At 43.5% G+C, this 449,321-nt stretch overlaps 7 protein-coding genes and 1 long non-coding RNA gene across 13 annotated transcripts; 7 read left to right on the forward strand and 1 right to left on the reverse strand.

Annotated features, from left to right (window-relative positions):
- Nucleotides 1-1,318: 1,318 nt before the first annotated feature.
- VPS39 (VPS39 subunit of HOPS complex) lies at nucleotides 1,319-34,573 on the forward strand. 2 transcript variants are annotated; one of them, XM_077322755.1, is made up of 26 exons: nucleotides 1,319-1,549; nucleotides 4,344-4,409; nucleotides 6,736-6,762; nucleotides 7,145-7,209; nucleotides 7,837-7,879; nucleotides 10,519-10,613; nucleotides 11,242-11,340; nucleotides 13,471-13,563; nucleotides 14,031-14,214; nucleotides 14,661-14,781; nucleotides 16,143-16,263; nucleotides 17,490-17,619; nucleotides 18,318-18,460; nucleotides 20,306-20,449; nucleotides 21,952-22,093; nucleotides 23,288-23,374; nucleotides 24,110-24,183; nucleotides 27,124-27,222; nucleotides 27,506-27,623; nucleotides 27,964-28,092; nucleotides 28,539-28,641; nucleotides 29,189-29,234; nucleotides 31,523-31,672; nucleotides 31,961-32,095; nucleotides 32,270-32,361; nucleotides 33,032-34,573. In XM_077322755.1, the coding sequence occupies exons 1-26, from the start codon at nucleotides 1,477-1,479 to the stop codon at nucleotides 33,105-33,107; spliced, it is 2,655 nt and encodes an 884-aa protein (XP_077178870.1). In that variant the 5' UTR covers nucleotides 1,319-1,476; the 3' UTR covers nucleotides 33,108-34,573. The 2 variants fall into 2 exon arrangements, with proteins under 2 accessions (XP_077178870.1, XP_077178871.1); XM_077322756.1 differs by lacking the exon at nucleotides 6,736-6,762 and having other exon boundaries at nucleotides 1,320-1,549.
- A 4,185-nt stretch (nucleotides 34,574-38,758) lies between these two features.
- On the forward strand, nucleotides 38,759-74,678 carry PLA2G4F (phospholipase A2 group IVF). The gene is made up of 20 exons (XM_077322765.1): nucleotides 38,759-39,173; nucleotides 44,285-44,357; nucleotides 46,334-46,470; nucleotides 47,746-47,871; nucleotides 48,887-48,927; nucleotides 51,040-51,082; nucleotides 53,179-53,245; nucleotides 53,802-53,971; nucleotides 54,443-54,556; nucleotides 56,049-56,086; nucleotides 57,189-57,324; nucleotides 57,643-57,779; nucleotides 61,581-61,803; nucleotides 64,013-64,127; nucleotides 65,670-65,807; nucleotides 68,043-68,150; nucleotides 69,939-70,133; nucleotides 70,373-70,539; nucleotides 72,210-72,396; nucleotides 72,913-74,678. The coding sequence occupies exons 1-20, from the start codon at nucleotides 39,063-39,065 to the stop codon at nucleotides 73,137-73,139; spliced, it is 2,553 nt and encodes an 850-aa protein (XP_077178880.1). The 5' UTR covers nucleotides 38,759-39,062; the 3' UTR covers nucleotides 73,140-74,678.
- A 62,299-nt stretch (nucleotides 74,679-136,977) lies between these two features.
- Nucleotides 136,978-201,882, forward strand: LOC143830354 (cytosolic phospholipase A2 epsilon-like). 3 transcript variants are annotated; one of them, XM_077322770.1, is made up of 20 exons: nucleotides 136,978-137,201; nucleotides 147,670-147,742; nucleotides 154,362-154,498; nucleotides 159,917-160,039; nucleotides 164,162-164,202; nucleotides 165,255-165,297; nucleotides 166,470-166,533; nucleotides 166,816-166,970; nucleotides 169,988-170,071; nucleotides 171,461-171,498; nucleotides 172,967-173,102; nucleotides 177,041-177,177; nucleotides 180,023-180,245; nucleotides 181,885-181,999; nucleotides 183,502-183,639; nucleotides 186,045-186,152; nucleotides 187,212-187,409; nucleotides 190,185-190,351; nucleotides 196,651-196,837; nucleotides 199,566-201,882. In XM_077322770.1, the coding sequence occupies exons 1-20, from the start codon at nucleotides 137,124-137,126 to the stop codon at nucleotides 199,796-199,798; spliced, it is 2,478 nt and encodes an 825-aa protein (XP_077178885.1). In that variant the 5' UTR covers nucleotides 136,978-137,123; the 3' UTR covers nucleotides 199,799-201,882. The 3 variants fall into 3 exon arrangements, with proteins under 3 accessions (XP_077178885.1, XP_077178886.1, XP_077178887.1); XM_077322771.1 differs by lacking the exon at nucleotides 136,978-137,201 and adding an exon at nucleotides 146,138-146,861; XM_077322772.1 differs by lacking the exons at nucleotides 136,978-137,201; nucleotides 147,670-147,742; nucleotides 154,362-154,498 and adding an exon at nucleotides 164,779-164,825 and having other exon boundaries at nucleotides 159,966-160,039.
- A 3,642-nt stretch (nucleotides 201,883-205,524) lies between these two features.
- LOC143830353 (cytosolic phospholipase A2 epsilon-like) lies at nucleotides 205,525-279,038 on the forward strand. Of its 3 annotated transcripts, none has more exons than XM_077322768.1 (21): nucleotides 205,525-205,779; nucleotides 215,277-215,312; nucleotides 227,944-228,013; nucleotides 239,622-239,758; nucleotides 241,835-241,966; nucleotides 243,446-243,486; nucleotides 253,208-253,250; nucleotides 255,874-255,937; nucleotides 257,032-257,189; nucleotides 259,550-259,642; nucleotides 262,429-262,466; nucleotides 264,073-264,208; nucleotides 265,950-266,086; nucleotides 266,315-266,537; nucleotides 267,565-267,679; nucleotides 268,684-268,821; nucleotides 270,404-270,511; nucleotides 271,134-271,322; nucleotides 272,440-272,609; nucleotides 277,511-277,697; nucleotides 278,055-279,038. In XM_077322768.1, the coding sequence occupies exons 1-21, from the start codon at nucleotides 205,777-205,779 to the stop codon at nucleotides 278,297-278,299; spliced, it is 2,463 nt and encodes an 820-aa protein (XP_077178883.1). In that variant the 5' UTR covers nucleotides 205,525-205,776; the 3' UTR covers nucleotides 278,300-279,038. The 3 variants fall into 3 exon arrangements, with proteins under 3 accessions (XP_077178883.1, XP_077178884.1, XP_077178882.1); XM_077322767.1 differs by lacking the exon at nucleotides 205,525-205,779 and adding an exon at nucleotides 214,763-214,918 and having other exon boundaries at nucleotides 278,055-279,037; XM_077322769.1 differs by lacking the exon at nucleotides 215,277-215,312.
- A 2,483-nt stretch (nucleotides 279,039-281,521) lies between these two features.
- Nucleotides 281,522-285,165, forward strand: LOC143830356 (uncharacterized). Its single transcript, XM_077322774.1, has 4 exons — nucleotides 281,522-283,463; nucleotides 284,022-284,105; nucleotides 284,286-284,369; nucleotides 284,649-285,165. Exons 1-4 carry the CDS (start codon nucleotides 282,842-282,844, stop codon nucleotides 285,146-285,148), a joined length of 1,290 nt encoding a protein of 429 aa, XP_077178889.1. The 5' UTR covers nucleotides 281,522-282,841; the 3' UTR covers nucleotides 285,149-285,165.
- Nucleotides 285,166-297,080: 11,915 nt separating this feature from the next.
- Nucleotides 297,081-352,615, forward strand: LOC143830355 (cytosolic phospholipase A2 epsilon-like). Its single transcript, XM_077322773.1, has 20 exons — nucleotides 297,081-297,171; nucleotides 301,543-301,615; nucleotides 314,615-314,751; nucleotides 317,991-318,122; nucleotides 319,498-319,538; nucleotides 321,547-321,589; nucleotides 326,283-326,346; nucleotides 327,056-327,210; nucleotides 328,414-328,488; nucleotides 328,793-328,830; nucleotides 331,552-331,711; nucleotides 333,453-333,589; nucleotides 334,817-335,039; nucleotides 337,029-337,143; nucleotides 339,111-339,248; nucleotides 341,521-341,628; nucleotides 343,049-343,240; nucleotides 345,719-345,885; nucleotides 347,461-347,647; nucleotides 349,784-352,615. The coding sequence occupies exons 1-20, from the start codon at nucleotides 297,145-297,147 to the stop codon at nucleotides 349,999-350,001; spliced, it is 2,430 nt and encodes an 809-aa protein (XP_077178888.1). The 5' UTR covers nucleotides 297,081-297,144; the 3' UTR covers nucleotides 350,002-352,615.
- A 6,279-nt stretch (nucleotides 352,616-358,894) lies between these two features.
- Nucleotides 358,895-365,689, reverse strand: LOC143828796 (uncharacterized). Its single transcript, XR_013227880.1, has 3 exons — nucleotides 365,566-365,689; nucleotides 363,239-363,360; nucleotides 358,895-359,010 (listed from the first exon to the last, which is right to left on the reverse strand). It is a non-coding gene; the product is annotated as an uncharacterized LOC143828796 (long non-coding RNA).
- A 5,057-nt stretch (nucleotides 365,690-370,746) lies between these two features.
- On the forward strand, nucleotides 370,747-430,311 carry LOC143830357 (cytosolic phospholipase A2 epsilon-like). Its single transcript, XM_077322776.1, has 20 exons — nucleotides 370,747-370,817; nucleotides 375,460-375,529; nucleotides 379,033-379,169; nucleotides 379,284-379,400; nucleotides 381,928-381,968; nucleotides 388,392-388,434; nucleotides 390,044-390,104; nucleotides 391,987-392,150; nucleotides 393,551-393,646; nucleotides 395,359-395,396; nucleotides 396,603-396,738; nucleotides 398,713-398,849; nucleotides 400,544-400,766; nucleotides 403,073-403,184; nucleotides 405,536-405,673; nucleotides 411,182-411,295; nucleotides 416,347-416,538; nucleotides 420,977-421,143; nucleotides 427,490-427,676; nucleotides 429,749-430,311. Exons 1-20 carry the CDS (start codon nucleotides 370,791-370,793, stop codon nucleotides 429,997-429,999), a joined length of 2,451 nt encoding a protein of 816 aa, XP_077178891.1. The 5' UTR covers nucleotides 370,747-370,790; the 3' UTR covers nucleotides 430,000-430,311.
- Nucleotides 430,312-449,321: the final 19,010 nt, after the last annotated feature.

Raw genomic sequence — 449,321 nt, forward strand, 5'->3', positions numbered from 1 at the left:
ACTGAAAATAAGAAGAAAAATTAGTTATTTTTGTCATTTGAATAAACCATGTCTAACAAAAAACTTACCTAAATGCAGTTATGTTGATGGATTCTGATGCTTAGTATTACATAGAAGACTAGGTGATAGGAGAAATTTGGTAAGTATTGTAGTTTTGATAGAGTTGCCAGGTTATCCTTGGCCATGGGGGGGGGGGAAGTTAGGGTTGCCAAATCCAGATTGGAAAACCCAGGAGATTTGGGGACAGAATCTGGGGGAGACAGGGACCTCAGTGGAGTACAACGTTACAGAGTTCACCTTCCAAAAATCCATATTCTCCAAGGAAACTGTTCTCTGTAGTGTGGAGGTGATCATCATCTCATCAGATCCCTTGTCTCCACGTAGACGTTGGCATTCTAAATTTTGATGACCCAGTTATTCCCACTTTTTGTTCATGATTTTTGTTCTGTGGCAGGTGTGTGTGTGTGTGTGTATACACACACACACACACACAGGGCTGGTTTATCCATGTAGAATGAGCTTCAGGCCCTGCTCTTCCGGGGGCCCTGTATGTTGCCTTCCCCTCCATGGATCAGAGCCGTAGCCTCTCTCTCCTCCTCCTCCCATTATCCCTCTTTAAGGACACTCGGAGTGACACCCCTCTTCACTCTGCTGGACCCCTCTGCCCTCTGCTTCCACTGCAATTGTTGTCCACTGGTGCTACGGCCCACGAACCCTTAAACCACTCCTGGGTATATATCATTCTGTATCTGATCCATCCTTTTGCCTATGGATTAAATATGAGTAAAAGAATTTGATAAAGACAATTCTTCCAGTCTGCTCATTTTGAACATGTTTTAATAATCTCTTCATTCGAAGAGATAACCATCTTGCATGTTTTTGAACCTGGGCACCAGCTATCAATCGATCAAAAACGGTGCTTAGGATTGCATTTCCCGACAGATGTGATCAGAATCTGAAAAAGCGCTTTAAAAAACAACCCCGAAAAACAGTCGTCCTTAAAACGGACTCTCGCTTGACTGCGAAAGGATACGAGACCTAGAACCCCTTTCTCAGCTGACACATTTTTGAGAGAGAAAAACAGAGAAGTCAAAAGTATTCATCTGTTGTCGTTTTCGAAAGCCTTCCTGTACCACAGGAGAGTGCGCTTACTCCGCGAATGCAACGTGGGCAAGTTTGCCATCCACCGAACAGCCACGAAAAACAAAATAAACCCCGCGAACTCCGGCGCCGTTGACGAAGGCGGCCTCCCCCCCCCGCCCCCCGGGGGCCCTCTTGTAGGTGGAGCCTGGCCGCGGAAGTGAAGCGCCAGCCGGAAGCCTCGCAGGAGGCGGGCCTGGGTTGGGCGGAGGCCGCGGCGGTGGCTGCTGCTGCTGCTGCTGCTGGGACTCGGGAGCCAGCGGAGTCGTCCTGGGTGGGCCGCGGCGGCTGCCCCCGCTTCGGGAGGGGGCTCTCTGGGCCTGACCTGCCGCCGTCATGCACGACGCCTTCGAGCCCGTGCAGATTCTGGAAAAGCTGCCGCTGCAGATCGACTGTCTGGCTGCGTGGGGTGAGTACAGAGCCTCAGCGGCTTTAGGGCTGGGGGCTGGGGCCAGGCGTTTGCAAAGACGTCGCTCTGTGACTCTCGCTTCTCTGAACTGCCCCTGCCTGCCTGCCTGCCTCCCTCCCTCCCTACGATCCATCCAAACATGAAATAGTTGCCCCCGACTAGTTCTTGCAGTCGCTGAAGTGGGCTTAGCACCCCTGGTTTCCTTCATCGGCATTCATCAATACGGCGGAATCAGATTTTCCGCTTTTTCTCTTCCTAATGTCAAGCGCACATCTGATCAGATTAATATCGAGTGCTCTTGAACACTTTCAAGGTATGCTCACATTTTGTGTGAGTGGTATGAAAAGGGGCTTGTGTCCTTTGTACATTATCTGTAAACATGTGGAAATGTAAGATGGATACATGCCTAGTGACCATGATCACTAGTAGATTACAGTCCTCTGAGTTAGATGTGTGACTTCCCATCAGATGTAACCCATCAAGTAGGTTACAAAAGTGTCATATGTGGCATTGTTTCATGGGGCCGGGGTTTCAGGTGAGACCGGGGTACAATAGTAAATGAGCATTCATGGCCTGTAACAGTTTGACTGTCACTCTCTGAGGGTTAAACTAAATGAAGAGGGTTAAACCCTCACCTTAGTTACACCTGGTCACTTCCTTTGCATTGTAACCAGCATGGTTGCTTTGTTAGGACTCCGTAAATTGCTTCAGAAAATGTTTGAATGGTGATCGTATGTCCCAAAAAAATGTCGTAACTAATATACATTTGGGAGCCACAATTGAGTTTAGCCCCTGGAATACAGGTTGTATTTACAGCATGTGAATGTCCTTTGAATGCTACAGAAAATATGGGATTGACTTCCAGTTGAAATAAGAAGACTCACCTTCTGCTTCATTGGGAAAAAGTCTGTGGACGTCTTGTGGTACATTGGGTACGAAATGCTGTACTTGCTGCGTAATTTGTGGTCAGAACAGCAAGTACATGAATCACATGGAGGTTCTTAGGCAGCACATTTCCTATTCCTGCCTTAAGAATAATTAAATCATACATTTTAGACTTCCCTCAGCAGACTAACTTTCTGTATTATGCATTCTAAACCATTTTGAGCCTTGTCTTTCTTCCTTTATTATTCATACCTTCAGAAACGCCCCTCAATTATTTCGTTGTGCCAAGAAGCAACAGTGTGTTATGTCTTTAAAAATACCTGGCCATCCAAATGATACCCAAGTGAGTTATTTATGACTTCACTGAGTCAGTCATTCTGCCCCAGATTACTGTACTTTCAGATGAGAAGCCTTGGGTAGAAAACAGAAGTTTGGGAGCAGTTTATTTCTGTTGTTTATTTATGTTGTTGTATTAGAAAAAGAGCATTGCTCATTAAAAATTATTTTAGATAAATTTTCATGGGGAGTGGAGGCAATTTATGTAAAGTGTGTATGCCACTGGACTGAAACTTTATTTTGTTACATAAATAAAATTCAGCATGGTGACTATAGTGGATCTGTTTATTTTGCCCTACTTAGCTGTTTAGGTAGGAATTATATAAAAGCCGAGACATATGAAATTAAAAATGCTTGGTGTGGGAACCCAAGTGCTGTCTGGCCAATGTAGTATACAGCAGGTCTATGACATCTTGTAGTTTTGATGTCTACATACTCGTTTTGCTGTATCCATACACACACAACAGCTGTGGGTGGACTACAGCTTCCTAATGGTGCTATATGTTTTAATATATATATATTATTGTGGATTTCCGTTAATAATGTTTTTTGTGTATTTTGTTACTAGCTGAAAAGCCCATTTTGAAAATGGGCATAGAAGGGGGTGGAGGGAAGGGCTCCTTTTCCCACTGGCGTGGCTGCGCCAGGCTCCCTTAGGGCCAGCAAGCCCTCTCGTCACAGCGAGAGGGTGTAGCATCCCATAGCTAAGGGAAATCATCCCCTCTCCACTGGCAGCGGGGCCGTGCCAGCAAGGGGAAGGGGGAAAGCTCGCTTTCCTTTGGGCAGCAAGAGGGCTTAGCGGGCCAAAAGGAAGAGAAATTCTCTCCTTCCCGGTGGTAGCGCGGCTGCACCTGCAATGGGAAGGGGGAAATCTCGCTTCCCTTTGGGCAGGCAAGCCCTCCGGCCGCTTTGCAGCCGCAGGGTGGCTCCCCCCTCCCCGCTCCCTGAAAGCAGGAGCGTAGGCGGTGGCAGGGATTTGCGGCCTGCAGGGAGGCTCCAACCCCCTCCCTCAAAGTGGGAGCGTCCCTGCAGACCACAAAGCCCTGTCGCCAAAGAGCTTTGCGGCCACAGGGAGGCTCCAAACTCCCCCCACTCCCAGCAGGAGTGTATCTGCGGGCTGCAAAGCCCTGTCGTTGCCTCTCTCCTTGTGGGCAACAATGGAGGCCGCAGCCACAAGGCTTCTAGCAGGCGAGGAGGAAGGGTGGGAGCTGGAAGGGGAGGGCCAATCAGGGTGGACCTGGACGGACTGGGCCCCAGACAGTCTCCTCCCAGAAGCCTGTTTCCCAAATATATAAGGGAGCAAAATAGTGTTAAGGAGGGCAGAAACAGTTCCTGGTACTATTTCATAGCCATAAATAATTTCCTGTGCAATTACTGCACTGAGTTACTTCTGTATAAGCTTGCTGAAATAATATCTTTAGGACATGATTGGGGGTGGGATATGTTTTGGTGATGAAACTGCTGTAACTTATGAAAGAATGTCCTGGGAAACTACAGTCTGAATGCATACATTCATGTAGGGATTGAATGAAAGAAGTAGGATCTTATTAGGATTTATGTTTTTTTTAAACAGAGGAATGGCTCCTGGTTGGGACAAAACAAGGACACCTTCTCCTTTACACCATTCGAAAAGAAATCGGTAAGTCTGTCAAAATTTAGTCAAGCATCACTGTATTGTAGCTTTTCAGTGTCTTGACAGCATTAGCACAATGAAGCAATTTTACTGAATTACTTATTAAGACTGGCTTATTTTGTATCCTTTTCTGAACATGGTGGTGGATATGTACAAGCCTCAGACTCAGAGCCAACTTGGTGTAGTGGTTAGGAGTGTGGACTTCTAATCTGGTAAGCCGGGTTTGATTCCATGCTCTCCCCGCATGCTGGGTGACCTTGGGCTCACCACAGCACTGATCAAGCTGACTGAGCAGTGATATGAGGGCTCTTTTAGCCTCACCTACCTTACAGGGTGTCTGTTGTGGGGAGGAGAAAGGGAAGGTGACTGTAAGCCGCTTTGAGACTCCTTTGGGTAGAGAAAAGCGGCATATAAGAAACAACTCTTCTTCTTCACTTGAGTGCCATAACTGCTGAAGCATAATATTAATGTAGGACTAGGATTTGGTTAACATTTCTCATTTTACAGACATATAAACCATGGCTTTTCTCATGAAACCTTTAACAAAAAAAATCCACAAACCTAAAATTAAAATTCTGGCAATTTGGCTCTTGTGATTCAGCTAGTTCAACTGTTGTTTGAAGTGATATGCTGTGAACATATGCACAGAGACTATATAATTGAATCATAAATGGCTCATGGGAGTAATGTAGGTCTTCTGTCACTAAAGAGCTTATTTATTCTGCCCTTTAGACTCAAGGTGGATTGCATCATAATAAAACTTACACAAATAATATATATAAAATAAACAATAATAGTACACACCATACAGTGATCTGTGATCAGTTTTCTGTTAGTGCCAGTTTTATTCAAAAACAGCTGTGAGATGGGACGGGTTGGCCTTATACCATGAGGCCTTATTGGCCTTATACCATAATTAGGTGAGTTAGTCCATCCCCCTCTCCATGACATGTCCTTGTTAAAAATCATAACTCTTATCCTGCTCCTGTATGCAGTAGTAAGAAGATCTACAAGACTCATTTTTGATTCTTGTCTACTTGGCTCCTGAGGTTGCCAGTTACAGAGCAGTTCAGCTTTCTCTTTATTTCAATTTGCTCTTGGGAATAAATAAAAATGACTTGTATTTTACACATACTAGGTCAAGTGTATGAGCCTCTTTTTATCCTGTTTGGTTTATGGGGCTGCGCAATGTATTAGAATTGGGTATATAATGTCCAGGGATACACATCTCCAATATATTTTATCCTATATTGAGAAGCCAGCCACAAAACACACTTTGATATGATTTTTAAAAGGTACAGGCATCCCCTGTGCAAGCACTGGGTCATGTCTGACCTTGGGGTGATGCCCTCTAGCATTTTCATGGGAGACTCAATATGGGGTGGTTTGCCAGTGCCTTCCCCGGTCATTACCGTTTACCCCCCAGCAAGCTGGGTACTCATTTTACTGACCTCGGAAGGATGGAAGGCTGAGTCAACCTTGAGCCGGCTGCTGGGATTGAACTCCCAGCCTTACAAACAGAGCTTTCAGACTGCATGTCTGCTGCCTTACCACTCTGCGCCACAAGAGGCTCTGTTTGATATGATTTAGGATGGGGCAATCAACACCCAGTTGCATTTCTGCTTACAGCTGCACTAGCAGTGATTTTTCTCCCTAAGTCAAGATCCAGTGTGAGTTTTTCTAAGCCTACTTGAAGTCAATCTCCACTTAACCATTTCTGAGGTGTAAAAGAATTGCTCCAAAGTGACCATAAAGTAATAGGCATCTCCACATAAGACTGTAAATTACTTTGTATTGAAAAAATTATTCAAAAATCAACTCTTTTCCATGTATGGTAATGTACAGTTTTACATTGTGAATTGCTTCCCTTCACCGAACTGTATACATCTGTAGCTTACATTTTGAAACGGAGGATGGGGAGATAAGGGAATGGCAAAGACACGAAAGAAAATGGAATACTGGGAAATACAGGGGTGAATGTATGCAAATACAGTTGCACGTGATTAAGTTTCATGTTGGTTGAAGGTGGTACTAGTGTAGCTGATGGAAGACGATAGTGATATCGGGTAGTGATATTCTGAGTTCTTCCTTAATTACAAAAATGGGGAGTTAGGTTGAGGTTGTGTTCATTCCTCTTGGACAACACCATTGCCTCCTTAGAGAGATTCAAGAAACTCTTCTAGTTTTGTAGGGAGGCTCGATGCTTTGAGAAACCCAAGATGAAATTAATTTTTTTATCACCTTTGCCTGTTGGTACCGGACAAATCATGCTGGTTTTGAGTTGTTCTTGTCTCACTTGGTAAATTTCTCCCCCTTTTTGCATCAACGTCAGGAGAGGTTACGACATCAGAAAGTGGCTGTAAGTTTGTATCCATCAACCTCCTTTAAACCTTTTTGGTGAAGTGTTTTTATTTGCGCTTTGTAGAGATTGGATTTATTAGTATTTGACCTAGATAAAGGGTGCTGGGGGCTTTTTATTCCCTAGAGTTGATGTAAAAAACCCTTTTTGTTAAATCAGCTTGTGAGATCACAAGGCTGTGGTCTGGTTTACTGGTGCTGTAATGTGCAGTTGCGCAATTTCTTTCAGTCCTCAGATGGACATACGAGACTTACAGCTCCTCTAAACTGGTAAAAGAACTTTGCAGGGAATTTTGCTTTGGCTGATTAAAAAAAGAGAAAACCCACATTGGGTGTAAATTGAAAAGTATTATTTGCTCTAAATTTCCTTTGCTATTTGGTAGGTTGCAACAGGTTTGAAGTGAAACTAGAGAAGTCACACAAGAACTTCTCCAAGAAGATTCAGCAGGTTGGTGTTGTAGTTTTATTACAAGTAAGATTCTAGCATAGAAAGCATTTACATGAAGGCCAGAAGCCGTTTGACCAGGATCAGTTCACAGTTGCAATAGTTGTGTAGTTGACCTTGGCTTCAAAGAGTACTGCTAGAAAAACCGACATTAAAGTAACATGGAGGTTTTCTAGGTAAGGAACAAACACACTATATGCAGTTCAGGGACCCCTCCCTCCCTAGGTTTATCAGATAACACATCAGATAAAGAAGGGGACTAGTGGGGTGGGTGAAATGAAATGAAAATTTTTAAATCACTCCTTCCAAGCCAGTTGTATCTCCAAGTGGTACAATATGTAGGTCTATTTACAGTTTGGGAAAAAAGAAGACCCTCTGCCAAGGGCACAGAAGGAACCCCCTGATGGAAAAACAATGGAATTTTGTCTTTTGCAAATTTTCTGCCCCGGTTCTTGGATCACTTTGTCACGTAGTTCATGGCTATCAGCATAAAGTCACTTAGATGGAGGTAGATAGCCTGCATAGTGATTAGACGCACCCTGTTTTGAGTCCTTGTTTTGGTAAGTACATTCATTTTCAAGTAGTTTTAATTGTAACTCTCATTTACTGTATTCCCTCTCTCTTTTTTAGATCCATGTCGTGTCTCAGTTCAAAATTTTGGTTAGTTTGTTAGGTAAGTGCAATAACTTTTGGAGTTTTGAGCTACTATTCTGAGGCAAGTAGTCATTTTTTCAGCTGAACATGATTTTCCTTGGTCTGTTTCATTTATAATGTCCTTTCTTCCAACATTCATGGGACATTTTTGTGTACCCTGATATAGCTGTATTATTCAGTAACATTTCAAAAAGATCTTAAAACAGATTTTATCTCCTTACTGATAACTTGCAAACAAGTATCCTCTCTGGCAACAGAACAGTTTAGCAACAACTGTTAGAAATAGTGTGGTATAGTGGTTTGATTGCAAGATCAGGCTCTGGGATGCAGATCTGAAAACTTGCTGGGTAATCTTGGACCAGTCCCACAGCCTTACCTGCCTCACAGAGTAATTACTGTGTGAGGGTGAAATGGAGGAGGAGTAAATAATATTATAAGCTGCTTTGTCTGCCCATTGGGGAGAAAGTGTGATATAAAGTTACTAGGGGCGGGTATGAACCAGGAAAATATGGTTTGGTTTGTGGCATGCCCCATTTGCAAACCATGGACCATCATGAATTTTTTGATGCTAGACAAACTGGTTTGGTTCATGAAGAGTGACATGGTAGCAGGTCCTGTTCCCGGTGTGCTAGGGACACCAACTTTCAGGGACTCTGGCTGATTCTCTTCTACTTGCCCTCCAAGTTCAGTGAGGATTGGAGTTATGGCTGCCCCAATGAAGGTGCCCCCAAGGAAAGTGCTTTCTGGGAAAATGACAGGCACAGGTTTAGGAGTGTATAGAATGTATCTTGTTCACGCTAGAGACACCAATCTCACAGTGAATCTCCAGCAGACTCTCCTCTATCTGGTCACCAAGTTTGCTGTTGATGATTTGATTTACAAGGTCCAATTTATGGCCCTCTAAAGAAGGTATCCCTTTCCAATGGAGGAAAAATAAACAGCAAATAAAAAAACAAGGGCAATAGAAGCCCAATAGAACAGAATCAAAGTCCCAGAGAATCTCCACAGAAGAAACTGCAGGTGGGGAGCATTTTTGCAAGTCTAGCAGAACCCGTGCAATGTGCTCAGCAGAACCATTACCCCTCTGACACTGCAAACCCAACGTGACTAAGGTCAAGCTGGAGATGTGCTTTTGGGGAAAAGATCAGGCATTGGTTCAAAAGTTTATAGAATGGACTCTCTGCAAGCTATAGACACCAAATGCACAGTGAACATCACTCTGCTGCCCACTCCTGTACAAACTCTCCAAGGTGAACAGGTTACATTTCTGGGATCTGAATTACAAACCCCCCCAGGAAAGAGCTCCCTAGTTCTCTCTCTGGAAAAAAACAGCAGCAGTTTCAGGAGTCTATGGAATGGTTCAGGAATAAGCCTGTGACACCAATCTCACAGAGAAACTTCACCTAGGCAACCTCTCCAGTGACCTCTGTGTGGCAGAGTGCCAGATGTGCCACGCCCATGTCTGGAAGGGTGCAAACTTCCAACACTTGTCCTCCTCCATCCTTTGCAGGCACCTGCAAAGGATGCTTCCCATTATGTTGCTGCTGGAGGAAAGAGTGGCAGCCAGCATGAGGAAGAAGAGGCCCATTCCCTCTCAGTAGGGAGAAATGGAGCGGGATAGAAGGCCCCTCCAAGAAAGGCTCCCCACATTAGGACTGCTGAGGGTAGGATATCAAGGCAAACTACCCTCCAAGAGGTCAAAAGGGGCATGTGGAGAGCTCAGGAAGTAGTCACTCGCCTTGTTGGTAAGATTATTGTTGTGGATGGCCAGTTCTTCCTCCTTATCCCTGACCTTGGCTGCAGAATGCGGCAGCCAGGTTTCCTTTGGGAATATCTTGGAGGGCCCATATTTGGCTCACGTTCCAACGTCTGCACTGGCTAACAGTTGATTACTTGATCAAGCTTGAGTTTCTGGTAATTACCTTCAATTACATACATGGTCTGGGCCCTGAGTATCTGAGAAACTGCCTCTCCATCTATGCCCCCCAAAGAGCTTTACGCTCCTTCAACACCAATAAACTGGTGATCCCTGACCCCAGGGGATCTCGTCTATCAATGACTAGAGCCTGGGCTTTCTCAGTCTTGGCCCTCACCTGGTGGAATGAGCTCCCAGAGGACATCGGGGCCCTGCTGGAGCTAAAGCAATTCTACAGGGCCTGCAAAAAGGAGCTCTTCCACCAGGCATTTGGCCAAGATGAGTGAACAAGGTGCTACCACCAACCAGAAGAACCATAATCTGCAATAATAGAAAACCGGACCACTATCGTTAGTTATTGAGTACTGTTGTTATATCACAATGGTGGTGGTTTTTAAATACTGTCGTTATATTACATTTTGATACAAGTTTTACTGTTAAATAAGTTTTATATTGAACATTCATTGTACTATACTGCATATGAGAGTTATAATATAAACCGCTGAAAGGGCAGCATAGAAATATAAAAAATAAAATAACATCTTACCCATTGGCTTTAAGATACAATATTTATATTTATTATATTGTAATATATATTATAATAATATAAATATTGTAAAGATACAATATTTATACACATTAAAAACTTGCCTTTAAACTTTGAAAGTGGTTTGAGAAAGAGAGGAATTTCAGCTTTATTATTTTATGGTGCAACAATAATTCACCTGTCTTTTCCCAAACAGAAAACAGCATTTATGTTCATGACCTGTTGACGTTTCAGCAGATCACAACAGTTTCCAAAGCTAAGGGAGCAACTCTCTTCACCTGTGACTTGCAGGCAAGTACAAGAAGAAAACCTGAGTATATTTTTTCCAGTCCAAAAAGGCGGCCTGAGTTTGTCAGTTGTGTGACCACTTAGTCACGTGAAATGAAAATGAAACAGATGGCTAATTGGATGAGAAGATATAGATTGTTAATTACATCTGACAGTAACACTTTGGGAATATGATTTACAGTGAATAAGACTTGTAATACTTGCCCCTCATGGCAGGTTCTAAACTACGATGGGGGGTGGTTGAATCTACCCTGGGCTTGAAAAAGATCACGCCACAATTATAATTTCAGGAATTCAGGCCAATTAGGTATCAAAATATCTGGCACACTCAACTGATCTTTGAATATGCCTCTGCATCCTAGAAAGCAAATCTAGAAATCTCTGGGAATAGGTGCTTCCCCACTGTGCTTTGTGGCACACCAGTTTTTCTCATAGTTATATCTAAGCCTACAAGGGGTGCTAGTTGATTGCCAGTTGAGGCCAGGAAGACACTTCCTTGGGGTGTCGTTTTGTTTATTTGTTGGGCTCTATGGGTTTGGGTTTTTTAGGATGCACTATGTTCATAGTGTATTGGTTGTGAGTACAGCCAGCGTTCCACCATTGATACCTAGAATCCATTTCATTTTTACAGCATTCTGATGCAGGTGAAGAAGTCCTGAGAATGTGTGTAGCAGTGAAAAAGAAGCTACAGCTCTATTACTGGAAAGACAGAGACTTCCATGAACTGCAGGTCAGTTTAGTCCCTTGACATAAGATGAAACTTGCCAATGCTAGCTGGTCTTAGCATCAGATTTAGAATAGTGCAGCATGCAGATGTAATGTAATTCAAGTTCAGCTACAGATTAGGTGTTAGGCTAATGTCACGGAGCAACCTGCAGGAACCAGTTGTTCCTTATTTATGTATTGAATTTATTACAGTATTTCTATCCCACCCTTTAATTTCATAAAATTGCCAAGGCAGTGGCCAACCATCAATTAAAACAAACAATATTGGTTAAAATATGATAAAAAAACACAAAACACAGTAATACAGAAGCCAGGCAAGTCACGGGAAGAGGCAGAAACCAAGAACATGGAAAACAGAAGGGCCAAGGGAGTCTTATGTAGTCCTCAGGGGTTGTTCTAGAAAGCAGCAGTTTTGTCTGGCTCCTAAATGCCAAGGAAAACAGTTCAGTTGTCTTGACACATGTTGCGAAAGCCCAGTGCCATATAGCCACAAACTGTATTTTCTGTGTAGTGGAGAAGAAGAAGAAGAGTCGGTTCTTATATGCCGCTTTTCCCTACCCGAAGGAGGCTCAAAGCGGCTTACAGTCGCCTTCCCATTCCTCTCCCCACAACAGACACCCTGTGAGGTGGGTGAGGCTGAGAGAGCGCTGATATCACTGCTCGGTCAGAACAGCTTTATCAGTGCCATGGCGAGCCCAAGGTCACCCAGCTGGTTGCATGTGGGGGAGCGCAGAATCGAACCTGGCATGCCAGATTAGAAGTCCGCACTCCTAAACACTACACCAAACATGGGCCTCCAAGGAATATCTTAATATACCAGGTAGGTTTGAGTTTTTGAAGACTGAACAAGGCTGTGAACGATAGGACATTTCAGTGGTAATTAATTCGTAGGGTCACCATAAGCCAAAAACAAACTGATGGCACTTAACACACACACTCATCTACAAGGCTGCCCTTGAGATAACCTGGATTCAGGACTAGCACTTAAATAGGTACAGCATACAAACCAGTCTTAGCTAGTGATACATACTCCTTGCTACCTTCATTTGTACATCTAAATACATTGGTTGATTAAAGAGCATGTCCAGGCTGCAAGTCTGAAGCTTGATTGGGAATTTGATCCCATCTAACTCAGGTGGTATACCTATAACAAATAGTTCTGTCTTGTCTGGATTAAAATTTGGTTTGTTCTTGAGCTACATGTAGCTATATGAGCTATATGCCTTATAGCAGGGTTTTGTGAAACCCTGGGGTTTCTTGACGACCCTGGAAGGGATTTCCGAATGGGTGGGAGTTAATTAAATTTTAATATATTAGGTGCTATGACCATATATGGTCATGTTGACTGCCCCCCTTCCAAAATGGTTGATGATGAGCCTGGAGGGGGTGGGAAGGGGAGGGGCCCCAGGTGGGTGTGTACACAGCTGTGCTTTCCAACTGTATTTTGCATGATTGCGCTACTTCTGGGGTGTCTTGAAATCTGAAGAATGTTTCAGGAGTTTCTCAGAGGTAAAAAAAATTGAGAAAGGCTGCCTTATAGAGTTAGTCATCATCTGGACAACCAGGAATATATTTAGCAGCGTTACTATAAATACTCCATTTACATATCCAGAAAAGACACCTGGGAGTGTACTTTAATTCTGCTTAATTCTGCTTCTCCAGACAGCCTAACCATATTGTGGTACTTTGTCTTGAGGCCACAAGTTTTCTTTCTTCTAATTAAGGTCTTCTTGTGTACCTTTCGACAGGTAAAGAATGAAAACATCTAGTTGTTGCTCATTAATTTTTCCTGCAGGACTATTATGGATCTTGCCTTCCATTTTAATATTTCTTACCTGTTGCTTCAAGTTTATTTCCTATAAAGAGGAAATGTTAAAATTGGACCCACATACAAAACAACTAGAAAACAGCTAAAGAAGTGTTTTTTGTTTAAAGAATAGAACTCAAATGGCATTATATTTAATTTCTGATACCAAGTTTGCTTTGCTTAGCGAGAGAGGATTGAGATGACAGTGTGGGTGAGGGATGCTGCCACATGTGTGTTTTGAGTCTGTAGGACAAGCTACCATATTGAAGTACAATTTCGAAAATCCTGGTGACAGTCAACTAGGCTTTCCCTCTCTTTGTTGAACAGGGAGACTTAAGTGTGCCAGATGTACCCAAGTCAATGGCATGGTGTAAAAACTCCATCTGTGTGGGTTTCAAGAGGGACTACTATATAATAAGGGTAAGAACAAAGTTTTGAACTAATAAAGAAAAATAAGTTTTATTTCTTTGGAAAACTTGGTGGAGAGGGCGAGCTATAGCATGAGTTACTGATACACAATTCAGTATAATGACCTTGAGGGCCAGGGTGGCCCATTCTCATTAGATCTAGTAAGCTAAGTAGGGTCAGCTGTGATTAGTACTTGGATGGGAGACTGCCAAAGAAGTCCAGGGTTGCTATGTAGAGGGAGGCAAACCCTCTCTGTTCTTCTGTTCCCTTGAAAAGCCTACAGAGTTGCCAGAAGTTGGCTGTGTCTTAATGCCATGTTCCACATGATGGCCTTATTATAGTCCTTGTAATTTATTAATGATAGGGTGACACAGGTGTCAGAATGATCTTGATGCATAGGGGTGAGGACACAAATTTTGCAGTATCTAGGTGGTAGTTTGTTTAGCTTGTATGATGGATTGTGATTTTTATTCTCACAGGTGGATGGAAAGGGCTCCATCAAAGAACTCTTCCCCACAGGAAAGCAGCTTGAGCCACTGGTAGCCCCTTTGGCAGGTGGCAAAGTTGCTGTAGGCCAAGATGACCTAACGGTTGTGCTAAATGAAGAAGGGACGTGTACACAGAAATGTGCCTTGAACTGGACTGATATCCCAATAGCCATGGGTAACTATCTAGTTCTTTGTCCTCATTTAATCCAATGGCTACTGCTGTCTCCCATTGGAATGCCGTGTGAGTTAAACAAATTAAATTGGCTTGACAAAAGTTGGCGTTGACATTGTTCTGTGTGACAGGATATATGAAAATGTGACTGGCATTCACTGCCATTATGAATGGTGTAATTTAATGCTGCCTTCTGTGCTTTGGTTTTCCAGTAATTGATATGATGATATCTATTGGCATCAAAGCTTTTCCATTAATTAAAGTGGATATAAAACTACTTTAGTAAAGTTCTTTTAGTAAACAATCAAAAGGCTCAAAATTATAAAGCAAAGAAGCACAGCAACAGCGAAGATAGTTTTATGGAGGTAATTTACCAATTCTGAAGACATATATAGGGGGCATTTATCTAGTACCACATATTATTGATGAGTGTTGCATTTCTTAAACAGAGCATCAACCTCCATATATTGTGGCAGTACTGCCAAGGTATGTAGAGATCCGCACTTACGAGCCCCGTCTCCTGGTACAAAGTATTGAGTTGCAGAGGCCACGATTCATTACTTCAGGAGGGTAAGGATATTTTAGTTGTCTTTTTCTGAATTGGGTGCGCATTTCTATACTAAATCAACAATGTTTCCTTCTTTTTTAAATATTAGGAATAAATAGAAAGGCATCATTTTAAAAATGGGCTGGGGGCTAGGGCAGCTAGGAAGCCAGCAGGTTTGTTTGTGTGGCGGCCATGGAGTGCGGGCGGAGGGGATTCTCTATCCTACGGATGCTATGGAGGTTGCGCAGGCAGGCTTGCCTGGCCTGGCCTGGCAGCCAAAAATCAGGAAGACCTGCGCAGGCTCTGGGCAGCATTAACATCTGGGCTTCCCCGGTGTCTGCTGGCAGCCAGGAGGTGAGGAGTAGGGCTGACATCATGGAGTGTGCGAGGCAAGCCTTCTCTTGGCAGCTAGGAAACTGGGGAGAAAGGGGGGTGGGCATGGGGCATAGGTGGAAGGGATTCCCTGCTCTGAGCAGCTGGAAGAGCAATGCAGCAGTGGCAGAGTGCACAACTGGCCATTCTGGAGCTTCCCCAGTGAACAGGAGGGCAGGCAAGCCCAGGAGCACATGCAATCGGGCTTCCCTGGTGTCCTCTGGCAACTATGAGGTGAGGAAGAGCAGGGAAGCCACTGCAGTGTGCACAGTATGGGTTTTCTCCGCCTTCCCTTGGCATCCATGAGGCCAGGGAGAAGGGGAGTGACCACCGAGAACAGGTAGAGGGCGTTCCTAGCCCTTTCCTGAGCCCAGGAATTGCAGTGCAGTGGTGGAGCATTGCATGCCTGGGTTTCCCCAGCAGTCAAGTGTGCAGCACGGCTGGTGCAGAGGAAGTGGACAGCTGGCGAGAGCTGGGCACTGACCTCCTGCTGACTTCTCAGGAGGAGGGTGGTGGGGAAGAGTCATTGATTGGCCCTCATTGGAGAAGGGCTCTCCCACCGAGAGCCAATCAGAGGCCTCACACCTGTGCTTCCAATGACATCCCAGGCCTCTGATTGGCCATCACTGGGAGGGCCCTCCTGAGGGCCAATCAGAAGGCCAGCATGTAATCAGAAGCATAGACATGATTTTATATGTTATCAACCAACCAACATCTGCAGGGCTCCTGCCCTCCCTCCCCCCAGAAACCCACTAAGACTCCTGGACCTGTTCGAGTTACCACTGTTTATGTTATAATGTTATACTGTTATGGTATACTGTCACCCGGTTTGTCAATTAATAATATGAATGTTATTATATGTATGGTTTCATGTATAGTTTCAGTTATATGTAAACCGTTCTGAGCCTTCGGGGAGGGCAGTATATAAAAATGAATAATGAATGAATGAATAAATAAAATATAAAAAAATATAAAAAATGATATTGCTAACAGTTTTTTTAAATTTTTTCAGTACAAATATTGTGTATGTGGCCAGCAATCATTTTGTTTGGCGACTTATTCCAGTTTCCATTGCAACCCAGATTCAGCAGCTTCTCCAAGATAAGCAATTTGAATTGGCTCTGCAGTTGGCAGTAAGTGGTGGGTTGGAGACCATCTGTCTGTATTGAATGTTTACCCCTGTAAACTGCTACTCTGTAGAAGCTGCCTCTGAACGCTAAGTCCATCAGTTGGCAGCCTGTATCATTTGGTGCTTAATATATTACATAATCTAGATTTTATTTCCATCCTCATGACTTGGAAAATTTTGTTCTGGATTCTGTTACTGAACTTGGAAAATTTTGTTCTGGATTCTGTTACTGAACTTACAGTATGCAATTTTCTTGATGATTTTAATCTCAGGACCATGGCACAATCTTGTTTATACAAAGTTTATTTTTCAGAAAGAGAAAAGAGTACAGCTACTCTTCTAGGCTACTCGGTGGCAGTTCGGCCAGTGTGGAGAAGCCTCTGGCTCTTTAGTATAGCTCCTTTAAATGGCCTACAGCCAAAGCCAATGAAACCAATAGGCAAAAGGTTGTGTCTTCTTGAGATTTATTCAGTCCTAAATAATTGTGCAACCAGAACGGGGTGCCAGGTATTCAGTCCCGCTTTCTATTGCTTCTTCAGTGGTTGCAATTGTAGTCTTTATATAACATCATATAACATCACCAGTATTACAGGTACAGGATATCACATAGGCAATAGCTCTTCAGTAAAGGGATCACTTCTTCAATTGTGCCTGAAGGACCCTGGTGCTGTGATGGTGTGGAGTGCTCTCCCTGCTGTCCGAGCTTAAAGGAGAGATCCAAAGACTGATGAACTCTGCATTAAATTTTTGATGTGGAACATCTACTGGTTCAATCCCTCCAACGGAAGTCTACGGATGTGACGTCTGTAGTCCCGCCCCAGGGACCGTGCCAGTAGATGGACAGCGGCATCAGAGCATTGAGGTGTGTTCAGTGCTCTGGCGTTGACTTGTGGGGGCAGGACCTGCCCAGCAAGACACAGTGCTGTGTTGCGCTGGGCTGGCCCCATCCCCGCTATGCCTCCCAGGCTGTTCCCACCCTCCAGAGAGCAGGGCTAGCCTTGGGAGACAGGCGAGGGTAGGGCCAGCACAGCACAACCTGTCACCAAGTAAGGAGAGGGGGTGGTGGTGGGGGGGGGGGAAGAAGGTGCCAGGGAGCAAGGATTCTCACCTCTTAGGTGGATGTTCCACATAAGGGGTGAGAATCCTTGTCAGTTGATTTTTTTATTTTAAAATGCCCTATTTCTTCAATTGCATTTGAGCTAATATTTTCTCTCTCTTTATGCTTGCTAGGATATGAAAGATGACTCTGATAATGAAAAGCAACAACAGATCCATCATATTAAGAATCTCTATGCCTTCAATCTCTTTTGCCAGAAACGCTTTGATGAATCCATGCAGGTCTTTGCTAAGCTTGGGACAGGTAACTTACTTAGACTTGGAAGGAGGGAGGGTATGGGAAGCAGTGGTAACCTCTGGAGTCTGAGCCTATACATAAATTCAACTCTCACAATTCCAGGACTCTTTAAATGTTCATATTAAAGTTTTAAAAGTGAAATTGGTGGTCTGGTAAAGTATGAAGTGCAGATATTCTGTTTAGTTTAATTTATTGGATTTTTAGACTGCCCTCCCAGCAAACTGGCTCAGGAACTGCTGGCTTGTCTGAAACCATCAAATACTGTAGCTTTGCTGAAGCTCAGTGGACATGACCCGGTTACTATTGTGGATGGGATAGCACTGGGAGTTCCTTGTAAGAACAGGATGTGCATATCACTGTTAGGATACAGAGAAATGTAGGATTCGCCCCCGAGCCCAGATTGCAGAGACGACATCCTTTCTGTGGAAAGAGAACTATTAACTTCTCAAATTACAGGCTTGGAGGAGTTTACTTTATATAAATAATAAATAAATATAAGTTTAATCAGTAGAGCACTGCATGATACTTACGGTTTGAAATTGGAATTGTGCTTGTATTGAACTTCTGCAGATGCATCCGTAGACTTAGAGGGGGCTCATATTTGTGGTATATGTTAAAAATCCTTGCAGATTGAACAGTGCCAAAACTGGTTATGTTTTGGCAATTCTACAAATATTGTGTTAACAGCTGTATGTTTTATTTAGATCCCACCCATGTGATGGGTCTCTATCCTGAACTACTGCCTAGTGATTACAAGAAACAGCTCCAATATCCAAATCCAGTTCCCGTTCTTTCTCCAGCAGAACTGGAGAAAGCGCATTTGGCCCTTATAGATTACTTGACTCAGGTAAGAATTCAGCACTTATGGTGGACATCGTGCTCTTGGCCATGGCTGTGGTTGTGAACAACATTTTTGAAGTTTAAAATTCAAATATCTGTTCCCATGAAAATCATCGGGTTGCGTGTGGATTACCCTTCCCAAAACCTTACCCTTTTGGTCCTCAGTGGGGGTATGCCTCCAATAGGGAGGGGCCAATGGTGGGTCCTCCCCATCCCTGTACTCCTCCTTACTGTTTTGGTCCTCATTGGGGGTATGCCCCCAATAGGGAGTGGCCACTCCTCACTGAGGGCCAATGGCGTGTCTTCCCTACCGCTGTTCTTCTCCTCTTTATTACTGCTTCTAGGCACTTGGGAGGAGGACGAACTGGCAGCATGTAAGCTGGGGAGGGGGGAAGGAGGCCTCAAAGCCTTGCTCTGTCCAAGTCCCCCCGCTTGAGCCCAGGGGGTTGGGAGGGGCACAGCTAGGTGCCGTTTCGTTCCCCAGCCTCCTGAAAGTGGATGGGTGCATGGGTGGACTGGAGGGAGCAAGCGAAAGGCTCGGTATGCCATGGCAAGGACTGCTGCACTTACGATCCGTGCTCTGCCTACCTGCCGTTTTCTCCAGAAGAATTGGTGCCTGGAGATCAGTTATTCCTGAAGATTCCCAGGACCCTACTTGGAAGTTGGCAACCCAGTTGGCTGCACATGGAGGTGGAGTGGGGAATCAAACATGGCTCTTGAGATTAGAGTCTGCTACTCTAACCACTTCACCATGTTGGATCTCAAGATCAAGTGGGGAGCAGGGGGAGATGGGTCAGCACCCAGGAAGGCCACAGTACGGGCCTATGTGATAGAGCCTGTTGTATTCCTGAGGCTTTGACTCTAGTTTATTATAATTTAATGCGCATAATAAAAGTTAGAAATATTGATATAATCTCAGGTGACTATTCTGTGTAGTTCAGCATGTTGCCCGGCTCTCATTCAAAGTGCACTCTCATGTGTTAAACAGAAGCAGAGCACTCTTACTCTTAACACATGAGAATGCACTTTGAATGAGAGTTGAGCAACACGAATGGTGGCTTTTGAACGAGTTTTCACTGTGTGGGCTCCATATTAGACATTCTTATATACAACACATATTAGTTGGTACTTCACTTTCTAGATTTTTTTACCACCTAGCAAGCCCTAATATTATATACTTCACCAGTGCATTTAAACTTATTTGACCCTTATGGGTCAAAACGTGTCTGTTTTATTTCTTTTATGTTCCATGTGTTAATGTTGATTCTGTACTATACAGTATATTCAGTGGATATCTTGTCAGTGTTTTAAACTATTATTATGTGCATGTAATTATACTACATATTTGAATTTTAAATTTAAATTTTTTGCAGCTCAATCTTTTGGTTCCAAATTTGTCTTATCAGGTTGGGTTTCTGTTTTCCCTTTTGGTGGCTTACTGTGTGAATGACATGTCATAGGCCAATAATAAACTCTATTTTACTGTCTCCTGGACTTTCTTTATACATATTAGATGAGCCAAAATATGACACTATCTTGGTTGCTTCCTCATTTGTTTGCTAGCTTGCTGCTGCTGTTTGTACAACACAAAGGACAAATCACTTCCCCTAGGGAGCTTATAATCTGAATTTGACAGTGGGAAGTGATAATAAGAGAAGAGGAGAGGGGGCAAGGCTGACAAACTAATATAAAATAACGGGGAAAAAAAACAGGAGAATGAGGAATGAATAAGCAAATACATACATTTGAGTGACAAGGCTGTCATAGCACCTCCTTTTTTGTCATAGTGCTCTCCCTTTCTAGGAGAGGTTTAGCATTTGTTCTTCTTGATTTTGACTTTTAAATTCTTCAGAAAAGAAGTCAGTTGGTGAAGAAACTGAATGACTCAGATCATCAGTCCAGCACTTCTCCCCTCATGGATGGCATCCCAACCATCAAATCCAAGAAGAAACTACTGCAGATCATTGATACAACCTTGTTGAAATGCTATCTTCATGTGAGTGTTCTCCTTCTGGTTTTTGCTGTATGTCAGGCATTAGGAAGAGTATAAAAATTTCAGTTGAGTTTAAGGCCCTCTGTGACTTCAGAGATTTAGGTTGCAGACTGAACAGTGAGGTTGCTCTAGAAGGGTTGCCTTTGTGGCTGATCCAATTTCTTCATCATGGTGACAGGGGGAACAAAGTAATTCTGTCAATTTTGAGGATGAAACTTGCCATACATGTCACTGATTAACTGATCCTTCCATAGTGTCAACATGAAATGGATAACTTATCTCCCCACATCTCCAGAACATCTGCACTTAAACATTTCCGTTTTAATTAATAAGGCAGCTAATGAATAAATACTTTCATGCAGCACTTTTAAATAATAGTAATAATTTAAAAGCAGACAGGCAGCCTGAAATATGTGGGGGAGGAGTGAGAGGAGAAAATGGCCCCTCTTTCAGCTAGTTTGTTTATTTATTTAGATTTCTATATCGCTTATTTCTAAGTCTTGTCCTACAAAAGTCTAAGATACACACCTGACTATGAACTTCCTTGTCCCCCCCCCCCCCCCCAATCTCAAAAGGAATTCTAGGAGAATATGGTCACTCCCCCGCAAAGTCCTCACCTCCTTCACTTCATTCACCAGTTCTTGCCTGTTGGTCAGTATTAGGTCAAGTATGGTCGAGCCTCTCATAGTTTCTTCCACCATTTGATAAATGAAATTGTTGGCCAGGGAGGATGCTTAGCTGAGTTTGTTTCTGAGCACACATTAGGAAAACGGAAGTCACTCATAATTACAAGGTAACAGACACCAACCACTATGCTCTATTTTTCCCTACCTTATCTTCACCCAGATACTTTCTACTGGAATGTCAGTCTCCTCTAGTATTTCTTGATAAGTAAGCCCTCTCTTCACATATAGCACCACTCCATCTCCTCTTCAACCTTTTCTGTTTTTTTTTTAACAACTATCAATCGTCTATTGTAGGTTTCATGATATGCAGCCTAAACTTTTTGGACACTTATAGGATCCTTCTTTCTTTTTATCAGCATAAGAGCTGGTTGAATCCACCAAAGTGTAGAATTAAAATCATATTTGTTTATATTGAATCATGGTGATTGGCTACTTTGACTCTGCCACTTTATTTTTCAGCTCTTTTTTTGTTTAATCATTAATTGTGCTAATGTTTTTGGTTAAAAATTGAGACTGGATCAGAGTCAGTAGATTTGTTGATTGGGGCTTCCATATCAAAAGCAAAGAAGGAAGAGATGCTGCATTTAAATAATAAATAAATCATGAAGAGATTCCAAAGTAATGGAATGAAATGAATGGCAAGCTTTGATCATTACCTTACTTGAATTTATAACCCTTTGTGTGAACTGCTCATTAAAATGTTTTATATTAAATGTCCTAATTAATTAGTACTTCCTTTCCTTGATTTGCAGTTTGGTACCTTTTTGGTACATGATAAACTGTTTTTGATTTCCTTAAATTACTCCTCTCTACTGGCAGACCAATGTAGCCCTAGTGGCACCACTCTTGCGCCTGGAGAACAATCACTGCCACATTGAAGAAAGTGAGCTTGTGCTCAAGAAAGCCCATAAATACAGTGAGCTGATCATACTTTATGAAAAGAAAGGTCTGCATGACAAAGGTAAGTGGTGGGTGACAGTAGTTTGTGTCTGAGACTTCTACCGGTGGAGCAGGTTCACAGATATGATCTTTGCTACTTTTCCCTTGCAGTCTCCTGTGCTCTCTCTCCCTATTCCTGAAGTTCAGGGTGTCCTTGACTTGCATGGGATATGGTGGTGGGAGTATGGATTAGCATGAACTTTGTGTTGAGCCAAAATTTGTGCTGAATTCTGGCTGAATCGGGGCTCAGGAGGCTATGTTCAACATGCACATCATCTCCAAAGAAACATCTGAGCTTTAGACAGTTGTTTTGGCCAGATAGGGTATATTTGTGAAAGAGCCTTGCTGCTGCATGTGGTGGGAGGATTGCTTAGCAAGCTTAGTCAGAGGACTTTGCCTTGGGTTTCTCTGTGTTGTGATTTGGTGTGTGTTTGTTTCCATGCTGCAAAAGGTGGAAAAATTGGGATGGAATTCTCCTTTAACATAGCATTTTTGTTTAGCAGGATTTTTCTGCTGTCTGCTTCCTTGGTAGTTTCCCATCTTTTGTCTTTTGATTTTTATTTCAATCCCCCTTCGGATTGCAGTAAGATGACGAATTGCTTTTTGGGGTATTTTTTTCCTGACAATTTATCCCTCCCCCCCCCCCCCCTACAGGGATGCTTTTTTTTTTGGGTGTGATCTGTGTGTTTTTACTGCCTGCTGACTTTACTGACTACTTCTGTCCATTTGAACCCTTCCTACTGGCCTGCTTTTCCTTGGGGAGTGTGATCTGTGTTTGTCAGACTGCCTCCCTGCACCCATCCTGCTTTGGGGGACTTGTTCCAGAGTTATTGGGGTGACTTTCCTTTACTCCCAGTTCTCTATTTGACCCTCCCCTCCAACTTGCTTCTCATTGGGTATGTGTGTGTGATCTGAGTGCCTCCCTGTTCCCATGCTGCCTTGGTGGACTTGTTCCAATATCAAGGAATGACTTGGGGGGGGGGATTCTAGTGCCCAGCTCTCGATTTCAAGTGTGAAACCTCCCCACAACTGACCTGCTTCTGCTTTGTGGGGCCATCAGTCTGTGCCTGCTGCCCTGCCTGTCGGTTTCACTTTCTGGCAGTTGACACATCTGGCTGCAGTTGGATTAAGTGTTTACTTGGTCAGGTGTTCGGCACCATGAAAGGAGGTGGAAGAGGTTGCACTCATGGCTGAACTTCCTTCTGTTTTGCTAAAGCTTTGCAGGTACTAGTGGATCAGTCAAAGAAGGCTAACTCACCTTTGAAGGGCCATGAGAGGACAGTGCAGTACCTGCAACATTTGGGTGAGTGCAGTTAAGGAGTTGTAACTTCTAAATCTTATTTCCACTTTTCAGCCAAACAAAGTCCCTCAAGGCAGAGCTCATAAAAACAGTTAAAACTTGCTTGCAAGTTACAGTTGGTAATTATATCTAGGTTAATAGTTCTCATAAAATTTTAATCTAGATCTGTTTTTCACTTTGTTGAATAACACAGCAGATACAGTCATCAGCCTGAGCATAAGTAAAACAAACAACTTTTAATTGAGTTAGGAAAATTCCAGATGGCTTAGCAGGCATCTTAGGGAATGCATGCAGATATTCCTCATGATTCTGCAGAAAATCTCTCCTAATTGGAATGAATTCCAAACCAGGAGTGAATTCCTGTCCTACCCTCCTGCTGTGACATGAAGGGAGCATCAGTGAGAGGAAAGAATTGGTAAAAATCACCACCTTCTCCATCCATAGACATCCTCTGGTGGATCTAAGCCATTGTATTGAAAACCCTGCTTTCTGAAGCCACTAACTGCCCTTCCTTTGTGTCCTTCTTTAGACTACATGTATCATGAAATGACCTCAATAAGGAGATGCTGCTGGTATGTCAGAAGGCATTTCCTAAGGTGCTGTGGACATTTAGGGCTTTGTATTAAAACTGGCTCTTTGGCAACATGTATCCAGGCACATGCCTCTTTCTACATTCATAAGATCATGTTCTTGAAAAGTGGTTCTTTAAGTTGCTGTCTGCTTTGTTTCTTGTTCCAGGCTCAGAGAACTTGAACTTAATATTTGCTTATTCTGTTTGGGTACTCAGAGACTTCCCTGAGGATGGATTGAAAGTAAGTATATTTACTAATATTTGAAAATAAAAGATGGAAGAGAGGTAGCTTCCTCTGAAAGTAAAGTAAATGCAAGTAAGTAGGCAGCAGTAGCATTTCACCTAGGACAGCTCACAATGTAGTATAATGGTAACATCTAGGATCTGGGAGACCTGGGTTCCAATTCTCACATTGTCTTGAAGGATTGCTTAGTGACTTTGGGCACGTCACAGACACTCTGCTTAACCTGCCTCAGAGAGTTGTTATTGAGGAGGGAAGAACAATGTAAGCTGCTTTGGGTCCTTCTTGATGAGAAGAGTGTGGTATAAATGAAGCAATGTTAGTCTATTGCAGTCAAATCATGATTGTGGGACCTTTTAACAGCTCTGGCTCTCAACAGTTTCTGTTAGCTTTTGAGTGCCACAGGACATTTTATTGTGAGGACTAAATCTGACAGCTTACTATTGTGGGTTAGGAGGAGTAGAAAGGAGAAAAGGATCACCACTAGAAATCTGTGATCTTATATTGTGCTTTCCTCATGAAGAGATTGTAGAAAGGAACATGAAGTCATATTTTAAGTGCTGGGTATGATCAGTGAGTACCTTAAGAAGTATCTTACATTTATAATATGCCACCTTAAGATGTCATCACTAGCAACAAGTGAGCATAGGTAAAACAATAACAAATTTTGCCTCTTGACCATATAATTCTGAACAGAGTTTACTTTTCTGAATCCAGTGAAGTCAGTGGCCTCAGGAACTCTGTAACTCTGCCTATGATTTCACTGTGGGCTAGATGAATATTTCTGAAACCCTGCTCACTTTGTGTAGTGTAGCAACATTTCTGCCTAGATAAGACTGTTGCTCTACAACATGTAGAAAGAGCTGAAGTACCAGCAGAGTTTGTTGAAAGCAGTAATGTGGGCATATTTACAGGGGAGACTTGCTGATGAGCATAAAACTATACTTAAGGGTTTGGTGTGTAAGGCCCAAACACTTGAAAATAAAAATCACCTAGAGATTCCCGTGTAAAACATCAATATACATAAAATCATGTATACCCTGTGAAGGAAGCCTCTAATAGCTGCAACTGAGGTGAGGGATGTGTTTCTGAGAGCAACGCAGGAGGGCCTGTGGGCATGCATGGGCATTCCTTTTGAGGGGACACACTTTCCCCTTCTGCCTAATAGTTCCCCCAGGGAGGCCACAGAAAAGCCCCTTCTCACTTAAAATACTGCTGGCCTTGCTGCTGGAGGACAGCCGCGGTCAAGCCATGCTTGTCTCTTCTCCACCACTCTGAACATTTGTGGGGGTTCTCTTGCCTCCTGTTTCATCTGCACAATAACCCTGTGCAGTAGGCCTCAAGTCTTTCATCTTGACAACAATCTGTGTGGGAGGTCTCAGATGTTTCTTCTGCACAACAACCCTCCAAAGCAGCCATTTCTGCCCGGAGAGCTGATCTTTATAGCCTGGAGATGAGCTGTAATTCCAGGAGCTCTACATGACCCAGCAGGAGGTTGGCCACGCCTGGATTGGAAATATTCCTGGAGGTTTGGAGGTGGGGCCTCCGAAAGGTGCAATGCCTCACAGTCCGCCCTGAAAAGCAGCCATTTTTGCCTGCAGAGCTGATCTTTATAGTCTAGAGATGAGCAGCGATTGTAGAGACAATAGTAGTGGCTTGCGGGCTGAGGTTGGGGTGGAGTGGTGTGGATGTGTCCCACCTGGGCTGTGGGCTCTGGCCAGCCCTTACGAGCCAGTTTTTATTTTTTGGTGCAAGCAGACAGACTAGCAACAACAACAAGCCCTTAATAGCATATAAAAATACAATATAAGAAGGGAAAGTGCAAAAGGATCCACTGCTAGTGAGAACAAATGCAAAGATCATGCTTTTAGACATAATACATTCACGATTTCTCATTTGCTAATCGTGAGACTAGCAAGGGACCTAAAAGTCTGGAAAGTAGGAAGATCTAAATAAGGAATATTTAGACCCTGTAACTCTAAATGGCGAACAAGCAACTAGCTGGAGAGACATAGGGGCTAAAGTGACTTTGCTCAAGTTTGGCCTGATAAAAATCAGTATTTGCCCTGGAGGTCTTATAAAATAAAAGGTATAAGTGCTCCAGAATTTCAAGTGGAATTAGCTTGGGAGTTTGCATACAAACGGTTTACAGGAAAAGTGGACAGTGAGACTTTGGGGGGAACTAGGCTTTCCAGTTTTATTAGGCAGTGATTTGGTTTTGCAAACAACATCAGGAACTGCAGTTGCCAGAAGTAGGCCTCAGACTTCAGAAGGGCAGATATCACCAGCCAAGCAGCAGACTGTGCTAGTTGAGCTCAGTGAAAGCAACATTTGGAAGTGAGGAGGATACAATGCCTCAGAGTCCAACCTCCAAAGCAGCCATTTCTGCCTGGGGAGCTGATCTTTATAGCCTAGAGATAAGCAGTAATTCCAGGAGATCTCCAGACCCCACCTGGAGGCTGGCTACCCCTGGGTTGGAAATATTCCTTGAGGTTTGAAAGTGGGGCCTCAAAAGAGTATAGTACCTCCACAGCCACCCAACCAACCACATAGTGCCCCCGGCCTATTACAGGTCAAGAAAACATTCCAGAGAGGAGATAAGGTTGCCAGATAGGTTCATGCTCTGGAATTCTACAATTCCTAGGTGTGCATGAACCTGACTTGGGTCAGGACTGTTGTACATAAAGAGATCTCCTCTTAGGGTTGCCAGCTTCCAAGTCAAGCAACAAAACGCAACACCAAACTACATTGTATTACAGCACACAATGGGATTTTCTACTAGTTTTGAAATACATTTTGCATAGGATTGCAACTGTGTTCTGCTGTATGGTGTTCTGTCTGCTGATTGTTCAGGGGTTATTTTGTATGGATTTGTGAATGAAAATCTTTTATTGTGGCTGTACCATGTCCCAACCTATGATGTCAATTTTTGTCTGGCAGATATTTACAGAAGATCTTCCTGAGGTGGAAGCCCTTCCACGTGAAAGGGTTCTTAACTTCTTGCGGGAAAATTTTAAAAGCTTGGCTATTCCTTACTTGGTAAGAACACAGATTGCAGCAAAGTGCTTTGTTATGATTAGTAGCTTTTGAATATCGAACTTTATCTTATAGATATCTAAATGAATTGGATTTATAAATTTTAAAATAATAAATTTGTAATATATTGGTGGGAAGTGTTTTGTAATCATTGGGAGGAATATACAGGCTAAATGAATGGATGGAAGTTAAATGGTTTGTTTTGATCATATTTTTGAACTTTTGGTGGAAGAAGGAGAGGCTTCTACAATCAATTTTCATACATCAGATATTCATGTATTCACAGGAACATATAATCCATATCTGGAAAGAGGCTGGTTCAGAATTTCACAACTGCTTAATTCAGCTTTATTGTGAGAAAGTGCAAGACTTAATGAAAGAGTATCTCACCTCTTTTCCTCCAGGTAATTCATGGTCTTTTTTAACTTACAAAAATACAATGAACCTCAAGCTAAACTATGTTAAAAGGAGGTTATAGACAAGGGATATTTCAGGAAGGGCAGTTCTGTAGATTCCAGATCACTAGTTCTATTTGACATATTTTATTTTTCTGTCTCTGTTGATATTTTAAGGGCTTCATTAATAGAAGATATTCAGAAATGCATTACTGTCATTTTACGCCAGACAGAGAAATGATCCTGTATCATAACATCTAATGGGAATAGGACTTTATAGAGAATTTAATTTTACTGTGTTGCTTGCATTTTGCTGTTACTAACAGATGCAGTTCTTCTTGCCTTGCAGATAAAACACCAGTGCCAGCTGGAGAGGAAGAAGGAGAACTAGGAGAGTATCGGCAAAAACTTCTTTTATTTCTTGAGACTTCTGGTTGTTATGATGCTGAGCAGCTTATCAGTGACTTCCCCTTTGACGGTGAGAAGTGGGCAAGTAATATTTTCATTCTGGGTGTCAGTCAGCTGTGTTTATTTCAGTGAATGCAAAGAAATCCTTGTATAATTTATGAAAGGATTCTTATTTGTGTCTTTGCTGGCCTGTGACAGAAGAGCTGCTGCTGTGGGTAACAGCTCTTTGTAAATGTCTCCTGTAATTTCCAGAAGATGATAGCTTTGTTTTATGTTATAAACACCCAAAATGCCTCTATGTTGAGATGAAGGGTATGTGTAACTGCAAAATGATATACAGTAGAATAAAAAGATTTGGCTGCCATTGACCTGTAGAAAAGTCAGTTTGCTATTGAGTCTTGTGCCTATAATGAAACACTCTTCACTTTCTGCTGTTTCGTTTGGTTCTAATTTGGTTTCATAGACCGTTTTTACCAGTTGAGTTCAGTAACTGCTATTTTGTACTCCTTCCCTCAGGCCTTCTAGAAGAACGTGCATTGCTGCTGGGACGGATGGGAAATCATGAACAGGCACTCTTTATATATGTGCACATCCTGAAGGATACTAAAATGGCTGAAAAGTATGTTGTTTCAATCTACTTTGATCAGTATTTCTCACCTGTTTGTGTGGGAGGTCATATCTATATATCAGCCTCCAACTTGAGTTTGCACCTTACCTTACCTTCTTGTTTGTCTGATATAGTTTAAGTGTTGCATTAGCTTATAGTGAGATATGGGAATTCAAGCAGGTGCCTGCAGTACTGGTTAGTTTCTCAGATTTATGATGGAGAACTGTTTAGGAGTTGACAGCAAAATATTCTTTCTTGATTTTTTTCATTAGCTCACTAATTAGAGAGGAAACCCTAATAGAAAGGGGACAGAACTAAAACAGTTTTTTCAACAGCAAACAAAGTAAGTAGTTATTAGCAAGTGCATTGATGATTTTGTGAAATAGGTAAAGATACCTTTAAAAATAAATTTATCTTGGAAGTGTTCTGCATTTTTTGATGTATGGTTATCAGTTACCATGTTTAAGCTGATTTAGTATTCTCTGGTAATTGTTAGTTAATGTGTCTGAACAAGTAACCTTGTCAAGTAACTGTGATCTTTTTGTTGATACTGGTTTAGTTATTGTCACAAACACTACGATAGAAGCAAAGATGGCAGCAAAGATGTGAGTATTTCATTTTAAATCATCTCCAGATTGATGCTGCACATTGTACAAAATACATTTTTAGTTGCCCAGTTTTATAATGTTAACAAATTGTATTAGTGGTGTTCAAACCAAATATGACCTTTTATTATGAACCAATGAGTTTGTGAGGTTTGGATTTTGTAAGCACCTTAGAAACATGCCAATATTATTATGTAGTTCCTGTTATATATACTACTTTGTATACACAGCAAAATACTTTTCTCCTACCTCCATGTACTAGCATGTTTTACATCTTTTGCCACTCTGTCCAATACCCTTTACCCATGATTCTCGTATGATCCTTCCTGGAGAATATGCTTGGGGGAATTCAACTTTCAACAGTGCTTAACAAGCAAGGCTGAATGTGTTCTTGTTCAGTTTTAATTTATGAATTGTACAGAGTGACTTAAAGCCATGTTCTCGAATACCAAGGAAACAAAATTCCAATGGTGAAAAATATAAGGGCTAGCATAGCTACTGGAAAGCTCGCCTGCCCCCCCCCCCCAATAAATTGCCATACTGGAGGATACATTTTGTACCAAATTAAAAAGTTGTTTTAAAATCAGGAAAAGATTGTGGGAGAAAAAAGTTTTCATGTATAAGCACATTCTTATAAAACCTGGGTTTAGGATACAGTAGACAGGAGATCTTGGTAAGATAGCTAGGTTGGTTTTTGTTTTCATTATTGATGATGTTACAAAGACAAATTGCTACTAAAGCTTTTAATTCTTGGGAGTGTTGTAATTTAAAATTTGAAGTTCCATTAATTACACTGATCTTGCCAAGCAGCGAGGTCCTATGATGCATACACTGCTTGAAATGGCTTCATTTCTTCTACAGGTTGTAGCTAGTTGTCGGTTAGTTCTTTTTACTCACTTGGACCGTCTCTAGTTATTAAAGTCAGTAGCAATCATTAGGAGTTCACAGGCCTTTCAGAAGTCCTAGACTGGATACTAATGAATTAAAGTAGCACTTCTATGATATACAAATACCCCTGAATTTTAGCAAGACCTAAAGTTGTGAATTGTTCAAGAGACAATTACTACTATGAGGCTAAATTAGTTTCCCTCAGTTGTGGACTGGCATTTTATTAATTATATTTAATCTGTAGCCTCCCTTTTCCACTGAGACTCATGGCAGATTACAAAATATTAAAATGCAATCAGCATAAGACATTCAGTGAACAAGGCAATAGGATTAGGATTTCAGAATTAGAAAACAATGCAAACAAACAGTATAAGATGCAGCGTACCATAAACAATGCAGAGAAAGGATTATGAAGGCAGAAGACAGATGATGATAATGATGATTGATTTGTTCCCCGCCACTGTTGGCATGTCGGCTTGTGGCAGGTTATAAAACCCCATAAAACTCCCATTAAAACAAATTAAAAACTAATATTAACAAATACATGCACTCATGTTGATAAAACAAACCCTTCCCCTGCCAGGGTGGGAGGAGAGCATCTGCTGACCACCATTGATGGAACAGAGCGTGGTGGAGTGTCCTCCTTAGGGGGCCCATCAGATCAGATATGTAGATGCGTAGTAAATATTGGAATAGACTTCTATTTTATTCCCTTTATAAAAGCGCGCTCTAGAGCCATTCCATTATACTACAAATATTCTATTAAAAATTATTAATAAAGAAATGACATTATGTACACAAAACAGTAAAAGATACACAATCCATTGATCCACTATAAAAACTAGCAAACTAGCAAAAAAGCTTAAGATTATAACCTAAAATATTATAGCTGACATTTTTTGTATTGCTTTCGATCAGATATAAACCAACTTCTCTATATCTTTGTTATTTTGGTAAGCAGTTAATTTAACCAAGATATACATTTCCTTTATTTTAGATAACCAATCTTGGATCTTTGGAGTGATATTTTTTTCCTACTGTCTAGCATACATTAGCCTGGCAGCTGTAACCACATGCAAAACTATATTCACCTGAAATTGTAGAGAGAGAAACTAGTAACAGTATGTCGGGATTACATGGAATTTTTATCTCTAAACCAGCTGACATTATTTGAGTTATTGGTTGTTAACATTTATGAGCAGTCACATTTCCACCGCATGTGAAAGAAGTTTCCCTTCTTCTTACTGCAGTGCCAGCATTTGGTGTAATTATTTTTATATTTTTTGTTAATTTTAAGGGTGTTAGATGCCACCTATGTACCATCTTTAACCGGTTCTCTCTTAGTCAAAGGCTAACTACTACAAAGATTTTTTTTCAGTGGTTTGTTTTGTGTCATACAGGTGTACTTGTCTCTGCTCCGAATGTACCTCTCACCACCTAGTGTCCATTGCTTAGGACCAATCAAGATGGAACTTTTGGAACCTCAAGCTAATCTCCAGGCTGCATTGCAGGTTTTGGAACTTCATCACAGCAAGTTGGACACTACCAAAGTAAGGACATTTTTAAAATAGTCAAGTGAGTGCTACACAGGTTGTGATACTTTTGCAGGAGAAAACAGATTTCTGTATATGAAATAGTTCTTGTCCTTCACAAGCATTTCACAGCAGATAATCTGTTTTGAGCATGTGACATTAGTCTAAGTGGAAAACTTTGCAGTAGGCTTTTTCGCTACTTAAGGCATGCTCAGAAGTGCAAAGATCAAGTCCAAAGGAACAGTAGGGCTGTTGGAAACAATTTGGTGCCAGCTATATGTTAGTTTTCTATTTGTGTATCTCTAGGCAATAAACCTCCTGCCAGCCAACACTCAAATTAGTGAGATCCGAATCTTCCTAGAAAAGGTTCTGGAAGAAAATGCCCAGAAGAAGCGATTCAGTCAAGTACTTAAGAATCTTCTCCATGCTGAATTCTTGAGAGTATGTATTCGTCTTTTTAATTCATGCTTATCAAGGGGGAGATTTAAAACAAATACTTGGTATATGTGAGGAATTACCTCCACAGATAAGAGATCATGGATAATCAATTTGTGGCATTTTTGCTTTCTGTGCTTGTCCTATGCTGGACTCATTGTTTTTATTTTTTTTCTATAGATACAGGAAGAACGGATTGTACACCAGCAAGTAAAATGTATAATCACAGAGGAAAAGGTTTGCAGTGTATGTAAAAAAAAGATTGGAAATAGGTATGTGAAATCGGGTCATAAAAATGTTAGTTTTTTATGTTGTCTTTGTTAAACTTTCGATTGCCGTTCCTTTCTCTTGCCCCTGATGGGATTTGTATCCTTTCTGCCACTGTGTACCATTTGTTTTGCAGTGTTTATACACAACTGATGAAAGTTGTGTAAATGTGACTAAAAATATGTTTCAAGAAAACAGAAAATGGGGTAAGAATTGAGTCATAGTCATGCAAGACAAGCAAAACAGCATTTTATTTGTAAACAGTGCTGGGTTAGGCAGCATTCCTAAAGTTGTGGAGATGCAGTTGACTTGAACGTGAGCCACTTGGGATATAAGTGAATAGTCCTAAGTTTTGTCCTGATCATAATGTGACTTCCAGGTTTTTTGTGCTAATATTGGCTGTTGGAGCTGTTTTAAAAATCCAAATACAAGAGAAGATATATACAGCTGTAGAGAATAGCACTATACAAGAACAAGATAGCAAAGAAACCTTAAGAACAGTAGTAGATATGTTTTGTTGCAAACATAAAATCAGTACTTCCCTGGGGTTTAAATATACTAGATTTATGCTCTTCTAAAGATAACCAAATATAGCTTTGTTCTTTGTAGTGAAATGTGTGAAAATCATAACATAACTGTATTTGAACTGATACACTGACTTTCTTCTTTCCATAGTGCCTTTGCCCACTATCCCAGTGGAGTAGTTGTGCATTATTTCTGTTCCAAAGAAGTGGGTACAGCAGACACATGAGAGGATTTGCCTACATAACATGACCTGCACTAGCTATGATGCTTATGGGGAAGAAGCGAGAAAGCGATCAAACAAGCAAAGGCATCTCTAATCTTCTGAGCCCGTTGCTTTCAAACAACTTAAGCCCAAAGTGGCTCCATCAGATGACTCGTACTTTGCCAATATTGACTTAGTACCTGTTCTTCAGTATACTCACTGTAGGTTAATCTCCGCACTTCTGCACGAGGAAGAATGACAACAGCAATGGGTAGCCAATAAACTACAGATCTTGCAGCAGTAACCTTTAGACAAGTCTCAAATATTGGCCAAGGACAGTGAAATGATGATGATGGATGGGAGATGGTTTATGTTGGATTCCATATTCCAAAATTATGGGAAAAACAATCTTTTGTCACATTTTAATTAGCATTGTATTGAGATTTGGAGGCTGGTGCTTCTACAACAATCTGGATTTCCTTTGTGTTTGGAATAAGAAGGTATCAGCCAGAGAACTGTTACCCTTTGTACTATGAATGGTTATCAGTGATATAAAAAGTTCCAAGTTCTCATATATTGTTATTGAAACTGGCAAACAAGTATTTTCCCTTTTCAGTTTGCTTTCGAGAAGTATGTAAATACAAACTATTTGCACTGTGTATAGTCATTCCTGTTACTAATGTAATGAAAAGTCACAATGAGACAGGGAACAGGCATCTGCACTTGTACCAAAAATTAAAAACAATCCCTTAACATCCTCATTTGGAAAAATAAGGGTGTGTGTCTTACTGCTTGAGTTTAAGACTTAGGAGTTATCATTGCTTGTAAATGCTTTAGTCTCTAGCACATTTAAACTTGTGCTTTCTGTTGTTTTCTGTACCTGGATCACATTAATATTGGAGAACCCTGGTTTGCACATGCCCTTACAGGTGATATTGGTTTTAACATTCCCCCCCCCCCATAAAAATTAATATGTGAAGAGAATGTCCAAGTATATTCATATTCACATGAATGCAGAAGTGGTAAGAGTAATTGGTTCAGAATAGTTGTTTGGGAAAATTTCTTCAACATCCCTGTCCAGTGATGGGTTTTTAAAAAATTAGTACTTGTAGTAATTCAGCAAGTTGAGCATAATGAATCAATTTCTGAGTTTTGCCAAAAGATCCACATTTGCCTCCTGACATGTACATAGAGGAAATTAAGGTACAGTAAAACCTTCTATACTGACTGGATTTCTCCCACGTATTCAGCCATCTTGTTGAAGCACAAGGATAAATGTAATAGTGAATCTTGTCCAAAACAGCTTGACCTTCTGGAGCAGTTGCTTCTCTGGTTTTCTCCGTGACTTTTCTATTTAAGTATATTCCTAAGGCAGCATCTACTGCATTTTGGATAGTAAGGCTTCAGGTTTGGAATTTGTTCTTGTGTTGTTTTTTTTGTTATTCCTCTTATTTTTTTCCTGTTCGAATAGAATGCATAATACCACTGAATTTTGTTTGTGCATTTATTAACATACCTTTGTTAGGTACTATACATTGAAGCTTGGAGTCTTGGGGAGACATATGTTACAGACAACAAAAGGAAGCTACTGTATAAAATCAGTAACTTGTACAGATCATTCTGACCCTACCATGCACGGTTGAGGCTGTCTGCTGGCAATAGAATTCTGTGCTGCATTTGAAGCTTTTCAGATGTACTTTTCTCTTCCACAATGAAGTTTCTATGTGCCTCAATTCACTCCAGATACATACTTTTTGCAGAGATGTGGCTTATGCTGTAGATAGTCCTGCACAATATCTGGTATATTAACTGTATACCAGGTTTATTTAAAGCAATAAATTATCATGAAGATTTGAGAAGTCATGTTTGTGTTGCTCACATCTTTTTAAAGTTGTATATTAATTTTATTTTCAAAATTATGTGTGTATATTGGTATATTTCATACTAAAACCTTAATGACAATTTGAGATTGTGTAGATCAGATTAAGTTCACTGACAAGGCAGTTCAAAAAGGTGAGGCCCAGGTTTTCAACTACTACTGTTTCTACTTAACCTTTAAGAACAAATTATGTCTCATGCAACCCACCTGAAGTCTTTATGCTCAATTGAGAATCTGGCTTTCTCCCTTAGGATCTGTATGTGATCATAGCATCCTTTAATCATTATTTTGGATGGATATGGTTCAGTAGACTTGCATATTGACTGAGGGAAATCAGCATGTTGAGATGATGAAATAGAGGACAAAATTAAGACATAGCAGAACTCCTTGAAAGTTGTGAGAGCCAGTTTGGAGTAGTGGTTAGGAGTGTGGACTTCTAATCTGGCATGCTGGGTTCGATTCTGCACTCCCCCACATGCAGCCAACTGGGTGACATTGGGCTCACCACAGCACTGGTAAAGCTGTTCTGACTGAGCAGTGATATTAGGGCTCTCTCAGCATCATCCACCTCACAGGATGTCTGTTGTGGGGAGAGGAAGCTCAACTGCTTTGAGCTTCCTTTGGGTAGAGAAAAGCGGCATATAAGAACCAAGTTGTCGTTGTCTTCTTCAGCAGAACTGAAGATGTGGCATCAGATTGTCTAAATAAATTACTAGATTAAGGAAGAAGTAAATCAGCCACTCCTAGCAAGGATTTCTTGTTGTCAGAATTTGAGTGACACAGAATTATCAAATGTCCACATTAATACAAGGAATATACATATTAATTTTTAGATCATTTGTAAATCTACCTAAGACCAGTTCCCTCAGGAGCATACTTTAACTTCAGCAACTTAATGTCACACAAGGCATTTGGAAATTCAAAATTAACCAATTATGTAATTAATACAAATGGGAAATACTGGATCAGACTATACTATAGAGCACAGACTGGAAGTTTGACATCTTACCTTCTAGAAGACCAATAACTTTCCTCTTGGTATAGTAAAATCCTTGCCTTTTTGAAGCAAGCTGGACTGACCCCTGCCGAGTTTCAAAACTTAAACAAGGGTGCAGTCATCCATTGTACCAGACAGTGCAAACTGGATACTGATCTCCAAGTCTTATCTGCAGATGGCCAATGACCCAGCTCACCATCTTTCTATGACATTTCTTGTATCTACAGATCATTACCATTATATTTTTCATATGTCAGAGTCTCTATTGTATGTTAGCTTGTCTAAACATATTACCAACAGCTTAGTCAAGAGGTAGACTGAGTCACAGGCCCTACAATGAACAACCCTGCTCCTGTCTACCCAGCTCCGTTGAGATGACTTCTTATGTACTTCTGGATTGCTCTTATTCTGCTTGCAAGCTCTATCTTTCTTCATTATTGGTATTAAAACCCTAGGTCTCTGATGAGTGACTAACTTGTCACATAAAAAGCCCCTCATTTCTGCAGTGGTAGCTCGCTTTTTATGTAAAGCTATTTTAAATTCCCGATCAACCATACACCTTGTTCTACGATGAACTTTATTCTGTTTTATCTGTAATTCCAATAAAGGTATGATTGATTGAAATAAAAGGGAAATGTTAGGTATAATCAGGAGTTGAAATTTCCAAGGTAAAACCAGCTCAAGCACAGACTTTGGTTAACCTTTTCACAGTGACAAATTGTTATGTTGAAAGGCTTCTAGTGTTTTCCACAAAGATTTCAATACACTTCCTTGGAATAATCTCTAACTCCTGGTTTTCAGAAGGCTATCACACTCCTTCCAGTACTCCAACTCTTGAAACACCAATACTTATCTGGAGTTTTTAACCAGCAAGGTCTCTTGCAGTATCTAGCTACAAGCAGTATCTAGCTACAACAAATCAAGATTTTCTGTACTTTTCAGAGCTCCCTCACTGGGTAGAGAATTTAGAAGATTTATTCCTTTTCCTTCTTCCCAAACTTCCTTGATAACTTTCCCCCCAGTTTGGTATCTCCCAGCTAAAGCTAAAATCAGTCTGTTTTCATGGTTTTCACTTCTGAAGCCATTATTTCATAATTAAAATTTTCTGGGTATTTGAAAGTACATTGTGTCTAACTTGGCAATTTCAAAAATTGTGAAGTCTCTTAGTATTACTTATATATATGAAATGTAACCCTGCATGCTGACCAAATTATTTGAAACTTGTTCCTCACCATAGTCACAGAAGTGAGAGAGCCTCTTGGGGTTACTCACTGGTGAGAAAATGTATTCTGCAACTACTCAATGTGTTCATTATGATGATCCTGCAGCATTTTAGTGAACACTGGGGTGGTATTAGCAATTCCTAGTGAGACACTTCCTTTCTTGTCATCATCATACAGCATATTTCCAGTGAACTTGTCATCAGCAATCAAATGTTCCTGCACTTCCAGTGCTGCAGCATTCCATACATCATTCATGTAGGAAGATAATGTCATAATGATGCCCATTTATTATACCTATTGTGTTTTTTTTAAAGCTTAAAAAATCTCTCACTAACCAAGCTGCAATTTAACACTGGTTGTACAACTCATTCTACAGAAATAATCACATCTTCCTCATGTGACTTAGTAAGTTGAAAGTACTGTGCTCTAATTGCTCTAGAGAGACTAAACATCCTCTTCTACCCTCTGTCCCAAATTTCCAGGTGGTTTTGCATTTATACAGGCTGGTATTTAAACTACTTATTCCTGAACTGTCCCAGTGGCTTCAGTGAGACTGCTCTGTGAGAAAGTATCTAACTCTGAAAGTATCTAACTCTGTTTTTATTATCAAAGGTCAGCTGTGACATAATAAGCTATTTGACTCTGTATAGTCTCATATTTCCCCCGTCACAATAAGCCCTCACACAATGTGGAAAGGGTCCCAGGTCAGGTATGGTTTCAAGGAAAGCCTAAGTTACCATGCTTTTTATTTTAGAAATAAAGTACAGGTTAAAAATGTAACACCACGTAGGGCTTATAGAGTTCACACAGATACTACATTGTGTTTATTGTATCACAACCAGCCTTAGAGTGGTGTTTAGCATTCCAGTGCTAGATAGGTATGGAGTTGCATTTTCCTTTCTTGAACTGGCAGCTGAATTTAAACAGGGCCACAGTAAAATGAATGCTTTGTCAAGTGAACACAGTACAAACTGATTTTAATATGATCTAAAACTATGTAGGCTGAAGGAGGATATGTTGAAATGTAGTTCGTGAGCTATTGGTGTTTCATCATAGAACTTGCTTAGCTGAGAATCTTGGAGTTCAGTTTTTTAGACCATGTACAAATATTAACATACCAGATACTCAAGAGTCTGAAGTCCTCACAGATAGCTGTTAGATTTTAAAAAATAATCAAAACCAAAATAAAACCGGACCAGGTTTATTCCAAGATAAATCAGAGCCCAGAAATTTAAAAATAGTTTCTCTGTTGTGATATAATCTTTAATTCAAATGATTCCAGTGACCAGTAGGCATTTTTTAAATTAACACTTTGAATTTTTCTGGAAGATGGCAAGATTTGTGTTGAAAGGAAGGAGGATTTGAAGAAATTCACAAACTAGGGCTTGGGAGAGAAGCATATGATGGCTTAAAACTTAACCCTATTAGCTCAGAAGTATGTGCTACTATATAATTTTTTTTAAATGACGTATGGTCACTTGCCACGCTCTGTCAGAGTGAAAAAATGTCACAGGAACTGCCAAACGGAAGCTACTTTGCTAGGCTGCTGTCTTCCAGGAAAAAACAACTACACAGGGACAGTTGTGGCTTGTTCCCGGGGCCGGCAGAACCAGCTGGCCAACAGAAACCCAACGCCACCTTTGCAGTCCTGTCTCCTTTGGACTCGGTCGTCGTCTGCTTCCTTCCCGACCTGGCCAGGTAGGCAGCGACGACCGCCCAGGTGCTCCAAGACACGCCCCGCCAGCGCGCCTCCGCTCCCGTCAGCGCTACAGCAATCGTCGGGACTCGACGCCGCTGCCGGCTCCGGCGTTTGAGGGCCAGAAGACTTGGCGCCTTTTCTTTCCTTCCCCGCAGCTCGCTCGCAAGGCTGCCTCTGCCACATGTTCCGCCAGGCTATGCGGGGCCACCTGCCGTCCCGAATGCTGCCTCTCGTGGCTGCTGTGGTGCTCCAGAAGAAGGAGAGGAAAGAGACTGGCCTCTATCACTGGCGGGTAATGTGGACCTGGAAGCAAGCCTTTGCCCGTGGGCAGGCAACAGGGCGGCGGGAGTAGCTTCACCGAGGCCCTTCCTTTCCTTGGAGGGGCCTTTAAAGCGGCTTCCTGCCCTGGAGCCAGGGCAACGTGGGCTGTTTGGGGGAGGCGAAAGGAGAAAGGGAAGGATGGCTCTTTAGAAGGCAGGTGGAAGGGAAAATTACAGCCGGAGTCTCTCCCCCTTCAACCCTTTAAGACAAACAGGGCCTTCCCAAGATCTCTGCTCCTGCTTTAGTCTTAAAGGTACAAACAAAACTTCTGTCATGCTGCCAAGCTACATTGGCAATTGAAGCCCCCACATGATGTGAATGTATGTATACTTATATGGCAGAGAGATGTCATTAGTTAGGATGTTTTGGCACAAAAAGCTGGATGGAGGTGGGCTCTGAGCTTACAGTTTATAATAGCTATTGTATGTTGTTTGGAGAGTGAGTTTAGGGTTAAATAAAGTGATGTGTGAGAGTTTTGTAAATAGTGAAGGTACGAGTCCAGCACCTCAGTGTTTCCTCTGCTTCAGTCTGTGTGGGTGACCTCACAAAGAGCAATACTTTCAACAGCAAGTACTATGCTTCATTGCTTAAGGTTAATTTCAAAAGTAGTCAGTCAGTCAATCAGTACTTCAGTTGTACAGTTTCAGCTGTCTTGCTTGGCTTGCCAGTATGGATGCTTATCCCTTATGACCTGACATGATCTAACAATAAATACATCAAATGACCTTGACTCACCTATAGCCTCCAGTAGCTCATTCTTTGTGGCCAGTGCATTTCTTTTACTTCTTAATTTCAATTTGCAATTTGGTTTATTTAACATTTTCTGCACCTGCTAACACCTTCCCATTCTTATTTGGAAAACTAGTCAATGTTACTGTTAAAGTAAACCCATAGAAATTGCAGTTTCAGTTGCTTATGGTGGGTCTGAGTGCTTGGATTTTGCATGTGTTATTATGCTAGGTTCTAAACTAATCATATTAAGTTCAGTACATTCAGATGGGTAGCCCTGCTGATCTGAAGCAGAAGAACAAAGTTTGAGTCCAGTGACACACTTAAGGTATAATCTTGAAAATAGATTACTGAATGGATCAGTATACTAGAAAAACTAAAAGGGCAGATTTTCCTAACAATGTACTAGGGAAGTTCTTAAAAGTTAAAAAAAACTATAATGCTGAAGCATAAATCCATACTGCTTTGGGTTTCACAAAAACACAAGTTCACCTATTACAGCTATCTCAAAGGTGGCCCACCAGTTACTCTGGAGAGCCAATAATAGGGCATAGAGGCCAAGACCTTCCCCTAATATTGCCTCCTGACAGATAAGTTTAGTTTCTCTGAGTATGTAGGTTCCCCTCAGTCACCATGGCTAGTAGCCACTGATAGGCTTATCTTCCATGAATCTGTCTAATCCCCCTTTAAAGCTCTTCATTCCTGTGGCTATCACTACATCCACTGGCAAAAAACTCCACATTTTAATCATTTTCTGTGTAAAGAAGTATTTCCTTTTGGCCATCCTGAATCTACTACTCATCAGCTTCATTGGATTTTGGGGAATAGAAACAAAAATTCTCCTTGTCAACTCTTCTATTCCATGCTGGGCTGTAGTTTGAGTCTGTGCAGGTTGCCCTGCTTCTTCCTGCTCCCACACTGGGGAGCATTTGTGCTCCCACATAGGAGCCAGGGTAGCAAAGTCCCCAGTGCAGAAACAGTCTGGAACTGGCATGTCACTGGAAGAGACATGACCACTTGCATTAACAGGAAGGCTTGAGGAGGACTGAAGTGGGGAGAAACAGGACATGCCTCTTCTGATGATTGTGCTATTGGTGGAGGTAAGTTGTTTTGGCATTGAGGATGTTTTTTGAAGACTGAGTATTTCAGCAGATTTGTTCACTCCTCCTCTCCCTTGGAATACACCAGGAAAGTCCAAAATCCTTCAGATTTACATGAGTGTAGCTCCATTGGCTTTAGTACATTTACTCTTGTGTCAATCATGAAAGTCTTTCGAACACCAACAGTACAAGAAAACTTACTCTGGCATACTCAGATACTTTTTCAGTCATGCATACTTAAAGCTGGGGCAAATTCAGTAGATCTGTCTGCTGCCCTTTCTTGTGTTTTCTGCTGGGTTAGTAGTATAAGTGCCCCAGACAAGTTTAATAAACTAAGCAATAGGAGCACTACAGGGTACCTTAGGACAGTGGTCCGCAACCTTTTTGGGGTTGCGGACCGGTGGGGGAGAGGGCAATCCAGGCGCTGCACATGCGCGGCAGCCCCTGCGCAAACATGCATGTGTGGCAGGCCCCACCAGGTGCAAATGTGCATGCACAGACCTGCCGCACATGCACGGCGGCGACCGCGCTTCCCTCCCCCCCTCTCCCACAGAAAGAAGCTTGCTAGGCTGCAAGCTAATCGGCTGCTTTGGCGGCCGATTTGATTGCGGCCCGGTGAGCTTCTTGCTGGGGGGGGGGGAGAGGGAGCCGTGGCGCGGTGCCAAGGCCTTCACAGCCCGGCACCGGGCCGCAGCCCGGTGGTTGGGGACCACTGCCTTAGGACATTTGGTTATTTTCCCCTGCAGCATCTTTCAGAGTATCTTCTTTTCTCATAGGAACTCTGAAGAAAAGATAATTTATTTGCTCAAATCATTTGGCCAAACTGAAAAGGTTGAAAGAATGTAACAAAATGTAGAAAGGTACAAAGGGTCAAGACAACCTGATTTATGCTGAACTAGAGATAAAGCCCCTTGCACCTGGGAATACAACAAGCACTAGCACATACATCTGCACTGTGACCTTCCTAGGTTCTGACCCCCCCCCCCACGCTCGAGATCCAGTGTGATGAAGAGTTTAAAGACTAACAGACTAATCTCAAGAGCTGGATTTGATTCCTGACTCTTCCTCCATATGCAACCAGCTGGGTTGCCAACTTCTAGGTGGGGGCCTGGAAACCATCAGGAACTTGGAAGAGAGAGAGAAAGGGTCAGAGAAAGAAAGTAAGATAAAAATGGGGGGGGGGGGGAAGGGACAGAGGGAAGAAGGAAGGCATCAGTTTTCCTGGAGGAAACAGCTGCTTTGATGGGGCATTGGACCTCCTACCCCCACCCCCATGCAACAGTGTTTACACAGGTCCCCACTGTCCCACCTTCTGCTCCAACCACACCTCTTCCAAAGGCCAGCCCAGGCAGGCTGTGGATGGATGGGCTGCCACCTTCCCACCCCCCACATCTTCCAAAGGCCAGGCTGTTCGGGAAAGGCCATAGGGGATTGGCTGCCTCCTTCCCACTCACCCCCATCTCCCAAAGCACAAGCTAGGCTGGGAAGACTGTGGGAGGGGGGCTGCCTTCTTCACACTCCCCACATATTCCAAAGCCTAGGCCAGGCATGGAAGGCAGTGGGGGGTTGCCTCCTTCCCACCGTCTACATTTCCCAAAGGACAGGCTGGATGGAGGAAGCTGCTAGATCCCCCAGCAAAGAGTGCACCAATGACCAACTGCAGGGCCATGGGGAGGTGCTGTGAGCCTAAGTCCTGTTACTGAAGATTTCTCAGAGGAAAAGCATTGTCAGGAGCTCCCAACTTCACCCGAGCCTAAGCTAGATGAGACTTTAGCTCAGCTAGATGTTCAACAGTCGAGGAGCTCTGACCAGCAGGAGGGAATAGAGCTTCAGACAAACCAGGGCTTACATTCCAAAGTTGTTGCAGGAGCTCCTTATTCCTCTGTTCTGTTCAGCCTCCAGCTGCAGTTCGCTGCCTTATCAGCCCACCTGAGCCAATTAAGCAATGCCAGTTATGGGGTGAAAGAGAGCTGAGGTCTAAAATGCACTACACCGGGTTAGCAAAACAGTTGCTGACTGAAGAAGAATGTGAGTCATCACAGAGTGAGGACTGAGAATCTACTGACATGTTAACTGGAGACTGAGATACCTTGCTCCATCTGCTGATGCCCTTGTTTTGCCTGAATGAACCCTTGACTGAGTTATGACATTCATTGCATTCTGTCTGTCCCTTGGCATTCTGTTTTTGAAATACTGATTCTCTTTGCCTTCCTGTGTTAGCTCATCTGTGCTTCTTTCCAGCAGAGAGCTGAAACCTGAGACCAACACAGGAGGCAAAGGAAGCAGCTGGCTTCCCTCTCTTGCCTAGGGAAGAGGCTGAGGCAACTTATCAGTAGCAGGGCTTTTCAGAGTGGCCAGCACCTCTTCCATCCGGCAAGCTCCAGGAAGACGAAGAGGAGGACAGATAAGGCCCATGATTAGCCCTAATTGAGAAAGTCTGTCTCCCTAATGGTGGCACTCACACGGGGAGGGCCAATCAGGTAGGGAGTGAATTGTCTGCATGCAGTTTGAACTGATTGGCCCTCATTGGGACAGTGTTCTCCCTATCTGCATGCAATTTGAACTGATTGGCCCCATTGGGTCAGTTCTCTCCCTATCTGCATGCAGTTTGAACTGATTAGCCTTCATTGGGACAGCTGTCTCCCTATTGGCAGCACTCATTGGGACAGTTCTCTCTCCCTGTCTGCACACAATTTGAACTGATTGACCCTTATTGGGACAATACTCTCCCCCTATCTGCATACAATTTGAATTGAGTAGCCCTTATTGGGACAGTGCTCTCTTTCTATTGGCAGCATGCCCCAGGGAGGACCAATCAGGTAGGGAGTGTGTTGTCAACTTGAGCTTTATTATGTTTAGAGTGATGATCGTTACTTTGAATTATAGTAAAATAATGATTTTGTTTCAATTTTAATGTAGAGGTGTATAGACTATAATATTGGAGCAAATATTAATCATGAAAGTAGTGGCATGATGATAATACAGCAATAAACTTAGTTATATATTGAATAGTGTTAAGATTTGGAAGAGAAGGAGATTAGTTGAAGGTGATAATCCATATATCTATTAATCTATATTTTATTGCATTGAATAATGGTTCCAAAATTGTATAATATAATAATAATAAAAGTTAATAAAAGTGGACAGTGAATCGTTAGAACTTCTGATATTTCTAATTGTGCTACCCTTCTTGCTTTCCCCAAAAATTTACCACTTTACCAAAATTTAATGTTTGGCCTGATTATTTTTTCAGCGTGAAAAACACCCTTATTACAACCTTACAGTCAAGATCCTTCGAGCCAGAAACATTAAAGGAACAGATCTATGTAAGTGCCCTTTGACTATTAGTTTCTTCTGTATGTCAATGCTGTATACTTCATGTGTTCTTGCTACTATTATTAAGACAGTGTCAGTCGCTTTGCTGGGTGTTTGCGTGAAAACAAATTTATAGGTACAATTGAAAAACCAGCATCTTTCTAGAAATGAACATAAAGAGGACCAGAATTCATCTGACTTATATCCTGAAACCAGCATCAGCCAACCAAGTGTCTCTAAGAAGTCCACAACTGTGATAGGAAGGCAATAGCCTTCCCTTGTTATCTGCTTGTTTATTTAGGGAATTTATATACTGCCTTTCCAAGTAAAACAATGCCACAAAGTCATAAAACATAATCAATATAGAAACAAAACAATCCATTAATAACAAGCCAGAGACACAGAAGCAGCCATTTGGCACTATAAAAACATCAATAAAGCAGATTATTATATCTAATGTCTGTCTTTTGTACTTACAGACCAATGTTTCTCTAAAGATTGCATCTTATCAAAAGAGGCTAACTATAAAAGTAAATCCTTTACAAAAAAAGCAAAAGAAGCAGGAGAGGAACATTTCATATGAAATTTATCAGAGTTGCTTTTTAATTTTTCAGCTTTGATATAACTGATTTAGGAGAAGCCCTGGAATGGTCTGCTGCTTTCACGGGACATATGTTAAATGACCTAAATCAACACCCTGATGCAACATGAAATGTATATCAATTTTTGCATTCAAATTTGTTTGGGTTTATCTGCCTGTAGTGAGGAAGAGTGAGGGATTTCCCACACACTGGGCATTATCATGTGATGCCTGCTATATGGCAAAGCACAAGAAATAATCATGACTCACCAGCACTCAACACCTCTTGAGCTGTCTCGAATGTTTTTGGGCCCTTTTCGCACGTCTTGCACTCCTCACTCACTGCCGGAAACACAAGAAGAGAGAGCAAGGTGCTTTAGTCTTGATTCACTTTGGCCTGCCTACCACTGTCACCAACCAATCTCCTCCCAGCATGGCTGGCTGACGTATGAACTTCTGGTGACCGCCAATGTTTTTAATAGACTTATTTGTTTAAACGCCTATCCGAATATTCATAGAGGCACAGATAATCACAGCCGAGGCACGTGTCCACCTATTCGTTGCTCCAGGCAGATCTCAATTTTTAAAAAGAACTTCCCATCCCGGAAAGGAGTGGGAGGTGGGCGTGAGGGCAGGACATTGGAGGCAGATGTAGCACTTCTTCACTTTCATACGTTTCTTGTGCTGGTTGTCTGTCAGGTGATAGCACTTTATAGGTTGGTGAATCCACTTTTTGGTATTTACCAACTCGCACTTTAAAATGTCAGATGTAGCAAGCAGTTTGCTGGCCAGACACGGGAGATTAGCAACGTCATGTGCAGCAGCTGGAATATAGTGTCTTCAGATGGTAAGCATGATGCTAAATTTATGGCATACAGAAAAGCCCCTAAAATTCTTTTGCATCTTTAGTGGCTCATCCAGTGCATAATTTCCAAGATGCCAATATTTAGACCTGGAAATTAAGCACTGCTGACATGGAGGCCTTTCTCCCCAAAGCCAGTTGGCTACTTTTTCTACTTGTCTGTCCCACATGAATCCATAATGCTATTAGGCTCAGAATTAAGCATACAAATTGAGAGAATGAATACAGAATAAGAAAAGTTGTATGAATACTGTATGATCGTGTTTGTGTGTGTAGAATATTAAATGTGCTGAATTTTATACTAGTAAAATAATTAGTAAGGATTTTCTTGAGACAATGGCTTAAAAATCCTAATTCATTTTCTTTAGAACAAACTTGAAGCGTGGTCTTGTTTTCTAAAATAATAGTTACTAATGGTTGCTGTTAAAGGAGGTCTATTTCAAGGGCCACCTTGTCTTCATCCTAGAAGATAGTGAATGTGGAGAAAGTAATGAGGTGATATAAAAAGTATTCTGATGGCTACATTGCTCTCTTTCCCCCTTTAGTTTCCAAGGCGGATTGTTATGTGGAGTTGCGTCTGCCGACTGCATCACCAATTACATACCGAACTCAAGTTATTGACAATTCCAGTAACCCAGAGTGGAATGAAACTTTCCAGTATAGAATTAACAGCGCTGTCAAGGTGAGAGGAGATTCTTCCTGACATTACTATTCATTACTATTTACTAACATTCCTAGACTAGAGAGGATGGGCAAAGAAGTAGCTCAAAAGATGTTCTTGGGACAAAAATTAGAATACAACCTTGTTTACAAATAAGTATTCAGTGGGCTCTCACATCCCTAAGAACTCGCTTCTCTTCTTACATCACTATCCTCATGTGCAATGTTAACTCTTAGAACTGGGGGAGGCATCCTTTATAATCCTGTGATAATCTCATGAATAGTATAAGAACTTCCCAGGCTTGATTCTGTGGTAAGATATTGGTTTTGCATTACGTACAGGAACTATAATCCTTAAAGCCCTGACTTTTATTCTTCTCTGTAGAACCATCCTAAGAGCCAACTTGGTGTAGTGGTTAGGAGTGTGGACTTCTAATCTGGTGAGCCGGATTTGAATCTATGCTCCCCCACATGCAACCAGCTGGGTAACCTTGGGCTTGCCTCAGCACTGAGAAAACTGCTCTAACCGAGCAGTAATATCAGGGCTCTCTCAGCTTCACCCATCTCACAGGGTGTCTGTTGTGGAGAGAGGAATGGGAAGGAGATTATAAGCTGCTTTGAGACTCCTTTGGGTAGAGAAAAGTGGCATATAAGAACCAACTCTTCTTCTTCTTCTTCTTCTTTATTGGGTGACAGCCAGTTATAAATTTGGTTCTTTTGGGGAAATGGTGTCAAGCCACAAAGTTCAATAGTGATTTTATTTACTGTATTTCTATGCTGTCATTCTATGGAGCTATGCAATAGTCAATAATCCTTGTCAAAAATTCTTTATCCAATTTTGATAGTTGCTTTGTGATTGTAGATTACTGTCAGGAAGACAAATCATGAAAAGAAAAAGCCTGGAAAGTTATGATTTAAACAGGTCACAACTTGTAAAAGAAGTGGTGATATCTAACCATTGGAACAAACTGAGAAACCTAAATGACTTATTCAAAACTTTCATTAGTGATGAGAAGCAAAGCAGGAACTTGGAACTCAGAGTCTGCTATGATTTTAAATTTAGGACTTCCGATAGAAACTTTTGAATCTATATAGGATATTTTTCTAAATGGGAATATTATACAATTTTTCTAAATGGAAATATAAAATGTGAGTGCAGTGCATCAGCAATTTCAAAATAATAGAATTTCTAGCTGTATTTAAAACATTTTCTTGGCATTTAATAGATCTGTTATTTTCCTGCCATCTTCTTCATTAGGAATTTATTTCAGCTACCCTCTCTGTCCTTTAATTTCAGAACACTCTTGAGCTGACACTCTTTGATGAAGATGTTCTTGTTAGTGATGAACTTACTTCTGTTGTCTTTGATGTGACGGGAATTAAGCCAGGTCGTCCTGTGAAAAATACTTTCAAACTAAAAGAGGTGAGATCAGCTGTACTTTTCATTAGAAAATGTGACTAATATACACCAGTCCAGATTTATGGACTAGCAGTCTAGCCCTCAACTGATAGGAAAGTGAAGGTGTAATGGCTCCTGATGTATTTAACTTTGAGAGGTGGTTTGTTATATATATTTTATTTTTTGGTTCAAATTAATACAGGACCAGTTTGAATGGTCTATCCTTCCCCTCACTAACTGTCCATTGGTAAATATTAGGTGATTTGATTCATTTGCTTCTTTGCAGGAATTTGCTTCTCATTGCAGGAAGAATAACTAATGGAGATCCTGTACTTAAGAGAACCAAAGTGGTATTGTGGTTAAATTGTTGGACTAGGATCTTGGAAACACAGGTTATAACCCCCAGTCTGCCATGGAAGTTTGCTTGGGTCAGTCACACTCTCAGCATAACCCAAAGTGGCTATGAGGATAAAATGGAAGAGTAGAAAGCCACTTTGGATATCCATTGGGTCTTATCTGTTATTTTAAACGTCTTGATGTTGTGATTTTGTATCCATCTTTCAGTATGTATTGTCTGTACATATTTTCATGCCATTAAAAGTTTTGATTGATTGAGATACCCATTGGAGAATAAGGCAGGATACTCAGAGACCCTGTGCTCAAGTAACCACTTTACACTCTTTCCATAGTGAAAGGGGTGGGGTTGTGAATTGAAAGTCTATTCCTAATCAAGCATGATGACTAACTACCAGGCAGATTTCACAAAACCTTTGAATTTCATCACTAAATCTTGTGTTTATGTAGTCTTTTTACTAAATTTATTGATTTTCCATTTGAGAAAGACTAGGAAAATCTTGTATGAAAAACTGGTTATCATGGCTTCCCTCAGCTTCATTCATCAATGGCTTCCTATAAAAATAATTACATGGGGATTAAAGTTGTACTCTAAACAAAATAGTATTATTTACATTCTGGCTTGTTTCATAGTCTTCTTCCTATATTTGTAAACTACCTTTAAATATTATTTATTTATTTGTAGGACAAGGAGGAGCTCGATGTAGTGTTTTTACTAGAGAAAAGGTAAGAGTTGGGGGCTTTACGCACCGGGATCTTTGTTGCAAATTGGTCACTGAATGAAAAATCGCCATTTAAAATAGTGGAATTCGTCGTTATGCATACCTGCCTTTGTAGTGGAATCCAGTTGCGTTTTGTAGCGTTTCCCACAGCTTCCGGTCTCGGCAGAAATCGCTAGAAAGGAAGCGCTATTGCCAAGCTCGTCCTGCCCCTGGCCGTCAAGCAGCCAATGGGCAGCCGTTAGCATGCTCCCAAACAGCCCCTTTCCCTTTAAGAAAGGTTTTTTTAAAAAAAAAACAGACCCATTGTAACGAATCTGTGTAGATTCGTTGCAACGGAGAGACCCATCCAGCTGCCTAATATGAGCTGTCGTTTGATCGTATGATCGTTGCCACGCTGCCTCGAGTGAAAAAAAAAAATCCCCCCCCCTCTCACGGGCCCGATTTTTGGCTGAATTAATGTGTAAAAAATAAAGGGACTTTATTTCAGCAAACGGGCTTTTCTGTGGTTTGTGCTTAGTGACTAAAGGTGAAGGACTGAAGCCAGGGAAGCCTCTAAACAGAAAGAGGCTTGCTGGTGCGTTTATCCCCGCTCGCTCGGGAAAAAAAAAATGGCGATCGCTTCGCCGGAAGTTTGGAGGACAGGCTCAGGAGGAGGGACTTTGAAGAAACCGCAACAACGTTAACGCACAGGTCTTTTTCGCTAGTGTTGCAGATTGGTTGCAAGAGTGTAGCGCTTTCCGGAGGGTGAATCCACTTTTTGGGATTCCCCTGAAAGCGCTACAAGGAAGCGCTTTTTGCAGATTGGTTTCAGGTGTGTGGCAGATTGTCTACGACGTCGTGCGTTATGGCAAATCTATAGCGTTTCCAATTGGCAACCATTGTGCGATTTTGAAGGCGTGCAAAAAGCCCCTTGTAATTTCCCCCCATGTCACAAAGGCTGAAATGCTGTATCGGGGACCTCCAAATTAAACAGATGGATTGTGTTTTTATTAAATGTATTTATTAAAACATTTATATCCTGCCATTCCTTTTGGTTCAAGGTAGGTTAAAAATCTTGACCAGTTTAGGGGATCTTGACGTTTCATTTGAAATTCTAGGCATGCCAGCCTCCAGGTGAGACCTGGGGATCCATGGAATAACACTTGTCTCCATACGACAAAGATAGTTCCCCTGGAGAAAATGGATGCTTTGCATTTTTGACTTTCCCCTCAAGAAGTGATCCAATAAGAATTGTTTGCTGATATTGTCGAGATAGTCTGGCATTACTGGCATAGATCCCACAGATTCATTTCTGGGAAATGTAGCATTTTGCCTGTATTAGAGATTACAGGCATATTCCAGCATGGACATGACTAGTTGTGATACCTTCTGTCGCCCTGGCTGATAGCCCTTCCATGTTGGGAGGGCTAGTATTTACCGCCATCTTCTTGTGCTGTGTGTTTCTTAATCTTTATAATGGGGATTTTAATGGGGTTTTAATTGGGAATTGTTGTGGCATTGCACTGTTGTAACCTGTTGTACTAAATTAAATAATAATAATAATAGTAGTAGTACTTTAGCCCTAACTCATTGAGCTACTTACAGCACATTTGTATTATCTTCCTCTGCTCTTCCTGCTAGCACAGTACTAAAAAAAGAATATTACATGTTGGCAACTGTTGGAGTATTCCAAGTTGCTTTAGGAATATTGAGACAGGATATCCCTCCTTACTGAGTCACTGGGTATTATGGGTATCATGCATGCTTTTAAAGAGACTTCATTTTGTTTGAATTCTCATTGTTGTGCTCTTTTAGTGAATTTCTGCAAAATGTAACTGAGAGGTGACAATACAACTTCAAGAAACATTAAAAAACTAGATTGGGTGACGATAAGGGATAATGGTGTGACTGGCTTCTTTCATAGGAAAGATTTTGATTTATCAGATGTTTTTCAAACTTGCAAGAAAACATTTTAATATAATTGTTGTAGTGATCCCTGCTCTATACAAACTGGGCAGATTTTACTTGTTGTAAATGCTGTGTGTGAGGTTGAAAGCTGGAAATGACAGTAGAGAATGACAGAAGGTCAGATAAATGAAGTGTCAAAATTATTAACCTCAATATTTTGTGTTTATAGTTCTGATACTCCTACTGAAGTTCTCACAAATGGCGTCCTTGTGGTGAGTGTACAGAAAATCGAATGGCTGCAAATTCCAGAATTATTTATTGTCAATTTCAGTAGTTAAAAAGGTATATGAATGTGTCTGGGGTGACCCTGGACTCCCTCACCCTTCATGGCCATGGCAAGGACACAGCTGGAGAGGATGACTGGCCAGTATCTTGCAGTTACAGATGAAAAAGTCAGCACATGGGCTCCCCCACCGTCCCTAGCAATGTCATGGAGAACATGCCTGGCTGGAGAGGAGGGTGTGTGTGTCACGCTGGTGACTAAGGAGACAGACAGTACAGAACATTCAGAATGGCTGTAACGCTGGCCTGCCGCATGGCGATGTGAAGGGAGTGTGCAGCTTCAGGCTTACTACCATCACTGGATGGGAATGGGCCAGTGAAGTGGGGCCTGGAACAGCAAATACTCATGGGCCTGGTGTGTGTGGTTGGGGCTGGGAGCAAGGACAAAGGGTTATGGTTAGGTTATTTGGATTATGGTTACATTTAGGTTATAGTTAGGATTATTTTAAAAAAGGTTAGGGAGGGGCTAGGGTTAGCATAAGAATTGGGGTTTGGGAAGGGTTAGAGTTAATTTTAGGGAAGGTTAGGTAGAAACATTTATTTCCTTTTTAAAAATATTTTTTATTTTAATGGTATCAGTCCCACAGACTTCACATTTAAATTACATTTTCTCAGAAAATGAACTACTGGTTAGAGATATGTTGTGTAGATAGTAGACAACAAACATTAGGGGAAGATTAGGTTAGGGTTAGGGTTGTGTAACTTTAACTAACCTCCATGGCACAAGTGTGTATTGGAGTCTGGGTCTCACAGATCTAGTCTCACACTCTAACCACCACACCAAACTGGCTCTGGCACACTTCCCCTTTTTACTGCAGTCTGTGAGGGAAGGGGGGGGACGATCTGGTGATATGATAACCTTGGAGGTGCTGCTGGGCCCTTGCTATATTTGGCTGATGACTATGACCAGTTGTACCTGCACGATCATCCACAGCGTCCCATGCATCCAAGATCCTTTCCTCTTGAATGTGTCATTAGGCAGTTACAGATGTAATGAGGAGGGAGTAGCGCAGGGAGGGGCATGGAGTTCCTGGTATGCAGTCAGAACCAAACAGATAGTTGGGGCACCATGCTAATTTTAATGAATTGCAAATCATGGCCATTTCTGAAGACTCCATTTGCTATCTCCCTGAAGACATGGAGAGGAGGAATGAGGATCTCCTGGGCTGGCTGGATGCAACAAGAGGAGGGGTAGCACAGCAAACTGGGCAGAGTGTGGGAAGCAGGCAAGACTAGCCAGACTCACAAGTCCCCCTGTTGAATCTTCACCTGCAGGAAAGGAAAACGGAGATACATGTAGCCATGGCAACTGGGCGCAAGTGCCATGGTGTGCATGGATGGATGTAGCACTCCAAGAAGAGGGCTGGGACAGCCCTGGAGAAGACAGAATATGTAGTCAAGCCCTTTAGTTACATTTTTGTTTTGTTTTTACTGGTTGTTGTGGTTTTTTTGTAGTTTGGTAGTTTTAATCCCTGACATTTCGCTAGTAACCGTGTCTGGTATTTTCAGAGTTAGGACATGGCATTTTCCCACCTTCACCAAGCCAAACTATTTGCATTCTATCTGACCCCAGAACACCTAGCCATGGTGATCCATGCAATGGTCACCTCTAGACTGGACTTCTGCAACTTGCTCTATGCAGGTCTACCTGCATCCTTGACCTGGAAATTGCATCTGGTCCAGAATGCAGCTGCCTGGATCCTCACAGGAACATCTTATATTTTTCCTATATTTTGGCAGCTGCACTGGCTTCCAGTTGAATTCCAAATCAAGTTTAAAGTATTGATACTCACCGTGGTCTGGGCCAGCCTACCTGTGGGACTGCCTCTCTGCCTATGTCCCCTGTAGAGTTCTCTGATCTGCAAACAGCAACTGGTTGGTAGTAGCTTGCCCCAAGGAAATACATCTGGCCTCAGTCAGGGCCAGGATGTTTTCAGTCCTGGCCCTATTGTGTATTTACTGTGCTAGAGTTAACTGGTGCAATGGCTTTTCAAAACCAGTATTTTCTATCCCAACTGCCACATAGGCTCATCCAAGTCTTAGGCTGCAAGGTGTCCTTAACAAGAATGACAAGTTCAAGCTGACAGAACATGGTAGGTCTGTATTTTTGCTTTTTATCTCCCATGATTTCCAGAATGGAAAAATATGATTATGTTTGAATGGGAATTTCCTGTGAATGTGCTCTGGGTTTTAAATGAAAGGTAACAAAAATCTGAAAAAGCAGGCTAGTTCTTAAGAGAATGACTATATGGTGAACAATCTAGCTCTGATAGACAGTTTTATTTCTGCTATGTTTTTATGAACTACAACTGAATTTGAGGGGACTGACTGGCTGTTTTAGCAAAGAATTATCATATCGCTGTATTTGGATGTTGTGACATAGTTTACTAATTTAACAGGATTAACTTTTGCTTTATATTCCCACTGTCATGATGGTAGTTCATAGTCTGAGGGAAAGTGCTTGCACTTGAAAACTCATACCTTGAATAAATCTGTGTTGGTCTTAATCTAATTACTGTTGTAGGGTGACCAGCAAGCACAGTCCATCTACCCCATTTTTTCCACCCAAGCTGACTCAGTGTCCAGACAACCCTTTGAAAATATTTGCTGCTCTACTCTTAACAATATACCTCTCATTGTCATCTTCAGGCAACAACCAATTCAAGCTTTCACTTCCAGGATCATACGAGAAGCAGCTGAACTTCCCTTGCAAACTAGACTCTGATCAGAATTGTGGGATTCCATTTGTCTTTCACATGGGTAAAGATGTGTGTTCAGAACTGGGTGTGGAGGTAGAGCAAACCATTACAGTCCTTCAGGTGAGAAACATCCAGACAGCCTATTTTAGAATACTTGTAGACTTACTACTTCCTCTTGTACTGACCAGCCCATGAATTAAGATCCTCTTCCCAAACTCTACTCTCTGTGCCTCTGCCTGCAATCAGAGATGGGATTGTTTTCAGTCATGGTACCTTGTTTTGGGATGTCTTCCTGCTTGATGCTTGCCTGGTGCTTATCTTACTGTCCCTTATGCACCAGGCCCAGACTTCTTTCACACAGGCTTTTAACTGTGGAATTTCATTTTTTAGCCAGTTTTGCGGTTTGTTTCTAGCTTGAGGATATTTTATGAATGTCATTTTAGGATGCTGAATATTGTTTTTATGGCTTGTTATATTTTATTATTGATTATTCTTACATTGTAAGTTGCCTTAAGTGGGTTTCTGAAGAGTTACTATATGAAATTCTCTAAATAAATATCATCTTTATTAATGCAGTCTGTTTCTTCCCAGGATGGAGTGAGTCCTGACTTTGAAAAGCACAGCACAGTTCTTGGATCAGGGACTGTTCCATTTCATTCACTTCCTTTGGGAAAGCACGTTGAAATGACTGTTCCATTAGGAAAAGTATATAATTCCAGGTTTTTCCCCCCTACATTATAATGTTTTGGAGGTTATAATATGTATTGTGATGGGAACTCATAATTTATTTATTAAAATGTGGTGTCCCTCCCTCATTTTTCAGTGATTTGTTTCTAGGGATGCCAGCCTCTAGTTGGGACCTGGGGATTCCCTGGAATTACAGCTCATCTCCAGGCAACAGAGATCAGTTCCCCTTGAGAAAAATGACTGTTTAGAAGGTGGATTGTATGGCATTATAACCCAATGAAGTTTCTCAGTTCCCTAAATCCCACCATCTGCACACTCATCCCCAAAGTCTGGAGGTTTTTCCTAACCTGGAGCAGGCAACCCTATTTCCTTCCAAGGAGGCTTATACAAAATGCACATAATTTTTAGACAGTTTTTCTTTTTACTAATAATATGGCATTGTTTATTGGATGTATTATACTTTTTGATTTCCATTGTCCCAGGAGTTGGGATCTCTTTACGTGTCACTAGATGATGACAGCAACAATGGGAGAATGGGAAGGGGAATAATCCTCTCTAGGCCTCTGCTGTTTGTTGCTGTCTCTGCTCCTCAGTAGGAGGGATCCCATCTCCCTCTAGTTCTGCAGTCTAACTTAACACTGATGCTGCTCCTAAAAGACATGACCAAGAAAGATGTGTTCAAATGACAATGAATTCTAAGGCTGCCAGCTTTCAATATCGTACGTTCTAGTACAGAGTCTGGAGGCTAAAGACTGTCATCTTCAAGTGGCAGTGAAGCCCAAAAGCTTCTGACAGGTTGGAGGTGGAGCCCAGAGAAGGAGATTTCAGTCTACTCAGTGTAGATATGTACAACTTGTCATCCCACTCAGCAGAGCACAGAATGTGATCCCATGTATGGCAGCCATGGACTACAAAAACAAAAGGGCCGTGGATTGACTTTGTTTGGCTTGGTGAATCACAAGCTGTGCCTGGCTCATCTAAGGTGTACAGCTATTGCATATTCTTTCAGCTTTCCTGTCCCTAATTTATACTATACAGTACAAGAAAACTCACTCTGGCATACTCACAGATACTTTTCCAATCATGCATACTTAAAGCTGGGGCAAATTCACTAGATCTGTCTGCTGCCCTTTCTTGTATTTTTTGCTGTTATACCCTTTACATTAATGTGAGTAGCCATATTGGACTGAAGCAGCAGAACAAGGTTTGAGCCCAATGGCACCCTTTTTGGTCTTAAAGAAGCCATTGGACTCAAACGTCATACATTTCAAATGGTTGGGTAGCATCTAGAGGCTGGCCGGTGTTCTTATTTTGTCTTTCATTTGCTTTATGGGTAAGATTCTGTGAATTCTGGACAAAAGCAAGGTCCGTGATTCATATGGGTTTGTAGTATAAGTGCCCAAAGGAAGACAAGTTTAATAAACTAAGTAATAGGAGTATTACAGGGTACCTTAGGACATTTGGTTATTTTCCCCTACAGCATCTTTCAGAGTATCTTCTTTTCTCATAGGAACAAAGTATGAATCTACACGTGAAAGCTGAACAAATGTGAGTGAATCTTGGCACCCTTGACAGACTGCTAACAAATTCTTGCAAAGTTTAGCCTGTGCTCTTATGATGGTGTTGGCTGATTGTTGATTGTACTAAAAGGATAATAATGAAGACCTTACAAGCTGCTATTGTTCCAGAGGCATAATGTTTCATTTGATCTACTGGAATTATAGCCATGTGCCATCTAAAAGGCATATTTATTTAGTTGAGAATCTTATGTGGCTAAAGCAGCCCCAGTGCAGAAGAAGCAAGTATGGTGCAGTATAAAAAAGCAATTTAAGAGTTGCAGGATAACATAACAAAGTTTGAGTCCAGTGACATCTGTAAGACCAACAAAAACATATTCAATGTATAAGCTTAGTTCTTGAGATACTATGAAATTAGGTAGAGGGTGAGCATTAAATTAACATACAACATAATAGATAGCACGCTTAGTTTATATGGTTACCATTTGATGGGGTTAATTCCAGGGGGAAACATAGTGAAGGGAATAAATATGTTAAAATTGGAGATTGATGGGTAGATGTAGTCTGTTTCCTCCCATGGAATGGGAATGCTGAGAGTATATAATTGGGACCCTACCATTATACACTATGCTTCTTCTCTCAAGCATGGACACAACCTTACAATATCTTCATCTTTGAAGCAATTGACCATTTAGAGCTATCTTCCATGTCTCCAGATCACAGGAATAAGAAGCCATAAGAAACTAAAATCCTTGTAAAGTCCAGGGGAGTCATGCTGGAGAATGTTCCAGCTGTATATACTATTCCTCAGATTGCATATATGGTTTAAATTCACAGGAATATGTTACTTCTTTAATTCAGTTTTGATAAAGATTCTTGCAATAATGCAAATCAGTTTTGATTTTTAATATTTTATATTACATTTTAAAAAATTTAATACAGAAATATAATAAATAAGCCAGTGTTAATTATGGCTTTGAAATAAAATGAAGACGATACTGACACTTTGATCAAGGCATTTGTTTCCTCGTCAGTACTCAAACTTCTAAGATATGTCCTTTATATATTTCTAAATGAATCTTTTTGAGTGTATATTCATTATTTTTACCCTATAATGTCATTCTATAACCTAGGAAAAGAAATCTTGATGTTCGTCTTGGTTTTGATCTTTGTCAAGAAGAGTGGCAGTTTCTGGATAAGAGGAAGAAAATAGTTTCTCAGGCACTGAGTAAGGTGCTCAAACTGAGAGAGGACACCAGCAAAGATGAGGTATATGATTTTTAGGTTCTGTGACTTCTGTAGAGCTATTTGCAGTTGTGTATACCTCAGTGGAAAGAAAATGATGTGACAGTCTAATATTTAAGAGTAAAATGCACACTGTTAACTTATGAATAATACAATCAAACAGCTGTAGAAGAATTTTAAGAAAACGCAATCATGCCTATAGCACGGGCATGCACAAAACACATGCATGCCTTTCTAAGAGGACTGTGTATATTGCTTTAACATAATTCCATGAGTTTTTGTTTTATCACAGTCAGGCTTGATTTATTTCCCTACGTCGTGCCTGTTCTCTTTTCCTCTTAGGTTCCTGTGGTAGCAGTCTTAGGATCTGGTGGAGGGATTAGAGCACTGACATCATTCTATGGCAGTTTGCTCGGGCTTCAGCAGCTAAATCTTCTGGATGCTGTCATATATCTCTGTGGAATTTCTGGCTCTACTTGGTATGTAATATTGGGATTTCTAGCTGACTGTAAACTCAGTGGCTTGTCAAGAACCTGTGAGTTAATTATTCTACCTGTATGCCCTGTGGCAGAATCCTCCTTGTTTTAACTCTATAGAATTTTAGACTTTAGATGGAGTCACTCAGCACCTGAGGTCCAAGACTCAAGTGATCTCTGCATGTTACTAGGATTGTCCAGGCATTATTTTATTGACAAAAGGTAGGGAACATTTTAAGACCTATCTGCCCAAAACATGGTTTTCTCCGGTCAGCTGATAAATTGATGGAAATTTAGAAGCCCTAAATTCCCAGGTCTCCTGTAACATGATTTCTTCTATACATTTATAAGAAAAAGAAGAGTTGGTTTTTATATCCCATTTTTCACTACCTGATGGGGGTTGCGAAGCGGCTTACAATCACCTACCCTTCCTCTCCCCACAATAGACAGTCTGTGAGGTAGGTGGAACTGAGCGAGCTCTGAGAGAAACTACTTTGTGAGAACTGTTCTAGCAGAAGTCTGACTAGTCCAAGGTCATGCAGCTGGCTGCATGTGGAGGAGCGGGGATCAAACCCGGCTCTCTAGTTAGAGGCCCCCATTCTTAACCATGTATCAAGCTGACTTTAAAAGAGAGAGTGGGGTGTTTCTTGAGAATTAAAATAGCATTCTGTTCTAATATCTGATGAAATAGGTAATTGCCTATGAAATTTCATGCTCTTTCTATACGTCTTAAATGTGCAACTGGATTTTTAAAAGTTTTAAAGCAGGATATTCAGTTTCTTTTATTTAAAAAAACATTTGTAGCAGCCCTTTCTGATCAGTTTAGGACCCTCAGGCCATCAAATTGTTAAAAAGACAGTTTCAAGTAGTATGTATGGTAACAAGCAATTAAAACAAACAAGAAGGAGGGCAAATAATGGAACCCTAGATGAAACAGAAGCATCTTCACTCATGGGCAGTAGACAGAGTTAGAGGAAAATAACCAAATCTCCCCGAGGAAAGAATTCCATTTTTTGCGCCACAGCCAGTAAGTACCTTTCTCAGGTTCTTAACCATCTTGCCTCAGATGACAGGTGCACCTGAAGGAAGGCCCTTGGGGATGTTTGTAATGTTTGGATAGATTTATATGGGAGTAGGCTGTCCTTAAGGTATGCAGGTCCTAAGCTGTATAGAACTGTAATGGTCAATATCTGTGCCTCTCACTTATTGCACAATAAAATAAATAGAATAATATTGATAATTTTGCACTTAGGTACTTATCCGTCTTGGATTCAGTGTAATACTCTTTCTTCTTGATGGGAACAAGGAACATGCCATTCAATTATTATTATTATTATTATTATTATTATTATTATTATTATTATTATTATTATTATTATTATTATTATTATTATTATTATTATTATTATTAAATTTATTTCCCACCACTCCCTACAGGCTCGTGACGGGTAACAATAGTGTTAAAATCCCCCATTAAAACCCCCGTTAAAAGACTATAAAAATACCCAATACGGTGGAAAATACCACTCTCCCCTACCCGAACAAGGGCATTGGGGGATGGAGGGTGATGATGACTACTTCAAACCCCCCAGGGGGGCAATGTTCTTCCTTGCCAATCCCAGTCTCAACCATAGACCTGGCGGAAGAGCTCCGTTTTACAAGCCCTGCGGAATGCTGACAGCTCCTGCAGGGCCCGCAGCTCACCCAGGAGCTCATTCCACCAGGTGGGGGCCAGGACAGAGAAAGCCCTGGCCCTGGTTGAGGCTAGGCGCGCTTCTCTGGGGCCGGGAACAATCAGTAGGTTTTCTCCCACAGAGCGTAGAGCCCGGCGGGGCACATGAAATACTTTGAACAATATCCTATTACTCCTCTCAGCTAGCTACAACACTTTGAAGAACTGGGGTAGAACAGAGAATTTTTGGATAAATCAAAGTATAATGTTTATATGGAATACGCGATAGTCTGTTTATCCCCACAGAATGTTGCAGCTATGTCATTTGAGCCGAAGACAAGCTTTCATTTAAATATTATTCAGCTACAGTTAGCAGCAAATTCCATAACTGTCATTCCTGCCTAGATAATCCACATGATATATGTTCTGACTAGCTTGCATGCCAGGTATTTTGTCATAGTGCCAGGCAGTAAAATGCTGTTAGACATTCCATGCCATCAGCTGATAAGCAGGCCTTGTGGAAGTGGCTGGAGCCTGCTTAGTAGGCTTCTGGTCTGCAACTCGTTATGTTCAGGACCAAATCTGGTAAAGTCCTGCCCATATTATCACTTCCAGAATTTTTTTGTCGTCTGTATGTCTAGGATAGAGCTGGTGATGAGTCCTTTTTTCAAGGAAGATGTATCCATAGTGTGTGCGTGTGTCTGTACGCACATAGAAACATACACAACTTGGGACTTAGGGATGTTCAGCCTGGAGAAAAGGAGGTTGAGAGGGGACATGATAGCCCTCTTTAAGTATTTGAAAGGTTGTCACTTGGAGGAGGGCAGGATGCTGTTTCCGTTGGCTGCAGAGGAGAGGACACGCAGTAATGGGTTTAAACTACAAGTACAACGATATAGGCTAGATATCAGGAAAAAAAATTCACAGTCTGAGTAGTTCAGCAGTGGAATAGGCTGCCTAAGGAGGTGGTGAACTCCACCTCACTGGAAGTCTTCAAGCAAAGGCTGGATACACACTTTTCTTGGATGCTTTAGGATGCTTAGGGCTGATCCTGCGTAGAGCAGGGGGTTGGACTAGATGGCCTGAATGGCCCCTTCCAACTCTATGATTCTATGATTCTACAAACATGCAAATGTCTCTCTCACTTTCATGAATCTGGGCTTAGAGTTTACGAATGGCAGAACTTGTCCTATCACCCCTGAGAAAACTGATGCTGGAAAACCTCATGGGTAAAATACTACATGGTATAGGGGTCTACAGTGAAAAGTGGAAATCCAGAGACAATTTCTTCTCTTCCTCTTTTGGTAGGGAAGCACTGCAGTGTAACCATTTTCTCAGCCAGAGTAACTTACTGGGGTGAATAGCATTATGTCCTCAGGTTTCCCATGATATGCCCTAACTCCTCTGCTGTGTCAGTTTTTTGGAAGAAAAGATCCACGAGCACCTTCTGCTTTTGGTTTGTAGGATCTAAGCCAGGATAATTAATTTAATGCTGAAATGGTGTTATGTTGCTTATATGGCCCATTATGCACGGGCCATAATGCCCACGCTGGCGGTGGCAGCGCTTCGGGGAAAATCCCCGATAATGCTTGCCGCCGCCTACGCGGGCGCATCCCCGCTATGGAAGGCCCGCGTTAAGCAAACATGGGAACTTCCGCAGCTTCCAGGGTACGCCGGGGGCTGGCAGGGCCTGAGGCGGGCTGTCGCTGTGCATAATTGCCAGCGCTGGGTCGGCCCACCCAGCCCCGACCTGCAGTGTCCCTGTAGGGACTCTGCATGCCCCTGTGGGCTGCGTGGAGCCACAGAGCTGGCAGGGGCAACCCCCCCACCCCCACCAGTATGTGTGGAGGTGGACTGGCCCCCCACTCCCCCCAGACCCTCCCCACCTCCCCCCTGCCACTTCAGCTTACCTCGGCCGGCAGTGATATGGCCCTCCTGGCCCCGGCGTAAAAGGTGCGCTCGCTACGCCGGTGCAGCCTAGCATGCCCCGCCCCCGTGCATACACGGGGAACGGCGGGGCTTCATGCCCCACCGCAATGGCACGGTGGCAGCACTGGGTAGCTGCCGCCGTGCATAAAAGGTTGATGCAATAAAAATTAAGTCTCTTAAATTTCTGGTGGAAATTTTTGCAGGTGTTTGTCAACATTGTACCAGGATCCTGAATGGTCATGCAAAGATCTCAGAAAGCCAATCAGTAACGCCAGGGATAAAATATCCAGCAGTAAAGTGGGAGCCTTTTCTTCAGAGCGTCTGAGATATTATTTCCAGGAACTGAATACAATGGAGAATGAGGGACGCAAAGCTTCTTTCACAGATCTGTGGGGGCTCATTATAGAGTATTTCCTACTGCAGAAGGTAAGAAGTTCTAAATGGAATAATATGTTGCTGCTCAGCAAATTTAGTTTCTTTCATAACTGTAACATTCTAGTTACATGCATGTACCTTTTCTACTTACTCTCAGAAAGCAGAGATGTGCTGTGAATCCTCATCATTTTGTAAAAAATTAAGTTGTTTTCTGGGAGAAACAATTAAAATATGTACTCTTATCCTACTTTTCTTTCCAGTGGTTACCTGAAACAGCTTACAAAAATCCAATTTAAATAAACTTAAATAAAACACATTATAAAAAACAAGCAAAAGGTAACATAACTATCAGAGCTGATTTTCACTGGGTAAGTACTCTATGGACAACGCCAGGGGCTGTTAGCCAAAGGCTAAGTAAGGGCCAGTAACCCCTAGAGATAGCCTCTTGCCTTTGGTCCAGCAATAGAGGAGAAAAAACATTCAAAGTGGATCTTACAAGTTAGCAACCATCTTCCTACAACTTTCCCTCATGCTAAGATATTATGCAAATATTTAAGGTATGATTCGGTCACCATTAAGCACAATGAAAAATCTCTTTGGTTTCACTAAGAGGAAGTTAAGCACATGTTCAGGTCTTCCATTGAAATTGATGTTATTTTGTTTAAATTTGTCATGATAATGTCTGTTATATTTATACATTAAGTGTATAGGTCTGTAATTTCTATAAAGATACATCAGGGAAGAAGTGGTAGGAGGGACACTAGTTTTTTAATCTTCATTGATGAACATTTATTTACCATCAGTGGTTCTAGATTTTTTGTTTATCATGCACAAGAAGAAATGGGTGGGAATTTCTCCTTTTACTTTTGCAAACCAATGGACGGTGTACCTATTTCAAGCTAAATGGAGTTTAAGTCATTTGGTGGAAAAAAATTAGGCTAATTTTACTGTCACAACTTTAACTGGCTTGCTACACCATCCTGAGCAGAGTTACACCCTTCTAAGTCCATAGAAGTCTGTGGGCTTAGAATGGTGTAATTCTGCTCAGGATGTCACTGTGAATCACTCTGAATGGTCAGGGCCTTGACAAAAGAGTATTTATTGACTAGATAGTTGTCTGAATGAGCATTTACCTATAGGACAGGGTGAAACAAATGATTTTCTGGTGGCGTGTGTGTATGAATTTCCCAGAAATATCTATTTTAAAGACTGAATGTAAATGAGTTTTTGGAGCTGTAAATTAGCCGAAGTTGAAACTCCTTGAATGCAAGGATACTTAGTGGGGATTTTTTGCCTAATGTAAGAAGTAATTAGCTTCCAAAGTGCTCTGGTGGTGTATTTGTAAGTAAAATCAAATATTAAAGATTAAGGAAGTCTCCTGTGCTCTCTCTTTTACAAGAAACTAAACTCAGAAGAAATCCCGCTGAAGTTCCTCTTCAGCTGGGGAAGTATGGTGCATGCAACAATATTATGTGTGTGATAGTAGTTGTAGTAGAGTTACTTATGAAGTAGAGTACATGATGGTGGCTTGCATGTGCAGAGGAGAGGAGGATATGATTTGACCTGATTCCTCTTCACACCAAAGTGCCTTCTACTTAGGTGTGTTCAGTTTATGATATTCTTCTTTATTCTTCGGCAAACACTTTTGGGGCCAACAGTAGGCTGCTTTGGGAAGATGAAGGTGGGGAAAATTCTGCACCATCAGCTTGTCCTGCAAATTTCTGTCCTGGCTCCTACCCAATCGGTAGTCTGATTGCTAGTTAAGGTTGTTGGATATTCTTCAAGTATTTAAAAGGGTGCCAAATGAAGGATGGAACAGAATTGTTCTCTCTTGCCCCAGAGGGACATATCAGAATGAATGGGATGAAATTAATTCAAAAGAAATTCCATCTAAACATCCAGAAGAAGTTCCTGACAGTTTCTCAGTGGAACAGGCTTCCTCAGGAGGTGGTGGGTTCTCCATTTTTGGAAATTTTAAAACTGAGGCTAGATAGCCATTTGACGGAGAGGCTGATTCTGTGAAGGCAAAGGGGTGGCAGGTTACAGTAGATGAGCAATTGGGATGTGAGTGTCCTGCATAGTGCAGGGTTGTTGGACTAGATGACCCATGAGGTCCCTTCCAACTCTATTATTCTATGATTCTATATTAATATTAGGAAGTGCATGTGTTTGTAATATGGATGAATATTGAATGAGTGTGAGAGAGGCTCTAATTTCACTTCCAAAATGATTCATTTACTAATGCTATTCCCCCCCCCAGGAAGATCCATCAAAGCTGTCTGATCAGCAGGAAGCTGTGAAAGAGGCCCAGAATCCTTATCCCATCTATGCAGCTGTTAATGTGAGGCCCAATGTTAGTGGAGATGACTTTGCAGGTATAATAAGGCAGGTTTTCTTGTCTTGCATATAAAAATCTGTAAGTGGAATGATTATTAAATGTTCTTGAGTGGTGATAATATTCTAGTCCTTTCACACAGAACAGCTGATTTTCTTTGCCCTTGAAAACAACAATTTAAATCAAAGTAAATTAATCAGAACTATTGATTAAGAAACTATGAGTGTGTGTGTGTGTGTGGGGGGGGGTGCTCACTGGTAGTACAGGATAGATCTAGCTGACCCAGGAAACATTTTACATAATTCCCCCCAATTTAACTTGTATTGCTCCCTTTTATGCCATTATGACGGATACCTCTCTATACCCTTCCCCACTGTGAGGAAAATTTTCCCTGCAAAACGAAGCTTCCTATCCCACCCTGTCACTTTTAGAGCTTTTTGGCTTTGCTCAGCCCTGGGTGCATCTGGGAATGAGTAGAGCTGTCTTTCCACTAAAATCAATTTCTGCACTGGAGGCTTTGTGCCAGACTGCAGGCTGGGGTTTTAGTCAGTTCTGAATAAATATCCTAACAGAAAAAGAGAGAACCTGTTCCAGGCTATCAAAATCAGTTAACAATATCTTTTATACAATCTGTATTTTAATGATAAATGAAACAACCAGAATGGATTTCGTTCCGTTTTCAAAGTAGACATTTCATTGGTGGTTCTTTCCTCCTATTATTTTCAAACTTATCCTAGAAGCTTTCAATATTTCAACCAACTCAAAATTTTAATCAAAATTCTCTGCATATAATGCCAGCCTTCAGCTCACAGGTATGGGAGAGCTTTGTCCAGATACCACTCCAACCTCTTCCTGACCCTGCAGGGGAGCCGGAGCCAGATTTCTGCTCCCGTATGGGAGCCAGAGCAGTTCCCAGTGCGGAAACAGTTGAATTGTGGCATTTTTATAAGCCAACAAATAAAAGATTGTATTTACAAAGACGGAAAGGTAGTTGGAATCAAGCTTTTAAAGATACAGTTCAGTTTTTATTCAGTTAGATGCTATGTTCCTTATTTTAACAGAGAGGTTTGTTATTTGTGTTTTCCCTAACTCACCATTAGTTTTCTTAGATCTTTATCTTTGGAGTTCACCTGAAATCCCCTGGTTCTTAGAAAGTGGACATTCTCAGCTTGTGCCACAACTTTCTACCTTCTATTCTGAGGTGGCTGAAACCCTACCTCACACAAACATACCTTAGGAAATTCTCCCAATTTCCCCTTTCTTAGAAGAAGTCCCCTTCCGGTTTGGCTTAATTTGGGAGTAAACACTTGTCTACGCAAATTCTCTTTGTGTCACAACCTAGTTGACTAGACACCGCGTTTTCTGGGTGCTGTCCATCATAGCCATCTTCTTTCTTAATTCAGCAGTGTAGTGTTTCTTCCATTGTGCATTTTTCCTAGTTAATAGTGAATGTTTGGGTGACAACTAAACCAGCCTTTTCACACTGAAGAGAGGTGCATTGAGTAAACATATGACTATATGTTGATGAGTATGTTTACTAGAGTATCTTATTTGGTGATAGTGTGTTTTTTCCCCCTCTCAGAATGGTGTGAGTTCACTCCATATGAAGTTGGATTTCGTAAGTACGGTGCTTTTATCCGAACAGAAGATTTTGACAGTGAGTTCTTCATGGGGCGGCTGATTAAGAAACATCCTGAGCCCAGGATCTGCTACCTGCTAGGTATGAACTGTAACACCCTCACTATGTATTAGGCATAGTTATATACATTCATGAAGTTCATTGTGTGGATTTTCCCTTTTGATGCATCAGTCGTAGCTCTCTGAAATTAGGAAGGGAACCATGTAAACTTGAAGGTTTCCTCTTGCGATTCCGGTGCCTAGGGGAGGGAAAGTACAGCAGAGACAAAGGATCCCTCCTTTAATAACACCTCATAAACACAATTGACCCTGAATGGGGGAGATTCCATCAATAGGAGTCTTTGTAACCTTCAGCATTTTGTCAGGGTGTATGGTCACAATTTTATGTATATAGATTTTTGTCTCATTAAGTCTCAGTGGGAGTAGAAAGAACACCAGCAGTAGCTGCCACTACCTGGTTCACATGAGGCTTGATAAGATGGTTTCAGTAATAATTTCTCCATATTCTGTGACTTCTTGCTGCTGTCAGGAAGTAGAAAGACTGGGGGAAAGTTACAAACTTGGCCTAATGAGGAAGACCCTCCTCCACTCTTCCTGCCAGAATCTTGGGGCAGTAGAAAAAACACCTGCAGGAGCACTGAACACTTTGAATTTGAAAAGAGGGCAAAGGTATTTTTTTAATCACCTTGTTCCTCCTTTCTACATGAATCGCTGAGGTACACTCATGTCTGTTGCCATTATTTGAATTGTGTTTTGTTATGGATTTGCTAAACCAGCCACTTGGGGAATCAGTCTGGTTTAAAAGTAGATTATTACCCTAAAACTAACAAACCATACATTGATTGTTATATTCATAGCTGAGAAGGTATTTTCCTGATGGGCAATGACCATCGGTAGGCTTTTTTATTTTCCATGTGACTTGTTATGGAAGCCATAGCAAGCTATTTGGCCTGTTCAGCACTATCATTTTGAGATATGCTGTTCTTAGTGCACATTCCTAGGAATACCAACCACCAGTGTCTTAACACATCTTTGGCCTAGTAGCTTTCTGTATGCTAACCTCCTACTTCACAGAGCCTTCAAGATTTTCCAAGGAATGGCAAGACTGAGCAAGGCATTTTAACAATCTCTTCCCCAGTCACTGAAAATTATGTGTGATCCTCTGAATAGTTTGTTGGCCATGGATTTGGACAACTTTCAGATTTCACATCAGGTGTACTTCCTTTAGTTGACATTGGGCAAGTCTTGGTTCTTTGTAAGCTCCCTGTAAAATGGGAATAACAATAATGACTGTTCCTTAGATGTTAGATTTACTCAAATAATACAAGAATACCCCTTTCACATTAAAATTCACATTAAATCTTAATAATAATCATAATATATATCTTTCTGCTTGTTATAGGAATGAATTTTGACAGCCTGTGATGAATATTAGAAATGAATCTGTTTATGAGTTGAAGTCTCACTTCAAGACACCAGTGAAGCTCCCATGTGGAGTATTTCTCAAAAGCTTCAGTGCTATGTATAGTAGGCTAGCTCATATATGAATAGCCCAGGCTAGCCTTATCCTGGCAGAATTCAGAAACTAAGCAGGATTGGCTTTGAGCAGTAGCTGGATAGGAGACCACCAAGGAATACATGGAGACAGGCAATGGCAAACCATCCTTGAATAATGTCTCTTGCCTTTAAAATTCTCTGCAGTTGTCATAAATCAGCTGTGACTTGACAGTGAAAACCAACCAACAAAACCCACAAAATAGTATTCTAAGGGGTTATCTTGAAATGGGATATATTTTTTTGGTTTTGAACTTTACTTTTAGAAGGAAGGATTATGTTAAGAATTTTAACAAACCTTTTCCCATGCTTGAGTAGCAGGGTGGTGATATTCCTCGTATTCCTTTGCAAACTTTGAAATTGCATTTATTTCCTCCTGAGTTGTCTGTAATAGGGTCATGTTGCCTCTAATCCCTTTTGCAGCCAATTACACCTGAGGCAGATTGGTAGAATTTGGCAATAGCTTCACAGCCCACAGTTTTAAGGAGGGAAGACCAACTTGTTTCTGAAGCATGCCCTGAAGCATGCCCATTATTTCAAATGAACAGTTTTGGAATAATATTTTGCTTTGAAATTCTACAGAAGGAAGCACATAATTAAAAGTCTGCAGCAAATAGCCACTCATACCTCCTGCATGCGGCTCAGCTGTGATTTGTCAAGAACCAAAAGAATATAAGAATATAACTCATATCTAGATAGTGTGCTTCTGAGTTTGGCTTGAGTAGCCCATGAGATTACATTCAAACCTTCCCTCTTTCTGTAGGAATGTGGGGCAGTGCCTTTGCAGCAAGCCTGGATGATGTCTTTTTGAAGGTGGTTGGTTCAGGATTGAGCTTTCTAGAATCTTTGGGTGATGTTGTCAAAGTTATAGGTACGTATGGAAGGTGTACAACAATATTTTGCATTGTGATGCCTTGGTGGTAGAATCTAGATTTTTAGATATGTGAACTTCATCATCAGATATGTGAACTTTTATTGTGAATAAAATATAAATGTTTGAAATTTATGGAACATTTATGGAAGAAATGTGCATGGGATAGTTGAATTTGTGTACAAAATGAACACTCCTCCACAGCCCTTAGTTAAACCTTAAGCAATTTTAGGATTATAATTTCCATTCCAGGAGGTATTAGCCTTGTTTTCAAAAAGTTCACTTTATCAGAAGTAAATGCAATGTAAAAAATAATTTTCTCCCAAATGAAGAGAGAGATTTGTCATTTTGCCAAGGCCAACCTGGAATCCTGTGTGCAAATTAAATGGTCAAGCCCAGGTGACTTGTATCCTAGTAGCTTATTTTGAATTAACTTATTTTCCCTCTGTATGCATTAAATAAAGCCAGTATGCTGCATTCTATACATTTCTTTCTTAAAAAGGAGACCCTTCTCATCAAGTCCCTGGCCAGTTATGGAGCTCACTGAATGCCTTAAGACTAGTCACTGTTTCCTAATTAACATACTCCACTGGGCTATTATACAGATAAAATAGGGGGATGTAGATATTCTCCACTATCACTGTAATGCCTTCACAGGGGAATGTCTGTCAGGTCCAGCTTTTCCTCCTCCTCCTCTGGAACACATGGAGAGTACTTACTATATTAGGCCATTACAGAGAATGCCCTGTTGCTTTGACTTGAATGTGAGTTTAACTAAGTTGGTGTAGCATGGAGGTCAGCTGATGGGGCTTGATGGCTATGTGTGCCCAACTTTCTCATTGCCCCATAAAGGCCAGTCAGATTGCTAGTACTATGAAAGGAGTGTAGAAAACATTGTTCCCTTCTGCCCTGAAAGATTTCTGTACATGTGAGTGCTGCATTTCTTGTAGACTGGCTTGAATCCCTAATGCACATATTTTACTTTGTCACAGTATATGTATGCTTTCCCCTATTTCAGTGGTTCTCAACCTTCCTAATGTCACGACCCTTTAACACAGTTCCTCATGTTGTGGTGACCCCCAACCATAAAATTATGCTAGTGTTCTTTCACAGAAATTAAACCAAAACTGACCACAGATACATTCTTCATGATTAGACATAAATTGTTTTTTTTTCCTGGGGTTTCTCAGTTTAGTTCTGCCTCTTGTCCCACTGAGCTGCGCTGCCACCTGGAGTGCCTGGCGGGAGACTGTGCTGCGCTGGAGTCACTGCTGGAGCCCTTGGTGGCTGAGCGCTGACACCTGCAGGAGGAGTGGCAACAGTGGCAGTGCCCCCCCCTGGCCAAGCTGCTTGCCCTGCCACGACCCCTGTGAAAGGGTTGTTCGACCCCCAAAGAGATCCCAACCCCCAGGTTGAGAACAACTGCTCTATTTATTACCATACTACAAAGACTTCTTGTTGGCTATTGCAGGTATAGAGTTATAAGTATCAGATCATGTGGTAGCATTACATTTACAGAAGTGCAATTTCTAAATGGTTGTATTTGCTATTAGTCATAGTGTCCTTTTGGGAAAGATGTATAAACTGTGAGTATTCAGATTTGAGCTTCATTCTGAATTCTTATTTTTCATTCAGGGGAGAAATTTCGTCATGAAGTAAAATATCAAATACTGTTATTCCTATGATAACAAGAGAACACAAAATGTAAACAGTGATCTTGCTAGCTTAAAATGACTGATTTTACATATGTTGTGGAAGAACTCAGAGCCAAATGATTTGTGATTATAGATGACAGTAAACGATTCCATTTCCGAGATCCTATGAGGCTGAAGACTCGTCTGGTTATACCAGGTGGACCATTGCTGCAAATCTTCCAGGATTTTTTCAAGTCACGAGTTACAGCTGGGGAAACCTTCAATTTCATGCAGGGCTTGTTCCTCCACAGAGATTACATCAACCTTAATAAATTTGTGGCCTGGAAAGGTAATTAAAGAATTCCGATTAACACTAGAGTTTTCAATCTCTGTATGAAATTCATATGTTAGCAGGAAAATCTCTGTGATTAGATATTAGCAAGGTACAGTACATACACACAAGTCCCCCTCCTTATTACAAGACATTCAATTTCAGTTTATTTTAGATTCCAGCAAAAGCTTGAATTATTACTGTTGTTTCACCTTTGCTAAAATAGTTTTAACCATTTGTTATTTTTCTTCCACCAGGCACCCATTTAGATGCTTTTCCTAATCAGCTAACTCCAATGGAAGAGAACCTTTACCTAGTGGATGGTGGTTTCTCCATCAATTCGGCCTTTCCCTTGGTTCTTCAACCAGAACGAGATGTTGATGTCATTCTGTCATTCAATTACTCTTGGGAAGCACCTTTTGAGGTGAGTGTCAGAGTAGTACACGGTTTACAAGTGACAACACTATGATAGTATATGTTATAATCTTGTATATGCTGAGTTTGTGTGAATGGGCACAACACAGAGGCCCCACATATGCTTATGCACTTTAGAGAATCAGATGGAGGAAGCTGTGATTGTCCCACATCAGCCCCTGGATGTCAGAGGGGCATGGCACTGCCTACTTGTTGCAGAAGCTTAAGCTTGCTACGAGTGTAGTTACCATAAATACTGATGAAAGAGTAGTTTTGTCCACTTGTACCCTAGAGGTGCATTCTCTAGTATTTAGGGTTTGTTGAATGTTTTCTGTTGCAGTGCAGCCTACCTCTTGCTTCTTTCTCACCTTTCTACTAACGCTTGTATTGCGAAGGCTTCTTTGTTTTATTAATGGACTCCAGTTAGTTATTGTAATTTTGTAAAATCCTTTTGTAGTACATTCATTGGAAGCAAACTCAAAAGCATGGATTGGATTATTTCCTGAACTTTGCTACTACTACTACCATACAGTGGCTGTGGGACTAGTCTAGCATTAGTTATTAGTGGTTTGATGTCAAGTGCTTAGGTTCAAAGTCAAACAAGAACCTCAATCAGGTTCAGGAGCACCAGCCCAAGATAATGGTGGGAGAACTTAGTTCACTGCCTCATCCATGAATTGGACAAAGTGAGGGTAGATAGAAAATCTAGGACCTTTGTATCCACCACTTGCACCAGTTATGGTTTAACTATTTCACTCTAGTGTTGTCTGAGTTCAGGCCATTAAGATTCTGAGTTGTGGATACAAATGTTCCAGCTAGTGTTCTCTTCTTGTTCTCCTTCTGATCAGCCAGTGGGAGGCAGGAGTGCTGTGCTGCCATGCTGATAAACTCTGATGTTCCCCCAGCTCCTGCCTGAAGCAGGAGGAGCTTTATTTATTTAATAAAATATTTATATGGATCAATTTCAGTTTCAAAAATATAAAATAAAAACAATAAAAAGGGTAAAAATTGAATTTACCGCTTTGCATAATTTGTATTTTACAGTGTAAATCACCAGGTTATGGTGTGTGTGTGTGGAGAGGACACTGCCAAGTGAGGGAAGTGTATAGGCTGGGAAGATCTTCTTGACTGGTGGGTCTTGGGGGTAGGTGTGTGTGGCACCCGAGCTGTAAATCCTAGCTAGGGGTCCAAGATTACAGCTCCAGGAAGTTAAGTAGATCACTATCTCTGATTTAAATGGATTTAAAGACATTCTTCCCTCAGGTAACCAGTCTGTAGTTCAATCTAATTAGTAAATGGAACTGAATAATGAATGAACAGGTCTAATGGGTAGAACAACTCTGATATCAGTTTGTGCTCGGAGGAATAAGGAACCAAGAGAAGCCTGAAATTGACCGTTTGCGCACTGGGAACTTCACTGCCTCAGCTCCCATACAGGAGCACAATTAGGGGGCAGATGAGGGCCAAATGCTCCCCCATGTGGGTGCAGGAAGAGGTGGGGCAACCTGCCACAACTAAAACTCCAGGCTACAGCCTGGCATGAAACCTCCAGTGCATAAATGGTCATTAATAGGTTGAATGCAAACATTTCCTTGTTCTTTACATCCAAAATTCTCTTGTACTCTCTGTATTCAGGATTTAATTGAAGCTCTTTATTTCTCCCTCGTACTCTGACTACAGGTCCTACAACTGACACAGAAGTACTGCAAAGAACGGGAGATACCATTTCCAGAAATTGTTGTGAACAAAGAAGATGAGGAGAGTCCTAAAGAGAGTTATATGTTTATCAGTGCTGAGAATGCCAGGGCCCCCATAGTTCTGCATTTTCCTCTAGTGAATGACACTTTCTACAAATACAAAGCACCAGGTAATGATGAGTGTTTAAATGTTTTGTTTACTTCTGACAGAATGTTGGATTTGATGAAAGTTTGGGTGGTGTCATTAAGCTGTAGTGTAAAAAGCAGAGGTTAGAAGATGAATTGGGTGTCCTCAAAAACACCTGTTTGAAGGAACAGACTTGGCAAGTCTAAATAGAAAATTACTAGCTTCTTTATGAGCCAGGCTGTACCTACCAACCAGTTCTGTCATATATGCTACAGATTTAATATTTCACTAATTTATATTTAGCTAAAGGGATGTCTTAAAGACACTAGTGTTGTATACTGTGAAACATGCAGTTTTTTTCTTTTCTTTTTTTTACACAAGGCAGGACAGAGCATTCTGTCTCTTGTTCTCTTTTTCTTCTAAACAATATCATTTTTGTGGAACAGTACAGACTTTTTTGGAATTGGGGGGAGTAATTTTGGATTAACTTGTTACCAATTTTAAAGCCAATGTACTCACTAATTATTATTTTTTCTCTCCCCCAACCCAATGGCTGCAGGAAAAGAACGTGAATCGGAAGAGGAGATAGAATTTGGTGATTTTGGAGTTGAAGGAAAAGATTCTCCATACCGAACACTGAATTTTACCTTTGAACCCCATGAGTTTGATAGACTGGTAGAACTGAATTGCTACAATGTACTGAATAATAAGGATGCTATTTTGGAAGCATTAAATTTGGCCTTAAACAGGCGAAAGTTGAAAAATGAGAATAATAGGAGGAGATAGTGCTATCTTGGGTTGCTTCATGAACAAGTCAAGTAGAACTAATTCATCTACAAAATACCTTTTTTAAAATGGAAGTTGAGCCACTATACCCTTTACATTGCACTGAAACCTGAATTTGCATACCAAAGAAACACTTTAACCTGTCTGTAACTGTTTCTGCCTCCAGTACTCAGCAGCAGGCATAGGCTCAAAGGACAAAAATGCCAATAGTCATGCAGTGTTACAAAACTTGTGTTTCAGAAGACAAACAGTGCAATTCTGAGCAAGTCTACTCAGCATTCTATTTAAGATTACTCAGTGGAGATTCCTCCCAGCAAATGTTCTTAGAAATGCACTGAAAGGCTGCATGTCCCTTCAGGGACGATTTCCTCTCTGTATAGGGAATCATTTAAAATACTAGTTCTTGCAGTCAGTAGCTGTGGTGATGTATGTGGAAGTCCCTTGGAAGCTAAATGGGTCTGTCTTCACTTGTTGTCCTTTCTTCAGGGCTGTGTTCAAGAGTGTCCTTATGATATTGTTGTCTGATTCATCCCTTTTCTGCATTATAGCCTCAGATTTCCTGTGAGCACATACAGTTGTCCTTCCCCATCACAGCTGAACCTCGTGTATTTGGAGTGAGGAGAAGGGCTTCCATCTCTGCCTTTCTGCTCTCTCATCAGTATGCAGTTAAAATGAGTGCATCATTATGATATTGTCACAACTGGTGGGAGTGTCTGGGTGATGTCACTTCTGATATGTGACTTCTGGGAGCATGGCAAGGAGGTGTGGCCTGCTGACTTCACTGCTGGGTTTTCTTGAAGCCTAAAGAAAGTTTCAGGGGTTACTCAACAATAAAAAGGTTCAGAAAGTCTGCTCTAGACTCTTTGGCTATCCAGTTCTGTCACCTTAACTACTGTGCTGATGAGATTGTTATCATGTTATGATGCTATAGCACTGTCTCAATTAGTGATTTTTTAAAAAAAGCTTGAAAAAGTTCTCCAGGGGTAGAGGGGGGGAATATGGAGGTCTAAGGGGAAATGTATGTTTGGGTGCTGTGTTGCAATGATACATAAAGAATAATTTCTGTGAGGAAGCAGATACTATCTTGGGAGCCATGCAATTTTGATTCTAGATTAACAGCAATAAATTGCTCTTCCCACTCTCTGCATATAACCTAGCTCAGGAACACCCAAGTGAGACTATTGGCAACCTTATTTTGTATTTGTTTTTACTTATGATATTTATAAATTGTCTTGATGAATGTGAAATCAATATAATGAATGAAAGATACAAATTCTATTGGATCATGGGATGCAGTGAGATATCTTGAAGGAGTCAATGTTTGAAGAAGAAACACTAATGCCATCAAATGAAACGCTGGGTTGAAGACTGATAAATGAGTACTGGTGTTAGTTGGTTTCCTGAAAAGCAATCACCGTGTGTTGGAATTTCTAGGACAGATCTTGATAGCCACAGGAAATTTAAATGTATGTACCTTTTCACTAAACATTTCAAGAAGAAAGTTTTTCAAATAAAATTATTTTTCTAGTCTTCTTGTAATATTGAGCACCAAATACACATTTGTGAGCTAACAGTGTTTGATCTGCACAAGTTGGTTAGAAAACATAGGGTGAAACCTGGTATCCAGTTTTAGCTCTTCCTATGTAAGAACCCCCCCTTCAAGGATCGCTGCCTTGTTGTGGCAAGGGGGCTTGGGTAGTTCAGTGAAGCTATGAGCTATACCGTGCAGGGCCACCCAAGACGGACAGGTCATAGCTGAGAGCTCTGACAAAAGGTGATCCACTGGAGAAGGAAATGGCAAACCACTCCAGTATCTTTGCCATGAAAACTCTATGGACAGTTCCAATAGGCATAACGATATGACGCCGGAAGATGAGCCCCTCAGGTCGGAAGGTGTCCAATGTGCTACTGGGGATGAGCAGACGGCTAGTACGAGTAGCGCCAGAATGAATGAAGCGACTGGGCCAAAGCCGAAAGGACGCTCAGTTGTGGAAGTAACTGGTGGCGAAAAGACAGTCCAATGCTGTAAAGATTTTTATTCCATAGGAACCTGGAACGTCAGATCCATGAATCAAGGTAAGCTGGATGTCGTCAAACAAGAAATGACAAGACTGAACATCGACATTTTAGGAATCAGTGAACTAAAATGGACAGGAATGGGTGAATTTAATTCAGATGACCATCAGGTATACTACTGTGGACAAGAATCTCGCAGAAGAAATGGAGTAGCCTTCATAATCAATAAGAGAGTAGGAAAAGCAGTCTTGGGATACAATCCCCAAAATGACAGAATGATCTCAGTTCGAATCCAAGGCAAACCATTCAACATCACAGTGATCCAGGTCTATGCCCCAACCACTGCTGCTGAAGAGGATGAAGTTGATCAGTTCTATGAAGCCCTACAACACCTTCTAGAAGCAACGCCAAAAAATGATGTGCTTATCATCATGGGGGATTGGAATGCTAAAGTAGGAAGCCAAAAGATAACCGGGATAACAGGCAGGTTTGGCCTTGGAGTACAAAATGAAGCAGGGCACAGGCTGGTAGAATTTTGTCAAGAGAATACAATGGTCATAGCAAACACTCTTTTCCAACAACCCAAGAGACGACTCTACACATGGACATCACCAGACGGTCAACACAGAAATCAGATTGACTATGTGCTCTGCAGCCAAAGATGGAAAAGTTCTATCCAGTCAATAAAAACAAGACCAGGAGCTGATTGTGGTTCAGATCATGAGCTTCTTGTTGCAAAATTTAGGCTTAAATTGAAGAAAGTAGGGAAAAGCACTAGGCCACTCAGGTATGAACTAAATCATATCCCTGACGAATACACAGTAGAGGTGACAAATAGATTTAAGGAATTAGATCTGATAGACATAGTGCCTGAAGAACTATGGATGGAGGTTCGCAACATTGTACAAGAGGTAGCAACTAAAACCATCCCAAAGAAAAAGAAATGCAAGAAATCAAAATGGCTGTCTGAGGAAGCTTTACAAATAGCTAAGGAGAGAAGGGAAGTGAAAGGCAAGGGAGAAAGAGAAAGATACACCCAACTGAATGCAGAATTCCAGAGAAAAGCTAGAAGAGATAAGAATGCCTTCTTAAATGAACAGTGCAAACAAATAGAAGAAAACAATAGAATGGGGAGGACCAGAGATCTTTTCAAGAAAATTGGAGATATGAAGAGAACGTTTCATGCAAAGTTGGGTATGATAAGGGACCAAAATGGTAGGGACCTCACAGAAGCAGAAGAGATTAAACAAAGGTGGCAAAATTATACAGAACAACTATACAAAAGTGAGCTTAACATCCCTGATGACCACAGTGGGGTAGTTACTGACCTGGAGCCAGACATCCTGGAATGTGAAGTCAAATGGGCCTTAGGAAGTCTGAGCAACAATAAAGCTAGTGGTGGTGACAGCATTCCAGTTGAACTATTCAAAATCTTAAAGGACGATGCAGTAAAAGTGCTACACTCAATATGCCAGCAAATTTGGAAAACTCAACAATGGCCACAGGATTGGAAAAGGTCAGTTTACATTCCAATCCCAAAGAAGGGCAATGCCAAAGAATGTTCAAACTACCGCACCATTGCACTAATTTCTCATGCTAGCAAAGTTATGCTCAAAATCCTACAAGCTAGGCTCCAGCAATATGTGGACCGAGAACTTCCAGAAGTACAGGCAGGATTTCGAAGAGGCAGAGGAACTAGAGATCAAATTGCCAACATACGCTGGATCATGGAGAAAGCTAGGGAGTACCAGAAGAACGTCTACTTCTGCTTCATTGACTATGCTAAAGCCTTTGATTGTGTGGAGCACAACAAATTGTGGCAAGTTCTTAAAGAGATGGGAATACCAGAGCATCTTATTTGTCTCTTGAGAAATTTATATGTAGGTCAAGAAGCAACAGTGAGAACTGAACATGGAATCACTGACTGGTTCAAAATTGAGAAAGGAGTTCGGCAAGGCTGTATACTGTCGCCTTGCCTATTTAACTTGTATGCAGAGCACATCATGAGAAATGCGGGATTAGAGGAGTCACAAATTGGGATCAAGATTGCAGGGAGAAATATCAACAACCTCAGATACGCAGATGATACCACTCTAATGGCAGAAAGTGAAGAGGAACTAAAGAGCCTGTTGATGCGGGTGAAGGAGGAGAGTGCAAAAGTTGGCTTGAAACTCAACATCAAGAAAACAAAGATCATGGCATCCGGCCCTCTCAATTCCTGGCAAATAGATGGGGAAGAAATGGAGATAGTGACAGATTTTATTTTCCTGGGCTCCAAGATCACTGCAGATGGGGACTGCAGCAAAGAAATTAAAAGACGCTTGCTCCTGGGGAGGAAAGCTATGGCAAATCTAGACAGCATCCTAAAAAGCAGAAACATCACCCTGCCAACAAAAGTGCGTTTAGTCAAGGCTATGGTCTTCCCAGTTGCAATGTATGGCTGCGAGAGTTGGACCATAAGGAAGGCCGAGCGTCAAAGAATTGAGGCTTTTGAACTCTGGTGCTGGAGAAGACTCTTGCGAGTCCCTTGGACTGCAAGGCGAACAAACCGGTCAGTCCTAGAGGAGATCAACCCTGACTGCTCTTTAGAAGGCCAGATCCTGAAGATGAAACTCAAATACTTTGGCCACCTCATGAGAAGGAAGGACTCCCTGGAGAAGAGCCTAATGCTGGGAGCGATTGAGGGCAAAAGAAGAAGGGGACGACAGAGAATGAGGTGGCTGGATGGAGTCACTGAAGCAGTAGGTGCAAACTTAAATGGACTCCGGGGAATGGTAGAGGGCAGGAAGGCCTGGAGGATCATTGTCCATGGGGTCGCGATGGGTCGGACACGACTTCGCACATAACAACAACAATGTAAGAACCAACCAAGAACAGACGGTTTCCAAAAGCAGTGTGGGACTCCAACAAAGTCAAGCTAAACCCAAATCTAGGTGGAGTTTGCCTCTACCTGAAGTCACTGGCTTGTGCTCAAGAAGCTGAAGTTTATTGCAGAAAGCGATATACTGCTATGTTAATTAGCAGGATGAGGAAGGCTAGGCTCCTAACATTAACACGAGACCTGACCAATCCAAATGTATCATAGTACTTTCCAATAATAGGTCCAGTGTTGCACATTTTCTTCAACATTCTACACCTGAATTAAAGGGCTGAGGCCTGACTGCTCGAGCACATATAAGCCTCATTGGCTCATTTATGTGTGACCATATATTTCACAATCCAAGCCCCACAGACCCAGACAACAAGAATCTGGAATGAGAGTCAGTTATAAGCAGTAGATCAACATCTGGGAGAGTGCCTGGAAAGCCTTTATTCAATGAGGTCTAGAAGCTTACCCAAAAGTTTGCATCTTCTGTTTGCCACAAGGACGGAGGGCTGTTGGCCCACCCCAGGTTCCAGGGGGGCTTTGGATTCAAGTGGCCTGACCCTGGGCTTCATGCCTGGGCTGACGTTCCAGGCCTGCTGGGTGAAAGGGACCCAAGGTGGGCAGGTGGCAGTGAGGAATCCCTGGGCTCGAGTCGGGGCAAGTTGGGCACTCCAGAAGTGGAGCTGGAGGAACTCCACCAGTTCATAGACAAAAATTTGCAAAGGAGCTTTATTCGCCCTGCTACTTCCTCAATGGCCGCCACGCCATGGTGCTGTTTGCCAAAAAGGAGAATGGGTCGCTCAGGCTGTTTCCAAAGTAAATGCCAGTTTCCATCAACGCTGTTTCCAAAGTAAATGCCTACCCCCTCCCCCTTATCACAGACTTTGTGGGCCACTTAAAGGGAGGGAAGAAATTTACCAAATTTGATTTGAGGGAGGCTTACTACCAGGTGCAAATAGCTGAGGGGGGGTGAGTGGAAAATAGCGTTCAACACGCCCCTAGGCCAATTCGAATATCTTGTCATGCCATTCTGGTTGAGCCGCTCACCCAGTATATTCACGAATGTCATAAATATTACATGATCTGCTGTATTGAGAGGTGGTGGTTTAGCTTGATGAAGCTTTGATATACAGCCAGAATGAGGAGGAGCATGTGGCGCTGGTCCGTGAAGTGCTAAAGTGCCTCCAAGATCACAAACTTTTTGCCAAAATGTCCAAGTGTGAGTTCCATGAGCGCCAAATCGACTATTTGGGTTACAGGGTCTTGGAGTGGGGGGTTCAAATCCCACCAAGATCCAGGACTTATTGGTATAGAAGGCCAGTACACCCGCCGACATCTGCAGTCCTTCCTCGGATTTGACAATTTCTATAGTGATTTTTTTACCACTCTACTTACAAGTAGCCCTCCCCTTCACTGAATTGTTAAAAATGAAGGGGAAGGGAGAACAGGACAAGCACCCAGGGGCATAGTTGGCTTGGGATGCGTCCTGCACCAAGGCATTTGAGGAATTGAAGCATCTGTTCACCATGGAACTGGTACTGGCACACCCAGACCCAAACAAACCCTTTGTGGTCCAAGTTGATGCCTTGAACTAGGTGGTAGGTGGAGTTTTGCTGCAGAAGAGGGAGGATGGGCAGCCCTGACCGTCCACTTACCTGTAATGCAAATTCTCCCTGGCAGAAAAGAATTGGGCCATCTGGGAGAAGGAAGCGGCGGCAGTCAAAACCACCCTCACTATCTGGAAGCAACTGTTGGAGGGCACCAAGGAACCTTTCCAGGTTTGGACTGATCACAAAAACCTGGAGGTCCTCCACAAGACGTGCCAACTGAATGCCAAACAAATCCAGTGGGCAGAGTTCTTTACCCGGTTCAACTTCAAACTGACACACATCCCAGGATGCTCAGATTTCCTTGTGGACACTCTCTCCCAGATGCACTGGGGGGGGGGGGTGATAAAGAGGTGCAGTTCAACACAGTCTTCAGCTCCAACCACTAGGGCTCATGGTCCAAACCTGGAGTAAGATTCAGGGGGATCCCCCCAGACCACAGACAGTAAAGCTTCGACAAGCCCCTGCATCCGACAAAGAATTGGACTCTCTGAAACACTGTTTGACTGAACATGGGGGGTGTGGTACAAGGGTGACTTACTATATGTTCTCTCCCCCGTGAGGAGTAAGGTTCTTGAAATCTGCCATGTCAGTAAGGTGGTGGGGCACTTTGGGTTTCTAAAAATTTGGGGGTTGATTAGGAGACAGTTCTGGTGGCCCAGGGTGCAATGGGATGTGGAAGACTACATGCAGGGGTGCCCCATCTGCATGCCCCATAAATGTAGATGCAAACCTTGCTGGAAGAAAGGAAACCTCTCTTCTCTATTCCCATGATTAAAGTTGCAGTTCCTTAAACTGTTTTGTTACCCGAAATGCTCTCCCACACGTCCTGTGACATGCGGGTTCAAGTTGTGGGGAAAAACTGGCTTAGCTTTGTGAGAGGTTGGGTAACTTAGTGTTACAGATCGTTACCTATGTCTACAAGGTAAATTAAACCCGCGAACGGACTCAAGATGGACAAGTCAATATGTTGCAAAAATAGCAGTCTTTATTAAAGTAAGAAAAACAATAAAAAGCATAAAATAACACACTAACATACAGTCGGATAGGGAAAGTAATAGAGTGGGGAAAAGAGGTTCAGTATAGTTACCTTCCATTGAGTAGAGAGGCAAAAGAGCAGCGACACGTCCTGTGTGAAGGGAGATTTCCAAGGGTCCCAAGGTGGAAAAACTCAAAGTGACGGTCTCGGGCCACTATTTTTATGGGGTCCCAAAGGGGAGGGGACCTAGGACTGGGGCGTGGGCGGTGTAGGTGATTGGACAGGAGGGGTGCATGTGGGTGGACATGCGGTGTGCATGTGAGTGGACATGCGGTGTGTATGTGATGGGGTCTTCCCAGGGTCACTGCATTGGGAAATGTCCTTGCCAGGACAGGAGATGGGTGTTAATGGCTCTAGACAAAGCGTTAATGGGCTTAAGCCGGATGGCTGCAGGGTGTCAATGGGGCTAGCTGTACGTGTTCGAGGAAGAGATTCCCCTGGCAGACAGGCTTAAGTCAAGAGACAAAGAGATATGTCCAGGGTCCCTGGGGCATACTGGCTAGAACCAAATCACTCTATCAGTAGTACAATGGGGTGGGGGTGGGGTCGAGAGTAGGGCATGGAGGCACCTGGATTTCCAAACCTGTAGCTGAGAACAAGCCTCAGCTTGTCCTGGTTCTCAAAATGGAGTCTGCTCTGACATTGCCCTGCCAGAGTGACTTGGTCTGTCCTGTGTCTAGCTGGCTCCCAAGTCTAGACTGTCACGCTGCGCTATTGGTTAAGGAGTACAGTGTGCCAAGGCATAAGGCAGGGATCCTGCCATGTGTAACAGTTTTCTTTAAATGTCATGTGAAAAATAAACATGTCTCTTTTGTTTAGTTTCTGACCTTAACCCAAAGATTTTTTATATGTAAATAATTCTCAGGACTGTGTGCACACTCTCAACTTGCAAAGACACATCCGATCTTTTCAAGCACTTAAAACTTGAATTTCTTCCTGTTTCTTGATAGCATTTCAATTATTTCATATTTAGGTATCACAACTTCCAGTTTTAGTGGGCAGGGGAAAATCCTGTAGAAAAAGTACTCACATCTGTCTGCTTTCATTATATTTCTAGCTTGCAAGATTTTCACAAATAGCAGCCAAATGGGAAAGGCCTGAACCTGTAAAGTAAAGGCACAACATGACATTATGCATAAGGAGTGGCAACCTATAAAGCAGACATGACCCCAGCACAAGGGAACAGAACAAAAGTAATATAATTTTAACATGTATACAGACATTCAACCCTTGAAATTCCTAACTGTCACCAGTTGGGTTTTATGGTTCCAGTTCCAGGTTTTTCTTCTCTTTTGGTTTTTGTTAAAGTGAAAGTGCTCCTGATATAGACCTTTACATCAGTGGTCCCCAACCTTTTTGTCACTGGGGACCGGTCAACGCTTGACAATTTTACTGAGGCCCGGGGGGGGGGGGGTAGTCTTTTGCTGAGGGACGTTGTTGCCACCTGAGCCCCTTCTGCACTTGCTTTCCTGCTTCCAGTCGCCTGGGGGAAGTGCCCTGGGGGGCACTGCCAGCAGCAGCTGCACAGTGCCAGACCATGGGGGAGCCCCAGCCATGGTGTCCGCTGGAGAGCACCAAAGGTGAGCCATCGGCAGAGTGGCAGGGCAGTCCCTGATGCAGCAGCCGGGGAGGAGGACAAGGAGGAGCAGCGGCCTGGTGCCGGTCCCCGGACCGGGAGTTGGGGACCACTGCTTTACATCACATGTGAAACCCTTCCCAGTGGCTTATCTTTGGACCTGCTGAGATCACCCTAAAAACAACATTGGATAACCAGTGCAATGGCAGAATTAAAACCAAAAATTTAAAAGAAAACTGATCCCATCAGTCATACTCATTTTCCTACATTAAGTAACAAAAGAGGGATAATGCTAACAATAGCCTTGGTGGTATAACTGTCTCCTCTCAGTACCACATAAGCCCCCCCCCATTGGGTATGTAGAAGAAGAAGAAGAGTTGGTTCTTATATGCCGCTTTTCCCTACCCGAAGGAGGCTAAAAGCGGCTTACATTTTCCTTCCCTTTCCTCTCCCCACAACCGACACCCTGTGGGGTGAGTGAGGCTGAGAGAGCCCTGATATCACTGCTCGGTCAGAACAGTTTTATCAGTACCATGGCGAGCCCAAGGTCACCCAGCTGGCTGCATGTGGGGGAGCGCAGAATCGAACCTGGCATGCCAGATCAGAAGTCCGCATTCCTAACCACTACACCAAAATGGCTCTCCATGTCTCCATTGTTTATGTCATAAACAAAGTGTATATATAAAATACTTTTTGCTTCAAGACTGAATTGCTCTGTTGTTTTTCTTAGCCCTTTGTTAGAAGATCAAATAGAACTTTCAGTTATGTAGCTAAAAAGAATAAGTACCCAGATACACAAACATATTCTTTTTTTAACTGCAATATTTATTTACTTATTTAAAGCTATGGTTTTTAAAACTATAGCATAATCATTTTCTGTTAGAAAAACCTTAACCCTTTGCATCCAATTTCCAGATGAGATTACCAAGTTGCAACTCAGAGAAAGTCACAGGAATAAAAGAAGAGCCCTGCTGGATCAGTCCATCTAGACTTGCATTCTGCGCCACACAGTGACCAGCCATTTCTTTTGGATGGCCAACCACAGGAAATAGAAGCCAAAGCCTTCCCTAAGTGTTACCTCCTGGAACTGGTATTCAGCAGTTTACTGCCTATGAACATGGTGGTTCCCTTTAGCCACCATGGCTAGTAACTAGGGTTGCAAGATCTCTTTTCTAAACTGAAAAGTCCCAGATTCTTCAGCCTTTCCTCATAGGGAAAGTGTTCCAATAATCTTGGTTGCTCTCTTCTATACTTTTTCCAGCTCTGTGATGTGTTCTTCAAGATATGGTGACAAGAACAGCACATGGTATTCCAAATGAAGCCACACTAATAGATCAATACAGGGGCATTATATTTACCTTTTTATTTTTAGTCTGTTTCCTAATAATCCCCTACACAGAGTTGGTTCCCTCAGTCATTTTACCAAGAAAGGGCAGGCTAGATATTGGTTGATAACTGGCCACATCATTTTTCCATAGGGATGGTTTTGTAATAGCAGATAGATTATAACTTGAGTGGCAAAGAGAAACTGCCCTGAGTTAATGACTGATTTATAATAGACTAGATTCAAAGCCCGTTTGTGAGAACAGGCTCTGAAAGGCCTGCCCCCACACTGTGGCCGCCCAGCAGACACATAGAGGCACCATTGCCCCCGGGTGCGGTGTTTCTGGTCCTGGTGGGAAGGCCTGCTTCCCCCCTCCCCCTTGGCGGTGGCGTGGCCTTCCCCTCTGGCCTAAAAGCCCCAGGTATGCTTCTAGGCCCAAGGGGAAGGTCTCGTTCTGTACTCACGGTGTCCTGCTGCTTCCCCGTCGCTTTCTGGCCTGTCCTGGTGAGGGCCTAGATTGTGCCCTCACCCGGTTGGCTAGAACTGCTGTCGGTCCTGGTGAGGGGCCAAGAAGAAGAAGAAGAAGAGTTGGCTCTTATATGCCACACCACACCAAGCTGGCTCTTTGTTTATCGCATATTGTAAGTAAACTGGCAGGAGTCAGTAAAAACTCTGAGGTAAAACTGCTTACGTCTGCTCTCTGCTGATACGTTGAGTATTTTGGAAATAGGAGGTTCTTTGGTAAATTCTGCTTGAGACTGTTTGACTAGGATCACTTTACTCGTGCAAGTTTTCCTTTGCAGAGACGAGACTCTCTTCTATTATTCTACAAGCATTAAACACTGACTTGAATAGCCCAGACTAGGCTGATTTCATCAGATGTTTTAAGATAAACTGTATCAGCCTGTAGTAGGTAATCTAGTGTTATTATATAGAATCAGGCAATGGCCAACCAACATCTCTTGGGTTGAAAGGTGTGTGTGTGTGTGTGTGTGTGTGTGTGGGGGGGTCACCATAAGATGGTTGTGATTTTATGGCAAAACAATCAAACAAACATCCACAAAGGAACAAAACTTGCCTTCCAAGTTTGAGAAATATTTTCTTTTATATGGTATTATTGCTGTTTATTTAAGAGAAAGTGAAAATACCAAGTACATTATAGCAGAAAACAAGAAAGAGACCAGGAAAGATGACATTTATTCTTAAAAAATCATTGGTATTTAAGTAGGGATGTTCATAAATTCCGTTTTTTTAAATGCACAAACTCTGGAAGAAACAAGAATTTCCAAAATTCTAATATTTTATGATTATTAAAAAACTGCTGTTCATTGTTAATCACAGTGACTATTTACTATGATAACCAAAGTAGACGTCTGAAGATACTGTTGATGTTCCAACCACTTTAAAAACACTGTGAAACAAATTGTTTCTAATAGATCAGCAAGCGGAACTTTAATTCAGACAAGAAGCAAGCCTGACTACAACCAGCAAGTGGCAGAGTTGCACCACAAGTAACACAACATACTGTCTAGAAGCCTTAAACTGGTGGGAGAATAAGCATATTTTTATCATCTCAATTAAAATGAAAGTAATTTTAAAAGGAATGTGCTTGTCTGAATTCTGTCCATCATTTTCAGTTTGAAAGTGGTTCACTGTGGAATTCCCTCCTGTTCCAACTTGTTTTCATGCCCCTCTGCTCCTCCCTCCACTGAACTTGATCACTATATTCCTATGTTAAATATGGGCCAAACCAGGCAAGACAATAAAGATTCTATGTATGGAGTTCTCCCACGTTTTTTGTTTTAAGTTGCTAGCACACAGGGCCCCAGTTAGCACTGGGACCATGTGGATGGGGTAAGCCTTCTGCCCACATAGTTTTCTCATCCCCAAATGACTGTGGGTTGTTTGTCCCAGAGCAAACATATTGATTGTATCAGGATCTATGTATTTGCCGAAAGGGTCTACTTGCAAGTAGGAATAAACATTTATTTATCTATTTCTGTTATTTATAGTCTTCTTTTCTCACAGATTCAAGACCAGTAGCACTAGATAACTAACAAGACTTCCGGGGTATAACCTTTCTAGCACGGCTCCCTTCTTTAGACTCTCAAAAGCTTGTACCCTACAAATCTTGTCAGTATGGTTTTACTGGACTCAAAATCTGTTCTGCTGCAAACCAACACACCCTTCAAAACTTTCACACTAAATCTCAATGTGTATTATATGTAGAGCCAGCTTGGTGTAGTGGTTAGGAGTGTGGACTTCTAATCTAGCATTCCGTGTTCGATTCTGCGCTCCCCCACATGTAACCAGCTGGGTGACCTTGGGCTCGCCACAGCACTGATAAAACTGTTCTGACCGAGCAGTAATTAGATGGCTCTCTCAGACTCACCTAGAACAATAGAATCATAGAATAATAGAGTTGGAAGGGACCTCCTGGGATATCTTGTCCAATCCCCTGCACTATGCAGGACACTCACAACCCTATTGCTCATCCACTGTAACTTGCCACCCCCTTGAACTGTCACAGAATCAGCCTCTCCGTCAGATGGCTATCCTGCCTCTGTTTAAAAATTTCCAAAGATAGAGAACCTAATTTAGTACAATTAGTAGGATGTGTTATTTAGTACAATTAGTAGGATGTGGAGAGGTCTAATAAGCAATGTAATAGGATTGGCCTTGCAAAAACTGAAACAAGGCAACAGTATTACATACATACATACATACATACATGCCTCTCGACAACCGCTCTGTCCATGTCAACCTGCCACCCAGATGCTATCCCCTGGCTACTGCCAACTCTAGATGTGCCTAAACCCTTTGACCTGTGGGGGAAAAGAGATGTAAAATAGGCGCTGAGCCTTTCTGCTTTCTCTGCATCCTCTGTTAGAGTTTACTTTATGTTTGCTCCTCACATAACTGAAAAATCTTTTCTTGTTACAATGGGCTTCCCTGGCCAATCTTAGCTCACTCTCAGGTTTGGCCTTTTTAATATTTGATCTACAGTGCCTAGTAACTATTTCCCCCTCCTTTCCTCTTCACCTCTTTGATAATTGGGGGAGGGATGGGATTTTTAGCCGTCATGTTAGTAGTTTGATGTTCTAATGGGAATTTTAATGGGGTTAGTTGTTGTGACCCGCCTCGAGCCTGTTGGGAGAGGCGGGAAATACATATAATAATAATAATAACAACAACAACAACAACAACTTGTAGGTACTCTTCTTTAGAGCTCTGTCCTTCCCTCCATTTCCCTTTTCTTTCTTAGTTCCTCTTGAACTCCTCTTAGTTCCTCACCCCCGGGGGTGAGAGGAGGCCGGCTCCGGCCCCCCACCCTCCCCGAAGACGAAAGAAGGCGGCGCGGCTCCCTCCCCACCGGCGGCTCTCTGGAGCCTTCTCCTGGCCGCTGGAGCGGCCTCGCCGCGTCCAGTCTATGCGGTGATTCCCTGGCCAGGTGAAGCAGCCAATGGGGAGCTGCGCGAATTGGCTGCTTGGGCCGGGATGGACGCTCGGAGGGGCCAATCAGGAGCCGCTTCACGGCTCCTGATTGGCCCCTCTGAGTTTTTATCCCGGACAGGGCCCGCCCTAACTCCTCCCAGACAGCCCATACTCTTTTATTCAGTCTGCGCCGCACCACACCGCGGGGCTGTTTAAAGATGTTGGAGAAAAAATTTCAGTGACTGCAAAGAACAGCAAATAACTAATTGCAGAGTTTATTTCTTTATTCTTAGATTTAACTACCGGTGATCTCAAATGTCTCACGGCGGATTACAAGATTCGCAAGTACAATAAAATCCCATGAAAACCCATTAAAACTTAATTAAAACACAATATCATGATGGCAGATAATAAATATATAACCCACACCCCTCCCCCTGTTCATCCAAGAAAAGTGAGTATCCAACCTTTGTTTGAAGACTTCCAGTGAGGGGGAGCTCACCACCTCCTTAGGCAGCCTATTCCACTGCTGAACTACTCTGACTGTGAAAATTTTTTTCCTGATATCTAGCCTATATCATTGTACTTGTAATGGTCTGTCCCTCTGGGGCAAGAGAGAACAATTCTGCTCCATCCTCTGTATGGCACCCTTTTAAATACTTGAAGATGGTTATCAGATCCCCTCTCAGTCATCTCCTCTCTAGGCTAAACGGACCAAGCTCCCCCAATCTTTCTTCATACGTGTTGGTCTCCAAACCCCTCACCATCTTTGTTGCCCTCCTCTGGACACGTTCTAGTTTGTCAACATCCCTCCTAGATCCTTTTCGCACATGCTACTGCCAAGACAAGTCTCCCCCATCTTATATTGGTGTATTTGGTTTTTCATACCTAAATGCAGAATTTTACATTTGTCCCTATTGAATTTCATTTTATTCAGTTTAGCCCACTTCTCGAGCTTATCAAGATTATCCTGTATTCTGTCGCTGTCTTCAGTTGTGTTTGCTACCCCTCCCAGTTTAGTATCATCTGCAAATTTAATAAGTATCCCCTCTAATCCCTCATCCAAATCATTTCTAAATATGTTGAATAACACAGGCCTCTGGACACATCCTTGGGGTACTCCACATCACTCTTTTCCAAGAAGATGCTGAACCATTAACAAGTACCCTCTGGGTACGATTTGTCAACCAGTTATTGATCCACCTGACAGAATTAGGATCCATACCACGTTTTACCAACTTGTGAACAAGAATATCATGTTGAACTTTATCAAAAGCTTTACTGAAATCCAGATAAACTATGTCCACGGCATTCCCCTGATCCAGCAAGGTCGCTCCTGAGATAAGGTTGGTCTGACATGACTTGTAAAATAGGCGCTGAGCCTTTCTGCTTTCTCTGCATCTTCCGTTAGAGATTGTCCATCAGCACCCAACAGTGGGCCTATTGCCTCCTTTACTTTACGTTTGCTCCCCACATAACTGAAAAATATTTTCCTGTTACAATGGGCTTCCCTGGCCAATCTTAGCTCACTCTCAGCTTTGGCCTTTCTGATGATTGATCTACAGTGCCTAGTAACCTGTAGGTACTCTTCTTTAGAGCTCTGTCCTTCCCTCCATTTCCCTCCATTTCCCTTTTCTTTCTTAGTTCCTCTTGAAGTTCTCTGTTCATCCAAATAGGCTTCTTAGAGCTCCTGCAGTGTTTTCGTCTTTCTGGGATAGTAATGGATTGAGCATGCAATAGCTCTTGTTTGAGTAGCGCCCACCCTTCACATGTTCCCTTTCCTTCCAGCATTCTCGTCCATGGTATGACACTCATTAGACTCAAAAAGGTTGGACACCCCTGCTTTTGAAGCATAATTTACAGAGAATTTATAATTTTATGCAGATGAGAGGAATGAAAAGGCATCTGGGAAATGAATGACAAAATAATAGCTTTCAAAAACAGCTTGTATTGCATATTTGACTCTTTTGGTAACTTGAGTATTCACAGTTTGGCTTATTTTTCAACAATCTCATTCAGTTTCCTGTTTAAATGTTTCTGTAGTCAAAGAGCAGAGCATGAAGGTTTTAAAAGGTACATTCATATTTAAATCATTCTCTCAACAGAACAGCACTTATTTTTCTGAGAATCAAGAAACTGGATGTGGATAAAATCCTTCCCTTCTTTTTTTTTTTGGGGGGGGTGGATGGGAGGTGACTGCACTCTCTGCCATGACCTCCCTCCAACTTTGGACACAGAAAGTGAACTGGAGGCTCCTTGGTGGTCTTTGGAGAGAACAATGAGTAACTTCAGACGACTCTCATTAGATGAAGTGGACAGGATGCTAGCAACAACAAGGCCAACCACTTGCCCTCTAGACCCATGTCCATCATGGCTCCTAAAAACAACAGACCTAAGAATAGGAGCTCCCTTCCGGGAAATAATCAACCTCTCCCTTTCAACAGGAGAATTCCCGGAGGGATTAAAAGAGGCAGTGGTATGCCTGCAAAAAGGAGCTCTTCCACCAGGCATTTGGTGGGGCCAACTGAGCCATAACACCTACAGGTGCCCCCCAGACTGAGGGACCGAACCTATTGAGGGATTGTCAAGTTATTGTTGAAGTGCCGTTCTAATTGTTCCAGTTGATATGCTGTTGTTATTGTTATACTGTTATATTGATTCTGATAGTGTTCTATGTGAATGTTCAAAAATGTTTTATGTAAACTGCCCAGAGCCGTACGGAAGGGCGGTATAAAAATAAAAATAAATAAATAAATAAAAATAAAAAATATCACAGAAGAAAGACCTTCATCTTAGTGTCTGCATTCCAAAGCCATCACAGTCACAGCAGAATTTCTGATAAATGATTAGTTATGCAGTCAGTGTGGGATGAAAGGGCTTGGGTGCCTCACAGGGGAGCAGCATTTCTCCTTTCATATCTACATGGCTCTCTTTAATCTGATCACACCCAGACAAATAAGCGAATGCAAGCAAAAACAACCAACAGAAGGAACAGAAGATACTTGCTCTTCCCACACAGGAACACTGAAATTGTCAACAACAAGACTGTTGGATCCCTCTTCTAAAGCATAGTAACAAATACATTATTGAATATTAAACTGCAGTTTGGAACAGCAGCTAGAAATTCTCTTGTTCTTAATTTACAAAGCTCCCCAATGATTATGATGTGTTGGATTTTCTGGTTTGGTTTTGACATTCATTCAGAGGGCCAATATAAAGGCTGGTTTCTAGACAAGAGTGGAGGGCTTTTGATAAGGTGTTCAGATCATGATGTTCTGATGGATAAATTGAAGGACTGCAATCTGGATTTTCAGATAGTTAGATGGATAGGGAATTGGTTAGTGAACCGCACTCAAAGAGTTGTTGTCAATGGTGTTTCATCAGACTCGAGGGAGGTGAGTAGCGGGGTACCTCAGGGCTCGGGGTTCGGTCCATTACTTTTTAACATATTTATTAATGATCTAGATGAGGGGGTAGAGGGACTGCTCATTAAATTTGCAGATGACACCAAATTGGAAGGACAGGCAAATACTCAAGAAGATAGAGATAGAGCAACGAGATCTGAACACAATGGAAAAATGGGCAAATGAGAACAAGATGCAATTTAATAAAGATAAGTGTAAAGTTCTACATCTGGGTCAGAAAAATGAAAAGCATGCCTACTGGATGGGGGATACGCTTCTAGGTAACACTGTGTGTGAATGAGACATTGGGGTACTTGTGGATTGTAAGCTAAACATGAGCAGTGTGATGCAGCGGTAAAAAAGGCAAATGCCATTTTGGGCTGTATCAACAGGGGCATCACATCAAAATCCCAAGATGTCATAGTCCCATTGTATACGGCACTGGTCAGACCACACCTGGAATACTGTGTGCAGTTCTGGAGGCCTCACTTCAAGAAGGATGTGGATAAAATTGAAAGGGTACAGAGGAGAGCAACGAAGATGATCTGGGGCCAAGGGTCCAAGCTGTCGTGGTTCAGTCCTTGGTGGCTTGGGAACCGGACCGAACCCCGCCATCAGAGGCGCCCGCGATCACGGAGGTAGGGCATGGTGATCATAGGCAAGCCGGCAGCTGGGCGCCCCACCCGATCGTTGAGGTGGCAATGGCCGCTAAAGAACCTCAATGTCCCCCTCCACCTTTTGACAAGGGCCCGGAGATGGCCCTTTGTTCCAGGAAAATGGGCCATCAGGAACCCCGGAAAACCTCGCATATGTGCATGAGTCATGATTGTATCAGCATGTTCCCTCCGCAAGTACTGGGTGGGGCAATACAGCCTAAGGAGGTGGGTTTTGTATAAAAGGGAGCTTCCACCTGGAGTTCGGTGGAAGCTCTTACTCCATACCAGCGGACTCCACGTTGCTGAAATAAAGCTTGTTCCTGTTGTATCGTTCACCAGGCCTGGCGTGACGTTTTCTTCAAAAGGGGCACCCTGTTTTTTCAGTTAGCAAGCGGGTCCCCGACATCGTAAGAGCTTCCCACCGAACTCCAGGGTCGGCATCGCATCCGAGCGCTTATCGGGACGGATCCAGAGATGGCGTTTTCAAGCAACGGGGCGGTCTCGACCCCCACGAACCCAGGGAACATGAGTTTAATGTCCCCGGGAGATTTCCTCCGAAAATCGGGGGGCCAGGAGCAGCTGTCCGGGACCCCGAGACCCTCGGCAGCGGCGGCCAAGGGAAGGCGCCGGGCCATGGGGTTCCCAAGCACGGCGGGGAGCGCGCCGAGGTCTGGGGGGTTGGCCCCAACCTGGGACACCCAGCTGAGGCAGGCGCTTCGCCCGGTAGGACCTGAGGAATCCCTAGAGGACCTGCGGCGGGCCATGGCGGACTTGGCCAGGCGCTTGCAGGCAGCTGAAGCCCGTGAGCAAGCTCGGGCCGGGCCCGGAGGGACTGGTAATACAACGGCGGAGGGGATCGCGTCGAGTGAGGACGTCTCCAGCGACGAGGACGAGCCCGGCACTGGTGAGCGGGCCCCGGACCCCGACCCGGAGCAGTTTTCAGTCCCGAGTAGGCGAGACGGCCAGCGGAGAGGCGAGACAGCAGAGGATCTCGGGGGAGCGGGTGAGCCGACGGGGCGGCGAGAGCCGGACCAACGCAGGAGCGACGTGCAAGGCAGGGAGCGGCACGGCGTCGTTGGGCAAGTTGGTAGCCGGTGGAGCGGAGCAGGACGAGACGGCGGACGCCGAGAATCCCGGATCCGGAGGGGGTCGGACTACTCTCCAAAACGTTCCCCCCCAGAGCTTAAGGCGCGTTTCGACGGGACGCCGGACGACCTCCCGCAGTTCCTCCTCCACGCGCTGACGCATGCCCGGAGGTATGGAGACCGGTATGAGGACTCCGAGGACTTGGTCTGGGGGGTGGCCTCGTGTCTCCTGGGCAAGGCGGGTCAGTGGTACCTAGGGTTGGCCGAGCGCGGCGACCCGGCAACTCGGGACCTGCAGGACTTCGTGGTCGCGCTCCGCCGACGATTCCAGGACCCCCAGGCTGAGGACAAGGCAAAGAGTCGGATCAAGGGACTTCGACAGGGTACTAGGGGGGTTATGGACTATATAGACATTTTCCGGAGGGAAGCAGGCAAGGTGTTCTCCTGGAACGAGGAGACCCAAATCGAGTACTTCCGGGAGGGCCTTAACCCGAAGCTCAGGGAATGGGCCGTGATCAAGGGGACGGAAGAAGATCTGTCTACACTGGAGGGGTGGTGTTTTGTGGTCGCCAAGCTGGAAGCCAGCCTGGGTTGGGCCGCCGCACCCCCCCGGGAGGCCAAAGGCGGGTCAGCCGAGGCGCTGAGACCGGGCCCCGACAACTCTCGCCCCAAACGACCCCCGAACCCCGAGCGGGAAAGGAGACGCCGGGAAGGTCTGTGCCTGAAATGCGGGGGGTCAGGACATTTCGCAGCAGCGTGCCAACGGCAAGGGGGGGAGGACCGCGGGCTCTCCCAGGGGGGAGGTGCGACACGCCCCCAGCAGGCACGCCGGGCGGAGGACCTCCGCAACGAACCGGGAAGCGCCCAGGCGACGGGAAACGGCCAGGACCTGCTGTAGACGGCGCCGGGCAGCAGGTCCCGCGGTGCGAGGGAAAACCCCTACAGCATGAGGCGCGACCTCCGAACGTGGTAATTTTAGAGCTCCGGAACCCGGAGAACGGACTAAGTTGGGTGGGGGAGGCTCTTTTGGACTCTGGATGCGACCACAGCATGGTCCACCCCCAGATAGCCCGGGCTTTGGGGCTACCGAAGCGCATTCGGAAGGTTCCCCTGGTTTTCGTCCAGATGGACGGCAGCCCGATTCAGGGGGGACCTTTCGGGGAGGAGGTGGGTCCTATCGCCATCCACATAGGGGACCACCAAGAGCTGCGGTGGCTGATCCAGGTCCCCGTAGCGGGATATCGGGCGGTGTTGGGCCTGGATTGGCTGAAGGAACACAACCCCGTGGTGGACTGGCGGGCGGGGACCCTGAAGTTCGACTTGACGGTGGGTGCACGGCATCGGGTCCCCCACGAGAATTCCAGCCACAAGAGGACGGCGGCGCGTCCCAGGGGAGCGGCGGCGGCGCAGCAGGAGATACCAGAGCCCGAGGTCCCGCCAGAGTACCGAGACCTCGCAGCCGTTTTCAGCGAGCGGGAAGCGGACGAGCTACCCCCACACCGCCGCACGGACTGCGCTATCAACATCCCAGAGGGGGCGGTACTACCCAAAGGGCGCATCTACAAGATGAGTGAGGGTGAGCTCAAGGACCTCCGGGAGTTTTTGGGTAAAAATCTGGCCCGAGGTTTCATCCGGCCCGCTTCCAGTCCCATGGGAGCTCCAGTCTTGTTCGTCCGGAAAAAGGATGGGTCCCGACGGCTGTGCCAGGACTACCGGGGCCTCAACGCCATCGCAGCGGGGAACGCTTACCCCCTCCCGCTGATCCCGGATTTGCTGGCCCGGCTGGGCAAAGGGACTCTGTTCACTAAGCTGGACCTAAGGGAGGCGTACTACCGGGTACGCATCCGGGAGGGGGATGAGTGGAAAACAGCGTTTAACTGTCAATTGGGACAATTCGAATTTAAAGTGATGCCGTTCGGTTTAAGCGGGGCACCTGGGGTTTTCATGAGTCTAATTAATGAGGTGTTGCAGGACCTTCTGTTTCAGGGGGTGGTTGTTTATTTGGATGACGTCCTGATCTACAGCCAAGATCCCCAAGAGCACGTGACCCTGGTGAGGGAGGTGTTAAAGCGCCTGCTGGCAAACCACCTATACGTGAAGCTGGCTAAGTGCGAATTCCACCGTCCCTCCCTGGACTATTTGGGCTACCGCATCTCAGCCCAGGGCATAGCTATGGACCCCGAGAAGGTGCAGGCGGTGCTGGCCTGGGAAAGGCCCCGCACCCGGAAACAGCTACAAAGCTTCCTGGGGTTTGCTAACTTTTTTAGAGGCTTCATCCCCAGATACTCCTCCGTAGTGGCTCCCCTCACGGACTTGCTAGGTACCAAGGGGAGAGGTCCTCGCGCCACGCGGCCCAGCGCAGCGCTCGGCTGGAATGAGAAATCGGAGGCAGCGTTCCTGGCCCTCAAGCAAGCTTTCGCGTCTGAGCCCACGCTACTGCACGTCGACCCAACCCAGCCGATGGTGGTACAAGTCGACGCCAGCGACGCAGCAGCCGGGGCGGTTCTCCTGCAGCGAGACAAGGCGGGACAGCTGAGGCCGGCGGCCTACCTCTCACGAAAATTCGCCGAAACGGAGCGGAACTGGTCTACCTGGGAGAAGGAGGCGTTTGCGATTAAGTTCGCCCTCACCGAATGGCGGCATTGGCTGGAGGAAACAGAGGAGCCGTTCGAGGTCTGGACAGATCACAAGAATCTGGAGGCGCTCCGGCAACCGCGATCCCTGAACGCCAAGCAGATGAGGTGGGCGGAGTTCTTTTCGCGGTACAATTTCAAGCTTGGTCACATCCCCGGCAAAGAGAATTTCCTCGCGGACGCCCTCTCCCGTCTGCCGCATTATGGGGAGGGGTACGCTCCCTGCACCAGGTCCGTGTTTGGTGAGGAGCAGCTGGGACGGGGGGTCGTCACTAGGCGTCGGGCCAGGGAGGAATGGGAGCCCGACCCGGCGACCGCCCCGCTCCGAGACCGCCTAGTGGCAGCCTACGGGACAGACGAGGAGCTGGCTGAGCTCCGGGACTCTTTGATTTTGGACTCCGGTCTCTGGCGGAGGGGGGAGGCTGTCTACGTCCCGGAAGGGCTACGACGGGAAGCCCTCAGCCTCTGCCACGATGCTAAGACCGCCGGGCACTTCGGTTTCGTAAAATCCTGGAAGTTGGCCCGGCGGCGGTTTTGGTGGCCCAGTCTGCGGCGGGACACAAAAGCTTACGTCAGTGGTTGTCCTGTCTGCCTGACCTGCAAGCCGGGGGTTGGCAAGCCGAAAGGTCTGCTGCACCCGCTCGAGGTCCCGACCCGGCCGTGGTCAGTGATCTCCATGGACTTTATAACAGACTTGCCTCCCAGCAAGGGGAAAACGGTGATCTGGGTGGTGGTAGATCTATTTTCCAAACAGGCCCATTTCATTCCTTGCGCCAGTGTCCCCAGTGCTTCACAATTGGCTCGGATGTTCCTGGATCACGTGTTCCGACTGCACGGGCTGCCGGACAAGGTGATTTCCGATCGGGGCTCACAATTCGTGTCCCGGTTTTGGCAAGCTTTCCTGCGCCTGTTAGACATCGAGCAAGGGCTGAGCTCCGCTTACCACCCCCAGACGGACGGGCAGACCGAGCGGGTTAATCAAGTACGGGAGCAGTACTTGCGGTGTTTCGGTTCCTATCATCAAGACACCTGGGTGCCCCTGCTCCCCCTGGCCGAGTTCGCGTACAACAACGCAGACCACAGCAGCACGGAGATGTCGCCTTTTGCCGTCGTCTACGGGACAGACCTGAGACACTTCCCGGAGCTTGGAGAGGTCCCCGCCCGGGAATCGGCCGACCTTCGCGAGTGGGGGAAGCGTGCCGGGAGCTGCTGGAAGTCGCTGCAGGAGCAGCTCCACAAAGTCAAGGCAGCGCAGAAAGAGGACGCCGACCGGAAGAGACGACCAGCTGAAGAGATCCGACCGGGGGATCGAGTTTACCTTTCCACCCGGAACCTACGGTTGAATTTGCCCAGCAAGAAGCTAGGCCCTCGGTTTTTGGGGCCTTTCGAGGTCTTGGCCCCGATCAACGAAGTTTCGGTCAAGCTCAAGCTCCCCAAGAACCTCCGGCACATCCATCCCGTCTTTCACGTGAGCCTTCTAAAAAAAACTCCGGACGGTGACGTTTGGCACCCCGTGTTTTCCCCGCCAGCGCCCGAGGTCCTGCCGGGGGGGGAGCACCACGAGGTGGCGGATATCCTGGACTCTAGACTCCACAGGGGGAAGTTGCAGTACCTCGTGGAATGGAAGGACTTCGCTTTGGGGGACCGGGAATGGGTCTGGGCAGCGGACGTCCTTGCGCCCCGACTCACTGAACGTTTCCACAAGCGGTATCCTGGCCGTCCCGGGGGGTTGGAGAATGGACCTTTGGGGGGGCAGAATGTCGTGGTTCAGTCCTTGGTGGCTTGGGAACCGGACCGAACCCCGCCATCAGAGGCGCCCGCGATCACGGAGGTAGGGCATGGTGATCATAGGCAAGCCGGCAGCTGGGCGCCCCACCCGATCGTTGAGGTGGCAATGGCCGCTAAAGAACCTCAATGTCCCCCTCCACCTTTTGACAAGGGCCCGGAGATGGCCCTTTGTTCCAGGAAAATGGGCCATCAGGAACCCCGGAAAACCTCGCATATGTGCATGAGTCATGATTGTATCAGCATGTTCCCTCCGCAAGTACTGGGTGGGGCAATACAGCCTAAGGAGGTGGGTTTTGTATAAAAGGGAGCTTCCACCTGGAGTTCGGTGGAAGCTCTTACTCCATACCAGCGGACTCCACGTTGCTGAAATAAAGCTTGTTCCTGTTGTATCGTTCACCAGGCCTGGCGTGACGTTTTCTTCAAAAGGGGCACCCTGTTTTTTCAGTTAGCAAGCGGGTCCCCGACACAAGCCCTATGAAGATAGGTTGAGGGACTTGGGAATATTCAGCCTGGAGAAAAGTCATTTGAGAGGGGACATGATAGCCCTCTTTAAGTATTTGAAAGGTTGTCACTTAGAGGAGGGCAGAATGCTGTTTCCGTTGGCTGCAGAGGAAAGGATGCACAGTAATGGGTTTAAACTACAAGTACAATGATATAGGCTAGATATCATGAAAAAAAAATTCACAGTCAGAGTAGTTCAGCAGTGGAATAGGCTGCCTAAGGAGGTGGTGAGCTCCCCCTCACTGGCAGTCTTCAAGCAAAGGTTGGATACACACTTTTCTTGGATGCTTTAGGATGCTTAGGGCTGATCCTGCGTTGAGCCGGGGGTTGGACTAGATGGTCTGTATGGCCCCTTCCAACTCTATGATTCTATGATTCTATGAGTCTGCCAAGAAAACGCTAGATGGCGTCACCCCAAGGGTCAGACATGACTCGGTGTTTGCACAGGGGATACCTTTGCCTTTACCTTTTATGCAACACACCAGGAAGCAGAATTAAATGCTCATCTGCAAGTAACATCAGTGCTACTGGGAAATTTTATGCCATGCAAAAACTATGAAAACTTTCGCTATATTTGTAGAGGTACAAACCACAGTTGCAGCTGTTTATGATTCCTCTCTTTCCGTGTTCTAACCATAAGCTAAAAATAAAAAACCCTTAGAGATCCAGAAGGCAAGCATTGATCAGTAAGGTCAGTGCAATAATTGGACTGAAAGGAATGAAAATAGTTTATTAAGTTCAGGGGAAGGCTAAAGCATTTGAGACTTTCTGTTCATAGAAAATATAAACTGGGAGATATGATAGTTTACAAAATTCTGCATATGATGGAGAAAATGAACAGGGAGAACTTTTTTGTTCTCCCCAAATATTATTATTATCATGATGCAGTTTAAAGTTAATTTGTAGAACTCACTGCTACAGTGATGTAGTGATGTTCACTAGCCTAAGTAGCAGAATTCATGGAAGACAGGTCAATCAATGAAGAAGAAAATCTCTGAGCCATTCCGCACAAGGAAAATCCAGTGAGGATTCTGAGTTACTGCTCACTTGGCTTTAACTGGTCCTTCATGGCAACACCCTTCTCACCTACTACCTATATGTGGTTGGTGACTTCTGTTTCAATGTATCTGAAGAAGTGTGTGTATGTATGCAAAAGCTTATACTCAGAATAAATCTCTGCTGGTTAAAAAAGAATGAAAAGAAAATCCAGTGAGATCCTTACTTTACGCTGATGGTTTTATTTTGGCGTTTTATGTTTTATGACTATATAATCTTCCCATAATCAGATCCTTTCCCCCAAGCCCTTCTTACCATGTTCTTGCTTGAGGGGAAAGGCGGTAATCAAAAACAAGCCTAATGGTGACTCCTCACCTTTGGAATGCCTGTTCCCTTGAAGCTGACCTGGTACCAACCTTGCCATTCTTTAGGCACTAGGACACAATATTTATTTTTATCTACTCTTTAACTTAGGGGTTCCATTTTTAAAAGATGTTTTATGGTTCACTTCTACCCTGGTGACTGTTTTATGAATCTAATCTATGTTGCTGAGTAGTATTTTTATGGACTTCAAAAATATTCTTTTATTGTACTGTTTTACTTGGTGAACTGCCTTGAGTATATGTTCTTCTAAATGCATGAAATCTAATCACTTTTCAGCATTGCTCAAGTAATGAGGAGCAAGACAAACTAAATTCTTCTGCATCCTTGACTATGCCTCTGAAATTAGTTGCTCCAGGACAGGAAGTGAAAGTAGTTCTTCCTGTGTCAGCGGCAAGCACTTCAGTCACAGACTCCTTAGTGACAATTAACTCTCCCATATATACTAGGATGTATCTCAAAAGGATAATTTTAGTGATGTAAACAAGTAATCTTAGAAAGTTTTTGTTTCAGCATCACTGTCTGATTGTTGAAATTTAATGTGTTATGAAGAGTCTCCAGGTAGTCATAATTTCAACTGAACAAACCTGCTGATGACAGCCTAGAAAGTCTTCACCAAATGATACACTTGCTATCATTCTGAGGGTACCAGATATTCTGAACCAAGTCCTATAGAGTTTGAATAATTATGCAGGTACTTAAGAACTCTACCTGCAGTCATAAATATTGATTTATGAGAGAGAAGAGACCAGACAGAAAAGATCAGACATTCTAATTTTTATTATTGCACTAGAAATAAAGCCCATTTTATTATTGAATAAAATGGGCGCTAGGAGCCGGTCTTCTCGCGGCCCCGGGAGCAGCCCCACCGCAGCGAGGCCGCTACTGGGGCCGAGAGAAGGCCGGCTCCTGCCCACCACCCTCCCCGAACCCAAAAATGGCGTTCTCTTGGCCCTGGGAAAGGCCTCGCCGCGGCGAGGCCGCTCCCGGGGGTGAGAGGAGGCCGGCTCCGGCCCCCCACCCTCCCCGAAGACGAAAGAAGGCGGCGCGGCTCCCTCCCCACCGGCGGCTCTCTGGAGCCTTCTCCTGGCCGCTGGAGCGGCCTCGCCGCGTCCAGTCTATGCGGTGATTCCCTGGCCAGGTGAAGCAGCCAATGGGGAGCTGCGCGAATTGGCTGCTTGGGCCGGGATGGACGCTCGGAGGGGCCAATCAGGAGCCGCTTCACGGCTCCTGATTGGCCCCTCTGAGTTTTTATCCCGGACAGGGCCCGCCCTAACTCCTCCCAGACAGCCCATACTCTTTTATTCAGTCTGCGCCGCACCGCACCGCGGGGCTGTTTAAAGATGTTGGAGAAAAAATTTCAGTGACTGCAAAGAACAGCAAATAACTAATTGCAGAGTTTATTTCTTTATTCTTAGATTTAAATACCGGTGATCTCAAATGTCTCACGGCGGATTACAAGATTCGCAAGTACAATAAAATCCCATGAAAACCCATTAAAACTTAATTAAAACACAATATCATGATGGCAGATAATAAATATATAACCCACACCCCTCCCCCTGTTCATCCAAGAAAAGTGAGTATCCAACCTTTGTTTGAAGACTTCCAGTGAGGGGGAGCTCACCACCTCCTTAGGCAGCCTATTCCACTGCTGAACTACTCTGACTGTGAAAATTTTTTTCCTGATATCTAGCCTATATCGTTGTACTTGTAATGGTCTGTCCCTCTGGGGCAAGAGAGAACAATTCTGCTCCATCCTCTGTATGGCACCCTTTTAAATACTTGAAGATGGTTATCAGATCCCCTCTCAGTCATCTCCTCTCTAGGCTAAACGGACCAAGCTCCCCCAATCTTTCTTCATACGTGTTGGTCTCCAAACCCCTCACCATCTTTGTTGCCCTCCTCTGGACACGTTCTAGTTTGTCAACATCCCTCCTAGATCCTTTTCGCACATGCTACTGCCAAGACAAGTCTCCCCCATCTTATATTGGTGTATTTGGTTTTTCATACCTAAATGCAGAATTTTACATTTGTCCCTATTGAATTTCATTTTATTCAGTTTAGCCCACTTCTCGAGCTTATCAAGATTATCCTGTATTCTGTCGCTGTCTTCAGTTGTGTTTGCTACCCCTCCCAGTTTAGTATCATCTGCAAATTTAATAAGTATCCCCTCTAATCCCTCATCCAAATCATTTCTAAATATGTTGAATAACACAGGCCTCTGGACACATCCTTGGGGTACTCCACATCACTCTTTTCCAAGAAGATGCTGAACCATTAACAAGTACCCTCTGGGTATGATTTGTCAACCAGTTATTGATCCACCTGACAGAATTAGGATCCATACCACGTTTTACCAACTTGTGAACAAGAATATCATGTTGAACTTTATCAAAAGCTTTACTGAAATCCAGATAAACTATGTCCACGGCATTCCCCTGATCCAGCAAGGTCGCTCCTGAGATAAGGTTGGTCTGACATGACTTGTAAAATAGGCGCTGAGCCTTTCTGCTTTCTCTGCATCTTCCGTTAGAGATTGTCCATCAGCACCCAACAGTGGGCCTATTGCCTCCTTTACTTTACGTTTGCTCCCCACATAACTGAAAAATATTTTCCTGTTACAATGGGCTTCCCTGGCCAATCTTAGCTCACTCTCAGCTTTGGCCTTTCTGATGATTGATCTACAGTGCCTAGTAACCTGTAGGTACTCTTCTTTAGAGCTCTGTCCTTCCCTCCATTTCCTGAACACTTCCCTTTTCTTTCTTAGTTCCTCTTGAAGATCTCTGTTCATCCCAATAGGCTTCTTAGAGCTCCTGCAGTGTTTTCGTCTTTCTGGGATAGTCATGGATTGAGCATGCAATAGCTCTTGTTTGAGTAGCGCCCACCCTTCACATGCTCCCTTCCCTTCCAGCATTCTCGTCCATGGTATGACACTCATCATGTCTCTGAGTTTATTAAAGTTTGCCCTATGAAAATCCAACATCCAACATTAAAGAAATAGAAGAAATTAAAAAAAATTAAGATAGATCCATCAGCTTCATTAGTGCTCCTCAATTTATTTTGGAATCATAACATGTGTTGTAAACAAAAAACTTTGGTTAATTTTATGACTGTAGCTTGCAGAATGGTTACTGCTAACAATTGGAAAAATGCTGAAAATTTGGTGATAAATAGTAGAACAAACTAAAGTAACTGATTTTGTAAGTTCCTTTTTCTAGTATCATAAGAATAATTCAAGGAGTCTGTCAAAGGAATGAATTTGATTTGATTTGGAAAAATGTAGTAGAATACAAAAAGAAATCTTTAAATAGCAACGTTTGGGAGTTAATCATGTAAATATGTTACTTTGTGTATTTAGTTAATCATATTTAGCACTCTGTGCACTGGAATTATATCACTAGAAGTCCAGTGAAAGGTTACCCATTCACTGAAACAGGTTTTCCTGCTTTGTGCAGGGGGTTAGACTAGATGACTCTGGAGGTATCTTCCAACTTTTATGATTCTGATTCTATGATCTCATCACAAATGAAGAAGAAGAAGAAGAAGAGTTGGTTCTTATATGCCGCTTTTCCCTACCTGAAGGAGGCTCAAAGCAGATTACAATTGCCTTCCCATTCCTCTCCCCACAACAGACACCCTGTGGGGTGGGTGAGGCTGAGAGAGCGCTGGTATCACTGCTCGGTCAGAACAGTTTTATCAGTGCTGTGGCGAGCCCAAGGTCACCCAACTGGTTGCATGTGGGGGAGTGCAGAATCGAACCTGCCATGCCAGATTAGAAGTCCGCACTCCTAACCACTACACCAAACTGGCTCTGAAAGAACCTGTCACATGAGCCAGGAGCCTGGCTTGTAGTTGAGGAGAGAACACTCATCCAGATGTACTAATGGAATTTTCCTGACTTTCCCTTTCCTGCAGTGCTGGGATTAGTCATGCACACCCTTCATTTTTTTGGGGGGGGGGATGAAATCTACATCTTCCATTGAGTTGATGGAGCTATGAATTCAGGATTGGTTCAAGGCACTTTGTCACACCAAGCAAAATACTAGGGTAGTGAATAGGCAGGGGTGAGAGCATCAGGGGCAACCAAAGACAATACTGCCAGTGTCACATGTGCTTGGGTTGTTCTCAGTGGCTTTCCTCTTGTTATCCTACCCCCAAACAGTCACTTGTGCAGAGAACCAGCTTCGTATAGTTGGGGGTGTCTGCATATGGGAGCATCTTAATGTCTTCTCTTGGATACTGCATTAGTAGCAACCAGGGAAAGTAAACAAAATTACAGGCATAAGACACTGGGAAAACTTGTTAGGCAAATCTCTCTGAAATCCACAGAAACTACAGAGAGCTTTTACATGGCAGCTGTTCCTCTCAGTAGGGTATAATAAGCATTTATTTCCAGAGGACTATGCCTTAGGTAATAGTTGTCTATGTTTTTTTTTTTAAGAAACCTTTTCTCACTGTGAGAATGAAGTTGGAAATCAGATCACTATGAACTGAAATTTAGCTGTAGGTATTCCTTCTGAGGTCTTGCTGGGGGTTAAAACGGTGAGGACTGAGGAAGGGAATGGCAAACCACCCTGTATTGAGTCTGCCAAGAAAATGCTCGAGGGCGTCACCCCAAGGGTCAGACATGACGCAGTGCTTGCACAGGGGATACCTTTACCTTTACCTTATTCCTGGAGTATGTAAGTTCTTTATCTGCATTCTAGACAAACACTTCAATTTTTTTTGCATATATTTATAATTTGAAGTAAGAGAATGGAAGTTTGCATTAACCTTAATTGCCATTAGTGGTGACTGGGAAGGGCATGGTGGAAGGGCATGCCTGGCTTCCCTGGGCAATGTTAGAACTCAATGGTTGACCTGTGTGAGGGTTGCCTGTTAAATAGAATGCCACACCTTCCCGGCTTCTCAGCAAGATGGTGATGCTCAAGGAGCCACATGGAAGTACAAACTATAGACATTTCACTTGGAGAGTGCTTTGGTGGGAATTTAACCCTCTCCTGTACTTTAAATTTTTAATTGAAGATTCTCCTGCAAATCTGGGATGCCCGCTAGGATTTGGGGAAGCACAGTTAAACATCAAAAGAGGCTGGTAGAACTGAAGCAACATGCAATCACAACAAGCCACACATTGAAACACTTAATAAAGAATGAATGAAGCAAATAAGACCAAGTGGGATTAAATAAAAAATAGGGTTCCAGTAGGGTTGACAACTTTCAGGTGGGGCCCAGAGATCGTAGAATCATAGAATCATAGAATAATAGAGTTGGAAGGTACCTCATGGGTCATCTAGTCCAACCCCCTGCACTATGCAGGACACTCACATCCCAATCGCTCATCTACTATAACCTGCCACCCCTTTGAACCTTCACAGAGTCAGCCTCTCCATCAGATGGCCATCTAGCCTCTGTTTAAAAAATTCCAAAGGTGGAGAACCTACCATTTCCCGAGGAAGCCTGTTCCACTGAGAAACCGCTCTAACTCTGTCAGGAACTTCTTCCAGATGTTTAGATGGAATTTCTTTTGAATTAATTCCATCCCATTTGTTCTGGTCTGTCCCTCTGGGGCAAGAGAGAACAATTCTACTCCATCCGCCATATGGCACCCTTTTAAATACTTGAAGATGGTTATCAGATCCCCTCTCAGTCATCTCCTCTCTAGGATAAACAGACCAAGCTCCCCCAACTTTCCCTCATACGTCTTGGTCTCCAAACCCCTTACCATCTTTGTTGCCCTCCTCTGGACACGTTCCAGTTTGTCAACATTCCTCTTCAACTGGGGTGCTCTAAACTTAGCACAGTACTCCAAGTGAGGCCGAACCAGAGCAGAGTAAAGCGGTGAAAGATTCCCCCTGGAGCAAATTTCCACTTTGGAAGGTGGACTCTATAGCATTAGACCCCATTGAAGTTCCTGGCTCTCCCTCTAATGCCAAATCTCAAAGTATTTCCCAACCTGGAGCTGGCAACTGTAAGTTCCAAAGTAAGTTCCAGTGATCTTATTTGGGTTTTCTTTATTTCATTAGAATATATACAACAACAAATACCAGCATAGTGAAGAGCCTGGTAATGAATGATGACTCAGTAACTACATTGTCACTGAGTTCCGTTTTTCAAGTTGTAAAATATAAAAAAGATATTGTGCAAACATAAATCTGCAATTCATAGTATAAATAATACAAAAATTAATATTTCTACCATCTCCCTAATTTCCAAGGGCAAAACAAACCAAGCTGACATGATTATACCTCACTTACCAGAGTGATGTTTCAGGCAGAGAGCTGTCATCTAGGCATGTGCAAGGAGAAGGTGAGTTGGGACATTTTCAAGTCTGTCCAAATCGATTTGTCTGAATTGTTTCAATGGCGTCATTCAAGTCAATGGAGATTTCCCCCTTTCTGTCTTTTCCAGACTGAGGGTGGGGGTTTGAGATTGAGGCACCAAACTTGCAGCATATCTGCAGGAGCCTCTTCTCAAAAGAGCTCCAAAGTTTCAAAAAGATTGTACCAGGGGGTCCAATCCTAGGTGCACCCAAGGAGGGTGCCCACATCCGACTTTCATTATTTCCTATGGTGAACAGACCAGATTCTCTGATCTGTTTGTAAATCCAATAATGGGAATTTACAAACAGATCAAATAATCTGCTTTTATCACACAATTGGATATAATGGAGGTCAGATTGGACCACCTGGTCCAATCTTTTTGAAACTTGGGGGTTGTTTTGAGGAGAGGCTCCTACAGGCACACTGCAATTTTCATGCCTCTACCTCAAAGCTCCACCCAAAAGAAGCTGGAAAAGATGGTAAGGGGGAACTTTTATGAAAATCTCTGCAGTGAACTGGTGCCTACAGGATCAAGTTCACACAGCAGAAAGTTTCAGGAGTATGTATGTGTGGAATAAATTACTTAAACGATGTGCGCCAAAGTCCAGGAACAAAACTACTGCCCACCCTGCAGGACAACTAAGCTAACTATTGCTTGTCCATCTAGCATGGCCAAACAGCTCTGTCACACATGTCAGCAGTGACCTGACATGAGCCAGCTTGCTGAGAGTGGCAGGATGTAAATTGAATAAATAAAATGAATAAACACAATTCAGGAAGGGGGGGGAAGTGCTTCACAGAAGCCACATTCCAGCAAACCAGAAAAACAAACTTCTAGGACTCGATGACAACCAACTGGTACAGTCACTAAAGTACCCATCAGGAAAACCCTGTGGCCAAGCATCGACCAAACAGCTCACACATGGCAGCAGTACAGAAGCACAATCCCAAGGAAAGGTATGGCCATTAGCAAGGATAGCAGATAAGAACCATCAACACTGTACCCTGCCACCAATACCTAGAGAGGTATTGTTGCCTACCAAGGCCAGCAGCAACAGCAGAACAAACACAAGTACTCAAAAGCAAGAAACCTAACCAATAATCTATACCAGCGGTCCACAAGCTTCCGCTTGCTGCGGAACGCTGCGGCGTAGTGGGCGGAGAGGGTGGCTCGGGGGCCCGCGCACGCGCGGCAGCCCCAGTGCAAACGCGCATGCATGGACTGCCGCGCACGCGTGTTTGCGCTGCCGCCATGCCAGCGGCTGCGGCTTCCCCTCCCAGCCCCTCCGGGCCGCGAGCAAATCGGCCGCTAAAGCTAAAGCGGCCGATTAGCCGATTAGCTTGCGGCTCGGCAAGCTTCTCTTCCCTCCCCTCCCGAAGCGAGAAGTTTGCTGGGCCGCTTTGGCGGCCGATTTGCTCGCGGCCTGGTGAGCTTCTTGCTTCGGGAGGGAGGGAAGAAGGAGCCGCGGCCCGGCGCTGAGGCCTTCGCGGCCCGGCGCCAAGGCCTTCGCGGCCCGGCGCCAAGGCCTTCGTGGCCCGGCGTCGAGGCCTTCGCGGCCCGACGCCGGGCTGCGGCCCGTGGGTTGGGGACCACTGATCTATACCACTATAACAATTTGGCCTAAACCAGTCAGGGAAAAAGGTAGGGCATTTCCGCACATCAGTTTTGCCAGCTGAATGGCACTGTGCTAAACGTTATTTCGCTTCCCAGCCATTCCTTACCTTTTCTGCTGTCTTGCCTTTTCTGTCATTGTTTAATGCCTCTTACACTAAACTTGTGCTGCTGGAAATGGCGGAAAAGAGCCATGCACCTTATATGTGACTCTCTTCCACCTGTCAATCAATCAATCCAGCCAATCCCCTTCCTCCATATTCTATAGTGGTAATTTTGGCATTCCTGCCTTTCCCAGACCTGTGGGGGGGGGGGTTGCAGTTAGAGATAGAGCCTCCAAACTTTCAGGGTAGCTCTGGGAGGCTCTTTCCTGACTCCTCTGCAAATTTCAGAATGATTGGTCCAAGGGGTCCACATCTAGGGGCTCCTGAAGAGGATGCCGTCATCTCTCCATTATATCCTATGGGATGGACTCTTGGAGCTATCTTAAAAGTTTGGAGGCTCTATCTCAAACCCCCACACCCCAGGTTGCTGGTTGCTCTCCTGCAGCTCATGCTTTTTAGGTTGGGGAATCCACTTTACATGATTCCCTAAATAGTGCTTTCAAATGGAGGATGTAGCTAGTGGTTTGCTGCTTGGGTGCTGGATGTTGGCAACATCATGCGAAACGCCAAAAATGTAGCGTCTTCATCAGGTAAACATTTCACTATATTTATGGCATGCAGAAAAGGCTGGACTAAGTATACTTCTCTTATCAAGCAGACAAGAAAAAAACAAAACAAAACAATGCTTGACCAAAGATGTTGCAAATGCGAGCAACCTCAAATCAGACAAGACACAGCAGGTCTGAAGTCTTCTGCCCTTATCTTAAGGCCACCCAGCACGAAACTGGAAAGTTGGAAACCAAAATTAAATACAACAAATCACATAAAAGACACCAGTCCACAAACCCAGCACTAAACCCAAAAACAACATGAAGGAGGAGACCACCAGAGCCAACAAACCCAAAGTTTAAAAGTTAAGGATGGTCTCCTAATTTCATACCCCCACACCCACTGAAAGCTGAAACAAACAAGAAATCAAACCACTCAAATAAATTAAATCAGTAACAAGTTCACCAAAGAAAACCAAATTGCAAAACAACACAGAATTGCAAACTTTTAAACACAAATAATTTATGGGGAAGAAAAGACACCAGAATATGGAAGGGAAACCCACAGCACACTCAGCCTCCCCACGCAGACAGCAGAACCCAGAGAGGAAATCACAATAGATTTTTAAGTTAAAAAAACTAATTTAAAGGAAAGCCAGAAAAGAAAGAATTGAAATAATCACAACCACCCCACACCCACAGTCACCTCACACACGCACAGAAACCCAAAGAGTGAGAAAAAGTTTTAAATAAAGCAACAAGGAGAAGAAGTGAAGAGAGAGAATAAGAAAAGGTAACGTTTTCCAAGAGATTTCCTCCAGCCAAACCAGTGCAGTCTTCCCCAGCAATGTTCAGAGAGTTCAGGAAGGCTCCTCCAGCAGCAGCTCCAGCAGTAAGCCTCAGCTAGTGAGCCTGCAAAATCTCTGGGAAGCAGACTCAGCAACTCTCTCCACCATAACAGCTCAGCAGGCAAGCGATGGAGCCTTTCCTTTTAGACAGTCTGAACATGTACAGAAGGTTTTCAAAAAAGAAAAATCTTTTGAGATTGGCCAAGGCCAGTTTCAACCCCAAAAAGCAATGACTACTGACTGAGAACTGTCCCCAAAGCCTCACCCTCCCCTCAAAGCTGGTCTTAGGCATGCAAAAAATCTTTGCATGTGGCAAGACCTTGTTGAAATGCATTTGCAAAAATGCATTGCAATGATTGGCTAAGTTCCCCATAGGGAGTTTAGCTATTGGTCTGGAGAGCATGCCTCCCACCTTTCGAGAAAAGGAAGAAATGGTTAGAGCGGGCAAGGTAAGAGTGTTTCCCATTCTCTTCTTGCCTCCGTTTAAATTTTAACTGGCTGTGTAGCTTGTCCGAATTGTGCTGAATTGCAATTTAGTGATTTGGACAGGCTCAATGCAGCCATTTAAACACATTGCAGAATGTAGATTCGGATTTGATTCAGCCAATTTGTGCATGAATCAGGGCTCATTTGAGTACTTTTAGGCTGAATCAAATCGTTTATGCCTACTGCCATCCTTTCTCTGAACAATTTTATTAACTTAGGCTGATTTTATGAATTGAGGCATATTGTAAGTGGGTGGGCAGGAAGGGGTGTGCCAGTGTTTGTCTCTTGAGGCCCTTCCCTGGGAATTGCTAATAAGCAGCAATAATTAGCAACTAATTGCCACTGTTAGGTGAATTTCCTCCAGGCCAGGAGATTGGACTAGATAACCCTGGAGATCCTTTCCAATGCTAAGATTCCATGATTCTATGAATTACAAGGGTGTTTCCGCACAAGGACCAATGTTGCCAATTGGTTCCTCAAAGCGGAAACGCTATTTTTAAAAGTGCAATCTTGGCATTGTGCATACCTGCTTTTGTCGTGGAATCCAGTAGCATTTCAATAGTTTCCCACAGGTTTCCGGTCTCGCAAAAATCGCTAGAAAGGAAGCGATTTTTTCTGTGCTTGGTCCTGCCCCTGGCCGTCAATCAAATGAACAACCAATGGGCGGTTATTATCATGCTCCGGAAAAGCCCCTTTCCCTTTAAGAACAGGTTTTTTTTAAAAAAAGAAAAACACATGCTTTTCTTTTTTTAAAAAAAAACACAGACAGAATCGACAGACAAAAAACACACAGACAGAATGGACGGTTTGAAGAAAACATCTGATGAAAACACAAATCAGCTGGCAACACACCAAACGAGAAAACTGACTTTATATTACTTAAGATAATAATAGATTATACTCTCATAATAGATTATACTCTCATATGTATCAACAATTACTTTGCTAAGAAAGACGGTAATAACTTCTAGGTTATGACTAATATGTGATGGGAACTGAATACGTTATAAGAGGATGGCAAACTATACTTTCACATGTATCAATAATTATTTGGCTAGCTGGTTGTCTCTTTTTCTCTTTAACTTAAGCGATGGGAACTGAGTATGTACTTTTTAAGATAAGAATGGATTGTATTTTTACATGGGTCAATGATTATTCGCCAGCTGGTTGTTTCTCCCCCCCCCCTTATCTTTCTGTAAATGCTTATATATAATAAAAATAAAAATATTATATATATATATATATATATATATATATATATATATATATATATATATATATGTGTGTGTGTGTGTGTGTGTGTGTGTGTGTGTGTGTGTGTGTGTGTGTGTGTGTGTGTCTAGCCCATAGGCTATTGCAAACCAGTATGCCATACACTATGTCAGCAGTGCTCTCCCCACACCGCTAAGCAAGCACGAGCCTGGGCAGCTCCCTCTCTCACTCCCTGGTCATTGCGCAAACTGCCAATGCACCCCTGATCCTAGCGTGGCCTTGCCAAGGAGTCTTTGGACCAGCCAGCCGGTGCCTTTTGCCACTGGAGAGCATACTAATTGGCTCCAGGAGAATGCGCTAATTGGCTCCAGTGCTTGCCGGGGACCCCCATGGCTCCACCCCTCTTGGCCTGGGATGCCACCTTTACGGCTGGTGATGGCAGAAGCCCCAGAGGCTGGGGAGAGTTTGGTGAGGGGAGCAGAATGCTTGAGTGGGGAGAAGGCAGGCAGGTGCCTTTTGGCTTCCTCCCATGTGCGGTCTTGCTTGGGGAGCGCTGATGGGAGGCTGTGGGGAGGAGGGGGAGGGAAAAGCGGGTTGCGCCAGGCAGTGAGCAGCCAGGGAGACCCCTATGGCTTCCAGGCAATGCTCCTCACTTGTTGCTGGGGTTGTCTCCTCCTCCTCTGATCATCTTTGAACCTTTTGTTCTGTTCGGTTTGGGACCAAAGCAAAGTGCTGCAGCTGCCTCTCTATCTGGAAAGTTCCAGGAGGAAATTGGCTCTGGTGCCCCTTGGGGATCAGCGGGGCATTCGGTCAGTGTGCTTAGAGGTGAGGTGGATAGCCCAGGTGATGGGTCGAAACAGGAGGGGAAGTTGGGATCGTGGCATTAGGAAGGTTGAGAACTGCTGCACTATGTGAACCAAAAGCCTGACACATTTCAGCCCTTGTATTGCCTTCTTCAAAGGTCTGGTTTGTAACACACTCCAGTTCTTAACACATATATGTGTTAAAACCAAAAAGATTAAAGAATCTGTATTCAGTATAGAAAATGCCAAAATATACTGGTATGGGTAGTTCTCTGTATTTTTTCAGCTTTTGTAAACCAAATGACCGGAATGCTGATTGCCTTCCCATTTGATCAAAGCACTTTGAGAGCCGCTCCAAAGTATGCACATTCCCCAGCAGCATGGGTGAATTATCAAACTCTGGGGTTGCCTCAGGAGTATTTCCAGGGACAATGTGTTTCACTGATTTGGGGAACCCTAACCTTACCAGTGCCTGGGTCTCTTTCTTGTTAGCAGCCAAACCCAAAGTGGAGCCAGATTTCGCATAGAGCAGATACTTAGCTGAGGATGCGATGGCCTTGTCCTTGCTTCAACCTGCATTCTTCGCACTGGGCCCCTGACTCTCACCTGCCCTGGCATTGCTTGTGGATAGAGCCCTCTTTAAAGGCATCTCACCAGATTATTAACACAAATCAGCAAATCAATAAGAAATTATTCCTTTACATACTGTACACAATTAATATTGCCTGCAGGAAAAATTGCAGTTCAGCTAAAATTATGATGCTGTATATGGGGTGAAATGAGCCAGAAATGTCTAATAACAACAATAAAGACGCAAGGAAGCCCAGCCAAGGGTGCAAGAGCCATGTAGTCGCATTCTCCTCTCCTTTGGGTGTGTAGTTTTCTTCCAGGTGATTTTGAAGCACTTCCTTAGATCCTTATATTAAAATTGTTTATGAAAGCATTTTAACTATAGCAATAATAATTATTAAAGGCAGGCAGGATTAGTTTTACTGCAGCTGGATTAATAATTGAGGGCACTGTTGTGGCGCTTGGGCAATAGGTTATAAGTTCTGGTATGTAACTTGGGTTCACTGTTTTTCATTGGCAACCCTCCTACAGCCTGCCTCTGAATATTTCTCATCTTAAACTTAATAGAATCAAGGGTACTCTGCTGTACGCTATGCATTTTATTGTTAGTTAGAACTTTAAGTGGTTAAACACTTGGGAACAAAGCATCACCTCCAAGTCACAGTCTCTACCCTAGCAACTTCTTGGTTTGATAGGTTTTTTTATTGTATTAGTTTGTATTGGTTTTAGGGGGCTTTTTGGGGATTTTATGTGACCCACTTCGAGCCTCTGGGGGGAGGCAGGAAATAAATATAATAAAATAATAGCAGCAGCTGAAAACAGCTAGACCCAGAAGTCACTGGTGCAGTGAAACAACTGATTCAGTGCTCCCTGGGAAAATTAAAAATCTGAGGAGCCAGTCTGAGATTCTCTAGACCAGTGGTCCCCAACCACTGGGTTATGGCCCAGTGCAGGGCCGCGAAGGCCTCAGCACCGCGCCGCAGCTCCCTCTCCCCACCCACCCCCGCAGTGAGAAGTTCGCCAGGCTGCAAGGAAATCGGCCGTCAAAGCAGCCAATTAGCTTGCAGCCCAGCAAGCTTCTTTCTGTGGGAGGGGGGGGAGAGGGAAGCGTGGCCACCAGCATGCTGGCGGTGCAAACTCGCATGCGCGTACCTACTGTGCACATACGTTTGCGCGGGGGTGCAGCGCATGCGTGGGGCCCCACGTCACCCCCCCACCCCTCGGTAGCGGTCCACAACTGAAAAATGTTGCGGACCGCTGCTCTAGACCATGCTTGAGAATCCAAACTGATTAGCCAGCTAGAGGGGGCTTGCAGAGAATCCAGCAGAGCCAAGCTGAGGAAATCCAAGCAGTATTGAGCAGAGAGCTGAATCAATGAGCCAAGGTTAACTCATTGCTGATCTATGAAAAACACTACTGCTGGAGCATGCAGGCAGCATGGTTTAACTAGACCTCACTGGGCTCTACATCATCATTTGCGTAAGCACCCGCCAGAAACCTCTGAGCCTTCTCCGGCCGTTATGCAAAGGTGGGAAAGCCTTCTCCAGCCTGCTGCCAGCACAGCCAAAGTCAGACAACAGCCCAGAGGGGTTGGTTGGGCGCTTGAGACAGAGAAGACACACTATGGCCATGGAGCACAGAAGAAGTGCAAGGCTGCTGGCTCGATGTCAGCGTAGACCAGACACAGCTGATGCAGCTTCAGGGGAGAGTGACTGATGTTCCAGCTGGAATCACTAAGATCATTAGCAGTGCTGCTTTTAGATAGGGCTGCAGCAGCGTTTCGGTGTGGGTGCAATCTGTGCAGTAACCCTCCCGTCCCGCTTGGATTCCCTTTGCTCTGCAAACCTCCTGCGTGGTTTCTTATCAGCTTCCCTGACCTTGGCATACAGCTCTCGACTTTGCTCCTGGTAACTGGACTGGCTTTGATAACTACCCCTGCTTATCTGGATCCCGACCTTGGCTATGCCTCGACCACTCTTCGCCTTGCCTCTGACTCTGTTTGCTTCAGTAGGTGTAATGACCTGGGCTGGACAATGACCTTGCTCTTGTGTGATGACTCAGGCTTGGCTCTGCAGCCAAGGCACCTCCCACCCAGCTGCCACTGGGTGTAGCCAGGGATCTTGGTCTAATGCTGTACAGTCAGTATAAAGAAATAGTCATTCCCAAGAAGTAATTTTGGGGAGGGGGGGGGCTGATCTCTGTAGTCTGTAAATTGTTTGTAATTTCAGAAGAACTCCAGGCCTGCCTAGGATTGGCAACTCTAGGTTGATAAAATGAAAAATACATTTTAAAACAAAAAGTATGGGAACAGCATACCTCTGAACACTAGTTACTGGGAAAGCAATAGCTGGAGAGAGCTATATCCTTCACTTGACTAGCAAGCTGGTGCTTCAACCAATGAAGATGCTACTCAGGTTTGGCAATAGAATGGCTGCAGCCTTTATTGCAACCTCCCCCCCCCCCGGAAGGTGGGCCCAGCACCATGTAAGAAAACCTGACCTCCCCCCCCCCCCCACAGCTGTCTGGCTGCATTGTTAATTGGATCCCTTGACGCCTTGGAACCCGCTTCATCCCAGCCAGGAGAGCGGTTCCTTTGCATCAAGGCATCCATTTCCTGGGAGGTGAACATACAGGGGCCAACGAGCATCCGCCTCCTAATTGGTATCCCCAGCCGCCTGGCTGCGAGCCTCTAGCCACCTAGCTGGGTAGGCCGTGCCCATTCTTCAGCCAGTCTCTTTAAGAAGATCCCCAACCTCAGAGATTCCAGTACACAAACTGGACTCTGCCAATAGGCTTCTTATGGTGCGAAAACTGCCACTGAATGGGTCCATGATGGTCCCGTTCCTGTCAACCCTTCTATGACCCTTAAACTTTCAACCAATACTGCCCTAATATCAAATAACCATAGGTCACACCCCCATTCAGAAAGGTGGACTCCGTCACTCCTGAACAGTAGAGGCAAACAAAAAGTAATTTCCAACATAACCTTCCTCACTGACTTATTCACTTTATTCTTTGCCCAGTTAACCCACTCTGGACATTCCACCAAATGCCAAAGCAGTCTATCCAGCAAGTCAGACCAGAGCAAAGAAGTTTCAGGAAGCCAGTTCTTAAAATCAGTCAGATCCGCCAATGTATTGACGCTCAGTCGATGGCTGGACATTGCAGGCAAGTCATTTTCACCAAGATGAACCACCAGTATGTCTGGTGCTCCAAGTCAGAAAACGTCCTCTGAAACGATCCTCAGAATGGAAGGCCAGGTCAGGCCATGGTGTGTAGACCAGATGATGTGAGTTGATTCCTCCATCCCAAGGTGAGTTCCCCATCCCAATGTAGAGGCGTATTGACCGGCTCAAAAATGTACACTGTGGCCCACAATAATGTACACTGTGGCCCACCGACACTGTCTAGGAAATTCGTCCTGAAATAAGCCAGAGATTAGTCATGCAGCGTAGGGTGAATATATGACTTGAATGCCTATGATTGCTACCTTTCCAGTGCCATAATGCCCTTTGATGAAACCCCATTCACGTGCGCCTGCATGGCTGACCTGATATGGAACAAGTGTGACCCATAACACTTTGCCCAACCCCCCCCCCAAGCATGACCTGATGACTGCTACAAATTGGAAATGAGACAAGCTTGTCCCATAATTGTGAATGAATAGGGCACCTGGAATGGGTGGCCGGTATTTTAAGAAACACAAGAAGCATTGCACCGGGTGGCCTCTTTGTGGCCTTCACAGATGCATCTGGTTGGCCAGTGTGGGAAGCTGAATGTTGCAATTGACTTATGGTGACCCCAGCAAATAGCTTTCTAGGTAAGTGAGAAGCAGAGGTGGAATGCCATTGTCCCCCCTCTGCAGAGTTTGTCATGGCGGTCTCCCATCCATGTACAGAATCACAGAATCATGGAAGGGGCCATACAGGCCATCTAGTCCAACCCCCTACTCAATGCAGGATCAGCCCAAAGCATCCTAAAGCATCCAAGAAAAGTGTGTATCCAACCTTTGCTTGAAGACTGCCAGTGAGGGGGAGCTCACCACCTCCTTAGGCAGCCTATTCCACTGCTGAACTAATCTGACTGTGAAATTTCCCCCCCGATCCTATATTGTTGTAGTTTAAACCCATTACTGTGCGTCCTTTCCTCTGCAGCCAACCGAAACAGCATTCTGCCCTCCTCCAAGTGACAACCTTTCAATTACTTAAAGAGGGCTATCATGTCCCCTCTCAACCTCCTTTTCTCCAGGCTGAACATTTCCAAGTCCCTCAACCTTCTTCATAGGGCTTGGTCCCTTGGCCCCAGATCATCCTCGTCGCTCTCCTCTGTATCCTTTCAATTTTATCTACATCCTTCTTGAAGTAAGGCCTCCAGAACTGCACACAGTACTCCAGGTGTGGTCTGACCAGTGCCGTATACAATGGGACTATGACATCTTGTGATTTTGATGTGATGCCTCTGTTGATACAGCCCAAAATGGCATTTTCCTTTTTTACCGCTGCATCACACTGCCTGCTCATGTTTAGTTTACAATCCACAAGTACCCCAAGGTCTCGTTCACACACAGAAGCGTATCCCCTAGAAACATATCCCCCATCCAGTAGGCATGCTTTTCATCTTGTGATATCTTGTGATTTTGATGTGATTTTGATTTGCTAATCTTGTTTAGCTTCTTAGATCTGACTAGATCAGGCTCTACATACCATTTAATTCTCCTTTACAGCCAGCTTTTAGGAGAGCATTCTGGGCTGCAGGTGATATGATGGAGGTGTGGAATCAGAATCAGAATACCTTTATTGGCATAAAATTGCAAAACATAAAATGAAAATTTCAAACAATTCCAGATGTAGATTCCATTGTTAAAAGGTTTTCATTTAAAATTGCCAACAAGAACTTGGCTACTTTTACAATAATTGCTGAGCCCCTCACATTTAATATCATTTTAATCCAATGTTTCTCATCAACACAGCTGAATTTCAGTTTCCTCAGATGGTTACCTAAAGGGCGACAATGTGCATCCAACTCAGGACACACCAAAAGTATATGTTACAACGTGTCAGGGACAATACACCCATGCAAACAATATCTCTCCTGAGGAGGGATCTTCAAAAATCTTCCTCGAGTGAAATTTGAGGGAAAGATATTAAAGCGAGCTACTAAAAATGCTCTTCTTAATGGGTGTGTCTCCAAAATTTGGATATACATGGGCATGGATTTGTATGTTGAAGGAATATCCCAGAAACTGGGGGAACATACACTGTTATTAGAGGAACCTAAAACCTGAGTATCCTGATCTTCTAATCTCTAGACTAGATTTTAGTATGATCCTTTCCTCTTGCATGCTGAGGGTTGGAGGTGTGGAATGTCTGCATGTTTGACAAAAATCCCTTCTATAGAATTCAAACCAATGAAAACCACTCTCTGACTCATTATGCATGGCGGCAGCTACGTTGGGCTGCTGCTATGCCATTGTGGTGGGGTATGATACCCTGTCATCCCCTGTGTATGCATGGGGGGGGAGAGCTCCCCGGCGCATGCTGGCTGCCCCGGTGCAATGGCCCTATGCATGCAACGCGGGGCCCGAAGTGCCAGGAGTGCTCTGAAGCAGTGGCAGTAGCGTTGGTGGGGATTGGGAGCATGGGGCCCCCACTGCACGATGGTGGGGAGCAGCATGCTGCTCTCCCACCATGGTAGGGGTGGGGGGGTGCCCCTCTCAGCTCTGATTATGCACAGGTATAGCCCAACCTAGCCTTCGTCTGCACCTTTGGGAGACCTGGGAACGTGGAATACTCTGTGTTTCCTTAACGCGGGTCTTCCGAGGGCCTGGGCTCAATGGTGCCTGGGATGGCCTGTGCATAATGGGTCTCTGTGATATTTTGCCCTTTGTGTTGTTTTGCTGTCCATATAAAGCTATGAAGTTGCTGGAGGAAACTTCAATCAGAAACGGATGGGAAGAAGGCCATTTGAAAGGGCCGTTGGGGAGAAATATTTTCTGTTCAACACAGAACAGAATATTATATATATATATATATATATATATATATATATATATATATATATATATATATATATATATATATAATCCCTCTTTTTCTTTTGTATCCATTTAATAAAAATATTGTATAAAAAGATTACAGAGGTCGGATCCAGGAAGAAATCCCGGTCGTTTCCGCAGTTGTCTGTATTCTCCAGAGCTCCTTCCTATTGGTCTCTGGGGAGGCCATTTTGTTCTGCACCTTGCCGTCCACACTAGGTCGCCTCCAAAGACAAATTCTGTGCTCTGATTTTTGTGCGAAATCAGAAAATTTCCATGCAGCAGGAAGAGCAGAAAGAGAATCTGCGAAATCCCTCCCTGTGCTGTAACATTATGTATTAGATGAGACATCATTCTGGAATGAGACAATGCAGTGTTGTGCAATTATGTATTGGATGAGGTGCCAATTATATGGCACCAGCCTAAAGACAAATCTCATTATCTTGCTCCCATCCTTGGAATTGGCTCAGCCCACTGGAACAGTTCCAGGTAAGCAATTTTTGGAATGAGAAGCTACTGGCTTTGTGCTATATCCTAAGGGATCAGAGTTGCTCTGTTCAAGTAAGACTGACAGGCATGAAGCTGTACCAGCAAAACTCTCATAGCACAAATTGCTTACGATTGCCACCTGTTTCATTAATTAAGAAGCATGGAAAAGAGAGAGGGATAATTCTGTTACTGAATTTCTGAGTATTATAAAGTTGTCCAAGTTACAACAACACTTTTGATACAAAAGAAGAAGTAAAGGATCAGCCTTTTAATAGAAGGTTTGAGGAAACTTGTGTGACAGGACATACAGTATGTGTGTGTGTGTAAGACAGATGGCAATTTTATTCACCGACTATAATTTGCCAAGTTGCATGCCTGAGAAAGAAACCCTCGGAATTTCCTGGTGTTTTGTCCCTGTGCACACTACCTTTCAAATAGCCTTCTTTCCACTTGCACAGATGCCTAGCATTTTTACCTATGTCGAAAAATTTACAGTGAGATGAGACTAATCCAGTTATGATATGACTCTAGCCCCATTTCAAAAGCAGTATTTTTTTTTACGTGACACAGAATGGATAGTTTAAATTCCTGATTCTTCTTCAGATTAAAAAATTATATCACAAGAATGTAAGAAAAGCAATACTGAATCGGACCAAAAGTCCAGTTCAGTATCCTGTTTCTTAAAGCTTGCTTCTCATTCTTCTACTTTTTTGGGATTTGTGTGTGTGTGTGTGTGTGGGATTTGGAACTTTAGAATTGTTGAAACCTATTCAATCTTTTCATTCTCTGATTCTCCAAAACAAGCAGAGAATAGACATAAACCACATTTCAACTTCGAGAGAGATTTGCCTGGAGAGGTTGTGGAAGGTGATTTACTGTAATTTCCGAATCAAAGAGGGGTGGAGCTTTAAGTATTAGATACCTGTCTGTCTTCTTAAACTGGTTCAAACATTCTTAACTAGGTTTGAAAGATCCTGGTGTTCTAGAAATATACATCTGCGACATCTGAGGTGTATGAATCAGTTATTTGTATGGGTTCATCAGCCTACTTGCAACAGGTAAGAAAAAGTACTCAGTATCAGATGACAGGGAAGGAAAAATGCATTGTGGATTGTCTTGTGATGGGTGAGTCTGTGATGGAGAAGAGTTTATGAACTGAACAAGAAAGGCAGCTAACAATTTATTCATATCTTCTGCATTTCATAGGTTGGAGTTGAAGATACATGAATTCTGTAATGGAATAGTCCTCTTATTCAAATATTCCCAATACTATCATGCAAATGAAAATGGTAATTGGTATCCCAGTGCAGAATCCACGGTGGCACTCTAGCAGTTATATTGCTTGTAATTTTGAATCTGCACTGTGAGATACAATATAAATGAAAACGAAGAAAACCCCAAATACTTTAAAATATGATCCGTTAAGCATTGTTTTCTCTTTCTAGGACCCAAATCCTGGAACAAATGCCAGTCATACAAAATATACAAATGGAAGGAGTCTTGCAATTCTATGCAGGACAAACCAGGTAATAAACAATGCTGGTATTAGGGGGATAAACATGAGAGGAAAGTGTGGGTTATGAGGCATGTGGCAGTTAGATCTTCATTAAGTTTCCCTGAATCTTTCTTTGGGATTTTTAATATGCTTTTATAGCCTAGATATTTTTGTTCCTTATGTTGTCTGGTGTTTTTTCTCTGGGAAACTTTTCAGTGTCTTCTTACAGTGCAATTAATATATTTTGGGGAATCATGACTATGTTAAGCTTTGCTCTAGGAAAAAGTCTTTTATTTTACTTTTGATTTCTAGTTGTAGTTTTTATTGAGCTTATCGGATTTTTCTCTTTCTTTCTTTCTTTCTTTCTTTCTTTCTTTCTTTCTTTCTTTCTTTCTTTCTTTCTTTCTTTCTTTCTTTCTTTCTTTCTTTCTTTCTTTCTTTCTTTCTTTCTTTCTTTCTTTCTTTCTTTCTTTCTCTTTGCTGCTTGGGTATGTTGTTTGTGATCTGTGGCTTCTTTGTAGGATGGGATGTGTTCATACTTGGGAAGCTTAGGTGTTTATCTTTTTGCCCAGCAGAATGAATGTTCAGGGCCAGCCCAGTATAACCAGAGCCCTGACCCAGTGTTCTGTTGGGCTTTTTTAATTTTCCTAGTCTAATTGGGTATGGAGAGTAGCCTCTGCTGCTATTGGCTGCTGGGTTATTTTATTTTCTCCTCGAGAAAGGACATTGGAACCAATGAGTTTATAATTTTATAATGTATATTATTTTAAAGTTTTCAGTTTAATTTAATAATATTGGCAAAAGTGAGATTTAGCAATTTTAGTAATAATTATTACTAAAGCAAACTAGTTAGGTTAATACAGGGTCTTATATTTAAGTAGGGGCCAAGCCCATTGCATTCAGGAATATAGTGGGTGCTAGACTGGGGTGGTGGTGGTGGTGGAAGAACTCTGTGGATGGCCTTCCCCTCCCCTCAGGACCTGGAAAGACTGCAGGCTAGAGGCCCTCGGGAAGGGAACTCACTGGCAGGGGCAGCTCTCACAAAGCAAGGATCTGCAGCCTCTGAGCCTCAGAGGGAAGTGGAAGGAGGACAGCTGGTCATGAGTGGGGGATGGAAGGTGATTGGCTGGCTGCTGGACAGACAGGCAAGCTGGTTGAAGGAAGAGGCACTTAGGGGTGGGACAGCTCCCCTGAGTGGGTGTTAAGCACTGAGTGGCACTTAAGCCATGAGACACGCTCCTCCTCCAAGGCCTTACCAGAAATATATGTGGAACAGATTTTTATATGTGAGTTTATATTTTTAACATTTGAGGACAAATATTAGGGACAGTTTGTCAGTTCTACTTGATTATTTTATGCTCAAGTGAACTGCAGTCAATAAGTAACAACAAATCTGATAAGATTAATTTGGAAATTAAGCTGAGCAATCAAAGCAAATATTTACTTTATATTAACATGGGCCACATGCTTATTTTATTAATGTATTTGTGAATAAACAGCGTAAAATTGATGATTTTTAAAGCAATCCCTTGCCAATAACTGTTTCCAATGGATCTGACCCTTTATAAAATGATATTCTAGTTCCCTCTAGCTCAAATGATCTTTCAGCATATTCTCTATAGAACTCCTTAATTGTGGGAAGTCTTGGACGAGATTTTGAAAAAGAACACTACTTAAAACAAGGGACCTGAAGTTTTAAATGTGTTAGCATTCAAAACTTTTTAAATTTAAGAAACCTTACAAAAATATTCCAAGAGCCTCTTGTGGCGCAGAGTGGTAAGGCAGCAGTCTGAAAGCTTTGCCCATGAGGTTGGGAGTTCAATCCCAGCAGCCGGCTCAAGGTCAACTCAGCCTTCCATCCTTCCGAGGTCGGTAAAATGAGTACCCATCTTGCTGGGGGGTAAACGGTAATGACTGGGGAAGGCACTGGCAAACCACCCCGTATTGAGTCTGCCATGAAAACGCTAGAGGGCGTCACCCCAAGGGTCAGACATGACTCGGTGCTTGCACAGGGGATACCTTTACCTTTACCTTTACCTTACAAAAATATTCAAGATTAATTTGCTTACATGACAGGAAGGATTTTAAAAATCTAATCCATATGGATAAGGCTGCCCTTCCCTTGATGTTAAAAGATTTGCCAAACAAGCTTCTCCACTTTTACATTTGCCTTGCATGGGGGTATTGTTCACACCTTATGAAGGACACAGGCAACATCTATTTTGATGTAAAATTGGCCACAGCCTTTATTATAACTTGAGCTAGGAATAAATGGGGCAGGATCTGTCAGCAGGCCTAATTCTCAATGGGCAGCCAGGCTATCCATCCAGACCACCCAGGACATCCTGGCCTGGTGACCCATCGGAGGTGGCCCCTGGATGGGAACCCACTGGGTGTTTGCTTCTGTTGGGTTCCATCCTCCACCCAGAAATGCTAACTCCCCTCAAGCTTAACATCTACGTAACCCCTCATGGGGGCCCCCTAATGAGGAGAGGCCAATGTGCAAGCTTGGCCTACTCTTAAAGATCCGCCCCATTTTTCCACCACAGCCTGTGACTAAATTGAACACATAACCATTAAAAGTAGGAACTTACAAGGAAACTAGTCATGTAATCCAAGAGAGGATGGATAGATTTTACTGCCTTGACCACTGAGGGGGGTAGGGGGAAGGCTGTTTGAGCTCAGGCTGCCCATATAAGGTGCCTTGCTTGCCCTGCCCTCACCTCTACTTGGCGCCTTGTGCTATGGTCTCGGCTGTGCACTGCTGTGCCACCTCTCACTGCCTGCTATGACTGGGAGTTACATGCAGGCTCCCTTGTCCTTTTTTGGCGCTTGCCCCAGCAGCGGCGAAAGGCCCTGTTACTGAAGGTGCTCATGTGCATTTGCCTTGCATGGGGGTATTGTTTGCAAATTAAGAAGGACACAGACAACAACTTTTTTGGTGTTAAATTGGGCACAGTTTTTATTTTAACTTTAGCTAGGCATAAATGGGGCAAGATCTGCCCTCTTGCGGCCAGCTGATAACAAAGCAGCCCCCGTCATCAGGCGTAATCCTCACTGGGCAGCCTGGTTATCCTGCCAGACTGCCCAGGACATCCTGGCCTGGTGACCACTGGATGTGAATCCCCTGGGCGTCCGCCTCTGTTGGGTTCCATCTTCTGCCTGGAAATGCTAACTTCCCTCAAGCTTAACATCCACATAGCCCCTTATGGGGGCCTCCTAACTAGGGAAGGCCAGTGCGCACGGGATGCCACAGGGAAGGCTTTTTCGGCCCTCGCCTCAACCTGGTTGAATGAGCTCCTGGAAGAGCTAAAGGCCCTGCCGGAGTTAACAGCTTTCAGCAGGGCCAGCAAGATGGAGCTCTTCTGCCAGGCATATGGTTGATGCCAGGGCGGGTGGTCCCAATATTCGATCTAGGCTCCCTGGATCCATCTGAATGATCTGACTGCCTCACTCGCCCTCTCCGGCCCCGTCTCAAGCGAGCCCCCTGGTACACCGAGGAGCTTCGCGACAAGAAACGGGAACTGAGACGGCTAGAGCGAGTTTGGAGGAAGACTCGTGACGAAGCCTCGAGAACATCTTATAGAATGCAGATGAAAGCCTATGAGATGGCGGTGAAGTCAGTAAAACGCAATTTTTACTCGGCTACCATCGCATCCGCAGACTCACGCCCAGCTCAATTGTTTAAGGTAGTTTGATCCCTCACTGCCCTGATTGAAGGGCAACAAAACAGTAGCCAATTGGACATCAGTTGTGAGGCATTTGCGAGTCATTTTGCGGACAAAATCTCGACACTCCGCCACGACCTCCCTCCAACATTAGATACAAAAAGTGAACTAGAGGCCCCTTGGCCGTCTTTGGAGAAAACTATGAGTAACTTCAGACGACTCACGCTGACCGAAGTGGACAGGATTCTAGCGACAACAAGACCAACTACATGCCCACTAGATCCTTGCCCATCCTGGCTCCTAAAAACAGCTGGCATAAAGATAAAGGGCCCCCTCCGGGAGATAATCAACCTATCTCTCACAACAGGAGAATTCCCAGAGGGTTTGAAAGAGGCTGTGGTACGTCCACTGTTGAAAAAAACATCTCTAAACCCACAAGAGCCTAACAACTACAGGCCCGTTTCGCACTTAGCGTTTCTGGGCAAGATGATAGAAAGGGCAGTCGCAAACCAACTGACGGAATACCTGGAAGAAGCTTCGGTCCTAGACCCATCCCAGTCAGGCTTCCGGCCTGGCCATGGGGTAGAGACAGCACTAGTCGCCCTGACGGACGACCTCCGTCGCCAGTTGGATCGAGGCGGGTCGGCACTGCTGATATTATTAGACCTCTCAGCAGCGTTCGACACAGTTGATCATGAGCTTTTAGCTCGCCGCCTCATCGATGCTGGAATACAAGGGACAGCCCTTCAATGGCTGATCTCCTTCCTCCAGGATCGTGGACAGAGGGTTGCAATAGGAGAGAAAACATCAGACCGCCAGCAACTTACTTGTGGAGTCCCACAAGGAGCGGTCCTCTCCCCTATCCTATTCAACATCTTCATGCGCCCTCTCGCACAACTGGTACGGAAGTTTGGGCTGGGTTGCCATCAATATGCAGATGACACCCAGCTCTTCCTCCTGATGGATGGCCGCCCTGACTCTCCCCCAGAAGCATTAGCCAGCTGCCTGGAAGCAGTGACGAGATGGCTCAAGCAGAGTCGCCTGAAGCTCAATCCTTCAAAGACGGAGGTCCTGTGGCTAGGTAGGAAGGGCCCATGCGAGGAAGCGCGCCTGCCCACCCTGGATGGCGTGCAGCTCTCTACGGCTCACTCCGCCAGGAACCTAGGCGTGATTCTGGACACCTCCTTGACAATGGAGGCCCAGATCACAAAGGTAGCGCGGCTGGCATTCTACCATCTCCGCCAAGCCAAACTACTAGCGCCCTACCTGGCCCCGGAACACCTAGCCACAGTGATCCATGCGACGGTCACCTCTAGACTGGACTTTTGTAACTCGCTCTACGCAGGCCTGCCCTTAGCCCTGACCCGGAAACTACAACTAGTTCAAAATGCAGCAGCCAGGATCCTCACAGCAACACCGTGGAGGTCTCATATCCGGCCTATTCTCCATCAGCTGCAATGGTTACCAGTTGAATTCCGGATCAGACTAAAGGTTCTGGTAATTACCTTCAAGGCCATACGCGGTCAGGGCCCAGTGTACCTGAGGGACCGCCTCCCCGCCTATGCCCCCAAAAGAGCTCTGCGCTCTACTGCCTCCAATCAGCTAAGGATCCCTGGCCCTAAAGAAGTCCGCCTGGTCTCGACCAGGGCCAGAGCATTCTCTGTTCTGGCCCCCACCTGGTGGAATGAGCTCCCAGAGGAGATCAGGGCCCTGACGGAGCTTAAACAGTTCCGCAGGGCCTGCAAAAAGGAGCTCCTCCACCAGGCATTTGGCCGAGACCAGACGTAATCAATCAGCGACCAAGGGCCCCTGCTCCCCCCCCCTCAGAATCCCATCAATAAGCCCTGGACCTGTTTGTATTACTATATTGTTTACTGTTATACTGTGTTGTTATTTGGTTACAATTATTAGTTATCAGTTACACATGTTCTACAGACTGTTTTATGTATTGTTTTCTGTTATAATGTAAACCGCCCTGAGCCTCCGGGGAGGGCGGTATAGAAGTATGATAAATAAATAAATAAATAAATAAAAAATAAATATTACAATGATACTAGAAGACCAACAGCTTGGTGCTTTTGCCTGTTGCCTAACAATGTTGATATAGGAGAGGAGGGGTATACATCAAATTATAAACAAACAAACAAATGTTGAGAAAAGCTACTCCACGGGTTTCCCTTGTTTATTTTTGTTCTTCTGTTTCTTTCTCTCTCCCTCGTTAGAATTACCTTGCTTTGATAAAAAATCTCCCTTCTGTGAAAGTGAGTAAGGGCTGTCTTATGTTTTGGCTTGGCGTCTTGAGGTAGCCGTTATGTGGTTGACTCTGCCTTCTGTAGAAACTGTTTCAGCGTAGTAGTCAGTAGCCCCTCTCAGAAGTCCCGAAGTGTTTGCATAGAATCATAGAGTTGGAAGGGGCCATACAGGCCATCTAGTCCAACCTCCTGCTCAACGCAGGATCAGCCCTAAGCATCCTAAAGCATCCAAGAAAAGTGTGTATCCAACCTTTGCTTGAAGACTGCCAGTGAGGGGGAGCTCACCACCTCCTTAGGCAGCCTATTCCACTGCTGAACTACTCTGACTGTGAAAATTTTTTTCCTGATATCTAGCCTATATCGTTGTACTTGTAGTTTAAACACATTACTGTGCATCCTTTCCTCTGCAGCCAACGGAAACAGCATTCTGCCCTCCTCTAAGTGACAACCTTTCAAATACTTAAAGAGGGCTATCATGTCCCCTCTCAAATGACTTTTCTCCAGGCTGAATATTCCCAAGTCCCTCAACCTATCTTCATAGGGCTTGGTCCCTTGGCCCCAGATCATCCTCGTCGCTCTCCTCTGTACCCTTTCAATTTTATCCACGTCCTTCTTGAAGTGAGGCCTCCAGAACTGCACACAGTACTCCAGGTGTGGTCTGACCAGTGCCGTATATAATGGGACTATGACATCCTGTGATTTTGATGTGATGCCCCTGTTATACAGCCCAAAATGGCATTCAACTTTTTTACCGCTGCATCACACTGCTCAAGTTTAGCTCACAATCCACAAGTACCCCAAGGTCTCATTCACACACAGTGTTACCTAGAAGCGTATCCCCCATCTAGTAGGCATTTTTTTTTCATTTTTCTGACCCAGATGTAGAACTTTACACTTATCTCTATTAAATTGCATCTTGTTCTCATTTGCCCATTTTTCCATTGTGTTCAGATCTCGTTGCTCTGTCTCTATCTTCTGGAGTATTTGCCAGTCCTTCCAATTTGGTGTCATCTGCAAATTTAATGAGCAGTCCCTCTACCCCCTCATCTAGATCATTAATAAACATGTTAAAAAGTAATGGACCGAACCCCGAGCCCTGAGGTACCCCGCTACTCACCTCCCCCGAGTCTGATGAAACACCATTGACAACAACTCTTTGAGTGCGGTTCTCTAACCAATTCCCTATCCATCTAACTATCTGAAAATCCAGATTGCAGTCCTTCAATTTATCCATCAGAACATCATGATCTGAACACCTTATCAAAAGCTTTACTAAAATCCAAGTAAACGACATCAACCGAATTTCCATGATCCAGCAAACCTGTTACTTGATCAAAAAAGGAAACCAGGTTGGTCTGACAGGACCTGTTGGAGACAAACCCATGCTGACTTCCTTGGATCACCAAATTGTCCTCCAGATGTTTGCAGGTCGCTCCCTTTAATATCTGCTCCATTATCTTCCCCACAACAGAGGTCAGACTCACTGGTCTGTAATTTCCTGGGTCATCCTTCCTCCCTTTTTTGAAGATCGGAATAACGTTTACTCTCTTCCAGTCTAAACCCCTTGTGGGGAAAAACAGATGTAAAATAGGTCTATTGCCTCCTTTACTTTACGTTTGCTCCTCATATAACTGAATTTTTTTTTCTTGTTACAATGAGCTTCCCTGGCCAATCTTAGCTCACTCTGGGCTTTGGCCTTTCTGATGACTGATCTACAGTGCCTAGTAACCTGTAGGTACTCTTCTTTAGAGCTCTGTCCTTCCCTCCATTTTCTGAATACTTACCTTTTCTTTCTTAGTTCCTCTTGAAGTTCTCTGTTCATCCAAATAGGCTGCTTAGGGCTCCTGCAGTGTTTTCGTATTTCTGGGATAGTCATTGATTGAGCATGCAATAGCTCTTGTTTGAGTAACTCCCACCCTTCACATGCTCCCTTCCCTTCCAGCATTCTCATCCATGGTATGACACTCCTCATGTCTCTGAGCTTATTAAAGTTTGCCCTACAAAAATCCAACATCCGCGTCTGGCTACAAGCTTTCTTCCCCTCCGATCTCAAAAGGAATTCTATGAGGACATGGTCACTTCCCCCTAGGGTCCCCACCTCCTTCACCCCAGCCACCAACTCTTGCATTTTGGTCAGTATTAAGTCCAGTATGGCTGAACCTCTTTTACTTTTGGTTCCCTATGAGCTGGCCTTCCTGGTTGGGCTGCCTCCGATCGGTCTCCTTCCTTATACTTCATATGTTGAACGTCTCCTTTCCCTTGTGGCTTCAGTTTAAAGCTCTCCCGATGAATCTCCCCAGGGTCCTGCCAAACACATTCTTCCCCAACTTCGACAAGTGCAGTCCATCAGGTGCTAGTAGGCTTTCTTCAAGAAAGCTTATCCCATGGTCCCAGAAATCAAATCCCTCCTGCCGGCACCAACTACGCAGCCACTGATTCACCTCCATTATCTTCCTCTCCTGACGCATTCCTCCTCCCTTGACAGGCAATACTGAAGAGAATACCACTTGTGCCCCCATTGAGCTTCCTCCCTAGATCTTGATAGTCTGTTTTAATAGGAGCGATGGTATTCACGGACGTGTCATTCGTTCCCACGTGCACCATCACAAATGGGTAGCGATCCATAGATTTGAGGAGTTTGGGCAGCCGTTCTGAAATGTCTTTAATTTTCGCCCCTGGCAAGCAACACACTTCTCGGGTTAGGGGGTCAGGCCCAGCCTCATGACGATCCATTCCTCTTAGTAGGGAGTCTCCAATTACCAGTACTCTCTTTTTTTTCTCAATACCATTTCCTTCTACCCCCGTGGCCTCTTCACTTTGTCTTAGACTTTGTTTTGGGACCTCTTCCCTCGTTGACCCTTGCACCTCCTCTGCAAGGGCCTGAAATGTATTCTGGAGCTCCAAAGGCCCCGAGAACCATATTGCTCTACGCCTTTGAGTCTTTTACCTAACTGTCTGCAGAGGCTCCAAAATGAGATCAATCCCCATATTCTCTTCAGGACTGGTTGCACAGAGTTGCACAGCTCCTGTCTATGAACTCCTCCCGTTTTGTAATTTCTATCAGAGTAATAATCCTCTCTTCTAAGCCCCTAATCCTTTCCTCCAAAAGTCTTACCAGCTGACACTTGGGGCAGATGTAGTCCATCTTGTATTCAGGGATGAAGGCAATCATGTCACACTCATTGCAGATGATGGGATGAGTGTCTTGGAGGTCCACTGTAACTTCTAGGCAGTGCAACTACTAAGAAAATATAATCTACAGATTCTAATTGCTAGGCCAACAGCCCTTCAGCTCGCGCCTCTGGTGAGGAGCAGCCCTTTTTAATCCTCCCAGCAATCACCTCACTCAGCACCACAATAGCCTCACCTGGTCAGCAGCTGCTTTCCCCAGCAGCTCTCCCCACGTGCTCCCAGCTGTCTGAGCCCTCTCCCCAGCAGCTCTCTCCATGTGCTCCCAGCTGTCTTTTAAAGCACTAGTTGGTGAATCCCCAAAAGTGGATTCACCAACATATTTAGTGCTACCTAATGGAGAGCAGCCAGCAGCCCACCAGCCAAAGAAAGGTATGGAGGCTCAAATGCAAGAAAGGCGCCTGCTTCATCCCGCCCTTGCTCCGGTCCCCTCTTCTGCGGCCAGGAACGCCAATTTAAAATGTCTGTGTGTGTGCATGCAGGGGAGGGGAAACAGTGGCAGTGAGCCCTCACTAGGTAGCTTGTCTGTATGTTTGTGTGTGTGCATGTCTGCACGCAAGGGGGAGGCAGTGGTAGGTGTTCAGTCGTGCAAGCAAAGCCAACATCCCCCCCCCCAAAAAAAGTTGTAGCACAAAGCATGCCTTTCTAAGCTTTCCCGCCAATCAGGAAAAAGATTTATTTTTAAAAGAAGGAAGACTCATGATTCCATAAGTGGTGGCAATAAAGATGCAGATGCATAGATGTTTCAATGGAGAACTACTGATTTTTTTAAATTAGCGGGCATTGTGGGGGCCCTTCAAAACATGGAGAATGGGGATTGGCTGCCTGGCTTGATTGGTAGGCGGAAGAGAGTAGCGTATGAATTGTGTTGCTCTCTTCCGCCATTTCTAGCAGCACTTGTGGAGGGGGAGAACCATGAAATGGCAGCAGAGAAGAGCAAGACAGCAGGAAAGGTGCGGAGGGGCCAGGAAGTGCAATTATATGTAGTGTTATGCCACTTAGCTGGTGTAATGTTATTTTTAACCATATGCAGAAATGCTCTCAGAGTCAATCAGCTCTGACCAAATATACTGCGTATGTCTGTATAAAAGAATCAATGCTTTCTGAGAAGGAAGGTTTGAAGAATTATTCTGAAGGTTTATTCCCTTTAACACTGTCAATACAGAAAAGGAACTACACATTAAGCAGATTTGGACATAAATATTTAAGGGAACAAGCGACAATCTTTCAGTCGCTTTATGACATTTGTGCGATGAACTTTGATGCAACCACTACATCTAAGGAGAAGAGTGATTGATTAAGTGTTAGCAAGCAGAAGTTCAGATTCCTATCCTGGAATATGGTGGGATGGGAAAACAGAAAGAGGTCTCAAGATATTAGAAAGTTTCTCGCTAAGTACAGTATGCTTTTGTTACCAGAAACTTGGATGCTTTCTAAAGTTTGTTTTTCCAGTTTTACTGCTTTATTTCCTAGAGGCAGTCAAAACAGATAAAATAGATCCCTGCTTAACAGGGATTGCCTGTTTTGATTTCTAGAAGTGTATTGTACAGTGTTATAGACCTTTGTGATGGCTCTCTATTTGGAATTTAAAAATCTTTCAATTTGATTAATGCAGATATCCTTCCAGCTGCACATAAATCAGCATTAGCATATTATTTAGCAAAGTATATTCAGAAAGTTGTCCACATGTATCTGTTATCTGCACTTATTCTGGCTGGTAATTTATATGTTCATATTGGCGCAACATATATGTCAGATCCTGTGGGCCTTGGCTGCCTCTGGACAGTTTGAAGAACCCTCTTTTTTCAAAAATTTTAAGATGGGTTAGTCAGTAATTTCTGTCGAGTCAAGAAGATCTAGTAATGCTAGAATCAGTAGTGCAGAGAAAAACTAGCTTCTTTAACCAGCAATGGGTTATTAATTGTTAATGGTTGCCCTCAGATTGATAGTAAGGGGGACTTTACATGTATTAATCATTGTGGTGCTATTATTATTATTGTATTGTTTCCTTTGTTTTGTTTTGTTAGATTTATTATTTGGAGAAGACAGAATATTTAGCTGGTGATCATTTTCTTCTTAATTCTTAATATTTCTTGATTCTTAACATTTCAGGTTGTAAGCCTTTTCCATCTGTTTTACCTTTCCAACTAAGTGAGAATTATTTATTTTATTATATTAATTTTTTATGCTTGAGGCTCAGGGTAGTTTACATTAAAAGTGTATAGCTCATAGTGCATAGAACACAATAACTGCTTAGACTTGTAATACATTGCATAATACAGAAATACCTTAACAGTTTTGGGTTTATAACATTTTGAATGCAATAACACTTTAATAGTCATAACTATGTGAATTATTCCCCCTTCAAGGATCGCTGCCTTGCCGTGGTAAGGGGGCTTGTGTAGCTCAGTGAAGCTATGAGCTATGCCGTACAGGGCTACCCAAGACGGACAGGTCATAGCTGAAAGCTCTGACAAAAGTTGATACCCTGGAGAAGGAAATGGCAAACCACTCCAGTATCTTTGCCATGAAAACCCTATGGACAAGTTCAAAAGGCAAAACGATATGATGCCGGAAGATGAGCCCCTCAAATCGGAAGGTGTCCAATATGCTACTGGGGATGAGCAGATGGCTAGTACGAGTAGCGCCAGAATGAATGAAGTGGCGGGGCCAAAGCCGAAAGAACGCTCAGTTGTGGAAGTAACTGGTGGCGAAAAGACAGTCCGATGCTGTAAAGATTTTTATTCCATAGGAACCTGAAACGTCAGATCCATGAATCAAGGCAAGCTGGATGTGGTTAAACAAGAGATGACAAGACTGAACATCGATGACAAGACTGAACATTTTAGGAATCAGTGAACTCAAATGTACAGGAATGGGTGAATTTAATTAAGATGACCATCAGGTATGCTACTGTGGACAAGAATCTCGCAGAAAAAATGGAGTAGCCTTCATAATCAATAAGAGAGTAGGAAAAGCAGTTTTGGGATACAATCCCCAAAATGACAGAATGATCTCAGTTTGAATCCAAGGCAAACCATTCAACATCACAGTAATCCAGGTCTTTACCCCAACTACTGCTGCTGAAGATGAAGTTGACAAATTCTATGAAACCCTACAACACCTTCTAGAAGCAACACCAAAAAATGATGTGCTTATCATCATGGGGGATTGGAATGCTAAAGTAGGAAGCCAAAAGATAACCGGGATAACTGGCAAGTTTGGCCTTGGAGTACAAAATGAAGCAGGGCACAGGCTGGTAGAAATTTGTCAAGAGAATACAATGGTCATAGCAAACACTCTTTTCCAACAACCCAAGAGACGACTCAACACATGGACATCACCAGACGGTCAACACAGAAATCAGATTGACTATATGCTCTGCAGCCAAAGATGGAGAAGTTCTATACAGTCAGTAAAAACAAGACCAGGAGCTGATTGTGGTTCAGATCATCAGCTTCTTCTTGCAAAATTTAGACTTAAATTGAAGAAAGTAGGGAAAAGCACTAGGTCACTCAGGTATGAACTAAATCATATTCCCGACGAATATACAGTAGAGGTGACAGATAGGTTGAGGGACTTGGGAATGTTCAGCCTGGAGAAAAGGAGGTTGAGAAGGGACATGATAGCCCTCTTTAAGTATTTGAAAGGTTGTCACTTGGAGGAGGGCAGGATGCTGTTTCTGTTGGCTGCAGAGGAAAGGACACGCATTAATGGGTTTAAACTTCAAGTACAACGATATAGGCTAAATATCAGGAAAAAATGTTTCACAGTCAGAGTAGTTCAGCAGTGGAATAGGCTGCCTAAGGAGGTGGTGAGCTCCCCCTCACTGGCAGTCTTCAAGCAAAGGTTGGGTACACACTTTTCTTGGATGCTTTAGGATGCTTAGGGCTGATCCTGCGTTGAGCAGGAGGTTGGACTAGATGGCCTGTATGGCCCCTTCCAACTCTATGATTCTATGATTCTGTGATTCTATGAAGAACTATGGACGGAGGTTCACAACATTGTACAAGAGGTAGCAACTAAAACCATACCAAAGAAAAAGAAATGCAAGAAATCAAAATGGCTGTCTGTGGAAGCTTTACAAATAGCTAAGGAGAGAAGGGAAGTGAAAGGTAAGGGAGAAAGAGAAAGATACACCCGATTGAATGCAGAATTCCTGTTAAAAGCTAGAAGAGATAAGAATGCCTTCTTAAATGAACAGTGCAAACAAATAGAGGAAAACAATAGCATGAGGAGGACCAGAGATCTTTTCAAGAAAATTGGAGATATGAAGAGAACGTTTCATGCAAACATGGGTATGATATGGGACCAAAATGGTAGGGACCTCACAGAAGCAGAAGAGATTAAAAAAAGGTGGCATAATTATACAGAAGAACTATACAAGAGTGAGCTTAACATCCCTGATAACCACAATAGGGTAGTTACTGACCTGGACATCCTGGAATGTGAAGTCAAATGGGCCTTAGGAAATCTGAGCAACAATAAAGCTAGTGGTGGTGACAGCATTCCAGTTGAACTATTCAAAATCTTAAAAGACGATGCAGTAAAAGTGCTACACACAATATGCCAGCAAATTTGGAAAACTCAACAATGGCCACAGGATTGGAAATGGTCAGTTTACTTTCCAATCCCAAAGAAGGGCAATGCCAAAGAATGTTCAAACTACCACACCATTGCACTCATTTCCCATGCTAGCAAAGTTATGCTCAAAATCCTACAAGCTAGGCTCCAGCAATATGTGGACTGAGAACTTCCAGTAGAGGCAGGATTTCGAAGAGGCAGAGGAACTAGAGATCAAATTGCCAACATACACTGGATCATGGAGAAAGCTAGGGCGTTCCAGAAGAACATCTACTTCTGCTTGATTGACTATACTAAAGCCTTTGATTGTGTGGAGCACAACAAATTGTGGCAAGTTCTTAAAGAGATGGGAATACCAGAGCATCTTATTTGTCTCTTGAGAAACTTATATGCAGGTCAAGAAGCAACAGTGAGAACTGAACATGGAATCACTGATTGGTTCAAAATTGAGAAGGTAGTTCGGCAATGCTGTATACTGTCGCCTTGCCAATTTAACTTGTATGCGAAGCACATCATGAGAAAGGCGGGATTAGAGGAGTCACAAATTGGGATCAAGATTGCAGGGAGAAATATCAACAACCTCAGATACGCAGATGATACCACTCTAATGGCAGAAAGTGAAGAGGAACTAAAGAGCCTGTTGATGCGGGTGAAGGAGGAGAGTGCAAAAGTTGGCTTGAAACTCAACATCAAGAAAACAAAGATCATGGCATCCAGCCCTCTCAATTCCTGGCTAATAGATGGGGAAGAAATGGAGATAGTGACAGATTTTATTTTCCTGGGCTCCTAGATCACTGCAGATGGGGACTGCAGCAAAGAAATTAAAAGACACTTGCTCCTGGGGAGGAAAGCTATGGCAAATCTAGACAGCATCCTAAAAAGCAGAGGCATCATCCTGCCAACAAAAGTGCGTTTAGTCAAGGCTCTGGTATTCCCAGATGCAATGTATGGATGCGAAAGTTGGACCATAAAGAAGGCCGAGCGTCAAAGAATTGAGGCTTTTGAACTCTGGTTCTGGAGAAGACTCTTGAGAGTCCCTTGGACTGCAAGGCAAACAAACCGGTCAGTCCTAGAGGAGATCAGGCCTGACTGCTCCTCAGAAGGCCAGATCCTGAAGATGAAACTCAAATACTTTGGCTAGCTCATGAGAAGGAAGGACTCCCTGGAAAAGTGCCTAATGCTGGGAGTGATTGAGGGCAAAAGAAGAATGGGACGACAGAGAATGAGGTGGCTGGCTGGAGTCACTGAAGCAGTAGGTGCAAATTGAAATGGATTCTGGGGAATTGTAGAGGACAGGAAGGCCTGGAGGATCATTGTCCATGGGGTCGTGATGGGTCGAACACGACTTCGCACCTAACAACAACAACATGTGAATTATTGGCTTCTCATCCCTGAGTGTTGTTTTATTCAGTGTACTAGAATTAAAGCCCCTTTGTAAAAATGGGCAGAGCAGAAGCCTGAGTGGGAGGCTCGTGGCTGGGCGGGTGGAAAGGAGCTGGGCCACCACGTCTTTGACTCGGTGGCCCTGCTCCTTTCCTGGGCGCCCGCTCCCCAGGTGAGCTCGATGCTTGGGCGGTGGGAAAGGAGCAGGGCCGCTGTGTCTTTGATGCGGCTGCCCTGCTCCTTTCCCTGTGGCGAAGCAAATGCTCGGCCAGTCCAGAGTGGGCCAAGTGGCCAATAGGGGGGCGCACTGCAATCAGGAGCTTCGCGGCTCCTGATTGGCCTCTCCGAGTTTTCATTACGGATAGGCCCCGTCCTTTCTCCGCCCACAGAGCCCTTAGTGCTTTATTTAATCCGCTCCGCAGGAGCGGTTAAAGATGTCTAGTTCTGGCGTTGCCCCATGTTGACTATGTTTGGCATAACTGATAATTGGGAGGGAGCTTCTGATTGATGTTGTTTGGTGTAGTGGTTAAAAGCCCAAACTTCTAATCTGGCGAGCCGGGTTCGATTCTGCACTCCCCCACATGCAGCCAGCTGGGTAACCTTGGGCTTGCCACAGAACTGATAAAGTTGTTCTAACCAAGCAGTAATCTCTCATCCTCACCTACTTCACTGGGTGTTGTTGTTTCTTCCTTCTTTTTCTTCCTTCCTCTTCCTCTTCCTCTTCTTCTACATTGCAGTGTGATACAATGATTATATTGCAAAGGAAGTACAAGTGCCACAGTTAGTTATCAAATCTTTGACTGAAGAATAGTACACCCCTATCTGAGATGGTCATGCTTTTTAACCGAGCGTGCAGTTTCGGGAGTGATGTACATGGTGCATTGAGAGAGGTAGGGAACACCCACAGAATTCTTAGCCATTGTGCTCCTAAAAAGGGCACAGACTTGTACTACTAAAGAATTGGCTGCCCTGTTTTCTAATGGCAAGTGAGAGAACACCTAAATATTTGGGGTGTTATGGTTATTGTGGATAGTGAGTTTGCGCTAAGTGAAGTTGCTGAGTTTTTAAAATTAATTTGTATTTCTGTTATATACTGTATATCTTAACCTTATGAAATTATGGTTTTGTATACCAGTAAGGGTTTATTGGTTGATATCTTAAGCCTTTAATTTTGTTTCATTGTGCTCCAGAGAGAAACCTTTGTGTATTAGGTTACTTGTTAAAATTGTTACACCTGCTACATAAATCTTTTTTTGCAGATTAAAGATGATTATCAGACTGGGGAATTGGTTTGATGTTGACTTTAGAACATTTAAAAGGGCAATGCATTATATGTACTGGCAATTTAAATTACGCAAAGATAAAGGTATTATTAAATTAAATTAAATTATAAAGATTATTAACAATAATGGTGAATGGAACTTACCCCAGGAGCAATAGCCACTGTGGGGGAAGCTCCACGCCCTCAAAGAAACTGAGCAGGGGTGGGACTTCAAGTCCCAGGGTTCCTTGCCAGGAGCGCGGTCAGGGTGGGGGCTGCTGGGGAGATCTCCTCCTTCTCACCCCCCCTTTTTCTATATACGGGGCAGAGGGGGAGACGCGTGCCTCTATCCCTTTTCCCCATTGACCCACCTGCCCTCCCTTGTTACATTGGTGGAACATAGAAAGTGTAAGTCATTTGGTGGAATGAGAAAATGTATGAAGACATGTATGAGAATCTGTTTTGTTACTGTTTTAAAAAAATGGTTTTGAAATGTCACAACTTGTGGGGATTTGGTGTGGGGAGGATCCCTTTGTGAGCAGATCAGGCCAGCATGCTAGTCTGCTCTTTAGAGGGGGCCTCCGTAAGAAGCTGAGTGAATGTGGAGCCAGGCGGCCCCCACTCTTGGAGTAGGGGGCCTGGAGGGCGGAGCCATGTTTCTGGGTGGCAAGAGAACCCAGCAGAGGTTCATGCCTCAATGGATTCCCAAAAAATGGCTGCCACCTCCCTGACAACCAGCAGGTCATTGGGGGCACAGGGAGCCAGGCAGGGTGCCAGATGGACCTGGGCATGCCTGCTGGGATATGTATTTGGCTGCCTTGTGCCATCTAACACTCAGCTGTTTTAATAAAAGTTGTGGCCTGTTTAATGCCAAAGGGTGAGTCGGTGTTCTTTATGGCATGTAAGGTGTTCCCCTGCAAGGCAAAAAGTGTTGCTTTAGCCATCACATGGAAGCATTTGATTTGGGCCTCTAAGCAAAAAAGGTGGAACAATCTTTTTGGATCTGATCGCCAGAGAGTTAAATTCTAGATTCCTGCTTTTTTGTCAGATGTTAGGAGGTTAAACAAGTCTCTGGTAATCACTGTATGTTTCAGCAAAGCCTGGTACAATATTCTGCCGAAAGAGATCAGGGCCCTGCAGGACCTTAATCAGGGCTTGCACAACAGAGCTGTTCCACCAGGCTTATAGGTTGAGGCCCAATAGGCCATCACGAAGTGCTGGCCTCACTGCTGAAACAGAGAAAGGCTGGCCCTCCAAGGACTTTGACCCCCCCCCCCAGCCCAAAGAAAGTGTTAGACTAGTATATAATATAAAAAGGTTTTAACATTTTAACATGAATCTGTTTTATTATGAATGTGATGTTTTACACTATGTTGTTACCCACGCAGAGCTATCTAGATAAGGCAGCATACAAAAATGTTTGTATGTATGTATGTATGTATGTATGTATGTATGTATGTATGTATGTATGTATGTATGTATGTATGTACCTACCTACGTGTTTGTTTGTTTAGTGTGTGGACTGTGTTCGCCTTGGCCAATCATGGGGCTCTTTCAGTAGTCCAGAGAGGATCACTCCACATTCAATTTTTGAGGCCGTAGCCATTTTTCATTCACAAGGAATTCTTGATTAAATCATTAACTAACTGTAAATTAACAAACAAAATGAGGATAAAATCAGAGAGTACAAACTAAGTGACCTAATGAGTTGAAGTAATACAAATGAATGAAATTCATTATACAAAGCTTTGTTTGGAAACATTTCTTTTTTATTGTCATGGGGAATCTTTAGGTGGGAACTCTTCATCTGGAAATAATGGAAGAGGAAAGATGTCGAGGTATCTTGGCTGATCATCACAGGGTCATGAACCGCTATTGTAATGCAACTTCAAAGGTCAGTACAATTCTTTATGTGTTAGGTAGGGATTTTCTGTTTGAATTAAAATCCTTAACACTATTTCACTCCCTTATATATTTGGGAAACAGCCTCCTGGGAGGAGACTGTCCAAGGCCCTGTCCATCCAGGTCCACCCTGATTGGCCCTCCCCCTCCCCCTCCAGCTCCCACCCTCCCTCCTTGCCTGCTAGAAGCCTTGTGGCAGTGGCCTCCATTTTCGCCCACGAGGAGAGAGGCAGTGACAGGGCTTTGCTGCCCGCAGGTACACTCCTGCTGGGAGGGAGCCGGGAGGGGGAGTTTGCAGCCTCCCTGCGGGCAGCAAAGCCCTGTCACCACTGGTGGGGGCGGGCCAAAGGGAGCCATGGCCACCCTCTCACAGCCTCCTGCCTGCCGCCCCTTTCAAAGCCCATTTTTAAAATGGGTGATACTACTAGAACTAATAATTTTGAAGAGGCATAGTGAAGGCTTATTTAGAATTCTCGTTTGGGGTCACACATGTTTAACATGTTTCAATAAAAACTGAAAAAGGGAAAAAAAGTGTACTTAAGGATGGCATTATATATTTCAAACTTGTGGCAAAAGCTTATAGGGAAAAGGGAGAAGATTATATGGAGCATAGAAATGGCTGTAGTGCTTAACTTTTTCATGTTCTGATACTTTTTAATTAGGGTTGCAACCTCAAGGTGAGGCCTCGAGATCTCCTGGAATGAGATCAGTTTCCCTGAAGGAATTGGCAGCTTCAGAGAATGGACTCTAGGTCATCATATTCTTAGTTCCCTCTCCTCCCTAAACCCTGTCTTTCTCAGGTACTGTCCCCAAGTCTCCATGAATGTCCCAAGCCAGAACTGGCAACCATATACTCCAAAATATTCCTCTAAACTGTCCCCCCTACTGTCATTTTCCAGCCAATATTTTAAAGCAAGCAAATTAAAACAACAATAGTCATTTAAAACTAATGTAGAAATGTGTGTAAGCAGGTAGTCCTAAGAACTAAATGCTGAAAGGCTGGATCCAACCAGGTTTTTCACTCAATCTTGTACAATTACAGCCTCATCCTTCATGGCCTTTGTACATAGAGTTCTCACAAACTCTAGCATAGCATTTTCTGGTTGCCAGATGTTCTGACTTGTGATGGAATGGACCCATTTACTAACAATTGGTATGGAGAACTTGGAGAGAGTGCGGCACCTGAATTAATACCCATTTATCCTTCCTTTGGTTCATGAGTGATAGCATTTTCAATATTTCTAGAGAAGACTGTTCTGAAAGGACCAATGGTTAGTCCCCTCTATGCTCACATAAACCCACAATTATTTATGGGTATCTCTAGGGAGGAGCCAGAGTTGAATACATTAAGGAAATATATTATTTTTATTCTGGATATCTTTCCATTGAGAAAAGATTTTTCGATAAAAACACAATACTGTTCTCTTTATTATCTAAATAAGGAATTTGAAAAACAGAATTGTGAAAAGGAAACTATATGTTCTATTTTCTTTTTATTATCCAATTTAAGAATTTCACAGCGCATTCCGAAACAGGGACGCACCCATTGACTTAGTGGACTTAGAATAGGAGCCGGGACTAGAATAGGAGCCGTCATTGCTGCCGCGGAGGAACAAGCCCGGCAGCGAAGATAAGGCGCGTCTCTTCAGACGCACCTTACAGGAAAGCCTCGGGGTGGAGCAGGAGAGGCGCATCGTGCCTCTCGGGTGGGGGTAGAAATGGGCGTTCCGGCGCCTATTTAAGAGAGCCGAGCGCGCGTGCTCAGCCTCTTTCCTCCGGGCGCAGCATCAAGAAGCATCCCGCCCTCCCTCCCTTCCTTTTTCAGGTTTGTTTGCGAAAGTATGTATTAGGGGTTATTGTTAGGGTTTTTATATCATTATTGTCACAGTGGCAGGTTGGCATGGGGAGAATCCTGTTTGGGGAAAACAGTCAACCCGGCTGGGTAGGCAGGCTCTCATTGCCAGGCGGTTTGGGGAGACAGACAGAGGCTTACGCCCATTGGATCCCGGTCAAGCCGCCTTCCCAGGGCGTGGGTTTCAGATGGCAAGGAGCTTCCCATGTCTAGGCTTACGCCTAGACTGGTTCTCCAGGGCAGTGGTCCCCAACCTGCGGGCCGCGGCCCAGTGCCGGGCCGCAAAGGCCATGGCACCGGGCCGCGGCTCCCTCTCCCCGCCCCGCCCCGCCCCTGCAGTAAAAAACTTCCCAGGCCGCAAGCTTGCGGCCCAGGAAGCTTCTTACTGCGGGAGGCGGGGAGAGGGAATCAGGGCCGGGCCACGCCCGCTCGGCCCGATCCGCGGGCGCGGCCCGCGGGCGCGGCTCGCGGGTGCGGCCCGGGTGCGGCCCGATCCGCGGGCGCGGCATGGGTGCGGCCCGATCCGCGGGCGCGGCATGGGCGCGGCCCGATCCGTGGGCGCGGCCCGCGGGCGCGGCCCGATCCGCGGGCGTGGCCCGCACGGGCGCGGTCCGCGGGGGCGCGGCCCGATGCCCTGCCGGTCCCCAGCCTCGGAAAGGTTGGGGACCACTGCTCCATCTGAGATCTTGATTATCCTCGGTTGGCTGACCGTTTATTTGATGGATTCTTCCTCATGCCACGCCAACTCTCCTTGCTAGGAGAATAAAGCTGTGGCCATGTTTTTTCTAGATATTGGTGTGGTGTCTTTTCTTCCTGCGGGCTACAACCTGGCCTCCTGCCAAGCAATAGTGTAGCTCTCCTTAGAACTGTGCCGTCTCTGTGGAAATTATATAACATGTATTTCTACAGGTAGTTAAAAAGCCTATTTGGCACAGGTGGAAAAGACTGGGCGGGTGCTCATATGGAAGCAGTGCTAATTCCATATGATGTTGCTGCTGGGCCGGCCCTCTCCTGGGCCTGGTGCGGTTCAGGCCCTCAGTTACCCCACGACAAGTGAATGTGGAAGAATCCGCGTTCCCTTTTTCACTGTGGGGGCCAATGGGGCCTAGCCCAGCAGAGGCCTTTGTGGATGAGAAGAGCCAGGTCTCAAAGGACCCCCTCTTCCCCATCCTATGGAGCCTGGGAGGTGAGAAAAAATGCCCCAGTCAGCTTTGCAGTGCTTTGTAGCACCGGGGGCCGATTGGGGCATTTTGGGGGCGTTTTTTGCAGGAAGGTGGAATTGCGTCCTCACATAATGACACATTCCTGCAAAATAATCCCCCTGCTGCCCCCGTGCATGGTGGAACCTTTCCACTGCAGCTGTGTTCTCTGCAGGGGCACATGTCAATGGCAGACCTGATGTGGGGACACATTTTGGTGGTGTACCAGGTCTGCCCTAAAATGTGTCCCCCATGGGGACACAAAAAATGGCATAGCAAATGAAAAATATTTTACAGACATTTCCATTCTGAATTCTGAAGCAAATAGTATCTAAATTTTCAGAGACAGTTTGGTTTAAAAAATAAGCACCACAAATATGTCTAGTTGCTCATAATATAGTTGTTATTATCAAGCCTTTAAAAGTAATTAAAATCATGCTAAAGTAGGGTGTTTATAAAATTGGCCCCGTTTATACAATCTGGTTTTTCAGAGTATAGGGAGGATTGTGTTTTGTGCAATTTTGATGTCATTTTTTATAAACAGTTTTCCTAGAACCTCATTGCTTTAGGATGGTTAGGGCTGATCCTACGTTGAGCAGGGGGTTGGACTAGATGGCCTGTATGGCCCCTTCCAACTCTATGATTCTATGATTCATATACACTCCCTATTGAAAATAATGGTCCTGAACAAGTACATGGATCAGAACTGGTATGGTCCTGTCTCAAAATAAGCAATCATGGTAAATATCCCCCTCTGAAGCCAGATCCAAAATTCTCAACTCCCCCCCCCCCCCCCACGCTAGCAAAATCTGACACTGTTGGTGCCTTAAAGAGCCCAAGCCATGCCAGCAGTATGATTTGTGGACCATGAACAGCTTGGTTCAGGTGGGCTGACATGAGTTAGAGCTGCTGGTGGGCTGTTAGGTAGTGCTAAGGGCAAGCCAAGGGTCAACAGTTCCCATGTCATCTATATTCACACTGATCCCAGACAAAACATCAATATAGGTACTTTTATGGATTCTCTGAATGGCAGGCAGATTTCCCATTAGAAGGGAGACCAAGCAAGAATATCCATTACTAAGAACCTGATGGCAACATAAAACTCTCCCCCTACCCTCCCACACCCGGTGCCTCAAGGATAATCTTGGGTGCCTGTCACAGATGAACTTACGTGTATAAATGTATGGATGCGTGGATATATGGAGGGGACCTCTTATCATTGTCACAAATTGCCTTTTTTTGGTATATGATGTTACTATTTTATATATTATAGATCCTGGCTCTTCCTAAAGTATCAGAACAGCCAGAAAAATACCATTTAGTTTCTGGCTATAAAATTAATCGTTCCCAGCCTTATACAAATGCAGTTGCTACAGAATTTCCCTTCTGTGTGACCCGATAAAGCATTGAAAAATATTAGTTACTTTGAATTTAAAAATACTATAAATTATATAATCCACTGTTTGCTGAAGTTCAAAAAAAGGACAAAAGGCCAAAGGCCAAAGCTGAGAGTGAGCTAAGATTGGCCAGGGAAGCCAATTGTAACAAGAAAAGATTTTTCAGTTATGTGAGGAGCAAACGTAAAGTAAAGGAGGCAATAGGCCCACTGTTGGGTGCGGATGGACAGACTCTAACGAAAGATGCAGAGAAAGCAGAAAGGCTTAGTGCCTATTTTACATCTGTTTTTTCCCACAGGTCAAAGTGTTTAGGCACATCTAGAGATGGCCGTAGCCAAAGGATAGTGTCTGGGTGGCAGGTTAACATGGATAGAGAGGTTGTCGAGAGGCATTTAGCTGCACTGGATGAGTTCAAATCCCCTGGTCCGGATGAAATGCACCCGAGAGTACTCAAAGAACTTTCCAGAGAACTTGCACAGCCCTTGTCCATCGTCTTGGGAACCTCTTTAAGGACTGGAGATGTCCCGGAGGACTGGAAAAGAGCAAACGTTATTCCGATCTTCAAAAAAGGGAGGAAGGATGACCCAGGAAACTACAGACCAGTGAGTCTGACCTCTGTTGTGGGGAAGATAATGGAGCAGATATTAAAGGGAGCGATCTGCAAACATCTGGAGGACAATTTGGTGATCCAAGGAAGTCAGCACGGATTTGTCTCCAACAGGTCCTGCCAGACCAACCTAATTTCCTTTTTTGACCAAGTAACAGGTTTGCTGGATCGGGGAAATTGATGCAATGTAATAAAGATAAGGGTAAAGTTCTGCATCTGGGTCAGAAAAATGAAAAGCATGCCTACTGGATGGGGGATACGCTTCTAGGTAGCACTGTGTGTGAACGAGACCTTGGGGTACTTGTGGATTGTAAACTAAACATGAGCAGGCAGTGTGATGCAGCGGTAAAAAAGGCAAATGCCATTTTGGGCTGTATCAACAGAGGCATCACATCAAAATCACAAGATGTCATAGTCCTATTGTATACGGCACTGGTCAGACCACACCTGGAGTACTGTGTGCAGTTCTGGAGGCCTCACTTCAAGAAGGACGTCGATAAAATTGAAAGGGTACAGAGGACAGCAACGAAGATGATCTGGGGCCAAGGGACCAAGCCCTATGAAGATAGGTTGAGGGACTTGGGAATGTTCAGCCTGGAGAAAAGGAGGTTGAGAGGGGACATGATAGCTCTCTTTAAGTATTTGAAAGGTTGGCACTTGGAGGAGGGCAGGATGCTGTTTCTGCTGGCTGCAGAGGAGAGGACACGCAGTAATGGGTTTAAACTTCAAGTACAACGATATAGGCTAGATATCAGGAAAAAGTTTTTCACAGTCAGAGTAGTTCAGCAGTGGAATAGGCTGCCTAAGGAGGTGGTGAGCTCCCCCTCACTGGAAGTCTTCAAGCAAAGGTTGGATACACACTTTTCTTGGATGCTTTAGGATGCTTAGGGCTAATCGTGCGTTGAGCAGGGGGTTGGACTAGATGGCCTGTATGGCCCCTTCCAACTCTATGATTCTATGATTCTATGAGAAGAACAGTGATATTCTTTGGTTTCATAGGAAACACTATTTAAGGGAGTATTTTAAAATCCTCATATTGCGAGGGCATTTAAATGCTGCTGTAATTAGAACATGAGAATGCTGAACCTGAATTCGTACGTTCAGAGAAATGGAACCCTCCCAGATCTGAACGGGGACATAGGGTTATAATTTCACTGCAGATAAATCTAAATAAATAAATACATCTAAATAAATAAATGTGGCAGAACACACCACTCTGACATGCTAGAGACACCAAACTCACCAGAAATCTACAATTGACTCTCCTCCACTTGCCCCCGAAGTTTGGTGAGGATTGGATTTACATGGTCTGAGTTATGACCCCCCAAGAAGGTGCTCCCAGGAAAGTGCTTTCTGAGTAATTGATTGATGTGTAAATGATGGCTACCTTCTGGGGGGGGGGGGTTGTAACTGTCAAAATAGCCATGATTCAGGAGGTTTAGAAATGTATAGAATAGTTCTTGTGGAAGCTAGAGATACCAAACTTACAAAAGACCTCCCTCAGATGCTCCTCTGTGTGCCCTCCAAATTGTTACCTTGAAGTTATGTAAACACCACCTCCTTAGGCAGCCTATTCCACTGCTGAACTACTCTGACTGTGAAATTTCCCCCCCTGATATCTAGCCTATATCATTGTACTTGAAGTTTAAACCCATTACTGCCTGTCCTCTCCTCTTCAGCCAACAGAAACAGCATCCTGCCCTCCTCCAAGTGACAACCTTTCAAATACTTAAAGAGGGCTATCATGTCCCTTCTCAACCTCCTTTTCTCCAGCCTGAACATTCCCAAGTCCCTCAACCTATCTTCATAGGGCTTGGTCCCTTGGCCCCAGATCATCTTTGTTGCTCTCCTCTGTACCCTTTCAATTTTATCTACGTCCTTCTTGAAGTGAGGCCTCCAGAACTGCACACAGTACTCCAGGTGTGGTCTGACCAGTGCCGTATACAATGGGACTATGACATCTTGTGATTTTGTTGTGATGCCCCTGTTGATACAGCCCAAAATGGCATTTGCCTTTTTTACCGCTGCATCACACTGCCTGCTCATGTTTAGTTTACAATCCACAAGTACCCCAAGGTCTCGTTCACACACAGTGTTACCTAGAAGTGTATCCCCCATCCAGTAGGCATGCTTTTCATTTTTCTGACCCAGATGCAGAACTTTACACTTATCTTTATTACATTGCATCATATTCTCATTTGCCCATTTTTCCATTGTGTTCAGATCTCATTGAACTCTGTCTCTATCTTCCGGAGTATTTGCCAGTCCTCCCAATTTGGTGTCATCTGCAAACTTGATGAGTAGTCCACCCCCTCATCTAGATCATTAATAAATACATTAAAAAGTACCGGGCCGAGCACCGAACCCTGAGGTACCCCGCTACTCACCTCTCTCCAGGCTGATGAAACACCATTGACAACAACTCTTTGAGTGCGGTTCTCTAACCAATGCCATATCCACCTGACTATCTGAAAATCCAGATTGCAGTCCTTCAACTTATCCATCAAAACATCATGGGGAACCATGTCAAAAGCTTCACTAAAATCCAAGTAAATGACATCAACCGAATTTCCACGATCCAGCAAACCTGTTACTTATAGATATTTATGCTTTAAGTAAAAGATGTCATTAAGAAAGCTTAAGTCTACTGTTTTTACTACAACAAACATGGCTGCCTCTGTCAAATATCTATGGTAAAAACAGACCTTCATCCTTGAACTGCCATGAACTTGACTTCATGAACTGGCCAAAATTCATCACAAGCTTTAGTTTGTGAACCAATTCATACCTATCCCTATAAATGATGCTTCTTTCAGAGATAGAGGAAGTCTTTAAACATTGCTGAGCAATACAGGATATTATTAAGACTAGGTGTGGGTTGTGTTGGAAACATTGCAAGATAATTAGATATGTCCTGTTGGCAAGAGTGATAAAAGATAATTCGTTCAGTTGCAGCTTGTGCTGTTGAATGAAAAGAAATCATAGAATCACAGAGTTGGAAGGGGTCATACAGGCCATCTAATCCAACCCCCTGCTCAACGCAGGATCAGCCCAAAGCATCCTAAAGCAATTCATGTTTCATAGATAAGAAATGAATTATTCTGGTAATATTTTTAAAAAGTGCTTTACTGCACAATGACAGAAAGCCCAATGGCTACTGGAGTGAAACTATGGCTTTCAAAACTTTGGGATCTTGGTATTATGAATAACCATATCTAACAAGTTCAAAATAGCAAGAGCACTTAGTAAGAAACACCAATATGAACATTTAGGTACCCACCTTATATCCATTGAAATGCTTCACTCTGCCAAAATGAAGAGGCTGGTGATTCATGGCCCGAGAGATGTGTGGTTGGCTTCGACCAGAGCTAGGACCTTTTTGATCTTGACCCCTACCTGGTGAAATGAGTTTCTGGAAAATTTGCGGGTCCTACAAGAGTTTTCACAGTTCCGAAGGGCTTGCAAGACAGAGCTCTCCCACCAGGCATTTGGTTAAGGACAACAAGTAACAGAATACCAAGGGCCCTCCCTGCAGAATTCCCACTTGGAATTGTAATAGGTGCAGAGCTTCCTAACAGCAATATTGGCAGTTATTGTGAATAAGAGTTTTACTATTTAAACGCTAAAGGTAAAGGTAAAGGTATCCCCTGTGCAAGCACCGAGTCATGTCTGACCCTTGGGGTGACGCCCTCCAGCGTTTTCATGGCAGACTCAATACGGGGTGGTTTGCCAGTGCCTTCCCCAGTCATGACCGTTTACCCCCCAGCAGCAAGCTGGGTACTCATTTTACCGACCTCGGAAGGATGGAAGGCTGCTAAACGCTACTAAATGTTTAAATGCTAAATATTATTAGTTATTAATCCTATTCTTAAATTGCTGTAAACCGCCTTGAGATCCTTATCCCAAAAGGAATTAAAATCAAATAAATAAATAGGTAGATGAATAAAACAACCATGTTAGTGATTTTGAGAAAGAAAAGTACACGGATTTTCCCACTGTTGAATTGATAAACTGTACTTACTATTTGATTTTCCACATAATTAACAAAGGCAGTGGGAGAGGGTGAGTGTTCTGTATTGTTCTCTCTTGCTCCTCTGTGCTAAATTTAATTAACAATGGGTCAAGAATTATGACATTTAGATTATTTTACATACCACTCCCTAGGCATTCTCTTCACAGGAGAGCCCTTCTATGGAGCAGAAACTACCCACAGTGATATGACAGCAGTGAAGAAACTAGTAAATCCAATATTAAAAGGGACATGCAGAAAAAACCCACAGGTCCACAATGAGCTCTATTACCGTATATACTCACATAAGCTGAGTTATCCAGCACAGTTTTTAGCACTTAAAAGACCTCCGGGTAATTGATTAACAGCCTGCCCCCAGCCAGCTAATTGCAGCATTGCATCTGCAACCTGAGCTCTTTGCAAGTGAGCTAGTGGCCTCCAGTTAACCTTTGCCTTCTGCAAATATCTTGAAAGCTTACTCTGGCAGCTTGTAGGACATCAACGGTTTGACTGAGGGATTCTGATATTTTCCCCCCTTCTTTTCCTAATAACTTCTTCCAAACTATTCTTTTGGTTTCTGTGGGTGAGGTGAGATGGGTTTTGGGGGTGCTTTGGGATTTACTGTTTTTTCAGTGTTTTTTCTTTTACCTGACGGGCAGCATTGTTTGCCTTTTCTTCTTGGGGTTGTAGTTTTTTAAGTTGATTTTTACAGTTCTTTCGGTTTTCAGTTTTACAGTTCTTTCTTTCAGTGTTTTGTTCTGGGGGGCACTGTAGCCCCAAGTTTGGTAGCTGTTGTACTTGTTGTAGTAGGTTGCCAACTTGGGGTACTATTGTTCTGTTCTGGTTTGCTGGCCTGGGGGGCACTGTTTGGTTCTACTGCCAGAGCTGTTCTCACAGAGCAGTTCTGTCAGTGCTTTCTCAGGGTGTCTGGCAAAAAGAGAGGAAGGGAAGGCAATTGTAAACCACTTTGAGAGTCTTTGGTTAGTGAAAAGCAGGGTACAAAAACCAGCAGCTATTCATCCTCTTGACTTTTCTGTATTTGTTAGGAGGGAGGCTGGATGGGAAAGCCTGTGATGATTGCGCACGCTTAGGCCACTCTGTAAATTTACCAGTAGCTTGCTGCATTTCCCACCCTCAGCTTATATGCAAGTCAATAGATTTTGTGGTAAAATTAAGTGCCTCGGCTTATATGCGGATGTACTCATATACGGTACTTCCCTACTGCTGGCATTTTTGATATGATTGCATTTTATATCTTTATTTTGGTGTGATCTGGGAGTGGATTTTGCTGCAGGTCTTCTTTGCTCTGGATTACACTGGCCCTTCTATTGACTTGAATTTAATGAGAGTACAGGGTACAGACCAAGACTGATGCCTTTTTCATATTATCCTTCAGGTACCGATCCCTACCTTCAATTTGCTCACTGTCAGAGTTATAAGAATTAGAAATCTCCAAAGAGCTAATGCATGTGAGTATCTAATCCTACTGTAGTCTCTTGTTTCCCAAAAGGCTAGGTACTTCAATGTTACTCACAATATTATATCAGTGTTTCAATGGAGTCCACACTAAGTATTACTTATGGGCCACATGGTCATTAGTTATGCTCTAAGGGTACCCGTGGGAAAAGGAATGAGAGTAACCCAGTTCACACAACATAGCTAATAGAATGAACACTGGGGGGCGGGGTGCAGGGGGGAGGGAGAGCTGCAATTGCCTCTATGGATCCGCCTTCAGCTTCTCTGCATTCATCAGGATTTCAGCTTAGAGCCTGTAGATTGTTTTTGTATATATAAAATAATTTGTATGCATGCATATTTTGCTAAGGAATTTTAATTAAATCTCAGAGATGAGGGATGAAGCTGGAAGCAATTAAAAATCAAATAAATAAATAGGTAGGTGAATGTCATCTAGTCCTGTATGTCATCTAGTCCATATAATATATTTGTGGTAAGGACCTGGACAAGGAGCGTGTCTCATGGCTTAAGTGCCACTCAGCTCTTAACACCCACTCAGTGTGGCTGTCACGTCCCTGAGTGCTTCCTCCTCCAACTGGCTTGCCTCTCTGTCCAGCAGCCAGCCAATCGCCTTCCGTCCCTCACCCCTGACCACTCCCTTCTCCTTCTACTTCCCTCCAAGGCTCAGAGGCTGCAGATCCCTGCTGTGTGAGAGCTGCCCCTGCCAGTGAGTTTCCTTCCCAGGGGCCTCCAGCCTGCAGCCTTTCCAGGCTCTGGGGAGAGGGAGAGGCCATCCACAGAGTTCTTCCACCCCCCACCCCAGTCTAGTGCCCGTTGTATTCCTGAATGCAATAGGCTTGGCCCCTAGTATGTACATATACCATGAAACTCACAGGCAACATGCAAATGGGTCTCCCTGGTAATCACAGAATGTTTTTGGTACCCTATGCAAACTATGACTTTGTCTCCGTTTACAGGCCCTTGCACAAGCAAACAAGCATACTGAAACATCGAGTTGCCAGCTCTGGGTTGAGAAATACCTGGAGACTTTTAGTATGGAGCTGGGAGTGGGCAGGATTTTGGGTGGTTAACCTACCTCAGTGGAATGTAATGCTATGGAGTCCATCCTCCAAAGCAGCCATTTTCTCCAGGGGAACTGATCTCTGTTGCCTGGAGATGAGTTATAAAACCAAGGTATACCCAGCTCCCAGCTCCCATCTCCCACTTGATGACTGGCATTCCTAATACACAACTGGCTTGTTCAAATGATTGCAATCCTAAGCATGTTTGTATGAGAGTATGGGATTTTTTGAGGGGTAGGAGGAATGCCTGTTCAGTTCCCTCACTGCCATGTACATTGGATCCCTATGCCTGCTTGTGGACTTCCCATTCTTTTGGCACTCCACTGACTTTGGCAGTCTAGGTTTGCCTAGTGTACAAGCCAACTGTTCTAAAGTGGCTCTGTGAACACATAATCAAGTGCAATAATTCAGTTGGAATGGGTTGTAGACATACCATCTGTTATATCGGGGAGTTCAGAATTGCAGCGGTAAAAAAGGCAAATGCCATTTTGGGCTGTATCATCAGGGACATCACATCAAAATCACAAGATGTCATAGTCCCATTGTATATAGCACTGGAGTACTGGAGTACTGTGTCCAGACCACACCTGGAGTCCTGTGTGCAGTTCTGGAGGCCTCACATCAAAAGGACGTAGATAAAATTGAAAGGGTACAGAGGAGAGCGACGAGGATGATCCGGGGCCAAGGGATCAAACCCTGTGAAGATAGGTTTGAGGGACTTGGGAATATTCAGCCTGGAGAAAAGGAGGTTGAGAAGGGGACATGATAGCCCTCTTTAAGTATTTGAAATTTAGAGGAGGGCAGGATGCTGTTTCTTTGGGTGCAGAGGAAAGGACGCGCAGTGGTCATAGCAAACACTCTTTTCCAACAACCCAAGAGACGACTCAACACATGGACATCACCAGAGGGTCAACACAGAAATCAGATTGACTATATGCTCTGCAGCCAAAGATGGAGAAGTTCTATACAGTCAGTAAAAACAAGACCAGGAGCTGATTGTGGTTCAGATCATCAGCTTCTTCTTGCAAAATTTAGACTTAAATTGAAGAAAGTAGGGAAAAGCACTAGGTCACTCAGGTATGAACTAAATCATATTCCCGACGAATATACAGTAGAGGTGACAGATAGGTTGAGGGACTTGGGAATGTTCAGCCTGGAGAAAAGGAGGTTGAGAAGGGACATGATAGCCCTCTTTAAGTATTTGAAAGGTTGTCACTTGGAGGAGGGCAGGATGCTGTTTCTGTTGGCTGCAGAGGAAAGGACACGCATTAATGGATTTAAACTACAAGTACAACGATATAGGCTAGATATCAGGAAAAAAAATTTCACAGTCAGAGTAGTTCAGCAGTAGAATAGGCTGCCTAAGGAGGTGGTGAGCTCCCCTTCACTGGCAGTCTTCAAGCAAAGGTTGGATACACACTTTTCTTGGATGCTTTGGTCTGATCCTGTGTTGAGCAGGGGGTTGGACTAGATGGCCTGTATGGCCCCTTCCAACTCCATGATTCTGTGATTCTGAGTATCTTTTCCATGAAAAGTTTATGGACAAGTTCAAATGGCAAAACAATATGACGCCGGAAGTTGAGCCCCTCAGGTCGGAAGGTGTCCAATATGCTACTGGGGTTAAGCAGACGGCTAGTATGAGTAGCATCAGAATGAATGAAACAACTGGGCCAAAGTCAGAAGGACGCTCAGTTGTGGATGGAACTGGAGGTGAAAAGACAGTTCGATGTTGTAAAGACTTTTATTCCATAGGAACCTGAAACGTCATATCCATGAATTAAGGCAAGCTGGATGTGGTCAAACAAGAAATGACAAGGCTGAACATTGACATTTTAGGAATCAGTGAACTCAAATGGACAGGAATGGGTGAATTTAATTAAGATGACCATCAGATATGCTACTGTGGACAAGAATCTCGCAGAAGAAATGGAGTAGCCTTCATAATCAATAAAAGAGTAGGAAAAGCAGTCTTGGGATACAATCCCCAAAATGACAGAATGATCTCAGTTCGAATCCAAGGCAAACCATTCAATATCACAGTAATCCAGGTCTATGCCCCAACCCCTGCTGCTGAAGAGGATGACGTTGACCAGTTCTATGAAGCCCTACAACACCTTCTAGAAGCAACACCAAAAAATGATGTGCTTATCATCATGGGGGATTGGAATGCTAAAGTAGGAAGCCAAAAGATAACCGGGATAACAGGCAAGTTTGGCCTTGGAGTACAAAATGAAGCAGGGCACAGGCTGGTAAAATTTTGTCAAGAGAATACAATGACGACTCTACACATGGACAACACCAGACAGTCAACACAGAGATCAGATTGACTATGTGCTCTGCAGCCAAAGATGGAGAAGTTCTATACAGTCAGTAAAAACAAGACCAGGAGCTGATTGTGGTTCAGATCATCAATTTCTTGTTGCAAAATTTGGGCAGAAGAAAGTAGGGAAAAGTACTAGGCCAATCAGGTATTAACTAAATCATATCCCTCACGAATATACAGTAGAGGTGACAAATAGATTTAAGGGATTAGATCTGATAGAGTGCATGAAGAACTATGGACGGAGGTTCACAACACTGTACAAGAGGTAGCAACTAAAACCATCCACCCCCAAAAAGAAATGCAAATAAGCAAAATGGCTGTCTGAGGAAGCTTTACAAGAAGCTGAGGAGAGAAGGAAAGTGAAAGGCAAGGGAGAAAAAGAAAGCTACACTCAATTGAATGCAGAATTCCAGAGAATAGCTAGAAGAGATAAGAATGCCTTCTTAAATGAACAGTGCAAACTATAGAAACAATAGAATAGGGAGGACCAGAGATCTCTTCAAGAAAATTGGAGATATGAAGAGAACATTTCATGCAAAGATGGGTATATTAAAGGACCAAAATGGTACGGACCTAACAGAAGCAGAAGAGATTAAAAAAAGGTGGCAAAATTATACAGAAGAACTATACAAGAGTGAGCTTAACATCCCTGATAACCTTGAGGGGGTAGCCACTGACCTGGAGCCAGACATCCTGAAATGTGAAGTCAAATAGGCCTTAGGAAGTCTGAGCAACAATAAAGCTAGTGGAGGTGACAGCATTCCAGTTGAACTATTCAAAATCTTAAAAGACGATGCAGTAAAAGTGCTGCACTCAATATGCCAGCAAATTTGGAAAACTCAACAGTGGCTACAGGATTAGAAAAGGTCAGTTTATATTCCAATCCCAAAGAAGGGCAATGCCAAACAATGTTCAAACTACCATACCGTTGCACTCATTTCTCAAGCAAAGTTATGTTCAAAATTCTACAAGCTAGGCTCCAGCAATATGTGGACCGTGAACTTCCAGAAGTACAGGCAGGATTTCGAAGAGGCAGAGGAACTAGAAATCAGATTGCCAACATATGCTGGATCATGGAGAAAGCTAGGGAGTTCCAGAAAAACATCCACTTCTGCTTGATTGACTATGCTAAAGCCTTTGATTGTGTGGAGCACAACAAATTGTGGCAAATTCTTAAAGAGATGGGAATACCAGAGCATCTTATCTGTCTCTTGAGAATCCTAAATGCAGGTCAAGAAGCAACAGTGAGAACTGAACATGGAATCACTGATTGGTTCAAAATTGAGAAAGGAGTTTGGCAAGGCTGTATACTGTTGCCTTGCCTATTTAACTTGTATGAGGAGCACATCATGAGAAAGGCGGGGTTAGATGAGACAGAAAGATTGTAGGGAGAAATATCAACAACCTTAGATATGCAGATGATACAACTCTAATGACAGAAAGTGAAGAGGAACTAAAGAACCTCTTGATGCGGGTGAAGGAGGAGAGTGCAAAAGTTGGCTTGAAACTCAACATTAAGAAAACTAAGATCATGACATCCGGCACTTTCAATTCCTGGCAAATAGATGGGGAAAAAATAGAGGTAGTGACAGATTTTATTTTCCTGGGTTCCAAGATCACTGTAGATGGGGACTGCAGCAAAGAAATTAAAAGACGCTTGTTCCTGGGGAGGAAAGCTATGACAGATCTTGACAGCATCCTAAAAAGCAGAGACCAACAAATGTGGTCTTCCTAGTTGCCATGTATGGCTGTGAAAGTTGGACCATAAGGAAGGCCGAGCGTCAAATAATTGAGGCTTTTGAACTCTGGTGCTGGAGAAGACTCTTGCGAGTCCCTTAGACTGCAAGGTGAACAAACTGTTCAATCCTAGAGGAGATCAGCTCTGACTGCTCCTTAGAAGGCCAGATCCTGAAGATGAAACTCAAATACTTTGGCCACCTCATGAGAAGGAAGGACTCCCTGGAGAAGAGCCTAATGCTGGGAGCGATTGAGGGCAAAAGAAGAAGGGGATGACAGAGAATGAGGTGGCTTTACGGAGTCACTGAAGCAGTTGTTGTGAAGTTAAATGGACTCCGGGGAATGGTAGAGGACAGGAAGGCCTGGAGGGTCATTGTCCATGGGGTCGCGATGGGTCGGACACGACTTTGCACCTAATAACAGCAACAATTAAGCCCCCAGCATAGTACAAGCATAACTGTGAACTGAACCAACAAACCCCCAAACACCTCAACATAAATACACAAGCAACACAATAGATCTTCCTGTCAGTGCATGCAATTGGTCCAATTCCATTTAAATTGAATGGATGTGCCAAAGGGGATCTCACGGTCAATTATATGCTGGCTAGGCTCCTGCTTTGGACCTCAAGCTCAGTCCTCAGCAGGGCTACAGACATCCCTAGAAATATGCAAGTTTTCTTAATGAATTTGTTATTTTGCAATTCAGATAGCTATCATTGGGTGCTTGGGTATCATTGGGATGCTTTTTGCTCTCTCTGATATTCATATTGTGCTTGACATATATAAGAGGCAGATTCTTTAGCTGTGGAAATAAATTAATGGGGTCTGGTATGGACTATATCACTTGAGACTTCAAATGAGATAATGTCATTTTTAATGGTTCCATATAGAAATTATTAAAGTGGATTTAACATACTTTTTAAAAGATTTAACATACTTTTTTAAAAAAATTGGAAACTGATTAAATGCTGGCTTTGTGTATCCTGGTCCACCTAGGTGACCTTGGGAGTCTACTGCTTCATTTTACTAAATATACAAACCACATTACATTTTTTGTCAGCATTGGAAGTATTTAAGAATAATTTTTCAAAGAAATGTTTCATATGGAACTCCTGTTGTTTCCCATGTTTGTCCATTTGCCCCTTAAAAATCTGTTTACAGATTTTATTGTAGTAGACAAGGGATCCCCAAAGGCAACTTGTGTCTTGCAGCTTTAGAGAGAAGTGATCCAGGCCTTGCTCAGTTTCGTCTCCCTAAAAGATGTATATCTAGCCAATCCAAACATCATCCACATTAGCTGAATTGCTATAGCATTACTGTAATGAAATCGTGCAACAAAACATACCAAAGTATACATTAGTAAAAAATACCCTTCCATTACTTGATCTTACCTTATATATTTCTAGGATAGGACTAGTATCTAAAAACGTTTCTTTAAAAAACAACAATGATAACTGATTGTTCTAATTAAATAATTTTTTTTATGCAGTGAGTCAAAGTAATTGTTATGTAACACTGAGGTTACCAACATCTTGTATGGATGAGGCCCAAACCAAAATATTATCAAGCAGCACCAATCCAGTCTGGAATGAAACTTTCTTCTTTTGGATCCAGAGTATAGTTAAGGTGAGGTGCTAATTATCCTGATGATAGCCTTGTTGCCCTCCTAATTCTCCTGTTGAGACTTATTTTCAGTGTTTGGTCATTTCTTGCTATGATCTAGTCTAGATCCCCATTAATAAACTACTTCAGAAAGCTCATCTCTGGTTGCTGGTTAACTGTGTGTAAATAGCTCTCTTCATGGTGCAGGGCAGCTACGAGTTGCTTGACTGTGGATGGTTTTTCTGCTTAAGAGTGAGAAGTGGTAATCAGGAGGGAAAGACCCATATGGCTGATCCTGTGTATTTGATCACGACACACATCTTTTATTGAAACATACTATTACATCTCATGGAAACATTGCATAGAAATATTTTCCCCCAAACTCCATATATTTAAATGAGTCCTCTAAGTCAGGGGTAGTCAACCTGTGGTCCTCCAGATGTCTATGGACTACAATTCCCATGAGGCTCATGGGAATTGTACTCCATAGACATCTGGAGGACCACAGGTTGACTACTCCTGCTCTAAGTGGTCCTTTTTTAGGTTTCTAAATCTGTAAGGTCTGATGATTTCTTACATCCATTTGTTTGCTGAGGAGTTGCTGCTTGGTGGGCGTTTTTGGTCTTGTGTTGTTTGAACTACATTGTAGGCATAGTAGGGGCAGACCCTTTCCCCCCATCATTTGTGAACTGGTGATTGTATGATGTTGCATAAAGGCAACTGCAAACAAACAATGTCTGGAAGAACAAAATTTGAGTCCAATGGCAACTAAGATCAACAAAGATTTATTCATGGGATGTCTGTGGAAGTGTGCATGCACATGAAAGCTCATGCCTTGAATAAATCTTGGTTCATCTTAAAGGTGCCATTGGACACAAATTTTGTTGTACTACTTCAGACCAACATGGCTATCCACTTGAAAATGTCTGAAAGAGTGAGCAATCACAGATGCTACTTGTGACAAGATGGAACGTAAGAGCAGACTGTTGGCTCTATCATTGGTCTATATAGTCCGGGATCCTGTCCCATATAGCAACCAACCAGTTGTACTGGAGAGACAACAAATCAGGTCCAGAGACCAGAGACTTACCCTCATGTTGTCTCCAGGCACAGATATTCAAAGGTCTACTGTCTCTGAATGTGTAGATTCCCCTTGGACACCATGACTAGTAGCTACTGATGAACCTCTCTTCTACGAATCTAACTCCCCTTTAAAGCCATCTGCACTTGTGGTTATTACTACCTCCACTGGAAAGGAATCCCACACTTTAATTACTTATTGGTAGCTTCCAGACACCAGAACACTCTGTGTTTTCCTTGCTGCTGAGATATCACTGCTTGGTCAGAACAGCTTTATCAGTGCTGTGGTGATTCCAAGGTCACCCAGCTAGTTGTATGTTGGGGAGCGCGGAATCAAACCTGGCTTGCCAGATTAGAAGTCAATGCTCCTAACCACTACACCAAGCTGGCACTTTAATTGTTGTTTTATGTCTTTGTATATAGTTTAGCTTTAGTTTTATTTCTTTAAATGACCTGTGCTTCTTTGAGTGGTGGTTAACGATTTTAAAATGTGACTTTATTATGTATATTTTTAGTTAGCCACCTTGGTGGCCCTTGTGAGGGCAGAAAGGTGGGATATAAATTCTGCAAAATAAAGAATAAATAAATGTTCTACTATGTTGAAAAATGCAACATGAATAATTATTTTGAACCTTCTCTTCTTCCCAGTATTGTTGATTGGCCATTCCCAAGGAATGATTGTTAATTCAGTCCCCTTAATAAGGAGGCCTCTGTTCTTGTCAAATTGGTGGGTATATGACTGTCAGTAGGAAAACACAAATTTAATTAAATGGTTTATTGGAAGGCATGCACTACGATGTACTACAAAATGTACTATATAATGTACCACAAAAGCAAAATTGGAAGCTTAACCAGATGCATCATAAAGTACATATAAAAGATGTATATGGCTACAGCAAATAATATGAAATACTTAAGCACTAATCGATAGAACATGAGTCTACAGCATATTTTCCAAAGATTTTCTTTCTAAAGGCCCAGGAACACCAAGTTTGGACAGGCCTGTCTTGTAGTTCCAGACAGTGTTTTGTTTTTTGCTTTCTCTTGCTAAATTTCAGGATTGTGAGGGTTGAGAAGCCTACATGCTTGTGAGGATCCTGTCTTTTCAACCTTCCTGAATTCGTGAACAGGTAGCTTGAGAGGGTCCTCACAAACATGTAGCTTATGAAAGTGCTTGTTAAGAAACTGATACTGATTTCACACAGGTTTAAATCGCGCACTGCCTCCTGCTTGCAAACATGCGATAGGAAAGCGCATTTGCACGCTTCTTGATGGGAGATTCCTCCCAGGTTACCCCACTGCCTCATCATAGCTTTTCCCTCCCCAATGAGGCAGCGGAGAAGTCTAAAGTGTGGACAACCCACACTTCTCCCTCTGCTCCCTGAGTTGCCAATCAACGCAAGCCTCCAATCCCTTCACAGCGGTTGTTTTGGGACTCAAACTTCCTTCTTCCCTGAGTCCTAAAATTAATTTTTAAAATACACACATTTCTGCATTGCAATGGGGAAATACCACTATGGTAAAATATTTTTTTTAAAAAAAACCCTGTCACTTCCGCATTGCTACGGGATCACGCCACAACAATAAAACATTTCCGTAAATCTCTTTTTGGGATACTTTATATAATGGTCTCCCTTTATATTTGGTTAGATTTGTGATAGACTGGCCATGGTAACTGGGCCCTGATGACTGTGTGTTCATAATAAAGATTTAAAGCACAGAGCACAGAGGCCAAGCAAATAGGGAGATGGCTGCTTCATCACATGCCCCCCCTTCTTTCCCCATTCATACCTCACCATCAGAAAACACAAACCGGAATGTGTTTTAGCTGCCTGATCCCAATATTACTGTGCACACTGAAGAGAACAGTTTATTTGTAATGCGGACATCTCACTTTGCGGTCCCGTAGCTATGCGGACTGTGCCATTACATTTTTTTGTTTTGATCCAGAAATGGGAAGGGGAAGGTCGGTGTGAGGGTGGGCACAATGCTACCAAGACTGTTGCACATTTCTCCCTTCAGATGGGCTTGCCCCTGTTTGTGCCCCGATTTGCAGCGTGACAAGAAAGTGGAAGTGGGATTTTGCGATTTCCTTCATCATGGAGGAAACATGCCACCACAGGAAAGCTACCAGTTGCTTCTGATGTCATGAGGAAGCAGCACTAAACCCCATGAGCAATGAAAGGCTGTCAGGGGCAAATTCCTAGTGTGGAATCCATTTGAGCTATAACTAGAAGGGCAGAAGGGTGTGTTCTGGATAACTGGTCAGGCCTGATTCAGGTATCGGTGTGCACTTAATAAACCCTAGGCATTTAGTTAGCTTCCCTATACCATATCATTTAATTCCTAGCCAGAGGTATACCTCAGTAATTCCATTTGTTGTTTCTGGGTACACTACACAAGTACTTTACTTGTACACAGGTACTGGATATAGTACATAATTAAAGAGTCAGTGCTTTGATTATAAACATGTTTTACTAAAGCATAATTATTATATTCTTATCATAGACTAGATCAACAAACAATTATACCATCAGTTTAGAACTGATCTGTATTTTTATTTTTAGGATTTGATTTTATTTACTCATGTTTAGGCTCTATCTGCTTATGTAGCCCATGTTATTTTTTAGCCATGTACACCTTTCTGAGCCTCTTGTGGCACAGAGTGGTAAGGCAGCAGTCTGAAAGCTTTGCCCATGAGGCTGAGAGTTCGATCCCAGCAGCCGGCTCAAGGTTGACTCAGCCTTCCATCCTTCCGAGGTCGGTAAAATTAGTACCCAGCTTACTGGGGGGTAAACGGTAATTGGCAAACCACCCCGTACTGAATCTGCCATGAAAACGCTGGAGGGTGTCACCCCAAGGGTCAGACATGACCCAGTGCTTGCACAGGGGATGCCTTTACCTTTACCTTTACACCTTTCTGGTTGTTTTGAAGCCATGCTTTTTAGTTTGTATTCATGTATCATACATTTGATTCAGTTTGCAGTTCTGCTCTTGTGGTATGTTATACACTAGTGCTCTCTTCATTTGGATCAGTTGACTCCTTGAAGTTTGCATCAATCATTTTTGCAGGGTCTGTAAAATGGTGATATTCCATCCGGCTTAGGGTCAGGCTTTAAAATAACATCCATCAACGAGTGCTGTAATCACCACTGGGAGGAGGAGCGGCGGAAGACTGGCTCTTAATACTCCCCCCCCCCCCCGTTTGTAAATTTTAGCTGGGCGCATCAGTAAAATAGTCAATGTTTCAATTTTTGTATATTGCTTTAATATTGTTACCCATTCTGAGCAACTTAGGAAGGGTGGTTTAAAAAAAAATTAAATAATAATATTATTATTTTCCTATTGAAAAATGCATATCCACCAGGGTGATAAGAATCATATGACCAAAAGCCTCCTGTTTGAAGGAATCTGTACATAAGGCCATTGCTTTGATATATCACTAGCACACAAAGTAAAAATAATCCTTATGGATGCTGCTCATAAAGAAATGGTGACATGGGCAAAGCCATGAGAAATGGGATATCTATCACAGAGAAGTAAACAGTGTAATAGAGGAAAGTGTGTTTCAAAGGAAAAAGCTGAAGCAAGGCCGGTTTCAGAAACATCTGGGACATCAAGGAACATAAGACAAAGTGGTGAGAAAGTTCTGAAAAATAAAGTGGTCAGAAAGGGAACCCAAAATACAGTAGTAAGACTCTCTGGAAGATGTCATTGAGTAAAATAAGTATTTCCTTCAATTGAGCATCAAACATACCTATTGGTGATGAAAAGCCTTGGGAAATGGGATGATATGTGACCTGGCATAGTATGGAATCGTTCTAGAAGATGACTTTTGCTTGCGGGTTTTCTTGCACTTCTGCTTTGATGTAGAATGTGGAGAACTCTGTCTCCTCTGTCATTTTTCTGGGATTCCATCTATTTAACATAGAAGATGGAAAAAAAAATACCCAGTATCTTTTTCTTTGGGAAGAATGGAGAAATGGGAAAATTTCTCCTGCATGGGCACACAGTGAATCTTCACTACAAATCTGTGATACTTGAGAAGATTTTGCATTGTGTGAGTCTTTTTCCTATTGAATATTCTTCCCATGCCTAATTTAAAACAAATTATGTTGCTCCATTTCCCTTGAAGAAATATTTATTGTCATATTTAGCGTTAATTATAGTGGAGGAGAAGTGGAAGAAACAATAAGATGATGATGTTGGCATATAGAAATCAATATTGTCTTGAGAACATATTAATGCCTGTGCCAAGAGTTGGTCTGAATCTCCCCACACAAACATCATCTTCAAATGCTGCCCATCCCTACTTCATCACAATTTTATCAGTATATCTTTTAACTCTCCCCTGTCCTTCAGAACATCCTAGAACTAAAAGTATGTGATGAAGACAGTGATGACCAGCTTGGCACAGTTCTTTTTGATACATCGCATCTCCAGCCAGGAAGAACACTTTGCTACAGGTTTCCATTGAATGAACAGGTGAGGAACAAACTTGCCTCTTGGCTAGTAAGAAGATAACCTAATATTGTATTTATCTATTTAAACTATTTCTGTGCCACCTTTCTATGAAAATAGGATCCCGAAGGCAGCAAAGACTGAAATTTAAAAAATATTTCATCATTAAAACATCAGGATGTTAAAGCAATTTTTGAAATATAGAACATACAAACACATATAGCAACGCGACCAGGGAGGAGGGCCAATAAATTATTATTTATTTTAGTAATTCATTTATACCCTGCCTTACTCCCCATTTGCAACTCAAAGTGGCTTTCATTATTCTCCTCTCCATTTTATCCTCAAAACAATCTTGTAAGGTAAGTTAGCTTGAGAGGATAGAACTGGTCCAAGATCACTCAGCAAACTTCCAAGCTATGAGTAGGGATTCAAACCCAGGTTTCCAAGACTCTTAGCTACTACACCAATCTAGCTCTCATTGGGGGTATGCCAAACAAAATTTAAAAGTCTTAATCCTCTGGCAAAAGACAATGTTAGGAGAGGCAGAAAATTTCTCTGGGAAGTGGTTCCAAAGTTTTGGTACAATGATCAAAAAGGAACTTTCTTAGGTTGCCGTTCATCTAGCTTTAGATGGTGGGTTTCCTGTACCAGGTCTTCTGAAGATGACTGTAGTGGGCAGGAAGGTTTGTATGGATGGGTTTAAGGTATGCTGACTCCAAGCTGTATAGGGATTCAAAGGGCAGTACTGTCAGGTTCTGTGGCAATTCTGTCAAGTTCTGTGGCAAGAAGGCAACTCTGAGGGTCAAAGTAAGAACTAACGGGTGCATGAAGACTTCATTGTTGCCAGAGCTGGCTTCATTCAGAAAACCAGCATAGTCAACCCTTCTACAGCAATTTGTTTTCATACACTTCTTGATCTTACAGAAAGTACCCATATCATCAAAGCAAAAGTACAACTAGCACCTCTAACAGGGAAATAGACATAATATATATGACAGTCATAAGGAAACCAGATGGCCTTAAAAGCAGAGGCATGAAGCTTCACTTGGGAAAACAGAAGGGGTCAGTTTTAGGAGCAAGGACAAATAAAAACCTGAAAGGCACCATGGAACTCTGGTCAAGCATAACAAGGACAAATAAAAACTAGGGCCTTGCAAATCCTTAAACTCTCCTGGTTTGTAGGAAAGCCCATATAGAACCTGTGCTTGTCGAGCTGCATTGGCTCCAGATTGGGGACTGGATTAGATTCCAGGTTTTGGTTCTAATCTTCAAAACCCTAAATGGTCTGGGACCTTGTATCTTTGTGACTGCTTCTTCCATTGCACCCTCCAAAGGACATTAAGATATAGCATAAGGTGACCAGATTTTAACATTGGTAAAACGGGACACCATTGATGGGGGGGGGGTCTTGATTAAAAATTTGGTCTATATGGAGCCCCCAGATGCCCCTCCAAAAGTGGGACAATCTGGTCACCTTCGTCTAGCACCAAAAATTTACTTAGGATCCCCAGCCCCAAAGAGATAAAACTGGTTTCAATTAGATCAGGGCCTTTTCAGTCCTGGTTCCAGCCTGGCGGAATGCTCTGCCAAATGGAATCAGAGCCCCTTCAACCTCAGACAGTTCCACAGGGCTTACGATGTGTTTTATTGTGTTCCAGAGGGCTTTTTAATGTGTTTTATTGATTGTAAACTGCTGCAAGTCATTTGAGAGCGGCGGTATATAAATATAATTATCTGAACACCGCCCGTGGCGCCACGGGCGCCACGGACTAAATAAAAGAGTAAGGCGTTCTGGGGCGGGATGTGTCCGGGATGAGGAAGGGTCCGCATTGGACCCTTCCTCATGACAGACAATCGGAGGGAACAATCGGCAGGCGCGAAGCGCCTGCCGATTGGTCCCTCTGATTCCCAGCCCCAGCAACTGCGAGCCGCGCGCAGCGCGGCTCGCAGTTGCTCCTGGCCTGACGCCCGAGGGAACCTCCGAGGGAACCTCAGCAGACTGCAGCTTCCCGGGGCTCCCTGCCCGAGAGAGCCATCGCAAGAGCCAAAAGAGAGCCAAAAGAGATGCAAGCGATGTCCTCTGTGTTTTCCGGCAACATTCCTCACATTGCCGACTGTAAGGCATTAAAGCATTTTAAAATTGGGGGGGGGGAGAGGGGGGCGAAAGGCAAACAGCCTCTCCGCCTAAAGCCCGCTCGAACCGTCGCAGAAAGAAAAACAAAACTGGGCTGCGGACTTCACAATCCAGAAACCTCCAAGGAGTGGGGAGGATTTGGGGCACGGCGAAGCTCAGGAGGGACCGCAAACTCGCACGGCAAAGCGGAGAAAGAGGCCCCGATCTTCCCACGCAGGCCGCAGCCCCCGCGCACCACCCCCTCGCCCCCAACTTACAATGGTCTCCGCCATGTCCTCGCAGCCGCTCCCGGCTCGCTTCCTGCCCCGGCTTCTGCAGCGCCCCCGAAGAAACAGTCCACCAGCGGCCCTGCCAGCCAGCGGCCCGATGTGCAGGCGCGGCTCGCGGGCGCGCCCCGGGCGCGGCTCGCGGGCGCGGCCCGGGCGCGGCTCGCGGGCGCGGCCCGGGCGCGGCTCGCGGGCGCGGCTCGCGGGCGCGGCCCGGGCGCGGCCCGGGCGCGGCTCGCGGGCGCGGGCGCGGCTCTTCTTCTGCCCCCCACGGCTGCAATCCACTGGCCAGTGGTGACCGGTGAGGCCATGTGTGTCACAGGACTTATTTGTTCTACTGTTGAGAAAGATTTCTTGGCTGCCACTGCTTAAATAAACAGGCATAACTTAATTGTCTCAAAATTATGTAAGGCTTTTAAGGCAGGGACATACACACAAATTCCAATTTTCCTTCTTAAACCCTTGGTAGAGGTCATCCCTCTATTTCCCTATCTATTTCCCTAAAGAAAGTACTATTAGTTCCATTTCCCTAATTCATGATTCTTCTCAGTCCTTCACTCTGTTGAACTGAACTTCACTGAAACTCTCAACTGTAGAATTTCATTTGAACACCAAGTTCAGAAACACCCTTATACAAATATGTATGTGTGGCAGGGCTGGTGCCAGCATACTCTAAGAAAAAGAAGAGTTTGTTTTTGTTCCCCACTTTTTTCTACCTGAACAAATCTCAGAGGAGCTTACAATCCCCTTCCTTTCTCACCACAACTGGTACCTTATGAGGGAGGTGGGGCTGACCCAGCTGGCTGCATGGGGAGGAGTAAGAATCAAACCCACCACCCTTAACCACCACACCACACTGGTGAAGCAATGGCCAGGACTAGAACTTCTGGTGAGGGCCACTGCCTCTGACTCCCTACCCACAGATCGCCCTTGCCACCTTTATTACTGGAAAAGGGGAACTGTCCTTTGTCTGGGGATTGTTTTGGAGTTTGTCTCTTCTCTGTGTTTTGCTATGAAGGATGACAGAGGAGAATGATGCTAATGATGTGTGTATAGGGGAGGACATCATATAGCTAACAAAGACCATGGATTTGGTTTACTTTGCTTAGTGCACCTAGAGCTGTTTTTGTAATACCCTGGGTTTGTGCCTTGTGGAAATAAAGTTGCTGAATTAGAGAACATCTGCACATGTCTTTACCCACCTGCCTTGGCTACTTGGCATGCTACAGCAATATATTCCTGCGCGGGCGCGGCCCGGGCACAGCCCGGGCCGGTCCCCAGCCTCAGAAAGGTTGGGGACCACTGCATTACAGAGTGCACAGATTTCAGAGTGCACAATGATTTCAGTTGTTAGCCAGGGCTGCCTACTTAGGCAGAGAGCCGCCGCCCGACAAGGTCAGTTTCTAGCGCCCGCTGTATTCGGCATACAGCGGGCTTTATTACTAGTAAAATATAAAATAAATAAATAAAATAAATATGTATCTGCAAATCAGCAACTGGAAAAGTGACATGGCATCAGTGAAGTATACTTTTACAATTACTGATTACTTTGCGAGGGGCAGCCAGGTTAGTTTGTAGCAGTAGAACAAAAACTGAGTCCAACAGCACCTTAAAGACTGACAAAATTGTTCAGGGTATAAACTGTTGTCAGTCAAAACTCACTTTGTTAGATGGAAAAGATCATATATGATTATTTTGCATGTTTCATTCCATTCCTTTCCACTCCTCATTTTTAAATTTCAGAACAATGAACAGCTAGAAGTGGAGTTCACCATGGAATACATGTGAGTAAAACTCAGGCTACCACACAGTGCTGAGTAGGGGATTGAGAGATGAATCAATTCAGCTTCCATTCAATATGGCTTTCTATATGATAAAAGTCTCTCAAATTAGTATTGTTTTGGTTTTAGGAAGGTTTTATTGACGTTTATTTTATGCTGTGAACTGCCCTGAGCCCATCCATGGGGAGGAGCAGTAGACAAACTTAATAATAAATAAATGAAATGGCAGAAAATTATTATTGACATTCTGGACACAGAAAGACTAGTTTACAAGCCATTTCTTTGCCCACAACTAGGATCGTTTCCATCACTCTCTAGGGGGATATTGCTTTTATTCCCTAGAATTTGTTAAGGAAGTGGTGTTTGTAGGAAAGCACAGAAATGATTATCCTTGTCTGAGTTTTTTTCATTTATAGCACAGTGCTAACTATGTTTACTGAGCAAATAAGTCCAATTGTTTCAACAAAACGACTCCTAAGTAAGTCTGCTGTCTCTGCAAATTGTTATGTTGAAGAATGATCCATTGACGTCTACATTTACTTAGGACTGCATTTTACATTGCATTAATGGGTCTCACAGGTAAATGTGCCCTCCCAGGAGTTGAGTCAAGACAGACAAATTTCAAGGTAACTGAAAAGAGGCTACACCACCTAGGAGTGCGGACTTCTAATCTGGTGAGCTGGGTTTGATTCCCTGCTCCCCCCGCATGCAACCAGTTGGGTGACCTTGGGCTCGCCACAGCACTGATAAAGCTGTTCTGACGAGCAGTGACATCAGGGCTCTCTCAGCCTCACCCACCACACAGGGTGTCTGTTGTGGTGAGAGGAAAGGGAAGGGGGTTGTAAGCTGCTTTGAGACTCCTTCTGGTAGAGAAAAGTGGCATATAAGAACTAACTCTTTTTCTTCTTCTAAAATCTGTATTCAATAAAAAAAAAACCCTGTAACATCCTTTGACATCTTCTGAAATGGGTCAAAATATTCAGAAAACATATGAATTAAAATATACCATGTGTAAATTACAATAGATATTTTTTCTATTTGTTTTTAATCCATAGGCAAAATATGATGGAATGCATTGCTACAAATGGTGTACTGGTGGTATGTTTTTTTTTTTGTCCTGTGATCTTACCTGTGATATCTGTACTGTTTGTGATGATGCCCTGTTTAAGGTTGTCTGGTTCTTCCTGGCAACTGGCAGGGGATGGGTGGGAATTTACTAGGAGAATGAAGATAACCTGGTTCAGCGTGTTCCAATTCCCTTCGTTTTTGCAGTGTAACTTCCATCATTCAAGGTTGGTGGCCAGTTTTCAATGATGTATGATGTAAGCAGCTTTGGATCCCCTTTGAGAAGAAAGGCAGGATACAAATGAATGGATGCATTAAATAAATTGAAGCTTATGGCAACCCTATGAATTAGCAACTTCCAAAATGGCTTATCATTAAAAGGTTTTGCTCACCTCTTGCAGACTGAAGGCTTTGAATTCTATATTGGCTCAATTCAGCTCCTGTTGAGTCTTCCTCTTTCACTGCTGCTTCCAGCTTTTCCTAGCATCATTCTCTTGCATTCTTATGATATGACCAAAATACAGCAGCCTTATTGGCAGCCCACTGTATCCATAAAACTCTTCTCAACACCACATTTTAAATGAATCAGTTTTTTTTTCTGGTCACATTTCTTCACTGACCAATTTTCACATCCATAGCAGAATGGCTCACTCTAAATTATCTTGATCTTGGTCTCTGGTGACACTTAAGGATCTTTCCTAGTTCCTCATGGCTGCCCTTCCCAGTCTCAATCTCCTAATTTCTTGGTTGCAGTTGCCCTTTTAGTTGATGAGTCAATGAATAGAAAAACATTAACTATGTCAGTTGCTTCATCATTAACCTTAAAATTGTGTAATTCCTCAGTAGCCATCATTTTTGTCCTCTTTGTCCTCCTGCTTTGGCACTTTCTCCTTTAAACTTGATAAGTAGTCATTTCAAATCTTTACTATTATCTGTCAGTAATGTGGTATCATTTGCATATCCCAAGCTGTAAATAGTATTTCACCAGTTTTCACATCACCTTAATCTAAATTTCAGAGCTGTAACTTAGTTTCATTATTTTATTTATTTAGATGTTTATACCACCTATTTCTTTGCAGCTCTGGGCAGTTTACACTGAACATTATATAACTTAAATGGAACATTAACATCAAAACAACAAATGTGACCTATTTTCATCTGTGAAAAGCTGAACGGCATCCCAAGTTTTTCTTTTTCTTTTGCAGTCTCGGGAAGTTTGCCGCTTAAAAGTAGAAGTGTGTGGAAGACAAAGAAGGAGGGCAAGGCAAAGTAAGATTAATTACTGCTTATGTTTGGGTTTTCCTTACTGTATGTAAAATACTGCCCACTGCCCCGGGGCAGTGCTGCCTCCTCTGTGAACCACTGCCTTAAGCTCACTTTGAATGACAATATATCCATCTGGAGAGAAGAATATTAAAATTATTATGGGGTTTTAGTGTTTTATTATGTCTGTAAACAGCCACAAACTGGCTGGTCCAGGAGTGGTGGTATAGATATCCAATAAATATACAAACAAACAAATAAAATGCTGCTTCCCCTCCCTTTGCTCAGAGCGAAGCTTCACATTTAAAGTGAAAGGATCTGGTGAAGGCACTCGGACTGTTGTACTAGATTCGCTATCTCCAGTTTCCACTGTGTTCCACTATGCCAAGTATTGTCATCCCCAGATGGAAATTCTGCTGACAAATAGTTCCATTTCTTCCTGTGTAAGTATATGGTTGCCCACATTCTGGACAATGTGTTTTCTTCAGAGAAGTATTTCTACTTCCAAGAGCCAGGTTTTCAAGGAATTTATAATTTTTGTACAAAGACAAGAAAAGTAGAACATGGAAAAAAGCAATGGAAACCAGAGGCTAAAGGTAACTGAGGAGCAATAAAAGTCACAGGCAGTTTATAAACTGAATGGTGGGGTTGGGTCTAGCCCACCACACAAAATAAAACACATTTCTCCACAGAAGGCAAGAAGATGGGCGTGAGCCTCTGTCAGGGTGACGGGGAGGGCTGAGTATCCTTCACCTGCAGTGGCACAAGTGGGGGCCTGCCAGAAAGACAGGGGGCAATCCAGACGCGCTGCTCGAGTCTCTGGGGTCCTCTTCCCCCCTCCTGAGGGATGCTGAGTCAGTGGTGTCCATCTTCCTGAGGTCTAGCCACGTATTGGTCCCTCCTTCTTCCCTCTCTGCCCGCTGGACTCCTGCCTTTCTGTATTCTCCTCTGACTTCTCCCATTTGGCTGTCTCTTCCCTACCCTGGTTTGGGACCTCTTTACTCGCCTTCACTCTTTCCATTGCTCCCTCCTCCTTTCTTCCACTCCTTTGCTTAGTCTCTCTTCCATTCTCTCTCCCTCGCTCCCCTCCTTCTCTCCATTTCTCCTCCACTCGTTTTCTCTCTGACACTTTCTCCACTCTTCAACCCACCACCCTACATGGTCTGCCTCCTGCCCTTTTATCCTCAGCCTCTTTTCTCCGTTCCTCCCTCTGCTCCTCCCCCATGCCTCCACATCTATTCATCAGCCGCTGGTGCACCAGTCACAATGTGCATTGGCATGGTCAGCCTTGTTTCGGGCCAGGCGTCGGCTGATTCTCTTGGTTCTGCCTGGGCAGGTCACCTCCTGGGTAGATGGTTTCCTGCCAAGGGATCACAGCAGCAGGATGGCTTCCTGCAGCCCCAGCTTGGGTTGTGGCATCATCTCTGGCTTCCTTGTCCATTCTTGGGATGGGGGGGCATTGTCTGCTTCAGCAGCCTGGGCGACGGCATCCAAGGCATCCTTGGTGACAAGGCCAGGTGGAGGTTGTCTTGGGTGGCTCCTTCCAGCAGGTGAGTGGGGCTGTCTCTGAGCCTGCTGGCTGGGATTGGGGCCAGGTTTGGACCCCTGCTCCCACGCAGGAGCCCTGGAGGACCCAGATATACCCCCTGCTGGGATGGTTGCCACCGGGGCCATCCTCAAACATCCACGCCATGGCATCTGCATTGATGTGCGTGGCTTCGGCCTGGTGTGGGATGGTAAACCTGAAAGGCCAGAGCGAGATGTTCCATCTTAGAATTTGTGGTTTGTAGTCAAACCAATGGGATGCGATCAACTATGAGCTCGAAAGGGTTATTGGTCAAATAATTCTGTAGGACCCTGATGGTCTATTTGATGCCCAAGGCCTTCTTCTCAATGGTAGTGTATTTTGCCTCCACTGGGCAAAGCTTCCTGCTCATAAGGAGAATGGGGTATTCAGCTCCTTCATGTGTTTGGGACAGAATGCCTCTTAGTCTGGTGCTGGACTAAGGGGCATTCACTGTTGAGACTTTGTTTCAGCTGGGTGAAGGCTCTAGTCAACTCAGAGTCCAGTATACTTGGCTGGCCATTCCCTTCTTTAAGCAGTCAACGGGTTCACAATGGAGGTGAAGTGTGAGATGAAGTGCCCGTGATAGCCTACTAACTCAAAAAATTGCCTCATCTGCTGTTTGGTGTGAGGAGTGGAGTAGTATGGAGGCCACCTTGTCAGGCAGTGGCTGGAGTTGGCGTTTCCCTATGACAAAACCTAGGTACTTCAGCTCTTGGGAGCCCAACTGACTTTTCCAGGGATTGGCATGTAGACCGGCTGCTCATAGTACTGACAATACATGAGACATATGTTCAAGTGAGTTGCCCAACCTGGGCTGAAGATGATTATATCATCTATGTACACGGTGGTAAACTCCCTACAAGGAGCCAAGGCTACTGGGACTTGTCAATATTTATTTATTTATTTATTTATTTATTTATTTATTTATTTATTTATTTATTTATTTATTTATTTATTTATTTATTTATTTATTTATTTATTTATTTATTTATTTATTTATTTATTTATTTATTTATTTATTTATTTATTTATTTATACCGCCCATTTCTTTGCAGCTCTGGCCGGTTTACATTTAACGTTATATAATACAAATTACATGGAATTACATATCCTTTGGTTAGATCTGGAGTTGAGATGTACTTTGCCACACCTAACTGATCAGTGAGGGTATTGGCCCTCAGCACTGAGTAGACATCATACTTAGCATGTCAGTTGACCTATCGGTAGTCCACACAAAACCAGATACTACAATCCGGTTTCGGGACAAGGACAATGTGACTTTTCCACTTGCTCTGCAAGGGCTCAATTACTCCTAATTCCAGCATATCTTTGAGCTTGCAGCCCACTTCGTCCCACTGCTGTCAGGGAATGGGTCTCCACAGGAGGTCCCAGACAATGGGTTTTAGTTTCAATTTAATGTAAACTGGCATTCTTGAAATTGCATATTTCATTGTAGTTCAGAGACTCCATGTGTGGGCAGCAAACCTATAGACATATGGAATGCAATGAACATTTCCCACCAAGAATAATATGCTCTTCACTCATCATCTGTCACCCATCGTAGAACTCAGAGGTCCTAGCACAATTGGTCATGGCTGTGTTTCACTGAAACGAACAGTTTGGACAAATTATTCTGGACTAACTTAAATTCCATTGCATTTAGTGGACTATAATCACAGATTTCTTTAACTGGATCTGGACCCATTACCTGTAATAATAATATACTCTTCAAATTGGTAAATTTTACACAATTTGTGTGCTTAATGCAAAATCTGTGTTGCTGATGGTAAATTCTGCTCACTATTAATGTGTGGAGGGCAAATCAACCACCCAGTGGATGTAATCTACCTTTGGTTTAAAAGTGCTCTATTATAATCATTTTTTCTTCTTTAGTGTTCCTCAAATAAAACAATAAAGGACTCTATGACTGTACCTTTGCATCGACTAAGCATGGGAGAGAGGATAAGAATAGCACACGTGAGTCCTGGATGTGAACAAATAAACCACCCCCCCCAGACCCTCTATGTATTTATCATTTCTTTGCTCCTTTTCAGCTGTTAGATAGCTATTAGACAAATTACCATAACAATAAATTAAAATATTTTCTAAATCATGATTTAAAATTTGAGTCTTGTACTACTTTAAAGACCAACAAAATTTTCTAGTTCACTTTTTCAGATAAAAGTTGGTAAAACACCCTCTTCCCCCTCCTCATTTCAGCCCTTCAACCTTTGAGGTTATTAGTCAGTTTGAATCCTGAAGTCTTGGGAATCACCTTCCCCAGAGGCAAAAGGGACTGCTGGGGGAAGTGGAATAGGGGAATATGACCACTGGTGCCTCCCAGTGATGATTCATGGGACTCAACCATGTACGTGTTAAATTGATTAATTTGTCATTAATCTGATATCTGGTCTCTTGCATGGCTACTTGAAGTAAGATACTGAATGCCACAGTTTCTACCTCAGAATCTCCCTTACTCTTGGAAACTTTCATTGAACAATGTAGAAAATGAAACGTACAGTATTTGTCTATAATTATTTGATATTGATTAATAAATGTGATAATACAAAGTCTCAGAATTGAATGGAATAAGGAGCTAGATCACCCTGTTTTGCCAAAGCAACAGGATATGGGCCTGAATTCTATACCTGTTTCTCCTATAGACCTTAAGCTTTGATTTATTTAGGTAACATTTATGTTTAGGACATAGTGGACCCCATATTAGTAATGTAAAGTGTCTAATTGCTAATGCTGTAATTCACAAGATTTTGAATTAAACACATGTTCTGGGGCCGCCCAATTATTTGGCATTTTTGGGAGGAAGTCATTACTCCTATTAATTTTGTGTTAAGATAGCAATTGATTTTTGAGGATGCTTATGTACTTTTACACTATTTGACTGTCTCCTGGAGACTAAATGTGTTAAATGAAAATGGACCATTTGTGTCCATATTGTTGCTAAAAGAAACACAGAACTGGAGAGAGAAATGCCAAGCTCCAGTAATCCAATGGGTTGAAGACTTTATAACCTTACCAACATTGGAATGTATGGCCTATAGATAAGACCTATGCAAGGACGCATTTTTAGATATCTGGAAATATTTTACAGATGCTTACCAGTAGACTAACCACCATTGTTGTTATAGTTTGCTTTATATATAATGCAAGACAACCATAAATGTGTATATATTATTTCTGTTTGGAGTAATTAAGTGAAATTTAAAATGAAGAAAAACGTAAATAAACTCTAGGACAAATAAGGGGACAGAGGGAAAAAATTTGTGGTAGATGATGCACTGTTAGATGATGCACTGAATTTGGAATTCATCCATAATAATGGCAATCCTTTTTAAATATTTTTTTTAGGAGAAAGCTTACAGTATATTTGTGACACCAGAAAACTGGTAAACATTTTTCTTCATATCTGTTTATCCTGATGTCTTTGCTGCTTGCTTTGTCCAATTATTTTATTACTTGAGAAAATGTGTTCTTCTCAGTAATCATGTTAAAAATAGCAAATGACTGGTGGTGGCTATTGTCATCAAGTCACAGCTGATGCATGGAGACGGTATAGAGTTTTCAAGGCATGAGAGGTTCAAAGGTAGTTTACCATTGCTTGCCACAGTAAAGCAAACATGGACACCTTTGGTGATCTCCCATCCAAGGATTAACCAGAGATGACCAGCCAAAATCTGACAAGATCAGTCTAGCATGGACCATTCAGTTCAGCTGGCATGATTGGAGGTGGTGGACTATAAATCAAATAAAGAATAAATAAAAATTAAATAAAATGATTAGCAGGGTGCATTTCCTTCCCTTGCAGGCTGGAGGGGACCATTCACCCATGACCCTTTGTCTTACAGTCCTTGGCTAGAATCTCATCTAGTGCCAAAATACAAGGGATAGCAGGAGAGAAATACAAACTCAGCTTCAGACAGCAGCAAATATTTGAGAATATCTAGATTTGGCAAAATTTACAAGTTCCAAAATTGTGTTATAAGCTTTACAATAGTTTAAGCTGCCTTTGTCAGATATGTGCTGGAACAGTTCCCTGAGCCTTTATATCTCAGAAGGTGGGAGGAGTGTTAAAAAGAAGGCGCTCAGGATACCAGCAGAGGTATAATGGGCATTGTAATCACCTTGATTAGAACAGAGGGGAAGTGCTTGGGTGCAGAAAATTAGTATATGTAATCAGGTGTGGTTTAAGGACTTGCAGGGCCTGTAGCCCCAGAGTCACTTTAAGGATTTGCAGGGTCCTAGCAGAGTTCAATTGCGGAGGGAGAAGCCAGACTGGGATGGAGGGGATCCCCCTGGTGGAAAGGGGGGGGAGATGTGAGGTTATGACCCTAATCAATGGGGGGAGGTCCTGCATGGGGCCCCTGGAAGCACAGGGCCCAAAGCATGTGCTACATTGATAAAATGGCCTTGTGTGTAGCGTAATAACTTTCCACTGCACGTGTTCTGAACTTGTGTATGAAGTTTCCACCTTCTGACTGGGATATAAGGACTCAAAGATCTCTGTTCCAACTGTTATCAATGAAGGGAGTTTGAACTCTTGATAGATTGTACCAGCAAATCACATCGATCTCTAAACTGCTACTGAACTCAAATCTACCTGTTCTATTGCAAGCCAACATGGCTATTATTGGACCCTAAAGGAACTCTAAACCAGATCTCTTAAATTAAAAACAAAACACCAATTCCTACCTACTACACTATCCTGGTATCTTTGTGTGGCTATGCTCAAATTTTATTATTGTCCCTTGTTCACACATTTACAAAATGGAAATTCCAGGAAGTTATTTAACTCACAAAGCTGATGCAACATGTATTCAGATGTTCAGGTTTATAATATAGATCTTCATAATCTAGTCAGCAGGACCTAGATGTGCGCTTGGGATATGGTCTATGTGCAAAGGAGAAGGATTTCATCCGTAAGCGGAAGAGATACGTTGCTGCTGCATTGAAAAAACTTCTTCATCTAAAGGAAGATCTTCAAGATGATGAGGTAGGACATCCGGAACAATGTAAGACAACCATCAAATGCGATGATGATGGGGTGCACCCACATAACAATAACCCCATTCACAGGTTACAGTGAACTCATGTACAGTCCGGGAACAGTACAATCATAGAATAATAGAGTTGGAAGGGACCTCATGAGTCATCTAGTCCAACCCCCTGCATTATGCAGGACACTCACATCCCAATCGCTCATCTACTGTAACCTGCCACCCCTTTGCCTTCACAGAATCAGCCTCTCTGTCAGATGGCTATCCACCCTCTGTTTAAAAATTTCCAAAGATGGAGAACCCACCACCTCCCGAGGAAGCCTGTTCCACTGAGAAACTGCTCTGTCAGGAACTTCTTCTTGATGTATAGATAGAATTTCTTTTGAATTAATTTCACCCCATTCATTCTGGTCTGTCCCTCTGGGGCAAGAGAGAACAATTCTGCTCCATCCTACATATAGCACCCTTTTAAATACTTGAAGATGGCTATTAGATCCCCTCTCAGTCGTCTCCTCTCTAGGCTAAACAGATGAAGCTCCCTCAGTGAGTCTGACCTCTGTTGTGGGTAAGATAATGGAGCAGATATTAAAGGGAGCGATATGCAAACATCTGGAGGACAATTTGGTTATCCAAGGAAGTCAGCATGGATTTGTCTCCAACAGGTCCTGTCAGACCTTTTTTGACCAAGTGACAGGTTTGCTGGATTGTGGAAATTCGGTTGATGTCGTTTACTTGGATTTTAGTAAAGCTTTTGATAAGGTTCCCCATGATGTTCTGATGGATAAATTGAAGGACTGCAATCTGGATTTTCAGAAAGTTAGGTAAATAGGGAATTGGTTAGAGAACCGCACTCAAAGAGTTGTTGTCAATGGTGTTTCATCAGACTGGAGGGAGGTGAGTAGCGGGGTACCTCAGGGCTCGGTCCGGTACTTTTTAACATATTTATTAATGATCTAGATGAGGGGGTGGAAGGACTACTCATCAAGTTTGCAGACGACACCAAATTGGGAGGACTGGCAAATACTCCAGAAGATAGAGACAGAGTTCAACAAGATCTGAACACAATGGAAAAATGGGCAAATGAGAACAAGATGCAATTTAATAAAGATAAGTGTAAAGTTCTGCATCTGGGTCAGAAAAATGAAAAGCATGCCTACTGGATGGGGGATACACTTCTAGGTAACACTGTGTGTGAACAAGACCTTGGGGTACTTGTGGATTGTAAACTAAACATGAACAGGCAGTGTGATGCAGTGGTAAAAAAGGCCAATGCCATTTTGGGCTGTATCAATAGGGGCATCACATCAAAATCACAAGATGTCATAGTCCCATTGTATACAGCACTGGTCAGACCACACCTGGAGTACTGTGTGCAGTTCTGGAGGCCTCACTTCAAGAAGGACGTAGATAAAATTGAAAGGGTACAGAGGAGAGCGATGAAGATGATCTGGGGCCAAGGGACCAAGCCCTATGAAGATAGGTTGAGGGACTTGGGAATGTTCAGCCTGGAGAAAAGGAGGTTGAGAGGGGACATAATAGCCCTCTTTAAGTATTTGAAAGGTTGTCATTTGGAGGAGGGCAGGATGCTGTTCCCATTGGCTGCAGAGGGAAGGACACGCAGTAATGGGTTTAAACTACAAGTACAACGATATAGGCTAGATATCAGGAAAACATTTTTCACAGAGTAGTTCAGCAGTGGAATAGGCTGCCTAAGGAGGTGGTGAGCTCCCCCTCACTGGCAGTCTTCAAGCAAAGGTTGGATACACACTTTTCTTGGATGCTTTAGGATCCTTAGGGCTGATCCTGCGTTGAGCAGGGGGTTGGACTAGATGGCCTGTGTGGCCCCTTCCAACTCTATGCTTCTATGATTCTAACCTTTCCTCCAAACCCCTCACCATCTTTGTTGCTTTCTTCTGGACACGTTCCAGTTTGTCAACATCCCTCTTCAACTGGGGTGCCCAAAGCTGAACACAGTACTTCAGTGTTCAGTTCAGTGTTCAGTATATACTTGATTGTTCACTGTATAAGCATTGAGTAAATCTCATGCTACAGTCAACACACTTATACCTGAACATGTGATCTAAAAATCACAGGTCCTGGTCCCTGGTTTTATTTGTATGGTTAATACACTTTAGCACTTTCTTATAAACAAATGCACATTCATGTGAATAGGGATAGAATATGCATGTGTATCTATGTACAGTGTACAGTGATTTTTGCTTCCATATTCCTAATTTTTTAAATATGACCTTCAACATGTTTATGGATGAACTTCCCCAGGGAAGGGTCCATGAAATTATGAATTTGTGTGTTTCAACTACAGATTTATCTAGCTACTGGTCCTTGCTTCAATTTTTCACATTCTAGGGTTGGCATCAGAAAAGTTTCCCTGGATATTAGTAGGATCCATAGTTTCTAGAGATGAAGGATGTCCTCCAGAGATTTTTAATCCAATCCACTCAAAGGTCAGAATGACCACTGTGAATTTGAGTAAGCCAACATAGTTGATATAATATGGGTGTAATACTCATTGTTATGACTCCCTCAGTAGTCTAGCTGCAATAGTTTATATCAAGTTGAAGTTTAGAATCATCCACATACATCACAGTAATCTAGATTGGATGTTGGCTAGGCATCATTCTCCAGAAATGATCATAGTGTGGGTCTCTAGGTTTCCAGGGCTTGTGTCACCTGATTCTGTGTCCTCCATAGTCTTGTACACCTGAGAGAAGCCAGCAACGGACTCAGTGAGGGAGAGGGGAAAGAGTTAGTGCTACCTTATTCCTCCTCTTCTTCCACCCAGGTTCCCCCTTCATAGCCCAGAGAACAGCTGGGTACGTCCTTCTTGGTCAGCCATCTGGCTCTTTATGAGGTCTGTACGGAATGCTGTACAGGTCCAGTGACAAACTCCAAACTCTCATGGAAGAACAAAGTCTTGTGGAGCACAGGGAATAAACTGGCCACTGGTGAAGCTGGTTTCCTTGTCTGCCTCCTTAATTCTTGAACCCCGAGGATAGCTTTAGGGGCTGTTGTCATTGTAATGGCCTGTTACCATGCTTCCAGAGTTGCCATCAAGGCAAAACCCACTGTGGTTGCCAACCGGCCAGTGGGTGGGGTGGTGGAGGAACTCATCCTGCAGTTCTTGGGGGTGAGCACAGGGATGGATCTGTTCCAGGGAGGGGTCTCAGACCAGACACACCTCTGTAAAAAGGTGTCAATAATGTTCTTCACCACTTATTCATCTACAGACAAAGCAGTCTAGCAGAATCTCAAACTAAGTACCTGATCATTTTGGGGGGGGGGGCAGAGTAATCACCTCCCCGGAACAACCGAATATCTATCCCATTGTAAGCTATAATTTTAAATTATTTTATATCCACTACTTTGTACAGTTACTTAAATATACCATATGAGCCAAACAGATAAAATAAAAAGCAGAAATCAACAGAATTTCTGCTCAATACAACACTTTTAAGAGCCTCTTGTGGCGCAGAGTGGTAAGGCAGCCGTCTGAAAGCTTTGCCCATAAGGCTGGGAGTTCAATCCCAGCAGCCGGCTCAAGGTTGACTCAGCCTTCCATCCTTCCGAGGTCGGTAAAATGAGTACCCAGCTTGCTGGGGGGTAAACGATCATGACTGGGGAAGGCACTGGCAAACCACCCCGTATTGTCTGCCATGAAAACGCTAGAGGGCGTCACCCCAAGGGTCAGACATGACTCGGTGCTTGCACAGGGGATACCTTTACCTTTACCTTTTACAACACTTTTAGCATGCATTTAAACTTTAAATTGTCTTTGTGATCCTGTTTTATGTTTAGCAGTCCTTTTTAATAAGCATGAAATATTGAGCAGAGTTGTATATCCTTTAGATGCCCCTTTTCTTTCAAAGTATGAATGACTGGGCTTGACTATGACTGTCTTTGCTTGTCTGATCAGGTTCCAGTGGTGGCCGCAATGACAACAGCGGGAGGTGTGAGATCTATGACAGCTATGTATGGCAGTATACGAGCTCTCCAGAAACTGAATGTCCTAGACTGCATTTCTTATATTACTGGTTTATCTGGAACCACGTGGTAAGAAGGACATGCACATAACTGTTAGGTTGTACCTGTGGGACATTTTGTTATCATCTGCTAACTATTCACAGGAACAGCCATGTATCAACAGGGGCACCACATCAAAATCACAAGATGTCATAGTCCCATTGTATACAGCACTGGTCAGACCACACCTGGAGTACTGTGTGCAGTTCTGGAGGCCTCACTTCAAGAAGGACGTAGATAAAATTGAAAGGGTACAGAGGAGAGTGACGAGGATGATCTGGGGCCAAAGGACCAAGCCCTATGAAGATAGGTTGAGGAACTTGGGAATGTTCAGCCTGGAGAAAAGGAGGTTGAGAGGGGACATGATAGCCCTCTTTAAGTATTTGAAAGGTTGTCATTTGGAGGAGGGCAGGATGCTGTTCCCATTGGCTGCAGAGGGAAGGACACGCAGTAATGGGTTTAAACTACAAGTACAACGATATAGGCTAGATATCAGGATAATTTTTTAAAGTATTATTATTATTATTTAATTTTTAGACCGCCCTTCTCCAAATAGGTCTCAGGGCGGTTTACAACATAAACAGTTAAAACACAAAATCCCCATAAAAACCCCAATTAACATCAGCAAGTCACATATAATAGCGATCCCCAACCTGTGGGCCGCGGACCACATGTGGTCCTTTGACTAATTGGAGGTGGGCCCCGAAGGACGCTTTCTCCCCCACCCCCGGCCCTTTACAACACACTTTGGGTGTCATTGTCTCCCATCACTCCCAGATGGGACTATCTCGTTGCAGAGAAACAAGCTCAGGGTTCCCATTGATTTGTCATTGTCCTTATGTTCATTGTTGTGGCGTGTCTGTATCTTATTTTGAAGGGATGTTTAAACATTACCATAGTGATCAGAGAGCGTTAGGGCAGTGGTTGAGAGTAGAGGAGTAAACTACCCCCCCCTCACCGGGCCTCAGTAAAAGGCGTTGAGTGGTCCCCGGCGTTGAGTGGTCCCTGGTGATAAAAAGGTTGGGGACCACTGACATATAACATATAAGCAGCGGTGGTCACAATTCTGATCGTATTTACCCGACTTCCCCCCAAGTTCAGCCTGGTGGGGAGAATAATATTCAGAAGTGGGTGGCGCCAATGCAATAGATCTAACAATGATCTCGATGTTAGAGATCTCAGTACTGGAGGGGATCCTCTGATGGTTTAGTGGGAGAGCTGCTCTGGCCTCAACCCTATGCCTGACGGAAGAGCTCCGTCTTGCAGGCCCTGCGGAAAGCTGGTAGATCCCGCTAAGATCCCCTTAGCTCTTCTGGGAGCTCATTCCACCAGGTTGGGGCCAGGACTGAAAAGGCCCTGGCCCGGGTCAAGGCCAGGCGAACATCCCGTGGGCCCGAGACAACCAGTAAATTCATACCCGCAGAGCGGAGTGCTCTGCGGGGGGCATAAGCAACCAAGCGGTCCCGCAGGTAGATGGGGGACACAGTCAGAGTAGTTCAGCAGTGGAATAGGCTGCCTAAGGAGGTGGTGAGCTCCCCCTCACTGGCAGTCTTCAAGCAAAGGTTGGATGCACACTTTTCTTGGATGCTTGAGGATGCTTAGGGGTGATCCTGCGTTGAGCAGAGGGTTGGACTAGAGGGCCTGTATGGCTCCTTCCAACTCTATGATTCTATGTTAGATCAGATCTGTGAAGCACTACTCCCACATCCTGGTTCACAAAGTGGCCCAACAAAAGCCCCTGAAAGGTCTACAAAGCAGGGCATGGAGGTCTCCTGTGGTCCTTCTCCGTCACTTGTATTCAGAGGTTGACTGTCAGTTGACATTGAAGTTGTCTTTATTCATCATGGCTACGAGCCCTTGATAAGATCTAGCCTCCATGAATGTACCGATATCCTTTGAAAGCCATCTGAACTAAATCATAAGAGGAAGCAACGTAGTGTGCAGGCATTTTGCTATGTGTCACTGTTTGACATTTAAAAAGACGACATGAAAGAGAAATACAATTTTCTGTAATTGGTCTGTCCTTCTTTCCACTCATGTCTTGACACCCTGACTATGTTACAGTTACAATGTGGGGGAAGAGAGTGGATTATGCAATGGAGATTATATGTATAAGAATGCATAGGAATGTAAAAGCAGAATTGAAATAGAACACAAGATAGATTAGTTATGAAGTGTGAAACTTGTGACAAATACAATTGTACAATAGAAATAAGAACGATTGTATTTTATAAGTTATACCTTACAACTATAATGCAGTAGATAAAAGAGGAAATATTCTCTGTCCTATACATTATGTATTATATTATTGTCTTTGATGAAAGTAGTTATGCAGTATAACATTTTTTATTTTTTCCTTTTTCTGTACTCCCTTATTCCTAATGTTAAAAAAACACAAAAAAACTGCACTATGGGTCAAATGAGACTGAATGGTGGGAAATCTGTGAACAGATCCCCCTGTAATCAGTTTGTAGCTGTGCATGGCCATAATGTGGGACCAGAGGAGTTGTAACTCTTTTCCTTTCGTCCTTTTCATTGTCTTAATCATTCCCCAAGGTCAGTTCTCCCACAGGTATTTGACTGTTTCCCTGGTGTAGTGCAAATAGCAGTCCCAGAGTGGAGATTCAGGACATCAAAATGACAAAAGAGGGGGGGGGGACTAGGGAGCATCCTCTTTGCCACAGACCCAATTCAAATGATTTCCTGTACAATACAAAGTTCCTTAAAAAAGCAGAGGATCTGTTCATGTATCTCCCACAATCATATCTAGTTTGCTTCTCTGTTGAATTGCCACCATAATGGTATGATTCAACCAAAGTTATTAGCCAATTTATAGTCTGTATTAGTATTCATTTTTAAAAACCTGTTTTCCTAGGACTATGGTAAATTTGTATAATGACCCAGAGTGGTCAAGCAAGGATATTGGAGGTTGCATCAGTGAAATTCGAGAACATGTTGTAAAAAATAAATTGTGCTGCTTTTCTGGAGAAAACTTGAAATACTATGAAAAAGAAATGTGTAAGAGGCAGCAAGAGGGTTACAAGATAACGTTTTCAGATCTCTGGGGACTCATTATTGAAACCATGCTTCGTGATAAGGTACTGTAAATTCATTCTTTAAAATATGATTTTCTACTTTTCAAATGGAGTGGATGGGGAAAATGGTGATTGTTAATGTTTATTGATTTAAATGCATAGCTACTAGTGGAGTTATTTTAGCTTGAAATACAGCCAGTGTGAAAAGGGCATGATTTTCCCTTCCTTATAACAAAATCCTGATATACTATTAGATTTTGTTGTGGCCTTCATTAGCAGTGATGTATGGTGATATTTTCACCTTCAGCTAGACCTAAAAAGGATCCCTAGGTATTTGAACTGCTGTATCTTCTCCAAAATCTGACCACCCACTGACCGATTTACTTTATTAGGGCATACTCAGCACAGGAAAATAATTGCCATTGATTTACCATAATTAAGTATTAAATCTTCACCTTTAAATTATCTTGAAATAAGAGCTTGGTATAATCCAATTTCTGTTCCAGAAAGCAAAGTAAATTGCATGGTTTTAAATGTAAAGATTGCATAATGTTGGTGCTAGCATTGTGTATTCCTCTATTGTGCAAAATCATATCTGACAAGTTACTGTGAAATCACTCTTGTATAAATACCATTATGAAGTTTTTAAATTAACTATAAGATCCTGTGGCTGAGAGAGGATGTGGGTCTACAGATGATATCTGGGATAGTCCAGAACACCCAGAAATAGGTCCTGAAAAATCCCAGAAATTTTTGGGATTAGGAGTGAGTACTGGGAGTCAGTTTTTGAAGGCTCCCAGGACTGTCGTCATGTGCCCCCCCCCACCGTGTCAGTGACTGTGTCTACCCAGGCTTCTTTTGGTTTGCTGTGTTGACTTTTTTTTGTATTGCAACATTATGTTCTTTGCGTGAGTTGGTTTGTGTTAGGTTTGCAGTTTGTAGTGGATTCTTGAGTTTGGCATTAGCTTTGATTTTTCAGGTTGAAAATTCTCACAGATTCTCTGATTTTACACTTTTAAGGCTTGCAACAGCATTCCTATTCAATTTGGTTTTAGATATTCTCTGGTTTTACACTGGATTGGATTTTCAGGTTGTTGTGTTAGGCTTGCTACATTGCCCTGCCTTTCTGCCAGGATTCCCTGGTTCTTTCTAGTTGGGGGGTGGCTTGTAGGGTGGCTTGTAGCACTTTGTCCAGGGTGCAATTTGAGCAAAAGCAGCATCTCCTGCCCTCCTGAATGATTCCCCAATGGGTATAATGAGACAGGGTGGAGAAGAAATGTAAGCATAAATAAATTTGTTCGTACATTATGAATTCTTCCCCCAAAAAACAAGGAGAGGCATTTCAGACTCACATTTAGCCTTGGATTGGATCCAGATTGAATCAGCACTCTGCTCCCTTTTGTGCAAATTCAAACTTCACTTTGGTTTTGAGGGGAAGGCAAGTTAGATTTGCTGCTGCTGCTGCTGGGAGGCGGAAACAGTTTTTTTTGGTGTGACTCTTGACTGAGGAGGCACAGCCAACAGCAGGACACGTATAAAACATTTAAAAATGAATACAAATGAGGATATGAATGAAAATGGCAATTTGATTTCATCCAGATCATTTTAACAGTAAAATCCAAATGGCTGCAAGCCTAACACAATAGCTCTTTGTAAAAAGAAATTCTGAATCTCTTTTGTTGACTGTTTTTTCTCTTAACAGCCAAATGCCCACAAAATCTCCAGTCAACAACAGGCGGTGAATCGGGGTCAGAACCCTCTCCCCATCTACCTTGCTCTTAATGTCAAAGAAAGTTATAGCACTCTTGATTTTAAAGGTCAGTACTGGCAGTAGCACTCGAGCAGCGGCCTTTCAGATCCCCTGCTACCTGATGCTTTCTAACTAGAGACACCAGGAATTAAACCTCCTGCGTGCAGAACAGATGCCCCGTCTCTCTTTCATCCCTGACTCAATTAAACAAAATAGAATCTGTGCCATTAAAATCTTCTGGGCTTTCTTAATAGCTACCGATACAGCAATAGACAGTTTCCACTTTCAGCATCATTGTCTGCTTGCCCACTTTCTTGTCCTCCCCTCAGAGACGGCCACCTTATTCTAGCATAAGCAGATAGAGTCAAGGAAGTCACAGCAGCTTTTTATGCTGCTGTCAGAAGCCATGTCCACTAGAGGGCGTGTGAGTGAGCAGCTGCAACTCTTAGAGAGAGCCAGAAGGAGGATTTTGTGGTTTTGGTGACTGGCTATAGCTGGCTCTAAGAATGTATAGCTCCTACCATCACTCAGAGTCTCTGATTCCATGGATGCTTGTTCCAGGGCTTCTGATTTCCTAACGGTTGTTGTTTCAGTTTTAGGGTACTCTTTCCACTATCCCTGAGACAGATATCTGTTTTGTGAGAATATAATGTCTGTTTTAGGATTGCCTTCCATACTATGGGCCTCACATGAAATTTGCAGGAAATAGTTTTTCTTCAAGTGAAGATAATAGGAAACTGAGAAAAGGAGCTGCTATGTAACTTTACATAGTGGTTTGCCACATACATCGCCCTAATTACAAAGATGGATTCCACTCCGAAAACAATCACGGAAAGGCTGCTAGTGAGATACAGATTTCCCATTCAAATAGGAATGAGCCATATTCATTCATATAGTTGACACATACAGCAGTTATAACACGGTCACTATTGTAGATGGATTCCATGAGGGGGCCTTAATGGGTCATAGGCTCATAGAAATATTTGGATAGTTTCATAGAGAAGAAGAGCTGGGTTTTTTTAACCTCACTTTGACTGTTTATGCACTGGGCACTTAAACTTAAACCCTAAAACTGGGCCCAAGCTCTCATGCAGGAGCACAAATCGGGGGCAGATGAGGTGCACTGGGCCAAATGCTCCTTTGTGTGGGTGCAGGAAGAGGGGGGGGCAACCTGCCACGACTAAAACTCCAGCCTGCAGCCCAGCATGAAACCTCCAGTGTGTAAACGGTCTTTTTACTATTCAAAGGAGTCTCAAAGTCCCCTTTCCTTCCTCTGCCCACAAGAGACATCCTGTGAGGTAGGTGAGGCTGAAAGAGGTCTGAGAACTGTGATGGGCCTAAGGTCACCCAGCTGGCTGCATGTGGAGGAGGAGTGGGGAATCAAACCCAGCTCTCCAGATTATTAGAGGCTGCCCCCGTAACCACACAACACCAAACTGGCTCATAGTATGGTTGCATATAACTTGTGCTGAGTATGAATAGGTTGAATGTGTAAAGTTTATTGCCATGATTTTCTCCACTGTTTGAATGGTTACTTTTGCTAGATACATATTTGTTATATGGCTGCAGAGTGGGTAGAGTTCACACCCTATGAAGTTGGATTCCCAAAATATGGAGCATTTGTTCAGGCTGAAGATTTTGGAAGTGAGTTCTTCATGGGTCATTTAATAAAGAAGATCCCAGAATCTCGAATCTGCTATTTGCAAGGTAGCTCGTTCAAAATTAAATTCTTCAACTTGTATTGCATTTTGAAGTGGAATTAATACCATCTGCATAGTATGGAGAATTTTCTCACAGCCTCAACTTTCATGAATTTTAATGGTAGTGGGCATGGGCGTGTTCTTCCTGCCATGATCATAATTCTAGATGAATGGCAGTGATACCCTTATTAGTCCTTCAAAGCTTAGAAAAGTGTGCTTAGGATTGCCCTGTTAGTCTGTAATATAAAGTAAAACAGAAGTCCAATGGCTTCTAACATGTATTTCAGTATTAGCTTTAATTAATCATAACTCCATTTCTAAGTTATGAAAGTTTATGTATATTTATATGGAGTTTTCATAAGTCTGACGTGAAACTTGATAATGTTTCCATCCAGGCTGCCACTTTACACACATGCATATACAGCAAGAAGATATGTATAAAATAGTTGATAACAAGCTTCAACAACTAAATCCATTTTGCAAATTAATTAAAAAGGTAAAGGTATCCCCTGTGCAAGCCCCGGGTCATGTCTGACCCTTGGGGTGATGCCCTCTAGCATTTTCATGGCAGACTCAATACGGGGTGGTTTGCCAGTGCCTTCCCCAGTCATTACCATTTACCCCCCAGGAAGCTGGGTACTCATTTAACCGACCTCGGAAGGATGGAAGGCTGAGTCAACCTTGAGTCAGCTGCTGGGATCGAACTCCCAGCCTCACAGGCAGAGCTTTCAGACTGCATGTCTGCTGTCTTACCACTCTGCGCCACAAGAGGCTCTTCAAATTAATTACATATCATCAATTATAGTATATCAAAGAATACATATGTGTACCTTTTATCTCGGAATCTGAATTTCTATTAAATTAAAAACATAAACCGCTGTTCATAGAAATTTGTTCACTCCAACATTTGGCAGCCTTTGAACACATACATAGTATGTTAACATTTTCCAGATCATATTAAACCATTCTTACTTTGTTGGTGCTTTGTTATTTTTTTCAACTTATTGCAATACAAATATCTGTCCTTTCCTTCTTTAATAATAAAGAATATTTCCACTTTGGAGAATTAAGGCCCTTAATATTTGAAGACAACCCTTTAAAACAGCGGTCCCCAACCTTCTAGTAGTCGGGGACTGCCTTCGAGGGTTGGAGAGAGCCGGTGGCCCGGCCGCCGCCGCCGCTCACAAACGCGTACGCGCAGTTGTCGTGCATGCGTGTTTTCGCCACTAGGTGGCGCTAACGCGCATGCGCAGAGCTGCCGCGCGTGCGCGTTTTTGCCAGCAGGGAGCGCAAAGACGCATGCACGGCAGCTCCGCACATGCGCATTTGCGTTGCTGGCGTGCTGGCGGCCGTGCCTGCTTCTTCCCCCCTCTCGCTGTGGGGGGGGGGAGGAAGGCGCGGCTGCTGGTGGCCCGGTACCATGGCCTTTGCGGCCTGGTACCGGGCCGCAGACCGGGGGTTGAGGACCCCTGCTTTAAAAGATCTTACAGCAAAACAAAAATTTTACCTCAGTGGTTATTTATCAGTATAAGAATCTTGAACTTATTGTTAGTTCTTAACTATTGTTTGCTTACTATTTTAAAAACATATTCAATTTAAAATGTATCACCCAGTTATATCTAATCCAACAAAACAAAGCAGGAATTCAAGGACAACACAGAGACTATGGAATTGTATTCCATGATTAGCTTTCATGAATCCAAACTTAGTTTTTGGTTTATGGAAGTTTATGCTGGTAAATACATTGCCTGCCTGTAAGAGGCTCCTTGAATCCTGTTTTATTCTCCTTGCCATGAGATGTCTTGTCACGAGAGGACTTGTTATAAAGGGGCCGTATAGAAACATTGAAACAAACTTGGTCCCTGTCCCCAAAGAAGCCCGCTTGACCTCAACCAGGGCCAGAGCTTTCTCCATCCTGGGTGGAATGAGCTCCCAGAGGAGATCAGGGCCCTGATGGAACATGAACAGTTCTGCAGGTCCTATAAAGGGGAGCTCCTCCATTTGGTTGAGGTCGATCCAAACCACGGCTTCCCACCGGCCCCCCAAGCCTCCCTCCGACCATCATTATAGATCTGTCCAAACCACTGGGCCTCAGTATGAGTTAATCAATGTACCTAGTATTCCACTGTTCTACAGTATTTATTACTATCACTATATTGTTGTCACAGTTATTGTTACCACATCAGTATAAACTGAGTTAATTGTACTGTTCCCATTTTATGTAAACTGCCCTGAGCTTTCAGGGAGGGGCGGTATATTGAATGAATGAATGAATGAATGAATGAATGAATGAATGAATGAATGAATAGCAAAATAATAAACAAAAATATATTTATTGTTACATAAAACTGTGCTTAACATGGCTCTACAATTGTATAACACTAATCTTTTAAAATTATCTCTACTTCCTAGGCGCGTGGAGTAATATATTTGCCCAAAATGTACTGGATGCCTTATATTTATCAGATTGTTCAGAGGAATTCTGGCACACGTGGACAAGAGACAGAGTGGTCGAGATTGGTCAGTTATTTTTGGGACATTGCTTTCCCTTTTATGACTCAAAGAAAGACTCCTATGTATTGAGACTTTTGGAGGCAATTTGCTTTCAATTTATTCTGTCAAAAACAGAAAACTTGAAAAAACAATGAACGCCACCCTCACCATTCTTATTGCTGAAATGTCCTTCCTGCAGTCTATGTCTTCTCCTTTTCCTTAATGCCAATTCCTGTTTTAGTCTAGTCTATTAGGCATTGAATATTCCTGTTTTAGTCTAGTCTGTTAGGCATTGAATATAAGTCTGTGGCCTGAAATGAATCACTTCTGATTTCTGTACAGCGGTTAGTCTACTGCTGGAAGTAATGTTCAATACTAATGTATTTGGTATTACAAATAAAAGGGTGTAGAAATTACCAAGCAGATTGGTATCCTTTCAAAAAATGTTGCTGATTTTGATGTTGAATAATTACAAGGTTTACCATTTGTCTTTAAAGCACTCCATAAAGTCTGATTCTTATCCATGGTTCTTCTATATATTTGTGAAACAGCGTGGGGGGTGGGATGTGTCTGAATGTCCAAGTTGGAATAGGGCCAATCAGGGTGCAGCCACCAAAGCTGGCTGGACCCTGATTGGCCCTGCCCCTGCAGCTCCCGCCCTCTGTCCATGGACTCTAGTCTCTTTTGCTCTCAGATGCACCTCAGTGCCTGAAGCCAGCAGCAGGTAAGGGGAGAGGGCCCTGGGCAAAGGGTCATGGTGGAGGGCCTGCTAACAAGGGCCTCCTGGCCTAGTAGCCTGGGCTTACTAACAAGGGCCTCCCGGCCTGCTGACTGCCTGCTAAGGAGCTCTGTCCTGGCCCTGCTAATGAGCTGGCCAGCCCCCGCACGCCCCACTTGATCTGTCTGCAAGCTGCGGCCCAAAGCCCACTTAGGCTGCCTGGCCGGGGACCAGGGGAGGGGGCCCTTTCAAGGCCCGTTCCTAGGAACGGGCTTTGAAGCTAGTTCATAACATAATTCATATTGCTTTTCTAATATAAAGGAGCATTCTGACCAATGAAATTAAAGCTGTCTTTTTCTATGTCACAGATGAAGATACTTATCCTCCTCTTCCTAAGAGGCCAAATGTGAGATCAACAAGGCTCTTCATCCCTAGTGGCAGTCTTACAAAAGCGCTTAGAGATGTTGTAACGATGCGCCCCGTGGTTTCAAATTATCATAATTTCATGAAAGGCATGCAGATGAATAACAAATATTTAGAGCATGAGGATTTTTGTACTTGGAAAGGTAATTCAGGAAACTTTCATTTATCTGGATCCAGGAGTGGTTTAAGGATTCACATGGCCTGTAGCACCAGAGCCAGTTTAAGGAATTGCGGGACTCTAGCAGAGTACAATTGTGGAGGGAGCAGCCATACTGGGGGCAGAGGTCCCCCTACAGAGGACAGTGGTATAACTCCAAATGTCCTTAAAGAGGGCAAAGGGGGGAGGAGAGTTGCTATGGCCCTGATCCAAGGGGCGAAGGTACCACATGAGGCCCATGGATGCATGGGGCCCATACATTTGTTACATGAATAAACCAGCCCTGTCTGGATCTCTTTTTAAAACTTGGAAATTTCTGATTATTTTCATCCATGTGCAGATTGTACACAACACAACACCATAACGAACATTTAAGAGAAAATCCTGAGTCAAGCCTTCATACCCAGTCACACCTTCTCCACTTAACCTTTACCTCCTTCACATCTACTTCTTTACCCTGGTCCAGGGATTCTCAAGCAGTGTGCCATGGCACACCCCTATGCCATGAGATTCTCTGAAGTGTGCTGCAGCACGGGGAGGAGGATGATGATGATGATTATTATTATAAAAATTTAAAGTAAGAATTTCGCCTTTATATGGGCAGGTCAACCTGCCCCCTCCCAACGTGGCAAGTGATGGGCCTGGAGGGGGTGGAGGGACCCTGGACATTTGAACCTTTACCAGCTGAGGCTTCTCTCACTTTGAGTCAATCTGTATTGGTTGGGGCTCAATGAGTGAGGGGGTGGTGGTGATGGTGGTAGAGGGGCCAGGCAATAGGCTCCAGGGCTTGGAGGGGGGGGGGCAGCAGAAGTAAATAATACAGAAAATACCACACAAAAATTAAACTAACTTCTCATTTAACAAGCACTTTATTTTTATTACCGATTCCTTATACATAGTAAACAAGTGAGAGCTTCTTTGAAGAGGCGAGAGTTCACCAGGATTCATGTGTGTGTGTGTGTGTGAATCTCCCAATTAGATTGCTTTCTTTCTTTGCTGCTGCCTCGGGGGGCTGCCCTGCCACTCTGACGCTGGCTTACCTCTGGTGATCTCCACCGGCCACCATGGCTGCGCAGCTGCTACTGGCAGCGCCCCCCCAGCGGGCGGCGGGAAGTCAGGGTGTCAGCGGGAAAGCAAGTGGAGCAGGGGCTCAGGCGGTGGCGATGTCCCTCAGCAAAAGACTACCCCCCCCAGGCCTCAGTAAAATTGTCAAGCGTTGACTGGTCCCCGGTGATAAAAAAGTTGGGGACCACTGCTATACAGGATTATAGCTGCAGATCAGTTTGCAGTTCTTTGAGAGTTGCAGGCCCCACTTGGAAGGTGGCAACCCTTGCAATGCAGATCAGTTGTGTCTGGGTGATGTCACTTCTGGTGACATGTCACTCCTGGGGTGTGTGTCAGAGAGGCATGGGCAGCTGATGTCACTTCCAGTATGCCTCAAAGCCTGAAAAAAAATTCAGCCATGGTTTCATGGTGAAAAGGTAGAAAATATTGTAGCAGTAGGTTATAGGTATAAATTTTTACCACAGATCTAGGTTTGACTACTTCACTTGACTGGGATAGGGAAGAAGTCTGATATATTTTATAACTACGTTTTGTTTCGTTTTTCAGTTAGTATGTATTTGCATTTATGTTTTCATGTTGGGTGTAACTATTTTTATTAAGATTTTTTGCGTGGAACCACAATAAAATTTTGGAAAGAAAAAAGGTAGAAAAAGGCTAATCAGTCACTCCTTCCATTGTTGGTGATGAAGCCTTCAAGGTGGTGCTAGCCATGTACAAGGTACACCATCCTCCTTATGTACACAAGTTCTGGTACCCTGAACATCTCAAGGGATGCAGCCCTAAGAAAACATTTCTGGGAATAAGCCCCATTGAATATAATGAGACATTCTTATGAGTAGACTGTTTAAGTTTGTTCTCATCTTTTAGAACTATTATTATGGTTATGAAGAAAATGTGCAAACAATTATAGAGATGGAGCTAAAAATGTCTGCCAAAAGGATAAGAATTTCGGAGCTTTCATGGCCAGTCTTCCTCCTTCCATTGCTCTGGAGGTTTTCTGATCTGGTTTGTCTTGTTTGTGCTCAGGGGCAGGTAGAAGCTCTCACAAGCGTTATCTACCATCCTAGGCCTGCTTTTCTCAACTTTTTTACTGTTGAGCAACCCTTGGAACATTCTTCAGACTTCGAGAAACCCCAGAAATGGTGCTAAAAATGCAGAATAACATTGGGAAGCATAGCTGTGTACATGCATACCTGGGGCCCCTCCATTTCCCACCCCTTCCAGGACCATCATTGGCCATTTTGGGAGGGGATGGATGGATCAACATGACTATATATGGTCATATCACCTGATATATATATAATTAACTTTCACCCATTTGGAAAACTCTTCCAGGGCCATCAAGAAACTCTAGGATTTCACAAAATCCTGATTGAGAAAGCCTGCCCCAGGTGCCTAGTGGTTGGGCCAGTCCTGGGGACATCATTGCTTTGAAGAATCCCCTCATTTTAAAAATGAAGTTGAGGTGACTTGAATAATGAAAACATACAAGGAACCTGCCTCTCACATATACCTATACAGCGGTTGAAGAGTACATGCTATAAAGGTGTAATTAAGCCTGTACTACCGGGGGCGGGGGGTTAAAGTATGTTAAGAATGCAGCATTGAATTGCATTCTCTTGCTTTTTTCTATTGTCACATGCCACAATTTTAGTGCTGTAAATACAAACAAACAAACAAACAAACTGCCTTTCAGATACTGTACTAGATTCTTCTCCCAATCGACTGTGTGAGACCCCAGACCATCTGGAACTTGTTGATGCAGCTTTCTTCGTCAACACCAGCTGTCCACCTCTTCTGAGGCCAGAGAGAAAAGTGGATCTTATTTTGCATTTGAATTATAGTGGAGGATTACAGACATTGGTAAGAAGACTCTTTGTCTCCTTTGGCAATTTCTTGATATATATTTGCTTATCTATTACTTTCCCTACCTTAAATATTAAGAACTGCTGATTCCAAGTAGACATATGCATTTCTTTAGTTATGAATAATACTACTGACCAAACTATGATGTTCTGTGGTTGTAGCAAATGACACCAGAACAGCCTATAATTGGGAGAAACCCATGATTTACTTTTGTTTTGTTCAGGAGCTTTCATTACTGCTTCTGTCTCTACTGAATTTTTTCAGCAAGGACATACCAAGTTATGTTTCTTAGGAGGAGGGGTGAGAAAGACGGAGAGCACCTCTGGGTTTTCTGGACTGGTTGCAGATTGTGGCCAGTATGATTATATACTTGTGTGAGGTAGTCTTGAAGTGTATGGTGTGAGGCTTGAAATCAAATAAAAGCTGACTGAACATACTGCAGCTTGCCTTTTTCCAGGGATTTCAGAGGGATAGAAATTCTTTGTGGTTTTCTTCATGTGCAAGGTACAGTGACTATAATATTTTATTCTATGAAGATTGTGAGGGGTTTGGAAACCAAAGCTGGTTCTGCACTTACATTTTTTTTTTCATTGTCGATTCTGCTGAATTCCGATTGATCTGTACCCGGGTCTTCTGCCTTAGTTTTTCCCAAATTGAAACAGACATTGACTTCTACACTTAATTGTGTGGCTGCTTTCTCCTTCCTGATTGATTGGGGAAGCTAAGAGGGAGGAGGGGAACAGAGAAGCTCCAAATGGCACTGAAGGAACACAAGGCTGAAGGGGAGTTTATTTCTTACAGTTTGTCTCCCCTACAGCCAAAGCAAGTGGAAGAGGGGGGAATGGAGCATGAGGTTGCTTGTTTATTTTTCTTTTCATGAGTGACCGAGGGGGGGGGGCAGGGAGAACGAGTGGAGAAAGACAATCCAAAAGGCAAATATTGGCACAGAGAAGTGTGGGCTTGGAGTACAGTCACTTTATAAATGAGGGTAAAATAAGTCTTGTGAGGTAATGGCAACCCGGAACCACAGTTTTCCTGCAAACTTGGAATTGACACCCTGACCAATCAGTGATAGACTGCTTTGCTATGGAAGTGTTCAAGGTAGAGAGGGAGTTAATCCGGCAAAATGCAGATATCTAAACTTGAAATACTGGGGCTTTCAGAGCAGTTTTCTTAATTGTAGCTAGTTATATCCACTCCTGACTATCATGGGAAAAGGTAGTGTCAATCACTGTTGTTGCAGAGGGAAAATTTAAAGTGCTAAATACCAAAATGGAAATCAAATAAGGTGTAGATGAGTTTTTAAAATTTGGGGTCACGGGGGATAAAAAGCCCAATGCAGAGTCTGCCCAAGTCGTATGAGGAAAGGTTGAGGGAGCTTGGTCTGTTTTGCCTGGAGAGAAGGTGACTAATAGGTGATATGATAACCATCTTCAAATACTTGAAAGGCTGACAGTTAGAGCGGTTCCTCAGTGGAGCAGGCTTCCTTGGGAGCTGGTAAGTTCTCCTTCTTTGGAAGTTTTAAGCAGAGGCTAGATAGTCATCTGGCAGAAATGCTAATTTTATGAACTTGGGCAGATTGTGAGTGGGTGGGCAGGAAGGGATATGCCAGTGTTTGTCTCTTATGGCCCTTCCTTGCATACCCAGGGAATTGCTAATTGCCACTGTGGGCTGGTAGGTGAATGTCCTTCAGACCAGGCTTGATTCTGGAGATTTCTGGAGATTTTGGTGGAAGGATCACTTGGGCATGAAACTGGGGTCACCGTGGGTGGGCAGGTAGTTGTGAGTTCCTACATTGTTCAGAGGGTTGGACTACATTCCCCTGGAGATCCCTGCAAACTCTATGATTTTATATTATTTATTCTATACTCTTTCTTTCTTAGCTTAGTTCTCTTGGCTATAGTTTCTTTTTGTGTGCACTATGTCAGTGGTCCCCAACCTTTCCGAGGCTGGGGACCGGCAGGGCATCGGGCCGCGCCCCCGCGGACCGCGCCCGCGCGGGTCACGCCCGCGGATCGGGCCGCGCCCACGCCGCGCCCGCGGATCGGGCCGCACCCGAGCCGCGCCCGCGGATCGGGCCGAGCGGGCGTGGCCCGCACGGGCGCGGCCCGGCCCTGATTCCCTCTCCCCGCCTCCCGCAGTAAGAAGCTTCCCGGGCCGCAAGCTTGCGGCCTGGGAAGTTTTTTACTGCGGGGGCGGGGCGGGGAGAGGGAGCCGCGGCCCGGTGCCATGGCCTTTGCGGCCCGGCGCCGGGCCGCGGCCCGCAGGTTGGGGACCACTGCACTATGTTATCCAAACATTTCTGAAGCATCTTATAATTTTTGCTTGTGACTTGCTCTCCCCCTCTGCCCCCACATTCCTCCCTGTTTTGTTATTGGATTTGTGGCTTGCCTTAGTGCTTTGCTTTTTCCTGCTTCTTCTGGCTCTTTGCAACTCAAATTTTGTTTAATCCCCTCAGTCTTATCTGTTTAATTAGTTTCTTAATTAAATGCTTCAGTGTGTGACTTGCTGTGATTGCATATTGCATCTGTCCTAGCAAATCTAGCTGGTACCATGTAGAATGGCATTGGCTAAATATCAGGATTTTTTTTTTCATAGTTCAGCATTCATAGAGTAGATGGCCTCCTCCAACTCTATTATTCCATTCTTTTGCTTTTTAACTGCACTTTGATTGATGAAACTGCTGTGGACCTATGGTTCTTTGGGAATTACAATTAATTATGGTTGCTATTGTTATTGTTATATTGTTACAGTCCATTTATATGTCAAATTATGAAGAGACAAAGTTTATGTTCCATGTGAACCGCCCTGAGCCTCAGGGGAGGGGAGGTATACAAATATAATAAACAAACAAACAAATTGGGATTTGTCTGACTGGTGTAACAGCCTGAACTGTTGCAAGCACAAGATAAAGTTAATCTCACACACAGTCTAGTATAAAATCACATTATATATTTTTTCTTCTTTCCTCCTAAAGCCTATCTGGGCACACTGCCCTACCCTGCCTGCATGCTGGTATCAAATATTATCCCTTTTTCCATCAAAGCAAATCATCATCATCATTTTAATACTGACAAGAGTTGGTGGATAAGGTGAAGGAGGTGGGGACCCTAGGGAGAAGTGACCATGTCCTCATAGAATTCCTTTTGAGATGGGGAGCCAAGGAAGCTTGTAGCCAGATGCGGATGTTGGATTTTCGTAGGGCAAACTTTAATAAACTCAGAGACATGATGAGTGTCATACCATGGACGAGAATGCTGGAAGGGAAGGGAGCATGTGAAGGGTGGGCACTACTCAAACAAGAGCTATTGCATGCTCAATCAATGACTATCCCAGAAAGACGAAAACACTGCAGGAGCTCTAAGAAGCCTATTTGGATGAACAGAGAACTTCAAGAGGAACTAAGAAAGAAAAGGGGAAAAGGGAAATGTTCAGGAAATGGAGGGAAGGTCAGAGCTCTAAAGAAGAGTACCTACAGGTTACTAGGCACTGTAGATCAATCATCAGAAAGGCCAAAGCTGAGAGTGAGCTAAGACTGGCCAGGGAAGCCCACTGTAACAAGAAAAGATTTTTCAGTTATATGAGGAGCCAAACGTAAAGTAGTACCAGTCTGTGCCCTTCTTCATTTTGTACTCCAAGGCCAAACTTGCCTGTTATCCCTGTTATCTTTTGGCTTCCTACTTTAGCATTCCAATCCCTCATGATGATAAGCACATCATTTTGGGTGTTGGTTCTAGAAGGTGTGGTGGGGTTTCATAGAACTGGTCAACTTCATCCTCTTCAGCAGCAGTGGTTGGGGCATAGACGATTACTGTGATGTTGAATGGTTTGCCTTGGATTCGAACTGAGATCATTTTGGGCATTGTATCCCAATACTGCTTTTCCTACTCTTTTATTGATTATGAAGCCTACTCCATTTCTTCTGAGAGATTCTTTCCCACAGTAATATGTCATTAAATGACTGAAGTTAATTTGCTATGTCAGAATTTCAAAGGTGCCCACAGGCTCAAAGGTGCTGGAGGCAACGAAAACTACCCATGGCATAACCTGCCTTAATGGCAAAAAGAGGTTTAAAGAGGTAGAAGACGATGGAGTAAAAAAGGAGGCTCCTGCAATAAGCAGTGTAACATACTATGATCTGTCTCAAGGTTCTGCTGCTGCATCCAGTCTGCCCTGATGACATGCACCTTTGTACCATCAATCTTGTACCTGCTATGTCAATCAGCCTCTCCCCACTGCTCCTGTTTTTCAGGCTGTGAATCCATTGGCAATTCCTCAGACTGATTTAGATGTTACTGTTTGTTATCAGTTCTCCCATAGACTAATATTAAGCATGGGTGACTTTCATTGAATCCGTCTGATATTTGGTGGCTAAGATATCCTAGGGGAGTAATGCAGCCCTATTGAATTTTGCCTGATTCATATAGAAAATCATAATAAAAAACCAATAATGATACAAAATCAAAATCATACGAAAAAACCCACAGCCTCTTTGGGAACAAATAATAAAAATAATAGAAGCAAAACAAACTTCCATGTACAAATCTTACTCAGAAAACCAGGAAGTTGGGAGTTGTCCTGATGTCATCAGGCAGGGTACTGTATTAACAGTATGCTTATAAATATTTTCTTTTAAATAAATACTTTATAACTTTTGATTCTGGTAGTGGTTCTCTATACCAGGGGTACCGGGCCGCTGGCAGCTGCACCTGCCTCCCCCCCCTGCAGCAAGAAGCTCGCCAGGCTGCGAGTGAAGCAGCCGCTTCAAGAGAGGCTAGCTTCTTGCCGCGAGAGGGAGTGGGGTGGGGGAGAGTCAACGGCCTGGGTGCCGAGCACGCGCGGCAGCTGCATGCAAACGTGCATGCTGGCGTAAATGCGCATGTGCGGCAACTGCGCATGAATGTTTGTGCGCAGCTGCTGCGCGTGCTCGCCGCCCGGGCCGTCGGGTCTCCCCCACCCCCGGAGGCGGTCCCCAACCACAGAAAGGTTGGGGACCGCTGCTCTATACTACACAGACCTCCACTATCTTGGACATGCTGTTTTAAAAGGAGCACCAGGAGGACAGGGGAGCCCAAGGCAGTAAACTGTCCCCTCAGTTACCAGGCTCTGGGCAGCAGGATACACTGAGGCAGGGAGTCCTGACACTCCCATCGAGTAATTACTACAGAGGTCAGGTGATGATGACAGGTTACTAGAGAGAGAGAGAGAGAGACTTCTCTAAGTGTTGGGAAAATCTTGGAATTCAGGGTGAAACAATGGAGCAGGACAATTCTACCATATGGTTCTAGGCAGTTATTACTGGCTTTCGGGCCTAGGCTGTTATTACTGGCTCCCTGTCCTTATCAATAATTTTATGAAACACTGATAAGGAAGGGGTTTCATAAAATCATTTGAGACTGGTGACAACCTGAAGAAATGTGTATGCACCTGAAAGCTTATATCTAGAATAAAACTTTGTTGTTCGTAAAGGTGCCACTGGACTCAAACTTTGTTCTGCTTCTTCAAACCAACATGACTTCCCACCTGAATCTGTCGTAAAATCATAGCACTTGAGACACTAGGCCAGCCTCCTGTATTAAGACAGAACATTCTATCCATCAGATATATTTGACAAGAATAGATTTGCCAGCTTGTAGGGGTTTAACCATAGAGTTTTGGGGAAATGCTAGATTGTCATTCAATACGATGACATCACTACTCATGGTGTCTGTGAGATGCTGATCACCCTCATTTATCCCAGGGTTTTCCTTCCATTGTCCAGCAGAACAGTGGTGGTCACAGCCAATTGAGGAGTGGAAGATACTTTACTGAAGTGGGAGACCTGGCCTCCCCAGTTTACCATTTATATATAACTAGTAATATAGCCCGCTGTATGAGGAATACAGCGGGTGCTAGGAACTAACCTTTGTGTCCCCCAGCGGCGGTCCTCTGGGTGGGCTCTCAGCGGCGGCGGCTGTTTGAGGGGGCGGCCTGACACGGCGAGAGGCGCTTTGCGCCTCTCGTCGCGTCAGGCCGGGAGCAACTGCGAGCCGCGCTGCACACGGCTCGCAGTTGCTGGGGCTGGGAATCGGAGGGATTGTCCCTCCGATTGTCTGTCCAGAGAAAGGGTCCAATCCGGACCCTTCCTCATCACGGACAGATCCCGCCCCAGAAGCCCTTAGCGAATTATTTAGTCCACGGTGCCCATGGCGCCGCGGGCGGTGTTTAGATCTTTACCATTATAATAGCCTTTATGAAATTAAAGCTGTCTCCTTATCTCTCAGGGTTCTGATTTTGCTTATGTTTTGATGTTGTAGCCATTAGACTTATCTGCAAAGTACTACGCAAAGCAGGGTATCCCATACCCCAAAACTGTGCTGAGTGAAGAAGAACGGGAGCACCTCAAGGAGTGCTATCTCTTTAATGAGACGGACAATCCAAAGGCACCTATACTGCTATACTTCCCACTGGTATGCGACACTTTTCAAAAATACAAAGCACCTGGTAAGTTAACTGGATTAACATTCTACTTAGCATGACCAGCTTGGTGTAGTGGTTAGGAGTATGATGAGCCAGGTTTGATTCCGTGCTCCCCCACATGCAACCAGCTGGGTGACTTGGGGCTTGCCAAAGCACTGATAAAGCTGTTCTGACTGAGCAGAACTATCAGGGCTCTCTCAGTCTCCCTGCCACACAGGGTGTCTGTTGTGGGGAGAGAAAAGGGAAGGCAACTGTAAGCCTCTTTGAGACTCCTTCGGGTAGATAAAAGTGTCATATAAGAATCAACTCTTCTTCTTCTTCTTCTTCTTCTTCTTCTTCTTCTTCTTCTTCTTCTTCTTCTTCTTCTTCTTCTTCTTCTTCTTCTTCTTCTTCTTCTTCTTCTTCTTCTTCTTCTTCTTCTTCTTCTTCTTCTTCTTCTTCTTCTTCTTCTTCTTCTTCTTCTTCTTCTTCTTCTTCTTCTTCTTCTTCTTCTTCTTCTTCTTCTTCTTCTTCTTCTTCTTCTTATTATTATTATTATTATTATTATTATTATTATTATTATTATTATTATTATTATTAGTCCTAGCTCCAACTAGTCTGTAGCAGGCTTTCTCAACCAGGGTTTTGTGAAAGCCAGGGGTTTTGTGACAGACCTGGAAGGGTTTTACTGATTGTGTGGGAGTTAATTAATCTTTATCCATGGTTCCTCTATATATTTGTGAAACAGCCTGGGGAGTGGAACGTGTCCGGCTGTCTGAGTTGGAATAGGGCCTTGCCCCTGCTAGTCCCGCCCTCTCTCCCTAGATGCTAGCCACGTTCCTCTCAGATGTGACAGTGACAGAGAGAGACACACAGAGCCCTGCCAGACCAAACACGAGCCCTCATTCCCTCCTATCACTCCTTCTGCGAGGGAGGCAGAGAGAGACACAGAGAGAGCTGTCCCAAGCTGCTGACCAGCCCTGCTTCCTGCCTAAGCACGAGCCCTAATTTCCTGCTATGGCTTCTGCTGCCACTGAGAGAGAGACACAGAGAGAGACGTCCCTGCTGTGATGGAGGGAGAGAGAGACAGAGACAGAGAACTGCCCCAAACTGCACACCAGTCCCGCTTCCCTCCTAAGAACAAGCCCTAATTACCTGCTATGCTTCCTGCTGTGAGGCACACCTAGAGACACGCAAGGAAGAGGGAGAGAGAGACACACACACAGAGATCTGCACCTCCCGGTGTCCCTTGGGTCCTAGCACCCATTGCATTCCTAGTTGCAATGGGCTTTCTTGCTAGTGTTTAATATATTTTTAATTTAAAACAATTATAATGATATGACCATATAAATGACCATATACAAATTCTTGCTTGTCAAGGCATGCCACACATGGTAGCAACTGGAGACTAAAGAGGCAAGTACTCTCATTTTAATAACTGCATGAAAGGGGGGGGGGGTGGAGCAGCATAGGCCTACTCCTGCCCTGTTTCTGGCACTGGATGGAGTAGGGACAATAGCCTGTCTCTGCCCTGTCCCTGTTTCTGCAGGCTCCTAGTACAGGTTCCCTTTGGTGAAGAAGAGCAAACTGATAGCGAACCCAGAATTCAAGTATGGTTATGTTCACAAATCATCTGAAAATATTTCTGTGCTATCACTTACTGTGCTGTGGGAGTGGCCTGGTGATGTCATTTCCAGTTGGAGTGTTTGGGTGATGTCACTTTTGATGACATATGAATTCTGCGGGTGCGACCTGTTGACATAACTTCTGGGGTTTCATGAAGCCTGAACAAGGTTTCAGGGGTTTCTCAATGTTAAAAAGGTCATGAAAGGCTGATCTGGAGCTAATACTGAAAATAGAAATATGCAGAGGAAAGGGAACATTGTATGCAGGACTTATTATTTTAGCAACAATAGTCTTCTGTGGCCAAAAAGATAAGCCCATTTAAAACATGACTTATCTCTTTGTTGCAAAAGCAGAAATGAAGCAATGGCTGTATGTTGTTTTTTCCCTCATGCCAACGATGTTAAGATTCTAAATTTTTTTAGTGGAATGCTCTCAACCCACCCTCATCTCACTTATCCCTGTTTGTCCTACTTACCATCTCTAATTGCCCCCAACTCATTCTCCATGGTTTCCCTTCATCTGCTCCCACTCACCTAGGAGTGGTTTAAGGATTCACAGGGCCTGTAGCACCAGAGCCCGTTTGATTTGCAAGGCCCTAGCAGAGTACAACTGGCAGCAGGAGCAGCCAGACTGGGGGGTGGAGGGCCCCCCCCCCCACGTGGGAAGGGGTGTCACTCTGAATGTCCTTAAAGAAGGAAAAGAGGGGAGGAGAGAGGCTATGGTACTGATCCATGGGGGAAAAGACACCACATGGGTCCCTGGAAGTACAGGGTCCAAAGCACGCGCTACATGGATAAACTGGCCCTGCACTCACTCCATACTCTTCTGTACATGACTTGTATTACCAAAACCAAGAGAAGAATGGCAGATGGAGAATTTTAGGTGGCTTCCCACTGTCAGCATCTGTTTCTCACTAGAAAAATGATGTGTTCTTCTAGGACAAGTTAAAGTCCAAGCATGCAAAAGCAACTGGTAAATAAGTTCATGCCCCAACCATTCTTGCTTACAAAGGAAGGCCTTGCTGATTCTGTACAGTGTGATTGATTCCAAAATTATGAAGTTAACACAGCTGGTGCAGAAAATGTCAGTGTTCCAATGGGAGAAGCCCACAGTTGTGGTGAAACTTTCGGGGTTGTTTTTCCCGCAGGTGTGTTACGCAGTCCTGATGAGATGGAGGCTGGCCAAGCTGATGTTACCAGCACTATATTTTCCCCTTATGCCACTGGTATGCTGCAGTATACAGAGGAGGATTTCAACAAACTGGTGAATTTGACCAACTACAATATCCTCAATAATGAACATATGATTCTGCAGGCCCTGCGTATTGCTGTGGAGCGAAAGAAACGGCAGAAAAGAAAGTCTTCATTTTATTCATGTTAACCATCTCAGAATGCATTTTCCTTGTTTCCAAGGAGTGGAAGTTACCAGAGTTGGTTTATTTTTGCTGTTGGCCAGTATTGCATATAGCGAATGTTTTGATGTGTCATGTGTACAGTACCTCAAGTGTGCAAAGGAGTGGAAGTCCTGAACTGTGGCTAGGGTTGCCAGCCAGATGTGGCATCTCACTAGGAAGATTTTAGGGGTGGAGAGAAGCATATCAATGTCACGGAAGCATGCAGTGTTACTTCAAGTGAAAACTAGAGGTGGCATTATGACACTGCAAAGGGATACTCTATGTATTGCCCAAAATTCTGTGGTTAAACCACAGCACCCCCCCCCCCCCCAGTGATGCCTACACCATCCCCTGCAATGCCATTACCTTATGCAGCCATCATTTCCACCATTTCCCCCCTGTCAGCCTTTGAGGCACTGGCTGGAAGAAGGAAAATCATCACCCCTCTGGCCTGGCTCACAGCCTCAGTGAAGGGGAAAGGGAAAATGGAGAGCATTTGAAGGGGGAGCTCCATAAGACCATTCGTTCGAGAATTTAAAAAAAAATTACTTAATTGCACCATTGATAAAAAATGATATTCCATAAGTTCAGGCTATTGGTCAGCTTTGTCTCTGACTGGCAGTGGCTCTCCAAGGACTCAGGCAATGATCTTTCCTAGACCTGCTGCCTATTTTAAACTGAAGAAGCCAGCATTTGAACTAGGGGTCTTCTGCATACAAAACGTGAGTCACTCAAGAGTTGTTCAGCTAAGGGGGACTGGAAGGTGGTCTTTCTAGGTTTGAGCACTACAGAATCAAAAGTAGAGGCCTGATTTATATTGGCTCAGCAGTCATCACGTTTGTTTTGAAATGCATGAATATTGTTTGGTAATGACAAACCAAATTATAATCTGCATGTGTGAAGCAGCAATCACAAATAAGACACCGTAGCTTTCTTAGCAACTCACATGGCCTCAGACACAGTCGGTTTCAATGGTGAATCACTGAGTGACTCAGAGTATCCTAATTTGTGAAACTGTCACATCCCATGTGATGTCCTTAAGTGATGAATGTATCATTCTCTCAATAAGCAGAGGGCTGTGGCAAACTCCTGTGAAACCTAGAGCAATTTGTAGGGTCATAAAGAATGAGCATAAGATTACTAATCATGCCGAGGTTTGACCGGCTGCATAACTGGGAGAAGATCAGCAGATGCGGCTTCCATTGTCATTGCAGCACAATGATGCTTAGTTGATTCGATGACTCTTACCTGGGTTTCTGTCTTAAAACATTTGAGCAGCTCTGCTGGATCAGACTAGCAATCCATCTAGCTCAGTAGCCTGTTTCATGTCATTGCCAACAAGGTGCCCCAGAAGTCCAGCAAACAGGTTTGGTTTACCAGGTCGCTTCCTACAATTACCTCTCAGCACAAATCCGGCAATCACAATGCAGAGACAGTCTGCCTATGAACCTCTATGTTGTTAAGTAATAAATTTCATTTTGTCTTGGTACTCATCTATGTTACCTCTACAAAGAAAAATATTAAAGAAACAAGGGCCACCGGCGGTGCATTGTGGCAGAGCAGCATGCTCCACTGCTTCTTGTATCCCCAGGGCAGAACTGGTCCGCTGCTTTCTGCATCCCCACAGAGCATGCAGCCATGGCAGAAAGTTTCTATTACATGAGAGTGATTTGGCACTGCGGCACTGCAAAGCATCTAGACAGGCCACTGCTGGGCTAGGCCTCATTCTGCTTAGGGGAATGCAGAAAATATCTGCATTCCCTTAAAGTGGGGCAATGGTGGCCTAACATGAGCTAGACCTGGGAGGAGGCTGGCCCAGCAGTGATGTCATATGAAAGCAGGGATTAGCCCTGTTTCCATAAAGGAGCCTTCCCGGCATGCAGAATCAGCTGTAGAGGTTCAGTTAAGTTATTCCTCAAGCACTTTCTGAGGAGAATGTAAAGGGAGTCCTCAGATATAGCCAACAGTTCTCATTCTTCTGTCGGTATCTTATTGCTTCACTGGTGGTCATACATATCTTTGATGAACGTTGATTTAGTAATGATTGTACAATAAACAACTTCTTTTCTAATCAGTGTCTATTAAATATATAACAACACAAAATAAAGGTGACAAACATTCCATAAAATTATATCCAGTCTAAAGATATAGAAGGCTGAGCTGCATCCTGGAATTTAATATTGCTGTACATTTCCAACGGGACTGTTTATTTGTATGTTTTTGTTTCATTATTGTTTCTTTTGTTATTGCTGCTTCATTTTCATAATTGTAATCCATTATTATTGTCTACTGATTTCAGTGAAGGACTCCTCCTCCCCTGCTTTCTTGAGTCTTCATAGTTTTCGATCCATATTGGACAAACCTTAGAGGTGTTGTTGCACTACCTGATGTTATCCACAGTTCCTAATTTCAGATGATAGAAAAAAGGGTTTCCCCATTTTGAGGTGAAGAAAGGAACTCACATTTAACTTTAAAGTCTATGGAAAAATGGATAGGAAAGATTCTGAACATGCAGTGATACAGACAGAAGTGTGCAGTGGAGACATCTGACATAGCAGCTAATTAGCTTGTGGGACAGTTGAACAAGGAAGAGGCAGACTTACAAGTAAAGGGCATTTGGTGGTATAAGGAGGGCAGATATGCAATAGCAAGAAGACCATGAGACAGATGTACATGAACAAGGGATGAGATTTATAGTGTATCAGGCAAGAAGGCAGTACAGATTGCAAGGGGAAATTTGGCACAACAGGACAGGTATTTGGAGGAAAACAGGAGGCATAGTCCCACTCATATCCTGCAGGATTGTAATAGCTCTCACACATGTATGTAATCCTACCATCTTCAGCTTGCAGTCAATCAAAAAAAAAAACTCAGAGCCCCTCTCTCTCCCCAATGTCGAATGACACAGTTTATGTCCTTTGTGGAAAAAATGTGTTGTATTGTCAAGGTTTAGACTGTACAAAGTCTTAACCTTTAGTTTTAAGAGGTTGTTTCTCTCTCCTAGTAAAGAACACATGTGTATGTGTGGGAAGTCAAGTTGATTATTTAGCAGTCTCACCAAATAATGCTGTAGAAATGCTAATATGCTCTCTGACAAGAGACAATGAAATGGTCAACTCACACCCCCAGCTAGAAGCTGACATCTAGCAGGAAAGAGAGATTGGGGGTGGGGAGAAGTTTAACAAGCTAGAAGATAACTTCCTGGAGATTTCAGGAAATGTGTTTTTGACCCAGTGGATAAATGGATAATGAAACCCCTTTATATTGATGGGGAAAGATCTCTTTGGTTGATTCCAACTAGGGAATTGTGGGCTCCTTCTGGAGTCAGCTATTAGCACATGGAAGGCTGCTGGCCTGAACAGAGCTACCAAGGTAATGGGAAACTTTTAGAACATTGAGCCTACCTTAGAATAAGAGCTGCTAGGGCATGTACAGAGTGAGGGGCAGAGGAATTGTATATTTACACCTTTTTTGGGTGCCTTAGCTCATCTGTTGCTGTGTTGAGAGTATATGTGTGAACATTTTTTAAAATAAATGCTTTTAATTTTAAATGTTTTTAGTTTTTCTCTATGCAACATAGATCTCCAGTGTTCAAATATGGTATTTTAAATTGGCACCAGCATAGAGGGGGCAAGTCCTTCCAGATTGCTAATTTCTTAGTGGTGCACAACTACAGTAAGATGTTCCTGAGATAACCACACGTTGGGGAGTTGGAGATGCAGGCACAAGGCTTGTTTTAGAATGGCAATACAGTGGGTAATTCCTAAAAAGTTCATTTGGTGGCAGCTGTGTACTGAAATTGAGAGAGAAAACCCCTTTGAGTGTGGGAAAAGCCAGGAGAGTGATGGAAACTTGGACAGCTGCTGATGTCTTGATGACTCAAAGTGCAGGATAGAGCACTACTTATAGGTATCACTACTTATAGAGCACTACTTATAGGTTAGTGGGGCTGTTCTGCTACCCTAATTAGGAGATGGCTACATTCTGAAAGTGAAATCAGTAGGGTCAGAAATGGGCAAGACTGTTTTAATAGGAGTTAGACACTGGGCTTCGTTCTGGCCCAGTTTGGGTAGTAGTGAACACAAGCGCCAAAGGTTTCAGCAGGCTGGGGAAAGGACAGCCTTCCATCCCCTGGCCACCAAGCACACTGGTACACAAACAGCTTAATCATACAACCATGGTCCTGCATAGGATAGTTTCTTCATTCCCTGTTCCTGATTGCCTGAGAATCATAGAGTTGGAAGAGATCTCATGAGTCATCTAGTCCAACCCCCTGCATTATGCAGGACACTTACATTCCAATCACTCATATACTGTAACCTGCCACCCCTTTCCCGTCACAGAATCAGCTTCTCTGTCAGATGGCTCCCCAGCATCTGTTTAAAAATTTCTAAAGATGGAGAACCGACCACCTCCCAAGAAAGCCTGTTCCACTGAGAAACTGCTCTGTCAGGAACTTCTTCCAAATGTTTAGACAGAATTTCCTTTGAATTAATTTCATTCCATTGGTTCTGTCCATCCCTCTGGGGCAAGAGTGAACAACTCTGCTCCATCCTCTATATGGCACCCTTTTAAATACTTGAAGATGTCTATCAGATCCCCACTCAGTCGCCTCCTCTCCAGGCTAAACAGACCAAGCTCCCGCAACCTTTCCTCATATGTCTTGGTTTACAAACCCCTCACCATCTTTGTTGCCCTCATCTGGACATGTTCCAGTTTGTTTACATCCTTCTTCAACTGGGGTACCCAAAACTGAACACAGTACTCCAAGTGTGGCTGAACCAGAGCAGAGTAAAGCGGTACAATCACCTCCCGTGGGACACAATACTTGGTTTGATATGCCCCAAAATCCCATTTGTCTTTTTAGCCACCGAGTCACACTGCTGACTCATGTTCAATGCATGTCTACTAAGACTCCTAGATCCTTTCCGTACATATTACTGCCAAGAGAAGTCTTCCCCATCCTATACTGGTGTCTATGGTTTTTCCTACCTAAATGGAGAACGTCCCTATTCAATTTCATTTTATTCAGTTTATCCCACTTCTCAAGCCTATCAAGATCATCTGGTATTCTAATTCTGTCTTCTGTTATATTTGCTACCCCTCCCAGTTTAGTATCATCTACAAATTTAAATAGTATACCCTCTAATCCTTCATCCAAATCATTTATAAATATGCTGAACAATACAAGCCCGAGGACTGGTCCCTGGGGCACTCCACTTGTCACTCTTCTCCAAGAGGATGCTGAACCATTAACAAGTACCCTTTGGGTATGATCAGTCAACCAGTTATCGATCCACCTGGCAGAATTAGGATCCATACTGTGTTTTACCAGCTTGTCAACAAGAATATCATGTGGAACCTTATCAAAAGCTTTACTGAAATCCAGATAAACTAAGTCTACTGCATTTTCCTGATCCAGCAAAGTAGTCACTTTCTCAAAAAAAGAGATAAGGTTGGTCTGACATGGCCTTGGTTCTCTCACTTTTCCATGAACCTTGAAACCACCCGCCACTTCCTCATTCCTTAATCCTCTGCCTCCACTTCTTCCTCCCAACTCCTCTTAGCCATTTTTAAATCAACCTCCAGTAGCTGCCTTCCATCTGGGAGTCAGGGGAGGGCTTTAAATCAGTGGCTTTGTTTTCTTCAACGAGGAGAAATGCCTTCTCCCAGTAAGTCCACCTTCATGTCAATCACCACCCAGCCAGTCCTGTGCCATGGATCTAATGGAACTTCCTATGCTTTCTGGTTTCATCATCATCTTAGAAGACAACTAAGAGGTGATATGATAGCCATCTTCAAATACTTGAGGGGCTGTCATATAGAAGATGGAGCAGAGTTGTTTTCTGTTGCCCCAGAAGGTCAGACCAGAACTAATTAAATTAATTCAAAAGAATTTTTGGCTAAATACCTGGAAGAATATCTTGGCAGAGTGATTCCTCAGTGGAACAGGCTTCCTTGGGAAATGGTGAGTTCTTCTTCTTTGGAAGTTTTTAAGTAGAGGCTAGATAGTAATCTGATGGAAATGCTAATTTTATGAACTTGGGCAGATTGTGAATGGGTATGCAGGAAGAGATGTACAATGTTTGTCTCTTGTGACCCTTCCTTGCATACCCAGGGAATTGCTAATTGCTGCAGTGGGCTGATAGGTGAATTTCCTCCAGGCCAGGCTGGATTCTGGAGGTTTTTGGTGGAGGGATCACTTGGGCATGAAATTGGGGTCACTGTGGGTAGGCAGGTAGTTGTGAGTTCTTGCATTGTGCCGGAATTGGACTAGATTACCCTGGAGATCCCCTCCAGCTCTATGATTCTATGATCCCAGTGTCCTGGTCTCCGAACCCAAATATCCAATAGTAGGTTCTTCTTTGTTTTGTGCATCCTTTTATTTTATAGTTGAGTTTACCCTAGCCTTGAGCCATAATGTAGGTATGGCTCATGTATCTTCTTGCCAAGCTTTCTTTAGTGGCCAAGGGAGTTATACCATTCCCTATTCCCCTAGCTGTAAGGTCTATGGGGCAAAGATAATATTATTCATCAAGAGGTTCCTGTCCCACATCCATGAAGGCATAGAGACCCAAGATTCTGGTTGGATTTTTAACCTCCCCCCCCCCCAAAAAAAATGATGCCTCATGGTGCTCACCTGAGTCATACAATGTACACTGAAGCAATTTTTTACAACACTGTTCCTGCCATGAAGGAAGGGGAGATCAACTTGCTGCTTGGTCCACTCTGCTTCTGCAGTTGCCTCATATGGCAAGACAGGAGGCACTGCTGCAGATCCCATATACAGATGTCATAGTTCTCATCCAAAAGGTAGAATCCATTGGCCCTGTGTGGGTATGGAAGGCTATGTTGGATGTTTGGGTTTGGAATATGTGTGCCACTCATGGCAGCAACCCCATGCTACAATTTACCATTCACCTTGGCCTGTGTCCTTTCCAGGCACCCTGTGTACATTGTGCTCTTCCAGGCTTGCTGTTGAAGCCTGTCTGATCATACGATCAGCACACCTAGTGCAAGTGCTTTCAGTGTCCACTAGGGCTTGCAAAACTTTTCTGCAAGTTTTCTCATGTTGTTCTTGTCTGGGTGAATTAGGATGATGTGGGGGTGGTGGAGAGCGGGCAGCAACTGACCATACAGCATACCCCTTCTTCCTAGCTAAGTGATCCAGATTGTGTCACTATTGTCCAATTGTAAACTGAAGACTCCCACAGCTGCCCTGTGGCTGGCCACAGAGGACCACAACTTGTTCTAAGGATATGCATTTAGGTCCAATCAAGCAAAAAAAAACAAACAAAAACAAAACCCAACAACAACAAAACAACAGATTAATATTTTCCAGATATATTTGGCATCTCAAACATATTTGGATTTTTTTTTGGGGGGGGGAATATGAAAAGAAATAGTCCTGAGAAATCCTGGAACTAGAAGAAGAAGAAGAAGAAGAGTTGGTTCTTATAAGCTGCTTTTCTCTACCCGAAGAAGGCTCAAAGCGGCTTACGGTCGCCTTCCCTTTCCTCTCCCCATAACAGACACCCTGTGGGGCTGAGAGAGCCCTGATATTCCTGCTCAGTCAGAGCGGTTTCCTCAGTGCTTTGGCGAGCCCAAGGTCACCCAGCTGGTTGCATGTGGGGGAGTGCAGAATCGAACCCAGCATGCCAGATTAGAAGTCTGCACTCCTAACCACTACACCAAGTTGCCTCTCCAGGGGAGTTATTAAAATGCCACATTTGCTGCCAGAAGATGTAGTAATGGCCATGTGAATAAACAGATTTAAAAGGGAATTATACAGATTCATGGAAGATAAGTATCAATGGCTACTAGCCACGGTTACTGAGGAGAACCTCCATATTCAGAGGCACTAATATTCTGAATCCCAGTGCTAAACATCAGGGGAAGACCTTGGCCTTTATGCCCTGCTGTTAGCCATCTAGAGGAGCTGGTTGTGAGAAGGGATGCTGGACTAGATGGACCCATGGTCTGATCAAGCAGGACTCTTCATATGTTATGTTTTTAGGATTAATTGGGATGATCAGAATCTAGTTCTTTCTTTCTTTCTTTCTTTCTTTCTTTCTTTCTTTCTTTCTTTCTTTCTTTCTTTCTTTCTTTCTTTCTTTCTTTCTTTCTTTCTTTCTTTCTTTCTTTCTTTCTTTCTTTCTTTCTTTCTTTCTTTCTTTCTTTCTTTCTTTCTGTGTCTCATGGGAGTTTCTATCGGCTTGCTGGGCTGGTTCTGTCAGTTTCAAGTTTGTTTTTTATTTCAAGAGTATTTTTCACTGAAGAATCATAGAATCGTAGAGTTGTAAGGGGCCACACAGGCCATCTAGTCCAACCCCCTGCTCTACGCAGGATCAGCCTAAAGCATCCTAAAACATCCAAGAAAAGTGTGTATCCAACCTTTGCTTGAAGACTGCCAGTGAAGGAGTTGCTTTTTGTCCGATTTGTGTTTTTTCAGCTATTGTACTTGCAACCCCCCCCCCCCCCGCCGGTTGGATTTGTCACCTGTGATACTCTGGTTTTACACAAGTATCGTTGAGCTTGTACTACCACAGGGGCTTTGGGTTATGCTACACTTTGAAGATTGAAATTGGTTCTGTTGGGCTTGCAAAAGTGTCCAGTTTCTACTTTAGAGATTCTCTGCTTTGACTTTAGTTTTGTTGAGCTTTCACTGCTAAAATGGTACTGGACAATGGCAGCTGGACAGATATGGATGCTTTAGGCTGATCCTTCACTGAGCAGGGGGTTGGACTAGATGGCCTGTATAGCCCTTCCAACTCCATGATTCTATGATCTCAGGGATAACCTTCCATCTCAAACAATATTATTTTTCTCTCAGTTCTAGCAACATCAAATTGTCCACCTCTCTTTCCAGTTCTCTGTTGAAAACTTCTGTTTTACATTCTAAAGATTCCACTTTCTCATTGATATGTTCAACATCTCCTGAAATCTGTTTAATAGAATTTTCAAATAGAATTTTCCAGTAATGTTCAGCAGAAGTCACTGGCTGCTGAGGAAGAAACACTGAACACCCAAGAAGTGTGCTTGGGAAGGAATCCATCTTGTTTTTTGGCTCTGCTGACTAGAAACACTGACTTGTGGCCAATGAATATTCACAGGGTGCACTATACTAGTCCCCTCCAATCAGAACAGTTGTTGTGGAGAACAAGAGATCCAGACAGTTGCCTCTTGTGCAAAGTAAAGTTTATAGCAGGCCTCATGAATGGCAAGACATTTTTGTAACCAGACTGGACATTTTGAATGAGTATGTCTGAACAAGACAAAGACTTGTTGGAGTACTGCAGCTGGAGTACTAGGTGGGGGTGGGGGAGAATTTTTGGAGCATAAAGCAGCTGAACAGCATATTTTGTAGGTCAGGGGTAGTCAACCTGTGGTCCTCCAGATGTTCATGGACTACAATTCCCATGAGCCCCTGCCAGCATTTGCTGACTACCCCTGTTGTAGGTGTTTTATAGATCAGTGGTCCCCAACCTTTTTATCACTGGGGACCGGTCAATGCTTGACAATTTTACTGAGGCCCAGGGGAGGGGGTAGTCTTTTGCCAAGGGACGTCGCCACTGCTTGAGCCCCTACTCTGCTTGCTTTCCTGCCGGTGCCCCTGACTTCCCGCCACCTGCTGGGGAGTGCTGCCAGCAGGAAGAGGAGGAGCTGCGTCCCGGTACCGACTGATCCACGGACCGATACCGGTCCCCGGACCGGGGGTTGGGGACCACTGTTATAGATGACATAGAAGATGTCTATGGTTTGCAGTATCCAGCTAGTATGAAGAAACTGATGCTTACCATAACCATCCATGGTGTTCTATGAGTCATGTAATTGGGGGTTTCCATTTTCTAAAATGAGATTTACGAACAGATTTTCTATACGAAGACCCAGAAATTACCCTTGCTCTATTTTAAAAAACAAAGTTCAGGGAACGTGAACCGGGTCAAATTTGTGATGAAGTTTGGCTCATGAACCAGTTCATGCCCATCTGTACTAGTGACTTGTTAGAAGATCCCCAAAGCACAGGATGTCACTAAAACTCAGCAATTATGGCTGATTTATATGGTTGGTGACTAATTAAGTCGTCTATTTCAAGAATGGCTTTCTGAATGGAACTGATATGCAGAAAAAAAGGGGGAAGGAGTAACACAACTCTGTCAGTTTGCACAAGAAGCCAATTGCCCTGTATTGCATGGCTAGGAGGGAATACACAAAACACCTTGCCAAGCAGACACGAATGAGCTGATAATTCAAACTGATTAGTGAAAAAAAATTCAGCTCCCTGTTTGGGCCTGAGAAACAGGATGTAAGCAGAAATGGGTGGTGTTTGTACATTCCTAACAAAGCCTAACGTGGCCTAGGACTTTCAGATCTGCAGAACCATCTTGATATGCTTACCCAAGACACCTTTGTACATCTGAGCAAAATGTTCTGAAGGATCCACCCTGCAAACAGATAAGATCAAGCCAAGCATTCTCTGTTGTGACTTGTATCTGGTGGAGTGGCCTGACTGACAAGGCTCCCATGCTTTTAGCATTCCACAAAATGTGTAAATTGAAATTATTCTGGAGTGCACTTTTTATAAGGAGAATAGAGTAGCAGTAAAAAGGGAAATGTTCAGCAGAACAAATCATTGCATAATTTGTTTTATGTAGTACAAATAGTAAAGTACGTTGCATTCTGTAATGCAACAGGGGTTAGGTCATGGCGTGGGTTTATTGCCTCACTTGGAAGCTGGCATCCCTAGGGCCTATTATGCACGGAGTGAAAGGTCCGCATTCGGGGTGGAATGGCGGCGGCTAAAATCACCAATTATGCACGCTGCAGGTGGCAACCAGGCGCAGAGTCAACGTATGTCGCAGAAAAAGCCGCGTTAGCAAGATGTGGAAGAAAGTGGAGCTTCCCAGGACCAGGGTGCAACCAGAAGCGGCTCCAGAGTAGCCGTGTGCATAATCGGATACTCTGGGTTTTGCCGCTGTAGCGTTGCGTTCCATCCCGTGCATAAGCAGTTTGCTTTGCTTCTTCCTCCTCCGCATTCTCCATGCCGCCATTTCAGTGGCCGTACATAATAGGCCTAAGACCTATTATGCACGGCTGCTGAAACGGCGGCATGGAGAACGCGGAGAAGGAAGAAGCGAAGCAAACTGCTTACGCACAGGACGGAACGCAATGGTGGCAAAACCTAGAGTATCCAATTATGCATGCGGCTACTCTGGAGCCGCTTCTGGTTGCGCCCTGGTCCTGGGAAGCTCCACTTTCTTCCGCATCTCACTAACGCGGCTTTTATGGCGGCATACGTTGACTCTGTGCCCGGTTGCTGCTTGCAGCATGCATAATTGGTGATTTTAGCCGCCGCCATTCCACCCTGAATGTGGACTTTCCACTCCGTGCATAATGGGCATAAGAGGAGGTCTCTCTGTGCACAGCAGTCTTGACCCTAGTCAGGTTTATGCACATCTAGGTAGTGTAGAATTCCAGAACATGAACCTACACTAATCTGGCAACCTTACCTCCTCTCTGCAATGCTTTCATGACCTGAAATAGGCCAGGAGCACTCTGTGGCTGGTAAGGTATCTATGGAAGCATGATAACACTTTTATATAAGCATTATATACTCCCAAACCTCAAGGAATATTTCCAGACCAGGGATAGTCAACTTCCAGGTGGGGCCTGGAGATCTCCTGGAATTGCTGCTTGGTGTAGTGGTTAGGAGATCCAGCTTCTGCGGTTTGATTCCCCACTCCTCCTCTACATGCAGCCAGCTGGGTGACCTTGGGCTTCTCATAGCCGTGATAAAGCAGGGCTCTCTCAGCCTCACCTACCTCCTGGATGTCTGTTGTGGGGAGAGGAAAGGAAAGGTGAACGTAAGCTGCTTTGAGACTTCTTTGGGCAGTGTAAAGCAGTACATAAAAAACCACTCTTCTTTTTTCAACCCCTTTCCTAATGATCACCATTATGGTGTTTGTCTCTTTCACAGCTGCTGCACAGACAAAGGAACTATCTTGCCATATAAGTTCTTTGGCATAGTTTTTAATTTAGCTTATCTTAACATTTATCTTAATATAAATCTTTGATACCAAACACTGTACATAATTACAACAAATGAGCTCTTTCAATTGAATCCTGCTTTCAAGCTTTGCCGTATAAATAATGTGGTCCGACACTTCTAATGCTGAGGAAAGCACTAACAGTGGCCTATTAGATATACCTATTGTACTGAAGGACAAGAATCTGAAGCCAATATCTTGTAGATAGGAAGGGGAGCTGACACAGGTTTTCTTTTCATAAAGGAATAACATATACGCATACCTTCTGTTGTTCTATTGGCATTTTTGTCCCCTATGATGTGCAATTGTGATCTTAATTTGTAGTTCTTCTTAGTGAAGTTTTCCATATTTAATTTAGAAAAACTGGTTATACAAATGATCTAGGAAAAAATATTTAAACTATATGTTATAATTTAAATTCAGGTTTTTCTTATGACAGTCTTACAAAACAAAGATCTATGAGGAGATTCCAGTCTCTCTAAGATATATGATAGCTGTTATCATCTTTCTTTTACTTAATTCATTTTATTTAAACCAGTTAAGGAATAAATACAGTTCCAAGCTCTTCTTCCCTCAGTTCATATCCAATTGCATTTCCATCTATCAGTACCTCTGTAAACCACTGAGCTAACAGACCAGGCTTTCACAATCAGGGTTTCATGAAACCCTGGGGTTTCTTGACCATTGAGGAAGGGTTTCCTGAATGGGTGGGAATTACTTATTTTTAAATATATATATACACATACATACATACATACATACATACATACATACATACATACATACATACATACATACATACATACATACATACATAACCCCAAATTTCCAAAGATGGGACTGAAAGGGGTGGGAAGGGGAGGGTCTCCAAATGGTCATGTATACAGCTGTTTTTCCCAACCATATTCTGTATGATTGTACCACTTATGGGGTTACTGCCACCCTCTGTCCCTTATTTTAGAGAAAGGACTCCAACGATTTCAAGGCTGTGTCTCAAGCTCATATCTTGGCTATGTGGTGGACCAATAGATTGTGGTTGACCATATTGAATGCTGCTAGCAGATCTAGCAGGAGTAGCAGTACTGACCCTCCTAGGTCCAGCTTCCCTATGGCCAGGCTAGAAGATGGATTGAAAAGGATAAAGTGCTGAAGTTTCTTCCAAGAATCCCTGAAATTGTCCTGCTACCGCCCATTCAATTACCGTATCCAGGAACACGAAATATGAAAACGGGCAGTAATTGGCACCAGTTCTTGTTTTTCTTGAGGCTGCCTTTTTCAGTCTCTCTGGGAGTGCCCCTGAAATTAGGGACAGGTTGATAATCTCCTGGAGAGGGCCCCAGATTGCCTCACTCCCAGCTTTTATTAACCACTACAAAATACCCACTGGTATTTTTGGTGCTAGCCTTCTCTCCCCCTGCCCTGGACAGGCCCATTGAGGCCTGGGGGGTTGTAGTGGACCTTCTGGGGCCAGGGGGGGAGCACCCGCTGAGGCCTGGAGAAGCTGTGGCTGGCCTTCTTGGGGCATGGGAGAATGCTGGTGGGGACCCACCTCTTCCCTCTCCCTTATCCTGGGCAGGCTCACTATGGCCTGGAGACGGAGCAGGGGTGGGGGCACTGGCAGGGGTCACAGCCTTCCCTGCCCTGCACATGACAGTGAGGCCAGGGCTCGCCTCCCTTTTCTTCCAGGTCCCAGTCAGAGCTGTGGTCCCAGGCCCTCCCCCCTTTTCCCAGATCTCGCGTGCTGGCTGACTTACCTCTCGCAGGCAGTCAAGTGGAGCAGATGGCAGTGGAAGGGGATGTGACTAGGGGTGATAGCCTGCCTGATTGGCTGTTCATTGGACAGTTGGCCAATCAGGTATGCAATGAGTCCCAGCTCTTCCCACCATCCCTGTCCAGCCTTATTTATGGTACAGATGAAGGACATGGGTCAAGAGGCTATGTGGTTGGCTAGACTGCTGCCAGGGCCTTGTTTACTTTAGCCAAGGAGAGCAGACTGAAGTGGTCCAAAATAAGACCCCGAGACAGTAAAGAGATCTCTAGTTCCCTTCCTGCATCAAACCTATAGGAGAAGTCCTGGTGGAATTGCAAGATTTTCTCCACAAAATGGCTTGCAAAAGACTCACAGCTAATATCCAATTTATAATTTGATTGAGGATGCTGCTTTCTGAATGTTACCCATTACATCAGTGAGTGTATGCACAGATGCTGCATCTGTGCATAGGTGTCATGCTCTCAAGCCGGTTTTCATGAAGGGGTGGGGAAAGATCTGTTTATGCCCAGTCTCTTTGGAAGACTCAAAGAAATGAGTCTAGAGCCAGTGAACATTCACCCCACATTTCTGTATATATATTGTGTGGAGTCTTTTCTGATGCAAGGGCAAAATGCTCAAGAGATAGTCATCCATTCAGGATGAGGTGCTAACGGATTGGGAAATGTGGGGCAAATGGGTCTCCAGTGTTACAAAGGTCACACACAGGACACAGGAACACAGGTGTGGCGACATATGTGTCTAGAAAATGACCTCATCAGGAACCTATAATCTGTTTCTACCTCACCATCAGACTCTGATCACATTTGGTAATCCTGCGAACAACAGCATTATTTCTCCTTCCGAGTCTTCTGCATTCCAGGCTTTAACAAGGAACACTGAGTCTGATTGACTCCCAGAGGAAAGGAGCTCAAGCTGTTCAGAGATGTCTCCAAGAACTCCTCCATATATACACATTGCCAGACCTCTCTGAACAAACAGAATAGTCAACTGGAAGCTTTCCGTTGGCCAAGATATACAGTCATAGTAGCTTAGCTACTTAAACCACAGTGACATAAACGTCCTCCGCTTCAATTAACTCAGATGACTAGCTTTGATAGACTTAAGAAACACGGGGAAGGGAATATTTAAGCTCTGGAATTCAGAGAGAGGCGGAGTTATGAGTCATATCCCAAAACACCTAGTTATCTACTTCAGTCAGGAGGCACCACCAGCTGTGAGTTGTATCACTTCAAGCAACTGGCTTTAATGCAGCAGAAACCACTATGGGAGCAAATTCAAGTTCACCTGAGGTAAGAAAATCCTCCTCCCAACTAAGCAACATAGTCTGAAGTTGTGAACATTCAATTTAGAAGCTATTTGTAGGTCTTTAAATGTGGAGAGACTGCTTTGGGTTGAAATACTGGAGTTGGAAAAGCTGACTGTTGGTTTAGGCTTTCTTTAAAAGAGCATGATGTGCTGGCACCTTTTAAAAATGCTTGTAGCACATGAGACCTCAGGTTCAGAACCAAAACCCTGCAATGTAGCTGACAATATAACAGTATAACCTAGTGAGAGAGATATGGAACACTTGGGTATTTTGGTAAGGATAAGTCTAAAAAAATTATAATGCTTCTAGTAGCCACTTTAAATCTATTTTTCTTTCTTCAGGGCCTGACTAACAATCCAGAACATCTGGCAAGACGGGTATGTTCAAACAGCTTGAGCTCCTTTCCTCTGGGAGTCAATCAGACTCAGTGTTTGCTTTTGATCACTACGAATATTAATTAAAATAAAATTGTAAAATAAAATTGTACTTTGTGGCCAGGGGGATTCTGCGTAAGCCTGACTATTACTTCTTCTTTCATGGGCCTTCGTATTTGCTATTGGTAACCAGGAGAAGTGGGCTGCTAGAGCTAATTTTGGCACAAAGGAAAGCTGCCTCATTCTTTCCCTCTGGCCTTGCTGGTGGCAGCTGGTATCTGGGAGGAGGGGGTTCTCAGCTAGAGCTGGGTCCAGACATGATGGCAGGATTCCTGGCTGTAGTCTGTTCCAACATTGGCTTTAATGGTGTCAATTGGTCACTTAGAAGTTGAGAAGAAGGGCTGTCAGATGTTGCCAGGTTCAGATGGAGTGGGTATATTACCATTCACAGCAGTAATCCTAAATTCCACATGACCTTTAATGATGAATCCTAAGTAGTATTTTGGTCCACTGATTCTCCTTGTTTGTTTGTTGCTGTCATCCTGTCCTTACATGCTATGACAACCTCTGGGCTCTCACTTTGATTTCCTCTCCCTTCTTAGGGTTCAGAAATTCCTAGAGATTTGGGGGTGGAGCCTAGGGAATCTGGAGTTGGAGAGGGATGCAGTACCACAGTGTTCACCCTCCAAATGTGCCATTTTTTCTCAAGCAGAAATATATCTGTAGTCTGGAGATCAATTGTAATTCCAGGAAAACCCCAGCTCCCTCCTGGAGGCTGACAACTTTACTCTATCTTCACTTTTTTCATTGTGCCGCAGAGTGATCTGTGTGTATGTGAGGATATTCACAGGATCACACAGAATCACAGAATCATAGAGTTGGAAGGGGCCATACAGGCCATCTAGTCCAACCCCCTGCTCTACGCAGGATCAGCCCAAAAATTGATATATAGATCTAAAAATGCATAGATAGGAATATATAGAGAAAATTGACGTTAAGCAGCTTTTCTTGCATTGAAGAGTTTAAGAATCAGTTCAGAATGATAAACTACTGCCAAATGGTTAATTAGAGGGAGGAGCAGCATGTCTCAGTTTTGTATGGGACATAAAATATGGTTATGAGAAATGTGTAACATGATTGTGACCCAGTAACTGTATCATTGGATAAGGTCTACTAATCTGCTAAGTGATATACCACCAAAGGGGTTCAGGACTTTTAATGTCAGGTTTTAATGAAGAAATGAAATGTATGTGTTTCCAATTGTGAGTTTCATTCCATTGGAGAAAAAGTATGTAGTGCAGATTGAAAATGGCTTGATTTGAACACCACATCGCAGTCAATTAGCCCAACACCAGAATCAAACAAGAACTATCACAAGGGCATACCCACATGTCTTGTTCTACTATTATAACCTATCTTGTTCTAACATCATACTCTGATCTAAGTCAACCTAAGTCTAAGTCAATCTACCATGGTCTAATCAGTGCTATGTCCCAGAGGAGGATATAGAACATCATGTTCTATATCTCAAAGCAGAATGAGGAAGTAAAGTGCGCCTTGATGTGATAAAATGTACTGTACGATTTAAGTGGGCTTAATGGGAGGATAGTTGAAGACTGCATCATGTAAAAAGCTCCCTGGAAGAAGAAAATTGACAGATCAGGGACTAAGACAGTATCCAACGCCATTTCTAGAGTGTGAGTTTTGTGCTTACAGGGAGTCCTCCCCCCCCTCCCAAGGGAGCAATCACAACATGCTTGGCATCTAATAGTCAATTCTACTACACTTCCACCTCATTCTGATTCTTTTAGTTCTTCTGTGCATGTTATGAACAGTGGTAGGATGGACATGCCTAATGCTAAATCACTGTTGTGGTCAATAGATCCCTGGGTGAAGGGACATTGCTTTAATACAGCCATGTGAAAATTAAAACCTTTTTGCTAAATTAAAGCAGCATATAAACCACATAAATCACAAGACTGTGTGGCAGGAGAAGAATCCTTCCAATCTCCACCTTCTGCAGATCTGACCATCCTAAAATGAGGAGAATAGGGAATATGCTCATTTATACTAAGTTCAGAGTGGAAACCATGTTTCCCAATTTCTAAGATTCTTATCCAGAGTTCCATGTAAGAGAAACAAAGCAGTTGTCACAGAATTTCAGGTGTGAAAAATGCAAATATGTTTACATATAGGTTGTATTTACAAAGGAAAACACATGACTCCAAAACATCACCTGATATTCCTCTGAGTGGGCAACATTAGTTATTTCTCTCCTATTCTCTCCTGAATTTTTTCTGTGTATAGCACCAACTCTTCATAACACATTGTAACTGTAAAAAAAATAGACATTCACAGCTAGAAACATCTGTTGACTTATTTTTCTCAAGGGTAGGACACTGAGTACAATTATAGGGTTGTTACAGGAAGCAGTTAGCAATGCTGAGAAGCAAAGCAAAACAATAGATGAAAATGTGTGCGTGTGTGTGTGTGCATACAAACCATGAACTCTGACATAAGAGTGCTTTCTGTAAAAACTATACCATTCTTACTGTGTGAAAGATTGAGGGAAGGCAAGGCAGAAGTAATGAAGGGTCAAATTGTCTGTGCGATGAAGACAGTACCAGGGCTGGATTATCCATATAGCAAATGCTATGGCCCCACACTTCTAGGACCCCCACACCGTGCCTTCACTTCCATGGATCAGGGCTGTAGCCTCCCTCATCCATCCTCCCCCCTTTCCCTCTTTCAGGACATGCAGAATGATAACCTTTTCCACTGTATGGGGCCCCTCTGCCCACATTCTGGCTGCTCCTGCTGCAATTGTAATCTGCTAGGGTAAAGTGGTTCCACAAGAAAAACCAAGCATACTCTTTAAAAAACATCTAATTACTATATAAGCATTTTATTTGCTTGTAAAATGTTTAATGTAATTTTCTATAAATATTTCTCACTAGAACAGGTGTGTTTTCCTGTATTAGATAGGTTATGCTTTCTCTGGAAGAGGAGTTTTCTATTCTAGAACTCCTAGAATTACTTTGACTGAGAAAATACAGCTGGACCACAATGCAGGAACCCATTATTATCTTGGGCCACACACATAGGGAGCACCATGGCCTTCTAGAATTTTGTGAGGCCCAATTCAAGGTGCTTCTTTGGACATCTAAAATCCACATTGACCTGGCTCCCAGATATGTGAAGGGACACTGCCCAAATTAATCTTCTTGATTAGAAGAAGAGTTGGTGCTTATATGCTGCTTTTCTCTACCAGAAGGAGTCTCAAAGTGGCTTTCAATCGCCTTCCCTTTCCTCTCACCACAACAGACACCCTGTGAGGGAGGTGAGGCTGAGAGAGCCTTGATATCACTGCTCGGTCAGAACAGCTTCATCAGTGCTGTGGCGAGCTCAGGATCATCCAGCTGGCTGCATGTGGAGGAGGACCAGGGAATCAAAACCAGCCTGCCACATTAGAAGTCAGCGCTTCTAACCACTACACCAATTAAAATGAAGTAGACCCTACGGGCAAGGAAGGCAAGACTGTAATCTAAACTGCATCCACTTCCTAAGCAGGTGGTGAACTCCCCCTCGCTGGCAGTCTTCAAGCAGCAGCTGGACAGATACTTATCATGGATCCTTTAGAATGATCCTGCATTGAGCAGGGGGTTGGATTAGATGGTTGGACTCTATGATTCTATTATTTTAAGACTTATATTTTGTTTATATCTTTTGTGTCACATACCATTTCCTGCTGGTTCTTAATGAATTTTGTTACAGTTGTTTACTATTGGATTTTGTTACAGTTGACCCATGAGGTCCCTTCCAACTCTATTATTCTACTAGTAATATAGCCCGCTGTACCTTGGATACAGCGGGCGCTAGCGGTGGCGCGGGTGCCTCCGAGTAGTGAGGGCGGCGGCGAGGCGGCGGCGAGGGGGGGCAAAGTGTTGGCGGCAGCGGGGGGAGGGGCAAAGTGTTAAGACTAAGGGGGGGCGAAGTGTTAAGACTAAGGCGGGGGGGCGAAGTGTTGGCGGCAGCGGCAGGCAGCGGCCTGACGCGGTGGGAGGCACTTTGCGCCTCCCGCCGCCCCAGGCCGCCGGCAAAGGAGTAACTGCGAGCTGCGCTGCGTGCGGATCACAGTTGCTCAGGGCTGGCAATCGGAGGGACCAATCGGCAGGCGCTTCGTGCCTGCCGATTGGTCCCTCCGATTGTCTGTCTGGAGGAAGGGTCCAATCTGGACCCTTCCTCATCCCGGACACATCCTGCCCCAGAACCCCTTACCGCTTTATTTAGTCCGTGGTGCTCGCGGCGCCACGGGCGGTGTTAAGATGATTCTATGATTGGGAATATATTTTTTTTTAATTGTATTCTGTTTTGGGAATTCTCAAAATGTCAAGTTGTTCATGACAGCAACAAACATTACCAAAGCAGTAGTAGCTAAAATACTGCTGGTATTTTAATGTTTCCTCCCAGATATCAGTGATCAGTATACTTGTCCAAGATATATAACAATGCTGGGCACCATAACATTTAAGATAATTTCACATGACATAGCAATGGCCTTTCCTTTGCCTGCTTCCCAGGCACATGTGGGTCTTCTACTGCACAGAATAAGATAGAATCATTTATAGAAATCATTGGTATCTCCTCATGGTGGTTGTACACAGGTCTACTATTTTCTTCCCACAGGGTAGCTGTGTTGGTTTGCACTAAAACAGCTAGATTCAAGTCTTGTAGTAACTTAGAAGCTAACAAGTTTTTCAGGAGATGAACCTTTGATTTGATGTCAGGTATCTGTTGAAGGGAGTTTTGACTCTCAGAACCTTACCCTGAAAACACAGCTGCCAGCCTCCAAGTAGCACCTTGCAATCTCCTGGTATTACAATTCATCTTCTAACAACCAAGAGCAGATCAGCTAGAGCAGAGGTAGCCAAACTGTGGCCCTCCAGATGTCCATGGACTACAATTCCCATGAGCCCCTGCCATCTGGAGGGCCACAGTTTGACTACCCCTGCCCTAGTGAAAATATTTGCTTTGGAGGGTGGGCTCTATGGCATTATACTTTGCTGTGGTCCCTCCCCTCCCCAGCTTGGTGTAGTGGCCAAGAGCAGTGGCCTCTAATCTGGCAAACCAGGTTTAGTTCCCCATACCTTCTCTTATGGTAGTTAACCCAGCTCTGATAATGATGTTGCGCAATGCCAGGTCAATTAACAACAAATCCTCAGCTCTGCAAAATTATTTTTCTGAACATGAGATAGGCCTTGCATGCCTGACTGAGACCTGGGTCAGGAATGGTGAAACTGTCACCATAAAAGAACTGGCCCCACCTGGTTTCTTGGTCTTTCATCAGTCCTGGACTCTGGGTCAGGGTGTGTGTGACAATTTTGGTCCAGGATTCTTATCCCCACAGGGCTCTTCTGACACTGTCAATCCCAGGGATGGAGTATGTTGGTCTCGGTTGGGACATGGTCAAGAACTTGGCCATCTGGTTGGTGTACCATCTGCCTTCTTCACCACCAGCTGCCCTGTTGGGCCTGCTGGAGGTGACAGCTGCCTGGACTTTGCTGCCTGGACCACCAGATGTCTGACTGTGGAATGGTTGGGAATGATTAGGAAAAGTCACCCTAATCCTGAGGAAGGAATACAGTAAGAGAACTGGAGGCCCCTTTGCTGTCTTGGGAGAATATGTTTGATTGCTTCAGATGGCTCGCAGTAACTAAAGTGGACAAGTTGCTGGGCTCAGTGAGGGAGACTACTTGTCCTCTGGACCCCTGTGTTTCCTGGCTCCTTAAGTTGGGCATTGGGAGGATAGGAGGCCCTCTCTGGGAAATAATAAATCGCTCCCTCTTAATAGGGGATTTTCGGGACATGCTGAAAGAGGTAGTGATGCATCCCTTACTGAAAAAGCCACTACGGGTTCTTTGGACCCAGCCAATTACCATCCCATATTACACCTCATGTTTCTGGGGAAGGTTATTGATAGGGCCACCATGGGCCAGCTTCTAGCCTACTTGGATGAGGCTTTGGTCCTTGACCTTTTCCAGTCTAGCTTCTGACCTGGCCATGAAGTGGAGATGGTTCTGGTTATCCTGATGGATAATCTCCAGTTCCTGTTGGATCAAGGCAGTTCAGTGCTGCTGGTGCTGCTTGATCTGTCAGTAGCATTCAGTGTTCATAGAATCATAGATTAATAGAGTTGGAAGGGACCTCATGGGTCATCTAGTCCAACCCCCTGCATTATGCAGGACACTCTCATCCCAATCGCTCATCTACTGTAACCTGCCACCCCCTTAAGATTTTACAGAATCAGCCTCTCCTTCAGATGGCTATCCAGCATCTGTTTAAAAATTTCCAAAGATGGAGAACCCACCACCTCCCAAGGAAGCCTGTTCCACTGAGAAACCGCTCTGTCAGGAACTTCTTCCAGATGTTTAGATGGAATTTCTTTTGAATTAATTTCATCCCATTCATTCTGGTCCCCTCCGGGGCAAGAGAGAACAATTCTGCTCCATCCTCCATACAGCACCCTTTTAAATACTTGAAGATGGTTATCAGATCCCCTCTGTTGTAGATCATGATCTTCCTCACTGCCTTGCTGTTGCTGCAGTTCAAGGGACAGAGTGTTGCAAACCATAATTGTTTTCTCCCACTGCAACACTCTGTCTCTGGAGGAAGAGTGTTGCAAACACTCTTCCTCTAGAGACAGAGTGTTGCAGTGGGAGAAAACAATTATGGTGTCACCAACTTTCCTGTGGAGTTCCACAGGGTGTGATAATCTCCCCCATATTGTTTAACATCTTTATGCGTCCTCTGGTCCACCTGGTCCAGAGCTTTCGGCTGGGTTGTCATCAGTAAGCAGATGACACCCAGCACTATCTCCTGATGGATGGCTGACCTGACTGCACCACAGAAACATTTGCCAGATGTTTTGAAGTGGTAGTGGTTTGGCTCAAGCAGAGTCACCTGAAACTCAATCCTTCCAAGATGTAGGTCTTGTGGCTGTGTAGAAAGAGACTTGGGAACATGTTTGCCCTGTCTGGATGGTGTGTGGTTCAGGTTGCACAATCTGCCATGAATCTTGGTGTGGTCTTTGATGCTTCCCTTTCAATGGAAGTGCAGGTCACTAGAGTAGCCCAAATGAGAATTTTCAATCTTTATTTGTTTGTTTGTTTATTATTTATTTAGTTTTGGATTTATATGCCACTGTTCCCGATTGGGCTCACGGCAGTTTACAACAATAAAAGAATAAAACACAATAAAACCCCTGTAGTTACCCTTAATTACATTACTAAAACTACTAAGGCGGCAGGAGAAAAATTCACTAGCTAAATACACCCCCTCGACCAGCCAGGGGCCAACATTCCTGCTATCCTGCTGTTGGGAGTGGGGAAACAGATCAGCAGGGATCCCAGATTGAGTAACGGGACCCCGACCTGGCCTCAACTATATGTCTGGCGGAAGAGCTCCATCTTACAGGCCCTGCAGAAAGTTGACAACTCGAGTAGGGCCCTTAGCTCTTCTGGGAGCCCATTCCACCAAGGTTGAGGCCAGGACCAAAAAGGCCCCGGCTTGGGTTGAGGCCAGGTGAGCGTCCCCAGGGCCCAGGACAACTAGTAAGTTCATACCCACAGAGCAAAGAGCCCTGCGGGGGACATAAGAAACCAAGCGGTCTGACAGGTAAACAGGACCCAGACTGCGTATAGCCTTAAAGGTCATTACCAAATCTTTGAACTTGACCCCGAAACAAACTGGTAACCAGTGCAGATGGCGAAGCACCGACTGAATATGGGCCCTCCAAGATGTCCTAGTGAGGATCCTGGCAGGCACATTTTGTACCAGCTGTAACTTCTGGATCAAAGACAAGGGCAGGCCCACATAGAGCAAGTTACAGTAGTCTAATATGGAATTGATCGTTGCATAGATCACTGTGGCCAACAGGTAGGGTGCTAGTAGCCTAGCTTGGCGAAGGTTGAAAAATGCTGCCCGGACTACTTTCGCGACCTGAGCCTCCATAGAAAGGGAGGCATCAAAGGTCACTCCCAAATTCCTGCTGACTAGTGCAGGTGTTAATTGCACCCCATCCAGGCATGGGAGACGTGCTTCCTGGTCCTACCCTCTTCTACCCAGCCACAGGATCTCCGTCTTGGAGGGGTTGAGTTTCAGGCAATTCTGCCTGAGCCATCCAGCCGGCCGGCAATTAGGAAGTAGAGCTGGGTGTCATCTGCTTATTGGTGACATCCCAGCCCATAGCCCCAGACCAGCTGGGCTAGAGGGCGCATATAGATGTCAAAAAGCGTAGGGGAGAGTATCGCCCTCTGTGGAACCCCACATGGGAGCTCACAAGGGTCAGATAACTCATCCCCACCAGCAACCCTCTGCATCCAGTTCTGAGGAAAGGAGACCAGCCATTGCAGCACATTCCCCCTAATCCCGGTTCCGGTGAGGCCGTGAGTCAATATCTTGTGGTTGACCACATCAAATGTCACCGACAGATCTAACAACAAGAGTATGGCAGAACTGTCCTGGTCCAGCTGGCGCTGAATATCATCCGTCAGGGCAACCAGTGTGTTCTCCAACCTTTGGCCAGGATGGAAGCCAGACTGGTATGGATCAGGGGCCTAAGTTTCCTCCAGAAATGCTAGGGGCTGATCTGCCATGGCCCACTTTATCACCTTGCCCAGAAACGCAAGATGCGAGACTGGGTGGTAATTGGGAGGGTCCTGGCTAGGCTACTAGCACCCTATCTGGCCCTGGAGCACCTAGCCACCATATGACTGTCACCTTCTGTAACTCAATCTATGTACAACTTGCTCTATGTGGGCCTGCCTAACCAATATCACAAAGTTGTAAAGATGGAATGGTGGATGGGAGAACAATCATACTACCCTGAGCTCCTGAGTCCAATAGGCTGCCATATTTAGGTGGTGTATTGCATTCAGAATGGTTGATCATAATTTGTGTAGTCCTATTTCAAACTGTGTGTGTATTCACTGTTTATTGCTCCCTGAGGCATGACGAATATCATATAATTTACTAAAATTAAATGCGGTATTTGTGCTTACATTTGGGGCAGGGTTAAATAATAATAATAATAATAATAATAATAATAATAATAATAATAATAATAATAATAATAATAATAATAATAATAATAATAATAATTTGATTTATAGACCGCTGTTCCCCAATTCGGTCTCATGGCAGTTTACAGCATAAAATAATTAAAATACAATAAAATCCCCCATAAAATCCCCAAATTACACGTATATCACACATCATACAGAGGCAATAATCACAGTTCCAATCCCGATTTTCCTATGTTCCGGATGGTGGAAAATAACATTTAAGCATTTAGAGAGAGTGGGCGCCAATCCGGTAGATCTAATATAATGATCTCGATGTTAGAGATCTCAGCATTGGAGGGGATCCTCAGATGGACTACGGGAAAAACTTCCCTGACCTCAACCATATGCCTGGCAGAAGAGCTCTGTCTAACAGGCCCTGTGGAAAGCTGGTAACTCCCCTTAGCTCTTCTAGGAGCTCATTCCACCAGGTTGGGGCCAGGACCGAAAAAGCCCTGGCTCAGGTCGAGGCCAGGCGAACATCCCGTGGGCCCGGGACAACCAGCAAATTCATACCCGCAGAGCGGAGTGTTCTGTGGGGGGCATAAGCAACCAAGTAGTCCGGCAGGTAAATTAACAGCAAGGTCTTTAATTCTGCCTCCACTTGCATCATCTACTCATGCAAAAGGAGTGGTGGTGGAAATGCCTTCCAATTTTGCAATTCCATCCTTAACTCAAGGCTTCTTCATCAAGTATTATGCTCTAATAGACTCTATGCTCTGTGAAATCTTTCTCCCCTTTCTGTAAGTGGAGCCTTACTGGTTACTTTAAACTACTGCCTTTGACTAAGAGCATCATTGCGTCAGTGAGAATATCATCAGCAAGAATATTTTTCATTGCCCTGTAGAAAGTGCTTCCTCATGGAGATGCTTCTTTGTTTGGCTTTTACACATTTGACAGTCAAATTAAATGTGGTGCAATTTTCTAACTGTTACCTGTATTGCATATCATTGGGTCTTGATTAGGAATTCTGCATCATTTGTATTCAAATCATTGAAGCTTATGCACAACAGTACTAGGGGATTGTGTTCATTATTTGTGTTTCCAATTACTGTTTCTTTTGATGTGTATTTTCTGCAATAGAGTATTGTGTTCATTCATGTATTACACTTGTACATGAGGAAAAGGGTTAGTGTTGTCTAATTAATTATATAACTCAGGGGTAGTCAAACTGCAGCCCTCCAGATGTCCATGGACCAATTCCCATGAGCCCCTGCCAGTGAATGTTGGCAGGGGCTCATGGGAATTGTAGTCCATGGACATCTGGAGGGCCGCACTTTGACTACCCTTGAAACTAATACTGCATAATCAAGCAGTATCCTAAACAGCTGGTCATAACACACGCTGTTTAGTCTTTCTCAGGGGCACTTGTGTTGTTGGTTGCTGGAATTTCAACCTAAATCAGGTGAAGTCCTTAGAATTTTTCATTTACCATTTCAAAGGCACAGTGTAATTTAGTTTATAAAGATTAGCAATGGTTTAGTTGTACATTTCTTTTAAGCCAGACGTGCTGCCGCTGCCCTCAGCATTTGGCGGCTATTGCTGGAGCGGAAGAGCCTGACAAACAAAGGAAACACGTGGCTTCTGGGGCAAGCCCACAACAGGGAAGCCGAGAGCCTCACTTGTAACACATGTCCACTGGGTGCAGGGTGGAGGCATCTTGGCGGGGATTTAGAGAGACCGGGGCTAGACAGTGGTCTCTCGTCGCCTGCTACTCTGTGCTTGTGCTTCCCCAAAATCACCAGGCCTGATGGTTAGGGAAAGTTCAACCAGGGGTCGCTCATTCCTGTGGGTGGGCCTGCTGGTGGTTTTCCCTACCTGTGGGGCTGTTGCCCAATGACCACAGCAGGGGAGGGGTGTATTTGGATCTACCTCCTCACCTTCGTGTGCCGACGTTCATTTTGTAATACAATAAAGCTGTGGCACTGGTTTTGCCAAAAAAATATTTATGGTCATTTGTGTTCTTTGTGCACCAGAAACTGCCTTCCTGCCCAGCAATAATAACTTCAAAAGTACTTGTATATTTAACTGTGGCAGTGTTTATATAATTAACTGTGTTAACACATTGTGAGTGAGACATTTAATGCATGAAGGCCAATGCACTGGCTGCTCTTCCTGCTCTTGCACGGGGAGACTGCACCTGGTCCACCCGGGATTTGTGCTGGAGTCAAGGGAGGAGCTGGACTTCGACAGCCCAACTCTTCCCTTCTCCATGGCTCAGGCCTAACATAGGCCCCATTGCTACCCAGGGCAAAAAAGAGAATGTGGATGTATCTGCATTTCCTAGCTGTGGGGTAATGAAGGGCCTGAGTCTGCCCATACCTGTTGACCTCAATTGGAACTGGGAATTTGCCCACCCCCCGACCCACTGGATGACCAGTAAGATGGGGTTAATTCTCAGTACGGAAATGGTATAAGATAGTATTAGACCAGATAGGAAGGTATATGATTAGAGTTTCATTCCAGACATGTGTACTTAATCAAAATAAAAGTTTACCTATATGAGGCTTTTGAAATTTTATCTCTGCCTTGTGTCACAGATATTGATCATAACAATTTCAACTTTGTCCAATTTTTAGAAACGATTATTTCAAATTTAATACATTTTCTAAACTTAGCATATAATCACCAAGATTACTGAATAGCATATATTGCACCACTCATGACATGTTATGAATTTCCAGTTTATATAATACTAGGTTTAAGGCCCTCTGTAGGCCAAATACAGAGGGCGCTAGCGGGTGGGCGGCTAGGTGCGGGAGGCAGGCCGGTGGAGGGGTGGGGAGTGACGGGCTTAGAAGTGGCTGGGGCAACCCCCTGCCCCCCATCCCTGGCGAAACATCTTTTGCCTGTCCCCATCCCTGCCCCCTTCCTCACCTTCTCTCCCCCGCGAGATCCCGGCTTCGGCGCTGCCCTCGGAACAGGGTGGCCATGGTGGGCCTGCTCTGGGGGCCGTGTTGAAGCCTCCCCTGGCTGCCCCCCTCTCCCATGAGTCCCCAGCTGTGGCGCGGCTCTTGGAGCAGGGCCACCATGGCGGGCTGGCTCCAAGGGTCGCACTCCCCCACCTGCTATCTCCCCCGCGAGTCCCCGGGCGTCGGCACAGGACTCTGAGTAGGCCCGCAGTGTCCCTGTTGTGGTGGGCGTGCTTCAAGGCCCGGGGTGAAGCCTCCCCTCGGCGGCCGCCTACCTGGCTTGTCCCGCAGGGACTTGCAGAGGGGCCAATTGGAAGGTGTTTCACGCCTTCTGATTGGCCCCTCTGTCGTCTGGGCAGGGCCAAGGGGCCAATCGGAAGGCACAGTGTGTGTACCTTCCAATTGGACCTTTGGCCCCGGACTGATCCGTGCCTTCTGATTCACCCCTCTGCTTGTCAGTCAGGGGGCAAGGGCCCAGTCCGAGAGTTTTGATCCCGGACTCGGCCCACCCCAACCACCTTTACTGTTTTATTAAGAGGAACAGATCTGTATGTGAACAAACTCATACATTGATGCTTATCTTATTTTTATTGTTACCAACAGAGGGAAACACCTTTCAGACTTCTCACAGTGAAAGTAATAAAAGCCAGAAATGTCCAGAAGGCAGACCCATGTGAGTATTTATGTTGTTATGCTGTGCTTCAAAAGAATTTGTCAATACTTAGTCCACAGATTTTAATCATCTGATGTACTTCTCCAGAGGATTCCATCGACTGGTCTTCAACATGGTTTCTGTCATCCTATTTCACTTGATTAAGCTTATTTGAAGAAAAAAGAAAAAAAGGGAGAAGAACTGGCTGCTATTTTTATAGCATATGGGAATACAGAACAAGATAGGATACTGCCAGGTTTCTGCAGCTCAGTAGAGAAAAGGGGTTCATTTACAAAAACTAATCCTAGTATACTATTATCTACAGTGACAATGAATGTAGTTATTTAAACTCTTCAAATTGTACCTTGCCACAGCACAGTCCACATGGCAGCTTAGTACGCATAACAAGATAGACCATATGGACCACAGTCTCTTTAATCATCCGCCTACGGTGCTCTTTAGTTTAACACTGCCATCCTAAACATGGCTTAGAACAGGGGTAGACAAACTGCAGCCCTCCAGATGTCCATGGACTACAATTCCCACGAGCCCCTGCCAGCGAATGCTGGCAGGGGTCGTGGGAATTGTAGTCCATGGACATCTGGAGGGCTGCAGTTTGACTACCCCTGGCTTAGAAGGTAGATTCAGCTGTATTGGTCAGGGGCAGCAGAACTGAGTTTGAGTCCTGTGGCACTCAAGGTTGGTCTTAAAGGTGCCACTGGACTCAAACTTTGTTTTATGACTTAGCAGAAAATAGTTCTCTTTAAGATTGCACTGTAACAGAACCAGGCCATGCATGCCTATTCAGAAATTAGTCCACTATGTTCAATGGTGCTCATTCCCAGGTGTGTGCATAACTATAATCACGTATCTAAGCACTTTGTTCTAATAAGGACTGATAATTTTGCCTCAGGTCTATGTCTAAAGATCAACTATATCTACTAACTATAAATGGGGACTATATGAAAACATTTCCTCAGCATAATGTTGTTGACTTTCCTGGGTTTGGAGAAACCTGAATGATGGATGAGTCAGCTGGAGGAATGAGCATCCTCAGATTATCTTCAGATACTCAGTGCCACTGATGGCAATCCCATTACTTTCCTGAGTTCATGGGCAGTGAATCAGGGTGGGATGATGAAGTTGGCTAGGCAAATACACCAACACAAATTCCTAAGGAATTTGAGTTAGGATTTAGATGGAAATACTGTGCTCCTAATTGCCGGATATTCGATCATTATGAATTATTTACACAGTACTGTACTGTATTACATCAATAGAGGATTATAGCTTTTATATTAGTAAGGGAAGTTAGCAATTGCAAAACAAATAGCAGAAGCCCAAGGAGGAACACAACACAGGTCCTTAAAATCCTGCTGCCATTTATATAGAGGATGAAAAAAAAAACCAAAACTGGTTATGAGTATCAGTTTGTGTTTTAAGTGGTGTCACATTGCTTCTGTCTGATCTACTGTTCTTTAAATCTCCCCTTGATTTCTTAGATCTTTTGGAACACATCTCTTGCTTTTTTATTGTCTTTATTTATTTAAACCAGTTATTACATTAGTTCTTTGTCTCTGTGTGAGTCACTGGAACCCTTCATTTAGACTTCTGATTCTGTCATTGTTTTTACTTCTGCTTCTCATTTCTCTTTTGCAAGGGTTTTCATTTCTTTTGTTTACAAGAATAATCTTTGCATATTCTTTCTTGATAGTATCTCTAATTTCAACCCATAGTTTTGATTCATTACTTGAACTTAGTATTGCAAAACTGTTCTTTACATGGATCTTAAATTCTTTAGCAATGTTGCTTAGATAATATTTTGGCACTATGAATGTTTTAGTGTTTTCCTTCAGCTTTATTATAATTTTTGATATTAACCATTCAGGGTCTATATCACAATCAGTGTCTGGTTTTGATTTAGCAGATAGAACTGAGCTTCTCTATCTTCTGTTTCCAATTATAGAATGGCTATCTGGTTGTTTCCATGTGTACAATTGTCGGGTTGCTCTAAACCTTTATTTATTTATTTTCTCAGATTTTTATACCACCTGCCCATACAGCCCAGGGCGGTTTACATGGGACCATTGTGGGATACATAGAACATTATACCTTAATAACAGTAACAACAATTATATCAATAACAATTCCAACAGTAAATAAAATTTTAACAGGTTACCATAATTAACACATCGAACAATTTCAATAGAACAAGTTTAACAGAGCCCCTAGAGAGGTCAGAAATGTTCAGATTATGGAGGATATGATTTGAGGGGGACCACCAGATGTTTATAGGTTGGATTAACCTCAGTTGAATGTCTAGTGGAAGAGCTCCCTTTTGCAGGCCCTGAGGAATTCTGGGAATTGGGGCAGGGCCCTGATCTCTTCATAGAACTTGTTCCACCAGGTAGGGGCCAGGACCGATAAGGTTGTGGCCCTTGTTGAGGTCCAATGTGCTTCTCTGGGGTTGGGGATCTGCAGTCACTTGGAGGTGGCAGAGCTTAAGGATCTGTGAAAGGTATAGGTAGGGAAGTGGTTTCTCAGGTACACTCTGCCCAGACTGCATATGGCCTTCAAAGTGCTTACCAGAACCTTAAGCCTGATCCAGAATTCAGTTGGGAGCCAGTTGAGTTGATGGAGTATTCGCCGGATGTGGTATCTCCATGGTGTATTTGTGAGGATCCTGGCCATAGCATTCTGAACTAAGGTTGGGTGCTTTGATGTCCGAAGTGGCCATTCTTGCCTGACGCAGCCAGCACCACGGTGCAGGGGGGAGGCGAAGGTGCCAGTGTACTGGCTGGGCACACACATGCAGGTGCTGACACCTCTCCTCCCCTTCACGCCACGGTGCTGGCTGCTTCAGGTGTGAACAGCTGCTTCAGATGCTGAAGCACCCAACCCTATTCTGAACCAATTGTAGTTTCCAGATCAAGGATAAGGGTAGGCCTACATACCCTTTTGTGAGTTGTAAAAATCCAGTCTAGAGGTGACTGTTGCATGGATCACTGTGGCTAACTATTCCTGTGTCTAGCTATTCCTGTACACTGAGAGTCGTCTGAAGTAACTCAGTGTTCTCCCCAAAGATGGCCATGGGGCCTCTAGTTCCATTTCTGTGTCTAAGGTAGGAGTGGAGTTGTGGAGCAGAGTCGAGATTTTATCTGCAAAATGGCTCACAAATGCCTTACAGCTAATAGCCAGTTGGCTGTTGTTTTGGCACCCTTCATTGAGGGTGGTGAGATCTTGAATTATCCTGAATAATTGAGCTGGGTGTGAGCACGCAGAGACGATACATGTCGAGTAAAAGTTTAACTTCACTGACTTCACTGCCATCTTTCATCTGCATTCTATAAGATGTTCTCGATTCTTCATCATGAGACTTACTCCAAACTTGCTCTAGTCATCTCAGTTCCCATTTCTTCCTGTGGAGCTCCTCAATATACCAGGGGGCTTGCCTGAGATGGGGGCAGAGAGGACGTCACCACATCTCATTGGTGGCGGCCAGCAATCTGTGATGCCAGTCACTGACTAGTTGTTCTAAAGAAGTGCCGGGAGGCATTGGGTCATGCAGAGCATTCAGGAATCCTATTGGATGCATAAGTCTCCATGGGTGAGCTGAAATCTGCTCGGTGCCCAACTGAGGGGGTGGTGGCAACCTTAGACAGGTCTTCAGGGCATAGTGGTCTGACCATTATTATTATTATTATCATCATCATCATTATTATTATTATTATTATTATTATTATTATTATTATTATTATTATTATTATTATTATTATTATTATTATTATTATTATATTTCTAGCCCACCACTCCCAATGGCTCGTGGCAGGTTACAACATCTATAAAAGCCCCAATAAAATTCCATTAACCCCAACTAGAACAGTCCCAAAATGACCAGAAGCGGCAGACTAAATCTAACTAAACTCGCTCACTATCCATCAAGGGGGGTGGGTGGGGATGATGACCATAAATTTGCCTAAGAATAACCCGGGGTGTGTGTGTCCAGATCTTCCTTAGTGCGCCGGCTTCTACCATAGACCTGGTGGAAGAGTTCCATCTTACAGACCCTGCTGAAAGCTTCCGCAGGGCCTGCAGCTCTTCCGGGAGCTCATTCCACCAGGTAGGGGCCTGGACTGAAAAGGCCCTGGCCGTGGTTGAGGCCAGACGCACTTCTCAGGGGCCAATATGGCAGTAGTTGTTACTGGATCCACATGTAACCCTGCACCAAAAATGAGTTCCAGGGTATGGCCTGCCAGGTGGGAAGGGCCAACAACAAACTGCAAGAGCCTTAGTGTCACCATGGTTGACACCAGATCTAGCCCATTGCCGGAGAACAGCAGTTCCGCAAGGAAATTAAAGTCCCCAAGAATCAGCATGCTAGGGTACTGTAACGTCCAGGAGGCAGCCGCCTCCAGCAGGGCTGGCAGGGCATTTGGGGGTGCATTGGGTGCATGATACACCAGCCAGATGGCCACAGTCTCAGTTGTGCCCCACCCGAGGCCAAGAGGCCAACACGGTCATTTCCTGGGATTTTCGGTGCAGGGAGATCTTATCATCAGGATTGCTATTCCTCCTCTTCACCCCACAGTCCATGACTTGATGATGGATGGAGAATCCGGCAGGGGCTAGTTGTTTGAAAGTGACTGTTTCACCATCTCTGGTCCAGGTTTCCATCAGGCACACCAGGTCTGCCCCCTACTCTGCAAAATAGGCTTGCAGGGTGGAGGCTTTGTTGTTGCACAGCATCAGTGTTGGAGGTCGGTTCAACTTTGCCTCTACCCTAGTGGCCTGAGAGATGGGGCGGAGGTTAGATGGGGCCTGAGCATGATCGTATCTCAAGCCCCTTCTTTTCTCCAACCTCCTCCCACTGCTGTCTCTGCCTTTCCCCCTTATTATTGGGATCCCTTTGGGTCCTCTATTGATGTTATGGTTGTGATTGTTTCTGATGTTCGTGGGCTATCCATGTCTGATGTTTTGCTGACTCTTCTTCAGATTGCTAACAGTTCAGTTTCTAGGGAGCTTGTACCCTCGTTTCCTTGCTTAAGTTCCTTTGAATTTGGTTTTTTGCTTCGTGATTATACATGCTTCACAACAACCTGTCTTCTTCACAGAATTCTATATATCACGCTTCTGCTTCATTTCATGCCCTTGAAGGAATTATTCCCTTGGATTGGAGGTAGCTCTGCCAATTTAACAATAGCTCCGCCGATTTAACATGTTCTTATCCCAGTTTTTCCAACAATATTTGATTCTTTGTTGTTTCTTTTCTGTTCAACTATGACCTAAACAAGATGTACAGATAATCAATTCAAAATTTTCAGAGTGAAAATGTCCTAATCCAGTCCACTTCCGCTCACTTATTCCTAGCACTGAAATCTTATCCATTTAGTGTCTCTTAATAATTGTGAAATAGCTTTGGGGGATGAATGGTCCAGCCTCTCCTTGGCCAATCAGGGTGCAGCCAGCTGCACCCTGATTGCCCCTGCCCCTACAAATCCAGCCCTCCCTGTCCGAGTTGGAATAGGGTCAATCAGGGTGCCACCAGCTGCACTCTGATGGGCCCTGCCCCTACAGCTCCCACCCTCCCTCACCAAGCCCTCACCCCTTGCCTCACAGACATGCCTAGCTGTTAGAGCCAGGCATGTCTGTGACTCCGCTGCTCCACTTGCAGGGCCCCAGGTAAGAGGCCGGCCATGTGGGGGGGGGGAAGGGAGCACTTCCCCAAATCCTGGAAAGCACACCCGTGGCCTTGCAGAGGGCCCGGTTGTGCTTTCCAGGCTCCCCGGAAAGCCATTCGGCTGCAGGGTGTGGGTGGGGGCAAGGGACCACTTCCCAAAGGCATGGAAAGTACACCTGCGGCCTCATAGAGGCCCCAGGTGTGCTTTCCAGGTCCCCAGGATGCCATCCAGCTAGGGGGGGGGGACAGAGGGAGCACTTCCCAAAGCCCTGGAAAGCATGCCCGGGACCATTGGGGGGCGTGGGGGAGAGGGAGTACTTCCTGGGGCCTGGCAAGCACACCCAGGGTGTCGCAGAGGCCCCTGGGAAGCACTCCCTCTCCCTCTCCCTCACCCCCCACCCCCTCAGCGCTTCCTGGAGGCCTGGAAAGCATCCAGGAAGCTCACGGGGAGGACCCCTTCAAAGCCCATTCTTATGAATGTGCTTTGAAGCTAATGTTTAAATGTTATGTTTCTTGTTTTTGTATATGCAGAACAGCTATGGACTTTCCTTTTACATCCATTCACATCAACAATTTGATGTCTTTTTGACATTAAACCAGGTATATCATTAAGAATAGCATTATTCATACTTGTCTTCTGCTTTCCCCCAGTAGCTAAGTACAGGGGGACTTAATATAGTGGGAGGAGTTTCAGAGATCAATTCTACTGTCTCTATTATGCCAAAATCCAGGAGTGTAGCAGTGTTGGTCTGAAGCAGTAGAACTAAGTTTGAGTCCAGTGGCATCTTTACGACCAACAAGTTTTATTCAAAGTACTAGTAATCAAGCCCGCTGTAATAAAAATACAGCGGGCGCTAGGCAAGGGAGCCCCCGGCAGTCGCGCAGAGCGCGGCTGCTGGGGGCTCCCTTGGGCGGTGGCCTGACGCGGCGAGAGGCGCTTTGCAGGGGGCAGTTGCTTCCTTGTCGGCAGGGCGGGAATCGGCCGGGCCAATTGGCAGGCGCTTCACGATGGTCTGTCCGGAGGAAGGGGCCAATCGGCACCCTTCCTCATCCCGGACAGAGCCCGCCCTAACTTCTCCCACAAAGCCCTTACGGCTTTATTTAGTCTGCGGCGCCCGTGGCGCTGCAGGCTGTGTTAAGATAAGCTTTAGTGTGCATACCGTGGAGGGGAGTATCCTCAACCATTTCATATAGGTTAAGAGAATGGTTGAGAAAATTCAGTTTCACTTTATCTGACAAAGTGTTCATGCACATAAAAGCTTATACTTTGAATAAAACGTTGTTAGTCTTAAAGATGGCAGTGGACTCAAACTTTTTTATGTGACACCAAAGCATTTTTATTTACTTTAAAAATGATGACTTTCTCCCAGTTTTAGACACAAGGAGGCTTATAATAATAAATTAGCAAAAAATAAAACATTAAAACAATACATTAAAGTCTATCTAATACTTTAATTGTTGTTGTTAGGTGCAAAGTCGTGTCCAACCCATCATGACCGCATGGACAATGATCCTCCAGGCCTTCCTGTCCTCTACCACAGCGGTCCGCAAGCTTACGCTCGCTGTGGACCACTGCTCCGGAGTCTGGGGAGAGGGCAGCCCGGCGCCCAGCGCAAACGCGCCTGCGTGGACTGCCGTGCACGCGCATTTGCACCCGGCAGGGGCGCAAACGCGCATGCGTGGCAGTCCGCGCAGGCGCATTTGCGCTGCCACCATGCCGGCGGCTGCGGCTCCCCCTCCCGGCCCCTCTGGGCCGCGAGCAAATCGGCCGCTAAAGCTAAAGTGGCCGATTAGCTTGCGGCTCGGCAAGCTTCTCTTCTCTTCCCTCCCCTCCCGAAGCGAGAAGCTTGCCGGGCCGCGAGCTAATCGGCTGCTTTGGCGGCCAATTTGCTCGCGGCCTGGCGAACTTCTCGCTTTGGGGGGGAGGGAAGAAGGAGCCGCAGCCATTGGGGACCACTGCTCTACCATTCCCCGGAGTTCATTTAAGTTCGCACCAACTGTTTCGGGGACTCCAGCCAGCCACTTCATTCTCTGTCGTCCCCTTCTTCTTTTGCTCTCAATCGCTCCCAGCATTAGGCTCCTCTCCAGGGTGTCCTTCCTTCTCATGAGGTGGCCAAAGTATTTGAGTTTCATCTGGCCTTCTAAGGAGAAGTCTGGACTGATCTCCTCTAGCAGTGTTCTCCAACCCACAAGCTGCGAACCAGTACCGGGCCGTAGAGCCCTCAGTACTGGGCCGCAGTGGGAGGGAGGGAGGCGCAGGCGCCGGTGGGCACAAACACACAGGCGTGGCAGATTTGCTGGTGCCTCCCTCTCCCCCCTGGTCCCTGGGCCTCCCTCTCCCCCCTGGTCCCTGGGCCTCCCTCTCCCCCCTGGTCCCTGGCCCGAAAAAGGTTGGGGACCATTGTCCTCTAGGATTGTTCGCCTTGCAGTCCAATGGACTCTCAAGTCTTCTCCAGCACCGGAGTTCAAAAGCCTCAATTCTTTGACGTTCGGCTTTCCTTATGGTCCAACTTTCGCAGCCATACATTGCAACTGGGAAGACCATAGCTTTGACTAGACGCACTTTTGTTGCCAGGGTGATGTCTCTGCTTTTGAGGATGCTGTCTAGATTTGCCATAGCTTTCCTCCCCAGGAGCAAGCGTCTTTTAATTTCTTTGCTGCAGTCCCCATCTGCAGTGATCTTGGAGCCGAGGAAAATAAAATCTGTCACTATCTCCATTTCTTCCCCATCTATTTGCCAGGAAATACTTCAGTAATTTAATTAGCACGTGCTAACACTTGTCACTGGTTCCCTTGCTGTACTAAAATGCATGATTTTCATCTTTTCCATTATAAGTTGCAGCCTTGCAAAATAAATCCTTACAACATTGTCAGCCTCCATGTACCTCAAAATATGACCTCCTCTTTTAGGCTTTTGAATATTAGAAAACTTAGATTTTTAAAATCCATTGGAATAGGCTCACTTAGTCAAATGGACATACCCCAGTTTTTCTAAAAATGCCCTTCACCAAAAATTATATTGTACTGTAGTCAATTGTATGTAGCAAACCTTTTCTCTTTTATTATACTATTGTTTAAATGTGCTCTGTCTCTTATGACTGCTCCTGCCACCTTTTGTTTTAGGGCCCAGAGTTTGAGGGTGCATGTCTCCCAACAAGTGCAATACATCCAGAATATTTTTAGTAGCATAAAATATGTGTCATCCATATTATACTTTGTATACAGCTTGGTGTAGTGGTTAGGAACATGGACTTCTAATCTGGCGAACCAGGTTTGATTCCATGCTCCTCCACATGCAACTAGCTGGGAGACCTTGGGCTCGCCACAGCACTGATAAATCTGTTCTGACCAAGCAGTGATATCAGGGCTCTCTCAGCCTCACCCACCCCACAGGGTGTCTGTTGTGGGGAGAGGAATGTGAAGGTGATTGGAAGCGGCTTTGAGCCTCCTTTGGATAGAGAAAAATGGCACATAAGAACCAACTCGTCGTCTTCTCCTCCTCCTCCTTTTCTGCCACCGCCACTGCCCAGGTCATCGAATGGACTAGATGGCCTATATGGCTGATCCTGCGTTGAGCAGGGGGTTGGACTAGATGGCCTGTATGGCCCCTTCCAACTCTATGATTCTATGATTCTATGAATCTTGTTTCATCAGCTAGACCTATAAGACTAATGTTACTCTTTGATATCACAAGAGAAACATAGGAAACATGTGCCCATATCTTTAAGTTGTACAGTAAGATATTTATAAGGTGTCATCCCTGCATCTCCCACTTTAAAGGCATAAGCAACTAAAAGCAACTCTATGAATGACTGAAGCCAGTGAAATGTAAGGTTTGAGTCGTTTGGCTAGCAGAGGTTTGGGTAGTGACTGCTTTTGTATATTGCTTGTAAAGTAGCTGAACTTTGCAATGTTTGAAACATTTAGTTGAGAGATTGGCATTCATGACGTGGCATCAATTAAGTAGCGTGGGATTAGAACTGTGGCAGTCTCAGCTGCTCAGTTTTCCTGTGAGTACACACCCACCAGGATTTTGTAAGACATTGATACTGAAACAGGTTTGGGAAGTAGGGTGCAATTTTTAAAAAATAATTAATGGCCTAGGTATTAAGTATACAACTCCCTTTGAAAAACAATCAGCAATGTTTGTTATTGCATCGCTGCAAATCACAGCCATCAAGTGATGCATTGTGATTCACTAATGGTCAGTTATCCGTAACGTGCACATTGTTTTTGCTGACACATCTGAGGCTTGGCAAACCCTTAAGCCTTGAGAAAGAATGCCTGATTAACAAAGCACTTGCCAGGAAATAGAAAACCAAGATTGCATGACAAACAATTATAACAGTCCCTGTCAATAGCAGATGGGCAGTTCAAACACTTACAAAATAATGATGTGCTTAAAAACAAAAAACAACAAACAAAAACAAAAAAGCCTTTGGCAGAAAATCATGTGCTACATAAAATGAGATTTTAGTACCTCCATGACATTTTGGCTAGTTTGAGTTGTAAAGACTTATTCACTGTAAGTTTAGCTATATCCATTGTGGGATCCAAGATGGGTTAGTAGACAGGGCCAAGTCACAAATGAAAAGAGCAATGCAATAATAAGATAAACTGTTCTTTCTGTTCTTTCATTTGGTAAACTGTCCCCCCCCCTGAATGCCCCAAGAGTGCAATTTCCATATCTTGAAAACCACTATCTTCATTTTTTGTCAAGATTAAATAAAGACACCTGAAAAACTAAGCATGTAAAATACAGGTAGCTGTAAGGGTTCCTCAGCAGGAATAAAAGCAACTCGGAGATAGCAGGTTATTCCCCCCTCCAGCAAAATATAACATGGGATAAATAATATAGACACATCATAAATTCCTTCACCTCATGGAAATGTTGTGTGAGATATAAATTGTTTATTCCACGGCCAGACATATCCGCTGTCCCTCACATGCAGAGTTCCCCTTTCTCTGCACACTTCTCACCAATGTATACTGTCTTATCTGTTCCACTACATATTTCTGGTAAGGCCTTGGAGGAGGAGCATGTCTCATAGTTTAAGTGCCACTCGGCGCCTAACACCCACTCAGGGTGGTTGCCCTGTCCCTGAGTGCCTCCTCCTCTAACCAGCTTGCCTGTCTGTCCAGCAGCCAGCCAATCAGCTTCTCTCTGCCACCCCTGACCACCCCCTCCTCCTTCCACGTCCCTCTGAGGCTTGGAGGCTGCCCCTGCCAGGCTTGGAGAGCTGCCCCTGCCAGTGAGTTCCCTAACAGCTGCTTGCAGCTTTTCCAGGTCCTGAGGAGAGGGGGAGGCACTCTGCAGAGTTCTTCCAGTCCACCTCCCTAATCTAGTGCCCATTGGTGTAGCCAGTTTGGTGTAGTGGTTAGGAATGCGGACTTCTAATCTGGCACGCCAGGTTAGATTCTGCACTCCCCCACGTGCAGCCAGCAGGGTGACCTTGGGCTAGCCACAGCACTGATAAAGCTGTTCTGACCGAGCAGTGATATCAGGGCTCTTTCAGCCTCACCCACCTTACAGGGTGTCTGTTGTGGGGAGAGGGAAGGGAAGGCGACTGTAGGCCACTTTGAGCCTCCTTCGGGTAGAGAAAAGCGGCATATAAGAACCAACTCTTCTTCTTCTTCTTCTTCTTCTTCTTCTTCTTCTTCTTCTTCTTCTTCTTCTTCTTCTTCTTCTTATTATTATTATTATTATTATTATTATTATTATTATTATTATTTGTATTCCTGAATGCAACACGCTCGCCCCCTAGTTACAATTAACAACAACAAAATGACACCAAATCCTCTCCCATTCCTCTTTAGCTAAGCAGTGAAGCAACACAAAACACTCTGGTGTGAAACAGCTCAGACTGACAATAGTACCACCTAAAGGCTGGTAATACTCCAAATGCCCCAGTGTTGCAAGACCGCTATTTATAAATGATCTTTTTCTTATAGTTACCGAGTCCGATTGCTATGTGACTGTGTCACTGCCAACTGCTTCATCTGAACAAGCCCGGACAGCAACTGTCCATAATACAAAAGATCCAGTGTGGAATCAATCTTTCTGCTACAGGATTGACAGTCGTATAAAGGTAAGGATATTAGCCAAATTATGTGAGAGGTTGGGTAACTAGCATCAAAGGATCGTTGCCTGTGTTTACGCGATCGATTTCACCCATAGGAACACAAGGCAGACACAGTGGTAAATGGTAAAACAACAAGTATAAGCTTTACTGCAAAGAAAATAACAAAACCACAAAAATAGCTAACATACCTAAAAACAGTCGTGTAGAAAAGAGAAAGAAGGGTAGAAGAGAAGGCTTGGTATAATTGCCTGTCCAAAGAATGGAGAGTCAGAGGAAAGCAACAAGAACCAATGTGGGAGGTTCCAATGGGTCCTGAGTTGGAAAGCACTCAGGGTGGCTGTCTGATGCCATGATTTATATGGGGTTTTGGGGAGGAGGGTACGTGACAAGACTCAGGTGAACACATGATTGGAATTTTCCATGGGTCAGGATGTTGGACAATGTCCTGGCTGGGTACGGAGATGGCTAGAGATGGGCTTAAACAAAGGTGTTAATGTGTCTAAGGAAGAGAGCCATCATGTCTCAATGGGTTCAGCAGCGTGCTCCCTAAGGGAGGTTGACTGACGTCACATCCATCTACATGGCTGTTTGAGGGAGTGCGCCAGTAGATGTTCCACATCAAAAAAGAAGATGTTTGTTCTTCTACCCTGCTTTTCACTGCCTCAAAGTGGCTTACAATTGCCTTCCTTTTCCTCTCCCCACAACAGACACCCTGTGAGGTGGGTGATGCTGAGACTGCCTTGAAATTTCTGCTTTGTCAGAACAGCTTTATCAGTTCCATGGCAAGCCCAAGGTCTCCCAGGTGGCTGCATGTCGGGGCACAGAATCAAACCCGGCTCGCCAGATTAGAAATCCGTACTCCTAACCACTACACCAAGCTGGCTCCCACTTAAGAGATATCAGCACAAATTTCAGTCTGCTTTTCCAATTAGTAATGTCATTTCTGTTTCAACGTTTTATCTTTAGTATAAAAATAGCAATTTGACTCAACATAAATATAATAGGCAAAATTCGAACAATTATTTGTATTATTTTTCCTCACAGAAGAATAGCCTAAATATAAAACAATGCTGTTTCAAATGACACTTCTTTCTTTTATTCTAGCTTAAATTACAACTCTGTCTCACAAATATATTATCTGGAAAAGATAAACTTCTTAAACCAGTGTGTCGTATTAATTCTTCAATTGCTTTTTTGTTTCATTGCCAAGGTTGCTACTAGGATTCCCAGTCAAAGATTACTTATGTTCTCCCTCCGTTCACTACCTAGACTCAACAAAAATAATTTAAAACATATCTGACTTACCCAGATTTTTTGACTGTGGTTGACCAGGGTCCCTTTCATGTAGACTGTCTAAAAGAGAATTGTACATGAAGCTTGAAACGATGGGCCAGGAAGTGCTGACAAAGCATACAACATATGTTCAAATATATCCAGATGTAATTTAATTTCCGAGCCATTCTCCATTCCTCTTTGTTGTTGTTAGGTGCGAAGTCATGTCTGACCCATCGCGACCCCACGGACAATGATCCTCCAGGCCTTTTTGTCCTCTACCATTCCCCGGAGTCCATTTAAGTTTGCACCTACTGCTTCAGTGATTCCATCCAGCCACCTCATTCTCTGTTGTCCCCTTCTTCTTTTGCCCTCAATCGCTCCCAGCATTAGGCTCTTCTCCAGGGAGTCCTTCCTTCTCATGAGGTGGCCAAAGTATTTGAGTTTCATCTTCAGGATCTGGCCTTCTAAGGAGCTGTCAGGGCTGATCTCTAGGACTGACTGGTTTGTTCGCCTAGCAGTCCAAGGGACTCGCAAGAGTCTTCTCCAACACCAGAGTTCAAAAGCCTCAATTCTTTGACACTCGGCCTTCCTTATGGTCCAACTTTCGCAGCCATACATTGCAACTAGGAATACCATAGCCTTGACTAAACGCACTTTTGTTGGCAGGGTGATGTCTCTTCCATTCCTCTTATACCTAAGCCAATGTAAAATTCAGTTCTGGCCTCCAGTTTTCCTTCTTGAGTTCTCTGAAACTCAAAATACAGTCTTTCAAAAATTTCTGTTACCAGACTATGCTTCTGTTACTAGAATGTTCTGCAACTGAAAATCTGTGATGAAGATACTTTCACCAAAGATGATGAGCTCTACACAGTTCTCTTTGATGTCGCTAAACTGCAGCCTGGAAAAACTAGCCGTGTCACCTTCAAGTTGAACCCACAAGTGAGTGGTGATATTAGAGGGGGAAATATATGATGAAACAAAGGCATGCCTAGTTTTGCCATACTTTTGAATTTCCACATGATAAAGTTCAGAGAGACCCAGGAAGCCAGAGAGACTGTTGGTATGCAGAAGTGCTAGCTTCAACGACACCTTCAAGAGCAACAAGATTTTTGGAGCATGAGCTTTTGAGAGTAAGATATTTCCAGTATAGATAAAATGAATTTATTTTATTTTATTTCAGGACCATTCTCTTTTCCTCTTATAGCTAAGTAAATGGAAAACACCTATTCTGGACCGCAGTTTTCTGTCTCTGAAACTCAGAATACCGACTATCTAATAAAGGCAACTTTGAGTCTTGAAAGCTCATACCCTGCAAATCTTGTTGGTCTTCTCTAAAATGCTATTGGACTTGAATATAATTGTTCCATGTGTCTAGCTATCTATTTTTTTAAAAAAACGGAGGCCTAGTTACACTGTTTGAAGGGTTTAAAGATACTATATTTTGATCTTTGAAATCATGGGCTATCCAGGCATTTGTTTTATTAGTGGGGCAAAAATAAAATGGACATAAGGGAACTTACTGAAAACTCTGTCCTATCACTGATCACATTATTAGATGATGAAATATGAAGTTGTAAAACAAGTCACCAAAGATTAATGGTTATTGCATTCCCTATTATATCACAAAACGTTGCAAAATGGAACATTTGCACTTGCCCAAGAGTTCTTCTACAAGAGCAAACGCAAGAAAGATATTACAAGTAGCCCTTGTGCAACTTGACTATGGTCTGTCTTGTGTTTCTGCTTGTACAAGACATAGTTCAAGGTACATTTTAGCAACTTCCTTTCCCAGTAATTGTCTTTCTTCAATCAAATCATATGATACCTGCAGACTGGCCTGCAATGATGACATTAATTTTGATTTTGTATACTTCAAAAATGAACAGAAATTCTTATTTGATCTTAAATCAATGCCTTGAGCAGAGAAAACTGCTCTAAGTAAATTTTCTCTTCTGCTGTTGCATCATGGGGTCCAATTTGGTCATGGTGTTTCTGTAAAACACCCTATTTGATGCTCCTTTCTGCTGTCTTTGAAGTCCCTTATTTTTGTAGCACTAAATAAAAGTAGAATTATGCCTTTAAAACTGAGACACATTTAAAAAAAATGAAATATCCCCTTCAGCAAAAATACAAACAAGTAATTTTCATGATAAGCTTTCCAATTCATAATAAGCCTGCAAAATATGAAAACTCCATAGAATTAATGCATGGGAAACAACCTGGACAAGACAACCAGAAAGGGTATTATATATCATATATGCAATGTGCGCAGTGACGTGAAAAAGATATTGTGAAAAGCTGCTATATTCATGTACTTGGCAGTTAATAATGAGGGCAAATGCCAAGAGTAGTATTAACAGGTACTTGAAAATGGAAAGAAATATTGCATAAGTTATCTTTTCCCCACTTTATTTCCAGACATGGGAAGAGTTGGAAGTAGAATTTGCGTTGCAGTACATGTGAGTACAAGTCGACATTACAGAGAATGTACATTATCAATTGTGTGCAGAATAGGCCCAGGTCTCCGGTGGCTACCAGCAGGAATGGGGGGAGGGGAATGGTTGCCAGGTCCGACTCGGAGACCCCCAACAATTTGGGTATGGAGCCTGGGAAAGACAGGGTACAATGCCATAGAGTCTACCTTCCAAGGCATCCATTTTCTCCAGGGGAACTGATCTGAGTAGTCTGGAGATGAGCTGAAATTCTGGGGGATCCCCAGGTCCCACCTGGTGCTTGGCATCCTTATTGTGGAGCCTCATGCAAGATGCAGGGGGGAAAAAACTAGACATCTGAGGCCTGGAAGGGATTGGCAGAGGAGCATTTGTAGCCTTGCTCATTTAGGGGTGTGTGTGAAGGACACAAGTGAGTAGGGTGTTCTGTGGATCTGCTTGAAGTTCGGACCCTGTTGAGTGGCTGGGGCTTTGGAGGCTGTTTCTGCAGGTTTTTGCCTTGAAGCATTGGTGAGATGGGGGTTGTTAAGAAACCAGAGCCAGAGTGATGCTCAGCTGCTTCTCAGCAGAATGGCTGAGCCTGTGACTCCAGCTGGGAAAAAGTTGACATAATTCAAAACTCGACAGGTTTTTGAAAACTTGAAATTAAATGATAATTCTAAAACTTCTTGGGGAAAATTCGGGTTGATAAATTAGAATGAAGCTTTATAATGTCCAAGTAAGCCTGAAATTGGTAGATTATCTTGTTTTACTCAAAATGCAATAATGAGGCATGATGATGTCAGTCATCAGATGGTGCCTTTGTCTATGTAGGCATGCCGCCTTCACTAGGGTGTCTGTGGGCTGAATGAATGATAGATAGGCTACCTATACCAGTCTTTTCCAGCCTTTTGATTGTGAAGGAGTCCCTGAAATAATTCTGCAGGCTTCAAAGAACCCTGGAAGTGATGTCAGCTGGCCGTGCCTCCCTGCCATGCTCCCTGGAGGTGACATGGCCTCAGGAGTGGCATCACTCCCCGCAATAACAGGCTGGCTCGAGGAGAACTGGGTGGGAGGAAAGGATGTGATTCAAGGCAGGAGGAGGCACACAGGCTCCATCCCTTCTCTGGTGCAGAAATAAGGTGATGAGAGTTTAACATTGGTAAAGCGGGACAGCATTGACCGGGGGGGGGGGGGGGTCTTGATTAAAAATTTGGTCTATATGGAGCAACAAAAAGTTTCATAGAACGCATAGTATTGTAATGTATATTTTTTAGTTTTGTAATGTATATTTTTTAATAGTATTGTAATGTATATTTTTAAATTTGAACATAAATACAATTCGCCAGGTACCCCCAGATGTCCCTCCAAAAGTGGGACTATCTGGTCACCTTATGCAGAAACCACAAAGAATCCATGCTTGGGAGGGGAAGGGGGAACAATGGAAGCAGCCACCCCCATAGCTCATGGCTGAGTCCATCAAGGCAGGAGGGAAAGCAGACAGTTGGAGTTTCAATTTATTGTGGAAGAACACAGAATTTAGTTCTGAATAAATGTAATGTGGTTTTGGGGGGGGGGCGGAGAGAGAGGGTTGGTAAAATAAACATTTGAGATAATTCAAATATCTGCATTAATATGTTTAAAAATCTGTTTCATCTGTACCTGGGACAGCAAAAAAAGCATATCAACTCACTGTATGTTTTACTTGTGATATTAACACCTGGGTCACACTCTAGTGTCCTGAGAATTGCTTTTGATATTACATTTTCTCTTCTAAAGTTTTGATGCATGCAGGGAATTAGCCTGAAGATATTTAGAGGTGTTGTCTTTGAGATGTCAAAAAGAAAGAAACAAAGCACCAAATGCATAACTTGCAAAGAAAGCGCTAAGATCTTTGAGAGACAGAGGTCAAATATGGTATTCTTTAAACACCAACAATACTTTAATGTGGAGAAAATATGAACACAATGATCTCAATTTTATTATTTTCACTATATATACGTACATTGGGTAAGTATGATTGGCCGCAATTTCCCATCGTAGGTGCAAGGGAAAACAAGCCGAACTTCTGCCTCTGCTCCTTGGCTTGTCAATCACAGCAAGCCACCAATCACAGCACAGCAGTTCTCTCATGGACTGAAACTTTCTCCCTCCCCACCCCCGGCCACAATATATATATATATATATATATATATATATATATATATATATATATATATATATATATATATATATATATATATATATATATATATATATATATATATATATATATATATATATATATATATATATATATATATATATATATATATATATATATATATATATATATATATATATATATATATTTATAAAAAGGCATTTTCACATTGCGATCCAGTAATGCTATAACACAAATGCATCTTTAATAAAATCAGCACTGACCCATTGCTATGGAGAAACACCAGAACAATACAGCATCACTCCCCCTTTTAGAATGCTAGTGTTTTTTGCAATTTATTTCTGTCTGGGTGGATTTTTGTGATGCTGAACATTGTCCCTGGAGGCCAAGAAGACATTTTGTGCTAATGGTTGGCTTTAAATCAAGCTGCTCATACCCCTGTATGATTGGGAGGAGGCAGCTCGAACACCCCCCCCCCCCCCTTTCCCAGCTCATTTCCCAGAAAACGCAAACGGGGCTGTGTTTTGCCTTCCTGATCCCAAGAAGACCGTGGACACTTTCACATTGGATAATGTACGTTTGCGGTCATGCTGCAACACAGACCTCGCCATTAAAAAAAAAATTACCCAAAGCAGGAAATGGAGAGGGAATGGCAGGAGTGAGGGCCAGACAAAGCTGTCGAGACTATTGCACATTTCCTCTTCCATACAGTCTTATCCTTTGTTGCTCACTGGTGGTTTGCGTGATTTAGAGTGGTAAATCCAGTTTCCTGAATTCCTGAAATCACAATTTAAAAATGGCCAAATCACCACCTGGCTACTGGACAGCCTTAGGATGTTGGTGACATCATTTGGAGGCTGCCCACATGCGACAGCAGTCCAGGAACATTTTCCTCGTGCAGAAATGGCCACAGTAAAACTATTACACGGTACTGGTCGTCTTATGTCATATTGTCACCTGGCAATATGTCACCTGGCACATAGTATTTTCTTTGATCAGTATAAGACCTGAGTCTTTGCCAGAGTCATAGAATGTGATCCACATGATTGCTTCTGACCATTTGGAGCAGCTTTACCAAGGCTGGTCCACAGAATGCTTTTATCATCAACAACTAAGTCAAGAAACTCTATATGTAGGCCAGGTCTGCTCAAAGGTTACGATGCCCCTGAAGGCAGTGGTGGAGGAGGTGAGTTCTTTTTTTCTTTAGGTAGTTGACGGGTGTGCTTTGTACTCATGTAATAGTCTGTTGTGTTTTATTAATGCTGATGATATCCTTTTTTTTGCTATTAGGGCCCATGGAAATGGACGTCGGGTGGCTCCTGCGGCAACTAATACGAACACTAGTTTTCTGACTTCAGCATCACGTTGGGCCAGTTGGGTTCGCAATATCAACATCCCCAGACCTCCTGGCTTTTGATGAAGCACATAAAGTTTTAAATGGCACCTCACATTTAGAATTTGTCTAAATAATCTTTAAAGGCATGAAGCTGTCCTTTGGCTGAATTGGTACTTTGGAGTTGAACTAGAAGATTAAGCGGTTCACTTGAAACAGCAGGTAACAGGTGTCATGGAATGACTTCTTAGCTTGTGTCATATGACGATTGCTGACTAAACTGGTTGTATGGTGGCCTCCTGGTGCTGCTCAGGTCACTTAAGAACCATTGTGGACTGAACACATGGAGCTGTGATTCGGGGGATCTGGATGCACTGAGTGAACACTTCAGATCCTCAAAGGCCCAGATGGATGATGGACTTCTTGTGAATGATTCCATCTTAATTTCACATCTCATTTTCTTTCAGGCAAATTGGGAGCTAAACACTTTTATGAATATCTAAATCAGAAGCAACAAGAAAGTAACAATACAGTACAGAAATAATGTAAATAAATGTATAAAAGATATGTGAGCATAAAGAAAGGTTAAACTTTTATTGTTTGTGGTTTTTATTAAAATCAATAAATTGTAATTTTAAAAATTCTGTTATAGTATTAGTATTGTCTTTCTTGCATTTTTATTATCACTTTGATAAGAAATCACATTTATTTTTTTACCCCTGGCTATGCGATTTCCCCCCTAGCCATTAAACCCGTTCCAGCTTTATTTTAAAGTGAAATAAATGTCTTGCTATTGATAGAAATACTCCAGAAGCAAACCACTGTAGACATGGAGTTGAAATCTCATACAACTCTCACATCTAAGGATCAGCAAAATTGGAAGCTGATGAAGTAAGAAAGTATTTAAGTTGGACCCAGTATGAATTTGCCTGAAGCATTCTGAAACAGGTTTTGTTAGAACAGCACTTAAAAACACTTCTGAAGGCTAACTCCAGGCTATTTTTGCTGTACATCAGAGGGAGATAGAGCAAAACTAAACTGGTTTCTTTGTGTAATTATTGCTTGTCAGCAGATTATGTAGGCCAGATAATATCCCACAATGTGCCACTCTTTGTTATCATAGTGAAGTTTAAATTTTTCTTTCAGTAGTATTTAATTTCATTAAAGGATTTCTCTCTCTCTCTGAACACTACATTGCATGTATTGGGAGCTAAATTCTGTATTCTTTTACAATACATTACAACACCAACTCTCTGGTTCTGAACAAATATGTACTGCTCCTTCCCAAATCCTCATCCATTTTGAGCACTAGAAAATTAAAGATTCCTTTAAAATAAGCCCTGTTGTTTTGCAATTCCTGGCCAATATCAGCAATTATTTCAGGTCTCTTTACACAATTACTGAAATGTGAATCTCCAGCCCAACTTGCATTTCTCATCTGACTTGGGACTCACTTTAAAACTGTGGTAGTGGGAATTTAGCTGTGGAGCATAGTGTAGCAGCAGCAGCAGCAGCAGCAGCAGAGACTTCAATTTTCCCTCCCTTCCCTTTTGCTGTACTTTTGCTGGGGAAAAATTGCTGCCGAATGAAGGGCTGCCAGTGGAAAGCCACATGTTACTGTTAAGGAGACAAATCATCCCCTTCAGGGGGAAGGTGAGAGCCAGTTTGGTGTAGTGGTTAGGAGTTAGGAGTGCGGACTTCTAATCTGGCATGCCGGGTTCGATTCTGCGCTCCCCCACATGCAACCAGCTGGGTGACCTTGGGCTCGTCACGGCACTGATAAAACCTGTTCTGACCGGGCAGTGATATCAGGGCTCTCTCAGCCTCACCCACCCCACAGGGTGTCTGTTGTGGGGAGAGGAATGGGAAGGCGACTGTAAGCCGCTTTGAACCTCCTTCGGGTAGGGAAAAGCGGCATATAAGAACCAACTCTTCTTCTTCTTCTTCTTCACACGAAAGTGGTGCAGGATGGGAAGGAGGGAAGGGAGAACCCTCTCCAATCATCACACCATGCTTTGGAGCAAATTTGCCTTCCCCATCTTAGATGAGACATGAAATGTGGGAGGGGTTTGTAGGAACCGCCAACCTGAATTGTATTCCATATGTCATGCAAGGACACCCTTAATCCATGGGCTGGTTGTGTCTTTCAGGCAGCCTGGAACACATGAGTTCAAAGGAAGCTCACCATGTTTCTTGAGTTTCTTACAGTAATGATGTGAAGCTGTTACCTTTTAAACAATTACCCTGTACAGTTCAATGGAATAAACAACATGAAAGACACATTAAATTAGAACAACACAGCTAGAAAGCATTTATTTTGCCAAGACCTTCAAACTGCCCCAAAACTCACTGAAAGAGCTCAGTTGGAACCTCTCTGAAAAGCCAGCTAGAAACCACTAGAGCAGGCTGTTCTGGGAGGTGTTCCACAACTATGGAGCAAGATTGCCTGAGGTTTTACATCTAAAGTTCGGGAAGTGAGGTAAGAAGAGAGTGGATGTCTGAGAAGATGGACACCACAGCCAATTCTTTTTTTTAGGCAAGACATAGAATCCAGTCTCAATGATGAATGTGTAAAAAAATACAACTGTGAGGCCCAGACAGTTCTGAGATGGTGGAATGGATTGCTACTGGAGAGTGTAAGTGGAAGACCATAATGTTGATAATGTTCCTTTTACTTATCCCCTACTCCTATACATAGAAGACTGGCACAACAGGCTAATCTTTTTCCTGGTCTGCTATGTTTGCCCTACCCCCCCCCCACATTTTAAAAATGAGGCAAGGCAGCATATTAAAATGACATCCCTGACTGTGATTTGAAGTGATGTAGTTCACCCTAATGTATAAGATTTTTCTGTCTTATTTTGCTGCATGTTTAGGTTAGATCAAAATGAACTTATTCTTAGATATCCAGTTGTGAAATAAGAACCATCTTTGCATGGTTGTACTGGATCCTTCCTGTTGATGAAGACAGTTGACTTGACTCTAGTTTTGCAAGGACCAGTTTGGTGTAGTGGTTAGGAGTGGCATCTTCTAATCTGGCAAGCCGGGTATGATTCTACACTCCCCCACATGCAGCCAGCTGGGTGACCTTGGGCTCGCCACAGCACTGATAAAGCAGTTCTGACGGAGCAGCAATATCAGGGCTCTCAGCCTCACCCACTTCACATGATGTCTGTTGTGGGGAGAGAGATGTTTTTTTTTCAGCAGTGGGCATACCACTGCTTCTTTTAGCCCTTCTGGAGGGGACAGGACAGAAGGGAGATTTGAATCTTCCCTGCTGCCACTTTGCCAAAGGCATGAAGAAAGTCCACCCATCCCACCTGGAGTGGCATGCCCGGTTTGAGGTGAGGCCAGCTGGGTGGTCAGTTCCCTATCCTGCAGGGCAGACCTTGTGAGGAGGAGAAGTGTTTGGAGGCAAAGAGACTGGAGGCGGGGATATGCCCTAACAGATTGGCAGTGGGATGGAACAATAGGAAGGCTGTTAAGACGAGAGGGAGCCAATCAGGGAATGAGGCTGAGGGAAGGTGGGTAGGCAGGCCCTAATAGATTGGCATTGTGACAAATCAACAGGAAGGCTGCTGAGAGGTAAGAAGTCAAGGAAAGTTTCCCCCCCCCCCTTCTTCAGGCCTCCTGTTTTGCATGCAGGGTTGCCCAGATAAGTAGTTAGCTAGCTAGCTACATTGCATTGGCCTCATTTGGGGTGTGCTTCGTCAGTTCATCATGTGTAATAAAAATTCTGGCATCATGTCAAGGCAGATGATAACTTTTATGACCTTTATAAAGTCACCTGCACACTATCAGTTACTCAAGTCCAAAGTGAGTGGACATTTTCAAAGCTAAAGATCATAAAGACAAGGCTAAGAAATTCACTGTCTGATGAGAACTTGGAAATGAATCATATATGTTGCTATCCATTAAAAGGAATTGTTAGATGAACTGGATGCAGAAGCAATTATTGATAGTGAATTCAAACCTAGTGAATTCAAACAACTGCTTTTAATATAGTGGACTGTATGAAATATGCTTTTGAACTACCTGTTAATGTGTAAAATGTTCACTGGAAGCAAACTATTTAAAATATCCTCTATTTATTTAAAAATTTAAAAAATAAAAATTCAATTATAACAATTTATATTTACATTTAGTTTCTCCTGCATACTTCCATTAATATGTACAATGTATGTACACTGTAAATACTAAAATATACATTTATTTTGTAAAAATTTTAATTGTGCCTTTTCCCCACTTATGTATTTTTGAAAATTGTATTTATTTCTTATAAAAATTAGATGAAAGCCTTATAGTTGTGGATGGGCCACCTTTGCCTCCTGGCAACTAATATTTTTAGACCCAGTCTGCTACTGAAACAGACAGTTTAATTTTGGCAGCCAATTCATTGTGATGGTAGAGATTCTTTCTAGCCCTGTCATTTTTAATATTTTTTAACATTTTGATAAATCTGGTATCAGTTTCCAAGTTTTGTTGTAGTTATTTTTTTTAAGATTGCAGTCACATTTATTCCCAAATATTTAATAGGATCTGTGGCTGTTGTGCACTCTGTGCTCTTTATAATATCTTCTTTTTATTGTGTTTAAAATTTCATTATCATTTTTATCGTTTTTCTGTTAATTTTAAAGCCTGATAAGAATTCAAATATTTCAATAAGTTCAATATGTTACATATTGTAACAAGTTTTGGAGACCCCAAACTGTTAGAACCATGTCATCTGCATACCTTTTCATTTTAAATTATACATTGTCCACTTTTATTGCCTTAATTCTGTCGTCTTGTCTAGTCTTTATAGTTAAAATCGCTATTGCTAGTATGAATAATAAAGGGTATAAAGGTCATCCTTCTTGTTCCCTTTTCAAATAACATGCCTTCTGTTAGTTTTCTGTTAATTAAAATTTTTGCTTGTTGGTTCAAATGTGTTCCATGCATCGAGTTCCAGAATGCATGACCACATCTCATATTTGGTAGAACATTCAGTAAGAAAGGTCATGTTGAATTCTCAAATGCTTTCTCTGCATCTAGAAATAGAAATGCTGCTTTCTTTTTCTTCTTATTTACAAACTAGCAAGAAAGCCCATTGCAACCAGGAATGCAATGGGCGCTAGGACCCAGGGGACACCGGGAGGTGCAGATCTCTCTGTGTCTCCCTCTCCCTCTCACTGCATGTCTCCCCATGTGCCTCACAGCAGGAGGCATAGTGGGTAATTAGGGTTCATTCTTAGGAGGGAAGCAGGGATGGTGTGCAGTTTGGGGCAGCTTTCTGTCTCTCCCTCCATCTTGTCTCTCTCTCCGTGGCAGCAGGAGCCATAACAGGTAATGAGGGCTCATTCTTAGGAGGGAAGCAGGGCTGATCAGAAGCTTGGGGCAGCTCTCTCTGTCTCTCTCTCTGCCTCGCTTGCAGCAGGAGTGATAGGAGGGAATGAGGGCTTGTGTTCGGTCTGGCAGGGTTCTGTGTGTCTCTCTCTGTCTCTGGCCCGTCTGAGAAGAATGTGGCTAGCGTCCAGGGTGGGAGGGCAAGAGCTGTAGGGGTAGGGTCAATTAGGGTGCAGCCAGTGTTGCTGGCTGCACCCTGATTGGCCATATTCCAACTTGGACAGCCGGACACATTCCACCCCCCAGGCTATTTCACAAATATATAGAGGAACCATGGATGAGGATTTGACTGCATCTATTATAAATCATATATTGTCTTTCATGTATCTCTAGTACAAAACCTGCTTGGTTGGAGCATATTAAGTTTGCTGTACATTTTCTTAGTCTTTCTGCCATTATTGTAGCAAAACTTTTGTAGTCTACATTCAGCAGAGAAATAGGTCTATAAGACTGTGGTAATGACGCATCACCACTCTCTTTATGTATTAGCAGTATATATGCTTCTTGCCATATTAGTATTAGTATATTAGTATATATGCTTCTTGCCACCTAACCATACAGCAGTGCAGGGCCTGTGGCATGAGCTACATGTGCTATTAGGATAAACAACTTCTTTTTGTATGAAAGCATACAATAAAGTATTTGTGACTGGAGAAGGATGCACTACCATTTTCCACTGCTTTGATATTGCACCTTAATATCCAAATATCACACATATCCTCCAAACTGACTACTCCACCTCAGTTGGTAAAATAGAAACGTTAAACAAGCCCCTGACAGTGAATGAGACTACTATTGAAAGGATTTATCTGAAAAAATGCCATAGAAAATATGAATAAACAATTTTCATTTTTAATTTTGTTTTTCAGCCCAGGCTATGATGAAAACATTGTGACAAATGGAGTACTTGTGGTAAATATTATTATTTTCTGAGTTCTTTTCTAAAATCACTGATACAAAATACATGTCATATTTTTCTGCACTCAGCAAGGCTTATCCAGAGGGGCCAGGTAAAAGATCAATAATTTCCCCTCTTTCCTTTATTTGTATGGCATTTGTTTGTGCAACTAGTAAAAAAATTGCAACCAATAGCTTCTTTTGCTCTTCATCACTAGCCTCAACTACTTTGATTCTCCTCCTCAAAGTATGATTGGAGCCTTTTAAATGCTTCCAATCCCATCAAGAATCTCTGACACAGAAGGAAGTCATGTTATAGATGACTTCATGTTGTTGTTAGAATTGACCAGAATGACCAGCAAAATCACTTCAGAATGATGCGAGTCACTTAATGACATCTGGATCATGCCATTTTATGCTATGAGTATTTATGGCTTTGTAAAAATGAAGGCTATTTGTTGCTATTAATGAAGCTAATCTGATCCATATGTAGAGTCTTCAAGCCTCATGAAGCAGTTGAATGTGACAAACAGGTCGACAACACTTTATAGTTCCGTGATTCACCCAGAAATAACAATTATTAAAGATTTCCTGATTTCCACTACAGAGAATTCTACATAGCAGATGGCCCCCAGGGAATAATATTTATTGAGTTGCAAGGAATAATTGAGGCATCTATCAGTTCACAAATGAGTTAGGATCACCTGAAGATCCTGTTTGTGTGAATGCCCAGAAGGACGGGGAATGCCCAGAAGGATGGTAGAATGAGGTACTGGGAGAGTTGAGGGCCCTGATGGAACTTTACAGGTCCTACAGGTTCTACAGGTCCTACAAGATGGAGCTCTTCCACCAGGTCTTTGGTTGAGGCCAGTGCCAGGAAGATCTGGGCCCCTTGCTGGCTAGCCGATTCATCAGGCTACAGATGTATCCTGCAGTATGTTTTATCAACTAAGGTCTGTTTGGCTGAGGGGAGGAGTAGGAACTTTAGCCACTGAAGGGAGGGTTTATATAAGGATTTTATAATTGTTTTAGAGGGTTTAATGTTGTTGACTATTACTCACCATGAGTCACTTTGTGAAAGTGGTGGGATATAAGTTAAAGCAGTGGTCCCCAACCCGCGGGCTTTGGTGCTGGGCCCCAAGCCACGAAGGCCTTGGCGCCGGGCCGCGGCTCCTTCTTCCCTCCCCCCCCAAAGCGAGAAGCTCGCCAGGCTGCGAGCAAATCATCCGCCAAAGCAGCCGATTAGCTCGCGGCCCGGCAAGCTTCTTATTTCGGGAGGGGAGGGAAGAGAAGCTTGCCGAGCCGCAAGCTAATCGGCCGCTTTAGCGGCCGATTTGCTGGCGGCCCAGAGGGGCTGGAAGGGGGAGCTGCGGCCACTGGCATGGCGGCGGCGCAAACGCGCATGTGCGGACTGCCGTGCATGCGCGTTTACGCCCCTGCAGGCGCAAACGCGAGTGCGCGGCAGTCTGCGCATGCGCATTTGCGCTGGGGCTGCCGCAGGTGTGCGGGCCCCCGGGCCGCCCTCTCCCCCCACTACGCCGCAGTGGTCCGCAGGGGCCGAAAGCTTGCGGACCGCTGAGTTAAAGTATGAACAAACAAACAAATAAACACAACCATCCCTATATTCTTGATGGTGCCAATACCTTTTCTGAACTGCTGCCAATATGGAAATTAGTTGCTTTACGAGCTCATCCAAACCTCCTGACTGTGGCTGAAAACAATTTGTAGGGATAAAGGGTAATAGAAAAGAATGGCTGGGGGAATTCATGCATGGGATTTGATGCTCTAATGTTGTGGGAAGAAAGGAAAAGAGCCTGGAAAACTGAGGAAACACGGTAATGAGATGAAGGACATGGAAGGAATCCAGTTGATGCTGAATTTCACATGTTAATTTAGAATACTTCGTGGGATATTGGGCTGTGGTTGGTTAATACTTTAATAGTTTGATAAATTGATAAATAGCGGCCGCGGCTGTACCGCGGCCGCCGTTGACGTAGTGGGGGCGCCCAGGCGGCGCGCCCCAGTGACGTCGGCGGCCCCCGGCACGTGCCGGGGGTGGAGGGGGCGGGGTGCCGGCCTTTATAAGGCCGAGCGCATGCGTCAGGCCCCCATTCCCGCGCCGCCCTGTTCCGGACAGTCACCCTCCCTTCCCTCCCTTTGTTTAATTGTCGCAGCTGGCGGGGATGCTCAGTAGGGAGCCAGTTTGGCGGGGAGACCCGTTTGCGTACGGGAATCCCCGATGTAGGGGGTCCCCGTAAGGAACTGGCTGGTAACCGGGCGCGGCCTACCCGGCTGGGAGGCCAGGGACCCGGGGCCAGGTGGCTGGTGGGATCACAATGGAGGTGGACGCCTGTTGGATCGTGGCTAGTCGCTTCCCGGTATTCCCATGGTGAAAAGCGTCCCATCCTCCCGGCTGGGAGTGAGGCGAAGAGCTGGAGCGCCACGGTAATGTCGTGCAGCCGGACGGCTGACGGGGGTACAGGCATCCCTACAGGCATCAGGCCAACCCTCCGTTTGAGGGTGTTATTGTTAATAAACGGCTGCGGCCATGTTACGCCAAAAACTGGGGTAGCATCATTACTGGAAGAGTCGCCACCTGCTAGTCAATTAACTTTATTATGATCTATTACTCTTACAGTCACGTGAACTTTCTTTACTGGAAATCAAAGTGAATACCAAGAAGCTGAAGCAACAATACACAAGTGAGGCGGCTGCATCATCGTTTATTATATTGGTTTGGACGGATTCTTAGCTTAGAATCACAGGAGCATGTATAATCTTATTTAAATTTTGGGGACTTTTTTCTGGTGTCCACATTGAAATGCTTTAAGAGGCTGCCTGCAGAGTTTTGTATTTTACACACCTTTCATATTTGACAGGGTATGCATTTCCTTGAACCAAAGCCCAAGTGAGACCAATCTTATAAGTCCTTGGAAACTAAGCTGGATCAGCACTGGTTAGTGCTTAGATGGGATACCAACAGGGTAGTCCAGCATGGGGTAATGGTTAAGAGCAGCAGACTCTCACCTGGAGAACCGGGTTTGATTCCCCACTCTTCCACATGAAGCCAACTGGGTGACTTTGATTCAGACACAGTCCTCTCAGAATTTTCTCAGTTCCATGTGCCGCACAAGGCGTCTATAGTGCAGAGAGGAAAGGAAGGCAATTGGAAGCTGTTTGAGACTCCTTAAGGCAGAGAAAAGGTGGGTAAAATAACACCAACTCTTCTTTTTCTACACAGAGGCAGGCAAAGACAAACAATCCCTGTCTCTTGCCTTGAAAATCCTATGGAGAGAATTTGATACGGGAACTCATCTTTTAGTAGTATCTCTATCTTACATATTTTGTACAAATCTGTTAATAGGATTCTGTATAAATTGGGGTTAGATTGGATAGACTCACTATATAGAATAAGTTGCCCCTTGGATAAAGATCTCTTTAAAAGTAATTAACATGTGGAATTCACTGCTGCAGGAAGTGAGGACATCTACAAGCATAATTTCAGGCGGTGATTGAATAAACATATGGAGCAGAGTGTATTCATGGCTATTAGCCTCAATGTATAATTGGAACATTATGTCTGGGCAGTGATGCTCTGTATTCTTGATGCTTGTGTGTGTGTGTGGGGGGGGGGGCAACAGTTCTGGCTCCTCTGGTAGACTTCCTGATGGCCCCTGGGTTTTGGTCATGGTATGTTGGATTGGATGGACCATTGACCTAATCCAACATGGCTTCTCTTATGTTCTTAAAACAAACAAGTGAATAGATAACATTTCAGTTGTCCTTTGTTTAAAAGGTGATCTGATACTTGCAGTCAAGGGTTCCTATGAAAACATACAGAAAATCCCATTGGCTCCTGATTCCCGTAACAGAAAGCACATTGGATTTCATTGTGTAAAGAATAATGAATCAAATCTGGAGGTTACATTACCAAAGAAGATGGAGTGGTCAAAGGTATTGTCCTGTTCTTCACTGAACTGTAAATATGTTTTGGGTATAAGAGATGACTACATGAAACTGCTTTAAACTGAACCAGATCTTTTGGCCCATCAAAATCAGTATTGTCTACCTACACTGGCAGAGGATCTCCAGGGTCTCAGGCAAAAGTCTTTCACATCCCCTACTGCCAAATCCTTTAACTGGAGATGCCATGGATTGAACCTTGAACTTTCTAAATTCTGTAAAGATGCTCTGTGCTATGCCATCCCCAATAATACTCATGTTTAGTTTCCTTTTAATAAATCACTGAAAACTAGTGTAGTGTCATTGTAATATTTGGTTCATTTACAACTAGAATCCAGTTGAGGAACAGAGACTTTCTTTCAGGGCAGCAGATCTGCTGTCTTACATCAGATTCCCCAGATTCCCCTATGTACCTTCCTGCCTGAGTCCCTTAACCACCCAACTTTTACTGTCCCCCTTTCATTTTTAGTTTCCCTTATTACTATTTTTGCTTTACCTTTTAAATCAGTTTCTCTCCAGTTCCTTTGCATAAACACTAAGTGAGGCTTGAAATGGCTGGGATTTGTCTAGTAGCCCCGAAATAGCTTCTGAGATCTTACAAGTACAACACAATCTTGTAATCTTGTGAGGTCAAACCACCTCTGTTTGTACACACACACACACTTCATCTTTTTCTGCAAACTTCGGGTTTCCCCCATACTTGTAGATGCCCCTCCCATCTGTTCCTGAACCCATTGTATAGACTTTTTTATCCCCTTTCTATGGCCATGTTCAGAATTATGTGTATACAAGCAGGGGGCCAGCAATGATTTGGGGGGGGGGGGGCACCTCATTTTCCTCTCTCCCACTATTCCATCTTTTCTTTCCCTGAAGCCCCCATACCCTCTCCCTTTTTCCTACTTCCTTCTCACCTCCTCACCCACCAGAAAACCTACCATTATGTGGACTTCTGTCTTCAGCTTTCAGTCCTTCCCCTGGTGATTTTTCCTTGTGTAAACTCTGGACTGTTGTGTTGTGCTGCTGGGTAGGGGGGAGTTTGCAAGTCCATTTCCTTATTTCAAAATGCCTTTTCTTAATTTGATATAAAATGTATACATGGTCAAATTTAGCTACTGAAGCAGAAAAAGCATGGCTGGCATTTTGAAAGTTAATAGTTAATGTTATTGTAAAATTTACAAAAAAATCTCAAGCCAAAATTTCAAAGTGAAATCTTAAAACTTCAAATATCATAAAATTAATTAAATTTCTATACCACCCTCCCATAAGGCTCAGGGTGGTTTACATAAAACATAAATATATACATCACAATAAATCATGACAACAATATCCATAACAGTGATTATAAACTGAGCAACAGTATTATAATAATTCATGTTACAATAATAACTTTAACTTTCAACTTGATCTCATGGAAGGTCAGTCTGGGTCCAGATCGTGGGAAGGGGTGTCTGGGGGCCCAGTGGATGTTGATTGGGTTGGCCAGCCAGCCTCAGCCAAATGCCTTTTACAGGCCCTGTGGAATTGTGGAAATTCAGGAAGTACCCTGATCTCTTCAGGGAGTTAGTTCCACCAGGTGGGGCCCAGGCCCAATAAGGTTCTGGCCCTAGCTGAGGCCCAACAAGCTTCTTTGGGGACCACCAACCAATTGGGGGTGGTGGAGTGTAAGGCTCTTTGGGGGGTATAAGCAAAGAGGCGGTCTCTCAGATACACTGGGTCCAGACTGCATATGGCCTTGAAGATGATCACCAGAACCTTAAGCCTGACCCAGAATTGAACTGGGTGCCAGTTGTTGGTGGGCAGGCTGGATGTGGGACCTCCATGGTGTATTTGTGAGGATCCTGGCCGCAGCATTCTGGACCAGTTGAAGTTTCCAGATCAAGGTTAAGAGAAGGCCTGTGGACAGCAAGTTGCAGAAGAAGTTGACTGTCGCATGGATCACTGTGGCTAGGTGTTCTGAGGCCATGTAGGGCACTAGTAGCTTCGCTTGGTGCTGCAGAGGGTAGAAAGCCTGCCTTGTGACCTGAGCTTCCATGGAAAAGGAGGCATCGAGGATTACACCCAGGTTTCTGGCAGAGTGAGCTGCTGTTAGTTGCACTCTATCCAGGTTGGGTAGGTGCACTTCCTCTCTTGGTCCCTTCCTACCCAGCCACAGGACCTCTGTCTTTGAAGAGTAGCGCTTCAGATGACTCTGCTTGAGCCGCCTGGTCTCCACTTTCAGGCATCTGAAATTTTGATTTGTATTCTGAAAAAAATATTCCGCTTTGCATTATAGGGGCATTAATCTACTTTTGCTTTTCCTGAAATTGTTAATTTGTGTTCAGTATCTATGTCCTCTTTTTTTTCTCCTTTAGATGATCTCAGTGAAAGAGAATGCAGAATGTCTTACCTCTGTTACTGTACCTTTGACTGAGGTTCCCATGCAAGGGAAGATAGCAATGAAAGAGGTGAGTTCTTTGCCTTTGAGCAAATGTTTCATAGAATACAGAGTTATTTACCAAAGCTTCTCAATCACATGGAGTATTTATTAACCTCAAAGATGTGGCACATAAGAACATAAGTAAAACCCCTCCTAGTTCAGACCAGTGGTCTCTCTAGCCCAACATCCTGTCTCACAGTGTCCAACAAGTTCTTCTCGAAGTCCAGCAACAGAGCATAGAGGCTGATGCCTTCCCTTGATTTTGCCTCCTAGAATCATAGAATAATAGAGTTGGAAGGGATCTCATGGGTCATCTAGTCCAGCCACCTGCACTATGCAGGAAACTCACATGGTGCACTGGTATTTCAGAGGCTGGTTGCCTCTGAAAGTGAAGGTAGCTTTTAGTCACCATAAATAGTAACCATTGATAGATCTGTTCCCCCATGAATCTGTGTGATCTCTTTTAAAGCTGTCTATGCAGTGAATTCTATAGTTTAATTGTTGGCAGAATTTAAATATACAAGAGAATGGAGCACGAGCCGGTTTAAAAGAATAAAATAGTTTTATTTATGAAGAGAAACAATTATGTATAGAAAGAGAGTCCTGACTATTTACTCATCTGCATTCACTCTGTTCTGTTGGTTCTGGAGGCAAGCAGGGAGGAAGTGTGCTCAAAATAGCAGAAGTCTCCAGCTGAGCCAATCAGGACACAGAGGAGATAATTTGATTTAAATATGCTAACTGTGCCTATCCTCCAGTGCCCTCTGCAGGACATTCCCCATATTCTGATGAATCATGCACAATACACAACTTGCATATTCTAACATTAATGATGCTTTCTGTAAAGAAGTATTTCCTTTTGCCCATCCTGAATCTACTACCTATCTACTTGGCTGGATGCCCTTTAGTATATGTCAATTCTCTCTGTGCATAATTGTGTAAACCACTGTCATGAGGGCTGCCAACCTTCAGGTGATAGCTGGGGATCTTTCACTATTACAACTTATCTCCAGGTGACAGGGATCAATTCACCTGGAGAAAATGACAGCAGTAGATGGTGGACTCTATGGCATTATATCCCATTGGAGCCCCTCTCCTCCCCAGCCCCTACTCTCCACCCCCAAAATCTCCAGGTATTTTCCAGTTTAGATCTGGCAGCCCTGTTTTTCATGTCCCCCTTGGTCATCTCTTTTCTAACTGAAAAGTCCCAGACTTTTCAGCCCTTCCTCATAGGGAAGGTGCTCCAATCATCTTTATTGCTCTCTTTTGTACATTTTCCAGCTCTGCAATATATTTTTTGAGATATGGTGACCTGAACTGTACTGTATCCCAAAGGGATCCCATAGATCTACACAGAGACATTATAATTTTTAGTTTCTATCCTTCCTAATAATCCTTAATACAGAGTTTGTCTTTTTTTGCCACTGCAGTACACTGGGCTGACATTTTCATTAGGTTATGACTCCAAGATCTTCTCAGTCTCAGCAAGTTCAGACCCCATGAGCCCATATTTAAAGTCAGGAATCTTTTGTACCAATGTCTATCACCTTACGCTTAGCATAGCAACAATGCATTTAATTAGCCAGACTGTTGCCCACTCACTCAGTTTGGGAAGATTCTCTGGGAGCTCTTCACAGTCATCCTTGTTTTTCACCATCCTGAATAATTTTGTATCATCTGCAAACCTGGTCACCATACTACTCACCCCCAAGTTCCAGATCACTTATGAATAAACTAAATAGTACTGGCCCCAATACCGATCCTTGTGAGACCCACTGCTTACTTCTCTCTGCTGTGAGAAGTGTCATTTGCTTCCTGCCATCTAACTAATATTTAATCTGTAAGAGAACCTGTCCTCTCATCCCATGACTGCTAAGTTTACTTAGATGACTCTGGCGAGGTACCTTGTCACATCCCTTATTATTCTTCCCTAGTAGGAGGGGGAATGCATTAACCTGGATGGCCCAGGCTAGCCCAATCTTGTCACATCTCAGAAGCTAAGCAAGGTGAGTCTTCATTAGCACTTGGATGGGGCACCACCGAGGAAGTCCAGGGTTGCTACACAGAGACAGGCAATGGTAAACCAACTCTCTTTGTCTTTTATCTTGAAAACCCTACAGGATCACCATAAGTTGGCTGTGACATGACAGCACTTTCCACCACCACGCGGGAGCATGATTCTTTATGGTACAATTCTAAGCACAGTTACACCCTTCTAACTCCATTAGCTTCAGTGGACTTATAAGGATGTAATGCTTAAAATAGCATGGGTAGAATTCCACTTTTCCAAAGCAGCTTACAAAACTCCAAGTTTATATAAGCAACAATATAAACAATAGAAATAAAATTAACAAGGGAGAAATGCCCCCTCCCACAAAACCAAGCTGTGTACATTTTAAATCCAATGGCTAGTTCACCCAGGGACCAATAGCCCTTTTATTTGTGCCTCTGGACATGCCCAGGTTTGATACTTGGGGTGTGTAGCTGGAGATTGCTGTCCTAATTTAATAAATTACACAAATGGAGTAAGAAAGAAAGATTGCTATCTTGATTTGACTGCAGACTGTGGACTTCACAGAGTAGGTTTCTCATGCCCTCCAATCTCCTGCTGCAATCCACTGAGCTCTTACTTCCCCCCCTGAGAAGACAGCAAATCCTCAAGAAAAGCACGGAGGGCAAAGAGGACATCTGCAGTGGGATGGATGAATTGGCAGAACTCATCCTTCCAAATGGAAATGGAGTTATGTCAAAGGAATTCTGTGATTGGTTCTTTACCAATATGTTTTACATTTAATGTATTATCTTCATTTTCAGGACAAAACATTTGATTTCCATGTAAAGACAACGGACTGGTAAGATATTATCCTCCCCCCTTTCAATATTTTAAAACTCAAGCACTTCCATTCTCAGGAAAATATGCTTGCTGAATCACAAGTGTTTCCAAGTGTTCTGGTCATAGAATCATAGAATCATAGAGTTAGAAGGGGACCTCCTGGGTCATCTAGTCCAACCCCCTGCACAATGCAGGACACTCACAACCCTATCGCTCATCCACTGTAACCTGCCACCTCCTTGAACCTTCATAGAATCATAGAAAATAGTTCAGGTAGATCAAATAACCCTGCTAGCTACATTAGAAGTTGTTTCCCCATATATAAATATTCCACAAAATAAATTTAGGGAAGAGGTTTTTTTTTTTTAATATAGAGTACAGTCAACAATTTGCTGTCTTCCTTAACAAACTTAATATATTAAAATATTTTTGTTTGCATATAATTCAGACTGTAAATTCATATCTTGTATATTAAGCCATTAATGAAAGGCCTGCATTTGATCATGGCTACTCTTCCATAACAAAGAAAAAAGTAATATATATATACTGCCACCATATTTTAACGTAATTATTTGTGGTTAATTTAATGGGTACAAAAAGCATTCTTCAAAAAAACCCATATATAAATTTGTTTTCTCAGGTACCATGGAAGATCCCATGGTTATCCCTTTTATTTGCCAATGGAATTTCCTGGCCTTTCCATGACCTGTATCTCTCAGATGGGAGAACACTCGATTTATGCTGTCTTTATGTTATCAATTTATTTACATATTTACAGATTGTGGAGGAATGGCTTGGTGTAACCCTTCAACCAAACTAGTGTGATTCCTCAGGCAGAATCAGTACAGGACACCAAAGTCCATAGCACCAAGAATGTACCTGGCCCCTCCTGCCCAGCTTCTGCATCCAAGACAGTCAATCCACAATTCCCTCCCCATACCAGGGTCAGACCTGTTTTTACTATGTTTATTTTCCTAGACCATTGTATAGTCAATGTGACTGGATACAAAGCAAGCCTGGAGGATTCCTTGTTTTGTTCAGGATGCCCCTTTAAAGATCTTGAGCTTGCTTTCATGAGTGCCTCTCATCTTAATCAAATGGGTATTGAAACAGGACTGGCCTTCCAATCAAATAGCAGTATCTGAAGCATGGATATTTCTTGCCTATCACTTTTGTCTCTCTGTAGTATTTAAAACACACCAGTAGGTAGGGACTTTGATTTTGGACTGTGCTTTTGAGGCTAATGTTGAGTTTGAACTGTACATTTTAGATATCAATCCCACTTGTTGGCCCTGGACAGACACTCCAAAATTTGCCTGAACAGAAACAAAGGTGCAAATAAAGTACAATGCATGAATGCAAATCTTGGTGTGCAACAAACCAAGAAATATGTGCGTGGGATTAAATTTTAGAAGTCAAGGAAAACCCACAGAAGAGCACATGCACATGCACAATAGACCAATTTTCAAATAACTGGTTGTTCCTACTCATTTTGCCCCCCTTCTTCATTGCTCAGCCATAATTCTATTGTATAGATTGAAGTACCCCTGTGCTATCTTGTCAACCTAGCTACAAAAAATATATTACAGTCAAAATGCATAGCATGCTAAAGTACAGTATTTCAGGGCAAAAGATCTAGATGTGCGCTTAGGAAATGACCTGAGTACAGCAGAGAAGAATTTCCTGTGCAAGAGAAGGAAATATGTTGCTGCTGCAGTGAAGAAGGCTCTCCAGCTACAGGAAGAGCTGCAGGATGATGAGGTAGGTGAGAGAGGGATTTTCTTATCTTGTCCTCCATCCCTAAGAAGGCTAGGCTATCATATATGGGCTGCTTCAGTCCTGGCTCGTGATCTATGAAGAACTGATAAATGATGGACTCAAGAAGCTAGTTATAGGCATTGGGATGGATCCAGCAATGAGCAAATGGAGAAGGGGAAAGAAAAGTTTTATTTGTGAAAGGAATTATACAGTATCTTGTGCAACATCCCCTATTTCCATCCAGGTCTGCTCATATACACAATTACATACAGATATATGATCTTGTGCATCTCCTCTTTCTCTCCCATTTTATACCCCAAGGAGCCACTTTGAGACTGAAGAAGCTGTTAGGTTCACTGCCTGAAATCCTGGTTAGGATATTCACTGTCTTGTGCAAGCAGAGATGCCCCAAGGAGCCACTTTGAGACTGAAGAAGCTGTTAGGTTCACTGCCTGAAATCCTGGTTAGGATATTCACTGTCTTGTGCAAGCAGAGATGCAAGTGGGGGTACAATAAGTTGAATAGTACAAGTGGCTATAGTATTGATCCAGCCCCTTGTAATGAAGGAAAATAGTACCTGAATTTGCCAGTATTGAATCACCTTTATATAGGTCTCTGAATAGGGACCCATCTAAAATTTAAGTACATGTGGTGGGTTCCAAAGCATAGAATCCTAGAGTTGGAAGGGGCCATACAGGATACCTAGTCCAACCCTCTGCTCAATGCAGGAACAGACTAAAGCATCACACTCAGTGATCTACGTATTTATGTATGAGGACTTTTTATGTCCCTCTTCAAGGGTTTCCATACTAGAGGCTTCATGCCAGGCTGCAAGCTGGAGTTTGAGTTGGAGCAGGTTGCCCTGCTTCTTAATGCTCCCACATGGGGGAAACATTTGGCTCGGTGTATCCCATTTGCCCCGGATTTGTGCTTCCACACAGGAGCTTGGGCAGCAAAGTTCCCAATGTGTAAATGGTCTTCCTGTGGCATCCTCTAGTAAGCAGTCCCCGTCCCCCCCTCCCAACCCGGTACGGCTGGGAACCTTCTGATGCAGCATCCCAAGAGGTATGTGGGACCACTACTAGAAGAAAGTATTACTTTCCCCATGTATTTCTTTCTACCTGTATAGGGGACTGATTGAACCTTGGATATTTTACTTATGAAGAGGTTGGTAGCACAGCTTGCTACAATAATCCTTACATGATAAAACCAGTGAGGCACAGTTGGCTCCTGTTCCAGGGCTCATTGTCCATAGGAGAGTGCAAAGGAAATTATCCCAAGGCTAGCAAGATCCATCCATGACAAGAACCCCATTTGAAACAGTTGTACTTTATAGAAATGATGAGAAAGCAAACAAGTTGTTACGTTGCTATAGTATTTTGATTTATGTAGATGATATCTAAGTTATGAAGATGTCTTACACTGGCTCAAACTATAAACCTGTCCAACCAGTATTATCTTTTCTAATTGTCAGCAGTTCTCTAGAATCTCAGATGGAGAACTGTCCTAGTCCTGGTTATTTGAAGCCCTCAAACTGGAGATGCAAGGACAGAACTCAGACTTGCAATGGGCAAAGCATGTGCTCTATTACACAGCCATTACAAGGTGTTTGCCATAAATCTCAAGCAGTGACTTCAAATAAAATTTGTTGATGGTACTTTCCAGCCCTGTAGAATCACCTCAGTCTTTGTTTTACATAACATTGTTCCCTTGCAATAAAACAAGTCACTTTTGTGTGCTTTAGGTGCCGGTGGTGGCAATCATGACAACCGGTGGTGGAACCAGGTCATTCACAGCAATGTATGGGAGCCTCCTGGGCCTGCAGAAACTGAATTTGCTAGACTGCATGACATATATTGCAGGTTTATCTGGCACAACATGGTAATTTTTCATTTATTGTTTATTGCATGATTCTTCATGATTTCTGTGTGCTGTGGACAATAAAAAAAAATAGAAGACATTCCATGATGTCAGTGGAACCTTTATCATGGGGGGAAATTCCTATTATGTTTTATGTTCATTGACACGTAAAATGTTTCTCAAGATTTAAGGTTACTATGCCATTAGTTGTACAACACTATGATTTTAAAACATCTCTTCCTCCTCCAGGACTATGACAAAGTTGTATGAAGATGCTAACTGGTCACAGAAATACCTGGAGGAAGCCATTAATGAGGCTCGAAAACAAGTCACCAAATGCAAGATTAAATGTTTCTCTATGGATCGTTTGAAGCATTATTATAATGAACTGAAACAAAGACGACAAGAAGGACATGACTCTTCATTTATAGATCTCTGGGGGCTTGTCATTGAGGCGATGTTGTATGAAGAGGTGATAGCAGTATTCTTCATTTTGCAATACAATGATGAATAAATATTAACAGGAGGCTTATATATAGGGTGGAGACAAATGACAGCTGGAAAGGAAGATAAGTACTAATTAATCCAGCACTTTGTCAAAACAGCAGGATACAACCCATCTATAAATGACTACCAAAGTCCAACTTTGTTTGCTAAGATAATTAAATCACTTTGGGAAGAGGAGTCAAAGTTCATCATGAACCAGCATCTATGTACAAATACATATTGATGAATGCAGATGCCTATCGACATTTTAAATCTTAGATTTCAACTGAACATTAACCTAGTAAATTTAGAATATAAGAATAGCCCTAGTGGATTAGACCAGTGGTCCATCTAGTCCAGCATCTTAATTTGTACAGGGCCAACTAGTTGCCCTAGAGGGCCAAGAAAAAGGGCATACAGACCAAGGCCTTCCCTTGATGTTGCTTCCTCGTAGCAGTATTCAGAGGTTTACTGCTTCTGAATATGGAAGTTTGATTTATTCACCATGTCTGGTAGCCACTTATGGACTCATCCTCCATGCCTCTCCCCCCCCCCCTTTAAAAAAACATCTATGCTTATAGCCGTGGTGGGAGAGGCCTTGCCAGCGCCTGGTTCTGCACCACAGAGAATGAGGAAGTAGGTTAGCCACCTCATATCCTGAACCACCAGACCTTAACAAGGGTCATCTTCCTCAACACCCCACTTTTAACATACTGCCACTACCAGCAGGTCAGTTCTCAATCTATACTCAGGCATTCCAGAAACAAGAGTGCTAGTGGTGGCAGTATAATCTGTGAAAAGTAGGGAACTGAGGATGACCTTGCCAAGGTCTCATGATTGGGGACCTGAATTCTCTGTGGTTCAAGCATCCCAAGTTAGTAGATCAACAATTTCACATTTGAATTCCTAAAGCACACTTAGGTGGATGCCAACTGTAGTCAGAGATTTGTGTGTTTTCTGTTTGCCTAGTAGTTGCAGAATTGGAATTTGTATTCTTCCTTCTCTTGTGGCAGAAAACTGATCATAAACTTTCACATCAGCAAACGGCTGTGAATGAGGGTCAGAACCCATTGCCCATTTATCTGGCGATCAGCTTAAAAGACAACTATAGTGCTCAAGATTTTAAAGGTAACGTTGCATCTCTACACTGGGACTTTCCAAAGCTGTATCAGTTATATGTTAACCAGTTTTGTGTTTCTGCTTGTGGTGTTTTAAAACGAATCTAGCGTATTTTGAATGGTTAAGGCATCTCATTCTTTCCTTTTATTTATATACTGTCTTTCTGCCAGATAGACCATGACAGATAACAACATCATTAAAAACAACCCTCATGAACTGAATTGCATCTAACACGGTTGTTTGCAATTAGCAGATGCAACTGAGTCCTACTGGCTTTTGAGTCCTACTGGAACAGAGGGACTTTGTTAGCAAACTAGATGGACTAGATGGCCTGTATGGCCCCTTCCAACTCTATGATTCTATGATCAAACAACCCAGCAAATGTGTCATAGGGCTGACACATTTTGTTGCTTGAGGGGGTCAGATATAGGGAAAAACTGATCACAAAATACCTTGAACAAGTAGTTTTACTGAACACAATTTATGTGATGCAATGGTAGCAGAGGACTATATTTTTATTACTGTCACCACCACTTCATGTCAAATGATTTCTGTGGCATAGGTTTTCTGCCACCTATGCTCCAGATACATCTCATTTTTCCTGATAAATTGGGTGGGTGGGGATCCTGCCTCAGAATACTGGAAACAACCTTATCTATAGCCTGGGTCAACTCATTTGAGGCTAGATAGATGACAACCTGAGAAAAGGTTTCCTTCATCATGGCACCAGAACTATGGCATTCTCTGCCCCCTTAATTATAGCATTGTACCAATGTGTGAACACTTTTCTGTTTTATCTGTTCTACCTTTATTGAACTTCCTTCTTGTTTGTTTTTAATAGTTGGCTCTTTGGAGCTCTGTTTACATGCTGTGTGGGGAGGAAGGTATGCATTTTTGCAGCTTCCTCCCATAGCACCATTTTCATTGCTTCATTTTGCTCAGTCTCACCACCCTGTGCCTTCATTGTAGAGAACCACTGTTACATATTAAACTCAGTTTTCCTCTACTTACAGAGTGGCTGGAATTCACTCCTTATGAAGTGGGAAACTTAAAATATGGAGCATACATTCGTTCAGAGCATTTTGGTAGCTCATTCTTCATGGGGCATCTGATGAAGAAGTTTCCAGAGATTCGGATCTGCTTCATGCTGGGTGAAATTTATTATATCAGCTGTTTAAACTAAGTAGGGCTAGTTTGAAAGCATGTGGCAGAATGCATTTTATTTATTTATTTATATATTTTATTTTTATATCACCGCTCTTCCGGTGGACTCGCAGCAGTTTACACAAGATAAAAAAGTTTAAAAAAATATAACAAACCCCCATAAAACACCCCTACAAAAAATAGACAAAATAGACAGTGATCTCTTACTCAACCTTCTCAGCTGTAGGGCCAAGTCTTCTTCCACTGGGAGCAAGGAGCCAGATCTAATGGGCATCAAGGGGAATCCTCCGATGGAAACACCGGGACTCCACCCTGGCCTCAACCATATGCCTGGCAGAAGAGCTCTGTCTTGCAGGCCCTGTGGAAAGTTGACAACTCTAGCAGGGCCCACAGCTTTTCTGGAAGCTCATTCCTCCAGGTTGGGACCAGGAGAAGAAGAAGAAGAGTTGGTTCTTATATGCTTTTCCTTACCCGAAGAAGGCTCAAAGCGGCTTACAGTTGCCTTCCCATTCCTCTCCCCACAACAGACACCCTGTGGGCTGGGTGAGGCTGAGAGAGCCCTGGTATCACTGCCTGGTCAGAACAGTTTTATCAGTGAGCGAGCCCAAAGTCACCCAGCTGGCTGCATGTGGCGGAGTGCAGAATTGAACCCGGCATGCCAGATTAGAAGTCTGCACTCCTAACCACTACGCCAAACTGGCTTCCTGAGAGTGTTTCTGGCAAAACAATACCTTTTATTTTTATTTTCTACAGAATTTATCTACCTTATTTTTTCCCTGCTTCTAAGAGGACAAAAATTAAGATGCATTTGCTATGGTAGCTTAGGGTGCGAAGCTTTCTTAAGCATTGGGTCTCCTAGCAATTTTCGTATAGAAGATGGTAGCCAGATGCAAAGGAAGACCTTTAATAATTGTGAACACAAAGAAATTGTGAAGCTCAACAAGTACTCTCCCAGCTGCAAAGTTCTCTTCTGCAAGCTTATTAAAAGTTCAGGAGGCCTCGCCTCTTTTTCTTCTGGCTATTTTAATCAGGACCTCTTGTAAATGTTAGGCATTTTGGACCAATTTATCTTGATCACAATAAAACATTGGAGAGATCTGGAAGCAGTACTTTGGATTTGGCTGGATGGCTGGTTTAGGGCTGGGGATACTGGATAAAGCGGTCACAAATCTGATGCTACATACACGTTTTCCCCATTGAGGCCCTGTTCTATGCTGCAAAATATTAATGTGAATTAAAATTCTAGAAGAGTGATATTCACTCAGTGGTTCAGAAACCACTCATGCTTCTTTGACAAGCCACTTGTTGGTCTTCTGAGCACTGTTCCCCAATGTGGCACCTGCTTTATGTTTCAGGAAAGTGAGCATGGTCCTTGCCCATTGGAGCTTGAGGTTGGCAGATGGTTGGCAGTAAATGTGATGACAGTAATTACAAGGGTGGCTTTCCAGGAGTCATGTAGTGAGTGCCCCTTTTTGAGAAGAGGAAGATAAACCACCACCTGTCTGTCTAATATGTGTAAATATCTCCTTTTCTTTCATCCTCTATCTTCTTAATATCTTCTACTCACAGGAATGTGGAGCAGCATATTTTCATTGGATTTCATGTATTTCTGGAACTTGTCCAGTAATGCTGAAGATTTTTGGAACAAATGGACACAAGACAGAGTAGAAGACATTGGTAACAGGACTCCTTTTGACCTTTTCTGTTTTTTAATTAGTGTTGTCACACCCTTGTTTGAATACATGGTTCCCATAGCTTGTGGTAAAAAGAGGCAACTAGGCCCTCTCCCTGCGACCCCTCCATGCCTTGACTGAACACGTGACGAAGAACAGTGGGCATGAGTGAGCTGGATGTTCCCTCCACCTCTGCATGATCACCATGTATGATGTGAATGTTTAAGAGAAAAGATTTGTGCATACACTCCTTCCCTGTGATTGGGGATATAGGTTTCTGAATTTTGCTGATCATGGGAGGGGCATATGCACAGACCCTTCTTCTGTATGTCTGGTGAACTGGTGACCATGTAGCAGCAGAGGACGGAGACTACACCATCATACTCACTTTCTGTCCACTCATGGATGGTTGTGCATTCAGGGCTAGAGTATAGCTGTGTGTGATTGCATTGTTATGTCTTTGATTACAAAACAGCCTTGGCAATTGTGGCATTTTAAATGCAGGTGATGGGAATAAAACCTGGGACTTCTATATACAATGTATATTCCTACTCACAAGGTTCTGTCTATGAGCCTAACTTGTTGGTTTCCATGAAAATGAGTAACCATTCTTTCTATTTACGCAGATGACTCTATGGTATGTTCAAGGCCTCATGAACTGGAAACCCGCGCTATCTGCTCTCAGGGCCAGCTTTCTCATTTTCTTCGAGAAATCTTAACTGGACGTCCAACCATAGCAGAATATCCCAATTTCTTAAGGGGCTTCCAGATGCATAATGAATACTTGGAAAATAAGCAGTTTTCTACTTGGAAAGGCATAGTAATACATCTTGCTGTTTGGCCATTTTTAGTGAGATGTAGAAGATGTACTCAGTTCTCTAGTTGCCACCATTCATAACACTTCAGCATTTTGCAGAGTAAAAAGGGCATATGGTTCTCTTGTCAACTTCATTGTGCGGAGGAAACACAAGGGGGAAATGTGGCTGTGTACTCCATCAGAGATATTTTGGAAGATAAATTTCAGAAAGTGCATTTCCCTTAATGGGAAACAAACAGATCAAAATTGGTGGATGATCAATGTGAAACTGCACACAAAAAGTACTACTTTATGTGTGTTTTCACTGCATATTTTTTAATGTGTGCACTCTTACCTTGGTAGTTGTGCACTGGATCTGCATTCATCAGTTTGCCAACAAGAATGTCAGATCTATTTCACCCTGAATAGTTGGCTGTGGGTAGATCAAAGGTAAAGGGTGTTATTAATCAAAGATTCATTAAAGACCTGCAGTTTATACTTGTGTGGGTAACGTTAAATGGGTACATTGAGAATATGCCTCAGGACTGATGGCTTGGGGCAGGTAAAGTCACCATTATCTCAGTGTATCAGGTACTGGTATTTAATTTTTAAACAGCCACTTGCTGGGTTGATTCTGAGTGAGCCAACAGCAATACAATACAATACAAAAACCTTTAATGGCATCCAGTGAGCCAATAGCAACACAGACTAGAGTTCAATCCACAGGCCCTCTAGCCTGCTCAAGGAGAGGATCTGTTGTGGCTCATCCCTATGCCTTTAATGCCTGACAAGCGAACTGAGGCTTGTATATCATGAAAGCTCACTAGGCTAGGTCTTTCCCCTAGTCCAGGGGTAGTCAACCTGTGGTCCTCCAGATGTTCATGGACTACAGTTCTTGGGAATTGTAGTCCATGTACATCTGGAGGACCACAGGTTGACTACCCCTGCCCTAGTCCATGACATACCTTATTAAAGCTGCAGACTTTCTGATAGATTTTGTGTTCTCCCAAAAGGGAACTCCCCTCTCTAAAACTCAGTGAAGAAGTACGAAAAGTCTGAAAGGAAGATGGTGGTACTCCATTATTTTTGTCACATGGAAGCTTATCAGAAGCTAATCTACAATATTTGCTTTTTAGATTCTGTGCTAGATTCCCACCCTAACAAGCTGATGGAAACAGCAGCAGAGCCTCTGTCTCTGGTAGATACTGGTTTCTTCATCAACACCAGCTATCCACCCCTTATGAGACCTGAGAGGAAAGTGGATATTATACTACACTTGAATTACAGTGGGGGCTCCCAGACTTTGGTAAGAAGAACAAATGATCCCTGCCTTTCTTCTGGCAGCCCCAGTGCAGTTTCTCGATATGAATGAATGGCTCTTTTGTACCTGTCTGGCACTTGTTTATTTACTTGTATGGTGCTTCTAGGTTTAAGTGCAGCTTGTTCAGATTTGTTTGGTGCAGACTTTGGCTTACCTTGACTCCCCTTACTGAGACAGCTATTTATCTTCTCTTCTGCATCATCTCACCCAGAAGCTAGAGCAGATAACGTTTCTTTCCCTGACATTTCTTTTGTGTCAGTGGTGTACCTCAGTGGTCCCCAACCCCTGGTCCGGGGACCGGTACCAGTCTGTGGATCATTCAGTACCGGGCCGCTTCCTCCACCCCAGCTGCTGCCTCGGGGCTGCCCTGCCACTCTGCTGCCGGCTCATCTTTGATGCTCTCCAGCAGCTGCCATGGCTGGGGCTCCCCCTCGGCGTAGCACTGCACAGCTGCTGCTGGTAGTACTTCCCAGCAGGCGATGGGAAGTCAAGGGTGCCGGCAGGAAAGCAAGTGGAGCAGGGCTCAGGCGTCAACGACATCCCTCGGCAAATGACTACCACCACCACCCCCGGGCCTCAGTAAAATTGTCAAGTGTTGACTGGTCCCCGGTGAAAAAAAGGTTGGGGACCACTGGTGTACCTAATCTATCTGTTGCCAGGGGTAGATAATTTGTAACATCCCCCTTCTCTATTTTTAATGTGGAACACATCTTCGGGTGTGCCCCCTGAAATGGAAATGGCTCTGCTGCCACCACCACCCATCTTTTGAGGGTCCTGCCTTCAGGAGAGTGTGGACAGCCTCAGAAGATGGGCAGTGGTGGCGGTGTAGCCAGTGAGTGGGGCTTGGCACTGGTCCTAAGCAGCTGCTGCCTCAGCCATTATGTGGAATGTTTTCCACATAATGGCCAAAAAATTGCTTGTTGGAAAAAAAAATTGTTATGAAGTTACAGCTGACTTATGGAGACTCCATAGTGTTTTCAATGCAAGATATGATCAGATCAGATGATCAGAGAGAGAGAGAGAGAGAGAGGAGAGAGAGAGAGAGAGAGAGAGAGAGAGAGAGAGAGAGAGAGAGAGAGAGAGAGAGAGAGAGAGAGAGAGAGATCCATCAAGTCACAGTTGATTTATAAGGACCCTGTATGGTTTTCAAGGCAAGAGATGTTTGGAGGTAGTGTGCCATTGCCTACCTTCCCTTCAGCCCTCCTTAGCTTCTGAGATTTGATGAGATCAGGCTAGGCTGGGGCTATCTAGGTCAGGGCCCTTCTCTATATGACAAAATTACTTTCAGTAATAATCATGAAATTAAACTAATAATAAAGTGATTGCAAACATCACCAAACTGGTTATTAAGAAATACACTACACTTCCTCTGAGGGTGCCCCCATTCTCCATTGTTTTGAAAGGACTAAAGTCAAACCAGAGAATCTCTGCTGTAGTAACTGAAGGGGTCATTTTTGCAAGTCCAGCAAAACCAGTGCAGTTTAAGAAGAAGAAGAAGAGTTGGTTCTTATATGCCGCTTTTCCCTACCCGAAGGAGGCTCAAAGCGGCTTACAGTCGCCTTCCCTTTCCTCTCCCCACAACAGACACCCTGTGGGGTGGGTGAGGCTGAGAGAGCCCTGATATCACTGGCCGGTCAGAACAGTTTTATCAGTGCTGTGGTGAGCCCAAGGTCACCCAGCTGGTTGCATGTGGGGGAGCGCAGAATCGAACCTGGCATGCCAGAGTAGAAGTCCGAACTCCTAACCGCTACACCAAACTGGCTAACCACTACACCAAACTGGCTTAAAGAATACCCATCAGCACCAATGTAATCATAGAGTGCCCAGCGGAACTCAGTGCCATTGTTTCAATGCCAGGTGATGTCAAGCACAGAATCACAGTCCAAGCAGGGGAAGGGGCTGGAAATCCAGAAGCACCAGTGCAATGTATAGTGCCCAGCACATCCAGTTCCTTCTGTTCATAATATTAATGAGGGGGGCGGGATGATCTAATGCTATTGCAGTCACATATCTAACTTAATTTTAGATGCCTCTGAAAGATCAGCAATGCTCCCAAGAGCTACCAAGGGCTCTTGAACAAATATTCCATCTGGGCCCCTCCCCATGTGACCCTGATCTAAACAAAATATAATAACAAAACAAGCAAATTGCGTGACTTACGGTTGCCATTAATCTGTAGTAATAAATGAATTGGCCTGTCTATTCATGTTTATTTATTTATTTTATAGCTCACTTTTCTCCCCAAGGTGGACCCAAAGCAATTTACATCATTCTCCTCTCCTCAATTTTATCCTCACAATAACTGTTGCTGTTAATTTTTAATCTGTTGTTACCTATTTTTAAACTAATTTTAAATTTAAATCTTGTAATTATATATCGATTTGTACACCACCCTGAGCTGGTTCACCAAGAGGGTGGTCTAGAAAACTAACAAATAAATAAATAAAGCCTGTGAGGTAGATTAGGCTGTGTGAGTGGCCCAAGAATACCCAGGGAGCTCCCATGGCAGAATGGGGCTTGAACCTGGGTTTCCCCGATGCGAGTCTGACATTTTAACCATCACACTGCAACACAGGAAAAACTCATCAGAGAATAAAGCCAGGTGACTCAAAATTGGCCACTGGCTTTGGGATGATAGTGGGAGTTCTATGGCCCAAAAGGAAAGACACGAAAAAATCTTGGCCAAGACAAACCACCACCACACTGTTTGCAACTAAAGATAAGGGTGTGACAAGCATAGCTCAGAAAACAGTGCTACATGTTTGAAAACCGGACACTAACCCTAGAATGATGATGGAAGTTACAGTGCCAAAAATGAAGGGAAGTGGAACACCCTGGACCAAACTATCTTCATAGCAGATAACACGTAATTAGCAACCTGTCATGTGTCTCTAATACTCAGATTCCCAATCCGCCATGAAAGTTTGCTGGGTGACATACTCTCAGTCAGCCTACTCATAAGGTTGTTGTAAAAATAAAGCAGAGACATCACCCTACCAACAAAAGTGCGTTTAGTCAAGGCTATGGTATTCCCAGTTGCAATGTATGGCTGCGAAAGTTGGACCATAAGGAAGGCCGAGCGTCAAAGAATTGAGGCTTTTGAACTCTGGTGCTGGAGAAGACTCTTGCGAGTCCCTTGGACTGCAAGGCGAACAAACCGGTCAGTCCTAGAGGAGATCAGCCCTGCCTGCTCCTTAGAAGGCCAGATCCTGAAGATGAAACTCAAATATTTTGGCCACCTCATGAGAAGGAAGGACTCCCTGGAGAAGAGCCTAATGCTGGGAGTGATCGAGGGCAAACGAAGAAGGGGACGACAGAGAATGAGGTGGTTGGATGGAGTCACTGAAGCAGTAGGTGCAAACTTTAAAGGACTCCAGGGAATGGTAGAGGACAGGAAGGCCTGGAGGATCATTGTCCATGGGGTCGCGATGGGTCGGACACGACTTCGCACATAACAACAACAACAACAAAGGATTAAAAAATACCGATGATAGCACAATGCAGCATTGGGTCCTCACTGGGAAGAAAGATTGAGTATGGTATTTGTTATAAATCTAATTTTAATGATATTTTAAGAGTTACATCACTTGTCATAAACCCAAGTAGCCTTTACATAGGACTCGCGAATATTCCACAAGCACAATAACAATTCAGTGTCTGAACTGGGAGTGGTGACTTATACTTCACATGTATAACTATTAAAACAGATTAATATTCCATTATCATTCATGTAAAGCGGGGGAGGGGGAATGCATCCTTCTACCACTTTGGTATGTCATGGGGAAATATTAGATTTCCCTCCCTTCTGTTCATAATCTTAACAAAGTTTGGCTACTACACTATATTTAAGAACATTCTTTGCCAAGCAGAATAGGCCTTGAGAAGGTCTTGAAGAAGAAGGGAGGGGGAGAGTTGGTTCTTATATGTCACTTCTCTCTACCTGAAGGAGTCTCAAAGTGGCTTACAGTTGCCTTCCCTTTCCTCTCCCCACAACAGACACCCTGTGAGGTGGGTGAGGCTGAGAGAGCTCTGACATTATTACCCAGTCAGAACAGCTCAATCAGGGCTGCATGTGGGGGAGAGCAGGGAATCAAATCCGGCTTGCCAAATTAGAATTCCACACTCCTAACCACTACACCAAGCTGAGACCAAGAAGCTAAAATAAAGTGGGGGCATAAAAGAATTAAGGTGAATATGAGAAATGAATTAACAGGGGAAAAGGTTTGTTAGCTCTTGTTGCAACACCCTGACTACTGCTTTGCAAGACCCGGCTGAGCTGGGTGTAAGGAAAGGGAGCCTGAGAGCGAAAATGCTAGATTATTAGAGAAAATACCTAAAGGCTGGCAATTAACTGTAACAACTCTCAGCGGCATGGCTTAGTCGTTAGGCTTAGTCAGAAAAGTTGCTTCAGTTGCATGCTATCTGCTATGCTCCCCACTACCTCTAGTAGCTGAAGCCAGAACTGCATGTTAAAAAGCTGCATCCAAGGCAGACCCCTCCCCATACCCCTTGGCACGCCACTACTCTGTGTTCCTAACCTCAGTGTGGGAAACCACAAAGGCTTCCTGAACCCTTGTGAAAGTTCAGGGATCCCTGCTGGGTATGTGTGGCTTGCTGCACTTTGCTTAATGACAACCAGGGCAATGAAGCGGTGAGTGTCCTCTGCTCTATCGCCTGAGTGTGCGGGGGTGGCAGAGCCAAATGTCCCACTTAAGGCTGCAGCCTTTCCTCTCCTGTTGGTAGGTTTGGTCGTATGCCCATTACCATCAATAATTAATCCCTTTGTCATGTGCAGTGTAGAGCTCTTAGACATAGAAATATGCTTTACATAAATTAGTCAATGCATCTCCAATTTCATCTTGCAATTTATCGACTTGTTTCTTTAGAATCTGGACCAGTTTGCAGCATATGCCTCAAAGCAGGGGATCCCATTCCCCAAAATAGAGATCAGTGAGGAAGACAGGGAGAATCTGAAGGAGTGCTATGTGTTCGATGACACGGAAAATCCAGCCACTCCTGTTGTGCTGTTTTTCCCATTGGCAAATGATACCTTCAAAAATTTCAAAGCACCTGGTAAGTTTTTGAAATGCCATTGATCTACGCAATACCTAAACGATTAGTGATACCCTATTTTCTCCAAAAATATTTTAATTGTCTGTATCTTGTACAATACATTCCAATATTTATTTAAATAGCTTTTCTGAAAGCACAGAGATCTGAGGAAAAAGCAATATTTAAGCAAAATCAGTAGCAGCAGCAGGTCCAGGTACTGGACAATGCCTTTATATTCTAGATCTGTATATATATATTTATATATACCATCCAACCACCACTGTTCCCAAGATACTTTATGACATATTTTAAAACAATTTCCAGCACTATCAAGATTAAAGTTTATTGCTGAAACTCACATCGTTATTGTTGTTGTAGGTGTGGAACGCGATCCAACAGATATGAAAGACGGTGACGTTGATGTCTCCAGCTTTCTCTCCCCATTTACAACAAGGGAAGTCTCCTTCTCAGAGGAAAATTTTGACAAACTGGTGAAACTGACTGAGTACAACATCCTGAACAATGAAGATAAGATTGTGGAAGCCTTGCGGGTAGCCGTGAAGCGGAGGAAAGAACGGAAGCCATCAGCGGCTGGGCTGCCGAGTTTTCATCAATGTAATTGATAGACTTATCAATCGGAGAGTTAATTGAAATTAAAAAAATTAGCCTCGGGCTACTGGTAACCCGCACTGTGAGATCAGAATGACTAGCTCACTGGCAGAGCACATGCTTTGTGTACAACGTTTTGCAGATTCAGTATCTAGCACCTCTGGTTAGAAACGCCTGCTCTCCTGGCTTTCCACAAATGATGCAAAAGGAATGATCCAAGATGGATTTTCTACACAGACACACTGTGCTAAATGATTCACAGAAATGGCTGGGTACTTTATTAGGGACTATGGTCTATACCAGGTCTTCCAGATGTCCATGGACTACAATTCCCATGAGCTCCTGCCAGCATTTTGGAATTGTAGTCCATGGACATCTGGAGGACCACAGGTTGACTACCCCTGGTGTATACTACTGTGATTAGCTCACTGAAACGAGCTTACAATGTAATTTCCACTTCATTTAAGGTGTTAATAGTTATGCTTTTAAATTTCTACACCCCTAATCCTATGGTATTGTTTATTGAATGCCTTATCTCATTGATTCTACTGACAGATTCTGTGTAATTCTTTTAGAGTTGAGGTAAGAAAGGCAGACTATAAATAATGTATATGAATAAATAAAAATAAACGAGTTTGACTGAGTTCTGAGAGATAGATGGCCAATAAAAATGAAAATAGTGGAATGGATGGACACGCTCTCTGTTAGTGTCATCTGTTATTGTTGATTCAAGGATGGATGTCTCCGTTCACTCTTGTATGGTATGGGGAGAATATAAGACATGAAGCAACCAGGACTGTCATTTTCCTGCTTGTTCCCTAACTTAGCTTATCAGTCCTTCCCCAGCCAGTGCCTTTATCTCACTTATATAGAGAAGTGATCACAATGGAAGGCAGAATGAGGCTCAGCTTCTTTGTATGTTAACACCAAAGCTGCTATCTTTCCCTGCTTATGGGAAGTGGGATGAACTGTCTGCCCCAGGTTCTCACCTGCTTTTCAAACTTTGTGCATTTATAGAGATCTATGGATCAACGGTACCCAATCATCAAATTACTTAAAACTAGGGATGGGTATGAACCTAACAATTCCAGGTTGCAGACTGCCCGAACCCCAAACCAAATCAACAATACCACAAACTGAAATGGCCAGTTCAGATTGCCCTTACTCCCAACCTTGTGTACACAAGAAATTTTTTTTCAAGCTGGCGATGGCAAAAACTTTATTCAAACAATAGAACAATTTCCTAGGTATAAAACCTCATTTTCACTTTTTCTTCATCAGTGAACTGTAACAAAATAAAAGTAAATCATGTCCTCATGCAGACCTTATGTTACAATATATACATATTGTAACCTTTGTTACAATATATACAATTTTTATATATATATATATATATATATATATATATATATATATATATATATATATATATATATATATATATATATATATATATAAATTTTATATAACTAAAATAGTATTCTACCTTATTCCTTAATTTTCAAGGATACTAACAAAGTCTCATCCCGTGGAGGAAAGCAGTGCCAAGGGTCAAGTAATGGGTGACAAAGTAAGCCTCAGGGAACCCTGGGGGAGTTTTTACCCTTGGAGAGAGAGAGAGACAGAGAGAGAGAGAGAGAGAGAGAGAGAGAGAGAGAGAGAGAGAGAATCTGTTTAAAATAGTAGACTATAATTTCAGGAAATGGCCACAAGGTGGTACTCTAGACCAAAAGGTTTTAAAGTAAGCTTAATGTTCACAATTCTTGTTTTATCATGAAATCGATGGTTGAAGGAATGTAGGGGCTATTCTGCACAAGGACCAATTTTGCTGAATGTTTGCAGTATGCCAAAACGCTATATTTAATAGTGAAATTTCGTCATTCCGCACACCTTTAATTCTAGTGGAATATTGAAGTCCCAATAGCGTTGTATTCATTCCCCACATGTTTCCGGTCTCGCTGGAATCACGACAAAGGAAGCGATATTTTTCCACGCCTCTTCCCGCCGCTAGTCAATAATCCAACAGAACAGCCAATGAACTGTTGTGTTCGTGCTCCTGAAAAGCCCCTTTCCCTTTAAAAACTGTTTTTTTAAAAACCCAAACACACCAGTTGCAACGAATATGTGTTCATTCATTGTCTCAGAAAGACCTTTTTTGCTGGTGTAGGAGCTGGTGCGTAATCGTTTACATGCTCTTCACGTAAACCCCTCCCCCGATGAGCGTGATTTGTGGCCGAAATTACGGCCAGTGTCGAACATGAGACTGTATTGTGCTTGGGAACTTTAAAGACACTTGCAGTAGGGAGCTTTGTTTTACTATTAAGCACTTCAACAGTAGTATATAATTTGGATTAAGTTCTGATGTTTTGACCATTTTTAACCATTGAGGAGGATACCATTCTCGGAAAGTGAGATAGCCACCAGTATTCATTCTGGAATTAATGAACTGAATGAACACACAATAAATCTTTTGAGCCATGTCAGCTTGTTTCTTCTCCAAGGGTCCTCTCTGGAAATGGATTGGACCTGATGTTGGCCATGGTGGCACTGGGGTCATCACAATTTGTCACTGGCCCCACCCATGAGGCAGGCCATACCCTGGACCTCATCTTCAGCAAAGGACTGGAAGTGGAGCTGATAATGACTAACCTCATTTATGCCATGATGGCCCAGCTAAGAATACCGTCCCCCTAGCTGGGTTCTGAGAAAATTTTGGCTCATCCAAAAAAACGTATGGATCCAAATGGATTCAAGAATGCTCTGCAGAACACAATGCTTCCTTATGCTTCTTTGAATGAGGTAGGCAGCGACTGGCATGACAAGATGCTGACTGACATTGATGAGATCACCCCCAGTGAAATGGCTCTGGTTGCCCTGATGAACAACCTCTATCGCCAGCTGGACCAGCTGAGAGGGGATTTGATAACCATCTTCAAGTATTTAAAAGGCTGCCATATAGAGGATGGAGCAGAGTTGTTCTCTCTTGCCCTGGAGGGACAGACCAGAACCAATGGGATGAAATTAATTCAAAAGCAATTCCGTGTCAACATCCGGAAGAAGTTCCTTACAGTTAGAGCAGTTTCTCAGTGTAAAAGGGTGTGGCAGATTATAGTGGATGAGCGATAGGGTTGTGAGTGTCCTGCATAGTGCAGGGGGCTGGACAAGATGACCCAGGAAGTCCCTTCCAACTCTAAGGGGCATTTCCCACGGCTTAAAAATAGCACAATGGTTGCTGATTGAAAACGCTACTAATTTGCCATAACGCACGACGTCGTAAACAATCTGCAACAATCCTGAAACCGACCCGCAAAAAGCGCTTCGTTGTAGCGCTTCTAGGGGAATCCAGAAAACTGGATTCACCCTCCGGATAGCGATACACTCCTGCAACCAATCTGCAACAGTAGCGCTAAAGACCTGTGCGTTACCATTGTTGCGGGTTCTTCAAAGTCCCTCCTCCCGAGCCTGTCCTCCAAACTTCCGGCGAACTGTTCGCCATTTTTTTTTTCTCCGAGCGAGCGGGGATCTACGAGGCAACGGGACAGCGACTGGCTTTCAAGCACGATCACTTTCGGAAATTCTGCCCGGACACCACAAGAGTTTTTCACAAGCACAGTGGCACACACCGTCACGTTCCCAAAATTTGCCCAAAGCTTAAAACCCCGTCTACCATCGGCCAGTCCTAGCGGAGTCAACGTACAGGGAGCATTTTAAAAAATTTTCCTCTGAGCGTGCCAACGAACATTCGCCGCTCGCAGTCTCCTGCTTAGCTTAGAGGGGTTCAATAGACGTGATTCGTGGTGATTTCATGAGGGGCGGCTTATGTGTAGTGGGTCTTTGTGTGGTTCCCAGTGCGTGCTTGTGCTTGGGTGCGGACAACCCCTTCCATTGGCGGCTAGACCTCCGGCAAGCGGAGTTGCCGTCCCCCGTTCATTTTAAAAAATTTTCCTCTGAGCGTGCCAACGAACGGTCGCCGCTCGCAGTCTCCTGCTTAGCTTACAGGGGTTCAATAGACATGATTCGAGGTGATATCATGAGGGGCGGCTTATGTGTAGTGGGTCTTTGTGTGGTTCCCGGTGCGTGCTTGTGCTTGGGTGCGGACAACCCCTTCCATTGGCGGCTAGACCTCCGGCAAGCGGAGTCGCCGTCCCCCGTTCATTTTAAAAAACATTCCTCTGAGCGTGCCAACGAACGTACGCCAGTTACATGTCATGTTTGGTTGATTTATGCTGTGGCTGGTGAATATTATTGGGGAACTGCCGAGTACTGCCGCACTTGCTCTCGGTTGAACACCGGCATGCGTTTGTGTAATGGCGGACATTTTCCTAAAATGGCTCCCGCTGCATGTTCAAACTGCTCTTCTCGCGTGTAAACGAATCAGCGCATGCGTTAAGTCAAACAACAAGGGCGCCAATCTGGCCATTAGGAGCAGATCCTGTTCCCGCGCGAGGAGTTTTGAACGTGACATGTGACCTGATGTGGCCAATGTGCGTGTCCCCTGCTGCCCTCCACCAATCAGGAGCCGGCTAGTCCCTTTGTCTTTGTGTGCGGGAAGGTATATGATCCGTTGCACCCTGCACCTCCCACCACCATTTTGCTCAGCTACTAGCAAAAGCAACATGGAATCGTCTTCTCAAGCCTCGTCCGTCCCTGCAACCGGCCGTGGCCCAACTTGGAGGGACGCGGAGATCAGGGACCTGATCGGGATTTTCTCGGAGGAGAAAATCCAGGACGCGTTCCAGTCCTCCCACAGGAATAGGGAGGTTTTTGAACAAGTGGCTATTAAGATGCGCGCCCTGGGCCACAACAGGACCGGCCTTGAATGCCGGTCGAAGACCAAGACAATGAGGGCAGAGTACATGAGAGCCGTGAACCATAACAAGGGTTCCGGCAACGAAAAGGTGACCTGCCCCTACTTCGAGGAGCAGCGCCAGCTGTACGGGGACGGGGAAGGATCCGGCAGGCCGAAGCGCGTCGGCCGGAGCCTTAAGGTGGTTCGGAAGCCGGCTGCCCCGGTCGAGGAACCACCCGCTGAGGAGGATCCCGGCGAGGGAACCTCCTCCAGCTTTCGCCCTCCACCCCCCGTCCAGCAACGAGCCGCGGAATCGGTAACGCTGGACCTGATCGCCATCGTTCCTGGGGAGCCAGAGGAGGCTCCTGAGCAAACGCCCCTTGCCTCCGGTAAGTGATTTTCTTTTTATTTTATATTTCCTTTTAAGCAAATGTGTGTTCTGACGTTTGGGCATCGTTTTCTCGTGTGTTCGTTGCAACGCATAATACGGTAGGCTGTGGAGTGCTTGCTGTGGTTACTATTTGAAACGGTTTTAATTTTATAATTTTATAATTTAATTTTTAAAAGATTTTAAAAGAAGGTAGGCTGTGGAGTGCTTGCTGTGGTTACTATTTGAAACGGTTTTAATTTTATAGTTTAATTTTAATTTTTAAAAGATTTATTAAGATGGTTGGCTGTGGAGTGCTTGATGTGGTTAGTATTTGAAACGGTTTTAATTTTATAATTTAATTTTAATTTTTAAAAGATTTATTAAGATGGTTGGCTGTGGAGTGCTTGATGTGGTTAGTATTTGAAACGGTCATGTTTAACCAACAGCCCCAAAATATTTGCAGCATGCCTCGCCCATAGGCCTTCTGCAGTACTTTGGCTCACAACTTTGGGAGCTTGCTTTGTGGTTCATGGTGTATGCTTGCTCGTTTTTCACTATTTTCTGCTCTTGTCCACAGAGACACAGTTGCCAGGGACGGGGCCCCTAGAGTCTCCAGCAGCACCTGACGTGGATAGTGATTCGGGGGCATCAACTAACATTGGTAGGTATTAGTAAAAATAGGGGGGGGGGGCTGTTTTAACTGCTTTGTGCTTTTCTGTTTGTGCAGGGCAGCAGCACTGCTAAGAGAAAGAAGAGAGTCCCTCTGCGTTGCTGGTGTAGGCTTTGAAGCTGGCTTTGCCACCCTTTGGTCCTAGATCTGTTTTTTTTCCTTTTTTTGCAGATTTCATACCCGGAACACAGGAGGAGGAACAGCCTAGGGTGCTTGGACCTCCTGCCCGGCGCAGGCGGATACAGATTCAAGATGGTGAGCGTGCATGACCTGTTCCTTTCGAGCCATAGCTGCAGGACAATGTCGCTAGGCACTAACCATGTGCTCCCTTTTAATTGTTGAGAGTCCTGCTGTGAAAGTAGGCAAAAGTAAAAGCACACCATGGGCAAACAAACAATAGCCATGTGCTCGCCGGGGATTGTTTAAATTCTTTGCAGGAAAACACGGGGACAAAAAAGAACACCATGTCCACCATGGTGTGTTTTGACTTTTTGGATGTTACTAACAGTTTTGTTTCTCATTTTTTGCCAACAGAGGTTCTTTCAGATGAGGAGGAGGAACCACCCCTGGCTCCAGGCAGCCCACCACCTAGAGGTGCGCTCCCAGCAGAGGAGAGGCTTACGAGGGAACGCGGCAGGCTGAGGCGCGTCTCCGTCTTGACAAGCGTGGGAGAGAGGCTCCTTGAGCACTGCTATGAGGAGTCACGGCGTGCCGCGGCCGCTGACCAAGCCATGCTCACACTCATTGCCCAGGAGGGGAGAAAATTGAGGGCAGTCCTTAGAGAGACAAACCAAATCCTACGCGAAGGCGTGGAGGAGGTGCGTCTGATAAGGAGACTCATGGAGAGGGCTGTAGCGGTCATGGAAAGGGCCTACCCTCCACAAATCGCCCCCCCACCACCACCCACACCAACACCACCACTTCCAGCACCCACCCCACCGACTCCCTCTCAGAATGCCTCCACCCAAACAAGAAGGAGGACTATTCTCGGAAAGAGAAAAATAAAACCAGCAGACAAGTACTCCCCCTCCTAGTTTTGCCCACTTTTTCTATTTCATGTTATCTGTGTTTTGTTGTTTGTTGAATAAAGTTTATATTTTTGACTCTGTCTCTGTGTACCCTACTGTAGAATCTGCAAGGCTGAAAGCGGCCTCTCTAGTGATTGTGTATATTGTGGTACTGCTGTGTGGGTTGGAGGTTGGAGGGGTGTTAGTTCAAGGAGTTTTAGGAGTGTGGTGTGGGGTTAAATATGTGCGAGTTTAAGAAGTCACACTGGAGTCTTGTTATAAAATTTGCAATAACATTTTATTTTAAAAAACATTTTAACAGGGGAAAAACATTAGGGAATGAAACTTGGAGCCCCACCAGCACCACCACCCCCCACCCCCCTGGAAAACCAATTTTTTTTAACAAAAGTATACATTTAACAGGGGAAAAACATTGGGGAATGAAACTTGGAGCCCCCCCCCCCCCCAACCCCTACCCCAAAACACAAACAGGAAACAAAACTCAGGTCCCACCGCTCCCCTCCCCAGCCCCTTCCATCGCCCTAACTCTCCTGCACAGCCGTCCCACGGTCCCCCTAACTTTGCGCCGGAAGAGCTCTTCGTCCTCCTTCTTCTTAACTGTGGGGAGGGAGAAAAAGTACACATTAGTACCACACATATTTTCAAATTTCTTTAGTTTACATGCATACACTTTTAAGTGGCCTTAGCCACAGTGTGAGAAGAGTTGGGCAGTGGGGAACATAACCTACGCTCTTCCGCCTCCCTCTGTTGCCTGTGCTGCTCAATCTCCCCTTTCAGCTCCGCCACTTGAGCCTCCAGGGAAGTAACTCTGGCCTCCATGGCACGCAGCCTTGCCTCCACAGTTTCAGCTATAGAAATCAAACAAAGAATTTGATCACACTCCAAAAGGAAGCATCACATCAGGCTCCCATATGGCTCCGTGTGGGTACACACACATGGGTCTCCCTCACAGACATAAAACTCTCACCTGCAGCCTGTCCCGAGGTGGAAGGTCCCTCTTCCTCCCCCTCCTCACGCTCAGGTGCTGTTGCCAGCTTGGATGGTGATTGTGTGGCTGGGCAAAGAAAAAGACAAATCATAATTAAAAGCACACAAAACAGAGATGAAACACAGCTGGTGGACACACCACAGTTAGAGTCTAAGCGCATAACCAAAGTGGTTCTACAGTACTGGCTGGCTAAGTCTGAGGGGGTTGACAGCATCTAAATACTTTCTCGAATTTCATTGGGGACAGTAGGGGAAAGAGGCAGCTAGTCATTCCATGCATGCTTAAGGGCAAAACACAACGAGGGCAGCACTCACCCATATGCCTCCTCATGTCCAGGGGGGGCTTCCCAGCCTTCTCCCATATTTTCACCATCTGGTCGTGGAAGACCGTCCTCCCACTTGGCTGCGGGATCCCCCCCCACTGTTCCAGACTGTTTAGGAAGTCCAGCTTAAGGCGCTTGAATTTTGTCCGGACCTGCTCCCAGGTCCGGACATAGCCCCTCTCCCTCAGCTTTGAAGCCAACACCAGGTAGGCACCCTTGGTGTGGCAGTGGGTGCTGGCCATTAGGCGGCCAACACTTTTTGATTGTAGCACCAGCTCCAGAAGTGCCTCAGCCTCGGCGCGCTGCCAGAAGGAGCCCTTCCGTGGCTTCGGCATCTTCGGAATGACGGTTAGGGAACGAACGTGCGTTGCTCCGATCGACCACCCCGTTTTTTAAATGTATCAAAGCTGCCCACCAATAAAATTATTCCTTGGAACATAAGTGGATTGATCCTCCGGTTTGACAGGGGTCGCCAATACTTCCTGGCTACCCGCCTCCCCGAACTTTCCCCATTCAGCGCTTCCGTATTGTGTTTGTCAATTTCAGTGGGGAGTTAGCATTTAGGGCTGTCAAAGTGCTTTTGGACCAGAGAATCCCCGTTTTTTTGCTGGCAAAGTACACAAACCGCACAAGACAAGGTTAAACAAATAACACAAAACTTTATTCAACAACAGAGTAGGAAAAACAATTAAACACGCCTCCTGTTTCTGTAGATGTGGGTGGCTATGGCGTCCCGAACCTTGCACCCCTCAGCATATATCCTTTTTCTCCTTGCTTCAGGGATGTCCTGTGTATCCTGAAGGACTACAGGTTCAGGTTCGTCCTCAGGGAAGGGGATGTTATGTCCCTTGTCCTCGCATATGTTGTGCAAAATCACACATGCGATTATCAGCGGAGTCACATTGTCAATATGTACATGGAGTCGTGACATTAAACAACGGAACCGTGACTTCAAACGTCCAAAGGCACGCTCCACTACATTCCTTGCCCGGGAGTGACTGAGGTTGTAGTGGCTCTGCACGTCCGTCCTTGGCCGCTTGTAGGGAGTCATGAGCCAGCGTCGTAATGGGTAGGCTCCGTCCCCGAGGACCAACGCCGGCACACGCACGCCCTCAATGGTGGCGGTGGGGTTTCCTGGAACAAAGACCCCTTCGTCCATGGCTTTCCTGAGGTTGGATTCCCTGAAAACAAGGGCATCATGCCTCCTGCCACTCCACCCCACCTCGGCATCGATAAACCGGCCGGAGAAGTCCACTGTTCCTTGCAGGAGAACAGAGCAAAAGTCCTTCCTGTTCCCGTACTCTTTTATGCTTCCCCCGGGGGCACGGATAGGGATGTGGCTTCCATCGACGGCCGCAAAACAATGCGGGAATCCAAGCCTGGCAAACCCGTCCATACTCTGGAATAAGGGAAAGAAAAGAATATAAGCCATTGCATGTCAGCGTGGGGTGTATCGCGTCTTCGTTGCTGACCTGTCAAACAAGAAAAAAAATTTAAAGGGCAAAAGGGAATAGAATGACACTCACCGCTCCAAGCCGGTCTCCGAGGCACACGACTTTGCTGAACAATTCCGCCTCCATGGCGAGGCAGAACTCCTTAAGGATATCGCCAACCGTAGTGACTCCGAGTCCGAATTGCTGGGCTACTGTCCGGAAGTACTGAGGGGTGGCCAAGTACCACAATGCGGCAGCCACCCTTTTTTCAACTGGAACGGGGCGCCGCATGCCAGTGACTTGCCTCTCCATGCGTCCACGTAGAGCCTCCACGAGTTCAAAAAATGTCCCCCTCGACATCCTGAAGTTGGCAATCCAGTGGTCATCATCCCAGCGAGTCCACACAAAATTCTCCCACCAGTCAGAGGATCGTTCGTCCACCCAGAACCGGGGGGGGAACCGGACCTCTGCCAGAGCTTGCCAGCGTTTCTTGGCCGCCATGGTTACCCTTACAGAACGTCTTCTGCTGCTGGTCAGCGTTCCGGCCACCCGTTCTCGGTACTCCGCGATAGCATACGTCCGACGCGACAAGGCGGTATTCATGCGCTGGACCACCGCGAGCATGTAAGCCAGCAATTGAAAAATAAGCCTCTCCATTGCAACGTTGACCTGTGCTGCGGGCAGTAGGCTACGCAAACAAAAGAGTGAGGCCGACCGCGTGTCTGCCCAGGTGCATATAAGCAGGTAACCTGTGGGCGTGTACTGTGGGCGGGGATTAACCAATCAAACATGTCAATGCATCTGGTTCCTAGAAAACAATAGAAAACACGTTCCAAGGGCGCCAATGATTGGACGATAACGCGTTGCTACGGGGTTTCCTGGGTTTTTTAAAAAAAAAGGGAACCCCGACAAGTTTGGCTTTAGGGTCGAGGTCAAAGGTGTGCCTGCAGTTTGATTGACGGGCACGGGAGGCCAGAAGCGCTAAAAAGGGACCTCCTTTGTAGCGATAAGACGGAGAACCGGAAGCCTGTGGGTTACGAAAGTGGCGAGAAGTGAAAGTGCCAAATTCCGCAAAAACCGCAGCTGTGCGTTACGGGCACGGCTAGTTACATTTCGCTACTTGAAGTAGCGCTTTCACAAACGGCAACCAAATAGCAACTTTGAGCTCTGTGCGAAATGGCCCTAAGATTCTATGATTTGATACCTCCCTCTTCATGGAGGAAAAGGCCAACAGAGTAGCATGGCTAGTGTTCTTCCACATACCAAGTTAAGTTACTAGGACCTTACCTGGCTCCAGAACACCTAGCCACAGTGAAGAATAAGAGTTGGTTCTTATATAAGAGTTGGTTCTTCTACCAGAAGGAGTCTAAAAGTGGATAACAGTCACCTCCCTTTCCTCTCCCCCATAACAGACACCCTGTGAGGTAGGTGAGGCTGAGAGAGCCCTGATATCACTGCTCCATCAGAACAGCTTTATCAGTGCTGTGGCGAGCCCAAGGTCACCCAGCTGGCTGCATGTGGGGGAGTGCAGAATTGAACCTGGTTTGCCTGCACTCCTAACCACTACACCAAGCTGGCTTTCTGATACAGGCAACAGTAACTTCTATGCTGGATTTCTGCAACTTGCTCTACACTGGCCTATCCTTATCCCTGACTGGGAAACTACAACTGGTGCAGACTGCAGCAGCCAGGGTTCTCATGGAAACACTTTGGAGGGCCCACATTCGGCCTGTACTCCAACAGCTACACTGGCTACCAGTTGAATACTGGATCAGGCTTAAGATTCTGGTAATTACCTCCAAGCCCAAAAGCCGTCTGGGCCCTGAGTACTTGAGGGGCTGCCTTTTTACCTATGCCCCACCCCGAAAGCACTACACTCTATAAATAGCAACAAGCTGGTGATCCCTAGCTCCAGGGAAGCTTGTCTGTCTTCAAACAGGGCTTTCTCCATCCTCCACCCTCCACCCTCCACTTAGTGGAATGAGCTCCCAGAAGAGATCAGGGCCCTGCCAGAATTAAAACAATTCCAAGAAGGAATACTATGGCAGAAGCTCAGTCAAAATTCTTCAGAGCTATTCTACAAGTGCCATCAAATGTCTTTAGTGGCTATCTCTTTGGAGACAGGAATGGTTACTGTGGAGGCACGTCTTTGGATTGCTGTTATATCCTGTTGGTTGAAACAGAACAGCTGTCCCAAAAGTTTGGTCACCCTAATTTTGAAGAAGAAGAGTTGGTTCTTACATGCTGCTTTTCTTTACCAGAATAAGTATCAAAGCGGCTGACATTTGCCTTCGCTTTCCTCTCCCCACAACAGACACTCTGTGATATAGGTGAGGCTGAGAGAGCCCCGATGTTGCTGCTCGGTCAGAACAGTTTTATCAGTGCTGTGGCGAGCCCAAGGTCAACCACCTGGTTGCACGCGGGGGAGCGTGGAATCAACCCAGCTTGCCAGATTAGAAGCCTTGCATTTGTAACCAATACATCAAGCTGGATTTGAATGATACCTGAGTCCTGTTTTGAGTGAGAATGGTGAAGAACAATCTGGGCTATTATGATTTGTCATATCAATTTCTGTGAAATATGGGATATAATCAGCCAAGGTCTCTGCTAAACGAAGAATTTCGGATATCGAAAGGCAGCATGTTAGGTTAAGAGGCTTAGGAAGCCTTCTCTCAGCCCCAGGAGCAGGCTCGCTGTGGCGAGCCTGATCCAGGGGTCGAGCGAAAACCGGTGGGTGCCCCCCCACCCTCCCTGGAGGCTTAGGAAGCCTTCTCTTGGCACCGGGAGGAGATGAAACCGGCATCTGGGAGGAGCGAGTCCGGCTGCCCAAGTAAAAGCAGGGCCAATCAGGGTGCAGATGGCCACACCCTGATTGGCTTGCCCATTCTTGCCCTGCCCTCGATGGACCACCGGCCGCTTCCACAGCAAGCCGAAATACCTGGCTGATGGAGCTGGCAGTTGCCGTGGGAGGGTGGGAGCTGCACTTGCCGGGCCTTAGGTAAGCGGTTCTGGCAGTGGGGGGCAGGGGAGGAGAGATCCCTGCCAAGCACACCCGCCGCTTCGTGGGGAAGTGACTTTAGTGGCGGGGGAGGGGGAAGACATCCCTGCCCTGCGCCCTGCCAAGCGTGCATGCTGCCAAGTGTGCTCCAGGGTCTCGCCTGCTCTGCCGCCAGCCTGCGGGTGCCTGGGGCAGCCTTTCAAAGCCCATTCTTATGAACGGCCTTTGCAGTTAGTTGTACTATAATTTACATTTGCTTGGATGGTACTTTCTGAGTTTGGTGTAGTGGTTAGGAGTGTGGACTTCTAATCTGGCAAGCTGGGTTTGATTCTGCACTCCCCCACATGCAACCAGCTGGGTGACCTTGGGCTTGCCACAGCACTGATGAAACTGTTCTGACCAAGCAGTGATATCAGGGCTCTCTCAGCCTCACCCACCCCACAGGGTGTCTGTTGTGGGGAGAGGAATGGGAAGGCGACTGTAAGCTGTTTGAGACTCTGGTTAGAGAAAAGTAGCATATAAGAACCAATTCTTCTTCAGTAATATCAGGGCACTCTCAGCCTCACCTCCCTCACAGGGTGTCTATTGTGGGAAGAGGAAAGGAAATGCAACTGTAAGCCGCTTTGAGACTCCTTCGGGTAGAGAAAAGTGGCATATAAGAACCAAACCTTCTTTTGGTCTAGAACTGTATAATAAATGACTAATGGTTCACAGCCATTTAAAGCTAACAGCTGACAGGCAGACCGATTCCACTCAGCAATTAGGTTTACATGGCCCATATAGACAACCTGAATCTGACAAAAGTCCAATAAATATTTGGGGAAGGAACTTTCCCCAAATATTGTTTTGGATACTCTGAACTGGGCCAAGTTCAAGCCAAATTTTGGCTCTTGAACTGGTTCATGACCATTCCTACTTATCACATTATTCACTCCTCGGCATCAGTTTCCTAATAATGGATTTCCTAATTTTTATTACATGGTTGTCATGTTTTCTTTCTGGATCTTGGCTCTTAATATAAAGCCTACCAATAATGTGATTGAATAATCACTTCCTGTAGCGGACATAGTCATTACCCCAGTATCATTCTAGTCAAACAAGTTTTGCTGGTTTCTGAAGCACCACAAACCTTAGCAATGGAGAAGATAATGAGATGAGTGTGGATGTTATACAAATTGAGATTCTATTGTTCTACCTTTACCTCTTTAAAATATCTTGTGTCTTCCGCTTAGAGATCTCAAAGTAAATTCTCTTGTTGTTGTTGTTAGGTGCGAAGTCGTGTCCGACCCATCGTGATCCCATGGACAATGATCCTCCAGGCCTTCCTGCCCTCTACCATTCCCCGGAGTCCATTTAAATTTGCATCGACTGCTTCAGTGGCTCCATCCAGCCACCTCATTCTCTGTCTTCCCCTTCTTCTTTTGCCCTCAATCGCTCCCAGCATTAGGCTCTTCTCCAGGGAGTCCTTCCTTCTCATGAGAAATTCTCCTAGGCTAGACCTATTCCAAACCACAGTATTACAAACTTTAATCCTAGGTATAATTCTGAGCTACATCATTCATCTGCACTCTGGGATCAGGGATTTGTACTAACCTCAATTTGCCTGCAAGTTTTCAGAACAATCCCCCCACAGGAAAAAAAATGGCCACTTTTTTGAGAGAATATCCCTCATCATGTGGGGGCAATTGCCGCATATAAAATGGGCGGGGTGACCTCTAACAACCATCCCTCACCATGTCCTTGTTGGTACCAGAAACCTTTGCCAGTGGTCCTTCCGCTGACTGACTGCATGCCCACAGCTGTTTCTATCTATTCCACCTGCTAAGGACAAGGAGTGGCATCAAAATGCCAGGAGGCTGATGGATTCCTCCTTCCACTCCCCAGAACTGCTAGTAAGTGCAGGGTGATCAAGCCAGAGCCATTGGCTGCTAACCCAGACAGTAGGCGAGTATGAGAGGAGTGGCGGTAGTACAGGCTCATAAGCCAGGCAACTGTGGAAGAGGCATCCTTACGAGGGGTAGATGAACAGGCCTGGGACCAGCCCAGCAGGGCAAGGGAAGAAAACAAGAGGGAAGGATGGGGTGGGTCCCCCCCCCCCAAATCTCCCCAAATCTTGCAGATTACCTGCACCTTCTTTTATAGTGTCAGAGGTCTGTTTTCCCTTATTGGGCTGAATTCTTACTACCTGCTTCATTGGATCCTAGTGTTCTTATTGCAGTTTTTAAAACACACACAATATCTATAGTAGCTACTTTATGGGCACAGAAGGTCACAAATATGAGGTGAAGTAACATCAAATTTAAAATTAGAAAATAATATTTATAATGAAAAATGAAATGCAATTTTTTTTCATTTAAGATGGCGGTAAAATTTAATTATTAATTTACTTTAAAAATTATACCCTGCTTCTCCTGGCATGCCAGCTCAGGGTGGCTTTCAACATTGTTTCATAAAAACATATATAATAAATAAAAATTATATGCTTAAAATTTATATACTTTAACTTTAAAAACCTCATTCTAAAAACAATCATGCCAGCTGTATAGACAATTTATTCATTTGAGAACATCTCAGTTTTTAAATGTGTTTGAATTCTCTCTTTCAACAGGAGAATTCCCGGAAGGGCTAAAAGAGACAGTGGTTTGCCCACTACTTAAAAAAACATTTCTGGACCCACAGCTGCCTTCCAACTACCGCCCCTTCTTGCACTTAGCATTTCTGGGGAAGATGCTTGAAAAGGCTGTTGTGGACCAACTAGCAGCATACTTGGAAGAAGATTCGGTCCTAGACCCATCTCAGACATGTTTTTGATGTGGCCATGGGTAGAGACAGTGCTAGTCCCCCTGATGGACGACAGCCATTGACAGTTGGACTGGGGCGGGTCAGCGCTGCTTATATTACTAGACCTTTCAGCAGCACCTGACACGGTTGACCATGAGCTTCAAGCTCACCACCTCACTGATGCTGGGATCAGAGGGACTCCCCTCTGGCTGATCTCCTTTCTCTGGGATAGAGGACAAAGGGTGGATGGAATATCCCTCCCCCCAGAACCTGGAAAGGCTGCAGGCTGGACGCCTCCAGGAAGGGAACTCACCGGCAGGGGCAGTTCTCATGCAGCAGCGATCTGCAGCCTCTGAGCCTTGGAGGAAGGTGGAAGGAGGAGGGGGTCATCAGGGGTGGGGGATGGAAGGTGATTGGCTGGCTGCTGGTCAGGCAGGCAAGCTAGTTGTGGAAGGAGGCACTCAGGGGCAGGATAGCCACCCTGAGTTGGTGTTGAGCTTAAGCCATGAGACCATCCATGAGACCAGCTCCTCCTCCTAGTCCTTACCAGAAATATTGTAAAACAGATACATTTATAAAAATATTATTTGCTTTTTTCCTCTGGTTTTCACCTGCCTTGAGATCTGCTCTACCATGGGGAAGGAGGGTTTATTAAATAAATAAAGGCCCTGTGAAAAGGAATACTTTTTACTATTTTCTTAGATGAAAGGAGGGATGTAACCAGACGTACAGGACAGGAAGGAGTTCCATAGACACAATGCAACCACAAGAAGGCACAGTCATATGAATCTTGGACAATGATGTCACACACAGATCCAGAGCTCTCAAAATTATCCATGTGTACAAGTAGACTAATTCTGAAGTTGGCTGCCCTTCAGTAGGTGGCCCTCCTTACCTGTTCAGGGCGTTAAAGTTTAATACCATCTTTGTCAGATTGGGCCTGGAAGGGAATTGGCAGCCAACTAAGACTGGTATTTAAAGATGAATGAACCTGTTGATCTTCCAGTGCCTGGAAGTTGTACTTCGTGGCTAATTGGCAGGCGGTGGCTTTGTTGCCATGCTAGTTCATGTAAATAAATGTTGTTTATTGCCACTAAACTGTTATAAAAGAGACTGCTTAATAAGAAAAAATAGACATTTGCTTAATAAAATTATTAGTGAAACCATTTGCTTAATGAAATTTTTATAGCCAAAGAGTTGGAAGGGACCTCCAGGGTCAGCTTGTCCAACCCCCTGCAGAATGCAGAAAATTCACAACTACCTGTCGACCCATTGTGACTCCAATTCTATGCCCGGATGATGCCCCCTCCAAAAAAACTAAGAATCCCTGGCCAGACTGGCCTGGAGGAAATTCACCTCCCAACCTCCAAGTGGTGATTGGCATTTTCCTGGGCATGCAAGGAAGGGCCACAAGAGCCAAGCATGAACATAATCCCTTCTGCTCAGCCACTTACAATCTGCCTAAGTTCACAGGATCAGCATTTCTGTGAGGTGGCTACTTAGCCACTGTTTAAAAACTTCCACGGAAGGAGAACCCACCACCTTCCGAGGAAGCCTGTTCCTCTGATGAACTGCTCTAACTGTCAGAAACTTCTTCCGGATGCTTAGCTGTAGCAATCATTAAGAAGCAATCTCTGACATACAATGTCGAAAAGAATAATGTTAAAATATGGTTACAGATCACAAGGCTCTTAAAACCTGAAGAAAGGTAAAGAAAACCAAACAATGTTTTCCCCTCAAAATTCTTCAGGATTCACATATATTCAATACATTTTGTATAGTACCATGTCCTAAAATGATTTCTTTCGAGCATCATGATCCAAGTAGAATCCACAAACTGGAGGAACTCTAGTCCGTGTTTATGGATGCACTTAGTTGGTACTTTTGCTCCCCAAACCATTTCTAAGGCAGCTAAGGGGAGGAGCAATAATATTCCAACAGTATCTTATGAACTACGTATTTTAGGAAGGCTCAGGGAAAAAAATTCTTACCCTACTCTAACAAAATGGTCCAGAAGGACACCATGGTTGATGATACTGAAAGGTGCTGAGAAGAATATTTAACAAAAACATCCTTTCCCTATCAGTCTCCTAACATAAAATATTAGCTCAGGCAAAGAAATTCTGGTACCAAAACCAAGTATGGATTAGGAATGCTTGAGAACTTGCGTGTTCTGTTTACATCCTGCATGCTGATTGCAAGTTGTTTGGATGTACCTGTTTTGCATGATTTCTCTGCCTTCTCACACAATTACTGTGCTGTTTGGTAGCAAGTCTCTCACCCACTCCCTGCCACTTACCTGCTGCTGTTTCCAATTTCTAAAGTACATAACTTATATATATAAAGTAAGATTTACTATTTCTGTGTCTTTGGTTCTAAACTACACTTGAGATCTTCAAACACAAAAGGTTATCTTATACACATTTGTATGTCTGCATGTGTCCAAGTGTGGTATTTCTCTGCTGTTTGATTAACTGTCTGGCAGATTCCAAAATGATAGCAAACACTGTAGAATTCACCTTTTCTTGTTTTGTTTGTTTGTTTGTTTTTTACCACTGGGATGTCACTAAAAGTGTATTCCCATGGAGTAGAGGTTGGTATTACTCACTTATATGATGGAGCCACAGCATCATAAAAACTTCTAAAAGGTACAACTTGAATGCATGGTAACATCATGCCTGGTGCCATCCCAGCACCGAGAGTAATGGGGTAGATCCCACCCTTTCTAACCACTTCAGTGAGCAATGTTTGTTGTTTTTTCATTAAAATATTCATACCTCACAAAAGGAAACTTTTGGCTCAAATACGGAGCGTGTCCCCCTCTAAGGAGTCTCTCTCCAAATGAAATGTGAGTAATGGGAAGGTGACTGTAAGCCGCTTTGAGCCTCCTTTGGGTAGGGAAAAGAACCAACTCTTCTTCTTCTTCTTCTTCTTCTTCTTCTTCTTCTTCTTCTTCTTCTTCTTCTTCTTCTTCTTCTTCTTCTTCTTCTTCTTCTTCTTCTAGAGGATAGTTGGATCCACATCTAACATGCAATACTTTTCTTCATACATTATTATTCTAGTATCTTAGATTCTTACCAGGCCAATGAGATGAATGAACCTAGTATCTGAAATATTTGGTGTCACTTTTTGCTACTAGTGCAATAATCAGGGATTATACCTGTCAGCCAGCATATAAGGAGTCAATAAGGAGTCAATTCCATTGTTTACCAGAATTTACTTCTGAGCAAACGTGTTTGACATCTGTGATGTTAGTTCCATGTACCTCCTACTCGCTGAAGCTACAACTACTCTGCACTTGTTCATTGCTCTTAGCAAAATAGTTTGATGAATGGGATTGCTTCATTTTTAGGAATTAAAGAGGGGTGGAGCTGCGAGTCAGGTTGCAAAACACCTGCTCATCAGCTCTAGAGTTTAAAGACTGTACGTTCTCCAGTTATTGTTGTCTGCTGGAAGCTGCTGTAGGATCCGAGAGTCACAATGGGGATATTTTCAAGCAAGGATCTGGTAAGAGGCTGGAAGGGGAAAAAAATTCAAATCCATATTATTTGATCAGTTTTCTGGATCTTGTGGTTAAGGCTTTTGTCTTCACAGTAATTCCTCAGTTCAAATGTAAGCTTGTTGATTCTCTAATATATTTGGCTCGATAAAAAAAATTATTTCTCCGTTTTGATAGTTATTCATCCTTGCCTTGATCAAGATGCCTAGGGTAAGAAGGCCATCTTACTGACAACAAAATGGGACAGGTTCCTGTCATGATAGCTGGCTGAGGTTGTGGCAAAGATGGCTGAGGTGAAAATGAGGAAATGGTTAAAGCCTTTGACACACTGATGATCTCTCAATTTGTCAATTGGATGTGCATAATTCACATGGCTTTAACTTTGATGAGGAAACGGGTGTGCTGTTTGAGTCCACCCCCCCCCCCAGCTTATGTTGATGAACCATGAAGCTAGACCAGCACAGACACGCAACTGGCACCCTGCTCTGAATGTAAGAGATGTCCTGGAAATAGGTTGCTTGCTTTTACCAGGGGAACTTCCCATGTAGACTAGAATACATTATGAGGATTCTGGCACATGCATATTGCTGAAGTTAACTAAGATTTTTGAAAAGTTTGTATTTCAGCATTCTTCCTATTTAAATAGGAGGTGGGTGGGGTGAGGAGGAGGATACAGTCCCTAGAAAAGCCATCACAAAAAAAGCCAGTTTGGTGTAGTGGTTCAGAGCAGCAGCCTCTATTCTAGAGAACTTGGCTTGATTCCCACTTCTCCTCCACATGCAGCCAGATGGGTGACCCTGGGCCAGTTACAGTCCTGTCAGAGCTCTCTCAGACTCACTCACAGGGTGTCTGTTGTGGGGAGAGGAAGGGCAGGTAATTGCAAGCTACTTTGAGAGTCTGCTAGTGAAAAGCAAGGTACAAAAAAACCAGCTTTTCTTCTTCTTTTTTCCCTGCAGGCTAAACTGAGGAAAGAAAATATACTTTTAAAAGTATAAAGGCTGTCGTTATTTAAACTGCTTTCCTTTACAGAAGAGGGTGGAACTGATTTCTCCTAGCATTTATAAAGCCAAAGGATTAGAATTAATTTCTGGTGCTTCACTGGTAACATATACATCATCCTGTTTTAAAAAGTATTCTCCTTCTGGTGACCAGATCGTCAGAAGTCATTTTAAGAGCACTTTCAGAATTATCAGTAGTCATGTCTGTCAGGATGGGGTTGCTGCAGTGTGCTTCTCAGAACTGTTAATGGCTGATCATTTATATCAATCCTTGCAAATGCAACCTTTTCTCATGTATTGCATAGAAGTAACTCAGGTCAGTTATGCCCATAGAAAATAATATAATGGTGTTCTTTGCAGATGCTTGAGCTTAGCTGCCCACTCTAGATCAGAACAAAGTTTGAGTCTAGTGATGCCTTTAAGGCCAACAAGGCTTATTTGAGGGTATAAGCGTCCATGTTATGCACAGTTCTTCAGGACTTAATCTTTGTTCTGCTGCTTCGGACCAACACGGCTACCCACCTGAAGCCCTAGATCAGGTTGTACATTTACTTGTATGCTAAATCACCCTTTCTTTAGAAAAGAAAGTCATAATTAGAGACGTTTGAACTGCGTCTTCTGTCCCTAGTAGGTCAGCTCCCTAATTTACAATGGAAGTGGGAAAACTGGGCAGGTCTGCTTAGTCCACAGCAATAGCCAGGCGAGAGGTTTTATCAGTGTGAGATATCAGCCTCTCCAGATACATTCTGGATGCCAGCAGTGAAGCAACTGTCTTGCCTCAGAATCCACCAGGGATGGAACTGGCACCAAGACTGACAAAGGAGGACATAAGGCCCCACATATCATGATGATGGCCACAGTCAAGGACCAGGGCAACCGAGAAGAACCCATCAGCTGATAAAAACCAGGAAGCTGATGATAGCAAACACATCAAGAAGATTTATTCAGAACCTTGAACCAGAGCCAAAATGAGCCCTGTATTTTTCAACAACAATTGTCTTCATCAGTGACTCTTGGGTAATAAGTGAAACAAAGAACTCAAGCAGTGATTGTCTATATATGCCTCTAATAATATCACTTAGGTTTTATGATTTCACCATATGATCCCCATAGAATGCACAAGTGTTGAACCTATGTGGCTAATTTTGGCTCTGGAGGTTCTAAATAAATATTTTTGATGGGTTTGCTAAGGACCAGAGCAAGACAGACTGTAAAAGCTCACGAGACCTCATTTGAGCCACTTCTAGTTTGTATGAATGTTGGCCTCTTGAGAGAGAGAGAGAGAGACTGAAAGACCACAATTTCTCCTGGATGCCCTGGGTGTTAAAGAGGAAGTGTGGCTTCTGTGGCCTATCCAAATATAGTGAAAAGTCTTATTGTTGCAGTGATTCCCAGGCTAGGCCAAACAACTGGTATGCCAGACAGAACCCTGGGTAAGAAGAAGTTAAAATCTTACATATCTATCTGAGCAACAAGAGCCACCACCCCTCTCATGTTTTTGTCTATTGGAGTTATCTAGCATCAAGTTTGGATGAACTATCTGTGGATGTTTCATAACCAGAAAGAATTGAGAGTACTTGCCCATGTAACTCGATAAACTTTCCAAACTCAAAGGGGGAAATTCTATCTGATCACACTTAAAACAACAGCTGCTACAATATCATAGGTTTATTGGACTTATTTGGTAGTTTGTAAAAAAGGGTGAGATTACATGCTCTGCTCCTTGCCAGGGAATCTATGCTATGGGAACAACACAAGGCTTCATCACCCAAAAGTCTTTAAAATTACCCATAAAGAATAACCCATGGTAATGAAAGTATTCTGATGTGGTAATGTTCACCACATCAGAGACTTCAGCAACCATGGGAGTGGTCATAGCTCAGTAGCAGAGCTAAAGCTCCCAGTTTCAGCATCTTCTCTACTTAAAGGATTGTGGATAGTAGATGCTGGGAAAGACTGCTGCTCAAACTTTGATTTGCTGTCAGTCAGCATACATAACATTAGACCTAAGTTCCCTTTGCATAAGACCTAACATTAGACCTAAGTTCCCTTTCTCAACTTTTTTTACCATTGGGAAACCCCTGAAACATTCCTCAGGCTTTGAGAAACATCAGGAATGGTGTGATCATGCAGAATATAGTTGGAATGCATAGCTGTGTACACACCCACCCAGGGCCCCTCCCTTCCCCAACCCCTCCAGGCCCATCATTGGCCATTTTGGGAGGGAGGTCAACATGACCATATATGGTCATATCACCTGATAAAGGTTTAACAAATTAAAAAATATATATATTAAAAATCCACCCATTTGGGAAACACTTCCAGCGCTATCAAGAAAATCTAAGGTTTCATGAAATCCTGGTTGAGAAAGCCTAGTATACAACATCTTCCTATATTCCAAGCTGCAGCTGTGTAGGACCAGGTCCAGAGGCAGTCAAAGATTCCCTCCCACCCATACATGTGAAGAATATTAAGATGGAAAATTATGAAGAAAAAGAAAAGCAGAACAGGGATGAAATAAGCCTCACAGACTTCAATGGGATTTACTTCTCTGTTACTCCCTCTAAGCAGGATAAACTAGGACGTTAACCACACAAAACAGACTCACAACAGTCCTTAAAGAACAACTCTTCAGAACCATTCTCTTTCACTTTAACTCTTTGCTTATGTAGAAATGCTAACAGGTACCCTCTTGCTATAGAAAATAACTTCCACAAATCAAGTCAAGCAGAGAGTTGAAGTGAGTAATTATGAATTTCTAGAGAAGCTTCTAGCTTTTGCTGATGGCCCAAGATCTCCAGGGCCAGTGAGCTTAGGCCAGGCTTTTTCAACTAGGGTTTCATTAAACCCTGGCATTTCTTGACAGCTCTGGAAGGGTTTCCTGAATAGGTGGGAGTTAATTATTTTATATATATTTTAAAAATTTGTTAACCATTTATTGGGTGGTCATGTTGATCCACTCCCCGCTCACAAAATGGCCATTGATGAGCCTGGAGGGGGTGGGAAGGGGAGGGGGCCCAGGTAGCTATGCTTCCCAACCACATTCTGCATGATTGTGCCACTTTGGGGGTTTCTCAAAACCTGAGGAATGTTTCAAGGGTTTCTCAATGGTAAAAAAGTTGAGAAAGGCTGGCTTACGCAGAAAGGCCACCTGATTTACTTGGCTCTCAAAGTAACTCAGGCCTAGGGAATATTGAATAACTTTTATCCTTCTGTCTTACAGCCATGTTACTGTAGATACATATTCAGTACTGTGTCACATTGTAGTTACATAGGTATTTAGGATATGTCAGTCAGTTTATTGAAAAGTGGGATTTTAAAATCGGTGAAATGTGATAGCTAAATATTAATCAATACCTCTTGTTTGTTCCTGTTCTGTAGAGAGAGACTTCTCCATGCAGCCTGCTCACTGTAAAGATCATAAAAATAAAAAATCTTCGGAAGGCAGACATATGTAAGTATATTGACTGTTCATTGCTCTTTCTTGTGTTATGGGGGGGAAAAAGCCTAGCTCCATAATGAACAATGAATAAACATTGAAGAGAACACTGTAGTAGACTATAATCATCAGGTCCAGATGGCACATATCCAAGAGATCTGAAACAGCCAATGTGGTGTCATGGTTAAGAGCATTGGTCTTTAATTTGGAGAGCCACGTTTGATTCCCTGCTCCTCCACTTGCAGCCAGCTGGGTGACTTGAGCTCATCACAGTCCTGTTAGAGCTGTTCTCACAGAGAAGAAAGGAAGGCAATTGTAGGTTGGTGAGAGTGGATAGTGAAAAGCAGGGTATAAAAAGCAACTCTTCTTCAACTGAAATGTGAATTTGTGGATCTCCTGTGAATAAATGCAATCTATCATGAAAACCTGCCCTTATTCTTGAGGACTGGATTGCTGTTGTAACCCCCATCTTTAAAAAAGGTTCTAGAGGAGATCCAGGGAATTACAGGTCAGTCAGTATAAAGTTGGTATCAGGTAAGTTGGTGGAATCAGTTAGAAATTAGTAGGCACATTGATGAACAAATACTATTGAGGGAGAACTGGAGTCTTTATGGGAAGGTCTTGTCTCACTAACTTTTTAGAGTTCTTTGGGGTGGGGTAGGGTGGGGGTGAACAAATATGTTTACCTATAATTCCAGAAAACTTTTCATAGAATCATAGAATCATAGAGTTGGAAGGGGCCATACAGGCCATCTAGTCCAACCCCCTGCTCAACGCAGGATCAGCCCTAAGCATCCTAAAGCATCCAAGAAAAGTGTGTATCCAACCTTTGCTTGAAGACTGCCAGTGAGGGGGAGCTCACCACCTCCTTAGGCAGCCTATTCCACTGCTGAACTACTCTGACTGTGAAAATCTTTTTCCTGATATCTAGCCTATATCGTTGTACTTGTAGTTTAAACCCATTACTGCGTGTCCTTTCCTCTGCAGCCAATGGGAACAGCATCCTGCCCTCCTCCAAATGACAACCTTTCAAATACTTAAAGAGGGCTATCATGTCCCCTCCCAACCTCCTTTTCTCCAGGCTGAACATTCCCAAGTCCCTCAACCTATCTTCATAGGGCTTGGTCCCTTGGCCCCAGATCATCCTTGTCACTTTCCTCTGTACCCTTTCAATTTTATCTACATCCTTCTTGAAGTGAGGCCTCCAGAACTGCACACAGTACTCCAGGTGTGGTCTGACCAGTGCCGTATACAATGGGACTATGACATCTTGTGATTTTGATGTGATGCCCCTGTTGATACAGCCCAAAATGGCATTTGCCTTTTTTACCGCTGCATCACACTGCCTGCTCATGTTTAGTTTACAATCCACAAGTACCCCAAGGTCTCGTTCACACACAGTGTTACCTAGAAGCGTATCCCCCATCCAGTAGGTATGCTTTTCATTTTTCTGACCCAGATGCAGAACTTTACACTTATCTTTATTAAATTACATCTTGTTCTCATTTGCCCATTTTTCCATTGTGTGAACTTTGTCTCTATCTTCTGGAGTATTTGCCAGTCCTCCCAATTTGGTGTCATCTGCAAACTTGATGAGTAGTCCCTCCACCCCCTCATCTAGATCATTAATAAATATGTTAAAAAGTACCGGACCGAGCACCGAGCCCTGAGGTACCCCGCTACTCAACTCCCTTTTGATAAAGTTCCTCATCAAAGACTCCTAAATAAACTTAGTCGTCATGAGATAAGAGGGCAAAAACTTTTGTGGATGAAAAATGGACTAAATAACAGGAAACTGAAAGTGAATATAAATGGGAAGTTATCACAGTGGAAGGTGGTTAGCAGGGGGGTACTACAGGACTCAGCAGTGACAGATTTAGGGCAGTGGTACATGTAGGTGGTAGCACCTCCAATTCATCAGTGAGGCAGGTGGAGAGACTCAGTGGAGGGCTGCATAGTGTCTACACATCAAGTGGTGTCTAGGGTCACCACTTGATGGGGGGAGCACCATGCAGCCCTCCAGTGTGCCTCCCTACCTGCCTCAGAGTCTTCAGGCCATCAGGGATGGGGCACTAGCACCCACCCTGCTCTGTGAAACTGTGATACGCTTTCCAGACACTGGAAACAGGGAACCTGGACCTTCTTGAATGCCATGCTCCAGAGGCCAGTGGAAAGTTAGATCCGGCTGCAGGGAGGCCAGTGAAGACTTGGAGGGGGAGAGCTTGAGGCAGAGCAAATGTCTGTATGTGGGGTGAAGGCCAGGTGAGGTTGGGCTACGTTTGTGGTAGACAGAAACTGATCTGTCAGTTTTCTCATCAGAAAGTTGGCGACCAATGCCGTCACCTGGGTGAACTTTAGGGTGGGGATGACTTGTTGCCAGATACTCTCCCTGGGCACCAGCGTGCTTCAGACCAGGGGACTCACATGGAGGTCGGCATCCCCCCCATGTCACCAAGCCCCACCTACCCACCTGCCCCATGTGCCAACTAAGCTAGATATGGCTTGGCAGCTTGGCACAGTGTTTTTAAAAACTTGTTCATTAATAATTAGAAGTTTTTGGTTGAGGCCAGGGTGATAGACAATCTCACCCCTCCTCAGAGACCTTCCATATAACATCATCTCTGGAGGCTGGGAATATGGAAGAAATGGGGAGGAATTTGGCTGTGATTATTAGTTGTGGGGTTTTAATAATTTTTGCTCTTGTTGTTTTATTATTATTGTTCCACAAGCCAGCAGGCTGGGAACAGTTGCCTAAAAGTGTAATAAACAAAAAATCGGGATTAAGCAGTGAAGTGGCTAAATTTGTGCACGACACAGATTTGTTCAGGGTGGTGAAAACCAGGGAGCATTATGTGGCACTCCAGTCATGGTAGATAACTCACTGAAAACATCAATTCATTTTATTTATTTATTAATTATGGTTTAGGGCAGTTTAAATTATAACTCTCATGTGGTTAGAACAGACAAAAGAAAGTATTTTTCACTCAAAGCATAATTAACACATGAAATCCACTGCCACAAGAAGTGGTAGCAGCGAGCATAGTTTCCAGAGAGAATTAAATAAACCTATAGAGTAGAGGTCCATCAGTGGCTATTAATCACAAGGTATAGACGGAACACTGTCTGGGGCAGTGATGCTCTGTGTTCTTGGTGCTGGAGGGAGCAACAGTGGGAGATCTTCTGGAGTTCTGTCCCCACTCATGTTCCTCCAAGTGGCTCCTAAATTTTGGGCACTGTCTGACACAGATTATTTATTTCAGATATGTGTCTAGAATCTAGACTTATTGATAGTCCAATTTGTATCAAAAGGGTTAAGCTAAAGCAAATTTTAAAAATTATATTGTGTGCACGTACAAAAATGAGGAGAGTGAACAAGTTGGCTTGAAACTCAATGCCAAAAAAATGAAGATCATGTCATCCAGCCCTCTCAATCCCTGGCAAATAGATGGGGAAGAAACGGTGGTAGTGAAAGATTTTATTTTCCTGGGCTCCCAGATCACTGCAGATGGGAACTGCAGCAAAGAAATTAAAAGACGCTTTCTCATGGAGAGGAAAGCTATGACAAATCTAGACTGCATCCTAAAAAGCAGACACATCACCCTGCCAATGAAATTGCATCTAATCAAGGCTATGGTCTTCCCAGTTGCAATGTATGGCTGTGAAAGTTGGACCATAAGGAAGGCTGAGCGTCAAAGAATTGAGGCTTTTGAACTCTGGTGCTGGAGAAGACTCTTGCGAGTCCCTTGGACTGCAAGGCGAACAAACCGGTCAGTCCTAGAGGAGATCAGCCCGGACTGCTCCTTAGAAGGCCAGATCCTCAAGATGAAACTCAAATACTTTGGCCACCTCATGAGAAGGAAGGACTCCCTGGAGAAGAGCCTAATGCTGGGAGCGATCGAGGGCAAAAGAAGAAGGGGACGACAGAGAATGAGGTGGCTGGATGGAGTCACTGAAGCAGTAGGTGCAAACTTAAATGGACTCCGGGGAATGGTAGAGGATAGGAAGGCCTGGAGGGTCATTGTCCATGGGGTCGCGATGGGTCGGACACGACTTCGCACATAACAACAACAACAACAACAAAATTAAAAACATTAGGGGTCTGAATGACAGACTGCATAATTTACTAACATTCCTGGTGAATGAATATGTCCTGTGAACCACAAAAACCAAACATTTTGGCAAATCTATTAACCCTGAAGATGTCATTTTTTATTACTTGCAAGAAGGCACATTTTGAAGATGTTAATTGGTTGCAGAAAATGTTGAGTAAACCAACAACACAAAGGACTCAAATTACACTAAAGTAAGTTAATGCATGTTGTCAAGTATAAATCCCCTATATGTAAGACTAAGCTATTAATTGCTATATCCAAAATGTCCATTGGCACATATGTGTGAAAAAAGTCGACCAAGTTGGGTATGGAATTAGATATCTTAAAAGTGAAGGAGGCTGGTTCTAGGATTGAATGGTTTGTGAATGGCAACTAAAAAATGAGAAATGAGGGGGAATTTAACATTCTGCTGCAGTCAGTTGTGTGTAAGCCCTTATTGTTATTTTAACAAAAAACATAGTGTGAAGCCAATAAACATATAAGGAGTATCTTCACTGCCCAATCCCTTTATTTCAGTGTACTATTAAACTAAGGAATTCTTTTCCAGTCTTTGACAAACTACACCCAGTAACATCTTGATGGGCATTTCCAGCATCTAATAGCTGTTCTGTATCCTACAGAGGTAGAATTGCCAGTAGGTATGTGGACTATACCTTATTTTGTGATGCTGCATATGTTATCCACAAACTATTTACTTCCATATAATCCCAGAATAATCCTAGAGACAGTGAAAACAAAATTACGGTGACGTGAGTGGGTTACAGTTGCTGGCAAGTTGTTGCTTGTATGTTGCCTCTGAACTAGGCCTGTGATCAGCAACATCTCCACGTTTTTATTTATGTAGGAGCCAGATAGTATCATGAATAATAGGACGACACTGCATAAAATAGTTGAACTCCTGCCTACAAAAGAGATTTGCTGGCAAAGATGGGCCTCTCTTTTGAAAAAAGGGTACAGGAGGCTCCAAATTAAAAAAAAATCCCAAAAGCTTCAGGCTGTGGGAAGTTATTACTATAAACCTGTTTGGCCAGTCTAAGCAACGCTTAATGCAGAAAATTTTGAGATGATAATTTAAAACAATAACAAAAGGCATTTGACTCTGTTTTTAAATTATGGCTGCCACATAAAAGGCTATTTTTAATACATCAAAGCTTTTTACTCTTTTTACTCTTTTGTGCACTTGGTCACCATATAGGAAAGTCCATCCCCCCCCCTCCATCGCAAAGAAAAACATTCATTTCTCAATATTTCTGGGGCTTTAGAGAAAACCAATGAATGGCTTTACATTTGATGATGATGCTGAAGAAGAAGAGTTGGTTCTTTTACCCCGCTTTTCTCTACCAGAAGGAATCTCAACGTGGCTTACATTCACCTTCCCTTTCGTCTCCCCACAACAGACACCCTGTGAGGTAGATGAGGCTGAGGGAGCCCTGATACCACTGCTCGGTCAGAACAGCTTTATCAGTGCTGTGGTGAGCCCAAGGTCACCCAGCTGGTTGAATGTGGAGGAGGAGTGGGGAATCAAACCCTAGAAGATGATGCTCTTAACCATTCCACCAAGCTGGCTATCACTCTGATTCAGGACGTGAGTTGCCTCCATTCAGGATGTGAGCTGTCTTTTAGGTTGTTTTTCTGGCCCTCATTTTGTGTTCTGAGGTCTTGCTGCTTGAAAAGATTAGCTTAACCTGGATACTCCAGTGCAGATGTAACACTTCCTAACCATGGTTAGATAAATGTGAACATCTCACAAGGTTATGTGTTCTTCCCCTCATTCATTCCAGTGTGGGCTGTCTGCTCCCTTTCAGTTTCAGAACTTATTATGTTTAAGGCAGGCCCTCCAGATGTCCATGGACTACAATTTCCATGGCCCCTGCCAATTCCCATGAGCCCCTGTTAGCATTTCTACATAGTTCATCGTTGTAAGAAAAAAGGAAAATTGAGACAGGAATGGTATCTGGCCAGTTCGAAGTCCAAACAACTAAATATGCTAGAGTAAAAGATTAGGTTAGGAGGGATGCGTGAATGAGGACCCCAATTTCTCCCATCCCCAGTTCAGTAGGCCTCTAGAGGTCTGGAGAGGATAAGTACTGGAGGAAGAGTCCTTTGGCTAATCTTAATTAACTGTGCCTCCCTCTGACTTTTTAGCAACAGGGAGCACCCTTTAAATCTTCAAGTGTCCTGAAATGGGGTGACTAGAGTAGAACAAGGGTGGCTGGAAGTATGTCAGTTTTTATACACAGTCAAATTATCTCATGCAGCACGCAGACAAATGCAGCACGGAGACAAATATTGTAAGAAGTAACAATAAGTTTCAAGACTACTTAGTTGCAGTCAAGACAAATCTGCAGCAGCTCCAAACTCAGCATCTAGCTTCCAAACTCAGCAAAATTATGCTATGACAAGTTCTTAATGATTTATGACTCTACCAACTTGTCTATACTATCTTAATACAGCGCGCGGCGCCGCGGGCGCCGCGGACTAAATAAAGCCGTAAGGGCTTAGGTAGAGGAGTTAGGGCGGGCTCGGTCTGGGATGAGGAAGGGTGCTAATTGGCCCCTTCCTCCGGACAGACCATCGGCGGGGCCAATTGGCAGGTGCCAAGCACTTGCCGATTGGCCCTGCCGATTCCCGCCCTGGCGAAAAGGGAGCAACTGCGAGCCGCGCTATGCGCGGTTCACAGTTGGTCCCTTGCCGGCGGCTTGACGCGTCGGGAGGCGCAAAGCGCCTCTGACGCGTCAGGCCTCCGGCAAGGGAGCCCCTGGCAGCCGCGCGCAGCGCAGCTGGCGGGGGCTCCCTTGCCTAATGGCCGCCAAAAACCAGACACCGCCGAGGAGCCACTGCCGCACACAGCACCAGGCTGCCAGGGAGCTGCTGTGCGAAGCCACAGCCTCCCTTCTCCACCTCTTCCCCAGGCCGCTGCCGAGACAAGGACGCCGCGCTGCCACCGCTGGCCTCCTCTTTCAGGTAGGCTTCCTTCCCTCACGCTACCCTCGCCTGTCCCTCGCTCTGCCCCCGCCTGCTAGTGCCCACTGTATTTCTTATACAATGGGGGTTTTTCCTAGTTGGTAGAATGAGTGTAATTGCCAATGTTGGACCTACAAGCTCTGATATGTCTGGAAACAGCTGTATTTGCAATGGAACCCCAGATTAAGACCAACAGAGACTCAATTTCCCTGTTTACTAGCGGCTCACACTACTCCCCATAAGTCTAGATGGAAGAGTAAGAACTCCATAAGATCATCCTTCATTTGTGACAGATAACAAAAGCAGGCGGGATGAACAGTGGGGGTGGATGAGTGGACTTACTCATCATATCTCAGCCTGATTGGTTGTCAGCAAGTTTTAATGCTGTGTCGGAATGTTTAGAACAGTAAAGACTGTAATTCAGTCTTCTTCCCTCCCACCTTCCTACTCACCCTTTTGTAAGACCTTCACCTTGATCCCTCCCACTAGTTTTGTACTGCCAACTAACTCTAATTTGGACAGTACTTCCCCTCCCTATTCATCTGTTGTTGTCTGAGTTTGTCCAAGTGTGGGTGCAATATTTTAATATGGAATGTATTTGTAATACCCAGCACGTGTAGGACATGGATGCATAGTCAGTTAAATAACTTTGAACTGTGTTAGAATCCTAGAGTTGGAAGGGACATACAAGCCTTCTAGTTCAACCCCCTGCTCAATCAGCCTAAGCTAGCATCCAGGATAAGTATAAATTGTGATTCAACCAGTTCCAGTCTCTGCCTTTGTCCCATGTTCCTCTCTGATATGATGTCTGTGCCATGGCATTTTGGTTTATTATTTAGGTATTATTCCTTCTTTCTTTCACATACTATCCATGAAGGCAAGCTCCTGGACTGGCAAGTGTCTGCCCTGCCAGACTCCCTGCTTTCTTGGTTTGTGCTGCCAAATGCCTCCCTTCTTCAAACTTCCTCTGCATATAAAACATTTCCTCTTGGGAGGAATGGATGTGTAGAATCCCCAAAATTGTGATCCTAATTAGACTGAAGGAACAGGCAGGAATGTATTTCCCATTGAAACCAATGAAGATCGAAAGGAATTGAATGACCAAAATGAAAAGTTGTGGCAGAATATGAGCTTCTCACTTCTTCTCACTTCTTCAGATACTTGAAGATGTATCTGATAATATGAGCAATGACTTATCAAAGTTCATACCCTGCTACAAATTTTGTTAGTCTTTAAGGTGCTACTGGATTATTGGTCATTTCTGCTACTACAGACAGACTAACATGGACACCCATCTTGATCTAAAATGAAAAGCTGTAGTGTTGAATATGATGAAATCAATTAAAGGTCAGTGTTGGATAGTATTCTTGATTTTATAAAGGATACCTGCTAGTAGCCTGCCCTCCCTACATGCAGCTCAGGCTTATGGTGGGCCTGACGTACCCAGGCATATGCTTTATCCAGTGTTCCATCTACATGCTGATGTCCATTAGGACAGGAAGGTGTGATATTGTCTTTCTGCAAGAACGGGATGGATACTGGGAAAGAGCTTTGTCTCAACCAAAAATTCTATTTCAGTGATCATCAATAATATTTTACAATCACACACAGTAACTTCTAAGGCTCTTTTAGTACTGATGCTCCTCTGAAATCTCTGTAGAGGATTGAACTGAACTTTGGAGCTTTGGATCCTTTATGAGCTTTGGATCCTTTGATTCCCCTCCCCAGCTATTCCTGGGCCCTTTATGCATGCAGGGCTAAATGCTGTTTTAATTTACCCCACCCTTTAAGTGGCTTCTTTTTAAAACATTTGTGGTTATGCATGTTTGACAGCACTCACAGAAAAAAACATCATATATTCTTCTGCAATTTGAGGCACTGAATCTTCTTTTCTCATTCAATCTCATTTAATTTCTTCTTGATACAGACCCCATCCCATTTCTGTCTGTGTAGGTGCCCTGATCCCCACGATAGCCATTTTTGGCTGGTCAGATCCCCTTCCTCTCTTTTTCAAAAGTGGAAATGCTGGTTGGATCCAAGCCAAAGTGGGAGAGTTTTCAGCTTGGTTGAGGGAAACCTCCTGTCTTCTTTATTATTTATTTATTTGATTTATGTTCAATGGCCTGGTTGACTATGATGTCATCCGTTCAGTCATGTCTGAACCTCAGCAATTCTATAGGAAAGTCTTCGCCATGTGCCCCTGTCTCTGACTGCTTCTTTTATTTGGTTCATGGTCATCCCTGTATCGGCTTGGATCGTGTCGAGCCAGCGGATCCCTTGGTGATCACGTTTCCTTTTGCTGCTGACCATGCTGAGCATTAATGGGTTTTCTAGTGAATTTGATCGCATGATGTGTCCAAATTAAGTAAGCTTTAGCCATAATATCTTCCCTTCTAATGACATAGTTGGTTTGCTCCTCTCTAAAACTATCCTCTCTAAAACTATATTCAACACCTCAATGACCTGGTTACTTTCAGCCTAATTTATTAATAGGATTGTTGTGAGGCCTTTATCTTTCCAGTGATAATGTTACAGATTATTATTATTGGCACACTTTTTATTAACGTTGCTGTTTCTTTAGATTTTAAATGGATATATGAGATGGGAAACCAATAATCAAGTTTTTAAAAGCTGAAAGGGAGTGTTGTTAGTGGAGCAATTTTAACCCTTTCGTGGGTGGGAGAACATATTTTAACAATATTCAGCAGACCAAGTTCAGGCAAGGATGTATAGTCTGAGAACTATTCCTGCTTTTATTGGTAATTTGACAATTCTAGTGCCCCAAAATCCTATTATATCTATAATTACCTATATCTATTATATCTATAATTATTTTCAACAATGAGCTCAAATACTTAGTTCTATTTTCTTTAATAATTTATTGTTATAAAGTTTGATTCTGAGTGTTTTGGTGAATCCTAGAGCATCATTACTGATATCATGATGTCGCTATTACTTTTTTTACTAGAAGTGATGTTGTTCACCAGCATGACACTAGCACTTCCATTCCTACCCCCAAAATTGTGGAGGAGGGGGTCTACTCTACTTTTGGGGCGGTCTGTTAATGAAATCATGCATTATGTTGTTCTACAGTAGATGCAATGTTAGGAAGTAGAAATGTGTGTTGAGATGGTCTGAATATGTAACTGATTTTCTGGGATACCTATTAATGGGTCCTCCCCAAAAATCTAGAAATATTTAGGAGTAATCAGGTATATCAGGACCCAGCTGGCTCATGGGACTGTTTTTGCTTTAATTGTGCAGTGTGTCTGTGTCAGTATCATCTTGCCAGGTTAGTTTGGCTGGATTTTGTGCTTTGAAATTAGCTTTGTCTCAGCACTGTCTTTGCTTAAGTTGGTTTGTGTTAGATTCTCAGGTCTGACATTTTGTTTGGTTTGCAACATCTCCTTTGTACAATTGGCTTGGCTTGGATTCACTGATGGACATTGGCTTGGAGTTTCTGAGTTGACATTTGTTATGTTAGGCTTACCACATTGCCCCATGGTTGTGCTGGGGTTCTGCATTGGTTCTTTGGGTTTGCTGGTTCTGTTATGGCCACTAATTGCTTTATTTACTCTTGTATGTTTGGTTATTTTTTGTCCTTGAGAAATTACTCCCATAGGAAACAATGGAAGATGGCTGGAGGCACCTTGTTCAGGGGTGCATAGAATTGGACCTCTTAGCCCAATTCACTTGAAATTGGCAGTGGCAGTGCCACTACAATTTTGGTAACATTAGCTGTAAAAACTACTCCTCCAGCCCTCTGAAAATATTCTCCATAGGGAATACTGGTACCAAGTAATATGAGAAATCCCCCCATGCCCCAGATCTAAATAACAAAATGGTATTTGGGACTCAAGTAACCAGGAATACGAATAACTTGGGGCTCTGATATCCAGATTTGAAAACAAAAATTCCCATGGTGCACAGTGTCTTCTAATTTTTAAGATAAGTTGGAAGGAACACACAAGTTAAATGATTCAGAATGCCTGAGGAAGAGCTAACAAGAACAAAATAGCTGCCTTGTATATCCATTGATAGAAAGGATACATATATATTTAAATATAGTAATAAATATCACTTTATCACTTGATTATCAGGTGGAACGGCTGCTAGAATGGTGTAGATAGGCCTATTCCAGCAAGGAAAATCTTTTGTTAATTCAGTTCAAGTGGAGATTTGCCATTTATTTCAACAGGATGTTAATGGCACACTTTTAAAACTATGTGTATATGAAAACAGAAGACTGACATGTGATGCCTTGTAATAAGTCCCTGTTTGGTTTTGGTTTTTTGATATGTGTGGTAGAACTTTATCTCAGTGGTTTAGATACTTCTCATGCTTTTTGGTTATGCATCACAATTATGCCCAACCTGGTTGGTATTGAAATAATTATGACGTGAATGTAGATTTGTGATGGTTGTTTTCATAATGGTGTCTATCTGGTAGAGCATGAATTTTCATAGGAGTCATATATATGTATCACACCCTCAGCAGCCACAAAAGTGGAAGGGAAATGGTGCAACCTTGTTTGAACCCTGTGTTGCCGTTATGCTTGTGTGTAACAGGGATATGAGGAAACCATGTAGGAAATTCTATTCTTCAGTACCTAGATATGTCATTCTGTACTAAAGATGGAAGTAGCCTTGTCCATTATCATCAACACCACTCATGATTGGCCATATTTTATCTCCAAGAACATTATTAGGGCTCATTGGACGATAGTGAGATTTCCATGTCTTAGAGACTGCCTCTCTATCTCATTCTGCTAATGCCAACCAACTGGTGGTCTCATGGTGGTGTGTCTGGCTTCAACCACAGACTTTCTGTCCTGGCCCCCTCCTGTTGGGATGAGCTCCAAGAATATATCTGGGCTTGGTTGGAGATGGCACAGTTCCACAGAGCTTGTAAGACAGAGCTCTTCCACCAGGCTTTGGGTTGGGGCCAGTGATATGTTAACATCTATTGAGCCACAACTGCTAACTTGCTTACCATAAGACACCCTAGACCATAGCCTGATCTTTGGGAGAATATATATATATGAGCTGAGTCAGGTATTTGAAAATCTAGCATTCTTTAATCGGATGAACAAAAGGCAAATTTTCTTGGGACTTTAACAATGAGCAGCTTGCACTGACCAAGTGAATGTCTGGTGAAGACAAATGACCAAGTATTTATAACAGGATCCTACCCAATATCATTAGCATAAATTTTCCACTTGTGGAATAAATAGGATTTGGCTGTATTCATATTTATCTGTGACTCTGGATTCTTGATAAATAAAATAATTGCTGGCTAGTTCCTGAACCCTCTGAATGCATGCAAGATTATCTAGACTAGGTAAACTCAGTTTGTGACTCCCAAAACGTAACACATTGAAGCCACTCAGGTATGGCAGCCTGAATAAAACTATTTTTGTTGCCTACTCTGGGCTTGAGAAATGGAGAGGTCACTTATGAAACAGCTGAGATATACAGGGCTGAATCCTGTAGAATATTTCTCACATGTGCTGCAGTTCCTATGGAAGTGTTGAAAATTACTCCCTGTTGTTTGCTTGTGCTACATTAAAGAGATTGTATCCCTGACTATAGAATCATAGAGTTGGAAGGCCCCTCCAGGGTCATCTAGTCAACCCCCCTGCACAATGCAGGAACTCATAATTACCTGCCCACCCACAGTGACCGCAATTTCAAGCCCAAGTGATCCCCCCCCCACCAAAAATCTCCAGAATCCAGCCTGGCCCGGAGGAAATTTTTGCACGAATGGGAGGGGATTTCTCCCAAATTCCTCTTTTCACTGGAGGCCCAATGCTATAATTGAAGATACAAGCCACTTGCGTGATCCAGATCCCAGCAGACATATGTACCTTTTAAAATAGCTTTGAACAATTATTACTTGTTGCTCTCTAGCCACTAAACAACTCTATTGTTTGAAACAGTAACCCAGTCTGACTGTTACGTGACTTTATGGATGCCAACTGCTTCAATGAAAAAGGAAAAGACCCATACTGTGAAGGATAACAAAGACCCAGTGTGGAATGAAAGTTTTCACTACAGAATTCAGAATCAAGTAAAGGTAAGGACTAGAGCCTGCAATATACTCACTCAGCAGAGATCAAGGCCAATTTTGTGAATTGGGCATAGGGACAAATAACAGGGATCTATGTGGTAGCCTGCTGAAATAGGGCAATTTCTTTGGACAGAGGAGTCTCATAATCGTTGCTTCTCAGCATCCCCCAAAATTCAAAACAATCCTATTTCCACTTTGTGGGAAATTATTTTATATAAATAATAGGGTAAGAAGTTAAATACATAGAAGAAGAAGTACCAGGGATATCAGGGATTGGCCGCTGTGAGAAGCATAGGGCCATCAACTTTAAGGCCTTGAGATCTCATGGAATAACAATGGATCTCCAGTCTACAGAGAAAAGTTGTCCCGGAAAAAATGGCTGCGATGGAAGGTGACAAACAAAAAACAAAAAGGGGAGGGAAAACCCAACCTGGAATAGAGCTGAGAATCTAAAAAGGTAAAGAAAACTGCTACTTTATACAATAAAAACCTTATTTTATTTGAATTTTATTTATGGAGCTCAAGTATATAAAAGTATAAAAAACAATAAAAACAGCAGGGAGTGGCACGTCACACATATATATGTTAGTTATGTCCTAATCCCAAGATCTAACGCATTTCGACCTATACAGGTTTTCCTCAGGTGCACATGAGCACACAGCAGGCTTCGCGCCTCTCGCCACGTCAGGCCGCCGGGCAGGGAGCCCCCGGCAGCCGCGCTATGCGCGACTGCCGGGGGCTCCCTTGGGCAGCGGCCTGATGCGGTGAGAGGCGCTTTGCGCCTCTCGCCGCGTCAGGCCGCCTGAGAGGGAGCCCCTGGCAGCCGCGCTCTGCGCGACTGCCGGAGGCTCCAGCGGCCAGGAGAAGTCAGAGTTCAGCCGGTCTGTGGGCGGAAAGGAGCAGGGCCGCCGCGTCATCGACGCGGCGGCCCTGCTCCTCTCCCCGCATCGAAGTGGAGGCAATGGCGGCCAAGGAAGCAATGGGGAGGCGTGCTTCGTGCGCCTCCCCATTGCCTCCTTGGTCCAGGATTGACACTCGGAGGAGCGAATCAGGAGCCGCTTCGCGGCTCCTGATTCGCTCCTCCGAGTTTTTATCCCGGACACAGCCCGCCCTAACTCCTCCCCACCACTGCTTAGCGCTTTATATAGTCCGTGGCGCCACGTGCGGTTTTAAGATGTAAAGGGTGTTTGCAGATCCTTACAATAAGAGGTCATGGTTTTAACTGCCTTCAAATCTTATCATAAATAGAATTCATTGATTCATTGTGAGGTCCAGTATAAGGTTATGTGAGGTCTAGTATAAGGTTATATTCTGCTGTCTTGCAACAAATGTATATCTGACTTTTCATGTCCAAACTATGGTTTATTGATTTATGTATATAAAATTCAGTTCACACTGAAAATGTTATTTATTTTGGTACTGTTTTAATCATTGTAAATATACAAACTTTTTTGTTGATATTTATTTATATGCAGGCTGTGCTTGCAGAAGGCACCCATTTCACCTTCATTAATAGGTTTCTTAAAAGCTTACTATATGGCACTTGTAACAATAGGCAGGCCCTAACCTGGATGGCCGAGGCTAGACAGATCTATCTAAGAAGCTAAGCAGAGGCACTGGCAAACAACCTCTTTTCAGCTCTTGCCTTGAAAACCTTATGGGGTCACCATAAATAGGCTGTGATGACTTTTCACCAGTTGAGGCTTTAGTTACAAGTGTCTCTTTATGTCTAAAGCAGGTCCATTAATTAAAGATGTCTGAAATCTCTTTTGCTGGCAAATATTGTGTTTTAGAAGTACACTTACTTCTTCTGATCAATAAATAGTTGTTTTGGGTTTATGCTCAATAAGCATAATTAAGAAACACAAAACATGCAAAACGTGCATAGAATTTATATAGTAATGCCATAAGCAGTTGACATTAAATTAGAGTTGCAAGACCACCACCATTGGAGACAGGGATCCCCTGCCACCAGGTGTTGCTGCCTAGCAGCTGATCGGCTAGTCAGCAAGGGAACTCACCAGTACAAAGAGAAAGGCCTAGGACACTTTGCTGGTGTCACACAGGAAATGATGTTGTTATAAAAGTTCTACAGTTTAAAATGTTAGAAATTCTACTGTTAGAAATATTGATTGGCAGGTAGCATTTTGGCAAGCAACACATGACTCCAGTTGCCATTAATAAGGCCACAGCATTTATTGTCAAACGTCCTCCAGCCGGAAGATTGGCCTGGCATGAGAATTAGAGCCCCTGCCAGCCATCTGGCTGCTCATGCTTGGCCCTGGGGGTGCCCGGGAACCTGTTTCCATCCCAGCTGGGAGGGCAGGACCATGTCTCCAGGGTCCATTTCCCAGGAAGCGGCTTGGTGGGTGGTCGATGGGTGTCCACCTCAGTTGGTTACCCAGCTGCCTGGCACAGAGCTCCTGGCCTACCCAGCTGGGTAGGCCATGCTCATGTGAGCCAGACTCTTATGGAGATGCCTCCTCTCATGGGTCCAGTATGCAAACTGGATCCCTGAAAACCTTGGGCTCTTATCTTGTGCTTTCCTTAAACCACTGTGACAGAAAATATAACAGAACTTGAAATATTCCAAACAGTTAACAAGGGCGGGAGGGTGGGAAGCTGTCCTGGCTGGTGACAGAAAGGCTGAGCCCCAGGATGTGGTGCCTATTTAAGGCCCGTCCCTGCCGCCTCCAACATGCACGCCCAGCTGGGAACACCCGCTCCCTGCAAGCATTGTTGCGCTTGCCCGCCAGTCCCCTGCATCATCAAGTGGCAGCCACAGTTATTCGCGGCCACGCTTTTATAAGTTCATGACATGTTCTTTGTACCATACTATAGTCTTTCACTGTAAACCTGAGCCATAGGGGAAGGTGGTTTATACATGTAATAAAATAAAATAAATAAAATGCCATCAACTTTCAACTGATATGTGGGCAAAAATCTCTATGGCAGAATTTGGTTTTACCATAGAGTTTTTGCCTAAATACCAGAGTATTACCTGGAAGGCGCTGGTATGAGGACATCACTTCCTGTGAGATGCTGGCAATGTGGCACTTCTTTTTCTCTTTTTTTTGCTACGTCCTCCCTCATTCCACACCAGTCGACACTTGGCAAAACAACATTAAATTGACTCTTTTGCTGCAGAAAGAACAAAAGAATCTGATGGAACAGAATATTGCAGAAGGGAAACGTCAGATGCAAATCTAGGTTCATATTCTAACATTCTCTTTGATCATTTACAGAACATTCTAGAGCTCAAGGTATGTGATGAAGATTCACATACTGAAGATGATCATCTCCTCACTGTTTTCTTTGATGTGTCTAAAATCCATCTTGGAGAAACAGTCTGCATGAATTTTCAGCTGAATCCAAAGGTCAGGACTGAATTTAGTGACAGTAGGACTAGATGGCCATTTGTTCGTTCGTTCGTTAGTTAGTTCATTCATTCGTTCATTAATTCATAAAATAACTCTCTCCCTGCACCCAAAAGACTGATACACCCACTATCAGGGAGGGAGAGGGGGCCTAGTTGGCAACGACCCAGGTACTAGCACCAGCCCTGGGATAGGTGTGTGTGTGATCTACCTAACTGCCCTGGCCTCAGCCAAGGACCTGGTGGAAGAGCTCCATTTTGCAGGCCCTGCGGAATGCAGAAAGCTCCCACAAGGCCCACAGCTCACCCGGGAGCTAATTCCACCAGGTTGGGGCCAGGACCGAAAAGGTCTGAGTGAAAGACTTGTATCTGTAAACTCCAATAGATACCTTTTGAAGATGAGCAGCCCAATCAGGAATCCCAGCCACAAATACAGCAGTACTCAAACCTAATATTAGACACATGCCTCACTAATTTGACTTAAGTTAGACATAATTTGCAACTAATGGGACAATGTCTTTCAATGGGACTTAAATGGGACAAAATATGTTTTTATATTATGGTTCAGCCATTTAAGGATGAATATTTCTTTACCCTAGATATTTGAGAGTGGTTGTAGCAAAAATAGGTCTCTTAGCTGATAAGTCTTTTTTCCCCCAGAGAATAAATATCTATGGACTGCAGGCTACTTCTAGGTCACCGTTTGTGCTTGAATAAATAGCGGTCACTCTTTAAGGGCCACTAGATTCTTGATTTTTATTTGCTTATTATAGATATGGATGACAAATAGTGTGCTGTGTTTTCTAACATTATTGGGCAAAGTCCATTAGTGGGATTGAAGGTAGAAGTGCATACAGAGCTGGGAGAATCTCCACTGCTACTAGCAACTGGCAATAGGTTAATGTCAGTCTAATCAAGTGTTCTGGTGATTTGGCCAGTTGATGGTTTGTAAAGTCAAGTTCATGGTAGGTCAACTGGCATGAACTTTCCACAAACTTTGAAGCTGTTTGTGAAGGTACTTTCTGGGGGTACCTTCTTGTGGGGGGGGGATCCCATAAATCCAATCCTCACCAACCTTGGAGGGCAAATAGAAGCAAGTCAACCGGAGAACTTCTTTGACTTTGGTGCCTCTAGCACACTGGGGGATGTTCTACTGCCTTATGAACAAAACTGTTTTATGAGGCAGCTAAAAGTTTTGACCATTCATGAATGAGGCATGCCCCCCCCCCAAAAAAAACAAAACACATCCCCCATGAACCAAACCACATTTTTCCAGTTCATGTCTATCCCTAGCCATTATTGGGGAGCTTCTTAAAGTCAAATTGCAGCATAAATTCACTACTGCCAGATTTTATTTGTTTGGGTTTTATTTTCAGGGTAAAGAGGAGCTAGAAGTTGAATTCACACTGGAAAGCAGGTAAAAACTAGTTTTCATGTATACCATTTACAGTGCCTCTCTTCCTCCATTACAAGCTAGGAACTGGCTTCTGATTCTCCTCTGAAACTTTCCTGTTTCCATCACAACAAGGGGACTCAGAAATGCTGGAAGATCAGAATTGCACTGCCAGATGATTGCAGAGGAGAGGACACGCAGTAATGGGTTTAAACTTCAAGTACAACGATATAGGCTAGATATCAGGAAAAAAATTTTCACAGTCAGAGTTGTTCAGCAGTGGAATAGGCTGCCTTAGGAGGTGGTGAACTCCCCCTCACTGGCAGTCTTCAAGCAAAGGTTGGATACACACTTTTCTTGGATGCTTTAGGATGCTTAGGGCTGATCTGCGTTGAGCAGGGGGTTGGACTAGATGGCCTGTACGGCCCCTTCCAACTCTATGATTCTATGATTCTATGATTCCCCCAATCATTGATAGTTGGCTTCTGAACAGCTGCAAATCTGTTCAGCAATATTTTTGTGGGTTGTTTGGTGCAAGGTAAAGATATCCTTGGTTGTCTCACAGTCTGATCATGAGCGCCAAACAGGATATATTCAATTTCCAACCAGGTTTACTGTGAAATCCACAGCATCCCTAGTGTACACATGGATCTCTTGTACAGCCTTCCCAGTTTGCTATTACCCACACAAAGCTGTCTTTATAGAATCATAGAATCATAGAGTTGGAAGGGCCCATACAGGCCATCTAGTCCAACCCCCTGCTCAATGCAGGATTAGCCCTAAGCATCCTAAAGCATCCAAGAAAAGTGAGTATCCAACCTTTGCTGGAAGACTGCCAATGAGTGGGAGCTCACCACCTCCTTAGGCAGCCTATTCCACTGCTGAACTACTCTGACTGTGAAAATTTTTTTCCTGATATCTAGCCTATATCGTTGTACTTGAAGTTTAAACCCATTACTGCATGTCCTCTCCTCTGCAGCCAACAGAAACAGCATCCTGCCCTCCTCCAAGTGACAACCTTTCAAATACTTAAAGAGGGCTATCATGTCCCCCCTCAACCTCCTTTTCTCCAGGCTGAACATTCCCAAGTACCTCAACCTATCTTCATAGGGCTTGGTCCCTTGGCCCCAGATCATCTTCGTCGCTCTCCTCTGTACCCTTTCAATTTTATCTACGTCCATCTTGAAGTGAGGCCTCCAGAACTGCACACAGTACTCCAGGTGTGGTCTGACCAGTGCCGTATACAATGGGACTATGACATCTTGTGATTTTGATGTGATGCCTCTGTTGATACAGCCCAAAATGGCATTTGCCTTTTTTACCGCTGCATCACACTGCCTGCTCATGTTTAGTTTACAATCCACAAGTACCCCAACTTCTCGTTCACACACAGTGTTACCTAGAAGCGTATCCCCCATCCAGTAGGCATGCTTTTCATTTTTCTGACCCAGATGCAGAACTTTACACTTATCTTTATTAAATTGCATCTTGTTCTCATTTGCCCATTTTTCCATTGTGTTCAGATCTCGTTGAATTCTGTCTCTATCTTCCAGAGTATTTGCCAGTCCTCCCAATTTGGTGTCATACTGTTTAATCATAATGTTTTTTACTCAAAGAGCTTTTCAAGGTCTCAGTCTTTCATATTGCCTATTACCTGGGCCTTTAACTGGCAGCATCAGTCTTTGAACCTGGGACTTTCCACATGTAAGCTGATCTACCACCTAGCAGATTGAGTAGCACTGTGCCTGCATTAGGACTGTCGTGTCTGCAAGAAATCACTGGATTAGGCTAATAGTTTATATCTTGAGTCTTGATTTGGTCAAGAGAAATGCAGGCTTAAAAGTATTTTAAATGAATCATTCATAGGCAATAATACAAACACTGGGGGGCAGTCTACAGGGAGAATCTGTTATTAATCTATACTTCTAGCTGTACAATTGTCAATGGAAAAGTAAGCAAAGCACAAATTACCATCCAATTGTCAAATAATTAAGTAATGTGATTTCCCTTTCCCTTATTTTCCTCCTTCTAGCCCTGATGTCCCAGAAAAGATCGTTACTAATGGAGTCTTAGTGGTAATTTTCTATGTTATCATCTTTCTTTAATTGTACAATAGTAGTATTTAATGCTTGTCAGGGGAATCTATAAAAACACAATTTTATATTCAGTACACATAACAGAAAGATCCCATAATAGAATTATTCCAAAATTATTAAAAACAAACTTAGCTGATTTCAATTTGGGGGGGGGGGATACAAATCTAACAATTATAACGATAAAGTCCTATTAAAAAAAGAAATAGAGTGGATCTGAGGTATAGACTTTGGTCTCTCATGGATTAAACTCTGATCTGGGACTTCTGACCATACTCAGCTAATTGCTGGATGTAGAAAAAAAATTCTGATCAGTATTTTATTTCAAATATATTTTAATAGTTGTCTCATGTCCAATGTATAGTTTATTTATCTTACTTGGTATATTGATAAATGCACCTGAGCACCTTCAGTGATGGGGCCTTTTGCCACTGCCAGGGCAAGCGCCAAGGAAGAACATGGGAGCCTGCATGTCCTAGCAGGTAGCTCGAGGCAGCATGGTGGCGTGCTGCCAATGCCGTGGTGCAAGGCGCTGCATGGAGATGAGGGCGGGATGAGCCAGGCACCTTATATGGGCTGCCTGTGCTAAAACAGCCTCCCCCCCCCTCGGTGGTCAAAGCAGTAAAACCCACCCACCCTCCCTTGGATTACATTACTAGTTTAATTGCAACTTCCTACTTGTTAATGGTTATGGGTTCAATTTAGTCACAGCCTTTGGTGGAAAAATGGGGCGGATCTTTAAGGGTAGGCCAAGCTTGCACGCTGGCCTCCCCTAGTTAGGGGGTCCCCATAAGAGGCTGTGTAGATGCTAAGCTTGAGGGAAGCTAGCATTTCCAGGTGGAGGATGGAACCTGACAGAGGCAGATGCCTAGGGGGTTCCCATCCAGGGGCCATCTCCCATGGGTCACCAGGCCAGGATGTCCTGGGCGGTCTGGCTGGATAGCCTGGCCGCCTGGTGAGGGTTAGGCCTGCTGACAGGGGCTGACTTGTGGTCGGCTGGCTGCAAGAGGGCAGATCCTGCCCCATTTATGCTCAAGTTAAAATAAAGGCTGTGGCCAATTTTACACCAAAATAGCTGTTGTCTATGTCCTTCCTAAGGTACGAACAATACCCCCATGCAAGGCAAACATGTATCATTTTTGTAATCAATTTTGATCCTGTCTTTTAAATATTGATTTTAATAATTTAAGAATTATTTTACTATGGGGGTCTTTCTGTTATGTGTATGAAATATAAAATTGTATTTTTTAGATTCCCTTGACACAGCCTGCATAATGCAATGTGTAGGGACTTTGTAAAATAAATCTATTATTTATCCACATTTGGATACACATTCAGATGCCGGTCTGAGAAACCAAATGTGGGTATCATTCCTCTGCCCTCTGTTATTTTTAATGGGATGCTCCCTTCTTTGTGTATATCCCAAAGAAAGGAAGCGTGGGCTTTCTTGGCAATAGGCATACCTCCCTTCTTCCTCTTGACGCCCATGTCTTGCCAATGATTATGCACCATGTTACCCAGCAATCTGAAAACTTGCTTACCAAAAATGTTTGTGAAACAGGCCTCTCCACTTTGCCTACTAATTAGTAGAGCTTAGACTGTAAAGTCCATGTGCTTGGAATTGTCATACCTAAATGGCATTCTTGTGACTTCATACTTGCTGGTACTTAGTTCACCCACACAATTCCTTGAAATGACTCATGCTAAGCCAATAGATGCTGGGTTTCAGCATCCATAAACCATCAGGTCTTCCAAGTTGTGATTGAGTGACACCAAGTGGTAAGAATACAAAGAGTAAAATACATCTTGACATCCTGGGATTCCTAAATCATTGAGGCTGAGAAACAGAGAACCCTTGATGAATGGCTGGGAAATGGGAAATCTGTTTTTACCTTTGCTGGCCCTTTCTCCACAGTGTTTTTGCTTTTCCTACCCTTGCCTGTCCTTGCCGCCACCCTTTTTCTCTCCCCTTATGATGTTGTCACGGCTGACTTATAGAGACTCTCTGAGGTTTTCAAGGCAAGAGATATTCAAAAGTGGTTTGCCGTTTCCTGACTCTGCTTTGTGACCCTGGTATACTTTGGTGGTCTCCCATCCAAATAATGACTTCATTTTGGGATTTTTCTGCTCTGATGGGCCTCATTGTGAATATTTTTTTAAAAATCTGCATGATGGGAATATCATGGGAATTAGCTTTATGACAAATAATGGAAATCTCTTTGAACTGGGGGAAGGCGGGTCTACCATTATGAATGTTTATAACTATGAAAATTCTACCACTGTATGTCAGAGCCTAGTAAGTTCATGCTGGTTATTGAGAAGTCTATGATGACTGCAATTTCCTAGCCTTAATGATTTAGAGAACCCAGAATGTGAAGAAATATGCTGTACTTTTTTATTCTTGCACTTGGTAGCATTCAGTCACCTTGTGAAAGACCTGATTTTGTAAATGGAAATTTTCTTTTACATTTTACAGTGTCCTTCAGCAGGGGATACATATGTTGTTCTGATATCGTAGATTCCTAAGCTATTCCTATTGCAAATCAGTTTCTGTTCCTGATGGTACTGTGGATAAGGCATATATATGAGAGAGGAGGCCTGGGGCTACTTAATGTAAGGGTTTGCCTTCATAAAATTGTCCCTCTCTCTCTCTCTCTCTCTCTCTCTCTCTCTCTCTCTCTCTCTCTGAGAAAATGATAGCCAACAGTACCTTAATACCCATCATGATTGCCATCCATGAAGGATGTCCCACAGTAGTGACTGGCAACCATTAAAATAGAAACATTAAAGTATCAAAATGGACTGATTACTGATGATGCTGGCAGCAAAAAACAGGCAAAACATCTAAAGAAATAAGTTATATCAACAAACATGGCCTTCAATCCCAAATATTTTAAATATCGTTATTAAAATGTTAAAATAGAAATAAAAGAGAAACATTTAAATAGAAATAAAATTCTTATTTGCATTATCTCATCCCCCTTGCAAACATAGTGTCTTCCTGTGCTTATTCATTTTGAAGCATAACTGCCATTGGAAACTGGCATTATTAGATAGGATAGGAAGAGATGTATTGGAGATCACTATACACTCATTACATTTTCTGTATTTTGAAATTGTGAGAAGGGCTTAAATTAACCTGAACTTGCAGAGTGTGACCTGGAACTTGGGCATTCAACCTCTAATTTCTGGCTGCTGGTTCTGGATACTCAAAATAGGCTAGCCAGGTGCACTAGTCTGAGGGGTGTTCTCCCATTTTCCAGATCCTTGATAGTATGTTGGGATCATTAGGGGATTGATGCTCTGGTTTTTGGACAAATCTCTATGGCTATAAACAAATTTTAGAATCAGAGCCGTGACTCACCGAAGGCTCCTGGTTGCCATGGCAGACGAGCAAGCCCATGGCAGAGAGATGTGTCGCTCTGATGTGCTGTTTGTGCAAGCCTCTGTAATGAGGCTTGCTAAGGTGCACGGCACAGCCATCGGGCAGGGAGAGGAGTGGGCATCGCTGACACCTATAAAAGGGGCTGTGTGCATGTGCTCATCCTCTTTCCTCCCCAACGCTGCAGCAGGAAGTTTCCCACCCTCCCTTTCCTATGCAGCATGCTTTAGTGGTTATTGTTAGTTATTGTTTAAGGGTGTTGAGTTCTTGTAATGTCTACCTTGTTGCAGCTTGCAGTTTGGCATGGGAGGATCCTTTGGAGGAGACTGGTCTGTGAATCAGTCTCTCCCATTATAGGGGTCTCTGTAAGAGATGGTGCGTATGTGAGCTAGGGTGCCAACCTGGCTGGGAAGGCAGACTCGCATTGCCAGGTGGTTTGGGGAGCCAGACAGAGTCTTATGCCCACTGGGTTCCCACCCTGGTTCCCAGGGTGAGTTTCAGATGGCAAGGGATGCCATGCTCCAGGCTGATGCCCAAGTGGGAATCCCAGGGCACTATTTGGGACCATTGGCTATTTACAGTCTGCTGAAATGAACTAAAGCCTTTATAGGGTAGAACACAATCTTAAAATTTAATACTAATATTTATTTAAATGAAAAACCCAAGGCTTATAGTAATAAATACATGCACATCAGTGTCTCCACTGACCAGAAGCATTTTGGTGTTGCTACCTTTATCAGTGGTTGGGCATAAAATTAAAACAGCATACATAAAATTCATAAAATACCCAGGATACTATGGATTTCAGGCAATTCTGTAGACTAGAAAGCCACATAAAAATATTTGAGGCCTCTAAAGTTTCAAAAGCAGGCCCTGGTCAAGGTAAGCACGTTCAGTGTCTAGTAAGTATCATGTAGGAGTCAGCCTTCATCCAAAGTATGCTGCAGGCAAATTCCACTGTAGAGTTTTCCCCAAAAGTCAGAGCATCGCTCCCTCCCACGCTGATGTTACTTCCAGGTGACGTTGGTATGTTGTGTTGTTACCAGAAAGTTCCTCTTGCCCTGCACTCGCAGCACTGATGGGCCCGGCAGCCATTGCTCCACAGTAGGAGCCAACATACTCAAATACAGTGTTTTGTTCTTTTTTTTTCACCTGTCCTGGAAGTGAATTCTAGCACAGTAGGCTCATATCAAGTCTTGATTTAGGGTCTTTGCATCATTTTCATTGCCTACATTTTCATAGCAGAGCCAGAACTAGCTGGCCTACGTTTTCCTTTGTTTTTCTCTGTTACAGTCTCGTGAAGTTGCCTGTTTGGAAATTCAAGTGGACAATGGGCGAATGATGAAGGATTCAACACGTAGGTCACTTCAATTAATTCTTATATTATGCTAAAAACTAGCCCACCTGCTTTTCTGTAAGTGATGCCTTCATCCTTTTTTTTGGAGTAAGCTCCCATGGTATCGGGAAACTGCTCATGCCCATCCTAATTGTTTACGGTAAACAAATAAAGCTATTTAGAATGAATTATAAGTTATAAAAGGCTGCGTTAGGTATATGCAAAAATAAAAGCAAGCTGGGATTTTGAGAATGGTTCTCACAGAAATCTTAGTTGCGTAACATTACCTGACCCTTGTTCTAGTACAGTGACTTTTTGTATTAAACACAGATGGAAGAGATAGTAATAAGAATGGTTATGTCATGAGAAACTTAACACTGACTTTAATCATGCCAGTATAAGGGTGTTGTTTCTGAAGATGCTGGAACATAAAGCTTTCTTTCAGCATCTGACGCCTTGTTAGAGTCCACTGGAAACACACAGTGCCATATTGACAGGGCAGGTCAGGGCACTGAAGCAGCTGAGAGAGTCCTGCATGCAAATAGAGCCCTGCTCACACTTTCTACTTTTTAAAATAATCATACTCTTTATTCACAATGAAGATGACAAGAAGCCGTGTCTCATGTATTTACAAGGAGATGGTAGCATTAATTTGAGCCAAATTACTGTATGGTTTACATTCCCAGTATTTACAGAATATTCTTAATTTGTTTTCTAATCTTTTTTTTAGAACGAAGATTCAATTTTTCAGTTGGTGGATCCCACGAAGGATCCCAGGAGCTCACCCTGCGCAACTGGCTTTGTCCCGCATCGCCTGTTACATTTCACTGTATCAAATATTTCCCATCAGAACTGGACATTGAATTCCCAAGGTGGCTCTGTTCGGTATGTTATTCCTTATCTTCATGAAGAGACTATGCTATATCTGATAGGCAACTGATGGAAACAGAAACAACAGGGATTTTCTTTTTTTGGGGGGGGGGAAGGGAGAATGTGATGACATCTAATGGTTCTCTTTCATACTCCTGAGGTACAGCCTGTGGTGTTTTTGCTCTCTCTAGTATACTGGGCAGGTCGTTGTCCTCCTCCTCCTCCTCCTCCTCCTCCTCCTCCTCCTTCTCCTTCTCCTTCTCCTTCCTCCTCCTCTTCTTCTAGACAATGTATGGCAGATTTGGCCCTTTCTCCTTGAGCTTTCATCAATTTGCTTCCTGGGGACAGGCTAACCCCATAATCCCCCACTGCCTTGCTGAGTAGGGCATCTTCCAATAATGTCCATATTTGACCTTAACTTATCTCAGCCCCCACTATCCCTGTTTTACTACAGCCCTGTTACTCTGCTCACACTGAGCTAGGCCCTGTCACTCTGGCTGTTCTGACTTGTCTCTTTGTAGTTCAGCAGTCCTGACTCTCCTCCCAAGTCAACGGCAGGGCTATCTGGCTCCACTTGGAACCATACCACATTGCCCACACAGTAGAAGGCTTCTCTGCCTTGGATCTACCACTTGTACCTCTTGCTTGGTCCCCGATTGTTCTGTCAAGAGGAAGCCAGTGGTGAAGTTGCCTGGCACTGGCCAGAATGGCACTATGCTGCCCAACATGTAAAGAGGCTACTCTGCATAGCCATTTCTGCCTACTTGGGTCCCTGCCTGCTCCTTTCTCCAAGCCAATCAAGGTGAAGCTAGTACCAACAGGCGGGGTCCCAGTTCAGGGTGGGTGGGAGCAGAGTTGCCACCCACAGACACTGCCATTTCCATTTCCTTGGGTCATTGATCAAAAAGGGTAGGAAATGGCAGCTCCCTGACCTCTGCCTGTCTTGTGGACAGATAAAAGAGAGAAGAAAGAAGAACATTTGGATATAGTGTGTAATAGTCACATGCTGATGAGGGGAGGCACCCATCCTACTACTGCCACTCAAAGAGAGAAGCTGGATAATAATGATGGCTGCTGTACTGTGTATGTAGCAAGTCAGGACTCTAGAGCCTCAGCAACTGCCCATGCATGCCAGCATCTGACATCAGACTTAGGAGCCAATATGGATTTCTTTATTATTATTTTCTAGTGGTAGGTAATAATCTTATTTTTATGCAGGCTTCCGGGGATCCAGATGAGATAACGAGTGTTCCCCTGAAGTCACTTCCTATGAAAGAGAAAATGACAGCACAGGTGAGAGACTTTTGGGATTGAGTAATGCACCAATACCTTTTATAGTGTCATCCAAGGTACATTCAGGCCACCATTTATAATGGAAAAAACAAACACATCTGTTTTCCTTGTCTTTCACCTGTAGCAAAGTTTTCCTGTCAATATATATATATAAACATCTGTCTAAAACTGATCTTAGAAGTTTTACCTGGTAAGTTTTACCTTATTTGAGATGGAGCCAAGAAATGTTAGAGATTGTAAAATGTTAAATTGTAATCTTCCAGTTGCTTTGAAGAAATATATGTATTCTTGATTTTTTTTCTAGAACAAAATATTTGAGCTGGATGTGAAATCAAAAGATTGGTAAGAGAATCTTTCCTAAAGCCTAGCTAAAAATCTGCACGTATTTCCCTACTGTTCTTTCCCCCATTACTATCTTTTCCTAATATGGGACCATGCTCACAACAGAATTGGTCCATTTCACACATTGTATTTTTAAAGGATACTTACTACAGATACAAAGTAAGATAGTTTAATCTTACACCTAAAAAAATATAAAAGCAAGAATGTAAAAAATGCATGTCGTGCATGCATCAGTTGGTGGTGAAACTGGGGCTTGCCTATGGTTAATATGTGGGATTTTGGCTTGGTAGAAATGATGGTTCACTGTTTCTGATCATTGTCTTCTACCACATTTCATGTGTGCAGTGTTTGGTTAGGCACATGAGCAATCTTGAGCAAAACAGATCCTAAGAAAAGGAACGAGAAATGTTTATCTGTCAGCATTTTAAGATGGTAAAAAAAAACCCTTGGGAAAACAGTGAAAGAAATGCATTTAAAATGTCCCCTGTTTCTAAAATTATATGCACCAATCTGTGCTAGGATCTGTTATTAGGACAGGAGGATCATTGCTGCCAAAAGGGTATTTGGCATAAAACCAAATGAAAAGCCTCCGTGTCAGCTGTTAAGTTTCCTTTGAGATATTGGTGCTGGCATAGAGACTTTCACATTATTTTACAGCCAAAATGTTTGGTAAGTTATTATAAATATATTATATTTATATCTTCACACCAAAGTATGTCTTCTTTAGAAGTCCTCCCCAGCAGTCATTTAAGTGATCACTTTGATGTCCCTACTCCCATGCTGATTAAGAAATTCAGAAGGTGCAATACCCAGTGCTTACTTACAAATATGAGGTTAAGAAGTGGTATGAAATGAAATCAAGGAAGTTTTCAAATACTGGGATTTCACATGAGATTTCAGGTGCCATTTTATGTTGCCTTGAGAATAAATAAAGTTGTCTGGGATATCCGAGTCAACATGGGGATATGGGGGCTAGCTTTACCATGGCTGGTCTCTTTTTTCTAAGGTCAAGGACAGAGGGTAACAATTGGGGAGGAACAATTGCACCACTGTGAGCTCCCCAACAGGGTGCCCAGGGCATGGTTGTCTCCCTCATGTTATTTAATATCTTTATGCCCAGCTGATTCAGGGGTATGGGCTTGGATATCATTAGGATGTGAATGGCACCCAGCTCTATCTGCTCATGACTGGCCAGATAGATTCACCCCCAGATTCACTGGCCACGTGTCTGGAGGCTGTGACAGAGTGGCTCCAGCAGAGTTGGCTAAAGCTGAATTTCAAGAAGACAGAGGTCGTGTGGCTAGGTAGGAAAAGGCCGGATGAGGAAGTACCTTCCTTTCCTTGTTGTTGTTAGGTGCTAAGTCATGTCCGACCCATCGTGACCCCATGGACAATGATCCTCCAGGCCTTCTTGTCCTCTACCATTCCCTGGAGTCCTTTCCTTGATCGAGTGCAACTGATAGCTTCACACACTGTCAAGAATCTTGGAGCAATTTTTGTTGCCTCCCTACCAATAGAGGCTCAGAGCATGAAAGTAGTATGCCAAGTGTTCTTCCATCTCCATCAGGTGAAGCTACTAGCACCCTACCTGACCCCAGAAAACCTAGTCACAATCATCCATGTGGCAGTCACCTCCAGATTGGATTACTGGAATTTGCTCTGTGCAGGTCAACCCTTGACCCAGAGACTATAACTGGTACAAAATACAGTCCTTACCAGGACACCATGGAGGGCCCATAAACAGCCTGGCCTCTAACAGCTGCATGGATTGCTGGTTGAATTCCACATCAAATTCAAAGCATTGGTCTTGAACTTTAAGGCCATATACAGTCTGCATATCTAAGAAACAGCCTCTTCCATTATGTCCCTAGAAGGACGTTAAGACTGTCAAACACCAATATGTTGGTGGTCCCCAGCCCGAGGGAGGTGCATCTGACCTTGATCAGGGCCAGGGCTTTCTTGGCCATGGCCCCTAGCTGGTGAAATGAGCTGCCAGTCAAACCTGGGCCCTTACTGAACTTTTGCAGTTCCACGGGCCTGCAAGACAGTGCTCTTCCACTAGGCATTTGGCTGAGGCCAGAACAATTTAACATCAATAGGATATGTGGGGTACTCTCCACATCTCCACATTGTTCCCCACCCACTGAACTAGTGTCAAGTGCCATATTTTTGGGTTAGTGAACCAGCAGATTTTTTAGTTGTTTTAATGGTAATTTAATTAATAATTAACGGGGCAGAAGGAAAACGCAAGAGGGGTCTCCCCATGAGAAGGGCTGCAAATGAGAGATTTACCATCTTGCGTTTGTAAGCAGGAAGCCACTCATGTTTTACCCCTCCATACAGAAGTGGTCCATATAGTCATGACATCTGAATACATTTAACTTCACTGGTTAAGAACTGGGGTTCTTAACCAGTTGTGGGAAGATAAGTGAGTTTTGGTCGGTGAAGGTGAAGGAATCTGTTGTACACATTCATCTTTAATCTTGGTATACACCAAAAAGGAGAACTGGGGTAACAGAATATTAGTCTGGAAATAAGCAAGATTTGTTCATGATGAATCATAACCAGTTTTGGTACTTAAAAAAAAACAGCTTCTGGGGCAGAAGTAGAAGTGTACCTAGAAATAAAACATAAAACCTTGAGTATACATGTACAAATGTTATTTTTTTAGAAAATATGACACCATCTAAAGTCAACTGAATGTGTTCTCTTTCCTCTTAGGACTGAAGGCTGGCTGTTTAAAAGTCCAAAACAAATTGATGTGAGACTAGATTATGATTTATGTTCAGATGAAAAGAGTTTCTTGAAGAAACGGAAGAAAGTGGTAGCTGCTGCCCTGAAAGGTTGTCTTCGGTTAGAGCATGTTCTTCAAGAGAATGAGGTAAGTGGAACCCAGGAAGAATGCGTATGAACTGGCAATAAACAAAAGTTCAGCACAAACGTTGGCCTCTTTGTGCTTCATGAACCAAAGTTCATGAACTAAAGAGCCACTACTAACTTGCCCAAATTTCAGAGCAATTTTGTTCATGAATAGCAGAATGCTGAGGTTTACCCCTATATTCCACTCTTCATGAAAAACAGCTGAGTGGCTGGGAGCTCCCTGCTGCTGGCTGTTTGGTTTAAAAGGTTGGGAGCCATTTAAACCATGCTTTCAACTCCCCATAACTTTTCATAGGGAGCAGAACGCAGTGTTTAAATGGCTCTGAGCCAATTAAACCACTGGTGCTTTCTGCTTCCTGCATTTTTTCAAGGGTAGCAGAAAGCAGGGTTTTAAATGGCCTTGCTTTTTTGCTCACCATGACTAGCAAAAAAAAGGACTGAAGTGCCTTTCAGAGAACATTTCAACCCCCCCCCCCCATCTTTCTGTTGGCTCCTGGTTGCTGTCAACAGGAAGGGAAAGGAGAAACTCTTTCTAGGAGGCCCTTCTCCCCGCTTTCTGCTTCTGCTGGCAGGGAATCAATGCCAGCAGAATGGAAAGGGAGAAGCCCCTTCTAAAGGTAAAGGTAAAGGTATCCCCTGTGCAAGCACCGAGTCATGTCTGACCCTTGGGGTGACGCCCTCTAGCGTTTTCATGGCAGACTCAATACGGGGTGGTTCGCCAGTGCCTTCCCCAGTCATTACCGTTTACCCCCCAGCAGCAAGCTGGGTACTCATTTTACCGACCTCGGAAGGATGGAAGGCTGAGTCAACCTTGAGCCGGCTGCTGGGATCGAACTCCCAACCTCATGAGCAAAGCTTTCAGGCGGCTGCCTTACCACTCTGCGCCACAAGAGGCGCCACAAGAAGCCCCTTCTAAGAGGCACTTATTCCTTTTTATGCCAGCAACAGATCACTGCCAGCAGCAAGGGAAGGCGAAAGCTCCTTCCAAAGGATGCTCCCTCCCAAGTTTTTCATGCTGTCTTTTAAAGGGCCCACACAGCTGAGTGATGTGGAGCAAGTTGCTCCCCCAACTTTCTGCAAACCCTGTTTAAAGAAGCTGCAGTCCCTTTCAATGGTGTTTTCAGGACTATAAAGGCACAAACCTTTTTTTTTTTGGTTCACAAATGAGTTCAGTTCAGTTCATGATTCAGCCACAAACCTCAAACTGAACCACATTTTCATGGTTCGTGTCTATCCCTAAAGAGGAAAGTGGCCTTTTTATTTCTTGCTTGCATAGCCTGAATCCTTTTAGAAATGGCACGAGGGTAAAAGCAACCTTTTGTAAACTCAGCTAAGAAGCTGCAGACCCATGGCAAAATAGTATCCTGTATCCCATGACACCCAGACATAGCAGAAGGATACCATGAACAGTAATATCAAGATGCTTCTAACTATCACAAACTATCTTATTGTGTGTCAAGAGGAATTATAACTGTCCAGAGTCCAAGCTAGGGGAAAGGATGGGTGTACTATATTTTTGGTAGACTTCTATGAAAACTTGCATAGGTTCTTGCTACCAAGATGTGCATATAAATATGTTTACATACATATGCTTATATTTCATGGACCAAATCTCTTTTTTTCTTGATTGTGGCAGTTAAAGAAAGTTGTAAAAAGTATGCCATTTTATATAAGAGTGGATAGTTTGATTACTTTGTTTTCTGAACAGTCCTTTATGCTGATTATTTTTCTTTGTTGAACAGGTGCCTGTTATTGCTATGGCAACTACTGGGGGTGGGATGAGAGCACTGACAGCTATGTATGGCAGTCTTTGGGGTCTCCAGAGGCTGAAGCTTTTGGACTGTATTTCATACATCACTGGTTCTTCAGGTGCAACATGGTAAGACAGTATGTACTAAGATCAATGTTCATTGCTTTGAGATTTTACTGAGAGAAAAATCTTTAATGAGCTTTTCACTTGGAATCTATAGGCGACAGTTTTACTTGGGTTCAATGCAAGTTTCAACCCAGTGTGCTTCGACAGTGAAAAAGGCAGATTGTATGTTAGAGATTATTAGGAAAGGGATTGAATTTAAAATGGCTCCTATATAGATGTATAATGAAATCTCATTAGGCATACTGTGTACAGTTCTGGATATCTCAAAAAGGATATCACTTTGGTGCCCTGTAGGTCACTTGGCTATGAGCCCCTGGCCTCCCAGCCAGGTAGGCCATGCTTGTATATCTGCCGGTCTCTTTAAGGAGACTCCCAACATCCAGGGAATCCAGTGCACAAACTGGACTCCCTGCCAACAGGCTCATACCATGCCTAAACTGACTGTGACAGAAGAACCAAGTCAACCAAAATTGTAACCACACAAACATGTAACATGGGGTGGGAGGGAGGCAGCTTGGCTGCTGGGGTGTGATAGAGGGCACAGTGGACACACATGGTGCCTTTAAAGGTACCCGTGCCTCTGCTTCTAATGCATGCTGCACTGTGGAGTGTGTCCACATGCCCCCATGCTAGTCATGTGCTTCCTGGCTGCCCACCCGCATCATCAACCACAGTCGGGGTAAGTCACGGCCTCTATTTCTCCCCTTCCCATACCAGATCCTCCTCAGGTTCTTCCTGCCAATCTCCAGGAATTTCCCAGCCCAAAGCTGGCAGCCCTAATGACCATGGCTGTAGCAACAATGATGCAAGAGTGCTGTTGTCAGCTGCATGGCAGCCCCCTAGTACCAGATGCGGTGGTCTCTATCGCTGATACTGATTCACACCTCAGTTTTTCTAAGTAATGTGAACAGCAACTCCTGAAGAATTTGGGGAAGAAAAATTATTTTAATGTATGGATAGGAAAAGAATATACAAGTAAGCCAATACATTATGGGTACAGGTTTATTCCATTAATGTTGAAGTAAGTCTGCTTACTTCCTTAGTATTGTGTCTTAAGACAGGACCAATATGTCCAATCCCACAGAATTTAACAACTAATAAGGTTAGTAACTTGGAATTTGTACCACCTTGAAGTTCAATGGAAGCCTGTGTTTGTTATAAGCAGGACACTGAAATAAGAACAAAACTTACATTTGCTCAACATGCATTTTCTTTGCTGCCTTTTCTCAGGACCATGACGAAGTTGTATGAAGATGCTAATTGGTCAAATAAGGACCTTGGGGAGATAATCAAGTTTGCTCGGAACCAAGCAGCCAAATCTAAAATGAGGGCCTTTTCCTTGGAGAGTTTAAAGAACTATCAGTATGAGCTATGCCAGAGGTCAACTGCAGGATACAAGACATCCTTTATAGATCTTTGGGGACTCATGATTGAAGCCATGCTAAATGATGGGGTATTCTATATTTACTTGTTTTCAGAGATATACATTATTCAGGCTTAATAGCTAGAGGACATACACCAAATAACGTTTAAGAATTGGAAGTAAAAGCCAAGTTGAAATTAGGTACATCAGTTGCACAAGTTTTGATGTAATTACTTCAAAATAATCTTAATTTATGAACATTTGAAGTGGTTAAATGTTTTGAAAGCTACTTGGTGAGGGATTTCTGCCTGGCTTTTACTTAGTTTGGAAAGTAAATAAAAAATGATAATGCAGGTTTTCCTACATAAATAGGGGAACGTTTCCTTCTGGTCCCAGTCCTGATTAAGATGTTTCTCAGAAAGTAACGCTCTTTTCCTCCCTGTTAAGAGGTTCACAGACATCAATGCTCTCAAGTGAGTGATTTGGTAATCCATGGTTCTGTTTCACAAAGGCCAGCAACACAGGCTGCTAATCAAGTGAAGATCAGGAGGTCTTCAACATTACATGGGCTAAATTTGATATTGATAATGGCTTTCTATATCAAGGTTGAGATATTTGGAAGGCCAATTCCAAGCCATACAACTGAAGCTGGGATACATGAGGGTAGGGCAAAGATTTTATAGAAAAAGATTGTTTGAAGCTTGTTAAGTAGCTTCACTGAATCTGAAAAACAAACTGGTGAAGTGTGAAGTGTGCATGGCAACACAAGCCTCTCAGAAACTAGCCTTCCAGTTTGAACTGTTTCAAAAACTAGCCTTCCGGTTTGAACTGAGCCACATTTTCCTGGTTTGTGCCCATCCCTATATATCAGCCAGCTGGCAGGGGCTCATGGGGATTGTAGTCCATGAACATCTGGAGGACCACAGGTTGACTACCCCTGCTATATATGACCATGAAAGCTATGAAACAGCATTACTGGACTACCAATCTATTTAAACAACATGTTTTAAGACTCATTAATGTTAGTTACTTGGGAGAACTGAACTAGAAATATGGCAACTGGCTTTGGCAAGCAGTGGTGGAAAGATACAGTTTGGAAGCAAGAAGCAATGAGCAGGCAAGAAAGTGTTCATGTTTAATGGTTTGCCCAGCCCTGACACACTGGCTCCCTGATGAACATCCTTGATGCTAGCCAGCTGATATCTCCTGCACACCACTTCAAAAACAGCTTTTTACTGCAGCTCCGGCAAACATAGTAAAGCACTCCCACCCACTCTGCTTGGCACCTCCCACCAAATTGTGTTTTCCTCACAGCAGTTTTTGTGTGATGGTCTGGGTTACCAAAGCAGAGTTTCCACCAAACATCTGATTTGGCCCCCAAGAACTGGCCCAAATAAAAAATAATTGTTAATGCTGCTCCCTTTCTTATTGTTCACTCTAACTTCTTACACATGTTATTTATACACGTGTTTCACAACAGCAGTATGCTGGTCCCTCATTACAGGTGAATTTGAAGCAGCTGCCACCACTCACCTTCCCTGTGCCTCTGACTGGGAGCTGTGACTGCTGTTGCTCCTAGCAGCCAAGACAGCTCTCACAGGTAGATGTGTGAACAGTGACAAGTAGCACACAATAGTCACTGATGCCTGACTTATTTCAGCCTGGCAGAGAAGGGAAGGAGGCAGAGGAAGGTGGAATGCATGCCAAGAAAGGGAAGACCTTATCTTTCTCGAGGGGCTAATGCTACCACTGCACCTCTCAGATACTACTATGCCAAACTCTTCCAAGGCTTTGGGGGACTGGAGGCTGCTGAATTATGTTCACCCTTGATTACAGCCAGTTGTAATCACCTGCAAAAATCTTTACCTGGAAATATCCTTTGGAGTTTTCTAGCTGATAATATACCACAATTCTCAGTTTGATATTTGTAGATCAATATGGAAACAATAGACAGTATTATGGCCAATAGACTAGGAGGCAGCTCTGGCCAAATTAATGTTTTTTAGTACTATAGAAACTATCCTGCAGTTCCTGTTTCTTCCCACCTGATTTGTTGTGTATGTCTTCCTCCTCCAACAGAACAACAACCATAGACTCTCAGATCAACGAAAGGCAGTGAACCAAGGTCAGAATCCTCTGCCTGTCTACGTGGCACTTAATGTGAAAGACAAAATCACCACAAGAGATTTCAGAGGTAAGCTCTTTTTCACCCTGTTAATAACTGACTTTTTAGTCTGGCAGTTTCTTTAATTAAAAGTATGCATATTACAGCACTACTTTTGAAAGGGAATCATTCAATACCTCGAGTATTTACAAGATAGCTGCCAGCTTAGCTTCTACTTGTAAGAATGTTTCACACTGGTATGGAGACAGATGGGGCCAGCAGTAAATAGTAGGGTGTGAGCCGTGGACCACTGCTTTAACAGTTTTATTTCTGATATGTCTTTGTGAACTACAAATGGGTTCGAGGAGTCTGATTGGCTGGTTTGGCAGGGAGTTACAATAGGGTTGTGTTTGGATGCTGTGACACAGTTTACTAATGTAACAGAATTAACTTTTGCTTATATATTCCTACTGTTATGATGGTCAGTTCTGAGTCTGAGGAAGACTTGCACTCGAAAGCTCATGCCTTGAATAAATCTTTGTTGGTCTTAAAGGTGCTACTGGACTCTGATTTTATCGAGTATTTATAGGAACCTAAATCATAGCCCCAGGACTGAGGCAGCTGTCGTATTGATGTGCCACTCAGCTCTTTCTTTTGATCTTTATCTTTGTGACTCAGTGCCAATCACAGTTTCAATCACAACAGTGCCAATCACAATTTCTGGATCATGATGGTGTCTGGCTGGTGAAGTCAGCTGAAACTGCATCCTATAATGCAATGGTTCTCAATCTTCCTAATGCCGTGACCCTGTAATACAGTTCCTCATGTTGTGGTGACCCCCAACCATAAAATTATGCAAGTGTTCTTTCACAGAAATTAAACCGAAACTGACCAGTGGTGTGAAGATCCATTGTTCATGATTGTATATAAATTGGTTTATTTCCAGGGTTTCTCAATTCAGTTCTGCCTCTTGTCCCACCATGCCGATCTCGCTCTTTTCCACTGCTCCAGACAGATGAACACTATATCTCGATCTACCCTGCAGGGTATGGCGCCCCACCGGCCAAGCTGCTTGGCCTACCCCGACCCCTGTGAAAGGGTCGTTCAGTCCCTAAAGGGGTCCCGACCCCGAGAGAACCACTGCTATAGAGCAAATGTTGGATCCAAAGCATAGAAGTGCTACAAAAACTTTAGGGACATTGTCATTTGTGCCTTCTATGTAGGGGCCTTAGATTAAAGGATAGCTCACACAATCTTGAATCTAAAATAATGGACTGCACTTCTTAAAAGTTTAGAAATGCTGTATAAACAACTAAAGGACTGTGAAGGGTTAATTCTTTACATAGTCAGGGAGTCTTGAGTGACAAGCTGTTCCGAGAGATCTGATTGGTTAGCATCAATTGAGCAGAGAAAGACCTCTATACTGGCTGCTGAGGAGAATTGAGTCTGATTGTAGTCCTAGCTGAGAAGAGTTGAGTACTGACATTTTTTGGAATTCAGACCTTACTGAGAGCAGTTTAATACATACAAGAGAATTGGGAAAAGTGCTAAATATCAAAATGGAAATTAAATAATGTGTAGATGACTTTCTTTTATTCAGGGTCACTGGGGATTAAAAGCCCAGTGCAGATTCAGCCAGGGTGGGACAGCCACCCTTATGGATATGGATAAGCCACCCTTATCCATATGGAGAGTTCTTCAGCAAAGAAGAAAATACATTACTATCATGACTCAGTAAAAGGAAAGAAAAACAAAGGAAAATCTTGCCTCTAAGGGAGGGAAGTAGAAGGGGGGCATCATACAAGTATTTTGAGGCAATACAAAAAATGGTTATTGTGTCACAAGTGTAAAGAGCAGAAAAGAATTGGAAGAACGTGACCCAAATAATCCATCCTTTTTGATAAACACATGTTATCACATTATTACAAAGCCAATCAAAATGCAAAATACAAGTAAAACCTCCAAGGGAGATTTGCTTTTAATATTTTCATCTTAGAAACCAGCTCTAACATTCTAATATTAAAGGTGTATTTTTTATCTTTTGTGCATCCTTGCAGAGTGGGTAGAATTCACACCCTATGAGGTGGGATTCCCAAAATATGGAGCCTTTGTCCATGCTGAAGATTTTGGGAGCCAGTTTTACATGGGACATCTGATGAAGAAGCTCCCAGAATCAAGGATCTGTTTCATGCAAGGTGATATATGCGGATAAGAATGTAAATCGGATAGGAAACATATAGCTACTTGAAAACATAGTATACAATTCCTTGAAAACGTAGTATACAAAGGTTATGAATACAATGCTTTCAAGTCTTCTTTCATGATTAAACTAGCAGTTTCTTCTAAGTTCACTACACTGTTACTGTTTCTGCACTAGCGATATCATTCGGATTTGCATTTTTAAACGGTTGAATTTTTTGCTTCTTCAGGAGCAGTCTTGAATTGCCCCTTCACTTGCCCTGCAGCAAAGGAATCCCCCAAAAACCTGATTTCATCATTTCAAGTGAGGTCTAATGGGATCTAATTCAGGCTGCCCAATGTGGAAAAGCATGCACTCAGGTTTTCCCCCGCACCTGCTGTTTTGAGTCAGAGCACGTCCCTTTTCTCATCCCAGGAGAGAAGCAAGTACTAAATTAAATACATTATAAGCTTCAAAGCCCATTATAAAAATGGGCTTTGAAAGGGAGTGGCAGGGAGAAGAGTTCTTGCAGAGTGTGGAGCAGCAAAGCTGTAAGCTCAGGAGGGGGGAAGTGCCTGGAGGGGTGCAGGACCTGGGGTGTGGAGTGTCCGTTGGGGGGAGGTGTCTGTTGGAGATCCCCTTCCCCCTCCCTCCCCCTCCCCAGCGGCCAGGGATCTCCTCTGATCTCTCCCTTCCCGGGCTGGAGTGCCAGGGGCCTGGAGCACAGGGTGCCGCTGGATAGCCATTTCTTAGTACGCATGAGCAGACCTCCCTCTTATGTTGAATCTCCTTTTTGGGTACACCTCAATTTCTTATTAAGGATAACTGCCAACCCCTTAGGTAGCCTAACTCCCCCCCTCCGCCCTCCAGTAATGAGTAGGAGTAGGAGAGTGACAGAGTAGGTTGTTGGGGTGGGGGGAGGCCTCCTTGCCCCTGGCCTTCCTTGTCACCTTACAGTCAGTGGCCAGGGACAAACTGGTTGCGATGCTGCCAGATTGCCCCTGGCCAGTGTGGGTGGGTTGAGAGTGGGCATGGCCTGTCCAAGGCAGGGCCCAATCTGGACGTGCTTCACACATTTCAATTGGGCCCTGCCTCAGACAGGCCATGCCCACTCTCCACCAACCCAGCCCTTAGGCTGTTATTTTAACAGCAAAGCACTGTTAAAGATTATCATCCTTTGATTTATTCTTTAAGTCTTTTGTATATTATATGACTTTGAAGTACATCTAACCCTGATCCTTGTTCATCAACATAGCACAGAAATGGTAGAATCTTGAATAACAGGATCTTGTTGCCTTGAAGACTCTGATCTGGATCCATATGGAGATTTCTGTGCTCTAGACACCTTGTGATAGTAGAAGTCTACTGTTCTGGCAGCTTGTGTTGAGTCAAACTTCTTGTACCTGTTTGCATTTCTGCTTGTGTAAGACATTTTGTCAGTAATTGCAGGTGTTATAGCATACCTAATGCTATTATTTGTGCAAATGGAATTCTACTGAGCAAGTATGCATTTCCATTCATGCTTCTCTAGACCCACACCTCTGACTGGAAAAATGGCATGCACGTATTTTAAATAAATAAATACTGAAATGACTTGTTTTGCAATCTACACTGAGGAAAACAATTATTAAATGTAAATAAATGTAAGTGGAGCACAGGGCAAGAACTTCTCTAGGATGTAACTGCAAATGCATAAAGGAATACCAAGTGCCATTCAAAATTCCCTGTGAGGACAGGTGAAACAAGCCACTTTCTGTACTGGCTTGAGACCAGGAGAGCTTCCAAGTGTGAGAGCTGAAACAGAACTTCAAAACATCCTGTGAGGGCTCTGTTTTTAAATCACAACCTGGAACTGCTGCTCATCCAAGTAACTCTACTGCAGCAACTTCTAAGCCTACCTTAGTCAAGAAGATGGTGCAGAGAGAATCCTTTCTTCCATAATGCTGCTATTCCAGTCAAATAGAGAGCTCTTTAGTAGTTCTATGTTGAACCTCTCTCCCCTTCCAGGAAATTAGATCATGGAGCCGCTGTGTTTTATCTACTTTATTTCTGTGAGAGGCGGTCGCAGGTTCTTCTAGTTAGTCAGGCAGGCAATATTGGCTGTGCCAGTCCATGAATGCACACCAGTCACCAAGCATTCTTCTGCATCAAAAACATTTTAGGAGCCCAAAAGACTACATAGAACATTACAATATTTGCTAATTTTTTCCAGCTCCTAGGACAAAATACAGCTTGGAAGGTGTCTGTGTGTGTGGACTTTCCACTTCATTAATCTCTTCTTTTCATAGGGATGTGGAGTAGTGTATTTTCCAAGAATCTACTGGATGCCTGGCATGCAGCTGACAATTCAGAGGACTTTTGGAATCGATGGACCCAAGATACTATCACAGAAATTGGTACATTTTTAACATTAAATGTTCATAATGATTTCAGATGAATTTAGTTTATTGCATGTAGCCAAAGGCCACTGCAAACCTGATTTCAGATGTAACCAGATACATTTTAGCAGAGTTCAACAATCCACTAAAACCTCAGTGATCGATTATGCATGGGCGGGTAGTCCAGGGTGGTTGCAGAAGGGCAGTGGGGCTAATCCTTGATTATGCATGATGCTGCCGCCATCCCGGCCCTGGCATGGCACAGTGCCCTAGGTGGCCCCCGGTATGCAAATGCGGAAACTCCCGCTTTCCCCACAATACCACGGCACCATCTGCGGCCCTCCTGGGTCAGTCCTGTGCACGCCTGATCTATGGTGTGCCTGCAGGGACACCAAATACCCCTGTCAGCTCCACAGAGCCGCAGGGCTGAATGGGGCAAGAGAGCAGCAGGCTACTCATCTTCCATTGTGCAGTGGGGGCATCATGCCTCCCAATCCCCCCCACTGCTGCTGTGCAGCACACTGGGCTCTCCCAGCCCCGGCATTGTGCTTGCTTGCGCACTATGCCGGGGCAGTCCATATATTCTGGGGGATTCCCTCCCCTATGCATATGCGGGAAGTGGTGGGGCATGCCACCCCGCCACAAGGACCTGGCAGCAGCCCAGCGTGGCTGCAGCCATGCATAACCAGTCAGTGCCTTGCTTTCTCTTATGACATGGCTTATTCTTCAGTGCATGATTTGCTTTGCTATAGTGGTGTGAGATAAAGGGGGAAACTTGATCAGACTGACAGAGCTCACAGTATGGGAGAGAAGTAGTCAAAACCTGTGAACACTAAATTTATGAAATACCATCTCTGGTATTATCTCTGTGAAAGAAGTATCACTGTTTTAATCCACAGGCATAGAAATTTATACAATTGCATAGTTAAATATTTTTATACAATTTTATACAATTGTATTTATACAATTGCATAGTTAAATATTTTTATATTGATAAATACTGTCACCCTTCGGCAGAAAGAAAGCTATTGAGTACAACTATGTTGTATTTTAGGAGTATTCCATAGCTATATTCTGATGTTTCTTTAGCCCAGGGGTAGTCAAACTGCGGCCCTCCAGATGTCCATGGACTACAATTCCCAGAAGCCCCTGCCAGCATTCTCTGGCAGGGGCTCCTGGGAATTGTAGTCCATGGACATCTGGAGGGCCGCAGTTTGATTACCCCTGCTTTAGAGGTTCGAGTAAGGCTCACTATTTGCACCAAACTACACACAGTTATAGCTACATGTCAGCTATAATACTTCTTTTTACCGCTTCCCTGGGCCAGTTTTCTTTTGCATGAACTAAACTTTTGAAAGTTTAGTTCATGCACTGGCTAGTGAAAAACTCCACCCCATTAATATAATATTGTAGGCTCACTTCTTTTATTTTTCTTCAGAGGAAGTACCTGATTTACCAGAGAGACCCCATGAGATGCCAACTTCGATGTTCACTCCTGCAGGAGGTTTTTCTAGAGTCCTGCGGGACATTTTAACAGACCGTCCAGCAGTCTCAAAGTATGACAATTTCTTAAACGGGTTCCAAATGCACAATGAATACTCTCAGGATCAACAATTTTCTAAATGGAAAGGTATAGTATCAGCATTCATATATCTTTTCCCCTTTGGAAACCAGCAGTGTGTGTAATTGCAGGCTAGAAGGTTTTATATTTTACTTATTCAGTAGAGGCTGCAAGGGAATATGAGAGGTGGGACCAGCTCCCAGCATTGGTGCAAGGGAATTAGCATTGGGGGGTAACAGGCAATGATCCTGTATATGTGCTTAATATTGTGTTGTGCAGAATTTATTGTTGGCTCCAAAGGGGTTCAACTTCATATGGAATCCTCAGTATGCCTTTCAGTTCTCCTTGGTCCAGTTGTGCATGACTGTAACTTTAACATCTTTTAAAGCAGGTATGCTCATTGTAATGCATTGAACAACACACTAAGTTGTTTCTTTAAGGCTGCAAAGTTAGTGAGTGATAAACCAAATGTAGCCTACATACTGTGATTATCACCTACCTAACACAGACTACAAAAATAACCAGGAACAAAAACTTTTGATACACCTGGAAAGTCCCATTTTGTGAACCCTGGGCTCTGGGGATAATCAGTAATTCAGGTGTGAGCTTACTGGCATCACTTGTATACCTGCACGGACTGATTTATTCGATGCACAGCCTATGTACACGTATCTTGTACATGATGCATTGCATCTGTGCAAAAGAGGTACAGGGGGGCTGGGCCAGTGGATGTAACCCTGACCTTTCACTCTACACATTGATTTTCCTCAGAATTCTTGTCTGCATGGAGGTTTGGTTGATGATAGCCAGCTATTTCTGTTAATGGACAGCAATCCATCAACACACCCATGTAATCTGGCCAGATGTCTGGAGGCTGTGGTGGACTGACTCAAGTAGTGAAGTTGAATCCAGTCAAGATTGTGGTCCCATGGCTGGGCCAGCATGCTAAGAGGCAGATGCTGATGATTCTGGCTCTAGATGTGGTCCAATTGACATCTGTGACCTCTGCCAGGTGCCTAGGCAAGATTTGGACTCCTCCTTGTCAATGGAGGCCCAAATCATGAACATCGTTCGCCTGGTATTTTTTCCATATATGCCAGATACAAAAATTAGCACCCCTACCTCTCAGCTCCTGACCTAGCCAGGAATATCCATGCAATGGTTACCTTCAGGCTAGACACCTCCAAGCAACTTGCTCTACACAAGGCTTCCCTTGAGACTGATCTGGAGACTACAGTGGTTCAAAACAAAGCAGCATGGGTGGAGGGTGCAGATGACACCAGTGCTTTCCCAGCTTCACTGGCTCCAGACTGGAGATAGGATTAGATTCAAGGTTTTGGACTTGATCTGTAAAGCCCTAAGTGGTCTGGGACCATCACCTGAAGGACCACGTTTCCCACTATGTCCCCAAAGTGTGCTTCAATCTATGGACCAAAATCTGCTCAAGGTCCCTATATTCAGAGAGGTGAAACTGGTATCATCCAGGGCCAGGGCTTTTCCAGCTCTGGCCCCAGGCTAGTGGAATGCTCTGCCAGCTGAAATTAGGGCTCTGCAAGACCTTGGTCAGTTCTGCAGGGCCTGCAAGACAGAGCTCTTCTGCCAGGCCTATGGTTGAGGCCAGGAAAATAACACCCTCAACATCTATCAGATGGCCTTCCTAGAGGAACTTAGAATAATTATAATCCATCAGAACACCATGGGAAGATATATCTCCCAAATAAGCATAGCCTCCAATAGTAATAGTAACATCAATGTTACTATTTGATAGGTAATATTTTTATTAATGAGCAGAGGGAGGGTTAGTTGGAACTGTTTAAATGCAAATTGTTTTTAAATTTTAATATATTAAGCACTGATAACCATCCTGATTCTTTTGAGAAGAAAAATAAAGTCTATTATTATTACTAGCTAATTGCGTGCTGGAATACAATGGATGCTAGGTAGGTGTTTGAGTTGTGTTTGTGGAATGGGATGTGTACGTAAGTAAGAAGGAGGGGTTTAAAGGCAGCTGCTTCCTTTAAATGCTTGCCCCACTTCTGCAGGCAGCTTTGCTTGCACAGTTGTGGGGGGAGGGAGTGATTTAAAGGGAGATGGAGAGGTGCCTAACAGCTGGCTTGCCAAAGTTTCCAATGTCTCCTTGTGTGGATGGGGCTCTTTGTGGAAGCTTTGTAATCTTCAGCACATCATTAGAAGTATGCACACACCTTTATAGAATTATATAGATTATTATTATTATTATGTTTAAGCTGACAGTTCACAAATTTTGCAAGTCTGCTTTAGAGGCACCCAGTTATGGTTACAGAACTACGGCTACAGATTGCTAAAGCTAATCAGTGTGGCCAGGCCCAAGGAGGTCTCCTGGGGCTGAATTTAGTAGCCTTGCATTCCATGAGGGAAGGAAGCTGAGGAACAAATATACGTAATAATAGGCAATAAACAGAGGTCAAATTCTTCTACTCAGCAAGTAAACTATTCTTGTTGAAGAGGCATAATCAAAGCTTCCTTGCTCTCATGTTTATATTTTAATGGAAGTGTCTTATTTTGTAGACACTGCTCTTGATTCTACTCCTAATCAACTACGAGACCCCGAAGAACACCTGGAACTGGTTGATACAGCCTTCTTCTTTGACACCAGTTGCCCGCCTCTTCTGAGACAAGAGAGGAAAGTGGATGTCATCCTGCATTTCAACTATACAGGGGGATCACAAACCAAGGTTAGAGTATTTCACGTTTTTGTCATATGCAAGTATCCCTCCAATATTAGGAGAACATATCCAGTTTATGGAAAGTGGATGCTATTCATATTATTAATTATTTTCAAGCATTTATATTCTGCGTCTTCCACAAAAAGCAATTAAAATATCTTAACACCGCCATGGGCGCCACGGACTAAATAAAAGGGTAAGGGGTTCTGGGGCATGATGTGTCTGGGATGAGGAAGGGTCTGGATTGGACCCTTCCTCCGGACAGACAATCGGAGGGACCAATCGGCAGGCGCGCAGCGCCTGCCGATTGGTCCCTCCAATTCCCAGCCCCAGCAACTGTGAGCCGCGCGCATCGCGGCTCGCAGTTGCTCCTTTGCCGCTGGCCTGACGCATCAGAGGCGCAAAGCAGCCCCCGCAAAGCGCCTCTCACCGCGTCAGGCCGCCGCCTGAGGGAGCCCCCGGCAGTCGCGTGGAGTGCGGCTGCCAGGGGCTCCCTGCCCGGCCGCCTGACGCGGCGAGAGATGCGAAGCCACCAGCCGAGGGAGCCCCCGCCAGCCGCGCTCCGCGCAACTGCCGGGGGCTCCTTTGCCTAGCGCCCGCTGTATTTATTTTACAGCAGGCTTGATCACTAGTCATAGCATAAAACCAACAAGAGGCGAAGCGCCTCTCGCCGCGTCATGCCACCGGCTGGGGGAGCCCCCGCCAGCCGCGCTCCGCGTGACTGCCGGGGGCTCCCTTGCCTAGCGCCCACTGTATTTATTTTACAGCAGGCTTGATCACTAGTCATAGCATAAAACCAACAAGTGGCAAAAGTGTAGCTAAAGTGCAGAATCTCCTCTGCTCATTGTAACACATTGAACAACAAGTTGTTTCTTTAAGGCTGCAAAGTTAGTGAGTGATAAACCAAATGCAGCCCACATACTGTGATTATCACCTACCTAACACAGACTGCAAAAATAACCAGGAACAAAAACTTTTGATACACCTGGAAAGTCCCATATTGTGAACTCTGGGCTCTGGGGATAATCAATAATTCAGGTGTGTGTTCACTGGCATCACTTGTATACATGCATGGACTGATTTATTCAGCACACAGCCTATATACATGCCAATGTTGAGCATCTACTGGTTCCACTAAGGCTGTGTCTGTCCCAGAATCAGGTATTGAACCTAGACTGTACTCTAATCAAGCTGATTACAATGCACTTTGTATCTCTGCATCCTGAGTTTTTTCTTTGCAACCCCCCCCCCCCCGGTCCCTTCTGATTGGGACTTAGAAATCTCCATTCCAATTTATATCCAATAAAGAGAGCTTTGATTCTGAAAAACTAATACTCCCAAATCATGTTGGTCTCTAGAATGTTACTGAATTCAAATATTCTACTGCAGACCAACACAGCTACCCTGTGAAACTAACTTCTGAAGTAATTAATTTCATCGTACCACATTAAGTGTCTAACAGTTAAGCATACATGTGATGAATTAAAGACATGGCAGACATGTTTGGTGCAATTTCAATGTTACAGTTGCCTACATGAAATCCTACATGAAAATAAAAACATTTTCCCATTTTACATCCCATAGCCACTCGAGCAGGCTTCCACGTACTTCTCAGAGCAAGGAATCCCATTTCCCAAGACAATACTAAATGATGAAGAAAAGAAAAACTTAAAGGAATGCTATGTGTTTGAAGATGCAGATAACCCAGATGCTCCTATAGTGATTTATTTCCCACTAGTGAATGACACCTTCCAGAGATACGTTGCCCCTGGTGAGTAGACAGTACCATTACCAGAGTGTAGCTTCTACCTAATCCTTAATATTTGTGTATATTCCTATATGCTTTATTTGGATGAAAACCAGTGGAATTTACTTTCAAGTTGATTTGTGACATTGCAGTTTATTTCTAAACGTGTTTTCAGAAACAAGTCTTACCGGATTCAATAGAACTCACACTAGGCCATCTAACTCTGTACTTTGAGTGGCAGTAGTCCTCCAGTATGGTAAAGAGTCTTTCTCAGAACCTGGTACCTGAGATCCTTAAAAAGGAGATTGAACTGATCTTCTATATGCAAAATGCATGCTGAGCCACAGCCCTCGTGGATATTTCCTAGTAAGACCACAACTTAGGGCTTGACTAGATGTAATGTAGATGATGTATGATGAGAACCTTCAGTAGATGGTTGGTTGGTTTCAAGTGTGGAGTCATGACTGTGCAGGTAAGCAGCCCTGGAGAAGGAGTATGTGTTCTTTTCCCCCTGTATGCATTATATTGGGAAGGATGCAGTTTAGGTTGAGGAAATGAGACAGAAGATTGAAAAGGCAGAATGGGAAGGGGCTGTGGCTCAATGGCAGAGGATTGCTCTGTCAGCCTCCTTCCAAGTTTCTGACAGGGGTTCTGTTCTTAACACAGACAGAATCTTAGTTAAGATATAATCTGAAACCAGAGATATGGTTAGTCATTTGACAGAACTCATATCTCTGACTAAAATTTGCTTTTCTCCCTTAAACCAGGATAAGAAGTCAGTACCAGAAGTTAAGTTCATTTATTGACCACATGGCTACTTCCAGGTAGCTTTTGTTGCCACTGAAGATGGAAAACTAGAGTAGTATTTTTCTGTGATAAGGGAAATTTCTTTTTCCATAATTAATTTTTAAAGATATAGCCACTGATTCTTCTTCTATTTTAAAAGAGGGGTTTCTCATTAACTCCTTTTTGAAATCTTTGACCTTTTTGACACTTGCAGGTATTTTTTACATTACACATCACAAAGTGGTACCTTAGCAGGAGGATAGAAAGGTTTGGGAGGACATTGCCTCCCTCTCGGCATTTATTTATTTGTTCAAATTATTACCTGCCACTATCAAGCAAGTCATCTCGTGGTGGGTTATAGCATAAAATGACTTAAATTCTGAAATGTTGTAGAACATAGAATCATAGAATAGAATCCTAGAATCGGAATCCAATACCTTGCACAATGCAGGAAACTCATAGCTACCTGTCCACCCACAGTGACCCCAATTCCACGCCCAGATGCTGTGTGCCCCCCCCCCAAAAAAAAAGAGAAGAAAAGAAAATCAAAAGAAATATTTTATGCTGCTGGTGTGTCCTGGCTTCTTTGAATGATATTGATTTGTTTTTAATGGCTATTTTCCCCCTATGCTACCTCAAATAGATGTCTAGAAAGGCAGTGTATATATTTTCTAAATAAATACAGAAGATATTTGATTGCCAGGATATAATACAGATATATAACCAATCTGTGGTTGGGTTGGCTAATATGGAAGTAAGAATATTAAACTGGTGGCCCTGTAATCAGAGTCCTGAATTCAAAAGCTACATACAGTTAAAATAAGCTATTGCATTGCCTTTTATCTGTACTGACAAGTCTAAGGCTTTGTAGCTGAGTTTGGGATCTCAACCTGTGGTTCCCAATTAAAGCAACACACTGCATTATACCACACCAAAACACAGTTGATCCAGCTGTTTTTCTCTCTTCAGAACTGAGCTAGTGCTCCTGCCCTTCCCAGTGGCAGAGAGAGCCAGTTTGGTGTAGTGGTTAGGAGTACGGACTTCTAATCTGGCATGCCGGGTTCGATTCTGCGCTCCCCCACATGCAACCAGCTGGGTGGCCTTGGGCTCGCCACGGCGCTGATAAAATTGTTCTCACCGGGCAGTGATATCAGTGCTCTCTCAGCCTCACCCACCCCACAGGGTGTCTGTTGTGGGGAGAGGAATGGGAAGGCGACTGTAAGCCGCTTTGAGCCTCCTTTGGGTAGGGAAAAGCGGCATATAAGAACCAACTCTTCTTCTTCTTCTTCTTCTCAGTGTGCCATCCTATGCCATAGGTTAGGTCTTGGAGATGACTTCGGTGTGACAGTGACATCCCTTTCTTTTCTTCTGCAGGAATAGAACGAAATGCATCTGAGATGTCACTGGCAAATATCGATATCTCTAGTGCCTCTTCTCCATATTCCACAAGACAGGTCTCACTGCAAGAGGAGGATTTCAACAAGCTCCTGAATCTGACTAACTACAATGTGTTGAATAATGCAAACACAATCTTCCAAGTTTTACAAAAGGCCGTAGAAAGGAAAAAACAAAGTCAGTCTTCTCAGACATAATCATCATGAATACTTCTTTGTTCTCAAAGAATAAAGAACTTGATAGGGGGGAAAGGGTTAAAAGAATTCTAATAACTGGCCCAAAGAATTCCTGGTATGGTATTAAAAATCACAGTGAACGGAGTTTTGGCTGCCCAAAGTTGCTGCTGATTACCTGTATACATTTGACAGAGGGAGGTTCCATGTGTGCTTAAAAGCCTTATGAAGCTTTGATAAATATTCTATATTTTTACCTCTAAAACATACATTAGCAGACAACAGAAATATATACATACATAAATCACAAATAAATTTGAAAGCAAAAAACCACCTCACCTTGGTATGACACTGTTGCACAGCAACATTCCTGACAGACAGAATTTAGGTTTAGAAGATAATCTGGCATCCAAATGGCCAGAAGTAGAACTCCCTGCATTAATGCTGGTGACGAGTTGCCCTGGCCCACTGGAATTTAAAGGAGGCATGAAGGCCCATTGGGCGCAATGTTAGGCAGCCAATAGAGAGACACATCTGTTCTCTCTATATTGAGCTGTACCTCTCCTGAGCAGGCTTTTGCTGCTGAATGCTACCTACCCCCCCCCCCCATTTCAGGCATCATGGCATTAGCCAGTTGCCAATGAGGTCAAGCAGGGATTTTCTGGGTTCTCCCTAATTAGCTTTTAGGGGTGCCCTTTTTGCCTACTTCACAATGTCGTTGTTTTTCTGTGTCCTGGTCACACATACGGTTGTATTGTTCCTGGTTTTTCTGTCCCAGATTATGTCTGTTGCTCAAAGAAATCAGCTATACTGTGGCCAAGATATTCTTCTCAAATAATTATCGTGCTCATTTTGGTAATTTTAAGGTAAAAGAAATTTTTTAAAAGAAAGGGAAAATATCTTTGAAACAGAGCACGCAGCAGAGTTCAGGATTTAAAATAAACTGAGCAGTGATGCGATTATGCTTTAGCATGTCAGTGGTTCACATCACTCAGATTTCTGGTTTGTGGGTTTTGTGTGCATCTCATATATTAGACTGTACTTGTTTATTGCTTGTAGGCAACATCCAGAGTTCCATATTTTTATTCAAAGCTGCCAGTCGGCATTCCTGGAAGAAATGCTGTAGGCAAGCTCATGAATAAACAAGCGAACTCATCACTCTGGTATCCATTTTTATTAGCAACATTGTATGGGTTCCCATGCTTAAGATAATTATTAATAGAGACTGTAGCTAAAAATGCCTGCCTGCTTGAGGGAGAGGGATTATTTTCTGCAGTCTCCTTTTTGCTACATAATATTCCCACGGTGATTTAAAAATGTTAAACACCAACAAAGCAATCTCATTCTGGGTTTGGCAAGTCTGTGATTAGCCTATCAATGCTAGAAGAAGTAAGATTCCACCTAGTTGCACAGAAGACAGGGAGCCAGTGTGAAATGGAAGCACATTTTCACAGACATGCATGCACAGACACAAGAGTTGTGGCAGATTCATGCTGAGTTGGCTGAAATGTGGTGGGCAGGTTGTAGGGTCTGTATCACTGAGGATCTTATGTGGGGTAGTGGGTCTTGGAGAAGTGGCTCAGTGGTAGAGCTCCTGCTTGGCATGTGGGGTGGGTGGGTTGAGTTCCTGTTTGTAGACTTACACTGCTGAAATCATAGGGAGCGAAATAATGTAACAGGTATGAGAACTTTCACAGAAGGCAGAGAATAGGAAGGAACAAAGCAGCCAGTCATACATCTGAGTTAGTGGTTTGCCAGATCACAGTAGAAGCTAAAATCAGTTCCACACTAAGATAGTTTTCTACAAATCAGTCAATCTACTCCACTATGGAGAATCCACAAGTTTCTGGATATTGTGCTGACATCATTTTCACCTTCTTGGTGTGAGCCCCAGTTTGGTGTAGTGGTTAAGAGCAGCAGCCTCTAATCTGGAGAACCAGGTTTGATTCCCCACTCCTCCACATGCAGCCAGCTGGGTGACCTTGGGCCAGTCACAATTCTCTCATGTTTCTCAGCCTCACCTACTTCACAAGGTGTCTGTTGTGGGGAGAGGAAGGGCAGAGGATTATAAAATGCTTTGAGACTCCTTTGGGTAGAAAATAATGGGATACAAAGAAACCCAGCTTTTTCTTCTTCATTTGTCCTTTTAAGGAAGGTGTAATTTGTTCTGAGTATAATTCTGTAATCTCCATGTGTTAATCAAACTCTAAGTGCTAACCACTATTTCTTCTTTCCTTTTTCTTGGCAACTCCCATATCCTCACATTCTTTTCCTTCCCACCCAGCAACCAACCTTCTATCTACTCTCACCTTTATCTCCATTTTTATTACTATTTAGTTTGTTTACCCAGATTTGCCCTCAAACCTGAACAGGTTTGGGCAAATCTGGGTAACCACTCTTCTAAAAGTCACTGGGGTTTTAGTGAGTCTGCAATGAGAACTTCGCAGTTTTCGCTGCCATTTAGAAATGAACTGGTGACTGCACTGAAACATCAAACCTAACATCCCCTTGGAACCTTCAAGCCATAATCAATCCTGCTCTATTATTTTGAAGATTAAAAAACAATAACTTCTAATATTGCACTACACAGTCAATCACCTGGATTTATGATGAGAAAGAGCCTGAGCCTCTGGGGAGGGCGGTATATAAATATAATAAATAAATAAATAAAATAATATTGTGATCATAATCTTGTGAATGTTCGTCTATAGCTAGCTAATATAGATTAAATGATAGCCTGGCTCTTCATAAAACATATACTAATGTGCTCTCACCTAGATCAGCCAGGGAAGTCCAATTGCAGAAGATAAGCAGGGTCTGTTTTGGTCAGTATTTAGATGAGAGCCTGCCAAGGAATATGAGGATTAAGTCAGGCAATGGCAAACCACTTGTTAATGTCTCTTGCCTTGAAAACATTACCAAGGATCACCATAAATCTGTAAGTTGACAGCAAAAAAGAAAAACAAAGGAAAAATTAGTAAGGTAAAGATTCTCATTTGGGCAGTGTGCTTTGATTCTGGAAGAATGCCTAAAAATTAGCCTGGGAAAGTTAAATGGTGGCAGCAATTGTTACTGAAATTTGGCTAGCTCAGGATGACACAAGTCTGGTGACACATGAGGCACTATAGAATACTTATTTATTTAAACATATATATGTCTCCTTTCCTCTTTATTCAAGTCATGTTACAATAATTAAAACATTCCCGGCTAAAACTAAAAATACCCCCCCCCCAAAAAAAAAGCCTGTTTCTCAGGCCCTCATAAATGTTCCATCCATCTGGCAGGCCTTGCAGTACATCCTGCAGAATTCTAAGGAGGGGCCCCGCTCACTTCTTCAGGAAGCCCATTCCATGGAGTCAGAACCACAATAGAAAAGATCTGTGTTTTACTTAGTTCCAGACAGGCTATCCTAAGTGGCATAATAGCCAACAGGTTATCGTAGTTGGCACACTGTGACATATGGAAGGAGATGGCCCTTCAAATATGGGGGCCCAAGGTCATGAAGGACTTCTGGGAACTTGCAGGGAAAGAAATTTTCTAAATTACAAAATATTTTTTATAATACCAGGGAAATTTTTGTTTTTCAAACATTCACATCTCAAACATGCTTCAGATACAGAATGATATCAATAGAGTTGTGACAACAAAGGCTATTTTTTTGTACAGCAAATGTGATAAAAGCAAAACTAGAGTATCTTTCCCGGCTACCTGGTGAGTGTCAGACTGGTGACAAATTCTACATTATCAGTTTTGAGCCCTTGCTTCCAAATTTGTGTAGCATAACAGACCTGCTCTGGCCCACAGGCCCTACTCCACTTGGCCCTCCTTGGTTTTCCCAACCCCTGGAGGTTCTTTTCTCTCTTTCAGTTCAACCACCACCTGACTCTTGTAGGAATTGCCCACTTGGAGAGTCTGGACTCTGAGCTTTCCTTCCACATGTGTTTCCTTGCCTCTGTGTTTCCTGCTGTTTCCTGCTAGAGAGCCAGTTTGGTGTAGTGGTTAGGAGTGCGGACTTCTAATCTGGCATGCCAGGTTCGATTCTGCTCTCCCCCACATGCAACCATCTGGGTGACCTTGGGCTCGCCACGGCACTGATAAAACTGTTCTGACCAAGCAGCGATATCAGGGCTCTCTCAGCCTCACCCACCCCACAGGGTGTCTGTTGTGGGGAGAGGAATGGGAAGGCGACTGTAAGCCGCTTTGAGCCTCCTTCGGGTAGGGAAAAGCGGCATATAAGAACCAACTCTTCTTCTTCTTCTTCTGCTCAGAGTAGCCACATGCCACCCCTCCTGGCACTCCTTTTAAATTAGCATGTACAAGATGCTGATGGTCTATGTGGCACAGAGAATCATTACCAGCATCAAAATTTATGAAACATTTATTAAAAAGAAAACGTTCACATGCTTACTTTTAGCATAGCACCAGATGGAGCAAGTGATTAAAAAGGGTAAAATGCAGCTCCTTTGTCCCTCCCTCTATGCATGCCCTATCAGATGTTAAATATAAGGTAGACTCCTTAGCCACAGGATTGGAAAAGGTCAGTTTACATTCCAATCCCAAAGAAGGGCAATGCCAAAGAATGTTCAAACTACCGCACCATTGCACTAATTTCTCATGCTAGCAAAGTTATGCTCAAAATCCTACAAGCTAGGCTCCAGCAATATGTGGACCGAGAACTTCCAGAAGTACAGGCAGGATTTCGAAGAGGCAGAGGAACTAGAGATCAAATTGCCAACATACGCTGGATCATGGAGAAAGCTAGGGAGTACCAGAAGAATGTCTACTTCTGCTTCATTGACTATGCTAAAGCCTTTGATTGTGTGGAGCACAACAAATTGTGGCAAGTTCTTAAAGAGATGGGAATACCAGAGCATCTTATTTGTCTCTTGAGAAATTTATATGCAGGTCAAGAAGCAACAGTGAGAACTGAACATGGAATCACTAACTGGTTCAAAATTGAGAAAGGAGTTCGGCAAGGCTGTATACTGTCGCCTTGCCTATTTAACTTGTATGCAGAGCACATCATGAGAAATGCGGGATTAGAGGAGTCACAAATTGGGATCAAGATTGCAGGGAGAAATATCAACAACCTCAGATATGCAGATGATACCACTCTAATGGCAGAAAGTGAAGAGGAACTAAAGAGCCTGTTGATGTGGGTGAAGGAGGAGAGTGCAAAAGTTGGCTTGAAACTCAACATCAAGAAAACGAAGATCATGGCATCCGGCCCTCTCAATTCATGGCAAATAGATGGGGAAGAAATGGAGATAGTGACAGATTTTATTTTCCTGGGCTCCAAGATCACTGCAGATGGGGACTGTAGCAAAGAAATTAAAAGACGCTTGCTCCTGGGGAGGAAAGCTATGGCAAATCTAGACAGCATCCTAAAAAGCAGAGACATCACCCTGCCAACAAAAGTGCGTTTAGTCAAGGCTATGGTATTCCCAGTTGCAATGTATGGCTGCGAAAGTTGGACCATAAGGAAGGCCGAGCGTCAAAGAATTGAGGCTTTTGAACTCTGGTGCTGGAGAAGACTCTTGCGAGTCCCTTGGACTGCAAGGCGAACAAACCGATCAGTCCTAGAGGAGATCAACCCTGACTGCTCTTTAGAAGGCCAGATCCTGAAGATGAAACTCAAATACTTTGGCCACCTCATGAGAAGGAAGGACTCCCTGGAGAAGAGCCTAATGCTGGGAGCGATCGAGGGCAAAAGAAGAAGGGGACGACAGAGAATGAGGTGGATGGATGGAGTCACTGAAGCAGTAGGTGCAAACTTAAATGGACTCCGGGGAATGGTAGAGGACAGGAAGGCCTGGAGGATCATTGTCCATGGGGTCGCGATGGGTCGGACACGACTTCGCACATAACAAGTAAGTAAGACTCCTTAGCTTAGAAAGTTACCAAGGGCCATTTCGCACGGCTTCAAAGTAGCAGAATGGTTGCTATTTGGAAACGCTACTAATTTGCCATAACCCACGACGTCGTAGACAATCTGCAACAATCCTGAAACCAATCAGCAAAAAGCGCTTCGTTGTGGCGCTTTCAGGGGAATCCAGAAAAGTGGATTCACCCTCCGGATAGCGATACACTCCTGCAACCAATCTGCAACAGTAGCGCTAAAGACCTGTGCGTTACCATTGTTGCTGGTTCTTCAAAGTCCCTCCCCCTGGCTCTCTCCTCCAAACTTCCGGCGAAGCGATCGCCATTTTTTTTTCTCCGAGCGAGCGGGGATAAACGCACCGGCGAGCCTCTTTCTGTTTAGAGGCTTCCCTGGCTTCAGTCCTTCACCTTTAGTCACTAAGCACAAACCACTGAAAAGCCCGTTTGCTGAAATAAAGTCCCTTTATTTTTTACAAATAAATTCAGCCGAAAATCGTGCCCGTGAGGGGGGGGGGTTTATCACTCGAGGCAGCGTGCAAACGATCATACAATCAAACGACAGCTCACATTAGGCAGCTGGATGGGTCTCTCTGTAGCAACGAATCTACCTAGATTCGTTGCTATGGGTCGTTTTTTTTTTTAAAAAACCTTTCTTAAAGGGAAAGGGGCTGTTTGGGAGCATGCTAACGGCTGCCCATTGGCTGCTTGACGGCCAGGGGCGGGACGAGCTTGGCAATAGCGCTTCCTTTCTAGCGATTTCTGCCGAGACCGGAAGCCTGTGGGAAACGCTAAAAAACGCAACTGATTCCACTACAAAGGCAGGTATGCATAACAACGAATTCCACTATTTTAAATGGCGATTTTTCATTCCGCAAACAATTTGCAACAAAGATCCCTGTGCAAAAAGGCCCCAAGTGTTTACAAGTTTTCCATTACCTTCAATCCTCCTGCAGGCCAGCACATGGCAATGGCCGCCTCAGTTCAGTCTGCTTTGATGGAATCAGTACAAAAAACGCCTTCCTTGCTCCAGCATTTTGATCATCTCCTTTCCCCCACTCACGGACCAAATCAGGCTGGATCAAAGAAGCTTTTCCTGAAGTCTCCAGAAGTTTCTTCCTGAAGTCTTTCAACTCTTAATTCCTCCAAAACTGTTTCCTGGGGAGTAGGGGTGGGGAGGGGCTTGGCCAGCCTCTTGCCTCTTGCAGTAGATACATTTACATTTCTAAGAGGGTGGCTGTGGTGAGTCTAGAAAGCAATTGACCTGACTTCACATCCTGCCTGTTTTCTGCCCAGAGAGGAGAAAAATCTTTTAAAACTCAGAGTGAAGGTTTTGTTCATTTCAAAACTCCAAAGGAAAAAAATGCATTTCTTCACACCTCGATTTCTCTGTCAAGGTCAGAGCGAGATAAATCAAAGCTTTCTGTAACCCTTCTTCATAATAGCAATAATTACTGCAACTTGCTACCATGCAATTTTGGTAACTCTCCCAGGTGTGGCTACCAGGCAAATTGACATATAATTTGTCTGAGCCCTGCAGGTGCCACCACATAGATCATCTGAACTACTTGCCACCAGATGACTTTATGACTCAGCCAGATTTTTCTGAGAGAGAGGATGCCAGGGGGAGGGAAAGAGGGAAACCAGAGAGGCGATCTGTTATAATAGTTACCATGGCAGACTCACATCTAGGAAACTCTGGTTCAAATCCCTATTCTTTCATGAAGCTTTCTGGGTGAACCTGGACCAGTTACACATTCTCAGCTTAACTTACCTTGCAGGATTAATGGAGTAGAATGGTATAAGCTGCTTTGTAGACAAAGGCACAATGTAAATAAAGTAAATAAAAATACAGTTGAAGAAGGGGCAGATAATAGGTAGATGGTGGGTGGGTGAAAAGAAAAGAAGGAAGCAGAGGAAGATGGGAAGAAGGGAAGTATGTGGGGAGGGAGATCCATGGAAAAGTGAGGTGCTTCCCAAGGCCTTGGAGATTCCCCAACATACAACTGTGCCTGATGGCTGGCACCATGCAACTGGGCCATAGTTTTCTAGCACAGAGACAATCAAAGAGAGGGAAAGCTGAAGACACAGAGCAGATAAAGGTAGGCAGGCTGGAGGGCACTGGCTATAGGTGCGTTCAGAGGAAGGAAAGAGGAAATAGCAGGGAAGCAGATAAAGAGATGCCCACTTGCAAATCCTTGCAGCTCTCCTGTTTCTCATATTGTGTTTTGCAAAGGACTGTTGTTATCCAGCCTGAGCTTTAAGTATTGATCATAAACATAAATTAACAATTTTGATGATATAAATTATTTTTGTATACATCATCTATATGGGGAGACACCGTCATAAGGAAAAATGCTTCTGTTCATTCACACAAGGATTTCTCATCTTTTGAGTATTTCTCATGTCACTATTGTGCTGCCCTAGCCGGGCACACGCAGGGTTAGTGCAAGGGCAAGCACGGTTACCGAGTCAAGCAAGTTCAAAACGCGTACCAGAGAGTAGTCAAAAGTCCAGTCCGGGTCTTACCAGGAATTGTTAGCTGACGAAGTCCAAAGGAGAACTGAAAGAGTTGTTGTTTATCTTTACCAAGGTCAAGCCGGGAATCTGTGGAGCATTCAATCAAAGCGTAGTCTAGTTAGGTGAAGCAAGGGTCAAGCCGGGAATCAGTCAAACAGAGCTTCGCTGAAGCGTCGGCGAGCAGGAAACCAGTCAAGGCAACGGGTGGACATGTGCACAAGGTTGCACCCACACTAAGAAGCACTTCTGCTGTGCTTAAGAACAAGCTGAGCTGTCACACCAAGTGGCTGCACCTGGCACTCAGCCTTCCTCCGATGAATGAGCCCCACCTAGCCTGTTGCTTTAGTCTAAGCCGAGCACTTTGCCTGCATGTTGCCAACGTTGTCCTCCTGCATTCCCTCCTGCGCTCTGGAGATGAGTCTGGGCTGTTCATGGGTGTCGTTGCAGGCTGAGGTAATGCTGGTGCAGAGGGCATGGTGCTTGTCTGGCTGGGACCTGGTTGTGGCTCCGTGTCGGGACTTGCCTCTCTGAGCAGCACCCTGCTGCTTTGCTCCAGCTCTTCCACTTCTTCCTCCGAGGGAGCTGGTGCAGAGGCACCCTCTGGAGATGGAGTCATGACAACTATTTACTGTAGAGCTGGACAGTGGGACAAGTATTAGAGACAGATAAGAAATTATCTGAAACTTCCATTTTCTTCTGATTCCTTCTAAGAGCCAGTAGGTCCAGAGCACACCTTATGCCCCCTCCAAACATCATAGAGAAAATAATCATATGACTTAGCATTTGCTTTCAGAAATTCACTTGTGATATATCCATCATATGTAACAGGAGTGTGTGCCACCCTCTTCCAATCCACACACTATTTTGTGTGAATAAAAGCAATGTATATTTTTCTATGTATGGACCACTTTGCTACATGTACATATGTACCCCTCCCCCCCCAAAAAAGTAAAAAACTAGTCAACAGGAAGGGCCATCCAATAAACAGTGCAACAGTGTTAGGACTGCAAAAATCCAAAAATAAACAGAAATCTGAAACAGACTAAAAACCAAACATAAGGATTTAAATGGGACATGTTATACGATGTAGAAATTACATATTATAAGCACACTGTTTCATTACAGTACATCCCTGTTACCTGTGTAGAAGAACCCCCCTGAATAATTCAGGGCCTTTTCGCACAGGGATCTTTGTTGCAAATTGTTTGCGGAATGAAAAATCGCCATTTAAAATAGTGGAATTCGTCGTTATGCATACCTGCCTTTGTAGTGGAATCAGTTGCGTTTTTTAGTGTTTCCCACAGGCTTCCGGTCTCGGCAGAAATCGCTAGAAAGGAAGCGCTATTGCCAAGCTCGTCCCGCCCCTGGCCGTCAAGCAGCCAATGGGCAGCCGTTAGCATGCTCCCAAACAGCCCCTTTCCCTTTAAGAAAGGTTTTTAAAAAAAAAAAAACGACCCATAGCAATGAATCTAGGTAGATTCGTTGCTACGGAGAGACCCATCCAGCTGCCTAATGTGAGCTGTCGTTTGATTGTATGATCATTTGCACGCTGCCTCGAGTGATAAAAAAAAAAATCCCCCCCCCCTCTCACGGGCACGATTTTCGGCTGAATTTATTTGTAAAAAATAAAGGGACTTTATTTCAGCAAACGGGCTTTTCAGTTGTTTGTGCTTAGTGACTAAAGGTGAAGGACTGAAGCCAGGGAAGCCTCTAAACAGAAAGAGGCTCGCCGGTGCGTTTATCCCCGCTCGCTCGGAGAAAAAAAAATGGCGATCGCTTCGCCGGAAGTTTGGAGGAGAGAGCCAGGGGGAGGGACTTTGAAGAACCAGCAACAATGGTAACGCACAGATCTTTAGCGCTACTGTTGCAGATTGGTTGCAGGAGTGTATCGCTATCCGGAGGGTGAATCCACTTTTCTGGATTCCCCTGAAAGCGCCACAACGAAGCGCTTTTTGCTGATTGGTTTCAGGATTGTTGCAGATTGTCTACGACGTCGTGGGTTATGTCAAATTAGTAGCGTTTCCAAATAGCAACCATTCTGCTACTTTGAAGCCGTGCGAAATGGCCCTCAGTTTTGCATAATTTGTGAAAAGCCAGGAGAGTGGGAGTCTTTCTAATCGCATCAAGCAGGCCACTCTATAAGGAGGAGGCAACAACAGAACGCCCTACTCAGATGAGCAAGGCTATCATGCCAAAGCACAGGAAGAGAGGTGGTCCTGTGGATATAATGAACCAAGGCCATGAAGGACTTCATGTGTGATAGTCAGTACCTTGAACTGAGCCCAGTAACAGGCACACAAAAGAGTTGTTGCAAAATGGAAGTAATACCTACGCATGCACCTCGCTTCTGGTAATCACTAAGCTGTGTTTGTTTTGGGTTTTGTGTGTGTGTAACATTCAGCTTGATGAAGAGCTCTAATGAATGAGAAAGCTTGCACAATACTTTGTGATATTTTATGCTGTTCCTATTAAAGTATTATGGTACTGCTCCCATTACATTTACCATTTGGCAATTGCAAGCATACAGCCAATGCCACAAGCACTTCAGAAGTAAGCAGTTGAGAGAGGTTATCTCTTCCACTCCTCCCCCAAGTCAGTGATACATGACAGATCAGCCCAAGCCTGGATGGTAGCTGCTTTTCCCGTGACTGCCCTGGAATTTAGCAGCAGGATTTTATAGCCTGGCATCTGGTGGAAGGGATTACCAACATCACTTGAGCTTAAAGAAGAGCATAAAGGAGCAATAAAACACAGCTGTCAGCTGCCTTTCCCCCTTACCTGGTTTTACCACCACCATATCTCCCCCTTCCCCCATTCCACAGACTGTAAATCATGGCACCATCTCTCACCCAATTCCACCTCCTCCCCCAAAGCAGCAGCAAAGCAAAAAGCCCCAAACAAGGAGACCACCCTGAGCTAGCTTACTAGGACAGCAGTATAAATCTCAAATAAATAAATAAATATTCAGACAATATATATGGTTCTTGGAAACAGAAGTGAACTATAAAGCTGGCACAAATCCAGACTCACTCCTCAAAAGCCAACAACAAACAAAAGAAGTGGCACACCCTCTCCCTCCATCCTCCCAGTACAAGAGGCCAGAGATCCCCAGCTTCCTCTTGGGTAGCTCTCCTTGTCTTGGTAGAACCAGATGGGCCAGCAGTGCCAGTTCAATACAGTTTTCTATTACAGCAAAGATGCTGGATCTTCCAGACGTCTGAGGCTCCTGACCCAGGCACCAGCCCTGGTCTAAACAGAATACTTGCAAAATAATAATGAAAAAACTCAAAAACAAACAACACCCCCCCAGACACACCAGTGACTCAGCAGAAATAGTTAAAGAATCATAGAATCATAGAATCATAGCGTTGGAAGGGGCCGTACAGGCCATCTAGTCCAACCCCCTGCTCAACGCAGGATTAGCCCTAAGCATCCTAAAGCATCCAAGAAAAGTGTGTATCCAACCAAGTGTGTTGTACTTGAAGTTTAAACCCATTACTGCGTGTCCTCTCCTCTGCAGCCAGCAGAAACAGCATCCTACCCTCCTCCAAGTGACAACCTTTCAAATACTTAAAGAGGGCTATCATGTCCCCTCTCAACCTCCTTTTCTCCAGGCTGAACATTCCCAAGTCTCTCAACCTATCTTCATAGGGCTTGGTCCCTTGGCCCCAGATCATCTTCGTCGCTCTCCTCTGTACCCTTTCAATTTTATCTATGTCCTTCTTGAAGTGAGGCCTCCAGAACTGCACACAGTACTCCAGGTGTGGTCTGACCAGTGCCGTATACAATGGGACTATGACATCTTGTGATTTTGATGTGATGCCTCTGTTGATACAGCCCAAAATGGCATTTGCCTTTTTTACTGCTGCATCACACTGCCTGCTCATGTTTAGTTTACAATCCACAAGTACCCCAAGGTCTCGTTCACACACAGTGCTACCTAGAAGCGTATCCCCCATCCAGTAGGCATGCTTTTCATTTTTCTGACCCAGATGCAGAACTTTACACTTATCTTTATTAAATTGCATCTTGTTCTCATTTGCCCATTTTTCCATTGTGTTCAGATCTCGTTGAACTCTGTCTCTATCTTCCGGAGTATTTGCCAGTCCTCCCAATTTGGTGTCATCTGCAAACTTGATGAGTAGTCCCTCCACCCCCTCATCTAGATCATTAATAAATATGTTAAAAAGTACCGGGCCGAGCACCGAACCCTGAGGTACCCTGCTACTCACCTCTCTCCAGTCTGATGAAACACCATTGACAACAACTCTTTGAGTGCAGTTCTCTAACCAATTCCCTATCCACCTAACGATCTGAAAATCCAGATTGCAGTCCTTCAACTTATCCATCAGAACATCATGGGGAACCTTGTCAAAAGCTTTACTAAAATCCAAGTAAATGACATCAACCAAATTTCCCCGATCCAGCAAACCTGTTACTTGGTCAAAAAAGTCTGGCAGGACCTGTTGGAGACAAATCCATGCTGACTTCCTTGGATCACCAAATTGTCCTCCAGATGTTTGCAGATCGCTCCCTTTAATATCTGCTCCATTATCTTCCCCACAACAGACGTCAGACTCACAAGTGTTGTTACTCTGGCTAACAAGATCAAAGGCTGCATCCAGTCCATCTTTCTCCCTGCAACCCTGGTCTCAATTGCATACCTGCAGGAAACAAATGCCGGTAACACGGCATAAAGAGCAGCAGGTGTTATCACTCTGGCTAACAGGCTCAGAGTCTACCCCCTGTTTCTGGCCCATACTTATTTCTGGGATCAAGTGTAATTGCTCGAACTCACCTTTAAAGCCCTGTGGGGTTTGGGATCAGCAGACCTTAAGGAACACCTACTTCTATATGAACTTACCTAACCTATTACGATTGTGTTGTGAGGTTGCATCTCATGAACTGCACCCTGCACAATGAGTTTCACAGAACAGTCTGGTAGTTGCAGCCAACAGAGAGTCAGGAAATCCAGAAGAAAGTACCCTGGAAACCAAGAGAGGCGAAAGCCATCACAAACCAACTTGAGCCTTTAACTGGGACAATGGTATCACATGGATAAGTCCAGTGGTGTATCAGGCACACTCCCAAGGAGAGGGGGAGTGGAGGGAATATTTCCACTGTTCACAGTTAAAATAATGGTAAGGTAAGGTGGTTGAACAATTTTTATTTATTTACCTTTGCATTTCTATCCCACCGCTCCCACAAGGGCTCGTGGTGGCTCACAATATAAAACCCCAATACATAAAATCCCTATGTCTAAAAACCCCAATAAAAACATATAAAACCAGTGATTAATCTAAACACAACACACAACAATCCAAGCATGGCAGTAAAAAACGGAGGAAGGGACCCCATCCTACTAACTAACCTCGGGATGGATGGGGGCTGATAACCTTAGTCTGCCTGATAGACCCGCAAGATTTTAAGAGCAGGACAGGTCAACTCTTGACCATCCAGGACAACTGCCACGAGCCAGTTTGGGAATGGTGGGACAAAAATCTATTGAATGAATGAATGAATGAATGAATGAATGAATCAATCAATCAATCAATCAATCAATCAATCAATCAATCAATAATACTGGCAACAGAGCAGCCTGCCCAGTTGCCAATCCTTACCATCAGGCAGACCTCCTTGAGCCTTTCACTTAGGTTGGAAGCCATCAATTTGGCTGACACATTTGAAATGGAAATGAAATGGAATGCCAGTCTGCAATGCTTTCTGATACATGAGGGGTGGAGAAAGTAAAACAGTGTCTCTTCTTCAACCAATGTACATATGTAGCAAATTTTAAAGTTTTGGTTATTTGTATTCTTTTGTTTCATAAAGCTGTAATAGGCCTCTATTCCAGACTTTCCTTTTTTGTCAAGGAGAAAGTGACCAGAGGTCGGTAAGTATATCTCTGTTGACTGGGTGCAACAGGACTAGATTTTCGCAGTCAGGGTTCATGGGAGTTTTCCGGACTGCTTCCTCTGGCCAGCATTCAAAAGGAACTGGCTCCAGCAGACAGGGAAGAGGCTTGGGATGGTCTTTGACAATTGACACTGTGTGGAGCCCTAACTGCTATTTTAAGTGTGTAATTATTCTCTTGTACGTGTCATGGCTTACTTCGGTACACTGAGTATTGCTTTGGGTCACTAAAAATTGTGCAGCGTGTCATGCCTGAGCATATTTCTTCTTTAGCTTCATTACCTGTTGTTCTCTTTCTCTGACCTAATTAGTGTTTCCTCTTATCCTGTGCTATGCTAATCTTTTTCTATGAGCAGATGAAAGCATTCTGCCTAGCCTGACTCACACAGTCATACAGGGCTATACAGAGTCCCCATGCAGCACACGCTTCCTTCTTTCCTCCTGTTAACTTCTTACTCTCCCACTGTGCCTGAAAGGTGTCACGCAGGCTTTGTTTGGGATCTGGACCCTTGAAGGAGCCTAACTCATAGAATCACAGAGTTGGAAGGGTCCTACAGGCCATCTAGTCCAACCCCCTGCCTCAATGCAGGATCAGCTGAAAACAGTTAGGATAAGTAACTGTTTTAGGGACTCTATTTAGGTGTAAAGATGGCATAGAAATATTTAAAATCAATAAAAATCAATGGGCTATTCAGCTGTTCATAACCTGTTTCGGTGTATTTTTAGGAAAAGACTACTTGTAGTCATCAGAAACCAATTTATCAGCAAGAGATCAGAATCTGAGCCCCAGTTCATCAACTGCTGCCTCTGAGATTTGCTGATCTGCAGCAGAATCTGAAGGGAGGGGTGATCAGAAGGCCCACTGATTTCCCCTCTCTTCTTCACGTCCCAAATGGTTGGCAAGCTCTTTTCTCTTTTGCAGTGCAGAGATTAAAAACATTGCTTCTGTTCTGGCCCAGCTGTGAGTGGTGGCAAGGAGATAAGCAAATTCTTTCTCTTCTCCCCTTTGCAACTTCACTATGCAAGCTTTTGGGGTGTTTTTTTTTTTTGCTGAGCAAGTGACCCCTTAATCAGCATGTGAATGGACTTCTGATCAACATGCAATCTTTTAGTTCTTGAATACAATCTGAATATATCTTTGATTGGCTCCCAGTCTGATTATGACTGTCAAACAAAGCAAATTCACCTTCCAACTGGTTTACTGAGGGATTTGCAGTGTCCCTAGCTGACAGCTATTTAAAGAAGATAGCATACAGAAAAACAGTGGGAGCCACCTACCTTTCCCAATTGTGCAGTTGTTGTGTTCAGCACAAAGCCTGTTGCTGTTACTCTGCCCAGGGTTTCTGGGACACACTAATACAATGAAAAGAAACAAAGCAGGAGACAAGAGCAAGGTTTACAGGTCCTGTCCAAACAGCAAAATAGGAGCTCTCTTGTTGGTGGTCAGTGCTGCCTGTCGAGTTTGGGAAGGCCACTATTGGTATTGCTAGGGCTGCATAATTCCATGCCCTCCCATTTGCTGATAACCAATTAGTCAGCACCAGCATGTCTGCAGAGGACATGTAGCAGACACACCCACCACAAACCACCTCACCCAGAAAGCATGTGGAGTGTCTTAGCAGGACTGTGCAGGTGAAATCTCATTGCTCTCAGCTCACGGAGTAGAACCCCAGTGATTTTGATCACATTTTCAGGTTTAGTAGTAGTAAATTAATTAAGGATAACTTGGGGATTTTTACTGTGTTTTTATTCTTTTATTGTCTGTAAACCGCCGTGACTCCAATTGGGAACCGTGGTATATAAACCCAAAAATGAATGAATGAATGAATGAATGAATGAATGAATGAATGAATGAATGAATGAATGAATGAATGAATGATCTGGGTTATATCCATTCTAGGGCCTTTTCTGCACACATTGGATAATGCCCTTTCAATACACTTTAGAAGTAGATTATCCATTTCCGCACAGGAAAATCCAGCTGCAAAAGCATTTTGAAAGTGCATTATCTCATGTGTGCAGAATGTGCCCTAGATTGATTTAGCATGGAGGTGTAAAATGCACGCTGCCTTCTGGTTGCAAACACATGACACGAAACCACACATTTGCATGCTTCCTGATGGGAGACCCCTCCTCCATTATTCTGCTGCCTCATCATTGGTTTTTCCTCCCACCAAGGTGGCAGAGAAGCAGGAAGCATGGACAACCCAAACTTCTCCCCCTGCTCCTTGGTTGTGAATCAAGGCAAGCCACCAATCCCTTCACTAGGGTTGTTTTGGGGACCCAAACTCCCCCCTCACGGTCCCAAAATTAATAAAAACAAACACTTCCATGTTGCTGTGGGGAAATGCAACAACAATAAAACATTTCCTTACATCTCTTTTCTGGTTTCTTTGTATAATGGTATCTTTTTATATGATAGACTGGCCATGGTAACTGGACCCCAATGATTGTATGTTCATGATAAAGATTTAAAACAAAAAACACTCCGTGCTAATAAGGAGAGGGCTGCTGGATCACCCCCCTTTCCCCGTTTATACCCCACTGCCAGAAAACACAAACAGGAATGTGTGTTAGCTGCCTGATCCCAATACTACCGTGCACACTGAAGAGAACATTTTATTTGAAGTGGGGGCACTTTGCTTTGCAATCCTGTAGCTAAGTGGACCATGCTATTAAAAAAAAAATTGAGCATAAAATGGAGAGGGGTGGGTGGGTACAAATCACTACCAAGGTTGTTGCACATTTCTCCCTCCAGACACTCTTGCCCCCGTTTGCACCCTAACTGGAAGCTTGACAAGAAGTGGGAAATTGTGATTTTGCAATTTCCCTCATTGTGAAGCAAATCTGATGAAAACCCATGCCACCCACTGGAGAGCTCTGAGTTGCTGCCGGCGTCATGTGGAAGCAGCACTAAAATCCACATTGCTAGACATAGAAAGAATAAATGATTATTTTAAGAAGCTGAAAATATGTGCTTACTTCGGCAGCACATATGCCAAGAAGCTGAAAATACTACCAGTAACTAAAGAAGATACAAATATGATAAGCAATCCATTAACAATAGAAGTAGTTCTTGTTGGAATAGGCAATGTCTGAAGTACAAAGAAGAGAAGCAGACCATGCAGGGGGCAGCAAGAAGATAATTAGATAGGACAGCAAAGACAGCACCTTCTTTCCTGTTATTCCTTCTCCTTCTCGGTAGTGTCACATTTCAGCATTTGCACTCTCTTACCTAGAGATGTAATTAGGCCCTATCTTTGTCTCTCTTCCTTACGATCAAGTATGGTAACTCCTCAATACAGGTTGTACAGCCTTGCTGTGTTAATTATTCTGCCAACAGTTCTATTAAATCTTTAACAAAATCACCTGAACTAGATGGTGTTCCCACAGAATATTATCAGGCCTTTACCGATAAGCTGCCAAACAAAAGTTCATCGTGAATTTTGGCTGCTCTGTGGTTCGTGAAACAATATTTGGGAACTGAAGAACTTTCACAAATTTTAATGAAGTTTGTTGTTATGGTTCATCATAACTTATGAAGAGCAGAAAGCAGGGAGTTAAATCAGGGAGTCATGGGTCAGCCAGGTCTCAGCAATGTTGAGGACTCCTCAGAGGAGGAATAGGTCAGCATAGCCAGGCCAGAGTCAGCAGAAGCTGACAAATAAGGAGGTGAAAGCATTTACAGCCAAGAGCTTGTACAGAGAATTCCAACCCTCAGCTTTGATCAAGCAGATTAAAACCAGCTTCCTGTTTCCAGTGTCTGGGAGACTGGTTGTGCGTCCCTGCCTTCAAAACCTTATGCTTAAAAGTTTAGGCAGATTATACTTGTAAACCACCATGAGCCTGCTGGTCTGCACACAAAGGATAATGCACATTCAATGCATTTTAGAAGTATATTTTCCTGTTCTGCACAGGAAAATCCAGCTGCCAAAGCACATTGAAAGTGTGCAGAATGGGCTGCTGGTCACCCTTCCAATAAATCTCATACATTCCGTTAACTCATGTGTTTCATTCCAATGTTTATATTGTATCCCCCCTTCCCGTGGGGGTTTTCAAATCATTAATGTTATGATTTCTATGCCGAGCCATCACAGGATTGCTTTCACAACCCTCAGTACCTGCTACAAGGTGCCACTGTTTATAAATAATATTTTTGAGCTGATGGAGAACTCAAAAGAACAGGCAGTTCTACCCAGGGTATGTTTCTACTTACAGACATTCATGCGGTATACTCTCAGCTTTATAAAATAGATGTCAAAACAGTTTATACTGGGTAACCGTATTCTATCAAAGCTTTTGTTAAATGCTTACTAGCCTTCTTAAAATCTTTGTAATCAGTGTTAATATGTGTCTAAGAAGTTGTCTGAATGGAAGATTCTTTTTCAGAGGAGTGGGATAAAATAAATGAAAATGTAATAATGTATTTCAATCCGTAGGCTTACAGTACGAGGACACCAAAAGTTTCCTGTTTCAGCTGTTTGTTGGGATGTAGAGGAGAATAAGCCAGCTCTGCACTCACCCTATGATCCTAGCCTACAGCTTGCTCCAACAAGGTCAAAGAGTCTGGGTGAGGGGCTGACACCCCCACACTGCAGCCCAATAAACTGCTGGCCTGTCTGCTACAAGGCCAGAAAGACTCCAAGCCCTTCCAGAAGTCCCCTTTGCTGAAATTTCAGATTGTTATACAGCCTTAGGTCATAGACAGGGGTATGCAAAAATATCAAACTGACCTGAGCCTGATTTGGCTTAACCTGAATCCTTGACTCTCAATTTTAGATCTGGGACTCGGGTTCAGCTTATTTATTTATTTTATAATTAATGCCCCATCCCTCCTGTTGATGCTGACAGTGTGGCTCACAACATATTGCATAACAAATATGCATAAAAACAGCATTTAAATACACAATAAAACAATCCTACTCACTGTGTGGCAAGCCCAGAACATCTCAGTTTCAGTTTCCAAGAGGGGTATCCATGTAGAGAGAGCCCAAGATGTTAATAGTTGTCCAGATGTTCATTGGCTCCAGCCAAATGCCTGGTGGAAGAGCTCTGTCTTACAGGCCCTGAGGAACTGAGCTTAAGAAAGCTGATTTTTTTCAGAATGAGCTGTCCAGAAAACAGCTGATATTTGGAGAGGTATCTGTACATGGATCAGCTGTTTGTCGGGCGGTCTAGCCTGACAAACTGCTGATCTGGGGAGCTGACAGCTCTATGCCAGCTGGGTTGGAGATGACTCCACTTACAGCCAAGTAAACTGAAAACTCCCACTATAGGGGCTAGTCCTGTGCTCCCTCCTTTACAGCTAGGGGTAAACTTAACTGTAAATGGGGAAGCCTGGGATTAGCCTCTGCAGCAGGATCTGTTAGTCAGCTCCCTGGATAAACTATTGGTTGGGCTGCGGGGGTGGTGGTTTGAATTGCCCACCTCCCACAGCCTGACAAGTAGCTGATCTGTGGAGAGGTTTCCCTCCATGGATCAGCAAGTTTGTCAGGAAGGTTTGAAATCCAAATAAAAAAAGCCAAAGTGATTCAACGTTTTGCTATTCATGTCCTGAAATGAATTTGTGATTCTTGGTTAGAGTTAAAACTGGAATAAATCCTTGAATCAACATTGCTTCTTTGAGTGTGTGTGTTTTATCCATCAGAATACACATCAATCATTAGAACTGTTATTGGGCAAATGAAATGAAAAGAAACTAGAGATTGGGTTGTGGAGTCTAAGGAAGATGGGTTTTGAGAAAATGAGGAACCTCATAATGGTATGATGCCATAGACTCCACCTTCCAAAGTCACTGTTTTTTCTATGAGATCTAGGGTTGCCTTTCTTTAGAGTAGAAGAAATGAGGTTTTTTTGTTGTTCACTTCTTTTTACTATCTGAAAGAATCTCAAAGTAGCTTACAATCATCTACCCCTCCTCTCCCCAGAACAGACACCTGTGAGGTAGGTGAGGCTGAGAGAGTTCTGAGAACTGTTACTGGCCCAAGTTCACCTGCATGCGGAGGAGGAGTGGAAATCAAACTTGGTTCTTCATATTAGAAGCTGCTGCTCTTACCCACTACCCTAAACTGGCTCTTTAGCAGCGGTTTATCTGCTGAAGATTTCCCCCTTCCCTTCTGCTTTTCTCCCAGGAATTAAAAGATTCCATTGTTAATGTCTTGATGATAAAAGGAGCCAATGAGAGGGATATAATTCTGAACGGATAAAATGACTAATTCCTTACTCAGTTCAAAGTCATATGTAGATGATTCTCCTGATTTAAAAAGCTTCTAGGAATAAGAATTTAAATACAACTATACACAAACTACTTTGGCCTTCATTTCCTCTCAGCTAGATCTTTACTCTTTTTGTTTGAATGTCAAAGAGGGTGGGGTTATGGGAGTATTCATCACACACTAGCTTATAAATACCTGTCAGTTTGCAAGGTGTTTCCAGAAGTAGTTTTGCAAAGTATTAATGTACAAGTACCACTGAAAGTTGACTTACCAGAAACAGAAAAGACAATGGAATATTCTGACAGTGTTAAACAGGTAAGGAAGCATGGCTAAAAATAACATTATATTCTATATATTTTAAACCTGGTATTTTTTTTAGGGAAATATATATTTTATTGGTTCCATTTCAATGACTTCTAGAGTCTGTAAGAAACAGAACCTGTTTAAACTTCTCTTATGATGTATATAATTCGACAGGCTACTTTTGGAATACTTTTGTTTTCAAATATAAATATAATAGAAGAAAGTAGGACAATTTACTGCTTTGTATTATGCATGTGAAAATAATATTATCTATATGGCCTTAAAGAGAAAGAATTAGATGCTGCTGCTGTAATTCCTGGATTCAGTATCTGTGATAATATATAGAAACAAAGTTAACAAATGGGGATTGTCTTTGACATCTATTATTATATCCTTGCTTTTTAAGTTAAAACATCTTGCCAGATTTTTGTTAAAATATCTTGAAGCAGAATAATTCTATTTAATTTTTTGAGCTGGACAATGAGGCATTGTACTTTATGAACACCAAGCAAGAGATATGTTACTGTCAAGGGTTAATGCCTATCAGTGTCTGAGAACCTTTGAGTGACAGGCTGTTCAGATTCTGTGGAACGATTCAGTTAAGAAATGTGAGTTGGGGACTGACAGTTGAAGAAGAGACAGTTTAGCACTGACTGAAGATTGGAAAGGAGGTAAAAGGAGTGAGAGGATCAGAGAGGATCTCTATTCAAACTGAAAAGAGAAATTGCTTCTAGTTAAGAGAAATAATCCCTGTCCAGTGTAAAGGGAGACAGAAGTGATTCCTGGGTATCTGTTCCCTCTTAATAAAACAGTGAGGGGTGTTGGGGTGGGCTCAGTCTGGGATGGGGGGGGGGAACAATTGGCCCCTTGGCCCCAGACTGACAAGTGGAGGCCCTCACCAGGACAGACCAGAGTTCCAGGGCAATCTGGAGAAATGGCTGCAAGTCTGCTCCTGACCACTGCAGGGAGAGGACGTCAGAAGGGCTGCCAAGGGGGATGAGAACAGAGGCTTGGACAGGCTGTGCCAGCCCTTTTCACCCCAAGGCTGCCCTAACTGTCATGTCCAACTGCAAATTGACTCAGAACCCTGACAGAGCTGGCAGGAGGCTGCAGAGTGCTCCCCCTCCCCCTCCCTTCAGGCCTGCTGCGAAGGAGCCTCTGACAGCCCCTGACTGAGGGGAGGGAGGCATTTGCAAGAACAACGCAGGGGAGTCTGAGGGCATGGGGGTGGGCCTTCCTTTTGAGGGGGGGCTTTCCCCTTGTGCCAAACAGTTGGCTGACAGGAATGCCTCAGAAAAGCCCCTTCTCACTTAAAATACTGCTCTGGCCGGGGGTTAGACACAGCCAAGCCATGTGTCTTTCATCTTTGCCACTCTCTGCAGATTTGTGGATACTGCACAGCGTTATTTTGTAGACGAAACTGGTTCTTTTGTCTCCTGTTTCTTCTGCACAATAACCCTGTGCAGTAGGCCTCAAGTCTTTCAATTCAACAAGAACCTTGTGGGAGGCCTTAAATGTTTCTTCTCTACCACAACACTGTCCAAAGTAGCTCTTTCTGCCTGGGGAGCTGATCTTTATACATTGCAGGTGAGCTGTAATTCCAGGAGCTGTCCAGGCCCCACCTGGAAGTTGGCTGCCCATGGGTTGGAAATATTCCTGGAGGTTTGGAGGTGGGACTTCAAAATCATATAATGCCTCAGAGTCCAGCCTTCAAAGGAGCCATTTTTGCCTGCAGTTGGGAGGGAGTGGTGCAGGTGTGTCCCTCTTGGGCTATGGGCTATGGTTAGCCCTTACCAGTGACTGTTTGTATTCTGGGGTGCAGACAAGCAGACCAGCATCAGTCCTGTGAGTCTGGAAAATGCAGGAAGATCTAAATAAATATTTACAGCATGAAACTGTAAATAGTGAACAAAGAAATGGCTGGAGAGAACTGGCCTGGCAAACAAAAAAAAAATTTGGCCTGGCAAATAAAAAAAAAACACTATTAAAAACCTTACTAAGGTCAAGACTGCTGTGCACAGAGAGTCTTCCTCTTAGGGTTGCCAGCTTCCCTGTGAGGCTCTCTACCCCACTTCTCTCATGGGGAGTCTGCTATGAGGAGAGAAAGGGAAGACGATTGGAAAATGCTTAGAGACACCTGAGGCCTGCTGGGTCACTCCGGCCCATTCCCAGTTCTCTCAGACCTCTCACAGTCCCACATACCTCACAGGCTGACTATCTCCACAACCATGCCTTCATTTGCCACCACAACCCCCCACACAACACACACATTCAACCCCATGCCCTTACAGACTGGACAACTCCTCCCGTTCCTCTTCCCACTGCCAAGCTCTAGCACCCGTTGCATTCTTGGATACAACTGGCTTTGCCCCTAGTGTGACTATAAAAGGATTTTGGGAACTTGGTTGTATGCTCCTATCTTCTAGATTTAATGAATTACTGAGATTTCCAAAGCTAAAAGAAAGTTAAAAGACCTTTTTGAATATCAGAAAATAGTGGCCGCGGCTAAGCGTGGCTGCCGTTGACGCCCCGGGGGTGCCCAACAAGGTGCGACTCCTGTGACGTCATCAGGCCATGCCGCAGAGCAGAGGCACAGGGGTTAGGCGCCTGGCCTTAAATAGGCCGGCGCACTCGCACTCCCTCCTCTTCGCGCTGGCCGCTGACTTGACAGCAACCCGCCCACCCATCCTGTTTGTTTGTTATTTGTCGCAGCTGCAGGTGATGCACGGTAGGGAGCCTGTTGGTAGGGAGGCCCATCTGCACATGGAACTCCCTGAGATTGGGGGTCTCAATAAGGTGCAGCCTACCCGGCTGGGAGGCCAGGGGCCCAGGCCAAGTGACCAGGGAACACCAATGGAGGTGGACGCCCTTTGGGTCCCTAGGTGGTCGCTTCCCAGATGATGCCGCCGCGGAAGGTGTCCCATCCTCCCTGCTGGGAGTGAGGCATGGAGTCCAAGTGCCGCGGTACATGTCATGTAGCCGGACGACTGATGAGGGTCAGGCTTCCTTACCGGCATCAGGCCAACCTTCTGTTGGGGTTGTTTTGTCTATAAACGGCTGCGGCCTATTTATATGCCAACCTGGAGTCGTGTCTTCATTGGTACAGTCGCCACCTGCCAGTCAACATTTATTTGTTAGCAGGAAATTATCTGGAGTTACCATGATTACAAAATTACCTCAGTTTCACCTCATATATCATACACCAGAAGGAAGCCATGTTAACTTTATGATTTCACCTCATACATACCTTTGCTTCCCCCTGACCTTTTCACCACTAAGTTAAATAAAATGTTTTTTTGAACTTTCAAAAAGCCTCTTATGTGCAATATCATGATCATAAGTTGAATATAAGAATGTGACTTTTGTTTCTTTCCTCAGCTCCCTGGACTGGGCTAGCATCAATATATATAGTGATTGGGTGGTACAGTCATAGACAAACAAATAAGAAATTAAATAGTTCTGCAAGAAAGAAGAAAAAAGGAAAATTATGTGCATGAAGGAGGGAAGAGGATTAGATTGCCATAACAGGCTTGCAGCAATCTCAAGGCTGTGGAAGTTTCTGAATGTGAACTCCCTGACCTTGGTTTCTTTTGTTGGATCACCATACCAAGCTCTTACATAAGTCCTGCTAAATTCAAGGGCACTTTTGCAGATTAGGACATGAAAGTGGATGGTTCTGTCAGTCATCGTAATTTGAAGTATATCACAGGTCCAAGAATGATGTACACACTTCAGTATGCTAAACACTCATCACTGTCAAATGCAGAATTGTTTGTTCACCATATTTCAGAGTCCTGTTTCTGAAACCAGCTCAAATGAAACTGCAGTTAAAAGAATACTATCTGACATTTAATTTAATATCAGAATTTTTATGTCTATTTCTACATATTGGCTATCTGCAGTGCCTATCGGTCAAGACCAAATTCAACACTGAAGAAAACCCAATAGCCAACCCACCGAATGTCAGTCTGGAACCAAGGGGCAATTGGGAGCCGTGCAGTGCGTGGCTCCCAATTGGCCCCTTGGCCCAGCCCAGATGTTCCCGGCCTCAGAGCTGAGCGCACGGCCGGGTGAGGCTTCACAGCAGGGACGCGGCAACCCTACTCTTTTCTCCGACCAAGGCCGGCCCTGAAGCCATGGAATCGGGCAGGAGGGGTTGGCGGGAGAAGCTTCAGGGTGGCCAAAGGAGCTGGGTGGCAGACTGGCTTCTTTGGAATTGGGCGGGAGAGGTGTGTGGAGAGGCTTCAGGGCAGACAAACGAGCCGGGCAGCGGCCTGGCTCCTTTGCCCGCCCTGAAGCTGGGGAATTGGGCGGGAGGGGGCTGGAGGGGACATGCTGCTAGCGCCTACTGTATTTTGCCTACAGCAGGCTTAACTTCTAGTACACATGAATTTTTTTATTACTCTACATACCTGTAAGGTATGAACATTTAAAACTATTTCCACGTATTGGTGGCACTTTTAGGAAACATCTGGTTTTCTCAGGTTAAGTAAGGCAACCCTGCCCAAAAAGAGGTTAATTGCGACCACATTTGTAAGTACCTTTTATCTTGCTTTGTCTCCAATGAACCTGGGATTTTCCTTTGGAAGCTAAACCAATTGACCATTAAACAGAGACACCTACTTCAATAAAACTTTTTGTTATTGTTTTGCAGATGGCATTTCCTTGCAACTTGTTGTTTGTGAAAATCATACAAATAAAAAATCTACAAATGACAGATGTATGTGAGTATCCTGTACAAAATCACTGATAACTCTTAAGAGATTCTAGACAGTACCAGTCTTTTCCCCTTAGACTGGAATGAAGAATCAGACAAAATGCATAGTTTAAGTTAGATTTTATACATTACAATATGAACTGCATATTAAACACAAGTCCCCCATTCTGCAGGCTCACTAAAAGGCTTCACAAGATCTGGCTCAGCTGGGTGCAAGAAAAGGGAGAAAGGCTTGGCTTGCCTCCTCCTGCTCCCTGGCTAGCTGGAGTCCTTGGAGATTGTTAGCTCAGCAAGGTGAGCCAGGCCATCAGGGCCGGCACTACACCTGCGGAACAATGGAGCATGGCCAGCCTGCCTCCTCCCATTCCATGGATGGCAGGACAACAGAGCACCCAGGGCCGGTGTTCCAGATGCAGCACATACAAGGGTGGCTGACCCTCTTCCACCCCTGCTTCCCAGTTTACTGTTCTGCCATAGAGTGGAGCCAAGTATTTTCCCTCCCTTCTGATGGCCCAGAAGTGGCATGGAGGAGGTGAAGAAGGATAAGGATGGGGCAGGGAAGATCCACAACTGGCCTTCGGTGGGATAATGCCCTCTCCCTATTGGGGGCATGTCCCCCACTGAAGGGCAAACAACACAAGTTTTAGTTGGTGTGTCATTATGGATACAAACCAAGTTTTATTGGGGGCAGATGCTTTGGCTGATGTTTGTAAAAGTTAGCACAAGGACAGACTCCTAGCTCTCAAAAATGGCTTGTAGATGTTTGGGATGGTGATTTCTTGAGCTTCAGAATGAAGAGACGGTCTCCGAAGTACCTGCTCAGGACACAAGTGGTATGATGGATTTTCAAGGGTTTTCAAGGCAAGAGACATTCAGAGGTGGTTTGCCATTGGGGGAACCCCTCGTTTTGCAGTAAAATTTAAAATGTTACGAAATATCTAGGGTATTTAAATCCCCCGCCCCCGTAATAATAAAGTAACTACCTTCTCCTCCTCCTGTGTCAGGCAGCTGTGGGAGGCCTCAGCAGTGGCTGGGAGCCACATAGAACTCCCTAGCATTGTTGAGGGGAGAGAACTGGTGGGCTTGGCAGCACTCAAAGAGTTGTTGTCAATGGTGTTTCATCAGACTGGAGGGAGGTGAGTAGAGGGGTACCTCAGGGCTCGGTGCTCGGCCCGGTACTTTTTAACGTATTTATTAATGATCTAGATGAGGGGGTGGAGGGACTACTCATCAAGTTTGCAGATGACACCAAATTGGGAGGACTGGCAAATACTCCGGAAGATAGAGACAGAGTTCAACGAGATCTGAACACAATGGAAAAATGGGCAAATGAGAACAAGATGCAATTTAATAAAGATAAGTGTAAAGTTCTGCATCTGGGTCAGAAAAATGAAAAGCATGCCTACTGGATGGGGGATACGCTTCTAGGTAACACTGTGTGTGAACGAGACCTTGGGGTACTTGTGGATTGTAAACGAAACATGAGCAGGCAGTGTGATGCAGCGGTAAAAAAGGCAAATGCCATTTTGGGCTGTATCAACAGGGGCATCACATCAAAATCACAAGATGTCATAGTCCCATTGTATACGGCACTGGGCAGACCACACCTGGAGTACTGTGTGCAGTTCTGGAGGCCTCACTTCAAGAAGGATGTAGATAAAATTGAAAGGGTACAGAGGAGAGCGACGAAGATGATCTGGGGCCAAGGGACCAAGCCCTAAGAAGATAGGTTGAGGGACTTGGGAATGTTCAGCCTGGAGAAAAGGAGGTTGAGAGGGGACATGATAGCCCTCTTTAAGTATTTGAAAGGTTGTCATTTGGAGGAGGGCAGGATGCTGTTTCTGTTGGCTGCAGAGGAGAGGACACACAGTAATGGGTTTAAACTACAAGTACAATGATATAGGCTAGATATCAGGAAAAAAATTTTCACAGTCAAAGTAGTTCAGCAGTGGAATAGGCTGCCTAAGGAGGTGGTGAGCTCCTCCTCACTGGCAGCCTTCAAGCAAAAGTTGGATACACACTTTTCTTGGATGCTCGCGCCTCTGGCGAGGAGCAGCCCTTTTTAATCCTCCCAACAATTACCCAGCAATCACCTCACCCAGGCAGCACAATAGCCTCACCTGGTCAGCAGCAACTCTCCCCAGTAGCTCTCTCCACGTGCTCTCAGTTGTCTGAGCTCTGCCTCTGGCGAGGAGCAGCCCTTTTTAATCCTCCCAACAATTACCCAGCAATCACCTCACCCAGGCAGCACAATAGCCTCACCTGGTCAGCAGCAACATTCCCCAGTAGCTCTCTCCACGTGCTCTCAGTTGTCTGAGCTGTTACACAATCCCATCTTCTTACAAATAACCCCCCTTCCCCACTGCCCCCCCCCTCTCCATATGGCAGAACCTTTCTGCCCCGACTGTGTCATGGAGATGCAGAAATCTAGGGCAGATGGTGTATGCCGCTGTATGAGGTCCACCACAGGGACACAGGAAGTGGCAGGGCATGCTGCCTCATTGCAATGATCTAGTGGCAGCCTGGAGTGGTGCTCCCAGTGAGGAATTGGTATCAATTAATCACAATAATAAAGAATTCCAAAAAGCTTGACTGTATGTCTTTTCTTAACCTGGTTGAGACAGGTAGATGTGCTTCTGATAAAGCAAAGTTTCTTTTACACTTCATCAGCACACTATTCTCAAGAGTTATTGAGTTCTCATCAATACAAGCTTTTCATAGTCTCAGTCATATTCTGTGTGATCCATATAGAGTAAGACAGAGTATAAAGAACTGTGCCAAAGGTTTCTTATCCCTTTAAAGATCAAGCTTTATTGACTGCACTGGTTACCCATTTGCATCTGGACTCATATCAAAGTGCTGATTAATACTACTACTACGATTAACGAACTTTCCCGTGTATACTCTCATGTGACAGCTATGCTGTTTGGAAAGCCTTTTCTGAGTGGTACTCTCTCTGAGAACCATCTGAGAACCATAACAGTCTCTGTGTGTGTGTGTGTGTTGGGGGGGCCTTAGTGACAGAACCAGTCCTTAGGAACGATTTACAGAGTGCTTCCAGAGGGCCCTCTTGTTTCCTGCAATCAGAAAGAAGTGTACAAAAGTCATTTCAAAATGGCATCTGGGGGAAGGTAAATTGGTTTGGGGAGATCAGACTGTGGTGCTTTTATACTGCTGATTGTTCTGTTTTGTTTGATACCTGTTTCTGCATTGTTTGCTACCTCAAGTTTAAGGAGATAAAGTGGGACATCAATATGATAAATATTTTTCCCTATTTGTTTTTTAGGATTCCGTTGTAGTCACTCTTTGTTTATCTCACGTTTACAGATTTTTGTTATGTAACCTAAACACAGATCTCTGAGGAACATTGAAATGGGACTCAATAAAGAACAACTGGGAGTTCTATATATTATTCTTTTATATAATGTGTATGATCTTGGTTTTGATAAAAATAAATTTGTGATTTAATGTATCTTTATAATGATGGCTGTATTCTGCTTTTAAAAACAGTTTGCCAGTCTAATTGTTATGTGAGCTTGTTCCTGCCAACGGCTTCATTTGCAAGGGTCCAGACCAAGGCTATTAAGGACTGCCAGAATCCAACATGGAATGAAACCTTCACCTTCAGGGTACAGCAGGAGATCAAAGTAAGGCATAATCTCTGAGGGACACTTCACATGTAATGCCATATAATTTCTCCCTTATTTATGCAAAGAACAAAATAGAGCAAACTCTTAAAAGTTTTTTACTTCTCTTTGCAGAACGTTTTAGAGTTGAAGGTTCACGATGAAGACAATTGCCTTCTCACTGTTCTTTTTGATGTTTCTAAAATTCATCTTGGAGAAACTATTTGCCTCACATTTCCATTGGACCAAAAAGTAAGAAACAGCAGGGCACTAGAAAGATAACATCATTAAATGTTGTTGTTGTTAGGTGCGAAGTTGTGTCCGACCCATCGCAACACCATGGCATTCGGCTCTTCTCCAGGGAGTCCTTTCTTCTCATGAGGTGGCCAAAGTATTTGAGTTTCATCTTCAGGATCTGGCCTTCTAAGGAGCAGGCAGGGCTGATCCCCTCTAGGACTGACCGGTTTGTTTGCCTTGCAGTCTAAGGGACTCACAAGAGTCTTCTCCAGCACCAGAGTTCAAAAGCCTCAATTCTTTGATGCTCGGCCTTCCTTATGGTCCAACTTTCATAGCCATACATTGCAACTGGGAAGACCATAGCCTTGACTAGATGCAGTTTTGTTGGCAGGGTGATGTCTCTGCTTTTTAGGATGCTGTCTAGATTTGCCATAGCTTTCCTCCCTAAGAGCAAGCGTCTTTTAATTTCTTTGCTGCAGTCCCCATCTGCAGTGATCTTGGAGTCCAGGAAAATAAAATCTGTCACTACCTCCATTTCTTCCCCATCTATTTGCCAGGAACTGAGAGGGCCGGATGCCATGATCTTTATTTTCTTCATGTTGAGCTTCAAGTCAAGTTTTGCACTCTCCTCTTTCACCTGCATCAAGAGGCTCTTTAGTTCCTCTTCACTTTCTGCCATTAGAGTGGTATCATCTGCATATCTGAGGTTGTTGATATTTCTCCCTGCAATCTTGATCCCAATTTGTGACTCATCTTACCCTGCCTTTCTCATGATGTGCTCCACATACAAGTTAAATAGGCAAGGCGACAGTATACAGCCTTGCCGAACTCCTTTCTCAATTTTGAACCAATCAGTGACCCCATGCCCGGTTCTCACTGTTGCTTCTTGACCTGCATATAAGTTTCTCAAGAGACAAATAAGATGCTCTGATATTCCTATCTCTTTAAGAGCTTGTCACAATTTGTTGTGCTCCACCTGTCCCAAATTAGGTGTAGTCCTTGGTGCGTAGGTTGCAGAGTAGTGTCAAGATCTTCCTGCATCCTATGTATGGGAAGGAGTTCAGGCTTACTTACATCTGTGACCCACGCATATAAAAAAAAACATTGATTTTCGCAGTTCTGAACTGTGTGGGGAGGTGTGCGTGATGGACAGTGATTAGGGAGTTCTCGCCATGTCACAAAATTGTCAATTTAAACAAATGGCAGGAAGTTTCTACTTCCTGTCCATCGGCTACCTTGTATGGTAGTGAAAATCCAGGGTGGACAGGAGGGAAATGGGCCAAAGGCTCCTGTGAGGTAATGGGAAGACTCGGGTAGTGGGAAGACTAGCCCCAGACCGAAAACAGGGCAGCAGTGCAGTATAGCATCCTCTGTGCAGTAACAGCCCCTGTGGATGGTGATGAGAGAGCTCCGACAAGATGGCTTAGTCAGAACAACACTATCAGGGCTGGCTGCATTCGGAGGAATGGGGAATCAAATCCAACTGACCAGATAAGAAGCTGCCGCTCTTAACTACTATATCACCACAATTGGCCCCCTGACCATATACAACACTCCTCTGTAGCTAAGTATTCCAAGGAAAGTTTGGTTGTAGAAGAGTAGGTTATTATTTCAAAGCAGCTTACAATTGTCTGCCCTTTCTCACAACAGGCACTTTGTAAGGTAGATGGGGCTGGAAGAGTTAGGGGAGAACTGTGACTACATCAGCTTGGTGTAGTGGTTAGGAGTGCGAGCCAGGTTTGATTCTGTGCTCCCCCACATGCAGCCACCTGGGTGACCTTGGGCTCGCCACGGCACTGATAAAGCTGTTCTAACAAAGCAGTAATATCAGAGGTCTCTCAGCCTCACCTATCTCACAGGATGTCTCTTGTGGGGAGAGGAAAGGGGAGGCGATGTGAGCCACTTTGAGACTCCTTCGGGTAGAGAAAAGTGGCATATAAGAACCAACTCTTCTTCTTCTTAAAGACCCATTATGCACGGGGGGTTTAGCACACATTCGGGGTGGAATGGCGGCGACTAAAATCACCGATAACGCACGGAGCCGGCTGCAACCGGCCTCAGCTTTGGTGCATGCCGCCGAAAAAGCCGCGTCAGTGAAACGCGGAAGAAAGCGCAGCTTCTGGGTGACCGGGGCGCAACCAGAAGCGGCGCCCGGATTGCCGCGTGCATAATCGGTTACTCTGGGTTTTGCCGCCGTCGTGCCCCGCCCCGTACATAACCGGTATGCGTCGCGTCTTCCCCCTCCGCGTTTTCCATGTGACCCGAAATCGCCGTTTCGGCGGCCGTGCATAATGGGCCAAAGTCACCCAGCAGGTTTCATGTGAAGGAGTAGGGAAATCAGACCTGGTTCTCCTTATTAGAGTGTGCCTCTCTTAACCACTACACCACACTGTTTCTCTGTGGAATTTTCCAAAAAACACCACACTTTGAGAACCACACTTTGAGAACAGTTACATAAATCCATATGTAGTGGCTATAATATCTTGCCTCTCATATTGTTAAAGAAGGGATCTCAGTATCCTACTGTATTTTCTTTTCATAGAAACAAGAAGAGCTAGAGGTGGAGTTTAGACTGGAGAGCATGTAAGTATATGAATTTGCACCACATTCTCATTAATACATATTATCATAAAAGTAGCCAAATTATGGTACATATTAGACCAATAAAATGGCATTTCGGACTGTTGCACCCCAAAAGTACCCAATTCAGGCTTGTTTTGGCTGAAAATGGTCCACCATTATTGGTTTCAATGGCCGAATCATGGTAGTCCAAAACAGACAAAGCACAATTTGGCTGTTTTGGATGGCCATTTAAACTTTAAAGGGACACAGAGAGCAGGAACTATTTCGTAGCTTTCCTGCTCTCTGTTTCCTGCTTTTTTACTTTTTCCTAGGGCAAAAGGGAGTGGGGGGTGGGGGAGGTGGACCAATGGCTAAGCTACCTAGAGTGGCTTAGCCAATCATTACAATCCATTTTTGTAAAAGCATTGCAATGATATAACAACAAGCTAACCTTGCTGCATGTGTCACCCAAAGTAACAGGAGGGAGGTTTTAGCCTACAGGAGGGCAGGGTTGTTATTTGGGGGGGGGGGAGGGACAACTCTTGGCCAATCACAGATTGTGCATGGCCAGAAAGTCTATAAACAGCATAGTGGGTCTTACCTGACCCCATTGCTGCTTCCCTGCTTTGCTGAGCTGTTGCTGCTCTGGTAGAGTGGAGATTTTTCTCTGACTCCCAGAGAGTATGCTGGCTGGCTGACTGGCTGCTGTGCTGGACTTTGGAAGATCATCATCACTGGAGAAGACTTCAACAGGTTGGCCTGAGGAATTCCCCCTTTGAACCTTTTCTTCTTTCTTTTCTTCTCATATTTAAACTCACTTTTCTACCTTTCCATTACTCTTTGGGTTTCTGTGGGTGGGGTTGGCATGCTTGGTGCAGGGGGAGGGTGTTGGGATTATCTGGATTTTCTTTTCCCTTTTTCTTTTTTCCTTTTCCTTTTCCTTTTCCTTTTCGTTTTTTTTTTTTTTTTACGGGGGAGACCGCTGCCAGTTTAATCTGTTTTGGGGGTTTTGTTGCTGTTGGATGCTTTGTTGTGATGGCAGTTGGATTATTGAAGGGGCTGCTCCCTGTTTAATCTGTATTTAGAGCTCTGTTGTTGTTGGGTGATTTGGTATGGTGCATGGCTGTTGGTTTCTTGGGGTGGGGCTGCTCTCTGTTTAATCTGTTGCTGTTGGCTGCTTTGTTGTAGTAGGTGGTTGTTGGTTTCTTGGGGGCTGTTCCCTGTTTAATCTATTTTTGGGTCTCTGTTGCTGTTGTGAAGATGCATTGTTGTTGTTGTTTCTGCTTTCTTCCTCCCTTCTTTATTTTAATGGTGGTGTACCACCAACTTTTATTTATTTTCTATATATATATAAAGAATGGACAGAAAAGAAAGAAGAACAAAATGAATACAAATTGCATAGTTATTGCCTGTTCTAATACATCAGATAACTATCTACTTAAATAGCCCACAACAATTCTTTAAATTTCTCTTTGGATCTATTATTCATTAGGGCAGTCAGTTTTGCCAATTTGGCAAGCTCTCCCAATTTGTCCAACCTGTCTGTCATTTTTGGAATATCCTGTAATTTTGAACCTCTTGCTGCCACCATCCTTTCTGCTGTAGTTGCATAGAACAGTGGTCCCCAACCTTTTTATCACCGGGGACCACTCAACGCCGGAGACCACTCACCAGGGACCACTCACCGCCTTTTACTGAGGCCCGGTGGGGGGGGGGTACTCCTCTACTCTCAACCACTGCCCTAACGCTCTCTGATCGCAATGGTAATGTTTAAACATCCCTTCAAAATAAGATACAGATTGCCACAACAATGAAGTGTGTTGTAAAGGGCTGGGGGGGATGAAGTAAAGGGCCGAGGGGGGGAGAAGGCGTCCTTCGGGGCCCACCTCCAATTAGTCAAAGGACCACATGTGGTCCACGGCCCACAGGTTGGGGATCGCTGGCACAGAAGAAAAAATCTCTGGCTTTTCGAGGAATATTTTCAGGCATTACACTCAATAACTTATTCAGGACATAATGGAAGTTTAATATTCAACATTGTTTCTAAAATATTGTGGATTTTTAATCAGAACTTGTGGATCTTCTTATATGTCCACTTCATATAATAAAAAGAGCCAAACGTCTCTTTACATTTCCAACATTTAACATCATAATCTATAGAAATTTTGCCCTACAATTTGGGTGTTACATACCATCTATAAAATATTTTATACCAATTTTCTCTCAAAAGTTGAAATTTTGTACATTTTTCAGTTTTACTCCAAAGTATTTCCCATTCATCTAATGAAATAGTCCACTTAAAGTGCTGCATCCATTTAATCATACCATTTTTAACTTGTTCGGCTTAAGTTCCATATGTCAACAAATGAGGCTTTGCTTGAAATGATATATTTTCAAATTCGGTCAAAGCTAGACAAGAGTCTTTTTGAGTCTGGAACTCGGACTTAAACCTGGTCATAATTTGATGGTATTCAACCCACCTAATACCAATTCCTCTTTATTAAGAGTGTCACAGATTTTTAATTTCCCCATAACCATCAGCAGATCCTTATACCTAAAACAGCCCAAACTTGTTTGTTGGGTCTTATTAAAATATGACTCACTTGGAGATTTCAACAAAGATGTGTTGGAAGACAGTCTCTGTCAATATTTTTCCAGGTGTTGATGGCCCAAATCTCTTGAAAGTGGGTCCAGAATCCAGTACATTATCCATGATGATACTGCTGCATGTAGATATAATGTTATATTTGGTACATTTTGCCCACCTCTGGTATTATTTTGAAGCGCTTTAAATGCAATTTTGGGTCTCTTACTATTCCATATGAATTTATTTATAGTACTTTGCCATTTAGCTAAAATCTTATCTTTAATTTCGATTGGAATGGCCGGAAATAAAAATTTACTTTTGTCAAAATGCTCATTTTTATAATTGTCATGCATACATACCAGGAAATATTTAGTTTGTTGTTGTTAGTTGTGAAGTTGTGTCTGACCCATCGCAACCCCATGGACAATGATCCTCCAGGCCTTCCTATCCACTAACATTCCCCAGAGTCCATTTAAGTTTGCACCTACTGCTTCAGTGACTCAATCCAGCCACCTCATTCTCTGTTGTCCCCTTCTTCTTTTGCCCTCGATCGCTTCCAGCATTAGGCTCTTCTCTAGGTCAACATTACTGTGATCAATATCATTATTGTGTCAGCATGGTGCAGTAGTTAAGAGCAGCGGACTCAAATCTGGGAATTGGGTTGATTCCCTACTCAGCGAGCTGGGATCACCTTATTTAATCTTATTGTATTTCCTTCCACAACCTCAAATAATTGTTTTTGAATAAACTTTTCAGATCCTTATCTAAGACAACTCCCAGATATTTTATGATCTGGATTGACTTTGCACCCCATTTTTTCGTTTATATTTAAAGTTAATTGTTCTGGAGATCCGTAAACCCATATTTTGGTTTTTTGTCTATTTATTTTGTAACCAGCACAATAACCAAAGTCTTTTAGAGCATCCAATTGTCATGGGAGAGAACTTTCCAGATTACTCAGGTAGAAAACCAAATCATCTGCATAACGTCTGCTCTTAAAATCCATACCTTTAATGAAAAGTCCTGGTATGTCTGTCCTGGATCTTATTTTTATTGCTATGGTTTCTGTGACCAGATTAAATAGTAAAGGAGACAGTGGGTAACCTTGTCTGGTTCCTTTCATTATCTGAATTTTTTGAAATGTAAGCATTCCATTAACCAAAACTCTAGCTTCCTATTTAAAATATATTTACTGAATCAGTTTTAGAAACATCTCTCCTCAGTCCATAGTTTGTAAAGTTGTTAATAAAAACTTCCACTGAACATTATCAAACACTTTTTCCACATAAAGAAAAACAAAAGCCCCACATTGTTGTGTCCTCTGCACATAGTCCTCTGCACAAATAATGTTATTTCTTATAAGTCTTTTTGGCATAAAACTTGTTTGGTCCTCATGTACCACATCACCAATATATCTCTTTAACCTTTTTGTTAAGATTTGAACAAAAAACATATAATCAACATTCAGTAGTGAAATCGGTCTCAAAGATTGTGGCAAAGACAAACCTGTGCCCTCCTTCTGTATGAGAGTTATTGATGTTTGCTCCCATGATTCTGGAATCAGTGTTTCCAATGTATCCATTATCTTAACCAAAAGTTGGTGTGACACAGGTGTTATTACATGTATCATTCCTTTATAAAATTCAGCCAGTAATCCATCAGGTCTAGGTGCTTTCTGAGATTTCATTGCTAATATTGCATCATTTACTTCTTGAATTGATACTTCTTGAATTGATACTTCTATGCTGATTGTTAATTTCTTTATAAGGATATCTTTCAGATACCCCACTTCCAAGTTACTTCCTGTCTTCTCTGAGTGATATAACCTTGGAAAAAATTGCCTGGCTTCTCCTGGATATATTTTTCCAAAAATATTCCTTAACTTTGTATTTTAGCCTAGAGATGGAATTATTCTGAAACCTTTTTTGAAATTTATAGGACAACTGTTTTCCAGATTTGTCTCTATATTCAAAGTTCTTTTGTTTAAAAAAATCCAGACATTTCCTTATCTATTTAAAACTCAGAGCCAGGATTTGTTTCCATATATGTTCAGATTGTCTCACCTGATTGTGCTTCTTCAAATTGCCAAAGCTGGTCCTGGATAAATTTCAGTTCTTGACACTTTTCCTTTTTAATCATATTATTTTGTCAAATTAACACCTTTCTCATGTAAGCTTTGCCTGCATCCCATATTGTAGTGATTTTAACATCTGATTTTTGATAGAATTGAAAAAAATATTGGAGTTCTTTTTCACATCCCTGTATTCTTGCTTATCTTCAAATATGTATGCATTCATTTTCCTTCTTCTAATCCCAGTTCTTTGATAGTTCAGTGCTAATTCCAGTGGATTATAGTCAACAAAAGTATTAGCTAGCATTTCCACTTTAGATATGACCAACAATAATGATTTGGAAAGCCAACATTGGTCAATCCTCAAATAGAAGTCATGCCTTTGTGAATAAAAAGTATATTTCTACTTTTGTGGGTTTCAAAGTCTCCAAGGGTCAAATAACGATAACTGATTAAAATACAATAAAACCTTCTTTTGGAGCTTAGCTTCATTTCTTTTTAATGATTTATCTAGATTTGGGTCCGGAACAGCATTCACATCACCAATCAAAACAAATTATGCACCCAATACTTCTATGTGCTTCTGAAAAAAATCAGCATAGAATTTATCCTTTGCATTGTTGGGCGCATAAAGATTTCTTGATAGAGGTAGTGGCTTTGCTCATAGGGGCAGGGTCTGGTGTTTTTCCTGAACATTAAATGTAATCTCTAGGGTTGTGTAGGTTTGTGTTCCTGCCTGCATTTTGCTAGGGTTACCTGTGTGTTGGTGGTTTGGTGTGTGGGAACAGGAATTTGCCCAATTTGGTTTTAACATCTAAATAGGCTTTAAACAGAAGAAGGATTATTTTAGGAAATTTAAGCTCCTACTAATACTATAGGATAGGGTTTCAGTTCCTTTCCTAATTAACCTGTTTAGGAATAGGAATTATAAGAGAAAAGGCAACTTCTACATTACAGTTAAATAGTTAAAATACAGGCTGTGCATTCTCCATTGAATGCAAGTTTTTCTGTTAGAGATGACTTAAAGCTCACTAGTTTCTTGGATTCTTAGGGGCAGAGGGAGGTTCTGCATCTCACTGTGGCCCTCCTACAGTAGAGTGTGTAGTCAGGTTTTATCGTTAGTTTTTTTTAACCTAACTTTCTAAAAAGATTTATTCCAGCTCAAGATTAATTAGGTTCCAGTTCTAGGGTCACCCAAAGTAGATTCTCCCATCAGGTCTTCATTGTATCCAATGGAGCAAGAGTAGACCAGAGAATCTTTTTTCCACAATAAGATACAATGGAGGCCAGATAGGGCACCAACTTTGGATGCCCTGGTTCAATTTTCTTGAAACTTTGGGGGGAGGTCTTTAGAAAAGAGGACCTTCAAGCTACACTGAAAGTTTGGCGCATCTAACTCAAACCCCACTCCAGGCTAGAGTGAAGATGGAAATGGGAAAATTCCAATAGACTTTAATGGTGCCATTGACTTTAATGGGGCTGAGTCGCTCCAGAGCCTTGCATCGAATCAGCTGATTTGGAAGACTTTAAATCAGTCCAGAATGGATCCTGCCAAACCCAAAATGATATGATTATTTTTTTTTGCACATGCCTATGTCATATTTTTGTATGAACTAGTAAAACTTGGGAAACTTGGCATAATAATTATCGAATTACTAAGCTTTAAATAATTTGTGTATCTATCAGATGGAATGATAGAATCTTAACTTAATGGGGAATATTAATAAGTAGATTAGTTCTTCCAGACCAGTTATGACACGTCAAATATTCTCATTTTGTTTTGCAGCACAGTTCCTCTTGAAAATATTGTTACTAATGGCGTATTAGTGGTAATTTCAATTTTTAATAATTTCCCTGTTTATCATACAGTGACTGTGAGCATGTGGCTATGATATTTTACTGCATTCTTCAAAGTTCTGGGTTCTGTTATCATTTTGCATCCTGTGGCAAGGGAACTTACAGGCCACCAAACTATTGAGTTAAGGGAAAACAAAACATTCAAACAAAGGACTTTTCTATATGAAAGTTATGAAATGATTCAGATATATATTTCAGCAAACCCAAGACAAGACATCTTCCATTGCTTAGTTTTCTTATACTGCCACCTTAAGTCCTAGGATATAAGGCAAGTTACTTATTTTCTTTAAAAAATGTTACGTCCTTCTAAGCCTATTGAATTGAATGGATTTATAAAGGCTTAATTCTGTTTAGGATTGCAATGTTACATAATTAGTCCAATCAGTAGGATGGAGTATCAGAAGTAGACCCGGGCCCCCGCAAGTTCATGAGGCTACCCAGCGGGTGTGCAAGTGCACATGTGTGGTGGCTCTGCACATGCATGCATGCTTGAAACTGCTGCATGTGCGCGTTTGTGCCCCTGTCGGGCGCAAACGTGCATGAGTGGCAGGTCTGCATGTGTACATTTGCATCGCCGGCATGCTGGCAGTCATACTTCCTTCTCCCCGCAGCAAGAAGCTTGCCAGGCCACAAGCTAATCGGCTGCTTCGGTGGCCGATTTGCTCACGACCTGGCAAGCTTCTCGCTGCAGGGGCGGGGGCGGGGAGAGGGAGCCGCGGCCCGCTGCCAAAGCTCTTGAGGCCCGGCACTGGTCCCTTTAACTGCCCTTTAACTACAGTCCCTTTAACTGCCCTTTATATATTTGACTATCTGGGGGATATTTTGGAGGACGTCATTTTGGCAACCAAAATTCAGTTCCAAATCATATCTGGCTGAAAGAATAGCCAGAAAATATTGATAAGGTATTTTTTCTGCTCATATATCCTGAATGCACACCTCTACTCAATGTTGTATTGAACATATCTTTCTGGTTTATGGGATATTTGGATACATTTGTATGCAAGTGATTACCTGATTACCTGGCCACCTTAGTGACCTGTGCCTCCATGGATAGATAGGCATCCAAAGTCACCCCCAGATTCCTAGCCTGGGGCACAGTAGTCAGTTGCATCCCAGCTAGGATGGGTAAATGTGCCTTCTGGTCTGCCTCCTTCCTACCCAACCACAGGATCTCTGTCTTGGAGGGGTTGAGTTTCAGGTGACTCCGCTCTAACCAGACAGCTACAGCTTCCAGATATCTGGCAAATGAATTGTAGTGTGTGAATACTTAATTTTCAGATTTTTGAATTAGATGTATTTTGCAGTTTGCTTACTTAACACCTTTTAAAATGTGTTGTATTGATCTTTATCTATTTCTGTTTATTGTATTCCAAATGGACAAAACAAAGGAATGGAAGTCTGTCAATAAATTGCTGACATAATTTTCATACATAGGTGGGGACACCGATGTCCCCTTTATAGTTTTTTAAATAAAGAAACTGAGTCAAGTAATGGCTATACCCAAAATATCCTAGATGAAGCGCATAAAGGATAATTCTGAAACTAAAAATGTTTGCTTTTTCATTGCCATCTTTTTTATAGTCTCGTGAAATTTCCCGCTTGGAGGTAGAGGTTAACATAGAGAAGAAGAATGAACCAACAGGTAATTATTTACTTTTAATATACACAGTCAATTATTCTAAACCATTTATCTTTCTTCTAGATTCTGCCACTTGAACATTTACAAATATAACTACAAGAATAAAGCTACATCCCCTATCAGTCTGAATTATCTATTGTTTTTAATTTTATATTTATTTTAAACACTTTTTCACCACCTTTCTACTTTACAGGAACTCAATGTGGCTTACAATGAAAATAATATTAAAATACATAAACCTTCTAGTTAAAACCAGTAATTTAAAACACCAGGAATTCAGGTTTATGAACTGAATGAAAAGGTTTCAGAGGAATAATAGTTGGGGTTTCCTGTTCCATTTTATCATACATTATTTAACCTGTTCATCTTCTGTGTCATTTTAATAAAAGTTTATACATTTTTGCAATAATATGTTCATCATATGTACTTGTGTAATTTTTTCAGTTTTCTCACTTTAATAGCTGTGAACATATTATAAACATTGTTCAGTAAAGATATGCCTGTAACTTCTTATCATATTAGGGTCATATTAGACTCCATGTCTCTGGTATATTTCCATTTTGTAAAATAAAATTCAATGTATTCTGTAATGGTTGTCAAAGGTCATCTTCAAAACATTTATAACATGATCCTGATAATTCATCCAATCCTATTACTTTTCCTGGTTTTATTTTCTTTATAATTCTACGTCTTTTATTCTTATGCAGCCATTCATAATTTGTCTTTGTTTTTCTGTAAACTCTGGTAAACTTTCCTTTCAAAGTATTCTTCTATTTTTGCCCGTGATATATTATGTCCTTTATACAAATATGTATAATATCAATGAAAAGCTTTTTGAATAGCTCCATTATTGGTAAAAAAAATCTTGTCACATTCTTGCATACTTAACATCATTTTTCTCTCTTCTCAATTTATATATCAACTAGTAAGCAAGCCCACTGTATGACCAATACAGTGGGCGCTAGGTACTTACAGCCTTGTGGGTCAATGTTCTGACGGTGGGGGCTCCCTCGGGCGGCAGGGCCTCCCCCGGGCGGCGGTCTGTCGGCGGCGGCTCTCTCGGGCGGTGTCTGGACGTGGCGAGAGGTGCTTTGCGCCTCTCACCACGTCAGGCCGCCGGGCAGGGAGCCACTGGCAGCCGCGCGGAGCGGGCGGCCTGATGCATCGGAGGCACTTCGCTGCGCGCGGCTCACAGTTGCTGGGGCTGGGAATAGGAGGGACCAATCGGCAGGCGCAAAGCACCTGCCGATTGGTCCCTCCGATTGTCTGTCCGGAGGAAGGGTCCAATCCGGACCCTTCCTCATCCCGGACACATCCCGCCCCAGAACCCCTTACGGGCGGTGTTGAGACTAGGGATGGGTAATTAGGCTCAGGTGCTGATTTGGTTACTTTTCAGGGATGTATCTGAGCTGAATTGCTGGATGAATCAGCTGTAACCAAACAGCAGTTGTTGTTGTTGTTGTTGTTGTTGTTGTTGTTGTTATTTAGTTGTTGTTGGCAGCTTGAGAAGAGTGGTGGTGGTAGGAGAGTGTTCCAAACAGCTGATCTTAAGGATCAGCTGTTTAGTGGCTTTTTAAATGGCTCTTTTCCTTCTAGCCTTCCCAGACAGCAAAGAACCAGCTCTTGGCTGCTTGGGAACGCTGGGGTGGGGAGAGCCACCAAACAGGTGATCCCTGAAGATCAGCTTTCTGGCATTTCAGCAGAATTGGTTCAAGGTTCTTGAATGAGCCAAACTTGAATAGATATATGGAATCAGTGATTTTGTTGATTCAAGTTCTACTAAATCAGGAAACCCCAAATATACCAATTTCCCCCCTATGCACATCCCTAACATCTTCCAGATTTATTTGTAAAATGTTGTTTCTGATTTGTCTTTTCCTTCTAGATAAAAGCTTAACATTCACTGTACAAGGATCCTGTGAGGAAACAGAGAAATTTTTACTGGACTCTGCAGTGCATCCCACTGATCCTGTTGTGTTTCACTACATAAAATATCAGCAATCTGTTCTGGAAATTGAATTATCCAAAACACTATGTAAAATATGCTTTGTACGTATTCCATTCATTTTATTTGTTTGTTTGCTTAGTTCATTTGTACCCAGACTTAATCCCCAATGGAGGCCCAAAGGCATTTTTTAAATTCATAAAGCTATTTCTAATCTACTAGGTCTTTCAGCTTACAGTGTAATATTAGTCATACTCTTTCTGACCAATATACCCATCGCTAAAAGCTAGGGCTATGACTTAGGAGACTGAGACTAGGTCTTGATGCAGGCAATCTTCTGATCCTATGGCCAAAAATAGCAACCATTTAAGATTCTCTATAAATCTCCTTTGAAGCATTTTGAAGCCAGACCTATGGTGTAACACCTTGGCATCCATCAGAGCTACAGAGATTGGCCTTATTTCGGCACAGCTTCAGGTAAAAGAGATAAGTGGAAGCAAAGAATTGCTTAGCAGAGAGGCAAATCCAAAATACTTTTGCCTCTCTTGATCAGAATAGTTGTCAATAAAAGGATTTATGGTGTCATATGATATCCGACCATTAATTTGAATTCAAGTGGCAATTTGGATGCAAACTTCAATCCAAATGAATGTGATCAGAATGTGATCAGAATGAAGCTCACAGAGCACAACTTTATTCCCTTGCCCTGCTGCATATTTGACTCGCCCCGCACACAAATACATACTGTGCTCTGAGCATCGGGGGATCATCATGAATAGCATGGGGATGAAGTGGAGTCTGCCAAGGGAGAAGAGAACAAGCAAAAATAGCCCTCTTTGCAATAGTGGTGCTGTACGTAGAGCACAATTACAGTTTTGCCCATGGCATTAGTGCATTTAGATCCTGGAGCATGCCACAGATGAGAAAATATGCAGGGTACACTTACAGTGAGCCAGAGCTCACTTCATTACATGCATGAAATGGTCACCTTAAATTAGTAGGAATGCACCCCTAAATACATGGAGCTGGGGATTTTAAGTGAGGCTGAAATTTCAAGTAATGCAACAGATTACAGCAGGTGTGACACAGTGCTACCCAAAGTAGAAATTAATATAGATCTAAGCAGGGTGGTGTGGTCCACTCTTGATTAGCCACCAGTGGGTATGACAAGGCATAGCAAGATCTATAAAATTAATAACCACTGAAAGGGAGGCAAATAACCACTGTGGTGAGGTACAACCTCTGAGATAATATCAGATTTGCTAGTGAAGTCCAATTTAGAAACCTGTTTCAGATTTTCCCATACACCACCACAGAAAATAATAGCATCTCCAGAAGATAATTTCAAACTGGAAGTCATTAGGAAATTTAACACTTTGCCTGTACAGATCTTGGTGAAATTGTAATTAACTATAGAGTTTCTAGATAGTTAAATGAACAGGCAAGTATTTGTGTGTTGAACAATTTTCCATATCTTGGAGCATGTATGTGTGTTTCCTTTTAGCCCACTTCTGCAAGAAATACTAGTGCAGAAGAAAGAGTTTGCCTCACTTTGCCTCTGGACTCACTCTCTATCAAAAAGGAAATGGTCGTAGACAAGGTAAATGTTTATCATAGTGTTAAAAAAATGTCAGAGAGCACCTAAAATATAAAATGTAGAGGACTAGCAAATTAATACATAACTACCAGAGTTAGGTTCTCATAACAAATTTTACGATGGATTGAAGCCAATAAATATAGATTATTCAATATTATACATTCATATATACATTTACTATTGCACAAAGTACAGATAATGTTTAAGAATATGCTTTGCAATGATGTGCAACAATGTAAAACATGTTATAAGGACTGGGCAGGACAAACTTTTTTCAATGTGGAATATGGAAAAATGAGTGGTTCCATAATTAGGGACAGGAAAATGTGCAGAATTTCAGGCAATGAAATCCTTTGAGGATCACGTGGGAGGGGAATAAATATCACACGGAAAGAAAATGTAGCATTGTTCCAGCCCTTGTGGTTCTTGCATACTACAGCAACATGGGCACCATTCACTGCTACTACTACTACCACAAATTGTGATTAGAACCAGAGATACCCTGTCATACCCTGGTAGCATGTATTGTCTGAAATAGCTTGCATTTCATTTCTTTGACTGGCTGCACCCTGAGTGGCCCTGCCCCTGCAGCTCCCGCCCTCTGTCCCTGGACTCTAGCCTCTTTGCTTTCAGATGTGTCTCAGTGTCTGAATCTAGCAGCAGGTAAGGGGAGAGGAACCTGGGCAAAGGGTCATGGTGGAGGACCTGATAACGAGGGCCTCTTGGCCTGCTAAGCAGGGCCAGTTAATGAGGGCCTCTTGGTCTGCTAAGCAGGGCCAGCTAACAAGGGCCTCTTAGCCTCCTAAGTAGGGCCTGCTAATGAGGGCCTCTTGGCCTGCTAAGCAGGGCCAGCTAATGAGGGTCTCTTGGCCTGCTGACTGCCTGCTAAGGAGCTCTGTCCCGGGCCTACTAACAAGCTGGCCAGCCCCCCGCCCCATTTCATCAGGCTGCGAGCTGCGGCCCAAAGCCACCTTAAGCTGCTTGGCCAGGGAAGGGGACCCTTTCAAGGTCTGTTCTTAGGAACGGGCTTTGAAGCTAGTGCCTGTATATTTGTAGTAGTGCTGCTTCTGATTATGTTATTTATCAAATATTGTAGAAGTTTTACAAACAGAAAAACAAGATTTTTTGGACTATAAGCCTGCAAGTGTATAGCTCCTTTCCCCAAAGATGTAGGAATATGTATATTCCTAATGAAGGAATGAACAAGATCTCTGGATCTGTCTGTGGCTATAGGGAATATGGAAACATTGTATTCAGGGAGATGAACTCATATCCTGCAGATGGGGAATGATCTGGCACTAGCTAGATCTTAAGATGTAGTAACTCTGATATAATGATAGCTGAAATTGCCTATGAAGGTATGGGCTTCTTTTTGGTAAGAGAATTGACTTCCTGATGCTGCAGAGATTACAAATACAGGGGTAGCAAGTGTTGAGGAGTAGCTTAGTTCCTCCACTCCTCTGCAGCATGCATAAATATATAATTATGTATGATATTATTTAATTATATACTTATCACAAACACTGTATAATCTGACTTCTTGCTAGTTCTAAAGGTGAGTCAGTGTATGATTCTCTCTCTGTGTGTACATGTGTAGGTTGATGAAAGGAAGAAGAGGCAGCTGTCTTTGTTCCCCCAGGAATTTGTGACAAGAAGATTACACAGTCCCAAAATCTCTTCCAAACTAACAATTTTATTTTTGATTTCATTCTCAGAACACAACTGTTGATTTAACTATAAAGGTAGAAGATTGGTAAGAGATGAGTTTACATCATTCTTGTTTTGTGATATACATCAAAATGTTTTTTTTTAAAAATAGGGTTGATTTAAACCAAATTGATTCAGTATATGACAAATTAACCCCATTATTGGTAGGTGGATTCAGATTTAGGTGATTGAGGTTAACCCAAATCAACTCCATTATCATCTACAGAACCATTAAAGTCTATGGGAAATTTAACCTGTCTATTCAGTGTTCTGGTGGGGAGTGTTTGAGGTAGAGTCACTATATTGGCAGCATAGCTGTTGGAACTGCTTCTCTAAAGAACCTCTACATTTAAAAAAGTTTGGACCATGGGGCCCAATTCTATGGGCACCCAAAGAGGGTTCTCCTATCCTCCTTGAACCTGATCCAAAAGCCAATTGGCAACCAATGCAGCTGCCCCAGCATAGGCCGGACACGGGACCTCCTTGATGACCTTATAAGAACCCTAGCAGCTGCATTTTGTACCAGCTGCAATTTTCAGGTCAGAATCAAGAAAAGGCCTGCATAGAGCGAGTTACAGAAGTCTAATCTGGAAGTGACTGTTACATGGATCATTGTGGCCAGATGGTTTGAGGACATGTAGGGTGCAAGTAGCCTAGCCTGGCATTGATGGAAAAATGTTGCTTGGGCTACTTTCATGACCTGAGCCTCCATAGGCATCAAATATGACCCCCAAGTTCTTGGCTGCTGGCACAGCCATAAGCTGCCCCCATCTAGGTAGGGGAGAAGCACTTCCTGATCCTGTTCCCCTCTACCCAGCCATAGGAACTCTGTCTTGGAGGGGTTGAATTTCAGGTGAATTTTCCTGAGCCATCCAGACACAGCTTCCAAACATCTGGCAAATGTTTCTGGTGGGCGGGGGGAGGGGAGTCCGGCCATCCATCTATTAGGAGATAGAGCTGGGTGTCATCCACATACTGATGACAACCCTATCCAAATCCCCAGACCAGCTATGCCAGAGGCTTCATCTAGATCAGCGGTTCTCAACTGCTCTGAGCTGGTGAACTTGGCTTTGTGTGGGATTTGTGTGTCATATTTCTGAGTTCTCAACCTGTGGGGCATATCTTGTATGGGCAAGATCTATCTCAGAATATTTTTCTTAGTAACAATTAAGTCGCTCTGTAAGACACTCTGTATTATTAATAAAATAACACATTGACATGTTGTTTGTTTTGCCCTTGGCCTATATGTAAGGCTAAGAGACTTAGATGTTCGTTTGAGCTATGAATTATGTATGGAGGAAAAATTACTGATGCAGAAGCGGAAGAGGATTGCTGCAGCTGCCCTGAGAAAGGTTCTCCATTTAGACAAGGATCTCCAGGACCATGAGGTGTGTGGGATACAGCTCCAGTAAATGTTCCTTGTGAACTATAAAAGAGGGCTAGGCAGATTCATGAAGGAGAAGACAATCGGTAACTACTAGCCATGGTGACTGAAGGGAGAGTCCATATACAGACACAGCAAACCTCTGATTATCAGAGCTACATGGTAGCATCAGGAGGAAGGTCCCTGTTCTATGTATCTTGTTTATGGGCCCTCCAGGACAACTGGTCAGGCACTGAGCATATGAAATTCTTTCCTATTTGGTTTGAGCCTCTTCATCTACTGTCTTTGGAGAGTTGTTTGCTCTTCCAAGCCCTGCTAACTGCTATAGTTGAGGTTTCGCCGTGAACCTTCTGCTTGTAAAGCATGTGTTTTACCACTGAGCTATGGGCCATCCCCAAGGAAGCAGGAATCAAAGAAGTTACTAAACCTACTGTTTTCTGATTTGAATTGAGACATTTTTCCATGGCACCATCACAGGGTTGCCAGCCCCTGGGTGGAGGCAGGGGATTTCCACTGCCAACTCCAGTTTCCTGCCATCAGTTTGAGCAGCAGCCAGAGGGGGGGGGGAAGTAATTGGTCTGCCAGTGTGATGACATTTCCAGGGAAAAGCTGGAAGTCAGTCCTCTTTAGGAATTGTTGGTAACTCTATAGTTTCACCATAGAGTTTTTAGCAATTCCTATAGGGGCATGACATTATTTTGTCATTGATGGCTGCCTCCATGTCCCTGCTCCCTGTCTTCCATCTTCCATCATTGGCACCAAGGACTGGGAAATCCTTACATGGGAATACAACACTCCAATCCAATGTAATGTTTCACTATGTTATTTCACTTATATTTTTCACAGAAGAAAAACATCAGATCATCAGAATATATAATTATGCAAATAAAGATGGTTTGAGAAAATATTGGTGTGTTTTTTGATTTAATATAAATTATTTCTTAAATTTCTCAGAACACAAATTGCATATTAAAGTTCACACCTAGGAAACTAGATTTATTTATTTATTTTGCTTTCAAGTAAAAACTCAGTTACGGTGACCCTATAGGGTTTTGCAAGGCAAGAGATGTTTGCAGTTGGCCTGCCTCTGTATAGCAACCCTGGTATTCTTCGGTGATCTTCCTTCCAAATACTAACCAGGGCTCACCCTGCTTAGCTTCCAGGTCAGGGCAGAATGTCCTAGTCCCATTGTATACGGCACTGGTCAGACCACACCTGGAGTACTGTGTGCATTTCTGGAGGCCTCACTTCAATAAGAATGTAGATAAAATTGAAAGGGTACAGAGGAGAGCGCCGAAGATGATCTGGGGCCAAGTGAGCAAGCACTATGAAGATAGGCTGAGGGACTTGGGAATGTTCAGCCTGGAGAAAAGGAGGTTGAGAGGGGACATGATAGCCCTCTTTAAGTATTTGAATGGTTGTCACTTAGAGGAGGGCAGGATGCTGTTTCCATTGGCTGCAGAGGAAAGAACACACAGTAATGGGTTTAAACTACAAGTACAACGATATAGGCTAGATATCAGGAAAAACATTTTCACAGTCAGAGTAGTTCAGCAGTTGAATAGGCTGCCTAAGGAGGTGGTGGGCTCCCCCTCACTGGCAGTCTTCAACCAAAGGTTGGATACATACTTTTCTTGGATGCTTTAGGATGCTTAGGGCTGATCCTGCATTGAGCAGGGGGTTGGACTAGATGGCCTGTATGGCCTCTTCCAACTCTATGATTCTATGATTCTATGAATTGTTTACATAGGGCCAGGTTAAGCATACACACACAGACAAAGAAACTTTTACTTACAATAATTCAGAGTGCCCTCTCTGTTTCAGCAATCCATATCTGTAGCAAGAAAAGCACTGGCCAATTCTTTCATTGTTTGGTTTGCATTTGTCTGATATTTGTCTCCATGTTCTCATTTTTTTATTAACAATTATAAAATGTACCCTCGTGTTCACTGTTTCTGGACTTCTTTATGCCCAACAGGTACCAGTGGTAGCTGTCATGGCAACAGGAGGTGGTGCCAGAGCGTTCACTGCTTTACATGGCAACCTATGTGGCCTACAAAAATTGAACCTGTTAGATTGCTGTTCATATATCTCTGGATCTTCTGGCTCCACATGGTAAGAATAGTATATCAAAGGATTCCCTTGGCATGTCTGTCTTCCTTACATAACAGACACTCACTTTTAAAAATGTATTCATTGATATTTTATTGTTTAATAATTCAGACCCTATCTTTTGATCAAATTATCTGCAAGGTGGTTTGCAGGTGACAGATATGCTCAGATGCCAAATCTCTGATTAATAATATTTCTTTATATAATAATTAGATATTATATAAATAGTAACAGCATTAAAACATATACAAGAGTTAAAACACCCTAGAGTCTATGGATTCAAGAAATAAGAGCCAATGTGTAGAAGTGTGGATATGAATGTCATAAATGAGCATATAGGTGAATATTAATAAATTCCGAATAAAGCTTGTCCTTCACCATGAGCAAGCAGTTTAATAATTGATCCACACTGAGTTTTTGTAAAGGTAAAACAATGCTCTGAAAGAATGATAGGATTTAATTTTCAGCTACTTAACTGTGAATAATGGTTTAGGCTATTGAATATCAGACTAGATGAGAATTCTTTTCTTTTGTAGTCTTCCCCTACCCTAAATTTTCCATTACAAAAGAGAAGCTTGCATTTTTTCCTAAGTAGAGTTAGATCCCTCTAAATCCATTGGTCTGTTTAAGAATACGCTGTGAATCGCGTGGTTCACTTTGATCTACAAATTTACCATGATAGTAATGTGTAAACCCTTCCATCTGTTGAGAAAATTGTCCTTTACTATATTTTCTTTTACTTTATTGTAAGGGGTCAATCCAGACCTCTTGTTGTTATTTAACTGTAAGTACAGCTTATTTGTACAGGCATCAATAAATGAGTTACTAGATCACCAACACTGTATTTCTTTTCAAAACAAGACAAAAAACAATCCCCCACCACAGGAGGAAATAAGGATGATCATAACTTGTATATTTTAATCATCCCACACCAATCTGTTCTGCAAAAACTTCTCTAGAATGGAAAAACAAACGCCCCAGAAGAGCTTTATGGCTTTTGTTAGTTTCTCAAAAAACCTTTGCTCCTCTACTCCATTATACAAAATAGAAGATATGCATTAAGGTAAAGGTAAAGGTATCCCCTGTGCAAGCACCGAGTCATGTCTGACCCTTGGGGTGACGCCCTCCAGCGTTTTCATGGCAGACTCAATACGGGGTGGTTTGCCAGTGCCTTCCCCAGTCATTACCGTTTACCCCCCAACAAGCTGGGTACTCATTTTACCGACCTCGGAAGGATGGAAGGCTGAGTCAACCTTGAGCCGGCTGCTGGGATTGAACTCCCAGCCTCATGGGCAAAGCTTTCAGGTGGCTGCCTTACCACTCTGCGCCACAAGAGGCTCTTAAGATATGCATTAACAAGTTGGCAAAAGATCTCAAGAAAAGTTCTGTGCTTGAAAAGTACAGCAATCTTTTGCTGGCCTAGTAATAAAAATATTTTTTCCATTTTTTGGAGGATTGTTCTTGATCATTAAAACATTTCTGGTTATAAAATGGCTTAGCAGTTTCTGAAGCTCTGATGTTCTTTTGACTGAAAAATCTTAACTGACTGTCAGCTTCATTCCAAAGCATCAATTCAATCAGCCAGACTCACTGATTTTCAAGACTAAATTAATGTTATTGTTAACATTTATAGTATGTTATGGTTATTGTTTAGAGTGTGAATCAACAACCATTTTTCACAGTCTATTTTTTCTTAGGGCCCTGTCAAATTTGTATGAACATGCTGATTGGTCACACCAGGATCTTTCAGGAGCCATAGCAGAAGCTCGCAGGCACATGACAAAATGCAAGGAGGATGTGTTTAGCCTGGAAAATTTAAAAAAGTACAGTCAAGCATTGGAGCAGCGACAAAAGGAAGGCTACAAAACATGTGTTACTGATATTTGGGGACTTGCCATTCACAAAGCATTAAGTGATGGGGTAACATAACTCTTTTCCAGATTTAAAGAAAATGAAACTGTAAAATGTTGCCAAAACAAAATTCACACAGAATTGTCCATACAAATATTGATTTGACAAGACAATGCAAGCAAGTTTGTATTCAAGCTATTGTTTCATCCAGGGAAAAATTTGCTTTGACTTTCACTTTGTATTCACTTTAGATATATTTGTGTTTGTGTGTGTGTGTGGGGAGGGGAGGTTTAAACAACAAGTAAAATTTCCCTTATCCTAGGCATAATCACTTGTTTTACACTACTATAACTTTGCTACTTTTGCCCACAGTTTTAGTTCCACTTCCAAGGAATTAACAGCAACTCTGTTAACTTGTTCCTTCTCCTCCTATGCTGAGTTCATGTCACTCTCCATAAATCGCTGCAATGTTTTGCTGTCTTGATTTATTCACTGGTAGTACTCAGCAAGGCATTTTTCTGATGAGAACTACCTGCTGCCATTAAGGAATGCCTGGAGAAAAGAGGGAAGTCCATCATTAGTATTGGCAAGAGGTAGTGAAGACAAGCAGCTTTTCAGCACTCTGCAAGCATGAGGTGGCAGTCATATGCTTTTATGGTCACTTGGGTTGCCAACTCTGGCTTAGGAAATGCTAGGGATTTCGAGGCACAGCCAGTGGAGGCCAGAGACTGAGGATTAGAGGGAATTTAGTGGGATGTGGTAATATAGTTTACATCCCCTGAAGTGATCATTTCTCCAGGGAAATTGATGTCTGTTGTCTTATGATTAGTTGTAATTTTAGGAAAGCTCCAGACCCCACCTAGTAGACAGTGACTGAGGTGATCCTAATGGTTAATGAGGTGGCCTTCTGTTTCTCCTGCTGCCTCCTGGCAGCTACCAGGAACAGCAGGCTTGCTCCCCTCATGGAACTGTAGAATGTCCTGCAATTCCCAAGAGTGAACTGCCATTGCTGGTTCTTATTTTAAAGCTTGCCAGTTCTTCCTTCCCCAGACTGTACAAAGTTATGTGTATGAACAAGGCCCACAGAAATTCAGAGCTGATCTGAAATCTGTGTGTTGAACATATTTTTAGTAGAATCTTGTTTTTTGTCTTATATCTGTCTAATCTAAGGTGACCAGATTGTCCAACTTTTGGAGGGACATCTGGGGGCACCTGGAAAATTGTACTTATGTTGAAATTTTAAAATATATATTACAATACTATGTTTGCATTCTATGCGTTCTATGAAACTTTTTGTTGCTCCATATAGACCACATTTTTAATCAAGTACTTCCCCGGTCAATGGTGTCCCGCCTTACCAGTGTTAAAATCTGGTCACTTTAGTCTAATCACCAACTTTCTCCAGTGATTCTAGCTCTCTATAAAATTAGATATTCTACTTTGAATGCTTTTTTTGTATATTAGGACATTTTTATGGTGCCAATCCAGGAACCTGCCTGAGGTTGCTTACAAAAATAAATACAAAACATTAAAAGCTATTAAGACCCAGCCTTTAAAACAGCCCAGCATAAAACATAGATCATAAGAACAAAACCAAAACACAGACCGTTTTTAAAAAGAGTTCCTGTTTAGCGGGGTATTTAAAAATGAATCCATTTATTAAAAAAGCAACATATTGACCTGACACCTAAAATAAACACAGGTGCCAGGTGAGTCTCAGGAGGAAGGGCATTCAGCAAGTGAGGTGCCACTGCAAAGTTCTGTCCTTTGTTGTCAGTCACCTCTAGGTTTGGTCATGAACCAGATGGTGAATTAAAGATCATCACAAATGTTGACCAGTTCATGGTTCATGAAGCCATGTTCATGAATTGAAGAACTGCCATAAACCTTCATGAAGTTTGATATCATGAGAGTCCATGGTGGCTTCTGAAATGCAGAAAGGAGGAATTTAAACCTCCACTTTTAGTTCTTCATGAATAACAGCTGAATGGTAGATTCAAGCTGAATGGTAGGTAGCTGGGAACCATTTAAACCCCTGATTTCTGAAAAGATGCAGGGGTTTAAATGTAAATGGCTCACAAATTAATTTGAACTGGATCAGTTTGTGAACCAACCTACACATTTATATAGATTTGTGGTTCAGCCACAAACTTATGGTTCATGCCCATCCCTAAAATCTCCTCTGAAGGTGGGAGCACAGAAAGCAGGGCTTGCAAGGCAGATCTTAACTGGTAGGCAGGACAATATGGGAGGAGGCAATCCTTCAAGTAGTCTGACCCTGAACCACTTAGGGCTTTATAGATTAGAACCATAACTTTGAATTGTATTCAGGAAAAAATGGGGGAAACAATTTAATATTTGTTTTTTTTTTACAGAGTTCCACAACACTTTCGGGGCAGAGGCATGCGGTGAATCATGGTCAGAACCCACTACCTATATACATGGTTCTTAACACCAGAGACAAATATTGTCTTCCAGAATTTAAAGGTAATATTATCCATATCACACTTGATTTGGAAAAGAAAAGAGCCTTACCTGTGTGGTGATGTGGTAGCCTAGACTGCCATCGCTCTGTTTACCTCCAACAACTGAATTCTGAACTAACAGAGCTTTAGCTTGCTTGTTTTCTTCTGTCCTGTTTATGAATTTCTGCTACATTATTGACTCTGATATTTTTTGTGGAAAATTAAACAAACAGAAATAAAAAAATGTGGGATTGTGATAAGAGTGTCATTCTAGGAGGTGAGAGATTTCAGTTCAAATTCCCACTCTGTCATGAAGCACACTGACTGTGCATGGTAGGAAATGTCACATGGCAGTGGGGCAGATCCCCACTTATGCATGGTGTTGCTGCCAGCCTGGTGACCTCCCGGCTCTGGTCCACTTTAGTGCTTCCAATTCTCCGTAGCAAGGGAATGCTGATTTTTTCATGTGCACAGAGAAGAAGCCTTCCATGCCTGGCTCCTCCCACACCTATGATGTCCCAGCAGGGATAGAAAATGCCCTATTTGGCTTTGTGGTTCCACATGGGGCATTTTTAAACCTTCCACAAAGGTGGGATTGCATTGGCATGCAATCTCATCCTTGTGGAAGTAACTTCCTCTGCCCCCCCCCCCACACTGCGGATAAAGGTGGCGCTGGCAGGACCTTTCTGTCCTGTGTGTACATGCTGAAATCCAGAGTGGACCATGTCCAGCAGGGGAAATCTTCCCCCATCAGTACACAAGAAGCAGTGGGGCATTCTGCCCTGTTGCAAGAAACCAGTGGTGACTCGGCATGGCCACCACTGTGCATAAAAGATCTGAGTGACCTCTGCTCCACAGGGTTTGGAAAATAAAATGGAGAACAATGTAAGCCATCCTAAGCTTCTTGGAAGAAGAATGATATATAACTGTGGCAGACAGATATTCTTCATTTATTTCAGTTAATCAAGAAAATATATCAATGGAGTATATTTTCTTTGCTTTGCTGACTTATTAATATACTAACTTGTTCAGTTCTCATCTCTGAGACATGGACTGGTTTGGGGAAAATCAGGCACACGGCTGACATTTAAAAGTTTCTTATCTGTGCCAAGTGTTTTAAAGGAAGAAAAGAAAAGGGAAAAGATGCAAGAAAAGAAGAGGGGTAGGAAGAAGAAAAATGGTTTAGTAGTTTTAAAAAGTAGATAAGGGATTTAGAGGCCATAAGAGTAGCCATGCTAATATCTGACCAATAGTCCATCTTGTCCAGTATTCTGTTTTAAATGGAAGCCAACAAGATGTCCAAAGAAGAACTGCAAGATAAGCATGGAGGCCAAAGTTGTCCTGTGATGGTGTGAGAACCAGAGGCTTCTATCCTTCATTCCTTTTCATATTATTTCCTCGTCTCCTTTGGGGATGGCACAGAAACCTTGGCATAAGAGTAGAATTTATTGATTTATAGTTTTAAAAGCCGGATGTTTTCTGAGATAATGGCCTTCACCCACTTGGCGCACCTGAGATCTCCTCATGCAAATGAATGTTTTAAATATTCTAGGCAGCTGAGATGTTATCATTGTCACCTACTTTTTGTTAATAGTTCTCCTTGGACTATTAGTTTTATGAAGTTAACTTTTATGAAGGGAACTTTCCAAGGCAACACATCATTGTTAGATCTATTGTATTGGTGCCACCCTCTTCTGAATATTATTCTCCCCACCAGGCTGAACTTGGGGGGAAGTCAGGTAACTAAGATCAGAATTGTGACCACCGCCGCTTATATGTTATGTGTAACTTTTGTTGATGTTAATTAGGGTTTATATGGGGATTTTATTGTGTTTTAACTATTTATGTTGTAAACCGCCCTGAGACCTATTTGGAGAAGGGCGGTCTAAAAATTAAATAATAATAATAAAAAAATAATAATAACAAATTTGCAGTTAAGCAATCTCTGGCCTTTTCTTATGGACCTCAGTTTTGGAGTCATTTTAAAACTTTATGTTCTTGCACTATAGCTCTGAAATGTGTCGTTTTATTCCTTACAGATCCACAATATTTAGTTACTCCTAGAAAAACTGAAGTTGTAAACATCCCCATGACAAGTTCATCCCCTCTGTTATGTGTTGTATTTAGTCTCATGGTTTTATCATGGCATGGGGAAATAAAGGGTGGCTTTTCATAGGGATGCTGTACACATTTGACACATCATTAGACAACTGTATCTGAAGGCAATTTTGTGATGTATTTGATCATAGTATTGTGATACAAATTAAGCCTGTGTTTTCTATTGTGATAATCATACTAATTTTATTTAGGTAACTAGTTTAGACTCTAAAATTGTCTTATACAGCAGATTCATAATATGAGCCTATTTTGTAGAGTGGATGGAATTTACCCCCTATGAGGTTGGATTACTAAAATATGGTGCCTATATTCGTTCTGAGGATTTTGGAAGCAAATTCTTTATGGGGCGGCTGATGAAGAAGGTTCCAGAATCTGAAATCTGCTACATGAAAGGTGACTTACTTTATTTACTTGACCATGATTTGTTGCAGATGGCATTGTTACAAATCCTCCCAAACCTGTGAAGCATGAAAGCCCAGTTGAATTCCGAGTCCACTTTAAGGTATTGGTGTTTTAAGGCTATATATGGTCAGGGCCTAGTGTACTTGAGGGGTCGCATGGCTGTCTATGACCCCCAAGGGACATTAAGATCATCCAGTCTGAACAAACTGGCGATCCCTGGCCTTTTCAGTCCTGGCCCTGACCTGGTGCAATGAGCTCCTGGAAGAGCTAAGGGCCCTAATGGAGCTAGAACAGTTCCATAAGATGGAGCTCTTCTGCCAGGCATTTGGTTGGGGCCAATGAACAGCGCCCCCTTCAAGGATCGCTGCCTTGTTGTGGCAAGGGGGCTTGCGTAGCTCAGTGAAGCTATGAGCTATGCCGTGCAGGGCCACCCAAGACGGACAGGTCATAGCTGAGAGCTCTGACAAAAGGTGATCCACTGGAGAAGGAAATGGCAAACCACTCCAGTATCTTTGCCATGAAAACTCTATGGACAGTTCCAATAGGCATAACGATAGGACGCTGGAAGATGAGCCCCTCAGGTCGGAAGGTGTCCAATATGCTACTGGGGATGAGCAGACGGCTAGTACGAGTAGCGCCAGAATGAATGAAGCGGCTGGGCCAAATCCGAAAGGACGCTCAGTTGTGGAAGTAACTGGTGGCAAAAAGACAGTCCGATGCTGTAAAGATTTTTATTCCATAGGAACCTGGAACGTCAGATCCATGAATCAAGGCAAGCTGGACGTGGTTAAACAAGAAATGAGAAGACTGAACATCGACATTTTAGGAATCAGTGAACTAAAATGGACAGGAATGGGTGAATTTAATTCAGATGACCATCAGGTATACTACTGTGGACAAGAATCTCGCAGAAGAAATGGAGTAGCCTTCATAATCAATAAGAGAGTAGGAAAAGCAGTCTTGGGATACAATCCCCAAAATGACAGAATGATCTCAGTTCGAATCCAAGGCAAACCATTCAACATCACAGTGATCCAGGTCTATGCCCCAACCACTGCTGCTGAAGAGGATGAAGTTGATCAGTTCTATGAAGCCCTACAACACCTTATAGAAGCAACGCCAAAAAATGATGTGCTTATCATCATGGGGGATTGGAATGCTAAAGTAGGAAGCCAAAAGATAACTGGGATAACAGGCAAGTTTGGCCTTGGAGTACAAAATGAAGCAGGGCACAGGCTGGTAGAATTTTGTCAAGAGAATACAATGGTCATAGCAAACACTCTTTTCCAACAACCCAAGAGACGACTCTACACATGGACATCACCAGACGGTCAACACAGAAATCAGATTGACTATGTACTCTGCAGCCAAAGATGGAAAAGTTCTATACAGGCAATAAAAATAAGACCAGGAGCTGATTGTGGTTCAGATCATGAGCTTCTTGTTGCAAAATTTAGGCTTAAATTGAAGAAAGTAGGGAAAAGCACTAGGCCACTCAGGTACGAACTAAATCATATCCCCGACGAATATACAGTAGAGGTGACAAATAGATTTAAGGAATTAGATCTGATAGACAGAGTGCCTGAAGAACTATGGACGGAGTTTCGCGACATTGTACAAGAGGTAGCAACTAAAACCATCCCAAAGAAAAAGAAATGCAAGAAATCAAAATGGCTGTCTGAGGAAGCTTTACAAATAGCTAAGGAGAGAAGGGAAGTGAAAGGCAAGGGAGAAAGAGAAAGATACACCCAATTGAATGCAGAATTCCAGAGAAAAGCTAGAAGAGATAAGAATGCCTTCTTAAATGAACAGTGCAAACAAATAGAAGAAAACAATAGAATGGGGAGGACCAGAGATCTTTTCAAGAAAATTGGAGATATGAAGAGAACGTTTCATGCAAAGATGGGTATGATAAGGGACCAAAATGGTAGGGACCTCACAGAAGCAGAAGAGATTAAGCAAAGGTGGCAAAATTATACAGAAGAACTATACAAGAGCGAGCTTAACATCCCTGATGACCACAGTGGGGTAGTTACTGACCTGGAGCCAGACATCCTGGAATGTGAAGTCAAATGGGCCTTAGGAAGTCTGAGCAACAATAAAGCTAGTGGTGGTGACAGCATTCCAGTTGAACTATTCAAAATCTTAAAGGACGATGCAGTAAAAGTGCTACACTCAATATGCCAGCAAATTTGGAAAACTCAGCAATAGCCACAGGATTGGAAAAGGTCAGTTTACATTCCAATCCCAAAGAAGGGCAATGCCAAAGAATGTTCAAACTACCGCACCATTGCACTCATTTCTCATGCTAGCAAAGTTATGCTCAAAATCCTACAAGCTAGGCTCCAGCAATATGTGGACCGAGAACTTCCAGAAGTACAGGCAGGATTTCGAAGAGGTAGAGGAACTAGAGATCAAATTGCCAACATACGCTGGATCATGGAAAAAGCTAGGGAGTTCCAAAAGAACATCTACTTCTGCTTCATTGACTATGCTAAAGCCTTTGATTGTGTGGAGCACAACAAATTGTGGCAAGTTCTTAAAGAGATGGGAATACCAGAGCATCTTATTTGTCTCTTGAGAAATTTATATGCAGGTCAAGAAGCAACAGTGAGAACTGAACATGGAATCACGGATTGGTTCAAAATTGAGAAAGGAGTTCGGCAAGGCTGTATACTGTCGCCTTGCCTATTTAACTTGTATGCGGAGCACATCATGAGAAAGGCGGGATTAGAGGAGTCACAAATTGGGATCAAGATTGCAGGGAGAAATATCAACAACCTCAGATATGCAGATGATACCACTCTAATGGCAGAAAGTGAAGAGGAACTAAAGAGCCTGTTGATGCGGGTGAAGGAGGAGAGTGCAAAAGTTGGCTTGAAACTCAACATCAAGAAAACAAAGATCATGGCAGCCGGCCCTCTCAATTCCTGGCAAATAGATGGGGAAGAAATGGAGATAGTGACAGATATTATTTTCCTCGGCTCCAAGATCACTGCAGATGGGGACTGCAGCAAAGAAATTAAAAGACGCTTGCTCCTAGGGAGGAAAGCTATGGCAAATCTAGACAGCATCCTAAAAAGCAGAGACATCACCCTACCAACAAAAGTGCGTTTAGTCAAGGCTATGGTATTCCCAGTTGCAATGTATGGCTGCGAAAGTTGGACCATAAGGAAGGCCGAGCGTCAAAGAATTGAGGCTTTTGAACTCTGGTGCTGGAGAAGACTCTTGCAAGTCCCTTGGACTGCAAGGCGAACAAACCGGTCAGTCCTAGAGGAGATCAGCCCTGACTGCTCTTTAGAAGGCCAGATCCTGAAGATGAAACTCAAATACTTTGGCCACCTCATGAGAAGGAAGGACTCCCTGGAGAAGAGCCTAATGCTGGGAGTGATCGAGGGCAAAAGAAGAAGGGGACGACAGACAATGAGGTGGATGGATGGAGTCACTGAAGCAGTAGGTGCAAACTTAAAAGGACTCCAGGGAATGGTAGAGGACAGGAAGGCCTGGAGGATCATTGTCCATGGGGTCGCGATGGGTCGGACACGACTTCGCACATAACAACATAACAACAACAATGAACAGCAAGATGACTCAGATGAAACGTCATTTAGACTCCCTCTCTAGAGATGCCCCCCTGAAATCCAAACACTTTTAAATGAAACAATTTGGCGATACAGCTGGTATTGTTGTGTTTAAGATGGTTTTAATGTTTTTATATCGTATGTAAAATTCTGTTTATTATTTATGTTTTATAAACAATGTTGGAAGCCACCCCGAGCCAGCACACTGGGAGGGGCAGGAAATAAACAAACAAACAAAATATAAAAATAAAATGGAATACCCCTTAATATATCACAAATATATCACAATCCATTGTTTTATCCTTTTCTTCTTACTCATATACTTAAAAACTTCCAAAGAAGGAGAACCCACCAAGGAAGCCTGTTCCACTTAGGAATTGCTCTGTCAGGAACGTCTTCCGCCACATATTTACCCGAAAATTCTTTTGAATTCATTTCAACCGATTGGTTCTTGTCTGACCCTCTGTTGCAACAGAAAACAACTCTGCTCCAAGACTTTCAGGAAAATCTGTTCTTGTTAGGGTCGTTTTGTGTAATGTATTTGAGACACATATTTCTTTTTTACAATCTACTTCCAGCCTGAAGTTTGTTATGAGGGTCATATATGATTTTAATGCTCTTTTTGTATTCTAGATTTTTAATTGCTAATTTTGATAACGTTATAGTTTTCTGATGTTGTCTTGCTATTACTTGACGGCTGTTATTGTAATAATATAAGGAAGCCCGCCTGGCCTCGACTAGGCCCAGGGCCTTTTCGGTCCTGGCCCCAACCTGGTGGAATGAGCTCCCGGAAGAGCTGAGGGCCCTGTGGGAATTACCAGCATTCCGCAGGGCCTGTAAGACGGAGCTCTTCCGCCAGGCTTATAACTGAGGCCGGGCGGAAAGAAGATCAGCCCCCCCCCCTCACAAACTGGCGGTAGAGAGCGTCACCCCCCTCCTGTAGTTGAGGATGCGGAGAGCAATGAGTAGATTATGCCATCGCTGTTGCCATTACTGTAAATTATCGGATTTTATTGTCATTTTATGGTTTTAGGGGACGGGGTTATGTAAGCCGCTTCGAGCCTTCGGGGGGAGGCGGGGTATAAATATAATAATAATAATAATAATAATAATAATAATAATAATAATAATAATAATAATAATAATAATATGCCTATGCTGATTCGTATTTTATTGGAACCAAGTTGTACTGGTTTCCAACTGGCTGGATGTCACATCAGGTCAATGTCTGTTAAGAGGAACCATATAAATGAGGTGAATGTTTTATCTCCTTTCCACTTGAATGTTGCTCCTCTCTGGATAGTAGTGATGCTGATATGAAAATGAACTGTAATATTTATTTAGCTTCTGTGGATTTTCCTGGCAAACTCCTAATTTGGAACAATTCTAGTGAAACTGGGAACTTAAACATGAACATAATCAACCGGTAAACTTACTTGATCCAGCTCCTAATTGGACCATCTCAATTTTGTTGTTGTTGTGCAAATATGTCTTGAATAGGGATGGGCATGATCCACATTTTTGCAGATCAGTTCATTTTTGTAGATCAGCTGAACCAAGAAACAAAGCACAGAACTGTATGAACCAAGAAGTTGGACTGCCACTCAACTGTTTGGTTTAAGCAGCTGAGCTGTATGGAGCAAACTGCTCCATGTGGACCAGCTGTTTAAAGGGGCTTTCTTGGGCAGTGGCAACAGCACTGAAAGATTTCAGGTCAGGTTTTTTCTAAGTCCTCATAGTTTTAGATACCAGTGATAGATGCCATAGTTTGTCATTCACACTCTATGCATGCCTATAAAACATTGTGCATACTTTTAAAAAATGTGTCACCTTTTGGTGGCTTCAGAATTTTTATTTGCCTTTTAATGTGGATTGGTAAATGTCCAAGCTTCTTAACAAAAATCATTTCTCTGTACAGGTTTGTGGAGTAATGTATTTTCATACAACCTGCTGGATACCTGGCATCAGGGACCCGATGTTGCCCAAGAAAACTGTTGGCACAAATGTACCCGAGAAAAGATAAAAAACATCGGTTGGTCAAGTATTGTTAACTGTATTTTGTATATACATTTTTAAAATAACAGACTCCCTATTCTGCTATCTATTTACAGATCTTCAGTTGACTCACAGGAGGGCATTTTGGGCTGGAATAAGATGCAACACACTAGTGTTTGGTATAAACAAGGCCAGAGCTTTATTACCTCCCAATGGGACAGTTGGTGCAGCATGGAAGAGGAGGCCTGACCAAGCAGTCAGTGCACTGCACCAAAACCCATGGAGTTCAGAGGTGCCCATTCCCAGCTGGGAAAACAGATCCCCTTGCCCTCCTGAAGTCCACCCTAAGGGAAGCAACCTATGCGGGGGAGCCAACAGGTGTCTACCTCATTTGGCTGCCCCCAGGCTGCCCGGCAATGAGCCCCTGGCCTCCCAAGCTGGTTAAGCTGTGCTCATTTTCATGCCACCTCTTATGGGGGCCCTACACACAAGAGAGTCCGACCACACACCAAACTCCCTGCCAATAGGCTCCATCCCATGCAAACCTGCAGCTGTGACAAAACCATGAAACGTCCATCTCAAATACTAGATCAAGGCTGTTTCCACATCAACATAGGGTGGGTGGGAGGGAAGCTGCTTTGCAGCATCCTGGGAGAAGAAGCCAGGTCCCACGCATGTGGTGCCTTTATAGGCACTGTGGGTCCTGCCTTCCCACTTTGATGCTGTGCACATACACATGCATGCACAACAGCCACGGATGGGCCACTGGGGCTGTTGCATCTGCCTCCAGCCAGCCCTCTGCAGTGTCTGGCAGCTGCAGTGAGTCTTGGCCATGCATTGTTGTATTCAGCTTAGGTCTAGAATTTCAAGATACTGGCTTAGAGGTGGATATTTCCTGCCTCTCTTAGACCTCAAAAGGTTGATAATAATGGCCTTGGAACCCTTCTGCTAGTATGAGAGTACTAATTGGCAATTCGCCTTCTTTGCATCAGCTTCCCACTCCCTACGCACACATTGTTTTGAAGAGGAGAGGCTAACAGAGGAAGACAGGAAAAATCTACATTCATGAGCATACTTCTACTTAAAGGATCTGATGCAATGAAAATAACTGAATGTTTAATTCTCTGAATGACTTGATTTTTAATTTATTATTATAACTCATGGTCTTGGCAAATCTTATTTTCGCTGGGGAAAGCAGCTGCCCTGTATTTAGAATATGATTATTTAAAAAAAATTTCTAAGCCATCTTTCCAATATAAGATCTTCAAGATAGTGAATATTAAAAACAAGATTAAAACAAGAATTCTGCAGATGGCCTCCCCCTCCCCTCAAGACCTGGAACTCACTGGCGGGGGCAGCTCTCACGTGGCAGGTATCTGCAGCTTCCAAGTCTCAGAGGGAAGTTGAAGGAGGAGTGAGTGGTCAGGGGTGGGGGGCATAAGACAATTGGCTGGCCACTGGACAGACAGCCAAGCCGGTTGGAGGAACGGGCACTCAGGGGTGGGACAGCCTCTCTGAGTGGGTGTTAAGTGCTGAATGGCACTTAAGCCCTGAGACATGCTCCTCCTCCAAGCCCTTACCAGAAATATATTATGTGGAACAGATAATTTAAAAAGAAATGAAATAAAACGCATTGACAGAAAGAATGGTAAATAATCATAGGGGCATAAACTATGCTGGCCCAAGTAGTATGGGGCTTTAAAAGTCAATACCAGTGTCTTGAAATTGGCCAAGTAAGAAAATAGGAACCAGTACAGGTATAACATCACTGGTCTGATATGGTCCCTCCCACCCACTCCATCCAGAATTCTGACCACAACATTCTGTACGAGTTTTAGCTTCTGGATACTTGTCTAAGGCAGCCTCACTTATACCACATTGGGCAGTTGTTTCATCTGGATACTACCAAAGTATGCACCACCATGGCAAGGTCTTTTTTGTCCATCCAAAGCTGATAAAAAGTGGTCCTGGCTACCATTGATATCTGTTTTTCCATCAGAAGGTGCAATTCCAGCAGCACCCTAAGCAAACTTTGCCTTTTATGGGGAATGCAACCCTATCCAGATAATAAAACACCTCAATTACTGAGTCAATCTGTCTTCTCACCAGTAGCACCTTGCTTTTATTGGTATTGTGTTTAAATTTATTAGCTCTCATCTATCTCACATCTGCCCTCAGGTTCCACATCAAGGTTCCTACAGACCCCCTGGTATCTGCTGGAAGGGCAAGATCAAACTATCATTCACTTATTGATGACAACCCAGCCCAGATCTCTGAAGGACTTCTTCTAGTGGCTTTATAGGGATGTTAAAAAGTATGGGGGACCAGGTGAAACCTTGCAGGACCCCTTAACCTAGAGGTCAAGAAGTTGAGCATCAATACTGGCTCATCACCTTTCTGGTAGGATCAAAGTTACAGGACAGTGCCTCCCAGCTCTTACCCTGAAAGGTTATCCTGAAGGGTTGTGGTTGTTATGTGCGAAGTTGTGTCCGACCCATCGTGACCCCCATGGACAATGATCCTCCAGGCCTTCCTGTCCTCTACCATTCCCCGGAGTCCATTTAAGTTTGCATCGACTGCTGCAGTGACTCCATCCAGCCACCTCATTCTCTGTCATCCCCTTCTTCTTTTGCCCTCAATCACTCCCAGCATTAGGCTCTTCTCCAGGGAGTCCTTCCTTCTCATGAGGTGGCCAAAATATTTGAGTTTCATCTTCAGGATCTGGCCTTCTAAGGAGCAGGCAGGGATCAGAACTGCGGCAGATTGTAAAAAGATAGGTGGACCTGAAGGGTAAAGGTAAAGGTAAAGGTATCCCCTGTGCAAGCACCGAGTCATGTCTGACCCTTGGGGTGACGCCCTCTAGCGTTTTCATGGCAGACTCAATACGGGGTGGTTTGCCAGTGCCTTCCCCAGTCATTACCGTTTACCCCCCAGCAGCAAGCTGGGTACTCATTTTACCGACCTCGGAAGGATGGAAGGCTGAGTCAACCTTGAGCCGGCTGCTGGGATTGAACTCCCAGCCTCATGGGCAAAGCTTTCAGACGGCTGCCTTACCACTCTGCGCCACAAGAGGCTCAATGGTACCTGAAGGGTACCATTATACTAAAAGCCAACAAGAGTTCTAGGAGAATCAACAAGGGTTTGCTCTCCTTCATCCATCTACCAAATGACCAAGGCTGTTTCAGTCCCATAATCAGCCCTGAAATCAATCTGGACCAGATCCAAACCAGCCTGGAACAGATCCAAACAAACTGTTTATGAACAGATTTATCTTTAAAGTGTAATTTATTTATTTACAGCCTGCCTTTCTCACTGAAATTCAAGGCAGGTTATAGACCAAAGACAATGCACTCCTACAGGATAAGGCACCCGATGAACTATGCGATAGTACAGAATTAAGACAGCACAGACAGCAAACGGCCTAATAAATTATAACCAATGCAGTAAGTTGAGCTATAAGGTTAGAGTTAGTATAGAAGACAGTTTAGTAAAGTTTCTAGAATTATTGCAGTAGATTACAACCCTGTTTCATTACAGAGATGTCCACCTATCTTTTTACAATCTGCCGCAGTTCTGATCCCTCCATAAACATGCCCTTCCCTGTGCTTTTTTGCACATTCTGTAGAATGACAGAAATATAGGAGTCTCCCTGACCTTTTCGGGTAGGCCTTAGCACAACGTGTGAGCCACCACAGAGAATGCAAGTGAATGGGCAGTTGCATATCTTACCCATTTGTAGGGTGACAGCTTTAGAATGCTTTTCTCCAATGAGCAAAGATGTTATAGTGGTACATAGCTGGAGAGGCAGTCCTGCAGATATGAGGGCAAAGTACATTAAGGACTTTTTAGGAGATGATGACAAGCATCTTGAATTGAATCCAGGTGCAGAATGGGTGTAACATGAAAGTCCTGTCTTGAATGCAGTAGAAACCAGACTGCAGCATTCTGTATCATCTGGAGTTTTTGAGCTGGCTTTGACATATCCTCACAGAGCACAGTTTGAGGTAACCATGGCATGAATCTACATGGCCAGATCAGCAGAAGTTATTAGCCAAATATCACCAATAAGGTGTTGAGTGGGAGGCGGTACTTTGCCACAGTTGAGGTATAGTTCTTCCCCTGCATTCTAACTCTAGGGAGATGCATGGACGCTGCCAAGTCACACCGTTTATTTCATTTATACCTCACCTTTCTCCCTTGTGTGATAGGTTAGGTTAAATGTGAGTGAATGGCTCAAATTTACCTAGTAAGCTTCCATGGTAGAATGAGGATTCGAGTCTGAATATTCCAGCTCCTCGTATCAGCACTGTGCTGATAAATGTCCTCCATTAGAGCCATCTAATTACAGTTTGCCCTGTGTTTGTGCTACACATTCAGACCAATTGGCAACTCTCCACTTTAAAAATATTTGTAGAGCTGCCACCTACCTCTGCTGCCTCCTTGAGTTCCTTCCTGTGGGGCTACTGAGCTTTCCTGGTCTGCCTCTCAGCAGAGGTCACAGAATTCTACCACTCCCTACTGAAAAAGAAGACTTGGTTTTTATATGCAACTTTTCTCTACCAGAAGGAGTCTCAAAGTGGCTTACAATCACCATTCCTTTCTTCTCCCCACAACAGTCACCCTGTGAGGTAGGTGAGGCTGAAAGTGCCCTGATAGTTCTGATTGGTCAAAACAGCTTTATCAGTGCGGTGGCAAGCTGAAGTCATCCATCTGGCAGCATGTGGGGGAGCAGGGAATCAAACCTGGCTTGCCAGATTAAAAGCTGCTGCTCTTAACCAGTACACCAAGCTGGTTGCATGTGCCACCTTAAAAGCAGAATTCTTAGTTGATTCAACTGCTGACATTGACCAGAGGAGATGCGATTCACAATGTATTTATGTTACATAATGCATTTTCTATTGCTTGACATTGAAGGGGAGAAAGAAAGAGGAGCAGTGTGACTATGGTTTTCAGAGCAGTCTTGCCTAAATAAGATCTTTCATGAGCATAAGTCAGAACACAGATCAAAAATCAACAATTTTAAATCATTGGCACTCCATAAAGTAGTTGCTTCAATTTACTAACCTTATACATTGTTCTCATCTGCAGAAGAAAGGCCTCCTCAACCACTAGCATCTAATCAGTTGGATACATACTTGGTTGCCCCTCCTGGAAAATTTGCTAAGTTCCTTCGGGATGTTCTAACAACCACCTTAACAACATCAGAGGTCTACAATTTCTTACATGGATTCCAACTAAATGATGGGTACCTTGAAAACAAGAACTTTGAGATATGGAAAGGTAAGTAGTTCTAATGATATGTGGATAGCTTGGCATCTGGGAAAAATGATATGCTGTTTTAATATAGCTATTGTTAGCACAACAATAGCACAGCTATTGTTCTTACACATTCCTTCCAAGGAATTGTTTCCAGCTTTAAACTTGATAATATTTTCAGTGGGTACTCTGGCACAAAGTGTGGTTATTTTGCTAATTTACAGGCTTGGGAATTGATAGTAGTTGAGGCAAAAATGTATGATTTCTTTTTCACTTTCCCTAGACCCTTAACCCTATATTTTCATTGCTGTGTAAGGCTGGCCCTCCCACTTTACTCCATCTCAAATTATCCTGGTCAGTGATCATATACCTGATATGATGATATTATGACAATGCAATCGGCATAATTAATGGCAAATTAAGGCCATTTAGAATTATCTTAAACCGCTCCTGCGGAGCAGATTAAATAAAAGGGTAAGGGCTGTTGGGGAGGAGTTAGGGTGGACCCTGTCTGGGATAAAAACTTGGAGGGCTGCATGGCTCCCCATTGGCTGCTTGGCCCGGCCTCGCCTGGCCTAGCCGGGGACTCACCGCGCAGATTGAGCTGGCAGCTCGCATGGTGAGTACTCTGGCTTGGGTGCTCCTTTCCCGCCCTGGGAACTCTGGCCATGGGGGGGGGGGCGCCATTGGTGGGGGCGTTCTCCTTGCCCAAGGAACAGCCTCGCCACGTCGCTGACGCAGCAAAGCTGCTCCTGGGGCTGGGAGAAGGACCCGGGATGCTGCGGGTTGGGGGGGTGGGCCGCTGCCTTCTCCCAGTCCCAGGAGCAGTCTCGCCAAGTTGTAGATGCGACAAGCATGCTCCCGGGGCCAGGAGAAGACCCCGGGATGCTGCAGGGTGGGGTGGGGTGGGGTACCATCTTCTCCCGGCCCCAGGAGACCAGCCCGCGGGCGGGAGAACACCCCAGGTCATGGCCCACTCGCCTCTGCGTCCCAGACCCCCGTGAAGCCTTCGCCCTGCAAAGGCTTCCCCGGGAACTGGGCCCTAGCGCTCATTTTATTTTCATATAAAATGGGCTTTATTTCTTGTTTATTTATAATTGGATTTATAGCCCAATGCTCTTGGAGATGGCTCATGGCGGGTCACAACAAACAATCCAAACAATAAAAACTCAATAAGAAACCCATTAAACCCCCAATTAACAATATTACAAAATCTCAACAGATGGCAAAAAACTTCCTATGGGAAGAATCTTACGAGGATCGCATAGGGGGAGACCAAACTGCATCAAGGTGTCCGGCGGCAAAGCTTCCTATAATGGTTGCATGACCATCCTAGACAATATGAAATTATTCTAACAATAATACCTCTGTTATCTCATAACATAGCTTTTGAATTTGATTCTCCAAAGATTTCCATGGAATTCCCTTTTCTTCTCAGCTTGGTCCTAGTAGTATGCCATTAGAGACAAAGTGAGTGACATGTTTCCTTGTCTCCAGAAGTGGATACATCTGGTGTCTACTTTTTAATTCTTTGTGAAATAATATGACCAATAAGACAATGTTGCAACAGAACAACAAGTTTCAGGAGTGCACTGTTTGGCCAGCATTGTGGATTGTTGAGCAGTAGCAATAGAGACATGATGTGAGCTGCAGAACAGTATCTGAGATTGGTAAACAATCAGCAATATATGCATTGACCACATCAACACTGGGGGGCTTTACGCACCGGGATCTTTGTTGCAAATTGGTCACTGAATGAAAAATCACCATTTAAAATAGTGGAATTCGTCGTTATGCATACCTGCCTTTGTAGTGGTATCCAGTTGCGTTTTGTAGCGTTTCCCACAGGCTTCCGGTCTCGGCAGAAATCGCTAGAAAGGAAGCGCTATTGCTGAGCTCGTCCTGCCCCTGGCCATCAAGCAGCCAATGGACAGCCGTTAGCATGCTCCCAAACAGCCCCTTTCCCTTTAAGAAAGGTTTTTTTTTTAAAAAAACACACCCATTGTAACGAATCTGTGTAGATTCGTTGCAACGGAGAGACCCATCCAGCTGCCTAATGTGTTTGAGCTGTCGTTTGATTGTATGATCGTTGGCACGCTGCCTCGAGTGAAAAGAAAAAAATCCCCCCTCCCCCCCTCTCACGGGCCGATTTTCGGCTGAATGACTGTGTTAAATGTGTGTGCTTAGTGACTGAAGGGGAGGGACTGAAGCCGGGGAAGCCTCTGTTTGAGCTGTCATTTGATCGTGGCCACGCTGCCTCGGAGTGGAAAAAAAATCCCCCCTCCCCCCCTCTCACGGGACGATTTTCGGCTGAATGACTGTGTTAAATGTGTGTGCTTAGTGACTGAAGGGGAGGGACTGAAGCCGGGGAAGCCTCTGTTTGAGCTGTCATTTGATCGTGGCCACGCTGCCTCGGAGTGGAAAAAAAAAATCCCCCCTCCCCCCCCCTCTCACGGGCCGATTTTCGGCTGAATGACTGTGTTAAATGTGTGTGCTTAGTGACTGAAGGGGAGGGACTGAAGCCGGGGAAGCCTCTGTTTGAGCTGTCATTTGATCGTGGCCACGCTGCCTCGGAGTGGGAAAAAAAATCCCCCCCTCCCCCCCCTCTCACGGGCCCGATTTTCGGCTGAATGACTGTGTTAAATGTGTGTGCTTAGTGACTGAAGGGGAGGGACTGAAGCCGGGGAAGCCTCTGTTTGAGCTGTCATTTGATCGTGGCCATGCTGCCTCGGAGTGGAAAAAAAAAATCCCCCCCTCCCCCCCTCTCACGGGCCGATTTTCGGCTGAATGACTGTGTTAAATGTGTGTGCTTAGTGACTGAAGGGGAGGGACTGAAGCCAGGGAAGCCTCTAAACTGAAAGAGGCTCGCTGGTGCGTTTATCCCCGCTCGCTCGGAGAAAAAAAAATGGCGATCGCTTCACCGGAAGTTTGGAGGACAGGCTCAGGAGGAGGGACTTTGAAGAAACCGCAACAATGTTAACGCACAGGTCTTTATCGCTAGTGTTACAGATTGTTTGCAAGAGTGTAGCGCTTTCCGGAGGGTGAATCCACTTTTTGGGATTCACCTGAAAGCGCTACAACGAAGCGCTTTTTGCTGATCGGTTTCAGGAGTGTTGCAGATTGTCTACGACGTCGTGCGTTAAGGCAAATCAATAGCGTTTCCAATTAGCAACCATTGTGTGATTTTGAAGCCGTGCAAAAAGCCCCAGGATTTTCCAAAGTTGGTCATTATGCTGTCTGCCACAATGTCCCAACCTTCTCTTTGCCTCCACCACTGCCCAGATGTACTTCTGGATAATCAAGAAGCCTCAATTCCCTACTATTACCATTCATCAGTTGTACCTGCACAGTCTGTACTACTACTCACTCTAAATCTTATTTATTTATGTGTTTACTTACATTATTTGTAGTCCACCTTTCTCACACTCAAGGCTGGTTACACAGAGTAAACCTGTACAATCAACAATGTGGGAACCTGGGATTTTTAATAGACAATGAAATAGGATTTGGGATGTAGAACTGACCAAATCTAAAAACAGAGCTGAAGAAAAGCGTAAGTGCTAACATGATAAAATCAAATGACTGAAAATTACACAACAGGATCCAACCCCCACAGGAAGCTATACATCTGGCTTTCTCAACCAAGGTTTCACGAAACCCTGGGGTTTCTTGACAGCCCTGGAAGGGCTGCCCAAATAGGAATTAATTAATGTTTTGATATTTAAAAAAAACTTGTTAAACATTTATCACATGATATGACCATATATAGCCATGTTGACTCACCCCCCCTCCCAAAATGGCCAATGATGGGCCAAGAGGGGGTGGAAGCGGAGGGGCCCTGAATGTACACAGCTATGTTTCTGAACCAACTTCTGGGGTTTCTTGTAGCCTGAAGAATGTTTCAGGGGTTTCTCAATGGTAAAAAAGTTGAGAAAAGTTGATATACACAGTAGAAGAAGAAGGAGGAGGAGAAGGAGAAGAGTTGGTTCTTATATGCTGCTTTTCCCTATTAGAAGGAGGCTCAAAGCGGCTTACAGTCGCCTTCCTATTCCTCTCCCTACAACAAACACCCTGTGGGGTGGGTGAGGCTGAGAGAGCCCTGATATTCCTGCTTGGTCAGAACAGTTTTATCAGTGCTGTGGTGAGCCCAAGGTCACCCAGCTGGCTGCATGTGGGGGAGCGCAGAATCGAATCTGGCATGCCAGATTAGAAGTCCGCCCTCCTAACTACTACACCAAACTGGCTCTCGTAGCACAGATCACAGCCCCCAGTAATTTATCCAGGTAAATGAACTAATGTACAATATTTTGTTGTAGCTGCAATTACAAAAGGCAGTATTGAACATGTTTTTTTTGGGAGCCTGAAGTTTGTTAAAGCCTGAGATTAATGTATGTATAATCTCAAGAAAGCAGCAGATTTTTTTTTAAACAGGTCTTTTCTAACTAGAACATTTTCTTTTCAGATACTGTACTAGATACTCTTCCCAATGATCTGACAACAGTACCAGAATACCTGTCCCTTGCAGATACTGCAGCCTATATTGACACCAGCTACCCCACACTCATGAGGCCAGAGAGAAAAGTGGACATGATCATACACCTAAATTATTCTTCAGGAGCACAGACTGAAGTAAGATTATACATTTTTAATCATTAACATATCTAATTCTCAATGTGGCCATGGTAACAACCACCAGGTGACTTCTTATTATGCAGGTTCCATGAATCACTCAGGTCCAGCTGTTTACTACTGTTCAGCAGCAGCCTATGAAAACCAGTATAGTGTAGTTATTAAAGGATGGGGGAGATCCACATTTGAATTTCTTTCTTCCATGGTGTTAAGTGGCCTTGGGCAAATAAAACATGTTCAGCATAACTTACCTCAAAGGTTTGCTGTGAAGATAAAATAGAAGAGAAAAGAATGATGTAAACTGCTTTGTGTTTTCATTATGGAGAAAGGTGGAGTATAAGTGTGGTAAATAAATAATAAATATAGTAGAATATGGGGAGAGATAAATGGTAGGATGGTGAGTGTCAGTGAGAAGGAAAGAAGAAAATAGGGAAAGGCAGGGACGTGGGAGTTAGCAGGAGGAAGAAAAGAGGTTATAGTGGGGAAGGTGGATACAGGTGAAAGTGAGGTGCCCACCATATATCCTTGCAGGTTCCTCATTGCATAATTGGGTCCACTAAAATAGATAAAATGTAAGATAAGGAGAGAAGATAAAGGTAGATTGACTTGTGAGTGGGGAAAGCTGAAAACAGGGAGAACAGTTAAAGACAGGTTGGCAAATGGAAGCAGGAAAAGGGAGTGAGAAGGAGGAGGAAAAGGGGAGAGACTATGGGGTATTTCAGGGAAGGAGAAGAAGAAATAGTGTGTTAGGGAAATATGAGATCCCACCCTCACAGGTCCCCTTCTTCTCAATATAATTTATCATTATGACCCCATCTGTTGATAATTAAATCCAGAGACTGGAACCATGAACACAGAAGACAGATCTTTTTACAAACATGAAAAGACCTAGGTTTGCAGACAAACTAAATAAAAAAAATACATTGGGGGTTAACCCACCCAAACAGTGTCTTTACCTTTACAAAATAAATGTCTTGGTGGCCATGGTGGTGGGGATTGTTAGGCAAGTAATCTTGCCAGCTTTCAAACTTTGGTTTGTGGGACTGGTGAGTAAGAAGGAGAGAAAGAAGCAAGAAAAGGTGGGAGTACGAGGGCTGTCAGGAGGAGAGAAGGAGGCAATAGAATAGGTAAGTAGCTACTGGGGAAAAAGAAGTAATGCAACTCCTTTCAGATTCCTCACTTGTCACTTTCTCTTTTTACAAACTGTAAAGAAAAAAGTACAAAGAGTCAGTTAAAATAAGCATATGTTCTTGTGTTATGACTGCCACATAGAGGTTGCTGGAAATTACTCTGGCATGTGTCTTCTGGCATATCTTCTAGGATTTGGCAAGTTACAAGTGTAACTTGCTACAACTGTTGAGAGTCTAAACATGTAATTTGTCTAACTGAAAGTTTTGAGGGATTTAGTAGTTTTTAATTTTCATGGTGGGTGTATACATCTCTGGGAATATTTACACTGTTTTACCTTTGCTTGGGATGGAAATGGTTATCTTTTACAGCAACTAAGTGTGGGAGCTAGAGAAGAGTATAGATAATGATAGGGTGAGTCATCTAGGAATTTGGTTCTTATCTGTGCTCATGTATGTGTGGGGATTTTCCTGATCAACCTTTTGATGTTGTTAAATGCCAGCTCTCTGAATAATAAGACCTGCCACAATTAATTGTGGAGGAGAGTATGAGCTGGTGTGTATGACCAAAACATGACTAGATGTCCCAGATAACTGTAGTTGGGTGTTCAGTCCTTTCCCAACATAATGGTTACTGAGAGGATACATGTGTGTATATCGTCCTCTGGCAGTCATTCTTCTTGATTCCTACAGAGAGAATTTGGCTTTGATTATATGAATTCCAGGGATAGGTTAGAAGAAGAAGAAGAAGAAGAGTTGGTTCTTATATGCCACTTTTTCTCTACCCAAAGGAGTCTCAAAGTGGCTTACAGTTGCCTTCCCTTTCCTCTCCCCAAAACAGACACCCTGTGAGGGAGTGTCAGGGATCAGGTCAAGCCCTGTCAACAAAGTCCGTGATAAAGAAACATCCAGGATTCCCAGGCAGGTGAAATCCAAAGTAGCTTTATTAAACAGACAATACGAAGGACAGATGCATGCCAAAATCCATTGAGCAAAGGTCTTGGCAGATACAAAGGCACAATAGACATTAAGTGAATCTTATAGAGGTGACCCGATAAGGGAGGGGTGGGTTAGGATTTAGGCCGGGAAAGCAAGAAATTCTAAGAGGTGCAAAGTTTCTCAACCAAGCCAGATGGCTCCCCTTTGATCAGAATAGTTACATTTCTGTTTCGTCTCTGCTGCCTTGACAAGGTCATTCGAAACAGAGATAGCGGGGTCCCACTGAGAACTTCTGTGGAATGCAGAGGAGGCTAGGAACTAGGAAAGGATTTATGGCTTTACAATACCTGCTCCAGAGGGCACCAAGAACTACATATCAGAAGAGGGAGCATGAATCAGGGTTCATGACAAGGGAGGTGAGGCTGAGAGAGCCCTGACATCACTGCTCAGTTACAACAGTTTTATCAGTGCTGTGGTGAGCCCAAGGTCACCCAGCTGGCTGCTTGTGGGGGAGTGCGGAATCAAACCCAGCTCTCCAGATTAGAAGTCCACACTCCTAACCACTACACCAAGCGGGCTGCTATCTTACCAAACATACATGTTAATATGTTAGTTATATATTTAATATTAATATAAACTATAACCTTTTTAATTACCAGAGTAATTCTATACATATTGAATGGTTCCTGTTGGACCATGGGTCACTGTAGAGAAGGTCCATATAAAATTAGATGAAGTAATACTGCCCATGAGGATCCATATCAAAGGCACCTTTGAGGTCCATAAAAGTAGAAAAGAGTGTTCAGAACAAACATGTTTTTCTTGTTTAAATTAGATAGTGATCCATTGTTGACCTATGATGCCTGAAGCCTGCCTGTGACTCCTCAAGATAATCTTCCTGCTCCAGCCATTTACATATTTTTAAACACAGATGTTTAATATATAATTTGCTGATGACATTTAAAGAACTAATTAACCTATAATTTGTCAGATCAGTTCTACAACCTTTCTTAAAGATGAGTACTATAATAGCCAAGCCCCAGTCTTGAATTATTTGGATTGTTCTATCAAACAATATTAAGGAGCTGCCAGGACTGGAGCCTATCAATCTCTATTTGATTTAAGCCAATCAACTGGAATGAAATCACTGCCAGGAGATTCCCCGCTCTTCAGTTGTTGAATTAATAAATTTATTTCATAGGTTGATATGGAAGGCCAAGAAGGGGTGCAATCTAGTTCAATATTATAATAGGGAATTGGTGTATAATGAGAAGTCTTGTTTCTACCTCTTGGCTGAGATTGCACTGGTCATACAATTAGGTGTAAAGTTAAGAATATGAAAAGGTAATCTCCAGAATTCCATGGTATAACTAGCTTTGATCAGTGTTAACAAGTTGTCATGAATCATCTCTCTCTCAAAAAAAAAAAAGCCTTATGCTTTTTTACATTCCAAGACTTCATTCTTTGTGATCTAAGTTAGGTTATTCTTAAAATTATCATATAACATTATAATATGTTTTTGACAGTTCTGGTCAAACAATTTCTAGATGGGATTCTTGGGGAGCAATGTTCTAAGCTGGGTCTAAATGGTGTCTTAAGACTCTGCATGAGCTCCTCATATGTGTCAGAATGGAAGTCTCCTAATTAGACACATTGAGAAAGTTGTTATACTGTTCTACCTTGTTGAACCTTCTTAAACATTTCTTTAAATTTTAAAAATTCTGATACAATCTGAAAATATTCTGTCTTTTTTCATTCATGATCTATCATGAGTGATGAGAATGATCTGACCTTGGTATCCAAGCCTTATGAGGAAAGGCTGAGGGACTTGGGATTGTTCAGCCTGGAGAAGAGGAGGTTGAGAGGGAACATGATTGCTGTCTTTAAGTATTTGAAAAAGTTGTCACTTAGAGGAGGGCAGAGAGTGGTTCATTGGCAGCAGAAGATAGGACCTGCAGTAATGGTTTTAAACTACATGTAGAACAGTAACAGCTATATTAGGAAAACTTTTTTCAACAGTCAGAGTAGTTCAGCAGTGGAATTGACTGCCTAAGGAGGTGGTAAGCTCCCCCTCACTGACAGTCTTCAAGCAGTGGCTGACCAGATGCTTATCCTGGATGCTGATCCTGCATTGAGAAGGGGGTTGGACTAGATGGCCTGTATGGCCCCTTCCAACTTTATGTTTCTATGATTCTATCAAATTTAAAGCATGACAATTTTTTAAAATTCTGAAATGAACTTGATTTAAGATATTTTGCCTTTTCTCATACATCATATTTACAAATAAAAATATTTAACTGCCAATTTTAACAACAACATATTTCCTGTATCTAATGTTTTTCCTGATTAGAGATTCCTTTTCTCCTTTTTATACTTCTAAAAACTGGTGTTTGTAGAATGTTTGATGCAGAAGTGCAATAGGTTAGGCCAATGGGACACTTTTTCACTCTTTCTCTCTCTGTTTCCAACCCTTAGGTATACTAATCCAAAATAATACATAAAACCTTAACTTGTAAAAAAAGAAAAAGGAAATAAATTCATCTGAAAAGAAGAAAATGCCATCAGCCTTATAATTATTAGATATTGCATACATATTGCATATTTAATTTTTTAATTAAATATTAAACAGTAAGTGCTTTTTTTCTTCTTAAAAAAGCAAAACATAGATAAGTAAGAAAAAAAAAAAGAAACCCAAACTGACTGGAGTCATAGTCCATACCAACTTCTTGTTCAGATCCTAGTGTTACCAATGGAGAATTTAAAAGCTGAAGACACATCTCTGCCTCATCCTTGGCCGCACAATGTCATTAAAGATTCCTCTTATTTTAAAGGAGGATTTTGGAGCAAATAAATACTCATCTGACTATAATTGGTCCACTTAACAAGAAACCCTGAGAGCAGCTGCCAGTATGTGCTTCTCAGTTTGTTGCCATCTTGGAAGTCCATTTATCCTATTATAGGGGTTTTAAGCCTGTTCTGATATGGCTTCATTAGTTTCCTGTGTGCTTGAAAGCTCACTTTTGAGACCTCAGGATGGAGGATGATCATGATACTGAAACTCTAAATATGCTTGTAGAAGGCTGATGCCCTGCAAGTTTGTACTGACAGAGCCTTGTACAGCTTTGAAATAAACTTTTTCTCTTTTCTGCCCTTGATGCAGACTTTTGGTATGTCTTGCACCAGGCAATGACTCTGGACATTTAAAACAGGTGGTTTCAGGACCTCTTGTCTTATTTATGTACTTCCTTACCAGTTTAGCTTTTAACATAAATTTCTGTTGAAAAATGATCATAAATGGAGTTATTGAACTTTGGAGATATTCACTGTTATCCATTATAGCTAATCTTAAAAAGCATGCTATTTCCTCACTCCATTCCTCCTTTAATTAACTGATAGCTAGTGCTTCATAGCCTCGGGCAGCTGTGACCAGCAGCACCCTGATTAACATGTTACCTCAGCTTTTAACTTACCAAGCAGCAATAAACTAGTATTTCTTTGTGACAGACAGGTTAAGTCCCATCTCTACCTAAGAGTGACTTCTGAGAGTTGATAGAATGTTGGAGCGTGTCAGTTGGAAAATAGCAGATAAAAACAGTGGTTGGGAATTGGCAGCTATAGAGCTGACTGAATGAAACTGTGGGAAAGAATTGCTGAAAATAGGCAGTTAGTAACCCAAAGATTCCCCACTGTGGAAATAAGATCACAGTTCAAAAGCTCAGTGGATTTGTAATTTCTTCTTTGCTTTCTTCAATGTTATGTTATGTTTGTTAATACCATAAATAAAAGTCAACTTCTTGTTCTGTTTAACCCTATGAGCTGCATGTCTAAGGGAGAGAAGCACAGACACTTTTTAATCTTAGTATATACTTTTGCACACACAAAAAAAAGATAAGAATAAATGGCAGCAGCATATGAATGGAACAATGTTTAAGCCCAATAATTCTGTGGATGTGGGTCTGTTATTAATGAGGGTTGGGCTGTCCTGTCTGCTGATATCTCTGAGCATGAGGGAGAGCACTTGAGGTATGTAAATGTCTCTAATTTAAAAGAGATCAGAAGGGAGGCGAGTGTTCTGATCTATTTGTACCCTGAACCTGGGGGGGAAGGGGGGTTAATGATGGTGGTAGGCACTCTGTGTGAATGAAAAAATGGTCTCACACACCTCAACTTTCACTCCCTACCAGCAGTATGAAGATAATTAAACTGTATTTTGTAAAATTAAAGACAATAAATGTATTATTTCTTCTTCTTTTGTTCTTTTCCCCCACATATTGATGCAGTCTTTATTAAGAACCGCTCAATACTTTGAAAACCAAGGGATTCCATTCCCCAAAATAGATTTTAGTAATATTAAAGAAAAGGATCTAAAGGAGTGCTACGTCTTTGAAGATGCTGAAGACTCAGGAGCCCCAATTGTGGTTTTTTTCCCTCTGATAAATGACTCCTTCAAAAAATATAAAGCACCAGGTAAATTATCAAAATTATTTTTATTATTACATCATTTTTACATGGCAATCACATAGCTGTTTTCAATGGACTTAGAAGAGCATAACTCTGATTAGGATAGTACTGTAAATCATTTCCATTTTTTTTGCTATGCTATCCTTATTTTTTAAAGCTCACATCAATCTCTTTTTGTGTTCTCATTGTACAGTCATGGAATTGCCTAAGTGGTTACTTATTGGAACATGAAATATAGGCCATGTATTTCTCAACATTCTATTGTCTCCTCTATGGGCCTTCAGTATTCCGAAGGGGATACATTAACAGTAAATCATAGAAAGATTTGATACTCATGCTAAGGAAATAATGTTTCTGATGTAAAAGTTTTGTTTATTGCTTGCTGAAGTATGGGAGAGCCGGACAGCAAGCTTTCCCCAGCAGTTTTGCATTCCAGCTGTCATACAACTGAGCTGGCGGCCTTTGGAAGCTGAGGTTGCACAGAAAGTAGCATCTGGTGTGACAGAGTTGTGATGACTATAAGAAGTGGCTCATTTTTCTTGTTTTAGTCATAAATAAATATTCTTAAGATAATAGACCAGTAATCATATTACAAAATACATAAAAGAATAATAGATAATTAAAACAGTATAAAATTTGAAACAACTTGAGTCTTGCTCAACCTGAGGGCAAGTGAGTCTTGCTCACTTTGGCTCTCCCAGGAATATTTAAAATATTTTAAAATATTTTAAAATTTACCTGAGATGGTTTTCTCCTTATTTGCGCAGGTTGACCCACCCCCTCCCAATGGTCAATGATGGGCCTGGGCTGGGTGGGAGGGGAGGGGCCCTGGCCATACAAATCTTTGCTGGCCAAGCTATTCTCCTGTGGTTGACTTGCTGGTGGAGGTTGGACTCCAATGAGATGAGTCCTCTTGGGGTTGGTTGGCGGGATGTCTTTTGTTGCTGTTTTTAACTTTGGGTGGATGGGTAGGAGGGAGAAAGGGGACTACTCTGGCCTCAGACTTGTACAGCTTCATGGCTTGGAAAGGTCTAGCTCCTGTCTGCTACACCTGCAGACTAGATTTTGGCTGTGGGGGTATGTTGGGCAGGCCTCTGGGCAACTTTAAGGTTTGAGGTAAGGGGAATAGGGGCCTGGCATATCAGTCTTAGCAGTGGGCAGATAAGGTTGCCACTCTCCAGACAGGTGAGTCCTCTTGGGACTGAGGAGGGTTGTGTTGTATTTTTTTAAACTATAGGTGGGTTAGAGGTGAGAGAGGTGGTGACATTTCACTTCCAGGGGCATAGCAGGGTGGCATGGCCAGCTGACATCACTTCAGAGTTACCTCAAAGCCTGCAAAAATTGTCAGGGGTAACTCTGCAGTCAAAGGTTTGCAGAGTCTGGTTCAAACAAACAAATTATTCAACCAAAAAAGTACCTCTGCTATTTGGCTGATTCTTTTTTTACAAAATGTATTTTTATTGGAAGTACTTATATAAAAAATGGAAATGCTGTCTTGAAAGAAGGATTCCCCATCTTCTAAATTAATGCTGCTGTGACAGATGCTTGCACCCCCCCAAAAAAAATTAGACATATTTTCCCTTCAGAATGATTAATTTTATTGGAATGCAAAAAGGCAACTTTAATTAATCAATGAAAACTCAAATTATTAGTAATCTTATTTGATCAAGTGATAGCCCCAATAGTGATTTTGTTGGGCACAGATAGTAATATTGGTTTCTTACCTTATTATATGTGCTAGTCTCATTCTGCCTCATAAGTGTTCCTGCATAGGGGAATGGCTAAGTAAAATCACCATATCTATGTAGGGAGCTTTCACATGCTGAATGTCACATTTGGAAGGGTGGCCACTTAGTTCTTTTTTTCTAACCTGTGCCCTGCGTAGATTTTATTAGAAAAAAATGTATACTGGCTAACTTTCACAACAACTAGGTAAGTATTCATAACTGCAAGGTAAGAGGAATATGTTCTTATGTCAGCAAAGTCTATGAGGGATAGAAGCACAGAGAAAGCACTGTGTGGCTTTAACTCAGCCTTGAAGTATTATCAACAATACAAATATATTTAATGCTTTGCAGGTGTGAAACGCAGCCCAAGTGAAATGAAACAGGGTGAAGTTGATGTGACTAGTCTACTTTCTCCATATGGATTACAAAACTTCACATACACAGAGAAGGAGTTTGATCAGTTGGTGGAACTGACGAGCTACAATATCCTGAATAATAAGGATATGATCTATGGAGCATTGCAAAGAACAGTGGAACGAAAACAGAATAACTTAAATATGAGGCTGCATGCAGACACTGAATCGAGCTATTCTTCAGCCTGAAGGTGCTTGTTGTAGGGCTTCTAGATGCACCTGATTCCTGCACTCTCCTTGCTTGTATGAACTGGGATGAAAGAACCCTGCTTAGAACCTGATTTCAGTTGGATGTACATATGCCAGATACACAGTCTAACCAGAATCTGGGATTCTGAACTTAGTATACTGATTTCAGATTTGAAATTGAATACGGGATATAACTGCAGTAACAATATTTTTGGCAATGATTTATCTCAATCAGATAATGTTAAGGATATAGGTATAGAATCTGTACCACTAGTAGCTTAAATGAAATATTTTTAAGTCAATATGAAATGACAAACAGACAATAAAAGAGAATGGCTCCTTGTTGTTTTGTTACCTAAAATATGTTTGTGTGCAAACATGGATGGGTCAGCTTCCTGGATAAAACTGACATATCTTTCTGGCTAAGTGATGCACCTGATGGTCATAGTCCCATTGTATACAGCACTGGTCAGACCACACCTGGAGTACTGTGTGCAGTTCTGGAGGCCTCACTTCAAGAAGGATGTAGATAAAATTGAAAGGGTACAGAGGAGAGTGACGAAGATGATCTGGGGCCAAGGGACCAAGCCCTATGAAGATAGGTTGAGGGACTTGGGAATGTTCAGCCTGGAGAAAAGGAGGTTGAGAGGGGACATGATAGCCCTCTTTAAGTATTTGAAAGGTTGTCACTTGGAGGGGGGCAGGATGCTGTTTCTGTTGGCTGCAGAGGAAAGGACGCACAGTAATGGATTTCAATTACAAGTACAACGATATAGGCTAGATATCAAGAAACAATTTTTCCACAGTCAGAGTAGTTCAGCAGTGGAATAGGCTGCCTAAGGAGGTGGTGAGCTCCCCCTCACTGGCAGTCTTCAAGCAAAGGTTGGATACACACTTTTCTTGGATGCTTTGGGCTGATCCTGCGTTGAGCAGGGGGTTGGATTAGATGGCCTGTATGGCCCCTTCCAACTTTATGATTCTGTGATTCTATGATTCTATAAGATGGTTTGTGTATTTGACTTTTCTCCTTATTCACATAAAATTAAGAATATTATTTCTAGGTACATGATCTCTCATTTAAAAGGATGTGAAACGAAACCCATTTTTGCTTGGAAATGGGGGAGGAACATTAAGGAGTTCATTACAAGATCTTTGGAGATAATCAGCTACCAGTTTTAAATGTGGAACTTGTCAAGCCTGTAAATTTATGGGGGAGGCTAGGAGTTCTAATTTACAGATTGGAGATTGTAATGTTACCATACATAGGTTTATAAATTGTAACACATCTGGAGTAATTTACTTAATTAGGTGCACCTGCCCAAATATTTACATAGGAATGTCCACATGTGCTCTTAAGGCACGCATATTAGAACATGTATCCAGATTAAAGCACGGTGTCATTGAGCCCCCCCCCCCCCAACATTTCCTGGATAACAATCATTCATGGGACCAGCTGAAATTCACAGGCAGAGAACAGATACAACAATATGGTTAGGGAAAAGTAAACATTCAAAAACGATTACTACAAAGGGAGACTGAATGGATTTTTAAGTTAAACACCTTACAACCTAATGGGTTAAATAACAACATGGATTTAACATGTTTCCTAAAAAAAAAAAATCTGCTACTACTTTTCCTAAAAAAAAAAATCTGCTACTGCAACATAATTGCTCTAAGGAACTGATTGAATGGCTTTAGTAAGACTTCTTTCATTTTTTTGGGTCACTGCTAGAGAAGAATTAAACAGAAGGGGAAAACTTTCCTCCTCAAAAGGAAAGCACACACATGGCCACAGTCTCCCCTGCATTGCTCTTGGAAACACCTCCCTCACCTCAGTCAGGGGCTGTTAGCAGCTCCCTCCACAGCAGGCCTGATAGGATGGGGTGGGGTGTGGAATCCTGAGAAAGAGCAGCAATAGGCCCAGGGAGGGGGAGATACCACCAGTAGGAGGCCTTAGAACCTGCAGCGTTTTGTCAGGGTGTACAGTCACAATTTTATGTATATTTTATGCATATAGATAATAATAATAATGTCTATGGACAGAAGCAGCAGTCTCCCAGTGCCACCTACTGGAACCATCCTTTGAGGAAGGAGAAGAATAACTTCAACGCAGTGCCTTCTGCTTCCAGTCTGCCAAGATGCCATGGAAGATAGTATCAGAAGTGCCAAAAGATCTGTCAAGGGCATACTGGCCCATCACTTTCCTGTTACAGGTCATCCTGAGTCCCAGACGGAAGCCATACTCCAATGTGTCTGGATGATGTATTTCATCCTAGGTTGCTTAGAACCAGTACTTATATTTATTTACAATATTTATATTCCACTGTGAAGGTCCTTGTGTACAGCAGAGTTATAATTGGATACAAACACCTAAAATGCCTTATTAATAACCTTTATTCTTTATTCTGAGAAGAAATGACCCGTTAATTCATCCCACCAAGGTTCAGGTAAATTGATTCATCTCACAATGCATCAAAGGCCAACATAACCTTTTCATAAAAAGTCATCAAAGTAGCCATCCTAAAAGGGAAACACAAAACTTGAAACAGTATATTATAAGGGGCTTTTCGCACACCTTCAAAATCGCACAATGGTTGCCAATTGAAAACGCTACTGATTTGCCATTATGCACAACGTCGTTGACAATCTGCCACACACCTGAAACCGATCCGCAAAAAGCGCTTCCTTGTAGCGCTTTCAGGGAAATCCCCAAAAGTGGATTCACCCTCCGGAAAGCGCTACACTCCTGCAACCAATCTGCAACACTAGCGGGAAAGTTCTGTGCGTTACCATTGTTGTGGTTTCTACAAAGTCCCTCCCCCTGGCTCTCTCCTCTGATCTTCCGGCGAAGCAATCGCCATTTTTTTTCTCCGAGCGAGCGAAGTTCAACCCACCAGCAAGCCTGTTTAGAGGCTTCCCCGGCTTCAGTCCCTCCCCAGAGCTGTTTATTCACTAAGCACAAACAACAGACAAGCCCGTTTGCTGATGTATTTTCCCTTTATTTTTTACACTGTTTTCGGCCGAAAATCGGGCCCATGGGGGGGGGGATTTTTTTTTTTTCACTTGGGGGGAGCGTGGCAACGATGAAACGACAGCTCAAACACACCTGCCAGCTGATGGGTCTCTCCGTTGCAACGAATCAACACATATTCGTTGCAATGGGTGTGTTTAAAAAAAACAAAACCTTTCTTAAAGGGAAAGGGGCTGTTTGGGAGCATGCTAACGGCTGCCCATTGGCTGCTTGACGGCCAGGGGCGGGACGAGCTTGGCAATAGCGCTTCCTGTCTAGCGATTTTTGCTGAGACCGGAAGCTTGTGGGAAACGATGGAAATGCAACTGGATTCCACTACAAATTCAGGTATGTATAATGATGAATTCCACTATTTTAAATGGCGATTTTTCGTTCAGCAAACAATTTGCTACAAGGATCCCGGTGCGGAAAGCCCCCAAATCTTACCGAAACTTCTTAGGAAGTCAGAATCCTCTTACCTTCCTTTCGTGGGGGATTTCTCTAACCTATCAAACAGTTTTACAGATCTTAAAATCTGTTTTCACCCCATACACACCACTTTTAAAAAGCAGTTTGACAATTAAAGAGGAAGATGGTTGTTTCCAATTGATTTTAATGGAATTTCTGCTGATTTAAAATAGCAGATTTCAAATCTAAAGGCTCGGAGCCCTGAATCTGAATTTTATTGCAGTACTTTCTCCTGTTTGTGCTCCCAAGCATTAATGTTGGATGCTGGGTTTTCCTTCTGTATCTCATTATTATAACTGCAGCCATTTTGTGACTTAGAAGAATTTCTGCATGCCAGAATGAATTCCATTGAATTTCCCAGGTCTATGCGGGTCAAACCTCATGCAATTTATTGGCTTGGGAGCTTCAAAAAAATCGAGCCTTGGGTATTAGCCACATATTTAAGGGTAGTGGGGAAATCAGAAAACAAAATCAACTTATCACCTAAATATAAACCCGAAACTCTGAACAACAAAAAGCAACTCAGAAACAGAATCCTGATTTTCTAGAATAGCATATATGTCAGAATGTGGTGTAATGTTTCTGGAATGTTCAAGCAACATGGTAATTATACACTGCAGAGTAATGCTGTACCTTATCCTGATGTGTAGGTTGGTATAAGTTTGAATATTTTCATCACTGCTTACAATGCTTTACACCAGGGGCTGCCACTATATTAGCCAATCCCCTCCTTGGCCATGTAACCCTGCTTCTTCACATACCAAACTATTGTCTTCCCCAGCCCCTCCTTGCACGTCTGTATCTTTCCCTCAGGGTCCCAATCTCAGCCACAGTTGTATACATAACTCTGCAGAGTGGCATTTCCACCCTTGTACCTACCCAGCAGAGGGAGGCAGTTGGAAGGCCTTGCTCCCAAGCCCAATAACAACAGACCTGGTTTAAAGATTTGCAGGGCCCTAGCAGAGCACACTTGCAGCACAAGTAACTGGGGTATCCTTCACAAGGATAGCTGGAACTTGGGGAGCAACTGACAGCTTCACTTTGTGGGAAACATTTATTAGTATTATCCTTAACATAAAAAAGAACAATTTTGTACTATTTTCTTAATGGGCACTCTTGTAACGATAGATCATATAGAGCCTGAGCAAAGGCAAGGTAGCACTTCTTAATGAAAAAGTATTTCACAGTTCCTTTTTGTTGGCTTTTTTCTTTTATTCCGTTATCTACCAGGCTTGTGGTGTTAATTGCTTGGTCGCTGCTGAACCGCTGTTTTGGTATGTTGATGGTTATTAGTGTGACAAGATATCCCGCTTTTGGCAGGACTATCCTGACTTTTAAAAGAAAAAATGCCGTGTCCCGTAGCATGTCCTGCCTGCCATGGCCTCTCCCCCATACCATGCGCGCGCCTGCTGGAGGTGCCAGGCAGGGTGTGCGGGCTGGCTTCCCAGCAGCAGCAGCTGCCTTGGCCGCCTGCGGGGCATGGGGGAGCCGGCCAAGATGCCCCGGCGCCCGGGCCCCGGCACCAAGCTGCCCAGCCCTGGAAGCCTGAGCAGAGCTGCCCACCTGACTTGCTGCCTGGATACGGCCGTGCAGCTGCTTGGGAGCTCGTTGGGGGGGTGGGGGGGGATGGCTGCGCCATGGCAGGGCTGCCACTAGCCTGCCACATGTAGTTCATGCAGCTTCCCGGAGCCCAGCCGCCCGCAGCTCTATGCCTTCTTCCTCGTGCCAGGTACGTCCCACGGAAGGTGCCAGCCGCCCAATGGCATCTGGGCTGCAGCCTCTCCCTCCCATTCCCAGTAGGGCTGGAGCCTGGCACCCTGGGCGGTCCCAGCGGCTCCTCGGCCTGCTGCTGCCTCTGGGGCACTGGGCGGAGGCATGGGGGCGGAGGCGCCACTTGTGCCGGGCAGGGGCAGAGGGAGGTGGCCCTGGGGGGGTGGCCCAGTGAGGCCTGCAGAAAAGGACGCCTTGGGCGGGAGGGAGGAGGGGGCGTTTGGTGCTGGTACGAAGTGCCCCTGGCTGGGCAGGCGGCTGAGGGGACTAGAGGGCAATAGATGTGGAGGGAAGCTCGTTGCATCTTTCCCAAAGGGAACTCTTTCCCAGTGTGTCTCTTTCTATGCTGTTGACTTCTCCGAGGCGAAGTTTGTGCAGACAAGATGCTCCTCCCCATCTGACTCCCACTTTCATGTGTGTGTGTCCCCTCCATTTCAGAATAAAAGGATTACTTGGCTGATTCTCCATCCAGATTACAAGGAATTGGTGTTTTTAGCATTGCCATAAGCACAGCACTGTGTTTGTCTTGTGGGCTGGTTCTGTATGTCTGCTGGAGTCATGTGGCTCTCCTTTCAATATTGTTTGAAGGAATAACTGCTTTTGGTTAGTACTTTTTCAATACAATTACAGTTCAATTGCCATCCGTTCTGTTATATGTAACCTTGATTTCTTTTTTCAAGGCTGTCCCTGTAAATCATGCTCTTATGTTTCTTTTGGAACTCCCCTACCTATACTGATAAATACCATACTTGCCAAATGCGGCCTGGTATGACTTGAGCCTTTGGAGAACAAATATCCCATAAGATATTTATTTGCTTATAGTGTTGTCTGTTGCTCAGGATAACCTTTGTAATAAAACATTTTATCATGTGTATCTTGGATTATAGTGGCTTTTGTTCCCTCTTCCCCTTTCTATTGCAGCTTTGTCAGTGTTGTCTGCCATGAAGCAACTGAATTTTGAGCAGAGCAGATGTGCTTGTTTTGGAGAAAGATGCATCATGGTTTTTGAATGTCCCAATGACCATTTCTAATAAAAGTCCATTTTACTGCTTCTACCCATTCTTCCCTTTTCCCATCCATCCATCCATCCATCCATCCATCCATCCATCCATCCATCCATCCATCCATCCTTCCTTCCTTCCTTCCTTCCTTCCTTCCTTCCTTCCTTCCTTCCTTCCTTCCTTCCTTCCTTCCTTCCTTCCTTCCTGTCTGTCTGTGCAGGTTTGAGTGGTGATTCCAGAACTCCCCTGTTGGCAACTACCCTGTGTCTCCAAGCTGTGCAGGCCTGAGGTTATTCCAGACCATGAAATATGGTCACCTTATTGTTATAGTAAATTACATGGCATCCTCTCAATGCCTTTTAAATATTATCTTACTGTGCAAACTTACAAGAAACTCATATAAAAGTAAATCTCACATGTGTTCTCTAGTTTAACTGGGAAGCAGACTATGAGTAATAATACACTTAATTTCTCACTCTGTTCACCACCAGTCCAAGTAGGCTGTCCAGAGCCCCATGGCTAGCACAACAATAGACCACTAGGAAAGGAAGGACAGCATGGGATCCCCACCCCCAGTCTTGGCTACTTACTACATTTCAAAGGTTCTCTTTCACCTCAGCGCTCTCCAGCAGGCTGCCTGGAGTCCAAATTAGAAGCTTTGGCAGTTCCTTCTCCCACCCAGTTGAATCTCTTCATCCAATATTGGGGGTTCCTTAGCTTGGCTGCCTTGAGGCACCTTCAGTGGAATGCCTGGCATCTCCCATGGACTACAGCCATCCATGGTGGGGAGAAGCATTGCATGGGGCCCCTGGAACCACAGGGCCCATGGCATGTGCTAAATGTGCTACTAGGATAAACTGCTAGTGGATAATATGAGTGAATGGTACCCTGGGAGGAACCAGTTCAAGGCTGTGCTGGAAGCAACAGGCCCTGAGAAGCTGTTGGAATCAATGTGGCTCTGGGAATAGCTACCATAAGCGATGCAGCCCCCTGGGTAGCTTCAGGATGTAACATGGCTTGAGGAGCAGAAGCTGGCTGCAATGCAATACCAGAAGGGGCTGCAGGATGTGGGGTAGCCCCTGGGGCTGTTGCAGGAAACACGGCTGTGTGAGAAGCAGTCACACATGAAGATGAGTCCCATGGGAAAGAGGGAGGAACAGACAGGTGAGACAGGAAGAGCAGCCTTCTTGAGAGTGGCTGGGGTGGCCACACATGCAAAGATTCCTGGGGGGAGGAGCAGAGAGGGAGGGACCCATACTGAGCTGTATTGGCTAAAAAATAGGGACCTGACCAATGGGACTGAGGATACTGTGGTTGTCCCAACCTTGGGAGGACTTTATAAGAGTGGGTTTAGAGAGGGTGGGAAGTAGTAACATTCCTTCTACAAGGTTGGTGGAAAGGACATGCCAGTGTTGGAGTGTTTTTCTTATTGTCACTTACTGAAGCACCTGAAAGGCTAGCTTGTTGAGAAGGGAGGCTGTGGAGGGAACTGTAGTCCCAGGCTCAACCCTGGAGGACCAGAATCCCAACAATGTCTTTTATATTTTCCAAACAATTGTTATTATATTCACATTGATTTCAGACTTGGCAATAGATTATTGTTTGGAGGCTAAACAGAATTATTATACTGAAAAGGAAAGCTGTAGATGTAACAGTGGGAAAGACCCAGAAAACTTTTCCCATTAATGGAAGTCACTTTCCTCTGCGAGGAAAGGGGATTTTTCTGCCTCTCCTTTTGAAGCTAATCTCCCAGAAATGCTGCTCTTTGAAAGTGAGAGACAATTTTGGGTGGGACAAGTGTGCTACAGAGGGGGGAGGGAGCCAAAAAATTCCATCTCATGGAAGTGCCTGTCAGATTCCTACCCTGACTCTGTGTTTGTTCATGCATGTTGTGTGCTCGCCTCTGTATAAAGCATATTTCCTGTTCATTGTGCCAACTTCACAAGTTAAAATCCAGCTTCTTGGCTACCAGTGCCTAGTAAAGGCTGCCTCAAAGCAAATACAAAAGGCAGAATTTCCCAATTACCTCTGCCCATCCAATGACTGTGAATGAATGATGTAAGTCATTGACCGATTATGCACTGGAGGTTTCATGCTGGGCTGCAGGCTGGAGTTTTAGTCATGGCAGGTTGCCCCACCTCTTCCTCCACCCACATGGGGGAGCATTTGGCCTGGTGCACCTCATCCGCCCCCGATTTGGCCTCCTGCGCAAGAGCTGGGGCAGTGAAGTTCCCAGTGCATAAACGGTCATTGTGAGGAGCTGAAAATACAATCATGTAGTGATTAAGAGTGGTGGATTCTAATCGGGTGAGCTGGGTTTGATGGCCTGCTCCTTGACATGCAGCCAGCTTGGTGACCTTGAGTTAGTTACTGGCTTGTTAGAGCTGTTTTCACAGAGCAGTCTTGGTAGAGCTCTCTCAGCTTCACCTTCCTCACAGGGTGCTTGTTGTGGGGAGAGGAAGGGAAGGTCATTGTGTCAGGACAGGACTCTTACCATCTTTTTTCCTTGTTGTTGCCTGTGAGCCTTGGGTTTGGGGCCTGCCTGTGTTGGGCCTGGTATACTTGCGTCATAGAATCATAGAGTTGGAAGGGGCCACACAGGCCATCTAGTCCAACCCCCTGCTCAACGCAGGATCAGCCCTAAGGATCCTAAAGCATCCAAGAAAAGTGTGTATCCAACCTTTGCTTGAAGACTGCCAGTGAGGGGGAGCTCACCACCTCCTTAGGCAGCCTATTCCACTGCTGAACTACTCTGACTGTTAAATTTTTTTTCCTGATATCTAGCCTATATCGTTGTAGTAGTTTAAACCCATTACTGCGTGTCCTTTCCTCTGCGTCAAAGCCTTGTCCATTCTCCCACAAAGACTTACCTGCTTGGGAACCTCAATTGTGCCTTTTCCCAGGGGTGGGGGAAGCAGGTGGCCTACATACGCCAGTTGTTTTGTCTTGGCTCCTAGGCCTAGAGATATATCTGTTCTTCCAAGTCTGGAGTGTGTGTGTGGGAAAGAGGTTTAACTTTTAATATTCATTTCTCTTCATTCATATTGCTTTGTGTTATCATTTCATAGGTAAAGTTATGTAACCCTTTGCAATTATTCAAGGTTAATAATACGTAACATTTTGCATGTCACCAATTGCCTGAGATAGAAAACTTTGGTGTGTAGTTTGTTTAGAAAAGTTGTCTTCAACAATCTCATTTGCTTTTCCGAGGAATCGCTGCTGTAACCATGCTCTTGTTCACCCAATAAACATTTCATTTAAGAAGTTCGAGATGGCCTAGTAGTCATCCCTGACATATTGTAAGCCGCTTTGAGACACCTTCAAGCAGGGTATAAAAACCAATCCTTCTTAAAAATCTGCTTGCATTACCTGATGCTAGCATGCTTTTTCCTTTCCTTCCTTCCTTACAAAGATAACTTTGTAAACATCTCACAGCTGACTCAATTCTTCCGTTTTTTCCTGTTTCTAATAGACTAGGTTCTCACACACTTCCCCAGTGAGATGTATTCACAACAGATCCTCTGTTTGTAATCTGAAGTTTTTTTCATTGGTGACTTCTGGTACAACCCACCCCACCCAGGAAAGTGTAGGCAACTTTGGAAGATTTTTAAAAATTTGCATCCCAGTGGAGAAACATTTGAATGATGAAGGTGCCGTATTAAAACCAGCAATTGTTCACATTGGGGGCACTTTCCTCTGTATTTGTGCACAAGTGTGTCTGGTCCCTCGACCTCTCCTGGCAAACTCTGCTTTCTGAAACAGGAAAATAATTTTTTACTCAGACATGGAAGATTGCTATCAATCCTAGTGGTAACCGATCTAAGGGTCCATTCCGCACAAGTTTAATGTAGCAGGAGTGTGGCAAATTGTAATCGCTACTAAAATGCAGTTATGCAAAACGTCGTACACAATCTGCCACACTCCTGAAACAGTCCCGCTAGAAGCGCTTCGTTGTAGCGCTTCCAGGGAAATTGGGAAAAGTGGATTCACCCTTCACTCGGGGGAACATGGCAACGATGAATCAGCAGCTCACAGGCCAGCTGCCAGCTAGATGGGTCTCTACGTTAGGAGGAAGCAAGGAATCAAGGCATATTTGTTGCAATGTGTGTTTTTCTTTTTTTAAAAAAACTGTTCTTAAAGACAAAGGGGCTTTTCTGGAGCATGGTAACAACCGCCCATTAGCTGCTCATTTGACTGACGGCCAGGGGCGGGACAAAGCATGGCAAATATCGCTTCCTTTCTAATGATTTTTGCCAAGACTGGAAACTTGTGGGAAACGATTGAAACGCAACTGGATTCCACTACAAAGGCAGGTATGCATTACGCCAAATTCCACTATTTAAAATTCCGCTTTCTCTTTCCGAAACCAATTTGCCACATTGAACCTTGTGTGGAATGGGCCAAGGAAAAGAACATAAAACACTGGCTAAGTTACAATAGAAAACTGAGACAGCCAGGCTGTCAAGGAAGAAACACACCTCCAGAGCCCCTACTGTTCCCTGCAGACAAATTTGGCTCCTAGGATTTAGTCACAGTATTCGGACAGCAAAAAAACCAAAAAAATAATGCATGATTTTCTGCATTAGTTGGTGGGAAGTTCTCTCAATCCAGATTTAGGAGATTTGTCCCACAAGAGAAGATAGCCCCACTTTCCTGCTAATCATGTTGGAGCTCATGTATCACACTGCTCTTGATTAGGAGTGTGCCAAAAAAAAAGTATTTTTTTGGTTTGGGTCTGTTGGAAATCTTAATTCCACCCCTCTCCCCAGGTCTAATAGACCTGGGAAATAAAAATACCATTTTTTAAAAGTCTGGGGCTGTCTTGACTTCTCCTGCAATGCACTGTAGGAGAAGCTGGCCTCAGAATCTATGTGTGGCAGGCTGGCCCACAGACCTGGCTGGGAACTGTCCAGTCACCCAAATCAATACTGAGCTGGCTCCTCTTGCAGGTCAGTTTAAATTGAGCTGCAAGAGAAGCCAGACCCAGCTGAGCTGGCATGGAGCTCTCAGCTCCCATCAGCCCAGCTGATCTTCAGTACAGTTGCTGAATGAAGGCCGGGAAACGTCGGCTTTATTTGGGCTCAGCTATAACTGTACCTGATTGGATTCTTTGATCTATATTCAGCTAGACCAATAAGGTATTTTTCGTTTTTTTTGGGGGGGGGGGGGCTTGGCTTATGTTGAATACACATTCCTACTCCATATACCAATCATGTTTTACAACAGCTATCCATCCTGTATCTCTGGTAGATAAACAATGGTTATCTCCTGGCAGAAACCTATCTCCTGTTCTCACTGACATCTTGGTGCATTTTACTACTCTCTTCCTTGAGAAAATAAGCACCATCAAGGATCTCAAGAATTCTCTAATGCATTTCAAATGGCATTATATCTCTGAATCACAACAGTGGAAGCTAAACTCTGGATTCAGCCCAATATCTTTAATGCAGGATTTTTTGGGGAAAGAAATGTATGTCAAAATATATTCAGATAATTTCAGTTTTCTGTTTGCATGGTACCTATGCTTTTTTTTCTTTTTTTTCTTTTTTTAGTCAAATGACGACACTTAACAAAAGCCATTGCTTGACCTTATTTTTTTCTGTTCTTCATTGAACTGCAGAATTCCCTTTTGATTGACTCCTGTATCTGTGTATTGTATAAAGATAGGAGGTGTCTTTATCATCAACAGGGAATGAACACTTTTTTCATATGAGAACAGACCTGCATCTTCCAACAGGGCTGATATGCATTCCACCAATAACCTCTTTTGCAAAGGATATGGAACTTTGTTTCCTTTCCCATAACCTTAGAAGAATACACCAAATAACTAAGCTCCTAATGCCTTAGTAAGGGTTATTCGGGTGAATGTGGGATTTAAAAGCAATTTTAAAGGATATAAATGTTTACACTTAAATGTATTGTATATACTGATACAATAGCTTTCAGATTTCATGCTATGGAATTTCTGAGATGGTTTTGCCTGTTGAGGAACCCATATAGATCAGTCATAGGATATATGCCTATTGCAGAGAATGCCATGGGGCATTTGATTAATCCAGGACAACAGTTAAACTTGTTGGCATTACTCATCATTTCACATGATGGAGAGTGCACAATAGAATACACATAGTATTCTCTAGTTACTCCTAATTTTGTTAGAAAAGCTATCTTTCACTCATGTTTGCTCATGTTGGCTGATTTTCCTGTTAATGAACTTTTTATTTCCTGTTAATGAACTTTGAGAGTGCTCAAAGAACATTCCGGAGAACTTGCACAACCCTTGTCCAGCATCTTCGGAACCTCTTTAAGGACTGGAGATGTCCCGGAGGACTGGAAGAGAGCAAATGTTATTCCGATCTTCAAAAAAGGGAGGAAGGACGACCCGGGAAACTACAGACCAGTGAGTCTGACCTCTGTTGTGGGTAAGATAATGGAGCAGATATTAAAGGGAGCGATCTGCAAACATCTGGAGGACAATTTGTTGATCCAAGGAAGTCAGCATGGATTTGTCTCCAACAGATCCTGTCTGACCAACCTGGTTTCCTTTTTTGACCAAGTAACAGGTTTGCTGGATTGTGGAAATTCGGTTGATGTCGTTTACTTGGATTTTAGTAAAGCTTTTGATAAGGTTTCCCATGATGTTCTGATGGATAAATTGAAGGACTGCAATCTGGATTTTCAGATAGTTAGGTGGATAGAGAATTGGTTAGAGAACCACACTCAAAGAGTTGTTGTCAATAGTGTTTCATCAGACTGGAGGGAGGTGAGTAGAGGGGTACCCCAGGGCTCGGTGCTCGGTCCAGTACTTTTTAACACATTTATTAATGATTTAGATGAGGGGGTGGAGGGACTACTCATCAAGTTTGCAGATGACACCAAATTGGGAGGACTGGCAAATACTCCAGAAGATAGAGACAGAGTTCAACGAGTTCTGAACACAATGGAAAAATGGGCAAATGAGAACAAGATGCAATTTAATAAAGATAAGTGTAAAGTTATGCATCTGGGTCAGAAAAATGAAAAGCATACCTACTGGATGGGGGATACGCTTCTAGGTAACACTGTGTGTGAACGAGACTTTGGGGTACTTGTGGATTGTAAACTAAACATGAGCAGGCAGTGTGATGCAGCAGTAAAAAAGGCAAATGCCATTTTGGGCTGTATCAACAGGGGCATCACATCAAAATCATAAGATGTCATAGTCCCATTATATATGGCACTGGTCAGACCACACCTGGCGTACTGTGTGCAGTTCTGGAGGCCTCACTTCAAGAAGAACATAGATAAAATTGAAAGGGTACAGAGGAGAGCGACGAGGATGATCTGGGGCCAAGGGACCAAGCCCTATGAAGATAGGCTGAGGGACTTGGGAATGTTCAGCCTGGAGAAAAGGAGGTTGAGAGGGGACATGATAGCCCTCTTTAAGTATTTGAAAAGTTGTCATTTGGAGGAGGGTAGGATGCTATTCCCACTGGCTGCAGAGAAAAGGACACGCAGTAGTGGGTTTGAACTACAAGTACAACGATATAGGCTAGACCTCAGAAAAACATTTTTCTCAGTCAGAGTAGTTCAGCAGTGGAATAGGCTGCCTAAGGAGGTGGTGAGCTCCCCCTCACTGGCAGTCTTCAAGCAAAGGTTGGATACACACTTTTCTTGGATGCTTTAGGATGCTTAGGGCTGATCCTGCATTGAGCAGGGGGTTGGACTAGATGGTCTGTATGGCCCCTTCCAACTCTATGATTTTATGATTCTATGATTCTATGATTTTTAGAGTCTAAAGACCAATGGCAGATTACGATATAAAAAAATTTCAATATAAAAATCCTCATGAAACATATGAAACCCAATCTAGTTCCATAACAATGCCAAAAGGATGTTAAAATAAGCAACATAAACCAAGATTGGCAGCTTAACCACCACACCCCCATTTGCTGCAGCCATCTGCCTTCGGATGGTGTATGGTAGATGTCACCACATAGCCTGAGGAGGGGCCTCATTGTTCCTGGTACTAAACCCAGATCTTATGACACCCAAGGACCAAGACTCCTTCTTTCTCATGTACAACCAGATTCAGATGCCAATAAGGCCAGAATCCAATTTACCGTATATACTCGCATATAAGCTGACCCACATATAAGCTGAGGCACCTACTTTTACCACAAAATCTGAGCAAATTTATTGACTTTAATATAAGCTGAGGGTGGGAAATACGGCAGTTACTGGTAAATTTACATTAATTGAGGCACCAGTATGTTAAGTGTTTGTGAACACTTATTTCAAAGAAAAAACAGTAAACTAGCTCTGTAATTGCAAAAGAGGGTCAGCAACAATCAATTGTGGGGCAGTTTTATAGGAAGGCGGAAAAAAACTGAAATGGCTTAATATTATGATCTTATTCCAGTATTGTGCATTTTCCCACAAATCTATCATTGGATTAGAATAGATTTCCTCTAATTTTGATTTAATTACAGGTTATTCTAAACAGTTACACCCTTCTAAACCCAGGGTGTAACTCTGTTTAGGATTGCACTGTTAGATAGCTGTATCCTACCTGCATTAATTTCTGAAGTTGCCTCAAGTGTCCTGTTGAGTCATGTGGCAAAAAAAAGGTGTGAAAATAAACAAAAGTTATTGCTTTCATTCTGAGAAAAAAATTCATTATAATTATCTAGCATGGACCTAACCTAACTTGGGATCTCCTGTCCCATTGTAGACCCATAGAGGCACAGCCCTGTACCTCTAGGCAAAACGTCTCATCATTCTGCAATCTCAAGACTTCCTCTCCTACTGTAGCAGGAATTACACAGCAGTAGAAGATAAATGGGCTGGGATGCATTTGTCTGGAATTCCCTGCAATACAAAAGGGCGGGCCCTGCATCTAGTTTTTAAGACACCTTCTTAATGACTGCTTCCAGCATAGAAGTTGCAAGTATGTTTCAGGACTATCTGCCAGCTGAATTGCCTTTTGTAAAAACACACAACTTGACTGCGGTTACAGCATCATCATGTTCTTGCTGGGTAAGAAATATTTTATAACAAAAGAATGTGTGGTTTTTCTTTTAAGCTGTGAACAAACCTAGCTTGGATGTGTGTTCTGTTTTATTAGTAGTTATTATTATTTCCCAGTTATGCATTTTATTGGGCAGTCAAAATATGGCAGAGTTCAGTGACGCCAGGAAAAAAGTGGTTGTGGATCTCAGCTGTCAAGAATGTATCCACCTGTGAAACAGCCAGATTCTGAGGAAAGAAAAAGAAAGGAAACAGAACAACTGGATAAATATTTCCTCAGTGCCATTTTTTAAAATTCCTGATTCTCCCAATTTAAACTGAGAACAGGTAGCATCCTAAAGCTGTGGAACAGCCAGACAATGAGTAAAGGGGACACAGGAGATTGACTTTTAAAGTAATAGCAATATTTCTTATTTTGACACAAAAATGTATCTTCAGTTAGTGCTGTACTTTTAATTCATACTCTTCCTAGATGAGAATTTAAATAGAAACTGAAAGAAAAAGTAGGTTGCTAAAAATCCAGGCACATATATTTTATATCTTTATTTGAAAAGTGTCTTTCTCATTCATTATTTCAGTGGAAAATGTATAACCTCCATTTTTAGTAGAGAAGAATTTCTCTTACAATTCATCATTCAGGAATATGTGCCCAAACAATTCTGTATCTTGGCTTTTAAAATATTGCCCTTCATGTATTACATTCAGATGTAACATGGAACTGGTCTACTTCAGATTTTATATGTAGCAAATAATTACTTCATGATAATTGCTTTACATTTTATTGCTTTAATATTGCTTTACATTTTAATCATAATGTAGTCCCTTTTTCCTTCTCATTCCCCCAGAACCATGGCACAAATATACGTCCTGTGGAAATCTATCAACCAATGATCCTACATGAAGCACCAAGCAGTTTTCAAAGCAAGGTATTGTGAACATTCATAATTAAACTAGTTTGTGAGAAAAGGAGAAGGTTAGACAGATTTTGCTGATTGCCAAAGCATGTGAGTGAGTTATTAGTGAAAACACTAGTTAAAGAAGCCAAGACCAAGAGTAGGCCTACTGCTGATTCCCTGTGTTGCATTTCATTTTTAACCCCTTTGTTGTGTCAAGTCAAACTTTATTGCACTAGGCCATAGGCCCTTTGTTGTGAGTTGCCTCTCATTCTCATTGTGCCAGAATGTCTTGCCACCTATCTAAGAAATCAAAGGTAGCAAAGCAGGCCATAGACTTGCTTTAGGCATGTGCTATGTATATATAATTTAGGTGTTTAAAGATGTTAAAGACTGGTAAAGAGGGTTTTTTAAACCTTCACTCAGTAGAAGCTCATGAATGAATCATGACCTTCAATAGGAAAGGGAGTTCTCTGGTCAATACAGATGGTGGGGTAGTATCTGGTTGGTAGGAGTAAATGGGGATACATGGTAGTGTAAGAAAAAAGTCATTTATCAAGTGTGTGTGCATGTGTATGTGTTATGTATGTATGCATGCATGTATGCATGCATGTATATATATGTATGCATGTATGTATGTATATATATAGAAGAAGAAGGAGAAGAGTTGGTTCTTATATGCCGCTTTTCCCTACCCGAAGGAAGCTCAAAGCGGCTTATAGTTGCCTTCCCTTTCCTCTCCCCACAATAGACACCCTGTGAGGTGGGTGAGGCTGAGAAAGCCCTGATATCACTGCTTGGTCAGAACAGCTTTATCAGTGCTGTGGCTAGCCCAAGGTCAACCAACTGGTTGCATGTGGGGGAGTGCAGAATCGAACCTGGCATGCCAGATTAGAAGTCCACACACATACATACATACTAGAGGCAAAGCCCATTGTATTCAGGAATACAACGGGCGCTAGAGCTTGGCAATGGGAAGAGGGAGGGGAGGAGTTGTCCAGTCTGTAAGGGCATGGGGTTGAATGTGTGTTGTATGGGAGGATGTGGTGGCATGGTGACAAATTAGGGCATGGGTGTGAATATATGGGTGTCAAGAATCTGTGGTGTGGAATGTTCATTGAGTATGGGAGAGGACTGACCTTTGGGATTGTGGCATAGTGGTTACAGATGAACTTTCCAGAGCCGTCTTCAGATATGTGAAGGGGAAATCAGACTGAAGGCTATTCTTAGGGGGAAATGACATGGCAACCAATTCCTCCCAGTTCTGCATTCAACATCATTTCCCTTCTTGTCCCCCTGCCCTAATACACATGAGATAGTCACAGTACACAGGAGTCTATCCTGCTTCGTCTGTCTTCATTTTTTTACTATTGCTAAAATGTTATGTGGCCAAATGCTTCTTTCACAGCTGCTCCTTAGAAGAAGAAGAGCTGGATTTTTGTACTCTGCTGTTTACTACCCAAAGGAGTCTCAAATGGTTTACAAACCCCATAATAGACAACCTGTGAGGGATGTGGTGCTGTGAGAGGTCTGAGAGAACTGGGAATGGGCTGCAGTGACCCAGCAGGCTTCAGGTGTCTCAAAGCAGTTTCCAGTCGCCTTCCCTACCTCTCCCCATAGCAGACTATCCATGAGGGTGATGGGGTAGAGAGCCTCGCTTGGAAGATGGGAACCCTAAGAGGAAGTCCCTCTGTGCACAGCAGTCTTGACCTTAGTCAGGTTTATGCACACCTAGGTAGTGTGGAATTCCAGAAGATGAATTTACACCAATCTGGCTACCTTACCTCCTCTCTGCAATGTTTTCTTAATCTAAAATATGTCAGGGGGTGCTAGGTAGCTGTGGGGGCATTACACACTGTTGTTGTCTACAAGACCAAGTCGTTGCCTAATAAAGGTGGATCACCCAGTTTCACCCAAAGTCTCACTGTCTACTTTCCTGTAAAGCTAACTACACTTGAAATTCTGGGTCACTTATGTCTTTGAGTTCATAGGAGCTTTTATTTACCAGGCCAAGTTTGAAAAAAGTCACTTGAGTTCCCATGTCTCTCCAGCCATTTACTTGTTCACTATTTACACTTTCAGGCTGTAAATATTCTTTATTTAGTTCTTCCTGAACTTTCCAGACTCACAGGATACTGTCTTTCTGTCTGTCTCTCTGCACCCCAAAATATAAACAGTTGTTGGTATGGGCTGGCCAAAGTCCATAGCCCAGGAGGGACACAGCACAACCACTCCACCCCAACCATGGTCTGTGAGCCTCTACCATCCTCTCTAGATCACTGCTCATCTCTTAATTATAATGATCAGCAAGCAAAAATGGCTACTTTGGAGGCTGGACTCTGAGGCATTGTACGATTTTAAGGCCCTTCTCCAAAGCTCCAGGAATATTTCCAACCCAGGGGTAGCCAACCTCCAGGTGGAGCCTGGAGGGCTCCTGGAATTACAGCTCATCTGCAGAGTATAAAAATCAGCTGCCCAGGCAGAAAGGGCTCCTATGGAGTTTGGACATGGTTGGAGGAGAAGAAACCTTTAAGGTCTCCCAAGCAGGTTGTTGTGGAGTTGAATCATTTGAGGCCTACTGCACAGGGTTGTTGTGTAGATGAAACAGGAGGCAAAAGAACCTCTGCAACAGCTTTGAATTTCACCTACACAACAACCGTGTGTGGTAGGTCTCAAATCTGCAGAGAGTTGCTTGGCTGTTTCTTCCCTCCAGCAGCATGGCCAGCCACAGCAGTATTTTAAGTGAGAAGGGGCTTTTTCTGTGGCCTCCCTGTCAGCCAACTGTTTGGCAGAAGGAGAAAGTCCCCCCCCCCTCAAAAGGAATGCCCACCCCCATGCCCTCAGATTCCCCTGCGCTGCTCTTGGAAACACCTTCCTCCCCTCAGTCAGGGCCTGTCAGAGGCTCCTTCGCAGCAGTCCTGAAATGGGGGGGAGCGCACTCATCAGCCTCCTGCCAGCTCTGTCAGTGTTCTGAGGCAATTTACAGTTGGAGACGACAGTTAGGACAGCCTTGGGGTGAAAAGGGCTGGCGCATCCTGTCCAAGCCTTTGTTCTCATCCCCCTTGGCAGCTTTACTGACCTCTCCTTGTGGTGGTCAGGAGCATACTGGCAGGAATGTCTCCAGATTGCCCCTCGTTGGGCTGGGTGGGCAGGTCAGGAGGTGCTTTGCGC

Source organism: Paroedura picta, chromosome 2 (assembly GCF_049243985.1).
Source record: "Paroedura picta isolate Pp20150507F chromosome 2, Ppicta_v3.0, whole genome shotgun sequence".
Taxonomy (NCBI): Eukaryota; Metazoa; Chordata; class Lepidosauria; order Squamata; family Gekkonidae; genus Paroedura; species Paroedura picta.

Excerpts from the sequence above, each read along its gene's own strand:
- VPS39 (XM_077322755.1), top strand. The coding sequence starts at position 1,477 with ATGCACGACGCCTTCGAGCCCGTGCAGATTCTGGAAAAGCTGCCGCTG. Across the intron at positions 24,184-27,123 it reads TCCCTGAGGATGGATTGAAA|ATATTTACAGAAGATCTTCC; the intron begins GTAAGTATATTT and ends TTTGTCTGGCAG. Across the intron at positions 31,673-31,960 it reads GCAAGTTGGACACTACCAAA|GCAATAAACCTCCTGCCAGC; the intron begins GTAAGGACATTT and ends GTGTATCTCTAG.
- PLA2G4F (XM_077322765.1), top strand. The coding sequence starts at position 39,063 with ATGTTCCGCCAGGCTATGCGGGGCCACCTGCCGTCCCGAATGCTGCCT. Across the intron at positions 53,972-54,442 it reads AAACCATTACAGTCCTTCAG|GATGGAGTGAGTCCTGACTT; the intron begins GTGAGAAACATC and ends GTTTCTTCCCAG. Across the intron at positions 64,128-65,669 it reads TAGTGGAGATGACTTTGCAG|AATGGTGTGAGTTCACTCCA; the intron begins GTATAATAAGGC and ends TCCCCCTCTCAG.
- LOC143830354 (XM_077322770.1), top strand. The coding sequence starts at position 137,124 with ATGGAAGAGGAAAGATGTCGAGGTATCTTGGCTGATCATCACAGGGTC. Across the intron at positions 183,640-186,044 it reads TCGAATCTGCTATTTGCAAG|GCGCGTGGAGTAATATATTT; the intron begins GTAGCTCGTTCA and ends TCTACTTCCTAG. Across the intron at positions 186,153-187,211 it reads AGACAGAGTGGTCGAGATTG|ATGAAGATACTTATCCTCCT; the intron begins GTCAGTTATTTT and ends TCTATGTCACAG.
- LOC143830353 (XM_077322767.1), top strand. The coding sequence starts at position 214,892 with ATGGGAGCAAATTCAAGTTCACCTGAG. Across the intron at positions 267,680-268,683 it reads TAGTGCTCAAGATTTTAAAG|AGTGGCTGGAATTCACTCCT; the intron begins GTAACGTTGCAT and ends CTCTACTTACAG. Across the intron at positions 271,323-272,439 it reads GCAGTTTTCTACTTGGAAAG|ATTCTGTGCTAGATTCCCAC; the intron begins GCATAGTAATAC and ends TTTGCTTTTTAG.
- LOC143830356 (XM_077322774.1), top strand. The coding sequence starts at position 282,842 with ATGATCCGTTGCACCCTGCACCTCCCACCACCATTTTGCTCAGCTACT. Across the intron at positions 284,106-284,285 it reads GGGGGCATCAACTAACATTG|ATTTCATACCCGGAACACAG; the intron begins GTAGGTATTAGT and ends CTTTTTTTGCAG. Across the intron at positions 284,370-284,648 it reads GCGGATACAGATTCAAGATG|AGGTTCTTTCAGATGAGGAG; the intron begins GTGAGCGTGCAT and ends TTTTGCCAACAG.
- LOC143830355 (XM_077322773.1), top strand. The coding sequence starts at position 297,145 with ATGGGGATATTTTCAAGCAAGGATCTG. Across the intron at positions 297,172-301,542 it reads TATTTTCAAGCAAGGATCTG|AGAGAGACTTCTCCATGCAG; the intron begins GTAAGAGGCTGG and ends CCTGTTCTGTAG. Across the intron at positions 328,489-328,792 it reads AAGAGAAAATGACAGCACAG|AACAAAATATTTGAGCTGGA; the intron begins GTGAGAGACTTT and ends TTTTTTTTCTAG.
- LOC143830357 (XM_077322776.1), top strand. The coding sequence starts at position 370,791 with ATGGAATATTCTGACAGTGTTAAACAG. Across the intron at positions 392,151-393,550 it reads CACTATGTAAAATATGCTTT|CCCACTTCTGCAAGAAATAC; the intron begins GTACGTATTCCA and ends GTTTCCTTTTAG. Across the intron at positions 393,647-395,358 it reads AGGAAATGGTCGTAGACAAG|AACACAACTGTTGATTTAAC; the intron begins GTAAATGTTTAT and ends TTTCATTCTCAG.